Source organism: Stegostoma tigrinum, chromosome 1 (genome assembly GCF_030684315.1).
Source record: "Stegostoma tigrinum isolate sSteTig4 chromosome 1, sSteTig4.hap1, whole genome shotgun sequence".
NCBI lineage: Eukaryota > Metazoa > Chordata > Chondrichthyes > Orectolobiformes > Stegostomatidae > Stegostoma > Stegostoma tigrinum.
In genome coordinates this window covers 90322797-90899512 of record NC_081354.1, presented here as the reverse complement: position 1 = coordinate 90899512, position 576716 = coordinate 90322797, and the positions used below count along the sequence as shown (strand labels likewise).

The 576716-nt window shown below is 42.1% G+C and overlaps 1 long non-coding RNA gene across 1 annotated transcript; it reads right to left on the bottom strand.

Moving 5' to 3' along the window:
- Positions 1 to 111975: 111975 nt before the first annotated feature.
- On the bottom strand, positions 111976 to 386179 carry LOC125457620 (uncharacterized). Its single transcript, XR_009446703.1, has 5 exons — positions 386075 to 386179; positions 209258 to 209376; positions 121420 to 121533; positions 117769 to 117875; positions 111976 to 113700 (listed from the first exon to the last, which is right to left on the bottom strand). It is a non-coding gene; the product is annotated as an uncharacterized LOC125457620 (long non-coding RNA).
- Positions 386180 to 576716: the final 190537 nt, after the last annotated feature.

Below are 576716 nucleotides of genomic sequence, written 5' to 3'. Positions count from 1 at the left end.
AAAACAAAGCAACAGAAAGGATAATTCAAATCCAACTTTTAGTATAACTGAAAACATTTAATGGAACATGAAAAAGGCTAGAACATAAATACAGAAATCTGGAAATCCTCAAAATTGCCAACAGCCATCAGTTGCCCTACTTTTCACCTTACTGTACCATAATTCCCTGTTCTTTACCTGCCTGCAGAAACATAGTTACTTTAAAACATAAGACTCACGTGCTGTTCCTCTTTCACACTTTCAGACTCTTCCCCTTATTCACCCACACAAGCAATGAACTGAAGCTTGTATTTCCCATTCCTTCCTCTCTCTGGTAATGTCGACTCTAGATATTTGTATAAATTGAAGAATCTGTGAACCACTGACAGCTTAAATACTGCTCACAGAGATTCCATACCTGTGGGGACTAATAATTACTAGTTTCAAGTCCAAGACAAATGTAATTAAGGCAATCAGTAATACGAACAGGGAATGGGGGAAAATATGATTAAGTTGCTATGTTTCAAATAATTGGATTTTCATCGGCGTTTTCTCAGCTTTATTTCCCTTATGTTTTCAACCTCTTGCCTTGAGGGGAAGAGTTTCCAAAGTTATTGTTACAGATATGATGTTTGTTTATTTGTTATTCTAGATGCTGAGGAGAGATATAGTTGCAATAACAAACTTCTCTATGACTGGAGACAGGTTGTTGGACTGCACTTGGTCTGGATCAACACTGTAACAGGAAGGACAATTTAAGAATGAGTATTTATTATTATTCAAATTGAAAAGGGAAAATTTGTGATCAGATTTTTATCATACTGCCAAGATTCCTACGATTTTACACAAACTACTTCTTGGGCTGTTAATGTATCTATGGAATGACTTTCATTTCCTCAGGACTTCTCAAACCTATTGACAACTAACTTTGTTTTTGCTCACCAAGTGTTTTCACATCTGCAGACCCTACATTTCCTGCAGATGTAGGGCTGAATATCATCAAGTGGTTGGAGACCTCAAAGTCAGAATGAAAAGTGGATCTTGAGAACCTACCTATGCGATGTGGGATGTGGGATGTGGGATACTGATACTGCTGAGGTATCCAGGAAACATTAGGCCTCTGTTAGACGAGTGTATTTAAACCAAAACTCATGGGGTTAAAGATTGGAGGTGAAATCTCGCTTGGGAGATTCTTGGATTTGTGTATCTTACTTTCTATTTCCTTATAAGGACTATTCTCTATGTTAATTTGATTTACATCTGACTGCCCCAGTTTCCAAACCTTCCCGCTGGAGGCCCAGCCCCACAAATTGAGTTGTCTTGGTGTAATGCCCTCTGTTCCTATCCATCCCACATGCAGAAGTTTCCTGTATGGCGTGATGTTGTATACCCTCATGCTCACCAACCAACCAGACATGCCATGAACGCTGTACCCTGCCACCTCGAAATAGCCCCCATCTTACTTTAACCATCAGAGGTTGGCTAGGAATGTTTTGCATGCAGCAGTTCCATGCAACAGATGGGTCCAGGCAACTTTCCTTTTCTGTGGCCTTGTGGAGTCTGTGTTCCATTTCTATACATGTTGTGCGAAATGGCAGCCTCTCTTTCTTTATTAGAGGGGGTTGCTCCTCAAGCTTGTTTTGTACTGCAGTCTCCTGTTCCAGATCATTGCATTATCTTGATTGCCACTTCTGGCATCTCATGGTATTTGCTACCTCTCCCAGTAGCTGGTCCCGAGGAAGGTTTGTTTGAGGTAGTCCACCACTGTCTCTACTTTGCTTAGGGATTGATTTGATGTGATTTAATGTAGTCTCATGCACCTAAGTAGAGTGAAAAGCTTTGTTTTGCCAGGAGTGTTGGTAGATCACAGCAAACAAGGACATACAGATCATTGAGTGTTTAGAGAGAGTGAGGCATACAAGATTACAGCTGCACAGGTGGAGCGCAAAGCAAGATCAACATTATTTCAAGTTACAGAGCTCCATTCAGCAGTTTAATAACGGCGGCGAAGAAGCTGTTCTTGAACTTGTTGATGCACATGTTCAAGCTTCTGTATCTTCTGCCTGACAGAAGAGATTGGAACAGAGCATTACCAGGGTGGGAGGGGACTTTGATGATGGTAGCCTTTCTGCAGTAACAAGATAACAAAAAACAAAGAACAATGAAGATTACAGCACAAGAACAGGACCTTCGGCCCTCCAAGCCTGCGCCGATCAAGATCCTCTGTCTAAGCCTTTCATCTATTTTCTAAGGGTCTGTATCCCTTTGCTCCCTGCCCATCCATGTACCTGTCCAGATACATCTTAAAAGACACTGACATGTCTGCGTCTAACCATCGAAAAGTATAAATGGAGCCCATACATGGGAGATTGGCTTCTCTGATGGCCAGGGCTGTGCGTACGGCTTCCTGTAATTTCTTCCAATCCTGGGAAGAGCAGCTACCATACCAGGCCATTATACCCCTGGATAGAATGCTTTTCTATGGTGTAGCTGCTACAGTTAATGAGGGTCCTCACAGACAAATCGAAATTCCTAAGCCGCCTGAGGAAGACGAGGTGTTGTGCCTTCTTGACTGTCAAATCTACAGGTGAGGTCCAGGATAGATTGGTTACTGTTACTCCTAGGAACTTGAGACTCACAAGTTTCTCCACCTCAGCTCCGTTGATGTAGATAGGGGCTTGTCCTGTTCCTTTCTTCCTGATGTCAATGATCTTTTATTTTGTTCTGCCAGAATTGAGAGAGAAGCTGTTATAAGACCATAAGACATAGGAGTAGAAGTAAGGCCATTCGGCCCATCAAGTCCACTCCGCCATTTAAATCATGGCTGATGGGCATTTCAACTCCACTTCCCTGCACTCTCCCCGTAGCCCTTGATTCCTTCTGAGATCAAGAATTTGTCGATCTCTGCCTTGAAGGCATTTAATGTCCTGGCCTCCACTGCACTCTGTGGCAATGAATTCCACAGACCCACCACTCTCTGGCTGAAGAAATATCTCCTCATTTCTGTTTTAAATTTACCCCCTCTAATTCTAAGGCTGTGCCCACGGGTCCTAGTCTCCCTGCCTAACGGAAACAACTTCCCAGCTTCCACCCTTTCTAAGCCTTACATTATCTTGTAAGTTTGTATTAGATCTCCCCTCAACCTTCTAAACTCTAATGAATACAATCCCAGGATCCTTAGCCGTTCATCATACGTTAAACCTACCATTTCAGAGATCATCCGTGTGAATCTCCACTGGACACACTCCAGCGCCAGTATGTCCTTCCTGAGGTGTGGGGCCCAAAATTGGACACAGTATTCTAAACGGGGCCTAACTAGAGCTTTATAAAGTCTCAGAAGCACATCACTGCCTTTATATTCCAGCACTCTTGAGATAAACGACAGCATAACATTCGCTTTCTTAATCACGGGCTCTACCTACAAGTTAACCTTTAGAGAATCCTGGACCAACACTCCCAGATCCCGTTGTACTTCTGCTTTACAAATTTGCTCACTGTTTAGAAAATAGTCCATGCCTGTATTCTTTTTTCCAAAGTGCAAGTCCCCGCATTTGCTCACGAAGAATTTCATCAGCCATTTCCTGGACCACTCTCCTAAACTGTCTAAATATTTCTGCAGCCTCCCCACCTCCTCAGTACTACCTGCCTGTCCACCTATCTTTATATCATCAGCAAACTTCGACAGAATGCCCCCAGTCCCTTCATCCAGATCATTAATATATAAAGTGAACAGCTGCGGTCCCAACACTGAACACTGCAGGACACCACTAGTCTGGTGCCATTCCGAAAAAGAGCCTTTTATCCCAATTCTCTGCCTTCTGTCAGACAGCCAATCCTCAATCCAAGCCAGTAGCTCACCTCGAACACCATGGGCCCTCACCTTACTCAGCAGCCTCCTGTGAGGCAACTTATCAAAGGCCTTTTGGAAGTTTAGATAGATAACATTGCAACCCAACACCAAGCACTCTTTCTAATGATTATTGATGGAGGACATACCACCATTGAGCCTGTACAGAAGCAGCGTCATTCTTTCTAAACAAGGTGGTTTATAGAATGATATGAATGAGGGTACCTAGTCAAGCTGAATTACTCAAAATTCCAGGACCTCGCCAAGCTGGGCAGGTAACAGACAATTGAGGGACGTGTCCAGCATAACTGCTTGCCCCTCACCCATGGCTATGCCCACACCTGCATATCCGTGGAGAAGGAGCACTCAATACTCACTGATACACAGGAAAAGCTCTCCATTGAAAGTTAATGTACATTGGCTGCCTGTCCTCTTGGGACAACCCATAAGATTCTTGCCCTGCAAATCATTCAAACACCCCAGTGGGAGAATTGTAACTTGGAGCTGATCCACCACAGCTCCCCTTGGTTTTACTAACCCCCCTCCTGTGCTGTCAAATCCAGTGACTGATTCAGATTATTAAAATGCAGTGTAAGCATAGAGAAACTGAGGCAGATTCATGAAATTCTCCTGAACCAGGTATCTGCACAGGTGCTTATGCCATTTCATTTCCCACATTAGACTTTTACACTGGTTGATTGTAGTGTGAAAGATATCGAGATTTCTGAGCATCTCATGAAATGTCATATTATTTTGGTAATGTGAAGGGCTTGAAACTCACGGAGATCCAAGAATTATAGAATCATAGCATCTTTTTAGTGCAGATAAGGCTATTCGTTCGTTCCAGTTGGCACTGACCCTCCAAAGGGCATCCCACCTAGCCTACGCCTTCCACATCCTATCCCCATAATCCTGCATTTTACAGTTGCCTTCTTGAATGTCGCATCTACACAGGAGGTCCAGGACAGATTACTGGTTATTGTTACTCCCACGAACTTGACAGTCTCAATCCTCTCCACCTCAGCTCAGTTGATTTAGAGAGGGGCTTGTCCTGTTCCTTTCTTCCTAAGTTAATGATCTGTTGTTTTGTTTTGCAACATTAAGAGAGAACGTGTTATAATTGCACCATGACACCAAGCACTCTCGGTAAAATCATGACTTCCCAATCCATGACCCACACTAAAGGAAATCAGTTGATATATTAAAATTATATTTACAATTGTACATTTCATGAATTGATTTGCTGAAGGCAGTTGCTAAGTCTGGCTATTTTCATTGTAGTTATTTTGGAAATGTTATCTGCTACTTGAATTTTCTTTGTGATAAGTTTATTTATTGCAGATTTTCTTTAATTAAAATAGGAACATTGTAAATAGAATAGATAAATAAAAATGTACTGAAGATAGAGAAAATTAAAACTGAGTCAAACAAAAAAAACGCTCCAAATGCTAGATGCACTCTCATGCTATTCTAAACTGAGGACGAAAAAATATTCCAAGATGCATATGTTACTGTATCTTAGGGAGAGGTGGGCACAGATGGGGCTGAGTCACAGCATGGTCAAATCTAACTTGCTGTGCTACAAAATGGTAGAACATAGGCTCACACCTGTTATTCGCACATAGTCAGTTCCTGATCTCAGCTGTATGATCGAAGAGGCATGGAGCAGAGGCCGGCTGCTTCTCCGGAGGTGGGAAGGGAAATCTAAGTCGCCCTGTGGTATTTCCATGCACTTTTTGGAAACCACCTTCAGGGTAGCATTGGCAGAGTTATGTCTGCCCTCCTGGTTATGATGCAATGCATGATGCAATAAGATTCAAAAGGGAAGAAAATATTTTTAGATGGTTTAAAAGTATGAAAACTGAAGAAATTCTGGGGCTACATTTATATCAAGGAATCCTAAAAAGGCAATATGACTTTTCACAGTTTGGAAAATTAAGTCAGTACTCATTCCTCTATCAGTGATAATCCCAGAAATATATCAACTTCCTTGTAATATCTCAATAGGTTAGGAGTATGGGGGAGGGGAAGAAAGGAAATGGCTGTACTTCTAAATTACTGACTTGAATTTAACCTTGAAAAATAAAAACAGACTGCCTTCTTTAAAATTATGTTCTTTGTTCAGCAACAATTCTTCCTTTGATTCTAATCTAGTTTCAACTTCCAAAACATTTTAAATTAAATTCAACATTCTTTAAAAAGCTTACCTCGTGAATGGGTGGAGGGACACTGAGCAGGAGCCGACACGGGACTGGTGAGTGAGTGAGGTAATATATTTGTGTGGTTGCGTTACCCGAAACACTAACCGGGTAGTGTCTCCCACCCATCCTCCTCCTCTAACCAAAAAAACAGGTTCTGTGTGCCTGATTGGTAAGGTAAAAAGTTTATTTTTTATTCTTTATTTTTAAGTCTTGGGAATTTAGAATAATGGGAGCGGAGGTCAGGGCAGTTGAATGTTCCTCCTGCAGAATGTGGGAGGTAAGGGTCACCACTAGTGTCCCTGCTGACTACATCTGCGGCAAGTGCTCCTCGAAAACCGCATTAGAGAACTGGAGCTGGAGCTGGATGAACTTCGGATCATTTGGGAGGCAGAGGGGGTTATTGAGAGGAGTTACAGGGAGGTAGTCACTCCTCAAGTACAGGAAAAAGGCAGATGGGTTACGGTCAGGAGACGGAAAGGGAACCGGCAGGCAGTGCAGGGATCCTCTGTGGCCATTCCCCTCAACAATAAGTATACCATTTTGGATACTGTTGGGGGGGACAACTTACCAGGGGAAAGCAGTGGGGCACAGGTCTCTGGCACAGAGTCTGTCCCTGCTGGTCAGAAGGGAAGGGGGAAGAGGAGCAGAGCATTAGTCATTGGGGACTCCATAGGTAGGGGGACAGATAGGAGGTTCTGTGGGGACGAGAGAGACTCACGGTTGGTGTGTTGCCTCCCAGGTGCCAGGGTGCGTGATGTCTCTGATCGTGTTTTTGGGATCCTTAAGGGGGAGGGGAGGCAGCCCCAAGTCATGGTCCACATTGGCACCAATGACATAGCCAGGAAGAGAGACGGGGATTTAAGGCAGAGATTCAGGGAGCTAGGATGGAAGCTGAGAGCTATGACAAACAGAGTTGTTGTCTCTGGTTTGTTGCCTGTGCCACGTGCTAGTGAGGCAAGGAATAGGGAGAGAGAGGAGTTGAACACGTGGCTACAGGGATGGTGCAGGAGGGAGGGTTTTGGATTCTTGGATAATTGGGGCTCTTTCTGGGGTAGGTGGGACCTCTACAAGCAAGATGGTCTTCACTTGAACCAGAGGGGTACCGATATCCTAGGGGGGAAATTTTCTAAGGCTGTTCGGGTGGGTTTAAACTGATTCAGCAGGGGGATGGGCACCAAAATTGTAGTGCGACTATAGAAAAGGTTGAGAGGAGGGTGGTCCGAAATAAAGTTTCAGGGAAGCAAGATGGCACCGGCAAGCAAGAAGTTGGTTTGAAGTGTGTCAACTTCAATGCCAGGAGCGTCTAGAATAAGGTGGGTGAACTTGCAGCATGGGTTAGTACCTGGGACTTCGATGTTGTGGACATTTCGGAGACATGGATAGAGCAGGGACAGGAATGGTTGTTGCAGGTTCCGGGATTTAGATGTTTCAGTAAGAACAGAGAAGATGGTAAAAGGGGCAAAGGTGTGGCATTGTTGGTCAAGGACAGTATTACAGTTGCAGAAAGGATGTTTGGGGATTCGTCAACTGAGGTAGTATGGGCTGAGGTTAAGGAAACAGGAAAGGAGAGGTCACCCTGTTGGGAGTATTCTATAGGCCTCCGAATAGCTCCAGAGATGTAGAGAAAGGATAGCAAAGATGATTCTCGATAGGAGTTAGAGAGACAGGGTAGTTGTCATGGGGGACTTCAACTTTCCAGATGTAGACTGGGAACACGAGAGTTCGAGTACTATGGATGGGTCAGTTTCTGTCCACAGTGTGCAGGAGGGCTTCCTGACACAGTATGTAGACAGGCGAACAAGGGATGAAGCCACATTAGATTTGGTACTGGGTAATGAGCCCGGCCAGGTGTTAGATTTGGAAGTAGGGGAGCACTTTGGTGATAGCGATCACAATTCTGTTATGTTTACTTCAGTGATGGAAAGGGATAGGTGTATACCACTGGGCTAGAGTTATAGCTGGGAGAAAGGCAATTACGATGAGATGAGACAAGATTTAGGGAGCATAGAATGGGGAAGGAAACTGCAGGGGATGGGCACATTAGAAATGTGGAGCTTATTCAAGGCAAAGCTCCTGTGTGTCCTAGATAAATATGTACCTGCCAGGCAGGGAGGAAGCTGTAGAGCATGGGAGCCGTGGTTTACGAAGGAGGTGGAATCTCTGGCCAAGAGGAAGAAGAAGGCTTATGTTAGGATGAGATGTGAAGGCTCAGTTAGGGCACTTGAGGGCTATGAGATAGCCAGGAAAGACCTAAAGAGAGAGCTCAGAAGAGCCAGGAGGAGACATGAGAAGTTGTTGGCGGATAGGATCAGGGTAAACCCTCAGGCTTTCTATAGGTATTTAAAGAATAAATGAATGACGAAAGTAAGATTAGGCCCAATCAAGGATAGTAGTGGTAAGTTGTGTGTGGAGTCAGATGAGATAGGGGAAGCGTTAAATGAATATTTTTCAACAGTATTCACTCTAGAAAATGACAATGTTGTCGAGGAGAATACTGAGATACAGGCTACTAGACTAGGTGGGATTGAGGTTCACAAGGAAGAGGTATTAGAAATCCTTCAGAAGGTGAAGATAGATAAGCCCCCTGGGCCAGATGGGATTTATCCTAGGATCCTCTGGGAAGCCAGGGAGGAGATTGCCAAGCCTTTGGCATTGATCTTTAACTTGTCATTGTCTACAGGAATATTGCCAGATGACTGGAGGATAGAAATGTGGTTCCCCTGTTCAAGAAGGGGAGTAGAGACAACCCTGGTAATTATAGAGCAGTGAGCCTTACCTCAGTTGTTGGTAAAGTGTTGGAGGAGGTTATAAGGGATAGGATTTATAATCATCTAGAAAAGAATAAATTGATTAGGGATAGTCAGCACGGTTTTGTGAAGGGAAGGTCGTGCCTCACAAACCTTATTGAGTTCTTTGCGAAGGTGACCAAACAGGTAGATGAGAGTAAACCGGTTGATGTGGTGTATATGGATTTCAGCAAGGCATTCGATAAGTTTCCCCACAATATGCTATTGTACAAAATGCGGAGGAATGGAATTGTGGGAGATATAGCAGTTTGGATCGGAAATTGGCTTGCTGAAAGAAGACAGAGGGTGGTAGTTGATGGGAAATGCTCATCCTGGAGACCAGTTACTAGTGGTGTACCGCAAGGGTCGGTGTTGGGTCCACTGCTGTTTGTCATTTTTATAAATGTCCTGGATGAGGGCGTAGAAGGATGGGTTAGTAAATTTGTAGACGACACTAAAGTCGGTGGAGTTGTGGATAGTGACAAAGGATGCTGTAGGTTGCAGAGAGACATAGATAAGCTGCAGAGCTGGGCTGAGAGGTGGCAAATGGAGTTTAATGCAGACAAGTGTGAGGTGATGCACTTTGGTAGGAGTAACCAGAAGGCAAAGTACAGGGCTAATGGTAAGATTCTTAGCATTGTAGATGAGCAGAGAGATCTCGGTGTCCATGTACACAGATTGTTGAAAGTTGCCACCCAGGTTGACAGGGCTGTTAAGAAGGCATACAGTGTTTTAGCTTTTATTAATAGAGGGATCGAGTTCCGGAACCAAGAGGTTATGGTGAAGCTGTACAAAACTCTGGTACGGCCGGTCTTGGAGTATTGTGTACAGTTCTGGTCACCGCATTATAAGAAGGATGTGGAAGCTTTGGAAAGGGTGCAGAGGAGATTTACTAGGATGTTGCCTGGTATGGAGGGAATGTCTTACGAGGAAAGGCTGAGGGACTTGAGGCTGTTTTCATTGGAGAGAAGAAGGTTGAGAGGTGACTTAATTGAAACATATAAATTAATCAGAAGGTTAGATAGGGTGGATAGGGAGAGCCTTTTTCCTAGGATGGTGACGGCGAGTACGAGGGGGCATAGCTTTAAATTGAGGGGTGAAAGATACAGGACAGATGTCAGAGGTAGTTTCTTTACTCAGAGAGTAGTAAGGGAATGGAACGCTTTGCCTGCAACGGTAGTAGATTCGCCAACTTTAAGTACATTTAAGTCATCATTGGACAAGCATATGGACGTACATGGAATAGTGTAGGTTAGATGGGCTTGAGATTGGTATGACAGGTCGGCGCAACATCGAGGGCCGAAGGGCCTGTACTGTGCTGTAATGTTCTATAAGTCTTGTTGTCACTTGTCACACTTCTTACTGCAATCATCTGAAAATTATTCTTCAAACCATATTGTGTAAGAAATATCACAGACTGTTCTTTCTCACTGTCCACCAGGTAATATCTGAATCTCCATCTGATGTGTGTAAAACTTTTAAGTTGACTGCAATCAATTTATCTTCCACAAAAAGTCACACTGGACGGGATTATTCAACAGTCACTGCTAACAGTTATGAATGATTTCATTTAATAGTCCCCAATTCACACTCTTAATGAATACTCGAGAGAAATTGAAGCATTATTGCAAAATGTGGTAATCGGAGCATGGTGCTACTTTGTACTTAAGGCCTTAACAAGATTAGATATTTGCTTTGCGTATCATACTTCTGCTTCGTCCCGGTAATTTTTAAGGTTATGGCACAACATTGGATGTGATGAGATTATTTTACAATTGGACTGGGCCTTTTCTTATGCAAGCTGTAGGAATATTTAAGGACAATTAACTGCGATTATAATCCATGGGCATGCTGTAGATCTTGAGCAATAGGAATGGATTCTTGTGCTTGCAGTTAAAATACAAATAGGCAGGAACTAATTTTATACCTTACTGAATGACCATTATTTCAAAGTGCGATTTGCTCGAAATACAGCTGCACAAACATAAAAGCTTAAGGTATTTTAAAAGATGGATGAAAGAGGAAATGATTTTATCAGGGTGGTCCTAAAGGAGTTCACCATTCTGTAGCATTGAATAACTTCTGTTTGATGGAAGTTGGCAACTGAACTGCCAGATGTCAAACATTTCTCCCATGAGCAGTGTATAAAATGTAGGCTGAACTGAAGCTAATCTGAAGTCCTTTACTTGGATATTATTAAAGACCAGCAAAAAGACCAACAGATTTTGGAGATGGAATTTAAGGAACATGTGCAAATGTCGTCTTTGTCTATTGTCCAGCCCAGCTTCAACTTATAGGAGTATAAATTCCAACTTACGTCCAGAACACAGCAAGTAGAGACTAATTATTTCACAGTTTGAAAAATGACTGAAAGGTAGTCTCTGCAGTCTACACGTATATACCAAATGAGCGAATGTATTGTGGCTCCCCCAATGTTTCAAGGATCAACATGGTCTCTGGCTTAATTCCCTGAATGGCTAAGATTGCTTTTAATGCTCCTGGCTGAAAGAGAAGAAAATAGGCTGAAGTTCCTGCTTCTGCTTATCATGCTATCTGTCTCCATTGGAGGTAAGAGTGTATGAGCAACATGATTAGGTCATTGTCAATTCTCATGCACTCAAGTTGGAATAGCTTGTGATATTCACTGTTAATCCTCTATGTGAAGATCAGATACTGGCGGGCATCTTTTATCCAAGAATATACACCCCAGTGAGAAGCTGACAACCTGACGTAGAAATTCAGTTAAAATTTTGCACATTAATAGAGGCTTTGAGGACCGTTAAAAATAGTTAGAATGGGCACAAATTGCAGTTTCCCAGTCATTCCTGACACCCGCACAGTGCCGTGGATGCACAATGCTTTTGAAAAGTAGCTTGAGAAAAGTTTATATATGTCCCTCAGGTGAACTCATATTCTCACCAATGTCCATTTGAAGTGGGGAATTGAAGCAGTTTGGGGAATGAGGATCAATGCACCTAATATAGAGCATGTTACTCCTGCGTCTACTTGTGTATTTGAATGAAATCTCTAATTACCAACATCATAGAGTCATCTCCTACCTGGTAGCTGGTCCCTGATAGCCCTCCAAGTGACCTGCAACATTTCTCCCTCAGCCATCTATGGGGATGCGCTGATCACAGGGGGATCTCGACTCTAATCTAGGTCAACTTCTCACCGAGGTGCCAGAATCTGAGCTGGTAATGGGTTTATAGGATGTCACTAATTCACCTGAGGCAACCATGTTGCTTTTCTCAGCAGTGGAGGAGGGGATGCCTTACAAAGAGCCATAGTCATCAAGTTGGTGCCTGCAGGCAACAAAAGAGAGATTAAGACTGTCATGACCAAGCAGTAGTGACATATTATCAATAAATTCAACATGGACATCATGGAAGAGTAAAACAGTAATGGACAGCTCTTCTTTCTTGGTTTCTGGGTCAAGGGGTCTTCCTCATCTTCACATAAAAGCTCAAGATCTTCGCTGGTGAGGGCCGAGATCTCCTCCTTACAGAGGGTGAACACACAAATATCTGGCATCCCACCCACCAGTCCTGGCTCTTTCAATCTTTTAAAGGTAATTTTCTCCTGGAGTGAGAAAAAGGTGAGGATTCAGTGAGGTCAAAGTGGGTGCCATAGCTGATAGTGTGGATGCAGGAGAGAAATAGCTTGCATCCTGAGTGAGTAAGTAGGCAGCCCAGAGGACATGCAGGGTCAGTGGTGGGGAGACATTAAGCTGGTGACAGCGAATGCAGGAAGATGTTTCATGTAACAGTGAAAGTGATAGAGCCATGCTGAGAGGTGTGTGCAGTGGCAGAGAAAGAGTGTCTGTGAGGTAGCAGAGAGAAGATGGTGGAAATTACCATCACAAAATGCAGAGGGTCATTGACTTTTCTCCTGGTTTGCTAGATCCTTCTCTGTACCTTGAAGATTGCAATAACCCAGGTGGCAACCTTGGGCCAGGCTGGCATAGTCTGGTGTTGTAGCCTCCGGCGCCATTCCTGAGAGAGAACAAGGTGACTCCTCTACATCTCCCCAAATCGAGGGCAGATCTGGACCACAGGCACTTGACTGGATATTCAATGGTCTTTGAAATACGGTGCTAGTGCCAGCTATGCTGTAATAATGCAGGATATCCGAGCAATGTTGAGTACTTTGGGCTGTGATGAGTGGGAGAATCTGGTTAACATCAGACAAGACGATGCTATAAGAACATGATCCTTAGTTAATGAAGGGAATAGAATGTCTCCATGAAACTCAATGAAAATCATACTTAGCCAAAATATGGCAAGATTCATCGTTACATTGCCATGGAGATATGATATTTCAAATTGCATCTGTAACATACAGAGCTTTTAATTCATTTTTATTTTCAGAAAAAATTCACCCGTCTGTTTTCTTTTTACAGAACCATATTTATAAACCACAAATCTAGAAAGAAATTCAAAACCATTGTCCAAATTGCTTTGTTTCTGGAGGTAAGAATTCCTTCTTATGGAAGAACATTTAATCAATAGTTGCATTTAGAATAATTAGATTGGTTGCTGTTGAGTGGCTTTCAAATCTCCTGGCTATTTGGTTCAATGAGGCAGCGTGGATTAAAGAAATAAGGAAGTAAAAGAGAAAAATACAGAAGCAAACTGAGCCAATACTACGATTTAAATTTGACCCAAACCACCCACTGAAAATCAGCCAAGTGAAAAAGAAAAGAGCATGCATCTATATCACAACTATCATGACTTGTGGAAGTCTGAAAGTATTATACAATCGAAGTAATGCTTTGCAAGTGCAGTCACAGTTGTAACATTGGAAATAGAGGCAGTTAAAATTGACAAGGCGACTAACTAGGAATTCTGATACTCTGAATTTTAAAGTGGTTTTCAGAAAGTCAACGCGTTCATTCTTTGAATATTAAGTTCTGAATCTGGCTATAACATTGTTTTCATAGGGTATTCCTGATTTCTGAGCGCTTGAGAAATCATTGCAGCTTTCCTGCCAGATGAATTCAAGTGAAACTAGGATGAGAACCGCAAGATGTTATCAAAGGGAAGGTTTCTTTTTGCTTCCTTTTTTTGTGTGGTTAGGAGGAACAGAAAGAGCTGAATTGGGAGCTTCAGGTGATTAGCATGTTATGAGATAACTCATTTACACTCACAAAAGTCTCCACAGGCTTTGCATGGACAATAGTGGAATCTTAAGTAGGTTCTTACCAGAAGCTCACTGATACATCAAATCTAACCCCCTTCCTCTGCATGATTTCTACATTTGTAACATTGTCAGGATTATTTCTCTTCCAGTTCAAGAGGTTCTGAGGTTTCAAAAAGATCATCTAATTTTATATGTTTTGATTCAGCAGGCTCTGTGGCTTTAATAAAATTAGATCACTGATATAAAACAAAAAAGTATCGATAATGGTGAAGCCTGATGATATGAATGTTTCAAAAGTAATGTTTCAATTGTTGTAATACCAGCTCTTACTATATTGTGACTTTTCTCCTCCTGCCTATGATGGTTGCTGTTATGATATCATGACAGACAGACAGCAGTGGACATCATCCCGGTTTGAGCTTATGAGTGACCAGAAACTTTTGCCTCTCTCAAGTGTCAGGTAATAAGTATCTCCAACAAGAGATAGTCTAAATATCTTCCATTAGAAATCAGTGTTATTACCATTGCTGAATCTCCGACTATCAATTACCTGGACATCACCATTGACCTGATACTTAACTGGACCACACCTATAAATAGTGCACCGAGTCGACCGGATCAGAGGGTAGGACTTCAGTGGTAGATAATTCATTGTCGAAACCAAACCCTGCCCAAAAGGCAAAAGTCAGGAGTGTAATGAAATATTTTCATGTTGTATGGATGAGTACAGCTCCATTATATTTGACACCATCCAGGAAAAAACAGCCTGCTTGGCTGGCACCACATCCACAATGTCGAACGGCAGCAGCAGTGTTAAATATCTACAGGATGCACTGTGGTAACTCACCAATGATCCTATGACAGTACCTCAAACAACTCATAAATACAATCTCAGCTGATACATGGGAGGAACACTAACTGCAAATTCCTCTCCAAGCCACACATCATTCTGACTTGGAATTATGTTACTGTTCCATCTCTGTCATTGGTTCAAAATCCTGAGCCTTACTTTCTCATAAAATTGTGGGTGTCCCTATACCTGAATGACTGCAACAGTTCAACAAAGTAGTTCACCATCGCTTTTTCAAGGGTAATTAGGGATGGACAATAAATGCTAGTGCAGTCAGTGATATCCACATACCCGGAATGAGCTAAGGTAAATGTGAGTTTCTCTGAGTGATACTCAGGGACAGTAATTCTGAATATAATTTAATATTTTTGTTTCCAGTGCTTGTTTGTAATATTGATAAATGGTTTGGCAAAACTGTAATTGTCCTGAACTGAAGAAGGAATGTGTTCACTTAAACTGGACTGGATTGCAACTCCTGCATTGCAATAGAGCTTGTGAACCTTTTATTCGCCTTCAACCATAAGAATAGAGAAAGTGAAAATTAGTCCATCACACTTAAATGAGAAGCAGGGTGAAATTTGAGAAAACATAATTGCCTTCCACTTAAGTGAAGGAACCTTCCCAAATGCAATGAAAATTATTTATCGGCATTTTGTTGATAACAAGACATGCAAATTCATCCTAAAAGTATTGCATTTGGGAGAATGGTTATATAATAAGTTTGCTGGTAACAAAATAAATATTAGATCTAGTTTAGTTGTTGATCAGAACACCATAGCCAAAACAAGAAAAGCAATCAAAATCAAAATGTAGGTAGTGATTGTATGTAGTAAACATCATTTTAGTAAGTGCTAAGGGCATAACAAAATATTTTAAAATGTGCACCAACAAAATATTCTAATCATTTTCTCAGAATTCATTAAAGCTGATCATTTAAACCATATTGAAAGCATGAAAAAAATTAATGTAAAAGGTAATGATTTGTTTGTTTCCTTTCAAAAATAACAGACATTTTGAAGAATTGAGTTTTGCTCTGGGTTAGGGCTGTGATTCTGCAAACAGATTTCAGATGTAGCCGAGAAAGCTGATGGTTACTTTAAGTAAATAAAACAACAGTGCAAATATATGCAATCGAGCACAATTACACAGTGAATAGAGAAAGAATGGAAAGTGCTGTGGTTGGAGGAATCACACGTGAACGCTGCAGGCACAAACACGTGTGTAGAGACACAGTTACTCTTCTCAAACAGTGATTTATGCAAAATGCTACAGCAATACAGTATGTGGAAGCACTACATTGTTGTGGCCTAAAATGATTTTATGTTATCACTGTATTTAAGTGATTGAATTCTAAGTGGTACAGAAGAGTGCTTCATTTCTAAATTTGTCATAAATCTTCACTCAAGTGATCATAAAACTACAGAAAATCATGACAGAATAATAGGATTCTACTAGCCTGTCAACTGCTGACTTAAAACAATGGTCCTGTTAATGGTTTTATTATGCATGGGAACTTAGCATTAGCAGACGGCCACTCAGAGCCTTGAACCTGTTTCATAATTCAATGAGATCTTGGATGCTCTGTACCTTGTTATCATCTTAGCTGTACTCTCAGATCTATCTCTTAAAGGATGACCTCACACTCACTTGTGTTGAAATCTATCTTACAAAGTTTTGTCCTATCCATAATCTGTCAATGTTTCTGCAATTTTATGCTCCTTCTCATACTACTTATTGCTTTTTCTACACTTGTCTTTATATTATTTGCAAAGTTATAGCATCATTAGGCATAGGAGCAGAAGTCAGCCATGCGGTCAACCAGAGTATAGTTGATCTGACAATCATCAACTCCACTTTCCTACGTTATTCCCATAACCCTTGGTTCTGTGAATGATTAGAAATCCGCTTCAGTCTTGAATATGCTCAATGACCCTGATTCAACTACCTTCCATGGGGGAAGAAAATGCAGATTCACTACCCTCTGAAACAAAATTTCTTTTATAACTTGTGTCTTAAATGAGTGACACCTTACTCTGAGATTATATCATCTGATCCTAGGCTCTGCCATAAGGGAAAACAACCTCACAGTATTGACACTGTGAAGACCCATTAGAACATTATAAGTTTCAATGAGGTCTCCTCCTATCCTTCTAAAATTCACTGATTACAGGTCTAACCGAATCAAGTTCTTCTCGTAAGAAAATCCCTCAGTACTCAAATCAACCTAGTCAACTATCTTTCGACTGCATCCAATGTTAGTATATCCTTTCTTAGAAATTTATTTAGCATATTTGAGTGTGGTCTGCTGGTGTTGTATAGTTTTAGCAATTGTAAAAATCATACTTTTTATTTAATATTTTATTGTACACTGTAAACAGAAAATAATTGTTATCAAACAACAATTATTGAAGGAATGCTGAACTTTTTCAAAGCAAGTAACCTGACGCTAATTTTAAGGACGGTTTACACAGCTGTTCAAGCAGTCATGGAAGCCTGATTGCAGATGGGCTTGACCAAAGGAGTGCGCACAAACAGAGCTTTGGCTTGCAACAAGTAATTTAATGGTTGTGTACTGGTGACCAGTTATCGATCATCATTGAATTACCTTTCCAGTCCTTCCCTTGAGCTATAACATCCATTTCTCATCCTGTCTGTATCATGTGCAGAGAAAAATTTACAAGGAGATTAGAATTTTAACTCATTGAGTTACATGTCTGCAGTTCATCACTTTTAACTAGTAGATACAGTTTCTTCACTTATCCAGCAGAATGCAATTATATTCAGAATACAAACCAAAAATGAGCATAAATTGACCTCATCATTCTTCCAGCCTCACATAAAGCTTCACAGCCTTTATACGCCTCCAGCTATTCAGCTATGGCTGGCACACCACCCAGAAAACCACAATTGTTGATGAGAGGTAGTAGGAACTGCAGTTGCTAGAGCATCTGAGATAACAAGGTGTAGAGCTGGATGAACACAGCAGGGCAAGCAGCATCAGAGGAGCAGGAAGGCTGATGTTTCGGGCCTAGACACTGATGAAGGGTCTAGGTCCGAAACGTCCTGCTCCTCTGATGCTGCTTGACCTGCTGTGTTCATACAGCTCTAGGCAATTGTTGACTATTTGCTTTCTCACTTCCCATAATTGCATGGAGAAGTACTGGATGCTGGGAGTGAAGCACACATAACACTCGGATTCCATCCACTCAGCCTGATGATGAAGTTGGTTCTCCAGGTAATGGAACTAACTGCAGCAAAGACTGTCATTTGATGTGATAAAAATTATTGGGCATAACATATAATATTGTTTTATCCCTGCTCAACTTCCTACTCATGGTGAAATCTGGCACAGAGTGAAAGCTGCAGATGTTGTAAATGTGGAGCTCCTGCCTTTCTTCCCGTGCTATGCTCCCTATCTGTTTTCAGGATCTTTCCAAACCCAAGCATTGCAACTTGGCCAGCTGCAGCTGGCTCAGGAGAGAAAGGAAAAACAGCTTGACAATATCAATGAGGAAGCACTTTCACTTCATCTGGTACCTACAGTCTCCAGCTCAGATACTGACACCGCATGAATTTCAAAGGCTCGAACTGAGTCAATCTCAGCAGCACTGAGTCATTGGACATGAGCAGGTTAGAACAAACTAGGGCAGAGGAGTAGCTCATCCGAGGAGCCTGCCACGGAGGACTCAGATGAAGGTAACCCCCAGACTTCTTGCATTTAGAAAAGGGATACAGCCAGTGAACTGTTTTTGATATGCATCCGCACCAGTTTTGGTATCATCTTTTCAACATCTTCACAACTTCTCCAAGTCCTTTGCATCCTTTTTTATAACATGGAGATCAGAACTGCTTTACAAAATTGATAGCAGAACTGAGGGGTTATACCTATCAGGATTGATTAGCCGGCTCAGGCTTTTTTCGCTACAATAGAAGCGGCTAAAGGCTATCTTGACAGTACTCTTTGTCATTGCACAGCCTCCAATCTCATCAGACTGTCTACAATTTTAATGGGAAGGCATGTGTGCATTGTCTCGATCATGGATTAGTTCAATTCCTGCACTGGCTGCAGTTAGCATGAAGGACTCTTCCCAAACTTCGATCAGAGGTGTGGTGAACCTGAGTCTCTCTCTCTCTCTCTCTCTCACACACACACACACACACACACTCAGTCGATTTCCCCCTTTAACTCTCTCACTCTAAGAAGAGAACAACCCCAGTGGGGTTTTGACTACTTTTTACATAGACTAGTGGGATTTGGACAGAAAAATGCTGCCAAAATGAATCAATGGCACCCAAATCCAGCCAGTGGCGATCCAGCTGCTGTATCAAACAAAAGTTACTGTAATCTGACCACAGTAAACAGTTGCTCTCTCATTAGAGAGAAAGAGATGCAACTGGTGGTGCTTTAACCTGAGGGTCACTATATCTCAGGTGAGGAAGAGATTGAGAAGGAGAGCCCTTCATGGTAACTTCAGCTGGTGTGGGGATTGAACCAACACTCTTGGTGCTAGTCTGCATCACAAACCAGCCATCCAGCTAACTGACCCCTTCAAGCAGCAACTCAATGAAGGATGAACCATGGACAAACAAAGCAGAACACCTAGGTTATATTCCTGCATTACAAGCTCTGGTGGTTAGTTACCAGAGCACTAATGGCACATTGAACAAGGCAGGATTTTATGTTTTGAGTCTGGATTCCAGCTTTGGGGTTCAGGTAAGGACCCTGATTCAACATTGTGTCAGTAGCAGACACATAGAACATAGAACACAGAACAATACAGCGCAAAACAGGCCCTTTGGCCCTTGATGTTGCGCTGACATGGCTGCCAAAAGTTGAAATTAGCGGCCAGAAGGTGAAATTGCCTTCCAATTATGGTCAGTTAATACTGAAAGCTTGAATGAAAACTCTTGAAGCTGGTGACTCAAGATGAATCTCCCCATGCTTGGGTGTTTACTGTTAAACACAAGGGAGAGAAAATGCTTCTATCTTAGGGTACCTTCTAAATTTGAACTTAGTATGTGGTCAGAGCGTTGGGCCAGCTTTGTGCACTGGAGGTCCCTTCACAAAGTAGCTTGCAGCGGTAGCTGTGCCCAGATACATAGGAGACAGGATGGTGGGCAGAGTAAAATGATAAGTCTACACACCTCTAACCTTGCCACCATACCAAGTTGAAATTCCTGCCCTGAGTGTCAGGAAGAAGCCCTGCTTAACCTGGACCCATTCCAACTCAAGAGCAATAAAAGCAAACTACTCTACAACTGGACATCTTAAATAAAAGCAGAAAGTGAGAGTGAAACTTAGGGATGGATCTTATGCTTATTTTGGCTAAGGTCAAGTTGCATCAAGTTTACTGGAGGGTTTGGCTCTATGAGGCCTAATAAACTCTGTTTTATGTTCCCAAACATGCCAACATTAATTCCTGACCCTGTCCCTATGGTGCCAAACATGTCCAATTTCCTACCACCATAACATGTGCCCTTATAGAAACAACTTGTCACTTTTTGGAATCCACCCAAAGACTGGCCACATAAGCAAAGGCCCAGGCAGCTGGCCCTCATCCATCTGCTCAGCCCCAGGGAGGACGGCACCATGTGGCATTGGCAACCTAGAACTTCATCCAAATGTACAGGGACTGGTAACAGTGGTAAGGAGGGATAGACAAGGTGTTGGCCCTTCTTGCCCAAAAGCTACAGCAGTGCCCCAGGTCAAGCACATGTCTGCCTCCATGGACAGGTTGGCATTTGTCATTGGAAGCCAGGCCCAGTGCTGTTGGAGCCTCCTGGAAATGCAAACAAAGTTGCAACCCATCATCCAACTCATTGGCCCTCGGATACGAGGGCTTGATGAGAGGGGGATAGGGGCCCTTCACCCAAGTCCAGGTGACCCAACCTCACATGCAGACAGGGTGGTGCTAGGAAGCACCCAACCAGAAGAGAAACCACATACAGACCCTGATCATTTCTACCTACAGCACTGCCAAGGTTTCTAGGTTTGCCAGCACGAGTTTGCCTGTGCCCTTCCTACTCTTGCAAGTTCAATGTGAGGAGGGTCAACTTGCCCTCAGTCTGTCTGTCCTGTCTAGAGACAAGCGTCCACAGGTGAACCCTATCCAAGCTGTCAGGCGTGCATTAGACCAGAGGATGAGAAAAAGAGGAGCAGAAATAGTCAATGAAAATACTGTGGCAAAAACAGACGGGCAAAAACAGAAGATGTGAAGCAAAGGGACCAAAAGACAGGGGCATAATCAGAAGGGTAGAAACAGATGATCCGATTCAGAGGATGAGTACCAGTGAATGAGAACGAGAAGGGCAGAAACAGAGGATGAGAAACAGTATATGAGAAACAGAGAATGAGACAACACGGGGCAGAAATGGAAGATGAAAAATAGAGAGCCGAGTATGAGAAATCGAGGGGCAGAAATAAGGGGGGAAAACAGGCTATGAGAAACAGAGGAGCAGAAACAGCAACAAGAAACACAGAACAGAAGGCCCAAAACAGAACAGCAGAGCCTGAGGAGGAGAAAAAAAGGAGGCAGAAACAAAGATGGAGAAACAAAGGGGCAGAAATAAAGGAGTAGAAACAGAGGAGCAGAAATGTAGGGGCAGAAACAGAGGAAGAGAAGCAGAGTATAAGAAACAGAGGGGCAGAAACAGAGATGAGAAACACAAAATGGGAAACAGAGGGGCAGAAACAGAGGGGCAGAAACAGTTGGGCAGAGACAGAGGATGAGAAACAGAGGGGCTGAAACAAAGATGGAGAAACAAAGGGGCAGAAACAAAAGAGCAGAAACAGAGGTGCAAAATCAGAGGGGCAGAAACAGAGGAACAGAAGCAGAGTATGAGAAACCAAGGGGCAGATACAGCAGATGAGAAACAGGGGGATGAGATACAAAGGGTCTGAAACAGAAATGCAGAAACTGAGAATGAGAAACAGAGGGGCAAAAACAGAGCATAAGAAAAAGAGAGGGAAACAGAGGATGAGAAACAGAGGAGCAGAAACTGTGGATGACAAACAAAGGGGCAGAAACAGAGGATATGAAATACTGTGGCAGAAACGGGGAACAGAAGCAGAGAAGCAGAAACTGAAGTGCAGAAGAAGAGTGCCTCTAAGATTTTGGTATATGGTTGGTGGTTTGTTGCACATGTAGTGTGTTTGCTGAGTAAGCTGCTGGTATATGGAGCAGTGTGAGATCAACATATTACACTATTGTAAAGCAAGATGTCTGCCCGCTTGACTGAGCACAAGGCAAGCTGCCTGATTGTGTATCCGCTAATTGACACAGCATGGCATAGCAAGTGAAGTCAAGGCAGAAATGATACAGGCAAGCAAGTAGATACTACAGAGTGAGCAACCAACATTCCCTGAGGCGGAGCCTATTCCAGTCTGCCTGCTGTGTGCCTCCCCTTGCAGAAAGCCTCCCTGTTGCAGCATTCCAATGCAAGCTGCTGCTGTGTCCTGCAATGCAAGTGTCTGCTTCCAGACCACCCTGCCACTGTGCCAGGACAGTCAAGATTGGCATCTGGCTTGACACATGCCACATTTGAGATTTGTAAGTAAAAGCCATACAGAAAAGATAAATAATTTCAGTGTTAATTTTAAATGGCCTAAATTCTGTTAAACAAAAGCATCATTAAAATGAGCATCAATGATTCACATGAATTATAGTTTGGATTACTTTTGACATCCAAAAAAATGTGGAAATGATTAATCAAGAACAAAATTATTTTGTATTCTGTTGTTTGGTGCACTTTTTCATTATTAGCATTGCATATGACCTTAGATTGACATCCATCCATTCTCTGTGCATTGTGCTCCATGTATTAATCCTTTTCACGTAATGGTGAGTGATATGCAAGCTATTAAAGGTACTTATATTGTGTTTTACTTGACTGCCTTTTTAAACCTTCAGTGTTAAACCATTCACCTTCAAGGATATTTCCTTTGGCTAATATAACAGACATACAGCTGCAAAGAAAAGAACAAATTGCTCCATACGGTGATGGATTAGTTTTAGATTGGAACACACTATTATTGTCTAATTCATTCCAATTATTCACCAGGGCTTAATTTATTAATTTTTATATTAAGTATTTATAGAATACTGAACTATCTTAAAATTATCATCTTATTCTTAATTTCGTTGAAACATATCTCGTCTGCTCAGTCCTAAAAGTGGCAGCTTTGGACAACAGCGCATTTCCTTCCCCTTTCCACCTGTGAGAGCATCAATTGCCCAAATAAACCACAAGCTAGATTTTCTCTCGTCACTGACCTAGTCATGATGATAACAGTGAAATATCTTTGATAACCATTTTCAATGAAATCATAAAAATCTCTTAGAACCCTTTAACAATTTCGTAAGGAATATCAAACATGTGACACAGCCCTACTACATTTATGATGTTGCTAAATCATATGAACCAGTAAAATTACTATCCTTCCCCCTCTCCTAATTTGTAAGATGGGAGGTTAAACTGATGCTGCATTAGCATGGAACTGACATTTGAAAACACTGATACCTTTATTTGGTCCCCTTGATCTCTCACGCTGGACTTTGTGGTCCCTCATTCAACATGTTTTCAAGAGATGGAATAGACAAAGTATGGTGTATGATTAACACACTGCTTGCACCCACGCTGACCTGCTTCCCACAATACAAGGATGTATCAGCCATATGTTAGTCAGCCCAGCGCTTGGCAAATAGAAACCTTTAAGTAGGCTGTTATTGAGGCAACAACTCAAAGGGAAGATCATTTGAAATGTTGAAAGGCAAACATGATTGATTCTGCGTTGAGTAACTACTTATTTTAATTTACAATCTATTATTTTATTTAGCCTTTGTCTGTAAAGATCCTTAATTTACTTCTGCATTCACAATACATTAGACAGCAGAAGGTTAGAGAGATTGAGAAGGCTGCTTTTTCATCTAGATGGAGCAAAATGTGGGAAGGAAAAGGAGTTACATCTTTGGAAGGATGCCTTCTGCTCATTAAGGCACCCATCCCCAAACCTCGTACTGTCTTTCCATCCTTCCGTCTATCTATCCATTCTCATAAACGTAACCTTCCATCCCACTCACCTCCTTCCCTAAGGTTCTGATCCTTCCCTGTTCAAAAAGCTCAGGGTGAACGTAAGCCCAGTCACTGTGATCCTATTCTCAGGTTGCCCTTATAATCCCAGCAGTTCATGTGACTGAATTCTGACACTGTTGGGACTGCAAGAAGTGTTGACCAATTAGAGAGAGGGATTTCTTTTGATTAAGCAACAAAATAATCCTACTTTCTGTTTGTTAAGGTCAATCTCAGCATGCTCCCATTGTGAGGAAGCTTTATTTAAAATTTGCTGATTTTGGACTTATTATTTTTCAGAGGGGTGAATGATCATTACACTATCCACTTCTGTAAGGTATATCTCAAATCTCGAAGAAATGAGTAATCAGTGCTGTTCATGTTATTCTCTGAAAGTTCCCTAATCAAGGGTCTGGAAATGATATTGGTATCTTCTCAGGATGATGCAGCTACACTGTGAACCCCACTATTATTAGAAGCTGAATTGGCCTAAAGAAGGTTGACATGAGAGGAATGGAATGCTATTTCTTTAAACAAGCAGCGCAGGAGTGAAAGGGGAATCTGTGGTGTGAAAATTTAGGACCGTGCTATCTAAGTCCTAGTATTTGAGTATGTGCTTCAATGCTCATAGAGGCAAAGGCATTTGATGCACTCTACATACCTGGGAGAGAATACAAAAACAGCTATCTGAAAAATACGGTTTATTTATGGCAGTCACTGAAAACACTCATCCAATATTTAACTTTGAAGGAGATAATAGGAACTGCAGATGCTGGAGAATCCAAGATAACAAGGTGTGGGGGCTGGATGAACAAAGCAGGCCAAGCAGCATCTCAGGAGAAGAGAATCTGACATTTCCGGCCTCAACCCTTCATCAGAAATGGGGGAGGGGAAGAGGATACTGAAATAAATTAGGAGAGGGGGGAGGCGGATTGAAGATGGGAAGAGGAGACAAGAGAGTTGCAGTGGGAGAGAGATCCGCTGAAGTTTGTCTGTCTCCCATTGCAATTCTCTTGTCCATCTTTAATCCGCTTCCCCATCTCTCCCTATTTATTTCAGAATCCTCTTCTCCTCCCCCATTTCTGATGAAGGGTCTAGGCCGGAAACGTCAGCTTTCCTGCTCCTGAGATGCTGCTTGGCCTGCTGTGTTCATCCAGCTCCACACCTTGTTATCTCTTCAACTTTGAAGGAATTTGTTGGACAAAATTAATTACCTTAAACATAACAATCAGGTACCCAATTCAGTTGCACTGTGTGCTTGTGCAGAGAACTTCCATAAAGAATGAGAATGCAAATGTTTCATTGTTTGCTCTTCACTGAAAATGCCTGAATCATCAGTAATTGGTAAACTCTAATCATTTTAGGTATCAATCTCTTCTATCCTGCAATATATATATATAACACAGTTAACTTGATCACAAGAATTTGGCAGGTGTTTCCATGTAGCAATAGTATATCTAGTTGTCTAAAAAGATCCTCAAGCCCAATGATCATTTTGCCTTTAAAGTCAATGTGGTAAATTTGATTTACTGTCTATACAAAGTAAAGTGTACACCCCTGTCTCTACATACCTGTACTGGAATTAAAACACAATGATAATTGTATCAATTTTTTACAACTGGTTTGGAGGAGTGCACTATCTCTAATCCCACGATAGCACAGTTCACAACATAAACGTAATTGTTTTTCCCAATTGTTGTCATGGCTAATCATATGATTTTTCTACATTAGACTGGGAAACATCTTTCAACCAGTTTTTTTTTAAATAAACCAACAATTATTGATTTATTTACAAGCACATTATTACATTTATAAAAATGATAACGCAAAACCAGTTAACACACTCAGATTACATTATAAAAATATAAATGTTCCCTCTTCTACATAACGTCAGAACACACACAAACTCACTCACTCACTTACTCTCTCTCTCATACTTGTTATAATGGGAGATTCACTGTGGGAAACAAACACTTTTGACTGATAAGTTTTTGTACTTGGAGATAAGAGAAACGATGTGGAATATTCAAATGACTATCAATTTGTTGCTCTGGCACGCAAAGGCAGATGTCATCAAACACAAACAGATGCCTCTGCATTGTTCCCAATACAGCTTGTGAGGGAAAGACAAAATCAAGGATTCTTCTGGATGCTCTTAAGCAGGACAATTTAGATTCAGACCAGTTTCAGGCTCCAGTACTGCACTGAACCAATTAGAAAATCCAAACAATCTCCATGTCAGAAGCTGGAGCCTGAACATCGGAAATCTAGGTAATGCATCTACAGAAAGCAAGCAGTTAGCCACACAACATGGAACATTCAAGGAATGCCTTACTTAATCAAAAAAGTTGATTGTCTTTTATTGACTTCCAGAAATTGAATCCAAGTATCTGTGACTTTTTAAAGCCAAGCCTGCAGAAATGTTGAAATAAAAAGTCATTGCAACAAAGTGCAGTGACAAAAATAGAAATTGCTGGAGAAACTCACGAGGTCAGGCGGCAAACGTGGGAAAAAATGTAGAATTAATGTTATGAATCCAGTGACTCTTCATCAGAACTATTAAAAGTGAGGAAAAGGTGGTCTTTACACGAAAGGCAATTTTTGAGTGATGGGTGTGGTACGTGCAGGGAGAAAAAAGGTAAGTGGATGGGTGGAGATGAAGCCAGAGAGAAAGATAAATATGAAAGAGAAAGGCAAACAAAGACATGATAGATAGTAGGTCAGGACAGAAGAAAAGCTGAATAAGTAATAATATGAACTAAGAATGAGAAAGTGGGTTAACTGTACTGAATGCAACACATGCAATATGATAATAGGCTGAGGAGTATGTCAGAATGGGTGACTGTGCTAAAAGTAACTCATGTCCTAACAAGATAACACAGTGTGGAGCTGGAGGAACTCAGCAGGCCAGGCAGCATCAGAGGAGCAGGAAAGCTGACATTTCAGGTCTGGACCCTTCTTTTTTCCCTCTGAAGAAGGGTCCATAACCAAAATAATAAAATGCGAGGCTGGATGAACACAGCAGGCCCAGCAGCATCCCAGGAGCACAGAAGCTGACGTTTCGGGCCTAGACCCTTCATCAGAGAGGGGGATGGGGTGAGGGTTCTGGAATAAATAGGGAGAGAGGGGGAGGCAGACCGAAGATGGAGAGAAAAGAAGATAGGTGGAGAGAGTATGGGTGGGGAGGTAGGGAGGGGATAGGTCAGTCCAGGGAAGACGGACAGGTCAAGGAGGTGGGATGAGGTTAGTAGGTAGGAGATGGAGGTGCGGCTTGGGGTGGGAGGAAGGGATGGGTGAGAGGAAGAACAGGTTAGGGAGGCAGAGACAGGTTGGACTGGTTTTGGGATGCAGTGGGTGGAGGGGAAGAGCTAGGCTGGTTGTGTGGTGCAGTGGGGGGAGGGGACGAACTGGGCTGGTTTTGGGATGCGGTGGGGGAAGGGGAGATTTTGAAGCTGGTGAAGTCCACATTGATACCATTGGGCTGCGGGTTCCCAAGCGGAATATGAGTTGCTGTTCCTGCAATCTTCGGGTGGCATCATTGTGGCACTGCAGGAGGCCCATGATGGACATGTCATCTAAAGAATGGGAGGGGGAGTGGAAATGGTTTGCGACTGGGAGGTGCAGTTGTTTGTTGCGAACCGAGCAGAGGTGTTCTGCAAAGCGGTCCCCAAGACGCCGCTTGGTTTCCCCAATGTAGAGGAAGCCACACCGGGTACGGTGGATGCAGTATACCACATTGGCAGATGTGCAGGTGATTCGCTGCTTAATGTGGAATGTCATCTTGTGGCCTGGGATAGAGGTGAGAGAGGAGATGTGGGGGCAAGTGTAGCATTTCCTGCGGTTGCAGGGGAAGGTGCTGGGTGTGGTGGGGTTGGAGGGCAGTGTGGAGCGAACAAGGGAGCCACGGAGAGAGTGGTCTCTCCGGAAAGCAGACGGGTGGGGACGGAAAAATGTCTTTGGTGGTGGGGTCGGATTGTAGATGGCGGAAGTGTCGGAGGGTGATGCGTTGTATCCGGAGGTTGGTGGGGTGGTGTATGAGAATGAGGGGGATCCTCTTTGGGCGGTTGTGGTGGGGGCGAGGTGTGAGGGATGTGTTGCGGGAAATGCGGGAGACGCGGTCAAGGGTGTTCTCGATCACTGTGGGGGGAAAGTTGCGGTCCTTGAAGAACTTGGACATCTGGGATGTGCAGGAGTGGAATGCCTCATCGTGGGAGCAGATGCGGCGGAGGCGGAGGAATTGGGAATTGGGATGGAATTTTTGCAGGAGGGTGGGTGGGAGGAGGTGTATTCTAGGTAGCTGTGGGAGTCGGTGGGCTTGAAATGGACATCAGTTACAAGCTGGTTGCCTGAGATGGAGACTGAGAGATCCAGGAAGGTGAGGGATGTGCTGGAGATGGCCCAGGTGAACTGAAGGTTGGGGTGGAAGGTGTTGGTGAAGTGGATGAACTGTTCGAGCTCCTCTGGAGAGCAAGAGGCAGCGCCGATACAGTCATCAATGTAACGGAGGAAGAGGTGGGGTTTGGGGCCTGCGTAGGTGCGGAAGAGGGACTGTTCCACGTAACCTACAAAGAGGCAGGCATAGCTGGGTCCCATGCGGGTGCCCATGGCCACCCCCTTCTACTGTAGGAAGTGGCAGGAGTCGAAAGAGAAGTTGTTGAGGGTGAGGACGAGTTCAGCTGGGCGGATGAGGGTGTCGGTGGAGGGGGACTGGTCGGGCCTGCGGCACAGGAAGAAGCGGAGGGCCTTGATGCCATCTGCATGCGGAATGCAGGTGTATAGGGACTGGACGTCCATCATGAAAATGAGGTGTTGGGGGCCAGGGAATTGGAAGTCCTGGAGGAGGTGGAGGGCATGGGTGGTGTCACGGACGTAGGTAGGGAGTTCCTGGACCAAAGGGGAGAAAATGGAGTCCAGATAGGTGGAGATGAGTTCGGTGGGGCAGGAGCAGGCTGAGATGATGGGTCGACCAGGGCAGGCAGGTTTGTGGATTTTGGGAAGGAGGTGGAAACGGGCCGTGCAGGGTTGGGGAACAATGAGGTTGGAGGCTGTGGGTGGGAGGTCCCCTGAGGTGATGAGGTCATGAATGGTGTTGGAGATGATGGTTGGGTGCTCGGGTGTGGGGTCATGATCGAGGGGGCAGTAGGAGGTGGTGTCGGAGAGTTGGCGTCTGGCCTCGGCGATGTAGAGGTCAGTGTGCCATACGACCACTGCGCCACCCTTGTCTGCGGGTTTGATGGTGAGGTTGGGGTTGGAGCGGAGGGCTGCCCGTTCTGCGGGGGAGAGGTTGGAATCGGTGAGAGGGGTGGAGAGGTTGAGGCGGTTAATGTCTCAACGGCAGTTGGAGATGAAGAGGTCGAGGGAAGGTAGGAGGCCTGGGGGTGGTGTCCAGGAGGAGGACTTGTGTTGGAAGCACCTTCCCCTGCAACCGCAGGAAATGCTACACTTGCCCCTACACCTCCTCCCTCACCCCTATCCCAGGCCACAAGATGACATTCCACATTAAGCAGAGGTTCACCTGCACATCTGCCAATGTGGTATACTGCATCCACTGTACCCGGTGTGGCTTCCTCTACATTGGGGAAACCAAGCGGCGTCTTGGGGACCGCTTTGCAGAACACCTCCGCTCGGTTCGCAACAAACAACTGCCCCTCCCAGTCGCAAACCATTTCCACTCCCCCTCCCATTCTTTCGATGACATGTCCATCATGGGCCTCCTGCAGTGCCACAGTGATGCCACCCGAAGGTTGCAGGAACAGCAACTCATATTCCGCTTGGGAACCCTGCAGCCTAAAGGTATCAATGTAGACTTCACCAGCTTCAAAATCTCCCCTTCCCCCACCGCATCCTTAATCCAGCCCAGTTCGTCCCCTCCCCCCACTGCACCACACAACCAGCCCAGCTCTTCCCCTCCATCCACTGCATCCCAAAACCAGTCCAACCTGTCTCTGCCTCCCTAACCTGTTCTTCTGCTCACCCATCCCTTCCTCCCACCCCAAGCCGCACCTCCATCTCCTACCTACTAACCTCATCCCACCTCCTTGACCTGTCCGTCTTCCCTGGACTGACCTAACCCCTCCCTACCTCCCCACCTAAACTCTCCTCTTCACCTATCTTCTTTTCTCTCCATCTTCGGTCCGCCTCCCCCTCTCTCCCTATTTATTCCAGAACCCTCTCCCCATCCCCTCTCTGATGAAGGGTCTAGGCCCGAAACGTCAGCTTTTGTGCTCCTGAGATGCTGCTGGGCCTGCTGTGTTCATCCAGCCTCACATTTTATTATCTTGGATTCTCCAGCATCTGCAGTTCCCATTATCACTCATCCATACCTAAAATGTCAGCTTTCCTGCTCCTCTGATGCTGCCTGGCCTGCTATGTTCATCCAGCTCCACACTGTGTTACCTCTGACTCCAGCATCAGCAGTTCCTACTATCTCCATGCCCTAACAAGACTGGGTGCGGTGTGGGTTAAAAAAAAAACCATGCGGAAGGATGGAGTCAAACTCTAAAATTATTGAACTGCAAACAAAAACAGAAGTTGCTGGGAAAGCTCAGCAGGTCTGGCAGCATTTGTGAACAGAAGTTGGAATCAACATTTGGGTTCCTTTTAGCCCTTCTTCAGAACTGATGATAACTAGTAAAATGTTGGTTTATATGCAGAAGATAGGGTTGGGATGAGGTTAAGGAGAAACAATAGGTGGGGTTAGAGCCCAGACAGAGAGCAGGGCAGTTGGACAGAGAAAGGAGATGATAATGATCTAGCTGGGAGGGTGAATAGCTGTTAATGGAGACTGTTTGTGGCTAACAATAGGTAATGTGTAATGGCAGGTTTTTTGATATGAAGGCCTGGTGTGTGGGGTAAGGGGCTAGGATATGGGAGAGTTCACACCCTAAAATTATTGAACTTGATATTGGGTCTGGAGGGCTGCAAGGTCTCAAAGCGGGAAATGAGATGTTGTTCTTCCAGCTTGCGCTGAGCTTCGCTGGAACACTGCAGTAAGCCAGAGACAGAGATGTTGGCCAGGGAGCAGGGTGCTGTGCAAAGTGGCAGGTAGCTGAAAGTTCAGGGTGTTTTTTGCGAGCAGAGTGTAGATGTTCAGTGAAGCAGTCACCCAGTCTGTGGTTCACTGACCCTAATGTACAGGAGACCACATTGTGAGTTGTGAATGCAGTACAAATGAAGTGTTACTTTATATGGAAGGTATGTTTGGGCCCTTGAATACTGAGGAGAGAGGAGGTGAATGGGCAGGTGTTACACCTACAGCAATTGCAGGGGAACATATTGGGGGATGTTGGGAGTCAAGGAAGAGTGGACCACGGTGTCCCAGAAGGGAACAGTCTCTGTAGTAGGTGGACAAGGAGGGGAAGGGGATATGTGTCTGATGGTGGCATCTTGCTGGAGATGGCAGAAATGACTTCTGATGATCTTTTGGATGTGGATGCTGGTGTGAAGGTAGGCAAGGAAGAGGGGAACGCTATTGCTGCGCAGGAAGGAAGAGAGAGGGTGTGGGCAGAGAGCAGGAGATGGGTCAGACCTATTTGAGGTGCTAGGGAATCCTCGGTTGAGGAAGAAGGTGGACGTTTAGGACGGTCCCTTGTAAGTTGGCCTCATCAGAACATATGCGACGAAGATGGAAGAACTTGGAGAATGAAATGGAGCTTTTACAGGAAGCAGAGAGTGAGGATATATAGTCCAAGTAGCTGTGGGAGCCAGTGTTTTTCATTGGATGTTAGTGGTCAGTTTATCCTCAGAAATGGAAAGAGTTGTTGAGGATGGGCAGGGAGGAGTCAGAGAAGATGAAAGTTGAGGCCAGTGTGTAAATTGGAAGTGAAATTAATGAAGTTTGCTAATTACGGGTGAGAGACGGAAGGAGCAGTTCCACCCTCACTCCCTCATTTTCCTCTGATAACAGTGATAGGTCTCCCCTTGTCCTTACCCACCATCCCACCAACATCCACATCCAGAAGATCATCAGCTGCCAGTTTCATCACCTCCAGCGAGATGCTACCACCAGAAACATATTCCCTCCCCTCCCTTGCCCGCCTTCCGAAGGTACCACTCGCTCTGGGGCACTCTGGTCTACTCTTCCTTTACTCCCAATACCTTCCATAGCCCCATGTTACCACTGTAAGTGTAACGCCTGCCATTTACCTCCTACCTACCAGGCCTTGTTATTACATAGCCTGCCATTTCACACTAACTATTGTTAGACACTAACAGTCTCCATTAGCTGCTATTCACCCTCCCAGCCAGATCGTTATCAGCTCTTTGTCTATCCATTGCTCTTCCCTCTTTTTGGGCTCCACCCTCACATCTCCTTTACTCCTTAGCACGTGCCCCACCCTGCCTTCTGCATATAAACTGACATTTTCCTGACTACCATCAGTTCTCAGGAAGGATCACTGGACCTGAAATGTTAACTCTAATTTTTTCTTCTGTTTTTTTTTCTCCACAAATGCAGCCAGACCTGCTGAGCTTTTCCAGCAAGTTCTGTTTTTGTTCCTGATTTACAGTGTCCGCAGTTCTTTTAGTTTTTATTGAACTTGATGTTGAGTCCTAGAGACCGCAGGGTCACCAAGCGCAAAATGAGATGTTTTTTTCAAGCTTGTGGGCCTTTGCTGGAGCACTGCAGCGGGCCTGATGCAGAGATGCTGCCCAGGGAACATGATGGAGTGTTGAAGTGACAGGCAACATGAACTTCAGGATAATCTTTGTGGACAGAACGTCAGTATTCTGCAAAGCGATCACCCAGTCTGTGCTTCATGTCCTCCGTATAGAGGAGAATACATTGCTAGCAGTAAATACAGTAGATTAGATTGACAGAAGTGGAGGTGAGTTGCTGCTTCACCTGGAAGGTGGTTCTGGGGCCTTGGATACTGAGGAGGGAGGAAGTAAATGAGCAGGTCTTATACCTTCTGCGATTGCGTGGCAATGTGGAGAAGTGTTGGGAGTGAAGGGACAGTGGACCAGGGTTCACTGGAGAGAATGGTCCCTGCAGAAGGCTGATAAGGGAGGGGAGTGAAATATTTTTCCAGTGGTGGCATCCCACTGAACATGACAAAAGCTCAAGCTCAAGGAACAACATCTCGTTTTACACTTAGAGACACTGCAGCTTCTAAGACTCAACCTTGAGTTCAATGACTTTAAATCCTGATTTCACTCTTTCATGTTTTTAACCCTACTTGCACCAGGGCATCACAGAAAAAATTGGAATAAAAAGTTGAAGGTAATTGAAGGCACTAACTTGGGAGATAAAAGAAAAACAGACAATACAGGCGCAGAGTCACTGAAAGGTAGCTACAAAACTGGGAGACATAAGAATACCTGTTGTTGTCTGACACAGGTTGCTTTTAACACAGTCACCCATTCCCATGTAATCTTAGGCCTATTCTCACAATCTATGGAAGGCATTCAGTGCAGCTAACCCATTTTATTACTCTTACATCATCTTCTCTCTCTCTGGACTACATCTCCACCCATCTGCTCATCTCCCCTCTCCTCCTCTGTGCTACCTCCCCCAACATCACTAATATATACTTCAGCATACCTATCACTTTTTCCTCACTGCCAACTGTTCTGTAGATGAGTCACCAGACTTGAAACACTAACTCTACTTTCTTCCCAAAGATGCTGCTGAATTTTTCCAGCTGTTTCTGTTTTTGTTTGAGCTCGCCAACCTCCGCAGTTTTTTTGTTTTATTTTCGTAAGGAACTGCAGAAAACGTTGAGAGCTTCAAATTCCTTTAATGAGATATTTGAGAGTTACAAAATCCTGAGGGGACTTTACAGGGTGGATTTGTAAAGGATGTCTCTTCCTCCGATGGGAGAACCTGGAACGATGGGATAACACGTTCTGTTTTTGTTTTTCCTCAGAATGGTTGTGAGTCTTCATCAAAGCAGGTGAAAGTAGAGATAGATTAATTATTGATAATCAAGGAGGTGGACAGTTATTGGTAATGTGGAGTTGAAATGCAAATCACATCAGCCAGGATTGAATGGCAGAGCAAATGCAAAGGGTTAAGTAGCCTACTCCTGCTCCTGATTCATATGTTTGCTCAGTAGACTATTCTTATGTCTCCCAGTTTTGTAGCTACCTTTCAGTGACTCTGCGCCTGTATTGTCTGTTTTTCTTTTATCTCCCAAGTTAGTGCCTTCAATTACCTTCAACTTTTTATTCCATTTTTTTCTGTGATGCCTTGGTGCAAGTATTGGTTGCAGAGTATTTTAGATTTTTTTGGAAAGTTCATGGATGAGGTGCAGGCATAAATAGACAGACTTGATTCGACACATCAAGTAAACGGTGGAATGTTTCCAGGTACTTTTGAAAGATGCAGAAGAGAAAGTGATTTTAAAAAACTTAAATCATAATTACAGAGAAATAACACTTAGTGGGCCAGAATTGTAGCCTGACCTGAAAGCAAGAAGTTGGTAACTTCTATGACAGCGAGAGCTAACAAAATGCTGTTTGAGATGTCACCCTGAAGAAAAGGTGTTAAAGATGCTTGGAAAAAATCATTTTGTACAACAGCTGTGACACTGGCTGTGATAATGTTAGCGTGATGCCACCTTTCCATTTACACATTTCCCAATCGCAAGCAGCACATGGCCACTTTCACACCACTACTCTGATTTCCTGTCGAGCCAAATAAAAATACAAAGTGATACAAGATTTAAACTGCAGTTTAGGAAAGTTAAATATGTATATATGCGTGAAAAAATTGCAGAAATTATGAACATTTTACTGCTCATCTATTAATTTCAACTGTTTGAGCCAATATTTCAGAAGGTAGTTGTTATAAATTGTTCCAAGATGTGAGCAATGATGACACGCCACATTGTCTTGATTGTGGGCTATTATACCACTGATTCTTCCATTATGGAAGTAGATCACCAATTTCAGAACCCTGACCAAGTAGCTACATTAGCACAGATATATATATTAGAGTGATGATTTGGAGGATGTGTGAGGCTCATCACATTCCCACAATATTACTGTAATTTTGTGTTTCTTTGGGATTGAAATCACAAGGGAGGAGAGTTGCTCTTGAATTTATCTTTTTGAATTATTTCATTACATCCTGTGGGAGGCATACACTGCAGAAAAGTTTTCATCTATATATCCTAGCTTGGACACAAATTATATTAAAAATGGTTTACACTCAAAGTACTCAGTCAAATGTCAAATTTTAATAGGCTAATCTAAATATCAAGCATGCTACTCAATGCCTTTGGACTAATAAGTTACCACAATGAATTATTCTAGAAAGATGAAGAAAACAGAACGCCTCATTTACCCGTGAGCAGTCAACTTCACATTAATTGTCAATAACTTTCCTATTGGCTGATCTCACTTTGGTAGATTCTTTTCTACCTTTCTTTCAGGTAGGGCCACATCAGCCCAGCCTTCTGGCACCATGGGTATTTTTCATAGGCCAAAATGTCCATCTACAAGCTAAGTTACTCGTCTAACAAAGTACACTCTGACTTTTGACTATTTTCTATCTTTTTCCTTCAGTATCTTTTGTCATCCTGAGTGTGTCCTGGGCACGTTTTCTTAAGACTAAGCTAAATTTAACTGCATTGCTTACTTTCCAGATACAAAAGCTTAAATTACCTTCAATTACCATATCTGGAGTGGTCAACAGTCTCTTTTTGGGTTAACAGAGCATCCAAGTTCTGCAGTTATATTTCAAACATTGCTGTAACATTTTAGAATATCATGGTCTTTCTGCCCCCTGACAGAGCTGTGTGGAAATATCTCACGCATCAGCAAACAAAAGCAAGTAGAAAGAAACAGAATTGCTCCCATGATCTTCTCACGGCATGCGAATTAAGATGATCAATTTACCAGTTTGGGACAGCTCTCAAAAGTCTCAATAATTGGCTCTTGTTTCCCATTACTGACTCAATTTCTACATGCTGTAAACAATACTATTTCATTGGCAGTATCCGCAAAGTGTGAGAGATGGAAGACACAAAATTTGAAGCTATAAGTAGGGCTATCGATGAAGGTCTTTACAATCCTTGGTGATGCCTAGTTTCTGGAGCATTGCTATGTTTTTGCTTTACCAGCTGAGCAATCAGTATTCCAACATCCTTTTGGCTTGAACAAGTAGCCGATAGACAGCCCTGAGCAAGTAAGACATGTTTTGAAGCTGAGCTTGATATAAACTGGGTTTAGTCAAGCTACTAGTTAATAGTAATCTACAAGATTGCATTAGTGGAGGGGTGAATGTTGTTGGTATGATTGAAAGTCAGCAGGAAAGTGCTGGGCTTGTTCACATTCATCATTACCTGATAATGATAGTTGTTGGCAATGATTTGACGATACCTGAATTGGTCTCATCTTTACTTATTTACTTATCTCATGTCCTGCTCATTTTGCTTTGCAGAATCATTCAATTTCCTTTAAAATTTCTGCTGCTTTTCACCTTATCACAGGTCTTCCTTTTAGTTTTCCCTGCACCCTTTCTCTACTATTTCTCTGCCTCTTTAATTACGTAAAACCTGTTACATTTTTAACTTTCTCCTGGTTTTAACAAAAGGTCAACATCCTGAAAGCTTAATGTCATTTCTGTCTACTCAGATATTGCCTGACCTTTTGTGTTATTTCCAGTATTTTCTGTTTTATTGTAGCTGCAGTATTTTGCCTCGTATTCAAGCACCAACATTCATTATATCTGATATTATTCTCAGAAAAAAAAGTCACGTTGCAATGTTGTCCTGTAATGTTATTTGCCTTGTTTCATACATACGTTACAAATACATAATAAATATGCCAGTGACATTGGTAGCTCATGGTAAACATAATATTTTCCTTCATGAATTAAGTTGACAGCCTGGCCAGGCTTTTAAACCTTGGAAATAAACCTTCAAGTGAGCTTCAATTATCTTTCAATTTTCAGGCTGAAGTGGTGCCCATGACAAAAGTAAAGCAATTTTTCTTTTCTATAATCTACAAAGCTTTTGATTGATTTATTTCTCATTATCGAAAATGGTCTTCAGAAAAACAAGTGTTGGCCCTTTTTGTCGTACTCCATTGAAGATCATTTTATGGGTTTATCACCTTGCAAATAATTTCACAAACCAGCAATGGATGCTGGGGTTTGGGTAAGTGTTGCCTGTCATTTCTTCAACCCTGATCAAATGTTCAGAAATAGTGGAACCAAGATATAAGTTGCTGGAAAAGCTCAGCAGTCTGGCAGCATCTGTGAAGAAAAAAATTCAGAGTTAATGTTTTGGATCCAGTGACCCTTCCTCAGAACTGATGGTAGTTGGGAAAATGTTGGTTTATCTGCAGAAAATAGGGAGGAGGTTGGGGTAGGGAGCAAATGCTAGGATAGAGCCCGAAGAGAGAAAACAGTTGGACAGATAAAGGAATTGGTAATGATTTGGATGGGAAGGTGATCGTTAATGAGGACTGTTAGTGACTAACAATAGGTAGTGTGTAACAGCAGGCTGTGTGGTAATAAGGCCTGGTGTGTGGGGTAGGGGCCAGGGATATGGGAGAGTCTAGGCCCTGAAATTATTGAACTCGATATTGAGACCGGAAGGCGGCAGAGTCCCCAAGCGGAAAATGAGGCGTTGTTCCTCCAGTTTGCTTGGAGCTTCACTGGAACACTGCAGCAACCCTCAGGCAGAGATGTTGGCCAGGAAACAGGGTGGTGTGTTCAAGTGGCAGGCAACTGAAAGCTCAGGATCTTTTTTGCGATGTTCTGTGAAACAGTCTCCCAGTCTACACTTCGTTTCCCCAGTATAGAGGAGACCATGTTGTGAGCGAATGCAGTAGACTAGATTCGGGGAAGTGCAGGTGAAGCGCTGCTTCACTTGGAAGGTATGTTTGAGCCTTTGGATACTGGGGTGGGAAGAGGTGAATGGGCAGGAGTTGCACCTTCACCAGTTGCAAGGGAAGGTACCACGGGCTGCGGGGGTGTGTTGGGGTTGAAGGAACAGTGGACCAGAGTGACCCAGAGGGAACAGTCCCTGCAGAAGGTGGACAAGGGAGAGGAGGGGAATATGTGTCTGGTGGTGGCATCTCACTGAAGGTGGCGAAACTGGCAGTTGATGATCTTCTGGGTGTGAATGCTGATGGGATGGTTGATAAGGACAAAGGAGCCCTTTCATTGTTGTGGGAGGGAAGTGAGGGTGGAACTGCAGGAGATGGGTCAGACCGAGTTGAGGGGCCTATCAACAGGAGAGCTGGGGAATCCTCACTTGAAGAAGAAGGTGAACATTTTGGAGGCTCCATTGTTGAAGTTGGCCTCATCTAAACATATACAATGGAGACAGAGGAACTGAGAGAATGGGATGGAGTCTTTATAGGAAGCAGGATGCGAGGATGTATAGTCCAGGCAGCTGTGGGAGTCAGTGGGTTTGTAATAGATATTAGTGACCAGTCTATCCCCAGAAATGGAAACAGCAATGTCGAGGAAGGGAAGGGAGGAGTCAGAGATAGACCAGGTGAAAGTGAGGGCAGGGTGGAAATTGGACACGAAAATCGATGACCTTTTCCAATTCCGAACTAGAGAGGGAAGCAGCGTTGTGGGTGGGGGCTGGAATAGGACAGGAACAAGGAACATTCCATGTCCCCCATGAAGAGACAGGCATAACTAGGGCCCATGTGATTACCCATGACCACCCCTCTGACCTGAAGAAAATGAGAGGAGGTAAAAGAGAAGTTGTTGAGGGTGAGGATGAGCTCGGCTGAGCGAAGGAGGGTAGTGGTGGGTGGGGATGGCTCAGGTCTTTGCTCCAGGAAGAAGCAGAGAGCCCCAAGAACTTCCTGGTGGGGAATGCACTGGTATGGAGCGAAGGTCTTACGAGGAAAGGCTGAGGGACTTGAGGCTGTTTTCATTAGAGAGAAGAAGGTTGAGAGGTGACTTAATTGAAACATCTAAAATAATCAGAGGATTAGATAGGGTGGATCGGGAAAGCCTTTTCCTGGGACAGTGACTGAGCACGAGGGGGCATAGCTTTAAATTGAGGGGTGAAAAATACAGGACAGATGTCAGAGTTAGTTTCTTTACTCAGAGAGCAGGAAGGGAATGGAACGCTTTGCCTGCAACGGTAGTAGATTCGACAGCTTTAGGTACATTGAAGTTGTCATTGGATAAGCATTTGGACGTACATGGAATAGTGTTGGTTAGATGGGCTTGAGATCGGTATGACAGGTCGGCACAACATCGAGGGCCGAAGGGCCTGTACTGTGCTGTTATGTTCTGTGTTCTGTGTTCTATTAAAGGGATTAAATGTCCATGGTAAAGAGGCGGTGGCTGGAACCTGCAAACTGGAAATTTTGAAACTGGCATAAAGTATCAGAGGAATCACGGATGTACATGGGCAGGGATTGGACTGGGGGGAGAAGGCCGAGTCAAGATAGGAAGAGATGAGTGCTGTGGGGCAGGAGCAGGCTGAAACAATGGGTCAGCCCTGACAGTCCTGTTCGTGAATTTTGGGAAGGAGTTTCAGAAATAGTGGCTGTTTACATACAACAGTATGCTCTTTGCTTTCTGTGGGAGAGGATTACCTCTGAGAATTGGACACACAACATGACCCAATTAGAACTCGGATACAGTCAATTTGAACAAAAAGACCACAATTGAAAAATAGCCTGATTTCACAATAATGATGCTTTTACATGATTGTTGTCCAAAACAAGGCCTGAATTGGATTTGTGTTTGATTCCGTTCTCAGAAATAAATACATATTTCACATCAGGGAAGAATGGATGACTGGGTGAAGTAAGGTACAGTTTTGGACTGTAATGTGAATATGAAGTACACAAACTCTTTGGGTGAAATCTAGTTCTTTTGAGATAATGTGTCATGGTAGTCCTAAAAGTAAGAAGTTTGGAGTGGTTCGAGTTAACTTGTGCAAGTATGTTATTCATAGCTAATTGCACGTGCATGTGCAGGTAAAAACAAAAGAAATGTGGATGCTGTAAATCAAAAAGAAAAAGAGAATTTGCTGGAAATGCTCAGTAAGTCTGGCAGCCAATGGAGAGAGAAATCAGAGTTAAGGTTTCAGATCAAGCGACTTTTCTGCCAGTTCTTTTAGATAGATGGGCAAAGGGTTTCGACCTCCACTGGTGCATGCATGGAAACCCTACGGTGTGGAATCAGGCCATTTGGGTTCACACCAACCTTCTGAACAGCATCCCAAAAAGACCCCCGACATCCCTGTAAGCCTGCATTCCCCATAGCTAATCCACATAGCCCGCACATTCCTGAACACTATGGGTAATTTAGCATGGCCAGTCGACCTAACCTGTGCATCTTTGGACTGTCGGAAAAGAAGTCAGAGCATCTGGAAGGGTTACAGGGAGAAATGAGAAAACTCCACATAGTCACCCAAGGGTGGAACTGACCCTGGAACCACAATGCTGTGAGGCAGCAACACTAAGCACTGAACCACCATCATTCTGAGGTCCCTCACGCACTGTATTGAAAAGGCACCTGGATAACAATTCAATCTCCGTGAGCCTAGACCATTATTCAGTCTATGTTGGTTGCTGTCCCAACCAACACCCCAGAAATGACTGAAACCAGACCAAAACTGGCTTCATCCTTCTGCAATACCCTCTGAAAGATTCATCTGCAGTCCATGTGATATACTGTTTCTAAGACCTGACCACAGAACACCATCCAGACTGACAAATGCAGCCCTGAGTGAAGTCATTATGAGGGTAAGCATATCTGACTGCTAACGAGAACATAGCTGGGTGCTGTGAAGCTGTGAGTGACTTGCTGGGCTCTTCATGGGAATATGTCATTATCCGCTAAACATTAATTCAGCTTCAAGGGGCATGTAACAATGCTGATTTGCCATTGCAGGGGATTATCACACACAGGATCATGTGCTACACATCTCCATCTGATACCTTTTGTGAGCTGACTGTATCACAGTTTACCAGAACTACAAACATTGCACTACTTGCATCATAATGAGAGCTCTGGCTGCAAAAAAAGGAGCTGCAACACTCCACAATATCAGGCCATTCAGCTTTTAAGACAGCTAGCAGAACTTACAAATCTGCAACATTTTTGTGTCCAAAGGATTGCATTAGGCAAGGATGCAACCTTTAAAAAATGACTTTGAACATCTCAGAAATGTGTCCTCAAAATGTATTATTCAGAGTCTGGCACTGTATCTCATGTCTAGATTAGATTATTATAAAGCACCTATTCTGTTTTCCTGCCCTTACACTTGCCCTTATTTAAGTTTAAAATTCTAGTCTTAACCCACTTATCTGTCCCTCAAAATTGAATATAAAATTCCATCATATCATTCCTTTACTATGTGATCATTAATTAATCACAGTCTGTTGTTAAATACCAGGTCTAATATAATCTGCCTTCTAGTTAACTCTAAAAATACCCATTCAAAAATTGAAAATATTCTCTGATTTCAAGGCTACTGCGCTGATCTGATTTTTCAAATCTACTCGGTGATTAAAATCCCTATGATTATCACTGCACCTTTCTCACTGTCATTATCTCTTCCATTATAGTCCCCCTGATTAAATGACTACTCTTATGGTTCTACAACCACTCTGACAAGTGATAGCTTGCCTTTAAGACTTCTCATCTCTACTGAATCACTTTGATATTCTGGTTTTACATTTCATCTGAACTCATGCTCTTTGCTTCAGAGAACTGTGTCAATCTCCCTTCTTATACTGTCCCACTACATTCTTTTTTACTTGCCCCATTGAAAGTCATCCTGTACTGTGCCACAATGACCATTTAGCTTATCCACCCCAGGCTACCTACCTTCATCCCTGAAAGAACATGAAACCTGGTTGAAAATGGCAAAAATGAGGCTCATCGAGTCACACAACACAGAAGACGGCCTTTGACCTATTGAAACTACACTGATCCATCCTGCTTTCCAGCATTGGGCCAATAACCTTGAAAGTTATAAGACTTCAAGCGCTCACCTTAAGAACATTTTAAATGTTCTGAGGTTTCCCACCTCGACTGCCCTCTCTGGTAATGCAATCCAAATCCAGACCATCATCTGGGCGAAAAATATTTCACTCAAATCCCCTCCAATGCTCCTGCCTTTCACCTTAAATAATGCCCCTTGTTATTATTAAGAGGAACAGCTGTTTTCTATTCACCCTATCCATGCTTCCCATAGTCTTATACAAATCTAATAGGCTTCCAACAACTCCTACACTCAGCATAGACATGGCGAGGGATCTTCTTGAACAGGTATGGTGGCCTCTCGGTCTGGTGTTGCAGCCTCTTGTGGCATCGTCCCTGCTTGGTGGTGTGGCCTCCCAGCATGGCACCCACTTGGCCCAGCATAGCCTCTTGAGGCAATACCAGAGAGATGTCCCAAGCCAATCATTCTCAAGGTGAAGCCCGGCAAGGTTTGGAGCCAAGGCTCAGTGCAACCATGTTCTGGGTTGATAGACCACCATTCAGAACTTTTATTTTTGCAATGCTGGACATTTTATTTCGCTATTTTCTAAGATCTTACAACTGAAGAAGCTGTACCTAGGTTGCTTTGTACCTCAGATGGTGGTGTCATTGGCAACTTATAACTCACTGTACTCATCTGAGTACATGACAGTAAAGCTAATTCAATTCAATTCAGTAGATCTCCCTTCAACTTTCTCTGCTACAAAGGAAACAACCAAAACCGCTCCAGCCTGTCTTCATTGCTATACTGCTCCATCCCAAGCAACATCCTGGTGAGTGTCCCCTGCACCTGCTCCTGTGCAATCACAATCTTTCAATAGTGGTCTGACCAGAACTGCACATTGTACTCCAGCTGTTATCTAACCAAACATTTGAACATCTCGAACATAATCTCCCTACTTATATAAACTACATGACTGGTAAAGGTCCTATATGCCTTCTTAACTGGTCTATTAATCTGTCCTGCCACCCTCAGGGATCTATGGACAAGCACTCCAAAATTCCTTACTACCTCTGAGTTTCCTAGTGTTGCCATTCATTCAGTAAGGCAGCACAGTGCCTCAGTGGTTAGCTCTGCTGCCTCACAGTGCCAGGGGCCCAGATTCAATTCCATCCTCAGGCCATTGTCTGTGTAGAGTTTGCACATTCTCTCTTGTGTCTGCATGGATTTTCTCCAGGTGCTCTGGTTTCCTCCCACAGTCTAAAGATGTGCAGGTTAGGTGGATTGGCCATGCTAAATTGCCCCATAGTGTCCAGGGATGTGTAGATTATCTGAGTTATAGGGGGATGGATCTGAATGAGATGCTTTGAAGGTCAGTGTGGACTTGTTGGGCCAAAAGGCCTGTTTCCATACTGTAGAGTTTCGAAGATTGCTTTCTAAGATACCCTCTCATCCAGTTATTTCCTCCAAACTGCATCACTTCATACTTTCACTGTCAAATTCATCTGCCACTGATTTGCCCATCTGAACAATCCATCTATATTCTCCTGTAATCAAAGACCTTCTTCTTCCAAGTCAACCACCCAGACGATCTTTGTAACCTCAGCTAACCTACTTACCAAACCCCGACCATATTCTTCTATATGATTCATATATATCACAAATTATAAAGGACTCTGCACTGATCCCTATGTTATACTATTGGACTCTGACACCAGTCATACAAAAAGTCTTCTACCACCGCCTCCTACTAGTAAGTCTATTGTTGGTCCATCTTGCTAAGTTATCCTTGATTGCATGAACTTTTACCTTCTTTATCATTCTCCTGTGGAGTACCTTGTCAAAGGCTTTGCTGAATTCCACCGAAACCACATCAAATGCACGACCGTCATCTACATATCTGGTCACCTTCTCAATCTAACTCATTAGGCATGGCCTCCTTCTGAGAAAGCTATGCTGAATATCCCTGATTAAACCTCGCCTCTCCAAGTGAAAATTAATATTCCCCTTCAGAATTTTATCCAATAGTTTCCCTACCACTGACATGTGACTCGCTGGTCTGTAATTCCCTGGTTTATCTCTACTGTCCTTCTTGAAAATTGCAACCACCATAGCTGTCCTCCAGTCCTTTAGCACTTCCCAAGTGGCCTGAGAAGAATTTCATCCAACATTAGCTTTGGACATTTGTAAATTTTTAAGCCTGCCCAAACCTCCAATACCTCCTTGCTCCCTATGTCAATCTGCTCAAAAATCTCACAGCCCCTTTCCTCAAGTTTTGTCACCTTCATTTCTCCTTCTGCTGAGTGAAGATCAAATTGTCCCCTTGATCAATAATGGGCCCTCCTCATTCTCTTGTTAATCTGTTCCCTTTGATATATATTTTATTATTTATACATGGGACATAGGGATTGCTGGCTGGACAGCATTTATTGCCCATCCCTAGTTGCCCTGGGGAAGGTGGTGGTGAGCTGCCTTCTTGAACTGCTGAAATCCATCTGCAGTGAGTTGAGCCACAATACGTTAGGGAGAGAATTTCGGGATTTTGACCCAGTGGCAGTGAAGGAATGGTGATATATTTTCATGTCAGGATGATGTGGTGTGGAGGAGAATTTAAAGATGTTAGTGTATCTGCTGCCCTTGTCCTCCAAGATGGAAATGGTTTGAAAGGTGCCATCTGAGAATCTTTGGCCAATTTCTGCTGTGCATCTTGTAGATAGTATACACTGCTGCTACTGAACATTGATGATGGAGGGAGTTGAAAGTTTGTGGATGTGGTGCCAATTAAGTGGGCTGATTTGTCCTGGATGACGTCAAGTCTCTTGAGCACTGTTGAAACTGTAGCCATCCAGGCAAGTGGGGAGCATTCCATCACACTCTTGACTTGTGCCTTGTAGGTGATGGTCAGGAAATGAGTTACTCATTGCAGTTTTCCTAGCCTCTGACCTGCACTTGTAGTCACTGTGTTTATATGACAAGCCCAGTTGACTTTCTGGTCAAAGATAACTCCAATAATGCTGATAATGGGGGATTCAGTGACAGCAATACCATTGAACATCAAGGAGCAGTGGTTCAGTTGTCTTTTATTAGAGACAGTAATTACCTACCATGTGTGGTGTGCATGTTACTTACCACTTGTCAGCCCAAGCCTGGATATTGTCCAGATCTTGCTGCATTTGAACATGAACTGCTTCGGTATCTGAGGAGTCGTGAATGGTACTGAACATTGTGTAATTGGTGAACATCCCCACTTCTGAACTTATGATGGAGCGAAGGTCATTGATGAAGCAGCTGAACCTATATCATCACCCTGAGGAACTCCTGCAGAGGTGCCATCAAGCTGAGATGACTGACCTCCAACAGCCACAACCATCTTCCTATGTGCCAGGTATGATTTATAGAAGACTGTGGGATTTTCCCTAATCTTACTGGCCAAGCTTTTCTCATCCATTTCTTTGTCCTCCTCATTGCTTTCTTAAGATTCCCCTGTACTTTCTATACTCCACTAGGGCATTGGTTGATTTGCTTTGGTTGTACCTGTTAAAAATCTCTCTTTTCCTGAACATTTCTGGACAGCCAGATTTTGCTGGGCTTGTTGCATCTACATTTCACTCTAAAGTGAACATATGGGGCCTACATTCTTGCCCATTCCATTTTGAAGAACTCCTTCCCCACTCACCACATGTGCTGCTGTAGTTTTACTCAGGAGTAGCTGTTTCCAGTCTACTTTGGCCTGTTCTGGCCTTATTTTAATAAAATATGTATTTCCATAATCTAAAATCCCTTTTTGTTGACCTTCATTTTACTTTTCAGTAACAAAAAGTACGGTATTGTGGTCGCTATCGCGAAAATGAATCCCTGCTGCGTCATTAAACACCTGCCACGGCCTCATTCCCCAGAATTAGATCCAGAGTCTCTTGTTGGAGCTTCCACATGTTGATATAAGTATTTATAAAAAGCTGTCCTGAATATATTTTTAATAATCTGTCCTGCCTAAGTCCTTTAGCTATAACTTTAACCACTGTCTGTATCAATGGGGCTGAGGTGGAGATGGTCAACAGCTTCAAGTTCCTAGCAGTAAATCTCACCAACAGTCAGTCCTGGTCCAAATCAAGATCAAATTCCCAATTAATGTTGGATCATTTGAAATTCCCAAATATAATTACCCTACTATTTATTCAGGAAGTAATTATATCAAAGGAAGTCAACTTCCCCGATAGTTATTGTGTAAAGAGTTTAGAGGAGGCAGATTTTTTGAAACGTATTCATGGTGTATGTATTCTCACCCTCAAGTAATAATAGAGAAATTATTTAATCATGGATATTAGGGTAATTGTAATAATAGACTCTTATACTCCTGTCCTCTTGGCCTTCGGTTGCTTCAGATGCAGCTACACTCCTGCTTACCTAACCACTAACTAAATCAAAAGATCCAATCTAAGGGATGTCACCACCAAGATACCTGGGTAATTTCCCCCTCCCAGATATGTAACAGTATTTGCAGCCTGACTTCCAGCTCATAAACTCTCAATGGAATCTCCTGTAGCAGCAGAATGTTAGTGTAGAGATGTTTGCCGTAAGTAATTACTTCATCCAACAGGTCCTCATGTTAACAGCCCCAACAATGTGCCTTGCTATCCTTGTCATGTGATTATTAATTCATTTCTTAGTTAAATTCAAGTCAATAAAACCTCTTATTTTCAATCAGCATTATTAATGCCAGTCAACACTACTAATGCTACGAAGGCCTTACAATTACTCTAAAATTGTTTGAGTTTGACAGATAAATGAGGCGTTAAATTTTATTTGTCTTTGAACATGGTTGGCTCACAGCTGCTCTCATCTCACTGTTTTTTGAAGCTGTTGGACTGCTCTCTTCTTGTGTTGTTTTCTAGCTCCAGGCCTGTTTTTGCCTAATAACCATGAATATAATTACAATAGTCTGGGATGATAATGAGACAGGTTAATGAATGCAAAAGCAATTCCCTCTCATCTTGGTCAGAAGGCTGACCTATCTGAAGGCTTTGGAAAACTTAATAACAAAATTTTAACCCATCATTGGGAATCTGAATTGCCACCTTCCAATTCTCTTTCCCTCGTTCCTTTCTAAATTTTCGTGGTTAGCTTCAAAATTGTGTGCTTTGAAGCTGTCATGCTAATTGGAGGTGTCAACAGAGATGTAGAAAAGAACAGTTTGTTGACCTGCCAAAAGGAACATAAAAGCACAGGAACAGATTCTTCTGTTCACCATCCCTATACTGGACACGATCCCATTCTAAACTAATCCCATTTGCCCACATATGGTCCATATTCCACTATTCCTTGCCTGTTCATGTGTCAGTCTAAATGCCTCTTAAAGATTGTTACTATTTCTGCTTCTACTAACTCCCCTGGGAGAATGTTCCAGACATGCACCACTCTCTGTGTAAAAGAAATTGTCTGACACATTTCATTACCTTATACCTACACCCCCAAGTATTTGATATTTTCATCCTGGGATAAAAGACTATGGCTATATAGCCTACCCATGCCTCTCATAATTTTATACACTCCTCAGCCTCCGACACTCTAGCAAAAACAATCCAAGTGTGTCCAACCTCTCCTTATAGCTAATATACTCCAAACCAGGCAACATCCTGATAAACGTCTTTTGTACCTTCCTCAAAGCCTCCATACCCAATGCCAAATTAAAGCCTTATTTGCCAATTGTTATGCTCAACTCTCAAGCTAACTTGGCAACAGGACTGTCAAAGGGATCACGCAAGCTGACAAGAACTTTTTAAAATCCCTTCTCCTTTAAATTTGAATAAAAATCTGTGTACAGTTTCAAAAACGAGTTGCTGGCTGTTTTACCTTGTTTATTGACTTAAGTCTAAGAGCTATTGTTACATGACTAGTGCTGTGTGACTGATTTCCTAATCATCCACATCATGGTGAAGTTATCTCTCAGTTCACAGTTTGATTAACAGATCTGTCTGGTTATAGACTTATTGAAGTGGGGCAATGAATGCCATGGCTTTAATATAAACATATCGGATTAATGACTTTAAGCATAGTGTGTAATACTTATTAATGGCATAATTTTTTTGAAAAAAATAAATTTATGTATTGAAAATCTGCAAGAATTTGATTTTATCTCACCAGTGATCTTCCCATGAAGGATACTGGGTGAGTTTTCAGAAAAATTCTAAGGGTAAAGAGTGATGGATGGGGACATGGTTGGCACTAAAGTGGCTCATTGGGTTATAAAGGACCATGGGGCATGCTCAGAGGCATTGGTTGGCTTATATGGTATAAAGGAGATATCAGATGGTGGCATGTGTTGGCATGGATGAGGCATGGAGAATGTGTCATGTGAGGGTTTGAGAGCTGAAGTGATGTTTATCGTTCTCCTGTTTTTAAGAAATATCTTTGATGAAATGCTGCCACAATAAGGTTGACCATGGAACCAATCCACTATTTCTGGAAGCATCTATGCTCCTCACCCGGAATCAAATATTGAGAAGTTTGGTCAAAAGAGTAGTTTTTAGAGATATGCTTATAGGAAAAGAAAGGAAGAAAGGTAGAGAGGTGGAGAGATTTTGTGTGAAATAGCTGGAACTGAAGGCCTCAGCAGCTGATTGCTTCAATTTAGTGATCCAGAACAGTATGGGCCATAGCTAGATTTTTTATACATATATATTCTGACATAGAATAATGAAGTTAACATTGTAGAGCTAGCATCTGCCCTTGTTTCTGTTCATTTAGCAATGACTACCTAATAAGTGTGGCAATCATGATTCAAATCTTAATTTTGTAAAGTATTTGTCTGACTGGCTTTCAAACTTAGAGTAGTGGAAAACCAGCAACATAGGCATCAAAGTTCCACATCGGCTCAAACATCTTCCCAATTCAATAGAAGATTGACAGGATTTCCATCAAAGCAGCATATACAATTAAGGAAATTTCCTTAGGGTTTCTGTTAGTTCTACTGTTTGAGTGATAGAGGGACACTGATGGAAAGTACATGAAACCTAAGGCTCTTGGTTTCCTGTTTGATTCCTGAGTTCACTATAAATCATTGAGATACAGCTTGAGCAGATGTTGATTGTTGTGACGTTAGGTAGAGTGCTTGTGGATTGGGAGGTAGGAGGTTAGAATTTGGTACTTGTAAAGTGCTAGGGGGGAAAGCATCGTGTGAAAAGATCATGTGCTTTTTCAGTGATTAGAGATTTGCTCATACACAGAGACTACCCAAATTCAAAAATTTGCAACAAAAGGCCATACAGTTAGTAGACCAAGCAGCTGTTTTTACTAAGACAGCAGACTTTTGAATTTAGCCATTCAATTTGAACAAGGCACTAAGACACCAAAACCCAATTCAATTTAAATGTGATGGTTTTGACAACATAAGGCTAATCTGTTGCAAGAAATATTGATAGGATATAAAGGAAGGGGGCAGTTGGACAAAGCCCCAGAACTAGCTGCCATCTGCCAGAGCTAACAGCCCTCAAATCTCAAGAGACAATTGCTGCCTCAAGCAGCTTCTTCCATATATTAGAGAAAGCACCATCTGAATACCACCGGTACCGATGGCACAACTAGTTAATGTTCCTGACAGAAGAATCGACAAGAGAAGGCATTCCTGACAGAAGAATCAATGGAGAAGGCACAGAACATTCTGGAAGACACGTAACCTCATTGTAATTCCAAAAGACTAAATTCTTGTTTTTAAGTATGTAAGTGGGACTTGTACTTATTGGAACAGCATATCATTACAATCCTGTTTTATTCAGGAATAGTTAGTAATTATAAGGAATTTAATCATTTTGTTAATAGTTTATTTTTGTTGTTTACAGTTAGGGTTATATAAACAGTTACTTGTTGATTTTAAAGTGAATGTCAGGGATTTATTTCATTTAACCACTAGATGTGGCCCAAAGCAGGTTATGCCACATTTTACAATCCTTTTACTGATTATAATGTGAGGTGCACCCGTTAGGGTGTTTCAGTTTTAATCCTCAGAGGGGAGTCAACCTATACTTCATTACATGATGCAGGCATCTAAGATTATAATAAGGAAAGAATGACTTATGGTAACAGTTAACTGCACAAAACCCGAGGAAAATATCTAAAGTAAAACCATAACAACATCTAGACCCAAATTATTAAACTGCCCTCTGCCTTTACAGGTGTCAACATTTTCTGTGCAATTTCAAAAGGTCCTCTGATGCTTCAGATGTCTGACATTGCATTTTGTTGTTTTGCTTTTATTTTCTAATTTACTTATAATTTCTAAATGGTTGTTGCCTCTTGTAGATCTGACTGAAGTGAGATTTTCTAGCTGTGTGTAAAGATTATTTAGTTCCATTACGAGTACAGCTAGATCATGCTTCCAAACAAAAAAAGTTACTGTTTACAGAATTGTTATCTTTTCTCAATAATATTTTAATTTTAAATGTTATATAAAATTCATATTAAAATAACTTACATACATCAGAAAATACTTGCAGCTTAATATATTAAAATATATCATTCCACCCTACCCAATAAGTCAGGTTATACATTTATTCAGAAATAAAAACAAAAATTGCTGGAAAATCTCAGCAGGTCTGGCAGCTGTTGTGCAGAGAAATCAGAGTTTACGTTTTAGGTCTTGTGGCCCTTCCTCAGAACTCAATTTATTCATTTTTTTCATGGAAGAGATTTATGCAAATATATACAAACTGGATCCTGTGGTTTGGCTCTGGTGCTACAGAAATAAAACTCAGAGAATACAGACTTTTAGACGATTACATTGTCCTTATAAATAATGAAAAAAACAGAGTAATAAAGGACAGTTAGCCCACAGTCTATCACACAATGCATTTCTGACCTTGCTCAGCTTGTGTATGCTGGAATATGGAAAGACTGAATTTACCTGCACCTAACATTAAGTAATCTCCGTTTTCAGTCTTGCTTTCTTAACTAATTGTTTAGTTTTGTGCATGCATATTTGATATGTGTTTTACAATTGAAGCAGACATGCTGTTATGTGCTTATTTTAACTGTTAGCCATTATTGAAAACGTTAATGAAAATTGGCCACAGCTTGAAGGAAATTGCTTCTGTGATAAACAGTGACATCGGGTCTTGTTTTATGTACCGTATTATATCTAAAACAAGATGAAAGATTCCACTCAAATCTGAGGTCATCTTCACCTTGATGAGCTAGTTTTTTAAAAAAAGGCAGGATAGAGAACATCAAGGGGAAGAAAAAAGAGCATCTGCAAATATCAATATTTGTGGATCAATTAGGTTTTGTATTCAAGGCTAGTTTCATTTTTGCAGTAATAGATTTTTTTTTAAAACTAAAGGTCTGTGAGTTTGCTAGCACCTGCAATTCTGTTTATCTCATCAGTTATGACAAAAGTCATCTATAAGTCAGTGCTGAAAGTGTTACCCATGAAATTTTTGTGTTAGCCTTAACTCCACATTTTAAAAAATGAGGCAGAATTAACTTTAAAAGTAAGTATTGAAAGTTAAACTAATAGTTCATTAAAGATGTTTAGCCAAGATGAAATCACATGCTTACTGCTCTATATGTCTAAAAAACTATAAAAGCAAATGATGGCATGACATTGAAGCTTCAGTGACTCAACAGCAGCATCAGCAGAATAAGAACATTGAGCACTTAATTCATTTTAAGCTGTCACTGGAAAAGAATAGCTACAATTATGTTGAATATACTTCCTTGGTTCTAGCATCTTTATTCGAAGTTTGTTAATAGGTGTGAGAGAAAGGTCAATGCAGTGAAATCTATTTTAATCTATTTTGGTATTAGTTCTTTTTTACAACTAGTTACAAATGATGTTGAACTTCAGAAGAAGTGAAAGATCATACAGCAACAAGTTATTTTAGCACAGAAAGTAGAAATTAGCCAATATGGTTAATGCTCTATATTCTTTATGCAGCCTTACAAAAGAGTAAACTTTACAAGTAAACTATTTCTTGTGCTGTGCAAAATTTACATCCCTTTGAAACAATCAATTTCTCTACAGTTCTTTAATTCTGGAACAGCCTAAACTACCGAAGGCTTTTTGGGGTATTACGTCTGTTACCATGGACAGACAACACTGTTAGATAATGTTTGGCTTTCTAAAATTATGTAAACAAGACAACCCATGCAACCGTTAGATCATGCTGTAACGCATTTACCTGTCTCAGGGAATCAGCAAAAATATTTAAGGCATGGCTTGGCAAAATCCTAGACAAATAACATTCTTTCCTTTCATATTCAATTGTACTTCCATGTGTTGCATGAGCAACATCCCTGAGGATACATTTGCTGAATAATATGTGAAGTAGCATTGTAAAACTTTGGTGGAAGTTCTCTTGGTCTTGAAGTTTTCACATGTTCTGCTCTCAAAGTACAAAAGTGGTGGAGCAACCACTGTCTTGCCAAGGCCCAAGCTTGGGACCTTAACACAAATCAAGAGAAAGGTGGCTTGCATTGCTGAGCATTGATGTCCCAGAGACATAATGTGGAGTGCCAGGAAGTGGGGCAACTGAATATAGATAGTTCTGTTGGATTTTAAAGGATTCATACAAAAAGGGTCGAAACCAAGTAAAGGGGTTCAACCCCAAATTTCTGCATACACCCCATCCCCATCCAGCCTGCTGGAAATGAGTTATTTTGTTTTCCGCAACCCCAGCAATATCTGGGCTTTTGTGTTTATGGTTTAGAATGAAACATAAACATTTTTTTTCAATTTCTGTCATCGGCAGGCCTACCAAGCAACACTCTCTCAGCAATAATCTGATCACTGTTGTACAGTTTGTGCGCTGCCAGGATCATTCAGCTCCTGACCGTAATAAAGTTTGAAGTAACCATGAACAAACACGTCAATTCCAGAAATGAAGCGAGAGTTACTCCCCTTGATATCAAGGCAACATTTGACCATATACAGCATCAAGGTGCCCTGGCAAAACTTGAGCTAACGATCAGGGTTCAGGGTAAGAATTATCTGTTGCTTAGAGTCACACTTGGCACAAAGAAAGATGATTGAGGTTGCTGGAGGTCAGTCATCCAAGCTCTGGGACAACGCTGCCAGTGTTCTTCAGTATAGTATCCTGGGTACAAAAATCTTCAGCAACTTTATGAATGATCTGCCCTCCATCATAAGACCAAACCTTTGATCATGATTGCACAATGTTTGGCACCATTCAAGGCTGAATCACTACAGCAACTCATAATCATATGCATCAAGAGCTGGATGACATCCAGGCCTGGGTTGGTAAGTGTCAAGTAACATTCACACCACGTAAGTGCCGACTTTTTAATCTGTGTAAGCCGCTGTGGAGCCATAGGGTTACAAATACTCCAACACAAAATCAACCCTACTGTGCATGACAGGGAGAAAGAAGCTTTATGTCTTTTTAACAAAAGTAAAATCTTTTGTTACAAAGAGGGATTGAAGTCATGTTGAACATTGTCAGGCAGCACATTCTCCTGCTAACTATTGCTCCAGGGAACTTTGATGAGTTTCTTAGGATTTTGCTCCCATGCAGAAATATAAACCAAGAGAAATAATGCATTCGGCTATTGAAAATCTCTTTTTGTAACAATTAACAGGTTTTTGAATCTAAAAAAGCAAGATAACTAAAAGGGTCAATTTTAACCTTTTGTACTTGGCTAGAAAGCAGTGAGTAAAGAGGTTAAATCACATCTGTGATGTCCCCATTGTTTATCACAAAATCCCTGCTCCGCTAGTCTTTAACAGAATGTCTAGTGGCTGTCCAAGGCAGGTGGGCTCCCAGTTAGAAGTTCCAGCTCTGAAGTTATTTTAAGCTAAATTATTTCTCTGCCAGTTTTTGGACCTATCAGCAAAATCTGCCGGGGTTAGTATGCCAGCTGGAGAAACAAAATGTGGCTTTTTTTAGCTCAAGCTCATTGGACCACAGGCCATTTTGACATCTGCTTTTCCAGGAAAGTTTCCAGCTTCCAGAATGGACAATCTGTTTTGCTTAACATTCAATTAGTCAGACTTCTTGAATTACAATGGGAAAATTCGAGTACCTGTCTACAGGGTGAGATAGGGCAATAAGAAGAGAGTGCAGCAACAGCAGCCTTAGAACCAACATAGCCTCAGTACATCAACAGTGGAGTGAACGTGTATGGGGGTTCCAAGATAACAATCACCCTCTTCAATGTCTCTGAGGAGTGGTGGAGGGTGAGGTAGTGTTTTGCAGGGAACCTCTGCTCACTCCTACAACAGGGCCTGCTATCTGCTGGCCAGAGAAGCAGGCCTTTCCAATGGCCCATAGTTTGCCATAGTCCTTATGTTTGTATCAGTGTCTGCTGTGACTCCTTCAGTATCACTTGTTCTGTACAAATGAGCATGCAAGTTTGGAGCACTAGTAGACCAGTCATCCCCTTGAGCCTGCTCAGCTATTCAATGAGACTATGGCTGATCTGATGTTACTTCTTTCTCCTTACCACTAATAGCCTTTCACTCCCTTCAAGAACTGATTCACCACTGCCTTAAAAATATCCAATGGCTCTTCCACCACCTTTTGTGAACAAGAGTTTCAAAGACTCATGGCCCCCTACAAAAAAAAATTCTCCCCATCTCGATCATAAATGGGTGACCCCATTTTTTTGAACAGGGACCCCTAGCTCTAGATTCATCCACAAGAGGAGACATCCTTTCCACATCCATTCTATCAAGGCCCTTCAGAATTTAAATGCTTAATTCAAGTCACTTCTTACTTTTGTAAACCCACAGTAAATACAAGCCTAGCCTGTCCAACCTTTTCTGATTAAATAGTCTACCCATTTCAGGTACTCGTGTAATAAACTAGACTAGGCCTCCAAACTGCTTCCAATAATTTGCACCCTTGATTAAATATGGGTACCAGTAATGTAAGCATACTCCAGATATATTTTCATAAACACCCTCTATGAATGAATCATAGCATCTCTGCTTTTGGGTTCAATTCTTCTTATTATAAAAATTAGCAGTCTATTAACTTTCCAAATTACCTCTATTTGTGATGCTTGTACTTAGGATATCTACGTACCACTACATTTCAAAGCTCTGAAATCCATGTAATGAATTTTCACAATTGCTCATCATGTTGTATGAGCTAGCTGAGTCTTGGTCACCATAACATAGATTTGCTGCTAACATCCTCCTTTCAAGCTTGACAGGACCTGCTTTATCGAGTGTGGCACAGGAAATTCACTAAGCACTCTAACAATAGGAGGCTTTTGTCTTTAAAAAGTTGCAGTTTATTGCATGGTAACAATCAGACACTGTTACTAAGGCTATGAGGAGATCTAAGTGATAGTCCTAAGCCCTTTGGGACCCAAAACTGTTCTCCCACCACCTTTATTACACCACCATATTTGGAGCTTGATGTACTTCTCAGCAGTAACCCCTTCAGAAACGAACTCCTTACATGGTATTATTCTTGAATCTGAGCCAGGAATTCTGGTCTCAAATCCCACTTCAGCCCTTCATTGGAAATAGACAGACTGGCAATGTGTAAAGTGCTGTACTGTGGGAGTACTTCTCTGCTGAAGACGTCGCCTTTTAAATGACTCACCAAATTGAGTCATTGCTTGGATGGATAGAAAAGGACTCATGGCACTATTTTGAAAAAAATACTAGTGAGTTATCCCTGTCATCCTGGTTAATCTTTATTCAATCAAAGTCATAAAAGATAGGTTATCTGGTCACTTTCACATTGCTAATTACGCAGATTGTTGAGCGCATATTGGCTGCCATATTTCTTACGTTACAATAAAGACTGCATTTCAAAAGTGATTCATTAGCCGTAAAGGACTTTGGGATATCCAGCGGACAGGAAACTACCCATGCAAGTGCAAGATTTTATTTTTTTTCTTTTTACATTAGTTTAGATCAATGTGGTGCAATGAACATAAATTGGACTTTAGCAGATAGCATCAGCAATATTTGTCAGTAATAAAGATAATTAATGTCTGATCTCAGAAACAATGCAGATCTGTGCAAGGTTCAGTGAACTGCCATGTGGCTTTTATTTTCAATCTACCATGCTTCCCTATTTTGGCCTGAGAGATATGTGTCAACATGGCTTCTCAGAGACAAGCGGTGTCCATATTGACTTTCAGCAAGATCTGGGCAACGTTTATGCTTTCGTTGATAAATAGCAAGTGTCATTCATGCTTGGCATTGATTATCTGCAAAAATGAGAATCTAACCTTCGCCTCTTGCAATTTAATGGCTAAACTATGGTTGAGCATCCCAGTATCAACAACCTCAGTGTTACCACTGACCAGATTCAGGAATGGACCATTCACATAAGAACAGTGGCAACAAAACCAGGTCAGAAGCTAAAAATTCTCCAAGAAGTAACTCACCTCATGACATGTCAAACCCTGTACACCATCAACAAGGCAGAAGTCAGAAGAGTGATGGAAAGACTTTCACTTCTCTAGAAGAGTACAGCTCCAACACAACTCAAGAAAATTGACACCAATTAGGGCAAAGAAACCAGCTTACATAGTGCCCTATCCACTAAATATTCACTCTACCACTAGTGCATAGTTGTAAACATATGTATCACCTACAAGAAGCATTGTAGGAACTCTCATAGGCCCTTCAATAACACCTCCCTAATCAACAACCGCCACCACCTTGAAGGACAAAGGCAGCAAATCAATGGGAACACAACCACCTGCATGTTTCGCTCCAAAGAACACACCACCACTGTTACTGTGTCAATATCCTGGGGCTCCCTCCCGAACAGTACTGTGGGTGTACCTCTATCAAATGGGCTAGAGCTGTTCAAGAACACATCTCACCACCATTGTATCATGGCCAGCTAGGGTCAGGCAATAAATCTTGGCCTAGCTGGTGATCCCCAGATAGTTTGCACAAAGTAATCAATAAAACTGCTGTTCTGCTTGTGGTTCAACAGGGAGGTGATGGACAAGTAGTATTATTGCTGGACTGTTAATCCAGAGACCCAGGTAACGTTCTGGGAAACTGAGCTCAAATCCCACTACAGCAGATGGTGAAATTTGAAGTCAATAAAAATATCTGGAATCAAGAATCTAATGATGACCATGAATCTATTGTCAAGTGCCGGGAAAAATCCATCTAGTTCACGAATGTCCTTTAGAGAAGGAACCTGCCATCCTTACCACATCTGGCCTACCTGGGACTCTAGACCCACAGCAATGTGGTTGACTCTTAGCAGTCCTCTGAACAATTAGGGATGGGCATTAAATGCTTCCTGGCCAGTGACACCCTCAATCTGAGAATGAAGAAAGAAAATAAAATCTAGCTGCCATAAAATAACAAGGTGTAGAACTGGATGAACACAGCAGGCCAAGCAGTATCAGAGGAGCAGGAAGGTTGGCATTTCAGGCCTGGAACCTTCTTCAGAAATGGGGGAGGGGAAGGGGGATCTGAAATAAATAGGGAGAGAGGGGGAGGTGGATCGAAGATGAATAAAGGAGAAGATAGGTGGAGAGGAGACAGACAGGTCAAAGAGGCGGGATGGAGCCAGTAAAGGTGAATGTAGGTGGGGAGTTAGGGAGGGGACAGGTCAGTTCAGGGACAATGGACAGGTGAAGGGGACAGGATGAGGTCGGTAGGTAGGAGGTGGGGGTGGGGTTTGAGGTAGGAGGCGGGGATAGATGGGAGGAAGAACAGGTTATGGAGGCAGGCATGTGGTGGGTTGCTTTTGGGATGTGGTAGGGGGAAGGGAGATTTTGAAGCTTGTGAAGTCTACATGATACCCTTGGGCTACAGGGCTCCCAAGCAGAATATGAGTTGCTGTTCCTGCAACCTTCAGGTGGCATCATTGTGGCACTGCAGGAGGACCAGGGTGGACATGTCGTCTGAGGAGTGGGAGGGGGAGTTCAACTGGTTCGCAACTGGGAGGTGCAGTTGTCGAGTGCGAACCGAGCTTAAGTGTTCTGCAAAGCGGTCCCCAAGCCTCCGCTTGGTTTCCCCAATGTAGAGGAGGCCACAATGGCAACAGTGCACACAGTATAGCACATTGGCAGATGTGCAGGTGAACATCTGCTTGATGTGAAAAGTCTTCTTGGGACCTGGGATGGGGGTGAGGGGGAAGTGTAGGGGCAGATGTCGCACTTCCTGCAGTTGCAGGGAAAAGTTCCAGGTGTGGTGGGGCTGGAGGGGAGTGTGGAGTGGACGAGGGAGTCACAGAGAGAGTGGTCCCTCCGGAAAGCAGATAAGGGTGAGGAGGGAAAAATGTCTTTGGTAGTGGGGTCGGATTGTAGATGGTGGAAGTGTTGGAGGATGATATGTTGGATCTGGAGGTTGGTGGGGTGGTACATGAGGACATGGGGGATTCTGTTTTTGTTGTTATGGCGGGAAGGGGGTGTGAGGGATGAGTTGCGGGAAATGCAGGAGACACAGTCGAGAGCGTTTGACCACCGTGGGGGGGAAATCATGGTCCTTGAAAAACGAGAATATCTGAGATGTACGGGAGTGGAATGCCTCATCCTGGGAGCAGATGCGGTGGAGGCAAAGGAATTGGGAATAGGGGAAGGAATTTTTGCAGGAAGTGAGGTGAGAGGAGGTGTACTCTAAGCAGCTGTGGGGGTCGGTGGGCTTAAAATGGACATGGGTTTCCAGGTGATTGCGAGAGATACAAACAGAGAGGTCCAGGAAATCGAGAGAGGTATCAGAGATGATCCAGGTGAACTTTAGGTTGGGGCAGAAGGTGTTAGTGAAGCAGATGAACTGTTTGAGCTCCTTGTGACCTCAATATCAGCCTCCTCAGTCCTAAATTTTCCCAATTTAGGATCAGAAATTAAAAGAACTAAATATAAATGAGAAATAACTTTAATTATTGGTTCTTACCATAAACTTGTTTCCTCGTTCTCAGTAAAGATATTATTCAAACCCTGGTTTAACCGTGTATCATAACTAATGTTCACAGCAGCCTGAATGATAAAGACAAAATATATTTCAATTGAGTCAATTATTTTAAGATTCCAGCCTTTGCATTGTGAATATTAACATCTTTATTTCAGTTAACAGTATACTGATGTACCATTGCTATGTTCACCAAAATTCAATCGCAGTGAATGATAGAGATAACAGAGAAGTCATGTGGATGAATTACTCTTAAGCGTGTATTCAGAGAAACAAGTCACCTGCCACAGACCAGCAAATATATCAGACAAAAGCTAAACGGAGTATCAATGCAGCTAACTCAACAAGGCATAGGTCAAAAGAATAGCAATCTGGAAATGTGCCAAATACTCCATTTTCCTGTTAGCATTCAGTCGCAAAACTTGTATCAAAACACTTGCTCAGCAATTGCCAACAATGAACTGTTGAACCCATGATCAGGTTGTTAATGTAGCAGCTGCAGCTTAGAAGATTTCTGTTGGAAAATGTCCAAATTCATTCCTGTAGATTCACAGAAAGATGTCTATGATATTACCTTTTTTTTGTCCTATGGAGTATGAAACATGGTACTCTGTCAGAATAATAAATTATGGTTAATAAATAAATTGTTGATATCTTTTATTCTATGACGATTCTACCCCAGTACAAAGTGGACCAGCAGTTGAGCTTTCCTGGGAATGTTTAGCCATTTCTTCATTTTTTAAACTCCAGTGACTATTCTAAGCTCTCCATCGTGACATGCATTTGTGACAGCAAGAAAAATGGAAAAGTAAATCTATAGCAAAACATAATCATCATTATTTTATTTAGTAGCTAATCAATAAAGTGAAAAACATGATATTAGGCTGACTGTTCCATTTTAGCAATGCTTCTGAAATTTTAAGGATTATGATTGGAAATGAATAAGCATTCATTTATCATATGAGCTCTCAATAATAACCTACAACAGCTTTCTATGGAATGTGTGAAATGTATTTCTATCCAATAAACAGCTGCAATTTTCATCAAAACATGGGTGTATCAAATAAATTCCGAATATATAAGCTTATATATCTTATGATATTTTGTGGCACTGGTGACTAGTGTTAAATAATTTAGAAACAAAGCATTAAATCCTCCGGAAACATAGGCAGCCATCAAAATTAAAAATATGGACAAACATTTTTTGTCTCATTTCTTTTATTCAGCTCACTAGTTGCATCATTACAACACAAATTTCAACTCCACACACAATTCTACTAACACGTGCTTCCCCACTTCTACAATTCTCCTGCTGTAAATTTTTACAAATATCCAATTATTGATGAGAAAACAAATGGGCTAAGAATTAATCTGAGGTAGGGTCACTGGACCCGAAATGTTCTGGACTCTCACTTTTCTGGCAGATGCCGCCAGACCTGCTGATCTTTTCAGGTAACTTCTGTTTTTGTTCCTGATTTATACCATCCACAGTTCTTTTGTTTATTTTAATTAAGAATTAATGTCATTTGTTTGTGATGTGATTAGCAAGATTAGGTCACGTAGAATAAGGGACAACTAACCATTAGGATACAGAGCTGGCTTGAAGGTACATGACAGAGGGTGGTGGTGGGATGTTTTTTTCAGACTGGAAGCCTATGAACAGTGATGTGCCACAAGGATCAGTGTCGGGTCCACTGCTTTTCGTCATTTATATAAATTATTTGCAAATGAACATAGGACATTTATAAATTTGCAGATGACACCAAAGTAGGAGATGTAATGGATGGTGAAGAAGGTCAACACAGTGTACAATGGGACTTTGATCAGACATGTCAATGAGACCAGGAGTAGCGGGTGGAGTTTAATTAAGATAAATGCGACATGTTGAATTTTGGAAAAGCAAATCAGGGTAGGACTTAAATACTTGTTTTGGGGTGTGCTGCTGAACAAAGAGACTTGGAGTGCAGGTTCATGCTTCCTTGAAAGTGGAGTTACAGTTAGATAGGATAATGAAGAAGGCATTTGCAATGGTTGCTTTTATTGGTCAGCGCATTGAGTATAGGAATTAGGAGGTCATGTTGTGGCTGTACAAGATGTTGGTAAGGCATAATCTTTGGAATGCTGGGTGCAATTCTGGCCTCCGTGCTACAGGAAGGATGCTGTGAAACTTGAAGGGGTTCAGAAAAGATTTAGAAGGATGTTGGCAATGTTGGAGGGTTTGAGCTAAAGGAGGAGGCTGGGTGGACCAGAGCAATTTTCCCTGGAGCATCAGAGGCTGGGGACTGACCTTATAGATGTTTATAAAATCATGAGGGTAATGGATATGGTAAATAGACAAGGTTTTTTTCCTTGGGGTGGGGGAGTCAAAAACAAGATGGCATAGGTTTAAAGTGAGAGGGGAAAGATTCAAAAGGGACCTAAGGGGCAACATTGTCACAGAGGGTGGTGCGTGTGTGGAATGAACTGCCAGACGAAGTGGTGCAAGCTGGCAGAATTACAACATTTAAAAGACACCTGGATGGGTATATGAATAGGAAGGGTTTAGAGGGTTATGTGCCAAATACTGGCAAATGGGTCTAGACTCATTTAAGATATCTGGCCAGCATGGACGAGTCAGACTGAAGGGTCTGTTTCCATGCTGTACATCTCCATGACTCTACGAAAACAAACATACAATAAACCAAATAATGATAACAAAATGATGTCAAGGAAAATGGTGAAAAATCAAAAGTTGCTGTCTGAGATGTGCTGTATCAGCAGTAACTTTGTGAAAGCATCTTTGTGCTGATTTTTCGTTATTTTATCTTATTTCTCTTTCTGCCCCCGGTGTCTATTTTCGCCTACTCTAATTAATACTTTATTATCTAAACTAAGAGCTATTAACTTCACAGTCCTTCAATGTAATAATTAAGAATTTTTAAAAAATTCACCCAATGGATGTGGGCATCGCTAGCTTGGTCAGGATTTTTTTGTCCATCCCTAATTCCTCAGGAGAAGATGTTGATGCACTGCCTTCTTTAAATACAGCAGTCCATTTGCTGTGTCAGCACACACACTGGCCTATTTTTTTTAATCATAGTCTGTAAGTGGTGAGTCCAGTACAGTTCCTTGTCAATGGTCCTAAAGCTGTGATGACTGACTGACTGCAACTGCAATAATCTTTTGTTGTTCTAGATGGGAAAACATGAGCCTCCTTGATACCAAATTCAGTCAAGAGTAGAACAAAAAGAGAAGTTGCTGGAAAAGTGATCTTGATTTCAAGGGAAGTCTGTCTCACCTCATAAGCTGTTACAAATTTCCAGTCACTCTTTTGGATACTAACAGGGGATAACATGATGAAGACTAATCGAACAAGATGATTTTTAACAAGTAATGTTTGTTGTCCTCATGATGTTTGTTATACATCTAATTATATTTGGGGATTTCAACTTTTCCAACATTATATGTGGTGGTGTTGGCATAAAGGCTATTGAAGCAGCAGATTCAGGAGACCTTTTTACATTGACATGTAGAAGGTCCAATGAAGGATGTGGCAGTGCTAGACCTAATTGTCAGGAATGAAGCCAAAGGAGTGGTCATCTGGAGGTAGGAGAGATTTTAGTGATAGCAACCACATCATTGTTCAATTTATGTTTGTATGGAAAAGGAAAGTACTGATCTGCAAATAAGGATTTTAGATGAAGGAAGGATAGATTTTATTAAAATAAGGCAGGGTCTGGTCAAAGTGGATTGGAAATAACTACTTATGAATAAACCACCTACAGAACAGTGAGGGACATTCAGAAAGGAAACATACAGATCCAGCATGCTCCCACTCAGGTGAAATGTAGAAGTGACAAACCAAGGGAACCCTGAATGTCCAGGAATATTCAGGATCAGATAAGAAGGAAAAAGAGACTTTTAACAAATATAAAGGAAGCAAACCAGCAGAGGTCCTAATAGAGTATAGAAAATATAGTGAGAACTTCGGGAAACAGGAGTGCAAAGAGGGAGCATGCAAAACATTGATGGGTACAATTCAAGAGAAAATCAAGTTATTCTATGAGTAAGTTAAATGGAAGTGGTTAACTAATGCTAGTGGTGCCCATTAGAGATCAAGGAGCTAATTTGCATGTGGAGATGGAGAATATTGGCAGGGTATTAATTAAATATTTCACAGCTCTCTTCCATTTGGAGAAGGAGGATGTGGGTACAGAATTCAGGAAGAGGAACTGTGAGGGTCTTGAGAAGATTGACAGAGGACGTGACAAGGTATTAATGGTTTTGGTGGGCTTGCAAGTGGACAGATTCCCAGGTCTGAATGAGTTGTATCCCCAGCTGCTGCCGTAGTTGAAGGAAGAAGTTACACAGGCTCAGAATCTATTTTTAATTCCCCTCTGGCCACAGGAGAGGTGCCAGTGAACTGCAGGACAGCTGATATAGTTCCACATCTAATCCTCATATTAGTGGTAGGGAAAATATGAGAGAAAGTTCTGGAGGAAATAATTGGAGAGGTGAGGTTTAATCAGGAGTAATCAGTATAGTTATGTCAGGGGGGCATCATGCTGAACAAATTGGATTGAAATTTTCAAGGATGTGACCAGGTGTGTAGACGAAGATAGTGCAGTTGATGTAGTTTATATGTGTTTCAGCAAAGCCTCTGACAAGAGCTCATATAATAATAAAGGCAATAGTACATGGGATCCCGAGTTATTTGGTAAGTTGAATGTTGGTGGAAGGCTGTTTGTGAGACTGAAGGCCAGCATTCGGTAATGTGTCACACCCAATCAGTGTTGGGCTTCTTATTGCTTGTAATAGTTATAAATGATATGAAAGAGAATGTCGGGGTGGTAAGGTGGTAAGATTAATAACTAAGTCTGGGATGATACAAAGAATGGTGGAATGACTGAACATGAGGAAGAATGCATTAGTTTACAAGAGAATATAGATGAATTGTTCAGATAGCCAGACCAGTAGACAAAGAAAATTAACACTGAAATTGTGAGGTAATGCACTTTGGATGAAGAAATAAGACAAGAGAGTACTCAAAGAATCACAGAACACTAGGAAGTTCAGATGCACAGAGGAATCTTCAGAGTGCTTTTCTATTGATCCCTGAAAGCAATGGGATTTGACATTGGGATGCATGTAAGAACAAAATTGGGAGAGCACAGGGCCAACATGTTCCAATAAAGAAAAAGGGCGGTACCAACAAATCCTGCAAACGCTCAACATCAAGAGAAATGCAGGATTGGATAAAAAAGAAATCCAACAAATTAATGATAATGGGAACTGCAGATGCTGGAGAATCCAAGATAATAAAATGTGAGGCTGGATGAACACAGCAGGCCCAGCAGCATCGCAGGAGCACAAAAGCCGACGTTTCGGGCCTAGACCCTTCATCAGAGAGGGGGATGGGGTGAGGGTACTGGAATAAATAGGGAGAGAGGGGGTGGCGGACCGAAGATGGAGAGAAAAGAAGATAGGTGGAGAGGAGAGTATAGGCGGGGAGGTAGGGAGGGGATAGGTCAGTCCAGGGAAGATGAACAGGTCAAGGAGGTGGGATGAGGTTAGTAGGTAGGAGATGGAGGTGCGGCTTGAGGTGGGCGGAAGGGATGGGTGAGAGAAAGAACAGGTTAGGGAAGCAGAGACAGGTTGGACTGGTTTTGGGATGCAGTGGGTGGAGGGGACCCTGAAGCCCAATGGTATCAATGTGGACTTCACCAGCTTCAAAATCTCCCCTTCCCCCACTGCATCCCAAAACCAACCCAGTTTGTCCCCTCCCCCCACTGCACCACACAACCAGCCCAGCTCTTCCCCTCCACCCACTGCATCCCAAAACCAGTCCAACCTGTCTCTGCTTCCCTAACCTGTTCTTCCTCTCACCCATCCCTTCCTCCCACCCCAGGCCGCACCTCCATCTCCTACCTACTAACCTCATCCCACCTCCTTGACCTGTCCATCTTCCCTGGACTGACCTATCCCCTCCCTACCTCCCTACCTGTACTCTCCTCTCCACCTATCTTCTTTTCTCTCCATCTTTGGTCCGCCTCCCCCTCTCTCCCTATTTATTCCAGAACCCTCAGCCCATCCCCTCTCTGATGAAGGGTCTAGGCCCGAAACGTCAGCTTTTGTGCCCTGAGATGCTGCTGGGCCTGCTGTGTTCATCCAGTCTCACATTTTATTACCTTGCAACAAATTTATATTGATATCAGGGCTCAAAAATAGTAGAAACTTAATAAAAGTATGAAATGTGCAAGGAAAGAGTTTGAAATGAAATTAGGAGAGAATAAAAGGGGGCATGAAAGAATAATAACAGTTAAAAATAAAAGAAAATCCTAAGTTGTTTTACAAGAAATCTGGGTAAATAGATAACTAAGAAAAGGATAGGTTCTGTTATCGATTACAGTGGTAAGTTGTACATACAGCCAGAGGACTTCGCTTGGGTCTTAAATGATGTAAATTGATTTGATTTGAATTATTGCTGTCACATGTATTGAGATACAGTGATAAGTATTGCATTGCGTTCTAACCAGACAAATTGTACTTTACTTAAGTACATCAGAGTAATGGAACAGAATGAAGCATACAGTGTTTTAGCTACAGAGAATGTGCAGAGAAAGATCAACTCTACAAGATGTCCAATCATAAGTCTGATAACAACAGGTAAGAAAATGTTTTTGACCCTGTTGGTACGTGTTTTCAAATTTTTGTGTCTTCTGCCTGATTGAAGAGGGTGGAAGAGATCTTTAATTATGTTGGTTGCTTTCCTGAGGAAGTGGGAAGAGTAAACCAAATCAATGAAAGGAAGGCTGGTTTTCATGATGGACTGGGCTGCGTTCACAAATCTCTGTAATTTCTTGCAGTCTTTGTCAGACCAGTTGCCACACCAAGTTGCGATACATCCAGATAGAATGCTTCCTATGGTGTATCTGTAACTTTGTATCAGTGTTCATCAGTGAGAGGGATGATGTGAGTACAGAAATCAAGGGTAAGGATTACGATTTACTTTGGGAATTTAGCATAGACAGACAATAGGTTATGAGTGGTTTGGCAGGCTTAAAAGTAGTCAAATTTCCAGGGTCAGGTGAAATGTGTTCAAGGTTATAAGTGTGGCAAGGGATCAAATAGCAGGGGTGCTAGCAAATTATTTGTAATTCTTCTCTGGCCACAGGAGAGGTGTTGAAGGACTGGAGGATAGCCATAACAGTGTAAACATCTGGTTAGGCAGCACCAGAGTATTGTGTACAATGGGCGGCACAGTGGTATAGTCGTTAGAAATGCTGCCTTACAGCATCCGGAACTGGGGTTCGATTCTAGCCTCGGGTGATTATCTGTGTGACGTTTGCACATTCTCCCCGTGTCTGTGTGAGTTTCCTCCAGGTGCTCCTGTTTCTTCCCACAGTCAAAAGATGTGCAAGCTAGGTGGATTAGCCATGCTAAATTGCCCATAGTGTTCAGGGAGGTATAGATTAGGCGAGTTATAGGGAGATGGGCCTGGGCGGGAAGCTCTGAGGTTCGGTGGGGTCTTCTTGGGCCAAAGGGCCTGTTTCTGCACTGTAGGGATTCAATGATAATTCTAGAATCAACATTCCAGGGAAGAAATTGCACTTGAGAGGGTGCGTGGGACATTTGCCTGGTTGTTGCCCGGGATGCAGAGTTTTAGTTATGAAGAGAGTTTGGATAGATCAAGGGTCTTTTCCTTGGAGCAGAGGAGACTGACGGGTGAATGATTTTGTTTTTTCTCTTTATTCATTCACAGGATCAGAGCATCACTGGCTAGCCCAGCATTTATTGCCCAGCAATTAAAAGTCACGCACATCACTATGGGTCTGGAATCACATGTGGGCCAGACCAGGTCAGGATGGCAGTTTCCTTCCCTAAAGGATATTAATGAACCAGATGGGTTTTTCCCGACAATCAACAATGGATTCATGGTCATCACTAAATACTTAATTCCAGGTAATTACCAAATTCAAATTCCACCATTTGCCATGGCAGAATTTAAACTCAGGTCCTCAGAACATTATCTGAATCTCTGGATTAACAATCCAGTGATAATACCACTACGCCATTTTCTCCCCTAATTGAATATATCTAATTGAGATGTGTAAAATTATGGGGGAGTTAGACAGGATTGACAGGAAGAAACCTTTTCCCTTGGTGGTGGCATCAATGACTGGGGACATTGATTTAAGGTAAGGAACTGGTTGTTCAGGAAGAATGTGAGGAAAATATTGTTCACTCAGAAGATGGGGGGAATCTGGAACTCACTGCCTGTGGACTGGCGGCAGCAGAAATCCTCATAACATTTAAGTAGTATTTTGGTGTAAATTTGGGATGCTAGGCTATTAACTAAATGCTGGAAAATAAGATTGGAATAGCTAAGTGATTGCTTTTGACCAGCCAAGAATCAATGGGCAAAGAGCCTTTTCCTGTCATGTAGACATGTATGACCCTATAGCTGTGGCTCTGATAAGATAGTTAAGAATACGTAAGGGACACGTCTTTATCAGTCATGGGGTAAATTATAATAGCAGGGAGGTTATGTTGGAGCTTTACAGAACACTGTAGGTCACAGCTGGAGTATAGCATCCAGTTCTGGTCACTACACAATAGGAAGGATGTGATTGTACAAGAGGAGGCTCAGAGGAGACTCACCAGGCTGCTGTCTGGGATGGAGCATTTTAGCTGTCAAGAGAGGTTGGATAGCTCAGGTTGTTTTCTTTCCAGTACAAAGGTCTGACAGCTGACTTCATAGAGGTGAATGAGAAAAGTTAAGGGTGACATTGAAGTAGGTGGGGGTGGGGGCATGGTGATGTCTGGAAATTAGATGTGCTGCATGGGAGTGCAGTTGAAATGGGAAAGCTCACAATTGTTAAAAAGTCCTTGGATAAACACTTGAAATGTTATAACTTTCCAGGCTAAGGACCAAAAGCTGGAATTTGCAACTTGTGCACATTTTGAATAGTTTTGTTAGTTAAGATTTGATGTGCTGAAGGGCCTTTTTTGCACTCTGTGATTCTATGACTCAATGATTCCATGATGTAAGAATGGGTCCTAAATTTCTTAGGCTCAGAAAAATGTAATTGGAGCACAGGAACTGCAAAGGGTTGCAATGTGGACTTGGATCTAGAGCTGCTGGATTTCTGACTCATTTTCCCTCTGTGGGAAGTCACCATTTTGTGAACATTATATATTTTTGTGGTGAGAAAGATATTTATACACTTTTAGACCTTAGCCAGGTAATGAATATTGTCTTCATTTCTCACTTTCCAAGGAAATAAGCTGTGTAGGTATTGGATGATGAATCTTCACTGTTGCTCAAGCTGTGGTAAGAGCAACGTGGGCGATTATAAGATAGATAGATGCTCTGTCACCATTCTCCTTTATTTTGCAATTAATATGGTGCTCCCATATATCTCTGCTGTTGTCCTTCTACATATTAAAAGTTACAGGTTTGGTCGATGCTGTTGAAAGAGTGTGAGTGAGGGTAAGGTCTCGAATCACTTCCTGCAGAGGTTACACACTGCTCCCGCCCTTTGTTGTATAACTCATTCATTCATTCTTGGTGGTTGGGTTGATAACCTGTTCTACCTAAGAATGCATTTTGCTTTTATTCTATTGTCATCTGTTCTATCTCATTAACACATCTATGTGACAAGTTGTTTGACCTCTTCTTCCTGCTCTTCAAATGTGTTTGACATCTGCACATTTTCTGGCAATGATCTATTATTTATACATTAAAACACCCTTTTCTAATAGCAAAGTACTATTTTTTCCATGAAGTTTCTTTTCTCCACAACACTAGCACTGGCTCTTAGTATTTATTGTTTTTGTCTGAAGAAAGTAAGGTATAACAGTGCTTGGTGTAATTAGGTGAGTGCAGCAAGTTAATGACTCCGTCATTTATGTTTCGGGTACAGAGCTGATAAGAACTGCAGATGCTGGAGTTGGAGATAACACAGTGTGGAGCTGGAGGAACACAGAGGCCAGGCAGCATCAGAGGAGCATTGACATTTCAGGTTGGGAACCTTCTTCAGAAATGGGGAGGGGTAAGGGGGCTCAGAAATAAATAGAGAGAGGGGGTGGGGCTGGGGAAGGCAGGTGGGATGGTGATAGGTGTGTGCGGGTAGGGATTGGTCAGAGATGTGGGAGGGGTAGATAGGTGAGAGAGAAGATGGACAGATTATATCAGGTCAAAGAGGTGGGGATGAGAGGGAGGGTTTGTCATGGGATGAGGCCAGGGAAGGGGAGATTTTAAACCTGGTGAATTCTGTGTTTAGTCCATTGAGCTGTAGGCTCCGGAGGCAGAATATGAGGTGCTGCTCTTCCAGTTTGCAAGTGGCGTCATCGTGACACTGGAGGCGGCCCAGGATGGACATGTCACCTGACAAGTGAGAGGGGGATTTGAAGTGGTTCACGACTAGAAGGTTTTGTTATTTATTGCGAATAGAGTGCAGATGTTCGGCAAAACTGTCTCCGAGTCTCAGTTTGGTCTCACTGACATAGAGGAGGCCACTTCGGGAGCAGCGGACTCAATCGGCCAAGTTGATGATATGCTGGTGAATGCCTGTATGATATGGAAAGTTAGTTTTGGGCCTTGAATGGAGGTGAGGGGGGAGGCATAGGGGGAAGTTGAGCACTTCCTGCGGTTGCAACAAAAGGTACTGGCGATGGTGGGGTTAGTGAGGAGGGTGGAGGAGATGAAGGAGTCATGGAGAGTGGCCACTACCTGTCCATCTTCTCTCTCACTCATCTGCCCCTTCCATCTCTCTGACTAATCCCTGTCACTCCCTACCTGCACTCACCTATCACCACCCCACCCATCTTCCCCAGCCCCACCCCTCTTCTCTCTATTTATTTCCCAGCTCCCTAACCTGGCCCCATTTCTAAAGAGGGGTTCCGACCCAAAACATCAACTTTTCAGCTCCTCTGATGCTGCCTGGCCTGCTGTGTTCCTTCAGCTCCATACTGTGTTGCCTCTGTGTCAGATACACGTGTGTTTATATCCATCAGATCTGCAGAAAAGGAAAGCTGTACCATAGAACATAGAACAGTGTAGCACAGTACAGCCCATTCAGCCCATGATATTTTGCTGGTCTATTATTCTACTAAGGCCATTCTACCCTTCATACCCTACCTTTTACAATCCTCCATGTGCCTATCTAAGAGCCGCTAAGAAGTCTCTAAAGTATTTGACTCCAGTCCCACTGCTGGCAGCGCATTCCACACACATACCACTCTCTGTGTGAAGAACCTACCTCTGACATCTCCCCATACCTTCCTCCGACATCTCCCCATACCTTCCTCCAATCACCTTAAAACTATGCCCCCTCATAATAGTCATTTCAGCTCTGGGAAGAAGTCTCTGACTATCCACTCGATCTCAGACCCTCATCATCTTGTAGACCTCTATCAAGTCACCTCTCAGCCATCTTCACTCCAATGAGAAAAACCATAGCTCCCCCAACCTTCCCTTATAAGACCTGCCCTCCAATCCAGGCAGCATCCCAGGTAAATCTCCCCTGCACCCTCTCTAAAGCTTCCACATCCTTCCTATACTGAGGTGACTAGAACTGAACAAAGCATTCCAAGTGTGGTCTCACCAGGGTTTTATAGAGCTGCAGCATAACCTCGCCACTCTTAAAGTCAACACATCATAGGCCTTCCTTACAACCCTAACAACTTGAGGCTAATACTTGAACCTTAAGGTTCAAATTAGGCAGAAGAGAGTGATACCTTGTTTAAGCAGATTTAGTTATAGGAAGTACACCAGTGTCAAACAGGAGATTGCTCCAGTTTTAGTAAATGATAAAATGTAACTACAATAGAACTTATTGTAAATTGACTGATTGATTGATTTATTGTCATGTGTACCCACATCCAGTGAAAATCTGTGTTTACGAGCAGTACAAAGCTTTTCACTGTGCTTAGGTAATGTGACAATAAATAAATAAATCAATGTATAACAAGTTCTATAGAAGACAAGAAGTTCCCAAAACTGTACGACTCCTGTGAGAACCCAACAGCAGATCCAACTCTGACATTTCTTATTGCTGATCTACACTATTAAATTTTGAAGGTAAAAATTGCTAATAATGTTCTTTTAAATCTACTTACAAGCTTGATTATCCTACGGTTGTCCAGGTGCGAGTGCTGTCGACTCAAATTTAAATTAGCCAAATGTAATTTACAACAAGTGAGCAAATAAATGAATACATTCACCACTTAAATTCACCAGCTCAACTTAAATCTGACTGCAATCTACACTTCGCTGAAAATAGTCAGCAGGTCTGTGTAGCTTCAAAATAATGCCCCACTCAAATCCAAAAAGGAACAGCCATTCAAATACAAATTGAATCAATTACATAATGAGTTGAAGATTTCTGCAAACATATTTTAATGTTAATAATGGACATTATCATTAATGTGCAGATCAGCCTGTAATTTAAAGGATTAAGGGACAGGTTGTAGTATGGACTGCTAAAACTTGCTGTTCAATTTATGTCACTCGCTCAAATTGCATCTCATCCTTATCTCCCATGTTACTTTATATTATTTATTTGATTTATGCATAATTTGCATTAAGTACTCTGTAGAAGGTTAGAGTTGTAATTTAACAGCCTAAGTATACTTTTAACAACAGAGTGACCCATTAATGCTATGCCAATCAACATTGTGGCCTAGAAGTGAACAATACAAACTGGTTAATTTCAGTTCTGCATGTACCCAGTAGAGATTGAATTGAATTTAAATCATTTCCTTTTTTTCTTCTTCACATCTTTCTACCTTAGCCCAAAACTTCCTTTTCTTTCTTTGTCTCTGAATCTAATTTGACTCTAATTCACCTATTGTAATTCTCTGTATTTCTTTTATTTCTTATTTAATCCATAAATCTCATCTGTGAAGCCAACATTATGTCTCCTTAATCATTCACGCAGATCCCAGTGTTACACACATTGTAGCAGCTTACAACTTTTAAAAATGAGTTTCTAGCTTCTACTCAATTGCTAAAAATAATGCCACGACAAGATTACTGATTTTAAAATTCTTATTGTAATATATGGCTGACAGCAGTGTAACATTATTTTATAGAAGACTTATTATTCAAGCGACAAAGCAGAGCATTGCCTGTTGTACTTAATAGCCTTTGGCCTCTTTTTGGAATTACAGTTTTTACAGCTAATAGTCCATTGGTTATCACAAATAGTCTGAAATTGCACTCAGTTTTCTATCAATGCCTACATTCCCATTTTGCCAGCTTGTAACTTCAAGTGACCAACGATGTCTTCAGTTTTTTTAGAGAAATTCTTAAATTGTCCAATAGCAGTAAAGCCTGTTCCAAATATTCTTTATCCACCATGTGCACCAAAGCTAATTCTGCTTCTTTTCACTATTGAACACACAGATTGGTTGTCTGTATTGTATGTTGATTTGTAGGGAGGCCTGCACTCAGAAATGGCCTCCTTCTCCATCTTTCCCATTGTGTGCAAAGTACATCAATGGTGCTTCCAAATAGAAATGAGGAACAGCAATTCCTGACACCACTCCCTCTCATCCTAGAAGTAAGGGACTAAGAGGCAAGCATTCACAGTTCTTTGTTTGTTTTGGATGAAATTAGAGCATTGATCACCACTTGGGAATATGATATTGTTGCAATTGCTGAGATATGGCTGAAGGGTAGGACTGGCAGGTCAAATATTCAAGTTACAGAATATTTCAGGCACAAAAGATTTAGATCTTAAATTTAAAATTTTTCTTGTCAGATGTGCTCAAGTACAAAAATACACAAAAAGTTTTTCATGTTGCCATATATGGGTCCATCTTAGGTAGAAGTACCTCGATACAAAAACGTAAAAACAAGGTAGAAAGAAATAAGGGACAAAGTTAAAAGATAAACTTTTGAGCATTAAGTGAAAAAATAAAGAAAGAAAGTTCAACCATTGTAGTCTTTCCTAAGTGTTTAGCTGTGGTAGAATTGCACTTCCTAGAAGTGTTTGATCTGCTCTACTTTGGTACACTTTCCCCAAACTGACTAACTCTCCCCTGCTCTTGTCATTGCTGCAGATGTCAGACGAACCTCCATCATCACATTGGGCATGCTTATGAGGAGAAATAAAAGAGAACAAAGCACTGTATTACTGATAAAGGAAACCATTGTTGCAGTAAAGAGGGAGGATGACCTGGAAGGATCTTCAAATGAAATGAAAAAATAGGGTGATTATTTTGCTGGGATTATACAACAAGCCACCCAACAGCCAGAGGGAGATCAAGGAGCCAAGATGAAGAAAAATCACAGAACTGTGCGAGAGAAACAGGGTTATGGTTGGGATTTCAGCTTTGTTAACATTAACTGGGATTGCCTTAGTGTGGAAGGACTAGACTGAGTGGAATTTTTAAAGTGAACCCAGGGGAGCTCCTTGTGCCAGTCCATAGCAGGCTCTGTTGCAGAAGCGGCAACATTCGATTTAATTCTAGAGAACGAAGGCAGTAAATGGTGAAATTTGAGTGGCTGAGCATTTTGAGGATAGTTATCACAGCCCTAAGTTTCAAAGCATAGTGCAAACATCAATTGTTTAAATTGGGGGACAGCCAATTTCAGTACGAACAGACAGGATCTGGCAAACACAGGCTGAGAGAAGTTACTGACAGGTAAGTCTGCATTTGGAAAGTGGGACTCTTTAAAGTAGTATAGTGAGAATTCAAGGCTTGTGTGTTCCCCTACGAGTGAAGGATAAGGACATCAAGTTCAGTGAACTCAGGATGTCAATGGATATGAAGAGTTTGATAAAGAAAGAAGAAGCATATACCAGATACAACACATGAAACAAGGGGAAACTCTTCAAAAGTATAGAGTGTGTACAGGGAAAATAGGAAGGCAAAGAGGGGCCATGAATTATCTTTGACAGTTAGTAGCAGGAAAGCCCCAAGGCTTTTTAAAAGTATATTAAGAGTATGAGGAATAACAGGGGAAGCAGGTGGCCTATTAGAGATTAAAAGGTCAATTCATGCGTGCAATCAGTTGATGTAAGCAAGATCTCAACTGAAAGCTGTATTTCTCATCTGCATTAATAGAGGAGAATGACATTGTGGCCAAGGTTATCACTTGGGATGGTGTGGTTCTGGAACATGTTAAGATTAGTAAGGACAAAGTACTAGATGTTTGATCAGGCATAAACGCATGCAATTCCCTAGGGCCTGTTGAGATGTATCCCAGGTTACTATGGGAGATTTCTAGGACTCCGGCAGAGATGTTTAATATTTCACTGGCCACACGTGAAGTGCCAGCTGTTCAAGAATGGCAGCAGGGATATTCCAGGTATTTACAGACCAGTCAGTCTGGCATCAGTGGAAGGGAAATAGTGGAAAAATTTCCGAGCGACTGGGTTAATCAACACTTGGAAAGGCCAGGATTGATCAAGGATTTTCAGCATGGATTTGTTAGAGAGACATCCTGTCTGGCTAATTTACAGTCATAGAACCATCAAGCTGTACAGCACAGGATCAGCCCCTTCATTCCAATTCATCCATGCTAACCAGCTATCCTAAATAAAACTAATCCCATTTGCCTGCATTTGGCCCATATCCCTCCAAGCCCTTCCTATTCATACACCCATCCAGATGCCTTTTAAATGTTGTAATCGTACCAGTCTCCACATTTCTTCTGGCAGTTCATTCCATACACACACCAACTGAGTTTTTGAAAAAGTGACAGAAGTCACAAAAGTGACATGGATAGTGCAGCTGATGCTGTTTACATGGACTTCAGTAATCTCTTGACAAGATCACACATGGAATTTGGATCAAAATATAAGAGCCCATCAGATCCAATGTAAGTTGGCAAACTGAATCTGAAAACGGCTTGCAAATAGGAGGCAAAGATCGATGGTGGTGCAATGTATGCGTGATTAGGAATTAATGACTAGCAGTTTCCCACAGGGATTGTGCTGCAACCTTTGTTGTTTGTTATGTATATCAACGGTTTGAATGCAAGTGTAGAAGGTAAAATGAATAAGTCCGCACATGTCTTGAAAATCGGTGGTGTTCATAGCGAGGAGGATGGTCTTAGGTATGGTATTGATTAATTTGGGCAGAACATTGGCAATGGAATTTAAGAGATAATGGGAACTGCAGATGCTGGAGATTCCAAGATAATAAAATGTGAGGCTGGATGAACACAGCAGGCCAAGCAGCATCTCAGGAGCACAAAAGCTGACATTTCGGGCCTAGACCCTTCATCAGAGAGGGGGATGGGGGGAGGGAACTGGAATAAATAGGGAGAGAGGGGGAGGCGGACCGAAGATGGAGAGTAAAGAAGATAGGTGGAGAGAGTGTAGGTGGGGAGGTAGGGAGGGGATAGGTCAGTCCAGGGAAGACGGACAGGTCAAGGAGGTGGGATGAGGTTAGTAGGTAGCTGGGGGTGCGGCTTGGGGTGGGAGGAAGGGATGGGTGAGCGGAAGAACCGGTTAGGGAGGCAGAGACATGTTGGACTGGTTTTGGGATGCAGTGGGTGGGGGGGGAAGAGCTGGGCTGGTTGTGTGGTGCAGTGGGGGGAGGGGATGAACTGGACTGGTTTAGGGATGCAGTAGGGGAAGGGGAGATTTTGAAACTGGTGAAGTCCACATTGATACCATATGGCTGCAGGGTTCCCAGGCGGAATATGAGTTGCTGTTCCTGCAACCTTCGGGTGGCATCATTGTGGCAGTGCAGGAGGCCCATGATGGACATGTCATCAAGAGAATGGGAGGGGGAGTGGAAATGGTTTGCGACTGGGAGGTGCAGTTGTTTGTTGCGAACTGAGCGGAGGTGTTCTGCAAAGCGGTCCCCAAGCCTCCGCTTGGTTTCCCCAATGTAGAGGAAGCCGCACCGGGTACAGTGGATGCAGTATACCACATTGGCAGATGTGCAGGTGAACTTAAACCAGGTTAGTGCAAGGTGATGCATTTTGGGAGGTCTATTCAGGGAAGAATATGCACAATAAATGGTTGGTCCCTCGGGAGCACTGTGGAAGAATGTGTTCTTGATGTACAAACTCATAATTCCCCGAAAGTGTCAGTACAGGTAGACAGAATACGGAAGAAATAGGGGATGTTTGCTTTCATTAGCCAAAGTTTTGAATTTGAGACGTGCAAGGAAGTCTTGTTACACCCTTGTGAAACATTGGTTAGGCTATAGAAGGAATACTGCATAGTTCTGGTTGCCACACTATCAGAAGGGCATGGTTTCACTGGAAGTAGTGCAGAGGAGGTTCATCAGGATGCTGCTTGGGTTGAAAAGTCTCAGTTATGAGGAGAAACTGGAAAAGCCGGATTTGTTTTCCTTTGAGCAGAGGAAACACTGGGGGATCTGATTGAGGAATACAAAGTTGTGAAGCATCGGCAGAATAGATCATGACAATCTTTTCCCTATGTTAGATATGTGTAAGACCAGAACACACATGTTTAAAGTGAGGATTAAGTGGTTTAGGGGAGATCTGAGAATGTTCTTTTCTCGCCCAGTTGTTGGAAGAAGTATGAAATGTTCTGCCTGAAGGATGGCTGAGGCAGGGACTTTTAAGAAACATCTGGATAAACACTTAAAGTGCAAGGGCACAGTAAGTTAGGGAACAAGTGTAGGGAGATGGGATCAGTGTAGTTTGGTGTTTGTTGGTCAACAGAGACATTATGAGCCAAAGGCCCTGTTTCTATGCTATATGACTCTTTGACTCTAAGTAAATGAACATGTTACAAGCTCAGCTGATGATATTCCATTACCTCGAACGTCATTTTGGAACTTTGGGAAATTCAGAGCCTACCCATTGTGAACTCGGAGATTACTGCCATTGTCTCCAAATGTAAATATCTTAAAACTTCTTCCTAGCAAAACAATCAAAGCTTTCTTTTATTCACATGCAATCAAACTACCCAAGCTTGCTGCAAAACAGACTTCAGAATAGGTCACTTGATCCCCTTCATTCTACCTTAAATTTGAAGGCATATTCAAAAGCAAATTTATCTGATAAACTACAAAATAGGGGAAGACGATGGTTAGGCTTTTGACCCAGAGACCCAGATAATGTATTGGGGACACAGGTTTGAATCCTTCCATGGCAGATGGAGGAATTGAATTAAAATAAAAACATATATTCTGGAATTAAAATCTACTGATTACCATCAAATCCTTGTCAATTGTCAGAGAAACCCATCTGGTTCACTAACATCACTCAGGGAAGGAAACTTCCATCCTCACCTGGTCTGTACACCACTATTTTCTTCAGAGCACTTAGTGATGGGTGATAAGTGTGTATGCTGACGATGATGTTTATGTTTATGTAAATGATAAAGGCTGGCCTTGCCAGCAGTATCCAGACACTTGAGCTAAAACACAAAACCTGTTGTTCAGAACCACGTCATTGTTGGCTCACACTTTAAGCAAGTCACCTGCAAATAAATACGAGTGTGCAGAAAATGTGGAACCAATTGTATATGTCATAAGATGCCCCACTCCAATACTGCCATGAATTATCAACACAAATGACCATTAGTTAAAGTATTTCCTCTTTGCCATGCAGGTAAAATGATGAGAAATATCGATAGGATTGACAGTCACTGTTTCTCAAACAACCTGCTTCCTTTTTATAGATCCTATTTACATAGGAATCTGGGCTTCTGCAGATCTTTCTTCAAAGTTATAGCAGCTAATTGGAGAATATCCCCTTACTTCCAATGCATCTTTAGTGAGAATGAAAAAGGATCATTGCTCAACTGGTAACCAGAGGGTATAAATTAACCTACATTAGAAGAATTTTCTTTACATCCAGATGTTGAATGCCCTGTCTGAAATAAAAATGAAAATAGGATTCATTGCTACTTTCACAAGAGAAATAGAAACATATTTGTTAAAGAAAAGTTAGAAAGGTTTAAGGGAAGGGCAGCTGAATGGAAATAAATAGATTTGTTTTTTTTTTACAGAGCTGAAACGAGCAAAATGGATTGAATGTCCTCCTTCTCTGTTGTAAAATTCCATGATTCCATGAACTTTTCCTTGGCTATTCATGTTTATAAGTTCACACATAAATCACTTAGCTGCCCTTCAGCACGGAAGTGTTATGTCTAGGCAGAAATCAATTTCAGTATGATTTATAATCACAACACTGCAGCAGCCTTCAGATGCAATGAAATCTAATATCTGCACCAGCTTCAAGTCTTGAACCAATTTCTCAAGTGAGGTAATAAAATGAATCTCCAATTTTTGAGAGATAGCCCAATCTTTTGAACCCACACTATTCTTACATACTCATATTCAAACCGTTATGAATGTTAAAGCCTGTCTCAGCAAACTGGATCATTCTTCTTCACTTCACTCTAATGCAGCCTTCTGCATTATAGTGAGAGATTTTGATCATGAGTTTCCACTTGAAATTCATTAAGTTAATGTTATAGCCACTATTCTTTGAACTTATGGTCATTTATGGACATTAGCTACCAGCTGAAAGTAGATTTATTTTCATATATTACAAGGATGATCAATATTTCAAAGATTTAGACCTGGAAATAAAATGATCCACCTGATGAGGAACTCCAAGGTTTGGAGCCTTTTTCGCAATACATTTTCAACCTGGTGAATAAAATCAAAAATGTACCTCTATCACCATCAATTCTTCGGACGTTGTTGTTTATGTTTGAGGAGGTTCACCAAGTGAGCAAGAATTTGCACGTCTGTGGCCTCCAGTGTTTTATTCTGGCAAAATGTTTTCCAATTAAAATTATTTATTTTAATTAGAACACAATAAAACATTCAAGGATTGATTATTGCCTCATATTTAATCTATTTTGTCCACCAACTTTTATTCAACATACTTCTTTTCAACAAAAATGGAATGAATATTTTGTTGCAATGGCAGTCATCTCTACAATTAACAATGATAATTAAAAAAAAGAAAAAAAATCCTAATACTAAATAACAAGCCATCAACACCATCAGTTGTAAACAGTTTTCTCAATAATATTCTCACTTGCAACAATTACAGACTCAAAGACATTTGCAAGAGGGAATGAAACTATTCGGTCCGCCCTGCCAGTGTTGCTCAAGAAAGATCTGACTCACTAATCTCATTTCCAGCTCTAGGCCCTTAACCCGAGAAGTCAAGGCACTGCAAGTAAATATATCTAAATGCTGCTTAAATGTTTCAGAGTTTCTGAGTCAACCACCCTTTTAAGCAGCAATTTCCAGACTCTGGGTGAACAGAACTCTCCTCAACTCCTACTCTTAACTTAAATCTACCCCCCCCCCACCACTTTTTACTTAACCTTCCCCAATAGAAAAATTACCTTCCTATTCATCCTAGCTACACATCCTGTAGCTTAGACACTTCTGTCACATCTCTTCTCAACCTTTGCTGCTCCAAGGACCCACCAGCCCAGGTAGCAACCTGGTAAAGCTCTCACGCAACTTCTCTAGCACAGTCACATCCTCCTTACATTATACTGACCAGAAGTGCGCTCAGTACTCCAGTTGTGACCTAGTCATTATTTTGTATGGCTCCTGTTTTGTTTTCTATTTCTTGGCTTTTAAAATTTCCTATATGCCTACTTAACCACCTTAACTACTTACCTTGCTACCTTCAGGGATCTGTAGATATGCACACCAATGTCCCTTGGATCTTCAGTACTTTCAAGCGTCCCATCTTTCGTGGTATAACCCCTTCCCTTGTCAGCCCTCCTTAAAAGCATTACCTCAATTTTCTGGGGTGAATTCCACTTACCACCGCTATGCCCACCTGACTAATTCATTGATATCCTCCTGTAATATGTGGTGACACCCCTCATTAACTCCCACCCTGTCAATTTTTATATCATCTGTGAACCTCTTGACCATCATTTTGAAGTAATTATGAAGTTAAGTCAAATATTGTAATCAGTACAAGTTTTGCATGAATAGTTGATCAGAAAATGTCAAAGGCTTGGTTTATATTTTAGGGTATAAGTGAAAGTGACAACTCTGAAAGGTGAATGGACATCCTTGCCAACTCTGGATGACATGTGATCCAGGCCCACAGCAATGTGGTTGATTCTTACTTGCCCTCTAAAACAGCCAAGCACGTCACTCCAAGCAAGGGCATTGCAGATGGACAACTAATGCTGGTCTTGTCAACAATGATTAGATACGATGAAATAAATAAAGAAATAAATGTAATTTAGAGCAGAAGAACATTTTGATCTTGTGCTCAAACGATGACAGAATTCATTTTTCAGACATGCTCTGCTTCTGAGCTAAATTAAATGTAAGTTGCCTTGATGTTTAGTTATTTCTTACAAGACATGTGCCATTCCAAAATCCAATTCAGGTGGCTTGTTAAATGTGAATAGTGAAATACACTGTCTCCATTCAGAAAGCATTAGTGTTCTTTCTTGCTCCCTCATGTGATTTGAATAATTCCAGAATGTTCACCTCCACTACATATACTAAATACATGTCATGTGAGAAACAAACAGCAAATATTAAATGTTGTTTTTTATTTGTATCATTGATTCAGATTAGGACAGGAAAGCAATGTGGTGGATTAGCATTCTTTAAACTGATTGGTGTTTTGGATACTACACACAGCCAATACATTTTGAATTTATGCATTTTTTTCTTATTATTATTTTAATTAGTTTAATCTCCTATACTTTCTCCAGACCTCCTCTAGAATTTGAAAACATTCACTGTATTTTGGCAACATGAGAAGGAGAAAGGCAGCTTCTGTGAAATAACTCCACATGGGCTGGTCACTCACCAAGTCACCCTTTATTTTCACATGACATGTTTGACACTAACCCAGCTCCTTCAGGGCCTGCTGTCTGAGTGAGCAGAACTGCTGATACTCTTGTTTATATCTGACAGTCAGGATTCCCTGATTGGTCCAGATTATTGGCCCCAATCAATGAACTCATATCCTCTGATGTCCACCTGGCTGATCTCATTACAATCACAACACACTGCTCAGGAGTGTGTACAATCTGAGCACAGATTCTCTGATATTTATATGAAACAATAATAATTTCAGCATTCTATTTTTTATTTTTAATCTGTAATGATTGGCATATTAGACACGTATTCAACTAAAGGCACCTTGTTTTATCCTTTGTTTTATCAGCATGAAGTGAAACTTCTATTGAAAATTTTATCGTGTACAGTTTTTGCTTTCCCATTTCTCACTGCTGAAGTTCTTCTGCTACTGTTCAGTTATTCATCATTCCATTTTGATAGTGTCCAAAGGCTGCTTTGTCAAAACCAATAACATTTACTATCTTGATCTTATCTACAAAAGGTTAATTTGCACCAAATTTCTGAACTCATCAACTTCAATTAGAGACAGTCAGTATCTTATAGAGCTCAATCACAGCATCCTTTGTTTTTCTAAACTATGGTAAAAACAGAAGAGACATGCTCATGGTATCGTCACTGTACCATGGAATATGATCTGATCTGACAATTATCTCAGACTCCAACTCAACTGAGGCCATTGAAGCAGGACATGCTGTTTTAAACTTGACACAAGTTGTAACTAAATAGCTTGGATCATAAAACCGTAAGTATGGGAGCAGATAAATGCTTTGAAGATAAAACCAGTGAGATTTTTCTAAAATCCAATCTGTCCAATGCTTTCTCATAAGACACTTGATTTATTGAAGGTGTCAATCTTATTAATCTTCTCTTGAATTGTCATCAGTATACTAGCATCTTCCCTTAAATAAGGGACCTTCTCCCACCCATCTTCCAGTAAATATTCCATCCCCTATTCCCAAATCCTTCGCCACCACCACATCTGCTCCCAGGATGAGGCATTCTACTTCCATACATCTCAGATGTCCTCATTCTTCAAGGACCGCAACACCCCCCCCGGCAGTGGTCGAGAATGCCATCGACCATGTCTCCCGCATTTCCCACAACTCATCCCTCACACCCTGTCCCCGCAATAACCACCAAAAGAGAATTCCCCTCGTCCTCACATACTACCCCACCAACCTCCGGATCCACGCATCATCCTCCAAAACGTCCGCCATCTACAATCCAAAACCACCACCAAAGACATTTTTCGCTACACACTCTTGTTTGTTTTCCGGAGGGACCACTCTCTCAGTGACTCCCTTGTCTGCTCCACACTCCCCTCCAGCCCCACCAGGCCCGGCGCTTTCCCCTGCAACCGCAGGAAGTGCTACACCTGCCCCCACACCTCCGCCCTCATCCCCATCCCAGGCCCTAAGAAGACTTTCCACATCAAGCAGATGTTCACCTGCACATCTACCAAAGTAGTATACTGTATCCACTGTGCCAGTTGTGGCTTCCTCTACTTTGGGGAAGCCAAGCGAAGGCTTGGGGACTGCTTTGCAGGACACCTACACTCGGTTCGCAATAAACAACTGCACCTCCCAGTCGCGAGCCATTTCAATTCCCCCTCTCATTCCTTAGACAACATGTCCATCATGGGCCTCCTGCAGTGCCACAATGATGTCACCTGAAGGTTACAGGAACAGCAACTCATATTCCGCTTGGGAACCCTGCAGCCCATTGGTAACAATGTGGATTTCACAGGCTTCAAAATCTCCCCTCCCCCAACTGCATCCCAAAACCAGCCCAGCTCATCTCCGCCTCCCTAGCCTGTTCTTCCTCTCGCCTATCCCCTCCTCCCACCTCAAGCCGCACCTCCATTTCCTACCTACTAACCGCATCCTGCCCCCTTGACCTGTCCGTCCTCCCTGGGCTGACGTATCCCCTCCCTACCTCCCCACCTACACTCACCTCTACAGGTTCCATCCCTGCCCCTTTAACTTGTCTGACTCCTCTCCACCTATCTGCTCCTCTATCCATCTTCGATCTGCCTCCCCCTCTCTCCCTATTTATTTCAGAACCCTCTCCCCCTCCCCCTTTTTTGATTGAAGGTCAAGGCCCGAAACACCAGCTTTTGTGCTCCTAAGATGCTGCTTGGCCTGCTGCGTTCATCCAGATCCACACTTTGTTATCTCTCCAGCATCTGCAGTTCCCATTATCTCAGACCAAAATACACATAGTGTTTGAGTTACAATGCCCTGAACAACTGAAGCCTAAGGAACCTATTTTTATGTTCAGTTCCATTCATAATAAAGGCACAACATTCCAAAAAGTTCCTACCACTTATAGTATGTGCATGCTAACCTTTAGTTACTTATAAGCTATTGCACCTGGATTGCTTTGGAACTCTATGTGGCATTTTTAATGCCTTTTGGAAATCTATGTTTCAGCTTCTGCCACCTCATCAGACAGCAGATTCCAGACACTTATCATGCTATGCTCACTGACACCCAGTTTGGGTTCCACTTGGGCCACTTATCTCCTGACCTTATTAGAGCCTTTATTCATAATCAAAAGAGTTGCATTTCAGACGTGAGATGAAAGAGACAGCCCTTGGCATCAAGGTTGCTTTCACTAAGTTTGGCATCAAGGAGCCCCATCAAAACTAGAATGAATGGGAATCAGGGAAAATGCTCTCTGCTTGTTGGATTCATACCTGACACATAGGAAGATAGTTATGATTGCTGGTGCTCAGTCATCTCAGTTCCATGACATCTCTGCTCTGTAGGAATGTACCAAAGATCCTTAGGCAGCACCATCTAAATCCATGATCACTACCATTTAGAAGGACAAAGGCAGCAGAAGTATGGCAACACCGCCACCTGCAAGTTCCCCTACAAACCACTCACTGTCCTGACTTGGAAATATATCTCCATTCCTCTTCTGTTGCTGGGTCAAAATTTTGGAATTCTCTCCCTGATAGCATTATGGGTCCATCATGGACTACAGCAGTTCAAGAAGGCAGGTCACTACTACCTTCTCAAGACCAACTAAGGATGATAAATAAATGCCAGCCTAGCCAGCAACATCCACATCCCATGACTCCATTGAAATGCAAGATTTCTAAATATCTATCTCTGATTTTATGGAGTTAACAAGATGTCAAGTTGGATGAACACAGCAGGCCCAGCAGCATCTCAGGAGCACAAAAGCTGACGTTTCGGGCCTAGACCCTTCATCAGATGAAAATCTTTTTGTCTCTTTTTCTACATGAGCCCACATTATTTACATTATCATCGCTGAATCTGTCACCATTGACGTGCTGAGAGTTACTGTTTTCAATTCACATGTAAGGGAAACAATCAGCAATGCTCTTTGTCAGTGTCTTCAAACACATGATCTCCATCACCTAGAAGGACAAGGGCGGAAGTGGGGGCAGTGTTTCCTGCAACTTCTGCTTCAAGAAACACACCATCCTGACTTGGCGCTGTATCACCACTCCTTCTTTTTCATTGGGTCAAACCTTGAAACTTCCTTCATGCACCATATAGCCTATAGCCATTCATGATGACAGCATCTCATTACATTCTCAAGGGCTACTGAGGATAGATAAGAAATACATGCCTTGCTGGCAACAATCACTGTGGAATTAATTGTTGGGGGTGATTTTAAAAGGTAGGATTTATGGGCATGTAGAGAGGCAAAAATTGATTCGAGATAGTCAGCATTGTTTTTATGCAAGGAAAATCATGACACACAAACTTGATTGAGTTTTTGAGGAAGTTGCTGAAAAGATTGATGAGGGCAGAACAGTAGACATTGTTTACTTGGACTTTAGTAAAGCCTTTGAAAAGGTTCCTTGTGGTAAACTAATTAGTTAAGTAGGATTCAGGGTGAGCTTACCAATTGGATGCAGAATTGACATTACAGTATCTGATAGAGATGAGTGGTGGAGGACTGATTTTCGGACTGGAGTCATGTCACCAGTGGTATTCCGCAGGGATCAGTTCTAGATCTCCTTTTATTTGCTATTTATATAAATTATTTGGATGAGAATGTAAATGGCAGATTAATAAGTTCATGGATGAAGCCAAAATTGCTGGCATAGCAGACAGTGAAGAAAGTTTTCTAAGATTACAAAGGCATCATGATCAAATGGGTCAATAGGCTGAAAATTGGCAGACAGAGTTCAATCTGGATAAATGCAAGGTATTGCATTTTAGCACAATACACTAGGGGCTTATACAATTAATGTATGGCCTTGGGTAATGTTGTAGAACAGAGGGACCTGGGGGTTCAGGTACATAATTCTTTGAAGTTTGCATCACACATTGACAGGATGATTAAAAAGGCATTTAACACGCTTGCCTTCATTGCTCAGTCCTTTGAGTATAGGAGTTAGAAAGTCATGTTGATTTTGTACCGGGCATTGGTGCGACCACTTCTGGAGTATTGTGTCCAGGTCTGGTTGCCCAGGTATAGCAAGGATATTATTAAGCTGGAGAGGGTTCAGAAGAGTTTTACCAGGATGTTGTTGGATATGGAAGGTTTGAGTTCTGAAGAAAGGCTGGAAAGGCTGGGACATTTTTCACTGGAGTATAGGAGGTTGAGAAGCAACCTTGTATAGGTTTACAAGTAATGAGGTATATAGATGGAATTAATGTTAGTTGTCATTTACCTAGGGTGAGAAATTTCAAGACTAGGGGATACGTTTTTAAGGTGAGAGGTGAGAGATTAAAAAAAAGATATGAGGGGCAATTTTTTTACAGGGTGTGTTTCTTATGTGGAATGAACTTCTGGAAGAATTGGTGGATGTGGGCAGAATTACAATGTTTAAAAGACATTTGGATAAACTCATGAATAGGAAAGATTTGGAGGGATATGGACCAGGAGCATGCAGGTGAGACTAGTTTAGTTTGGGATTATGTTTAAGATGGACTGGTTGGACTGAAGGGTCTGTTTCCATGCTGCATCACTTTGTGACTCTATTATAAATAATGGAAATCAGTTTACAATGCCACTAAGGATGAAATCATGGTACAAGCAGGACAGTCTGAAATGAAGGCTGAGAAAAAAAATGTTTGTCCTCAGACAGACAAACTTCTAACTAGGGCTGTGGTAATGAATATAGTGTAAAAATAGAGCTTCAATTGCTTTATCTTGCCTACATCTACTTTATTGTAGTGGAGAGCACATAAACATTTGCAAACTGTTTCAGCACTAAGGAGACCGAGACAAATAGAACCGGGCATAAAAAAAAGACCCATCCAAGGTCAAAGAAGACACTTCTGTGGTTGCTCTAATCCCAAAGTACACACATCCCATAAATGAATAACAAAAAATATTGTAGAACGTTTAGGTCAAAACGCAGGCTACAATGCTCGAGCCCAACTTTTGCCTTGTGGTTTCCTCGAAGCACTAAAGAGCTTGTAATTCTCGAAAGAACCCTTCTGCCTGTGCCACTGATACTGCATATAATTTGTGAACCTTCTTTTGAAAATCATCATTATTTGTAATCTTTAGTTCATTGCTATTTTTTCTGAATTCTTTTATTCGAGTAAAACATACTTTACACTTGCTTTGTTATCACATTTATTTTAAAGAAAACATTGATTTTGATTGCTGACTTTTGGAGCTTCCTCATGCTTCCTTCTGATACTTGTTGCATTTTGGCTCTTGTTATTATTGCTTAACGCATCCATAAATTGTCTGAAAGTTGCTGCATGACTGCAACTATGTTTAAAATTCATTGTGACAAAGTAATAAGTATACACTGTAACATGTTATTGTGTTTCTAATATCACTTGTTTGCCAATTATTAGTTGTAGCAATTTCAGTTAATTTGCTTATACATAAATATAAGAACTCCTTCAGTGTGGAAACAGGCCTTTGGCCCAATGAGTCCATGCTGACACTCAGAGCAACCCACCCCTCTAATGCACTCATCTGTGAACACCATAGGCAACTTAGCATGGCCCACGCACCTAGCCTGCACATCTTTGGACTCTGGAGCAAACCCATGCAGATATAGGGACAATGCACAATCTCCACACAGACAGCCAGTTGAGGTTGGAATTGAACCCAGGGCCTTAGTGCTGTGAGGCAGCAGTGCTAACCACTGAGCCACTCTTTTGGTTAAAGGCACATAAATTGTCTATGTCGTCAAAGTTATTTCAATTTGAGAATTACCACTTCATTTCCATCAAAAACTGTACCATTACCTAACTGTTTTTAAATCACCAAGACTATGATATCTAATTTTGATGAAGTGCAGGAAACTCAATTTTATAACATGTCTTTTAAGAGGAAGATGGAAAAACAATGACAACTTCCCACATTGTCTACCTGAAAATGGCTTAATTCCTGTTGAAACATCCTCCAGTGATGAGATGTATTGCCTCAAACCTGTTTTGAAAGTAACGTGTTCCACCCTGTTCAGGTGATGCCTCCAATGTCCGTACATTGATAAACGAAGGTCCAGACCAATTCTTCCAAGTTGTTAGAGGTAACTGCATTTCCAATCTAATTAGATTCTTCTCTCATTATAATCACATTCACAACATATCTTTAGGATCCAATCATTCATGAGCTTCATGGCATCCAGTAATAAATGCTGAATCTCCTCTAATGGATGATGTATAACAACAAAATAGCTCATTCTGCAGAACGGCAGAGATAGTGCAAACGATTCAGCATTTCAATTAAGGTAAATGGTTTTTCTAAGGCTTCATCCTTATGAGGTGAGTAAAAACATTAATGCTTTTAACGCACAAAAACAAAGTTGGAGAACATATTGTCATATTAACTTTGGACATCCCTATCTGTTCAGTCTATCCCAATGGACATGCACACCCAAGACTATTTTACGTGTATTCTGCATGCCTATTCATTGCTACACCTATCTCAGTTTCACTGGGCAGATCTTAGTCAGCCTGATTGAGATCTCAATAAGCAGAGAGAGAAGTAGGAGGGAACTTCTTTCAGTGCCTTTGTGGAGGCAAAATAGTATCACGTAATCTTCAGGCAGTTAAATTGCAACCATTGGCCTTTCCCCATGGCAGATGTCCTAACCACCAAGAGTTCCCTGCCAATTGGTGGACAGTAAATGTTCATTTTCCCCTTGATTCATTCACAGGATGAGGGCATTGCTAGCTAGACCAGCGTTTATTGTCCATCCCTAGTCTCCCAGAGGGCAGTTAAGAGTCAACCACATTGCTGTGTGTCTGGAGTCACATGTAAGCCAAGCCAGGTAAGGATGGCAGTTTCCTTCCCAAAAGGACATTAGTGAACCAGGGAGGGTTTTACGGACAATCAATAATTGATTCATAGTCATCACTAGATTCTTAATTTCAGATATTTATTGAATTCAAACTTGACCATCTGCCATGGTAGGATTTGAGTGCCTCCCCTATGAGTTAAAGGTTGACAGTTCTCCATTGCTCACCAGTTCACAGCACCATATGTCAAGAGTATTAGGATCAGCAGGGAAACCCAGAGCAAAGGTAAGCAAGGATGCAATGGTGATCATCGAGGGGGCTTCACTGGGTATTGAGATCAATGGGTGTAATGGGAGCTGGAGGCATGGGCAGAAGAGCCTTTCAACAGTTCGGCAGCCTCCCTGCCCCGCCAGTTTTGGATCCCTAGATCAGGCAAGGAGTGTCAGATAATGAAAACCCTGAACAGGTTTTGTTGGGTAACCTTTGGGAAGCATGGCAAAATATGAAATGCAGTTTGCATTCAGCCCCTGAGCCACTACTGAGCTGCAATGGGCTCAGGAAGAGTGGGACTTAATTTGCTCAATTAATGACCCCAATTGACATCTTGTTACAAACTGGAAAGTTCCCTTCTTTTGGGGAGGTTAGGTTGATACTGGGCGACTGATGTAGGGCTTTTCCTTAAGTGAATTGGCATCATGTTTCCACCATAACGGACTGTATCAAATCAAACTGATTCCTTCAATTTCACAGAACATTATTTTTAAACTGAGTGAAACTTAATCTCATCACAGTTAGGGCATCACTCTTGGTCTGTCAGTGCATTATAACAATTCTGACTAAATAATGAGATGACATTTTCATTACAATTTTAGTGACACGATCTAGAAACATGAGCTATATGACAGATCATTAACGGTGCATTAGTATCAACAGTGCAGCATTGTTTTACTCTATGAGTGCCTGCTGCCAATGTTCAGCTTATTTTAGAACATACCTCACAACTCAGAGTATTAACATTTCTGCTAGCACAAGTTTATATTTAGCTTTCGGCAAACTGCATCCCAAAGGAATTAACCTATATTTTAGATAACTTAATACTTCTGTTATTAAAAATTTAATTTCTCATCAGTGTGCCATTGAGAGCTTGAAAACACATTACCCATATGGAGATGCTTCAAAATGAATATTAGAAAAATTCCATAATAATTATCCATTGAAATCCCTCAGAGCAAATTTGTAACAGTTTTTAGTGAATTCTGCTTTTCGATCTAATTCAAATTATTTAGCAGATGAGCTAATGTTAGAATAATCCATATTTAAAGCACTTTGAATTGAGAACAAGACTACCCCCAAAAAGTTATATGTAGGGGCAGAATTTATTGCACATATTTTAAGGAATAAGGAAGAGTTTGATGTTCGACTGATGGTAAGTTTGGAAATAAAGGGACATTAAATCAAAAGAGAAGTTGCAAAACAGATATCCTGGAACTTTCCCCAGGCAGATTGATCCATGACCTGTCCACTTAAAGGCCATTTCCCACGGTCATGGGTGGTTGGGTCAGGCTGTGGGAAACTTAAGGAATCCAACATTGGGAAGTGGCGATGCTGATGCTGAGATACACTTTTCCTTAAACCAGCAAACCCTCCCTGTCATCTCTGCACTGCTCTCACTCCCCAAAGCCTGAGCTCTCAATTGATTTTCGGCTCTGGTGGGTGCTTTATAAGAGGCAGTCACTTCTCCAGGTTTGTCTAAAGTTGGATCATAAATGTTGAAACGGCCTCACGCTGAAGACTTCATGTTGGTCATCCTCAATGGATCGCAGTTCTCTGGCCAACCGTAAATTGCATTTAGTGTGCATTTGGCAAATCTCTCAAAAATATAATGCTACTTTTCAAATCCATTTATGGGACATGAGCACTGCCTCCATCCAACACAGATAAACATGAGATATTGTTATTAATAGAAAGTGCTAGGAATGCACTGATTACTCAGAAGTTGCAAACAATTGCCAGATTACAAATGCATCAATCACTGAAGATTATGCCACAGATTAGCAAGGCCATTAAATAAAACACTAGGCTTTATTTCTAAAAGGGAAGAATTAAAAATTATGCTCAAATCTTTGATTAGACCACCCTTTCAGTATTACATGCAATCATGATTGCTGTAAAATCACTAAGTTACAGAAACACTTCAGAGGATGCAAAAAAGATTTACAACGTTGAGACAAGAAATGGTTGTGTGAAAATATCAAGAAAGAATTGACAGTCTGCATCCCTCTTTCCGTGAAAAAAGGCTGACAGATGGCCTAATAAATATTTTATAAATTGTTAAAAAATTTGTTGGAGTAGATACAGAAGGAATAGTTTATTTTGTGCAGAACAGCATAATTAGTGATCATAAACATAAAACAGTCAGCAAGGAATCTCACAAGGAATTCATAATAAAAAATCTTCCACCAAAAGAAAATAAGAATGTTGAACTCAAATGAACAAGGTGCGAGAAAAGTGAATAATGCAGACACATTTTCGGAGAAACAGGATAAGCATGTTAGGACAATGCAACAAAAGGGTAGGATGGTAGATTTAGATGAGGAATGGTGAGAATGAAGATGGTTTTCATTACGTCTGTTTATGATTTTTATGTTTGAATTATATGGGCAGATTGAATGAGGAGGAAACTCTGTTGATATTTGAACTATTGAGTAGCCACTTGTGGGTACAACCCCAATAAGTCTCCTGTTGGATCTTAGACTTTATTATCAACAAACCAACAACTTATCAGAGAAAAAGCCTCAAAATTTGGGCTGAAGCATTGTTAGCAGCAATCCTCAAATATGTCCATAAAAGGGGTGAGTGAGAGGAGTGGCCTTGACCGTGCTGTTTGGAAGGGGAATAAGAGTGTCTGGGATTGAGGAGGGTATTGTAGTTTGGGAAGGAGTGAGGTTCAGGTTGATGGAAAATGCTTGCCTATGCATAATTTAAATGCGGAACTGCAGGAAACATTCCTATTCCCTCCTGCTTTACACTGAGATAAAGTTTAAAACAAGTTCTTCTTTAGATGCAGCTTGGAGTGCTTATTTTAGGCAATATGAGCAGGCAGAGGTTCCCAATAGAGTATATAAAGGAAAGCGGAGTTATTTAGAAAAAGTGCAAAAGAATATCGTCTTTGAATAATTAGTATGCAGTGTCCCAAGCATTCCAAAAGACTGACATTCGCGAAAATGTTGAATGCGGAGGGATCAGCCGGTGAGAGGAAACTATCACAGGCATAACGGTTTTGTGTTGCTGGTAAGTACAAGAGTAGAAAAAGAAATGTGGTGGAAATTTAGTTCAGTTGTCAGGATTATGCAAAAAGCTATTGTGCTTTTATTCTAGTTCCGATCAATAGGCATCAATTTCATGTTCTGGTTGTAAAACATGTCCTGTTCTGCAATTTTATTGAATAAATATCATGTAACACACCTGGCAGCCCATACTCTGTAATCATGCCAGGAACAAAAGAGATGAAATTGTTCTTCGAATTACAAGGACACTGAACTGAACTTTTTGAAAAAAAACATTAGTGCACCTTTCCATGAAGCAGCCTGATTTTTTTAAAAAATTCAACATTGGAGAAAAACACTGACGGCCATCTCAGTGAAATTACAATGTAACCAGATAGTGGAAGAAAAAGAAAAATCATTATCTCACAAAATATTCTGCTGGTTCTATAACTAATTACTGGAACAAGTGAACAAAACTGGGACCACATGTGTATAGCAATCATTTATTCACTTTCTTGTTATAAGATCTCACTAAGTATCCTTGATTTCACTGCATATCTGTGATTTCTTATCCTAGACAGAGCTTTAATATGCTGTTGAAAAACAGAATTAATTGCACTGTATTCAAACAGAACAGCAACTTTTTTTATATCAAAGTGATAGCATTAGTTTTTAAATTAACACCTAATACACTGGAAATAACTAAATGTGGAATATCAGGAGATGAATTGGATGTGACATTCCTGTCACGTTGCAACTGCTGTGGGCTACAAGGTGTGTAGTTATGATATTGCCTGGGAAACAGAGGAACTCTAAGCATCCCAAACAAAACAGGCTTGAATGGAAGTGGCTGAGGAAGTGAGCAATAGGAGTATGGCTCACTGATTGGGTTTCAGTGTTGCAAGGGGCTCTTGGTCTCCATGAGAGCAAACTAAAACAATGCAATCAGATGTCACTCCTCCCATCTGTACTCTGTTCTGCACAGCTGTCCACAGATCAAACTTTTTGCAGCTCTCCTCATTTCTCTCTCGAAGAATTTCACTCACGGTCATCCTCAACTTTTTTGCCTTCTGATACAAATCACTGTCAGCCCCTCAATATTTTTTCTTTCTCTCTACATAATCTATTTTTTTTACACTCATATACACTCTATGCTTTAGCTTTATGAACCTGTACCAACTTTAAAAGGTTGGGTCAATAAAGGTAACAAGGTGTAGAGCTGGATGAACACAGTAGGCCAAGCAGCATCAGAAGATCAAGAAAGCTGACAGTTCAGGTCTGGACCCTTCTTCAGAAAATATCAGATTCTCCAACATCGGCAGTTCCCACTATTTCAGGTCCATGAGGATGTTGTTAAATTGAAACAGCATTTCCTATGTCTACCTCAGGCGTATTAGATTAGTCCTTCTCAGCTTATCCCAAATTTTGAGAACTTCCTCATGGTCCAATTGATATAGAGGAATGGCCAATTTAAAATGATCTGAACTTGGTTCTTAACACTGTGCTGTTGTCAGTACCACATTCTTCTTTTGTTTTCCTTCTGTATCAAAATGCCTTTCGCACACTCCGTGGAGTTTCTTTCTGTCTGATGTTCTTATCAAATAATTCACCCCAGTCAATTTCCTTTTAGTTTGGTAAGGACTTCTAAACTTTGCTTTTAAAAGTTCACTTTGCAATGGGAGCAACACTAACACTTTATTTCAATGAACAAAATTACAAATTTTTGATTTCTTGTCTGATTTCTGTTTCATCACATGCTAGATACAAGATAATGAGAGGCATAGATAGAGTTGATAGCCAGAGACTATTTCACAGGGCAGAAATGGCTAGCACGAGGGGTCATAGTTTTAAGCTGGTTGGTGGAAAGTATCGAGGGGATGTCAGAGGCAGGTTCTTTACGCAGAGAGTTGTGAGAGCATGGAATGCGTTGCCAGCAGCAGTTGTGGAAGCAAGGTCATTGGGGTCATTTAAGAGACTGCTGGACATGTATATGGTCACAGAAATTTGAGGGTGCATACATGAGGATCAATGGTCGGCACAACATTGTGGGCTGAAGGGCCTGTTCTGTGCTGTACTGTTCTATGTTCTATGTTCTATGTTCTATGTACTGCTTTCAAATACTGTCCAACCAACTCACTCGCATTATTTAATCTTTCAGTAAAATTTGACACATAATTCAAATGTGTTATCCCTGAAATCTAACTTACCAGTTTCTCCCAAATTTGCTTCAATGGCCCTCACACCACATGCCCAAAATCTAATGTAAATGTACTGAATTTAGTTGATTCATTAGGTGCACCCTTAATTGCAAAAGGTACAAATGGAATCCCTTTAACCCAATCTTCTGGATCATCTTGATTATGAACCCTCAGCATGGTCTTTAAAGTTTGATACCACCATTCTAATGCCCACTGTAAATCTGGATGGTATAACAGCTGTATTATTCCTAAGCAATCCATAACTTTCTTGAAGAGTTTTGATTTAAAATTTGACCCTTGATCCAATCGTATTTCTAGGAGTGGTCTGTATGTAGTAAGAAATTTTGTTAACTCTGCTTCAATCCTTTTAGCTATGATACTGCATAATGGAATGGTCTTTGGAAATCTCGTAGACATATCCATTGTGGTCAACAAATAATGATTCCCACATTTCACTTTAGGTACGGGTCCTACTCAATCAATTAAGACTCTTGTAAAAGGTTCCTCAAATTCAAGAATGGATATTGAGGGTACTAGTTTTATTTTATTGCCTGAAGTTTTCCAATTACCTGAAATGAATGACAACTGATGAAATGTAACCAGTCCATGTCAATAAAAAGTATTTTTGTATTTTGGCGTGAGTTTTCCTGACTTTGAAATGATCTCCTACTGGTACTTAATGTGCTACCCGCAACATTTCCTTTCTATGACCCATGGGCAACTTTGATGAACTTCTGCCCATTTTCAGCCAACTAGTTATATAATGGTCTCCATTTCCCCATCGAGACATCATTTTTAAGACAGTAACATTCTGGAACACAATCAGATTCTTCTTTGGTGCATGCTTTTTGGCACAACTTATTCATTTTTCATCTTTCTGTTGTGATTCAGCTAATTTCCTTGAACTAAAAATATCCACTTTTTCCTCCAAAGATAATAAGAACTACAGATTCTAGAGAATCTGAGATAACAGAGTGTAGAGCTGGATGAACACAGCATGCCAAGCCGCATCAGAGGAGCAGGAAGGCTGATGTTACAGGCCGAGACCCCTCTTCAGAAAAGGATCTCAGCCTGAAATGTCAGCCTTCCTGCTCCTCTGATCTGCTTGACCTGCTATGTTCATCCATCTCTACACCTTGTTATCTCACTTTTTCCTCCACTTATTTTTGTCTTTTTTTTCTCTCAACCATTTGAGCAAACGTAGCTTCTGATCACTGAACTTCAAATTCCTTATCTTTATGCTTTAATTTCTCCTCCTGTTTCCACCTGTAGCTGTTCCTCTTTTTGTTTTTTCTGAGATGTAGTACAATGTCAGGTCTATGTGTGTTTACTTGAAATACCTGAATAAATGAGCAACTTATAACATTTTCAGAAAGAATAATCTGCTCCCTCTGAACCTTAGAAATGAAAAACAATAAAGGTGTAAGTTGCTGTCGCACTAAAGATCGATTCATTAGCCCTCCATTATCCTTTAGAAGCTCTCATAATTCAGATTTTTTAAACACAGACAGCTTTTATACTGCAGCTGTGAAATTACAGACTAGATTGTCCCTGAAGGACATGGAGTGACACTGTATGAATGTTTGTTGTTATTTAATCATGACATTTGTGCATTGCTAACTCGACTAGCATTTATTGCCCATCCTTAGTTGCCCTTGAGAAAGTGGTGGTGAGCTGCCTTCTTGAACAGCTGCAGCCCATCTGTTGTAAGCACATTCATGACTTCACTAGGAATTTTACCCTCATGAAGGATGAGTGATGTATTTCAAAATCAGGATGATGAGTAGCTTAAAAGGGAACTTTCACGTCTGTGGAAGGGAACTTCCCAAGTTTGTGAGACATAAACTGAACCCATAGAACAGTCAACTCAAAGATAACTCTCTAAGCTGCATCTACCCTCAAACAGCAAAAACAACAGTTAATTCCCAGAAATACCATTGCATTTTGTTGCTATCAATTAGATTATCTGCACATCTATTCTGTTTTTGTTTGGGGCCATTCTCATATCTTACCTGCAGATCTTATAATTTGCTACGTTCTGAGGAACGGCCACTCAATTCAACATGTTAACTCTGATTTCTCTCCACAGATGTTGCCAGGCCTACTGAGCTTCTCCAACAATTTCTATTTTCATGTCTTATTACTTGCTATTTTTGGTTGCCAGTCCTGAACCACTTACAACTATGCCTCGTGAAGATGTAAAGCACAGAAGCAGACTCTTCGGTCCAACTCATCCATGCCGACCAGATATCCTAAATAAACATAGTCCTGTTTGCCAGCATTTGGCTGATATTCCTCTAAAAGCTTTCTATGCATATGCCTATCCAGATGCTTTTTAAATATTGCAATTGCCCCAGCCTCCAGCCCTTCCTCAAGCAGACCATTCCATACATGCATCACCCTCTGCGTGAAAAAAGTTGGCTTTTAGGTCTCTTTGTGGCTCAGTGGTTAGCACTGCTGCCTGACAGTGCCAGGGACCTGGGTTTGATTCCAGCCTCGGGTGACTGCCTGTACGGGGTTTGCACATTCTCCCCCGTATCTGCATGGGTTTTCTCCGGGTGCTCCGGTTTCCTCCCACAGACTAAGGATGTGCAGGGTGGGTGGATTGGTCATGCTAAATTCCCTGTAGTGTCCAGGGATGTTTAGGTTAGGTGCATTAGAAATAGGGAAATACAAGGACAGGAGAATTGGTCTGGGTGGGATCCTCTTCCGAAGGGTGGTGTGGACCAGTTGGGCTGAATGGCCTATTTCCACACAACATGGATACTTTGATGATTATTAATAATAAATCTTTCTCCTCTCACCTTAATCCTATGCCCTCTAGTTTTGGATTACCCCACCCTGGGGAAAATACCTCATCTATTTACCCTATCTATGCTCCTCATGATTTTATAAACTTCTATAAAATCACCCTTCAGCCTCCTAAGTTTCAGGGAAAATAACCCCAGCCTCTTTAGCCTTTCCTTCTAGTTAAAACCCTCCAACCCTGGCAACATCCTCATAAATCTTTCCTTAACCCTTCACATTTCATGGCATATTTCCTATTGCAGAGAGACCAGAACTGCATGCAGTATTCCAAAAGTGACCTAAACAAGGTCCTGTATAGCTGCAATATGGCCTCCCAACTCCTATGCTCAATGCACTGACCAACAAAGACAAGCATACCAAATGCCTTCTTCACTATCCTATCTACCTACGACTCCACTTTCAAAGAACAATGAAGCTGTACTCCAAGGTCTCTTTGTTCAACAACACTCCCCAGGACTTTACCATTAAGTGTATAATTCCTGCCCTGATTTGCCTTTCCAAAATGCAGCACCTCACAATTATCCAAATTAAACTCCATCTTTCACTCCTCGGCCCATTGGCCCATCTGATTGAGATCCTGTTGTACTCTGAGGTAACCTTCCTCACTGTCCAAAACATGACCAATGTTGGTGTCAAAGGAAGGGTGAGGAGAGAAACAAATTTAAAATATTATATATGAATGCACGAAGCATAAGAAATAAGGCGGATGAGCTTGAGACTCAGTTGGAAATTGGCAAGCACGATGTTCTGGGGATAACTGAGACATGACTTCAAGTGGACAGGGCCTGGGAAATTAATATTCAAGGATTTACATACTATCAAAAGGACAGACTGATGGGCAGAGGGGGTTGGGCGTCCTGTTGGTGAGGAATGATATTCAGTCCCTTGCGAGGGGGGACATAGAATCAGGAGATGTAGAGTCAGTATGGATAGAGCTGAGAAATTCTAAGGGTAGGAAGACCCTACTGGGAGTTATCTACAGGACCCAACAGTAGTCAGGATGTAGGGTGCAAGTTGAATCAAGAGTTGAAATTGGCCTGTCACAAAGGTATCACGACAGTTGTTATGGGAGATTTCAACATGGGGTAGACTGGGAGAATCAGGATGGTACTGGACCCCAAGAAAGGGAGTTTGTGGAGTGCCTCTGAGATGGATTCTTAGAACAGCTTGTACTGGAGCCTACCAGGGAGGAGGCAATTCTGGATCTGGTGTTGTGCAATGAACCGGATTTGATCAGGGACCTCAAAGTAAAGGAGCTGTGAGGAGGTAGTGAGCATAATATGATGAGTTTTAATCTGCAGTTTGAGAGGGAGAAGGGAGAATCGGAAGTGTCAGTATTGCAGTTGAATAAAGGGAACTGTGGAGCAATGAGGGAGGAGCTGGCCAAAGTTCAATGGTACAATACCCTATCAGGGTTGGCAGTGGAACAACAATGGCAGGTATTTCTGGATATAATGCAGAAGGTGCAGGATCAGTTCATTCCAAACAGGAAGAAAGATCCTAAGGGGAGGCAGGGCCGGCCGTAGCTGACGAGCGAAGTTAAGGACTGTATAAAAATAAAAGCGAAAAAGTTTAATAGAACAAAGATGAGCGGGAAGCCGGAGGACTGGGAAGCTTTTAAAGCACAACAGCGGATAACTAAAAAAGCAATACACAGAGAAAAAAATGAGGTATGAAGGAAAACTGGCCAAAAATATAAAGGAGGATAGTAAAAGCTTTTTTAGGTATGTAAACAGAAAAAAAGGTTAAGACTAAAATTGGTCCCTTGAAGTCAGAAACGGGTGAATTTATTATGGGGAACAAGGAAATGGCAGAAGAGTTGAATAGGTACTTTGGATCTGTCTTCACTGGGGAAGACACCAGCAATCTCCCAGATGCAATAGTGGCTGAAGGACCAAGGGTAATGGATGAACTGAAGGGTATTTATATTAGGCAGGAAATGGTGTTGGATAGACTGTTAGGTCTGAAGGCAGTTAAGTCCCCGGGACCTGATGGTCTGCATCCCAGGGTACTTAAGGAGGTGGCTCTAGAAATTGTGGATGTATTGGTAATCATTTTCCAAGGTTCTATAGATTCAGGATCAGTTCCTGCAGATTGGAGGGTGGCAAATGTTGTCTCACTTTTCAAGAAAGGAGGGAGAGAGAAAACAGGAAATTATAGACTGGTTAGCCTGACATCAGTGGTGGGAAAGATGCTGGAGTCAATTATAAAGGATGAAATTATGACTCATTTGGATAGCAGTAAAAGGATAGGTCAGAGTCAGCATGGATTTGCGAAGGGGAAATCATGCTTGACTAATCTTCTGGAATTTTTTGAGGATGTATCTATGAAGATGGATAGGGGAGAACCAGTGGACGTAGTGTACCCGGACTTTCAGAAAGCCTTTGCTAAAGTCCTGCTTAGGAGATTGGTGATCAAAATTAGGACACATGGTATTGGGGGCAAAATACTGGGTTGGATTGAAAATTGGCTGGCTGACAGGAAGCAAAGAGTAGTGATAAATGGGTCCCTTTCGGAATGGCAGGCGGTGACCAGTGGGGTACCACAAGGTTCAGTGCTGGGACTGCAGCTGTTTACTATATACATTAATGATAAAGATGAAGGCATTAAAAGTAATATCAGTAAATTTGCTGATGACACAAAGCTGGGTGGCAGTGTGAAATGTGAGGAGGATGTTATGAGAATACAGGGTGACTTGGACAGTCTAGGTGAGTGGACGGATGCATGGCAGATGCAGTTTAATGTGGATAAATGTCAGGTTATCCACTTTGGTGGCAAGAACAGGAAGGCAGATTACTGCCTAAATGGAGTCAAGTTAGGTAAAGGGGAGGTACAACGAGATCTGGGTGTTCTTGTACATCAGTCAATGAAAGCAAGCATGCAGGTACAGCAGGTAGTGAAGAAAGCTAATGGCATGCTGGCCATCATAACAAGAGGAATTGAGTATAGGAGCAAAGAGGTCCTTCTGCAGCTGTACAGGGCCCTGGTGAGACCGCACCTGGAGTATTGTGTGCAGTTTTGGTCTCCAAATTTGAGGAAGGACATTCTTGCTATTGAGGGAGTGAAGCGTAGGTTCATGAGGTCAATTCCCGGATTGGTAGGACTATCGTATGTTGAAAGATTGGAGCGACTGGACTTGTATACATTTGAGTTTAGAAGGATGAGAGGGGATCTGATTGAGACGTATAAGATTATTAAGGGATTGGACGCTCTGGAGGCAGGAAGAATGTTTCCGCTGATGGGTGAGTCCAGAACCAGAGGACACAGTTTAAAAATAAGAGGTAGGCCATTTAGAACTGAGTTGAGGAAAAACTGCTTCACCCAGAGAGTGGTGGATATATGGAATGCTCTGCCCCAGAAGGCAGTGGAGGTCAACTCTCTGGATACTTTCAAGAAAGAGATGGATAGAGCTCTTAAAGATAGTGGAATCAAGGGTTATGGGGATAAGGCAGGAACAGGATGCTGATTGTGGATGATCAGCCATGATCATCATGAATGGTGGTGCTGGCTCGAAGGGTCAAATGGCCTACTCCAGCACCTATTGTTTATTGTCTATTGTCTCTTATCTGCACACTTACTAACCATACCCCTTGTATATCAATAGAAGTTACCATGCCATACGTTGAATTTGTGTTGGTATTCTTTTCTGCCTTACACAGTGTCCTTGTCTAAAAAATGCACTTCCTTGGTACCCCGACCTCCCGTTTTGCTGAAATTTCTGTTTTTTTCTTTCTGCTCGCTTTTTCATGTATACAATTTTCTACAAATTCCTGACTCTTATCCTACTTTCTTCCCTTTTGTTAATCTCTGCATGTTCAAGCCACTGACCCCAACACTTTGAGGACAGCCTTGCCCACTGAAAATCAGCAACTTCAGTATCCACTGGGTTTGAGAAAATGGAAAGGTTATGGCACTCACAAAGAAAGCACAAAAAGAATGAACAAGGATAATTTTGTGGACTATTGAAAATGTCATTGGGTAAAGTCAGCATGTCATGCATTTTTGTGACATATTTTATTTCAAAACTTGGACAAGAGCATGCTATGCTGGCCTGGGGGAAAGTAGGTTAGTATCAGGCAATGGTGACAAGTAGGTGCTTTCATGGGTACCTGAGCCCATTGATATGGAGTGGTGATGTTATAAATGCTTCCTCCAGTCCCATTTCTCCTCCTCATGAAGCGTTCGTTGAAGGTCTGTTGGCTATGATTATGCCCTCAGGATTGCCGGCTAATGCAGGATACGGCAGACAACAATCAACGATGAGACATACTACAGTGAGTGTGGTGGTAGTGGTGAGTGGCCCAGAAAGTCCAACTGCTGTTTGACAATATCATTGTCCAAAATGTTTCTGCGCACTGGATGAATGGACTGAGATGTGGAAAAACACAAACAAGGCATTAAGTAACATGCCTACTATCTTTGCACTGCTATTCTATTTTGCTAGCCTCAGGAAAGTGCACAAATAGCCTGCTCAACTGAAAATAAAGCTCTTTCCACACTCAAATGATGTTTACTAGGAGCTTGGTGGCTTATCTTGTGCAGTGATTGTGTCAGATAGGGTCATAGAATCATACGGTATTGAAACAGACCATTTGGTCCAATCAGGCCATCATGAGCATAATTCAAAACAAATCTCGTACCACTTGTTTGCATTTCATTCTTATCCCTCCAAATATTTTTTATTCATGTACTTATCCAAACATTTTTTTTTAAATGTTGTAACTGTACCTCCATCCATCACTTCCTTTGGCAGTTCATTCCACACATGAACCACACTGTGTAAAAAAGTTGCCCTTCATGTCTGCTTTAAATCATTCTCCTCTCAACTTAAAAATATACTCCTTACTTTTCAACTCCTCTAACCCAGGGAAAAGACTTTGGCTATTCACCTTATCCATGCCTCTCATGGTTTAATCAACATTCTACAGTTTAAAAATATTCTTCCTATAAGATGGTGACCAAAAATGTAGAGAACACTTCAGAGGAGGCCTCACCAACATTCTGTATAGCCTCAACATGACATCCCAACTCCTATACTCAACGAACAATGAAGGCAAGCATGCTAAACACCTTCTGAGCTACCTTGTCTACATGTGACCTAAATTTCAAAGAATTATTGTGCCTGAACCCCTAGGCCTCTCTGTCCTACAACACTACCCAGAGCCTGGCTATTTATTGTATAAATCCTGCTCTTGTTTGTTTTATCAAAGTGCTACACCTCATATTTATCCAAATTAAACTGCATCTGTCACTCCACAGCCCATTGACCCAATTAATCAAAATCTCTTTGTAATCTTAGATAACCTTCTTCACTGCCCACTACACCACAGTTTTGGTGTAATCTAACCATGTGTCTTATGTTCTCATCCAAATCATTTACATAACTGACAAACAAAAGTAGGGAACCCAATACTGATCCCTTTGGAACACCACTAGCCAGAGGCTCCCAGTCCGAAAACCTACCCTCCACCACGGTATTCTGTCTCCTACCCTCAAGACAATTTTGTATCCAGCTGGCATGTTCTCCCTGAATCCCATGTGATCTACCTTTACTTATTAATCTACCATGCAGAATCTTGTCATAGACTTTTCTAAGGCCGCATGGATAAAACGTTTACTGTTCTGCTTTCATCAATATTTTTGGTTACTTCCAGATATGCCCTGCCCATTTCCCAGTGGGCTTCAGGTCGTGGGGAACTGGAAGCTCCACTCTGTAGCTCAATAAGGAGCCTGCCTGAAGCAATGGCTGAACACGGCAACACCTCCCGCCGCAGCTACAGTGTGGGCCATCAGAAGTGCCCACTGATCTGCTAGCTGTCCAGGTGTAGGCAGCTGTCGATACAATGTCAGGACCAGAATCTGGCATGTAATTCATGGTGGCTGAGATACTGTGTCTTTGAGTCCATTGGCCATCACAGTTGGGCTGAGCCACATCATTTCCCCAAACAGTGAACTCTTGCCATTTGTTGTTGAGGTGGACAGAAAATAATCTCCTTGAAGAAACGGAGACAGGTGAGTAATGAGTAGTGAGAAACATCCTCCTCCTCTGCCTGTACAGAGCTTCTCCTTCCTGTTGCATTCACACCATCTCCCCATTATACTGGAGCCTAAAGGGGAATGTAATAGTTTCTTTGATTGTTGGATGTATGTTTTCTGCTCAGAGACTTTAACGTATATCGTGCTACTTCCAAAAGTTCAGCACTACCATGTTCTGACTGAACAATCTCATCCAACAAAAAAGCATATATTACTTCCAACAGGAAGTCAAGAACACTTCATCTGCAAATTATAGAACCATAGAATGGTTACAGCATGGAAGAAGGTCATTCATTCTCATGGTCAGAGCACTTCCGTATTTTGGCTGTGTCATTGTCATCAGGTTTCGGGGTGGGAGGGGACTTCTTTCTGCAAGGCTGATTGGGCAATCTTGTACCATCATTTCAAATTTGCCTCATTAACTACCTGGTATGGCCCAATGGTCCCTGTCCCCTCATCCAATGCTAACCTAAATCTCTTACTCATTGTACCTGAAAATACTGACCGCTGCCAACTTATTCTGATATCTCTAGGGCCAGTGTTGTCTCTAAAATGCCACTTGTTCACCCTGTCAAGTGCAGTGAAGCTGTTCTGCATGGTTTGTAATATATGCCCCAGACATGGTAGACGAGAGGAAGCTGGCACATTGGGGCATTGCAGAATGAGAGCTGGAGGCCCTGGCCATCCCAGCCTGGTTCAAGGTTGCCACCTAGGTCACTAGCAGTCTCAATTTTCCAGAGAAATACCCAGTCGTGTTTCACAAAGGCCAGTGCCTTTCTCTGCTCCACCAAGGTAAGTACTACCAGCTTCTCTTTGCTATTTTATATTCTATCTTTAGTACTGTACCTACCTCTTACCAAGGCTAATACTCTTTGATTGTGTTCAAAATCTTCCCTCAATTGCTGTTAGCAATTCCAGTCTTCCTGGAACTCCTGAGTCAAGGCTCTCTCCTTTAATTTGATTAGTGGCTACTCCCTTCAGACTTTGAGACATGGTGTTTACTTAGAGCACATATGATGTATTTACTGGGTACACAGCTGGCAAATTGTGCTGCTGGGAGATTGACACAGTGCTGTGCCAAACAGCAATATGTTCACTCCCTTGACTACTGACAGCTGCCAACCTTGACAAGCTGACAGTCTTTGTGTCTGTGCTAATCTTTAAAGCAAGAAGAAATACTGTGCACCTCCAAAGTGCAAATGAAGGAGAAAGCACTGAAATACATGGCAAGTCAAGGTAGAGCTGCTGTGAGTATCTTGGTGAGCACAAAGTGAGACTTGGAAAATAGCCAATGTGATAGCATGTGCTCATTCTGAGTTCCACAGTATTACTAAGAGAGTAGGTAAACAGTCCTAGGATGCAGCTTGGTGCTGTTGATGAAATGAACGCTTATTCCTGTATGCAAAGTGTCCTTGGCGCTCTCTGAACAGCAGCTTTAAAATGTAGAAATGTACTGTAAGAATGAACATGGTCGGAGATGTTTGTGACAGTTGTCCAAGATGGAGGCCGAGAGGAAAAAGTGGCAAGATGGACTCATCAGGGACCTGCTCAGATTCTCATAATTTTTAAATTCTTAACATTCAGTTTCTTTCTGGCAGGTTGGAGAATATTAATAAAGTCAGACTAGATTGTAATGAGAGTGGTAACAAAATTTAATCTTCATTAATAGATCTCTTGCTGTTCACCGGAGAGAATCCCATCTCAACACCTCGGGTTCTCCATGCTTCATTTCATATTTTTAACAACTGCAGTGCTTTGCCTTTAGGGCCTGAAATATTGCCTTTACAAGGATGTTGATTGTTGTGGTACTCATACTAAAAGCCATCAAGAGTGAACTCTCCACCATTTATTTCACTCTGGCTTCCGTAACACCAAAATCAGAGGATCTACAGAGCCATATTATGTATCGCTTATGTATGACTGAGATAATTGCGTTTTCGAATCTGTGACAGAGAGAATGCAGATTAACATTTCACTACGTATATGCTTGATAAAAAGAAGAATGCAACTTAATCCCAGTTTCCAGCTACTTCATAACCTTGTATGTAACAACATTTTGAACACCCATCAATATTTTTTAAAAAATGCGATATGAAGATTTCATTACATCTTATATTGACAGTGCACTTCCATCTCAGAATGAACATATTCACATTGCTCTTTTATCAAAGGCTCATAAAATCAATGCTACATCATGGATTCTTAGATCTAAATTACAGTTTTTCAAACTGCTACTCTTTTCCTTTCCTGTTAAAAATGCCGTGACTTTATAATAGTCTCTTTCCCCATGAGACCTCTCTTAGAATGCAAACAGTTTAAAACCTGGTTTTCACAGATGGGCCACAGTGCAAACAACACAGGATGGTTTTTCAGGTTTTTACACAACTCAGCATCATTTCATTTCATTGCTCCTTCAGGGTAAGAGATATACATAATACTTCCAGTTTTACTGATTCCACATTACTGGTTTGGCTGACTTCATGGGCTCATGTCGATTTATTCTGCAGCCGCATTTTCCCACTTTTTTTTAAAATGGCTTTGGCATACTTTGGCAAGTGGCATATTTATTGACCACCTCAAGTGCCCTGAATAGCTCACAGTGGACTTGAATCAAGGCAGTATACTTTATAATGAGGAGATAACAAGATGTAGAGCTGGAATGAACACAGCAAGCCAAGCACCATCAGAGGAGCAGGAAGGCTGATGGTAAGGGCCTAGACCCTTCTTCACTAATGCTGCTTGGCCTGCTGTGTTCACCCAACTCTACACCTTGTTACCTCAGATTCTACAGCATCTGCAATTCCTGCTATCCCTGAAACTACTTTATAATGAAGTTTGGTGAGGAATTTTTTACAACTGCTGTTAGTGATTGTAACTGTCAGCTATTAAGAGTTAAACAAGTAAGAGGGGGTTAAATGCAGACCTTCATTAATGTATAATTTGCATTTTTAACAATAAACTATATTTTTTTCAGGATTATTTCATCTAGTAACAGGCCACAGATTACAATATTTGTTGAATGCAACTTGTTTTTGTGGGATTGATGCAGGTTTAGAGATTTGATCGTAATGGATTCCAAAGCCCATGTGAACTTGGGAAATTTGTGCAGTACCATTTTGCTCAAGGAATTGGTACAAGCGCTCTTAAGAGCATAAGCAGCTTGATTTGCAGAGAGATTGTGATGTGAGTGAATGTGCAGTGTTGGCTTTTTGCCTTTTCCCTTTTCTAACAGATCTGTGGTGTCCCTACACCCCAATGAGTACAGTAGTTCAAGAAAGCAGCTCACCACCACATGATCAAGGGCAGTTAGTGATGGGCAATAAATGCTGATCTGGCCAGCAACACCCACCTCCCAAAAATGAAGAAAAAAACAATTTAGATATATCTGAAAGGCAACTTCAGAGCTTGCTAGCTATAATTCAGTGCATAAGGAAAAACGTAGATAAATGGAAAGGCTTTTGTCATAGACTGATTTGACATTTGAGGGGAACAAAACTGTATGTTCAGGGCAAAATGGGCCGTGCAAAGTCCACGCCTCTGTCCATCACTGAGCTCATATGCATATTCACAACTGGTTGTACAAATCGAGACTTGGCTTAACAGGTCAAATGAGACAATAACAACCTGGACTGTAACCTTTTCTTGGTCTTTTTGAATGGTCATCTTTTGAAGTGGATCTGAAATAATTAATATTGAAGCAGCATTCAACTCCTCCTGAGCTACGAGTGTCATTCTGTTTTTTTTAATAGGTTGAGAAGAAAGCATCGAACACAAGATTCAAAAGGGGTCTCACCGGGGTAGTGCACTGGACAACAAGCCCCAGTAATGACGATGTGAACATTCCGATTAAATCAGCAAATTACACAACTTTATCTGGCTGTCTAATTCAAGTGAAAGGAGTATGTTCACGAAGGCTTATTACTCACAAAAAAAACTATTTGTCGTAATCAAACTTTTTTTTAGCCATTGGTAGCATGAATTGCTAACTCATAAGTAAAACACTACACCCTTTTTAAAATAATTCCCATTTCTGCACAGTCTTTCAAAGCAACAAGTCAAGACAATTCCGGTTTCCCTGCTATAGGAAAGACGTTGTGAAACTTGAAAGGGTTCAAAAAAGATTTACAAGGATGTTGCCAGGGCCGAAGGGTTTGTGATATTGGGAGTGGCTGAATAAGCTGTATCTATTTTCCCTGGAGCACTGGAGACTGAGGGGTGACCTTATAGACATTTATAAAATCATGAAGGGTGTGGATAGATAAATAGACAAAGTCTTTTCCCCAGGGTGGGAGGGTCCAAAACTAAAGGGCATAGGCTTAAGGTGAGGGAGGAAAGATTTAAAAGGGATCTAAGGGGTAACTTTTTCATGCAGAGGGTTATGTGTGTATGGAATGAGCTGTTACAGTAAGTGGTAGAGGCTGGTACAATTACCACAATTAAAAGGCATCTGGATGGGTATATGAAAGGAAGAGGGAAATGGGCCAAATGTTGGCAAATGGAACTAGATTTATTTAGGATAACTGGTCGGCATGGACAAGTTGGACCGAAGGGTCTTCTTCCATGCTGTTCATCTCTATGACTCTACGGCATAAACATTATGGCTGGCAAAGGGCAAGTAATGTCTGATAATCACCCTTCTGCCGCCAACCCTGATCATAGATATTAATGAGATCCTTTCATCCAGCTTTGTTTTGACTCCTTCTGAATATTGGTGATGCCAGATTTTAGATGCGCTGATTTTCAGTCTTCCATTTGCTGTTTGAGGATTGGCCCTTTCCGTACCTCTGAAAGTGATTTTTCCTTTCAATAAGGGAATTCCAGAAGGAAATGATGAGCGAAAACAGCAGCAAGGAATTTTTTTCTGTTATTTCTCCCCGCTAGAGTGAGGCAAAGAGACTGAAGTGAATTCTCTTTCAGGCTAGGATCTGCTATTTATGGTTAACTGCTCACAAACCAATCATGTGGTTGTTAATGTGCTGAGCCTTCCTGATCCCACACAAGGTGTTCCAGAAAATATTTTCATGTTAAACTGCAAACACCTTCTTACACAGCTTTCTTCACTTAAAGCAGTATTTTTCCCATTATCTTTGTCCCCAGTATTAAAAAGAAATGTGCTACATGCAGTCCCCAATTTGTAATTGGGTTCTACTCTTGAGTCCATTCGCAGGCTGATTTGGACGCAAGTTGGAACACAATGCACGCCAACACGAAATAATCATTCGTAAGTATGAGGAAATGTTTACATGCTGGATCTTTAAAATTAGCATTAATACATTCCTGTATGGATCTCATCTGTAAGTACAAGCATTCATAATTTGGACGTTCATAAATCAGCAAATGCCTGTATTTACAAGAAGACACAATGTCTCTGGTTCCTGATAATCATTGTAATTATGCCTAGCTTATCAGTATAATTTGTAACTGTTGCTGTCATGCAATTAATTACATTTTGCTCTGTAAGCTGAGTGTCTATTCTTATTAAGGCTCAATAGTGGCTCATCTTCTATAACTGCAAGCTAGATTGGCCTGTACAACCGGCAGTGGTAGACAGCAGTAGCTCCGAAAGTTTGGTGGTTCAACACCATACAGGGGTTGTACCATCAACGTTAGGGTTCTTGTGCACAGTGGTATTTCCTTACCTCTGAGCCAGGATGTTTGCGTAAAGGTCCGAGCTGTCCCAGAGGTTCGTCTTAACATGTATAAACTGTTGATAAGGATAACTGCAAAGATGTTAGCCAGGTCTCCTATCTTAATGGTAAACAGGATATTCTGATTTTATTATAATAAAATGTGAGGCTGGATGAACACAGCAGGCCAAGCAGCATCTCAGGAGCACCAAATCAAAGTTTTGTGCTCCTGAGATGCTGCTTGGCCTGCTGTGTTCATCCAGCCTCACATTTTATTATCTTGGAATTCTCCAGCATCTGCAGTTCCCATTAATTCTGATTTTATTGATTGGCACAGCAGCATCAAAGAGCCAAGTGACTTACTCCTGGTGCTAATTTCCATACTGATATGTTTACCAGTAAGGATGTATATATAAGTCGCTCTGTCAGTGTATGTTCTGAGTTTGTTTGCCAAGTTAACCTATCTTAGACTTTCAACTCCTAAGTTATATGACTGTACATAAATTAAACCTATAGTGCTTACCAATCCAACAAGAAAAAGTGATTTTGTGTTAAGAAACAGAACACAAAAATTTGACAGGCAATATAAAGAAATGCTCAGTTGTTACAATGTACAGCATAGCAAAAGGCAGAAATCACACCGGTAGTTATAGAAAAGGAATTAATGTTGGCATCAAATAATTTCCAGCACTTTCAGAGATAGTTCTATTCCCATAGTATCTTTGATACTTGATCATGTCAGAAGCTTAGAATCCACTGGTTTCATTTGCTTCGCTGTCTTCTGTAACAGTTACAAAGCAGGATTGTGTATTGACTGGAAGAGACAGCATACTGATCAACAAACTGTAGTCAAACAATCACAGATGTAAAACGGGTTTGGAACTACGTAAGTTAAAAATGGTTTTAACACAATGGCATCAGAAACCTTGCAACCATTTCAAAAGAGGCTTATGCAGCATTTCCTTACAAACTCAGTACTGTGTTACCACATATATGCTGGAAGTGTGCAAAGTAAACGGTTTATGGCATCAAACATTTTCTAACACAAAATGATGAACAATGTGTCATTTTGGTCCCTGCAGGTCTAGTTAAAACCCTTGCCTAGTGGCTATCAAATGATTGTGTTCAATTGTACAAGAGACCCCAACAAATGATATTTAAAGAACAAATAATCCAACCTCCAGGTGAAGACTTTGTGATTTATTTCATCTGGTGCAGCATTAGTGCGGTAATGTGTGAGACAATCACAATCCTTCTTGGGCTATAGCACAGCCTGGAAATGGAGCAGCAGCAGAGGGAGGAAGCAATGCTCGGAGGGAGGAGACAAACTTTCAGCTGCAAGCCCATACTCCGCAAAGATTTCAGGGATGACATCCCCATCTCAGAGAGTGGTAGTGAGAGAGAGGAGACTGCATTTTGCTGAAGAAATGGTTAGGGATGTGCTTCACTTATTATAAGTCAGCCTGCAATCTCATAGTAGAGTAAGGATTGCATTGATAGCAGCCATTAAGAACACTGTGGCCCTAAGTTTCTACATTCCAAGCGAGAACAGGCAACGGAAGCAACATCTCCCTGATCACTATCCATCACTGCATCGGAAAGTCACAAGGGCCTACATTGTCAATAACTAGAGAGACAACAGTGTGGTGGTAATATCAGCTAATCGAGAGGGCAGTGCTCTGGGACTTGTATGCAAATCTCACCATTTTAATTCAGTTAATGGCTGGTGTCAATGGCACTGACCATGAAATTATTAACGATTATCCTTAAAACAAATCTGGTTTACTAATGTCCTTTTATTGAAGGGAATCTATTGTCCTCATTCACTCTGGCTTACATCTGACTCTGGGCTCACACAATATGGCTATCTCTTAACTAGCCTCCACATTGGCTCAGCAAGTCAATCATTTTGAGGGTGTTTAGGGTTGGGTGACAGATTTTGGACTTGAATGAGACTTGAATTTCATGGAGCCCTACTTCTTGTTCCAGAATCCTGCTGCTGTAAAAGTGCAGCCCTTTCTTCTGGACCTTCAAAATCTATCTCACAAAGAGGAAGAAGGAGAGATGGACAACAGAAGGATCTCAAAAACTCTCACTTGAAATGGGTTATTCATGAAAAAACACTCAGGCTCTATTCCAACTGTGATCTCATCCCTGCATCACAGCTGCTCCACACATTTCAATCCAATTTGCTTATCATTTGGTAATGGTTGATTGGACCTTTCAATGTGTGTGATCTTTCTCACTCTAAGATAATGAAGTGTCTTAGTATGTGTTTTTGATCTTAAAGATAGCAAACTATTACTCACAAACTTCGATACCAAGGACAGTACTGCTGATTTGAGCCCTGCAGGTGCTTTTCTCAATCCATTCCCACAGTCTGTTCTTACAATACATTGGAAAAAAAAACAGACATCTCTTAAGACTGATTAGTAAATTTAATAAAAAGCATAGTTTTCACTCTCTAATGGTTATTAATTACTTGTTCTTCAATTACGGTGTAATCAAAACACTTCCTCTAATAGTGTTGTTGGTTGGTACTCATAGTTCAGCTTGTCAGTGTTCTGGGTCTGTTAATTGTATCAATGCAAAAAAAAGCCTCTTTTGAAGAACACGGAAAGGAAGGAACTTTTTTTTTCCATCAGTAGAGTGATCAAGAAGCTGCAGGCTTTGATTTAAGGTAGGAGTTTGAAAGCTAAGAAGAGAGTTAAGAGTAATGCTTTTCAGTGGCATGATGGCTGGAGATTGGAACTCTCTGTCTTTAAGAGTGGTCGAGTCAGATGTCTCATAACAGTTAAGCAGTGATTATACATTCATTTACCTTCCCGTAGTCTCCAGGGCTACAGGCCAAAAGCTGGAAAATGTGATGAATAAATTCACCTCTTTGCTGATGTGAATAGGCACAACTGCCTGAATGGTCTTGATCTGAGCTGCAAACATCTCTGAGGCTATGAGGTAAAAGTAGTTTTTTTAAAATGTATTTCCACATTACCATCTGCCCAGAGATCAGTTTTGGTAGGTTCTATAGCCATTTGTCTGCCACTTATCTCTTTTCATTTTTCTCTATCTTTGGGGAAGAATGTCCTTAGTCTTGGAATGATTAGACAGTTAGTTGCTTGATCAGTCCATTTACAAAAGCCTTCTGAGCATAAATTATGCTAGGTGTGATAATCATTTCTCCACTGACATTGCGCAATAACGCAGCAATGCAATGCAAAACTTTGTTTTGCTGTTCAGTACTTACTGATCATTGATCTGATGGAACATACTGAACACTCTGCCCAATGGTTTGAATGTCAATTGCAGTGTGGCACTGTGATAGGACTCACTCCTCTATCACCACTTATCTTAGTCAGTGAATTGCAATCTGACCGAGGACAGCTAATAAACTGAAGAGACAACTCATTGTAACAATGATCGCTGCACTTTTGGAGTTGTTAAATCGTCCAGCGCTAGAAATGTGCAGCGGCCAGAACGTGCATTCTTCTAGGAATAACATTGCAAATTTCAAGGTAAATAAATGGCTAACCAAAAATGAAGGAATTTGTCATTAAAAACTTGGTTAGAAAGTTTAGATTTGTGGATTACGCCCTTGCTCCTTTTCAAGAACGAAACAAAGGACACTTCCTTTTTGCTTTATTCTGACATGGGATTTGGTATCACTGGCAACATCAGAATTTGTTATTCATCCCAATTTGTCCTTGAATTGGTGGCATGCTATGCTATTTCAGAGCAAAGCTAAATATTTTCCACATAGCTGTGAGTTTGGAGTCTCAACTGGGTCGGCTTTACTTTCCTAAAGCACAATGAATCAAATGGCTTTTTGTCACAATAATATTACATTAGATGCATTGATGTGGAAACCTTTTATTGAAATTCTTTCCAACCTCGTGGCTTATTTTAGAGCTTTGCTAGTTTTCCTGCTCATAGACTACAGGTGCAGGAAAAAAGATGGTATACATTAAATCCATGCTGGAATAATTGTTGTCAAGGAAGTAGAAAGCCCTTAAGTTCAAACTTTTGGATGATATACCTTCATTGTTCTGTAAGACAATAACAGCTCTGCAATTCCCTGCAACACCTTTAGGCTGGAAATCACATATGTATGACAGAACTGGGTTCACCTGAAATCCACAAAATGCCAAACACCCCAAAATATTCAAGGTTATGCTCGCAGAATAGAAATAACAAGTTAAGAACTGCATCTATCATATTCCAAAGCTATTATTGCATTAGAATCGAAAAGAAACTAAAAAAAATTTAGAGAGTAAACATCATTAATTCATTTTGATTTTTGCAGTCTTTTATGATATTTCAGCAATGTATATTCTTAATGCATACTTTTTAAAATTATTTTTGTATATTAGACATATAAACAATATTTAAGTGCTTCCTCAAGAAGACATTAATTTCAAATTAATTTTCAACTATTTTTAATGGTAAATGCAATTATCTAGCGCTAAATAATTATTGCGATTAAAAGTGCATTCAAGAAAAACAAATTAATAATTCTGAAAATGACTGTAAGCATAATGATCTGCTATTAATACTATAATTGTTATAATGTGCATTTACCAAAGTAATCATTGCTCACCCTCTCCAACAGGAGTTGCACAGAATTTGATGGAGTGTACAAGAAAAATGATGCATAAAACTTTCATCTTTTTCTCATATTTCCATGGTATGAAACAGTAAGAAATCAGATTATTTGAGTGGTATAGGAAAAAGACAGACGTCTTTTAAAATAAATTCATGGGATCTGTGCTTTGTGACTGGGCCAGCCTTTATTATCCATCGCTCGTTGCACTTGAGAAAGTGGTGGTGAGCTGCCTTCTTGAACTTCTTACGTACTTTACATAGACACACAATGCCACGAGAGACGGAGTTCCAGGATTTGGACCCAGCAATACTAAAAGAACAGTGCTATATTTCTCATTCAGAATGGCCAATGACTTGGAGGGGATATTGCAAGTAGTGGTATTCCATGTATGACCTGCCCTTGTCCTTCTTTATGGAAGTGATTGTGTGTCTGGAAGGTGCTGTCTAAGAGCCTTAGTGAATTTAAGGAGCATATCTTATAGATCATACATGCTGCTGCTAAGCATTAATGATGGATGGATTGAACTTTTGTCGAAGTTGTGCCAACCACTCAGATTGCCTTGTTCTGGATGGTTTCACACTAACTGAACTTTGCAGGAACTTCACCATCCAGGAATAGAGATTATTCCATCACACTTCTGAATTAGGCCTTGTAGATGATGGTCAGGGTTTGGAGGGTTATTAAGTGAGGTATAAATTCCAGGTTTCCTCGTCTCTGATCTGCTCCTGCAACCACAACATTCATTTGGCTCGTCTAGTTCATTTCCTGGTCATGATGACACCAAGGATGATGATAGTTGGTAATTTACCACTGAATATCAACAGTGATGGTTAGATTTTCTCTTGTTGGAGATTGTCTTTGCCTGTCACTTATGTGGTGCATCATTACATTCCATTTGTCAACTGAAGTCTAGGTTTGTCCAGGTCTTGCTGCACTTGAACATGGACTGCTTTAGCGCCTAAGGCGTCATGAATGACAGTCAACATTTTGCAATCATCAATTGTATCATAAGATGTTAACACAACATTTATGGTTATGATTGCATTATTAACATGCACCATCAGGCTTGTTTCACAAGGTCCACTTCATATAAAATAAAACAAGATATGCTTTTGTTTATTGTGATTTATAAATCACTTATTTGCCATTGGCTGTTCTTCAGTCTAAGAAAGTTTCTACCCATGGATCTATATATGATAGAAAAGGCTAACTCTCAGTTGACAAATGTTTGGGCCCATGGGGTAGGATGTCCCACAAGGCCATGGGATCTGGAACACAAGAATTGGTTCCTTTTGTTTTGCCACAGCATGACCTTGTCATTAAGATGTTGTGATTCAAAAAATGATGCAACTTGAGAAGTTGTTGCCATTCAGAATGATTCCTCCCAGATAACAATGTTTAAGCTCCTCCCATGGAACATTGGCCAGTTGAGAAATGAGAGTTCAGCAGCTGGTGCGGAGGATGCTTGGTGACCATCCAGACAGGGTGTCCTGTCTAGTCAAGTGATTTTTCAGCAATTTTGCTTGAGCTCCTGCAGACCTGGCTTCAGCACTGTCATTTGGTCAATGGCCTTCCCATCAAATCCTGGAAAGGAAGTGAGAAATATTTGCCAAATAATTCAATTTGCCAGGTCAGATCCCAAGGATATAGCTGCTGTCCTTGCAAAATTATAGTGATCTCCCACAAACAGTCATAGCCGGTGAACACACTTTCACATGACATGTCCTACCCATGACACCATCAGTAGCTTGTGCTGTAGGTTTATCACACGCACAACCATCTCCTACCCAGCAGCAATGGGACACGTACCTAACATTCAGATTGGCTATGCATCTCACACCCCACCTCCTGTTGCTTGATGTGAAAGGTCAAGCCAAACCCTCAAACGAACTTAAATGACCAACAAAACAGTACAAAACCACAATTGTGACAGCAACAACAAAGTTAACAAGCACAAATACAAATGCATTGATGAGATTCTTCTCACAAGGCAATGAAGCTTTCAATATTGTCACCCTCTTACTTCTTGTTGTTGGAGTAGAGCAATCTGAAGTTTTTTACAACAAGTAATACTATATGTCTTAAAAAGAGAGGATGGCAATCTTCACAATTAAAGTCAACAGAAGAATTAATGCAAGAGCTAGACAGGTCTCTGCCAAAAATGCCCAGATTCTTTGAATCTCTGGGATTTTATAAGCTAAAATTGATCTTTGATTAGCTGAAATGAAAAGTAGCATGTGTTCCCATGAGCACTCCAGAAGGTTTGCAATCACTTGTCTTCTGACACGTACTAAATAAAATCACAGTTCCAGAAGGCCTCTCTGATCTTGTCTTCATTTTCTTTTAACCCCTTCACAGAAGTAACCAATATACATCCCATTAGTTTGAAATCCAAACTCAAAAAATGTTACTTACATAAAAGTCATGCAAACAGGTTGTACTACAAGCGTATAATTAACGCCTATACATAACTGTCTATATTTATTTGGCATTTATGTTATCTTTAGAGAACGAGGGCATTATGTTTTTCCTCATAGTCCATTTACTACTATATCTTTACAAGCCACTATATGCCAGCAGACCTTTAAGAAATATGCTCATTATATCATCACCGTATCATAGCATATGATCTGACGGTTGAAAGACCAACCAGAATCCATCATAAAACAGGTCAATTGAAGAATGGCAGAGAACATAGAAAAGTACAGCACAGTACAGGCCCTTTGGCCCACAATGTTGTGCCGTGGATTAATCCTAATCCAAAAATAAAATAACCTAACCTACATTCCCCTCAATTCACTGCTGTCCATGTGCATGTCCAGCAGTCGCTTAAATGTCACTAATGACTCCGCTTCCACGACTACCACTGGCAAACTATTCCATGCTCTCACAACTCTCTGGGTGAAGAACCTCCCTCTGATGTCTCCTCTATACCTTCCTCCTAACACCTTAAAACTATGACCCCTCGTGGCAGTCAATCCTGCCCTGGGGAAAAGTCTCTGGCTATCGACTCTATCCATGCCTCTTATTACCTTGTACACCTTGATCATGTCACTTCTCTTCCTCCTTCTCTCCAGAGAGAAAGGTCCGGGCTCAGTCAACCTCTCCTCGTAAGACAAGCCCTCCAGTCCAGGCAGCATCCTGGTAAACCTCCTTTGCACCCTCTCCAAAGCCTCCACATCTTTCCCATAATAGGGCGACCAGAACTGGACACAATATTCCAAGTGTGGTCTCACCAGGGTTTTGTAGAGCTGCAGCAAAACCTCGCGGCTCTTAAACTCGATCCCCCTGTTAGTGAAAGCCAAAACACCATATGCTTTCTTAACAACCTTATCCACTTGGGTGGCAACTTTGAGGGAGCTATGCACTTGAACACCAAGATCCCACTGTTCCTCCACACTGCCGAAAACACTATATTCAGCATTTAAGTTCGACCTTCCAAAATGCATCACTTCGCATTTATCCAGGTTGACCTCCATCTGCCATTTCTCAGCCCAGCTCTGCATACTATCAATGTCTCGCTGAAAATAGCCCATGATACTATCAACGGCACCTCTAACCTTTTTGTCATCAGCAAACATACTAACCCACCCCTCAACCTCCTCATCCAAGTCATTTATAAAAACTACAAAGAGCAGAGGCCCAAGAACAGATCCCTGCGGGACACCACTCAGCACTGACCTCCAGGCAGAATACTTACCATCTACAACCACTCTCTGCCTCCTGTCTGCCAACCAATTCAGAATCCAGACAGCCAAATCACCCTGTATCCCATACCTTCTGACTTTATGAATAAGCCTGTCATGGGGAACCTTATCAAATGCCTTACTGAAGCCCATGTACACCACATCCACTGCTCGACCCTCGTCAACCTGTCTTGTGACCTCATGAAAGAACTCAGTAAGATTTGTGAGGCACGGCCTGCACCTCACAAAGCCATGCTGATTCCCTTTAATCACGCTATGCTTTTCCAAATCGTCATAAATCCTATCCCTCAGAATTCTTCCCAAAACCTTGCTGACCACAGATGTAAGACTGACTGGTCTGCAATTTCTAGGGATTTCCCTATTTCCTTTCTTGAAAAGAGGAACAACATTTGCCTCCCTCCAATCTTCCAGTACAACTCCCGTGGACAATGAGGAAGCAAAGATCTTCGCCAGTGGCTTAGCAACCTCCTTTCTCGCTTCCCTGAGCAACCTGGGATAAATCTGGCCTGGCCCTAGGTACTTTTCAATCTTAATGTTTGCCAAAATTTCCGACACATCAACTTCCTCAATTCCGATCTGTTCAAGCCTGTTTCCCTGCTCCTCAAAGTTCTCATTCACAACAAGGTCCCTTTCTTTCGTGAAAGCCGAAGCAAAAAACTCATTTAGGGCTTCCCCTATCTGCTCAGAATCCATACACAAGTTCCCTATGCTGTCCCTGATCGGCCCTACCATCTCCCTGATCATTCTCTTATTCCTCACGTATAAGTAAAATGCCTTTGGGTACTCCCTAATCCTTCCTACCAAGCATTTATCATGCCCCCTCCTGGCCCTCCTCATCCACTTTTGAGCTCCTTCCGAGCAAGCCTGTAATCCTCTAAAGCTGTGCTAGACCCTTGCTTCCTCCACCTTACGTAAGCTGCCTTTTCCTTTTTGACAAGAAGCACCTCTGTTCCCATCATCCAAGGTTCCTTAATCTTACCCCTTCTTACCTGCCTCAGAGGAACAAATTTATGCATCACTCGCAACAACTGCTCCTTAAACAGTCTCCACATGTCTGTTGTGCCCTTTCTGTGGAACATTTGCTCCCAATCTGTACTTCCCAACTCCTGCCTGATAGTGTCATAGTTTCCTTTTGGTGGATGTTGATGGAAACACACTATTCTTTGTTTAGAATCTCCCCAGCTCTTGAACAATGTGGCTATGGTGAGAAATTTGGGTCAATTGGTTGAGAACTTGAACAATACCCATCTTGACGTTGAGGTCAAAATGCTACATTGTCCAACCAAGTCCTAGATATCGAGACAATATTCTTGCTCGTGAGTGTTGAGAGGTCTATTAACATGGACAATAGCTCTTTATCACCCTCACTCCTATTTCATCTCTCCTCATTAATATTATAGGGTGGTAGGCATGACAGTGAGTGAAGGAAGGTGTTGCATACAATATTGAAAGTGGTAGAGCATGACCCTGGCTGGGAAGTTGGTGCAGTAGCTGAAATAGTGTCAGTGTGAGGTAAGCAGGGAGGCGATGGTGCCATTCAACTTGGTAGAGTGGAAAAAGACATTCCTCTGGACTGCTGTGACTACACTAACCCAGGTGACAACCTTAGAACAGGCCAACAGGGTTTGGTGTTATGGCCCCCGCTGCCAGTCATGGGGAAAATGCAATCCTTTCTCCGCTTGACCTCTCCCAGAAGGCCATTCAGAACCCTGCAGCATCAGGTACAAATACCCTGCTTGACATAAAATGCACAATATTTTCCATTTTTACAACGTTGCATTTGCACCTGTGATTTGCTAGTTTTCTGAAGCAACAGTGCGGCAACTCTTTAATTCAATCGGCCTTTACCTTTTCCAATTAGGACATTATTCACATTAATTTCAGTAAACTCAAGCTGCAGCATTTCATGTCCGATTGTAAAGGAGATAACATAATTTTCACTCACTTTTTAGTTTCTCCCTAATTCAAAGCCATGTTTTATGCTTCTAAATTGCAGGAGTAAGTCAGCGTCATTTCCAAAACTCAGCCAATTTCATGACAATTCCCGAAGATCTGAAACACACATGTAGAACAGTAGGCATAACTTTTGAAAGGCCCCATGTGCAGTTCCTGTCCAACCCCTTATCCATAGAACTGAAGAGAGGACAGGCAAGCCACGGGTCTGCTCCTGTGCCTGGCCAAAGTAGCTGCCAGAAGGATCATGCAGTGGGCCATGAAGGGATGGACTTCCTGACTGCTGGTACCTCTTCTACAGGCTGCATTCATGATGGTTATCCTTAGAAAAGGAACATGCAGCATCCACCAACACCCTCAACTTTCTTGTGGGGTGGAGTGCCACATTTTCCCCTCCAATGCTATTGTAATTTAATGTCCCCATCTCTCCCCACTTTTCTGTCACTTTTGTTGTCATTGCACTGCCCCAAGGAGCTATGGTTATAAATTATTCTTTTAATTAGACAACCTGACAGGTGAGGCAGATGAACTGAGGGCATGGTTGGGAACATGGGACCGCAATAGCAGAGCTATTATAGAAATACGGCTTGGGGATGGACAGGACTGGCCAATTACTGGCAAATGGGACTAGGTCAGACTGGGACTTCCAGTTAGTGCAGAGGAATTGGACTGAATGGTAAAAGTAAAAGACTGAAAGTAAAAGTAGGACTGAAAGTGACTGAGGATGGAGACAGAGCAGGACTTTGGGCACTATTGTCCAGTTAACCTTTTCACCAACCTGGCTCTATCCGACTAGGTAGCTTTACTTATGGATTGCATGAGCTCTTAAAAATAGGAGACAATGAGTGGGAGCTGTAAAAATGAACAGTGAAAAATTACTCAATACCTAAAATTGTCACCTTGAAGCAGATTTGCTTTTCAAAGCAATTTGAAGCAGTGCCTTTCCACCTCATTGCAGATTCTGCCTGACCTGCTGAGGTTTACCAGCAATTTCGTTTTTTATTTCAAGTTTCCAGATTCTGCAGTATTTTGCTTTTATATTGGAAAAGTCTCTGGAGCATTCCAGATCTGCGATGAGATAGATCAATCCACACAGGATAGCAACGGGGTTGGGGGCGAGGGGGAGGCTTTACAATTGACCTCCCTGTGTATGAGCTGAAAATGGAAAATCAATCACAGCCAATGCTTCAATTTGTTTTTGGTTGCTTCTTGTACACGTAATCATAAACAGGTGCCATATTAAGGCAAGGTAGCATTTATCGTTCTGCATCCCATAGTGGGATAGCTATTGAAGTTCATTGGTCACACTGAAGATTACCAATTTGCCAACCAAAGCTCATGGGACTGTAAACAAGAGTAGGCCATTATTTTATTTCTGAGGTCTCACAATGATCTGAGGCCCGCAACCTGTTGTCAACTGTCAGAAAAAAGTGATTTAAGTGCACAATGCTTTCTTTATAATATTTCTATCTCAGATGTTGTCTTCTTTATTAGAAGAAAATGTGCATAAGCTTTGCTGCATTGCTCACTGTTACTTTAGTGTGTGTTTTACTGTTAGAATTTACAGTGAAAATGCAGGTTTCAGTTTGGTAATGCAGAAATAAGGTGACTGGCAAAGAAATGGAGCATTCTGGCTTGTGGTCAGCACAGTTCAAGCATGTAACATGATAAGTTTGAACCTTCATTTAAGGCAAAAAGGTAGATTAGTGAAGTTAAATGTAATCTCATAGATGTTTTTGAGAACTACCAAATGGCCCACAAATCGCAATCTAGGGCACCTGCCTAATTTATAAGCAATTCTCCCATCTTGCTAGAAAGCTGGGTTATAAAGTAGATGAAATCCGAAGTTTGATTCAGTTCATCTTCCTTCCAGTCAGGTTGATTAAATATGCCCCATTCAGTGAGTGGTCAAGAAAACTAGCTTTAACTTCTGCAACATCCTTAACCAACAAATTATATAAATTAAAGACAGCAATTGGCAGATGCCTACACCTCATTGGACAGTAAGTAAATTAATTTTGCTGCTTAACAGTTCTGTAGCATGTTGTCAGTTTTTGTGGTTTCATATCAGTATACTTATCTCTGGACCACGAGACCTGGGTTCAAGTCCCACTCACACCAAAGCTGTATAATATATCTCACCACAAGATGTTAGGAAAATTGCTACACATTTCTCCTGTCACCTTTCTGAATAGCTAAAGAAAACTTGGATGCAAGAGATTAACTATCATTCACGTATATAAACATGGGCCACTAGATTATTTAATATGGAGTCTTCTACATGTTTGCCTTAACTGGGGAAACGCAGGTTAAGTTATGGTGTTCCTCCCCGGCGACATGATTTACTGTTGATAATGTAAAAAAGTGTAAAAGAAGACAATGGAATTATAAGGATTGTAATCTTTTCTTAATCACATTCTTTTATAATTTCTAGACTTATTACTCTAGATCAGCATTAATGGGTTCATGTTCATATTAATGATCTTGTATTAACTGGTCATTTAACTGTATTTTGTTTTAATATTTTAACTGTAATTTAGCAGTATGTTTATTTATCACATTTATTTTCAGTGTTTTTCAAATCATAATAATATTTCTTACCAAATCTATACTGGGTGTTTTGATGATTGTGTGCAGATTATATTCTTTAGTCCAACTTCATAGGAAACTCTGTCACAGGAAATGCTATTCCACCATTTATTAAACAACGTAACAATTTCTCAGGCTCCTTTTCAAAATAATATCAGATTACTTGCAGTGTTTCTCCTCTCCAGATATATGTATTCATTGCTTTTCTAAACTACAGTTGCGGTTATAATCAGAAACTGAATCAATCAAAATGAGTCTAAAGGAAGATGGAAGGTTTGGGAGAAGTTATTGCCCTTAAAAAGGAGATTATAAGTTTGTGAGGTTTTGTAAATAAAGAAAATTTAATGATGCACATTCAAATTCTGGCCTTGACTAGACTTCAACTGAGTTGTCACCTCAGAGAGGGAGTTGGTTTCTGTAGCTTTAAATAAATTGTATTCTAAACGCACATGGAAAAGTGGGAAGCCTTCTGGCACAACGCCTCAGAAGGAAATTCTACAGATCTGATCACAATTTTGACTTTCTGACAGCATGCATTTAGCTAACTTAATGAATACTAAAGAAGGCTCAATTGAATTTTTAAAGTAATATCCTTCAGCATTCACCTCCCCCTGGGAGGGTGGTAAATCTTTCCTCAGTAAAATCTCACCTTTTATTATTTCCCAAGAGCAGAAACAAAACTAAGAGAAATCTACCAGAACACAAGCGTGCAATTCATCACAAGGCCCAGAAAGTTGTGCAAGTACAAGTTGATAAAAGGACAGCAAGAGTGGAAGTCAACAACGAAACCAACTCAAAAACACCTTCTTAACAAATTATATTAACGTCTCACAGCATAAACATTGGGGAACTGAGGAGGAAGAAAAATTACAAGACTACAAAGAAACCTGATACAGAAACAAAAATAAACGTAAAACTCAACACTTTAAAAATCTCCACCAGTGTTATGTAACTTGAAAAAAAGTGAAGCAGCACACTTATAGTTGGTCACCATAGATTAGAGAGATTGATTGAAAGTTATTAACAGTCATCACATCATTAAAGAAGTCCTTACCTTTATAGATATTAACCTGTGAATTCTGTAGCGAAGTTAATGGGGAATTGACGTGCAAATACGGCAACTTCAGACGTTGCAGATACTTAAGGGTGATTTATCATTTTCGTGGAGCTAAAGGAAGAGTGACACAAATTGATGAACAATTCATAAGGAATCCCTCCCTGACCACACATTGCTAGCCCATTTGTTTTATTATCTGTAGTAACATTTTCAGTAAATTATTTTTCAATCAAGACACTTCATTAAGACATTTCATCGAACTGATGGTGCTGTCAACAATGCAGAATGCCCTCAGTAGCGCCAACTTAGACACAGTGAATCAGAGATTAGGGAGCCATCAGCTAAATGATTCAACAATACTCAATGTTTTAACCTCTCAAATGCTTCATTTTAGTTCTGATGAGATAGACATACAACAGCACACACTTTGGGGTTCAATTTTTGCATATCATTCTCCCACTCATCTTAATTTTTTTTAGATTTCACTGGCTTCTTCTTCATTCTTACATGAGAAAGAATGTACTGGCACTGGAGGAGATGCAGAGTGGATTCACTAGGTTGATTCCAGAGGTAAGAGGGTTGGCTTGTGAGGAGAGGCTGAATAGACTGGGATTGTATTCATTGGAGATAATAGGGACTGCAGATGCTGGAGAATCCAAGATAATAAAATGTGAGGCTGGATGAACACAGCAGGCCAAGCAGCATCTCAGGAGCACAAAAGCTGACGTTTCAGGCCTAGACCCTTCATCATCCAGCCTCACATTGTATTCATTGGAATTTGGAAGAAAGGGGGGTGGGGGCGGATCTTACAGAAACATATAAAATAATGATAGGAATACTTAAGGTAGAAGCAAGGATGTTGTTTTCACTGGAGCGTGAAACTGGAACAAGTGGGCATAGCCTCAAAATTAGTGGGAGCAGATTTAGGACTGAATTGAGGAGGAACTTTTTTACCCAAAGGTTGTGAATCTGTGGAATTCCCTGCCCAGTGAAGTAGTTGAGGCTCCCCCATTGAATGTTTTTAAAGCTAAGAGAGATAATTTGTTGAACAGTAAAGGAGTTAAGGATTATGATGAGAGGTTGGGTAAGTGAATCTGAGGCCATGAAGAGATAAGCGATGAAATTATTGAAGAAGCAGAGCAGGTTCGAAGGGCCAGATGGCTTACTGCTGCTCTTGGTTCTTGTGTAGTTGGTGTGGAAAATCTGTATGGAAGGTCCTCTGCTTTTTCTCTTACCCTTCTTACTCTGTACTTTAGTAAAGAACCCATCTCACCAGCAGAACATATTCAGAAATTTAAATGGTCAAATATCGTTTACAATAGGTATTCATTTAACTTTTACCTGTCTGTAACCAGGGCAAATGATAAAATTGCTTTGCACATTGTGAATTTTAATTTATGCATAAACAAATGAAACTAGACAAACAACTATAATTTTCTATGAATTGTTCGAAAAATGTTTTGAAGAATTGTTTGTTTTCCAATGAAGGTTAAGAGTTAGCTGCATGGCTAAGTTTCTGAAAGAGCTCACAAATGAATTGAGCTTGGACACATCATCTTCCATGTAACTTGACTTAGGTAAGTTTAAAAGATAAACTTTAAGCTTCCTAACCAGAGACTGTCCACCATTAACAAAGCCTGAATCAGGTTTTTGATAGAATACTTTGCATTTGCCTGGATGAATGTAACTCCAACAACACTCAAGAAGCTTGAAATCATCCAGGACAAAGCAGCCACTTGATTGGCTCCACATCCACTCCCTCCACCATCAGCACCCAGAACTAGCAGTTTATACTATCTACAAGATGCACTGCAGAAATTCACCAAGGCTTCTTAAACAGCACTGTCCATGATCACTGAGAGACATAGGTCCTTGAGATATATGGCATGGAGCCAGACCCTTGAGTTCAACTTGTCTATGTTGACCAGAAATCCTAAACTAACCTAGTCCCATTTGCCAGCATTTGGCCCATGTTGCTATAAATCCTTCATATTCATATACCCATCCAGATGCCTTTTAAATGTTGCATTTGTAGCAGCCTCCAACACTTCTTCTGGTAGCTCATTCCATAAACGCACCACACCCTGTGTGAAAAAGTTGCCTTTAGCTCCTTTTTAAATCTTTCCCTTTTCACCTTAAACCTACGTTCTCTCGAGTTAGACTCCCCTCCCCGAAGGAAAATAAATGCTAAAGAACAAGGATAACAGATACATGAGAACACCACTTATTGCAAGATCTCCTCCGAGCCACTCTCCATTCTGACTTGGAAGTGTACCAGTGTTGCTTTACTATCCCTGGTTGAAAATCCTGGAATTCTCTCCCTTAGCGCATTGTGGGTCGACCTACAGCATATATGCTGCAGCAGCTCATGAAGGAAGCTCACAACCACCATCCCAAGAGCAACTAGGGGCTAGCAATAAATGCTGGCCCAATCAGCATCCCTGGAGTAATAAAAATAAAACACAAATGTCAGGTTATTAGTTGAAAGGATGGCAAGCAAAATTTACAAAAAAGCATTTTTGAATAGACACAATTTGGTAGTATAGAACTTATGCAATGCTGAGAGGAAGACACATTTTGTCAAAATGGTTCACCTTGTGCCCATTAGAGCATTTTGCAAGGATATAAATTCAAAGGGAAAAATCAATACTTATACTGCCTGAGGCAGGAGTTGGCAAAGTGGGCTCTGATTGACATGACAATGCCATAGCTGACACACGTATTAATGTAGACTGACAGTTAACTGCCAGGCTTTGTTAACTCTTAAACCGGGCATGTTAACTCTGATTGTTCAGGGCATCGCTCTGGGAAATGAAACTACAAATGGCTATCAGAGATAACAAGGTGTAGAGCTGGATGAACACAGCAGGCCAAGAAGCATCAGAGGAGCAGGAAAGCTGATGTTTCAGGCCTAAGGGTCTAGGCCCAGAATGTCACCTTTCCTGCTCCTCTGATGCTGCTTGGCCTGCTGTGTTCATCCAGCTCTACACCTTGTTATTTCAGATTTTCCAGCATCTGCAGTTCCTACTATCTCTACAAATGCTTATCACTTGTTTTCTTGAGTTGAAATGGATAGTGTGTGTGTGTGTGTGTGTGTGTGTGTGTGTGTGTGCGCGCGCGCGCGTGCGTGTGTGTATTCATGTTCTTTCTGTCTGTTTGTTAATACATGTAGCTTCCAGTATTCACAACTGTGCCTCATTGCAGGCATAGCTGGCAATCCCAAATTGTTTATCAATGTAATTCCTCATACTTTCAAGATTATTCTGCAAATATTGCCCAATTGTAAAACTATATTTAATGATTGTCAGTATCTTGGCAGATGTGGAAGTGGGACTGGTTGGGTACAGACATTAATATGTTTGCTGTGAACAGCCAAAAAACACACTGTTCAATATGATCTGCCAGTCTTTGGGATTACTGAGTGAGTTTGCCATGGCAAATATCTCCACCAGTGATCCATTTACCAACCAATCAGTACTCTGCTATCATACCTTATAAATGTTGATTTTCTGTATGAGTTTATATTCTTGCGGAGTATCCTGATGAGCGCAAAATGAAAAAAAAATGAATAAAACATGTCTGTTTTTCAGCAATAAACACCGTTTCACTCAGTAAGTAGCAGGGCAAGCTGACAAAGTGCTTTCGTACGCATATGGTATATTTGCCTTTATTAGCCAAGGCACAGAGCTTACAAGCAGGGAGGTGAAGCTGGATTTGAAAAAAAAAATTTGCTTGGCCACAGCTAGAGTATGATGTGTAGTTCTGAAATCCACATTGAGGAAGAAATTGACAACACGTGTGACAGTGCAGAGGAAATTTACCAGGATGCTGCCTGGGCTGGAGATTTTCAGTTATGAGGAGAAGCTAGATAGACTGGGGTTGTTTTCCTCAGATCAAAGGAGATTGAGAGAGGATATGAGCAACATGTATAAAATTATGAGGGGCTTAGATGTGATAAATGGGAGGACACTCTTCCTTTGAGGGAGGAATCAATAACTGAGCGCATTGTTTTAAGGCAAGGGGAAAGGCCTTAGAGGAGATGTGAGGAAAAGCTTTTACACCGAGAGTTTGGTGAGAATCTGGAGCTCCCTGCCTATCACGGGGATCGAGACAGAAGCACTCATAACATTTAAGAAGTATTTAGATGTGCACTTGCATTCTCCAAGCATGCAAGGCCATGGGCCAAGTGCTGGAATGTGGAATTAAAATAGTTACGGGGCTGTTTTTGATGGCCATTTCCCCAATGGGCTAAAAGGTTTTTTTTCTGTGCTGTGACTTCTCTTTGACTTTAAATTTCTTCAGTCTCCACTGTACACTGGAGTAATGACTGCACAGATTCAAAACAATTTGAGAGAAGTGAATTCTCATGTCTGTGTTAAATCTGTTACCACTTATACTAAATCTATGATCTCTCATTCTAGGTTGCCCCCATACGTGGATATATCCTCTCTATCTCTACAATTTCAAACCCCTTTTGCTTCTCATAGACCTCACATTGATCTCATTCTTCTAAGCTCCAGACAGAATAGACCTGAACCGTTCAATCTCTCCCCATAAAAATAATATCCCCCACATGTAGAATTAATCTAGAGAACCTCCTCTAAACTGCCTCCAATGTAACTTCAGCCGTCCTCACGTTTTGTGACTAAAACTGTTCAAATACTACAGGTGCAGTCTCACTAATGCCTTAGACAGTTGCAACAATGCTGCCCTACTTCTTTAGACTATTTTTTCAGCAATAAATACCAAAAGTCTATTCTCCTTCCTTACTGCCTGATGTACTTGCATGCTAGTTTTCAGCAATTCATGCACAAGGTCACCCAGATCCCTTTACATTTAACCACTCTGAAATAGAATCTGACTCAGATTGCAGTTTTGCAACTAGTCACTTGGTAGTACATACTTTAAGAACTGTTGGAAAGAGAGACAAGTTGAAGCTGTTCATCTTGCAGTTTTCAGGCCAGAATCGCTAGAACACCAAAGTTGAAAGCAAGAACAAGTTTTATCAAATGCAAAAAAGGTACCAATTGTCTGCCAAGTAAATTCCGCAACCTATCTACCTGGCACCCTATACCATATTTATCTGGCTTCCTATCCCCTGCTGCCCTATCCCTTCGCCAGCTGCCACCATATTAACTGACCCCTCATCCAGCTGATACTTTACTGTCATCTGACATCCTAACCACGGGCAACCTACACCTCTCCAAATAACACCTTTCCCAGCTGGCACCCTCATTCCCCAGGTCCCTGACATCATACTTAGCTTATGTGCTCATCATTTGACAATAGAAGTCAATGCAGCTGTAGGGACCTTTAAATTTCAGATTATGATGGATGATTTTTACGAAAAGGGGAATCATTTGCCTTCTTCTACACCATAAAACAGCTATCAGAGAGAAGCATGCTTTGGTATTTCTGAGGGAGCTTGGGCAGAAGCACCTTTGAAAAATGCAGCACTGCTTTCTTTCATGAAAAAGAAAGACACAAGGAGCAGACATAACAAGGTGTCGAGCCGGATGAACACAGCAGGCCAAGCAGCATCAGAGGAGCAGGAAGGCTGATGTTTCAAGCCTAGACCTTTTCTGAAGAAGGGTCTAGGCCTGAAACGTCAGCGTTCCTGCTCCTATGATGCTGCTTGGCCTGCTGTGTTCATTCAGCTTCACACATTGTTATCTGCAGTACTTTGTGATCGGGGCATAAAGGAAAGAAATATTAATGAGACACATGTCTAGTAGCATTATAATAAAATGTGAGGCTGGATGAACACAGCAGGCCAAGCAGCATCTCAGGAGCACAAAAGCTGACGTTTCGGGCCTAGACCCTTCATCAGAGAACGTCAGCTTTTGTGCTCCTGAGATGCTGCTTGGCCTGCTGTGTTCATCCAGCCTCACATTTTATTATCTTGGAATTCTCCAGCATCTGCAGTTCCCATTATCTCTGTCTAGTAGCATTATGTTGTTTATATAATGAAAGATGGCTGAAATTAAATGATGAAGTAAGGAAAAAGAAAAAATAAAAAGACTGTAAAATATAGAACAATAAACAAAAAATAATCAAATTTCAATGAGAAACACAGGAATATGCTGAATGACTTTCCTGTGCTCTGGCAAAATTAGGATCAATGACTTCTAATTACTTTTCGCCCTCTTAAGCATTCTTTGGCATTCAATATGATCGTGGCTGATTCGACTACTCCACATTCCTGCCTGCCCCTGATAATTTTTCACTCATTTGCTTGTGAGACAGCAGAAACCTAATGGGTTGAATGGCCTCATTCTGTTCCACAAACTTCAAGTTGAATAGGCCATCCCCAGTATCTGCTGAACTTCAGAAGCTATTTGATTTTTAGTCTGCAAGAGACACTGACAATAGAACAATACCGTTAAATTGCACACTGCTTATTATCTAGTGTCTTCTGTTTATTTGTGAAAAGAAATTACAATTGTTGTTGTTTAGCCAAACCACAATTCACATCAGTGAAACAAAAAAACCACTAATTCACAAATATGCAAGTCACTCTCTGTTAAAGCAATTAAAAGTAATCTCACTGAAGCATGCTCCCATCCTTATTGACAATTATTTTCAATTGGCATACAAGTTGTAATTAATATTCCACCTATTTTTATGTAATTAAGCATAGATGTATGATATGCATAGCAACGGGATGGAAATCAAATAATAATACAACTAATAATAATGTTCTGGCAGATACCAGCAAAGGTAATTGAACAAAATACACCATGCTGACAGATGGAAATAGTTTGCATTTACAAAGCTTTGTTCACACTCTTACGCCTGAGGGTGTAATAAACACTTTGCAGCCAATAAAATATGTTTGAAGCAGTGCTACTGGTATAACTTAGGAGACCTGGCAACTGCTTTGCACTCAATGAAGCGATACAAGTTTACACGACAGAGAGGCTCTCTTTTCCTCTGAAAAGTGGTGGGTGACAAGCTAGCCGTTATAGAATTTGCAAATCATGTGAATTTGAGCAGCATTTTCCCCAAACCGGGATGCAGCATGCACACAAGAGAAAAGCTCACACCCCACAAACAAAAACACAGTCAAATCTGTGAATTATATTGGAATGTACTGGAGAAACTCAGCAAGTCTGGTAGCATCTGTGGAAAGAAAGCAGAGTTAATGTTTCAAGACAGTTCTGATGAAGAACCATGGGATTTGAAACATTATCTCTACTTTTTCCCCACAGACACTATCAGAGCAGTTGTCTTCTCCAGTTTTTTTTTGTTTGTTTCAGATCTCCAGTTCTTTGTTTTACTTTTGTAAATAAAACATTCTGGTCTGACTCATCTTTTACACTTCAAACTGGAGTTGTATCACACCAGTAAGTTCATTTCTCAGTATTGCTTTCATTTTTGCTGTTTTTGCCTCTCAATCTTCACACATCTGTCAGCTATTTATCTGTGCAGCCTGTTAAGGAGCTAATTTTTACTCTCTCAACAATCAATGTCTTCCTTTTCCACTTCTCATAATCTCAAATAAACTTTAGCACACTTTTTTTTCTGCGTGTGCCCAAAAGTTCAAAAGCTGTTGCTTCCCTCAAAACTACTTCCAGCTCGTGATCGTACATTGATCCTCTTCCCACCTTTCTTCCTGAACACTCCAGGAAACAGCCTCACACGATGGAGGAGACCAAAGCATTTGAACAAGACAGATTTTTATTTATGATGCAATTAGCAGAAGGGCAAGTGCTGCCACTTAGGGACCTTAACACCACTGCCATAATGAGGAAACACACGGCATCCAGTATAAAGCTGTCAGCCTGGTGTCACAGGAGGATGTATTAGCACTTTCCCTACCTCAGCTCTTTGTCTGCCAACTCTTTCAGCCTCATGTTCACTAACCTGGCATAGCACTAGTGGTGATATTGTAAACACTTCCAATATATATTACATCCTGACCCATTGATCCTCTCCATCCCTTTATTTTCTAGCTTAATGAGAGGAATTAGATGCTAGTGCTGGGCAAAGTGAAAACTAAAACTGTGATGACTGTGTTTTATTACTTATTAATTCTGCCAAACAGTTGCAAAGGAACACAGACAATGGCTCACAAGTTCAGATCCACCTCGTAGGGGATCTGCACCAACAGACAGTTTTGAGGTGACCGAGGGGTTAAGCTGCAAACCTTATTTATTTGGGAATAGTGTTTTGCAAGTAGCCTAAAGAAAGGTAAGTAGCAGAGGGGATGAACTGGGCTGGTTTTGGGATGTGGTGGGGGAAGGGGAGATTTTGAAGCTGGTGAAGTCAAAATTGATACCATTGGGCTGCAGGGTTCCCAAGCGGAATATGAGTTGCTGTTCCTGCAACTTTCAGGTGGCATCATTGTGGCACTGCAGGAGGCCCATGATGGACATGCCATCTAAAGAATGGGAGGGGGAGTGGAAATGGTTCGCGACTGGGAGGTGCAGTTGTTTATTGCGAACCGAGCGGAGGTGTTCTGCAAAGTGGTCCCCAAGCCTCCGCTTGGTTTCCCCAATGTAGAGGAGGCCACACCTGGTACAACGGATACAGTATACCACATTGCCAGATGTGCAGGTGAACCTCTGCTTAATATGGAAAGTCATCTTGTGGCCTGGGATAGGGGTGAGGGAGGAGGTGTGGGGGCAAGTGTATCTTTGGGCCTGGGATAGGGGTGCGGGAGGAGCTGTGGGGGCAAAGGCCCAGTTCGTCCCTTCCCTCCACTGCACCACACGACCAGCCCAGCTCTTCCCCTCCACCCACTGCATCCCAAAACCAGTCCAGCCTGTCCCTGCCTCCCTAACCTGTTCTTCCTCTCACCCATCCCTTCCTCCCACCCCAGGCCGCACCTCCATCTCCTACCTACTAACCTCATCCCACCACCTTGACCTGTCTGTCTTCCCTGGACTGACCTATCCCCTCCCTACCTCCCCACCTATACTCTCCTCTCCACCTATCTTCTTTTCTCTCCATCTTCGGTCCGCCTCCCCCTCTCTCCCTATTTATTCCAGAACCCTCACCCCATCCCCCTCTCTGATGAAGGGTCTAGGCCCGAAACGTCAGCTTTTGTGCTCCTGAGATGCTGCTGGGCCTGCTGTGTTCATCCAGCCTCACATTTTATTATCTTGGTTTCTCCAGCATCTGCAGTTCCCATTATCACTAAGTAGCAGAGGTGTTGGAATGCTGTCGGTGCTGCATCAGCACACATTGACAATAGCCTGAGGGAGAGGGTTTAAGGAGATGGGCACCTCAAATAGCAGGCACAGAGAGATGTGAGATATTTGGATCTTGTGGGTGATTGCAGGAGCTGGGGGCATGGTGAACAGTGAGTCATGGAGCTAAGGACAAGGCAGTAATCAGTGTCTGGGCTCACAGAAGCTTTGTGTGGTGTTAACTACAGTCAGCGATGGCCAATGTGATCATGAATGGGTCTCTTCTTTGTCTTTGCTCCAGACAAGGTCCTCAGAACTGGTTACCTCGAAGGACCAATGATTGGGAAGTTGGGTAAATTCAGGATCTCCAAGCTCACATTCTTTCTTATCTTTATATTTGCAAGAGCTTTATAGGTTGGTTTCCTGAATGCAGGCATTAATGCTGTAATGAATATGCATAAATAACTGGTCAGGGCCCAATCAGAGTTCTGTGTTCCAGTTGTGGCAGCACTCTTTAGGATCACCAATTGCTGGGGGTGTAAGGTCCAAAAAGATATATGAGAGTAATACCAGTCATGAGCAACCTACTTACTTGGATTGACGAAAGAAGCTGAAATCTTTCTCCTTCAAGCAGAACATGTTTAGTACAAACTTAATAGAAATGTGGTGTAAATTTAAAACAAAAATCATTGGCAGCAGAGTCAAGTTCACAGATTTAAACTAATTGGCAAAAAAAAAACAGTTGGAGGAGTGAAATATTTTAATGGATGGGGTATGCAATATCAAGAAAGATGATGGAAGGTGATTCAACAGAAGTTTTCAAAAGGGATTTGAATATCCACTTAAATGGAATAAATTTCAGAGCTTTCAGTAAAGAGCTTGTGAGGGAGAAAAGCTCTTTATCCTTGTCATTGTCTGGAGAGTTGTATCAAAGACTCACGGTATGCAGGATGAGTTGAATAGTATTCTGATGTTCTGTACAATTCTTTGATGGCAGGGAAAATCAGTCTCAGGAGAGGGTCTCAAGTAAGTGCTAGACCTTTTTGTTGCATAAACAATAGATTGACCTTTCCCAAGGTTACCAACTTCAAGCCCCAATTTCTCCTGTGTTGAAGGACAAGGAACAGAGCAACAGGAGAAGGCCATTCAGCTCATTAAGACTGTTATGTCATTCAACATGTTCATGGCTGATCAAACAATCAATGCCTTTTACCCATTTCATCACCATAACCCTGTATGCAACTGGTAATCAGAAATCGATCAATGTCTACCTTAAACACACTCAAAGACTAAATTCTTTAATATTCATTTTGTGGGCTTTTGGTGTTGCTGGTTGGCCAAGATTTATTGCCCAACCCTAGTTGCCCTTGCGAAGGTGATGGTGAGCTGCCTTCTTGAACCGCTGCAGTCCTCCTGCTGTGGGTTGACCCACAATGGCATGAGGGAGGGAATTCTGTTTCTGCACTGCTTCCACAGAGTAGACACTTCCAAAGATTCACAATCCTTTGAGTACAATAATTTCTCCTTATCTCTGACTTAAGTTGTTTCTCACTCAAGAGTTATACAGTCATAGAAATGTATAGCATGGACACCTACTCTTCAGTCATTCAGACATTTGCACCACTCAAATGTCAGGCTAATGACCATCACCAATAACAGACAATCTAACCACCATCACTTGAAATTGAATGGTGCTAATATCACTGAATTCCCCACTATCAACATCCTGGAGGTTACCATTGACCAGAAACTCAACTGGACTCACCACATTAACAGAGTCACTACAACAGCGGGCCAGAAGCTCGGAATACAGCACTGAGTAACCACCTCCTGACTCCCCAAAGCCTGTCCAACATCTATAAGGGACATGACAGGAATGTGATGGAATATTCCCCACTTGTTTGGATGGGTGCAGCCCCAACAACACTCCAGAAGCTTGACACCATCTAGGACAAAGCAGCCCGCTTGATTGGCACTACATCCACAAGCATCCACTCCCTCCACCATCAACACTCAATAGCAGCAGCGTGTACTATCTACAAGACGCACTGCTGAATTTCAGCAAAGATCCTCAGACAGCACCTTCCAAACCCACGACCACTTCCATCTAGAAGGACAAGGGCAGCAGATATTTGGGAACCACCACCTCCAAGTTCCCCTCCAAATCACTCACTATCCTGATTTGGAAGTATATCACCATTCCTTCACTGTTGCTAGGTCAAAATCCTGGAATTCCCTCCCTAACAGCATTGTGGGTCCACCCACAGCAGGAGGACTGCAGTGGTTCAAGAAGGCAGCTCACCACCACTTTCTCAAGGGGCAACTAGGGATGGGCAAGAAATCCTGGTCAGCTAGTGACACACGTATCCCGCAAAATGAATAAAAAGACGTCCAACTCATCAATACCAACCAGATATGCTACATTAATCTAGTCCCATTTACAGCATTTGGCCCATTTCCCTCTAAACACTTCCTATTCATATACACATCCAGATGCCTTTTAAATGTTGTAATTGTACCAGCCTCCACCACTTCCTCTGGCAGCTCAATCCATATGCATATCTCCCTCTGAGTGAAAAAGTTGTCCCTTAGGTCCCGATTGAATCTTCCCCTTTCAGCATAAGCCTATGACGTCTAGTTTTGGACTTATCTACCCTGGGAAAAAGACTGTGGCTATGCACCCCATGCCTCTCATGATTTGATAAACTTCTATAAGGTCACCCTCCATCCTCTGACACTCTGGGGAAAATAGCCCCAGACTATTCAATCTCTCCCAATAGCTCAAATCCTCCAACCCTGGCAATATAATTGTAAATCTTTTCTGAACCCTTTCAAGGTGCTTAACATCTTTCCTAGTGCAGGGAGATCAGAGGTGACCGCAGCATTCTAAAGTGGCCTAACCAACATCATGTACAACCTCAACATGACCTCCCAGCTCCTATGCTCAATGCACTGACCAATAAAGGCAAGTGTACGAAATGCCTTATTCATTATCCTGTCTTCCTGTGGCTCCACTTTCAAGGAACTATGAATCTGCATCCCATTGTGTCTTTGTTTGGCAACACTCCCCAGGACCTTAGCATTAAGTGTGTAAGTTCTGCCTTGACTTGCCTTTCTAAAATGCAACACCTCACTCCTTGGGTCTAGACGCCCCACCCAGCAAAAGCATCTTAATTGCATCTACCCTAGCTATCTCCTTAAATGCTTAGTAAGTTTCAATAAGATCACTTTCCAATTTACTGAATTTCTAGAGAATACAGGCCCAGATCCCAGACTTTCTTCATAGGACAGTCCTGCCATCCTGTGAACAATTCTCGTGAATCTTTGTTGCACTGCCTCAATCGCTACAGTATCTTACCCGAGGTAAGACCAAATCTACACTTAAAACTCTAGGCCCCATTTGACCAAACTCCCATAAAATTGAACCAAGCCTTCGCTACTGCTGAACCTAAATCTCTTGCAACAAAGACTAACATTCTATTAGCCTTCCTAATAGGTTACTGCACCCACATGTTCACCTTCAGTGATTTATTGGCAAGAACACCTCAATTTCTTTGTAAATCTATTCTTACTAACAGCTTACTATTAAAGAAATACTCTGCAAATCTGTTCCTGCCACAAAAGTGGATAACCTCACATTTTTTTTCACTTTATCTTCCATCTGGCATGTTCCCACTTATTCATTAAGCCTGTCTGAAGCCGATATCCATCTTCCTCAAGTCGCACATTCCTACTTAGCTTTGTATCATCCACAAATTTGGAAATTTACATTTTGTCCCCACCTCATCATTGATATACATTGTGAAGAGCAGGTGCAAAATACTGATCCTTGTGGTATCCCAACGATCACAACCTGCCAAATCGACAATGATAGTTTTTTTCTTAATCCCTGTTTTCTGTCTGTTAGCCAATCATGAATCCATTCCAGTACATTACTCATATCCTACGTGTTTTAATTTTTCTAACCAGATTCCTCTGAGACATTTTATCAAAAGCCTTCTGAAGGGCAGCAGAGTTTCAAAAACAACCTCCCCTTCAAGTCTTGGAGAATCCTCCACTTCCCACATATTCCAAAACCTGGAACTCTCTCCCTAACAGCACTGTGTACATATTGGTGTTGTTATGTGAAGTAATGTTTCTGATGGGGCTAACGTTCAAGTCTGCATTGAGATCCACCCAACCTGATATCATACAGTACTGGAACAGCAAGTGTGGAGAATAGCTCTGGATTCTGAAGGGGACAGGCCTGTCATCTATGTCTCGTAATAGTTCCGCAATAATGTCAAACTATCTAAAGACAAGTTACCTCATTGCTATCATGAACTAAATTACATCTTATTAAAATACAAGCTGCTGCTGCTAGTTAAGACTCGCTCACAGTTGTGTAAACCATATCAGACCTTCAACCCAGTCAAGAAAAAAGGATTGATGGCAGCCATCTACCCACAAATATGGCAATGAAATGCAAAGTTTTGAGATGTTTAAAGAACACATTCTTGAAGACAGTTCAGAATGTGCACTAAATTTTGGTCCTGCCAATGGTGTCTATGAAAGAATGAATAATAAATACCCACCACTTTGGGGACGGAGTATGTTGCTCTGCAGCTGAAAATTAAGTGCAACATGGCCTAAATCCAAAGCCAGTAAGATTGGTGGGAACACACAAGGATGATTCTCACTAAACATATAAGCAGAAGTAGCTGGAGAAGGCACAGAAAGCCAATGAAAGGTGAACAGTCAGTTAAAATAAACATTTAATAAATCTTAAGTTGGATCATATTTGGTGCAAGTAATGTACGATTAATAGTTGAATTAATGCAGCATGATAATTTTACATGAAATCAAACATCTTAGCGGAACAAAGCAGGGAAAAGATGAGAAAGAGTTAAAACAAATGGCTATGTCTCAGGGTAACAAAAAAGTCACACAGGACAGTGGGATGATAGTACTTTTGTTTGAACAATGTTCGGCCTGGAACACATAGCTCCTTCCCCATGAAAGGAAGGCCAGATATACCACCCTGAGACGTTAGGACATTGTACTGGGACAATAAACAGACGGGATGTTCCAATGTATAAAGGCTAGGTGTGTCATCAAAACAGGATTACAACGCAACATTCTGCTGTCTGTTTGCCTCCTGCCACTCCTTCCTGTGCATGAGCCCCCATGTTAATTTATGATTTAAATGTCATAGATGGAATTTGGCCATATTTGGAACAACAAAATCATGAGTCATCAAAAATGGTTCGTACATTCAAATAATGCAGTTACAGTCTTGTGAAACAACTGATAAAATCAATGCTTGGTAATAGCTCAAGGCCATCCAGTTTTCCCATGGGAAGCATGTGTTGCCTTGCAAATGCAGGAATACACACCGGTAAAGTTTTCAATTGTCTCTGCCTTTTTTTTGAGGGTCAAGATGAACAAGAGAAGCTTCCCCTTTCAGCCAAGGTAAGAGCAGATAGGAGAACAAATTCTCTCAATGTAAAAAGAGGAAGAGGTGCAAATATCAGAGGTCCAGGACTTTAAAGATCAATTTTTGATAGAACATCTGAAAATATGATAAGATTTGTCACTTGTGTGAAATATGTAAACTTGCCATCATGTTATTCTGACAATCATGGATTCTTTGGTCAGCTCTATTGCCATTGAAATTCAACCAACCCCATTTTGCAGGCCTCAGAAGCAGCGATAAGAGCATTCTTCAGGGATATTCACACTGGAGCCACGCATCTGGTAAGGAGATCAGACTGGAACCTAGTGTCTTTCTACTGCCTTCACAGAGTATTTCAAGCCAACCGCAACAATTGTAAAAACTGAAGTTAATTGTGGTGCAACCACTAGTCAAATGCACTTCTGAGCACGGCCACTACCTTGCGGTAGTCACTGACCTCTGCACACAAATTTGTTAAATCCAGCTAGGGCAGTACACAGAATTAAATGAATATAGGAGTTCAAGGTAACTATAATTATAACACTTAAAATACCTGGTTATAATCATTCCTTCAGCAAAGTGTTGAAGTTACAGGATATGGACCAAACGCAAGCAAATGGGTTTAGCTCAGTTTAGTAAACCTGGTTGACATGGACCAGTCGTGCTGAAGGGTCTATTTCTGTGCTGTTTGCTTCTATGACTCTATGATTATAAAAGCAATCACTTTGAATGAAACACAGTCCTGAGTAACTACACTGTGAGTGGCAACATTACTGTGAGTCATAGCCCTTAGACAAAGAGTTTGGACATGGAGTACATCTGTGAAATAGTCACAAAACTCTTTAGTCTGAATGACTTTCTGAATGCAGTCAAAATTAAAGAATATGCATCCAGTATATAGGTTTATGCCTAAACACCTTTGGGTTGATTTTCAAATAAATCCTAATTATAACACATACGGAAAACAAAATGGTTTCATTCAAGATGACAAACAATTCACATTAAAGTAACTGTGAGTTTATGTGGTACAGCATACAGATTGAGCATTTTGATGATTATTTTGTCATTCCACTGCACCAACAGAATCATGAACACCCATCAGAGCAAGTGTAAGGTAATGTGTGTGCTTCTGATGCATACTTGTGAGTTAATCAGGCTTAATTCTAATTCCCCTCCTCTGGAAGAGACATTAAACCAGGGCTCTGCCTGCCGTCTCTGCTGAAGAAAATCCTGCTCTATTATAAGAAGAGCAGAGGAGTTCTTCCCAGTTTTCTGCTAATAAAAATCCCTTAACCAGCATCACTGGAATAAATTTTCTAAACTTTATCACATTCTTGTTTGTGGAAGCTTGATTCCTGAAAAATGGTTACCACACTTCCTACATTGCAACAAAGATGACACTTTAAAAATACTTTCACAACAGTAAAGAACTTTGGGATGCCCTGATGCCATGAAAGGTGATATAGCAATGTAAATCTTCCTTTCTTTCATAACACATTCTCTAAAAAAGTCACTCTTAGCAAAATGATACTTTAGATTAATTTGTGATATCTCATTGAGAACTTTCCATGCATTTCTCACCAATGTCAACAAAAAGAAAAAAGATAAATTTATGAGCAAAAATCAAATAACTTCAGGAGCTGAAACCACTCTGCAGTTTCACTAGTACCGACACAGAAAACCACCAAGGTAAAGTTTTGAATCAATACTATTTTTCAAAACTGGACTGATGAGCATTTTTAAATATATATTCATGTTCAACACATCAATAAAAATCATCTAAATGTTTTTGGTGCTGAGATCAATGACTGAATTTGAATTGTATTTTATTGACAAGTCTCTTCCAATTAAGATCTACTCATGTATGTTGTTTGTCGGAGGGAAATTAAATTTATTTTAATCTAGAAAGCCCTTTAAAGAGAGAGGCTTTGAATTCTTTCTTTGAAGGAATATAATTAGTATTTTTCAATTATGTTAAAAACAAAGGTATAAATTGCTCATTTCTTTCCTGGAGTTTTGAGGCAAACATTATTCTTTCATGGAATGTGGATGTCACTAGCAAGGCTACTATTTATTGTTCATTTCTAATGGGCCTGGAAGAGAATAGATTGCTTGGCTATTTCAGGGGCCGGTAAAGAGTGTTATCACATTGCCATAGGTCTGAAATTATATGTAGGTCCAACCAGAAGAGGCTGACAGGGTTTTTTTAAGAGTACGAGTAATTTTTTTAATGAAAAATCAGCAATTATTCCATTATACCATTAGACCAGCCCTTATTTCCAGATTTATTTATTGATTTAAAATTTTATCAATTCCATTCCTACAGAATGTGCTGGGGACGTGAGTTCAAATTCCACAAAGCCAGATGGTGGAATTTGAAATCAACACATCCTAGAATTAAAAGTATAATGATGACTATGAGTCAATCACTGAAAAAAAACCCCTCTGATTCACAAATGAATGTACTTCGTAGAAGGTAATAGCTGTCATTACAATCTCTGCACACATGTGACTCCACACCCATTACCTTGTGAAGTGGATGAGCCAACCACTCTGATTTTACAAATGACTTGAAAGGAATGAAACTGGGCAGACCATCTGGCATCAGATTTGGCATGGAAAATGACAGTGGCAAATCCAGCAATGTCAAACCTGCCAAATACACCTTTCCAATACCTGAGGCTAGTGCCACAATTGGGAGAGCTGTCTGACAAACTGGGCAGGCAACAGTCTGATATAACATACTCACAGGCTTAAACTTAACAGATAATGTCATGACAATCCCTAGGTATGTCCTTATCATTAATGTCATGTCACCCTGTCAGGACAGAACCAACAATAAAGGTATATACAGTCAGGATGGAGTGACCAAGGAGTTCTCTACATTGATTCCAGGCCACATAATGTCTCATGGCATCAAGTCAAACATAGGCAAGGAAAGCTACTGCTGATTATCATGTACTACCGTCCCTCAGCTGATAGATCATTGTACTTTCATGGTGAGCAGCTCTTCGAGGAAACATGAAGGGTAGCAAGGGCACAGAATACATTTTGGGTTGAAGACTTCAATATTCACCACTAAGATTGGCTCAGCCTCAGCCTTACTGATTGAGGTGATTGAGTCCTAAAGGACAAAGCTGCCAGACCAGATGTGCAGCAGGCAGTGAAGCAACAAGTGGAAAAAGCATAGTTGACATCAACCTCATCAAAGATGCACCAATCCATGGCAGAATTGGCAAGACTGACCACCACACCACAGTGCTTGTAGAGACATCCTTAATGATGGTGGAGCATAGTACATTAGTGCCAAAAAATAAGGCTGTAGCAATTTTCAGTTAGGTCCCCAACATTGTCAGTCTTCAGCCAATTCAATTCATTCTATGTGTATTCAAGTAAAGCCTGGAGGCATAGGATATTGAAAGTGTATGGGTCCTGGCAACATTTCAGCAATAATACTGAAGCTATGTGCCTCAGAATCTGATGCACTCCAAGCAAATTTGTTCCACTACCGACAATGTAGAAAATTGGACAGATCTGTCCTGTACTTGAAAAGCAGGGAATCCAAACTGGCCAATTACCATCCCATCAGTCTACTCTTGATCATCAGAAAAGTGATGGAAGTTGTTATCAACAGTGCTATCAAGCGGTACCTGCTCAGTGACGTCCAGTTTGGATTTCACCAGGGCCACTCAGCTCCTGACCTCATGCAGCATGACCAGGATAACATCCATATTTGGGCTGAAAAGTGGGAAATAACAATTGTGACACACAGATGACAGACAATGGCCATTTCCAACAAGATGGAACTTGATATGGTCCATTGAGGTTCAACAGCATTATCATCATTGAATCCTGCACTATTGACATCTTATTTTTTATAATTGAACAGAATATCAACTGGATTAATCACGTAAGCAATGTGGCTACGAAGGTAGAGCAGAGGCTAGGAATCTTGCAGTTAATAAATTACATCACTTCCCAAAGCCTGAGCACCATCTATAAGGCACAATTCAGTGGTGGAATGGAATAATCCCCACTTAACTGGATGGTTGCAGCTTCAACAGCATTCAAGAAGCTTGACACCATCCACGACATCTAGAAAAGCATCACTAACATGGAAACACAAACACCTACAAGTTTTGATCCAAGCCACTCACCATTTCAAATTGAAATATATCACTGTTCTTTCAGTGTCATTCAATCAAAATCCTGGAGCTCTGTCCCAAAATGCATTGGTGTTCTTGCTCCAAATGGACTGCAATGTTTCAGAAAGGCAGCTCACTACCATTTTCTCAAGAGTGACTAGGGATAAGCATTACCTACTCACCTAGCTAGCAATGCTCATATGTTTGAATTTTTAAAAATTACAGATGCTGGAAATCTGAAGTTAAAATATTGGATGCAACCAAAAGATTAGGCCACATCTAGGGAAGACAAGATGGCCACAGATGTACAGGTTAGGTGGATTGGCCCTGGTACGTGTGGTGTTACAGGGATAGGGTAGGTGGCTGTGTGTGAGTAGGAAGCTCTTCAGAGGTTCGGTGCAGACTTGATGGGCCAGATGGCCTTTTCCGCACTGAAGAGATTCCATGATTCTAAAAGTGAGACAAAATAAATGTTCTCCAAATCCAGTAGAGAAGTTGTAGAAGGTTTTTTTGAAGTGATGTGAATATAACTATAGGTTTGTCTAGGACACCACCCTGAGGAAGTCCTTATTACATCAATAAATTTATGTTCAGGATGTGATGCAATGACTTACTAAACAGTTTGAAGTGGCAGTGGGAGATGTCAAATGTACTTAGCTCCCATTGAACATTATCTATAAATAGTCATGTCATCAAATAAAGAACACACATTTTCTTTTTACAAAGCTTTGTATAATGTTGGTGCATTTATGCAAAAGAAAAGAACAACATAACATGGCATCAGGCGACAGTACAGTTTTTGAAAATGTGATTAAATTGAATACACATCCAAGAGAAAAGAAAGTTAGGTGAAATCTATTAAGAATGAAAAGTTGCAAGGATCTTGCAACTGTGTCTGTATTCTGTGCACCTTACCTTTGTTCTGGCAGCACCTGAAACCCTAGTAACATTGTTCAAATCTGGGTGCAATTAATTAGTAACAGTCTATGTGCTGTAAGGCATAAGCCAGATTTGAGATGAAGCAGCATATTGCAAGTAATCTCACTTTAAACAGAACATCTAAAAACAGGAAAATTCATTACTACTGAAGTCGAACACTGCAGATGGGCTGGGGCGAAAACCCTTGGCCCGAATGATTTGCATCCCAGGCTGCTGTGGGAGGCAGGCAAGAAATTGCAGGCGCTGTGACACAAATTTTTAATCCTTCTCTGGCCACAGGGGATTGCCAGAGTATTGGAAGTTGGCAAGTGTGGTTTCACTTTTTAAGAGGGGTGGTAGAGATAAATAAGAAATTATAGATTGGTGAGTCTCACGTCAGTGGGAGGGAAACTATTGGAGAAAATTCTGAAGGAGGAAATTAATACACACTTGGGAAGACATGGGTCAATTCAGAATAAACAGCATGGCTTTGTCAGAGGAAGTCATGCCTAACAGATTTGTTAGAATTTTTTGAAAAGGTGATCAAGTGTGTGGATGAGGGAACTTCAGTTGATATAGTTTGCATGGATTTTAGCAAATCCTTAGATTGGGAAGGCTAAAGCACATGGAATTGAGGAAAACTTGGCAAAGTGGATGAGAAACTGGCTTAGTAATAGGGCACAAAGGCTAGTGGTAGAAGGGTATTTGAGTGACTGGAGGCCAGTGTCGAATGGTGTGCCATAAGGATCGGTACTGCGACCCTGTTTATTTTATATATAAATGATATAGGTGAAAATGTGACTGAATGTTCAGCAGATTTGGAGACTCTACCAAGAGTAGCTAACAGTGAAGAAGATGTTTGTAGATGATGGGAAGATATCAATAGGTTGATTGGTTCAGCAGGCCAGTCACAGATAGTATTTAACCCTGATAAGCCTGATAAGTGATGCATTTTGGGAGAAGAAACAAGCTGAGAGGGCATTTAATGAATGGCAGAACACCAGGTTCTTAGAGGAACAGCAAGATCTTGTGGTCATTATTCACAGATCCCTAAAATCATCAGAGCACATGAGTGGGACTGTTAAAAAGGCATATGGGACACTTGGTTTCATCAGTCATGGCATAGGATATAAGAGCAGGGACATGATATTGGAGTTGTCTAGAGTGCTGGTCAGACCACAGCTGGAGTACTATATGCAGTTCTGGTCACTTCACTGCAGGAAGGATGTGGTAACACTAAAGGGAGTACAAAGGAGGTTCACCAGCGTGTTGCCTGTGTTGGATAAATTGAGCTATAAGGATACACTAAATAGGTTTGAATTGTTTTCTTCAGAGCAGAGAAGACTGAGAGGAGCATGTGACTGAGATATGTAAAATTATGTGGGTTATGGACAGAGAGCAGCTTGTTCCCCTTGGCTGAATGGTCAATCATGAGAGGACATAGTTTTAGATAAAGGGACAGGAGATTCAGAGGAGATTTGGGAAAACACTTTTTCACTCAGCGGGTTGTGAGAACCTGGAATTCACTGCCTGGAAAGATAGTGTAGGCTGGAAATTTTATTACCTTTGAAATAGTTGGCTGAACACTTTTCATAACAGCATTCAAGGATATAGGACAAGTGCAGGCAATTGGGATGAACACACTTTCAGTGGTAGTTAATTCAGTGTAGACTCGATGGGCTAAAGGGTCTTTTCTGTATCGTATGAATCAATGAATCTATATCCTTGAAAAAAATCAAAGTGCTCAACAGCACCACGCTTACACTCAAGCAGTAACCTATGACCAGTTAAGGGAATGTCTACTAAAGTTACTGCAATTTAGATCTAAGTTAACACCAATTAACCTCGGAAAAAAGAAATGCACAGCTGTTAAAAACAATAGGTAGCATTAAAAATTCTGCAACATTCTGAAAAAATCAATTCACCCTGACCAACATCCTTATTTTCCTCCCTGGATAAATGCTACTAATCTCACAGCTCCTTACAAACCATTAATTCCTCTTTTCAAAGACCCCAGTTGTTTTACGATACTACATTCAAGGATTACGTGGCACACCATTAGTTCGATTGTATTGTAAGGAACCCCAAACTTTTACAAGCACAGGACCCTCATCTTGAAGAGTTGTTGTATGGACTTTGATGGGGTCAGTGGAAGGTGGTGTTGCATTGTACATTCAATCACGGTCAGGGGTTTGTGTTGTGGAGTTATCAGCCATGATTGCTGATAGAAACCATTGTCTCCCTACAGCCATCCTTGTAAGGCATATGGCCTTTTGAATGAAGTTGGGGCATGAGAGCTGTCATGGAAGCTTTCAGGGTACCTGTTGTATCTTTTCAAGATGTTGACATGGTAATCAAAGGTGAGTTGGATATTGACTGAATGAAAAATTTCCTCTTAATGAGAATTGCCCATATTAGACTAAGCACTTGTATTTATAGTGTATAATGAAATACAGCTAACATCTTGCAGAGATGGCACAGTTTGTTGAGGAAGTGTTAGGACACTCTTAATCAATAACAGTATTGTGCCTTTCACAACTGGAGGGTATGCTTTTGAAAGAAGAATGGCTGAGCCACCTTCTGCACTTCCTCTGCATTGTAAGTGGACTTTTTTTTTCTGGGAGCTTTGCATTCAGTGATTCTTCAATATCTGCTGGAGATTTCTGGCGTGCCAGGGTACCCATTACCATATAGCCCTTATCATTTTCTGCACCAGCCCACTGTTGCTGTGCCTGGATCTATTGGCATGGTTCCAATGAGCCAATAATAGGAATGTCAGAAACACAACAACTCCTTTGCAATGTGATCAGTCAACAGTCACAGTACACAAAGTTTATCATCATCCTTCATACACTAAGAAATGGAGACATCTGATAATGAGGGCTGTGGGGTGCCTCAATGCATACCTTTAACACAGTAGAGATTATTTAGGTGGACATTTACTCTGCTCCTCTGCCACATCCCTCATATGATCCAGGAAAGGCAGCATTGTATAGAAGAGTGTATTATGAAGTATTTACAGTTCAATGTGAGAGGAAAGAAGCTCCAACACTGAATGCGGCTTCTGAGATCTTGGAGAGCTTTTGAGACTCGCAGAATGAAGGTGTTGACATATTTCACCTTTGTAATCACCATCTGCTTCACAGAGACAACTAGGATTAATTTGTAATGGTCAGTACCATAGTTAAGATTGCTGTGGTCAGGATTTGCATTCAACATAGTTGGTCACTGCATGTGAAGTCCATGTAGAATTCTATGATTACTGATGTTAAGACTTACATTTGGCAAGTGTCTGATGAATGTAATTGTTGCTCATTGAAGGGCCTCACATCACACTTGTAGGGCCCACTCCCTTTAAAAGATAAGCACTGACTTCACCTCTTCCTCTTACTCCAAATGTGGTTGCAGCCAGTTTTCATTTCGATTGTGTATTTTTGATTCCGACGACAACAGAAAGAATACAGGAAGCTCTTCACAACGTAAGCTATAGATCCTGCCTGTCAATCATATTGACTCCATGAACCTTTATGTACCTTTCTGCCTAATTCTAGTTGTCAATCCCATCAGGATGGAAGCTACCCATATTCTAAACCAACTCTTTTATTTAACTTTGCAGCTCCTCACTTTATCTGCTGAATGCCCCAATGCTCAGCTCGGTTTAAAAAAAAACATTGTTATGCACTGTCCCCACCCCACCATCGATGTCAGTGTGGTACTGAATGTTGATGGGTGCCTCTCCTGCAGTACCTTTGGAACCAACTATGGTCCACTGCCAGACTGACTTAAAGTGGCAACCCTGACTGATGACTGACCAGACCTCTGCACGTGCTGCTTTTGACTGACTGTGAGAAACCCCTGACTGACTGAAGTCTCAATTGATTAAGGATTATTCTACTTTGCCCTTGAGATGTGATCATTTCATTGAAGTTAATATAATGTGTTTGCCATGTAAGCCACTGAGATAATGGTGATATTGACATAGCGCAACATTGCTGCCCCTCTTTTTTTGATCATTGCTCAGAAATAAGACAAGCTGCCTGGAGTTCTCTCTGCATGAAAGGACAAGTCTACGCAAGTCTGCCTGTAAATTTTGCATGAGGCACAAAACACAAAGAGGCATGGCAAGGCAGTGATGCTGTGAGTGTCCAAGTAGATGCGAACTGAGTCAGTTCTAAGAAGGTAAGCTAAGAGCACTGAGATGTGTCCTGTTGATGGTTGTCCATGTGTGCAAAGTGGCCCTGCAGAAGTGTTGCAATGTAAGGAGTCACTGCACTCTAAAGTGCAGCTTTGAAGTGCTCAGCTGTAATATAAATGAGTCACAGATGTGGTAACACTGAAATTTTGCTGATGTATAGAGGTACAGGTGGTTGCTGTCCATAGAGTGCACCCTGAGATACTGGAGAATACTGGTCAAGAGGGGATGCTGGAGGAGGCACTGGCAAAGTGCAGCAGCCAGATAGTTGCTCCGATTTTCATGTTGGGAACTAATGGCATGTAGTTTCTCTCTGCCGATTGGGGAAACAATTATCTGCAGATGGATGAAATTAGGTGAAATTGAAACCAAAGCTGAAATTGCTGGAAGAAATAAAACTGAATATTGGTTACTGGATCCAAAATGTTTACTCTGTTTTCTCTTCACAGATGCTGCCAGACTTCTTGAATTTAACCAATAATTTCTGTCTTTGTTTCAGATTTCCAGCATATAGAACATAGAACATAGAACATTACAGTACAGTACAGGCCCTTCGGCCCTCGATGTTGTGCCGACCTGCCATACCATCTAACCTACACTATTCCATGTACGTCCATATGCTTGTCCAATGATGACTTAAATGTACTTAAAGTTGGCAAATCTACTACCATTGCAGGCAAAGCGTTCCATTCCCTAACTACTCTCTGAGTAAAGAAACTACCACTGACATCTGTCCTATATCTTTCACCCCTCAATTTAAAGCTATGCCGCCTCGTGCTCACCGTCACCATCCTAGGAAAAAGGCTCTCCCTATCCACCCTATCTAACCCTCTGATTATTTTATATGTCTCAATTAAGTCACCTCTCAAACTTCTTTTCTCTAACGAAAACAGCCTCAAGTCCCTCAGCCTTTCCTGATAAGACCTTCCCTGCAAACCAGGCATCATCCTAGTAAATCTCATCTGCAGCCTTTCCAAAGCTTCCACTTCCTTCTTATAATGCGGTGACCAGAACTGTACACAATACTCCAAGTGCGGCCGCACTAGAGTTTTGTACAGCTGCAGCATAACCTCTTGGTTCCCGAACTTGATCTCTCTATTAATAAAAGCTAAAACACAGTATGCCTTCTTAACAGCCCTGTCAACCTGGGTGGCAACTTTCAATGATCTGTGTACATGGACACCGAGATCTCTCTGCTCATCTACACTACCAAGAATCTTACCATTAGCCCAGTACTTTGCATTCCGGTTACTCCAACTGGAGTGTATCACCTCACACTTGTCTGCATTAAACTCCACTTGCCACGTCTCAATCAAGTCTGCAGCTTACCTATGTTTCTCTGTAACCTACAACATCCTTTGTCACCATCCACAACTCCACCAACCTTAGCGTCGTCTGCAAATTTACTAACCCATCCTTCTACGCCCTCATCCAGGACATTTATAAAAATGACAAACAGCACTGGACCCAACACCAACCCTTGCGGTACACCACTAGTAACTGCTCTCCAGGATGAGCATTTCCTATCAACCACCACCCTCTGTCTTCTTTCAGCAAGCCAATTTCTCAGTCAAACTGCTATATCTCCCAGATTCCCATTCCTCCGTATTTTGTACAATAGCCTACTGTGGAGAACCTTATCGAACGCCTTGCTGAAATCCATATACACGACATCAACTGGTTTACTCTCATCTACCTGTTTGGTCACCTTCTCAAAGAACTCAATAAGGTTTGTGAGGCATGGCCGACCCTTCACAAAGCCGTGCTGACTATCCCTAATCAAATTATTCTTTTCTAGATGATTATAAAACTTATCTCTTATAACCTCCTCCAACACTTTACCAACAACTGAGGTAAGGCTCACTGGTCTGTAATTACCAGGGTTGTCTCTAGTCTCCTTTTTGAATAGGGGAACCACATTTGATATCCTCTAGTCGTCTGGCACTATTCCTGTAGACAATGACAAGTTAAAGATCAATGCCAAAGGCTCGGCAATCTCCTCCCTGGATTCCCAGAGGATCCTAGGATAAATCCCATCTGGCCCAGGGGACTTATCTATCTTCACACTCTGTAGGATTTCTAATACCTCTTCCTTGTGAACCTCAATCCCACCTAGCCTAGTAGCCTGAATCTCAGTATTCTCCTCAACAACATTGTCATTTTCTAGAGTGAATACTGTCGAAAAATATTCATTTAGTGCTTCCCCTCTCTCCTCTGACTCCACACACAACTTCCCACTACTATCCTTGATTGGGCCTAATCTTACTCTCGTCATTCTTTTATTCCTTAAATACCTAAAGAAAGCCTGAGCGTTTACCGTGATTCTATCTGCCAACAACTTCTCATGTCTCCTCTTGGCTCTTCTGAGCTCTCTCTTTAGGTCTTTCCTGGCTACATTGTAACCCTCAAACGCCCTAACTGAGCCTTCACATCTCATCCTAATATCAGCCTTCTTCTTCCTCTTGACCAAAGATTCCACTTCATTCATAAACCACGGCTCCCACGCTCTACAGCTTCCTCCCTGCCTGACAGGTACATACTTACTTAGGACACACAGGAGCTTTTCCTTGAATAAGCTCCACATTTCTAATGTGCCCATCCCTTGCAGTTTCCTAACCCATCCTATGCTCCCTAAATCTTGCCTCATCTCATTGTAATTGCCTTTCCCCCAGCTATAACTCTTGCCCAGTGGTATTCACCTATCCCTTTCCATCACTAAAGTAAACATAACAGAATTGTGATCACTATCACCAAAGTGCTCACCTACTTCCAAATCTAACACCTGGCCGGGCTCATTACCCAGTACCAAATCTAACGTGGCTTCGTCCTTTGTTGGCCTGTCTACATAACTGTGTCAGGAAGCCCTCCTGTACACACTGGACAATAACTGACCCATCTATCGTACTCCAACTGTCGTGTTCCCAGTCAATATTTGGAAAGTTGAAGTCCCCCATGACAACTACCCTGTCTCTCTCACTCCTATTGAGAATCATCTTTGCTATCCTTTCCTCTACATATCTGGGACTATTCGGAGGCCTATAGAAAACTCCCAACAGTGTGACCTCTCCTTTCCTGTTTCTAACCTCAGCCCATACTACCTCAGTTGACGAGTCCCCAAACATCCTTCCTGCAACTGTAATACTGTCCTTGACCAACAATGCCACATCTCCCCCTCTTTTACCATCTTCTCTGTTCTTACTGAAACATCTAAATCCCGGAACCTGCAACAACCATTCCTGTCCCTGCTCTATCCATGTCTCTGAAATGGCCACAACATCGAAGTCCCAGGTACGAACCCATGCTGCAAGTTCACCCATCTTATTCCGGTTGCTCCTGGCATTGAAGTAGACACACTTCAAACCAACTTCTTGCTTGCCGGTGCCATCTTGCATCCCTGAAACTTTATTTCGGCCCTCCCTACTCTCAACCTTCTCTATACTCGAACTACAATTTTGGTTCCCACACCCCTCCTGAATTAGTTTAAACCCATCCGAATTGTCTTAGTGAATCTCCCTCCCAGGATATTGGTACCCCTCTGGTTCAGGTGAAGACCATCCTGCTTGTAGAGGTCCCACCTAGCCAAGAAAGAGCCCCAATTATCATAGAATCTAAAACCCTCCCTCCTGCACCATCCCTCTAGCCAACTGTTCAACTCCTCTCTCTCCCTATTTCTCACCTCACTAGCACGTGGCACGGGCACCAAACCAGAGACAACAACTCTGTTTGTCCTCGCTCTAAACCTCCATCCTTCCATCCTAGCTCCCTGAATTTCTGCCTTAAATCCCCATCTCTCTTCCTACCTATGTCGTTGGTGCCTATGTGGACCACGACTTGGGGCTGCTCCCCCACCCCCTCGCCCTCCCCCTTAACAATCCCAAAAACACAATCTTTTGTTCTTTGACATTTTCAATGGGCCCTTTGCCAATCATTCGCAAAACACTCATCCAGCCATTGAAATGGTACGCAGAAAATTGCATGTTTTTTTCTTTATATCAGGAATATCATACTTGTCATTCTTCTTGTATTTTCCCAACTTGCTTTATTGTTTTACCAAGCCTTGTGCATAAAGAAGAATGAAACTTTGATGGGGTCAGGAATATTGGAACAGACACATTAGCACTGTTCTCTGATGCGTTGCCACGTCTGCAGAACCTTGTCAGAAGTTTTGGGATTTAAGTTCTGTACGAATGAAGCAAAGAGTCAATTATGTCATTCTGAGGCCTCAAAGGGGCTTCTTTTTTCAGTGGAGATCAGATCTTGCCATCTTCAGAGAGGTCCCTACAGTGTTCAGCACCCACTACCCCTCTGAAACCAGCCTCCAGTATCAGACAAGTGACACTGCTGGAGCCAGAGATTCTATGCTGCAAAATAGATGAGAAATTCAACTGCTCCGCCAATATGAATCTTGTATAGAGATATCCTTCCATCCTTTAAATATAATTTCTGCAGAGGGCATCAGAAAATGTGCTGACCACTTGCCTAGGTAACTTAGTAGGGTCTATGTCTCCCAATTGGCAGTCCATTCCAAATCTCTGTAAGTATCTGATATGACCTTTTAACTCCTTGGTATTCATACAATTGGACAGGACTCCCAGAGACAGCATTTCATGGGCTACCTCCAGAACAATTGGACCTGGTGCCACTTTACAGCCATAGCCAGGGTCACAATTTAATTGAGGACATTTTTAAAGGTGCAACCCAGCTGGGAAGATTTTGTTGAACATTTCAAAAATTTGACTTTTCATCAATTGGACGTGGTTAGAAATATAACAGATTTTCATAGAAAAAATGTAGGTGAACCAGAAAAGGATAAATGAATGCAGGGAGGTGTTATTAATGAATCCAGGGGTTAAAATTCAGCCTTTCACAGCAGACTGTGGAATAACCTTCGAAATGCACAATCACTCATAAATGAACAAAGTAAGGCTCTTGGGGGTAGGGCAGGGATGCACAAGGTCAGGAGTTGCTGTTTTTAGCTTGTCAGAAACCAATTTACAACCAGAACAGAGTAAGGCTCAACCTACCCAATCCCACCACAAGCAGCTCAGAAGCCAAAATAATTAGTGTAAGTTTCTGAAGCTGCCCACTTTCTCCAGAGACCATCGGAAGATCCAATTGCTCCTGAGGGATCAGCTAACTACAACAATTCCAGGTATTTAGCAATACAGCAGGCCTTAGCAGACATAACTCTGATTCCTGAAGGATCAATCATTTTGACCCAGGAACATTTATAGCTTCAGGAGCAGAGCTCTGCAGCAGGCACAAGCCAGTTTTGTTTGTTCAGACCTCATCCCCATTTAATGTCTAAATCTAATTGTGCGTGCTTAGCAGAAAAGTTGGCCTGTACACTTTACTAATGTTTACACATGAAAGGGTCTAAATGAATGGAACGTAAGGATGTCTGTGATCTGTATTTTGACAGCAGTGAGGGTTCTTCAAATTAGTGTATGACCCACATTATGCAGATCAAAAATATCTCCGGTACTTTCCATAGGGAGCTTTAAGTTGCTCAAACACTTCTCTGTATGGCTTCTTCAACTTTCTCTGTTTCTGTTGTTTTGCAATGGGAGATATATGAGATTTCTTTTTGACATTTTCTACTTTATGTTATCTCCTTGAACCTGCACATCCTCCACTTTCATGACAATAAAGATGAGCATGATCCAAGCTTAGAAATAGACATTTAAATCCTTTTGGGTAATTTTTCACCAGGTTATATGTTGCATATTGGCGAACAATACTTAACTCTTAATTTTCACAACTGAAAGTTTCAACAACAATTTTCACCATTCACCTTCTCCAACTAATGAAGGAAATCTTACCTAGATATGTGAGTACTCCATTTCCATTAGTTGATGCTTTTTTATCTTTTTTTTAATATATTGCAATGTTGTGGGTAATAGTGCACTGGTATGAAAGAGGAGTCAAGGCTTGTGCGAGAGTGGCTGCAATTTGGTTGACAGCCGTGAGGGGCTGAATGGTTTACTTCTTCTCCTATTTCTTATGTTGTCATTTGACAACAGATTGGAGGTTAGAGAACAAGGCAATTCTGATCAGGGAAAGTTCACTGGCACAGGACACCTTATCACACTCCAGCTCCAGTATTGCTCAATTATCTCATGGTAAATCTCAACAGGTCTGGCAGCACCTGTGAAGAAGAAAGCAGAGTTAACATTTCGGGTCCGGTGCCCCTTCCTCAGAACCTGAAGCGTTAGCTCTGTTTTCTCCTTCACAGATGCTGCCAGACCTGCTGAGATTTTCCAGCAACTTTGTTTTTGTTCGTGATTTACAGCATCCGCAGTTCTTTTGTTTTTTTATTTCATGGTAAATGATGCTCTGGGAAGAGTAAACACAATAAGATAATTTCATACGGAGAGTAGTGTTGTTAAGATTGAAACTAGGGACCTGAGTTTAGATAATCACAGCTGTATGAGACACAGGTTGTTTGAGATAGATCGGAAAATTGTGTTAACAAATAGAATGGTAGTTAATCAATGGCAACCACTTGAAGAAATAACATGTTGCTCTTCATGAATAGACATTCAATGGAATAATAAAACCTTCCCTGGACAAGTGAGACAAACTGTGAGTAACCAGAAAAATCTAGAACACAATTAGACAAAAATATTATGTTTATAATGTTGATTTAAATAAAGAGAGGATTGTGATTCTTCGAAAACTATACAAAGGATAAAGGAGGTAATAAAACGGGGGAGAACTATAACATGAGATTAAAGTAGTAATACAGTCCAAATTTACAGATTGTAAGAACATTTGCAAGTACATAAAAGGGAAGGTTTATCAAATATGAAATAGGTCTCTTATAGGCAGCAGCTTGAGAAATTAAAATGATTAAAGAAAAGGTGAAGATACATTTTTTTTCTGCCTGACATCAGGTAGAATACCTAAAAAACATATCATACCACATAAATGCAGATGATAAGCATCTCCAATGGCTTTAATATTGCTCAATCCATAGCCATCAACATCCTGCAACTTACAATTGAGGACAGTCTAAATTGGACCAGTTATATAAATACAGTGGCACCAAAAACGGTCAAAGGCCAGGTATTCTAAAGTGAGTAACTCACTTCCTGGCTCACTAAACACTTCTCAACATCTTCAATGTAGAATTCCGGAGTATGACGGAAGAGTCTGCACTTGCCTGGGACAGTGCAGCTTCATCAAGACTTAAGAAGATTGACACCTCCAGGAAAAAGCAGTCCGCTTGATCAGCACCCTATCTATCACATCAAACTCCTGGTGTATCCTCTACAAGGTGCACTACAGCAATTCAGCAAGACTTCCTCGACAGCAAGATTTTATCTTCCAAACTTGTGACCTCTACCACCTAAAGGAACAAGGGCAGCTGACAAATGGGACTTTCTCTGAGCCTCTTTCTTAATCACGCACATTCTGTTTGCAAAATTATTGCCATTCCTTCACTGATGCTGTGTTAAAAATCTTGGATATTTCTCCTATTGGCACTGTAGTCGTATCTCACCACATTGTCTGGATCAGCACATAGGCAGTTCACCACCACCTTCTCAAGGGCATTTAGCGATAGGCAATAAAGGTTCGAATTTCTGATGACCTTCCATTCCAACTAATGAAAGTTCCGACTAATAAAAAACTAGTAAAATGATGGATAAAAAGTCTAATCATAGTGAGAAACTTGAAGTAATCAATATCAGTTAGAAAAGATATTTCTAGAAAAATTAGTAGAAATAAATGTGAACAAATCCCCTAGACTTGTTTGATTGACTTTCTGGTGTTTAAAGAGGTAGTTGCAGAGAAGGTACATGCATAAGGTTTGATCTTCCAGAAGTGACTAGTTTTTGACATGGCCCTGGGTTGGAAATTGGCACATATAAATCCACTGCACAAGAAATGAAAGAGAGAAATATGAAATTCAGTTGGCCTGACATCAATGTAGGGAAAATGTTAGAACCTGTTACTGTGTGTCACAAGCACAATCATTAGGCAGATGCAACATAAGTTAATAAAGAGAAAACAGTATTTGCAAGTCCATAAAAATCCTTTGAGGCTGTAGCAAAGAGGGTAGATATTGAGTAGCAATGGTATATTTAGATTTTCAGATGACATTCGATACAGTGCCGAATGACAAGCAAGTGTAGGTCTCAAAGGACTGGTGATAATATGTTAGCATGGATTGAGTTAATAGGCAGAAAACAGAGTGTAGAAATAAATGGGACATCTTCAGTATGCTCGATCCAGTTAGTAGATTGCCAGTGGATCTGAGCATGTGCCTGGGTTATTTAGAATCTATAGACGTGGGGACTGATTGTAATTGATCCAAATTTGCTGACTGTACTGATGATCAATGTGGTTTTCTCTATGTTAGCCCATGTAAACTCATAAAGACTGAGTTCTCTTTGAGCTTGGTAACATGAAGTTTATTTACAAGACAAACTATTTACAGTATCACATACTTAAATGGATAGCCTGTATCCTGTATTTACTGATGCTGTTGCATATCATATACAGTTGATTGACTGACATCATTTACTGAGAGAGAGAGTCCAAATTATAAGCAGATATCTTTATGCTGGAATGGGCACATTTTATGATGTTACATAACTGCCTTAAAGGTACAGGCTTCTCTAATTATGAATCTATGCTGTATTATGAATTTAAGTAGGGAAGTTATCAGTCAGGAAGCAGCGAAGAGGCTGAATCAGGAAAGAGAGCCGTTAAACAACTGGTAAGAAGGTAATTGATGAAGCATCATGTCAGGAAGTATGAAAATATCCACTTTGGTGGGAAGAATGGAAAGATAAAACATGTCTTACATATTGAGATGATTGATTGAGTGGATTCACAGAGATTTGGTTATCTTTATACACAAATTGCAAACAGTGAACAAGCAATTAGGGAGATGCATGGTTTTGCAAAAGGGTTGCTGTGCAAGAGGAAGAAAGTCTAGCTACAGTTATTTGGCATTTTAATGAACTGACATCTGGAGTGCTGTGTGCAGTTTAACCTCCTTAACTATGGAGGTCTATCAGAAAAAAATCAAACTACTCACTCATAAAAAAATGCTAAATTGGGAAGAAACAAAAAGAGCACAGTGGATGTATTGATGGTGGCGACTATCTTTGTGAAGGTGATTCAGGGCTTTCTTTCACTTGTTTAATGTATTCACTCAGTCAATGATTCAAAATATATGAGACTTCTTTTCTTTTGTTTTATGATTCCCCACCTTTCCTATCAATGGAGGGGTTAATGTTGAGTGTCGAATTCTTCCTATTGGGTAGCTACTGAGCCAGGAATGGGGAGAATTTGACGAAGTGCTTGGCAATACTATCAAAACTTTCCCATTGAACTGCAAAGCTCGATGGCTTCAGATGTTTGGTGCATTCGTAAAACTGCATTATCTGAGTTTTCCACATGTATACTACTAAAGATTGTCAATATCAGAGGAAAAAAGACTTGTCTTCAGTGAAAACAGGCGATGAAATACCTTCCAACAATAAAAAGCACAAAAAGAAGGAACCTAGGAGACCAATGGCTCTCTGTAATTTATATAGCAGTCAGCAAGCACAAAATCATTTCATTTTACAGAAAAAAAATGTCTTACCAGGCAGCTAGAAAATAACACATAAGGACTTTTGAGTGCAAGTTAATCTTCTTCCTTTGAATGTTGGAGAACTTCAATCTTGATAACACGAGAATGACTCATTGAGAGTACTGAGAAGAGGAATCAGCTTTTTATCTACAGAAATGCTAAATGAAGATAGTGCATGAACTGTAGAATAGACAAAGTAACATGAACCAGATGATATGAATATCCATTCTGAAGTTCCTGGAATGATGATACCTGAAGCAAATCCTGCTGAAGAGCAAAGCAATAATTCGGCCCAATCTCACAAGGAAAGAAGAGGCTTGACTAATCTCATGATTACTAAAAGTTTAATCAGTGACATTGACACAACTGGAGTTGTAAATGTGGTCTGTAATGATAATTATTCTAGTAACAGATGAAGGTTCACACTTGTTAAAGTGACTATAAACAAACAGTATAGCCCCACTGCACTATGTTGTAAGAAGTTATTATTTCTGTCATTGCAATTTATTCAAAACTTCCCTTGCAAACAGGAACGTGAATGCCGATTCTAATTCATTAACAGTCACACAAGCAGTAACTTTGTGCAATATGCTGAATGAAGTTGGTATGCTGAAGTAATCTGGCTTCATTGAATGCAAAATTTCTCTTTGTAAAGCTCAGCTCTATTGTTCCAGATCAACACATTTTTGTTGAAATTAAGATTAAAATGTAACAGATTTAAACACAGTGTGAAAGAGGAAGAGAAAAGCAAAATGTGAGTCAGTGATAAGATGAGGGCAGGAGTGTTAAATATCGATAGCTATTCATTAAACAAAAGTCAAAGGTAATGGGGAAAGTAAAGAAGCAAAAGATATTTCCAGATAAGGTATGGATCATGGTACACTAGCTCTCCAAGTGCAAATTAAAGAAATAAACCAAGAGAGAAGAAAAACATTCAACAAGCAAAACAAAAAACAGAAAACTATGTCATACTTCATGAGAAAAAGGATACTTTGTGGTTGGCTCCCTCTGTAAGAACCTTACCAGGAATTGTACCATTTTCAAACAACCAAGAGTTCAGGGCCAATTATTCCCTGGTACACACACCATGGATATGCCCCGATCATAGTTAACTTGTCTGTTTTGAATTTGAACTAAAGTGTAGATCTGGTTTAATTACACTGATGAAAGGTCATGCACACGAAGGATTAATACTGAGCTGGATTGTTCCACTTTTTGTACAAGGTTGATCTGGAACAATAGAGCTGAGTTTTACAAAGAGAAATTTTGCATTCAATGAAGCCAGATTACTTCAGCATACCAACTTCATTTAGCATATTGCACAAAGTTAATTTTCAAATAAAATTCATGGTGCCCATGAATCTGTCATGGCCCATGGCAACATTTCTCCTCAATCTTTTTTCTCTTTATCTCATTAATGATGCTGCCACCACTTTGGTTCACAGCCAGTGACTCCATACAACATGAGGACCAGCCCTGTTGGGACTGTGTGATCTTCATATCATTGGGGCCAACTTTAAAGCCCAGTGACATAACACTTGAAATGCTGCAAGCCAGGAAGTACATTTCACAACAAGATCCTGCACCATTATCCCAAATTAAATGGCCCAGATAGGCAATTTAGTTTCTTGCTTCTCTGACAGGGATATTGCCATGCCGGAGACCAGTCCTGAGATTCAATGCCCATGACCTGTTGGACAGATTGTCAACAAACTCTTGGGCAGACATTGAATGAGCTTCTTGACTGACTTGTGGTAGCACCAAACTGACAGCAATTTTCATTGACTCCACTACTGACTGGTCCCTTTTTTGCTTTACAGATATGGTCATCTGATTGATGCAAGTTGCTATAAGTATGACATTGACATAGCACAGAGCCATATTGCGAAATGCCCACACCTTTATCTCCAACCATGACAAGATTTGTGCCCCTTTCTCTGGATTAAAAAGCTGTGCGAGTCACAAAAGGCTGGCAGTCCCCAGATCAGTGCCATGTGAGTGCTAAGAAGTGAAGCTAAGTGCCAAATGACACATGTTATGGGGGAAACAGTGACTCACAGTGCTTGAGACCTGGGTTCAATTCCAGCCTCAAGTGACTGTCTGTGTGTAGTTTGCACGTTCTCCCCGTGTCTGCGTGGGTTTCCTCCAAATGCTTCAGTTTCATCCATAGTCTAAAGATGTGTAAGTTAGGTGGATTGGCCATGCTAAATTACCTGTAGTGTTCAGTGTTGTGTAGCTTAGATTAGCCATGGGAAATGTAGAGTTACAGGGATAGGGTACAGGTATGGGTCTGGCTGGGACAGTAGAGTAGGAGGCCATTTAGCCCCATTGTGTCTGCCATGGTTCTTTAAGTAAGTATCTTTACCCAGTGCCAATCTCACTTTCTCCTCATACTGTTACATATTACTTTCACCGTGATAATCATCCAATGTCCACAAGCCATACAAGGCATAGGTATCGTTGAATTTCAATGTGAGGTCCTGAAGGATTGAAGTGGTGTATGAGTTGGTCCAAAAGTAGGCATGATGACATGATAAAGCTGAAGGTTTGGTGATACCCAACTGCGTGTGGGAAGAGTGAAGAGAAACGTGTCCCGCAGGATGCAGGGACATAGTGATGAAGACAGAGTTGGATTAAGACTTGAGAAGCAAATGATCAGCTGCTGCTGCCAGGTTACTGCTCTAATTTTCATATCATGATTTGGTACCATCTGTTTTCTGAGGGAAGGAGAGCAGAAATGGGAGCGGCACGGAAATTATGAGAGGTGGGCTAATAATGAGGTGAAAATATATATAAAAAGGGTAATAGTCATTCGTTAGAGAGATTCTGATCTTATTACTTACATCTCAGGGGAAAACTGGAAATGCTTCTTTTGACGCCAGTATTATGATATTTTCATACTCAGTTCCTATTTCGCAATTACCCACACCACTCAAGGGAGCAGAGAATTCTGCACATTTCGGTCCATTGACTCTGGAATATTTCCAGAATTTCTATCTTTTTCATTTCAGATTTCTATGATTTTTGTTATTTTGCCTTTGTGGAACAATAACTTATTCGGTCTTCTGATTGTTGATATGTTATCTTACTGATTAAGGAGCCTACAGTTAAAATTGTCATAAGTAATAATAATTATAATTTGGTTATGGAGAGAGTTGCTTGTGAGAAGTGAAACTTTTCACTTGTAATTGTAATTGGTATCAAGAAGTTAATTCATTTATGAATGAGTTAATTGTATTTGTGGGATTTTTGGCATACAGAGTTTGTTTGATAAATACTGTTTAACCATACAATGTAATTTGAGGAGAAGGCCCAGACTTTGGTTAGCTTTTTTTCATTACTTTTTGGCATAAGGGTACCACTGACAAGATCAGAATTTGTTGCCCAACCCTAATTTCTCTTGAACTGCATGGCTTGCTGGACCATTTCAGAGGATAAGTCAATCACAATGCTATGGCCTGTGGTCACGTATAGGCCAGAGATGGTAAGGGTGGCAAAATTTCTTCCATAAAGGACACTCAGAAACTCGATGTGATTTTATGATGATCAATGATAGTTTCATGGTGACCATCGCTGAGATTGGCTTGACATTTCAGATTAATTGCTTAAATTTAAATGCTACCTGCTACCAGGGTAGGATTTCTACCCTGGTCCTCAGAACATTGGCCTGGGTCTTGACGAATCCAGTAGCATAGCAAACAGGCCTCTGTCTCCCACTGTGCAATCTTAAGTAGGCCTGGGACTGAGATTGGAAGTGAATTTTGATGAGGGAGAATAGGGTTTATTATTAGATTGATACAGCATAGAAAAGGTTCTTGGACCCTTAGAGTCTACACTGACATAACTACTACTGAAGGCATGCTAATCCAAATTTTGTACACTTGCCCCATATTCTTAAATGTTACGATATGTGAAGTGCCCATCCAAATATTTTTTAAAGGTTGAAAGGTTTCTGGCCTCCACTAACCTGCCAGGCAGTACCTCCAAATTCCTACAACCTGCTGAGTAAAAAGGTTTTTCCCAAACTCCCTCTGAAACTCTTGCCCCTTAGCCTAAAACAATGCGCCCTTGTGATTGGTCCCTCAATCAGGGGAACAGCTGCTGCCTATTCAACCTCTTCTTACCCCTCGTAAGCTGATACATCTCAATCATGACCCCTTTCAGTTTTCACAGCTCTGGAGAAAACAATCCAAGCCTATCTAGTCTCTCCATACAGCTCAATTTCTCCCTCGCAGGCAACATCTTTGTAAACCTCCCCTGTAACTCCTTTAGTGTTATTATATCCTTCATGCAGTGAGGTGACCAGAACTGCACACAATACTCCAGCTGTGCTCTGAATAACACCATCATTATCTCCCTGCCCTTATTCACAGTGTCACGATTGATGAAAGCAAGTATCCTATACGCCTTTTTAAAAATCCTGTTCACATTCTTTTCCGATTTCAGGGATCCGTGAATAATTACCACAAAATCCATCTGTTCTTCTAAGCGACCCAGTGTTCTGCTGCTTAATAAATACTCCCTCATCTTGTTTCTTCCTCCAAAGTGCATCACCTCACACTTATCAGGGTTAAGTACCATCTGCCACTGGTCTATCCATCTGACCAACTCATCTATATCTTCCTGCAACCTACAACCATCTTCTATACAATTAACCACTTTACCAATCTTGGTTTCATCTGCAAATTTGTTTCACACTCCCCCTGTATTGTCATTTGTATCATTATGTCTATAACAAACAATAAGGGTCCCAATACTGATCCTTATAGTACACTGGTGGACACTGGTCTCCAGTCACTCAAACACCTTTCTACCACTACCCATTGTGCCCTATTACTAAGCTAGTTTCTCATCCTTCTCACCAAATTTCCCTCAATTCCATCTGCTTTAAACTTCTTAGTCAGTCTCCCACATTGGATCTTGTCAAAACCTTTGCTAAAATCCATATGAACTATCTCAACTGAACTTACCGCATTCATACACTTGATCATATTTTCAAAAAGTTCTAACAAATTTGTTAGGCATGACCTCCCTCTGACAAAGCCATGTTGACCATTCCTGATTAACTATGCCTTTCCAAGTAGGTATTAATTCACTCCTCCAGAATTTTCTGCAATAGTTTCCAACCACTGACATGAGATTCGCCGGTCTTTAATTTCCTGTTCATTCTCTACCGCCTTTCTTAAAAAGTGGCACCACATTTGTCATTCTCCAGTCCTCTGACACTTACCTAGTGGCCAGAGAGGAATTAAAAAGTTTGAGCAATTTTGTGCCTTGCCTCCAACAGCAGCCTGGGATGCAATTCATCTGGGCCAAGGGACTTACCTGTTTTAAAGTCTAACAGAGCCTCCAATTCTTCCCCACTTCCTACGTTCCTTACAGTCCCTTTTCTTGAATTTTGTACCTACATTGTCCATTTCAAGACTGAAGACTGAGTAAGACAGAGTGCTTTGGAGAAGGGTCTTCCGGATCCGAAACGTTAACTCTGATTTCGCTCCACAGATGCCGCCAGACCTGCTGAGCTTTTCCAGCAACTTCTGTGCTTGTACATCTTATTGGCCTCGGGAATGAAATGTCAGATAAGGAATCCGGTAGTTAAATAAAGCTACTGAAAGTATTGAAGGAAGTAGCGAGAGACAAATGTAGATATCTGATGGATTTGTGGAACTTACCCAGGCACTTTTGGTTAGTAATATCAAAGTCTAAATTTTGTTTTAGGATTACCTTCCCGAGCGCTGACTAGTGAAATTATGTTCGGGGGTGTAACCGTCACTGTTAAATCACAATCAATTGCCTCATTGAGAAATTTACCTCCAGTGTGACTTTCTCATTAGGAACTATCAAACAGTTAGTTGTCATTTACACAAGTGCTGAAGGAAGCAATGAAAATGTACACATCTCTGACACGCTGAAGCATTAAACATCAAAAGAGTTTCTCGTTGAATCTGGCCTGCTAATCCGCGACATGCAATTAACAAAGTCTATGCATTAATGTGCAGAATCTTCAATAGCTCGTTGGATTATAAATGTTTTCCAATATCGCCATGGCCATTTGAACAGTCATGAAAATGTGGGTACATACATCAGTGTGAAAATGGAGCATGTAAATTATTTGTATCATCCAGCTACACAGTTAGCACTTGAGAATTATATCGATTTGACACAAAGCTGCAATTTATTGTTTGCTCACATCAGTAAAACACCATTGCAAATGCAATCTAAATGCTGCTATAATTAAATAAAAATAGTGTTTTTAGTCGCAGCAAGCCTTTTAAGTCAAGCTGAGAGGTTTGCTGTTGATGGATAGAAAAGGATTGAAAACATATTGACACTTTAAGTGGTGAGTTATTTGACTAATTTATTGCAGTGCAGATAAGTGTTGCTTCCCACAAATGGATTCACAATTTGCTTTTACTCGATCAATTCCCCAACCAGATCCAGCTAATGTTGAAATTAAAGAAGTCTACAGTCTTCTCCAAAGAAACTGTGAAATATTAGTCATGAATAATTTCTTAGAGCAAAGAGCTATCCTAACAGTGTACTATTCCTTAAGATTAATTTATACTTCTATTTGTATATATTAAAAAGGGCAACATATCTTGTAGACGTTTTGTCAGAAAATAACTGTTACCACCTTTTTGTAAAATTGACGAATACCATGTTTTTTCAACTCACAGCAGGCTTGGTAGAAATCTTTTTTTTTTACGAGAGCAACCTTGCAGCTTTAACAAATGAAAATAAACATTTTATGCTTTTCTTAATATGAGTCCTGGACATTAAATTTTATGCAAACAGATTAAAATTCATCAATCATGGAATGATTAACAATTCTATCACTTCTTCCCAATAATGAAAAGTCCACGAATTTGTTTCTCTCTCCTCACAGGGTGTCATATCTGACAAGTATTTCCAGCATTTCGTGATTTCATTTCTTCCTCCCAGCACAACATGGATATTTATCGGTGCCGTAACAGCATCGACCAAATATTTCAATGATGAAACATTTTGTATATTCATCTTCCAAGCTGTACATGTTTTGTTGATGAGATCACAATATGAGATATTTTATCAGATTACTCAAACTGTGTTTAATCACTTTATACCCTCAGTGCCTGAAGTAATAATAAAAAAAATTCTACAGGATGAATCCAAAGGATAAACTACAGCGGCTATTTGTGTAAGGTCAACACCGTATGTTACTGTAAAATATTTCTTTTGATTTGGTTACTTACTGTGAGAATAATAAGGTTTATATTTACCAACATTCTTAATGATTGGACTAGATTCTTAAGGGTTAGACATACAGGTAGTTTTAATGATAATGGAACCTATACTTTAGGAATGTGTACCCCTATGCTGTATAGTAGGCAGACCCTTCAGGGCAAACGTTTCAAGTTAGGAGAGCTTCAAATGTGTGAAATGACAATTTAGCACAGAAGTCCTGATTGATGGAAAATTCTGCAGGATCTGCTGACTCCAACAACAATATCTCAATAGAGTTCCTTAGAATAATCAGCTTGTGATCGAGGCACTCATTTTTGTAACAGAAACAGAAATTGTTGCAAAACCTCAACAGGCCTGACAACATCTGTGATGAGAAAGCAGAGCTAATGTTTCGGGTCTAGCGACCTTCTTCAGAGCTCAAATTTGTGAAACTAGCTTCTGGAAATTTTCTGCATGAATGAAGATTGTTCAGATATTCTTGACTGTCAGAAGTAATTTTACACTCGCCTGCCTTTTTCTTTTTTTTCCACAAATGTTGCATTTTGCTGATTTCACCTTCAAACCATTTTAAGATCTTTAATCAGAGGAAAGAGCATGAAGAAAGCTGACATCATTCTCAATTAATGGCAAGCAGCTGCCTGCTAAAAGGATGGTCCCAAAGGAATTAAAATATTGTACTCTGTACACCAAACTAAAGAAAACTTTAATTTGTTTTGAAGTTTATCTCTTTTCTTTGAAGAATCTTTCTCCTTTTCCCAACTGTCGGTGTTTCTGTCTCTCCCATTCCTTTGCGGTTTCCACAACGTTTTCCAGTTTTCCTGTGCTCAGGCAGAAAGGAGGCTGATCTCAGTCGACACCTATTCCCTGATTCCAGTGCCTTGTTTCGCTTGAAGACTTCATCCCCTCCTCATCTCCTCTCCCTTCACTCCTTTCCCCTTCTTCCATCTCCCCTCTTCCCCCTCTGTCCCTCACATCTTCCCCTTTCCCATTCCACTTTCCCTGACCCTTCCACTTCCACTTCCCCACCCCTTTCTTTCCCTTCTCCTCTCCCTAATGCCGCTGCTCCTTCCGCATCCCTCTCTTCCTTTTCTCTTCTGTCTCCCCTCCCTTCTTCCTACCCTCACCACTTCCCTCCCCCTTTCCCCTCTTCCCACTATTCCTCCTACTCACCCCTTGCTTCTCCTCCTCCCCACCCCTTCCTTCCTTCCTCTTCCTCTTACCCTGCTTACCCCCCCATCAACTTCTCCCTTCTCTTCTTCCTCTCACCAGCCCTCCTTCCAATTTTCCCTCTCTCTTCCCCTCTTCTGTGTCTCCTCCCTTCTTCCACACTGAATCTCTGATTCATCACTCACTTCTGGAACCTGCCTATATCCTTGCTTCCACTAGGGCCACAGCCTCCACCTCCCTCCCTGGACCCTACAGCAGCATTTTATGCATTTAAGACTTATTTTAATGTTGTGGCTTGTGGCTAAATGCCACATTGTTCCAAACCATTTTCAGACCTGTAACACCTGCCAACAATGATAAAAATAGCAGTTGTATAACACTTAGAAGTTTACAGCAGAGCAGAAGGCTGTGTGAGATATTCTGTGTTGTCTCTTGGCTGGATCAATTTGAAAGTAATTCCATTGTCCTAATCTCTCTCCATAGGTCTCTGACCTCCTCTGTATTAAGTGCTTATCTGGCCTTTCTTTGAAAGATCCAATAACCTTGGTCTTAACTATTACATGTGGCAAAGCATTCTGTACAATTTTCTGCACAAAGTGATTTCTTCCAGACACTTTCTTCATTCTGTCACTGACAATTTTTAAGTTGATGCCCTTCTGTTATTGATTCCCAACAAAGGAAATTATAAGTGTGCAATCCTATCATTTCCACTTTCCCCTCTGTTCTTCGTCAAAGTAATGCTAAATCAAAGGCAGTGAATGTAAAAATTCAGCATGTGTTTGAAGCTATATTTCTCTGTGCCCATACACACATCAGGATTCTTCCATTATCTGTGTACTCACGTCGTCCTCTTTTCTTCTAAATACAGCACGTCCCATTTTTTGCATTTGTTTGCATCTAGTGCTTAGCTACTAATTCCATGGGACTTGAAATCATTTACCATCCATCATTCACCCAACTTCCTGCTTTTTGGATTGTAAGTAAATTTTAATATTATGTTTCCTATCTTCAAGCACAACTGATCTAAATAATATGAGAGCAAAACCCACTATAACTTTTCCAATGACATACTATTTCCCAAACTCTTGATGCCCCAACCTTTGTTTTTAAGCAATATGTCTGTATTTTTGTAATTTGTCTCCCAATAGACTTTTATTGGATGTCTTCTGAAGAATCATGCACTTTACCCTGTAACTACTGCGTGGTATTCAACTGTACAGTTCACCACTTTTTTCAAAACCGGATAGTGCCGAGTATGTCCTGACTTTGAAAAGGAGGGCAAACCCAATCTGACCAATTACCACTCCATTGGCTGACTGTCAACCAGCATATTGATGGAATGTGCTATCAGCTATACTAAAAAGGAATACTCATTTACCAATATCCTACAGAGCTTGCTTTTTCAGGAGCCCTTTATCTCTAATCTTCATTATGGCCTTGGTTCAGAGACAGATGAAAGGGCTTAATTTCAGAGATAAGATGACTGTCTTTAAAATCAAGGCAACATTTAACTAAATGTGGCATAAAGAGCCATCAGACAATGGGAATTAAAGTTATTGGGTGACATCTGTTCATAAATTGGAATGAAAGTTTTCACAAAGAGGAAGTTTGTTCTGATGGTTGGAAGCCAATCTTCTTAGTCTCAGGATGCTGTGGTAGGATTTCCTTAGAGAAGCATCTTAAGGAAAAACGTCTTCAGCTCTTTCAACTATGACTTTCCTTCCATTACAAAGTGAGAACAGGGATGCTCACTGATGATTGCACTGTGTTTAATATAATTTATGATGCATCAAATAATGAATTAGCTTGTACTGAGAGGAGGGGAAGAGGAAGAAATAGGAGGGGAAGTGGAAACAGTTTTTAGCACAATCATCCATTCCCATGTACTCCTAGGCCCACTATCACATTGTATGAGTTACATTCAGCACAGCTCCCCCATTTTCTCAAGTTTAGTTGTTGTTATCTCTTATTCAGATTTTCCTCTGTCCTGGTCTGCTCTCCATACTAGTCTCCCTGTTTCATATCTTTCTCCATCTCTATGTCTCTCTCTGCTCTGTCTTGACCTATCAATGGACCTTTCCTCTTCCCACCCCAACCCACCTCCACAGCTTTGTCTTCAACATAAATACTACATTTTCATTGTCACTAATAGTTCTGCTGAAAGGTCACCGGACTAGAAACATCAACTCTGTTTTCTTCCCATAGATACTGCCAGGCCTGCTGAGTTCATACAGTTCCAATATAACCTCCCTGTTCTTAAGCTCTTTGCCTCAACTAATAAAGGTAAAGATAGCACATGTTTTCTTATCTACTTTCTAAACCTGCCCTGCTATCTCAGGGACCAGTATGCATGCACACCTAGGTCCCGCTGATCTCACTACTTCTCAAGATCCTACCGTTCATCAAATATTCCCTTGCCTTATTTGTCTTGCCCAAGTGCATCACCTCACATTTATCTGGGTAGAACGCAATTGGCCACTGATCAGCCTATCTGACCAGCCCATCTATATGTACTTGTGGCTACCTCTCTCACCACTTAATGATCCACTAATTTTTCTATTATCTGTGAACTTACTGATCAGCCCTCCCGCATTCAAGTCTAACTCATTTATCTAAGCCAGAAACAACAAAGGGTACCAACCTATGGGACCCCATCTGGACACAGACTTCCAGTTGGAAAAATACCCTTCAAACATGGAATGGAATACTTCGCACTTGTTTTGATGAGTGCAGGTCCCAGCAAAACTCTAGAAGCTTAACACCATCCAGCACAAAGCAGCCTATTTGACTGGCACTAAATCAACAAGCAACCAGTCCCTGCACCACTGACGCTCAGTAGCAGCAGTGCATATTATCTACAAGATGCACTACAGAAATCCACCAAAGATCATTAAACAGCATGCTCCAAACCCACAACCACATCCACCTGGAAGTACAAGAACGGTAGATACATGGGGATACAACCAACATCAAGTTCCCCTCCAAGTCACTCATCATCCTGGCTTGGAAATATTTCGCCATTCCTTCACTGTCATTAGGTCAAGATCCTGGAATTCCCTCTCTAACAGCATTGTGGGTCAACCCACGGCTCGGGGGCTGGAGGGGTTCAAGAAGGCAGCTTATCATCACCTTCTCAAGGGCAATTTGGAACAGACAATAAACGTTGGCCGGCCAGTGATGTCCACATCTCACAAATGAACAAACTAAAAAAAACCTATAAAGCATACAGGAATCTTTCTTTCTTTTAAGTTCTCTATTGCATTCTCTACATTCATCTTGAGCTTCTGCTTTTTTAAGGCCTCAGTATCTGTCATAAACCTTTCCTTTTCTCTTATTCCAATGCTTTATATCTGTTGACATCTAAGATTCACAGGATTTGATGCTTCCATCCTTTATCTATATTGGAACCTTCTTGAATGCATCCCACTGTTATAAAACAGATTTATCTGTTCCCAGTTCACTTTGGCCAAATCATAGCTGACCTTTCCCCAGTTGAGAACTTTGATTTCAGGCCATCATTGCCCTTTTCCATAACAATCTCAAATCTAACAGAAAAATTATCATTGTCTGCAAAATGCTCCTCCATTGATACTTGAACCACTTGTCCAGTTACATTAAATAAAATTAAGTCCAGGACCACTCCCTTTCTTGTAGGTACTTCGACACATTGGCTTAAAAAAGTTGACGCAGATACATTTAAAAAATTCCACTCCCTCTAAACCTTTCACACAATAGCTATCCCAGTTAATGTCAGGAAATTGAAATCCCCTATTATCTCTACCTTATAACATATACACTTCTTTGAAATTTGCCTACATATCTTCTATTCTGACTTGTCTCAGACTGCTAGGGGACAGAGATGTGTCAGAAATGTTTTTAAAACTTTTGTGGTTCAATGAAAGTCACTCATATTTTTTGTGCTATAAAGTCTTGGGTTCAAGTATCTCTCTCACGTTGGAGTACAGAGATCTAAGAGCTGACAAAGTGCTGAATTGTCAGAGATACTGCCTTTATGTGAGATGTTAAAACAAGGTCCAATAGTACTTGTTTGAAATGAAGCAGGGTAGTTATCCATTATAAGTCATGGCCAATATTTTGTCTTCAGTCAAGTCCTCTGAAAGTAGGTGATTTGGTCATGTTTGTATTAATCTTACTGGTCACAAATTAACTAGCACACTTATGATATTGCAACAGTGACTACACTTCACAAGTACTCATTAGCTGTTTAAATGCTTTGGGGCATACAGCAGTTGAAAAAGCACGAAAGAAATGTATAAGTGTCTCAAGATATATGCATTATACATGAATATGTGGAAGAACAGTTATACACAGTGAGTGGTGATTGCCTGCAAGTCACTACCACTTTGGTGATAGAACAGAGGTGACGAATGATTTCAAAAGGAATTTGGATGGGTACTTGATGAAAATGAACCTGTCAGGCTCAAGGGATTAGAACAAGGGAATGGGACCTACTGGATAGATTTATCGAGAGCCACCATAGAGTTGATGGATCAATTGTTTTTTTCCTTCACTATATTAACTGTGAGAAACTCTACTGGTGATATGGATGTATGAAACTAAAATACAGCCAAATATACCAATGAGATAAAGGTAATGAATGTAATTAGCAACACACAATAGATTTAATTTCTCACCAAAGATCATCCTTGACCAGGGACCACTGATAGTAAGGAAAATTTTTCATAACTTTGAAATGTTTGTGGAATCTGTAAATATTTAATATGTTAGTTATAAGTGTTTGCATCACTTGTGAAGGAACCAGTTATACATTCTAGATAATAAATATGAATCAAGGGTGACCTTATAGCGGTTATAAAATTATAAAGCATATTGATAAGGTAAATAGTCGACAGCTTTTCCCATTGGTAGGAAAGCTTAACAGTAGAGTGCATATGTTTAAGGTGAGAGGGGAGGGATTCAAAAGGGTTTAGAAGGGTGATTCTTTTCATACTGAGGGCAGTGAGTGTCTGGAATGGGCTGCCAAAGGTAGTGGTAGAAGTGACTACAATTTTGTCACTAAAATAGTTTTAGACTGGTAAATGGATGGGATAGTTATGAGGGGATATGGTTCAAACATCAGTAAATGAGACGAGTTTAAAGGCGAAAACCGAACAAGTTGGGCAAGTTGGGCAGAAGGGTCTGTTTTCATGTTGTAAACCTATACAATTCTATGACTAGCTATAAAATAAGAACTAGAAGCAGGAGTAGTCAATTTAACCCCTTGAGCCTACTTTTCCATTTGTTATAATCGTAGCTGATCACATCTTGTTCTCAACCCCACTTTCCTGTCTGCTGTACATAGCCCTTCAGCCCATTGCTAATTAGAAACCTGCCTATCTCCTCTTAAATGTACTCAATGTCCCAGCACCCACCACTCTCTGGGGTAGTGAATCCTTCACACAAAGTAATGTCTGCAATAATACCAACACATATGTTCCATATGTGACCTGATAACTTCTGGCCTGGAAACAGCACCAATAGAAAGAATATTAAGATATAGAGTCGGTATGGTAGACAGAAAGTGGGAAGGGAACAGCAGCCTTTTTTATAGCTTTTGATACAATGACTGATTGGTGTAAGAGTTGTGAAAGCTCGGAAGAGGAACTGATGGAATCTTGTTTATGAGAAAGCTGTTTGCTGTGGGGATTGGCTATAGCTTTGAAGGAAAGAAATCTTCCACACACCATCTCAACTTGGAACTATTTGTCACTCTTTCACCATTGAAGTGTGAATATCCTGCAATTTCCTTCCTATCAGCTCATGGATATATCCACACCACGTGAACTGCATTTATCATCACCTCCTCCAAAGTAATGTGGAATCGGCAAAAAATTCTGGCCAATCCAGTCACATCTTTTGAATGTGCAGTCTTCGCCATAAGCTGTCATATTATATGAGGCTGCCCGCACTACTGCCCTGCACAGGGTATGTTTACTGCCACCATCCTCTTTTTTTGTGCAGGGACCTACAGGACATATTTAGTTTGGTGTGGCAGAGGAAAATCATTTGCTAATCTAGTGAGAAGAGGGTCTTGTTTTGAACAAGTTCCAATTTATTGTATGTTAGCAACTACCTGTAAGAAACACTGATGTGATAGACGTTATTGCAGAGACTCTGAGTTGGACCTGGATGATAGGTCTGACTCCTTGAGAACCTAAACTGTTCACCAGGTTTGTATGATATTATCATAGTGGGTAGTGCTTAAGAGACTGATCAATATTAACTTTTCAGCCACTTACACCTGTGTAGAATGCTCACATCCTGTGAAAGGATTTTAAAAAGCTGAACTTAAAAGGATTTTAGTTGTTTGTAAAACATTTTGGGATGTCTTGAGGATGTGAAATTTTCTAGGTAAATTAAAGTTCTTCCTTCGGTCCTCTTTTATCATTTCTGTCAAACATTTTTTTTTCATTTAACAGATACAACATAGAATTTTAGATCTAACAACATCCAATCAGCTTTATTTTTATATTAAAGCTAGTTACAACATGTACCATTTTGATACATCAACCGACAGATACGGATGAACTTTGGTCTGACATGAATATCAATATCTAGCCATTGGAAAACTTGACATTTTCACAAAGATTATTAAGAGGCATTGCACCCAGTCATTTCAAAACACAATGATGCTGCTTTATTTCATCCTGTCATCATGTGAAATCACTTTCAGAAAAGGGTTATTGGATTATAAATGAAATCCCATTCCCATCCTGGGAACTACATGACCAATAGTATTCCCACTGCTACTGAAGCTGAGATGGTGACAGATTGTAGATTGGAACAAAAGGGATTCCTTTTTGTATGCAGTGTATTTACCCATTGAATCATCCTTCATACACTTATAATTGTTTCTGAAAAGAGAGGAATACACTAGCATCAATCATAGGAAGTGGAACCTCTCCAAGGACATCCCATGGTTTATGTCACCTATCTATTCTACTATTAACTGACGAAAACAGAAGATCCCTTCAAATGGGAATATTTCGAAAATAAATTTCTCAGTTTGAAAGCTATCTGGGACATCTCAGAATAAAGAATCAGCATAGATAGTGTTGGTCCTTGGAGATTGCTTCTTTAAGTAGTTATTCTGTTTTGCATTGTGCCACTCACGATTATACCATGGCACATCATATATCCATATGCTGTTGCTGTTCTTAATCAAGAATGAACAGTCACACACAGTCACAGAAGAAATTAATAAGGATACATATATGCATGTGAATTGCACTGCACATGTATTAAGACCTGAATTTGTTCTTGTATAACATGTTCCATATTCTGATTTGACTTTGAGTTTGCCTATTCATATTACAATTCACAGCAAGTTGACTCTGATAAAAGTTACGAGGCTGACAAAGTCAGAATAGTAAGATGTGCATCATGATATACATGTTATGTTATAAAACATGAGGCATAGTAATAATTTACATCAATGCAGATCAATTTGCTTATCAGATTGCAGCCATTATGATATGAAACTGATACCATCTTTAACTCTTGGAATGGAGTTTTATATAACGCGTTTTCAGCAGATTTACACCAATTTCACTGCAGTCAATAGTAGCACAAAAATAGCAGCCAGTATAGATATTCGAGATATTCAAGAGTATCGTAAGTTTCTAGAACACCTTGCCACAGAGAGTGATAGGACAGAGTCCTTGTGTGCACTTAAGGCTGAGATAGATAGGCTCTTAATCAGTCGGGGAGTCGAGAGTAAGTTCGGAAATTGGACATGAAGAATGCCAGATCGGCAATGACGGAGCAGCCTCGAGGGGTTGAACAGCCCGCCCCTGCCCTATTTCTTTCAACTTATTTGTCAGCACTGAAGAGACACAAGAATCATTTAAGATTTTTGAATAAGACCCCCAGACCTGACTTGAGATATGTGGAAATGGCAGGGAGTGTACAAAATCTGACTTGGAGACTTGGAACCTGAACATGTTGATACTTCAGAGGTTTCAGCAGAAATTGTTCCATACATTCATGACTCATGATTCCTTTTGCTCAGCTTTGCTCCCAACTAGTTGACTGATTTACTTTTTTAGCTTTTCCATTCCACTGCAACTTCTACAAGGCAAGTAATGAGTGAACATGAACAAGAAATGATTAAGAGGATGATTTTGGATTCATGTAGATGTTGGAAACTGGTGGGCAGGGTGGTCAGCCCTCCTAAATATTGCCTACTGGGGACCAATCAAACTCTGTAGTAAGCCACATTAAACAAAATAGGTGAACTGACAATATCAAGGCCTGGATATATCTATAAATGTATAGTGAGTATCTGTGCCAACATCGACAATGGAGGACTGCTAGCTTGGTTAGCTATATAATTGAGACTCCTCATGAATGACCTGTTTAATGGCCCCATGTCCATCCTGTCATTTTTTTTTTGTGTTTTTATTTTCTGCATCATTTGACAGCCACTTCTTTTGTTCTCCTTGTTATAAATTTAAATTTAGATGATTGTTGTCATAACATGTTTGTGTGTAAGTGCGCAACAGTTTGATTTTTGCCATAATTGGCTGAGCATGTCACCAGAATGTTAGATTCAGTTGTTCTTTCGCTGTTAAATCAGTATAGATGGAACGACACAGGTTGTCATGGTAATTTGAAGTATTAATTATCCACATAAGAGGAATTCATTGTTGAGACAGACCAGCACCAAAACAAGCTTTATTTGTGAAAATTTCTGTAGATTTGAAATAATCTAAAGGACTTAGGAGTTATTACATGTGTATATAGCCAACTTTTGTTTGTTTATTAAAGAATGATCTCTTTCTATTTTGCTCTCTTTCAGTTTCTCCATCTCTCTTTCTCAAATATAGCTATGGTGACTGAGTCCTTGCAGCCAACAATGAAAATCAGAATCATCCCAGGATTTAAGTAGATTAGCATCAAAAAAAGTGCATTTATCTTTACGGAGCCTTGTTACTTTCTTTAAGCATAAGAAATTAAGCTATCTCATTGCAAAAGCTGTTCTCGTATATTTTATCAAATAATAAGCAGTTTTTATTTGGCCATTATGGACATGGAATGTCCAATATATTTTTCTATATGATGATTCATGGATCATGCTACCATATGTAAATGATCCATCTTATTTCATCCTGAGATCTCCTGTGTCAAAGATACCAGTCTTCAACCAATTTGATTCACTCTACATGATATGACATGAAAGCATTCTGGCCATAGTACTGAAATTTCTGCTCCAGATCTAGCCAGCCTCTACCAAGCTGTTCAAATGCGCAACAAATTTGCATCTACCTGAAAATATGGAGAGCTGCCCAGACTTGTCCATGAAAAGCAAAATGAATCCAACCTGTCCAATTATCACTCCATCAATCAAAGCTTGATCATTAATAAAGTGATGGAAGGCATTCACAAAACAATGCTATAAAAAGAGCACTTATGCAGCAAAACACTGTCCACCACTGTTCTGTTTTATTCTGCTGGGATGCTCAACTGCTAACCTCATTATAGCTTTGATCCAAACATGGATAGAAGAGCTGAATTCCAGTAGTGAAATAAGAATGACAGCCCTTGATATGAAGACCACACTTAACCAACTGATGCATCAAGGAGCCTCAGCAAAACTGAAGTCAATGGATATCAGGGAAAACTCTCCACTATTTGGAATCAAACCCGGCACACAGGAAGATGGTTGTGGTTGTTGCAGATCAGTCAACTCAGCTCCAGGACATCTCTGCAGGTTCAACTATCTTCAGTTGCTTCAACAATGACTTTCCCTCCATCATAAGGTCAGAAATTGGGATGTTCTCTGAAAATTTCACCATGTTCAGCCTCAGCGTCATTCACTACTCCTCAGATACTGAAGCAGTTCATGTTCAAATATAGCAAAATCTGGGCAATATCCAGGCTCAGGCTGACAAGTGGCAAGCAATGTTCATGCCTCACAAATGCCAGGTAATGGCCTTCTCTAACAAGAGATGACCTAAGCAGCATCCCTTTAACATTGAACCTTTGGTTAACACTAAACAGAAACACAACAGGAATGTTTTTATAAGTACAGTGTCTGTATGAGCAGATCAGAGGCTAGGGATATTGCAGCAAGTAACTTAAGTGTTTACTCCCCAAAGCTTGACCACAATCTACAAGGCGTGTTGGAATGCTTCCCACTTGTCTGGATTGGTGCAGCTCCAACAACACTCAAGAAGCTTGACACCATCCGGTGCAGAGCAGCCTGCTTGAATGGCACTACATCCATAAACATACAGCCACTCCACCACTGATACTTAATAGCCATCGTGCATATTATCTCCTAGACTCTTTGCAGAGCTTCACTAAAGATCCTTAGATAAAACTTTCCAGACCTACAACTACTTTCTTCTAGAAGGACAATGGCAGCAGACACATGAAAATGCCACCACTTGCAAGTTCTGCTCCAAGCCACTCGTCATCCGGACTTGGAAATATATCAATATATTACCATTCTTTCACTATCTCTGGATCCTGGAATTCCCTCCCTAAGGATATTGTTGATTTACTTATAGCACAAGAACTGAAGCATTTCAAGAAGGCAGCTCTCCTTCACTTTCTTAAGGCCAACAAGGGACAGGCAATATATACTGAGTACACCCACATCCCAAGAGCGAATAAAAAAAAGACCATCCCTCCATAATGAAATCAGAAGTAGGGATGGTCGGTGATGATTGCACAACACCATTCATGAAGTTGTCTGTGTCTTTGTGTAGTAAGGCCTGAATAACGTTCAGACTAGGATTCATAAGTAGTAAGCAACATTCATGCCATGCAATGACCAGGAAATGAAAAGTTGTAATGAGAGAAAATCTATCAAGCTCCCTTTAATATTCAACAGAATTAGCAGCCGTATTTAATGGGGATAATGAGGCCTCATTCATAGCTGCAGAATTAGAAAGAGATCCACTTTACCTAGGTTTGAGAAGGTCTGATGTATTAAGTGACAATGAAGCACTTAGCTGATCACAACAAGTCCTTGCTTGGTATAAAGGAGCAAAGGTTCCAGAAGCTACTAAAAGCTACTGGCTACTAATTAACTCATTACTAATTAAAAATCTCCTTTTAAATATATTCTGTGTCCTATCATCTACCACACTCTGGGGTCATGAATTCTACAGACTCATGACCCTCATCTCTGTTTTAATTAACTCCAACCTGAACCAATCTGATGAAAGATCAACGGACTCAACAAATTAACTCTGCTTTCTTCCTATAGATGCTGCCAGACCTGCTGATTTTCTCCACAGATTGTAAATAGTTAAGATCTAAGGCCCAAATACCGTAACAGTTCAATAGTTAAAGCATTCTAACCAAAACAAAGAAAAACAATTTATCCTGCCTCTCTTCTGAAACTGCCAAAACTGTCTGAAGAAGAGTTACCGTACTCAAAACCTTAACTCTGCTTTATTACCAGTGGGGATGAATCCCCTAGGTTGGTCATTAATTTCCTCCTGACAGCTTTAATTTGTGGCAGAACATGAAGGTCATCAATTCCTTTTCCTGTTGTGGACTTAGTTAGAATAGTGACAGGATTCCCACTTGCCATCCTCCTGCCCGATTCAAAGCCCCTCACTGCCAAACTCACCAAATTACATTCACCGTCACTGAATTCCCTATATTTACGGTCTGTTATTGAGCAAAAATGGACCTGGGCTAGACATAAAAGTACTGTGGCTACAACAGCTGGTCAGAAGCCAGAAACTCTGAAACGCATAACTTATCTTCTGACTCCCATAATAGCCTGTCCACAAGGCAAATTCTAAAATATGATTTTCTTGTTTGTATAGTTTTGTTCTCAGGAAAGCTACTTTAGTAACACCTACTATCAACATCGACTCCACCCATATCACATCTCTACAACCATTAACACTGAATTTGCCTTTTGCTCTGGGGTGCTTTTACCATCACCTGCTATCTCCAGCTCTCCAAAATAAAACCCACCACATTTCCAGGCCCTTTCTGTTCTGAAGAAGTGTCATACTAGACTCAAAATAACAGCAACATTTCCCTCTCCCCACGTGTTGCCAGGCCTGTTGGGTTTCTCCAGCACTTTCAGTTTTTATTTCAGTGATATTATGGAATTTTCTTCACTTTCCTAGGAAAAAAATAACTTCAGTTAAGGAGCTTAACACGAACACCTTAAACCTTCACTCCCTATACCTGTGTGCACAGTGGCAGCTGCATGTTTTTTACTGAAAGGTACACTGCAACAGCTTTCCAGGGCTCCTTTAACAACTTCTAACCCCACAATCTCAACCATCCAGAAGGAAAGGTCAACAGATGCACGGGGATTCAACCACCTCTGCAAGTTTCTGGTTAAGCCACATATTTTGCTGACTTTGAACTGTAAAACCTTGCTTTCCTTAACACTGAGTCAAAATCCTGGAACTCCCTGTCTAACAACACAATGGCTGTAACTAGATCTGCAATGAGTCCAGAAAGGTAGCTCATCACCAAATTCTGAAGACACTTTGGAGGATGCATGCCAGCAATACTCACATCCCATGAAAGACTAAAAAGAATGAAAAGTAAATAGTCACATTTCAGATAATAGATTTTAAAGTTTAATTTACAGGAGTGATTTCTTACACTGAAAATCTGGAGCAAAAAGCTAAGAATTAAGGTTACTGTAGTTTGTTCGTATAGCCTGTAACAATTGTCTTCCTTGCTTAGAATAAGATTTATTTACGAGTTGGTCTGGTGATATTTATCACATAATTTGCATCATAGGCAATTCTGAAAATATGTTAGCCTGTTCTATCTTGGTCTATAATTGTAATTTACTTGCTTTTTTCATCTCACAATTGCAGAGACATTATTTCAGTTAATATTCCTGGCTGCAATCAGTCTCATCTGGAATTCGGAATCTTATTGTTCAAATAATAATTAATAAAAGAATATCAATTATTGACGTTTTAGTTTGCAAGCATAAATTCCTTCTGTTTTTCATTGTTTGGTCCTTAGCTTCTGCCAAGGTTTTAATTTGCTGTATCGAGAAATTTTGTTCAAAGACTTTGTTCTTAATTGATGTTGCTATGATACGCAACAGCCTCCTACTTACTATTGGTAAGAAGCAGAACAATTCAAAGGTTGTCACAATTTGAATGCTTATGTAAATGAACAATTGAGTAGGGAGGATGAGAAACTGTACAACATGGACAATCATGAATCTATAATATGTTTTACATCCCATCAAATTTTCCATCCCACTGAGCGTCATGCAAAAGATTATCAAGCAGAGTATAAAAAGGAGACTCTTTACAGGAAATGTTGATTCTTAAAAGCAGAGAAAGGAGAAATTTGGAATCTGGAGGAATGTGGAAATTGAACAAATTTTGTGAATCTATCTTCACAGTAGAAAGCACAAATTAAAGAACTAGACATGGTGTCAAAGCTGTTCACTTCGCACGCATCATTCCTCTCCGACCACAGGGGAGATCCCAGGTGACTGGAGGACAGTCAATGTAATTCCACGATTCAAAAAGGGTGGTCGAGATAAACCAGTGTTTTATAGACCAGACAGTCTCACATCAGTGTTAGTCTTCTACCACCACCGTCTGTCTCCTGCCACTAAGCCAATTCTGGATTCAATTTAAAGCAGGCTGTTGATTCACCATGATCTAATTTGCGCAGTTGACCAAGACCAATTTCACTGCTGCATGATTTTGTAAGGGAAACAAGTGGGAGCATCTGAAATAATCCTTTAGAGGGGAAGCATCAGTATCATTTCACATTTGCGGTCAGCTTGGGAACTATAGAGAGTTTGCATCATATTAAAATCCCCCTTTGTGGAGCTTCAGCAGATGATTCAAAGTGCGTACAGTCTCATTATGTGCCAATCTTTTTTTTATTATTCTCTACATCAATTTTGCAGCTGCCAGATCTGGTTTACATTGAATACAAATGAAAAATTTAAGATAAATGTTTAGACTTCAATCCTACTCAAATACATACATTCATTTTCAGGATTATTTTAGCAGAAGTAGCTAAAGCCTGAAATCCTAAAGCCGAGATTAAAGCCTTATATGAAACACCAACTGAATGACAATCTAACTGGACCAAATATAATGTGAGTATGAAGAATATCAAAAATAATACAAGAGTTAATGGTTGCAATCACACGGTCATACTGATCTTACATTGATTGTTTGAGGTAGATTAACCTATTTAGTGGCTTTATGGATGACAAGTGACATTTCTGTGTCTCTTGAACAAGTGGGCAGCACAGTTTCAGCACTGCTGCCTCATAACATCTGAGGCTTAGGATCAATTTTAACCTTGGGTGACTGGCTGTGTAGAGTTTGCACATCTTCCTTGTGTCTGTGAGGGTTTATTTCGGGTGCTCGAGTTTCCTCCAAAGATATTCAGTTTAGGTGTATTGGCCATGCTAAATTCCACATATTGTCTAGGGATCTGTAAGTTAGGTGGGTTAGCCATGGGAAATGCAGGGTTACAGGGATAGGTTGCAGGGTGTGTCTAGCTGAGATGCAGTTGGGAGACTCAATGCAGACTCAATTGGCCAATTGACCTCAATCTGCACTGTTGGGATTCTAGGATGTGAAATATGAAAGAAGATGCAATTATAAGGAGCACACCTTTCAGTATTAGCTGTAGTGGAATTGTAAGATCATAATCTGGCTGTACTGAATGCAGAGAAAAGCCCTTCAATGTTTGGGGTGGAATTGTAAGTGGAGAATTTCACTCTGATGTGCGATGACTAACCAAACAACAGTTAGTACTGCATTCAAGTAAGTACTTATTTCTTTATTTTAGGACAATGGCCTTTCCTTTTATTACCTATTTAGCCTGACTGAGCTGGTGTAGCTCTGTCTGCCCAATTTCAGAATTAGATTCTGAGACAGATATCAAGCTTTCTACTTGCTCAAGTGTATTTCAAGCACACACCCTAGAAGGCTAGACTGGGCCTAACATTATGGTACAGAATGTGCACATGCACATGAATTTCTAAAGCACAATTTTACATCTGTCATATGGAAATGGTGCTAAATAATTTAGTAATCAGGTAACGAGCATGGTTAGGATATGACATACACTTAGACAGAGGCTGCTGCTGGAATACTTGCACTGGAATATTCTGATCAGAGCCAGACACCCTGTTTCCAACACTGATTGTACTGAAAATTACACACTAACCTTTAGGTCACTTTTGCTGGAGATTCCTGAGTGAGACCTCTTGTAACAAAACTACTCAAATTTCCATTCAGCTACTAACACAGAAGATCTTCTGCAGCAGTCACTGAGCAACAAGCATTGGTGTAGATTCAGTCAATGGAAGGAAGGCTGATTTTCATGATGGTTGAAGATGCATTCGCAATTCTCTGTAATTTCATGCTATTTTGGGCAGAAAATTACCCAGCTGTGATGCATCCAGATAGGATGCTTTCCATGATGTATCTATAAAAATTGGTATGAGTCTTTGTGGATATGTCAAATTTCCCTCACCCTCTGTTTTACCCACTAACACACTAAAACAGCAGCTAATGAACTTAAAAGACCCTATACAGATAACAAATAAAACGAACATCATTAAGATCCACTGGTTGCAAGGGTGCACAGCCAACCCGATGTCTTCCTTCCACCTCCAACACAGCACTCTCCTCCTCTCGGTCCACAAGAGAGTGGGTCTTTATTTTGATCCAGATGTAAGCTGGTTCACTGAACTTGATGGTTTGTTCCCAGACAATCAGTCACCATTCTAGGTAACATCATCAGTGAGCCTCCGACGAAGAGCTGGTGTTATGTCCCGCTTTCTATTTATCTGTTTAGGTTTCCTTGGGTTGGTGATGTCATTTCCTGCGTTGGTGATGTCATTTCCTGTTCTTTTTCTCAGGGGGTGGTAGATTGGCTCCAAATCAACGTGTTTGTTGATGGAGTTCCGGTTGGAATGCCATGCTTCTAGGAATTCTCGTGCATGTCTCTGTTTGGCTTGTCCTAGGATGGATGTGTTGTCCCAATCAAAGTGGTGTCCTTCCTCATCTGTATGTAAGGATACTAGTGATAGTGGGTCATGTCGTTTTGTGGCTAGTTGATGTTCATGTATCCTGGTGGCTAGCTTTCTGCCTGTTTGTCCAATGTAGTGTTTGTCACAGTTCTTGCAAGGTATTTTGTAGATGACGTTCGTTTTACTTGTTGTCTGTGTAAGGCCTTTTAAGTTCATTAGCTGCTGTTTTAGTGTGTTGGTGGGTTTGTGGGCTACCCTGATGCCAAGAGGTCCGAGTAGTCTGGCACTCATTTCGGAAATGTCTTTGATGTAGGGGAGAGTGGTTATGGTTTCTGAGCCTGTTTTGTCTGTTTGTTTGGGTTTGTTGCTGAGAAATCGGCGGACTGTGTTCATAGGGTAGCCATTCTTTTTGAATATGCTGTATAGGTGATTTTCTTCTGCTCTGTGTAGTTCCTCTGTGCTGCAGTGTGTGGTGGCTCGTTGGAATAATGTTCTAATGCAGCTTCGTTTGTGGGTGTTGGGATGGTTGCTCCTGTAGTTCAGTATTTGGTCCGTATGTGTTGTTTTCCTGTAGACGCTGGTTTGAAGTTCTCCATTGACTATTCGCTCTACTGTGACATCTAGGAATGGCAGTTTGTTGTTGTTTTCCTCCTCTTTTGTGAATGTTATGCCAGTAAAGGGTATTATTGATGGTCTTGAAGGTTTCCTCTAGTTTGTTTTGTTTAGTGAAGACAAAGACCACGTTGGCCTACCTGACTACCATCAAGGCGGACCTCCTGTTTCTGCAGGAGTGCGGGATACCGCACCTCAGCAGGCACGGGAAATGGTCCGGCGCCTGGACCTGTGGGCCTTCAATCTGGTCGGGGGGTAATGACTGTCGCTCCTCAGGCCTGGCTATTCTGCTGTGGGGGCGCGACTTCACCATCTCTCAAGTTCAGGAGGTGGTGGGGGGGGGGCGCCTCCTAGTGGCTGACGCCACCTACAGGAACACTCCCCTGAGGCTGATCAACGTGTACACCCCAGCGGTACGGAGTGAGCGGTTGGCCGTCCTGCAGCAGCTTCCACCCCTGCTGGCTACGTCCAGGCCGGTCATCCTAGGCGGAGACTTCAACTGCATCATCAATGCAGATGGAAGATCCGGCCTGGGGACAGCGGGTGGGGGGAGTCAACTGGATGTCACGTCCAGATTTCTGATGGGCACGGTGAAGGACGCCAAGCTGCTCGACGTCTTCAACACCCCTGCATATGGAGCGCAGCAGAGGTACACCTGGTCGCGGCCAGACAGGTCTATTCGCTCAAGGATAGACTTCCTGTTTGTGTCACGCGTGTTCTCGGTCAGGTCCACCGGCGTCGAGCCGGTGTTCTTCTCTGACCACTGCCTCCTGCTGGCCGACTGTCACTTACAGGACGACCAGCCGGCCGGCAAGGGGACATGGAAGCTCAACACGACTCTGTTCACTCCAGAGAACGTCGAGGAGCTTAAGAGGGAGTACGCCGGTTGGACAACCGTGAAACCCCTCTTTGAGTCTCCGAGCGACTGGTGGGAGACGGTGAAGGAGAACATCAAGAAGTTCTTTGCCCTCAAGGGTGTTCGGAAGGTGAGAGAGAGGTGGGGAAAGCTGTCGTGACTCCAGAAAAGGGTGCAGAGCCTGCTCCTTCTGCAGTTGTTGGGGATCGATGTCACGGAGGACCTCCGCGAGGTGAGGGGCCAGCAAGCCTTGCTTTTCACCACGGAGGCCTCCAGGATAATCTTCTAATCCAGGGTCCACTCCATGGAGCAGGACGAGACGTGCTCGCATTTCTTCTTTCAAAAGGTGCACAAAGAGAGCTCTGTGCTTAGCCGGCTGAAGGAGGACGAAACCTCGTTGACATCGTCTCGGCCCGACATTTTGAGGATCAGTAGATCCTTGTCTGCCGGACTGTACGACACGAAGCCCACGGACAGCACGGCCTCCGAGTCGTTCCTGTCGTCTATCACGGAGGTCTTAGACGACGGCACGAGGGAGTGGCTGGACCGGCCGATATCCCTGGACGAGCTGACCAGAGCCCTCAAGTCCTTGGAGAGGAATAGGATTCCCGGGAGCAACGGCTTACCGGTCGAGCTGTATTCCGCTCTGTGGTACCTGGTCAGCCAGGACCTGCTGGAGGTGTATGATAGTGCGCTTCGGGCAGGGGAAATGTGCAAGTCCATGAGGAAGGGCATCATCACCCTCATTTACAAGAGGAAGGGGGAGAGGGAAGAAATTAAGAATTGGCATCCCATTTCACTTTTGAACGTGGACTACAAAATCCTGGCCAAGGTCATAGCCAACCGGGTCAGGTCTGTCCTGGAGTCGGTGATTCACCCTGACCAAACCTGTGCTGTGCCAGGCAGGAAGATTGCTGAGAGCCTCGCGCTCATCAGGGATACGATCGCCTACGTACCGGACAGACGGGTGGATACCTGCCTCGTCAGCCTGGACCAGGAGAAGGCCTTCGACAAGGTCTCTCATGCTTACATGAGGGACGTCCTCTCCAAATTGGGGTTCGGGGAGGGCATCCGCAATTGGATCCAGCTGCTCTACACCAATATCGTTAGCGCAGTCTCGATCAACGGGTGGGAATCGGACAGTTTTCCTGTCAGATCTGGAGTCAGGCAGGGCTGCCCGCTCTCTCCTGCCTTGTTCGTGTGCTGTGTGGAGCCCTTTGCCGCATCCATCAGGAAGGACGTGAGCCTGAAGGGCGTGACTATCCCAGGCAGCGGAGACCTTCAGGTCAAGACCTCCCTGTACATGGACGATGTCGCCGTCTTCTGCACAGATCGTCGGTCAGTGAGTAGACAATTGGACATCTGCGGCCAGTTTGAACTGGCCTCGGGTGCCAAAGTCAATAGGGGTAAGAGCGAGGTCATGTTCTTCAGGAACTGGGACGACCGCTCCTTCATCCCCTTCACCGTCAGGACAGACTACCTGAAGGTGCTGGGTGTTTGGTTTGGTGGAACTGGGGCGTGCACTAAGACTTGGGAGGAGCGTATCACCAAATTGAAGCAGAAGCTGGGCAGGTGGACTCTCCGGTCCCTCTCCATCACGGGTAAGAACCTGGTTGTCAGGTGCGAGGGGCTTTCGGTACTGTTGTATGTAGCACAGGCCTGGCCTATTCCCTGGACCTGTGCCACTGCGGTCACCCGGGCCATCTTCCACTTCATTTGGGGGTTGAGGATGGACCGGGTCCGCAGGGACACCATGTACAAAGACCTGGAAAATGGGGGAAAGGGCGTACCGAACGCCACCCTCGCCCTGACGGCTACCTTTGTGTGTGGCTGCATCAAGCTGTGCGTAGATCCTCAGTACGCAAACACCAGGTGTCACTACTTACTGAGGTTCTACCTGTCCCCAGTGTTGCGAAGGATGGGCCTGGCCTCGTTGCCGCAGAATGCTCCGAGTAGTTGGACCGTTCCGTACCACCTGTCCTTCGTGGAGAAATTTTTGAAAGGAAACACCTCTGACCACAAGGCCGTCAGGCAGTGGTCAGCACGTAGTATCTTCAGGACCCTTCGGGAAAAGGAGAGGGTGGATCCCGTCGTGTGGTTCCCCTTGCAGACTGCCAAAGTCGTTTGGCAGAATGCCTCATCGCCAGAACTTTCAAACAAGCACAAGGACATTGCTTGGCTGGTGGTGAGAGTGGCTCTGCCAGTGAGATCCTTTAAGCATGCCCGGAATCTCTGCACCACCGCACGCTGCCCTCAAGGTGGCTGCAGGGGGGCCGAGACTGTCGATCACCTCCTTCTGGAGTGTGCCTATGCGCAGGAGGTCTGGAGGGGGATGCAGTGGTATTTTTCGAGGTTCGTCCCGAGCAGCTCCGTGACGCGGGACTCCGTGCTCTACAGGCTGTTTCCCGGGACGCACACTGACACCAACATCAACTGCGCCTGGAGGACCATCAATGCAGTGAAAGACGCTCTTTGGTCTGCCCGCAACTTGCTGGTCTACCAGCTGAAAGAACTGACCCCGACCGAGTGTTGCAGACTGGCGCACTCCAAGGTCCAGGACTACGTGCTGAGGGACGCGCTAAATCTTGGGGCAGCCGCCGCCAGGGCGCAGTGGGGAAAGACCACGGTATGAAACCCCTCATCCAGAATAGAAAAAAGGGCCCTACCTGGTAACTGGGTCCAGCTGGCGCCTTCCCTAACTGGTCAGGAGGCCAACGGGGACTGTGCGGGGTGACGACTGCCGGGGTTTTTTTTTGCTTTGTTTTTTTTTTCTTTTTTGTTTGTTTTTTTTTCTTTAGTTGGTGTATGCACCCCCTGGGTAACCCAGAGCTGCTTGCATGACTGGGTAGGTCTGTAAATATGTTTTATTTTTTGTACATCTTATGAATAAAGTATATTTTTGCAAATAAAAAAAGGTGATGAAACGTCTGAAAACTAACCTTCCAGCTCAGCGAGCAAACTCACATCCATATAAAATACCTCTCGGTCAGTCCAGCATTCAATGATCTTGCTTGGCAAAATTTTGTAAGTGCAGGAATTTGATATAGAGCTAATCATCCAAAGAGTTGTTATTTTGCCATTAATTCCAGTACAGTTACGCCATGAACATTTGACACATTTACTGAAGTCAATTCTGTTTCATCTGCTGTCATTGCCTGCTCTTGTATACGTTGTTCTGCACAGCTCATACCTTTTCCAGTGGTGTGCCTGCATCATATTGAATTCTACTTGATTGAATGCTTGATTTGTGTGCCTAGTTAAACATTATTTATAAGACTAACAAAATGTGGTGATATTTAGCAAACTTCCTCCACCAATGAGTGTTTTTGCCCGGTATTTATGAGCTATTCACCTTTAAACTTTCTCAGAGCAGAAAAATGACTGAATTGCAATCATACAATGGAGACCAGTGCCTGTGCGACTCAATGCCCTCTGTCCCTGGACAGTCATATGACAAATTACTGCAGCCCTTGCCTCCAAGAGTTCAATAAGCTCATGCTGTCCTGAGATTGCAAACTATTTACAGCTGAAATGCTCAGCATCCATCATCTGCACAGAATCAGCCCCTGCTGTCCTGGATGGCATTTACGTTTTGAAGGAATATGCGACTCAAACATCATGCTTGCAGGGTTGCTACATCATTGAGCAACAATTCAGAATTTTCATTTCAGCAAAATAGCTAGCCAGGAAAAGCAAATGGATAATTTTCCAACTTTGCTTTCCCAGTTGAGTGAGTTAATGACTCAGAGCACGTTAGACATTTCAACATTCAGTGTCTATGATTTTTCTGAAGAATTAATATAATCAAAAGTCATTCACACTTGAATTTCCAACATGTGACATTTACTGACTTGTTCCTCAGCTGGAATGAAATCCTAAACTTAGCACTAATTGTTTGACCAAGTTAACTACATGCAAGAGTATTTACACTCTACAACAGACTGATCTTCAATAAGTGTTAAATTAATTTCTTAGCATTTGAGATGATTAATAGATTGTGTATTAGCAAACTTCACAATAGTTGATTCATTAAATTATCAAGTTTAAATAAATTAAGTATTAATGAGATTACACTGCTTTTTTCTGCCTAAATTGTTTGCAAAATACTTCCAAGCTTTTGTGTAAGCTACAGAACCATTAATCATTATGGTTTTAGAATCAACACATAAATTATATGGATTACATTAATAACTATTAAACGTGCACTTTCTTGATAAAATGATCGAGTTTTTATTGATGATGGCACTTAATGTAACTTCACATTTACCTGTCATATATTTTTTTCCTGAGAAACACACTTATTACTGCCATGTGCATTACTGCAACAGCCACCAGGAATGATTTTTATTCTTGGAAGTGGATGCAACATGCAGTTTCAGCAAAAAAAAACTTTGCTTAAAATGTTTGACTTACATTTTCAGCTTTGACTATGACTGTCAGAAATCAGTTCATTTTCAAGTCATGCAGAAAACCTATCCTTGGCTAATGTTTTGAAATTAGATTTAAGGTTTCCTGAACAGCTATTTGAAAGACAATTTCTCTTACACTCGTATTTCCATTGATCCGTGCCACACATTAACTGTTAACTATTCACATGTTAAATTGGGCTGTAACAAAGTACAGGAGGAGTACTTTGGCTTTTGGCTGCAAATGTTGGTTTAGTTAATTTGTTCAACTTTTCCTGCCAGACAAAGTGTTAACATTCATTCAACTTTCCGGACAAAACCTGTTTAGTAAAAGTGAACAAGTTTTCCTGCATTTGGACCATCACTGAATTTCAAAGAACAATTCATTACGTAAAGTTCTTTGAGACATGTTGCTTGGAATGATATGGTGTCGTTGCTAGTGTTATTATTGGGCCAAATCTGCCAGTCCTCAGAGTGGAATATGGGATTTAAAGATAGTTGCTACAAGCTAGACTGTATCATCAATTATGTCAAATGATGTCATGGGACTGGATCATGAGTGCGGCAGTTTCTCCCTATACATAGTTGAAGCTAATTGTAAACTTGTTGCTTTTCACTAACACGATTGCAGACTCTGTTCTGTTAAGAACACTTAAACATCACATTCCTGATGTTATGACATGACAGTGACATTACGTGAATCAATTTGTAAATTCTCCCAATGGTGTTGTTAAAGGTTTCAAAGCAAAGGAGCATTCATCCAGGCAGAAAATACTCAGGAAACATTATTGAAAACAGGCCAAACAACTATCCCCTAATTCATGACAAGAAACAGGAGAAATCAAAATAAAAATGCCAATTAGACAGAAAAGACTCAGCAAATGCATAGAACATAGAACAGTACCGTACAGTATAGGCCCTTTGGCCCACAATGTTGTGCTGACCTATTATCCTACTAAGGTCAATCTACCCTGCATACCCTACATTTTACTATCCTCCATGTGCCTTTCCAAGAGTCACTTAAGAGTCTCTAAAGTATCTGCCTTTAGAAATTAGCCAATTGAAAAATCACTAAAGAATCTCACAATGGTCGAATTTGAAAGCTGAGTACAGGATTAAGGATAGGAATCTTGGCAGCGTGGAGGAACAGAGGGATCTTGGTGTGCAGATACATAGATCCCTTAAAATGGCCACCCAAGTGGACAGGGTTGTTAAGAAAGCATATGGTGTTTTGGCTTTCATTAACAGGGGGATTGAGTTTAAGAGTCGTGAGATCTTGTTGCAGCTCTATAAAACTTTGGTTAGACCGCACTTGGAATACTGCGTCCAGTTCTGGGCGCCCTATTATAGGAAAGATGTGGATGCTTTGGAGAGGGTTCAGAGGAGGTTTACCAGGATGCTGCCTGGACTGGAGGGCTTATCTTATGAAGAAAAGTTGACTGAGCTCGGTCTCTTTTCATTGGAGAAAAGGAGGAGGAGAGGGGACCTAATTGAGGTATACAAGATAATGAGAGGCATAGATAGAGTTGATAGCCAGAGACTATTTCCCAGGGCAGAAATGGCTAGCACGAGGGGTCATAGTTTTAAGCTGGTTGGTGGAAAGTATAGAGGGGATGTCAGAGGCAGGTTCTTTACGCAGAGAGTTGTGAGAGCATGGAATGCGTTGCCAGCAGCAGTTGTGGAAGCAAGGTCATTGGGGTCATTTAAGAGACTGCTGGACATGTATATGGTCACAGAAATTTGAGGGTGCATACATGAGGATCAATGGTCGGCACAACATTGTGGGCTGAAGGGCCTGTTCTGTGCTGTACTGTTCTATGTTCTATGTTCTATGTTCTACATATATGCAGAAGGATGAAGAAAATATTACACTTTTCCAAACCTCTCAATCACGAAGAAGATCTCGATCAAACCCCACACAGGATCCACTGTTATTACCACTTCAACCATTACTGCACCATCAGGGGGCAGGCGCTTTTTCAATAAATGCTGCTCTTCACACTAAAGGGAAACAAGCTTTGATAGTATCATTGATATCATCATTATGTAGCTTTGAATTTTCTTGGTTCACCCCTTGCAGAGGAAATTGAAGTTAATTTGTTGTACTTTGAATCAGTTTCCATTGAAGAAACTTCATTGCATGTTGTTATTGACCAGAAACTGAACTGGACACACTATATGAGAGCAGTTGCACCATCTATAAGACATAAGTCAGGAGTTTGATAGAACGCTCAGCTCTTGTCTGGATGAGTGCCGCTCAAACAACAGTCAAGATACTTGATACCAAGCAGCTCAAATGATTGGCACCACGTCCACTCCCCTCCATCATTGGTGCTCAGTAGCAGCAGTATGTACTATCTACAAGATGCACAACAGAAATTCACCAAGATTCCTTAGGTGGCACCTTCCAAGTGCATGACCACTTTGATCTAGAAGGACAAGGGCAGCAATTTTCCTGGATACTATCTGCAAGTTCCCCATCAAGCCATTCAGCATCCTGACTTGGAAATATAGCACCCTTGTTACAAGGTCAAAATCCTGGAATTCCTTCCTTAATGGCATTATAGGTCTACCAACGGCACATACACTGCAATCGCTCATGAAAGCAGCTCACCATCAACTTCTCAAGGGAAACAAGAGATACACAATAAATGCTATCCCAGCCAATGATGCCCATGGTCCATGAGTGACTAATAAAATAAAGGAGTGGGTGCAAACATGGGTGGAAATTTTATTGACAAAATGTCAATACCAAGCCCTGATGCTTGGTTTGTATGTCTGTGGGAATGAATTTGCAAATCAGCTAAGTAAGAGGCAGCCACAGGGATTCCCATCCCATGAACAACAGTCAGCTACCTCACAGAACATCCAGCCAAATCAGGGACCCAACAATCCTGCAGTCTCAGAAACACCATGAATGTGAATGGTCACTGCTGAGACTGAAAGGAAATGGAAAAGCTGTCTCCCTACAGAGGCATGATCACTGGTAAGCGAAATAGTTTTTCAAATTCCAAGGCTGGGCAGCAGCTGACATAAATCTAATGTCTGCCTCCAGCAGCCATTAGAGGTTCTGGTGAATTCCTCCATGGGCTGTGATCTCTCAGTCAGAGGTCTTTTTAGTGTATCTGTCGGAGTCACCACATAACAACAGTTGGCTCCAAGGTGCGTCAGCACCCAGTTGCATGGTGTAATGCTCGCCAATAAGCCTGTCCATTATCTTAAATAATTTCAGACTTCCAATTTGCAGGCACCTAAACTACTGCCATTCCCACCACTGGCAACAGCCCTTGGTCAGGGAACAGAGCCCTTCCCAATGCTGCTGCAGGAACAATCATTATTACAGGCTATCTTGTTGTATGTGGCTATCTGTACTATTATTTGCTACCTCCATCCTGTTTTAGAATAGGTCGACAGGGCCCACTTGGTTTGGCATGGTAGAGGAAAACCACTTAGTCATCTGGTAAGAAGAGTGTCATAGATTAAACAAGGTATAGTTTATTGCAAGTTAGTCTATTTGCACAAATTACTTTGATGTGGCTTTGTTACAGAGATGAATGGTAGACTTTACTCCATTGAGCTCCTAAGCTGTTGCCTTGCCAGACCTGGCTGGCATCATTATGTCTGATGCTTAGGCACAACACAATAATAACCCTACCACACTTTTACATGCATTTATAAAAAAACCATCACTACCATTTATCACACCTCCCACATCCCTGCATGTCCCCAGTCATGTAGGAAAATTGAGCTTCAATATATCCTTCAGAGGATAAATATCATAAAGATCACTGCAAATGAGATATACAAGACATAGCTTTTTTCAAAATCAGCAAGAATGACTTAAGCATATTTGAAGAAAAGGGCTTCTCAAATAGAAATTCAACATTGTTTTCATTTGAATCAAGACAGTTGTTTTATTCAGAAAGTATTTCATTTCAAGTTAACATTTTGTACAATACTTAACAACAGACGTTGAATTGTTCCAAACATGTAATAGTAGATCTGTATTTATTTAATATGTATTTGCTCAGCAATGACTTTAAAAATAATACACCCCATAAAGCATTGTAACGCACAAAAGATGGATGTAGTGTATTTAATTTAATATTTCGCTACACTTTTCTTTTCCTTTTTTCCTTTCCCTTTCCAGAATTACTGTTTTTTTTAAATGCCAATTGCAGTAACTACTGTAACAAATCTTGCTTCTGAGAAAGGTTAACAGAAGTAATGAATTGTTCCTATGGCGTGATTTCTTAATTTACACCATGTAAAGCATGACAACAAAGCACAATAAGATTGTTCAGTGTGCATTTGATGCAGCTGCTGTAGAATACTCATTGACCCACGCATTCTGACAATTTGCAACAAACCACAGCTTATTACAAAACAACTTTCCATGTGAAAATTAAAAGATAATTGGAAATGAATCAGATGACCTATACAAGATTAAAATAAAGAAAGCCCTTTAACTTCTTCCTATTTGGTCACCAACACTGGAAACTGTATTGGGGTTATTAACAATAAAATAATGTTGGTTTTAAAATTCGCTCCATTGTTTCAGCATTCTTCAAAAGCATCTTCAATAACTTGGGAAACTCTTTGATGGGAAATGTAATCAATTCCTTGCATTCATTAAACCTTGCAGCAACTTATCTCTCTGTGTTAAAAAAAACTGACAATATGATCAAGAATGTCCTTGAAGCTGATATTCCTCCGCAAGTTTTCTGACACTTTCCGAGTAAAGGTCTGACAGCAAAGCAGGGGCAAGGAAATTGCTGTCATTTTTTTTTCTAAGTTTGATTCTCATTTAAAGGCAAAGATGGTGAGATTAATATTGCAGATTGAAGGGCAAAATGTGCAATTGTGAATCAACAACCTGTGTTACACCCCAACTTGCTTTGATTTTCAGTGATATAAAACTAAACAAAGTGCAGAATAGGCTACTGAGGAATACCTTGGATATTCCAAGTGCTAAGGACTGGACCAGGCAATGATGTTGCCCCTGTCTAATATGTCAGAATGGTAAAATATAAATTCCCTTGTGGTGAAGTTTTCATCCAAGTCAGCTTTTCAGCGAAGTACAAAGCCAAGTTTATTAGTGTAAGACAGAGGGAAAACTGAAGTGTAAGTCACCACAGATATTCCACTTGCTTTTTCCACTGAGAAATTGGACTTGTCAAATTATTTCTGTCTTCACATTGCATCTACATTAATTATACGATACAATCCGTTAATCCACCCTGTTGAAATTGAATAAGTCTTAAGATAGAGATTGTGAGATGGTTAATCATTGTGCAGGCCAAGGTGCCCTGGCTCAGAAGCCTGTATAAGTAGGGGAGCAACAGAGTAGAAATGCAAGATCAAAAAGAAATTATATAAGCAGGCGCTTAGATAACTTGCTTCACAGCCAGAAATGAGAGCGAAGAAAGATGCATTGCCTGCCTGCTGGTGGAGGATGTGATATCATTGACCCATTAGAAAGGAATTTGGAAAGCCAGGAGGAAGATTTTATTATCGTAGTCCATTTCATAATGGGTGAAATAGGTATGAATGAGGAGAATGGTAATTTACCGACAGAAGGAGCTGCTCAGCTATGAATTAAAGTTGCTGTCCAAGCAGAAAGATTAAACAGATAAAATATTTAGGTGAGTAAGAAGGGGATGGGAGGGATCTAAAAGTAATCTAAAACAGCGTAAATGGAAGTGAGATAAGCATTGGACAGGCTAATATAAGGAAGGAAATAAATCAGCAGGAGTATTAAAATATAGCTAAAAATAGGGCAAAATGGACAAATTGAGCTGTTTGTATGCATGCCTGTAATTAAAACAATGCATTACAAAGAATTAGATTGAGTAGAGAAACTTGACATTCACTGGGATTATGAACCATTGGGAAGCTCAGAGTGCAGGTGTTGGCTCTGGAAGCATCCATAAGCAGCTCTGTGCTTTGGAGATGCCTCTTATGGGGCTTTAACTGGCACACAGCAATATCTTGTGGAGGCAATTGGCATCTCAGCCACCAGCTAAGAGTCTGTTTAGAGCCTTATGTTGATTTATTGTTTTGTGGGAATGCTCACCATATCTTTTATGATGCACGAGATGTTGCCTGGGATGGAACAGTTTAGTTGCGAAGAGAGGCTGGGTAAGATCAGGTTGTTTTCTTTGGAGCAGAGAAGGTTGAGGGTGCACCCGACATGCTTAAGATAATGAGGGGCATGGAGAGCTGTTCCCCCAATTGAAAAATTAAGAACGAGGGGAACACTTTTAAAGTGAAAAGCAAGAGGTTTAGAGGAGATTTGAGGATTTTTTTCACCCAGAGGGTGGTGGGCATCTGCAATGCACTTCCTGGGAGGGTAGCTGAGGTGGGGAGCCTCACCACTTTTAACCAGTACTTGAAGGAATACTCGAAATGTCATAACAATCAAGTCTATGGTCTTGGTGTGGGAAAGTGGGTTTAGTGGAGGTAGTGAGAAAACAAAGTACAGAGCTGGATGAACACAGCAGACCAAGCAGCAGCAGAGGAGCAGGATGGCTGATGTTTCGGGCCTAGACCCGAGTGAGGGTAGTAGTGTATTTTTGGCAATTGCAAGCTTGATGGGCCAAAGGGTCTCTTATGTGTTGTATGATTCTGCGATCCAATGACCTATATCCATTCAGGCACTTCGACAGGTCAGCAGCTGACATGGATCAAGGAGCCCGGGGAAAAAAGACTCAGTCATTGAGAACTTCTTACCAATCAATCAATCAGTTGTGATGAATAGCAACACCAGTTGGGTGCCAGTAACAGATGCCAGTGCTACATGCACCCATAGTTTGGGATTGTCACTGAATTCCATGTAGGAGGTGGGTGATGGTGAATTGTAGTCAATGGGGAGGGGTATCAGAAGTAATGACGACGGAGTTATTATCAGCATGTTCCACCTTCCTTGTGTTAGATCAGACACTGACAGCATTCGAACCAGGAGTCCACTCCATTCTTTAATCTACAAGCAAACCCACATGCATTTGTTTGTCATGCTTATGATGTGGCAAGCCCTTTGCCTGCTGCAGTAGAATGAGGCCCTTATGTTGGCGTTAATTGGTGCTAAAGGACTTCAAATGGCAGTGGGCCAAAAAGGTCTTCCATGGACCCCAGGGACATGGCCATAATCAGGGTGAAAGTGCAAAGATGACAGGACTCCGTGTTATTAAATTTCATTTAGGCAACAAATATCATTCTGGAAAGGGCCTTTATCTAACATCCAAAAGGAAAAACAAATTTCAAGAAAGTACAAGAGGACATGAAATGGAAGTGGCGTTTTGTAGCGTGAAGAGCTGTGATGCCTGAAAAGATCTGGTATCTGGGACATTTGAATGACAAAGGAAGCAAGACAGCTGCCTGGAAACTGGGTGCAGATTGGCAAAATGCAGTTTGTATAACCAGAAACCAGGTTGGCAGATGTCTTTCTGATCAGAGGTCTAGCTGACTAGCCCATCGGTGCTTTTGATAACTATACACAGGCAATCGATGGCCACCTGGAAATCCATTGATGGCAGCAAAGCCAATGGATTCTGTGCCCTTCATGACACATTTGCTTCAACATCCACCAAGTGGAACGTGGTACCCATGATCTTCCTCAGGGAGTGATGAGCTGACAACGGCAAAATATCACACAGGTCTGCAAACTGATCCCTGCAACAACACAGAATGTGTACAAATTTGTGACAACAATAACTGTGATGACTGCAGGAACTGATGAAGGGTCCAGGCCCGAAACGTCAGCTTTTGTGCTCCTGAGATGCTGCTTGGCCTGCTGTGTTCATCCAGCCTCACATTTTATTATCTTGGAATTCTCCAGCATCTGCAGTTCCCACTATCTCTGACTGCAGGAACTGCTGTGAGAGCTGCAAGGCACCAGATCATTATAAACCATTTCACCAATCCCTGAGTCTGACTGTCTGCATTGCTTCAAATTAAGTTTAATTGAATGTAGCTTAAAGTGACTCAAGGCTGGGAATCTACCTTGCATTGAAGAAAAACAACCCGCTTCATGTTATTCTGGAGATTAAGTGACCGTCTTAGATAGAAAAAGTAGTTAAAAGTACAGTCCATATTGAGCTGTATACTGCCTTGCATTTACTCACCACACCAACAGCAAAGCTATAAATTCCATTGAACAGCAGTTTAAACCTCCACCAGCCATAGTTCAAGATGTCCAATCAAACATTAGCTAAGATTATTGGCATATATTACCTCAGTGAGGCACTTTACTTAAGTTAAGATATTCCAATAAATGTTAATAAATATGCATCACATGCTGCTGGCAATAGAAATACATGCTAGAATTAAGCAGAAGCTGTAATAGATTGTATCACAATGAAATAGAACTGTGAAATCATCGAGCAATACAAAATTCATAATTACTTCCTAAAGGATTAAATCTAGTGTATGCATTCCAAAGTAGCCAGCTGACTTATTCTGCTGAATGGCAATGAGTTGTTTTTGCAAACTTGAGGAATGGCACAGTCCATTGGAAAATATGACTGAACAGCTTCAAAAATACATTAAGGAAGAAGCCTAAAGACAACTTTCAATCCTCTGGAGAGTGCTCAAATCCCTCAGTTATGAACAAAAGACAATTGATTGGTCAGAGAATTCTATAAGCAAAGCTATTCAAATTAGTCTCTCGGGAAGATGATCATTCTCCAGAATCCTTAGAGTGTGGACAGTTTAACATAATATTTACCTCAATCAGCATGTCAATATTGGCTTTTCTCTCAAGTACATATGCAGTCATTTGGAAATTCTGCAGCTATAATTGAATTCCAGACAGTATTTTATGCCTGCGAGGCATTTGCTGCAATTGTCATTAAGTTTTTTATAATGCCGCGTCAGTAATTTGTGTTGTAACTTGCATAATATCCACAATTTCTCACAGGTAAGTTGACTTCTCAGTAAGAGCCATGAAGCACGGGAGGTGAGGGTCATGAGAATAGATAATAGAAGTGTTTCCATTTTACCTGAGAAAATTCTGATCAAGTGAGGGTGAAATGGGTTTTTGACAGTAAAGGCAATATCAAGTGCTGGTGTTCTAGGAATGCAGGGCTTAGGAAGAACAGTTGATCATTTAGCCCTTTGAGGCTGTTCTATCATTCAATAAAATATTCATGGTTAATCTGTTTGTGGTCACCGCCTCACTTTCATGTCTGTCCACCATATCACAATGTTTCTTTGTTTATCAAGAATCTATTTCATTGTACCTTGAATAAATTTAATGGCAAAGCCTCCATTACTTTCTGGGGAATTGAGTGTGATATAGTATCATCTCTTAAAGGAAGACAAAATTTCTTTTTCTTCAACTAGGTCCTCTTTGTTTTAGACTTTCCCAAAAGTGGAAACAATCCTCTTGCCCTGTCAAGTCCCCTCCATATATTTTTGAAAAGATCACCTCTCATTCTACTAAACTAACAGATATAGAACCAACGTCTTCAATATTTTGACATAAGTGCTTCTTTCCAGGAATGAGTTGAGTGAACATTTTCTGAACTGTATCTAATGTAATTATATCCTTTCACAGATGTGGTCTCACCCAGGTCCTGTGTGACGCTTGTAAAAATGCTGCACCTTTATATTCCATTTTACCTGTAATAAACACAGACATTCTTTTTGACATCCTATTCATTTGCTATATCTGCACACTAACAATTGGTCATTTATTAATTAGGTCAGCCAGATACTTCTGTACCACTTTGATCTGCTACCTCTTTACATTTAAATAACATACTGTTTTTCTATTCTTCCTGTCAAAGCAGACAAGTTCACATTTTCTCATAGTACACCCCAGCTACCAATTTTCTTCCCAAATGAATAACATGTTCATATCGCTTTGAATTAAAATAAAATACTGTGGATGCTAGAAAACTGACACAAATACAGAGAATTCTAGAGAATCTCAGTAGGTCTGGCAGTATCTGTGGAACATGAAGGAAAGTTAATAGTTCAAGTCTCATATACCACTTTAGACGTTTTCCCGCATTCTCTGTGTTCATATTCATTTGCAGACTTTTAACCTGCTTTTGACAGTTTACTTTTCTATCCATCTCAGTGTCACTGGCAAATCTAGCTAACATACCTCCAATTCCTTCATCCAAGTTATTGATCTAGATTTTAAATACTTGAAGTCCAACACTAAATGCTGTGACTCTCCACCAATTTCAGCTTGTCAATCTGCAAAAGACCCATTTATCCCTATTCTCTGTTTCTTATTAGCTAAAAAAATGGGTTATCCGTACTATTATGTTATATCCTATACCAGGTGCTCTTCTGTGTGGTAATATTTGAAATGCCATGTTATCAAATGCCTTTTTGAAAAATCACAAAAGACTGTGTGGGACGATTTAAGCCATCCTTGAAATCTGGACTTGTGATCTTCAAAATTCCGACCACATTCTTTTTGAACCCATAGTATTTGTCTTAAACAGTAGTCTTTTCTTTGTTAGAATCATTAATGGGTGTGAGTGTATCTTTAAGAGGCAGAGGGTGAATTGCATAGTAGTAGATTAGAAATCCATTTCTCCACTTCTGTTCTTCTTAAAGTTGAGTGTGTTACATTAAATCGTGATTTTTCTGCCACTGGTAAAATATGGTGTGAATTGTTTTTGACTTGAATAGCAGTCAGTCAGGAAAATTTGTCCTCCTTTTAGGATTTTATACATGCCTAGGCTTTGGGACAGCTTTGTGGAACATCAGTGCATTCTTCCCAATTATGTCATGGCAAATACCTGAGGGCAAGCTATCAGGATCCTTTGAACTATGTTAATGTAGGATTGGGTGTGGAGTTAGTGCAAACCGTAAAGAATAAATGGACAGATGCTGAGTATCTCTGAAGAATTACAGAAAGTAACAAAAGCCAGACTACTGGAACTAGCAAATAAATCAAGGGTAGAATTGCCTACAGGAGCTAAAAAGGCAGAGTTAATTGAAATATTGGCAAAACATCTAGGAATGGTGCAAGTACAGGAGGGACTAAATATACAAGGCAGTGAGTCAATTTGTTTAGGAAAGATTCAATTAAAACTACTAGAAAATGAAAAGGGGAAAGAACATAAACAATTTGAATTTGATGAAAAACAGAGAGACGAAACTTTTGAATTGAAAAGAATTGAAAAGGAAATTAAAAGGTAATAGATGAACATAAGAAAATTTGCACTTCCATTTTAGAGAGACGGGGAAAAGAGGAGAGAGGCAAGGTGTACAAACCTAAAAGTATGCAGCTAAGAAAGATTTAACAGGTGTCATCAAAGGCTCTGATGCAGAAAATGTGACTCACAATATAAAGTCTAGCCAGGAATATTTAAAGTTGTATATTCCCTACCAAAATTTGAAGTAAAGAATCTCGAGGCATTCTTTGGTTTGTTTGTGAAAGTAGCAAAAAAGAAAGAAGTGGCTGAAGGAAAACTGGACATTACCCATGCAAAGCACATTGACAGGTCCTGCATTCAAAATTGGTGCTTTAATGCTAAAAGAGATTCTGCACATGAGGACACAGAGATAGTACTCTTCTGGGTATGTATGAGTTAGCTTGTGAAACATAGTCAGAAATTCCAAAATGTCAGGAAGCAGCCCTGGGAAATCTACATTGAATTACAGGGAAAAGTTATTAGTCATGATATAAAATGAGTAGAAGCTAAAATACAAAATTGGCTACATGATAGAAGATAGAGAGTAATGTTGGATGGATTTATTTTTGGGTTGGGCGTGGGTTTGTAGTAGAGTTCCCCAGAAGTGAGTATGGGGACCCTTGCATTTCCTGATATATATTAATGATTTAGATCTTGTACAGATGACAAATTTAAAGTTTGCAGGTAATCAAGAGTGCAAAGACTTGTTATTCAGCCTGGCAACACTCTACACACCCTGTATGCACTTGTCTGCTGATATTCTTAACTACCTGGAATTATTTTGCTATTACCTCTCTTCCTGTATATTCTGTGTCTGTGTACCTCCCTCCACCTCAACTGATGAAGGACCAGTGTTCCAAGAACTTGTGATTGCAAATAAATCTGTTGGATTATAACCTGATGACATGTGACTTTTGACTTCATCCACTCCTGTCCAAAACCAGCACCTCCACATCATGGTTTTATTGTGCAAAATACGGTTGAAGTGTGACTTGTTGTTTGAAACAGCAGTAGTAGGATGGGTTAAGAAAATGCATAAAAATTGTGTTGACTTATTCCTAGTAATGTTTGTTTGGAGAAAGAGTTGCTGATTTTCCTATAATCATAGAAAGTTTGAATGGGGAGAAAAGGTCAGAATAATTAGAGGAACAAGCTCCAGGTGCTTTTTCATCGTGTGTGGTGACCAGTGAAAGGGCTAAACAAGTCCGTTACTAAAGGTCAATGTAATACCACAAAAACGTATTAGAACGGCTGAACATTTTTTTTAAGAATAGTGTTGATTCAAATATGAGTTGAATATATTTTCATTAAATAAGGCTCAGCAAACAGTTTCAGAGTTAAACAACTTAATCTGAGGCCGTTCACAGTGAGGATGAAGTTAAAGGAGCTTTAGAGTGTTGTGGTATTCAAAACAGAGTTCTGATAAAGGAACATGAGGACACCTCATCGACCTCTGGATGGGGATTGAAAAGTTTATCAGATAATGACCAGGGCCAAATATCCCGACAAGATTTTGTGGGTAGCACATGAAATTCTGCTGGCAGGACATTTAGGAATACAGAAAACTCAAGCATTGATAAACAGGAATTTTGCCTCATCAAACCTTAATAAGGATGCAGTACAGTCCTGTAAAACACATTACACATATTTGGAAAATCTCAACCTCTAAGTTAACAACTGCATCTTTAATGTTCATACCAGTTTTGAATAAGAATTCAGCCCAGTGTTGGGACACTGTGTAATACAGTTACTGAAAATGAAAGCAGGACATCAGTATATCCTGACAGTTATGGGTAGGATAAACTTATTTCCAAAAACTATTCCACTAACAATAATTACAGCTAAGGTAGTCATGAAATAATTAAGTCAGGCTTTTACTTGCCATGGATTACCAATTGAAAAACAATCATACATCCTCAGACTCAAGTGGAAGGGTATGGGTATGAGAACCTCAGTAATCTCATCAACACATGTCCCAGCAGAGTCAGGCACCTTCATAAACTGTGCCCAAATGGTGGAAGTACTCATCGATTCATAGTGGAATGTCCAGCTTGTGGAAAAAGATGTAACCCTCACTCATAAGAGAAGCTATTTCACAAAACTGTATACAGCAAAGAAAACTACTTCATCAATTCAGCACGCACGGCAATCTTATGCTAAGAATGAGGTACAGCATGCTATAATGAATGGTAAAACACCAGGACACTTTAAAGTTTGCTCAATCAGCAGCTCAGCATTGCTTCTTTTCAACATTGACTCAAAAGTATGTGTTTCTTTTACAACTTTCTCTCACTTCTGTGACAAATACTCTTTAAGTCTATGACAACTAAATTATTCTGGTTGTGAGAATAAACTCAGTTCTGATGCATTACAATAATGTCACACTTGATATGTTTCCATTCTATGGAAGGATGGCAGACATCTTATTTAGGTGAACCTTTTTGACAAGCTTGGATTCACATTTGAGGACTAAACCAGAGCACACATTAATGTGATCAATGGCACAGATTATATACAATGGTATCCATCCTTATTTACTGCATTTGAGCAGATTAAGGATTACTGTCATGATTCTCACACTGGCATCAATTTCGTGGATTTCACAAAATTTGAGATGGTTGCCTTGTGCAACCAATATTAATGAAGTGGTATAGGAACTGAAATGACTGAAGCAGATGGTATAATTGAATGTATTGACTCTTTGCAGCAAATATCCAATCTAACTTTCCCAACACAAAAGTTGTGAATTTAGATAAATGATACATTAATCCATTCAACAAAAGAAGCATTTGCTGACAAATACCCACTTCCTACAATCCAAGGGCCATGACAGTACAGATTTCACAAAATTTGACAACTATCTTCAGGTAATATTTTCAGAGCAAAGCCTGTATCTTTTAGAATTTGTTATTCACGAAAGTGTTTCAATACCACAGCAAGCCACTTGGGCTAAAGCAGGATCTAGCACATTTCAAAAGATCATTTTATCAGTCTTGCCAGACATTGAGGGGACATTCTGTCTACTTGATGACATTCTGTCCATTGGAAAAAAAAAGGAGAATGTGATTATCGGCAATGTTCAGTCAAAACCCAATTTGGTTTTCAACAACTACAAATGAATAATTGCAATGACTGAGATTGACTTTTAAGGATACAGGTGACACCAGCTGGAATAAAAGCCTACACACAGAAGGTCTGGATTCAAGTCCCAACTGTTCCAAAGGGTTGTCTTGACATCTCTGAGCAGGTTCATTAGGAAAATATCTATACATAACAATATAAAAGTAATTTGTGTACCTCCAACCCAGCCTAATGTGAAAGAGTTGACTCAGATTTTTAGTATCTACAACTTTTATCTCAAATTCATTCCTAAGTATGTAAAGCTCACTGAGCCCCATCAATTTTCTGCAAAAAGATGTACACTGGGAACAGACAATCCCATAATAAACAGCATTTAAGATGTTAACAATGAAAACAATATCTTCACCAGTCCTCACACATTTCAATTTGCATGGAAACAAATGACACAACGGATGTAACAGAAAATGTGAATGGAGCTGTGTTCTTACATTATATTGAAGATAGCAAACAACCCATCACTGATGATTCATGCCCAATGACTGGAAGTGAGCACAAATATTTAATGCAAGCGTAGGAAGCCCAAGAGAGCACCTAAGCTTTGGAACATTGACACACTAGTTTCTATGCTAGAAACCTCATTGTCCACTTGAATTAGAATAATTGCAATCGGTGACATATTAATTTTAAAGCACATATTCACAGTTTATTCTGCCATAATATTTTTCTAGTTGTAGCAAATTAGGTTTGTTTCTCACTTTTGTTTCTATTGTGGCTCTCCCGTCTATGCCAATCTCATGCTTTTTTCATGTGCAGTTCTGTCACTTGATGTGCCTGTAACATTTAGTTGCATGTGACATTGTCATGTCCTGCTGATCCTGTTGAAATGTATTTAATTATGTTGATGTTATCTTTGCTTGGGCTGGTGAAAAGAAATTACTATCCTACTTTATTGAAAACTATATCTGTGTTAAAAGAAAAGCAAATTCAATAAATTGCACTGATGCAATGCGATTCAGAGTCACTGCACTAAGATGAGAGATGGTCTTTGCGTTTAGTGCAGGATACTTCCATGTGTCAGAGTGATATAGAATTCACCTCACTGGAATATTTAGTACTATTTTAACAAAATTGACTTTAGTTGTACTAACATTATCTTTGGGACTGAGTATGATTTACAGAGTATACCACGGGATTTTTGAAATTTACAGCATGGTCAAAATGTATTGGAAAACTATTTCCATGAATTGATTATATTGCTGTGTTGTTCCACTAGCCCAAAAGATTTATTGCTGTGAACTTCTTGGTTTTGTGTTTAGTATTTTGATTTTAACAGTCAAGTAATGGTTTACGTTGTGATCTGTGCCTATTACTTGACAATCCAAACAAAAGCTGGTCATGTTCTGCATGAACTCAGCAATATTACACTAAAAGCTAATTCAGAACAAACATTTAATATTATATAAAAGCACTTATGAAGACAAGTCCATGCAAGAGAGTTAAGTAAGGGCAAAAGTAGCTCTCAATTTGGGAGTTGGATATTATCACTTTAGTTTTTCATTCGCAATCATGAGTATTTCAGGGTCCCAACACCAAGGGTCTTTGAGAGCCACCCTTCTATAGGTTGACATTTAAGACAGATCCAGATCCATTCAATTATTGATGACAGCAGAGTTTATATGTCTTGGAAAGTGTAATGGGATCATCAGAGCCTCTCGGTGACAGGAATTCCAATGGAAATGTGGGGCTGATGTGCACTCTGAGGACTGCAAAGGAAGATTAAAATAAACTCTAGCCATGCAGAGGAATATTTTTCACTTACGCCACACCTGCAGACCTCAGACAATTGTGACTTTTGGGGATAAAGTGAGGTAAAGTGGGATGGTGAATAGTATGAGGAGACCTCATCTCTCTCTCTCTCTCTCTATCTTTCACACACACACACACACACACACACACACACACACACACACACACACACACACACACACACACACACACACACACGCGCGCGCGCGCGGGCGCGCACTCACATTGACATCACCAATTTGTGCCCAACTGATTTCCCATGCCAACTGGTAGCCAAGAGGTGAAAACTTATCAGAGTCTCCCCACCACCTCCCCCTCCACCACCCCTTTCCCCCACCTCACAACAACCTTAGATCTAAAATCTACTCTCTCCACCTCCAAAGCTGCTTCCATGCAGAAAATAAAAAGTTTTGCCCAGCAGGAACTGTCCAATGATTTCTCAAAAATCTGAATATTTATTCCTTAGAGGTTAGATTGGATATGAAGTGAAAATGGGTTTGAGGGTTGTGGTGCATAATGAATCTGTTCACCGCATTGAATCTGTGCTGTCTACTGTCATGTATGCTTGCTGCTTCAGCTAGCTCTTCTCGCTCTGTTCACTGGCTGCACACATTAAGAAACAAACCAATGAACCCTGTCCAAAGCATCAGAACATATGTCAATAAATATTCCCTTTGCTCTGTTACTTCTAACTGCACAGATGTTTTTTTAAAAATCCAGATATTTTAAAAATGTTAGAGTCTCATCCTTTCAAAAGTTTTTGTATTGGCAGTTAATTTTTCACCCTCCTGTTGACAATGAAAACAAGAAAGGCACCAAAATAAACTGAAAGAACAAAAGTTATTTTTCAAACTGATTGAAACATTTGAATTTAAATGGTAGAATTAGTAAATTTAAATGATTAAATAACAGAACCTTCAGAATAGATTCTACGGAATGATTATGTAATTTAATTTGTTTTGAATTATGAGAATAAGCTGCTTACCGCTATGGGAAATTAAAAATAATTTCACTTAAACCTACATTTACGTTTGACTTTGGCTTGCCGTTAACACGGTAAATCAATAAAATATCAATATTGATTGCTTCATCTGATGTGATAAGTTCAATGTCATATAATAAAAATTTATTTTTAGCACACAGGCAATATGATATTCACCAGAAATTGTAAGAATAATATCTGGTTTTGTTCTCTGTTCATAAAGGTAAAGTCACCATTGTCCTACTCTCCCATTAGGGAGAGACAACTCGTGACGGTTTAAACTAAGCGTCACCATGCCTCAAGTGACAGGAAAGATTGAGAAGGAGAATTCTTCATGGTTACCTAAGCCAGTGCAGAACTTTAATACATGTTATTGATGTTACTTGATGTTGCAAACTGACCAGCCAGCCAACATGTCGTTAGTCCTTAGTTCAGGAGATACATTGCATAGATGTGGAATTCCAATTGGCACACAACAATATTAAATTCAGTACTGTGCACAGTGGAATTGTTCTCAATCTTCTTTAAACTATCTGTAAATTTTGTAATCATCAGTACTAATGATGCTAGTTTCACATAGAATTCTTACTTAACAATTGCCAAGACCTCAAGAAACTAGGAATGAATTTAGTTTGGATGAAAGTGCAAAATAATACATGAGCAGTCATCTTACACTTAAACTGATTTTATTTTCCAATGGACTTTTTTTTGTTAAAGTGTACCTTCACTTTGTATAACTATTGCATTATTTTCAAAAATAAAATTTGACATCTCCTTTTTACCACAGTTGTACAGGATGTCATGGATGAGCCTCAACTTGTCAATGAATGTTTTGCCCACCCGCTGGAGAACTTGTATGTCCTCTGGGTTGCTTCAGTTTGTGAACGTCCACTAGAATTGAGGGTCTATCAGACAGTTAACTGGCCAGCAACCAGTGCGAATGCCGTACTTTACCCTCAGACTTGTCAACTGAGTGACATTGCATTACACCAATTGAGTTAGCTCTGACTGAATGCAAGATACCACTAAAGGAGCAGTTGTGTATTTGCACCCCACTCACGAGTTTTAACTTCATAATCCATGCTGACATTTCAGTGATACATTAAGTGAATGCTGCACAGTCTGAGATACTATCCTTTTGGATGAGATGTTGAATTAATGACGCATTTGATTTCCTAGTTATGCCTCAAGAAAAAGCTTGGAACTAATTTGAAAAAAGACGAAAGGAGTTCTCTCTGTTGTTAGCCAATGGTTACCCCTCAGCCAACACCACTAAAGTAGAAGATTGTTGCAGTGCTGTCTGGGGGATATATAAATTGGTACAATATATAAAATATGGCACCCAATGATAACACTTCAAAAATACGTGGAAGGTTAACCGTGACTGGATTGAAAAGCATGAATATTTGCTGTGATCTGCCATTGTAATGAGGCCTCTGCCATGAGGCTCTCACACTTCCGGCAGACATTTTGCCTTCACCTCAATCAAGCCCAGGTGTTGGATCACACAGCTGTGCTGTAAACTGAACGCATGGTATCAGAAGAAGCAATGAGGTTGAGTCTCCAAAGTTGAAGTAAAAAGCACAGCAGCAGAATTGCAAAAGGACCATAATGAAAACCCTGCTTAAGAGAAACTGGCTGCATCTTTTTGCCAAGTAACTCCTATTCAAATTACAAGGGATGTGAGGTAGAACTGAGAATTCTTTCATGAAGAACAGCAGAATTATGCAACAGCAGCAGATTTGTCGAGCAAAACAGAGCGAGTTTAAGTAGCGACACATCGCTCACTGTTGGGAAGACTATTTCGAGCTACACACCACCTTGAATCTCCTTGGAGAGCAAAAAAAAACACAGAAGAAATTTGAAAAGCTTTGAAGCACATTTTGAGCCCCAAATGAATCATATGTGTAAACAGAACATATTCAGTCCTAGAGAACAAAGTGAAAAGGAGTCCATTGATCATCATTAACTCAGCCTGCAGAAACATGAGAATTCTCACAAATAAAAATGAACTAATTAAAGATAGAATCATCTTAGACAAAAGAGATCTTTCAGAGACAGCATGCTCGCTGAGAGAAGAGAATCTAATTCTCTAAGATGTTATGACCATCTACTGAAGATCTGAGCTTGTAGATCAACAACGATAAAGCATATAAAGGAGAACAAGTGAATTTGTCCACAATGTGGAGAAACAGCATTGGTCTGTTCACTATGTTCATAAAAAGCCTACACCTCAGAAGTGCAACAATGTGAAGAAAAATGGCTCACCTTCAGAAGAGCCAACAGGAAAAATAAGCCCAAAGCAACAACAGGAAAGATATTGTTAAACTTGAAAACATTCATAAAAGATTTACCAGGATGTTGCCGAGACTGGATCATTTGAGCTATAGGGAGAGGCTGAGTAGGCTGGGGCTATTTTCCTGGGACGTTGCAGGCTGAGGGGTGACCTTAAAGAAGTTTATAAAGTCATGTGGGGATTAGTTAGGGTCTACTCAAGATCTATTCCCCAGGGTGGCGGAGTCCAAACCTAGACGGCATAGGTTTAAGGTGAGAGGGGAAATATTTAAAAGGGACCTAAGGGGCAACTTTTTCATGCTGAGGCTGGTTCATGGATGGAATGAGCTTCCAGATGAAGTGGTGGAAACTAGTACAATAAAAACATTTAAAAGGCACCTGGAAGGGCATACGAACAGGAAGTGTTTAGAGGAATATGGGCCAAATGCTGTCAAATGGGACTTGATTAATTTAGGATATCTGGTCGGCATGGACAGGTTGGACTGAAGGGTGTGTTTCCGTGCTATACAGCACTATGACACTAAGTAGCAAATAATACAGAGAACAAAGAAAGAAACAAAGAAAGTGTATCCAGACTGAATAAAAGATGTTCTAACTTCAAGAAACTAAACCTTCTGCATGCTAGTGTTTAGCTAGGAACTAGAGAACCAGGCCTATAAAGGTGATCCGGATAATTAACACAACAATGTTAGCCAAGAATTCGGATGAAGCAAGATTGATTAATGGAGAGATATTAGGCAAATATTCTGATGATTCAATCTATGCCCTAGAACAGGTTGATAATATCCAGATATTAGACACAAAACTAAAACCAATCATCTCAGTAAGAACCAATTCAAAAACTCAAACTAATGATCCTACCTGCACCAGAAGAGACTTGTCTGGTAGAATCTTGTCAGACTCTGAGTGACATGGGCTATGGCAAGATATATGGCAGAATTGAGTGAGATGTGACACCCTTTTTGAAAGCTTTGCTTAGCTCGAGGGGCATGGCCTGATTCCTGTCAGAAGTTTCTATTTGATATTTACCGCTGCTTGTTAAACAACTTGTCACCAGGCCAGTTCAGCCTGCGTTGTGATCTTATCGAACTCACCAATGTTCCAAATGATCTCCGAGTTGCTCACAGCGCCCTTGCTGCGCATTGGTTTGCCTATGCATCACCTCATCCAACATGAGCTCCAGCTCCATGCCAACAAAATAAGGCCCCAATTTACCCCTGTCTGCCCTTTCTGGGGTAAATGCCAGGAACTGTGCAGGGTGACTCCAGACTGATGGTGCTTGTCCAGATGCACAATAGCCTTGTTAAGATGGTGCAGGTGCCACCACTGCCAGTCATTTACAAGACCCCTGGTGAGTGGGCAAGTTGGTCCGGGAACAACGATTGGTAAGATGGAGTGAAAATCAGAAGTAATACTAAACAAAAGAACAGAAGCGCCAATTCAGGCAGTCAGTTTTGTAAGATTACAGTGTGAAAACTCATTTGGTCTCGTGGCGAAAATCACTCAACACGACTCACACTTAACCAAAAAACAACATAAGATTGTAACAGTTTTTCACAGGCCATGTCATTTGACAAACAAACGAACAAATAATGCTAGGCAGAGAGAATCTGAATGCAAGACATAAAGGAATCTGCACACTGAAGGCACAAAATGAAAAGATTGCCTTGTCAGGCACAGTTATTGCACTGAAAGGCAAGAGACCTCTTAAAGAACAGCGTAAATCAGCAGAGTAGGCTGAGAAGATTTTGAAACCAAACCAGTGAGCACATTATTCCGGCTAACAGACATTGGAGAAAAAAACCTAACATCTTACATGTGTACCATCATAGAATATAACTACTTTAAAATTCCTCATTTGTGTAAATAAATGGACAGATGTGGGATGAGCTAGAATAACAAACAGTTGCTAATGTATGATAACAATAGAATTATCAGATTACTCGGGTAACTCAAAATATTCCTGAGTAAGCATGCATTTTTTTTGTCTTTTTGTAACAAAAGAATGCTTTGGATTGAATGGAGTGTTTGGATTAAAATGCAATCATTTAGAAATGTCTGTGTGAACCTCCATTAATCATGTGACCACTACAATGAAACACAAAATATAGGCAGACACCTTGACTTCACTTCATTAAAATCCTTGTTTTAGAAACGCAGTTATGTTGCATGCCTGCAAAAAAGCTACTTTGAAACTTCCTATAATAATTAAGGCTACTATGTAAATGAAGGTCTATTTGTCTTTGTTTTTATTTAGTCACTTTGGACTGTACAGACAAGATTATTATTTGATGGGCAATTTGGGGAACAGGCAGTTGGGAAGTCATTTGAATGATTAACATCCAAAAATGGTTCAGCATTGAATTTTATGTGTTTGGCCAATGTTCTGCCCAAGCATTAGCATTGCTTATAAAAACTGGGGACATCAGTGTTGCACAGCTGAGCCCGGCATTTTACACTATTTTAAATGGATTTTAGTCTTATGGTCTTTGGAGCATTTTCAAGTTGCAATTTGGCAAGCAAAACCTTTTGTACATTTCTATTGGGCTTACAAGTGCATCATTTTAGTCCATTGTTTCTGTCTTTTGTTGTGTCCATGATTTCACTTCATTATGCTTCAGTTTGTCCAAAACCCACTGCAAAATGGCACCTGAGAAGGCTGGGCTCACTTGTGTAAAAGTTAGATAATGCCCAGTTTGGCAGTGTGAATTTGTTACACAGAACCAATCAAAATTGAGAGTTAGGTCTCATTTATAATTACCTATCATGTCGCTGACTTTTAATATATACTCCTCATGAGCGGATCAGGGCATCAATGCTAGGTTGCTTGAAGATGACAACATTTCTTGGCTAGATCATGGAAGATTAGGGTTACCAGGAACAGCCTATATAAGGCCTGCAAGATTTTGGGCCTGATGTAGATTAGGAAAAACATTCCAACTTCTAATGTCTCCATGCTCAGATCAGAATGTTTTATGAATCATACTAATTTGCTGGTAACATCCAGTGGTCTCTTTGAGGTATACAGGTTGAACTACATTTGAATATGTCTATATCAACCACAGCAATAATGCCAATGATTCCAGTGGAGATGAGAAACTATACATCTTCTGCTTTTACCTCCTTCTGTCTGCTTGCATCACTTCCTCAACGGGATGATGACCCACTTTCCAAGAAGAGTCATCCTCTCTTGTCTTTCACAGCATTGTTGGATTTTCATTGCCTAATGATGAAACTTGGGAGCTTATACCAATGTTGTTATTTGGATTCATATTTACAGACAATAGCTGATGGTTTAGTCTGAGTAAATGCGTATTAATTTAAAGGATAGTCCAAACATGACAAGCTGGTCAGATCATGTTACTAGCAGCCAATTTATCTAATTCATATACAAATGTCTGTCATGCAAAAGGAGCCTAGGCAAATGAAGGAGTACAGCGTGCAATCAAAACTTGCTGAAGCTTAGCCCCTTTGTGTGTAGCTGCACTTGTTTCACATGGGACTGATTTCACAGCATTGAAAAATCAAATCTTCTAGGTAAATCTTTCAGTGCTTTGTATCAGTTTAAAAAGACAATATTGCTTTCAACACAATACTCGTGAAAAAGATAGTCAAGCGCGCAATGCATTATGCAGTGGGCTGTTGCCTTTTACAAGCTAGAGAGAAAGTGCCCTTAAAGGCATTTTCACCTCTCTGATCAACAGGATTAGCCTAAGCAATGTTAGGGGTGCATTTATCTGCTCTGTCAACTCCACATGCCTTAACCTTTTTTGAAAATTGCACTGTTTTGTCAAAAGAGCCATGAGATTTTTTAATGTGCATTATTTAATGGTTTTAAAGTAAAGATAATTTATTTTGGAAAAATTTGGTAAATGCAATATTTAATAAGCATAAAAAGACATCTAAATTTGTTTTTCAATCATCTAAGCAAATGTGTCAACCATATTTTTTCTATTCACATGTGTAAATTATTTCACTCTGACACTGCTTTCTGAACTGAAAAAATCTTATTTAATGCCACCAGTTATTCATTGCAGGAAGACAATTTATCTTGATATGAATACAGCATGGAGTAGCATTAAGGAAGTAGGCAGAGCATCCCGAACTGGCATTACAGAAATTCAGGCCTATGCTGACAGTAGACAAGAGGACAAGGTTATTGCTTTGGCAGCAAGTGACAAGGTGAATGTTGAAAGTCCCAATGAATGAAGATTAGTATTCTGACGTTCATGTCTACCTGCAAATTGTTACAGGCTTATATAAATGGTGAAATATGATTCAGTGTCCTAGTGAATGGCATTGTGACAAACTGTAAACAAGCAGGAATAATTTATAGCGTTTTAAGTCATTTGCACATCCTTTCAGCAGAAATTGTATATCTTTACTGGTAATTCCCCAGTTGGTTATTATAGCTATCAGGCAAAATATCAACTTGTCTATGGATCTCTGGTTCCACCGGCAGAGCTCCTCACTTTTGAGTCAAAAGGTTCAATACCCCTGCAGGTTTTCAGCAAAAAATTCAAGGTTGAAATTCCAACATAGTTATTTGAAGAAATGCTGTACTGTCAGAGGTGCTGTTTTTCAGACGAGATGTTAAACTATGTCTGCTGCTGCTAAAAGATATAAGAAATTAGAGGGCACTATTTTAAAACAGACTAAGGGTATTATCCACGAGAGATAATGGGAACTGCAGATACTGGAGAATCCGAGATAACAAAGTTTGGAGCTAGATGAACACAGCAGGCCAAGCAGCAATGAGGAGCACAAAAGCTGCTTGGCCTGCTGTGTTCATCCAGCTCCACACTTTGTTATCTAAGGGTATTATCCACAATGTCTAGGGCAACACTTACCGCTTGATGAGCAGAGTTGCTGCATTTACGCGATTACAGCAATGACCATACTTCAATGGCTGTGAAGCACTTTGAAATGTCCTTTGGTGAAGAAAGGTGTTACCGCAATCCTCTCAGAGCTATAAAAAAAGGAAGAAGACAAAAAGTAAGCTAACACTAGCCAAACTGAAAACTCACTCTAAATAAATTAGAATGGAGCTAATCGTGAGCAAACAATTTTTCTCATGGGACAAGCAATCCTACCTTTAAAAAAAGCAATTGTAACCTTTTGCAGCAAAAGAGTTCGATTTGTGGCCATGGGATTGCTGCAGAAAAGTGAGACTAATTTAGGTAGTCATGTATTTTTGGCAGTACAAACTCAATGGGCCAAAAGGTCTATTCTGTAGATTTTATGATTCTATACCAACATTCCACTTATAGGAGATACATGTAGAGAAATTTTGTTGCCAGTATTCTAGACAGACTGTATCAGAGATAATGGGAACTGCAGATGCTGGAGATTCCAAGATAATAAAATGTGAGGCTGGATGAACACAGCAGGCCAAGCAGCATCTCAGGAGCACAAAAGCTGACGTTTCGGGCCTAGACCCTTCATCAGAGAGGGGGATGGGGGGAGGGAACTGGAATAAATAGGGAGAGAGGGGGAGGCGGACCGAAGATGGAGAGTAAAGAAGATAGGTGAAGAGGGTGTAGGTGGGGAGGTAGGGAGGGGATAGGTCAGTCCAGGGAAGACGGACAGGTCAAGGAGGTGGGATGAGGTTAGTAGGTAGCTGGGGGTGCGGCTTGGGGTGGGAGGAAGGGATGGGTGAGAGGAAGAACCGGTTAGGGAGGCAGAGACAGGTTGGACTGGTTTTGGGATGCAGTGGGTGGGGGGGAAGAGCTGGGCTGGTTGTGTGGTGCAGTGGGGGGAGGGGATGAACTGGGCTGGTTTAGGGATGCAGTGGGGGAAGGGGAGATTTTGAAACTGGTGAAGTCCACATTGATACCATATGGCTGCAGGGTTCCCAGGCGGAATATGAGTTGCTGTTCCTGCAACCTTCGGGTGGCATCATTGTGGCAGTGCAGGAGGCCCATGATGGACATGTCATCAAGAGAATGGGAGGGGGAGTGGAAATGGTTTGCGACTGGGAGGTGCAGTTGTTTGTTGCGAACTGAGCGGAGGTGTTCTGCAAAGCGGTCCCCAAGCCTCCGCTTGGTTTCCCCAATGTAGAGGAAGCCGCACCGGGTACAGTGGATGCAGTATACCACATTGGCAGATGTGCAGGTGAACCTCTGCTTAATGTGGAATGTCATCTTGGGGCCTGGGATGGGGGTGAGGGAGGACGTGTGGGGACAAGTGTAGCATTTCCTGCGGTTGCAGGGGAAGGTGCCGGGTGTGGTGGGGTTGGAGGGCAGTGTGGAGCGAACAAGGGAGTCACGGAGAGAGTGGTCTCTCCGGAAAGCAGACAGGGGAGGGGATGGAAAAATGTCTTGGGTGGTGGGGTCGGATTGTAAATGGCGGAAGTGTCGGAGGATAATGCGTTGTATCCGGAGGTTGGTAGGGTGGTGTGTGAGAACGAGGGGGATCCTCTTGGGGCGGTTGTGGCGGGGGCGGGGTGTGAGGGATGTGTCGCGGGAAATGCGGGAGACGCGGTCAAGGGCGTTCTCAATCACCGTGGGGGGAAAGTTGCGGTCCTTAAAGAACTTGGACATCTGGGATGTGCGGGAGTGGAATGTCTTATCGTGGGAGCAGATGCGGCGGAGGCGGAGGAATTGGGAATAGGGGATGGAATTTTTGCAGGAGGGTTGGTGGGAGGAGGTGTATTCTAGGTAGCTGTGGGAGTCGGTGGGCTTGAAATGGACATCAGTTACAAGCTGGTTGCCTGAGATGGAGACTGAGAGGTCCAGGAAGGTGAGGGATGTGCTGGAGATGGCCCAGGTGAACTGAAGGTTGGGGTGGAAGGTGTTGGTGAAGTGGATGAACTGTTCGAGCTCCTCTGGGGAGCAAGAGGCGGCGCCGATACAGTCATCAATGTACCGGAGGAAGAGGTGGGGTTTGGGGCCTGTATAGGTGCGGAAGATGGACTGTTCCACGTAACCTACAAAGAGGCAGGCATAGCTGGGGCCCATGCGGGTGCCCATGGCCACCCCCTCAGTCACGGTCGGACATAGAGCAGTTTTTCCGCCGTCTTCGCCTGCATACCTACTTCTTCAACTGGGAACCCAACCCTCCTTCCACTGACCCCTTCACCCGCTTCCAACACAAGTCCTCCTCCTGGACACCACCCCCAGGCCTCCTACCCTCCCTCGACCTCTTCATCTCCAACTGCCGTCGAGACATCAACCGCCTCAACCTCTCCACCCCTCTCACCCACTCCAACCTCTCCCCCGCAGAACGGGCAGCCCTCCGCTCCAACCCCAACCTCACCATCAAACCCGCAGACAAGGGTGGCACAGTGGTAGTATGGCGTACTGACCTCTACATCGCCGAGGCCAGACGCCAACTCTCCGACACCACCTCCTACCGCCTCCTCGATCATGACCCCACACCCGAGCACCAAACCATCATCTCCAACACCATTCATGACCTCATCACCTCAGGGGACCTCCCACCCACAGCCTCCAACCTCATTGTTCCCCAACCCCGCACGGCCCGTTTCTATCTCCTTCCCAAAATCCACAAACCTGCCTGCCCTGGTCGACCCATCGTCTCAGCCTGCTCCTGCCCCACCGAACTCATCTCCACCTATCTGGACTCCATTTTCTCCCCTTTGGTCCAGGAACTCCCCACCTATGTCCGTGACACCACCCACGCCCTCCACCTCCTCCAGGACTTCCAATTCCCTGGCCCCCATCACCTCATATTCACCATGGACGTCCAGTCCCTGTACACCTGCATTCCGCATGGAGATGGCCTCAAGGCCCTCCGCTTCTTCCTGTCCCGCAGGCCCGACCAGGCCCCCTCCACCGACACTCTCATCCGCCTAGCGGAACTCGTCCCCACACTCAACAACTTCTCTTTTGACTCCTCCCACTTCCTACAGACTAAGGGGGTGGCCATGGGCACCCGCATGGGCCCCAGCTATGCCTGCCTCTTTGTAGGTTACGTGGAACAGTCCCTCTTCCGCACCTACACAGGCCCCAAACCCCACCTCTTCCTCCGGTACATTGATGACTGTATCGGCGCCGCCTCTTGCTCCCCAGAGGAGCTCGAACAGTTCATCCACTTCACCAACACCTTCCACCCCAACCTTCAGTTCACCTGGGCCATCTCCAGCACATCCCTCACCTTCCTGGACCTCTCAGTCTCCATCTCAGGCAACCAGCTTGTAACTGATGTCCATTTCAAGCCCACCGACTCCCACAGCTACCTAGAATACACCTCCTCCCACCCACCCTCCTGCAAAAATTCCATCCCCTATTCCCAATTCCTCCGCCTCCGCCGCATCTGCTCCCACGATAAGACATTCCACTCCCGCACATCCCAGATGTCCAAGTTCTTTAAGGACCGCAACTTTCCCCCCACGGTGATTGAGAACGCCCTTGACCGCGTCTCCCGCATTTCCCGCGACACATCCCTCACACCCCGCCCCCGCCACAACCGCCCCAAGAGGATCCCCCTCGTTCTCACACACCACCCTACCAACCTCCGGATACAACGCATTATCCTCCGACACTTCCGCCATTTACAATCCGACCCCACCACCCAAGACATTTTTCCATCCCCTCCCCTGTCTGCTTTCCGGAGAGACCACTCTCTCCGTGACTCCCTTGTTCGCTCCACACTGCCCTCCAACCCCACCACACCCGGCACCTTCCCCTGCAACCGCAGGAAATGCTACACTTGTCCCCACACGTCCTCCCTCACCCCCATCCCAGGCCCCAAGATGACATTCCACATTAAGCAGAGGTTCACCTGCACATCTGCCAATGTGGTATACTGCATCCACTGTACCCGGTGCGGCTTCCTCTACATTGGGGAAACCAAGCGGAGGCTTGGGGACCGCTTTGCAGAACACCTCCGCTCAGTTCGCAACAAACAACTGCACCTCCCAGTCGCAAACCATTTCCACTCCCCCTCCCATTCTCTTGATGACATGTCCATCATGGGCCTCCTGCACTGCCACAATGATGCCACCCGAAGGTTGCAGGAACAGCAACTCATATTCCGCCTGGGAACCCTGCAGCCATATGGTATCAATGTGGACTTCACCAGTTTCAAAATCTCCCCTTCCCCCACTGCATCCCTAAACCAGCCCAGTTCATCCCCTCCCCCCACTGCACCACACAACCAGCCCAGCTCTTCCCCCCCACCCACTGCATCCCAAAACCAGTCCAACCTGTCTCTGCCTCCCTAACCGGTTCTTCCTCTCACCCATCCCTTCCTCCCACCCCAAGCCGCACCCCCAGCTACCTACTAACCTCATCCCACCTCCTTGACCTGTCCGTCTTCCCTGGACTGACCTATCCCCTCCCTACCTCCCCACCTACACCCTCTCCACCTATCTTCTTTACTCTCCATCTTCGGTCCGCCTCCCCCTCTCTCCCTATTTATTCCAGTTCCCTCCCCCCATCCCCCTCTCTGATGAAGGGTCTAGGCCCGAAACGTCAGCTTTTGTGCTCCTGAGATGCTGCTTGGCCTGCTGTGTTCATCCAGCCTCACATTTTATTATCTTCTAGACAGACTGTGCCTGGTGTAAAACACTGAGGGTACATTTGCTTCAGCACCGTTTGTTTTCCAAATTAATCTACAGATAGAAGCCTGGGGGAAGTGCTAGCCATTACCATTAGACTGTTCTGGTCACCATCTTGTAAAATATGAACACATCTCTATTTTTAGTCATAAAGTGAGCAGTCCTAAAGGTGATCCATCCTCAGGGTGTTTTAAGCTGCAATCATTGAGGAGAAAGAGAAAATATCCTTCTGCAGACTGCCATACCCATATTGACTGTTATATCCTCAGTAAGATGACAGGTTGGAGTGAGCTATACTGAGAATTCTTAATTTTTCTTTTACTTTCATGCTTGCTGTTGAAATGTTGGCAATACTGTCAGGGCTGTGATTGCTGTTTATCCCTAGCAGCAATAAAAAGTCATTAGTGTGTCCTTTTCTTCGACTGTAGCAGTCTCTGTCATGGCGGTGCTCCAACAATGTTTTCAATAGAGAATTCCAGTTTTCCTTTGCCCCAATGGCAGTGAAAGAATGATCATAAAGGTCTAAACCAACTTGCTGTTTAAATTGGACAGCGCATGGAGCTAACAATGTTTCTATGATGTTATGAAGATTATTCTTCCCAGTTAAAGAGATTAAAATAAAGGGAAATGCTATAGAAGTAACTTGGTGATTTGGTAACCTATCACTGTGAGCTAAACCAGTCCTATAACCCTATGAAAGATCTGTACTTTTTCAATTTTTGTCTCTTGCACACCTTCAATTTTAACATCTCCACTACTTGAGACTGTGCCATCAGCTGCTGGAGACAATAGCTCTGGAATTTCCATGCTGACCTTCTTTTCATCTTTTCCTATCCTTCCTCACTTATGATGCTCCTTAAATTTAACTCTTTTCTCAGGCTGTAAATCATGTGGACTAATCCGTCCTCTTATATGTCTCAGTATTTAACTTGCTTTCATTCATTAATGGGATGAGGGCGTTGCTGGCAAGGCAGCATTTATTGCCCATCCTGAGTTGCCCAGAGGGGAGTTCAGAGTCGGCAGATTGCTATGGGTCTGGAGTCACATGTAGGCCAGAACATGTAACGGTGGCAGTTTCCTTCCCTAAAGCAAGGTAGGGTGTTTTTTTGCGACAATCAACAATGGATTTATAATCATCATTAGATCCTTAATTACAGATATTTAATTGAATTCACTTTCCACCATCTGCCGTGGTGGGATTCGAACCCGGGTCCCCAGAACGTCGTTCAGGCCTCTGGATTAATAGTCCAGCGATAATACGACTACGGTGTTGCCCCCGCGCCCCCCCCATGATATGATAATATAATATTGTTTAATAATATTGCAGTGAGAAGTTTCTGATCATTTTATACCTGTTTAATGAATGTTTGTTGTTAGCTTGTATCAACAATAATATGTATCAGACTACCATCATGTCAATACATCAGAGATAGAGACGAGTGAATCAAGAAATGTAGTGATAATGTCCCTGTATCAGCAATTCAGAGACTTGGACTAGTGGTCCGGAAACATAAACCTGGGATGTTAAATTTAGCTATAGATTTGAAGGAAAAAGCAATATTAGTAATGGTGACAATATGATTACCAGATAGTACTAAAAGTGAACATATACTCCCCAATGTCCTTCAAACAGTTGGGTTCTGAGGAAGGGCCACCGGACCCAAAACATTAACACTGTTTTTTCCTTCACAGATGCTGCCAGATCTGCTGCACTTTTCCAGCAACTTTGTTTTTGTACTCTGATATCCTAACCAAGTCTGACCTATATGTGGCATGCCACTTACTTGCCAAAAAGGAAGCTCACCAGCATATTCTCAATGGCAGTTATGGGAAGGCGTTAAATGCTGGCTTAAAAGGCAGATGGGTTACAGTCAGGGGACAGAAACGGAACCGGCTGGCAGTGCAAGGATCCCCTGTGGCCATCCCCCTCAACAATAAGTGTACCGTTTTAGATGCTGTTGGGGAGGACGACTTACCAGGGGTAAGCAGTGTGGCACAGGTCTCTGGCACAGAGTCTGTCCCTGCTGCTCAGCAGGGAAGGGGGAAGAGGAGCAGAGCAGTAGTCATTGGGGACTCCATAGTTAGGGGGACAGATAGGAGGTTCTGTGGGGACGAGAGAGACTCATGCTTGGTGTGTTGCCTCCCAGGTGCCAGGGTGTGTGATGTCTCTGATCGTGTTTTTAGGACCCTTAAGGGGGAGGGGGAGCAGCCCCAAGTCATGGTCCACATTGGCACCAATGATATAGCCAGGAAGAGAGATGGGGATTTAAGGCAGAAATTCAGGGAGCTAGGATGGAAGCTGAGAGCTAGGACGAACAGAGTTGTTGTCTCTGGTTTGTTGCCCGTGCCACATGCCAGTGAGGCGAGGAATAGGGAGAGAGAGGAGTTGAACACGTGGCTACAGGGATGGTGCAGGAGGGAGGGTTTTGGATTCTTGGATAATTGGGGCTCTTTCTGGGGTAGGTGGGACCTCTACAAGCAAGATGGTCTTCACCTGAACCAGAGGGGTACCGATATCCTGGGGGGGGGAATTTGCTAAGGCTATTCAGGTGGGTTTAAACTAATTCAGCAGGGGGATGGGCACCAAAATTGTAGTTCGAATATAGAAAAGGTTGAGAGTAAGGAGGTCGGAAATAAAGTTTCAGGGACGCAAGATGGCACCGGCAAGCAAGAAGTTGGTTTGAAGTGTATCTACTTCAATGCCAGGAGCGTCCAGAATAAGGTGGGTGAACTTGCAGCATGGGTTCGTACCTGGGACTTCGATGTTGTGGCCATTTTGGAGACATGGATAGAGCAGGGGCAGGAGTGGTTGTTGCAGGTTCCGGGATTTAGATGTTTCAGTAAGAACAGAGAAGACGGTAAAAGGGAGGGGGTGGGAGGTGTGGCATTATTGGTCAAGGACAGTATTACAGTTGCAGAAAGGGTGTTTGGGGGCTTGTCAACTGAGGTAGTATGGGCTGAGGTTAGAAACAGGAAAGGAGACGTCACACTGTTGGGAGTTTTCTACAGGCTTCCGAATAGTTCCAGAGATGTAGAGGAAAGGATAGCAAAGATGATTCTCGATAGGAGTGAGAGAGACAGGGTAGTTGTCATGGGGGGCTTCAACTTTCCAAATATTGACTGGGAACACTATAGTTCGAGTGCTATAGATGGGTCAGTTTTTGTCCAGTGTGTGCAGGAGGGCTTCTTGACACAATATGTAGATAGGCCAACAAGGGGCAAAGCCAGATTAGATTTGGTACTGGATAATGAGCCCAGCCAGGTGTTAGATTTGGAAGTAGGTGAGCACTTTGGTGATAGTGATCACAATTCTGTTATGTTTACTTTAGTGATGGAAAGGGATAGGTGAATACCACTGGGCAAGAGTTATAGCTGGGGGAAAGGCAATTACGATGAGATTAGGCAAGATTTAGGGAGCATAGAATGGGGAAGGAAACTGCAGGGGATGGGCACATTAGAAATGTGGAACTTCTTCAAGGAAAAGCTCCTGTGTGTTCTAAGTAAGTATGTACCTGTCAGGCAGGGAGGAAGCTGTACAGCGCGGGAGCCGTGGTTTACAAATGAAGTGGAATCTCTGGTCAGGAGGAAGAAGAAGGCTTATGTGAGGATGAGATGTGAAGGCTCAGTTAGGGCACTTGAGGGCTATGAGATAGCCAGAAAAGGCCTAAAGAGAGAGCTCAGAAGAGCCAGGAGGAGACATGAGAAGTTGTTGGTGGATAGGTTCAGGGTAAACCCTAAGGCTTTCTATAGGTATTTAAGGAATAAAAGAATGAAAAAGTAAGATTAGGGCCAATCAAGGATAGTAGCGATAAGTTGTGTGTGGAGTCAGAGGAGAGAGGGGAAGCACTAAATGAATATTTTTTGACAGTATTCACTCTAGAAAACGACAATGTTGTCGAGGAGAATACTGAGATACAGGCTACTAGACTAGGTGGGATTGAGGTTTACAAGGAAGAGGTATTAGAAATCCTGCAAAGTGTGAAGATAGATAAGTCCCCTGGGCCGGATGGGATTTATCCTAGGATCCTCTGGGAATCCAGGGAGGAGATTGCCGAGCCTTTGGCATTGATCTTTAACTTGTCATTGTCTACAGGAATAGTGCCAGACGACTGGAGGATAGCAAATGTGGTTCCCTTGTTCAAGAAGGGGAGTAGAGACAACCCTGGTAATTATAGACCAGTGAGTCTTACCTTAGTTGTTGGTAAAGTGTTGGAAAAGGTTATACGGGATATGATTTATAATAATCAAGAAAAGAATAAATTGATTAGGGATAGCCAGCACGGTTTTGTGAAGGGTAGTTCGTGCCTCACAAGCCTTATTGAGTTCTTTGAGAAGGTGACCAAACAGGTAGATGAGAGTAAGCCGGTTGATGTCGTGTATATGGATTTCAGCAAGACATTTGATAAGGTTCCCCACAATAGGCTATTGTACAAAATGCGGAGGAATGGGATTGTGGGAGATATGGCAGTTTGCATCAGAAATTGGCTTGCTGAAAGAAGACAGAGGGTGGTAGTTGATGGGAAATGTTCATCCTGGAGACCAGTTACTAGTGGTGTACCGCAAGGGTCAGTGTTGGGCCCACTGCTGTTTGTCATTTTTATAAATGACCTGGATGAGGGAGTAGAAGGATGGGTTAGTAAATTTGCAGATGACTCTAAGGTCGGTGGATTTGTGGATAGTGATGAAGGATGCTGTAGGATGCAGAGAGACATAGATAAGCTGCAGAGCTGGGCTGAGAAGTGTCAAATGGAGTTTAATGCAGACAAGTGTGAGGTGATGCACTTTGGTAGGAGTAACCGGAAGGCAAAGTACTGGGCTACTGGTAAGAGTCTTAGCAGTGTAGATGAGCAGAGAGATCTCGGTGTCCATGTGCACAGATCCTTGAAAATGAAAATTGCCGCCCAGGTTGACAGGGCTGTTAAGAAGGCATACAGTGTTTTAGCTTTTATTAATAGAGGGATCAAGTTCCGGAACCAAGAGGTTATGCTGCAGCTGTACAAAACTCTGGTGTGGCCGCACTTGGAGTATTGTGTACAGTTCTGGTCATCGCATTATAAGAAGGATGTGGAAGCTTTGGAAAGGGTGCAGAGGAGATTTACTTGGATATTGCCTGGAATGGAAGGAAGGCCTTATGAGGAAAGGCTGAGGGACTTGAGGCTGTTTTCATTGGGGAGAAGAAGTTTGAGAGGTGACTTAATTGAAACATATAAAATAATCAGAGGGTTAGAGAGGGTGGATAGGGAAAGCCTTTTTCCTAGGATGGTGACGGCGAGCACAAGGGGGCATTGCTTTAAATTGAGGGGTGAAAGATATAGGACAGATGTCAGAGGTAGTTTCTTTACTCAGAGAGTAGTAAGGGAATGGAACGCTTCACCTACAACAGTAGTAGATTCGCCAACTTTATGTACATTTAAGTCATCATTGGACAAGCATACGGACGTACATGGAACAGTGTAGGTTAGATGGGTTTCAGATCGGTTTGACAGGTTGGCACAACATTGAGGGCCGAAGGGCCTGTACTGTGCTGTTATGTTCTATGTTCTAGGTTCTAATACTCACATCTTGTTAGTGGTTATCAAACAAAAACATATCAACTGCTCTGTCCTGGGCCGCGTTTAACAGCTTGTATGTTGTTATGCCTATACCTATCAGACATGTGGTGAATTTCCATCAAACTTCTTAAACTGAGCCTTTTCAGTGCTGAAAGGATTTAAAAGGAGCTATACCATTTTTCACTGAGTGCTGAGCCTTGTTTTTGTAATCGCATTGTAATATTGCTGATTTGATTAAACCTCACGTGACTGATAAGCTCCAAAATTCTTCTGTTGTCAACTCTGCATTAATAATCCTAATGAATGTGAGGGTGTGTAAATGGCAGCAACATCACATGGGTGTTGTTTGCCATTCCTCAGTCCCTATCAATGTGTGGTCTAGATCCTGCTGCAGGCCGGCATAATTGTTTCAGTATGTGAGGAATTACGCTCAGTCTTATTTCTGATGTCATGATGGAGAGAGAGTGAATAAGGTTGGTTTTGATTATCGTAACTTTGAGTGCCAGTATAAATCAAGCTACTCGACTCTTTAGTTTTATTTTGTCACGATCTGGTTTACTAACTACTGTAATCATGTTAGTATACCCTTAAACTTACAAATTGTTCTGTTCCTTTGAGGTCTCAGAGTTGATAAAACTAAATGGATAATGTTAAAGATTTTAGCCTAGAAATTCAGTATGCCAAATAGTCACAGCATGCATCGAAAAGCCACTGCCATCTAAGAGGTAGTTCACCCGAATTGACAATAAATCCGAGCCACTAGCAACTAACACTCACACTGTTTGCCTTAAACCACCAGGACTTATCTGCTGTCCTTGGCCAATAGCCACCAGTCACCACATAGCCAAACTGACTGACAAGCTTGAGGGCCTTTTCTTGTGCCTGCAGCTTATTGGTAATGTATAATTTCCAGTGGCCTTTGATATGGTATCAGAACATGTGACCCAGAGATATAAATGTCCTATTTTCCGCATTACCCTGCGATCACCTGAAGCATGAAACACTACTGCTGTTGGCAATCTATTAACTTTGTATATGTCCAGACAGTCAGAGTCTGAGGAATATAATGTTTGTGCTTCATAGTTAGCTGAAATAAATATTTATTGGATTCTTCATTATCGATATCCATATCGGATTTCTAATGGTATGGGAGATAGTACAAGCATTTTCACACCAGGTATATCAACCTACTCTAGGCAAACAATCACATCAGCCCTACAACTGAGCTCTCTGAATGTGTGCAACTCCATTGCACAAGGATTAAGCTTTGATTCAAGCAAAATTCAATTTCTTGGCCTGTTTATGTAATGTTCCACTCCTATCTCCATCACTTCTCTTCTTTACACATTAACAAGATTTTGTCTAGTTAATGTCAGTCAAAATTTACCATCTATCAGCCCGCCTCTTAGGTTTTCATTCTAACTACCTTCAAAATAGATTCATTGTGGAAATGTGCTGACCTTATTCTTCACTATTTTAATGATACAAATAAGTTTTCATCCAAATGCTCCTCAAAAGCCACACGATGAGTTTTGCTGAGACCATTTCACCTCTAGCTTGAACCATTTTTATCCTGCCTCTAATACAAAAAAGATTTATCGTTAACTGAATTCCAGTCTCACAACTTGTCTTAGGGAATCCTTCCTAAAGAAAGGGCTTACTGGCTGATCTTGTGACAGAACCTTTAGGGAATGTGAATGCTCAATCTTTGCAATTGAGGATCAGTAAATTACAGCATGCTGTGAATTTTCTTCTGCCAAACCTACCCTGCAGTTTTTAAAGAAGAAGGCCTGAATACTAATAAATAATTCATTCGCTGGAGGATGTTATTTCATCAATGTTTGTTGACCTTGCCTATATAACAAGTGAATAAAAATGTAATTAATAGCAAGGCTCAGTGTTGAAAAAAGACAAGAATGACTTTGATTAACTAGGAGGATGAATAATTGCCCTTATGCAGGCTGACGTGGAAGATTGCAGTGTTATAGTACAAATATTTAAATCCCTTATCTGCCTATCCACGGGAGTGGTTTCTACAGTCATTTGCTGGCAGGTCTCTTGTGACAGAATGGCCTCATTTTTTATCATTTATTTCAAAGATGAGAGAGTACAAAATGTAGATTGCTAATTCAGATCCCAAGGAAAGTGATGCATTCCTGAATGAATAGTGTTTTTTTTACCCCAGAATCCCAACCTTGATATTTTGCCGAGGAACTGCAGATGCTGGACAATCTGAGATAACAAGGTGTAGAGCTGGAGGAGCACAGCAGGCCAAGCAGCATCAGAGGAGCAGGAAAGCTAATGTTTCGGATCTAGACCCTTCTGATATTTTGCCGAATTGTTTTTTTTAATATTAAACATAGTGATTCAGTGCTACATATTTTCCCTAACAGTCAGATTTCGAAGATGCTCCTACTTTGGAGTATTTAGCTAAAGATAAACAAAATTGACAATTTACAAAATTACAATTAATCTCAGCAGTGTGTACATTTGTCCCATGTGAAGGTGGTATTGGTAGTTTCCTGATAAGTAGAAAATCTCAAGTTATTAAAGCATAATTTGCCAACCAACAGTTTGTGTGTCACTTGCCACTAACAACAGCAGCTTGATCACATAACATTTCAACTTGCATTCAGAAAGGATATCAAATACAAAATGCCAAGTATCAAGAGATCAGCTCTTCTTCAGATTTGGGCTTTCATGTTCCAGCCAGCTGCAGTCTGCTGATGGTGGAGGACTAAAAATTTAGGTGAGCCACAAATCAGAACTGTGTGGGGCAATGGGTAGTCAGAAAAACTAATGCCTGATATGGTGAGAGATGGGCCTGAAATATCCTGTTGAATTCCAATGGAACCACCTCGTCCTGCTCTCAGAAATCTCCAGAAATGTACCTGTCGATCACTTACTGAACAGCCTCCTATTGCATTTAACACTATGTTTTCAACTGTGTTTGATTATGCTTGTCGGATTACAAATGCTCATGCATTGCTTGATTGCTGAAACCTGTAGGTAGAGTGAGAGAGTCATGTGTCTGACTTCATCCACACTGGAAGTACATTCTAAAGAAGACCTTTTAAGGATATTGGATAGCAGTCATTATTTGATCTAAATGAGTGTAGAATTCCTTTATATTTGAAAATTGCAATAAAGAGATCAGGCATGAGGATCAACATTCGTTTTCCTGGCTGGGAGAAAACTGGGCTAGAGGGTAGTTTGTCCACTATGCATCTTGTCCGCTGATTGTGACTTTAATGGAAATTAAATTAGACTGGATTATGTCATAGGTTTTTTTCTGATTACCAATTTTCTATGTGACTACGAAAATGAAAATATGTTATGACCTGCCCATTGACTTCTTTCAATTACGTCATCAATTGCCAAGTCACGTCGTAAAGTGCCAAAAGGGCTTGGATTTATAAATCGTCTTTCACGATCAAAAGGCACCTTAAAGCATTTTTCAACCAATTAAACATTTTTTGAAGTGTCGCTGCTGTTGCCATGTAAGTAACCTGGCAATCAATTGATACATTAGCAACAATGTGATAAGATCAGATTCTGTTATTTTGATGTTGGTTGATGGATTTATTTTGGCCAAGACCCCAGGAAACCTTCCTGCTCTTCTTCAGATAAATCCTTTCCAACCAGCTGAAAGAACAGGTGGGAACTTAGTTTAACTTAGAAGCTGAAAGACAACATCTTCAACATCAAAACACTGCCTCAGTTAGTGCACCTCGTTGTCAATCTGGACCGTATGTGTTGATAGAGTGCCGATTGAGTCCATTTGTTGGGATTTGGTTTCTATACTAATCTTCGGGGTAAGAACATCTTTGGGGGAGAAACGTGACTAACACAAACTGAAAAAAACACATTTAAAATGGAGCAAACATGAGATTTTGGATGATAGGATGAACATGTAAAATTTCACTATCAAAGTAAGACACAGTATATAACTCAACAAAGGTTGGGCTGTATTTCCCTGAGTCCTGAGACTTCTGCGATTTGACATCTTGGTTCATTGAACTTGATCTCTTGACTGAAAACATGCTTTAAGATTTTAACTCCATTGGTTTTACTCTTTTTGCAGCATAAGGCAGCAAATCTAATTTCCCTCTCCAGCTTAGCTGCAGTTGCTGAAGCTGTTTGCTGAATCCTTCTTCCTCTCTTTTTCTATAGCTGTGGCTGACTGCTCTTCACTTTCTAATATTTTTCTTTCATTTGCCCTAAAGGTGAATGTTAATATTAACCCAGTACCGATACTTGGATTTCTTATGAACATATGAATGACAAGCAGAAATACACTTCTCAACCACACACATCTGCAATGACATTTAATTTGGTTATGGCTGATCTGATTACTCCACATTCCCACACACCACAGCTGAAGCATAACATCCAATATTTGTACTGAATTCCCCTTTCAATAAATGATAGCATCCTATTTGCTTCCCTAATCACATTTGTGATTCATGTGTCATGCACCTCAACATTCAACAATCTCTCTCCATTTAAATAATATGCTCTTCTTTATTCTTCCTGTCAAACTGGACAATTTCACATTTTCCTACACTATCGTTCATTTGCCGGATCTTCACACAATCAGTTAACTCATGAATGTTCTTTTGTAGCCTTCTGATATCCTTACTTACTTTCTCACCGCTGACATCACCCCACCCACCGCTGACATCACCCCACCCACCACCGACATCACCCCACCCACCACCGACATCACCCCACCCACTGCCGACATCACCCCGCCCACCACCGACATCACCCCACCCACCACCGACATCACCCCGCCCACTGCCGACATCACCCCGCCCACCGCTTGATGTTGTTGGTTATCACTAACTCTGCCCCCACAGCCAGCTCCAACCCATCCACCAGCTCAACACCCAGTCCCAGCCCCAAGACCGGCCGGGTATTTACCATCTCCCTCCATACCTTCCCTTCACTGAGGATGAATGATCAGTCCTCAGTAAAGGACTCACCTTCATTCCCCTCCACCCACAGATCAATGAATACCGTTCATGTTTGGACGTCGAACATATTTTCTGCCGCCTCCATCTCACCGCCTATTTCTTAAATCGTGCGTCTCACCTTCCTCTACAGACCCCTTCTCTATCTCTAACACCCCCCATCCTCCTGGACACCACCCCAAAGCCTCCTGCCCTCCCTCGACCTCTTCATTTCCAACTGCCATCACAACATTGATCGCCTCAATATTTCCACCCTTTCAGTCACTCCATCCTCTCCTCTGCCGAAAACAGAGCCCTCTGCTCCAACCCTAACTTCATTATCAAACCTGCAGATGGGGGGGGGGGGCACAGTAGTGGTATGGCGCACTGACCTTTACATTGCCGAAGCCAGACGCCAACTCTCTGGCACCTCCTCCTACCGCCCCTCTATCATGACCGAACCCCACCACCAAAACATCATCTCCCAGACCACTCATAACCTTATCACCTCAGCTGACTTCCTGCCCAAAGTCTCCAACCTCATCATTCCTCAACCCCGCACAGCTGTTTCTGTCTCCTTCTCAAAATCCACAAACCCGACTGCCCCGGTCAAAACATTGTCTCTGCCTGCTCCTGCCCCACTGAACTTATCTCTGCTTTGCTGGACTCTATTCTCTGTCCCTGGTGCAGGAACTCCACGCCTATGTCCGGGACCCCACCCATGCCCTCCACCTCCTCCAAGACGTCCAATTCCCTGGCCCCTAATGCCTCATCTTCACTATGGACATCCGATCCCTGTATACTTGCATTCCTCATGCAGATGGCCTCAAGGCCCTCTGCATCTTCCTCTCCCATAGGCCCCACCAGTCCCCCTCCACTGACACACTGTTCCACTTAACCAAACTTGCCCTCACCCTTAACAACTTCTCCTTCAATTCCTCCCACTTCCTACAGACAAAGGGAGTGGCCATGGGAACCCACAAAGGCCCAAGCTATGCCTGTCTCCTTGTAGGATACGTGGAACAGTCTGTCTTTGCAGTTACACTGGCCCAATCCCCTACCTCTTCCTCCACTACATCGATGGATGTATCGGTGCAGCCTCGTGCTCCCACGAGGAGCTTGAACAGGTCATCAGCTTTACTAACACCTTTCATCCCAACCTCAAGTTCACCTGGACCATCTCTGATATCTCTCTCTCCTTCCTGGACCTCTCTCTCTCCATCTCTGGTGACCGCCTTGGAACCAACATCTATTTCAAGCCCAACAACTCCCACAGTTACCTCAACTACACCTCCTCCCACCCACCTTCCTGCAAGAATGTGATCCGCTGTTCCGAATTCTTCCATCTCTGCCACGTCTGCTCCCAAGATGAGGCATTCCACTCTCAAACATCCCAGATGTCCTCCTGTTTCAAGGACCGCAACTTCTCCCCTTTAGTGGTCGAAAATGCTCTTGACTGCATCTCTTGCCTTTCCCACACCTCCTCCCTCACAGCCCTTCCCCCCCAATAAAAACAAAGACAGAATTCCCCTTGTCTTCACATACCATCCCACCAAACTCTGTATCCAGCGAATCATTCTCCGTCACTCCCACCACCTAAATTTCCGAACCCGCTACTACAGATATATTTCCCTCCCTCCATCTGCCTTTCATAGGGAACGCTCACTCTGTGACTCCATCATCTGCTCCATACTCCCCACTAGCTTCACCACCCCTGGCACCTTTCCCTGCAACACCCCCCACCCCCACCCCCGTTTTAGAAAGCGTTCAGAGGGCAGTTGGGGTGTCTGACATTGAGCTCCTCAGCTCTCATGCCCTGAGTCTGACAACCCCAAACGGAGTTTACAGGAAGAAGATTTTTGACCTCACACTGACGCTCATCTCAATTATAACCAGATGCAGCTATAAATTCAGTTCCTGAAAGTTGCAGACAGTTTCTGGCTGTTAGATGGGCGGTGAGACATTTTCTCAGAGTGAAGCAGATATAACAGATGAAGAGTTTGAGGGTGAAGGTCACTATGAGAAAGTCTTCTTGAAAATTGCTAGCGAGGAGATTTGGACAAAGCATTTCATGAAATTAACCATTTCCATGCTCCTAGACAGGCAGCAGAGACTGCCCTTGGTTTGGAATGCCAGCAATCCTGAATGAAGGCTATCCCACTTGACTTGAATTAGGTCTGCTGACAAGCTTCCTTACTTTGTGCCTGTATCTCTAGCTTAGTGGGAAAAGTGAAAAAGGGCAGTACAAGGCAAGGTCTAGATGTAGTGAGTATCTATGTGAGCATTATGAGACTGAATAGTGGTATTTTATTGACAATTTTCCAAACTTCTGTGATTTTTCCAGCATCTAAGGATCTTTGGAAGATTACTAACAAAGCACCCATCATCTCTGTAGCTTCTTCTTTTAATATCCAAGGATGCATCCCATCAGGTGCATTATCAATCTTTAGCCCTATTTGTTTTCGTCAAGTGATAATTATATTTGTTTCCTCTCTTTTTTTCGCCCCTTGGATAGTTGCAAATTTTGGAATACCATTAGTGTATTCAACTCCTCTGTCATTTCGTGGTGCTGCATTATTATTTCCCCAGCCTCTTTCTCTAAGGAGCCTGTTTCACTTTGGCATCTCGTTTCCTTTTCATACATTGAAAAAAGCTCTTGCTTTCTGCCGTGGTATTACTTTCAAATGCACCAACAAAGTTGATATTTCCTATCTTTATTATCATTCTGGCCATCTTTTGTCGGTTTACAACTCTTCCCCAATCTTTAACTTCTACTAACCTTTGCCACATTTAATTTCTTTATCACAATTTGCTGCAATCCTTAAATTCTGGTAAACCAAAGTTGACTTTTGCCCTCTTAGAATTGCTCTTTGTCACCGGGATCTATTCTGGTTATGAGCCATAAATTATGTTTTGCAATATCTGTCACTGTTCCTCAACAGTGTTTGCCACTAAACTCCCCTCCCAAACCAATTCTGCTTTTGCTTTCATTCCTTTGTCATTACCCTGATGTAAATTCTACATAGTTGTTTATGGTTCACATTTCTCTCTCTTAAACGAAATTCTATTTTGTCAAGGTCACCATTTCCATGGGGATCATTTTCTCTGTGGCCATTAGTTAGGTCACTTTTGGAAGGCTATGTTCAATTCCAGCCACCCTGCTGTAAGAAGGACATTGTGAAACTTGAAAGGGTTCATTAAAAAATTTACAAGGATGTTGCCACCAGTTGGAGGGTTTGAACTAATAGGGAGAGGCTGAATAAGCTGGGCCTGTTTTCACTCGAGCACCAGAGGCTGATCTTACACAAGTTTGTAAAATCATGAGGGGCATAGACAGGGAGAATAGACAAGGCCTTTTCCACAGCATGGGGGAGTCCAAAACTAGGTTTCAGGTGAGAGTGATAAGATTTGACAGACACCTAAAGGGCAACTTTTTCATGTAGAGGTGGTGCATATGTGGAATGAGCAGCCAGAGGAAGTGGTGCAGGCTGGTACAATTACAACATTTAAAAAGCATCTGGATGTGTATATGAATAGGAAGAGTTTAAAGAGATATGGACCAAATGCTGGCAAATGGGACCAGATTAATTTAAAATTTCTGGGTGGCATGGATGTGTTGGGCCGAAGGGTCTGTTTCCATGCTATACAGCTCAATGACTATGACTCTGTCTGTTAAGTCTGCCTCATTTAACATCAGCAGATTCAAAATAACCTGATTCCTGATGGCTCCACAATCTATTGCTCCAGAAATTTGTCACAAAGATATTCTCTGGTGCGACTTATGTCCAAGGTGGGAAGAAATTTTTTTTTTACTCAGAGGTTAAACACATTTGGAATTCTATACACAGAATGTTGTGGTAGGTCAGACTCTGATTATGTTTAAGGTAGAAATTGTTAGATTTCTAATTATCAGTGGTGTACAGGATTTTGGGGATGGAGTGAATAAAATGCATTGAATTGTTCGAATAATCATAATCGTAGTGAATGTTGACCCAGGCTCAATGGGTTGAATAGCTTCATTCTGTTCCTAGTTGGTAAAATGTAGCAAGAGGAATATTAAAAAAAAACAATGTTGGCGTTTTTTTTAATCCTGTGGGTTTGGGATTAGTTTAATAACTTTGATTTTACCTGGATTGGGATGGTCTTCAGGGATGGTAAAAATGGTGCCAAATTTTTTTTCTGGCTGATATTGACCTTGCCTATCATGCTGTTAAACATTAGTCCTTGCACTGTTATCTTCAGAGGCCAGGCTTGTGGCCATGCTTTGTCTTTGTTTTGCCTTTGATGTCATCTATCACTACTCAAGCAGGGGCTTTTTCAATAATCCCATCCACATGATGCTGGAATAGGTCTTGACCAGTAGACAGCCCAAGCGGGTAACTATTGTAAACAGTCCCAAAGAAATGATTGTCCTAATTGTTACAAGTTCTTGGGGTATTCTCCTAAATGGACAGACAAGTTTTGACTTTTTCTTATATAAAGCTTGGAAAAGAAATTTGTTTCAGAAAACATATGATCTAATTCTTCTAATGCTGTTTTTCTTGTGTGGTTAGCTTTTAAATGAAGAGTTGTGTCTTCTCGAATGTAAATGTATGGTTCCCACTTTCTTGCACATGTTACATTGTACAGTGACCAAATTTAGGATTAAACTTATTTCCTCTATCTTGATCAGTTCCGCTGAAAGCTTCCACTGAATGTCCGCACTACACTTCCTCAGGCATTGGTAATTGAATTGTCTCCTCATAAAAAAAAAGTCACAACTATAACCTTAGTTTATCTCTGTGTTTTGCAAGTTACCATGGTATTATAGTATTGATAGTTAAAGAAACTCCAACTTAAAGGTTTCTTCACAGCACGCCAAATACAAAGTAAAATTTTCTATCAGTAAATGTGCGAAATACATAATTCAATATCTTAAACCTTATTATTAACACAAATAAGCCAACAAGGTGAATTTCAACACATTCTCTACTTACTTGGAGGTGGGGATGCTGCCATGAGCTGCAGCTGACAATTTCAGTGATCGAGACGTGGAAATTAACTGCTAGGGATAATAGCGAATGAACGCTCAGCATGTTCTCATGACATTCCTTGTCCTCTATTTATATGGAAATGTTAAAAACCATATAAAATAATGTGTTTACCTTTTCCTTTAAATAGCAGGCAGTGCAAAATTATAAGACTGCATGAAATACTGCTCTAACAGTGTCACCAACAGCTATTTCCAGATATTAATTATAATTAGATTTTGTTTTACATCTATCCAGTTTGTCATCCTAATGCTGTAATTCCCACTCTGGTTGGACGTTGACATTTTTGGCCTTGATTTCTCTGGTTTGCTGCCTTCCTTTACATCTCAATGGTTTTCATCTCTTACTGTGCCCAGGTGGTTCTCAGTAAATGCTTTTTTAACGCCATTAAGATGCAAGAAATTATATCAGTTTGATTTCTCTAGGTCTATCATTATAAGGTTCATTTTTCAACAATGCATTTTTTTAAAAAACAAAGTACTTGAAACGATTAATTAATAACATTATATTTTGATTGTACATGTGGATAATTTACATCTCATATTAGACAAAAGTTATTCACAAATGAGAATGATAAACTAATCCATAATATTCCAAACATTTGCTGACACACTGAGACAATAGTAGTTTGCACAGCAAATCAGTCATCTGTTCCGAGTAAATATTAGTCATAAACAAATTGATACAAAGATACTAATCAAGCTTTTCAGATGGGATGAGGGAGGGTTATTTTCTAATAGGACAGGCTGTATTACATTTCTGATCACATCAGTAGCTTCCACAGATGTCATTTCTATGTTCAGCTTCAAGCTGTTATTTAAGAACAAGATTATTCATTGAAGCCAGCAAGAGGATAAGGCCTTCAGACATAGGAACAGAAGTAGGCCAATGAGCCCATCAAGTCTTCTTTAACATTCAATGAAATCGTGTCTGATCTGAAAATTCTCAACTCCACTACCCTGTTATTTCCCCAAAAAACACGATTCCCTTCCTAATCAAAAATCTGTCTAGATCTGTCTTGAATATACTTAACAACCCTGCCTTAATGCTAACGAATTCCACAGATTCAGTACTGAAATAACTCCAGAGAGGCCAGTATTTCATCAGCAAGTCATCCTTTATTTACACATGGAAAGTTGTTGACACTGCTCCAGCTTCCTCAGAGCCCTCCAGAGTTCCTCAGAGCAAACAAAACTCTGACACTCCTGTTTATATCTGTCAGCCAGGGCTCCCTGATTGGAACCAATGAACAACTCCAATCAGGGAGCTCATATTCTATCAGGTCCCTCAGGATGACCATATTATAATGATTACACACCACCCTTTCTGAGTCTGAGGAAATACATCGGTTCAGTTTTTTCTAGATCCCCCTGGGATGTTTTAGCACAAGCTCAGGTCCCTCCAACTCTGCCTCAGATGCAAGCAGCATGTAAAGCACAGGAAGTCAATTCTTCCAGCCAGAGCAACTCGGAAGAAACTCATTCTCTTCTTCAGGTGGCAAAGACATCGAGGCAGCAACATCTGCTATGCCCACCTTAGATTCTGAGGTATCCTCAATGCTTGAGGGAGAGGGATGGCTCACGGATTTGGGAACCATCAGGAAGGTATCCAGGAGCAGGGCACATTCTGCTACCATGCTGTTTGCAAGTTTTCAGCTTTCATATGGCCCATGTGCTTGTCAGGACCATCACTCCTACCCAAACTTTACTCGTTACTGTACCCGATCTTACGGTGACCATGCCTCTTATCCATGCAAGGCCATTCTCCTGCCGAAACTTCATGCCCTGAAGCAAACTCTCTCTCTCACTTAGCAGAGTCTTGTGTTCAGCATTAGCATTCCTTTTCTAATAGGACCATTTCATCCTTACCCCCCACCCAAGTCCAGGAAGATCAGATTTAATTTGGTGCAGAGTCTTCTCCCCATTAGCAACTTGGCTGGGGCTATCACTCTAGTTGCATGAGAAGTAGTTCGATAATCAAATAAAAACCTGTATCTCGTGAAGCAGTAGGCTGTATCTTTAAGCCAGCCTTGGAAGTTTGGAGTGCTGTTTCTCCAGACCATTGGATGATGGATGGTATGAAGCTGTTCTCATATGTTGAATGCCATTCAACTTCAGGAAATACTCAAATTCCCTTCTGGCAAATGTTATCCCTTTATCTGTAACCAAATATCCTAAAAGACATTAAGGTGGACAAGTCCCCAGGTCCGGATGGGATCTATCCCAGGTTTATGAGGGAAGCAAGAGCGGAAATAGCCGGGGCCCTAACAGATATCTTTGCAGTGTCCTTAAACACGGGTGAGGTCCCAGAGGACCGGAGACTTGCTAATGCTGTCCCCTTGTTTAAAAAGGGCAGCAAGGATAATCCAGGTAATTATCGACCAGTGAGCCTGACGTCAGTGGTAGGGAAGCTACTGGAGAAAATACTGAGGGATAGGATCTATTCCCATTTGGAAGAAAATGAGCTTATCAGTGATAGGCAACATGGTTTTGTACAGGGAAGGTCATGTCTTACCAACTTAATTGAATTTTTTGAGGATGTGACAAAATTGATTTCTGAGGGAAAGGCTGTAGATGTCATATACATGGACTTCAGTAAGGCGTTTGATAACATTCCCCATGGCAGGCTGATGGAGAAAGTGAAGTCACGTGGGGTCCAGGGTGTGCTAGCTAGATGGATAAAAAACTGGCTGGGCAACAGGAGACAGAGGGTAGTAGTAGAAGGGAGTTTCTCAAATTGGAGACCTGTAACCAGTGGTGTTCCACAGGGATCTGTGCTGGGACCACTGTTGTTTGTGATATATGTAAATGATTTGGAGGAAGGTGTAGGCGGTCTGATCAGCAAGTTTGCAGATGACACTAAGATCGGTGGAGTAGCTGAAAGTGAAGGGGACTGCCAGAGATTACAGCAGAATATAGATAGACTGGAGAGTTGGGCAGATAAATGGCAGATGGAGTTCAATCCGGGCAAATGCAAGGTGATGCATTTTGGAAGATCAAATTCAAGGGCAAACTATACAGTAAATGGAAAAGTCCTGGGGAAAAGTGATGAACAGAGAGATCTGGGTGTTCAGGTCCACTGTTCCTTGAAGGTGACAACGCAGGTCAATAGGGTGGTCAAGAAGGCATATGGCAAGCTTTCCTTCATTGGGTGGGGTATTGAGTACAAGAATTGGCAGGTCATGTTGCAGTTGTACAGGACTTTGGTTCGGCCGCATTTGGAGTACAGTGTACAGATCTGGTTGCCACATTACCAAAAGGATGTGGATGCTTTGGAGAGGGCGCAGAGGAGGTTCACCAGGATGTTGCCTGGTATGGAGGGTGCTAGCTATGAAGAGAGGTTGAATAGATTAGGATTATTTTCATTAGAAAGACGGAGATTGAGGGGGAAACCTGATTGAGGTCTACAAAATCATGAGGGGTATAGACAGGGTGGATAGCAAAAAGCTTCTTCTCAGAGTGGGGGACTAAATTACTAGGGGTCATGAGTTCAAAGTGAGAGGAGGAAAGTTTATGGGAGATATGCGTGGAAGGGTCTTTACACAGAGGGTGGTGGGTGCCTGGAACGTGTTGCCAGCGGAGGTGGTGGACACAGACACGTTAGCGTCGTTTAAGATATATTTGGACAGGTACATGGATGGGCAGGGAGCAAATGTACACAGACTCTTAGAAAATAGATAACAGGTTAGACAGTGGATCTTGATTGGTGCAGGCTTGGAGGGCCGAAGGGCCTGTTCCTGTGCTGTAGGTTTCTTTGTTTCTTTGTTTCAAATTCCAGAAGGCTGCATATTGCAAAAGATGCACTCGATTTTTCTGTCATCATCCCTGTGTTTGATGAATAAACTCTAGACATATCCAGCTGCATGAGTGGGCATCCACAATCACTAAGAAGATTAAACCCATGAAAGGGCCTGCATTGTTGACGGGTAGCCAAGTCCAGGGTCCAACCGGCCATTCCCACGAATGTGGGGTTAGCTGCAGGTGGTAGTTTTTGTTCTTGTTGGCACTGTGCATGCACCACCAGTGCAGCCAAATCTGCATCCAATCCTGGCCACCAAACCTAATTTCTCACCGACATCTTAATTTTCAAAACCCTTGATGACCCTTGGTAGAGTTCAGCCAGTATCTCGCAGCGGCCTTTCCTGGGCACAATCGCTCCTGCTCTCCATAATAATATGCCATCCTCTGCTGTGCTCTGACTTCTCCAGGTCCAAAAAGGTTTCAGTTCTGTTGGTGACAGCCCTGTGGTTTCCCACCTCACCGCTGGCCAATGTAGATTTGTATGAACCAAATCTTTCTGTGTCCAAAGCTTGATATTGTCAGCTGTGACTGGAAGAGTGTCCAGAAAATTTGAAGTTGTTGTGGAGTCGCCCAGTGGCAGGACCACCGGTGGTGTATCTGCCAGCAGATGCCAGCTTAATGCATCCGCATTTGCTTCTTGGCCTCCCAAACAGTGTTCCAGCCTGTAGAATGAGAGTCCACCGCTGAATTCAGCCTAAAGTTACGGGCAGCACTGCCTTGTTCTCTTTAAGAAGACATAGCAGGGATTTGTGGTTTATTATTATTACACATTGTTGTCCATACAGGTATTGGTAGAACCTTCTGAGTGCAGATATGACCACCAAACATTTCTTCTCTACCTGGGTGTGTTTATGCTTGGCATTAGCCAAAGTACTGAATGTGGCTCCCTGACTAGCTGAGCATGTAAATCCTCTATGCAAGTGATTGAGTATCTTTCCAGCTGCAAAAAAGATTTGTTTAAAACTCCACAAAGGCGAGCCTACACTTTGGGCTTCACGATCAGTACGACCGGTGCTGCCAGGCAAATGGCACTAGATGAGTCTTGAAGAATTGCAGAATCGCTTCCTGGTCAAAATGCAAGGTGGCCCTAGCTCCGTTGATAGTCCGTAGACCTTCCTGGAAAACCTCCCGGTACTTAATTAAGAAATCACTCAGTCAGCCATTTTCTCATCGAGAAATGTCGAGCCTCCAGGTGAATCTTTCTCAATCAACTTTGTTCCATCAAGCTTAGGCCTGAACCTTTTCCTACAAACTGTGGTAACTAAACATGCTCTTCATAAGAGACTGGAACTAAAGCTGTGCCCTTAATCTGTAATGGTTCCCTGGTGTAGGTTCTCAGTCTGGCCGAGGTTTCGCAGAAGCGTAAGGGTTGGAGCCCAGAGAGAATTGTGTAAAAAACTAGCTCTGCGATCACTGGAATTATTGTGCTGGCATCAACCTCCATTAGAACGCAGTGACCATCTAACAGAGGCTTCTTTTAATTGGTTCTGATTTGGGTGTTGCTGCCGGTATGAGGATTCAGTGCAAAAGTGCACACCCTGTAAAGTCCACCTACATCTGGCTGGTCTGGATCCTTAAGAAAACATTAACTGTTTGGCCAAGGCTTGGTTTTTTTTGGGGGTTTTTCTGTGGGCTAAGCCGGACTACCTCTGATCAGGAAATGTCCTATGTGAGGCTACGCAATCGCAAGTTAAGCTGACAGCATCGCAGAATTAGAGGAGAATTGGTGTCATAATATTCCTTAACTGAGTCCATCAACAGGAGAATTACTTGTTGTTTTTCATCTGGCCTAATGTCATTTGCCCAGAAACAACAACGCATTTCTTCCACATAGGGATATTAAGAACTGCCCATGCTGGAGCCAGAGACAGCAAGGTATAGAGCTGGGCGAACACAGCTGGCCAGACAACAGTGGAGGAGTAGGAAAGCTGACATTTTGGGTCAGGACCCTTCTTCAGAAATGGGTTAGTGTCATTTCTGAAGAAGGGTCCCAACCCGAAACATTAGCTTTCCTGCCGCCTCTGATGCAGCCTGGCCTGCTGTGTTCGTCCAGCTCCACACTGTGTTGCCATATTTCTTCCACATATTGAGCCCATTCTTTGACAGCAGAATCAAATGTGTCAAGCTTCCCAAATAACAGCATGATGCCAGAAATGCTTACCATAACATAACGATTGTCGGGAGCGAATTTCTTCTGAAATGTATTTTTCTCTTATCACCACTAAAATTATTGCACAGAAGTTGATATCCTGTCACCACAGCACCTTTTATTTATATGGGGTGAGTCCTAAGACACTAATCCAGCTCCCTCAAAGCCAGCTCTCAGAGTGAACACCATGTCCTGTTCTGATCTGTCAGCCAGGGCTCCCTGAATGGATCAGATTTACAGCTCCATTCAGTGTACTCCTATTCTGAGGCCCACTTAGTTGACCTCATTGCAATCAATACAATTGCACTCTGAAAGAAGAAATGGTCCTCATCTTTGTCTTAAATACGCAGCCCTTTGTCCTGTGATTATGCCCTCTGACAGTAGATTCTGTCACAAGGGGAAACAAAATTCCCACATAAGTGCATATGAAATAAGACCAGGAGTAGACGATTCAGCTGCCTGACCCTGCTCCACCATTTAATAAAATCCTGGCTGATCTTATCTTGGCCTCAACTTCACTTTCTTGCCCACACCCTATAATCCTTCAACCTATTACTAATTAAAACGCTGTCTATCTCCTCCTTAAATTTATTCTGTTTCTCAGCATACACAACATTCTGGTGAATTCCACAGATTCATAGCCTTTTAAGACAAATAATTCCTCATCATCTCTGTTTTAAATCTGCCACCCCTTTGCCTAAAACTATGACATGATTGACATACAAGTGGAAATTTCTGCTCTCCATCAATTTTGTCAATTGCCTTTAGCGTCTCATATACCTCAACTAGATCTCGTCTCATTCTTCTAAACTCTGGCAAGTATAAATCTAAATTGTACAATCTCTCCTCATAAAATAAGTCCTTAATATCTGGAATTAATCTGGTGAAGCTGCTTTGAATTACCTCCAATGCAAGTGCATTCTCCTTCAAGTAAGAGGACAAAACAGTGTGCAGTTTGCAATTTGCAGAATCCACCTGTTTGACGAGGGCTTGGGAACTGTCAAGAAATCTAACAGCAAGTTAAGAAAGTCTGCCATGACAAATTCATATGTTATTTCATCAAGGAGATAGTTTTGATTAAAATAACATCATGTCTTTGGTATGAACTCAAATTTGGGAGTTTTGTTTTCAGACAATTAATAGATATCAGGGTAGCCTTTTTTGTGCTCTTCATACAAGCTTCCACTATCACTTTCTGGAAGGCCATTTGCAACCTGGGAAAAATGACATAAATGATCTAGTCTCCATTCATTTTCTGTTACAAGTACAGCAGAATACTGAAGACAGGGAGGTGATGGCCTGCTGTATTATCACCAGGCTGTTAATCCAGAGATGCAGGTAATGTTCTGGGGACCTGGGTTCAAATCCTGCCATGGTAGATGGTGGAATTTTAATTCAATAAATAATCTAACAATGACCATGAATCAATTGTTATAAAAGCCCATCTGGTTTACAATTGTTCTTTAGGGAGGGAAACAGCCATCCTTACTTGGCCTGGCCTACATGTGACTCCAGGCCCACAGCCAAGTGGTTGACTCTTAACTGCTCCCTGGGCAATATTAGGGATGGGCAGTAAATGCTGCCTGGCCAGCAATACCCTCATCCCGTGAATGAATGAAGAAACAAAACAAAACTATTGCAGACATATTACCTCACCACATCTTTCCAATTAGGCTTTAATCTTAAGAACCATAAGAGCAGGGATGGGGTTGGAGCTGCTTTGCTTATGTGAGAAGAGTTGAACAGCCAATTAAATACTCAGGATGAATGGTCGGTAGAATATGTATCCCAAACAGAGAGTATCATGAACAGAGTGTAATTGTTGGGAATCGTAGAACCATGTGGAATAAACATTAAAAGGTTTGTTGAGTATTTGGTGCTCAGTGCAAAGTAGAGTGTTGAAAAAGAAACACTTTTAACAAATTATAACAGTTCTGAATGGACACATCTACAGTCGGCTCTTCAACCTCAAATCCTCCAGAATAGAATCATTGGATCTCATAGTGAGTTGGGCAGACTGGGACATGAGGGAAGAGGAACAATATCTGGACAGTTTGCTCCAGACTTCACTCCCATTGAGCACTTTTGGCCTGTGAAGATCAGAATAAAGACTGCTGACAAAATGAACAGAAGATGATAGTGAGTTAAATGGTAATTGTCAGGGGCTGTTTAATAATACAGGGTGAGCTGGTGGGTCAGGGAGGTGGAGGGAACAGAGAATATATTGTGTTAGTGGGATCAGACACCCAATCTGGTAAATTGGCTACCTCATGCTGGGATGAAAGTCTCCAGAAAATAACTTGAAAGAATGTAAAAATAGATGTTCGGTATTCCCTCAATATGACTCTTATTGGAATCAACAAAACAGCAATAGGCTGTTCAAAGTTATCCATTTAGCTTCTCATTTCCAGCACTGTCCAAACAGGACTGCATGCATTGTAATCTTTGGATTTTTATCCAAGCAATATGCAAATTTGAGTAAGGATAAGAAGATTGGGGAGATTAAAAAGTGGTTCAGGGATAATTTGACAAAGAGGGTTTCTGTGAGACACTGGCACCCTGCTTTCTCTGCACCCTGAAAATCTACCTCATTGAGTAAGTCTTTGCTTATCTGTCCTAATGTCACTCATAAAAGCTTGGTAATGCTAAATATACCCGAAGAACCTTATATTCTTTGTCTAGGCCAAAGGAAATATAAAACCAAGAGATGAAATATGGTGGAGTTAACAGGGTTTTAGTCATTGGCTCAAAAGCTGGTTGAATCCTGCACATTGCTTGCTGTTGGGATGGGACATCAAATTTTGTGCCATTCAGACACTTGACAGAACAGCCACAGACCTTCACTGAGGACCAGGGGCCCAAGGCAGAAATCCCATCCACTGAGAGCGGTCAGCTAATCAGAGGATGTCAGTTCTTATATACTCGGCAATGTAGATATGCACGATTGTGGACGGAACAGAGAGATTAAACACTTATTTTAAATAGGCACCACCCACTGTGATGATGTGGGAAATTTAATTAGGCTCTTGTGGTAGGCAGATTGAAAGTTCTCATGTGACAGTTTGTAGCCTATTCAGTTATCTGCGGGAGCAGTCCCGAATCCAAACTCAACCAGTGAGTGAGCAAATGAGAAAAATTCTGAGACTCAAAACTAACATTCCCAGACATAAAGAAGATTCTTCAAATGAAGTATTTCAAGCTGAAAGGACAAGAATTCAAAATAGTTTGTAGCTCAAGTTGGGCATCGCTTCTATCATGCACAAATATAATGGGGCTTGGCCAGGAGGAAATGGAGCTGACGTTGCCAAGATAAAATATTGCATAATCCTGGAGTGGAGAGCCATGATTCACAAAGTACAGTTTACAGCTGACTGATAGTTAGCCACATAGTGCACGGAGCATCACATTTAATGTTAAAGGTATATAATCCAGGATGTGTAGCAATTCTCCTCTCAGAATAGAAAGGTACTTATTAGCCTTAAACTCACTTGGAAGGTGGAAAAGATTAAGCAACACAAATGTAAGATAAAACAGTAGCAGGAAGTGCTGGAGAAGCTCTGCAGGCCTGACAGCCTCAGTGGAGAAAGGAAAGGTTTGTATTTCCTGTTTATTGTGCTGTTTCTTTAGAAATCAATCCTATGCCTGAGACCTGCTTTGGAAAAGAATAGCCCTGTTTGCTCAAAGTATTATGATAATTAAAAATTGAATACAGCATTATCCTAAAGTAAGATATGAAATCCTTTTGTGGTTATGCACCCAGAATGATATCACATCCTTTGATGAAAATAATTGTGAACCAACATGCAGAAATTACAAATATGGATGTTGTATCCCTATTCAAAATAACAACAGAATGGGATTTGGTCATGGTTATGGTATCCAGGAACATTGATATTATTTGTAATTGTGGTGAATTTAAATAACCCAACAAGGCAACGGTGAGAGAAATCCATCCTAAGTCCATATTAGACGACACAACCCATGCCCTCCACCTTTCAAAAACTTTCAATTCCCCAGTCCCCAACACCTCATCTTCACCATGGCTGCTCAGTCCCTGTACACCTGTACTCATCATGACGATGGCCTAAAAGCCCTCCGCTTCTTCCTGTACCATTGGCCCAAACAGTCTCCCTCCACCAACACTCTCATTTGCTTGGTAGAACTAGTCCTCACCGTCAACATTTTTTCCTTTGATGTCTCCCACTTCCTACAAACCAAAGGGGTGGCTCTGGGAACCCACATGGGCCCAAGCTATGCTACCTCCTTCTAGGATTCATGGAACAGTCCTTCTTCAACAACTACACTGGTACCATCCCTCGCCTCTTTCTCTGTTGTATTGATGATTGTATCGGTGGTGCCTTGTTTTCCCATGAAGATCTCGAACAGTTCATTAACTTTGCCAACACCTTCCACCATGCCCTCAAATTCACCTGGACCATTTCTGACATCTTCCTCCCCTTCCTGGGCCTCTCCATCTCCATCACCGGTAACCGACTTACCGCTGACATCCATTTCAAACCCACTGACTCCCACAATGACCTCGCCTACGCCTCCTCTCACACCCCTCTCCTGTAACAATGTTATCCCATACTAACAACTCCTCCAACTCTGCAGCATCTGTTCCCAGGCTGAGGCATTCTACTCTAGGAATTCCCAGATATCCTCCTGCATTAGAGTCTGTAGTTTCTCCTCCTCTGTTGTTGAGGATGTCCTCATCCGCATCTCCCCTATTTCCTGTGCTACTGCCCTCAAACTCGCTCACCACAACAACAATAAAGATAGAGGCCCCTTAGTCATGACATACCACCCCACCAACCTGCGAACACAATGCATCATCTTCCAACATTTCTGCCACTGACAATCAGACCCCATCACCAAAAAGTGTTTCCCTCCCCACCCCGTCTGCTTTCCACAGGGACTGTGCACTCCGCAACTCCCTCGTCAGCTCCACACTCCCCACTAGCCCCTCTATCACACCCAATGCCTTTCCCTGCAACTGCAGGAGGTGCTACACCTGCCCCTACACCTCCCGTCTCACCACCAGCCAAGGCCCCAAACAATCCTTCCAAATGCGGAAGTGAGTTTGCTCGCATAACCACTCTCCCTTACATCAAAAACATTTCGGAAATGACTGCCAGACTACTCGGACCTCTTGGCATCAGGGTGGCCCACAAATCCACCAACACACTCAAACAGCAGCTAATGAACTTAAAAGACCCTATACAGACAACAAGCAACACGAACGTCATCTACAAAATACCTTGCAAGAACTGTGACAAACACTACATTGGACAAACAGGCAGAAAGCTAGCCACCAGGATACATGAACATCAACTAGCCACAAAACGACATGACCCACTATCACTAGTATCCTTACATACAGATGAGGAAGGACACCACTTTGATTGGGACAACACATCCATCCTAGGACAAGCCAAACAGAGACACGCACGAGAATTCCTAGAAGCATGGCATTTCAACAGGAACTCCATCAACAAACACATTGATTTGGAGCCAATCTACTATCCTCTGAGAAAAAGAACAGGAAATGAGATCACCAATACAGGAAATGACATCACCAACTAAACAGATAAATAGAAAGCGGGACATAACACCAGCGCTTCGTCGGAGGCTCACTGTTGATGTTACCTTGAATGGTGACAAAACGTCTGAAAACTAACCTTCCAGCTCAGCGAGCAAACTCACATCCAGAAACTTAACCTGAGCTAGAAATCTTCTCAAAACTCGCTAATCCTTCCAAATCCACAGAGATTCACCTGCCCTTCATCTAACCTCATCTACTGTATCTATTGCTGCCAGTCTCCTCTGTACTGGGGAGAGCAAATGCAGACTTGGGGACTGGTTTGTCGGACACCTGCGCCAACCATGCCGGCCTACTGGTTGTCATACACTTTAACTCGCCCTCCCACTCCCCTGGTGACATGTCCATCTTTGTTCTCTTTCACTGTCAGAGTGAGGCCAAATGTAGACTGGAGGAACATCATTTGACATTTCACCCTGGGATATTACAGCCCAATGGCCTGAATATTGACTTCACCAGCTTCAAAATCTCTCCACCCCCAAACTGTCCATCTTCTTACTCACCTATCCGCTCTACCCTTCCCACCGACCAAGCACAATAACCCCCTCCCTGCATCCACTTATTTCCATCCCACCTGTCATAGCACCACTACCATCCCCCTGCAAACCCGCACCACCCTCCTTCAATTTTTTTCTGGGCACCCCTCCCCCTCCCCAGACCTGATCAATGACTTTGGCCTGCAACGTTGACTTACCTGCTCCTCAGGTGCTGTCTGACCTGCCGTGCTTTTCCACCTCCACATTTACTGACTCTAGAAATGAGCCAAACTATCCAAAAGCACAAATGGTCACAAAACTCAATGAAATTAGCACACTTTGGCAATCCCCTTCGAATAAAGCAATCGGGATGTTGCGAGAATTTTGTTTCATCAGATTACTATTTGGAATTCTGAATCAAAAATCTTTTCTTTTAACACCAGAAATTCACTAAGGGGCTAGAAGTCTGTCCTTAGGTAGCCGTGGGGGCCTTCTTTTGATTTTCCTTGATCTCCCTTGATTTTCCTCATTTACAGAAATAAAGTAATTCCTCTCCTTGTGCCACAATTTTGTATGGTTAAAGGACATCCGAATTTTAACAGAGTGCAGTAAAGTACAAGGTCAATAAATGTTATAAAATGAATAGCAAAACATATATTTCAGCATTTCTTGACTTATCAGGCTGGAGATTACCAGCCTTTTCAGAAATGCCCGCAATGTCAGAGATAAAGTGGAGGAATGTCATTTAATATTATTGCCTATTGTATAATGTTGCCGAAGACATAATCTTTTTTTTTCCTGAGGCAGCTGGATTTGGATATGTATGGAAACTGCTGATGATGCTATGTCCTGACCCACTTCCTGGATCCCAGTAGATTGCACCAACTGAGACAGAACGTTCTTTCATCTGTAAGTGCCATAGATCTGCAAAGTTTCAATTCTGAACTTGCTGGACATAAGTTTATTGGATTGCACTCGATCTGATAAGAACCAGGCTTCATTGTTGTTTGAATTCTCGGCATTCTTGAAAGATTTCTTCTCTCAGTTGTATTCTTTCTCTGATAGCCAGCAGAAATTGTACAGCTAAAGTAGAACACAGCTTATTAGCAATGAACATTTGGGGAAATGCGTATCATTAGATCTGTAAAGCTATTGGCACTGTTCCCTGCTTGTTCTGCTTGCTTCAGCTCATCCAACCACAAGTGTTTTCACATCAGTGCTGTTTCTGCACTTATCCCATTACTCCAAATATAGATCTGATAGTCCTCAATTTATGTTCCGTCACAAAACTTACTTGGACAACATCTTTACCATATTGTTATTGATTTACCATATCCTTTCTTACATTCGTAATGGCAAAATACTTAGGATGAAAATGAATATTTTTAAAATATCGAATCCAACTCAATAAAACATTTAAAATGCGTCCCTCAAAACTCTTATTTCTAACAATAAATTGTCCAAGATATTGTTTTGTTTTGTCTTTAAATTGTACCACATTCCCACTTTGTCTCAGTTTATTGGAATAGGAATTGTTAGCACTATGCTCATTTCCAGTTGTAAAGTAGATGCAGTGGGTTTGTTTGCATACAGTATGTTCTAGTATTCGTTCCAAGGCAAATTAATGATGCTCATTTAAAAACATCTTCGTTAATAATGCAAACAGCTACCTAAACGTAAGAGAAATATGCTTTTCGATATTTCCTTCCATAATATTGGTCATCAACAAGTGGTACAATAATTTGACCAACTCCACCATAACTCTGTGGAGCCAGGAGCACTATTTCAAATCTGTAGTTCGAAAATCACGTTGTCTGTTGTCTGCTCAACCCCTTCCCAGGTTGCACCTGAGTGCCACTGTCATTAGCCCAAATTTCAATCCTGGTGAAAAGAAAGCTGCCTTTGGAGGTACATCCAGCACAGACAGCTTGTTTGAGATATTTCGAGAGACCCAAGGCTCAGACACATATCAGGCCTTTTTATTTGGGTGCTTCCTGCGCAGACTCACCTCTATCCCATTTTCACCTGTTTTATACTTGCATATGTTTGAAGGCATTTTTGTCTCTGACTTTGGGTGGGTTGACCTTGTCCAACATTTCTGCCAAGACGTGCATTAGAGATAATTTTTGATTTACATTTCTTCCTTCTCCCCTCTTTTATTTTACATCATAGCGACAATCAGGATTTGTCACATAACAAATTCTAAACGTGAATCTGGATGTTACCAGTGATATATTTCATGTGTATGAAAATGTGTTGTTATTATTTCACACGATATATGTTTGAATGACATTGATAGATAAATAAATCACTGATAGAAATGCCTTCTCTTTCTGTATGGTGTTGTCCTTGGATGTATGTCATCGAAGCTTGAGCATGAAGATGGTTGAGACATCATTTCAGGTGAGGAAAATTCTTCTACTTTTAGACCTGATCAAATTGTCCCGTAAGATTGAGGAGCAAAAACAAGGAGGTCACAGAGGACTGAGAGAAGGAAGGTGATAGGAATGGACACTAAATCCATTGTTTTCATGAAAATAATTTAATTTGCTTGAGTTTCATTTCCACGCCTTTAGGCCAATTTAGACTTACTCAACAGCAATAACCAAGAGAGGAATGGCTTATTTCAAAAGGATTTTGACATTCTTAATAAACTATTTTTTAAAAAATTGGTGAAGAATACAAATGCAAAAAGCACTCCATGGATTTTCATATGATTTCCACGGAGACTGCATTTGTTCATTTTCGAGTGGAGGTCATCAGTAATAAAGGACAATTCCCGTCCGGCCTTCGCTATCCTGGGGGCATTACAAGCCAACCATGTAGTGCGGAAATGTACTAAGTGATGTGCCAAACTGAATAGCAATAGCAAATCCCTCTCAGAAAGTCATCTGTGCCCACTTGAATTTTAATAACAACTTGACAGCTTTTGTGCTGTTTTGGTGCCAATCCATAAATTACCAGATGGAATTGCGTAATTTGCCATTGAATTGAACTCCGTCTGACTATCACACGACTTTTGAAATAAATGGATGAACACCTCTAAATAATGGAGAGACAGCTTTTATAGGAATGCAACATTACCAAAGATTTTTCTCCCTTATTGCGTATTGTCCTTTTAACTTTAACTTCTACTAAAGAATGCTTACTGCTTTTGTTTCATGTGGCACTGACATCAGTACGATTTGTACCTCTGAGAGTGACTTTGCTTGAATCCTGCTGGGACCAATGGCATGCTGAGTCATATAAATAAGGAGGCAGAGAGAGCTTTCAACTGATTAGAGAGAGTGAACAGTTGAATTTGGCAGATGTGATAAATGAAATAAAGGAGACAAAGCAAGACATCAATGCAGCTATAAGGAAACTGATGACCAAGGCATAGCAGGGAAGAAAAGACTGCACAAACTAAGAGTGCAATTGTGGAGAAAGGCTGAGATTACAAAAATAGTAAAAAGACAGAATTAAAAGCTTCACACATAGCATTTGTGAAAAAAAACAAACTAATAGTCAGTGCTAATTTGAATAAATATGCACTCACTGACAGTTGTTACAGAGGCATGAATCTACAAAATAACTCTGCTTGATTGGCACCCCATTTCCCACTTTTAATATTCCCTTCTTTCATCGTTGATGTAAATAAGGGAATATAGAAATGGCAAAAGAATTAAGCAGACATATTGCACCCTGTCTTCACTCCAGAGGATACAAATAACATCCCAGAAATAACTGTGAGCCAGGAGATGAAAGAGAAATGGGAGCTTCAAACAATCAAAATCATTACGGAAATAATGCAGCAAGAATAATTAGAACTGAAAGTTGACGTGTCCCGCCAGGACCTGATGAACTTAATTATCTCATCTTATGAGAATTGGCTACTTAAGGAGTAGATGCATTTGTTTTTGATTTCTAACATTCACTAGATTTTGGCAAAGTCAATTCATGTTGGAAAATTGTAATAGTGATTCCTCTATCCAAGGATAGAGGCATACAGAAAGCAAGAAACCACAGGCCAGAGACTGTATCATCCATCATTGATTAAAGGCTCGAATCTATGTAGGAGGCTAGAACAGGGCAGTTTGGAAAACTCAATGTAATCAGGCAGACTAAAGATAAAAATTGAAAGAACTGCAGATGCTGTAAATAAGAAACAAAAACAGAAGTTGCTGGGAAAGCTCAGCAGGTCTGGCAGCATCTGTGAAGAGAAATCAGAGTTAACCTTTCGGGCATGGTGACACTTCCTCTGAACATCCTGAGAAAGGGTCACCGGGCCCGAAACGTTAACCCTGATTTCTTTCACAGGTGTTGCCAGACCTGCTGAACTTTTCTAGAAACTTCCATTTTTGTTTCAGGCAGATTCAACTTGATTTTGTGAAAAGAAAATCATATTTGATTTACCTATTAAAGCTTTTTGAATAACTGACAAGCAAAAGAGATAAAGGGGATCCTATGAATTTGCCATGCTTAAATTTCCTAATTAAAATCACATTCTATTGTCCATCACTTACAAGGCATGAGTCAGGATGAATGCTCTCCATTTATCCAGATTTATGCAGCTCCAACAACATTCAAGAAGCTAGTCACCATGCAGGTCAAAGCAGCCTGATTGATGGGCACCCCATTTCCTGCCTTTAATATTTCCTTCCTTCACCATTGATATAAAATGGCAGCATGTACTGATTGGGATGTAAATACAACCTGAACCAATACGCCTCTCAGCATGTCATAGCCATGTGAGCTAGATCATGAGACAAACACAATAGAACATCCATCTTATGGTCACTTCAAGACACTATTAAAGCCAGACTGCTGTCTTTTGAGCACCCAACATGGTGCCAGAAGTGGAGCTTAGATTGAGTGTTGAACATCGGTAAAAGAAAGGCACAGCCTGTGACAGGGAAACATAGGGACATTCAGAGCAGTGAAAGATTCCACAAGCAACTAAACTAAAACCAGAAAAGAATGAAAAAACAGCCACAGCTGAACAATTTGGTAAACAGCAATGACTGCAACACTTAATCTCCAAACACCAGTCAAAATGCAGGGCAATGGAAAGCAAAACTGGTTGTCTTTCCATGGGTAATGACAATTATTTCAAAGCAAGCAGATCTGTTCAACAACTCAAAGCAACTAAAAATAACTACATTCTTATCATTATTGGGTAGACTGTTTCAAGTTGTAAAAACTGAAAGAACTGCAGATGTCGTAAGTCAGGAACAAAAACAAAAGTTGCTGGAAAACCTCAGCAGGTCTGGCAGCAGCCATGAAGGAAAGATCAGAGTTAACAATTGAGGTCCGGTGACCCTTCCTCAGAACTGATGGTGGCTGGGAAATTGTCAGTTTAAAAGCAGAAAATAGGGAGGTGGGTGGTGTAGGGAGTAAACAATAGGATAGAGCCCAAAGAGAGCGAAAAACAGTTGGACAGACAAAGGAGTTGCTAACGATCAGGCTGGGAGGGTGAATAGCTATTAATGGGGACTGTTAGTGACTAACAACAGGGGGCGTGTAATGGCAAACAATGTGGTAAATTCTGGTGTGTGGGGCAGGGGACTAGGACATGGGAGAGTTTAGCCCTAAAATTATAGAACTCGATATTGAGTCTGGAGGGCTACAGAGTCCCCAAGCGGAAAATGAGGTGTAGTTCTTCCAGAGCTAGTAGGAACTGCAGATGCTGAAGAATCTGAGATAACAAGATGTAGAGCTGGATGAACACAGCAGGCCAGGCAGCGTCATAGGAGCAGGAGGCTGATGTTTCAGGCCTAACGTTTCTGTTTTTGTTCCTGATTTACAGCATCCAGAATTCTTTTGGTTTTTATTTAGTATTTAACTCATGATCACATCTCTTCTGGGCATGCCCACCTTGAAGAAGGTCTGCTCCTCTCTCTGACGGGATTTCCATTCCAATCTTTCTTCTTGCCCACTGACATTAATTTCACTGTCACTCCTTGTGTTTGACCAGGTATTTGTTAAAACTCATTTCCGCAGCCATATCACATTCCTCAGTGACTGCCTCCGGCTCAGACTCACCTCACTTGGATACCAACTGAAGATTCATCTTCCTCCCAGGATCGCAGCTATCTCTGTGATGTTCAACATTACGCAGACAGCTGATCTTGCTGCATCCTGAGATCTACGCCCAGTGCCATGCAGTGCCACATGCACATTCTTGACCTTTCTCTACAACAGCATCATAACATACTGGCGCAGGGCTGCAATAATCCGCAGTTCCACTTCATCCTCTGGCTCATTCGTCGTGCTAATAGGAAACATTTTTCTTTTCATTTCAGGCACCAAAGCCCACAGGATGCATCAACTCAGAGCCACCCATGGCCCTCTGGAACCTTCCTCTCCTCCCCTTCCCTCTGGCTCCATCACCCCCCAAACCCCGCCCCCCTCAACCTCCTGTTGGGTATTCAGCATCCCTCCTAACGTTCCGATCTCTGATGCTGAATGTTCTGAACAAATGAACAAATGAAAATGTACAACACAGGAACAGGCCATTTGTCCCTCCAAAACTGTGCTGACCATCATGTTATAATTAATCCAAACCTGCCTTTTTTTTATCTGTACCCCTCTATTCCTTCCCTATTCATGTATCCATCTAGGTGCCTCTTAAATATCTTCAATGAGCCGACTTCCACCAGCTTGTCTGGTAGTGCATTCCAAGCTGCTACCACTCTCTGTGTGAAAAACATCCCTCGCAAATCTGTCTTAAACTTGCCCCCTCTGACCTTAAATCTGTGCCCCCTTATAATGGAAACTTCAACGCTCGGAAAAAAACTTTGACTATTCACCCTATCTCTGCCTCTCATAATTTTGTAGACCTCTATCAGGTCTCCTCACAGCCGCTGTCTTTACAGTGATGACAATCCTAATCTTTTTAACCTTTCCTCATAGCCAATGCTCTGGAGACCAGACAACATCCTGGTGGCTCTGTACTCGGAAAAGTTCTCAGCTTTATTCCTCTGCATTCCTGAATTTCGGGCATGGCATGACGTTGAACTCTTCTTCTGCAGTTTTCACCTTTGTGCCCATTTCTTCGGGCAAGAGTGCTCCCCTGTCCTACAGACATCTTCGCTGAGTTCCAGCACCCTCCCTCCACCTGGACCCTTCCCTCCGGCCTTTTACCTGTACTCAATCTGCTCATTGAGAACTGTCGACATGATATTGGCCACCTCACTTTCTCTGCCACCCTCACCAAATCCAACCTATTTCGCTCTGAACTGACTGCACTCAGCGTGCTTAGATGTAACCCTGACTTTGTTATTAAGCCTGTCTATAGGGGTGGTGCTGTTGTAGTCTGGCGTTTTGAACTCGACATTGCAGAAGTGAGTGCCAGCTCTCAGATACCTCCTCCTACCTTCCCCAGACCAGAACCCCACCATGACGCATCAGAACATTGTATCTATCGCGGTAACTGATCTAATTTCATCTGGTGACCTCCCACCAACTGCCTCCAAGCTGATAGTCCCCCAACCCGGCACAAGTCACTTCTACCTCCTTCCAAAAATCCACAAATAGGACTGCCAGGTAGCATCAGAAAGGGTCTAGGCCCGAAATATTTTGTGCTCCTGAGATGCTGCTTGGCCTGCTGTGTTCACCCAGCTCCACACTTTGTTATCTTGGTCTTGAGATTGTTGGCATTCTTTTCTCTGGTACCTTTGCTCTACTTCCTCTTGCTAGCAAGTATTGTAAAATAATCTTCTTCCTTCACACAGGAGTTTCTTCAAAGATAATGGGGACTGCAGATGCTGGAGAATCCAAGATAACAAAGTGTGGGGCTGGATGAACACAGCAAAGCTCTGATGAAGGGTCTAGACCCGAAACGTCAGCTTTTGTGCTCCTGAGATGCTGCTTGGCCTGCTGTGTTCATCCAGCTTCACACTTTGTTATCTTGGAATTTCTTCGAAGTCACTTTCTTTGAAACAAAGTTCTCCCATATGTATTGACATCTACGTTGTATTTCCTGAAGGAAGCCTTTAGGGAGTCTTTGAAGTGCTTCTTTTACCCGCCTTTTTTTCAACTGCCTTCCTTGAGTTGGGTGAAGACGATTTGTTTTGGCAGTAGGAGCTCAAGAATCCTAAATACGTGACCAGCACAGCAGGCAATCTTGACCTCGATGCTGGCACTATTGGCTGCTTCAAGGAGCCTAATATTGGTACACCAGCCCTCCCTGATGTGGAGAATCTGGCTGATGGTACTTCTCATCTGTCTTAAGGTGATGCCCATACGTGATCCATTTTTCCCAGCCAAATAGAAGATTTGGAATATTCTTGGTACCAGTGTAAATGTCATGGTTGTCAAAGACCCTTATCCTTAGGCACCTGTAGATGGCACTCACAGATTGGATGCACTGTTGAATCTTTTCATGGATATCAGTCTTAGAGAAGAAGTAATCTTCCCAGGTGAGGGAAATATACCACCTTTTGGAGAATCTCACAATCGATCTTAATGGAAGGATGGACCAGCTTGGATGGTTTGGTAAAGGATTTGAGTCTTTTTGAATTTAAGGCCGAGACCAATTCTCCAATACACTTCCACAATGGCCTTAAGCAAGGCCTGAATATTTTCTTGCAAGAGAGCAGAGAAGACATTGTCATCCACACATTGAAGTTCCACAACTGAGGTCAATGCCGTTTTCCTCTTGGATTTCAACTGGTTGATGTTAAAACGTTTTCTATCTAGACATTGTCAATACCACTGGAAGGCTTGTTCTTAACAAGATGAAGAATGGTAGCAATTAAGAAGGAGAAAAAGTTGGGCCCAATGACATATCCCTGATTGACACATGCCTTGACCTCAAAAGGTTCTGTAATGTTACCATCAGTGAGCACCATCAACAAAATCTTGTCATGGAAGAGATGATGGATGTTGATAAATGTCTCCGGATAGCCAGCCTTTGACAGAGTCTTCCAAAGCATTTTCCAACTGAGTCAAAAAGCAGTCAGGTTAATGAAAGCCATGTGGAGACATTGGTGTTGTCCTTGGCATTTCTCTTGGAGTTGCCAAGTAATGAAAATCATGCTCGTAGTTCAGGGTTTGATTAGAATCCACACTGCTTTCAGGATGGATTTCCTCAAAAAATGAGAAGGCACCTGCAGATACTGTACTGCAAGCATATGCAATGTAGCATTCTAGATAAATACATGTACATATGCACTCACGCATTATTCCTGTGTGATATTGGAGTAATATAGCATCAAAATGTGTATTAACAATTAACCATTGGTATTTTATCACCATTGTAACTCGGTAAAAACTATCTGCTGGCTGTGATTCAATATACTGGGGAAAAGCAGATCATCTCACGTCCCTGTCTTGTACGTAGATGGATGGAGGCCTCCTGTCAAGGTCAATATCTTGATTCATAATAGAGGAATATGTCATTTACGGTTCAGCAAAAGTGTCATTTCCAGCAAATATTAGTTGAGACCAAGTCCATCTAAGTGCTTGGAATTATTAACATTGGTCGATTAGATTGTCAATTGTAGCTGCCGAACAGTCATTATGTGGATGGGAAATGCGAGCAGTTGTTCTATTTTCACCCATTACAGCAATATTGTCTTCATCGCTGATAGAAATTGTCCCGGAAAATCTCCCATACCCACTGTCTGGGATCTTAGACAGTATTTTAATGAGCACCTTGTTTTAATTTTAGAGGTTTTTTTCAAATATTGTATTTGTTTTTTAGCCCAGCCTGGATAAAGTGAGACAGAGACAGGGAGAGGGTGATGGGGAGAGAGAAAGGAGGATAGCTGTGATTAGAATACTTCCTTACCAGTTTCTTATTCACTTTTGTGGAGTAAAAGTTGGAAGTTCGTCTTTCATTAGTTTTTTTTATCATGAGGATGTCGTGTAATGTTATTTATTCACTACAATTTAAAGCTTTCTCTTGTATGAAAACTTGTTTGAAATACTGTTGAGAAATCAAATCTGTGACTGCTGTTCTCATTCTGCTGATAAATCCCACTTGCTTCAGTTTTGTTCTCATCATTCAAGTAAGCAAAAGAGGATGATGATAATTTTCAGCTTAAATCAGATGGATTGTCAAAGCATTATTTTCTCTGGAGTAGCTCTGATTATCCTCACAGCTCACACCAATGGCAAAGGGGTGTTTCTGAGATTCAAGAGTATAAACCACTCAGGAATGTATTGAAATATCGAAACTGATTTGGTTTGTCCTTCTCATATCAAGCAGCAGAACAAATCTTAAACTGTGTGACATGCACGGACAGTCAACAAAATGTTAGGAAAAGCAAGTGTGGCACCAAAATTATGGATGTTAGTTTTTTATTTATTTATTGATTCGTTCAACATTACACCAGTTGCTCACATTCATGATTAAAAAAAATAAGAGTCAAGAATTCAACATGTACAGCAACACAATTAGTAAGGAACTGGTGAGGATCACCATTGTCCCCCTCTGTTTCATCTCTCGCTTTATCTCTCACTTAATCCAGGATAGGATGAAAGGTAAATTTAAAACAAGTCTTCCAAAATTGACCAAATGCCAATTAAAATACTCTTTAAAGTCACAAACACTGGGGATTTTCCAGCATTTTTTCCATCCATCACACAACATTAAAGATAGTGACCAAAACATTTAACATGTAGCATTTAGCTCGAGTGGGAAAAATATGGGCTAGAGGATCCAAAACATCATCCTCCGACACTTCCGCCATCTGCATTGCAACCTCACTACCAAAGACATTTTTCCCTCCCCGCCCTTATCTACTTTCCAGAGGGACTGCTCTCTCCATGATTCCCTTATCTGCCCCACACTCCCCACCAGCCCCACCACCCCCACCACTTTTCCCTGCAACCACAGGAAGTGCTACACCTACCCCTTCACCCAAATCCCAGGCCCCAAGAAGACCTTCCACATCAAGCAGATGCTCACCTGCTCATCTTCTAAGCTGGTATACCGTATCCGCTGTCCCCGTTGTGGCCTCCTCTACATCAGGGAAAGCAAGCGCTTTGCAGAACACCTAAACTTGGTTTGCACCAAATAACTGCACCTCCCAGTAACAAACCACTTCAACTCTCCCTCCCATTCCTCAGGCGACATGTCCATCCTGGGCCTCCTGCAGTGCCACAAGGAAGCCACCTGAAGGTTGCAGGAACAGCACCTCATATTCCGCTTGGGAACCCTGCAGCCCAATGTATCAATGTGGACTTCACAAGCTTCAAAATCTCCCCTCTCCCTACCGCATCCCAAAACCAGCCCAGCTTGTCCCCGCCTCCCTAACCTGTTCTTCCTCCCACCTATCCCGTCCTCCCACCTCAAGCCCTACCCCCATCTCCTATCTACTAGTCTCATCCCACCCCCTTGACCTGCCCATCCTCCCTGGACCAAGTTATCCCCTCCTTAGCTCCCCACCTACACTCACCTTTATTGGCTCCAACCCGCCTCTTTGACCTGTCTGTCTCCTCTCCACCAATCTTCACCTTTATCCATCTTCTATCTGCCTCCCCTTCTCTCCCTATTTATTTTTAGAAAAACCTTCCCCTCCCCCATTTCTGAAGAAGGGTCTAGGCCCGAAATGTTAGCTTTCCTGCTCCTCTGAAGCTGCTTGGCCTGCTGTGTTCATCCAGCTCGACACCTTGTTATCTTGGACAAAAACTGTGCAAAGCTTAAATAAGGGTAATTACAAAGGAATGGGGGCAGAGCTAGCTAGAGTGAAGTGGGAATGGAGTTTAGCAGCTAAGGTTGAGGAACAATGGCGGGATGTTTTAAAAGTGTTCATGCTGTACAGAAACAATACATCCCTGTGTGGAAGGAGGTCTCCAGGGCGGCCATAAACCAAGCATAGTTAACCAAGCTGTACAAAACACTGGTGAAACCACATTTGGAGTACTATGTAGAATTCTGTTGCCCTGCTATGTGAAGGGTGTTAGTAAACTGGAAAGGCTGTTAAACAATGAAAAGTTTACAAGGATGTAACAAAGGCTGGAAGGTTTGCGCTAAAGGGAGAGGCTGAATGGCCTGGGACTTTGTTCCATGCAGCATAATTGCTGAGAGGTGACCTTATAGTGGTTTAGAAAATCATAACGGTCGCAGGTGAGGTGAATAGCAAAAGTCTTTTTCACAAGTAAGGGGATTCCAAAACTAGAGGGCATCGGTTTAAGGTGAGAGGGGAAAAATTTAAAACGGACCTGAGGGGTACCTTTTTCATACAGAGGGTGGTGCATATATGGAACAAGCTGCCAGAGGAAATGGTAGAGGCAGATACAATGACAACATTTAAAAGATGTTTGAACAGTATGTGGGGAATAAAAGGTTCAGAGGAATATGGGTCAAACAGAGGCAGATGGGACTTGTTCAGTTTAAGAACCTGACGAGTTGAACCAAAGGACCTGTTTCCATGTTTAATGACTCTATGACTCTAACCAGGGTAGTCGAGGATAATATCAGGGTGCATATTGTTTTCTTACAATGTAGATTAGTGGTAAGCCAGAGGATAGAAAAGTATTAAAAACCAATAAAAGATAACTAAAAGAAAATATAGAGGGTAAATATAAACTTTGAGGGTAACCTTCCAAATAATATCAAGATGGACACCAAGAGCTTCTTTGAACACATAAAAATGATGAGAGAGAACAAAGTAAGCACAGGACACTGAGAGAATGAGGCTGGAAAATAATAATGAGGAGATAGGAAATAATAACAAGGACCAATGAAGTGGAAGAGAAATTGAATAAGTACATTGTATTTTCAATTTGGTGACCGATATCGAGTAGAGTGTCACAGGGATGGAGTCACAGTTGTTAACAATATATATTACCAACATGGATAAGAACATTTTATCTAGCCAGATTTTCAGATGACACAAATTTAGAATGGGAAGGGAAATAGCGAAGATGAGTCAAAGAGTCTGTAGAGTTTGGTTGATGAGGGAAAGGCTGTAGATGTCAAATACATGGACTTCAGTAAGGCATTTGATAAAGTTCCCCATGGCGGGCAAGAGAAAGTGAAGTCACATGGAATCCAGGGTAAACTAGCTAGATGGACAAAAAAACTGACAAGGCAACAGGAGACAGAGAGTAGTAATGGAAGGGGGTTTCTCAAATTGGAGACCTGTGACCAATGGTGTTCCACAGGGATCTGTGCTGGGACCACTGTTGTTTGTGATATACATAAATGATTTGGAGGAAGGTAGAGGTGATCTGATCAGCAAGTTTACAGATAACACAAAGATTGGTGGAGTAGCAGATAGTGACAGGGACTGTCAGAGATTACAGCAGAATATAAATAGATTGGGAGTTGGGCAGCTAAGTGGCAGATGGAGTTCAATCCAAGCAAATGTGAGGTGATGCATTTTGGAAGATCTAATTCATGAGCAAACTATACAGTAAATGGAAAAGTCCAAGGGAAAATTGATGTTCGGAGAGACCTGGATGTTCAGGTCCATTGTTCCCTGAAGGTGGCAACGCACGTCATTAGAGTGGTCAAGAAGGTATACAGCATGCTTTCCTTCATCAGACGGGGTATTGAGTACAAGTGTTGGCAGGTCATGCTGCAGTTGTAAAAGACTTTGGTTCAACCACATTTGGAATACTGCGTACAGTTCTGGTTGCCACATTACCAAAGCATGTGGATGCTTTGGAGAGGGTGCAGAGGAGGTTCACCAGGATGTTTCCTGATATGGAGGGCACTAGCTATGAAGAGAGGTTGAGTAGTTTAGGCTTATTTTCATTAGAAAGACAGAGATTGAAGGGGACCTGATTGCGGTCTACAAAATCATGAAGGGTATAGACAAGGTGGATAGCAAGAAGCTTTTTCCCGGAGTGACGGACTCAATTACTTGGGATCATGAGTTCAAGGTGAGAGGAGGAAAGTTTAGGGGAGATATGCATGGAAAGCTCTTTATGCAGAGGGTGGTGGGTGCCTGGAACACGTTGCCAGCAGACGTGGTAGACACAGACACGATAGTGTCTTTTAAGATGTATTTGGACAGGTACATGGATGGGCAGGGAGCAAAGGGATACAGACCCTTAGAAAATAGACGACAGGTTTAGACAGAGGATCTGGATTGGCGCAGGCTTCGAGGACTGAAGGGCTTGTTTCTGTGCTGTAATTTTCTTTGCTCTTTGTTCTTTGTAGAGGGGTATAGACTGGCTAAGTGAGTGGACAGAAGGAACATAATGTGGGAAATCGTGAAGTTATGTACTTTGGCAGGAAGAATAGAAGAGCTAAATATTATTTAAATGGAGAAAAACTGTAGAAAGCTTTACCATTGAGGGATTTGGAGATGCTCAAGCATAAATTTTAAAAAAAGCCAGTGTCCAAGTTCAGCAGGTATTTGGGAAAGCAAGTCGTTATGTAATGTAAGAATGAGGAGTTTTTGCTAAAATTATACAAGACATCAATATTCCCACTTTGCTTCGCAACTGTGCGCAAGTACAACCACCCTGGCGTTCTGTACATAGAGATCAACACTGGCCAACCGATAATGGTTTGACATTGTGGAATCATAGATGAAATATCATGAACAGTTTTGGCCTCCTTATTTAAAAAAAGACAGTGGGATTTGACGCAGTCCAGAGAAGGTTTATTAGGTTGTCCCTGGCTACAAAGGGTGAAATAATTCCACAGACGTCGGTATTCTGTCAACAAATCATCCTTTATTTTCACATGGCAAGTTCTTGACACTGATCCGGCTCCCTCACAGCCAACTCTCAGAGTGAACAAGATGTCTGACAGTCCTATTCATATCTGTCAGCTGGACTCCTTGACTGGACCAGGTGAACAGACCCAACCAGTGAACTCATATTTTATGAGACCCCCTCGCTAAGTTTGTTGTAATCATTGCATGGGGACTGTCTTATAAGAGAAGTTGAGTAGATTGGGCCTGTACTGACTGGAATTTAGAAGAATGAGAGATGGTATATATGAAATGACATATCTTTCTCCAGTATATCGATAATATCATTGCTGCTGTCTCCCTCTCTCGTCAGGAATTGGAAAAGTTTATCGAATTTGCTTCCAATTTCCATGCCGATCTCAACTTCACTTGGTCCATCTCTGAAGAATTAATCAAAGGACATGTGGTTTACTTTGATGATGCCAAGATGACACCTCTCCAGGACACCCTCGTCCACTTGTCCTTCACTCCCAATGCACTCCCACAGCCCCACGGCACCCTCTGCTGTAACTGTAAAATGTCCTAACAGCTGCTCATTTACCTCCTGCCTCCTCAGTATCCAAGGGCCCAGGCACACCTTCTCAGTGAGACAGTGAATTACCTGCAATTCCCAGAATAAAGTCTACTGCATTCACTGTTCACAATGTGGTCTCCTCTATAGTTGGAAAACAAAGCATAGGCTGGGTAATCACTTCGCAGAACACTTTCATTCTGTCCACTGAAAAAGCCCTGAGGTTCCAGTTGCCTGTCACTTCAACACACCACCATGTTCCCTGGCCAACATCCCTGTTTTAGGCTTACTACAATGTTCCAGTGAAGCTCTGTGCAAGCTGGAAGAACAGCGCCTCATTTTCCGCTTGGGACACTGCAGTCTTCTAGACTCAATATCGAGTTCAATAACTTTAGAGCTTGAGTTCTCCCATGTTCTTACCCAAACCCCACACACACCAAGCCTTGTTATCACATAGTTTGCTATTAGACACAAACCATTGTCAGCCACTAACGATCCCCATTAATAGCTAATCACCCTTCTATCCAGCTTATTATCCACTCTGTTGTCTGTCCAACTGCTCTTCTCTTTCTTTGGGCTCTATTCTCACCTATTATTTACTCCTTTCCCCCTCTCACCACCATACCTCTGTAAAGTTTGTAACAAATCCAAACTTTGCGAGGCTTTTATCTAATATGCACTTCCTTTGAAAACAAAAGCAAAATGCTGACATTTTCCCTAACATCTGCAGTATTGGCCTTAAATAAAGTTGCTGATATATGACAAGATCAATAATAATTACACTAAACAAGCTCTGTGTTTACTCTGTTTTGCTTTAGATCAGAACACTAAGGCCATATCTGGTTTTAACCCGCTTTGGCCAGAGTACAGTGAGTAATCAATCTTTCCCTTTTTAGAAGCAAAATGGATTCATTTCTTTCCAAAGTGACAATGAAATGTGATACAGTACAGTAAGTAAGCACGCAGTACCAACTGATGACCGGTCAGATTCTGAAGTATATGATGCAAAATTTATGTTGAACAAGGCTCCAAAAAGCACTGAATGTTGTAATAAAGTGTACCTTACAGTAGTTGTGAAAATATGGGATACTATTCTGCTGGCTGCACTGATTTACATTACAACAGGAACTATGAGCTGACAGGCTGCATCAATTGATAGATTAGCGGTCGTTTACACAATAAAATGCATCTGCTATACTATTACTTGTTAGTTCATTGTATGTAAAACTGGCCTTTGAAAAACCTTACTTCTTACAAATATCCATATGGATACACTTAAACAAAAAAAATCAAGAAAACTATCGGCCAAAGCACATTTGAAGGCTCATGCAAGTAGGAAACTCAATTCTAAGTTTTTATTCCCAATATTTTTGAGTTAGCACATGCACTTTAGTGGCTGATTTAGATGGCCTTTTATAAAAAAAATCAAGCCCAGGCAACAGTGGCTAGCTGTTCAGAGTTCTAATTCATTCACACATATTCATTTTTCAATTCTGTTTTCTCTCCTTCTTTCTTCATTGCAAATTGTTGGTTTATGTCACGACAACTGCACAAACTTTGAGCAGATCGCAACAACAAATTGGATTTGGGGAGCACTTGCAATGGAGAAAAATTAATTGTATGGACAAGGAGGAAATATAAACAGAAACCTCCAATTTTTTTCTTTTACTGTTTTCAATTTATATGTTTGTTTCGAAGGGTAGATATAAATGTTTCTGAGCCCCCTTAGTGAGTCATCAATTTAATGTAAGCAGGAGCAGAATTTCATGGGTTTCAGCTTAAAGATTATTTATTTATTTGCTCATCCTGTGAAAAAATATACACTATATCTTACCCACCACACATTCAATGAAGCTACAATTGAAAGTGATAGTCCACTTTTGCATGTTTTAAACGAAAAACAAAATTAGGAGTTCACATGTTTGTTTATTGGAACAGATCAATTAGTCCAGGGCCTGAAAAGTGGAGTTTGTCTCGACTCTTGAATTTTAGTTCAAATAGGCCCAAAATAGCTGAAGTCAAAAACCTAGATCAAGGTGGTTAATGATCAGCAAATTCTGACATTAACTGTATGTTGTTTTTGAGGATGCCAAACTGATTTGTAGTTTAAGAATCAAGCTGGATGTTCTGACAGAATTTACAAGCTCCTTGTTCGTAAAAGATGGCATGGCTCTTACATCTGCAGTTTTTGGAGTTTTCCATGGATTACTCAGATTTTTCCTAGGCCTTTAGATGAAAACATGGATGATAATACTAAGGCTTAAAGGAGCATATTTTGTCCCTTTTTTATGAAGTCATAGGTACCAAGCTATCTCCTCTGAGCTAATAAACAGCTTGTGAGGCTTGAGGCTGTTTTGGAAAAATTGCAACAACTGAGGCAGCATGAATGTGTGGAGTCAGGGTCCCACAGAACCAGAGTTTTTTGGTTAATCTTTCAGTAGTTGCTGCGGTTGTAAGGCTAGATATGGAAGTTGTTATTCCTCTCTCTGTTACAGTTAAAAGCTTGGGATCTCCTTCAGCTGCCAGAATCTCATATGAGACGGTCTATTTTTCAGTCTTTGTCTTTGCCAAGGATGTGTTTATGGTATGTTACTGTATTGGACCAGGTGTAGTTAAATAATCTATTACCCTGATAAGTTTTCCAATAGAATTAAAGAGAGATCAATTCTTCTTTCTTTTGGTAATATTTTAACTGTAGAATAAAAATGAAGTATGATTTGGCTAAAGCCAAGGAGTATAATTATTGAATTACATTCGGAACACAACACTTTATTCTTGTCTTTAAACAAGAAAACGTTAGGGTGAAGGCTGTCTCCTTGCTATATTTGAAGGAAGATTGGTCTGGTACATAACACTTGTTATCTCTAAGATAGTAGGAACTGCCGATCCTGGAGAATCTGAGAAAACAAGGCGTAGAGCTGGATGAACACTTGTCATCTCTAGCTGGCTTTGTTCACGTGACTAACACTGGTGTTGTCTAACTAAACATGTTGAAAGTCGAAAGATATTACTAAGAGAAAACTGGCACATTTTCAGACTTATTTTGTAGGTAGCTGGTGTGTTCAGTTCCCTTTTGTAAGGCACTGATCTTGAAGATAGGAAACCTTTGGTCTATTAATTCTGTGTTTGGATGCAACTATCAACAGCAGGCATTCTGAATTCCCAAAGATGTATTGTTAGAGCATACTGATTCTGTGGGAATTCTCTCACTCCCACATGGTTTAACTGGGAGCTTTCCGGATGCTGGAGATGTTCTGTGTTAGGTAAGCAAAAGTCACTTCATTCTTGGCAAGAATCTTAGCAGCTCATCAGTGTACAAGGCCCTTCTAAGAATTTCTCTGTGCACACAGAGTCCACGTTTAATGTCCTGAATAGGAAATGAGATCACTGGGCATGACACTTCAAACAATGTGCACTGACATAAGCATGTAACATCTTGAAATACTTTGAGTCCAAGAGAGAAATCACAGGAGATAATAAAGGCATTCAAAAGTCAGGTTTGAAGGACAGTTTTGAAGATTGGGTGTGAGGTTACAACATTAAGAAGCTTAGCAAAAGATTTCAAAATGTAGACATGCAATTTTTGAAGTTTCTTCAAAGGAGGGAAAGAAGTATGGGGATACAGACTAATGTTTGAAATTGGGAATATGCGAAGAAGTAAGTCTGAAGTTCATCCATAGACTGATTTGGAAACAAGAATGAGGATTCAAAAGTCTATGCAGAAGGTTTGGGAAGCAATCAAAGACAGGAGAACAAGGGCCGAATGCCTGTGGGGGTTCAACTTCTCGTTTGTAAAGCTTTGGAAAAAGGAATACTGGAGGCCTTAATAAGCAATGTAAAAGCCTTAACGTCTAAAACAGATATCATTACCTTGACATCTCAGCTACATTACATTGGAGGATTGCGATGTTTTTCGCTTTTGATACAACTGAGTGACTTACAATGCCATTTCAGAATCAACCACATTGCTGTAGGTCTGGAATCACATGCAGACCAGACCGGAGAAGGACAGCAGTTTTCCTTTCTGAAAAGACATTAGTAAACCAAATTTTTTCAATTAATATTGACAATGATTTCATAGCGACCGTGATTTTTTTAAATTCCAAAGGTTAAATAATTCAATTTCCTTCATCTCTCATTGTGGGGTTTAAACCCAGCACCCCAGATATTACCTGTGGGTGGGGGTGGGGATGTCCTGTGGATTACAAGGCCAATATTAATATGATAACACCATCACCTCCTTTTTCTTCAGTGCGACTGGGCCAAAATTCAGGAATTCCTTCTCAAACAGCATTGTTGGTCTGCCTACACCAACTGGACCAAAGTGGTTCAAGAAGGCAGCTCACCACCATCTTGTTAAGTGCAACTAGGAATCTGCAAGAAATGCTGGTTCAGTCAATGATACTCCCATCTCATGAATGAGTATGAAGAAAATGGTTTCCACCAGCCCTCAGAATCTGAGGTAGGCTATAATTGAGCCATGATTTATTTAATCAGGTGGTTGCACCATAATATACCCATTTTCATTTGGTTTCTCAGAATGCCAAATACGTCATGAAATATAATAACTCAATTAATAACTTCTCGTGTTATATAGTTTTGGGACATTAGATTGCTTTCAAATACATCATTACAACAGATGCATAAAAAACAAGTACTTAATTGTATAAGCTGAAATCATTTCTGATTTATATGTGGCTTTGATCATGTAAAACATTAATGTGATGCCTAACCATATGAGCAGGAATGATGTGGCACATTTTCAGAAGCAATTCTAATTGTGTATCCTGTATAGGCCTGTTTATACCTGACAGGTTAACTGACATTAAAGGTATGTTTCATCTACTGGGATGTAAAGGTCTGTTCCATGGAAGAGCAAACATTTTTTTTAAGTAGCCAAGTCAACAGTAATCTAAATTTAACTTGAGCTCTTACCATGATGTGGAGTAATTAATTACGACGTACTTTGTAACAGGCCTATTCTGTTCATCAAGCCTAAGCCTTCCATTGTTTGTGGGCATCTAATTCATTGGAGCACAATTAGAAATATATATCAGTCTGTTGAAATCCTGAAAGAAAGAAAGTGGCAAGCATCTCCACTGTCCTGAGCATCATGGGCAATGAGAAGAAAATTGGGAGAATAGGAGGTGGGCCACTCAGCCCTCGAGCTGGTTCCACCATTTAGTCATGAGCACTCAGACAGTTTGATGCCTTTGACTCACTCGATCATCATAACTCTGTATGGATTTGATACTCAGAAACCTGGCAATTGATACACAGCTAAAATGGACTCAAAGACTGAGCCCTACAGGCCATTCTGTGTTAGAGAATTCCAAAAGCTTACAACTCACTGAATAAATTTATTCTTCCTTATCTCAGACCTATGTGCATCTTGTTTATTTGTGCCTCTGGTACCAGACTCCCAACCAGGGGAAACATCCTAGCTGCATTTACCTTGTCTATCTCTTTAAGCTTTTTGTGAGTTTCAATGAGATTGCCTTTCATTCTTCAGAATGCAGGCCCAGATTACCCAATCTCTCTTGCTAGGATGATGTGCTGTCCCATGAACAATATGGAAACAGTTTATTTCCTGAGATAAAGGCATCAAAATTGCCCACAGTTTTTTTTTTCCTTTATTCATGGGACGAATGACTTTCGTGAGCCAAATGGTTATTTTTATCTCCCCCAACAATGGATCCACGGTCATCATTAGACTCTTATTTCCAGATATTTATTGAATTCAAATTCAACCATCTGCTGTGGCAGGATTTGAATCTATATCCCCAGGATGTTGTCTGGGTCTCTGGATTAACAGTCCAGCAATAATACCACTAGGCCATCGCTCACGCTGTACTCCAGGTGCAGATTAACCAAGCTGCCATGCAGCTGAAACAAAATTTCACTGTGTTTATCCTCAAATTCTCTTGGTGTAAAAGCGACCACTTCATTACCCTTTCTAATAGCTTATTGCACCTGCATGTTAGCATTCAGTGACTCATCAACATAGGCACCTCAATCCCTTTATAAATCTAAACATTTCAACCTCTCATGATTTAAGAAATACACTGCATATCTTGCTCCTACTGCCGTTTAAACTGAAAACTTTGCAGTTTTCCACATTATACTCCATCTACCACATTTTGCACATTCAGTAAGCTGGCCCAAATCACCCCAAAGCCAGGTTATATCTCTCAGGCACCCATCGAATTGCTGGGACATGCCCAGTAGGGAATATACTCCTATATCTTAGTGGTTGTAACATGGGGTGAACCATGGTCATCCTGGTGTTTAACTGTTAATAGTCAGTCCTTTCTCAGGGGATGGTCTGTTGAACCCCTGGAAAAGTGAAAAGGTCAAGCCTGGGTTTGGAGTTCATTTGGCTGGGTCACTGTGAAAATGAAGCAACAGTTTCTTCAGCAGGGCAACAAGCTGTGAGAGAGCGTGGAGATGTAAAATTTCCATTGTACAGCTCCCAGCCTTGAATGGCAGTGGACTTCTTTGAAAAGGGACAATCTAATACCACCCCAAGTGGTGAATCCTGTCTTTAGAATGTTTCTTTCAATAGAAACAGTAGAAACATATTTGCTCTGTGTATTCAGAAATATCCCCTTAAAAGTCTTCCACCGCATCTCTATTGATCTAACCTCTAGCCGAGAATGCAGTTTACTTCAACCAACTCAGTTCACATGTTAAATAAATTACCCTTATTGGGGCTTAAAATATTGGACTTGATTTAATTTCCTCCCAGTTCAAAATGAATATAAAATTCAATCACGTTGTGGCTGTTGTTGCTTAATATACTTGAACTTAGAGGCAATTAAATAATTCTGTCACATTACACAATGCTAAGCCTAATATAGGAACAAAAGCAAAAGTCACTGGAAAAGCTCAGCAAGTCTGGCAGTATCTGTGAAGAAAAAGTAAGAATTGACCTTTCATACCCAATGGCCCTTCCTCAGAACTGATGGTATCTGGGAAAATGTCAGTTTATATGCAGAAAATAGGGAGGGGGATGAGGTATGGAGTAAACAATATGGTAAAGAATTGAACCCGATGAGAGAGAAGAGCAGTTGGATAGACAAAGGAGTTGATAAAAATCTGGCTGGGAGGGTGAATAGCTATTAATGGGGACTGTCAGTGACAAACAACAGGTAGTGTGTAATGGCAGGCTATGAAATAACAAGGTCTGGTGTGTGAGGTAGGGGTTTATGAATGGAAGAGTTTAGGCCCTAAAATTATTGAACTCGGTATTGAGTCCAGAGGGCTGCAGGGTTCCCAAGTGGAAAATGAAGTGTTGTTCTTCCAGGCTTGCACTGATCTTCACTGGAACTCTGCAGCAAGCCAGAGACAGAGATGTGGGCTAGAGCACAGGGTCATGTGTTAAATTGGGAGACAACTGGAGCTCAGAGACCTTTTTGCGAGCAGAACGTAGATGTTCTGTGAAGCAGTCTCCTTGTCTGTGCTTCAATCCTTCAAAGTAGAGGAGACCACATTGTGAGCAGCGCATTCAGTAGATTAGATTCTGGGAAGTGCAGGTGAAGTGTTGCTTCACCTGGAGGGTATATTTGGGCTTCTGGATGGAGGGAGGAGATAAATGGGCATGTGTTGCACCTTCACCGGTTACAGGGGAAGGTCCCATAGGGCTGTGGAGGAGGGGTGGGGGGATGGGAGGGAGGGGTGTGGTGGGTGGTGTTGGGGGTGAAGGAAGAGTGGGCCAGGGTGTCCCCAGAAGGAATGATCCTTGCGGAAGTTGGACAAGGGAGGGGAGGGGAATATATGTCTGGTTGGTGGAATCTCGCTGGAGGTAGCAAAAGTGGCATCTGGTGATCTTTTGGACGTGGAGGCTGGTGGGATGATGGGTAAAGACAAGGGGAACCTAGCACTTTTGCCGGAGGGAAGAGAGGGTGTGAGGGTGGGAGTGCGAGAGATGGGTTGGTCCAGGTGAGTCCTGTCGACAGCAGAGGTGGGGAATCCTCGGTTGAGGAAGAAGGTGAACATTTCGGAAGCTCCCTTGTCAAAGTTGGCCTCATTTGAAAGAATATGATGGAGATGGAGGAGCTGAGAGAATGGGATAGAGTCTTCACAGGAAAGTCTCCATCGTACATGTTCCAATGTGTCTTCTGTTCCTGTCCAACAAAACGGTAGTAGTCAAGATAGTGCCATCTCCAAAAGTGCCATAACAAGCATTACTAATTCTTTGCAAGATAACAAAGAGTGGGGCTGGATGAACACATAGGTCAAGCAGCATCTTAGGAGAACAAAAGCTGATGTTTCGCGCCTCATCAGAGAGGGGGATGGGGAGAGGGTTCTGGAATAAATAGGGAGAGAGGGGGAGGTGGACCGAAGGTGGAGAGAAAAGAAGATAGGTGGAGAGGAGAGTATAGGTGGGGAGGTAGGGAGGGGATAGGTCAGTCCAGGGAAGCCGGACAGGTCAAGGAGGTAGGATGAGGTTAGTAGGTAGGGAATGGAGGTGCGACTTGGGGTGGGAGGAAGGGATGGGTGAGAAAAAGAACAGGTTAAGGAGGCAGAGACAGGCTGGGCTGGTTTTGGGATGCAGCGGGGGGAGGGAATGAGCTGGGCTGGTTTTGCGATGCAGTGGGAGGAGGGAACGAACTGAGCTGGTTTTGGGATGCGGTGGGGGAAGGGGAGATTTTGAAGCTTGTGAAGTCCACATTGATACCATTGGGCTGCAGGGTTCCCAAGCGGAATATGAGTTGCTGTTCCTGCAACCTTCGGGTGGCATCATTGTGGCGCTGCAGTAGGCCCATGATGGACATGTCGTCTGAGGAATGGGAGGGGGAGTTGAAATGGTTCGCGACTGGGAGGTGCAGTTGTTTGTTGCGAACCAAGCGGAGGTGTTCTGCAAAGCGGTCCCCAAGCCTCCGCTTGGTTTCCCCAATGTAGAAGAAGCCACACCGGGTGCAATGGATACAATATACCACATTGGCAGATGTGCAGGTGAACATCTGCTTGATATGGAAGGTCATCTTGGGGCCTGGGATAGGGGTGAGGGAGGAGGTGTAGGGGCAAGTGTAGCACTTCCTGCGGTTGCAGGGGACGGTACTGGGTGTGGTGGGGTTGAAGGGGAGTGTGGAGCGGACAAGGGAGTCACGGAGTGAGTGGTCTCTCCGGAAGGAAGACAAGGGTAGGGTCGGAAAAATAGTTTCGGTGGTGGGGTCGGATTGTAGATGGCGGAAGTGTCGGAGGATGATACGTTGTACCCGGAGGTTGGTGGGGTGGTATGTGAGAACGAGGGGGATCCTCTCGGGGAGGTTGTGGCAGGGGCGGGGTGTGACAGATGTGTTGAGGAAAATGCGGCTGACACTGTCAAGGGCGTTCTCGACCACTGCAGGGGGAAAGTTGCGGTCCTTGAAGAACTTGGACATCTGGGATGTGCGGGAGTGGAATGCCTCATCGTGGGAGCAGATGCGGCGGAGGCGGAGGAATTGGGAATTGGGGATGGAATTTTCCATCCCCTAACCCAACTCCTCTGCCTCCACCGCATCTGCTCCCAGGATGAGGCATTCCACTCCCGCACATCCCAGATGTCCAAGTTCTTCAAGGACCGCAACTTTTCCCCCACAGTGGTCGAGAGCGCCCTTGACTGCATCTCCCACATTTCCCGCAACACATCCCTCACACCCCGCTCCCGCCCCCAGAGGATCCCCCTCATTCTCACATACCACCCCACCAACCTCCAGATACAACGCATCATCCTCCGACACTTCCACCATCTACAATCCGACCCCACCACCCAAGCTATTTTTCCATCCCCACCCTTGTCTTCCTTCCAGAGAGACCACTCACTCCGTGACTCCCTTGTCCGCTCCACACTCCCCTCCAACCCCACCACACCCGGTACCTTCCCCTGCAACCGCAGGAAGTGCTACACTTGCCCCCACACCTCCTCCCTCACCCCTATCGCAGGCCCCAAGATGACCTTCCATATCAAGCAGATGTTCAGCTGCACATCTGCCAATGAGGTATATTGTATCTATTGCACTCGGTGTGGCTTCTTCTACATTGGGGAAACCAAGCGGAGGCCTGGAGACCGCTTTGCAGAACACCTCCGCTTGGTTCGCAACAAACAACTGCACCTCCCAGTCGCGAACCATTTCAACTCCCCACCCGCCTTTCCTCAGACGACATGTCCATCATGGGCCTCCTGCAGTGCCACAATGATGCCACCCGAAGGTTGCAGGAGCAGCAACTCATATTCCGCTTGGGAACCCTGCAGCCCAATGCTATCAATGTGGACTTCACAAGCTTCAAAATCTCCCCTTCCTCCACTGCATCCCAAAACCAGCCCAGCTCGTCCCCTCCCCCCACTGCATCCCAAAAACAGCCAAGCTCATCCCCTACCCCCACTGCTTCCCAAAACCAGCCCAGCCTGTCTCCGCTTCCCTAACCTGTTCTTCCTCTCACCCATCCCTTCCTCCCACCTCAAGCCGCACTTCCATTTCCTACCTCTCACCTCATCCCGCCTTCTTGATCTATCCCTCTTCCCTGGACTGACCTATCCCCTCCCTACCTCCCCACCTATACTCTCCTCTCCACCTATCTTCTTTTCTCTCCATCTTCGGTCCGCCTCCCCCCTCTCCCTATTTATTCCAGAACCCTCACCCCATCCCCCTCTCTGATGAAGGGTCTAGGCCCGTAACGTCAGCTTTTGTGCTCCTGAGATGCTGCTGGGCCTGCTGTGTTCATCCAGCTCCACACTTTGTTATCTTGAATTCTCCAGCATCTGCAGTTCCCATTATCACTAATTCTTCGCACATGCTTTCTCTCACAGTCTGGTTACTGCTAGGAACCTGAACTACAGTCAATTTTTAACTGTTATACAAAGGCAGGGAGATGATGGGATAATTGTTAGGTCTGATTGCTCATAAGGCTGAACCCCAGGCTAATGCTTTTGCAGGGGCAGGGTGGCATTAAGAGTCAGGGAGAGGGCAGGTGTGGGGATCTGGATTCAAATCCCACCAGGGCAGATAGTGAAATGTGAATTCAATAAAATCCATTCTCACCCACTCCATTTATTTTGGATCTCCACAGTCAGAACAAAGCTGCCTCACCATGTGAAAATCATAAATGTTTCAAAAAATGTATTTCCCCTAATTTCAATGGTGCAGTCATTTTTTTTTATTGCACACACATGTCCCGTTTGGTGCATATACTACTGGTTTACCAGTAGGCTTTATTTTTCACTTTTGTTTTTCTGTTAAATTTATGAATCTTTTAAATCTAAATACTGGTGTTTTACCTGAACAAGTAATGCTTGTCATAGGATGATGCTTTGTTCAAGCATTAGTTCCTGACTTTTCAGTACATGTTAATTTTAACTACATTACAGGTGCTATGCAAATGTAAACTACTGAGGCTGGAGTAGGATTTGAATATTTTGAATGACACATGAATGCTCTCCTATTAATTAGTTACCGATTTCTATAAATGCGCTAAAGCCTCTTCAGGAAATAACATCTTTCTAAACCAATTTATTGTTCAATTGCACACATTTTACAAAAAAAACCTATTTGCATCTTCTATTAACCTTCAACATGAGTATTGCTATTTTTGAAAAATATTAATTAACGTTTGTGCAATGTAACAGAAATGAAATACAATAAACTTAAAAGCTGCAAGATAACAGATTCAACAAAATTGCTTACGTTGGTTGAATTGAATCTTTTTTTGGCTACATTAAAGTTTGCACACTGCCAAATGATCTCAAATCTGCCATCAGCCCAGACAAAACACACTCAGCTTTGTTTCATTTAACGAGGACAGAAGTGATTTAGTTCACTCTCATTTTCCATAGATACTTATTCCCAAATCTGACAAGAATGTTGTATCTGGAGTAACAGATCCTGTTCTCTATGTTCATTAATACACAATTTGAATAGCATCACTCAAATTTCAAGATAGAAAGGACTGCCAATGCTGGAGCCAGAGATGACACAATGTGCAGCTGGAGGAGCACAGTAGGCCAGGCAGCAGCAGAGGAGCAGTAAATTTGACGTTTCGGGTCAGGACCTTTCTTCAGAATTGGGGAGGGGGAGGGAGCTCTGAAATAAATAGAGAGAGGAAGAGTGGGGCTGTGGAAGGTAGGTAAAATGGTGATAGGATCTTATCACCATCCCATCTACCTTCCTCAAACCCACCCTTATTCTATCTATTTACTTCGGATCTCCCTTTCCCCTCCTTCACTCAAATTTCATCATCTTTTCTAACTATTTATTAACATTAACTTCAAAAAGCATGGAAGAGGTTCTAATACCGTTGGAAAATGCTGTAACATATGCTAAAAAAATTATTGTAACAGAATGGCTTAACAAAATTGTTCACATTAGTGCTGATATATCTGAATGCAGGCCCTTTTGATACTACTTTCGCTTCCCAAGAATATGTAATGTTTCTCCCATGATTCCCAAGGATGGAGAGATTTACTTGCTACTCACAAATCCTAGGATCGTTGCTGCATCACAAGTAAGTCAAACCAACCATAATGATAGTGTCAAATCGTGCAGCTGTATGGGCAATTTTATGCATTGCCATTGTTGTGAGCCCTTCTAGGGAATTCTTAAACGTGTTTTATTTGATGGCATTTGTATATTTATGTTCTTAGAGTATTGTGACAAACTTTCTAGCTTGATACAAGTATAAAAAAATCAATGTTGCTTCAACTTCTGTGGTATTACCTTGCATTATTAGTATGATTTGCATTTTGAGGTATGAACCCTGAAATCCCTAGAAGAAAAACATTGCAGCCATTGGAAATCAGGCATGAGTACAATAAATATGAAAGCAATTTGCCTATCAGGCAGTACGTTTGGGAAGAGGACGGTAGGACCAAAGTTACAAGCAAGTAATATTTCCTCAGATTATTTTCCCAACTTAATATGCAATTTAACATTGCAATGAGCACAGCTAGATACCAGAAGACCGAAACATATGTTTGATGAAAGCCTGTCAGAACTTCTCGCCATCTAACACCATTTCCCTATGGCAATCCAATGCTATCCAATCAAGTATCAAGATGAATGCTAAAAGAGTTGTGGGCTTTTCTTGTGTCCTTGCATACCTTCTGTACCTGCTTATAGTTAAATTAAATAGTTGGATACCACTATTTTGGATAATTAACAGCGTAACTACGAGAAAGTGAACTTAGTACGAGCTCTCCACTAAGAACTACAATTGAAATAATGGAGCATTGTGCAGCATTCTGGGTGGCAGGCCAGAGGAAGAATGTGAATGCATTGGAGAGAGTACAGAAGTGGTTTATGAGACCAATGGAAACCTCCTGAAATCCAGTTAGTTCTGGAATTCTTCTGCAGCTTCTTCATTTAAAACTGTTCGATACAGGCCATTAGGTTTTGCGGACATGTCTGCCTTCAAGTCCTGTTAGTTTATGAAATCAGTTTTCCCTCATGGTAGACACATATTGGGATTTAATTTCATGTTCAATTTTCTCCCTGTTAGATTTCTAGCCATCTGTTGTGGCTTCCAAAAAAATGGCCTATTATCATTTTTTGCTATTTTGTATGCCCTAGTTTTTGATTGAATACACTGCCCTTAACTACGTAGACTATCTATCCTTCTCATTGCATTCTTCTTTTCAAGCAGAAAAGATTTTGCTGCAAGATATAAAATATCTGCTCAATGTCTGTCACAGCTCATCTACTTGCCTTCCCCTTGACTTATTTTCCTAGACCACTTTAGACAACTCTTCCTTCATACTTCTGTAATTGCCCTTATTTAAATTGAGGACACTAGTTGCTCTTCTCAAACTGAATATGAAATTCTACCATGTCATAGCTGTTATCCCTTGAAGGATCCTCAACTATGAGATCTCCTAATAACTCTACCTCATTACACTTTACTAGGTCAAAAATAGCCTGTTTCTGGGTAGATGGGGAAACATATTGCCCTAAGAAACAATCCCTGCTGTACTCTCCAAACTTAATTCCTATCTTACTTGTCTATCTGACATACCCAATCATTATTATCATGTTTGTTAAGAAAGCATATGGTGTTTTGGCTTTCATTAACAGGGGGATTGAGTTTAAGAGTCGTGAGATCTTGTTGCAGCTCTATAAAACTTTGGTTAGACCGCACTTGGAATACTGCGTCCAGTTCTGGGCGCCCTATTATAGGAAAGATGTGGATGCTTTGGAGAGGGTTCAGAGGAGGTTTACCAGGATGCTGCCTGGACTGGAGGGCTTATCTTATGAAGAGAGGTTGACTGAGCTCGGTCTCTTTTCATTGAGAAAAGGAGGAGGAGAGGGGACCTAATTGAGGTATACAAGATAATGAGAGGCATAGATAGAGTTGATAGCCAGAGACTATTTCCCAGGGCAGAAATGGCTAGCACGAGGGGTCATAGTTTTAAGCTGGTTGGTGGGAAGTATCGAGGGGATGTCAGAGGCAGGTTCTTTACGCAGAGAGTTGTGAGAGCATGGAATGCGTTGCCAGCAGCAGTTGTGGAAACAAGGTCATTGGGGTCATTTAAGAGACTGCTGGACATGTATATGGTCACAGAAATTTGAGGGTGCATACATGAGGATCAATGGTCGGCACAACATTGTGGGCCAAAGGGCCTGTTCTGTGCTGTACTGTTCTATGTTCTATACCAATTAATGTCTCTGTGACGATTGTGTAGTGCCCTTCTTCCACTGCCCGTTGTTTCCTAAACTGTACTTTGTCCTTCAATGAGGCAAATCTTTAGGGATCTATAGATGCCTCCCAACCATGACTTCTTTCCCCTGGTATTCCTTATTTTTCCAAGACCAAGTCCACATGTCAAACTATTGGACTTATAATACATCTCACAAATACACAGATACCTTCCTTTACAAACAGCACTGCAACAATCCCTTTTCCTTTTTGCCTATTCTTGACGAATATTGTAAACTCCCGAATACTGAACTTTCAGGCTTAGTCACCCTGTAAGCACATCTCTGAATTAGCTGTCAAGTCATTCTCACTTATTTCAATTTGTGGTATCAACTCACCTTGTGAAAAGAGCTATGCATGTTCAGATAAAGTGTTAAGCTTTGAATTTTTAAAATAATTATTGCCGGCTTTAGTTGTAATTTCGCTGCATGCTTCTGCATACAATAACAAAAGCAAAAACAAAGTTGCTGGAAAAGCTCAACAGGTCTGACAGCATCAGTGGAGGAGAAAACAGAGTTAACGTTTTGGGTCTGATGACCCTTCATCAGAACAGGGCCTGAAACGTTAACTCTGTTTTCTCCTCCACAGATTTTGCCAGACATGCTGAGCTTTTCCAGCAATTTTGTTTTAGTTCCTGATTTACAGCATCTGCAGTTCTTTTGGTTTTTATCATGTTTCTGCATACATTTTCTTCCCTTCCCATCATTGACTATCATTCGCTTAATATTCACCTCTTCACTACCCTGCACCTGTGCTTTCCTTTTTCTTTTTGACTTTTTAAACTTCCCTTCATTTGACCTTTCCCACCAACCCACAACCCGAATAAATAGCTTAAAACGCTATCTACAACCTTATTTACTTGATTTGCCAGGATACTGGTCCAAGCATGGTTCAAGTTCACCCCAGTAGAACTGCTCTCTCTTTCCCCAGTAATAGCGCCAGTGCCCCATGAATTGGAACTCATTCCTCACACACAAATCTTTGAGCTGCACAGTTACTTCTCTAATCTTATTTAACCTCTATCAATTTGCACATGGTGCTTTGTGGAGCTGCTTTTTAATTTTGCCTTGACCAGCTCATAAACCATCAGCAGAACCTGTTTCCTAGTCCTACCTGCATCATTGGCACCTTCACGATCATGGCAACTAGCACCTTCATCCCCCACACCAAGTATCTCTCTAGCCCAGAAGTGATGTTGTGAACCTTATCACCAGGTAGGCAACACAACCTTTTGGACTGTCTTTGATACAGAGGAAAAACTCCTAAGTTTCACCTTCTAACGCTATCCTTTGTCTTTTTACACTTCCTCTCTCTATGTTCCTGATTTCCTGGCTACAACCCTTCCTTGCTTTCATTCATTATAGTCCGCTCCTCTTCCCCTGTTCATTTTTCACCTTCTCTATGCCCTACAACATGGCTCCTCTTGCCTTCGACTTCTACTTTACTCATTTCTCCATTTTCATCTTGTCTGCACTTTCCATCTCAATTATTCATGTCACAATCCAATCACGTGCCCGCACTTTGACCCTGCTTGACCTGACTATCACTTATGATATTGACTGCCTTGCAGAGAATTAAGACTTATTAACCATTATTAAGAACAAACTCCATCAAGACAACAGTTGTATGTGATGTTTAGGAACACAAACATTGTTGTTTTTAATCAGTGTGAACTATAGCAGAGTATAATTTCTTAAGGATTTGGAGGTTTTCTTATACCACAAATGAAATGGAATTGTATCAATATGAATTGCTGGCTTTTAAACGAATTACGTGCCCTAAATTGCAGTAATCCCATCAGAAAGTTGTATCCCTAAAACCATCAGTAATCAAGCAATTGTTTTAATATTCTTTATGTATAAATATTCTTCAGTGCCATTTTCAAAGGAAATTGTTAACAACCAGAAAAACAACAACATTATATTAGTTCATGAAGAAAATGCTTGTAGTAGATCAATATATAAAGTTATGTGTCTGTATGTTGCATGATAATAATTTATTCAGGTATCCATATTAAAACTCAAAACTGTATCAGTGATAATGGGAACTGCAGATGCTGGAGAATCCAAGATAATAAAATGTGAGGCTGGATGAACACAGCAGGCCCAGCAGCGCCTCAGGAGCACAAAAGCTGACGTTTCGGGCCTAGACTCTGATGAAGGGTCTAGGCCCGAAACGTCAGCTTTTGTGCTCCTGAGATGCTGTTGGGCCTGCTGTGTTCATCCAGCCTCACATTTTATTATCTTAAAACTCAAAACATTTTCTTTCAAGAAAATGATGATAAGCTTTTTTAGGACAATGATTTTCAATTTCTTCATAAATCATTTGAACTTCAGAGTAATGCTAATATCTAGACTACGTACCAAACCAGTTAAAAGATTAAAAAAAACGCATGATACTCATGATTAATTATAACTTCCTTGTTGTTAGAAGTGATTTATTTTTGTCAACTCTCAATGGTGAATACAAAAATATGGGTATCCACAAAAATAAATGTTATTGAGTGGATTGTCAAAATTACCAGTCCTAATGAACATTGCAAGGTGCGAATTTCAGCAAGAAGGCTTACTATTAATACTTTAATGAATGAAAGCAGCATTTTCCAAATTAAGGTATATTCTAAGATGCAGAGAAAATTTGACCCTTGGAACATGACCTTGCTTTTGATAACAATTAAAATGCATAGGTGAAAAATTATGACTTTGGTATCCATAACTTTTAAAAAAAAATGCTCCTTGAGCGTGCGAGACATGCCTGAGATCACCAGCTTACACAACTGCCCCTTTCGTCTCTATGTTTATCAATGAAGTGGTATGTTCATAAAAATTTATGGAGATGTACTGAGAATATACCTATTTCTCTAGAATTGAAGTCTTCAAGACATTAACAGGAAGAGACAGGGTAAATAAAGATAACTATTTCTACTGGTTTGGGATTCTAGAACTGGGGAGCATAGTCTGAGAATTAGGGCCTGACCATTCAGGAGAGGAGGACGTTGAAAGACAAGAGTGGTAGAAGTTTGGATTTCTCTTCCACAAATGGCAGTGGATGCAGGACCAGTTGTTAATTTTAAATCTGAAAAATGATTTTTTTTTGTTTCTTGTTGAGCAAAGCATTAGGCATATGAGCCAAAGGCAAATTTTTTTTTGATTTAGGTTACAGACCAGCCATGATCTCACTGTATGATGGAATGGGTTTGAAGGACTGAATGGCCTAATCCTGTTCCCATTTTCCAATATCTCACCAAACTCTTGTTTATTTTGTTGGAAAGTATGTATTTCATATTCATGCTTCTGGTGAATCTAATATATTTATTGAGGTTTTAGGTTACTGAAGCACAGACATTAATACCTGTAATCCACTTGTGCAATTATCCAATAAAGAAAATGGGAATAGATCAATATCTTACAAACATCAGCTAACTGTTCACGTGCCTGATGGCTTTGATGGGTACTCCTGCTCATATTTCTTTCTGTTGTTCATCCTGTGCCCAATTGCATCAAGGTTAAGCTTCAGGGTAGAATCCTTTAGAGGTCTGAGTGGTGTACCCAATGGCAAGATATGTGGCCAAATTGGGTAACAAGTGCAATCACACCGATTTTCATATTGAGATCATCTCAATCCATCTTTTATGTTTTAAGTAAGTAGCACAGCAAGATTCTCAATAGACAATTGTGAGATGCTAAGTGATGGTCAGTACTTATAGTTAAATGTCTTATCAACGGCAAATTCACCTCATTAATATTCAGTTCCCCATCTTACCAAACTGACCAGAAAAGTTTGATGTTGGGAAAACATAACAAAGATACCAGAACGAGCATCAATAAGGTTCAGCTCGCCACTTGTTTCAAACAACCTCTAGGTTGGATTCCAGGCAGCAATGCCTCAGAGGAATCTCTGTGGACACCAGGCTACAGACATATCATGTCCAAAGGCATTGGCAGACAATATGCGTCAGACTCAAAGAACTGTCATGGTACATTCCTAATGCATATACAGGACTCTTTTGTACTACAGTACTGCACCTTGTGCTGCACTAGATACTATCATTGTAATATTGAAGCAAGAACATGAGGGACATGGATCCCAGCTCATGGGCTAGATGGCCCAGGCTGCATTTCTGGGCATTTCACTCATTGTCATAGCAATCAGTCACTTTGAAACTACTTTATTGCTCAATCATCCCAACCCTAACCCTTGCATTACCATTGGCATTGAGCAAATCGCTGTAGGAAAGTGTTTTCTTGCACCACATAGTCAGTAAGTTGTACAGTCAGTGTGCAAGGGACTTCAGCAAAGTGAGGCAAAAACCAAGTGACTATCCTGTCGGAAATTTGGAGCAAATCAGAGACAGAGATTCTTTAGCTAAGGTTTATTACAAGTAGTAAACTTTCCAGAGCAAGATCCATGATGACCTCAAGGGAAAGAAGCTGATTGATGAGTAGGGCTGGTGAATATTTCTCGTTATTAAATTCAAAATAAGGTCTTCAGTTTGTGTTTCGGTATTGAGTGTCATCTTCTCTCTTTCCTTAATTTTTTTTTTCCAATTCTTTTATCAGATGTGGGTGTCACTGGCTGACCAGCATTTGTTGCCCATCCCTAGTTGCTCTTAGAGGTCGGTGGTGAGCTGCCTTCCTGAATTTCTGCTGTTCTCCTGCTATGGATTGACCCACAATGTTGTTAGGGAGGGAGTTCCAGGCTTTTGACCCAGTGAAAATGAAGGTACAATGATATATTTCCAAGTCAGGATGGTGGGTGACTTGGAGGAAAATTTGGGGGTGGTGGTATTCCCATATATCTGCCACTGTTGTTCTTCAAATGGAAATAATCGTGGGTTTGGAAGGTGCTGTCTAGGAATCTTTGGTGAATTTCAGTAGTGCATCTTGGAGACAGTACAGACTGTAGATACTGAGCATCGGTGGTGGACAGAGTGGATGCTTGGGGATGTAGTGCCAATCAGGTGGGGTGCTTTGTCCTGCATGGTGTCAAGCTTCTTGAGTGTTGTTGGGTCTGCACTCATCCAGGCAAGTGGGGAGAATTCCTTCACAAATCCTGACTTGTGCATAGTGTACAGGCTTTGAGGAGTCAGGAGGTGAGTTATTTGCCACAGTATTCCTGGCTTCTGACCTGCTCTTGTAGTGGCTGTGTTAATATGGTGAGTCCAGGTGAGTTTCTGGTCAATGGTAACCCCCACGATGCTGATAGTGGGGCTTCAGTGATGGTAACACTATTGAATGTCAAGGGGTGGTCGTTAAATAGTCTCTTATTGGTGACAGTCATAGCCTGGTATTTGTGTGGCATGACTGTCACTTGCCATTTGTCAGCCCAAGCCTGGATATTGTCCAGATCTTGTCACATTTGAACATGGACTGCTTCAGTATCTGAGGAGTCATGAATGGTGCTGAACTTTGTGCAAACATCGGTGAACATCCCCACTTCTGACCTTAGACGGAAGGAAGGTCATTGATGAAGCAGCTGAACATGGTTGGGCCGTGGACACTATCCCGAGGAACTCCTGAAGAGATGTCCTGGAACTGACATGATTGACCTCCAACAACCATTGCCATCTTCCTATGTGTCAGGGTTGATTCCAACCACCAGAGTGTTTACCCCCTGATACCCATTGATTCCAGTTTTGCTAGGGCTCCTTGATGCCACACTCACTTGAATGCAGCCTTGATATCAAGGGCTGTCCCTCTCACCTCACCTCTGGAATTAACTCTTTTGTCCATGTTTGGACCAAGGCTGTAGTGAGATCAGGAGCTGAGTGGCCCTGGCGGAACCTAAACTGGGTGTTGCTGAGCAGGTTATTGCTGAGCAGGTACTGCTTGATAGCGCTGTTGATAACACCTTCCATCACTTTACTGATGATCGAGAGGAGACTGATTGGGCAGAAATTGGCCAGGTTGGATTTGTCCTGCTTTTTGTGTACAGTATGTACCTGGCCCGATTAGTTGTAAGATTGATGTTTTGTTTCAAGTTAGAACAAAATAGCATTACAACAAAGAGAAGAGAATCTGGAGTAACTACTGTATAAATAAAATCAAATCCGACAACAATAGGTGATGTGTTGCTGCTGCAGCATGTGGAAGCTGCTGGACAACACTGTGATCCAGAATAATCACATCTGTTGTAAGTACTTGAGGAACTTTGGGTCTGAATTGAGCTGAAATTCATGCTGTTTACACGTTGTGCCACATTAGGGGAAGGGAACTATGCCTGGATACTTTTCTGCAGAGGATAGTACCACTATTCAACTAAGGTAACTCAAAATTAATCTGTGTTCAGGGACAGCGAAGGTGACTGCAGGTGAGTCAGGTTTGAAGAGTTGGAGGGTTACTAATGAGAAGTCCCTGCAAATGTCCAACAGTTATGAGATTCTTGCAAGCTGTGCATATGAGGGTGAGATTGCAGGGAGGATAATAAGTTGACTATGGCACTTTGGTACAGGGAGCCAGCCAAATTGTAGGAAGAGCTAGGAATGAGGATAGCATAATTGGGAGGAAATAAACCGTTCTCTGCAGCAGTGGAGAGGAGTCTCAGAGGCCGTGCCACCTTCCTGGTGCCAGGGTTAAGGGCATCTCCTCAGGGCTGGAGAAGAATTTGGAGAAGGAGGGGAGGGATCCAGTTGTCATTATCCACATTGGTACCAGTAACATTGGTAGGACAGAAAAATGAGGTTTTGCTGCAAGTTTCTGAACAGTTGGGAGCTAAAGTAAGGAACACAACTTCCAAGATAATCTTTGGGTGGCTAACTGAGCAATGATAAAACTGGCATGGGAAAAATAAATGCAAGGAGTTAAATACATGGCTCAAAGATTGATATGGAAGGAATGGTTTCTGCTTGTGAGGCACTAGGCCCAGTACTGAGGTAGAAACAGGCCATTATAGTGGGATTGGCATCCCTGGAATTGTACTAGACAGTGTTTCCTTTAATTTTCTTCCCTGCTGCACAGACCTCTGAGGTCCTTGCATGCAAGTGACTTGGGATTCAGAAGTCAATGCTGCGATCAGCACGTTGTTGCTGACCATCATGTGGGTCATTTTAGAAAGGCTGCTTATGCATGCAACCATGCTGCTGGAGGAAATACTTGTCCTGGAATCAGTGTCTGGTGAACTGAATAACTGAAGCTGGACAGAGAGCTTTATAGAAATTTTGAGAGAGCAGAAACATAGGGAGACAAAACAAGAGGATATGGCAAAATTACAAGGCAGCTATTTGGAATAATTAGCCCTAGGAAGGGACAAGAAGAAACAAAGTACACAGATAAAGAAAAGCAACAACAAATATGCATATAATTCAGAAAAAAAAGTAAGTTAACAACACAAACAAATGTTCATGGGTATGATGTTAGCCATTATAGACACATCATTAGAAGAAAATCAAAACTGAAAATTAAATACTCAGGACTTTTTTCAAAAGAACAGACAGGAAAGAAAGTGTGGTGAAGTAGTAGAGAGAGATAATGGGAACTGCAGATGCTGGAGAATTCCAAGATAATAAAATGTGAGGCTGGATGAACACAGCAGGCCAAGCAGCATCTCAGGAGCACGAAAGCTGACGTTTCGGGCCTAGACCCGTGGTGAAGTAGTGTTGTTCGAACAGAATAAGTAGAACAGCAAGAAATAACCGGGGGTCAGTAGATGTAGAATCCATATGGGTGGAGATAAAAAATAAAAAGGGAAAGAAGACTCAGGAAGGAGTAGTCCATGGACTATCTCACAGGAACTACGCCGTGGGACAGAATGAATCAGGAGATAATGAGGACAGGTAACAAAGTGGGTGCGTTAATTATGGGCGGCCTTAATCGTCATGTAAATAGGGATAGGAAGAGGAGGAATTCATGCAGTGTATTCAGGAGAACAGTGTAGCAGCAAAAAAGGAATGAGAGAAAGTAGCAGATGTTTAGAAAAATAGTTCATGGTTCACCACAAAGACGTATGCCAGTGAAAAAAAAAACTTCAAAGCAGAGAAGGCTACCATGGTTATCCAGGGTCGTTACTGATAGCATCATATTGAAAGTAAAAATGTACAATGTGATAAAGATTAGTGGTAAGCCAGATGATTGGGGAATGAGTTAAAAATGAACAAAAGATGGCCAGCAAAATAATAAAGAGGGGAAGATTAAAAATTGAAAGCAAACTTACAAGTAATATTAGGATGGACAACTACAGCTTCTTTAAGTAGCAAGGAATAGAGAGACCAAGATCAACATAGGCCTCTTAAAGAATGAGGCCGGGGAAGTAATAATGGGGAAATGGCCAAAGAGTTGTATCAGTTTTCACAGTCGATGACATGAATAGCATTCTGGAAATACTAAATAATCAAGGGGCAGAAGGATAAGATGAAATAAACACAATAATAATCACTAGAGAAAAAGTGCCAGGGAAACTAATGTGGCTAAAAATACAATAAATTCCCTGTACCTGACTGATGCATCCCAGGATATTAGAAGAATGTGCTACAGAGTTAACGGATACACTAATCTTCTAAAATTCCTTAGATTCTGAAAAATTCCCAGAGGTTTGGAAAACAGCCAAAGTGATTTTGAAAAGTGAAGAAGATTTAACAGGTAACTATCAGTCAGTTAGATTAACATCTGTTATCGGGATAATTTTAGAGCCTATCATAAAGGATATAATAGCAAAGTATTTAGAAATATGTGGTATGATCAAGCAGAATCAACGTGGCTTTAAGAAGGAGAAATCATGTCTGACAAAATTATTAGAATTATTTGAGGAGGTAACAAGCAGGATAGATAGAGAAATAGGGGAGGTAGTAAATGTCATACATTTGATTTTTCAGAAGATGTTGATAGATACCATGCATTGGACTGCTTAATAAATTAAAGATCAATGGTGCTAGAGGTAGGATATGAGCATGGATAGGGAACTTGTTAAATAATAGAAGTTTAGAAGAACATGGGATAAGGGAGCACTTTCTGAATGGCAACCTACAACAAATGATGTGTCACAGAGATCAGTGCTGGAGCCACCACTATTTATTATATATGTCAACAGCTTGAGTAAGGGAAGTTGATGCACATTAGCCAAGTTTGCAGGATAGATGGGAAGGCAGGTAATGAAGGTGACTCAAAGAATCTCCAATGGAATATAGGCAAATGAAGCAAGTGAGCAGAATCTTGGCTGAGGTAATGTAATGTGTAAAACATGAGGTTACCCATTTTGACAGGAAGCCCAGAGGAGCTGAATATTATTTAAATGGAGAAACTATGCAGAAAACGCTAATACATAGAGATTTAAGGATCCTTGTGTATTAATTATAAAAAGCTAGCGTACAAGTTCAGAGCATAACAGGGAAGGCATATAAAGTTATCGCTTTTCTTTGAAAGGTAATGACTCACAGAAGTATGAAGATTTTGCTAAAATTAAATGAGATATAATTAGAGGACAGCTTGAATGCAATGATCAATTTGTTGCCTCTCACCTAAAGAAAAATATACTTGCATTGGAGGCAGTATAAAAAAATGTTCACTGATCCCAGCTATGGAGTCTTATAAGGAAGGGTTGAGTATGTTGTGCCTGTACTCATTCAAGTTCAGAAGAATGAGTTATTACCTTACCAAAATATGACCAGAGATCATCATTTCAGAATAGGGGTCACCCATTTAAGACAGAGATGAGGGAGGAATTTCTAATCTCTGTGAGTAATGAATCCATAGAATTCTTTGCCATCGAAGGCTGTAGAGATTGGATCATGAAGCATTTTCAAGGCTGATACTAACAGATTTTAAATTGAGATATTTTAGGATTATAGGCAAAAAGCAAGAAAGTGGAGTTGTGGATACTCATAACAACCATGACCACATTGAATGGTGAAGCAAACTCGATGGGCTGAATGGCCCACTTCTGCTCCCACATCTTTTGATTTTAAGACCTTGTCTTTTTGATCTTTGTCCCTTTAGCCAGCTATATCAAGCTCAAATTAGTTGTGTCTTGCTATGCTGTTTAGTACAGACACAAAATGAGGAAGGCCTTTTTCCAGGGAATCCCAGCACAGCAAGTCAAAGGCAGCCTCTGACACCTCCATAGGTGTTCTCAGAGCTCTACAAGTCAGCGTCCTCTCCTCATAAGATACGTGGCATACAATCCATCTTGAGTCTTAAGAGCCACGTCATGGGCTGCTTTCCTTACGGAATGCGAAGGAGGCTGGTGTTATGGAGGAAGAAAGTGGGTAGCTCAGCTATCGCTGTTGGTGTGAGTGGGGAGTAGTCCCAAGTGAGTGAGTAGGCAGTGCAGAGGGCATGCAGAGTTAGTGAAGCTGGGATTGGGACTGGTGATGGTGATGCAAAGCAGGGTGCTGATTTCCTTCTGTCTGCATTGTCTGGAGCAAACAACCAGAGCTGCAACATTTCAGATGGATAATGCTTGTATGTGTGCACACTGGCTTTTAAAGATGATTTGAGTGCTTGGTATCCTGTGAATTCTGGGATAGCTGGTGAGTAGCAAGTTATTCTGAGAACAGCATGTGGTAAGATGGGATGGAAATCCGTTGAGAGAAATGTCGTAGAGATGGGATAGATAATTAACAAAGTTTGCTAAATTCAAGAAAATCTACTCGCCTTCATGGCAAGAAAGCTTCCAAAAATCTCGATGTCACCTTGACTTCACCAAAAAGGGAGATTTTGAAGCTTGTGAAGCCCACATTGATACCATTGGGCTGCAGGGTTTCCAAGCAGAATATGAGTTGCTGTTCCTGCAAGTTCGGGTGGCATCATTGTGTTAACAAGTTCGGCGAAGAAGAATTTGTGTTTAAAACTAGTGATACTTATTCAGCTGTTACCAAATTTTCACATGAAATTTCTTTTTTTCTGAATCAAAAATTAAAATACAAAATTCTACAAATGCATAGATGAGGCAGCATTTGAGGAGAGATGGTCCAACTTTGGATCCGTCTCCCCTTCTCTCTCTATTTATTTCAGAATCCTCACCCCATCCCCCTCTCTGATGAAGGGTCTAGGCCCGAAACATCAGCTTTTGTGTTCCTGAGATGCTGCTTGGCCTGCTGTGTTCATCCAGCTCCATACTTTATTATCTCGGATTCTCCAGCATCTGCAATTCCCGTTATCTCTGTTAATAATGATCTGTCAGGCACTTTCTCAAACTTGATAACAAAGTGTGAAGCTGGATGAACACAGCAGGCCAAGCAGCATCTCAGGAGCACAACAGCTGACATTTCGGGCCTAGACCCTTCATCAGAGAGGGGGATGGGGAGAGGGTTCTGGAATAAATAGCGAGAGATGGGGAGGCGGACCGAAGATGGAGAGAAAAGAAAATAGGTGGAGAGGACAGTATAGGTGGGGAGGTAGGGAGGGGATAGGTCAGCCCAGGGAAGACGGACAGGTCAAGGAGGCGGGATGAGGTAGTAGGTAGGAAATGGAGGTGCGGCTTGAGGAAGGGATGGGTGAGAGGAAGAACAGGTTAGGGAAGCAGAGACAGGTTGGGCTGGTTTTGGGATGCAGTGGGGGGAGGGGACGAGCTGGGCTGGTTTTGGGATGCAGTGGGGGGGAGGGGAAGAGCTGGACTGGTTTTGGGATGCAGTGGGGGAAGGGAAGATTTTGAAACTTGTGAAGTCCACATTGATAGCATTGGGCTGCAGGGTTCCCAAGCGGAATATGAGTTGCTGTTCCTGCAACCTTCGGGTGGCATCATTGTGGCACCGCAGGAGGCCCATGATGGACATGTCGTCTGAGGAATGGGAGGGGGAGTTGAAATGGTTCGCGATTGGGAGGTGCAGTTGTTTGTTGCGAACCGAGCGGAGGTGTTCTGCAAAGCGGTCCCATTATCACTTTCTCAACCTTATACTCTTGCAAAGTCTGCCCAGCTGGATATCAGAAAATCAGGGCACATAATTTACAAGAGACAACTAGAAATTTGTTTAATAATTTAAGTGCCATTTTGAAATGGCTGCATCCTTTATTGAAACAACTTCCCTGGAAAGTAACTATTTAATTATAACTGAAAAGCTATAAGTTTTCATATTTGCTGTGTTTGATTGTATTGATGGCACATTACATTGCACCTCATAACCGAAGAACATAATTCACTGAAGGACAGTTGGAGTTGTTTTAGATACAAATTACAAAGGCTTTCCAAATCTGAATTTGCAAATAATTGATGTGTTTCCTATTTGAGCGTTTTTTTTAACATGAAGTCAATAGTCTTGACCTCCCCAACTCATTAAATTGCTTCTTTCCTTCATTGATTGCATTGGTCTCCTTTTCATTGTACATAATTGTTTATCTCCACATACTCCAAGTAAGCTGAGGGTAGGATTATGTGAGCCATCGGTTTCTGTGCAGCCACTAACAACATATTGTAAAAACAATCACTAATCCATTTTGTGCAGTGTGAGCATTTTTTTTATCATGAGCTCCTTCATTTATCAACCAGGCCAGACTAAGTGCTAATTTTTAGAGAAAAGAGAGAAGAGCAATGTGGAAAATTATAAATAAAGAAGCAAAGATCACAACAGTTGGAAATACATTTCAGCACAGACAGCATCAAAAGCAGAAGCAGAGTTTAATATTTAGACAGGATCTCCAAGCAGAAATTACTCTCCACGCAGACTGTTGATGGCTCAGCTAAAAATGCTAACTCTTTCTCCTGCAACACTGGTGCATCTGCAACACTTCATAATGTCATTTCAGTAATAATTTTGTTCATTAATATTGTATAATATTCCCAAATCTGTATGAATTAAAAAGACATGATGGCCTGTGTTTCCCACCCTCGTAAATCCGACCTTGGCAAAAGGGTCCCGGGCATGACAAATTTTCATCCAAGTGGGGCAGGGTTTCTTGGGAGGTGGGTCAGGTGATCACAGAATGTGAGCAGTGGCTGCTTAACATTTTAAGCACTGAAAGAATGATGGATGTTGTAAATTAGAAACAAAAACAGAATTTCCTGAAAAGCTCAACAGGTCTGGTAGCATCTGTGAAGAGAAATCAGAGTCAACATTTTGGGTCCGGTAACCCTTCCCGGGAAATGGTCTTTTGTTTGCTCAACAAAGCTTGGTCAAATTGGCAACATTTAATTAATGTTTAATTATTTTGTCACAGAGAAAGAGATCCAAAGGAAAGGGATCCTTGATAAATTAGATAACACAGTGTGGAGCTGGAGGAGCACAACAGGCTAGGCAGCAGCAGAAGAGCAGGAAGGCTGACGTCTCGGGTCGGGACCCTTTTTCAGAAGTCGGGGAGGGGGAAGGGGGCTCTGAAATAAATAGAGATGGGGGGTAGGGCTGGCAAAGGTAGGTGAGATGGTGATAGGTGAGTGCAGGGTGGTAGTGGGGGGGATTGGTCAGTGAGGTGGGAGAAGCAGATAGATGGGAGAGAAGACGGATAGGTCAAGGAGGCAGGAATGATAGGAAGGGTTAATCAGGGGATGAAGCCGGGAGGGTGGGGAGATTTTGAAGCAAGTAAAGTCCACATTGAGACCATTGGGTTGTAGGCTCCCAAGGAGGAATATGAGGTGCTGCTCCTGACACTGGTGGAGGCCCAAGATGGACATGTCATCCAGGGAGTGGGAGGGGGAATTGAAGTGGTTCGCGACTGGAAGTTGTTGTCGTTTGTTGCAAATTGAACACAGGTGCTCTACAAAGCAGTCTCTGAGCCTCTGCTCGATTTCACCGATATATGGGAGACAACATCGGGAACAGCAGGTACAATAGACCACATTAGCGGATGTGCAGGTGAACATCTGTCTGAATTGGAAAGTTTTTTGGGGGGCCTGGGATGGGGGTGAGGTGTAGGTGCAGGTGTCAAGGGTGGTGGGGCTAATGGGGAGAGTGGAGCGCATGAGGGAGTCACAGAGAGAGCGGTCCCTAAGGAAGGCAGATAGGGATGGGGAGGGAAATATATCCTTATTTGTGGGGTCAGATTGCAGGTGGTGGAAGTGGTGGAGAATGATACACTGGGTGCGGATGTTGGTGGAGTGATATGTGAGGACGATGGGGATTCTGTCTTTGTATTGCGGAGTCAGGGTGTGAGACCTGATGTGCAGGAAACGCAAGAGAAGTGGTTGACAGTGTTTTCAACCGCTGAAGGGGAGGTGTAGCCTTTGAAATACAAAGACATTCGGGATGTTTGGGAGTGGAACAGATCGTCTCGGGAGCAGAAGCGGCAGAGGCGGATGAATTGGGAGTAGGGAATCGCATTCTTGCAGGAAGATGTGTGATAGGAAGTGTAGCCTAGCTGGCTGTGGAAGTCGGTTGGCCCAAAATAGATATCAGTTTCAAGGCAGTTACCAGAGATGCAGGTATCAGAGATAGTTCAGGTGAAGTTGGGGTGAAAGGTGTTAGTATAGTTGATGAACTGTTCAAGCTCCTCGTGGGAGCACGAGACGGTGCTGATACAGTTATTGATGGATGTGAGTTTGCTCGCTGAGCTGGAAGGTTAGTTTTCAGACGTTTCATCACCATTCTAGGTAACATCATCAGTGAGCCTCCGACGAAGCGCTGGTGTTATGTCCTGCTTTCTATTTATCTGGTTAGATTTCCTTGGGTTGGTGATGTCATTTCCTGTGTTGGTGATGTCATTTCCTGTTCTTTTTCTCAGGCGGTGGTAGATTGGCTCCAAATCAATGTGTCAGTTGATGGAGTTCCGGTTGGAATGCCATGCTTCTAGGTGCTTCTGATGATGTTACCTTGAATGGTGACAAAAAGTCTGAAAACTAACCTTCCAGCTCAGTGAGCAAACTCACGTCCAAAAACTTAACCTGAGCTACAAATCTTCTCAAAGCTCGCTAACAGTCATTGATGTAACGTAGGGAGAGGTAGGGGGTTGGGCTGGTGTAGCTGCAGAAGGTGGACTATTCAACATATCCCTCCTCCTATCTCACTGACCAATCCCCATCATTATCTACCTGCACTCACCTATCATCATCACATCGGGGCGGCAAGGTGGCTCAGTGGCTAGCACTGCAGCCTCACAGCACCAGGGACCTGGGTTCGATTCCAGCCTCAGGCGACTGTGTGGAGTTTGCACATCCTCCTCGTGTCTGTGTGGGTTTCCTCCAGGTGCTCCAGTTTCCTCCCACAGTCCAAAGATGTGCAGGCTAGGTAGATCGGCCATACTAAATTTCCCGTAGTGTTCAGGGGTGTGTGGGTTATAGGGGGATGGATCTGGGTGGGATGCTTCAAGGGGTGGTGTGGATTTGTTGGGCCAAAGGGCCTGTTTACACACTGTAGGTAAGCTAATCACCTACCTTCTCCAGCCCAAACCCCCCATCATTTATTTCAGAGCCCCCTTTCCCCTCCACCATTTCTAAAGGAGGGTCCCAACCTGAAAAGCCAGTTTTCCTGTTCCTCTGATGCTGCCTGGCCTGCTGTATTCCTTCAGCTCCACACTGTGTTATCTCAGACTCCAGCGTTGGTAGTTCTCACTATCTCTACTTGATAAATTCGCCTTGTTGTGATCAAGTGAGGTGAATGAGTAAAGGAGGTAAGCCTAGTCATCCGGTCTCACATGGGGGTGGATTAGTTGGGGTCCTGTTAGGAAATATGCCAAATAAGGGAACTTTACCTCTTGTCTCACCAAGCTATGTCCCTTGATCTTTCCGTGTGGCATGTCATATCCCCATGTCAAACTATGGCCCAATAAACGCTAATCCCTGTACCAAACTACCTTGATACTCATGGCTCCTATGCCCAACTCCCACCCACCCTTTATAACCTCAATTTCAACCTAAGTCCTATAAGCCAGGGAACTGACCAGTTCTAGCTCCAGTGAAAAGCTATTCTCTATTCCCCACCACCATTGTTATTTATAACCCCTATTTCACTTTATGCCCCACTACCAAACATACTGACGCTTTTAGCCCCATGCCAAATTAGTACCAACTCATGCCAAACAATAGCAGCCCCACCCATCACATTTTGCCCTTTCTCTCTGCATCAACTCATCCAGTATCCCCTCACAGCTAAATCTCAGGGCCCATGCTAACCTAAAATTAATTGTTATTGACACCTTTTAAAAAATGCATTTTCATTGCATTGAAACTCATCCATTGAATTTCTTATGAAAACAAACATTTTACTTAAGTGGATTGTGTTTTATAAAAAAAATTCTAAAATCACATGGATATATCCATCAAAATGCTCACTTGTGGATTGAGAAGTTGTAAAACTGATAGACTGAAAAATCAGTCGTGCAGTGCAATTGTTTTAATGGCTTATGTCAACAGGCACACATTTTCAAACTGTGCATGTCTTTATTGGACTGCTGTCTGACAGCTTTAACAGTTTTGAGAGTCCTATGGCAACCATGGAAAGTCTTTGATAGCTTTCTGACAGTTTTTTTTATCAACTTTGACATTGTTCTGACCGCTTTGACAGTTCTTTCACAGCCTCATAATCTCAATATTACGCACCATTTACATATAAGCATATCTAATTTTAGCTATCCCAAGGGGCATCTTACCTCTCTTAAGTTGTACCCTGCCTCTTGCAAATTGCACCCTATCTCCACCAATGGGCGGCTTACCCTCCCTGAAGTATTGATGAAACCTGATCCAAATGGGTACCTTACCTTTGCAAACATATCTACCAGTTCTTATTTACTCTTACTTGGTCTAATCTGCAAATTTAGATTTCAGGCACTTAACAAAATTTTTGCAGGATTAGAAGCTGAATGTTATCTTGGTGTCTGGATTAACAGCCCAGCATTAATACCATTAGACGTTGTGCAAAAGATCTCCCACCTACGCTCCTGAGATAAAATTCCCTTATTTACTGACATGCTAGTATGTTGCCGACTGTAACTTGAATGTCTGCTGGCAGTTCCTTCTGACCTGCATCTCGTCCTTTTGACGCAAAGGCAACAGTGAATGAAGCCCAGTGGATAAAGTTGGCATGGCCCTATTCTGCGGTCGGTGAATTGACCTGAAACAGCAGAATTCCACCAGAAGCAAAATTCCTTTTATCCTGCTACATCCAGTTTTCCTGCCCAGATGCAGACAGACAGCGATGTACCAGCCCACACCTTAGTTTCTCATTCGTACCAATCTGTGAGTGTCGCTGACAGGATTAGGAAGTAGTGGCGTGACACAATTACTGATCTACTGCTCAATATTTCTCTTTATTCTGTAGCATTGCCATCAGCAGATAAAATTAAATTCAAAAAGATCTGTCAGCAAAATGATTTCCTCTTAGGCCACAGCAGTTAATCTGAAAACCTGGTTCAATGAAAATCATGCTGCATAAATTCTTTAAAGGCTTTCAGACATATAAAATGTGTCCTACAGGGTGGTAAGTTACCTATTTTGTAAGGGTTCACATTTGTGCAAAAGGAAAATCGTATTCAGGAAAACAGTTTTAAAACTGCTATTGCCTCATCAGTGGAAAGACCTTTACACTTTCTATTATTATTGCTTTTCCTTTAAATCTGCCAAGGCTGGTAACAGACAAGCAAATTTTGTGTCTTTCCCTAGTTACACCCAAGGTATGCTGCATTCAATACACTGGCAATCTGTGTAGGTGGGTTGGTGGTACAGAGTGATACAATCTTATCACGTTTTTATAGAAAATTACTGATTGTAAGTCTAGACAAAAAAAGCTGGGTCCAGTCAAGTCAAGTACCAGAGGTTATTGGGAGACCTGTCCATATCAAAAAGATATTTTCTTTGTTAATTCTGATTTGAAGGATTTATTCATATCAGCCTGGTTTCCCTGCAGAACAACACTCATTGAATTTCCAATGCATGATAGAAGTGATGTTTGCCTTCACAGCTCTGAGCAAATCATCCACTTGTTTTTGCTTTAAAATCAATGGAATGAAAACTCGATGGGTCGAATAATGGTCAGGTTTGCTTTCTTAGGGAACCTCATCACGAACCACGACGAGATGCTTTGATATGATAAAATATTAGAGGGGTAATTTTCTGCCTTTGCACTCCAAGCACAAAGCAACAAGAATTGGAATATTGTGCTCAGAGGCAGCACATCCATTACACAGCCTGTCGATTTTCCATCCATTAATTTCAATGGACAGATAATTGACCATCTGCGTAAGGGCTGTGTCTGATGTTCCGATAACTGCTCTTGGCGTATGTTGCCGTGCACTGCAAGCGAAAAAGTGGAAACATTGTCTGAAATATAAATACGTTTCATTTAGAAAGAGCAGAAGTCACCACATAGCTTTGATTAATGGGAATTGTTACTGCCATGTTCTATTGGTGAAAATAACTTTGCAATCGTTGAATTGACCCAAGGGAAAGTATCAAGAGTAACAAATTGCATTTCCATCTGTTTTATCTTGGTACTCACCTTCAAAAATAGGCAATCTAAATATCAATAAGGTGTGAGCCCCTAATGATGCATTTGGAGGAAGACATAAGTTCATTAGTTGGCGTTTTGGAACAGTGATGGGATTATACTATTTTAAAAGGAGTTTTAAGAAGCATTATAAACCAATAAATTTGTACTTTATGGAATATGAGAGATACCTAAGTTAGGGCACAAAAAAAGTTGTTCAGTATTTGATATTTTGACTCATAAAAGTTTAAGAGAACTCTGCAAGCAAGTTGAGGATAGATACCAGTCTCAAGCAGGAAGAGCAGAGAAGTGTTAAGTCAACAGTAGATGCCAAGTTTGGGATTCTTTGATTGAAATGGAGCAACATGTAAGTATGGGTCATTATTGTCTCATAGTCAGGATAGTGAGTATCAGTAATGTGAAGAAGTTGCCCTGCATTTTTTATCCCCACAAGTAGGCAGGAATATCCACACTATTGTTTTGATGGTACGATGCTCCCCCGGGCCATTTTATCAGAACAAAGAACAAATAAATTTACAGCACAGGAACAGGCCCTTCGGTGCTCCAAGCCTGCGTTAATCAAGATCCTCTATCTAAACCTGTCGCCTATTTTCCAAGGACCCGTATCTCTTGCCCCCTGCCCATTCATGTATCTGTCTAGATACATCTTAAATGACGTTATCATGCCCGCCTCTACCAACTTCGCTGGCAATGCGTTCCAAGCACCCACCACCCACTGCATAAAGAACTTTCCAAGCATATCTCCCCTAAACTTTTTCCCTCTCACCTTGAAATCGTGACCCCTAGGAAATAAGACCCCACTCTGGGAAAAAAACTTCTCGCTATTTACCCCGTCTGTACATCTCATGATTTTATAGACCTCAATCAGGTCCCCCCTCAACCTCCATCTTTCTAATGTAAACAATCCAAATCTACTCAACCTCTGTTCATAGCTAGCGCCCTCCATACCAGGCGACATCCTGGTGAACTCCGCTGCACCCTTTTCAAAGCAACCACATCCTTTCGGAATGTAGCAACCAGAGCTGTAGGCAGTATTCCAAATGTGGTTGAACCAAAGTCCTATACGACTGTAACATGAAGCACAATAGGGATCGGAAAGATTACTCAAGTGGTGACTACCTAACTTATGTGGGTTAATTGGCTTTAATTACAAAGACCGTTTACAGATTTTGACTGGAATTTTCCCATCAGCCCGCATGTCACCTTTCCCTCAATCTGTGTGTTGTGAACTAAAACGTAAATATAGAATGCTGAAGGAACTCAGGAGGTCTGGCAGTATTTGTGGGGAGAAAAGCAGAGTTGACGTTTCAAGTCTGGTATGATTCTGTTATGAAGAGTCTCACTAGACTCAAAATGTGCTTGTCCCTCCACAAATGCTGCCAGACCTGCTGAGCTTCTCCAGCATTCTGTGTTTGTTTCAGGTTTTCAGCATCCACAGTATTTTGTTGTGTATTGGGAACTGGGCCAGCTACCTGGTGATGACCTGGTGACAGACCAGGGGCCTAGCACTCCGAGCAGGCTTTAAGGCTTATTCTGCCTGTTGAATCTCAGGTGTTGCGATGTGAACAGAATCCCCTTGCACAACTGTGGCCATGCTGCTGGGGCCATTTTTAAATGTGCAGAGAGGCCACCTCAAAATGAAAATGTCCCTTCACTCCTTTTTGTATTCGAGGTCTTTTCACCTTCAGTTCTGGGAGGCCACCTAATTAACACTCCATTTTTGAGAACTCAGTCACCATCCTTCATCGTATAGCAAGCCTACCTAAATAAAAACCAAAATGACTGTGGATGCTGTAAATCAGGAACAAAAACAGAAGATGCTGGAAAAGCTCAACAGGTCAGGCAGCCTTTGTGAAGAAAAAAATCAGAGTTAACGTTTCGGGTGCAGTGACCCTTCCTCACAACTGATGGTAGCTGGGAGAAAGTTGGTTTATATGCAGTAGATGGGGGAGGGGGAGGGAGGAAGCGATGGGATAGAACCCAAAGCGAGAGAAGAGCAGTTGGATAGACAAAAGAATTGGTAATGAGAAATAATAGGAGCTGCAGATGCTGGAGAATGCGAGATAACGAAGTGTGGAGCTGGATGAACACAGCAGGCCAAGCAGCATCTTAGGAGCACAAAAGCTGACGTTTCAGGCCTCGACCCTTCATCAGAAAATATCTGGCTAGGAAGGTGAATAGCTGTTAATGAAGACTGTCAGTGACCAACAATAGGTCGTGTGTAATGGCAGGCTATGTGATAACAAGGTCTGGTGTGTGGGACAGGGGCCTGGGACATGGGAGAGTTTAGACCCTAAAGTTATTGAACTCGACATTGAATCCGGACTTTGCGAACCCCAAGCGGAAAATGAGCAGTTGTTCTTTCAGCTTGTGCTGAGCTTCACTGGAACACTGCAGCATGGGGAGAGAAATTTGTTGACAAAGGAACAGTTAAAGTGACAGGCACCTGGATGCTCAGGTTCTCTTTTCCGAGCAAAACATAGATGCTCTGCAAAGCTGTCACCCAGCCTATGCTTTGTACCCCCAACGTAGAGGACACCACATTGTGAGCAGCGAATGCAGTAGACTAGATTCTGGGAAGTGTAGGTGAAGTGTTATTTCACTTGGAAGGTGTGTTTGGGCCCTGGGAGGCTGGGGAGGGAGGATATAAGTGAGCAGGTGTTATCCCTTCACTGGTTGTGGTGGGGGGTGGTGTGGGGAGGAGGGCGTTTGAGGTGGTGTTGGGAATGAAGGAAGAGTGGAACAGGTTGCCCCACAGGGAACAGTCCCTGTGGAAGGTGGACAAGGTGGGGAGGGGAATAGAAGTCTGGTGGTAGCATCTCACTGGAAGTGTCAAAAATGGCGCCCAATAATCCTCTTGATGTGGACGGTGGTGGGATGGTAGGTAAGGACAAGGAGAAGCCTATTGCTATTGTGAGATGGAAGAGAAGGCAGAAATGTGAAAGATGGGTTGGACCCGGTTGAGGGCCCTGTTGATAACGGTGCTGGGGAAAGCCTGCCTCTTGCTGACAATTGGTCAATTCAGGAAAATCACTGTCAAGTGGCTTCTTTCCCTTCTGTGCAGGTTGGTAACAAATCATTTGACCCCAGTGTTGGAGCCGGTCATGGTTACTTCTAATAATCCACCCCAGCAGTTTTGTATACAGGTTTTGGAACATTTCTTCAAGCGTATACAGGGAGAGGGTAATCAAGGGACAACCCAAATAATTTTGAGGAAAATGTGAAAAGGAAAAGGCAGTGTCTTTCTGCAAATTTTTGCCACACAAGCATCTCATTATCCAAATTCTAATGTTGCTTCATTAAAAAAATAGGATACCGATGCATATTCTAAGTCATAGGTTAGTTTGTTAATGTCTCCTCCTTCACCCAGTCAAGGATCATTTAGTCTGGTTATTATCCCAACTCCATCTGTGTCATCACCTTCTTCTCTCTAAACCCCTTGACATTCCTTTTGCTGGAATGCTTGATAGCAGTAATTGCTGTTTACATATTCCTGCTGAAGCATCCCACGATAAGCCACAGCTGGGAAGGGGCCCATGAGGACCACACTATTTGCGGCCGATGTCAATTAGTTTTGACTGATGAGCCAACTGGCCCCCAGTACTCTCAATTCCACCAGAATTTACAGTCGATTGAGGAATTAAATTTGAATCATACAGCCTTCTTTTGATGTCTGAAGATTACCAAATAAACCATTTTGAATTTGCCGGTTGCCTGCCAGAAAGATCCCTCATTATCACACATTCTGCTTAATTAACAGTCCTAGCATCTGGTGGGGGAAAGTGCAGGTACCCTAGGCCAGTCCTCTGAGTTCTTTCCACCATTCCTGTGATCTTCATCCATCAACGTTGATCTTTCCCTCACTCAAGAATCCTGGTGAAGTCCTCGGAGCAGTCGGGCTGCTCCCAGTAGCCCTGCCAGCAATGAGGAGCAGCTTTGCCTTGAATTTGCCAGCAGCTCACAGCTGGCATCACTTTTATCAAGAGAGTTCAATCCTGGAGAAGGCCAGACATTTGTTGAAGGGAATAGCACTTCATTTGGTTGAACCTCCACCACAGATCTGATTAGGCAGGCAATAGCCTCGTGGTGTTTTGGCTGGACTATCAATCCAAAAAGTCAACTAGTATTCCAGGGACATATGTTCAAATCCCTCTACAGCAAATATGGAATTTTTTATCCAAGTTTTAAAAAAAATCTAGAAATAAGAATCCACTGATAACCATGAAATCATTGTCAATTGTTCAGAAAAATCCATTTGGTTCACTAAAGCCCCTCAGGGAAGGAAATCTGCTGTCCTTTGTAGTCTGGCCTACACGTGCCTTCAGACACACAACAACGTGTTTGGCTCTCAACCGCCTTCTGAAATGGCCTAGCAACAAGTCAGCTGTACCAATCACTAGAAAATCTCAGCCAAATTACCATTTTATTACTCTACTCTCGATCATCAATTAAGCAATGGAAGGCGTCATCGACAGTGCTAAAAAGCAGCACCTGCTCAGCGACATCCAGTTGGCGCTCTGTCAGGGCCACTCAGCTCCTGACCTCATGACAGCTTTGGCTCAGACATAGACAAAAGAGTTGAATTCCAGAGGTGGTGAGAGTGTCAACCCTTGACAACAAGACTGTATTTGACCATGTGTGGCATCCTCTATATATTCACTTCAACTGCATTAGCTGAAGGGTGATCCATGTGCATCACATTTTAAAGAAAGCAAATAGATTTAACCTATTCTAAGTCAGATGGAAAATTTGTATGTCTGTTTTATGATGTTTCATTTGCTTGAAATTTTATTATATTTTCTGAAAACAAATTTTAATGCTGCAATGTATTTGTAAGTATTTCATACAATAAATTGGTTACAAGGGCACAGAGGAAAAATAAAATTTATTTTGCAGTTTTGCAAACAAAGTAGATGCAAGCTAACTGCATATTAATGTCAACATTTTCAAACAGTTTTGTGACACTCATGTTAATTTGGGATTACCAAAAGGTTATTTGTGATTAGTGATGAGAGATTTGGCCACAGCTCAATGATGAGCATTTAATACGACTATCTCAAAGGTTTGAAATCCTATTAAGTGTTGCAAGACATCAAGCTATTTAATTTGAATTCATTTCTTCTGTAATATTAAAGACTTATTTCTCTCTTCAATGTAGCATCATGGAAGGACCACTGTTAGGCCATCGATCTATGGAGGCTGAAAAGTCAAATTTTCTGCCATTTCATGGAGTCATAGGATCTTCTAGGGTATAAATCAGAGCTTGAAACTTCATAGTCATCAGTTCTGACCGTTTTTCTGCAAAAAATACCAATCAGTAGCCCTTGATCATTGAATCAACACGATTCCTCATTTTAGCATCGAACCTATAGAGGAACTTTCTGTTTCTAGACAATTCAATGCCAGCTCCTGAAGACAGATTGTAGCATATCAGGTGAATAATCTTTGTCACAGCTGAAGGCTCAAACACAGAGGCATTTCAGTAAAGTTGGAAAAATCGAAACAAATACAACTCAAAATGAGAAGGTACGCCAATTTAGGGAAGGGTAAACCTATAAACAACTTGATGGAAATCTGTTAAGTGAAACAAGGATAACCCAAAAAGATGGTGCTGAGCTGTGAAAAGGTCAAGAGAATGTGCAAATACAGAAGGACGGAAATACACAAAAGAAGTCATTGAAGACAAAAGTGAGAGAAAGTTGAAAGAAATAAAGAAAGACAAACATCCGAATTGCAAAATATAATGAAATTAAAACAGAAAGTACAAGCAAAAGCCGTCAGGCCAGATCATCTGCTGTTCAGATAGTTAGAAATCAGGCATCTGACCCAAGGCACAAGCCTGGAGCCCCAACACACTGATTCCATGTGAATTATATGAGAAGCTTGAATTTCTAGCTGGCAATTCTCCTGTTGTGCTGGACTCTGATTTTCTGCTGGACAGACTGAGTTTTCCAATGTACTAGACTGTATAAGCTACTCAGGAAAACCCAAACTGAAAAAATCCTCTTTGGACCTCTGGGTAACTATATAATTGACTGCTTTCTTCCACCTCAAATCCCTCCCCTGCCCCCTTGACAGTCCAATTCAATCCCTGATCCCCTACTTCCTTCTGAACCCCAAGTCACCCCTGTTTCACCTGCTGATTCCCTAGACAATATCTCTGTCTCAGACTTGCACGTCCAGGGGAATGTTATAATGCATCTGAACAGATTGATGAAAAAATCTATCTCTCTGCTCATATCTCATCTATCTTTAACGAGACATTCCTGAAGGTGGTATAGAACTTTACAAATTCAATGATCATAAACATTAAAGTCAGAGACTGGATTCTGGTTATTTTCTCCTAACACTCAACAAGCTGAAGGGATAATGAACTTAATGAGGACATTATTTTGAGAAGACATTCTTGAAACACCTACTCTTCTATCCCACAGCTTACCTCAGCTCATTGATGCACTGAATCAGAAAATAATCTGCAGAAGGATGGCCATGTCTGTTTCTAATGTAGTGTCTTTTCCCTGTGATTTGCTTAATCTCCACCATAGTCATCAAATTTAAGTTTTCATTCATTTTTGAAATCATCCAGCTTCCCTTCCTACTTGACCTAAGCTGACTTTATGTTTGAAAAATACCCAGAAACCTGTTTCTGGCATCAGCTGCAATAGACTTCATGTGAATAATTTGCTTCTGTATCTGAAAAAACTTAATAAAACTAGTGCATCAAATATATCCTAGTGTTGTATTTGGAAGAGAAAGTAGACACTGTACTGATTTTGAGCACCAATTATCATGTTCAGTTCACATGCATTGCATCTTGGATTCAAACACACTGCATAAGGAATATGCACAAGGTCAGTCATGGTGTGATATTTATGAAGAAATGAACATGACTGCTTCCTTGAATGGCAAAATAGTTCAAAATCTTGAACATTGTAGGCCTTTTCCAGTTAAATCATTGTGCTCAGACTTGAGGACTGAAATATCGAAGAAAATCCCTGTGAAAACAACATTTTTGATTTTTGTTTCTTTGTTTTCTCACTAATTTTATGTATGTCCAGCAATATGGCATAGCTTCTGCTTGACAATGGCTGGGTTAGAGGTAGAAGGAACAAATTCAAATGTTTGATTTTCAGCTTAGGGAGACAACCCAGTTTGAAAAACATTACTTAAACTGACCTTCCCCAACTTGCCACCTGTCCACAGCTACAACTCCTGACTCCTTCCAGCAACCACCACCCCTTAACCAGAACACCACCCCAACCCAGCACAATCCCACACTTTCCATCCGAGAATCAATAGCCCCCTCATCCACTGACACTGACACCCATCCCAACATCTATGCCCCTCCCACTCCATTGTCTTCAGCACACACACATGCATCCCCTCAACCTACAGCAAGCACTCAGTTGCCAGGCACCCTGCCAGTTTGCCAGCCTATTCACTTGGCACCCTACTTACCTGACCCCCTTACCCACCTGGTGCTCTAACCCATGAACCAACAGCCTCCTTAACTCCAGATCTATGTCGCCACAGCTAGCAGAGTCTCTGCTGCTGGTGATTTAAATTTCAGAACAGAGCATACTGGCTGCAACAAAAATAAATGTGCTTTGTCATTCCTTGACTATCCTGCACGGCAGGGGTTGGGGGGGTGGGGGTGCATAGAGCTGACTTCAGCTTTGTCCTGCATTTTTCATGGAGCCAGAATCAATACTTCTAATTAGAAATGCAGAAGTCAGAGCTAAGTCTAAAAGAAAGGATTAGAATATCCAGGCCAATGTTAAGTTGTGGTCACAGATCCTGGGACATCGCAAAGACATCATTGAAGATTATTAAAAATTTAAAATAATTAAAGCAATAACATTGGACAAGTCAAAAGTCTACATGGAGCTGGTCTAAATAGGAAAGAAAATTTGGTGAGACTTAATTCAGGTCATGGAAGCTACAGGCAATCCTTCATAAAAGCTGTGATAAACATGAGAATCGTTTATTTGAACTGTGAAGTGTGGAAATGATTCAGTAAAAATGTGATTACAGTAAGAACATATTATTAAAGCCACAATTAGCAGGATTAATGCAGTGGAACTACAAAAAGAAACATGGGAATTCATCCTTTTACCCTGTCATTTTTGGCAAAAAGATGTTGAGAATCATAATTTTGTGACAAAATGGATGAAAACCCTCTAGCATGGCAGCAAATAGCAGGAAAACTGTTATTACTGCAAAGGTAAAATTTTCTTAAGTAAGCCAAATCAATGATAACATGAAGAAGACGTGGTGCCAAAAATAAAATTGCCAGAACACAAAGCTGAGATAGGCCAGGCAGTTCATTAAAGTGGACATCTTAAAGAAAACCATTTCTAATATGTAAGGCTGAATTTTCCCTTTCTTTGGCTGTGTTTTCTCAAGTAGGACTCATGTCAGCCATTCTATCATGGACCATGTCAACTTCTCTGAAGTAATACACCACTCTTCATCTGATTAATTGTATAGGCGGTATCTTTAAGTCACATGGGGTCCAGGGTGTGCTGGCTAGATGGATAAAAACTGGCTGGGCAACAGGAGACAGAGGGGAGTAGTAGAAGGGAGTTTCTCAAATTGGAGATCTGTGACCAGTGGTGTTCCACAGGCATCTGTGCTGGGACCATTGTTGTTTGTCATATATGTAAATGATTTGGAGGAAGGTGTAGGCGGTCTGATCGGCAAGTTTGCTGATGACACTAAGATTGGTGGAGTAGCTGATAGTGAAGGGGACTGTCAGAAATTACAGGAGAATATAGATAGACTAGAGAGTTGGGCAGATAAATGGCAGATGAAGTTCAATCCGGGTGAATGCAAGGTGATGCATTTTGGAAGATCAAATTCAAGGGCGAACTATACAGTAAATGGAAAAGCCCTGGGGAAAATTGATGAACAGAGAGATCTGGGTGTTCAGGTCCATTGTTCCCTGAAGGTGACAACGCAGGTCAATAGGGTGGTCAAGAAGGCATATGGCATGCTTTCCTTCATTAGGCGGGGTATTGAGTACAAGAGTTGGCAGGTCATGTTGCAGTTGTATAGGACTTTGGTTCGGCCACATTTGGAGTACTGTGTACAGTTCAGGTCACCACATTACCAAAAGGATGTGGATGCTTTGGAGAGGGTGCAGAGGAGGTTCACCAGGATGTTGCCTGGTATGGAGGGTGCTAGCTATGAAGAGAGGTTGAATAGATTAGGATTACTTTCATTAGAAAGATGGAGATTGAGGGGGAACCTGATTGAGGTCTACAAAATCATGAGGGGTATAGATAGGGTGGATAGCAAGAAACTTTTTCCCAGAGTGGGGGACTCAATTACTAGGGGTCATGAGTTCAAAGTGGGAGGAGGAAAGTTTAAGGGAGATATGCGTGGAAGGTTCTTCACACAGAGGGTTGTGGGCGCCTGGAACGCATTGCCAGCGGAGGTGGTGGACGCAGACACGTTAGCGTCTTTTAAGATATATTTGGACAGGTACATTAATGGGCAGGGAGCAAATGGACACAGGCCGTTGGAAAATAGATGACAGGTTAGACAGAGGATCTTGATCTTGGAGGGCCAAAGGGCCTGTTCCTGTGCTGTAGGCTTCTTTGTTCTTTGTTCTTTGTTTATTGCCGGCTTTGTGAGTTAATGCAGCTGAAAAAGTATTGTGGATTTTGCAATGTTCACAATTGTTCATTTCCCGCTTCAACCCCAGCTCCACAGCAGCTGCTCCGGTGCTGAAAGCCAGGAAGTCACCCTCACCCTTTGTGACTCGACCGTTATTGCCAAGGACATGACCCAGAGGAGAAAGATTGCACTTCCTTTTGCTGACAAGTATCTTGAGGTGCTGGTAATTGGTCTAGTAGAGAGGTACGCAGTCCTTTCTTTTTGTTGACCATCAAAGAAAGCCATGTTACCATCCACAACTGAGCTAATACTCTGAATCAATGCAGTGTCCTCGGTTAAAAGAAGCGTGCAGCAGTGCAGGAAGAAAGTATATAATCTTCCGCACTTTGCATGTATGAATGCTGTATTTTCCCTCTGCTACCGCATACTCTCAGGGCCATCATTGAACCTAACTCTGCCACTGCACACACCTCTCATCAAGGCTCATGTACTACATCTCTCACTATTGCATGTAACAAGTTCATTGAATAGCTGTCACCACCAAAACTACTCCATCACTCCAAAACTACCAATCTTCAGTGCCATCTGTGTTACCTCCTTAATCGATGCGGCCATCTCATTTACTCTCCTTTCTCTGCCATTTTCATCTTACTCAACTCCTATCAAGTCAAAGATTCATACAGCATGGAAATAGACCCATTGGACCAACACTTCCATGCTGACCAAGTTTCCGAAACTAAACTAGTCTCACTTGTCTGCATTTGGCCTACATCTGTCTAAATGTTTCCTATTCATGTCTTTTAAATGCTCTCATTGCCTGCATCTACCACTTAATCTGGCAGTCCATTCTTCATGCAAACGACCCTCCGTGTGAAAAAAGTTACCACACAGGTCCCTTTTAAATCTTTTTTTCCTCTCACCTTTAAAATGCCCCTTAGTCTTGCAATCCCCACCCCAGGGAAAAGAGCTTTGTTATTCACCTTAACTATGCTCTTCATGATTTTATAAACCTCAATAGGCTCACCCCTTGTCCTCCTATGCTCCCGTGACATAAGTCCCAGCCTGTCCAGTCCATCCTGGTAAATCTTTTCTAAACCGTCTCCATTCTAATAATACTCCTCTTACAGTATGGCGACTGGTACTGGACACAATACTCCCAAAGTGGCCTCACCTCTGTCCGGTACAACTTCAACATGAGGTTCCATCACAATGGCCTGAACAATGAAGGTAAATGTACAAAACACTTTCTTAACAATCCTGTCTACTTGTGTTGCAACTTTCAAAGATCTGTGCACCTAAATTCCTAGGTCTCTCTATTTAGAAGGGAGACAGGTATATGGCACCTTACCCTATGTGAGGTGAAAATGCTTGATTTCAGTGGAGAAGATGGTGACTGCTCAAGGAGGGACAGGGAGACTTCCATGAGTAGCCAACTTGATAAGCTTCATTGTGCAGTGCTTTGCTGCAAAGCTCTACCACTGCCACAACTTATTCCTTCCCTTCTCTTTTGCAGATACAAGTAGTGCCCAGGGAACAGCCGCACTACAGAGACTAGCATCAGAGGCCCTCAGCTCCTGTTCATTTCTATGGAGAAAGCCACTCACCATTTGGGAATACACTGGCAGGGCTGTTACTTCGACTTCCTCCTGCTCAGAGGTTATCACCTTGGCGTGTTCTCTATTGAGATTAGATTCTAAATCACAGACTGGTGAACATATCACTGTCACACTTCTGATGCTGGCTGAGGAATAAACATCTCAGATTTCGGACACTCAGTGGACAGCCAGAGGTCAGACAGCTCCTTGGTTCCAGAGAAGATGACCCCAACTTTGTGAAATGCTCAGACAGATACTGGAACAGCAGGTTTGTTAGAGGCAGTTGATAAACTGAATCAAAAGGTGAACCAGTCTGCCAATGTTTTCTTGCTCCACCACACACATGCCTGCCTGTTTCTATAGGCAGCCTGGTTAATGTTGTAGACGCTAGGTCTGATACAATCAGTGTCTGCTCGATATGCACACAGAGCTGCACTCCATCTCTATAACCAAGGGGACTCAAGCGTCAATGGCCAGCCAAGCAGGAGATGAGGGGCCTTGACCTCTGTCTGAATGATGCCTCAGTTCAGTGAGACAGGGTAGTGTCAATAGGCACTCACAGGCAAAGAGAAGTCCTTTACATAATTGCCAGCAGTTTCCTTTTGATACACTGCAGAGGTGCCCAGTCCCTTTACCTGCCCCATTTCCAGAGATGCCTCAGGATTGTCCCAATCTGCTAATTATCATGAGATATTTCACTGCACAGTACTCAGATATCTAATTAAATATCAGATATTAAAGCCTTAAAAATTACCCATCTTGAGCATGGTGTGATGTTAGTGTCCTGTCTCACTGCTGCCTTTACCTTAGATGTCATTAGTTAGTGCCTGTGTTGGATGGTACAAGTGCTGTAGAAAATGGCAGCAAGGTCTGCACATTCACGACCCGCTCATTCCCCTCCATCTCCTTGAGAGATTTTCATCTCTGCATCTGCCTGTGGAAGTTAGGTGACAGCCGTTTCTTGCTGGGTTTCCTGACAGTACTGTAATGTGTCACTCCCTCAGTGCTATCTCAGCTGTGCAGCAAGCCCACGAGGAACCCACCAACAGTGAAGTCCATGTCTGATACATGAGCTGATTATTTGTGTGGAATGTCAGTAATAGGACAACGCATAGTATTCCTGATCACTCACATCGACCACAACATCATGGTATACCCTCACACAACATGACATGGGAACTTTGCATGAAGGCTAGTAAATGCCCCAATACGGAGCTCTAGGCTATCTAATCTTGTCCAGATACATGCCGCAAACCCAAAGTGCCAGTGTCAAACCAGGCAATAAAAATTCTGACTTTAATCCAACATTATAGCACCCCTTCCAAAAAAAGCTACCCTTGAACATCAGAAATTGTAATCCTAGCTGAGACTTCAAAGTGATTGTCTGATTAGATTGCCTTATTTGTAGGCTCCTATTTCTATATTCCTTGATCCTGCGGATTTACTCTGGATATCAACAAAGCAAAGCAGTTCTAACAATGGATTATACTCAATGTTTTTTTTATTAAAGTAAAGTACACGACAAAAAAAACAGCAAAAATATTGCCCACACAATATTTACAATCACAAGTGCTCCCTTTTATGTGGACTTGTCTGAAGATCAGCCTAGAATGGATGACCCGCATCCTCTTTCCTAACTTTTAGCAGTTGATCAGATGACCTCCTGCGAACCAAGCTTACTCATTACGGTGTGAGGCAACTCTTGTTATCCTCTTTTCATACAAAGAGGGTGTATATTCAAACATTTACATTGTTAGCCTCTAGCAAATGATCAATATGAACACTTGCAAACATCACAAAAAGGTGTCATGTTTTCTGCATTGGTTGGATTAATTGGTTGGACCTCCTTTTGTTTTTCTGGAAAGACACATCTCCTATTTTTAATGATTTTATCCTTAGCTTTAGCTTAGTCACACTTTATGTCATCCAATCAATTGTATGATATTTACACAGCACAATTCCAAGGCAATCACAGTTTAGCTGATAAATAATCCACGTCTAGCTCACTATGTCCGTTTGAAGCAAACTTTCAGTTTTCCCAGAGTTACTGTGACAGCTCAGTCCATAACTACAGAGTTACAATACCTAATGTAAACAAACACACCCATTTCTTTTACAAAACAGAAACACTGTTGTAGTGATTATAAAGCAGTCAGCTGTAGATTATGAGTTTCCTACTTGAGGCTGCTAATCTGGTCCAATCAGGGAGCCCTGACTGGCAGAAAAAACAGGAGTGTCAGACACCCTGTTCACTGTGAGAGCTGGCTCTGAGGGAGCTGGATCAATGTTGAGGACTCTCCATGTGTAAATAAAGGGTACATTGGTGATAGGATAGCTGCCTCTTTCGAGTTACTTCAACCTTAAAATGAGTTACTTTTTCTAATCCTCAGGTCATCACCAGGCTTTATAAGTTTTCTTCTCATTTCATTTAATTTCATTTTACTTCAGCTTAGCTAATTCAACACATTTTAGTTTGATATGAAGAGCAGTGCAAGTGATTTAAGAGTTTATTATCACTTGAGATTAATCATTTCTCATGTTCATTCTTGCAAAAGGTATGACTTACCAATGGATTGCAACTTGATGGCAGATGGGTGGCATTACTGAATCAATGAAAGCATGATAAACACATTTGTTCCTATCAGAGTCTCAGATTCAACAAATTATGCTCTATTTCGAAGAGAAAAGCAGTAGCTTACTCAACTCACTATGTATGTACAAAGAACAAAGAACAAAGAAAATTACATCACAGGAACAGGCCCTTCGACCCTCCAAGCCGTGCGCTGATCGAGATCGTCTATCTAACCTGTCATTTATTTTCGAAGGGTCTGTGACCATTTGCTCCCCGCCCATCCATGTACCTGTCCAGATACATCTTAAAAGATGCAAACGTGTCTGCGTCTACCACCTCCGCTGGCAACGCATTCCAGGCACCCACCACCCTCTGCCTAAAGAACTTTCCACGTATATACCCTACAGCACAGGAACTGCAGCGGTATCACATCACTGTCTTTTCAAGGGGCAACGAGTGAAAGCAAAACAAACAAAAAAAAACAAATAAAAAGGGACTTTGATGTTGTGGCCATTTTGGAGACATGGATAGAGCAGGGACAGGAATGGTTGTTGCAGGTTCCGGGATTTAGATGTTTCAGTAAGAACAGAGAAGATGGTAAAAGGGGGGGAGGTGTGGCATTGTTGGTCAAGGACAGTATTACAGTTGCAGAAAGGATGTTTGGGGACTCATCACCTGAGGTAGTATGGGCTGAGGTTAGAAACAGGAAAGGAGAGGTCACCCTGTTGGGAGTTTTCTATAGGCCTCCGAATAGTTCCAGATTTGTAGAGGAAAGGATAGCAAAGATGATTCTCGATAGGAGTGAGAGAGACAGGGTAGTTGTCATGGGGGACTTCAACTTTCCAAATATTGACTGGGAACACTTTAGTTTGAGTACTATAGATGGGTCAGTTTTTGTCCAGTGTGTGCAGGAGGGCATCCTGATATAGTATGTAGATAGGCCAACAAGGGGCGAAGCCACATTAGATTTCGTACTGGATAATGAGCCCAGCCAGGTGTTAGATTTGGAAGTAGGTGAGCACTTTGGTGATAGCGATCACAATTCTGTTATGTTTACTTGAGTGATGGAAAGGGATAGGTATATACCACTGGGAAAGTGTTATAGCTGGGAGAAAGGCAATTACGATGAGATTAGGCAAGATTTAGGGAGCATAGAATGGGGAAGGAAAGTGCAGCAGATGGGCACATTAGAAATGTGGAGCCTATTCAAGGAAAAGCTTCTGTGTGCCCTAGATAAGTATATATCTGTCAGATAGAGAGGAAGCAGGAGAGCGTGGGAGCCATGGTTTACGAAGGAAATGGAATCTCTGGTCAAGAGGAAGAAGAAGGCTTATGTGAGGATGAGAAGTGAAGGCTCAGTAAGGGCACTTGAGGGTTACAAGGTAACCAGGAAATACCCAAAGAGAGAGCTCAGAAGAGCCAGGAGGAGACATGAGAAGTTGTTGGCGGATAGGATCAGGGTAAACTCTAAGGCTTTCTATAGGTATTTAAAGAATAAATAATAAATAACAAAAGTAAGATTAGGGCCAATCAAGGATAGTAGTAGGAAGTTGTGTGTGGAGCCAGAGGAGATAGGGGAAGCACTAAATGAATATTTTTTGACAGTATTCGCTCTAGAAAATGACAATGTTTTCGAGGAGAATACTGAGATATAGGCTACTAGACTAGGTGGGACTGAGGTTCACAAGGAAGAGGTATTAGAAACCCTACAGAGTGTGAAGATGGATAATTCCCCTGGGCTGGATGGGATTTATTCTAGGATCCTCTGGGAATCCAGGGAGGAGATTGCCGAGCCTTTGGCATTGATCTTTAACTTGTCATTGTCTACAGGAATAGTGCCAGATGACTGGAGGATAGCAAATGTGGTTCCCCTGTTCAAGAAGGGGAGTAGAGACAGCCCTGGCAATTATAGACCAGTGAGCTTTACCTCAATTGTTGGTAAAGTATTGGAAAAGGTTACAAGGGATAGGATTTATAATCATCTAGAAAAGAATAAATTGATTAGGGATAGTCAGCAAGGTTTTGTGAAGGGTAGGTCGTGCCTCACAAACCTTATTGAGTTCTTTGAGAAGGCGACCAAACAGGTAGACTGGTTGATGTGGTGTATATGGATTTCAGCAAGGCATTCGATAAGGTTCCCCACAGTAGGCTATTGTACAAAATGCAGAGGAATGGAATTGTGGGAGATATAGCAGTTTGGATCGGAAATTGGCTTGCTGAAAGAAGACAGAGATGGTAGTTGATGGGAAATGTTCATCCTGGAGACCAGTTACTAGTGGTGTACCGCAAGGGTCGGTGTTGGGTCCACTGCTGTTTGTCATTTTTATAAATGACCTGGATGAGGGCGTAGAAGGATGGGTTAGTAAATTTGCAGACGACACTAAGGTCGGTGGAGTTGTGGATAGTGACGAAGGATGCTGTAGGTTGCAGAGAGACATAGATAAGCTGCAGAGTTGGACAGAGAGGTGGCAAATGGACTTTAATGCAGACAAGTGTGAGGTGATGCACTTTGGTAGGAGTAACCGGAATGCAAAGTACTGGGCTAATGGTAAGATTCTTGGTAGTGTCGATGAGCTGAGAGATCTCGGTGTCCATGTACACAGATCCTTGAAAGTTGCCACCCAGGTTGACAGGGCTGTTAGGAAGGCATACAGTGTTTTAGCTTTTATTAATAGAGGGATTGAGTTCCAGAACCAAGAGGTTTTGCTGCAACTGTACAAAACTCTGGTGAGGCCACACTTGGAGTATTGTGTACAGTTTTGGTGACTGCATTATAAAAAGAATATGGAAGCTTTGGAAAGGGTGCAGAGGAGATTTACTAGGATATTGCCTGGTATGGAGGGAAGGTCTTACGATGAGATGCTGAGAGACTTGAGGCTGTTTTCGTTAGCGAGAAGAAGGTTGAGAGGTGATTTAATTGAAACATATAAAATAATCAGAGGGTTAGATAGGGTTGATAGGGGGAGACTTTTTCCTAGGATGGTGATGGCGAGCACGAGGGGGCAGAGCTTTAAATTGAGGGGTAAAAGATATAGGACAGATGTCAGAGGTAGATTCTTTACTCAGAGAGTAGTCAAGGAATGGAACGCTTTGCCTGCAATGGTAGTAGATTCACCAACTTTAAGTACATTTAAGTTATCATTGGACAAGCATATGGACGTACATGAAATAGTGTAGTTTAGATGGGTTTCAGATCGGTATGACAGGTCAGCACAACATCGAGGGTCGAAGGGCCTGTACTGTGCTGTAATGTTCTATGATCTATATTCTATGTTCTATGTTCTATGCATATCTCCCTTAAACTTTCCTCCTCTCACTTTGAATTCATGACCCCTAGTAATTGAATCCCCAACTCTGGGAAAAATCTTCTTGCTATCCACCCTGTCTATACCCCTCATGATTTTGTAGACTTCAATCAGGTCCCCCCTCAATCTCATTCTTTCTAATGAATACCAGGCAACATCCTGGTGAACCTCCTCTGCACGATCTCCAAAGCGTCCACATCCTTTTTGTAGATAATGAAATGTGAGGCTGGATGAACACAGCAGGCCCAGCAGCATTTCATGAGCACAAAAGCCGACGTTTCGGGCCTAGACCCTTCATCAGAGAGGGGGATCGGGTGAGGGTTCTGGAATAAATAGGGAGAGAGGGGAAGGCGGACCGAAGATGGAGAGAAAAGAAGATAGGTGGAGAGGAGAGTATAGGTGGGGAGGTAGGGAGGGGATAGGTCAGTCCAGGGAAGACGGACGGGTCAAGGAGTTGGGATGAGGTTAGTAGGTAGGAGATGGAGGTGCGGCTTGGGGTGGGAAGAAGGGATGGGTGAGAGGAAGAACAGGTTAGGGAGGCAGAGACAGGTTGGACTGGTTTTGGGATGCAGTGGGTGGAGGGGAAGAGCTGGGCTGGTTGTGTGGTGCAGTGGGGGGAGGGGACGAACTGGGCTGGTTTTGGGATGCTGTGGGGGAAGGGGAGATTTTGAAGCTTGTGAAGTCCACATTGATACCATTGGGCTGCAGGGTTCCCAGGCGGAATATGAGTTGCTGTTCCTGCAACCTTCTAGTGGCATCATTGTGGCACTGCAGGAGGCCCATGATGGACATGTCATCTAAAGAATGGGAGGGGGAGTGGAAATGGTTTGCGACTGGGAGGTGCAGTTGTTTATTGCGAACCGAGCGGAGGTATTCTGCAAAGCAGTCCCCAAGCCTCCACTTGGTTTCCCCAATGTAGAGGAAGCCACACCGGGTACAGTGGATGCAGTATACCACATTGGCAGATGTGCAGGTGAGCCTCTGCTTAATGTGGAAAGTCATCTTGGGGCCTGGGATAGGGGTGAGGGAGGAGGTGTCATTATCACATCCTTTTGGTAATGTGGCGACAAAAACGGTACACAGTACTCTAAATGTGGCTGAACCAAAGTCCTATACAACTGTAACATGACCTGCCAACTCTTGTACTCAATACCCGGTCCGATGAAGGAAAGCGTGCCGTATGCCTTCTTGGCCACCTTATTGACCTGCGTTGCCACCTTCAGGGAACAATGGACCTGAACACCCAGATCTCTCTGTTCATCAATTTTCCCTAGGACTTTTCCATTTACTGTATAGTTCGCCCTTGAATTAGATCTTCCAAAATGCATCACCTCACATTTGCCCGGATTGAACTCCATCTGCCATTTATCTGCCCAACTATCCAGTCTATCTATATTCCGCTGTAATCTCTGACAGTCCACTTCATTATCTGCTACTCCACCAATCTTAGTGTCATCTGCAAACTTGCAGACCAGATCAGACCACCTACACCTTCCTCTAAATCATTTATGTATATCACAAACAACAGTGGTCCCAGCACAGATCACTGTGGAACATCACTAGTCACAGGTCTCCAATTTGAGAAACTCCCCTTTGCTACTACATTCTGTCTCCTATTGCCTCACCAGTTTTTTTATCCATCTAGATAGCACACCCTGGACCCCATGCAACTTCACTTTCTCCATCAGCCTGCCATGGGGAACCTTATCAAACGCCTTACTGAAGCCCATGTATCTGACATATACAGCCTTTCTCTATTCAATGAACTTTGTCGTGTCCTCAAAGAATTCTATTAAGTTGGTAAGACATGACCTTCCCTGCACAAAACCATGTTGCCCATCACTGGTAAGCCTATTTTCTTCCAAATATAAATAGATCCTATCCCTCAGTATCTTCTCCAGCAGCTTCCCAACCACTGACGTCAGGCTCACCGGTCGATAATTACTTGGATTATCCTTGCTGCCCTCCTTAAACAAGGGGACAATATTAGCAAGTCTCCAGTCCTCTGGGACCTCACCCGTCTCTAAGTATGCTGCAAAGATATCGATTAAGGCCCCGGCTCTTTCCTCTCTCGCTTCCCTCAATAACCAGGGATCGGTCCCATCCGGGCCAGGGGACTTGTCCACCTTAATGTCTTTTAGGATACCCAACACTTCCTCCTTCCTTATGTCAACTTGACCTAGACTAAGCAAACATCTATCCCTAACCTCAACATCTGTCATGTCCCTCTCCTCGGTGAATACCGATGCAAAGTACTCGTTAAGTATGTCACCCATTTTCTCTGACTCAGTGCATAACTTTCCTTCTTTGTCCTTAAGTCGGCCAATCCTTTCTCTAGTTACCCTCTTGCTCTTTATATATGAATAAAAGACTTTGGGATTTTCCTAAACCATGTTTGTCAGCAATATCTCTTGTCCTCTCTTAGCCCTCTTAATCCCTCGTTTCAGATTCGCTCTACATTCCCCATATTCTTCCAAAGCTTCGTCTGTCTTCAGTTGCCTAGACCTCACGTACCCTTCCTTTTTCCTCTTGGCTAGTCTCACAATTTCACCTGTCATCCATGGTTCCCTAATCTCGCCTTTTCTATTCCTCATTTTCAAAGGAACATGTCTCTCCTGCACGCTGATCAACCTCTCTTTAAAAGCCTCCCACATATCAAATGTGGATTTACCTTCAAACAGTTTCTCCCAATCTACATTCCCCAGATCCTGCTGAATCTTGGTATAGTTGGCCTTCCCCCAGTTTAGTGCTCTTCCTTTATGACCACTCCCATCCTTGTCCATGAGTATTGTAAAACATACGGAATTGTGGTCTCCTTTTCCAAAGTAGTCCCCTACTGTAATTTCAACCACCTAGCCGGGTTCATTCCCCAACACCAGGTCCAGTATGGCCCCTTCCTGAATTGGACTACATACATACTGTTCTAGAAAACCCTCCTGGACACACCTTACAAATTCTGCTCCATCTTGACGCCTAACACTAAGTGAATCCCAGTCAATGTTGGGAAAATTAAAATCTCCCATCACCACCACCCTGTTTCTCCTACACCTTTCCATTATCTGTTTACATATTTGTACCTCTATTTCACACCATCTGGCTGCCATTTTGTCCCATTAATGTGCACTTGTGTTTGGTATAATGTTGGCAAGCTTTCAACTTTTTGTTCTGATGAGCAATGTTCTCTCGAAGCTATGTAGCCACACATGCGAACAGTCACTCCAATGTTCAATGTACAGTGATTGGCATCATTGCACTGATCTTGACTTTGTCTTCTGATTGTGGAAGTCACCAGTGAGCATGGGCCTCAGGTGCCTATACGGCCAGTAACATATTTAGAGGCAAAACTGCGGATGACTGGCTTGCAGGTTCCACCAGAGATTCCCATCCCATCCTTCATGTTACCTTTTACATATAGTCCCTGTTTTCCAGATAAACGTTCGACATCACATCCCCCTTTTGGATGATCTTATTTATATAATAGCCAATGTTTTCCATTTAACCCCTGGGTCCATGAGCTTACAAATCGCCACACGCTTGTTGGCCATTCACTCTACTTATGCTGAGGCAAAAATGGTTGTATCTTTTGCGAATCTCTGCCCTGTAGCTTTCCTTCCCCTCGTTTGCTCTAACAAATCCCATCGCTCAGTCTGGAGTTGTTGCCTTCACTCTAACCATCCCTCCATGACCCCGACAAACCCCAAACTCAAATTTGAACTTCTCACTTTCCTCAGGATTCCATAGACTCAGCACAGGTAAAGTCTTGATTGTTATTTCCAAAATCCCCAGGAATGGTCATGGCCTACACCCCATACTGACTTGGTAGGGCAGCTCTGACTGAGAAAAGACCGATCAGCCTAAATGTGATCCTCAGACCAGTCACACTTGATCCTCAGTAGAGATCACACCCAATCCCCAGCCTGCAAGGCTACTCATTCTTAAACTTTGGCCAGACCAAAAGCCTGAATAATTATGGCGAAACCCCTTGACTGAGGTCAGATAAGTCTCTTAATTGACTGTGGAAGTATCCCCTGACTGATTGTAATTTCCCTTGACCTTATTAAGGATTGTTGTCTTTGATTTTCAGACATGGCTATTCACTTGAAACACATGCAGTGTTGGCCACATAAACTACAGTGCAATTTTCAACATGTGATATTGATGTAGCATAGTGCCAGACAGCAACATATCCATCTCCTTGATGGTTCAGTGTGCTCAACCACGTTAACTTGTTTGTCTTTCCTACTTTGCATGTGTCAATATACTATCAGATAGTGAGCGATGGTTAAGAAATACAGCTGATACAGCTGACAACAGTGTAATTATAAGTTCCAGAAAACATAGCCCCTAAATGCAAAAACCAGCAAACGTTATGAGAGAAAACAATCACTAATGGTGTCAATGACCAGCATTTTCCATTTAAACCAACTGAGGAACCTGTAGCTGATATAACTGGGAGCCCAATACAGCTGGTAACCAAGTAGCTATGACAAATTCAAAACTGAAGGTGGATGCTGTGGTGATTCAGAAGAGGCAAGTTCAAGCAGAATGTTTAACTTTATTTTTCTGGGAAGAATCTTCAATAACTAATGACAGCATGTTACATTAGAAGCAATCCTCAAATGCCATAACTCAGGAGGTGGTCTCATCACTGCAGCAATTGCTGAGGGTGAATGAAAGATCTGAAACCAATCAATATATTAATGTTAAAAATCTACTTGTGTCAGCACAAATCTAGAGGCAGAAGGAGAATATAAATTTGCTGACACAGGTTGAAGATGTGGTGCATACAGCCCCATGGAAGCCACCACTGAGAAGCGACACCAGTGTCCAATGATTTAAAATACAGCACGGAAGGAATTGCTTGTTTCCTCAGGAAGGAAGGCTCCATGAAAGAAATCTAAGCAATTAAAGGTCCTCTAATTCAAAGGGACTGACAGACTTCAGGTTGTCACAAACAGAATTAATGGCCACAACACTTCACACAAAATATTAATAGTCTTCCAAATCTGAAGATGCGGGAAGATGAGGTAGTGGTGACCATAATTGTGCATAGAAACACATAACATTAATAACGGGAAGAAGGAAGTTTGAGGGAAGATGTTTTACATGGGTCTGAAAGGGTCTGGAAATGTTAATACTGATGACTGTTTTAACCACCATTACCATGACAACATCATATGGGCTTCTGGGCAGAACAGAACTCAGAGGAGTGAGACCTAACATTGATTCCTCCTCAAAATCTCTGTAACAACATTTTTCAAATTGATGCAACCTGTGACCTGCTGCCAACATGTACTAAAGTATATCTTGTTAAGTAAAGGAAACTCTTTTTAGATGAGGAGGTGAATTTCCTGTACCACACTAGACTAAGAAAGCCCTGTACTTTCCTACAATAGGTTAAATTGTGAGAGTCAATTTGGTTTAAAGGGCAAGCCCAGAACAAATTAGCACAATGTCAACATCAGGGCCAGGCTACTTAGGGGTGAAATCAGGGAGAATATTTCAGATACAGGTAGTTCTGCTATAACGTGTGTTTTGTTAACACAAATTGGTTGTAACATGATTGATGAGCAGTGGATGTTGTTTGGATAATGTGAACTTTCAGCTGTACAGTATAGCGATTTTCTACAGTGATTTCACTATAACAATTTTCTAGGGTGATTTTCTCTCGTGCAAAGTCGCACAAGAACACAACTATTGTGTAATAGGAGAAATACCTGGAATTGAAAATTTGGAACTCATTTTTCAAAACATAGTGGATGCTGCAGCAATTAAAATTTTTAAGACTGTGTTTGACGGAATAGTGATAGATAAGTGTATCAAGGGATTTGGAACTAAGATGAGTAACTAGGTTTGAAATACATATCAGTTTTAGAATTGAATGACAAAATAGACACAAAGGGCTGTAAAAAAATGTTCCTATTAGGGAAACTATATTTTCCATTGACAAATATTCTCAGTTGACATCATAATATTGATTTTGAACTTATTGTAAAAGTCAAGTCGCTTCTGGAAATAAGATGTGAAAACAATCAAAATTAAATAATTGGAGAGACCAAGAACAGGAGATGCTGGAGTCAGAGTCAACACAGTGTGGGGCTGAGGGAGCACAGCAGGCCAGGCAGCACTAAAGGAGCAGGAAAGTCAACATTTTGGTTCGAGACCCTTCATCAGGTCTGACTTGATGAAGGGTCCCGAGCTGAAACATTGATTTTCCTGCTCCTCTGATGCTGCCTGACCTGCTGTGCTCCTCCAGCATCAAAATAAAATAGCCTTACACATAGGATAGAATCAATTCTTACTTGTTGTGATAATTCAGTCAAACAAATTGATAGAGGGATGGAGTTTAAAAACAGGAAGGCTATGCTGCAGCTGTATAGGGTCCTGGTGAGGCCACACCTGGAGTAATGCGTGCAGTTTTGGTCTCCTTACTTGAGAAGAGATATACTAGCACTGGAGGGGGTGCAGAGGACATTCACCCAGTTGATTCCAGAGGTGAGAGGGTTGGATTATGAGAAGAGACTGAGTAGATTGGGATTAGACTCATTGGAATTCAGAAGAATGAGGGGAGATCTTATAGAAACATACATGATTATGAAGGAAATAGATAAGGTGGAAGCAGGGAGGTTGTTTCCACCAGCAGATGAATCTAGGGCTAGAGGGCATCACCTCAAAATAAAGAGAAGCAGATATAGGACTGAGGTCAGGAGGAACTTCTTCACCCAAAGGGTTGTGAATCTGTGGAATTCCCTGCCCAGTGAAGCTGTTAAAGTTACCTCACTAAACGTTTTTAAGGCAAGTATAGATAAATTTTTGAACAGGAAAAGAATTTAGGGCTACGGTGAATGGGCAGTGATCTATCAAATAGATCAGCTATGATCTTATTAAATGGCAGGACAGGCTCAAGGAGCCAGATGGCCTACTCTTGCTTCTCGTTCTTATGTTCTTATTATGTTCTTAAATAATATATTGTGGTTTGATTGCTATTTCACAGAAAGGGTCAACCTACTGCAAATGGACTTCAGTGTTTCAAGACGTCATCTCACCACCATCTTCTCTAGGCCAACCAGGGATTGGTATTGACTGCTAGCCAGCCAGCAACACTCCATCTCCCACGTGTGAATAAAAATCAAGGAATTCAGATTGTATATTGCAAGTGGTTTCCTCACTGAAACAAAAGTCTATGCAAGTGACAGTGACTAGCAGATTAGAGCAGAAAATTCTGAAACGGGCCCTCTACTGCAAGAATGTAAACTGTTATCTTTCTGTCGCCTTGGAATTTGATGGCACATTCTTGCAGACATGCAGCAGTGCTAGCCTGCAGAATGGTGCTGCAGAGTGACATAGAAGGAATCCTACCCCATAACTATCTGATGCTAACGCAAACAGTGAGAAAGTTGAAACCCCAACTGGACATCACTTGTCAGCATACACTACCTGACCAACTAGCGTGTGGGATGATGAAAGATCACAAAGCAGTTCTAACTAAAATACAATGGATTCTGATCATAGAGGAAAATTGCATTCATGATCAATGCATGTTTAGATTTATAAATTATCAGGAGGTTATAAAACTCATTGGCTCTCTTTCCAATGCTGATCAGACAAAGAAAATCCACTAATTTTCAGTGATATTTTCTGACCAGACTTCCAGTGGAAGATCCTGTGAAATTTCTACATTCCGAAAACCTCAGAATGTTCAGAGAAGGGAGTCTATGTTTTTTTGCAGCACCAGCTGCCATATTCTGACAACGAAGATATTAAATTTCCCAAAGCTTCTCAGGTGGAAGTGAGAAAGAATGCTGTTATTTGGAACCCTGAACTCAAAGTTAGACAGAAATATGAATAACCTGAAGTTAGATTAGTGTTTCTGTATTTTGAAAATGTGAGGTTGTAATGGATTTCAATAGAAGTGTGAGTAGCACTATTGCTATCACCACCAAAATATCAGCATTGGGACAGATTTTCCAATCACGAATGCGAAAATACAGGAGAAACAGGACTGGGAAGCAGTTTTCTTAGCACAAAAATTGATACCATCGCATATCCCAGACTGGGTTAGAAAGGCATTCTGAATGCCAATGTCAAAGCATGAAAGTTAGAACATTAGGACATTACAGCACAGTACAGGCCCTTCAGCCCTCCATCACTTGGGAAAAATAACCCTGGACTGATCTAAATATCATCGAGGAATCGTGACATTCAAGAAGAACCATATTGGATCCCTGCAGGACTAGAGAGAATGGCACAAAACCATTCTTCTAATTAAGTATTTGTAATTAGATCTGCAAATCAATATCTTTTAAAAATCACATTTGAGACGAAAGCAACCTCAATGGTGAACAACTTGCCTTCCTACTGAACACCACTTGTTGAAATGATGAGAGAATTCGTTGTCAGACAGGACATCTGAGAAAAAAGGCCAAGAATGTTTATTGGAGACTGACAGCTAATTGATCAAGTCCCAGTTGGGACCAATTTCCATCTGCTCACAGATGATTCGATAACTCAGATGTCAGCCTTGTGGCAAATTCTTCAGCTCAGGACATTGAAGATCATGGTCTGAGCATCGTTTGCTCTGGTCTTGTCAGTTGTATGCACCTGACCTTGTTTGTAGTTGATGAAACATTGTCCATGTCTAAATTTGGCACAGATGGTAGCACCAGATTCATTTAGGCCTTGACCTAATACATAAAGCTACTGCCAGATTCTCTTCCAATATCTGTGAGAGTGATCCAGGGGAGGTATGATCTTTTAAAGACAACATCTCAGAAATGTGTTGGCACTGATCTTGTATTTCAGGCAATAGATGCATACACAAACATCAAAAAATGAATATGGTGAGATTCTTGAAAATTCAGTCCAATAAATGTATGCTATGAACATGACGTCGGCTAAAAGCTGCTGTATAGGAATTCAAAATCATTATCTGAAACAGGGACTATTCCATTTGCAAATTGTGGGCTTAACACCTAGCTCAGGTCCCATTCTTGAAACTGGAGTATCCTAAAAGCAGCTATATTTGGGCCTATCTATTTAAAAAGTAGCAGATTTCTACGAGGTCCAACCAGCTCATTGAAAATGTTTGGGAAAATCAGATTGGTAGTTGATCTCAAGGAAAGGAATTTGTGGAATGTCTGCGTGGTGGTTAGTTTTAGAGCAGATTTTGGTAGAGCCTCCTGGGGCACTGGCAAATCTAGATGTGGTGATATGAAAAGATGCAGAGTTGGATTAGGGAGTTTAAGGTGAAGGACTCCCCAGGACTAAGTGATCATAATATGATAGAATTGACCTTGCCATTGAGCGGGAGAACCTGGAATCAGATGTAACAGTGTGACAATTGAGTAGAGGAACACTAAAGACATGAGGTAAAGGCTGGCCAGAGTTGATTGGAAGGGGACCCTAACAGGTAAGTCAACGAAGCAGCAATGGTTGGAGTTTTGGGGGTAATTCAGGAAGGACAGCAGAAATTCATCCCGAGGAAGAAGAAAAATAGTAAGGGAAGGGCAAGGCAACCATGGCTGAGAAGGTAAGCCAGGGAAAGCAAAAAATCAGCAGAGCAAGTATATGTAATAATGGGAACTGCAGATGCTGGAGAGTCCAAGATAACAAAGTGTGGAGCTGATGAACACAGCAGGCCAAGCAGCATCTCAGGAGCTGCTGCTTGGCCTGCTGTGTTCATCCAGCTCCACACTTTGTTATCTTATTACACAGGAAGTATTTAATGTGGTGAAAATTAGTGAGAAGGCAGAGGGCTTTGACGTAGTAATGGGAAAAAAAAGATAGATAAACTGAATAGGTACATTACTTCAGTTTTCACAGTGGAAGACACAAACAGTATTGCAGAGCTTCAAGAGATTCAAGGGCAGAGGTGAGTGCAGCAGCCATCACAAAGGGGAAGGTGCTGCAGAAGCTAAAAGATCTGAAGCTGAATAAATCACCCAGACCAGAAGGACTACGCCCTAGAATATTGAAGGAGATAACTGAGAATGTTGTAGAAGCCTTGGTGGTGATCTTTCAGTAATCACTGGAGCCAGGGACGGTACCGTATCTAATGTAATACCCTCGTTTAAGAAGGGAGAGAGGCAGAAGACAGGAAGCTATAGACCAGTTAGCTAATTTTCATCGTTGGTAAGATTTTAGAGCCTATTGTTCAGTGCGAGATTGCAGAGTATTTGGAAGTACATGGTAAAATAGGGCTAATCCAGCACAGTTTCATGTCAGATAAATCTGGAAGAATTCTTTGAGGAGCTAATGAGCAAGTTAGACAAAGGAGAGCCAGTGGATGTGATTTATACAGATTTCCAGAAGGCCTTTGATAAGGTGCCGCATTGAAGTCTGCTCGATCAGATAAGGGACCATGGTATTAGGGAGAAGGTGTTGGCGTGGATAGAGGATTTGTTCACTGGCAGGCGGTAGAGAGTACAGGTAAAAGGGTCTTTTTCAGGATGGCAGCCAGTGACTAATGGAGTTGCACAGGGGTCAGTGTTGGGACTATTACTATTCACATTATGCACTAATGATCTGGATGAAAAAACTGAGGACATTGTTGCTAAGCTTGCAAATAACACCAAGATCGATGGAGGGGCATCTAGTAGTGAGGAAACGGGAAGGGTTCCGGTGGACTTGAACATGTTAGGTGTGTGGGCAAGGAAGTAGCAGATGAAATACAACGTGCTCGAACAGTTCATCAACTTTACTAACACCTTCAACCCCAACCTCAAGTTCACCTGGACCATCTCTAATACCTCTCTCTTCTTCTTGGGCCTCTCCATCTCCAACTCTGGTGACTGCCTCAAAACTTGACATCTATTTCAAGCCCAACGACTCCCACAGCTACCGAGAATACACCTCTTCTCACCTTCTCAGATGGAATCTGCAAGAACGTCATCCCTATTCCCAATTCCTCCAACTCAGTCACATCTGCTCCCAAAAGCACTCCAATCCCAAACGTTCCTGATGACCTCCTATTTCAAGGGCTGCAACATCCTCCTCCAGTGATTAAAAATGCCCTCAACAGCGTCTCCTGTATTTCCCACACTTCTGCCCTCACAACCCCCTGCAACAAAAATAAAGACGAAATCCCCCTGATAACCACGCCAACCTCCACATCCAGGGTATCATTCTCTACCACCTACATTCTGACCACACAACAAAACAGATATTTCCCTCCCCAACTCTTTCGTAGGGAGTACTCTCCCCGCAACTCTCTTGTCCGCTCCACACTCCCCACTAACACCACCACACCAAGCATGTTTCCCTGCAACCACAGGAGGTGCTGCATCTGCCCCTACACCTCCCCCCTCACCTCCATTCAAGGCCCAAAGTAAACCTTCCATATCATACAGGGGCTCACCCATACATCCATCAACTTGGTCTACTGTATCCTCTGTTCCCGGTGGCCGCCTCTACATCGGTGAGATTAAGTGTACACATAGAACATAGAACACAGAATAGTACAGCACAGTTCAGGCCCTTTGGCCCACAATGTTGTGTCAAACTTTTACCCGAAACCGAAGGTCTATCTAACTTCCACCCCCGACCATATACTATCATCCATATGCCTATCTAATAGCGACTTAAATGCCCCAAATGAGGCCGACTCCACTATCCTCTCCAACAATGCATTCTCAGCCCTACCACTCTCTGAGTAAAGAACCTTCCTCTGACGTCTCCCCTATATCTACCACCACTCACTTTAAAACTATGACCCCTCATAATAGCTACCTCCCCCTAGGAAAATGTATCTGGCTGTCTACTCTATCTAAAATCTCTGTTCACTTTGTATACCTCTATCAAGTCACCTCAAATCATTCATCATTTGAAAGAGAAAAGCCCTAGCTCTCTCAACCTTTCCTTATAAAACCTTCTCTCCATTCCAGGCAACATCCTAGTAAATCTCCTCTGCAACTTTTCCAATGCTTCCACATCTTTCCTGTAATGAAGCGATCAGAACTGAACACAATACTCCAGTTGGAGCCAAACCACAACTGTGTAGCTGGAGCATAACTTCACTGTTCTTGAACTCAATCCCTCTATTAATGAAAGCTAACACACCATATGCCTTCTTAACAACTCTACCCACCTGAGTGGCAGCTATCAGGGAACTGTGGACATGAACCCCAAGATCCCTCTGCTCCTCCACAGTGTCAAGAATCTTTCCGTTAACCCTGTAGTGAGACTGTTTTGTACATGGCTTCCATAATGGCCTGGGCTGTGCATACAACCTTCTGTAGTTTCTTACAGTCCTGAGCAGAGCAGTTGCCATGACAGGCTGCCATGCACCCTGATAGAAAGCTTTTAACGGTGCACCTGTAAAAGTTAGTGAGGTTCCTTACAGACATGCTGAATTTCTTAAGCCGCCTGTGGAAGAAAAGTTATTGCTGTGCCTTCTTGGCCATTGTATTTATATGGGAAGTCCAGGGACAGATTGTTGGTGATCATCACTCCGAGGAACTTGATGCTCTCGACCCTCTCAACCTCCACTCCGCTGATGTTGATGGGCATATGTTCTCCTTTATTCCTGAAGTTTAAGGTTCAAGTATAATGTTGGAAGAAGTGCATTTCAAATTTAACACATTGAAGCTTACAAATTTAAACGAAGAATTTCTTCACTGCTTATCGCACCTGATTTTCCCAAGTTTCTTGTCAATACCCATAATGTGCAGAGCCTGGGAAAATTCCAGTAAATGCCTGAAAACATATTAAATTGTTGTAGTGTTGTTAAGGTAATTTGAAATCTGCCAATTCCGTAGTATCAGGTATCTCAATACAGAGAGCTTGGAATGAAATTGGAAATGCAATCATGTAAGGATTTCCCTAGCAATCTTATCGGCATTTACATTCAAATCATGAGTAATTGCACGATCAAAAATGTTCATTAAGGTTTGGAAAATAATTTCCTCAAGCAGATTGGAGTGTGACCATTCAGGCTATATTGGCTGGAAATGCTGAAATATACAGAATGAGTGTGAACAACTCTGGCGTTTTTTCCAGCAGAAGTAGCCTATCAAACAATAAGTTACAAATTGTTTATCCTCAGGATAATTTTTTTGCATCGGCTGTGGAGCTTCCTTGTGTTTAGTATAGCTATAGTCACTACAGCAGGTTTTGTTGCAGCCACGCATCCTGTTGCCAGCTTTTAGACAATTGCTTTTGGGTTGGACAGTAAATGCTGGCACAAGCTGTGAATGAATTTTTTTTAAAAGTTGTCCACTTTGATTAATGCGTATGGTCTCATCTCTATTCTGTGAGCTAACACTGGCCTGTGAGAATAAATGTTAAAGGCCTGAATGCTGCCAATTGGCTGAATGATCCAATGACACGAGGGGTTATGCAGGCCAGTAACACACAAACAAGGGCAGCAGGACTTCCTCAGCAATTTTCTGAGAATATGTCAATTAAGAGTTGGTTATGGGTGCCCTGTGGATTACAGCTGTGGCAGCTGTCTGAGTTTCCACTCATAAAGGCAAATATACAGAGTTGCAGAAACAGGCTGCAGATACTGGTTACAAAGGAATGGGAACCTATCAATGGAAGCTGCAGTAATAGGAAGGAAGCATCACTCTAGCATTCATTGATGCCTCAAAGAAGGTGCCCTTGCAAATGCAGAGAAAAGATGTCCTGTTTCAAGCAGGCAGGAGTAGGCCACTGAGATAATAGGAACTGCAGATGCTGGAGAATCCGAGATAACAAGGTGTGGAGTTAGATGAACACTGCAGGCCATGCAGCATCTTAAGAGCAGGAGAGCTGACGTTTCGGGCCTAGGCTCTTCATCAGAAATGGGGGAGGGGAAGGGGATTCTGAAATAAATAGAGAGAGAGGAGTGAAATAAATAGGGAGGGGGTGGGAATCTAACCTTGCTAACCAGTCTGCAATGAGGAAACTTGTCAAACTCATCACTAAAATACATGTAGATCATATCCACTGCTCTGCCTTCATCAATCCACTTCATTACTTTCAAACAACTGAATTAAATTAGTGAGCCATGATTTCCAAAGTATGAGGCCATGTTGACTATCCCTAATCAGTCCTTGCCTTTCCAAATACATGTAAATCCTGTCCCTCAGGTTTACTTCCAAGAACTTACCCACTACTGATATCAGGCTCACTGGTCTGTAGTTCCCTGGCCTTTGCTTACCACCTTTCTTAAATAGTGGCACCACGTTAGCCAACCTCCAGCCTTCTGTCACCCAATCTGTGACTATCAATGTTACAAATCTCTCAGCCAGAGGCCCAGCAATTATTTCCCTAGTTTCCCATGAAATTATAGGGAACACCTGATCAGGTCCTGGGATTTATCCACCATTATGCATTTTAAGTCATCCAGTACCTCTTCTTCTGTAATGTGAACGTTTTTCAGGATGTCACTATATCTTTCCCCACGTTCTCTATCTTCCACATCCTTCTCCACAGTAAACACTGATGCAATATATTCATTTAGTATCTCCCCCACCTTTTGTGGTTCCACGCATAGTTATCCCTGATGATCTTTAAGGGAACCTATTCTCTCCCTAGTTACCTTTTGCCCATAATGTATTTGTAGAATCCCTATGAATTCTCCTTAACCCTATTTGTCAAAGTGATCTGATTTCCCTCTTACGTATACTCCGACTGCTATTACACTTTTCTAGGGAATCGCTCGATCCCTGTCATCTATTCCTGATAAATTTCCTTCTTTTTCTTGTCCAAAACCTCAGTTTCTCTAGATATCCAGTATTCCCTGCACCTACCAGGCTTGCCCCTCACACTAACAGAAACATATTGTCTCCGAACTCTTGTTACGTCACTTTTAAAGGCTTCCCATTTTTCAGCAGCCCCTTTACCTGCGAACATCCATCCTCCCAATCAACTTTTGGAGGTTGTTGTATCAGTGATAATGGGAACTGCAGATGCTGGAGAATCTAAGATAATAAAATGTGAGGCTGGATGAACACAGCAGGCCCAGCAGCATCTCCTGAGATGCTGCTGTGCCTGCTGTGTTCATCCAGCCTCACATTTTATTAACTTTTGGAGGTTCTTGCCTAATACTGTTAAAATTTGCTTTCGTCCAATTTAGAACTGTAACTTTTAGATCCGGTCTATCCTTTTCCATCACTATTTTAAAACTAATAGAATTATTTGGAGGGGGAAATAAAGCCTTGGACCCCTAAAGTGCCTACCTCTCTCTAAAGGCATGAAGAATATTGATAAATATCTCCAGAACTTGTTACCAAGTGAATTCATAGTCAACAAGCTCCACAAGGAAATTAATTAGCGACTCCCCATGAACATGTGGATAAGCATATGGACGTCATGGAATAGTGTAGGTTAGATGGGCTTGAGATCGGTATGACAGGTCGGCACAACATCAAGGGCCAAAGAGCCTGTACTGTGCTGAAATGTTCTATGTTCTATGTTCTATGAACAGTGTCAGGGTTATCACAATGCATCACACATGCAAGGTACAGATCAATGATAGAATTTATATAGAATATAACTGAGTGAGATTTAATGTTCCATATTCATCCTGGAATCCCTAAATGGAATGCATCTGGCACATGTACTGAATAATATAGCAGGATGAATCAATATAGCCCCAACATTCCATCTGATGTTTCATGTAAAAAGATGGATCAGAGCAAGGAAGTAACCCAAAACCAGCCAAAACCAGTGGTAGTTACCACTGTAATAAGAGATAACAAAGTGTGGAGCTGGATGAACACAGCAGGCCAAGCAGCTTATCAGGAGTACAAAAGCTGACGTTTTAGGCCTAGACGCTTCATCAGATCCCCCTCTCTGATGAAGGGTCTAGGCCCAAAACGTCAGCTTTTGTGCTCCTGAGATGCTGCTTGGCCTGATGTGTTCATCCAGCTCCACACTTTGTTATCTCGGATTCTCCAGCATCTGCAGTTCCCACTATCTCTGGTAATTACCATTGTCATGACATATCTTTCAGGGCACATTTAAATCTGTTGTTTTTTTACTATGCATCATGAGGCTGGATAAGAGGCACCATCGCATGCAACCTGCACACAGAAGGCTGCATTTCTGGAGACCAGTTCGTGCAAAACATGCACCACTTTAAATCATGTGTACACAGGACTCAGGATGTGTTCGGGTGATTTGCAGAGAGCAGGATCTGCAGCCAGAGGATGCTGGGACCCTGAAAGGGTGGGGAGGGAGATTGGGGCTAGACTCTTGGGCCCTCTTTGTGCATGCACATTTCCAAGTGAGCGTGCGTGAGTAGTTGCCCCACAGTTGCAGTGTCAGCAGGTGCGGCTTAGTCTGAATAGAACAGTAGCCTTTCTCACCAGTGATAATGTACATCGTTTCAAAGTTACCATTATCTGTGTCTATAGTCCTATCTTAAATTTAAAAAGTCATATTATTGTCCTCTGAATTCTTATTGCATGATTTGTATAAATTGTGCTGTACAGAAGAATGCAATAGCCATTAGACATGCCCTTTAGATCTGAAGCAATGTTACCATTCATCCTCTGTTTTCAGATACTGGATCGTGCCAACAGGAAGGACCCTGTCTTGGGTGCATCAGGGCAAGCAATGACTTAAATCTGCAACTACAAGTGAGCTGAACCACAGCCTGTGCAAGAGCCAAAGGTCAGTTTGTCCTATTTAGGCCTTATGTTAATCCTACCCACACAACAAAAGAGACCAATTAAAAGTACAGTAATTACTACTGCATTGCCAACTTCTGGTGATATCTTTTATTCAGTCTCTTAATCCTACATTAGTGAACATCAGAAAAGTTCATCCAACTTCCATTTCAATGACGTTCGGAAAATGCAGACTCAGAAACTAGCTGTGATTGCAACTGAAGTGCAATTGCATTGAATTGTTGATTTAAAGTTGAAGGTAGTAACTTTCAATTTATTTTACACCAAATTAATAAACTATAATATTTTGTTAAAAGCAGTCTTACCAAATCACTTAACTCACCTCGTGACATGAGCAAAGACAGTGGGAAGCGTCAGTTGCTCATTTTGGTACCTTTCAGACACTTCTGGTGAAGCACAATAAGCCCTTTTTGTGAAATCTCAGAACTTTGAAGAAAGCCACATTTTGTTCGGTGAAGTGCAGAATGCTGATGTAATGCAGTGTGATATTGCATAGCCCTTGTGCTAAAGTGTACTGGCTAACCTTTCAACATCTTGTACAACTGTTTTCTTGACAGTAAAGATTTCCTTTACAGTATTAACCTCACCTTTTTTCTCATTCAGCCTCACACAGGTTGGAACTGGACACGGCAATAAATTTCAGCCGTTGTATGGGAAGTCTGACACATCTTTCATTCCCCAGTATGATTCCATGTGGGAAGCAAGCAGGCTCCTTTCCACAGCCATGCTGCTGAAGTCTTCACATCTTCTCAGCACAGTTCGGAAAGAATCTTTATTGCCTTGTGAACCCTTTCCATGGTTCACCCTGTACAAGCACTTTTATGTTGATTTTCCCATTTCATTAACTAACACTTGGACTGTGCCAACGTTTAAGCTGGTGGCTTTGGGAGTAAGGGTAGAAAATCGGACAGTGTATTATCAGGAACCATCTGTGTAAACTGAGTCTTCTCTCTGGATTGTAGAAGGATGACAGGAGATTTCATTGAGATACATGGCATTCCAAAAGGTGTGACAGAGTGGATACTATAAGGATGGTTCCTCTGGATGAGAAATTTATGGTGTGACTTAGGATAAGCAATTGGGATAAAGACTGATTTCATTGCTCAGAGTGTTGTGATTCTGTGGAACTATCTACCCTAGTATGTTGTACATGGTGTATTGTTGAAGATATTCAATATATTTCATGTTTTTTGATCTTACAAAGAGCCAAAGAACATGGGGAGTGGGAGGGGTGTGGCGTTGAGGCAGAAAATCAGTCAGTGTTGTGTTGACCGGCAGTGAATTTTCAAGGAGTTTTTTGGTCTACATTTTTTATTTCTTATGTTCCATCTGTCTTCCTTAAGGTGTCTTTTGCAAAACACTCTTACTCCTCCAAAGGTATGCATTGAAAGAGTTAGGGTTGGAGATAGAATATTTTCAAGTGCTGGTTGTCAAAATGCAATTTGATGTTGTAAAGCATGTTCTACACATAATGTAGAACTAAGTAATTTCCACCCTCACTCTCTCAGCAACAGAAGCTTCTCAAACACAGTTGAGAGATCTGGAGAGGTTAAAGAGCTACATTTAGACATAGAGCTTTAACACAGCCATCATACCTGTTCCCATACTCGACCGCAGTTTGGAAATGCCAAATGTAGCAACGAATCCATCAATCATCTCTGTCCAGGCTAGTTGAGCACTAGTCTCGGGCTGTTCCTGCAACTACTGGGGAAAAGTACAATATTCTTTGCCCTGATTTATTTTCCACCTGAGTCGCCACAGAGGCATCAAAAAGCTGCGAAGCAGCCATGATGCAAGACATGATATTTTGAAGTGGTTCTTTTTGATGTGAAAACAAAGATAAATGCAAACTAGTTTTAAGAGACAAATTAATGGCTTTAAGAGGAACACCAGGAAACATTTGCCTCTTGTGTCCATACTGCCTGATTCTCAACATTAATCTGGGGGAAATGAGAAAAGTGTGAGAGTTAAAATTGTCCAAGCATCCTCACAAGCAGATCATTTAGGCTTCCAAGCATCTATTTCACAGCTTGAGTTAAAACTGGGATTTATGTTTGAAGGAAGAAGAGAAGGATTGGGCGTGATTGTGTTTGTAGAACACAGCCATGTTAATGAAGAGAGAAATGTAGAGAAATGTTGATTCCAGCTGGTTACTGTAACAACTAGATATTTAGTTCGTAAGTACTTAGCTCATTGCCACAGTTTAAAAGCTGAGTTTGGATTGAGCGCCAATTGCTGTCAAGAGCTATTATTACTACAATTGACTGTGAATTTTCTTCACTCTTTGACAGATTGAACAAAACAATAAGCTTGCATTTCAAAAGATACCTGTAATTTAATATAAAATGTTACAGCATAGTGCTTCTTTCATTATGATATATCACATGCTCAAGATTATCATAAACATAAAATGTAAATATAAAACATGGACATAAACAAGAAATTCTGGCAAAGAAAACTGAAAGATGAGATTCCACATTTTAAAAAATAGTTTGCTGCAATAAAATAGCTGAGAACAAGTACACCAAACAAATAAAACTTCAATTTTGTTTTAAGTACTCAGTATAACAACAATACAACTCACATTGATACAAACACTTGGATTACTTTTCATACACATGTGTGGTGTTTGTAGATAAAAGGATGCTGCCAACATTCCACCTTTCATTCTTCTCTTTTCTGAAGGGGAGTCTTTGGACCTTTGCTTTCTCTCCACAGACCTGCCAGACATGTTGAGCTTTCCCAACAATTTCTGTTTGTGTTTCTGATTTCCTGCAACCACAGTTCTTTGTTCTTTTTTTCCCCATCTTTCTATGGCTGGGCCTGTTATACAGTCTACATAATATATAAGCCTTAGGGCCTACTTAGTTCACAGTTGGAGATGAACAATCATTTATGAGTCTTGACATGAAGAAGTTCTATTCTTAACAAGGTGTAGTTTATTCATGATAACTATTAGGTAGACGCTGCATTAGTAAGATGAATGTTGTTGCTCAGAATATGGGGATTACTGTGAATATATGCCTTTAGTTAATGAGATTCTAAATTATGGTGCATTATCCCCACCCAACCCTGTAATTACATCATGAAGCTGGGTGGAGCAAAATGTAGCCTCCAAAATTAACATCTTAAGGTCATTTACTTTCTCCAACATCTTCCTGCCCCTACCACCTCATTGTTTACGTTTGGACATGTTTGCATTTACCACCACCCCAAACCTACCATGTTTCAGGCTTGAGGGCCAAAGGGCTTGTTTCTGTGCTATAATTTTCTTTGTTCAAATTCATGTGGTCTTGAGGTTTCACAATGGTTCCAGAATGTATTATCTTCAGACTTGGGAGATCAATAGGTCTTTGTTTTCAGGGTTGTTAATCTTGATTCTGATCATAATCATTTCTGTTCTGTAAACTGTCTCTCTGTTGAAGGATCTTTCTTCTCTTGGACTTCCTTCAAGAGGAGGCCATTCTTGCTAACCTAAGTTGTTAGTCCATTACTTTATGTAGAGGATCCTTAGTCTACTGAATACCTTTCAGAGGGAAATTTGTCTTTGCTAAAGTAGGTAGCCATCCCATAGACAATATCTGAAGAACATTAATCACATGAATTCTGCGCCTTTCCAAACCTGTGCCAAAACCACCAGTTTCCAAGCCTTCATGTTCTGACACCAATACTGATCACTGGGCCCCCACTCGCTGCCTTTGTTGCTTCTGTCGGCTCCACCTCAGCCATGCTTCATAAGGGCAAAAGATAAGAGAGAACTACAGAGAAAAGGAAAGTTGAAAAACAAAGAAAAAGAAAAAGAAAAAGACAAATGAGCGGGAGCCCGAATGCCTTTACTGCATGACCACCATCTTTGATCAGTCTTATTTCTGATCCTTGGTTCAATGCCAGGCAATTTACATCAAGTTTAGAGACTTGCTTCAGACTATCTTACACTTTAATACAAATAACTGATTGCTGGGCCGTTTCACAGTGCAGCTCAGAGTCAAATAAATTGCTGTCTATCCTGCATGAGATATAAACAAGTCCAGGTGAGCATGGCTACTTTTCTTTCTTTCAGGGCACTAGTGAACTGACAAATACAAATTGTTCCATTCAGAGACAACCTTGCCTCGTTTCTTTTCACACAAAGTCCAGTCTTCAGACTAGACAAACAGCAGGTTTCAGGCTGAACCTGACCCAACTGTATTTTGCTTCGTATTTACCTTTGTTTCTTAGCTCTTCAGCCCCAGACCCACACCAGGTCACATGGGCATTTCATTGAACCAATAAAAATCTAAACAGAAAACCAGTTAACACTCTTGCAACATCCTCCCCCCAGGCCACTTTGCTTCCAAATTGATACCACACAAGATAAATATAAGCTATTTTCCAAGCACACAGGTATCACAAATAGCCTTCTGCCATTGCCTCATGTCTTCACATTGAAAAAATAGCTTTTTCTTTTTTACCTTAAAATATATCTGCGAGACTGTGATGGACTTTCTCACATTTCCAATAATAATTTACATTGGCGCTGATAATTGATAACCTGCACATCTACCCTGAATATCAAACCAGCAATGTTGATTTAGGCCATTTGCAATAGTGTGAAATATCACAAAATTTCTGTCACAATAATTGACAGTGCTGTCAAATACCTGAAGAACAAAAGATTCTCGTTGTAAAATATGTATTCAGCTGCAAAGAGAAATCATGCAGTGCAGCAGCGTAAACATAGGGCTCATTAGGAGGTGGTTTTGAGTTTGGGCCGTATCCATTCAACAAACCATTCCCCATCACTCTCACTTTTCACTTCTACTGAGATCATTGTAAATTAATATCAGGAGAAATGTATAATGGACAGCTGAATTGATATTTTCTGTTACACACTATTAACCAATGTAAAACTTCGGTCCCAGCATCCCTCATTTCTTAGATTACCGTTTTTTTTTCTGAATGTACACAGCTGCAGACAATGTCCTCTCAATTGCCACCACAGCATGATTTTGATGAACATTTCTTTTGGAAACTTTTCAGTTGCAGTCAGGACTATCCGTATATTCAAAGTTTTGTTCAGTTATTTTCTAGTTGCTTGCACAAGTTGCGGGGGGTCTTTGGATCATCCTCTTCTCGGGTAAAATGACAAAATAATGGGATGTTGCCAAGCACATTTAGATCTTCCTGCTGGGAGGAACACTTGTGCATCATCTGATATCTAACATATCTACTTGTAAAGTCAAAACTGTGGATCTATGTTAATTTACTCACCAAAAATTTGAAAAAAAGAGGTACCAGTCATTTGATAGGATGCTCGTGGATTTTTGAGACAAAAATATGTTTGTATAATCATAAAAGTGCATTTTTTATTAATTTGAATGCTCATACTTGATAATGATCCACAATATCACTGAAAAGCATTCAAAATGATATGTGCAACATATTTCACATACATTCTTGTACTTAATTAATTTGTGTACCAACAATTAGCTAAAAAAATCACAAATCTACATCTCATTACTCATTCACAGCAGAGTGTTTTGTAAGCGTTGTAACTGTGAAAGAGATAGCAACAATATCTCATCATGTATTTACACTTAACCATGGCATTCTTCTAGAATCACATCTGAGTGTGATTATGATCATCTCCACCTATCTGGACTCCATTTTCTCCCCTTTGGTCCAGGAACTCCCCACCTACGTCCGTGACACCACCCACGCCTTCCACCTCCTCCAGGACTTCCAATTCCCTGGCCCCCAACTCCTCATCTTCACCATGGACGTCCAGTCCCTATACACCTGCATTCCGCATGCAGATGGCCTCAAGGACCTCCGCTTCTTCCTGTCCCGCAGGCCCGACCAGTCCCCCTCCACCGACACCCTTATCCACCTAGCTGAACTCGTGCTCACCCTCAACAACTTCTCCTTTGACTCATCCCACTTCCTACAGACTAAGAGGGTGGCCATGGGCACCCGCATGGGCCCCAGCTATGCCTGTCTCTTTGTAGGTTACGTGGAACAGTCCCTCTTCCGCACCTACACAGGCCCCAAACCCCACCTCTTCCTTCGTTACATTGATGACTGTATCGGCACCGCCTCTTGCTCCCCAGAGGAGCTCGAACAGTTCATCCACTTCACCAACACCTTCCACCCCAACCTTCAGTTCACCTGGGCCATCTCCAGCACATCCCTCACCTTCCTGGACCTCTCAGTCTACATCTCAGGCAACCAGCTTGTAACTGATGTCCATGTCAAGCCCACCGACTCCCACAGCTACCTAGAATACACCTCCTCCCACCCACCCTCCTGCAAAAATTCCATCCCCTATTCCCAATTCCTCTGCCTCCGCCGCATCTGCTCCCACGATAAGACATTCCACTCCCGCACATCCCAGATGTCCAAGTTCTTCAAGGACCGCAACTATCCCCCCACAGTGATCAAGAACGCCCTTGACCGCGTCTCCCATATTTCCCGCAACACATCCCTCACACCCCGCCCCCGCCACAACCGCCCAAAGAGGATCCCCCTCGTTCTCACACACCACCCTACCAACCTCCGGATACAACGCATCATCCTCCGACACTTCTGCCATTTACAATCCGACCCCACCACCCAAGACATTTTTCCATCCCCACCCCTGTCTGCTTTCTGGAGAGACCAATCTCTCTGTGACTCCCTTGTTCGCTCCACACTGCCCTCCAACCCCACCACACCCGGCACCTTCCCCTGCAACCGCAGGAAATGCTACACTTGCCCCCACACCTCCTCCCCCACCCCTATCCCAGGCCCCAAGATGACATTCCACATTAAGCAGAGGTAAACCTGCACATCTGCCAATGTGGTACACTGCATCCACTGTACCCGGTGTGGCTTCCTCTACATTGGGGAAACCAAGCGGAGGCTTGGAGACCGCTTTGCAGAACACCTCCGCTCAGTTCGCAACAAACAACTGCACCTCCCAGTCGCAAACCATTTCCACTCCCCCTCCCATTCTTTAGATGACATGTCCATCATGGGCCTCCTGCAGTGCCACAATGATGCCACCTGAAGGTTGCAGGAACAGCAACTCATATTCCGCCTGGGAACCCTGCAGCCTAATGGTATCAATGTGGACTTCACCAGTTTCAAAATCTCCCCTTCCCCTACTGCATCCCTAAACCAGCCCAGTTCGTCCCCTCCCCCCACTGCACCACACAACCAGCCCAGCTCTTCCCCCCCACCCACTGCATCCCAAAACCAGTCCAACCTGTCTCTGCCTCCCTAACCTGTTCTTCCTCTCACCCATCCCTTCCTCCCACCCCAAGCCGCACCCCCATCTACCTACTAACCTCATCCCACCTCCTTGACCTGTCCGTTTCCCCTGGACTGACCTATCCCCTCCCTACCTCCCCACCTATACTCTCTCCACCTACCTTCTTTACTCTCCATCTTCGGTCCGCCTCCCTCTCTCTCCCTATTTATTCCAGAGCCCTCACCCCATCCCCCTCTCTGATGAAGGGTCTAGGCCCGAAATGTCAGCTTTTGTGCTCCTGAGATGCTGCTTGGCCTGCTGTGTTCATCCAGCCTCACATTTTATTATTTTGGAATTCTCCAGCGTCTGCAGTTCCCATTATCTCTATTATCTGTGATTATGATGTGCATGTGATAAGAAACAAATATTGAGATCAGAAGTTGATCAAAGCTCCTTTGCCAATCCCATTATCTTCCTTAATTTTAATTTATTCCCTCATTCTTTTGAGTCCATCTTAACATTTCAATAGAATTGAATACCTGTGATCGATGGTTTGAATCTGAAGGTACTAACTTGCTGAGAGCTGAGTGGTTAAGCGTAGTGACTTGAGTAAGTTCCACCAGCATGCATGAAACCTAAAGTTTAATTCCATGTGTAAAGTCAATATCCAAATTAGTAAAAAAAAATTTACCGGTTTAGAATTAAGACCATACAGCGTAGAAACAGGAGTAGGCTGTTCAGCCTCCGAGCCTGCTCTGTACTCAAGATGCTCATGGTCGATCTGATATTACTCACATTCGCTTTTTGCTTTTTCCCTGTTACCCTTGAATCTTCTACTGATCAAGAATCCATCTGTCTAGGCTTTAAATATATACAAGGACACTGTCCACAGCTCTCTGCGGCAAAGGTCCTCCGAAGACTCACATCTCTGAGAGCGAAGAAATTCCTCCTTATCTCAGTCTTAAATTGGTGCCTCTTTATTCTGAGACTACACACTTTGGACCTAAACTCTCTCATGAGGGGCAACATCCGCTCAGCATTTACACTGTCAAGACCCTTAAAAGTCCATATGTTTCAATTAGATTACCTCTCAAGCTTCTACATTCAGTGAAAGGAATCCCAACCTGTTTAACCTTTGCTCATATCACAATCCCTACAAAACAGGGATCATCCTAGTGAAGATAATAAAGTGTGAGGCTGGATGAACACAGCAGGCCCAGCAGCACAAAAGCTGACGTTTCGGGCCTAGGCCCTTCATCAGAGAGGGGTTGGGGTGAGGGTTCTGGAATAAATACGGAGAGGGGGGAGGCGGACCGAAGATGGAGAGAAAAGAAGATAGGTGGAGAGGAGAGTGTAGGTGGGGAGGTAGGGAGGGGATAGGTCAGTCCAGGGAAGACGGACAGGTCAAGGAGGTGGGATGAGGTTAGTAGGTAGGAAATGGAGGAGCATCTTGGGGTGGGAGGAAGGGATGGGTGAGAGGAAGAACAGGCTAGGGAGGCAGAGACAGGCTGGGCTGGTCTCAACCTAGTGAACCTTCTTTGCACTCCCTCCAATGACAAAACATTTTTCCTTAAACAAGGGGATGAAAACTGGTCTCAGGTATCACCAGCACCTTGTACAGTTGCAGTAGGACTTCACTACTCTTTCATTCCAACCCCCACGAAATAAGTCCCAATATTCCATTAGCCTTCCTGATTACCTGTTGCACCTGTCCGCTGGTTTTCTGTGCTTTGTGCAATGGCCTAGTGGTATTATGGCTAGAATGTTATTCCAGAAACTCAGCTAATGCTCTGTGGACATGGGTTCAAATCCTGCCATGGCATTTAGTGGAATTAGAATTCGATAAAGAACTTAGAATTAAGGGTCTAATGATGACCATGAAACCATTGTCAATTGTTGGGAAAAACCAAAAGAACTCTGAATGCTGTAAATCAGGAACAAAAACAAAGTTGCTGGAAAAGCTCAGTGATAATGGGAACTGCAGATGCTGGAGAATCCAAGACAACAAAATGTGAGGCTGGGTGAACACAGCAGGCCAAGCAGCATCTCAGGAAAAGCTCAGCAGGTCTGGCAGGATCTGTGAAGGAGAAAACAGAGTTAACATTTCAGGTCCAGTAACCCTTCCTCAGAACCGATGGTGGCTGGGAAAACATCAGTTTATATACAGAAAATAGGGAGGTGGGTGGAGAAGGGAGTAAACGATAGGATAGATCCCAAAGAGAGAGAAACACAGTTGGACAGACAAAGGAGTTGCTAACAATCAGGCTGGGAGGGTGAATAATCGGTTATGGGGACTGTTAGTGACTAACAACAGGGGGTGTGTAGTGGGAGGCTATGTGGTACAGACTATTAACAAGTATTCACCCTCCCAGCCTGATCGTTAGCAACTCCTTTGTCTGTCCAACTGTCTTTCTCTCTCTTTGGACTCTATCCTATTGTTTACTCCCTACACCACTCACCTCCCTATTTTCTGCATATAAACTGATGTTTTTCCAGTCACCATCAGTTCTGAGGAAGGGTCACCAGACCCAAAATGTTAACTCTGTTTTCTCCTCCACAGATGCTGCCAGACTTGCTGAGCTTTTCCAGCAACTTTGTTTTCGTGTCAGAAAAAACCATCCGGGGCCATGCTTACCTGGTCTTCTCAACATGCAACTCCAGACCCACAATGTGGCAATGTTATTGATTCTTAACTGCCCTCTGGGCAATTAGTGATAGGCAATAAATGTTGGCCTGGCCAGAAATGCCCACATCCCATTAGTGAATAAAAAAACATTGTCCTTTTGTGTTGCAGCTTTCAGCAGCTTTTCTCCATTTAAATAATAATATGCTCTTTCAAAATTACACATTTCCCCACAACATATTCTATTTGTCAAATTTTTACCAACTTACTTAATCTTTCAGTATCTCACTGCAACCTGCCACTGCCCCTAATTTTGTGTTGTCTGCAAACTTGGCTACAATGCATTCACCTTTTTCTTCAAAGCCATTAATATAAGTTGTAAACAGTTGCGGTCCCAGCACTGATCCCTATGGAACGCCATTGGTCTCGGGTCAACAAAGTGAAAAAGAACCGATTGTTACTTTTTCTGAAGAAGCGTGTAGGCCTGAAATGTCAGCTTTCCTGCTCCTCTGTTGCTGCTTGGCCTGCTGTGCTCATCCAGCTCCACACCTTGTTAACCGATAGTTACTACTCCCTGTTTCTTGCCCATTAGCCAGTTTTCTATCCATATCAACATACTACCTCCAAAAACATGGGCTGTTATGGCTTAATTTTTTTGTGTGAGTTACCTTGCCAAATGTCTTCTGGAATTTTGATTTAAAAAATCTCAAAAACCACTAAACCAAAAATCTCATTTATGCAGAATTGTAATCTTTGCCAAAGAAAAGTTGTAAACACAGTACAGCTACATAACTTTGCACATGTTAGTTATGAAGCTCAAGATACTGTAAACTGTTGATTGTGAACCAGGCTTCTTAAAATTATTTTGATATATAAAGAATTATCATTTTCAGAGAATATTTAGCAAATAACAATAGAAGCTGTTTCCTCCAGACCCACAGGCAGTAGTAGTAGATTCCTTTTAAAGCTGACCTTCATAGATAACACTTTGCAGACCAGATTTCTTTGACACATACATGTAGATGAACTTGATAATTCCAAATAGGCTGAGACAGTACAGAAACTATCAATTTATACTGGGATTGTGAGCATAACCTTAATATGATATTTTTCATGAATCCTGCATTTATTTTTGGGTAGATTTATAGATTCACATTTATTTATAAGGGGAAACATTGTTTAACATTTAATCTTAAATAGATTGTAACTACCCATAAAATATAAAGCAATTAAAAGAGACAAATTAGTTATCATACTGTATCGGTAGTAATCCAGGACTGACTTACGCTAAAATAGTGATTGTTATAAAAGCTGTGGGCTGGCACCAAATGCCTCAGAGACCAACAAAACAAAACATCTTTAGAATTGCAAAATGAGGAATTCAATAGTAAACACAGGTGAGTTGTCTCTATTAAGATATGACAAATAAGTATACTTTATTCTGATAAATCTTTGTAGTCTGAAAACTGTGGAGTATGAGGATATCTTATTTTAGGCTATGTCAACAGCTGGTAAAGCTTGCTAAGTTCTACAATGATCTAGAATCACATCTGTTTGAGGATTTAGGCTAATAGTAAATTTAACTGAATAAATTTACTTTGTCTAGGGGTACAGAACTATCCAAGTGCACCTCTGGGTATCTTTTGAAAACAGCCAGTGCATCACCACATGACTGCTGGGCATGAGTTAGCCTGATTCAATTTCAACTCTAATATTGAAGGGACGCTCCTTCTAAAGTAGGACATGGAAGGGAAGGAATTGACAGAATAATTTGCACATGTTTAAAGGCTGTATCTTGCTTCAGAGATGCCTCAGTGGACATGAGAGTGGACTGGAGCTGTAAGAGCCCTTAAGGAGATTCTGTTCCCTATTCTCAGCTGAAAGGCATCACTCATAGATTTCTTGTTCCTCCCTTGCAGGAGATCCAAACATAGAACACAAAGGAAAGCCAGGGCACCATTTGGGTTTCAAACAGATCTAATAGCTAACAAGTGCAGAGGATGTGATTATGGACATTGATGGAGTCATGCTTTGCTTTAACATGAATAATGGAATAATGGCAGCTTCCCATCTTACCTAATAACAGAATGAACCACCAGATACTTACATAATACATACGTAATTTTTGCATAGATCTTACAGGCTGTGCATCTTTAAGAAAATTATATGACACAGGATATTCCAACATAAAGGTAACATCACTTCAGCTCTCAATGTAGTGGAGTCAGCACAGTGTGTTCAGCCAGTTATGAATATACACTATCTAGTAACATCAGTAAGCACAGAATCCAGATAATTTGCAAGCCTGTGATGTTACAGTAATATAAATCGTCTTGATTTTTTCATAAACTTGAAGACATCTGTCTCAGTGAAAACTCAATCTTTGTAGCATATGTTCAATGAGCTAACATATCGGACAGTATTCAACTATATCATACTGGCAGTGCCATTTGACCTAAGAAACCACACCAGGCAGTGTTCATTCATGACTTAATGTCAATAACTAATGAAGTATGTTATTGTTTGCTTAATCTAAATTCACAGCTTAAAACATTTTTACCTTGACAATTGTAATTCACATGTTCGATCACTCACAGGACATTCAAGTATGCTGAGCTGTTCCAAGAGGATGAAAACAAGGCACACAAAGGAACTGCATGGACCCAAATAGACCACATACCAACTGAGAAATTCACACTTCAGAGCACCTAGTTAGTGGGGGTGGTAGGAAGGTAATTAGGTTTTGATTTGTTACGTTCAGTCTGATTTTTGAGTCTGGGTCAGAGGGGGAGGCAAAGGCCTAATGGTATTATTACTGGACTATTAATCCAGAGAGCCAGGTGATGTTCTATGGGGGTTGGTTTTGAATCCAACTACGGCAGGTGGTGGAACTTGAATTCAATAAATATCTGGAATTGAAAGTCTAAAGACGACCATGAATCTATTCAACAGAGTATGGAGCTGGAGGAGCACAGCAGGCCAGGCAGCATCAGAGGAGCAGGGAAGTCAACATTTTGGGTTTACACCCTTTGTCAAAAATGAATGGGGGGAGTGGGGCTGTGGGAAAGTAGGTGGGATGCTGTTAGGTGATTGCAGGTACATGGTAGTGGAGATTGATCAGTGGGAAGGATGGAGCGGATAAGTGAGAAAGATGATTTTTGAAACTGTTTAAATTCTCCCACCCCCAGCCTCTTCCCATGTCCAATCCTCCTTCTCATCCCTGCCTCCTTGACCTGATACAACCTGTCCATCTTCTTTCTCACCAATTTGTCCCACCCTTCCCCTGACCAGCCTCCTACCTGTATCCACGTAATACCATCCCACTTATCTTCCCCCAGCCTCACACCTGCCCCTGCTATTTATTTTTAAGCTTCCTTCCCCCTCCCTAGTTTTGATGAAGAGCGTAAACCGAAAACATTGACTTTCCTGTTTCACTGATTTTTGCCTGACTTGCTGTGTTCCTCCAGCTCCACACAGTATTGACTGTGACTCCAACTTCTGCGGTACTTGCTATCATCATGAATCCATTGCTGATTGTTGGGAAAACCTACCCTTGTTCATGAATGTCCTTTAGGGATGGAAACTGCCATCCGTACCTGGTCTGGTCTACAAGTGACTCCAGACCTGAAAGGTCAGCTTTCCTGCCCTCTGATGCTGCCTGGGCCTGCTGTGTTCCTCCAGCTCCACACTGTGTTACCTCTGACTCCAGCATCGGCAGTTCTTGCTATCTCCAGACCCACAGCAAGGTCTTTGACGTAGAGATGGGAAATAAATACTGGCCTAGCCAGTGACGCCCTCATCCCGTGAATGAATAAAAAGAAAAAAATTTCTTCTGTCTTTTTTGATGCTGTCTGGCAAGTGGCCTTATCACTTCTGATGTACAGAAATACATGAGATGTCACTTTGAAATGCAGGGATTGTAAGAGATATACAGTTGTTTGTAGGGCTGCTTTGTTTCGAAGCTGAAGGAGGAAGCCGAAAAGTAGGTTTTGTTCCTTTCGCGGAGCTATCAGATGGGTGGACCTCATGAATCTGCGAGCAGTTTAGGAGGTAATTTATACCATCTCGAGTGCCTCCCCCTACTCCTCTGAAAATGTGCTGTGCCTTGATCATTGAATAGTTAAAATTTAATTGGTGCACATAGTCATATTGAGAATTTAGCTGACCTGTGTTGCAGGATTCCTGCAGATCAGTCCAGATGCCTGATATGCAGCCTCAGCATTACAGATGGCCTGCTCATACCACACTTTACTTTGATATTACTTTCTTTCATTGATTGAGTTCCTCACTGGTGTCATCTGTCACCTTTTGAATGGCTGCCTGCTGACCAGAAACAGTCAAAGAAGTCTTTTTTTTAAAATTTTGTGATACTGTAACAGCTTCTCAGGAATCCTTTACACATCTACGTAAACATCTGTTTGTGTTTGCACACCAGCTGTGAATTGAAGGAATGAAAGCCTTTTCGGCAGATGATCAGCCTTGGGTGATATTAGCAGGAAATGATGCCCTGCATTTATAGGAAACCAGCTAATCAGAGCCACAGTTCTGAGCACATGTACACTCTGACTGAAATTATTGGTGACAAAGTGATAGTGATCAATGCATTCCTGAACATGGCATCAGTCAACTGTCTGAGCTATTTGTGTGCTGTGGACTTTATGAATCTGTAATTGTCTCTGGCAGAGTCCAGAAGGGTTCAAAGGCAAAATTGAGGGAACTGGTAACTTTAAATCCAATGAACAGAAAATATTCTCACTGGAGTGAGTTCAGCATGGTGGCTCAGTAGTTAGCACCTTAGCCTCACAGCACCAGGGACCCAGGTTTGATTCCAGCCTCAGGTAACTGTCTGTGCGGAGTTTGCACATTCTCCCCGTGTCTGCATGGGTTTCCTCCCACAGTCCAAAGATGTGTTGGCCAGACTAAATTGCCCGTAGTGTTCAGGGGTGTGTGGGTTATAGGGGGATGGGTCTGGGTGGGATGGTCCAATGGACAGTGTGGACTTGTTGGGCCGAAGGGCCTGTTTCCACACTACAGGGAATCTAATCAGACTCTTGCAATCTGTCACACAATTTTAGATCCAAGTTGAGTTTAATATTCTTTTTAGTTGTTAGAAAAGCTTTTCAGTTCCATGCAAGCTTCTCTTAGCTTATTGACTGATAAGCAAATGTATTAATTGTGCAAGTTGTTTCTCATCAATTCAGCGGCTTCCAGCAAGTGAATATTTGCATTACTTGTTTTCTTTCCTGAATGCATCAGCTCACACTTTAATTACAAATGCAACTTGTCTCCATCAGCTGTAAATATTTTACTTGCTACACTTCCTCTACCCTGAAGTATTCTGGTTCACCTACAACCCTGTAAATTTTCAATTTAACCAGTTAGAATTCACCCCATTTCCAGTCACAGTGCACGCTCCTCCTCAGAGTTTCAAGTTGTCTTTCAACAGTGCATGATCGTTTGACACTATGGATGCTGGAAATTTTAACTGTTCTGAATCAGAGACACATTAGACGAGAAACATTAAGTCGGTTTCTCTTTCCACAGATGCCGCCAGACCTATTGAGTTTCGCTCATATTTCCTGTGCATGTTGCTATAGCTGGGGGCTTTCAGCGTTTCAGGATATTTTAACATGCTGCTAGCCTCTCTTGATTTTGGACTCCTTACGAGGAACAAAATCAGCCCAGTTAGAGATGGTATGAAGCTGGATGAACACAGCAGACCATGCAGCATCAGAGGAGCAGGAAAGTTTGACATTTTTTTCTGAAATTCTTCTGAAGAAGGGCCTCAACCTGAAACGTCAAACTTTCCTGCTCCTCTGATGCTGCTTGGCCTGCTGTGCTCATCCAGCTTCACACCGTGTTATCTCAGATTCTCCAGCATCAGCAGTTCCTACTATCCCAGTTAGAGATGGCTTTTCTAATTACAAGGAAGCAGAAGTGCTGAGTGTGTTGGAAGCAATAGGCATGAATTAACCTGCATCATGATCCCTGCCCTTGTTCTGGGGGATATCAAATGTATTTGATTCTATCCAATACACTTCATTCATAATTGACCATCACCTTCACCTTTCCTTCGTTCTACCATCTCCCTTTCTCTCTTCTTTTTTCTCTTTCTGACATTGTAATAAAATGGTGGCTCCATCGTTATTGAAGGACTGATTACAGATCCACCCCACCCAGCTTCACCTGATGTTTAGTGCAATGTGTAAAACACCCAATATTATTCCCATTGAATTGTACCAGTCAAAACTTCATCAACCCACATTTCAACCAACCAGCTAGAAGGATTGTGCATGAAACTGAAAAGCTTTTTGAACAACTGAAAAGAAATCACATAAAATAAACTTTCATTTAAAACAGTGTGACGACAAGGATTGGACTAGTTAGACCAGTAAAATTGACAGATAGACAGGTCAATGGGCAGATGGATAGATAGATAAGCAGGCAAGTGGTTGGACAAACAGATGGAAAGACCAAATAGATTAGCAGCAAAGAAGGAAGACAGATAGGCATATTACAAAGAGCAAAGAACAAAGAAAATTACAGCACAGGAACAGGCCCTTCGGCCCTCCAAGCCTGCACCAATCGAGATCCTCTGTCTAACCTGTCACCTATTTTCTAAGGGCCTGTATCCCTTTGCTCCCTGCCCATCCATGTACCTGTCCAGATACATCTTAAAAGACGCTAACATGTCTGCGTCTATCACCTCTGCTGGCAATGCGTTCCAGACACCCACCACCCTCTGTGCAAAGAACTTTCCACGCATATCTCCCTTAAACTTTCCTCCTCTCACTTTGAACTCATGACCCTTAGTAATTGAGTCTCACTCTGGGAAAAAGCTTCTTGCTATCCACCCTGTCTATACTCTTCATGATTTTGTAGACCTCAATCAGGTCCCCCCTCAATCTCTGTCTTTCTAATGAAAATAATCTTAATCTACTCAACCTCTCTTCATAGCTAGCACCCTCCATACCAGGCAACATCCTGGTGAACCTCCTCTGCACCCTCTCCAAAGCATCCACATCCTTTTGGTGATGTGGTGACCAGAACTGTACACAGTACTCCAAATGTGGCCGAACCAAAGTCTTATACAACTATAACATGACTTGCCAATTCTTGTACTCAATACCCCGTCCGATGAAGGAAAGCATGCCGTACGCATTCTTGACCACCCCATTGACCTGCATTGCCACCTTCAGGGAACAATGGACCCGAACACCCAGATCTCTCTTCATCAATTTTCCCTAGGACTTTTCCATTTACTGTATATTTCTCTCTTAAATTAGATATTCTAAAATGCATCACCTTGCATTCATCCGGATTGAACTTCATCTGCCATTTATCTGCCCAACTCTCCAGTCTATCTATATTCTGCTGTGATCTCTGACAGTCCCCTTCACTATCTGCTACTCCACCAATCTTGCTGTCATCTGCAAATTTGCTGATCAGACCACCTACACCTTCCTCCAAATCATTTACGTATATCACAAACAACAGTGGTCCCAGCACAGATCCCTGTGGAACACCACTGGTCACAGGTCTCCAATTTGAAAAACTCCCTTCCACTACTACTCTCTGTCTCCTGTTGCCCAGCCAGTTTTTTATCCATCTAGTCAGCACACCCTGGACCCCATGTGACTTCGCTTTCTCCATCAGAGTGCCATGGGGAAACTTATCAAACACCTTACTGACAGATCTTATTGACAGATTCATAGATAGATCTGACTCAAGCATACTTTTTTTTATTCATTCACAGGATTGGGATTCATCAGTAGACTAGCATTCATTGTCCATCACTAATGTTCCAGAGACCAGTTAAGAGTCAACCATATTTTTATTGATCTGCAGTTACATGTAGGTCAGACCAGGTAAGGAACGCAGATTTCCTTTCCTGGAGAGCATTAGTGAACCAGAGAGCTTTTTCCTTACAGTTGACACTGGTTGCATGACCTTCAATAGATTCTTCATTCAATATTTTTAATTGAATCTAAATTAAAAACTTCCGTTTTGGGATTCAACCTGGGGTTTTGTAATAATACCACTGTGCCATTACCTATCCTAATAAACATTGGTGTACTAATATTATCAGTGAACACGTTTAATCTTTCTTTCTGTTTTGTTTTCCATTTTTATTTCTGTATTTAGAAACCAATTCAATCAGTATCTTTACAATTGATCTGTAATGGACCAAACGTCATGCTCCCAGCTATTTTCCAGTGGCTAATGCCAATACCTACTCCATGATACAACAATTTTCATCTTCCTGGAAATAACTATGCACACATGCAATAAACTAGAAGTTGCAAAACAAAAGGTAGCGTTGGAATTCTATTGTCAGAGATGTTCAGCGCATCTGTATTGCTTCTTTTTAACCTTTGTGAAGCCATAAAATCATTAACTATGCACCTGATCTTATATTGAAGAGTATTTACTTGTTTGGCTTTTCATTTAATGGTGAATTTTGAATCTATTCTTTACTCAAAAATCATTTCCTCTAAGATACTTAGTTTTCTCTTCAATTTGACTCCTGTCAGAAATGAAATGTTTCTGGCAATATTATTTCTGATGCCATGTCTTCTTCATGTGATGATATATTTTTCTTATTTTGGAGATTTTTGACTTATAGTAATAATTGTTCTGGTACTGTTTTTTATTGTGCAGTAGAATTTTTTTCCTGAATTCCGAAGTTAAAATGGAGGACTCCCACCTTCTTTTTGACTAGGATCAAGGATTCCTGCCCTTCAAATATAAAATGGAAAATTCTCACTTTTCTCAGGTCTTCCATTTTCTATCATTAGAGATGGTTTACTGAATGATCCCTGGTCCTTTTGTTTTAGAAATGATTCTGGACTTGAAACATTACCTCTGCTTTCTCTCCAGAGACTTGCTGAGTTCCTTCAGCAATTTTTTTTTGTTTTGAATTTCCAGCTTGTTCCTTGTTTTATTTTTATGCCTTCATTTTACTTACTTGCCTTGTAATCTCTCTAGGTGCGTGACCTCAGACTGTCGGCTAATAAAGCACCATCCCTGTGGAAGCATTGAATGAGGTGAAGTGTAATTGATGATCTGCTTTCTATAGCCCTGTCCTAAATGTGACTACTGAAATTTCCCTCAAAGCATTGACCCCAATCTAGAAATCACATGACTGAATAGAAAATGTAATTTTCTTGATTAAGTGGGATACTTTTCTTTTATGATTCAGAGGATGAGGACATTACCGGCTGGCCAGCAATTCTTTCCCCAACTGTAATTACCAGAGAGCTGTTAAGAGTAAATTACATTTCTGTGGGTCTGAAGTCACATGCATAGAATTATAAAATCTCTATAATTCAGAAAGAGGCCATTCAGCCCATTAAGACCACACCAAAACTCTGTAGAGCATCCCATCCAGATCCAACACCCACCGTATTCCCATAAACCCACATTTACTCGGGGAAATCCACCTAACCTGTGATCCCCGGACATGAATGTGCTATTTATCTTGGCCAATCCACATAACATGCACATCTCTGAACTGTGGGAGGAAACCGCAGCAACTGGAGTAAACTCACACAGATACAGGAGAACCTGAAAACTCCACAACAGTTGCCCAAGGCTGGAATCAAACCCAGGCCCCTCGCGCTAAGAGGCAGCGGGCTAACCACTGTGCTGCCATGCCACCATTTCATGTAGGCCAGACCAGTTAAAGATGGCAGTTTCCTTCTCTAAAGGACATCAGTGAATCAGATTTTTTTTCCCCAACAAATGACAGCAAATTCTTGGTCATCAAAAGACTCTTAATTATGGAAATCAAATTCCATTATCTACTGTGGTGGGATTCAAGCCTGGGTCCCCATAACATTCTGAGGAAGGGTCACTGGTCCCAAAACGTTAACACTGCTTTCTTCCTACAGATGCTGCCAGACCTGCTGAGTTTCTCCAGCAATTTCTGATTTCTTTCCACATGACATTAGCTGGGTCTTTGGATTAACAGTCCAGCAATAACACTCAGTCATCACCTTTCCTACAAGCAGATGTTTTGGAAATGGTTGGCCATTGCCGCCTCCACCCGAGAAAACAACTTTGAGGTGTTATGAAGTTACGAAGTCATGAAAGGTGCTCTGTAAAAATAGATTCCATCTTTGCCTTATGGTCTTACTGTTCGTAAAAAAAGAAAGAATCTGTATTTACAGAACACCTTGGATGACCCCATGACACTCCAAATTGCTTTATAAGCAATGAAGGACTTTTGAAGGGCTTGTGAAGTTGGAAAATATCCCAGCTAATTTGTGCACAAGTTTCCACTAACTGCATGGAGAGAAATGAACAGATTGTCTATTTTTACTGGTGTCAGTTGAGGAAGTGGGTCATTAATTTGACTCTTATGGTTCTCAATTAGCCAAAGAGTCTTTTAAACATAAATGTACCAATCACAAAAATCAGCAAAGCAAAGCTGTTTGTTCTTAATTTAAAGACAGGAGTATTGACAGATAATGGTCACTGGGAGCTATGTATAAAACATTGGGCTCTTATCACTGCTGCTTCAGACTGCCCAACAATCGTGACATGAATATATAATTTCCTATTCAAGGATGTAATAACTGAAAGTAGTTTAAGTTATGCCTTGATATAAGTTTCTGCACATCATAACACAACTAAAAATCTAACTGAAAGTCTACCTTTAAATAATTCTTCTCGTCATACGCCAATAAAACAAGCTAACATTGCATTGGAGAGTACTTAACACAGAGAAATAAATTTACAGGATCAGGATACTGATTGATGAGTTTCTTATCACCATAACTAAAGCTGCTGGTTTATTGCTGGGGGCTATGTAAGATTTCCAGATGATGGTCGGGGTTGTTTTGTTTGTGTGTTGTATTGACCATATTTTATTTGCAGTAGGGTTAGTCAATTTTCTGGTTGTGATATTGGTCTGATAATGGCATCCATTTTGCCACACTGCTATGCCATTTGGCGTTTGTATCTGATACAGTTTTCACTCTCGGAATATGCTGATGATTTTTGTTGGATTCCACATGCTATCATTTTCTGTCTGATGTTCAGTTTGGGGAATTTGTTACCTGTAGACTGGTACTGAACATTTTTCATCTTCCACTTTTTTGAATGGCCTCGTGTATACTCCTTGAATATCAACAAATAATGACTCAGAATGTTTGTTTGCATTTGTCTGCCAAATAACCATCCTGCCTTGATTTCACTGTACAATGTTTGCAAGTTTGAAGTAGGTATACATATTATCTTCAAACTGTGTCATTTAGTCTGTTTCCTGATGATCTGCATTGTAAAGTTAGGTTTTTTTTTCCAATGTAAACACAGAGTTTCCAACCATTTCCCTTGTGGACTGTGCTCTTGATGATACCTTGCAACATGACCAAAGTCAAATCCTTGCATGCTCGCAGAGCTGTAATCACTGGAGCTATCTGTCCGTAATATAAACATCATGGGTGACCATGTTGAGTTTTTGTAGTGACATTGCAATATAATGGACCTCAGGGATGGAATTTCCCAGACATTGCACACTGCAAAATCACTATTGGTTGATCAAATCATTGCTCGTCCATTCTGTGGGTGCATTCGTTTCCATGTGCAAAATAGAAAGATGCTTGCAATTGCATTGATATTCAGTTTTGTATATACGTTATCCACTTCACCAACACCTTCCACCCCAACCTTCAGTTCACCTGGGCCATCTCCAGCACATCCCTCACCTTCCTGGACCTCTCAGTCTCCATCTCAGGCAACCAGCTTGTAACTGATGTCCATTTCAAGCCCACCGACTCCCACAGCTACCTAGAATACACCTCCTCCCACCCACCCTCCTGCAAAAATTCCATCCCCTATTCCCAATTCCTCCGCCTCCGCCGCATCTGCTCCCACGATAAGACATTCCACTCCCGCACATCCCAGATGTCCAAGTTCTTTAAGGACCGCAACTTTCCCCCCACGGTGATCGAGAACGCCCTTGACCGCGTCTCCCGCATTTCCCGCGACACATCCCTCACACCCCGCCCCCGCCACAACCACCCCAAGAGGATCCCCCTCGTTCTCACACACCACCCTACCAACCTCCGGATACAACGCATCATCCTCCGACACTTCCGCCATTTACAATCCGACCCCACCACCCAAGACATTATTCCATCCCCTCCCCTGTCTGCTTTCCGGAGAGACCACTCTCTCCGTGACTCCCTTGTTCGCTCCACACTGCCCTCCAACCCCACCACACCCGGCACCTTCCCCTGCAACCGCAGGAAATGCTACACTTGTCCCCACACCTCCTCCCTCACCCCCATCCCAGGCCCCAAGATGACATTCCACATCAAGCAGAGGTTCACCTGCACATCTGCCAATGTGGTATACTGCATCCACTGTACCCGGTGCGGCTTCCTCTACATTGGGGAAACCAAGCGGAGGCTTGGGGACCGCTTTGCAGAACACCTCCGCTCAGTTCGCAACAAACAACTGCACCTCCCAGTCACAAACCATTTCCACTCCCCCTCCCATTCTCTTGATGACATGTCCATCATGGGCCTCCTGCGCTGCCACAATGATGCCACCCGAAGGTTGCAGGAACAGCAACTCATATTCCGCCTGGGAACCCTGCAGCCATATGGCATCAATGTGGACTTCACCAGTTTCAAAATCTCCCCTTCCCCTACTGCATCCCTAAACCAGCCCAGTTCATCCCCTCCCCCCACTGCACCACACAACCAGCCCAGCTCTTCCCCCCCACCCACTGCATCCCAAAACCAGTCCAACCTGTCTCTGCCTCCCTAACTGGTTCTTCCTCTCACCCATCCCTTCCTCCCACCCCAACCCGCACCCCCAGCTACCTACTAACCTCATCCCACCTCCTTGACCTGTCCGTCTTCCCTGGACTGACCTATCCCCTCCCTACCTCCCCACCTACACCCTCTCCACCTATCTTCTTTACTCTCCATCTTCGGTCCGCCTCCCCCTCTCTCCCTATTTATTCCAGTTCCCTCCCCCCATCCCCCTCTCTGATGAAGGGTCTAGGCCCGAAACGTCGGCTTTTGTGCTCCTGAGATGCTGCTTGGCCTGCTGTGTTCATCCAGCCTCACATTTTATTGTCTTGGAATCTCCAGCATCTGCAGTTCCCATTATCTCTTGTATATACGTTATGTTGCCTTTACATCTGTAAACATATAATCTGGACAGTTGCAAAAGCTTCAGCTGTTCACTGTGCTCAATGTCAACATAACTGGTGGCCTCATCACTTGTCTGAGTTTGGGTCGACGTTTTGTGAATCTTGTCTTTGTGTTGTTTGGTACATGAACTTGGTTGATTGAAATGTTGTACATGAGCAGCCTCGATGTGTAGCTTCGCAGATGTTGATTGGGCCTGTTTTGGCCTTCGTTTTCTGCATTTGTGCCTACAATATCCTCTATTGTCATATGTCGTCCGTACAGCATTAAACATTCGGCATTTTCTTGATGGCCGGATGGTTTTATTGCTTAATGGACTTTCCTGTATTGTTGTGATTTAATTTATTTGACTTATTATTTGTCACAGGTGTTTGGTTACAAAATGCAGTGAAAATAGTTGTGTGAGTGATAATGGGAACTGCAGATGCTGGAGAATCCAAGACAACAAAATGTGAGGCTGGATGAACACAGCAGGTCCAGCAGCATCTCAGGAGGACAAAAGCTGACGTTTCGGGCCTAGACCCTTCATCAGAGAGGGGGATGGGGTGAGGGTTCTGGAATAAATAGGGAGAGAGGGGGAGGCGGACCGAAGATGGAGAGAAAAGAAGATCGTTGTATTGTGTCACCATTCTCTGGTGCCATCTTACAACACAAAAAACCCCAAAACATAGAATGTAAAGACAGAAGAATAAAGAAATAAAGAAAGAAATGTTCATCTTTACCGTTGTTCTTGTTAAGTGCTCTGGTGGCCAGGCAGAAGTCCCTTCATTGTGCACCTTGGCCATGCAGCTGCTGCAAATGCTGCTGGGTCTTGCATTGGGCCCAAACCCACCTCTGCCATTGCCTCCCTGAATTTGAGCATAGGCATCACCAGGAACCCAAATCCACCTCTGCCAAAGCAGCCATGAGTCGCACTAAGACACCCTCATCGATGCAGTAGCCACCAGAAGCCCAAACTCTCTCCATTGCAGCCATGAATCCGCACTGGGGCCACATGCCACTGCCGATGCCATCACCGTGACCAAGTTCTTTTACAAGTGATAGGTAAAATAAAAGAAACAAACAAAAAGAGAAAAGAGAGAAGGAAAAAAAATGAAAAGAAAAGCAGACAGAGTAGATGAGATCTGGGCTCAGAAGCCGTATTCAACAGCCATCGTACCATGGAAATAACAAGAACAGAAATTGTATTAGCTATTACGAATTTTTCATAGCCTTTAGAACTGTCCATCTGTTATTATTATTTAGAAGATTGGCCCCAAAAAACATCAGTGGTAAGTCAATGAAACATGCTTCACTGGCCTCTAAACTACCCTCCTTTGCAAATGAGAATTCTAGGATGGAATGTGTGACCCTTTCAGGTTGGTGATGATTCAACATGCCCTAATGTAAATCTTTGCATTTGTGGAAAATATTAAACGATAATGCTAGTATATGTTACCCATCCAGTACATAGCATTGTAGTCTTCATCCTGTACCTTGCTGACAGCCGTATTTTGAATGTAGATTAGCTTCTACCTGAGAGGGGTTATTGAACAGTAATATTCAGGTACCAGGGGCAAGTCCCATCTTTATACATTTAAATGGATTGTGGAAGGCAGACAAGATGCTACCTTTGTTTCAATTAAATCATTTCTCAATTTGCATCCTTCTGTCTCAACTATCACTCATCAAGAACATTCGACCCTGAAGACAAAGTGGGAGTCTGTTTTGCTCTGACATCTCCCTCACCTTGCACAAATTGGATGAGTTGAAATGTCAGCTATTAGTGACATTCAGACACTTCCTCAGATTTGTAAGAGTGAATATTAATCACTAATCTGCAAGGTTACTCTATGATGGATAGCTTAATCATTTATAAATTTATGCTCAACCTCATAATGGCAAAAAAGTTGAACTCATATCTAGGTCATTTATGTCTTATATTTGACACATTTTTGTGTTGTCTTAAACCTTCAAGCCCTTTGGACCTTCACAATTTTCTTTTATTAGATCTATCTAATATACATCTGCTCCACGTCTATTTCCTGTGGGATAATTAAATAACACTTTTCTCTGGACTTCCCATGGTTTTCTATTCTTATCAGATGAGTATGGTCTCAAATTCAGTTAGATGCCTCACAATTTCATGTAGCTTGGCACAATCTTTGAATGCTAATCTCAGATAAGAAAATTAGCCTTCAGCAGCAGTAGGTATCAAATAATAGATAATCAACAGATGAATTGTCATTTGGGAAAAAATTGTTAGGCAGTATGTAAGACAGGCTATCTATTTAATATATCGCATTCTCCATTACTATTTAAGACATATTTCATTCCCACCAGATTTTTTTTACCGTATTCTCTAACTCCTCTTCTGCAAAACTGCTGAAAGCTCATTTGATAGTAGCAGATTTTCAGATTGGTTCGGCTTTTTGTTGTATAAATCTCCATTAGGTATTTGTGTATATTTTTCTGTCTGAAATGTTATGATCCTAGCTGATATTAATACTGGACAAGTCAGATCCCAGAGTGAAACTTGTCTTGTTAGCTCTGAATGCTTTATCTTAAAACCATGGATTCTGAACACCTTCACGAGAGCCTTCAGTGTAATTTTAACACAAAAAATGAAATGCCTAATCAACAAGGAAAACAAAGATCAACTAAATCATACTGAACAAAATGATTGGAAAGATTTCATTACAGATACCAGAAAAGGATTAATGTTCAAATTGCCCTAAACATTTTCTTCCCTTAATAGCTCTTTCTGGGACATCTACAACAAATTGTAAAGTAAACTCACTGTTACTGTGGCTCCAGAGTAAACACATACAATCTGTAAACCCAGTTTCCAATAGGTTGTTTTCTCAAGATTTCTTATTTGAGAGTTAAACATTTTACCTTCCATTCTGTCGCCCAGCTAGATACAGGCTGACTGACTCCATATTGTTCTGACTCTCTGTGTCAATAACCTCCTATTTCTAGGCAACATTTTGAATTTTTTCTGCACTTTTTTAATGTACTGAACAACTCATTCACAGCTCTTCCCTTCTATTTATAAAATCTTAATGAAATGGACATAAGCACAGAGGATTCCAGAACTTCTAGCAATAGACTCCCAAGAATTCTAAAGTCTTGTCTTCTGCTTTCTAATACATAAACAATATGAAAACACATAAGTAAGGAATCCTTTTGGAAAAAAGGTAGGAACTTACAGTTGAGGATTATCAGATCAGCCATGATCACATTAAATGGCTCAGTGGACCCGATGGGCTGAATGGCTGACTTGTGCTCCTGTACCTTAAGGTCTTATAGGCCAACAGCATCTGTGAACATTTGACTCTGGAGTAATTATTATAAGTATTAATAGCTTCAGCAGAAATTCCAAATCTTGCTTGAGATGTTGCTTATCTCAGTCATCAATTCAGTTTGCAGTATTTCATGATTTACACAAACTATATTCCACAAGAGGTCAGTGGGTGAAAATGTGTAAGAAATTTGAACACCTAGAGAAAGGAATCCAAAGTATGACATAATGTTCCACAGCAACATGTGGAGAGGACCCAACCAAGGAATAATGCCAAAGAAACCTTCAAGGCAATGATATGTAAGCACTTTGATGAAGTCCAAGAGGCAACATACAGATTACAGAGCCCAGTCAGACAGCACGTTCAATCATTTGACACATCACATGGACACTGCCAGAAAAGCTGAGGCCTTTACCTAAGTGGTATGCCTGAAACAGAATGGACAAAACAGACAGTACTCCAGGATTGACATGAGTGAAAGTGCAAATATCATCTCATGCATCTTACTCAAGAGATACTCGGGAAGCCGGCACAGATATGCTAACTGGTAAATAAATGTGACATCCTGTCCATTTGCATTACCCGTCATAAATGTCAATTGGAATCCTTGGAATGGACACCAGAAATCTGTTATATCATTGAATCAAGTCCTATTCCAAAGACTCCAAACTGAAACACTTAGCCTAATCATCACCTGACATTCCTTTCCATCCAGATCACTTGGATGCTATTGGCCACTTTAAAGGTGATGTGCAACCAGCATCAATGTTTTTGGAATTGCAACTTTCACATTGAAGATAAGCTCAAACTGGAATTGGATTCCATTGAACGAGAATGTTGATCATCATGCTAATTGGTGTAGCTCTATGACTTATGATTTGACAAAATAGAGCACTTTACTTGTATGGTTACATCCAAGGCAACAAAAAGAGATGTTCATCCAAAATTCTTGCCTTGAGAAAGCTAATTCCTAAGTTCTTCCCCTGCCCTCACTCATTTGCTCCAGGATATTTTTCAATGGTCCTGCCAAGGGCTAGAGAAACAGTGAGCAAAAGAGAGAGGGAAATAGCCAGAGAAGCATATGACTCACAACTGACTATTTCATACCACATCTGGAATACTGGTAGACACTGTTCCAGCTTACTAATTACATGGGGCCAGCAGGAGCAAGTGATGGTGGATCTCAGACTGAAGAAGCCAGACATTTATTGATAAAAAATGAACTACCAATATAACTTCCAGGAATACATCTTGGCCTCCTTTATCCAGTGGAAAAAACAATTAGGAAAGCAGGCAACTGTGCAGAATTTGTGCGATGGGCAAAGACTGATCCAAGAGAGATATCAAAATATTCCCAGCAGATAACTAACAATCTAAATCCTCAAAACCATATGTCACCTCATGCAACTTGGTGTCAAGCTTGAAATGCAGAGGTATATAGAATGGACTGTTCCTCTGCCTGCCTATAAATTGGAGAGAGAAGAGACCTAATACTGAGGGAAAAAAAACAACTCTGAGTATAGAGATAAAGCACAATCATTCTACACTAGAATATAACGCTTTTTTTTCTTGATTGCTGTCTTTAACAAAATTGTGAAGCTGTGTGAAATAGAGTGGCCAATCATCAAAGACTTACACGCATTTCCTTTATGAGGGAAGGTTTCGAAGGGACCAATAAAATTCTAACAGGAATAGACAGGTTAGATGCATGAGCATTGTTCCCAATGGTAGGGGAATCCAGAATCACAGGCCAAGAAAGAAGTAAATATAGCTCTTGTAGCTTAAGTGATCAATGTATGTGGGAGGAGGGCAGGCTTAGGGTTTTGAGCTTCATATTCAGCCATATTTGGACTGCAGAGTAGGCTCAAGGGGTCAAACGGCCTAGTTCTATTCACACCTTCTATGTTTCTATGTTTTGTTGGGGCCTTGTGTCTCATCTTGTCAGATTTACATTCCCTGTTGAAAATGTGCAAGTACACTTCCATGGTTCCAACCTCTACTTGTGAAGATTCAAGGGCACGATTTAGAAGTATAAAGAAAAACCTCATGTTTCCAATTGAATGCAATTAACCAATTTCCAAATTCTGATAGAAGCATTGATATTCCTTTAAACCTACAAATGGATATTTTTGAATCTGAACTGTAAGATCATCCTAACACAAGTATCATACACTTTGATCGCAGCCAAACAGACCAGATTCAGTAAACTACATCAACAGCTCTATTAGCTTATCATCAGAGTTACCTGAACACATTGAATAGGGTCCTGAAAAGCAGCATTCATTTTGGTCATTCAGAGCTAAACAAGGACTGTTGTAAAATGTAATCTGCGAACACAGACAGATCATAACTCTGGAAGGTTTACATCAAGGCATGCTTGACTGGCAAAAGATTGATTCATGAATCCGCACAATGGTCCAGCATTACATTAACTAACTAATTAAAATTGTGTAATTCCAACAACTTCAACATTCAAGAGAACCTTTTCTTCCACACAAGATTCTTTTTGAGACATGGTGCAAAATTGTCATTGATATTTTCCATGTCCAGGAACATAATTGTATTTGGCAACTGACTATTTCACCAAATATCATGACAAAAAAGGCACCACTAGTGAAATGACATACTGAGTACGTTCAGTGTACCTCAACAAATTGTATCCATCAATGGTCTGCAGAATGCTAGTGTGCCCTTTCAAGATTTGCAGGAATTAGAGTGTTCAACGTATTATCTCCTCTCCTCACTACCCACATTCAAATGGACATTTAGAATATATGGTAAAATCCGAGATTATTAGTTGTAAAAGCGTTCACCAAGATCTTTGGATAACCATATCAAATCTATACATTACTCTTCCAGGCAGTTGTTTATTCTGTCAGGTAGCTCTAATGTTTGGGACACAGATCCACAATTTCTTCCCCCTGACACTTTCCTCACTTGATCACATGTGCCTGAAGCATTGTTGGAAAAAAAAAGGAGAAAATGTACAACAGTGTGATCAACAAACATCCCAATATAAACCAGGACAAAAATTACAAGCTTGAGATTTCCATAGAAGGGCATGGGTTCATCAAAGGAGACTATGTTGTTTTTTTTCCAGCTTAGGTCGTATGACAGTGTAAAGAGAAATGGTCAAGTCCGGCAAAGAAATATACAACATAACTGAACTGTCTATTATCAAGCATCAATCACACAGGATTACAATTCAGATACTGAAAATGTCATGCTGGACAACAATCTCACGTCTACAAAAAATGATACGCATTGATCACAATGGTAGTACACCACCATGTGAAGCTACACTATCCAAGATGTGATAACTGTATAAGGACCAGTTCTGCTCATATTCTGTGTCCACTAAGGAGTTATTTGAACATATAAAGACAATGATATATGTTCATCATTGTACATGTTATTGGAGAATGTTATTGAATTTTGAATTATGGCATAGATACCAGTCTACGCAGGCACTGTAGCTTTAAGATAGTTGCATTTCATAACAAAACGTGACATTCTGGGATAAAGATACACACTTCAGCTTCAGTCTCCCTATGTGTAATGGATTCAGTGTAATCAGTCAGTTATATATCTGTAATGTACAATAATATCAGCAAGCACAGAGCCAAAACTAAGTGTGTATATCTGTGACATTGAAGTCATGTAAATAGGGTGTTCTTAATAAACTTCAAAACATCTGTCTCAACAAAAACCTAACTCTCTGTAGTATATGTAATGTGGACTAAAGTATAGAAAACATATCAGTTGCAGTCTGAGATAACAAGGTGTGGAGCTGGATGAACACAGCAGGCCAAGCAGCATCAGAGGAGCAGGAAGGCTGGTGTTTAGGGCCTAGACCCTTCTACTGAAGAAGGGCCTGCTGTGTTTATCCTGTTCTACACCTTGTTATCGCAGATTCTCCAGCATCCGCAGTTCCTACTCTCTCTCAGTTGTAGTCTGTTAGTTTTTTTTAAGTTTAGACATGAACCGAAGTATCCTCAAATTACTTTGGAACAGATCAAAGAACTGGAGCACTTCAGAGCAATAGGTTTGATTAATAACTGTGACTTAGAAAAAGCTCGCTGATTGATTGACTGCAGTCCACTCTGACAGAGTACTTGATGACCTGGAGTCTCCAATGACACTAATATTGTCAATATGAGAATAGGTTCTGCCCCTGGATATTTGTAGAAGAGTTTTCTAAATACAAATAACATCCCAACTTCCCTGGTTCATTAACTCTTCCCAAAAGGGGCCCTGAGACCAATTACAAAGGAGGGTATTATTTTGAAAATCAGTTCTACAATTCTATTTTGTTTTGAAAGATCCATCTTGTGGCAGTGATTGTATTTTTATTTTAAATTAACCTGTTCGGACAAATTATGGGATACCTCCGAGCAGGTGGGATTTAAACCTGGACCTTCTAGCTCTGAGGTAGGAAAGCTATCACCACACGCAAGGTCCATTTAGGTTGAGTGTGTTAACACTGCTGGAGGAATGGAGATTTGAACTTCACTCAGGAAACTGGCAAAGTTTAAAAATGAAGGTTCTCAGTATGGGGCCGGCTGAGTTTGCCAGACATGCAGGATGTGATTTTTTTAAAAAATCAATCTGTCCAGCTATGTTATGACACACGTCTGGAACAGATGAGGCTTGAAGCCAGGCCTATATTGCCATTCATGGAGGAGAAATTCGACCTTGTCACAGCCATTTCCTAAGCATAAAATTAGTGTATCAAGACTCATTTAGGAGAATTAATGCTCTGATGGACTCAGAAAAAATCCAACACAAAATTGGGCCAGAATTTTTTCAGGCATTACTGGTGGCTGCCTGAAAAAGGTCTTAATTTCGTTAACTGTGTAAAAGTTGGGCACCAATTTTGGGTTCCCTCACTGAAAAGTGATGCAAAGTCAGTTCTGTTACATCCACAACTGGATATACCTTGACAATATAGTTGTAGTTGTGGAGTTGAGGATGTTGACAAAGAAGTAAGTCTGAGTGTCAGCAAGATTGATACGAGCTCCAGCTTGCAGGAAAAATAACAGATGTAGGATGTAGATTTGGAAATAAAGCGATTGACCTTGAATTCAGAAATTACAGATGCAAAAAAAGAGACACAATTGCAAATTACATTGTTGCTACATTTGAGTAGGCAGTAAAGAAGAAAAGATGTGCTAAGAGGCCAAAGCGAAAGAAGGTAAGAAATAAGAAAAGGAAATAGTAAGATAAACTATTTAAAAAGAACACCTGGAATACAGAATATAAAGCAACAGTCTTGATTTCTTAGTGTAGTGCTGCAGGAACACAGCAGGCCCGGCAGCATCAGAGGAACAGGAGGGTTGACATTTTAGATCGGGACCCTTCTTCAGAAATAGCATTCTGAAATGTCAGCTTTTCTGTTCCTCTGATGCTGCCTGGTCTGCTGTGTTCCTTCATCTCCACACGGTGTTATCTCTGATTACAGCATCTGCAGTCCCTATTACCTATTGACTTCTTTCTCAGCTATTTCCCACCCTAATTTCACTATGTGATACCTATCATATGTCCGTTGTCATTATCTTTGTAATCGATCTTTATACAGCAGCAATGGCAGTACAAGTCCAATAATGATAGTTAAAAACACATAGGTCTTTATCAGCCCGAATGCGTTTGGACAGGAACAAAAATGACCAAAACTCAGAGTGACATCCACCTATCCATGAAGCAAAGAATCTGCTTGCAAGATTTTCGAACCATGAGCTGCTTTCCATTTCCTAAAATTAATTGGGCAAGCGTTTTTTTAAGTAATGCATTGACAGTCTGAACTGAAGAGCATTCACAGTTCAATCAGATTCAATTAAGGCTGAACTAACAGTTAACACAATTAAAGCTACCTTTTAATTTTATAGAACAACATGATCCATACTTTTGCATACTTAAGTATGTTCCCAAGGACAAATATCATAAATTCCCCTAGCTAATTCAGCACAGCTGCAATTACATTAGGTTCAAATCGGTTTAGTGACAGGGCAAGTGCTAGAACAAACCAACCTGTTTCTTACTGAAGGAATCCGTCCTCCTCCTTCACAATCATGCCATGTTTTTACCAATTTCTTTTAGCATTGTAAACCACTCAGCTCACATCAATGGGAAATGGGCTAAAGGGATAAAGAGATATGGCACCTAAAGGGAGAAGAATAAATTGAACAGGTGAGTGATGAGTATGTGTGTGTCTGTGCGCGTGTGTGTGCATGTATGCACGCATGCATGTGTGTGTTTAAAAACAGCATGCCCTAAAAAGACCATGCCATCCCCAATAGGTTGAAAGAATGACCAGAGTTTTTACTAAAATTTTACTGAATGTTTGAAGCGGCTCCAAGTTGTGTGAGCAGAATGGTTGGATTAATGATCTCAATACATTTACTTTCCCATGCTTTCTTTCCGCAATTCTCTATCCAAATTCTGTCAAACACAGGACTTTAGGGTCAAGTGCAAAGTGCATAACCTAAACGATGGATCAAGATTAACCCAGTTTTCCATGAAATGATGTGATAATGGGAACTGCAGATGCTGGAGAATCCAAGATCATAAAATGTGGAGCTGGATGATCACAGCAGGCCCAGCAGCATCTCAGGAGCACAAAAGCTGACGTTTCGGGCCTAGACCCTTCCTAGAAGGGTCTAGGCCCGAAACGTCAGCTTTTGTGCTCCTGAGATGCTGCTCGGCCTGCTGTGTTCATCCAGCCTCACATTTTATTATCTTGCATGAAATGATCGGTAGGTCAAAACAATTTATAGATAAAACAATTGATTCAGTTGATTTTTTAAAGATTTAAAATGGGCTGAATTTATAGACAAGACACATTCAGAATCTATCTACAAATAAAAGTACAACAGCTTAATTATTTTTTCTGGGCAGCAGGCGAAGGATTGTGGCATCCCTACAGCAGCAGACCATTAGAAAAGGTAGACCACAACAGGATATTCATATACCCAGGTTGGAGAGAACTGAGTTGATGAGCTAGTCATAATTTTCTTTCTCTGAACTTCTTCAGGTTTCTGTAATACTAATAAGAAAGTGAAGAACAGAACAGAGAGTTGTGTCATGGCTGAGCAACCAATGTGGTTGCATTTAGAAGGGAACTGAGCTTAATTCAAGCATTAAACCAGGCCAATAGAGAGGGATGAAAGAATATAATAAATGCAGCAGCTTATTCTGAAAACTGAAGCATGAGAAAGAAATCAGAAAGAATCAGATTGAATCTCAGTTACTCAAGCTTACATTATTGCATGGGTTCATGCACACGATTTTCCTATTTTCCTTCTAATTGTCTTAACATTAAAGTTGTTGGTCTTCACTAATTAATCATTAGAATTTTGTCATTTCCTTTAGCAGTCCCACCAAGGCCCCTCTCATAATACTTAGAAATAGTATACTTCAAAGTTTTAAGTGTAAACCTATTACTTCTTACATTGTGCTTCCTTCATACTTTATCTACCTTGCAAATATAGATATAGTACTGATTCAGAACACTTATCTAAAACAAATCTAATGTTCCCCAAAATGTGTTAACACTACTTTCATCTCATTTTTCATTACAAGAAGATTACATACCCTTTGAATACAGGCAGCTTGTTAAGTTGACTCTGGCATTGCCTAAATTACTCATGACAATGTGGAAATGAATTTGGAAGTTAGCCTTTTCTTGTACCAGCAATCTCCAAGCAACAATGATGCTACAGAATAACACAATGATCAGGATGCATACAATAGATTTGAGTTTTTAAATGATTTGGAATAAATTCTTTGTACTTGACTTACTGACCAGATTCAAACATCCTGCCTGCCAGCAGATGCTCTCACCAGTTAAATGTGCTTTGAGGGGAAGATTGAGGAGGCTATAAGTTGTGAATGTCATAATTAAATGTTGCTGTACCACTGTAATTTACATAGCGCAGATGCTCGCTGTAATTTGATTCTCTTGTCCTTCTGTGCAAGACTTCTGAAAAGGAAAGTATTGCTAACCATCTCCCTTTGCTTCTTGTGCTGGAATTTAAATAATAACTAAAACTAGCACAGTAATGATTAGTAATTATACGATAATGAATCATAAACACTGAATACATGGGAATCATGGATTACACTCAGTTGTTCATAAATGAGAAAATGTGTGCAATTTCAACATGAAAATTATGACTGTATCACAAACACATTATCAAAACTTTTTTTTCAGATTGGTACAATTTCAGATGAAAATTCAATAACAGCCGTTTACACTTCTTTGCCTTTAAGACATTCGTAAGTAGGCTTGATGTTGATGTGATCTCTCGTTTCTGATCAGACAAAAGTTGAAATAAGCAAGTGAATGACTGCATATTTAAAGACAAGTTGAGATGAATCATCAAGTTTAATTATTCAGAGCAGAGCTAACTCAAACAGAAATTTAGTGCAGAGATCAGCATCGCTTGTACAGTTTTCCATACATTAAAAGTGGAAAAAATATTCAAAGAATTCAGCCAGAATTCTCGACAGAAGTTCCAATGACACAAAGTTCTGATTGGGAATACTAAACCATAATTAACTCTGTTATCTTAATATTAAACTTTGTCTGTATAGAGAGATATTTGTATGTTTAGTTTTTAATAACATTTTTACAGACACATAAAATGGAATAGTGTGCATAATGCTAAAATAAATTATTTTATCTGTTGTGTCAAATTGCTGCAGTTACATTTTATTCTTTCTGCTCTAGCATTTGAAAAATAAAGACTACTTCATGAAATTACTGGTTTAAGAAGAAAGTGAACAGGAAAATAAATCTCATGATTTCTTTCTTTCCACCGCCTTGTATTTTGGACATTATCACAGTGATGTTATCAACACACAGAAGCCAGGAATTATAATTTTAAACATTAGACTATTAAAATTGTGAGTGAAGGACAGGTCAATGTTTTGGTTGCAATGTTTTGTTCCTTTTGGGCACACCTTATAATGGAAGCTTGTGAATGCATCTTTAAACATGGTTGAAGGGAACATCATTACATTGGACAGATATGGCATTGGAGGGCATCTTTTCACAGGAATTTGCCAAGGAGGAAAACAGTCTAATAATGAATGCTTCAAAGAAAGATGCCACAGGGTGGAAACCGTCAAAAAGATGTAGTGTGGGAATTGATACAAAGGAGCAAAACGCTGGAAAAGTTTTAGGAAGGAAAGCCATCCAAATTAAAGAAGTAAGATACTGTGGATGCCTCAGAAGGGAAGTGGTAATAGTTGAAGCCTTCACAGTTCAGCCATTACACTATGGCCAGAAGTAAGGACAACAATTTACAAAATATCCAAATTAGCAAATTTAAACTGTAAAAATCATCCGAAGGGAAGTAGCAGAATAATTATAACAGCAAGCTAATGAAGTCAAACAACTTGGGAAACACCATGAAGAATTTGACAGAATTTAAAGCTATGCGAAGAAAAACTTATGGACAACATCATAAGTAAAAAACAGAGTGAAGGAGCTTGATCTAGGTCTTGTGTTCCACTAAACTACAGCCTACAATTTGGTTTGCGTTGATCAGTATGAAGTAAAGATCACCTGTAGATGACAAAATGTGAGGCTGGATGAACACAGCAGGCCAAGCAGCATCTCAGGAGCACAAAAGCTGACGTTTAAGGCCTAGACCCTTCATCAGAGAGGGGGATGGGGGGAGGGAACTGGAATAAATAGGGAGAGAGGGGGAGGCGGACCGAAGATGGAGAGTAAAGAAGATAGGTGGAGAGGGTGTAGGTGGTGAGGTAGGGAGGGGATAGGTCAGTCCAGGGAAGACGGACAGGTCAAGGAGGTGGGATGAGGTTAGTAGGTAGCTGGGGGTGCGGTTGGGGTGGGAGGAAGGGATGGGTGAGAGGAAGAACCGGTTAGGGAGGCAGAGACAGGTTGGACTGGTTTTGGGATGCAGTGGGTGGGGGGGAAGAGCTGGGCTGGTTGTGTGGTGCAGTGGGGGGAGGGGACGAACTGGGCTGGTTTAGGGATGCAGTAGGGGAAGGGGAGATTTTGAAACTGGTGAAGTCCACATTGATACCATATGGCTGCAGGGTTCCCAGGCGGAATATGAGTTGCTGTTCCTGCAACCTTCGGGTGGCATCATTGTGGCACTGCAGGAGGCCCATGATGGACATGTCATCGAGAGAATGGGAGGGGGAGTGGAAATGGTTTGCGACTGGGAGGTGCAGTTGTTTGTTGCGGACTGAGCGGAGGTGTTCTGCAAAGCGGTCCCCAAGCCTCCGCTTGGTTTCCCCAATGTAGAGGAAGCCGCACCGGGTACAGTGGATGCAGTATACCACATTGGCAGATAAGCAGAGGTTCAACTGCACATCTGCCAATGTGGAATGTCATCTTGGGGCCTGGGATGGGGGTGAGGGAGGAGGTGTGGGGACAAGTGTAGCATTTCCTGCGGTTGCAGGGGAAGGTGCCGGGTGTGGTGGGGTTGGAGGGCATCCCCTATTCCCAATTCCTCCGCCTCCACCGCATCTGCTCCCACGATAAGACATTCCACTCCCGCACATCCCAGATGTCCAAGTTCTTCAAGGACCGCAACTTTCCCCCCACAGTGATCGAGAACGCCCTTGACCGCGTCTCCCGTATTTCCCGCAACACATCCCTCACACCCCGCCCCCGCCACAACCGCCCCAAGAGGATCCCCCTCGTTCTCACACACCACCCTACCAACCTCCGGATACAACGCATTATCCTCCGACACTTCCGCCATTTACAATCCGACCCCACCACCCAAGACATTCTTCCATCCCCTCCCCTGTCAGCTTTCCGGAGAGACCACTCTCGCCGTGACTCCCTTGTTCGCTCCACACTGCCCTCCAACCCCACCACACCCGGCACCTTCCCCTGCAACCGCAGGAAATGCTACACTTGTCCCCACACCTCCTCCCTCACCCCCATCCCAGGCCCCAAGATGACATTCCACATTAAGCAGAGGTTCACCTGCACATCTGCCAATGTGGTATACTGCATCCACTGTACCCGGTGCGGCTTCCTCTACATTGGGGAAACCAAGCGGAGGCTTGGGGACCGCTTTGCAGAACACCTCCGCTCAGTCCGCAACAAACAACTGCACCTCCCAGTCGCAAACCATTTCCACTCCCCCTCCCATTCTCTAGATGACATGTCCATCATGGGCCTCCTGCAGTGCCACAATGATGCCACCCGAAGGTTGCAGGAACAGCAACTCATATTCCACCTGGGAACCCTGCAGCCATATGGTATCAATGTGGACTTCACCAGTTTCAAAATCTCCCCTTCCCCTACTGCATCCCTAAACCAGCCCAGTTCGTCCCCTCCCCCCACTGCACCACACAACCAGCCCAGCTCTTCCCCCCCACCCACTGCATCCCAAAACCAGTCCAACCTGTCTCTGCCTCCCTAACCGGTTCTTCCTCTCACCCATCCCTTCCTCCCACCCCAAGCCGCACCCCCAGCTACCTACTAACCTCATCCCACCTCCTTGACCTGTCCGTCTTCCCTGGACTGACCTATCCCCTCCCTACCTCCCCACCTACACTCTCTCCACCTATCTTCTTTACTCTCCATCTTCGGTCCGCCTCCCCCTCTCTCCCTATTTATTCCAGCTCCCTCTCCCCATCCCCCTCTCTGATGAAGGGTCTAGGCCCGAAACGTCAGCTTTTGTGCTCCTGAGATGCTGCTTGGCCTGCTGTGTTCATCCAGCCTCACATTTTATTATCTTGGAATTCTCCAGCATCTGCAGTTCCCATTATACCTGTAGATGACTTCTTGTTTTGCTAAGTAAGAAAAACGCTTCATTTAGAATTCAATAATCAAAGAAAATACTTTGTGTGTATCTGAAAAATATGAGGGTGGACAGGAAGAACACTAGCTTTTAAACATAAATTTGTATCCTCAGTAATGAACCGAAAGAATCATGTCACAAGATGTCTAGTTATAAGCAAAATTTTCTACTTTATAAGAATTCAGCAAAATAAATGTTACTAACTTAATGCTATATTTTGTAAACTCTTCTTATTTCAAAAGTATTAGCAGACTATTTCCCCCAGTTCTAATTTTAATTGCAACCAGAAATATATTATAGGTCCTTGAATGTTACCTCTTGTCTTACATGACCAAAACAAAGTGGCAAGCTCCCACTGCCAATCACGTCCACTATATTTACCATGCCAACATGCCCATCAATGGCATGTCAATCTCTGGAAACCAACTCCGCTAGCAGCAATCAGTAGCTTGTATGTGTAACAGTAACGATTCCTGGATCAACTGTTATGTTCAGAATATGGTTGTAGTGGAAGAAAATCGTCACCAGGTATATCTGGACACAACATTCCCAAGAGTAAGACTAAGAAGCTAAAGAGGGATGTAAAAGGATACACATTTATTATCATCGGTGGAAATTACAAACACATCAATGACATCAAATTAAGAAGCTGGAACAAGGTTGCAGCGGGAGTATCAATAATGTAGGTAAATCCAGAGTGTAGACATGAAACATACGCTCTGTGTGTATTGGGGTTGAAAGTTAGGGAACAAGTGAGTACTTTATCAAGTTTCTGGCGTCAGATTAGGCACAGCATGAGTAACACTTGACTGAACCAAGGTGCAATATCCCCTGTAATATTTGCGGGGCAGTGCAGACTATGGAGATCCATGTAGTGGAAGCCATTCATTGGCACACTGATTGATGTGCACAGAGCATCCAAGTGGCAGAACAATTACATGGTCATGCAGCTTAGAGTGAATGTTGCCAAGAGGTCAAGATATTGCGAGAAATTGGCTGTTAAAGCTTATCTATAGTAGATATGTATTACCAGTCATTTCTCATTTAACAACAGTAAACAAGCTAGAATCACCAGTCTGCAGTCAGTGATTCTGTTACCAATTATAACATTTCAAAATTATTACACTTTTGATTGGTACATTTAAATTTTAGTTAAGTGAAGAGAGTTATGTGACCTGTTCTGAAATTTGACTGACCACATGTCTGGATACTTTGATTGTTAGGATGGATAGTAGCCTCTGTACTTAACGATGAATAGAATCATAGTCTCCAAAAGCCCTAGAAGGGTAATGAAGGTACTGAATTGTAAACAGCAGTGCTCTAAACTTTCCATTTACATTCAAGATGAATAAAAATGGGGGCCAATGATAGCTAATTAGCTATTCAACCTGAAAACAAAGTTAATGTATGTCACATTAACATGAAGAAGAAGGAAGAGAAAGCAGTTTTGGTATTGGGTCCAAACTTCCCGACATATCAATTGATGTCACAAGCAGTCAAGGAGAGGTTTTATATCATCGACAGAGAGAAGGGGCTGCTTGATTCTATAAACTACTGTAGCTGGGTGTTTGGAGGATACAGCCACAAGACAAAGAGATACAACCTGTATCTGTCTAGGATTTACTTGAAAAGATTCAATCTTGCAAGTCCAGGGAAGGAAGAAACATTCCAACAGGTTTACTGCTGGTGGTAGATTTATAAAAAGACTGAAAACTAATGAAATTGTCTGCAGGCAGACAATATAAGTGTAATAAGGATATATAAATCTTTTGCAAACTGGGAGTAATTATGGACTCATTGGCATAAGGAACATGTTATGATCCCCAGCAGAGAGTAGCACTGGACAAGTCAGATCCCAGAATTAAACATACATCCATAGACCAATAGCCATAGGCTAATGTGGTGTTAGTCATTGAAATATATTTACATGATGCTGTAGATGTTTTTCAACAACAAAGCCTAAATTTATTACACAAAAAGAAGAAAAAAACACAAAATTTTGTTGTATATGCACAGAAAATAATCAGAGGGACCTTAACCACACATATCAAAACACAGTTCAAGCTGTTTCCCAACAACATCTGTTGCAAAGAATCAATGCCATAGAAATATTATCCTCATCTGAGGATTTTAAGTCTTTATGTAAACAACACTTTCCATTTCCTTTCCATTGAATGGTTGAGGCATTTTTGTTTCATGATTCCAAATTGAATTGTTGGCATGAGGCTTTCACAATACTGAGGAGTGAAGCTTTTCCACTTGTAACAATGGGAAGACGATTACCCAAACCTTCCTGGTTTAGGAACTCCACACATTTGAAGCCACTTCTATAGAGATGACTGGTTTTGCTGAACTGCCTTGATTCCACTGTTCGGGAAAACTATTCAACATTCTAAATTGAACTCTGGGTTCTTCTGAGCTAAAACATTGAGTCTTCTGTTATGAAAGGAAAACTGAACAAGTTACCTTCAGCATTTGTGATAATGGGAACTGCAGATGCTGGAGAATCCAAGATAATAAAATGTGAGGCTGGATGAACACAGCAGGCCCAGCAGCATCTGCCCAGCAGCATCTCTGTGCTCCTGAGATGCTGTTGGGGCTGCTGTGTTCATCCAGCCTCACATTTTATCACCTTCAGCATTTATTTAATTGTCATGCACCCAATTGTATAGCTATTTCAGTCATTAAAACATCAGGGACTTCCCCAGATATTCTATTGCAGTCACACTCTTCCTTGGAACTGATGAACATTGGTCACTGTACTAAATCACTTCTTAATCTTTTAAACAAAAGCCTTGACAAAGCTGACCCACATTTTTGAAATCCAAAGCTATTATATGTAGGGAAATGTACCTCTCTGTAGTTTAAAGTATAACCTGTCTACAAATTGAAAATATTGATTCAGTGTCAGTCTTTCAGCTAATAAATGAAAGTTCAAATCTCTATAAAAGATAACCGTCTCTATGGAGATCATTACAGTCCTGAGGTAGGAAAAATCAAAGCAAACGTTGGTGCAAGTGATTGCTTCTCTTAAAATGTGCATCAAGGAACTCATGAGAGGTAACTCATCTTCGTACAGTATTTATGCATGATCCAGAAAAAGAAAGGTGAAGCATACTTGCTAGTAAAGGAGCACAAAATGATAAAATCAATAGTGGGATTTAACTCAGCCCCCAAAAGACTTTGCTGAAGCTCGATATCAAAGGCAATGAATTTCATCTCTGGGATTCAGAACAAACCTTTGGACTCAGGTTATCATTGAGCTCATGGGTAAGAAGCAATGAATGCTCAATAGAACATTTATATAGTAGAGGAGGCAAGTGCTGTGTAGGGTGTCTCAAGCATCATATATGTTTCATGAGTTGAATGAATGAAGGTAAAAGCTCAAGAATCAGCTCAATGATGTCCAACCAAATTAGGGCAGCACTGAACCAAGCCAATTTTGAACTGCATAGACCAACCTCAAAGTGCACAATTCTGGTGTCCAGAAACAAGAGAGATTTTCAAGAAAGGAGACCATGTAGAGATGAGCCATAAAGTTAATCCCTGTCTTGGCTTGTGTGCTGACTAAAAACAGGGGAAACTATGGCTGCAGCATAACAAAAGGGCATCTAGACATGATATTACTGAGGTCTCAAAGGTTTTAAGGGCATAGAAACAGGTAATTTGGAAAAGCATCTTAAATCATTCTGCAGGACTAGAATAAAGGAACACATTTACAAAAGAATTACATTAGCAAATGATTATTTTCACAAAGAGACATCAGAGCATAAGTTAAATACCTGGACATAGCTGTTGCGGCATAAGCCTCAGAATCCTATCAAAAAAACATTAAGATCATAATGGGTAATGTTATAATTTTTCTGAGTAGATGATGTAAGAAAGGTTGACTTGTTTTCTTCATTCATAAATTGAGAAACTGTATAGGATGGGCTGAAAAGCTAAATTTGTTGATGATATTTGACAGCTGCATGGCCTTGAATGAGATCCAGTGAATATTCTTGTATATGTCAAAGACAGCACAATCAAAGTGTTTTTCTGGAATTATTTTTCAGCGTCTGGCCATTTGATACTCTGCATAAGCGAGAGAATTTTGTTCCAAGCTGCTCGACTTCACCTCAGACCAGGATCGCGACCACGAGCAACCTGAGCCTCCAGACCAGCCATCAATCGAGGGGTCCCCAAAAGGCAGAAGGGCGTGAGGCTCATTGTTTTTTACCCTCTCTTTTTCACACTTTTTATTTACTTAATTAAATGTTCCCTTTTTTGCCTTTTATTACTACTCAGTAAATGTTGATACTTAAGCAAATTGCTGTTGGCAAGCCTTCCCTTAACTACATTTAACTAAATCCAAAAAGAACTGTTTGGATATACTCTGTGATCCAAGACAGAAACTCTCCTTGCAGAGAATACATCTTTCCATAATGTGACAAATAGGCCATCAATTTAAGGAAAAAAGACCTCGTCAGAAATAGGAGTAAAGACTTTTAACAACAATGAGCAAGTCAGTTCTTAGTCTTTCGTGAATTTTCACCATGGTTCTGGACAGATGTTTAGGACCCCAATTCTTGGAAAGCCTGAGCGTTTGATGTACGTGCAGATGCAGAATTGCTGAGCAGAAACTGATAGCCAAGTGCCATACTCATGAACATGGCCACACCGTGGTCTTGGGTTTATGTTGTGCTATATGTAACCCCACTATACTGTTCTGGATTTGTAAAATCTTCCTTACTGTCCAAATTAACACCATCTCCTCAATGACTTGTTATGATCTTTCTACCTTAATTATTTTGCACAGTTTTGGATTATTTCTTACTTTGGTTAGACCCTTAGCATGCGACTCTTTTACCTGTTATGCTATTTCAGCCAGAAAGACTACAGGTGCTGTATATCATGAACAAAAGAAGAAGTTGCTGGAAAAGATCAGCAGGTCTGGCAGCATATGAGAAGAAAAAAGTCAGAGTTAACATTTCGGGTCCTGACGAAGGGTCACCACACCTGAAACATTGCTTTTCCAGCAACTTCTGTTTTTGTTATTGTTATTCCAAACGTTTGGTTTGCCTCCGGCACCATCATTTTTTATTTTTTGAAATTACCTCTCTGCCTCAAGTAATTGGATTATGGGTCATCCCCTTCATTTGCTATTCAGCTGTTGACACTTCTGATCACCTGCAGCGACTTATTATAGTCAATATTCCACTCATACCATTTATATGATCTTTTGATCTCTCCACCTGTAAATTCTGTGCCTGTATGCTTTTCTTCATTTCACCTGATGAAGGGGCAATGCTAAGAATTCCTGTGATTTCAAATACACCTGCTGGATTATAACCTGGCGTTGTGTGATTTCTGACTTTGTCCAAACGAATCCAACACTGGTACCTCCACTTCACGTGCAGAGTGTAGAAGTGTACAGACTGCACATTCTGCATTCAAAGTGTTTTTACAGATAAAAGGTGCACATATTTAAGATAGTGTGGCATGAAACAACAATCACAAGAGATGGTACGCTTCCATTAAAGGAGGACTTCCATGTCAGAGAGAAAAAAAAAAATCAGGAGAAGACCAGAGAAATAGGTTCCATCAAACAAAGGTGCTCCCATTAACAAGCACCTGTCATTTAGGGCATAAAGAGCTGGGCACGATCAAGTGTAGGTAAGAGTTAGGGTGAGGTTCATGAGAAGTTCAGGAGTACATTTGATACAGTTGATACTCAGAAGAAGTCATCAAGAGCTGACAAAGCAACAGCAGTGGGGTTCAACACCTCCTGGCACTCAGATGTGGTGATCCTGGCAAATTGCGGCTCCCCAGACATAGACTATCAGTAAAGTGCTGTGCCTACTACTGCCCACCCATGCAGAAGTGAAGAGTACCTTTGATGAAGTATATAATGCTACAAATTGACTTGGGACAGAATACCCCAGGGCCTGTTCATCATAGCCAGTGACTTCAACTGGGCCAATCTCAAGAATATGCTACCAAAATGAATACCAGCACTTCTCCTGTCTTAGCAGAAGTCCAAATATCCTTGATTATTGCTATACAACCATCAAAGATGCTAACCGCTCCATTCCCCATCCACATTTTAGAAAATCAGATCACAACACTGTAATCCCTCTCCCAGCTCACAAGCAGAAATTGAAGCATGAGGACCCACTACAAAAAGTAGTGCAGTGTTGGTCTGAGGCAACATAAAGGCTTCTACGGGACTGCTCACAATCGGTGGACTGGTTCATATTCAAGGACTCAGAGGCCAACCTAAACAAATATGCCACTACCATCACAGACATCATCAATAAGGGTGTAGAAGGCTGCATGTCAAAGAAGTTAATGTTAAAATGTTCCCTATCTGGAACTTACAGATGAACAATCAATGTATAAGTGAGACCATTTGGACACACACAAAGTGACGTTGATGAGGGGGCTTAGGAGAGCAGCGAGTTGTCAGAATGTGGGTTACAGAGCTCTGTGGAGGGTGGAGCATGTGGAATAAATGTGTAAAAGCCACCTCATTATCTGAAAATCGTACCAGTTGCAGGTCAGTGTGAGTGTCAAACACTGACCGGCAAAGCTTCAGGACCTGTCATCAGCATGTAAACTGATAAAGTGGTTATGCCTCCCAAAGGAATGACATTCATTCAATTTTTCTGCTGGCAATAGAAAAATGCTCCCAATTGGAGGGACTGCAACAAGGCAGGAGGCAGTGCCTATAATATGGGAATCCTCACCCACTTTGAGCAGGAAATATAGATTTGTTAAGGGAAGAATAGGACCAAGCCTGTACAGAAAGAAAGACTGGAGTCTCATAGCAAGGGTGACACCCCTGCTGTTGCCCAATGGACATGCAGGAAATATTCTTCAGAACAGGATTTGTACAGAACTATCAGAAAATTCTTTTTGTTCTCCACTGTAAGTTTATGCAACAAGACCAAGTAGAAGAGATTTTTTTTTCCCGAGCTGCACGTCAAGTTTCAGTTTCACCTCTGAGGTTAAAGAGCCAACATCCTCAGAGGATGCACCATCATAGTATCCACTTTACCCTCCACCAAGGCACATGCATTCACTATGCTGGGTGCATGCTCTAGGCTAGGCTTCGAGTCACAATGCTGGTGCATTGATGCATGTTCCTAGCTAATGGAGCATATGAGAGCTGAGGTCTCTGACACTAGGAGTATGCTGAGACCCAGGAGCGTGCTGAGCCCTTTACAGATGACAAGATTCTCCAACCAATCATACAAGTTTAGATGGAGATGGAAAGAAGTGCTATATCCACATCAGCTGTGGATATTGGATGTACTAAGGCATAGCAACAGAAAAAGAAAAATTAAGATATTATAATGGCACAAAGGTAGCCGAAGATTACAGTCACATTCATGTTTAATTTAACTTTGTTTACACATGTTATATTTTTGTTTTGTTGCTAATTATTGCAATGATTTGGTGTATTCCTTGAGCTTTGTTCTTGATCAGTTCTGGGTGGTGTGAACGTATAGATTCAGCATTTGTGGTGTCACATCATCAGTAATGCCATTTCTGAGTATTGGAGCATGTACAGGTTGTAATGTTGGGGAGTATTTGTAAAGACAGGCACTTGGGACGTACCTGGGCACCCATCAAGTCGTGTACACTTGGTTACCATTCCTCTATGGCTGCTGCTTCAGCAGCATCTGTAGCCAAGTTTTTGCAAGTCTTGCTGGGTGTCACAAAGATAGAGTCCATTGTAAGACAATGTCCTCATTTGGAAAACATCTGAGGAGACATGTATCATCCAGTTTGGTAATGCATGTGAACTTCCTTTTACCAAGCTTCTGTACGTTTCCACTTCAAGTACCAAAGATCACAGAAACATGCAATATTCAGCAGGTAGTGAGACCAGTGCAGTATGAAGCCAAAATGCTGCAGTGTTGTCTGAGTCAGCACATTTAGCACTACTGGGATGTTTCAAGTTGCTCTACACAGTGTTATCATTCCAGCAGGATAAAGGTGGATATGTAAAATTTAACGCAGAGCAACAACACAATGAAATGAGACAAAAATGTCTGCTCAGTGAGGAAGCCCCAGGATCCCTGCCAACAGGAGATAATAACCCCTCAATGTGTAGAGCTCATGTAGTGCCTCATTCAGCCAGGAATCTGGTAGGCTTTCAGATTGACACCAGTCTCTTGGCCAAACTACACAATTGTCGTGGACTTTGCTGCTGTACCCAGACCATACATTCCCTTTTCACTGGAGGGGACATAGGACTCCTCCAACTCACATCCAGAAAATTCCTTCTCCTTGTGTTGAGTGGGGTTCTGCAGTTGACAAGATGGAGCCAACACTTAATGCCTGTGAGTTAGTGGGGATGGGTGAATTGGGAGAGCTCTCTGACTCTCTCACACACACACACACACACACAATGACTGAATCAGTTTCCTGTGATCACAGATTAGCCACACATTTGAAGAATGAAAGCTCTTTCTGACAAGGAATGGTGCAGGTTGATTCCAGAGAGCTCTTAGCACAAGTTCATTCAGTCAATTGCCTCTTGTGTTGGGAAAGACCTCTGATGTCTGTGATTCCCAGCTCTCACTGCCTGACTCAGGGTTAGTGGTGAATGTTACAAAACCTTTTGAGGCTTCTGTACACAGCACTTGTCACCTTTCTGATGCATTAGTGTTTGGCAGACTGGGATAGGCTGGGACTTTTATCACTGTGGTGTAGGAGGTTGGGACGTGACACAATAGAGGTTTATAAAATTATGTGCGCTATAGATAGGGTTGATGACAGGTGCATTTTCCTGGGATAGGGGATTTCAAGACTAGGGGATATATTTTTAAGGTGAGAGGAGAGAGATTTAAAAAAGACAGGGGGTGCAAATGTTGTACACAGAGGGTGGTTTGTATGCGGAATGAATTTCCTGAGGAAGTGGTGAATGAGGGCACAATTACAACATTTAAAAGACACTTAGATACGCATGTGAATAGGAAAGGTTTGGAGGGATATGGGCCAGGAGCAGTCAGGTAGCGTTAGTTTGGCTTGGGATCATGTTCGGCCCGGACTGATTGGACTGAAGGGTCTGTTTCTGGACTGTATGACTCTATGACTACATGTTCCCAGTGGACCCTAATTACCTATTGATGTAGAAGGTCAATGCTACAGTGATTTCCAATGATAATCCACTGAATTCTTCCAAATTCTTGCAGTTTTCTTGGAACAGTTGGCAGGGGTGAGCAATGACATTCTGTGACATCCTAAATCATCTCTGGTATTGCCTTTTTGGGGTAACTGCACCACACACAGTGTGGTATATTCAGTTGTGCAGCAATGCTTGCCATTACAGTTGTCCCTGATTGGCAACATCATGCACTGCTTGACCCTCTGCAGCTACCTCTGTCGCTTTTCTAGCCACTGTTCTCCTGGCTGCAGGCCAATCTTCTCACCTGCTGCAGAGCTAACAGAAAATCTGAGTTATACGCATTCACCATCACATGGGCCTGAGGTGGTCTGTGATCAAATTGGTCTGGTCAGCGTATCATGTTTTGAACATTTCCGCACAATGGGAGGCCCTGTAACAAGCGTCGGTTACACTGTACCCTCCAAGTTATCGATTCATTCGGCCAATTGTGATCAGCCAAATCAGTTCTGCTTGTTGCCACACATAGCCAGGTTCATTCTATAGAACCTCAGACTGCAGTCACCATGATCGTGGGTAGCAAAGTGACTAGCAGTCTCTCAGAGCCATCCAGCAATTTGTGTTGCAATAATAACTATGATTCTGAGTCATCACCCCAGGGATAGAAATTGGCTCCATGAAGCTGCTACCTTTTCTCAGGAGGCATGCATTTCCACAGCTGCCACTTCACCAGTATCCCTGCTGTTGCCTGTCAGCCAATCAGGCCAGCATGGCTTTGTGTGTCATTAACCACAATGCAGATGTATCACGTTTCAAATGGAAATGTTATTTTGTTTCATTCTGCTTTGTTGATTAGATAAATAAGTTATACTCTAAAGTTCTTGTGAATTTTGTAAAAATATCTCTGTTATATATCTGCTCACAAGTTTTGTTTGAGCATTAATATAGACCAAGCTGCAGCTGTTGACACTGAGATAGTGCAGTCCAAAGGTTCAGGTCTGCTCGACACAATCAGGCATAACCACCGACAGTCTCCGTCAGAGAACACCGCATTCCTCCACCAGCTTGGCTGCAGTGACTGAAATACCAATGTGGAGGAACACTAAAACAGTCAAACAAGGAAAAGCACAAGGATTATTACTTGATTCTTGCATTGAATATTAAATATAATGAATTGGTTATATAGAAGTCAACTATTACAGAACAAAATGCCATTGAATCTTTTTGTCCTATACCCATCAGAACAGACCATGAATACCAAGCCACAAGGGAAGCAACAACTTACACTTAAAGACAAATGGATGCTGATGTTTGTCAAGGCAAATCTGATTGGTTGAATTATTGCCATGGCAATTGTATCAGAGGATTGTTGTTCCCCAAAGCTTTTGTTCAGTTCAGAAAAGGCACGATTACTGAACTTGTTCTTTCTGCTTGCAGAGAACAGGGCCATACTTGTGAATATCTGTAACTTCATCAGTCATATGCGAGCCATTCTGCAAGCTTTCTCCTAGTCTTATTTTGATAGCGTAGTACTTTGTACACTTGGGATTCTTCAGCAGCTCCCCAGACATAGACTATCTTTCAGCCGCATCTGACCCAATCACAACTTGCTATTTCTGATGTTGAGCATTCTGTTTTGAACTCAGCAAGCACAGGTTGAGTAGGTATAAGTTCTGGCACATGAATGAAATACACGTGATTACACAACAGCACATTCATTTTCACCTCAACTGGCTCTTGTACTGCCAGAAGTTTAGAGATTGAAACTTGTGTCAAATTTTCTATCGTCTTAACATTTTTTGAAGACCTACTGAATGTTGAGGCAACAACTACTTTACTGTGACACATTCTGTGGCAGAAACACTGTGAACATATCTATAGTAAAAAGATATTTTTACAAACCTCAAAGATTTTAGAACACAGCGCCTTATTTCATATAATTAGCAAAGTAGAATGGAACAAAATAGTGTTTCCATTTGAAAAGTGATGCATCTGCATTATGGTTAATCACACAAACCATATTGTACCTTGTATTCTTCCAGAAACCGCATATAAATTAAGTGACAAAACTACTAATTATTGTTAGAATCCAGTGAATAAATCATGTTGCTTTCAGCTCATAAGTATTAGGGCACATCAGTGACAGGGCTGTGTAAAGTGTTTGAATGAATCTGTTGAGCAGAAATTGTTCAATGTAGCATTAAAGTAGGTAGCTCTAATGAAGACTTGATTTTCATCTTGAATTTAATGAGTAGGTTGATTTAGCTCCATGTAATTACTAGTGCAAAGCATAGCATTAGGGATTGACTTAGCTTGACCTTAGATTCTATGGTAATAGGTTATACACGAACTAACAAGCTGCAAGCTGACACTGCTTGACACAGGCTGTTACAAAAACTAAAGTGGCTTTGACAATGACATGAAAAATGTTAAATGTGTTTGAAGTTCCATCTGATGTTTTATTCCAACTGAAAATCGCAGGACAGCATGATAAACTGAAAATATCTGTCACAAGTTACATGTATTTCTATGCATCTTACCAGAGCATCTGCTTCTATGTTGCCTAAGAGATATTTTTCTCTCAATAAACAAGCAAAGAGGCTGTGCTCATTATCTCAATGAACTTATTTATTCAGGCATATTAATTTGTTTCAAATGAAAAGTCCTCTGAAACTGCATGCTTTGAATGAATGAGTTAATTCAATTAATCTCATCATGTCAGGTTAAATACGTATGTGATGGGGCCTCCTGTGAATCAATTCCAATAAAATTAGTTCCAAGTTACAATGTACTTATTAAGATGTCCAGTTGCATGCTAAATTAGATTAAAACAATTGTGCAATGATAATGATCAAATCCGGAGTTCATTTAAAAGTCTGTACCAGACAAGCTATGTTGTTGCAAACTGACTATTTGCTTGAAGCCCAACAAAGCAATATGTCATTTTTTTGTTCATGACATCAGCCCTCTTTTTTTACATTATATAGCTGAAACAAAAAAGGTAAATAATCTGATTTCATGAAAGCTATAATCCCACTAATGCCATGTCCTGTTTCATCACATAATAAACAAGCATTTCTTAGTAATATGATGTCACTTCTGCCACAAATAACTCGGTCTGTGAATGAACTTTCATTTTTTTTCTTAATTCCACTGTTTCAGGATTTATTTTTAAATATACTTGTTACCAAATCCTAGTTTAAATACATAACAGAAAGATAGTAAAAGAATATATTAGAAATAGATTTCATTTGACAACATAGATATAATTTTCTGCTCCCAGAGGAGGTGAGTATAATGGCAGGCATGATGAATCAATGGAGTGAGATTCCAAAATTAAATTTCTTGCTATTGAGATAGCCATTAGTAATGAAACCCTCTGCATTTAGAAGGTAAGCTGACCTTCTCAACGTCAGGAGAGAAGGACCTAATGTGCATGCATTTGCATCTCATTACTTCACTGGAAATATGTTTCTTTTAATTTAACCTATTTTTCGAATCAATCTGTTCAGTGATGTTATTGCACTCCTCTGGATCAGGTAGGTATTGAACTCAGACCCCTTGGTCCAGGTGTAACAACACTGCCACTGACCACAAAACAGCTTAATTCACTGGAAATGACTTTGCTGTTCAAGTTACTTTCAGTTGAACCCGTACACTCAGTGAACAACACTGACCCCCTGCAGTACCCCACTGGACACAGGTTCCCAGTCATAATAAACACCCCTCGACAAACACTTCCTGCTTCCTGCCACTCAACCAATACTGGATCTCGTCAGATAAATCTCTTTGGATCACATAGAATTCTACCTTTGCTGTCTCCTACGTGGGATCTTATCAAAAACCTTATTGAAGTTCAAATAGTCTATGTTGAATGCATTGCCTTCATTTAAACACCTGGTCAGCTCTTTGGAAAACTCTAGTTGAAAGAATAATTACAGCTATAGGGAGGGGAAAGAAAACTCAGAATTGCTGTAGCTTTGATATGGGAAGGGTACAGGGCTAACAGGGCTAGGGACAAATGCAGGCATTGATTACAGTATAAAAGGGCCTCAACAGAACAGGCAGAAAGTGAAAGGTCATTAAGGAATCAGGGATCACAAAATGGTGGTAAAGGTATGAAATGGGAAGGAAATATCTTGGATCACAGGGGAAGCCTGCAACTTACTGCAGTGAACATAAATCCTGAAGCTCATTATATTGATCCAAATGCTTTCAATAAGGTTGTACCAAAATGGGAAAGTCACACTCATGGCTGGATGTTCAGGTGGGTAAGGGTTACCTGAGTATTCAGGAGAACAATTATTCAATGTCCAGAATGTGTTTCAATTCCCAGTTGAGCCGTGTTTGTCTTTAACTCATACCACCCTATTTTGTTGACTTGAGGGGATTTTGGTGTGGGCTGCCACAGCACACCCTTCATTTCCTCACTTTCAATAACCCTCCAGACAAACCTGGGGGTGTTCTTTTCTCCCACTTACGGTTGGGGGTGTGGGGCTATGTGTAGAAAGGGGTTGATGGGATCTTCTGGTGGGAACTCTATATGGGGAGCTCTCCACTTTTTTACCATAAGGGATTTAAAGTGGATGTTGTTACACTAAACAGCCCCGTGTAATTGAAGATGAAGGGGATTCATGGACTCCCAGGCTAACTGTTTACTGTGATCTTAAGGAGTTTCAGGTATACACTGAATGTGGAAGAGGGTTGTTTTTTTTTCCACCACCCAACTGGGCTGTTCCTCACAATTTGTTCTTCACCCCAAGTTCCTTATCTTTGGCCACCTGGCGTGAAAGGGGTGGGCAAGCAAGAGGACCTCCTCATAAGCCTGCTTTGGAGCCTGGCCGAGGTGGCCAGAAGCAGCTCCAGGCAGCAGTTATCTGAGGGAATCACACAGCCTGATGGCCTCTCTATCTCTTGTGGGAACGTCTAGCCCGGCTATTTTTGGAGGAGAACATACAATATTTGCTGATATGCTTGTCACCTTCCATGGCTGAGGCCATGGGGGCTGGATTGCATCATTTCCACTCAAAATGGCATTTTAATTTACAGCTTGCTCATTTAAATTCGACCACATTTGTGCATTTAAGGTGAGAGGAGTAAAGTTCAAAGGAGATGTGAAGAGCAAGTTTTTTTTTTACACAGAGTGTGGTAGATGCCTAGAATGCACTGCCAGGGGTGTCGGTAGAGGCAGATATGATGGGGGCATTTAAGGATCTTTTAGATAAGCGTATGAATATGCAAGAAATGGAGGGATATGGACCTAGGACAGGCAGAAGTGATTAGCTGTGCTGCATGTTCAATGCAACATTGTGGACCAAAGGGCCCGTTCCTGTGTTGTACTGTTCTATGTTCCATGTTCACTGGATTGTTGTCGCAGTGCCCTTTTAAGAGCTAGTTCCCTTTAGGCGTTTATTCTGATGGGATTTGCTTTGCTTTAAATCACTTTGTTTGGCACAGTCAGAGCGTCCCCATTTTTGGGTCAGAAGCTCTGGGTTCAAGTTGCACATATTCTGGGGGTATTCATAAAATGTTGGAACATGTTGATTAAAAGTAATTTAAAAGAATAGCTGATACCATCCAATTGTAACCGAATCTTATGAAGTGCTGATGAAAATACTTTGTGGCCTGATTGACGCATTATGAGCTTTCAGCTCTACAATAGCCAATGGAACAAGGGATGTGAATGCAAAACCTCATCTTCCCCATTGGCAATGCATACATCACTACAACTTCAAACCATTATAATGTGACTATCATACCTGTGCACACAGGAGGAAATGTCTCACTAGGATTATCATTTCGTCAAACGTAAATAGATCTGCTTTCAAAGCTGTCAGAAATCACCTGAACGTTCACTTTCTCACAACAATGGCAACAATCGTAGTGATGATATGCAGCCCACCTCTCTCCACAACAAGTCAATGTGGATTCATCAGCAAGTTTTACTCTTTTTCTTCAAAGTTTAATATCATTAATAATAATTTGTCACTGATGACATCATGTGTCACTTTTGGGTTATATGACATACTGAAAAATACAGTGGAACATAAATAGTGAGTTTGCTTATTTGATGAGGTTCGTATTTGGTTTGATACTTACACATCCTTCATTGCGTTCTTTACTTTCTACGGAGATGAAATCATTTGGTGAATTATCTCATTTTACAATATATCCTGCTGCTCCAGGCGATTTTGTAATAAAAAAATACAGTCCTCCGGTCAGATTTTAAACAGGATTGATGTTTTCAAATTATTAATCTCAAACAGAAGGTAACATATGAATCATTCATAAGATGCTAACTCCTCTCTGCACTGCCTGAGTTTACAGCATATGGTTTGTAAAGAGAACAGGTGCAAGAGGACAGGTGGCCAAAGTCACAGAAGTAAATGATAGTAAAATCCCAGAGGAGAAGGGAGAGAACTTCTTAGCATCTCAGTGACTCTGAAGGAGAGGCAACCACATCAATACTGCACACATGGCACAGCTTTTACCTGATTATAAATTTCTCGCTGATTTCATTTGGCTCCACTGAGGAGATATAAATTTACTGTGAGTGCTTCAGGAAAGATTAGTCCAGTTAAACAGTTTTGGTCTTCTATTCCTTGGATCACTCGAGAGGAGCAGAAAATGGTTTCAATTACTTGCTTAAAGTCATAGAATGCACATTGACTTTCAAAAGTGAATATGGTTTCATTTATAAAATGTAAGAAGCATTAGTTTGAAATTAGATAAATCATCAATCCTATAATGCAGTTGTTGTGTTGAATTGTTTGGTGCTTGACTGCATATTTCTCATTAGTCTGTGTGTGGTGAGCCAACATGTGGTTACAAAGGAAACTGAAAGTAAACATCAAGTATAAGAAAGCAGAGATTTTAGAAGCATTGAAATAAAGTAGAGTTGACAAGGGGGAGACAGTCGATGTGATAGATTTGGACTTTTCAAAAGCAGTTGACAAAGTGCTGCTTCAGAGATTATTGCGCAAGATTAAGGTGCATGGGATTGGAGAAAATGTATTGAGATGGATAGTTAGTTGGCAGAGAGGAAACAAAGAGTAGGAAGTAATGTAACCTTTTCAACTGGCAGGCAGTAACTACTGCAGTGCCACAGGGATCGGTGCTGGTTCCCCAACTATTCTCAAAATGATTTGGATAAGGAAACAAAATGGAAATTCTCAAAATTTGCAAATGATACCAAGTTGGATGGGAGGGTAAACTGTGACTAGGATGCAGAGATGTTCAGCGTGATTTGGACAGGTTGGGTCAGTGGATGAATCAATGGCAGATGCAGTATAATTCAGATAAATGTGAGATTATTCACTTCAGAAGCAAAAACAAGAAGGTACATTACTACCTGAATGCCTGTAAATTGAGAGAGGGCAGAGTGCAGTGGGATCTGGGTGTCCTTGTGCACCATGTCACTGAAGGTAAGCATGGAGATGCAGCAGGCGGTAAAGGCAAGTGGTATATTAGCCTTCATTGCGAGAGGTTTTGAACACAGGAACAGAGATGTGTCGTTGCTGTTATACAGGGCCTTGGTGAGGCCACATCTACAATATTGTGTGCAGTTCTGGTCTCCTTTTCTGAGGAAAAATGTTCTTGCTCTCCAGGGAGGGCAGCGAAGATTTACCAGGCTGATTCCAGGGATAGTGGGACTGACGTAGCAGGAGAGATTGACTAGGTTGGGATTGTTTTCACTGGAGTTCACACAAATGAGGGTGGATTGCATAGAGACTTATAAAATTCAAACAAGACTAGACAGAGTGGATACAGGGAGGATGTTTCCAATTGTGGGTGTGTGCAGAACTGGGGGTCACAAGGGTAAACCAATTGGGATGGAGATGAGGAAACATTTCTTCACCCAAAGAGTGGTGAGCCTGTGGAATTCATTACCACAGGAAGTAGTTGATGTCAAAATATTGAATGTATTCAAGTGGTGGCTAGGTATACTGTTTGGAATGAATGAGATCAAAGGATTTGGGGAGCAAGCATGATTAAGCTATTGAGTTGGCCGATTAGCCATGATCATAATAAGTGGCGGAGTAGGCGCAAACAGCCGAATGGCCTCCTCCTGTTCCTATCTTCTATGTTTAAGAGACTTCTCTGCATATTCCTGAGGCAGAAGATGCAATAACTGGCGATGAGGATGAATATTGTTTACTGGCTCTAGTACCTTGCTTTCTCAGACCAAGCGATTCATGGATTTCAGGTCTTAAAGCTTATTTGGCTGTGGGAGTTATGGATGATCCAAAAGTAGCAGCAGTGAACCAGAAGACAATAATTGTCTGTCATTTCAGGACAGAAGGCAACAAGTATTTGAGCAGCTCACAGCCAAGTTCTGTCTCGAGATAACAAGGCAGCACATGCATTTGAAAAGTGTTTTTTGACAAAGAAAAATGTGATGGCCAATCAATATACATTCTTCTGGAAATGTCAGGGAATTAATGAGACCATAAAACAATAAATGGCCGTGTTGCGACGTTAACACATTGAAAATTGGCAACTAATCAATAAATAACACTAGAGCAACTGATTGTTAAAATTTGAAATTCACAAATTAGAGACCATCTTCTTCCAGCAGATGGTGATTTGAGCTTGGAAAGAGCCATAAACCTGGCTATCCAAAACAAATCATCCATGTTTGATTCAAAGAGGTGATATAGAAATGCACTTTCAGACTCTGAGTTGCAGCCACCGCTTGCCCACACAGGTTAGTTGTCAATGGTCATGAAAAGATACATCAGCAGTCTCAATCAAAACGAGCCTCAGTAAGATCAGGCACCCTCAGAGATCAATGCAAATTGTGAGAGAACCTACCAATTCACAACAACCTGATCTAGTTAAAGGGATAAAACTGTGCTTCAAAATGAATGATTTGTCAAGAGGCATTGCGGGCATCAAAGAAAGGATCCAAGTTAGATGACAACATAGAATCATCATTTCCAAGAATGAAGTAGGCTATGTATATCCCATCAAGGCCAGTAAAGTAAAAGATCATTTTAGGGAATGCTCATTTGAGGACATGAGCATCTCAGGCTCATTCCTGATCAGTTTTGGGAAGATGGTAAACATATTTATATTGGGCAACAAGTATCAGCATCACTATGTTCCCATCTATCTCTGACTCCTGAAACAGAAAACTCTTAAAGACAAGAAAGAGCAGATATAGGCTATTGAGCCCATCAAATCTGCTCCACCATTTAATGTGATATCTGATCCACTAGTCCTCAACTCCACTTTCCTGCCCATACTCCATACCCTTGATTTCCTTATTGTTTAAACATATACCTATCTCAGCCTGAGGAAGGAGCTGAGCTCCAAAAGCTTGAGTTTTCAAATAAACTTGTTGGACCATAACAAGGTATCATGTGATTTTTGACCTTATTCACCCAAATCCAACACTGGCATTTCCACATCAAGTATACCTCTACTGAGAGAAAGGGCCCAAAGTTGTTTAGAGTATTCTTGTGTAGCCCAATTATTGTCTTCTATAGTTTTAGCACAATTTCTCTGCTTTTTTCATTCCCTCTGCAGTATAGATCAATCATTTCTCTTCACCTATCCATGTGAAAGTTTACATTAGCTTTCTGTGATTCTTGCACAATGACTCTCAAATCCCACTGTGCTGTAACTTCCTGCAGTCTTTATCCATTTAAGTAATATTCAGCTCCACTATTCTTCCTGCAAAAGTACAATACCTCTCATTTTCCAACATTTATATTCTCTTTGCCAATCTATATCTCTCTGCCAACACTTGTGTTGTTCTCACCACATATCTTCTCACCCACTTTTTGTTAACCACCAACTTGACTACAGTATGTCTACTTTCCTCATCTAGTTCATTAATATATATTGTAAATAGTTGTGGTCCCTGCGGCACTTCATCAATCACTATTCTAAAAAATCCCACTTTATCCCAACTCTGACATCCATTAGTTAGCCAGTTCTCTATCCTTGCTAATGCACCACCTCCAACATTTGGGCTCTTAGTTTGTTAAGCCTTTTATCTCAGCTTAACATGCAGTACTGTGTCAAATGCCTTCCAAGAATGTACATGTACTGTATCCATTGGTTTCCTAAAGATAATTGTGATTTGATTTGAAATCAATTACAATTGCAATTTGTGACAAGATGTCAGTTAAACAAATCCATTTAATACATAACTGAAGACAAAAGCATTATAGGGCTTGAGCTGTTTAATAAGCTTGGATTCAAACTTGAACATGCCACAAGAGCACACATTAACTTGGTAATTAAGTAGGTTATTTACATCAATGGCAAAGAAACATAGAATATGGGAACAAGCCATTTGGTCCCTCAAGCCTGCTCCACCATTCAATATGATAATGGACAATCAGCCAACTCAGTACCCTGTTGTCACTTCTTCCACATACCCTGTGACCTCATTAACACTAAGGACTATATCTATCTTCTTCTTGAAAAAGTTTAATTTTTTGGCCTCAACCGCTTTCTGTGCCTGAAAGTGCACAAGGTTTGCTCTCTCTGGATGAAAAAAAATTCTTCTTGTCTCAGCCATAAATGGCCCTCCCTATACCTCTTCTGTCCTGCTTACTCACTCACTCAGGATACCTCACCACTTGCACCAAAACTAACAACTGAGCCCTAAGTTTTCACCTTCCCTTAATAGCTGCTTGTCTTTCATTCCAGCAAGGAAACAGCTCAGAAACCAGGCAGAAAGAGTCAAAATGAGTGATGGGCTCTTTGGCTCCTCATCCCTTAAGAAGACAGAATCCTGACTGTGGCTGCCCCAAAATGCTAACCAACTGTGCCCAAGCCTCAAGACTGGTTCCAGAGGTTGCCCTGGACTACCTCTGTCTGGACCCCCTGGCTAAAGGTTACCTTCCTTGAATTGATCAAGGACTGCTGACAATCATGAGAGGTTCCTGGTTTTGTCTCTGCACTAAACAACAGGCCAATAAGGCAATGCTGAGAACCTGGTATCTGCAGGTGTCTGTTGGGGGCTGGCAGTTATCAGATGCCACTGCCTTTGGAAGTGGTGCATGTGGCCAGTGGTTTTTCAATGTGCTGTGAGATGCTGTTGTGTAGTGATTAACATGAAAGCTTCTTCACAGCCAGTGGCAAGCAGGTACCCACACTGACTGCCTCATCAAGAATTCTCAATGTCTAGTTTACTGTGAGTGGATCATAAGACAGAAAGCTGTATGTTAATGAGGTGAGATATTTAATAAACAAGGTCATTAATAAGCAATAAATCCCCTTAGTAACCAACTTACTGCTACCTAGCAAGATGAAGGGTCTAGGCCTGAAACGTCAGCTTTTGTGCTCCTGAGATGCTGCTGGGCCTGCTGTGTTCATCCAGCCTCACATTTCATTATCTTAGAATCTCATCTTGATGCCTGGAATTTTGTTACAAGATGCAATGAATTGTCCTCAAATTCAAGATAAGTCTCGATGAACTTCTCATATGGTTCTATTACATTTCTTACCAGAGTCAATATCGTTCAGGCCCCTGTAAGATTCTGACCTATGTGCCAAACTTTAGTTTGTCAACAGAGCCATTCAGATTAGCATCCACCTTCAGTCCAAGAAGTGTTCTCATAATTTCACAACTTCAAAGTGTCTAAGATGTTCTGCCATATCAAGCTCTCCTTGGATCCAACCAACAGATCAAAATCAATAAAAAAAAGAAGTGCAGATGCTGGAAGTCAGAACACAAACAACAGATGCTTGAAAATAAACTCAGCGGGTCTAAGCAGCACATGTGGAGAGAAAGCAGAGTCAATATTTCCAATCCAATGATACTTCTTCACAATCAAAGTCAAAGTATTACAACATTTGTCATTCGTCAATGTGTGCTTCAGTACCATAAAATGCCCCATGGCCAAAGTTTAGAATATATTGTATCTTAGAAGAACATTTCATTTCACTCATGTTAGACATTGAGAGGACAGTACAAAACATGGTAAGAGCTCATCAGTTAGTGCTTACTCAACGCTCACAACACAATTTACTTCACAACAAGGACAAACATGCATTCACAATGTCTAAGAGTGACTTTGCACCGTACAGTGTCAGCAGCTAGAATAAAGGTTACACACAACAAGAGCTAAAATCACTCATGCACTTCCAATACTATCTAAAGAGAAACAGCAGTTTCTCAGTTTTATCTATTATCATCTCTGTATATTTCTGAGGCACAAAACACAACAATGTCCAAATAAAAAAAATCTAAAGCTGACCTAATATTTTGTTTAACATGCAAATGTTAGTATGCTTTTGATCAAAGAATCTTGTTAAAGATTTCTGACAATAGTTTTGTTTTCATTTTAATTCCCCAGTAATGAAATATTATTTTCAACCTTTGTGTTTTACAGTCCGCTGACAGAATACATTTTAAACCCAAGGTATTATTTTAAAGACTGTGTACATTTTAAAACAAAATGTAAAAATCATAGTGTTTTATTCAAAAAGCAAACTCCACAATTCTGAAATGAAATAGCATAAGATTCAAAATTTAAATTGATCCTAATATGAAGTTAGGCTTTAGAAATTATGTGATTTAGGGATGCAACCTGAAGTGCCAAGAAACCTTCTGTACACACTTACCAGAAAGTTTTGTGTAGCATTTCACATACAACCCACATCTTCACATTACAACCATATTGACAAAAATAAAATCAAGCTTTGAGAGGATGGATGGCATTTAGAATTATAGAGACATAGAGTTTTTACAACAAGAGGCCATTTGACCCATTATGTCTGTGCTACTTATCAAACCTACAATTCCCATCACTTCACCTGTACCCTTGTGAGTGGTAGCATTTCAAGTGTGGTTCTAAATAGTTTCAAAGTAGTTTGAGAATCCCTGTCTCTACCATCATTTCAGGTGGTGAGCTCGAGATCCCCACAACCCTTTGGGTGAAAACATTTTGCTCAAATTTCCTCTAAACCCCTTGCTCCGAAATTCTGTTACCTAGTTATTACCTGGTCTACTAATGGGAAAAGTTTCTCGCGATCTTCTCTGTTTTTATCCCCTCAGCACGTTCAGTCAGAACCTCCCTTAGCCTTCTCTACCCAAACGGAAACAAGGGTACAGATCTGAAATATCAGCTTAATAAAATGAGAGGCTGGATGAACACAGCAGGCCAAGCAGCATCTCAGGAGCACAAAAGCTGACGTTTCGGGCCTAGACCCTTCATCAGAGAGGGGGATGGGGAGAGGGAGCTGGAATAAATAGGGAGAGAGGGGGAGGCGGACCGAAGATGGAGAGTAAAGAAGATAGGTGGAGAGAGTATAGGTGGGGAGGTAGGGAGGGGATAGGTCAGTCCAGGGAAGACGGACAGGTCAAGGAGGTGGGATGAGGTTAGTAGGTAGCTGGGGGTGCGGCTTGGTGTGGGAGGAAGGGATGGGTGAGAGGAAGAACCGGTTAGGGAGGCAGAGACAGGTTGGACTGGTTTTGGGATGCAGTGGGTGGGGGGGAAGAGCTGGGCTGGTTGTGTGGTGTGGTGGGGGGAGGGGACGAACAAGGCTGGTTTAGGGATGCAGTCGGGGAAGGGGAGATTTTGAAACTGGTGAAGTCCACATTGATACCATATGGCTGCAGGGTTCCCAAGCGGAATATGAGTTGCTGTTCCTGCAACCTTCGGGTGGCATCATTGTGGCACTGCAGGAGGCCCATGATGGACATGTCATCAAGAGAATGGGAGGGGGAGTGGAAATGGAAATGGTTTGCGACTGGGAGGTGCAGTTGTTTGTTGCGAACTGAGCGGAGGTGTTCTGCAAAGCGGTCTCCAAGCCTCCGCTTGGTTTCCCCAATGTAGAGGCAGCCGCACCGGGTACAATGGATGCAGTATACCACATTGGCAGATGTGCAGGTGAACCTCTGCTTAATGTGGAATGTCATCTTGGGGCCTGGGATGGGGGTGAGGGAGGAGGTGTGGGGACAAGTGTAGCATTTCCTGCGGTTGCAGGGGAAGGTGCCGGGTGTGGTGGGGTTGGAGGGCAGTGTGGAGCGAACAAGGGAGTCACGGAGAGAGTGGTCTCTCCGGAAAGCAGACAGGGGAGGGGATGGAAAAATGTCTTGGGTGGTGGGGTCGGATTGTAAATGGCGGAAGTGTCGGAGGATAATGCGTTGTATCCGGAGGTTGGTAGGGTGGTGTGTGAGAACGAGGAGGACCCTCTTAGGGCGGTTGTGGCGGGGGCGGGGTGTGAGGGATGTGTTGCGGGAAATACGGGAGACGCGGTCAAGGGCGTTCTCGATCACTGTGGGGGGAAAGTTGCGGCCCTTAAAGAACTGGGACATCTGGGATGTGCGGGAGTGGAATGTCTTATCGTGGGAGCAGATGCGGCGGAGGCGGAGGAATTGGGAATAGGGGATGGAATTTTTGCAGGAGGGTGGGTGGGAGGAGGTGTATTCTAGGTAGCTGTGGGAGTCGGTGGGCTTGAAATGGACATCAGTTACAAGCTGGTTGCCTGAGATGGAGACTGAGAGGTCCAGGAAGGTGAGGGATGTGCTGGAGATGGCCCAGGTGAACTGAAGGTTGGGGTGGAAGGTGTTGGTGAAGTGGATGAACTGTTCGAGCTCCTCTGGGGAGCAAGAGGCGGCGCCGATACAGTCATCAATGTACCGGAGGAAGAGGTGGGGTTTGGGGCCTGTGTAGGTGCGGAAGAGGGGCTGTTCCACGTAACGTACAAAGAGGCAGGCATAGCTGGGGCCCATGCGGGTGCCCATGGCCAACCCCTTAGTCTGTAGGAAGTGGGAGGAGTCAAAAGAGAAGTTGTTGAGTGTGAGGACAAGTTCAGCTAGGCGGATGAGGGTGTCGGTGGAGGGGGACTGGTCGGGCCTGCGGGACAGGAAGAAGCGGAGGGCCTTGAGGCCATCTCCATGCGGAATGCAGGTATACAGGGACTGGACGTCCATGGTGAATATGAGGTGTTGGGGGCCAGGGAATTGGAAGTCCTGGAGGAGGTGGAGGGCGTGGGTGGTGTCACGGACGTAGGTGGGGAGTTCCTGGACCAAAGGGGAGAAAATGGAGTCCAGATAGGTGGAGATGAGTTCGGGGGGGCAGGAGCAGGCTGAGACGATTGGTCGACCAGGGCAGGCAGGTTTGTGGATTTTGGGAAGGAGATAAAAACGGGCCGTGCGGGGTTGGGGAACAATGAGGTTGGAGGCTGTGGGTGGGAGGTCCCCTGAGGTGAAGAAGTCGTGAATGGTGTTGGAGATGATGGTTTGGTGCTCGGGTGTGGGGTCATGATCGAGGAGGCGGTAGGAGGTGGTGTCGGAGAGTTGGCGTCTGGCCTCGGCGATGTAGAGGTCAGTGCGCCATATTACCACTGCGCCACCCTTGTCTGCGGGTTTGATGGTGAGGTTGGGGTTGGAGCGGAGGGAGCGGAGGGCTGCCCGTTCTGCGGGGGAGAGGTTGGAGTGGGTGAGAGGGGTGGTGAGGTTGAGGCGGTTGGACACCAAAAATCGGAAGTACAACCAACTCACGGGCCCCTGCCACCCACTAGAGGATTCCTGCGCCTCCCAAATCCCGACTCTGACCCTGCCCCTCCCCCACCATGCACCCGCCGCCATTGACCTTGAGGACACGGCCGGAGACCCCACCGATGACGCCACATCCGCCTCCGCCGGCCACAGAACTTCCGGAACCGCTGCTGCAGTCACCACCTCCACGTCCAGGTACAACACCCCACACACCACCCTCACCGCAGCTGCTGCCGCCCACCCCGATCCTCCAACCGCCGATGGAACCCCGCCCACGGCCGGCGAAACCCCGCCCACGGCCGACGCCTGCGAAACCCCGCCCACGGCCGACGCCGACGGAACCCCGCCCACGGCTGACGGAACCCCGCCCACGACCGACGTCCGACGACCTCTTCGCTCCGCCCACAACCTCCAGAGCCAGCAACCCCAGAGGAGACAGCCACACTGAGCCCTGCCGCATCTTCACCATCCCCCCAGACCTCCCACTGACTGAGGACGAACAGTCAGTCCTTAGCAAGGGGCTGACCTTTGTCCCCCTACAACCACACATCAACGAATACCAGTCACGGTTGGACGTAGAGCAGTTTTTCCGCCGTCTTAGCCTCCATGCCTACTTCTTCAACCGGGAACCTAACCATCCTTCCACTGACCCCTTCACCCGCTTCCAACACAAGTCCTCCTCCTGGACGCCACCCCCAGGCCTCCTACCCTCCCTCGACCTCTTCATCTCCAACTGCCGTCGAGACATTAACAGCCTCAACCTCTCCACCCCTCTCACCCACTCCAACCTCTCCCCCGCAGAACGGGCAGCCCTCCGCTCCCTCCGCTCCAACCCCAACCTCACCATCAAACCCGCAGACAAGGGTGGCGCAGTGGTAGTATGGCGCACTGACCTCTACATCGCCGAGGCCAGACACCAACTCTCCGACACCACCTCCTACCGCCTCCTCGATCATGACCCCACACCCGAGCACCAAACCATCATCTCCAACACCATTCACGACCTCATCACCTCAGCGGACCTCCCACCCACAGCCTCCAACCTCATTGTTCCCCAACCCCGCACGGCCCGTTTCTATCTCCTTCCCAAAATCCACAAACCTGCCTGCCCTGGTCGACCAATCGTCTCAGCCTGCTCCTGCCCCACCGAACTCATCTCCACCTATGTGGACTCCATTTTCTCCCCTTTGGTCCAGGAACTCCCCACCTGCGTCCGTGACACCACCCACGCCCTCCACCTCCTCCAGGACTTCCAATTCCCTGGCCCCCAACACCTCATATTCACCATGGACGTCCAGTCCCTGTACACCTGCATTCCGCATGGAGATGGCCTCAAGGCCCTCCGCTTCTTCCTGTCCCGCAGGCCCGACCAGTCCCCCTCCACCGACACTCTCATCCGCCTAGCTGAACTCGTCCTCACACTCAACAACTTCTCTTTTGACTCCTCCCACTTCCTACAGACTAAGGGGGTGGCCATGGGCACCCGCATGGGCCCCAGCTATGCCTGCCTCTTTGTAGGTTACGTGGAACAGTCCCTCTTCCGCACCTACACAGGCCCCAAACCCCACCTCTTCCTCCGGTACATTGATGACTGTATCGGCGCCGCCTCTTGCTCCCCAGAGGAGCTCGAACAGTTCATCCACTTCACCAACACCTTCCACCCCAACCTTCAGTTCACCTGGGCCATCTCCAGCGCATCCCTCACCTTCCTGGACCTCTCAGTCTCCATCTCAGGCAACCAGCTTGTAACTGATGCCCATTTCAAGCCCACCGCCTCCCACAGCTACCTAGAATACACCTCCTCCCACTCACCCTCCTGCAAAAATTCCATCCCCTATTCCCAATTCCTCCGCCTCCGCCGCATCTGCTCCCACGATAAGACATTCCACTCCCGCACATCCCAGATGTCCCAGTTCTTTAAGGGCCGCAACTTTCCCCCCACAGTGATCGAGAACGCCCTTGACCGCGTCTCCCGTATTTCCCGCAACACATCCCTCACACCCCGCCCCCGCCACAACCGCCCTAAGAGGATCCCCCTCGTTCTCACACACCACCCTACCAACCTCCGGATACAACGCATCATCCTCCGACACTTCCGCCATTTACAATCCGACCCCACCACCCAAGACATTTTTCCATCCCCTCCCCTGTCTGCTTTCCGGAGAGACCACTCTCTCCGTGACTCCCTTGTTCGCTCCACACTGCCCTCCAACCCCACCACACCCGGCACCTTCCCCTGCAACCGCAGGAAATGCTACACTTGTCCCCACACCTCCTCCCTCACCCCTATCCCAGGCCCCAAGATGACATTCCACATTAAGCAGAGGTTCACCTGCACATCTGCCAATGTGGTATACTGCATCCACTGTACCCGGTGCGGCTACCTCTACATTGGGGAAACCAAGCGGAGGCTTGGGGACCGCTTTGCAGAACACCTCCGCTCAGTTCGCAACAAACAACTGCACCTCCCAGTCGCAAACCATTTCCACTCCCCGTCCCATTCTTTAGATGACATGCCCATCATGGGCCTCCTGCACTGCCACAATGATGCCACCCGAAGGTTGCAGGAACAGCAACTCATATTCCGCCTGGGAACCCTGCAGCCATATGGTATCAATGTGGACTTCACCAGTTTCAAAATCTCCCCTTCCCCTACTGTATAGCTAAACCAGCCTAGTTCGTCCCCTCCCCCCACTGCACCACACAACCGGCCCAGCTCTTCCCCCCCACCCACTGCATCCCAAAACCAGTCCAACCTGTCTCTGCCTCCCTAACCGGTTCTTCCTCTCACCCATCCCTTCCTCCCACACCAAGCCGCACCCCCAGCTACCTACTAACCTCATCCCACCTCCTTGACCTGTCCATCTTCCCTGGACTGACCTATCCCCTCCCTACCTCCCCACCTATACTCTCTCCACCTATCTTCTTTACTCTCCATCTTCGGTCCGCCTCCCCCTCTCTCCCTATTTATTCCAGCTCCCTCTCCCCATCCCCCTCTCTGATGAAGGGTCTAGGCCCGAAACGTCAGCTTTTGTGCTCCTGAGATGCTGCTTGGCCTGCTGTGTTCTTCCAGCCTCTCATTTTATTATCTTGGAATTCTCCAGCATCTGCAGTTCCCATTATCTCTGAAATATCAGCTTGCCTGGTCTTCTGATGCTGCCTGGCCTGCTGTGTTCAGCCAGCACCACACCTGGTTATCCTGACCTAACTAGCCTTTTTTCAGAGCTGAATCAGTCAAGTCCAGGATGCATCCTGGTCAACTTCTTCTGCAGTCTCTCTGCAATCGCATCCTTCCTATGATGTGGCAGACAGAACTGCACGCTGTATTCTAAGATAATGGGGACTGCTGATGCTGGAGAATCCAAGATAACAAAGTGTGAAGCTGGATGAACACCGCAGGCCAAGCAGCATCTCAGGAGCACAAAAGCTGATATTTCGGGCCTAGATCCTTCATCAGAGAGGGTCTAGACCCTCTCTGATGAAGGGTCTAGGCCAGAAACGTCAGCTTTTGTGCTTCTGAGATGCTGCTTGGTCTGCTGTGTTCATCCAGCTTCACACTTTGTTATCTTGCACACAGTATTCTAGTTGTGATCTTACTAACATTATATACAGTTCCATCATAATCTATTTACTACATTCAGTGCCTTGACTAATAATGGCAAGTATCCCATCTGCCTTCTTAAGTACCTCTCTACCTGCCCTGCTGCCTTCCAGAATCCATGGACATGCATAAATTATGCTTTGTATTTCCTAGGATCCTACCGTTCAATGTATACTCCTTTGCCTTTTAGTCCTCCAAAAAGGTTTCACCTTACACTTTTTAGAAATAACTTCCATTTCCTACTGTTAAGTCCATCTGGCCAGTCAGTCTAAATTATCCAATAGCCTCCTCTTTTTTTTTTGTTTCTCTAGTAATGTAATAGTAGCCCTTCCAAAGATTTAAGAAATACTCTCTGATTGACTAATCCATGAAGACGTGTGATACATTAATAGATCTAACTGATGTCATATTTTCAACTTCAAAGAACAAAGAAAATTACACCACAGGAACAGGCCCTTTGGCCCTCCAAGCCTGTGCCGATCCAGATCCTCTATCTAAACCTATTGCCTATTTTCCAAGGACCTGCATTCCTCTGCTCCATGCCCCTTCATGCATTTGTCTAGATACATCTTAAATAATGCTATCGTGCCTGCCTCTGCCACCTCTACTGTCAAAGCGTTCCAGGCACCCACCACCATCTACGTAAAGAACGTTCCACGCATATCTCCCTTAAACTTTTCCCCTCTGACCTTGAAATTGTGACACCTCGTAATTGAGTCCCCCACTCTAGGAAAAGGCTTCTTGCTATCCACCCTGTCTATACCCCTCATGATTTTGTAGACCTCAATCAGGTCCCCCCTCAACCTTCGTCTTTCTAATGTAAATAATCCTAATCTACACAACCCCTCTTCATAGCTAGTGCCCTCCATACCAGGCAACGTCCTGGCAAACCTCCTCTGCACCCTCTCCAAAGCATCCTTTTGGTAATGTGGTGACCAGAACTGTACGCGGTACTCCAAATGTGGTCGATTCAAAGTCCGAAACAACTGTAACATGACCTGCCAACTCTTGCACTCAATACCCCCTCCGATGAATGAAAGCATTCTGTATGCCTTCTTGACCACTCTATCCACCTGCATTGCCACCATCAGGGAACAGTAGACCTGATCACCCAGATCTCTCTGGGTATCAATTTTCCCCAGGGCTTTTTCATTTACTGTATGGTTCACTCTTGAATTGGATCTTCCAAAATGAATCACCTCACATTTGCCCATATTGAACTCCCTCTGCCATTTCTCTGCCCAAGTCTCCAATCTATCTGTGTTCTGCTGCATTCTCCAACAGTCCCTTTCACTATCTGCTACTCTACCAATCTTAGCGTCATCTTCAAACTTGCTAATCAGACCATATATACCTTCCTCTCGATCATTTATGTACATCACAAACAACAGTGGTCCCAACCCAATTCCCTGTGGAACACCACTGGTCACAGTTCTCCATTTTGAGAAAGTCCCTTCCACTACAACTCTCTTTCTCCTGTTGCCCAGCCAGTTCGCTATCCATCGAGCTCGCACACCCTGAATCCCATGTGACTTCACTTTCACCATCAGCCTACCATGGAGAACCTTATCAAACGCCTTACTGAAGTCCATGTATGTGACATCTGCAGCTGTTCCTCATCAATCAATTTTGTCACTTCCTCAATGAATTCTATCAAGTTGGTAAGATATGACCTTCCCTGCTCAAAACCATGCTGCCTATCACTAATAAGCCCATTTTCTTCCAAATGTAAATAGCTCTTATCCCTCATATCTTCTCCAGCAGCTTCCCAACCACTGATGTCAGGCTCACCAGTCTATGATTACCTGGATTATCTTTGCTACCCTTCTTCAACAAGGGGACAACATTATCAATTCTCCAGTCCTCCGGGGTCTCAGCCGTGCTCAAGGATGCTGCAAAGATATCTATTAAGGCCCCAGCTATTTCCTCTCTCGCTTCCCTCAATAACCTGGGATAGACCCCATCCATACCTGGGGACTTGTCCACCCTGATGCCTTTTAGAATACCCAACACCTCTGTCCACCTTATGCAGATTTGACCTAGATAAATCAAACATCTATCTCTAGCCTCAACACCTGTCATGTCCCTCACCTCGGTGAACAACGACACAAAGTACTCATTAAGAATCTCACTCATTTTCTCTGACTCCTCGCATAACTTCCCTCCTTTGTCCTTGAGTGTGCTAACCCTTTCTCTTGTTCCCCTCTTGCTCTTTATGTACAAATACAAGGCTTTGGGATTTTCCTTAACCCTGTTTGCTAAAGATATTTTGTGACCCCTTTTAGCTCTCTTAATTCCTCATTTCAGATTGGTCCAACTTTCCCGATATTCTTCCAAAGCTTTGACTTTTTTCAGTAGCCTTGACCTTTCATATGCTTCCTTTTTCTTCTTTGCTAGTCTCACAATTTCACCCGTCATCCATGGTTCCCTAATCTTGCCCTTTCTATCCCTCATTTTCACAGGGGCATGTCTGTCTACACGCTAATCAACCTCTCCTTAAAAGCTTCCCACATATCAAATGTAGATTTACCCTCAAACAGCTGCTCCCAATCCACATTCCCCCCTCCTGCCAAATTTTGCTATAGTTGGCCTTCCCCCAATTGAGGACTCTTCCTTTTAGGACCACTCTCACCTTTGTTCATGAGTACTATAAAACTGATGGAATTGAGATCACTATTCCCAAAGTAACCCCCTACTGAAACTTCAATCACCTGGCTCGGCTCATTCCCCAACACCAGGTCCAGTATGGCCCCTTCCGAGTTGGACTATTTACATACTGCTCTATAATACCCACCTGAAAGCTCCTTACAAATACTCTCCATATCAACCCCTAACACTAAGAGAGCCCCAGTCGATGTTGGGAAAATTAAAATCTCCCATCACCACTACTCTGTTGCTCCTACGTCTTTCCATAATCTGTCTACATATTTGTACCTCTATCTCACGCTCACTGGTGGGAGGCCTGTCCTACAACCCCAACATTGTTAACACCCCCTTCCTATTTTTGACCTCTTCCCATATTGCCTCACTGATGGAGTCCTCCACAGTGCCCTCCTTCAACACAGTTGTGATATCCTCTTTGACCAGTATTGCAGCTCCTCCACCCCTTTTACATCCCTCTCTATCCCACCTGAAGCATCTAAATCCTGGGATATTAAGTTGCCAATCTTGCCCTTCCCTCAACCAAGTCTCAGTAATAGCAATAACATCATACTCCCAGGTACCAATCCAAGCCCTAAGTTCATCTGCCTTACCTACTACACTTCTCGCATTAAAACAAATGCACCTCAGACCACCTGTCCCTTTGCATTCATCATCTGCTCTCTGCCTACTCTTCCCCTTAGTCACACTGCCTTCAGTATCTAGTTCCTTACAGGCTTTAGTTACTAACTCCTAACTGTCCACTAACCTCCTCATTTGGTTCCCATCCTCCTGCCACATTCGTTTAAACCCTCCTCAACAGTGTCAGCAAAAGCACCCCCTAGGACATTGCTTCCAGTTCTGCCCAGGTATAGCGCATCCAATTTGTAATAGCCTCACCTCCCCCAGAACAAAAATATTGAACATCTGCCCCTACACCTCCCCTCTCACTTTCATCCAAGGCCCCAAGCAATCCTTCCAGGTTTGGCAGAGATTCACCTGCGCTTCATCCAGCCTGATCTACTCTATCCATTGCTCCCAACGTGGTCACCTCTATATCGGGGAGACCAAATGCAGACTCGGGGATTGGTTCATAGACCATCCATGCTCTGTAGGCACCAACGAACCTCACCTTCTGGCTGCCATCTATTTTAATTCCGGCTCCGACTCCCCTGACAACATGTCCCTCTTTGACCTCCACCACTGTCAGAGTGAGGCCAAACGTAAGCTGAAAGAACAACACCAGATATTTCACCATGGGAGTTTACAGCCCAATGGCCTTAAAATTGACATCACCAGCTTCAAAATCCCTCCACCCCAAGCTTTACCTATATCTAACCTTACCCCTCCTCCTCGCATCCCTGATCTGACCCAACCTGTCCATGTTCCTACTCACTTATCCACTCAACCCTTCGCACAGATGAATCACAATAACCCCTCATGTACATCCGCCTATCTCCATCCCACCTACACTTACCCCAGGCTCACCTCCTCCCTCTATTGATTTCAGGGCTCCCCTACCCCTCTCCAGTATTGACGAAGGGTTTTGGCCTGAAACGTTGACTTTCCTGCTCCTTGGATACTGACTGGCCTGCTGTTATTTTCCAGCTCCATCTCTATTAAGCATGAATTAATTGCATCATTACACTTTGATTGGCTTTTACAGTCAAATTCCAATGATTCATATCCTTGACCTCACATCTCAATGTTTGCTTCATTAGTGAAGTTCCCAATAAATCAGCCTTAAAGTCATTTGCTATCTGATTGTTCTTTTGCTGTGTGTGGAAACAGTTTATGTTATCTATATCTTTTATAGGTAAGACTAATAAAGAAAATCTCTCCAAATTGTTATACAGAGTCTGTTAAAGTTGAAAGGATTATACAATTGCAAACTTAAACGCATTGTTACAAAGCTAACTCTATATTTTTATTCAGTTGCTACACTTTTAAATGCATTAAAACACACCAGTACAAGGACAAAGCTAGGTTATGATTTCTCTTTAAGTGCTGATGAGCCGGGAGTACACTGTCTCTCTGATTTTGCAACCTTGGAAGTCTGAATCTAAGCTACACATAAGCTACTCAGAACCCCTTCAACCCTACAGCTGTAACTCTAAAATATTAATTTGTAGTTTTCATACTGCTCATAATACCATGATGCATTTTTTTTGTCAAATGAAGCTGAACAGATTTATGCAACGTTACAGTGCCAAGATCTCCATTGGCTATGCTTAAACAGTTTAGTATGGACTAATCAATGAATAGGCTTTAATCATATGATTATAACTAAACTAAGTCAATCATAAAATATCAGTTTTTCTACTAATACTGCAAGTAGTAATGTTGTTTTAAAACACAAAATTAATCAAAACTACAGCAAATGTATGTTAAAAGTGCATTTTTAAGATTGGGAGAAAAATGTAATCATTTCAAAGAGGAACCTCAAATTCCATTCACTAGGAACTGTAATACCACACTGAATTCCACTTTCTCACCAGCAAATCATATCATTGGGGCACTGCAGCTGCAGGTGCTCATTCTAAATATTTAAGTCATTCAAAGTCTTGATAAATTAAAGTCCACATACACTCAAAATTGATAGATTTTTACCACCGATAATATTAAGTGAGAAAAGGGAAGAAATCATAGAATGCTAAATTGCATGTTCTTGTGATACCACTGTCATGTAACATTTAAATCACGTTACTCTTTTAAAAAGACCTAAGTAGATTCAAGATGCCATTGAATGTGGCCTTTTAGTCACAGGCAAATTAAAAGCTGTGCAAAAAGCATGCATTAATTAAACATTATTTAAAATATGCGATTCAGAAATCTCGAGAGCCCCTGGAACCATACGCTTCATTTTGTACATTTTAGGAATTACATAATTGGAACATAGAGCATGTAATTATCTAAATAAATTGCTTATACCATGTAAGGCACTTAATGTTTATCTAGCCTTGGAAGTAAGTGACATGGAACAATGTGCATTAGTCTTTTAGTCACTAAAGCTAACAGGAAAGTTAATTCATTTTCTGAAAGTCTGACTTCTAAAGCTATTCTTAGATCGTTGATAAAACTTGTCAACCTCTGATAGAGCTTGGTAGCATACCTGACGGTAGTGTGTTACTCAACATAAAGAGAGACAAATTGGACTAAGGTGTCAAGCTAAATCATTTATGCAGCTCAGTTGGCATTGGAAACTTAAAGGCAAGTCCAGCATGCCAACGTCATAAGGGGAACCAGGTACCTGCCATGCTTTGGGACATCAGTTTATGAGTTGTGTTAAGGTTTTCTTTCCCAATCCCACAAACTCCTGACCAACAGGCAGGAACAAAACCACACTGAGTAATGCATAATCTTATTTGTCCCATAATAAACATCTAGTACGATGTTAATCTACAGGCTGGGTTTTTCAGGGTCCGAAGATCTCCGCTTATTCCTAACTAAAATGTTGGCAGTGGTGAGCACAGCTTTCCCATGATCCTGACAGCTGTCCTGAAGCATTTTAATGCAAGGAACTTCAAGATGAGACTTAGATATCCATAGCTTAGTAGATTAGTCATCTCAGTCTGGGACAGATTTGCAGGGGTTCCTCAGGGTAGTGTCCTATGCTCAATCATCTTCAACTGCTTCTGTTTGCTACAGGAAAACAACACATACGGGCCAAATACTGAACTACAGAAGCAACCATCCCAACACCCACAAACGAAGCTGCATTAGAACATTATTTCAATGAGCCACCACACACTGCAGCACAGAGGAACTACGAAGAGCAGAAGAAAATCACCTATACAGCATATTCAAAAAGAATGGCTACCCAATGAGCACAGTCCGCCAATTTCTCAGCAACAACCCAAACAAACAGTCAAAACGTGCCCAAAAACCATAACTACTCTCCCCTACATCAAAGACATCTTGGAAATGACTGCCAGACTACTCAGACCTCTTGGCATCATGGTAGCTCACAAACCCACCAACACACTAAAACAGCAGCTAATGAACTTAAAAGACCCTATACAGACAACAAGCAAAACGAACGTCATTTACAAAATACCTTGCAAGAACTGTGACAAACACTATGTTGGACAAACAGGCAGAAAGCTGGCCACCAGGATACACGAACATCAACTAGCCACAAAAAGACATACCCACTATCACTTGCATCCTTACATACAGATGAGGAAGGACACCACTTTGATCGGGACAACACACCCATCCTAGGACATGCCAAACAGAGACACGTACGAGATTTCCTAGAAGCATGACATTCCAACTAGAACTCCATCAACAAACACATTGATTTGGAGCCCATCCACCACCCTCTGAGAAAAAGAACAGGAAATGACATCACCAATGCAGGAAATGACATCGACACAGGAAATGACATCACCAACCCAAGAAACCTAAACAGATAAATAGAAAGCGGGACATAACACCAGCGCTTCACTGATGATGTTACCTAGAATGGTGATGAAACATCTGAAAACGAACCTTTCAGCCCAACGAGCAAACTTACATCCAGAACCTCAACCTGGGCTACGAATCATCTCAATACTTGCTAAAGCAATAGCTTGACTAACAGTGTGTAACGGTATCCAGGAAGTTAACAAATATTACAATTGAATACTGGGTAAAATTCATTCCAATTTCTATGCCAAAGCATGGGTACCTCCTATCTGACAGTTTCTTTAATCAGGAGGTTAAAGCTGAAGGTAATTCTTTAATTGTAACAAATTACTATTCATCAGTTTAAATTGCTTTAGGTTTAGCTCAGCATTTTTTCAATTATGTTAGCACTGAATCAATATTATGTGATATTTTTAAGGCGAATGCACTGATGAATATAAGATTGCACTACTTCTAATTCAGCTACTTGTTAGTTCACTGAATATACATTTATATTGAAAAATATACATTTTGATACATGAAATGAAAAACAAAACTGTTAATTGAAGTGAAGAAGTTGTTTCTTTTCTGTTTTTAAATTATAGTAATTGTAATTAAGTCATTTAAATTGATTATAGCTATGGACTAGCCAGTGATTAAATACTAAACATCGGTTAGGTTGTATAATATACAATCAGGTGTAACTAATTCATGCAAATTGAAAAAAAAAGTCAGGTTGCATACTTCAAATAGAATTTGATAACTCTAGGTGGCTTGGCAGATGACCTATTAATCAAAAATAAGGAGTGTGGTTGTACAATTCATAAGGTAGTTTTAGAGAACAACAAACATTCCATCAACATCTCAAACAAGCATTTTTTTCCAAAATTATCATGTGCCTCAAGTAGACAGTCTTAAACTAGAACTCCACATTTCCATGTACTTCTTTGAGATTTCCTCTTTCATATAATATGCCATTTTTTAAAATCAAATTCTTGTTAGTTTCCACACTCATTACCCATTCTATTGTTTGAATGAAAATAGCCACTCTCATTTTACTATTATATATCCTTCTAATAACGGAGGATAAAAGCTTTGACAATTTTAGGATGGATGGAGTTGGAAGAGGATGGAAGGAGAAAGTGTATAGCACTGAAAATCTGCACAGGACTCATGTTATGGGAATAATCCCTTCCTATTTGCATCCAACATTTATCGCAATAGACCCTGGGCAGGTATGACCTCCCCATGATAACCCTTCTGTCCTTCCTTCTTTCCCTTCCAGCAGCTTGTCCTGCTTGGTATCATTCACACTGATCATTCTCATGATGCATTCAGTGTTATTTGTGGGCAGAAAGATGCTCTACATCGTCGAGGTCAAACGCAAACTCTCCGACACTTCCTCCTACCACCCCCTTGATCATGACCCCACCCCCGAGCACCAAACCATCATCACCAACACCATTCATGACATCATCAGCTCAGGGGACCTCCCACCCACAGCCTCCAACCTTATTATTCCCCAACCCCGCACGGCCCGTTTCTATCTCCTTCCCAAAATCCACAAACCTGCCTGCCCTGGTCGACCCATTGTCTCAGCCTGTTCCTGCCCCACCAAACTCATCTCCACCTATCTGGACTCCATTTTCTCCACTTTGGTCCAGGAGCTCCCCACCTACGTCCGTGACACCAGCCACGCCCTCCACCTCCTCCAGAACTTCCAATTCCCTGGCCCCCAACACCTCATTTTCACCATGGACGTCCAGTCCCTATACACTTGTATTCCTCATGCAGATGGCCTCAAGGACCTCCGCTTCTTCCTGTCCCGCAGGCCCGAACAATTCCCCTCCACTGACACCCTCATCCACCTAGCCGAACTCGTCCTCACCCTCAACCACTTCTCTTTCGATTCCTCCCACTTCCTACAGACAAAGGGGATGGCCATGGGCCCCAGCTATGCCTGCCTCTTTGTAGGTTACGTGGAACAGTCCCTCTTCCGCACCTACACAGGCCCCAAACCCCACCTCTTCCTCCGTTACATTGATGACTGTATCGGCGCCGCCTCTTGCTCCCCAGAGGAGCTCGAACAGTTCATCCACTTCACCAACACCTTCCACCCCAACCTTCAGTTCACCTGGGCCATCTCCAGCACATCCCTCACCTTCCTGGACCTATCAGTCTCCGACTCAGGCAACCAGCTTGTAACTGATGTCCATTTCAAGCCCACCGACTCCCACAGCTACCTAGAATACACCTCCACCCACCCACCCTCCTGCAAAAATTCCATCCCCTATTTCCAATTCCTCCGCCTCCGCCTCCGCCGCATCTGCTCCCACGATGAGGCATTCCACTCCCGCACATCCCAGATGTCCAAGTTCTTCAAGGACCGCAACTTTCCCCCCACAGTGGTCGAGAACACCCTTGACCGCGTCTCCCGCATTTCCCGCCACACATCCCTCACACCCCGCCCCTGCCACAACCGCCCCAAGAGGGTCCCCCTCGTTCTCACACACCTCCCCACCAACCTCCGGATACAATGCATCATCCTCCGACACTTCCGCCATCTACAATCCGACCTCACCACACAAGACATTTTTCCATCCCCTCCCCTGTCTGCTTTCCGGAGAGACCACTCTCTCCGTGACTCCCTTGTTTGCTCCACACTGCCCTCCAACCCCACCACACCCGGCACCTTCCCCTGCAACCACAGGAAATGCTACACTTGCCCCCACACCTCCTCCCTCACCCCTATTCCAGGCCCCAAGATGACTTTCCATATTAAGCAGAGGTTCACCTGCACATCTGCCAATGTGTTATACTATATCCATTGTACCCGCTGTGTCTTCCTCTACATTGGGGAAACCAAGCGGAGGCTTGGGGACCACTTCGCAGAAGACCTCCGCTCGGTTCGCAATAAACAACTGCACCTCCCAGTCGCAAACCATTTCCACTCCCCGTCCCATTCTTTAGATGACATGTCCATCATGGGCCTCCTGCAGTGCCACAATGACGCCACCCGAAGGTTGCAGGAACAGCAACTCATATTCCGCTTGGGAACCCTCCAGCCCAATGGTATCAATGTGGACTTCACAAGCTTCAAAATCTCCCCTTCCCCCATCGCATCCCAAAACCAGCCCAGTTCATCCCCTCCCCCCACTGCACCACACAACCAGCCCAGCTCTTCCCCTCCCCCCACTGCATCCCAAAACCACCCCAGCCTGTCTCTGCCTCCCTAACTTGTTCTTCCTCTCACCCATCCCTTCCTCCCACCCCAAGCCGCACCTCCATCTCCTACCTACTAACCTCATCCCACCTCCTTGACCTGTCCGTCTTCCCTGGACTGACCTATCCCCTCCCTACCTCCCCACCTATACTCTCCTCTCCACCGATCTTCTTTTCCCTCCATCTTCGGTCCGCCTCCCCCTCTGTCCGTATTTATTCCAGAACCGTCACCCCATCCCCCTCTCTGATGGAGGGTCTAGGCCCAAAACGTCAGCTTTTGTGCTCCTGAGATGCTGCTTGGCCTGCTGTGTTCATCCAGCTTCACACTTTATTATCTTGGATTCTCCAGCATCTGCCGTTCCCATTATCACTGTTGTCAACAATCATCTTTTCTTGACTGACACTAAGGGTCGATTTAGTTTAGAGTGGCAAAGAGACAGCTGCTAATCAGATTCGTAACAGAGAGCATCTTGTCTCAACAAGGTATATCACTGAATTCTCTGGAGTTTTCATTTGTCCCCATTTCACCCCAAATCCCTGAGAATTTCACAATTCTTCTAGACCACGTTCTCTTTGCTCTTTGAAATTTGCTGATCTTTTGCTTGATAGCCATTGACACTGATTCTAATTTCACTATGATACAGATCTCGACATTCTCAGGTTTATAAATTGCCTCTCTACCAGAAGAAATTTTACATCTTAGATGTCCTTTTCAGAGGGCAGTGCTCCTTCTAAACTATCTGGTTGTTCCAATACATTATCCGGATGTCTTTAATCTCGGGAGTGACACCTGAGTTTTGGTGACTGGTGAAAAGGTCAGGCGTTGGGCACCAGAGCAGTTGATCAACATGTGCAAAAACCAAGGAGGTGCCAGAGACTAAGTCCAGGAAGACTAAGGCATGGATCAGAAATGGAGAGCTTACTGGACATGGCAGGACTCGTGGTCTGAGGTATATTTGTTTTAACGCAATGAGTATGACAAGTATAGCAGGTGAATTTAGAGTTTGGATTAATACATATAACTATGATGTTGTAGCTATTACAGAGACTTGTTTGAGAGATGGACAAGACTGGCAACTTAACACTCTGGGATTTAGATGTTTTAGGCGAGGTAAAGAGGGATCTAAAAGAGATAGGGGAGTTACTTTACTGATCATGGAGAATATTCACAGCTGCACTGATGGAGACACCTTGGAGGACTCATTCAACAAGGCCATATGTTCAAGAATAGGAACGGTGCAATCATTTTGATGAGTTTGTACCACAGGCCCCCCAACAACTGGTGGGATGTAAAGAAATAAATATGTGGACAGATTATAGAAAGATGTAACTACAGTGCAGCTGTTGTGGTGGTTGATTTTAACTTCCCTCTATTCATGCCGGGGACTTGAATGGAGGTGGTGGGGGGAGAGGGTAGTTTGTTAGATATGTCCGGGACAGCTACTTGAAACAACATGTAAATAGTCCAAGTGGGGAATGGGCCATTCGAGCCCTGGTACTGGGAATGAGCCTGGCCAGGTGATCAATGTTTCAATTGGGAAGCATTTCAGAAACACTAACCATAATTCTGTAAGTTTTAAGTTACTCATGGAGAAGGATGAGAGTAGTCATCAGTTAAAAGTTCTAAATTGGGGAAGGCTAACTGTTATAATTTTAGGCAGGAATTAGGGAATGTAAATTGGGAATTTATAGGTAAGTCCACTTCTGGCCCATAGGACTCTTTTAAAAGCCAGTTGATTGGAGTTCAAGACCTGCATGACTCTATGAAAATGAAGGATAAGGATGGCAAGATTCAGGAAACTTAGATGAGAAGAGAAATTGAGGGTTTATCAAGAAGAAGGAGACATATGTAATGTTTAGGAAACTGAAGATGGAGAGTGCCCTCAAAGAATTCAAAGATAGCAAAAAGAAACTCAAACAAGAAATTAGGAGGGCTAAAAGGGGCCATGATATGTCTTTGGCAAACAGGCTTATGGAAAATCCCAAAGTATTTTGCCAGATATAAGGAGAAAGAGGTAAAAGGTAGGTCCACTCAGGGACAAAGGAAGGAATTTGTACATGGAGCGTCAGTCATACACCTACTACGTCAGTGGTAGAATAATTATTGAAGAAGGTATTTAGGGATAGGATTTACTCACATTTGGAAAAATAAGGACTATTAGCAAGATGCAACATGGTTTTGGGCAGGGAAGGTTGTGCCTCACAAGCTTCAGTGAGTTTTTTGAGGAAGTCACAAATAAGACAGATGACAGCAGGGCAGCAGATGTTGCCTCTTTGGGCTTTAGCAAAGGGTTTTGATATTGTCCATCATGGTACGGGTGATGCAAAAGGTGAAGTCACATGGGATCTGCGTTGACCTGGTAAGAACTGGCTTAAGTCTTATAAGACAGAGTGTAGCAGTGGAAGGATGTCTCTCAGGCTGGGGAGCTGTGACCAATGGTGTACCATGTGAATCAGTGCTGAGACCCTTGGTGTCTGTAATATATGAAAATGATTTGGAGGAGAATGTAACTGACCTCATTTGTAAGTTTGCAGATAACACAAAGCTTGGGGGAGCTGTAGACATTGAGGAGGATTGTCAGAGGATAGAGTGGATTATAGATAGGCTGGAAACTTAGGCAGAGAAATGGCAGATGGAGTTTAACTCAGACAAATGAGAGGTGATGCATTTTGGAAGGTGGGAAGTAACATCAACATAAGGAGGGATCTAGGCTTACAGGTACAGGGCTCCCTGAAATCAGTGACTCGAGTGGACAGGGTGGTCAAGAGGGCATATGGTATGCTTGCCTTCATTGGTTGGGGCAAAAATTGGCATGTCATGTTGCAGCTATTTAGAACTTTAGTTAGGCCACATTAAACTATACTGTTTTTTTGTTCTGAATGTGTTTCACAGAGGGAAAGGGAACCTTCCTTGTAGAATTGGGTAATTGCCTAATAATAAATGGGGAGATTTAAGTTCATGATAGGTGGCAATTGCTTAGAGGAAACAAATACTTACTTCTTTACACTATCCTGGACTCCTAAGGCAGAAGATTTCTTATTTTTAACTATGTCCTGAATATACAGATGTAGATTCAGCTTCCAAAGTGCCATATGTAACTGATTTATATATTGTGCAAGCAACGCATTTATTCTCTATCACTGATCTATCATTAGTTTAAGTGTGCAAACGCTTTGCTTCAGCTGGTTGATTCATAGAATCCTGACAGTGTGGAAACAGGCCCTTCAGCCCAACAAGTCCACACTGATCCCTCACAGCATCTCACCTAGACCCATTCTCCTATTACCCACCTAATCTACACATCCCTAAACACCACGTGCATGGCCAATCCACCTAGCCTGCACATCTTTGGACTGTGGGAGGAAACTGGAGCGCCCGAAGGAAACCTACGCAGACACAGGGAGAGCATGCAAACTCAGCACAGGCAGTCGCCCAAGGGTGGAATTGAACCCGGGTCCCTGGCGCTGTGAGGCAGCAGTGCTAACACTGAGCCATGATGCCACCCCTTTTTTTAATTTTGGGGGTTTTTTTTGGCAAGATTCATTGGTACGTTTTTTCACTCTCCCTTGTCACTGTGCTAGTGTTTTCGATACTTTCTCAGCCTCAGTCATGGTACTTAAGGATTGTTGTTAGAATTATCTCCGTCACTGATAATAGCCATTCTGCTTTAGAAGGTGAGTAATTGACATGCTGTTGCATGCCGTGCTGTTACATCCTCTTATCCAAAATTCAAATTCTAATAATAAATTTGCTCTGCAGATACTGCTTCTCCCAGAATAACTTCAGTTAATGATTTCTCAGTGAACTGGAATGGGTTGTATAGCTCATTCTTGTTGTTAGTATTGGCTACTGCAAGCAAAATTTGCCAGTGCCTGTCATCTGAAATTTCTTCAATGATTTTAGGAATGGAAAATCATTTCTACCAGTCCTGTACAGTTGCAGATTACCTTCCTGTTGACAGAATGAATGTCTGTTTGTGGCAAAATACTTGTGGCAAGAACTGTTCTGAAGAATGGTCGCTGACTTTGAAATGCTTGTTCTGCTTTCTGTCTGCAGATGCTGCCAGACCTGATAATTTTCTCCAGCATTTGAAGCTGGACTCCAGTCGGCTCTGTCTGACTTGTGGTTTCATTGCAGCTGAATTTTGTCGTAGATGACAGCTTTGTCCTCTCCATGTCCTCATCCTTCTCCTCAGAAGACTTCTCCTGTCCACTACTTCCTAAACATCTATCACATTGCCCAGTTACCTATTCCAAATGTGCAGAGCACAGCACAGCAGGATGATGTGGCACAGTATGTTCAGGCTATATTGGAGACCCCTGCCCCAGGCTGGTCCAAGTAGTGCAACTACATTTGCAGTGGACCTTATTGCCTGTCTCCTCACAGCCCTAGTCAAGGCATGGGCACCACTTCAGCTGCACTTTACATCAGTCAGGAGTTGTGCAATGGCATGTTGAGTCATGGCTGTCTCCCAGTAGCCAGCCTTGTAAGGCACCAAGACTCTTAAGTGTACCAGGTACAGAAGATTGCTCCAGGATGTAACAGTAACCGTAACTGCTAGGGTAGTGGGCACACACCTCCAAGAAGTGGTGATCACAGATCACTTGGGCATTAATTGAATGGAGCACTTTCCTGTTGCTGAATTCTACAGAGTTGTGATACCTCCAGTACCACATTTGGGCAGGATTACTGGGGGAGACCAGCTCTGTTCCTGAATCCAACTGCCCATTCTGCAGCTTTTGCCTTGACATCTGGAAACGAAATGAACTAGTGTGATTTTGAACTGATAACACTGCCCTGATGCAACTGTCCGTGAGCTACTGAAGGATCCCACTTGGATCACCAGGTGCTCCCTGCAAGGAGATAACACAGTGTGGAGCTGAATGAACACAGAGGCCAGGGAGCATCAGAGGAGCAGAAAACTTGACAATTCGGGTCGGGACACTTCAGGGGAGGTGGGCTCTGAAATAAATTGAGAAAGCAGGAGTGGGGCTGGGGAAGGTAAGCGGGATGGTGATAGGTGATTGCAGGTAGGCAGTGGAGGGAATTGCTCATTGAGGTGGGAAGAGCGGATATGTGGGAGAGAAGGCAGACAGATCAATGAGGCAGGGATGAAGATGGAGGATTGGTCATGGGATGAGGCCAGGGCTGAGGAGATTTTGAAGCTAGTAAAGTCCACATTGAGACCATTGAGTTGTAGGCTCCCAAGGCAGAAGGAGCCAGTCACCCAAAAATCCAACACTACAGTAATCTTCTCAGCCACTGGGAAAGGATGGCCTTTCACTCCTGCAACTTCCAGGTCCTGCTCCAGTATCTGACTCAGTCCCATCACTATGTCTCGGAAGCCTGCTTGGGCACTGTGCCTCACTCATCCCTAGGAAATGGAGTGCGGAGTGAAAATCTCTGGACCTCCTGTGTACCCGATGAATCTGTGGAACCACATGGCAGCAACGTCTCTCTCAGTTGGGTGCTCTTTATGCTCCACATCAGCCTATTACTGCACCTGGGCTTCTTATAACCCTGCTCGTCCTGCTTCGAACATAGCACTCTTACATTGGCAGCCACAGTGACCAATATCCCATTCGTGACAGGTTCCAGGACTCAAAGTAGAAAGTGCTTAAATTGGGCACATTATTGAGATGCCTGTTTTTCCATTTGCAAGTACCAGTGGCCGATAGCAAATCTTCTTTGCCTAGCATCTTGATGGCTAAGTTTCCTCAACGTGCATACACATGAAATGGGCAATATAATGATTGCAAATCCAATTCAGCTGCTCTTTGCAAATGATTGGTTAATGTTTTTATTGCTACAATGTACTGATATCCAGCAAAAGTGGATCCTATACTTTCAACAATCAAACTGGCAGTTACTCCAATCTAGTAGCATTTCAGACCTTGAGAAGGGAACTTGATGGTTGGCAATGCACATCGGACTAGATACCATCAGGTAATACCACACTCGGGTTGCCAGGTAAGCCTGCACTACAGTCACCAGGTAGCCCCATGGTAGGATTGCCAGGTAACCCTGCAAAACCTGCATGCACCCTATTACCTCATGCTACTTCGCTAACTCATTCTGACACACCCTCCTAATGAGGAGATACACACACCAGAATGAATTTCATCTACTACTCTCCTCCTTGCCCCCTGAACTGCAGCATTACCCTTTGCTGAAGGCCAGCCGTTTTCCTTTGTGCTCCTCGTGTGGAGGCCACGGTGCCAGTCACAGCCAATATCACTTTCCCTCCCATAGCCTACCAATGGCCTCGGATGCTGCTCCAAACTACCCTCCCAACCCCCTGCCCCACTGAACCAGAGCTATCCTCCAGCCCCATCATCATCCTTACCCCCACTATTATATCTGCCTCTGCTTTCCCCTCTTCCATTGACTCCCGAACTCCTCTATCACTGATCCCTCTGCTGCACATACAGACCACTCCCCCACCATACCCTCATGAAAATTTGACCAATGAGCACCCATTAAAGTACCAAAAACATCTCCTTGTTCAATTCATCGCAATGTTGTCCCTTACCCCCACAACAGTTCAAAGTTGCTGAGCATGACAAGCAGTCACTCCACATATCTGTGCTGAAGATTCCCTGCAATGGCAGCAATGAGAACGTCTGGCTGAAGTGGTAGTGCAATAAGATACATAACAGGCTTGGAGGCAGCTCTGAACAAAATTGTAAATGTAGCATTGAGTTCATAAAGTAAGGACCAATGCTAAAGGACTTTTACTCAGTTCAAGTTTAGAATCTCAACAACTTTCATTACTTGAGAGAAAGTCACAACTTTACTCACGAATGCTTGCTGGCGGCTTTTACAATGAAAGCTGACGAAAGAGGAGAAATCACAGTCATTTCCACAAAATGCAACAAAGCCACATTTGCATCAAACATGGCTGGTTGTACCATCCATAATGATGGAAACTATCAGTTTCTTGACTGGAATATTTTTCTCAAGCATGTAGCTTTTCAATTTGTCCTAGATATCCTCACTGTTTTTTCCCCTGTTTAAGGGGCAACAGGATGTGAAGAACATCATTAGTTGTTGTGTCCTTCAAACAATGTGCTCAAAAGCAATCATCCAGTCTATGTCTATCATGGATTTGTAGCACTGCAATTAGAAGCATTTGCTGTCCTTTGGGTCCTGCTGTAGTTGCTGAAAGATATTACCAGACGAAGATTCCATTAGTCTTGTTACTATGGGAGCATTAAGTGATTGCTGTACTGGATTGCCATTATTATTTCCTCTTTAATTTTAAAGTCTTTGAGTAAACGGTCAGTGGCACAGTCATTGCTTCCTTAATTACTTCACCATTTGTGAAGGATTTCTTGTGCTATGCCAGATGGTGGCAAACACAAAATGATGCTTCAGTACAGACCTTACCTCTTGCTATTTGCTTAGGAAACAGCATACTGTTGAGCTTTCAAAACAGTCTTCACCTTGTCAACTCTCTTTGTCAGCAGCATGCTGCTCAAGAAAAACTGTCCTTGAATTTACATTGCACCATTATGGCATGATAGTTGATTGAATACTTTAATGTCTTTCATTCACTCCTTTACTGTTACATTTTACGCTACTAGTAATCCAAAATTTATCTATCAATCTCTGCCTAAAACCTACTCAAAGACTGAGTCTCCATAGACTGCAGTGTAGAAAATTCCAAAGTTTACCACCTTCTGAGTAAAATATAAAGTAAAAAGGAAATAACATTGGTGAATAGAAATTCCTTTCCCCGTTCATGTGCGGTGAGGGAACATGGGCAGGCAGTGAGATTGCTTGTCAGAGACACTGCATTCCACGAGTCCATTGCAATTTATATATTTGGACTCCATGGCTGTGGATTTTAGCAACCTTAAGAGCTCCATAAAACAGAAAACACTTGAATGATTTTAACTTTCTGATGCCTCAATCAAGCAGTAACTGACCTGAAAGTAGTTAATGATCTCTTCAAATATCACATATCAGATGAATCCTTCTTCCTGCTAATTGGTTAGCCATGCCTAATTAAGAAAAGATGTTCATTGGAGCATTGGGTTTCTGCCACCTCCAGGATAAATGTCAGGAACTGTGCAGTGCAGATGTGGGTTGACACTGCTTGTCTGGGTCCACAACAGGCTTTTAAATATGATGCTGGTACCCAGGATGCTAGTTCTTCAGTAGATATTGCTGAGAGGTGAGTTGATCTGGAAATGGTGCATGATAAGATGGTAGTGGAAATTGAGACTTCAGGTTTTATTGTCATGTGTACTGAAATACAGAATTTTAAATATGTATCATGTTGCCACATATGGCACCATCTTGTGTACCAAGGTACTGAGGTTTAAAAAAAATGCTTGGGCACAAAGTAGTAAGAGAAATGAGAGTTAAAAAGTTAGGCATTACTTCATAGAATAGTAAAGAAATAGATAATAATTTACCTTAAAGTCTTTAGTAGTTTATACAAGGAAAATAAAGGAATAAATTAAAAGTTCAACAGTCTTTGAGTTGCCTGCATAGCTTGCTGTGCTGTCCTCAAAAGATGCCGCCACAGATACCATCACCGCTGCTATTGAAACTGACACCTCTCCGATCTCCCTGTCTGCCTCAGGAACATGCTCAGGCAGGATCCACTCTCACACTGAGCCAAGACATGGCCATGATCTGCTTCTGATGTGAGAGTCACAGTATGCATATGGCAGACAATTAACTGAGTGAGTTTGATAATACACTGCGAAAGAAAACTCAGTGGTCCTTCTGGTTTTAAAAAAAACCTGATGTAACTTGCACTAAGCCAAAACAAAAGCCAAATTCAGTCCTCACCAAAAAATAGTGTCCAGAGCAACTAATAACAGAATTATGCAAGAAGCTTGGGGATGCCATTTTAGTTCTCAATGGCCAGTTGTAGAATCCAAAAAATGTTAAATTTGCAATACCAGAGGCAACATCCCAATAACAAATGTTGAATGTATTGTTGTATTCTTATAATTGTACACCCCAAAAAAGTACATTCTAGGTCAGTTTGAGAATAAACTGTCCCAATAAATAATGAATGTAATTCTATACATCATATGTAGCCATTGCTACAGCTATAGATGCCTATAGGAGAGAGTCATAATACTGTATGTGAGCTTAATTACTCATATGAAAAATGCTTGTCTGGTGTTTTAACTGAAGCTTTTACTCCTTTATATTATCTGTGTTATTCCCATCATTAAGATAGTGGAAAAGACACTTCAAAATATGCTAAAATTTATAAGATAATATTCATGTGAACTAATTTCAAGCTCCATAATTTCTTTCCCCTAGCACATACCTCAAATCTTTTGACCTTTTCTGACTCTCAAGATCAACTGAGATCAAAATATTTTAAGAATAATCCTTATAATCCCAATTTCTGAATGATTTAACATGTGTTTATATATTGTTAATGACTAAATATTTTCAGTGAATTTATTTCTCTTTCATAATGTAACAGATCTTGTTTGTTTGAAGTAAATAATAAATCACATTTAATCCTTATTGAATTGACTGGTTATTAGCACTCACTTGAGTGAAGGACCATCAATGAAAGAAGTGATCAAATGCATCGTAGTTAGAAGAAGTTAGAGCACAATAAATCCATGAATATTAATCATTGCAACAAAACACACCAACCTTTAACTTTAAACAAAGGTGACATTACTTTAAGCCTTTCCTCTCTGAAGCAATCTGTGTCCATGCTCAGTAACTAGGTACTTGAAAAGTTGACATTGGGCTAAATCAAGGTGCTAAGAAAACAGTAAATTTGTCTTCATACTTAAACCATTTTGCTTGTTGGACAGCAATCAACAGAAATCTACTTATCATCTTCAATTTCTCTGGCCTTTATCATGCCTCATGGATAACTATTTCTGTAATAACCATTATAAAATGGCCACTTGCTTTTTTAATAATAATTTGAAACCATGGCTGAACCTCATGCCAGTTTCATCAAATTTCATGAATTTCAAGAAGCCCAGAAAGATCTTAAGGAATGCAAGATGCAACAACTCATAAATACCTCCATCCCTCTGGAACCTTCCTCCACATAATTTCCCTCTGACACCATCCCCTCTTCTCACCCCATTCCCTGCCATGTACTTACGATCCCTTCTGACCTTCCACTCTGTGATGATGAACATTCAGTACTCAGCAAAGGACATAGTTCACCTTCCTGCACCCCCACCACAACGAATTTTGGGCACAATATGACTTTGAACGCTTCTTCCATTGCCTTCACCTCCGTGCCCATTTCTTGAACAGCAGCAATGAACACTGTTTAAGCTAAACAACACAACCAAAGACAAGCCAAATCTCATTCAATTGCACTTCACCTGAGGAAGAGACAATGCTCCAAAAGCTTGTCATTTAAAATAAACCTGTTGGACTGTAACCTGGTGTCGTCTAACTTCTGACTGAATTGATTGAGGCATTTTGCAGTGCATAAGATTGCAGCTACTGTTGCCAATATATTAGCAGTCAATGAAATTAACAAATAATCCTAATGAGCATCACTTTGAAAGTTTATCAGCAGAGTAAAATATATTCTATAAAAACATGTTGGGTTATCGATCTATCTATTTATGGATTATACATTTAGATGTAGCACAGCTCTCTCTTCAATTGCTGGGAAAAATGTTAACAGCTATTGGTAGAAACAGTTAACATAATTTTCTTTATGTGAAAAATGTGAAGCCAAACTGATTGTAATTTTGCCGTGAGCTTCATCAATATGGTTATGAAGGTTTTTGTTTCCAATATTTCTGGCAAATTCATAAAAGAGGCAGTTAAAATGTCAAAAGAAAGACTTGCCAGAAATGCAAGGAGAATGTCTCTACTTAGTGATTCTTTGGTGATCAATTGAGTAAAGAAAGCACACGCTAAAAGATGAACGGAGGCTTCAAGAGGTAGTTAATTATGGTTCTTAAACCAATCTTTACTTTAATAACTCTTGCCAAGGTTTCACAATTATTTCATGGGTCTCCCTTTGATTTGTATCCACCTCAGGCTTTCTTTCAATTCCTATATTTAAAAAATACAATTTCCAAACTTAAAATAATATACTGACGTACATATTTGTAATATTTTAGTGTCAATCACTAGCTGTAAACATTGCTGTACCTTTACCTGACACACCAATATTTATGTTATCGCCCTTAACATAAGAGCTCATGTTATAGTGAAAGATCAAACTGATGATAATGACAGCTTACTGTTATATACAAACCAATATCGCCTGGCTGGAATTAGATGATTCACTCTCAAAGGGTAGCCAGGGGTGTTCAAGTTGCCATAGTCTTACCAGACCATAGGGCTGCTGTCTCATAATAGAGAGGTCACTGATGGTGAATTAACCTGAGGGCCACCATACCTCAGGTGAGGGGAAGGGTTGAGAAAAAGTCTTTCATTGTGACCTTCGCCCATGATGGGAATAGGGCCCATGCTGTGGGCATCATATTTCTTCTCAAACAAACTGCCCAATCAACTGAGCTTAACCAACTCCCACAAAGGATAGAATGTTTCACCTGTGTGTCAGACTTCAAGTGATCCAAGGTGAGATGGAGCCAGAGACATTTATACAAACAGGTTACATATCATGTGTGATACAGTGATAACACCCAGAGCATGTCAGTTAAATTTATGCAGACATACCAACTGTGGGATGTAACATAGAAACATGTCATCATTACATATACAATTCATTTATTATATTCACATTTCTGCCAGTCTCAAATGAATATTTAACATTCCAGAACGTGACCACGGACATAAATCTTCAAAATGAGTGCACTGATTTCTTGAACAAAAACAAAGTTGCTGGAAAAGCCTGGCAGCATCTGTGAAGGAAAAAAATAGAGTTAACATTTCAGGTCTGGTGACCCTGCCTCAGAATCAATTTCTTGCCTGTGTGGGATTTTGTATTATGATTATCCTTGCTAACTCACTCTCAAATGCTGTATGTTTACTATACTGCATTCCATTCACTCGTACATAAAATCTCAATTTATGGTACATTTTACTCTTTCAAGGTAAACCATATGAAAACATTCCTTCCAACCCCTTACTGTTTCTTCACACCTTTCAGGAGACAGAGAGTAGTAGTAGAAGGGAGTCTCTCAAATTGGAGACCTGTGGTGTTCCAGAGGGATCCGTGCCAGAACCACTGTTGTTTGTCATATATGTAAATGATTTGGAGGAAGGTGTAGGTGGTCTGATCAGCAAGTTTGCAGATGACACTAAGATTGGTGGAGTAGCAGATAGTGAAGGGGACTGTCAGAGATTACAGCAGAATATAGGTAGGCTGGAGAGTTGGGCAGATAAACGGCAGATGGAGTTCAATCCGGGCAAATGCAAGGTGATGCATTTTGAAAGAACAAATTCAAGGGCGAACTATACAGTAAATGGAAAAGTCCTAGGGAAAATTGATGAACAGAAAGATCTGGGTGTTCAGGTCCATTGTTCCCTGAAGGTGACAACGCAGGTCAATAGGGTGGTCAAGAAGGCATAGGGCATGCTTTCCTTCATTGGACGGGGTATTGAGTACAAGAGTTGGCAGGTCATGTTGCAGTTGTATAGGACTTTGGTTCGGCCACATTTGGAGTACTGTGTACAGTTCTGGTCGGCACATTACCAAAGGGATGTGGATGCTTTGGAGAGGGTGCAGAGGAGGTTTGCCAGGATGTTGCCTGGTATGGAGGGTGCTAGCTATGAAGAGAGGTTGAGTAGTTTAGGATTATTTTCATTAGAAAGATGGAGATTGAGGGGGGATCTGATTTGAGGTCTACAAAATCATGAGGGGTACAGACAGGGTGGATAGCAAAAAGCTTTTTTCCAGAGTGGGGGACTCAGTTACTAGGGGTCATGAATTCAAAGTGAGAGGAGGAAAGTTTATCGGAGATATGTGTGGAAGGCTCTTTACACAGAGGGTTGTGGGTGCCTGGAACACATTGCCAGTGGAGGTGGTAGACGCAGACACGTTAGCATCTTTTAAGATATATTTGGACAGGTACATGGATGGGCAGGGTGCAAATGGACACAGACTGTTAGAAAATAGATGACATGTTAGACAGAGGATCTTGATCGGCACAGGCTTGGAGGGCTGAAGGGCCTGATCCTGTGCTGTAATTTTCTTTGTTCTTTGATCTTTTTGTTCTTTCAATTCTCATCAACCTGGTGCTGCAAACAGCATTTAGACCTGTTTCTGTATCAAAGGCTACACCTGAATAAGTGTTAATACTGTAACCTACTCAGAACAATGCCATTCCTGCCATCATGTCTCTAACTCACTCAAAACTATGGAAAGATTATAGTATTAATTTGCCTATAACTATCTCTCCAGACCTTAATAGATTACAAGACATCAGTTTTCTCTACTAGCATGTCCCTATGGTCTAATGTTCTTTATTTCGTTGCAATTTCCTTATATATTACCTATTTCTATAACACAGTACTACTTTATTTTTAAACTTTTATTCAGGACTTCCATCTTGTATGGATTTTTATTTTTGAAATGCACATTAAATAGAGTTGCTACCTCCTTTATGAAACTTATTATTCAAACAGCGGTTCTGTGAAACTGCATGAATGAAGCTGCAAAACTATCAAAACCAGCAATAGGAAATGAAATCTCGCAACCAAGTTGCAGGAGATCAATTTAATATCCTCTATATTTTTATTTAGTACTCCTATAATTTCTCACTTACTTAAGCCTATGTCTAGCATTCTTTCTAACATTACTAACTTTAAAGACAAAAGCACTAACACCTCTTAATTGTGCAAGGTCAGACCGGATAGACATTCCAATCCCATCAGGAGTAACAACCAATATTTAGCAACTGCTTAAATATCTCCTGCTTCCCTAAGACAGCTGTCATGCAAACTTGTGTACAATAGATGCAACTATGCGCCACCATCCTGCTAAAAATTTAATGTATGTAAAAGCTGTGCATAGAAGAGGTTGCTGTAAAACTGTACTTAGGATTTCATCGTTGCTTTGAATTGCGCCACTGCGGATGCTCAGTCAAGAGGCAATTTTCGTCACTCACCGATCTCTGTTGTTATTAAGCACGACTCCACATCTGGCAAAAAATTGGGGATGGAAGTGAAAAAACAGAAAAAAGAACCTTGTTGCAACTTGATGTGCTATTTTAGTTGTGAATGACTGAGAAGGTGGACAGGGCCTCCAGTTTAGAGTCAAAATCTCTTGCGCCTAATTTTCCCCAGCCATTCTAAAAAGGGTTGTTGTTTTTCTGACATCTTGAATATTTTAAAAAAACGCCCAATTGAGAACTCCAGTCAAATGTATGTTACCAAGTGGGCAAAGATTACATTGTCAGTGTTCTGTTCTGTGAATTTATCTCTCCTAATCAATTGTACATAATGAAACTGCTTATAGTGGCCCAAGGGAGGAGTTTTTTCTGAGTTTCCACGGGACCAAAAGGACCATTTTAGGATCAGCAAAAACACTATAGACCACTGACTTAAAGGGTGTGCTCACTTTACTCTAGATCTCCTCATTATCCCCGAAAGGAACTTTTAAAGGCTGACGTCACTGCTTCTGGCCCAATATTCAATAATCCTGATGCCAAGTTGCACTGGGATGACTGATTACTATTTATAGCTCATCTGCTTTTGGAGATGAGATCCGAGGTCATATTTGAAGTAGGCCTCAAACTAATCTCCTCAGTGTATGCCCACACCGCACTAAGCATTCCATAACAGCTCCTGGACCCATTTGAATGTGATCTTCCAGGCTGTTTCATGCTAAGTTGAACTCAGACAGACACAGGCACACAAAATTTACTTTTGAATCTAAGTTTGTACCTCTACATCCTGGTAACCTCATGATCTTTGTGACAATAATTAATAGAGAATGAACCTTTAAAATGTCTGAAGTACATCAGTATAATTTGTCATTGTGTCATAACCTGCTGAGTATAGAAATTTCTATATTTAACAAGCATGCTAATATTTAAGTTAGTTTGTTCCCAACATTTGTGCATGAAGAACCACTGAGCTCTCATTGCTAATAAAAGGAACAATGGGAAAGCGAACCCTTCAGGACAATAGATAACATAGTGCAGAGCTTAAGGAACACAGCAGGCCAGGCAGCATCAAAAGAGTAGGAAAGTTGACATTTCAGGTCAGGACTCTCATTCTGAAGCAGGTTCCTGACCCGAAACGTCAAATTTCCTGCTCCTCTGATGCTGCTTAGCCTGCTGTGTTCCTTCAGCTCCAAACTATGTTGTCTCTGACTCCAGCATCAGCAGTTCTTACGATCTCTACACCCCCATTAGGACAATGTTCACTTCAGCCACAAGAACTTTGTTCTTCAGAATCATCATCATCTTCATTGATTCTTTGTGACAAATAAACTGCTTTTAAAATACACAAATTAAAAGTTTAAAATGGAAGCATGCAAAGAAAACTCTTTCCGGAGGCATGCAAGTTATAATCTCAAGTGGGAGGGCTCTTTAATGTAGAATCTGTTTGATAGAAGGCAGATGTATTTCACAATTCTAGACTCCAGTAACTAAAGTAAAATGAGTTGCTGTAATTTTCTTTAATACAAACCTAAACTGGGATTAATACTCAACAACAAAACAAAATCATCTCAAACTCCATGAGACCTTCACTTCAGATCTAACAACCAGTGGGTTGTGGAAGTGGCTCCACAAATATCACCTTATTTGTGGAGGAGCACAATACACCAGTGCAAACTATAAGCCTGAAGCATTTGTGTCTATCTTGATCCAATTGTGCTGAGTGGATTATTCAGGTGTCCAGCATCACCGATCCCAATCCAGACCCAATTCAACTCACTCCACATGCTGTTAAGAAACAGCAAAGGCATTGGATACTGCTTAAATTATAGGCCCTGACAACATTCCAGAAATATGCTGAAGACATATGATCCAGATATATCTGTGCCCTTAACCAGGATAACAAATAAATACTGGACTAATCTCAATTTCCAAAGAACAGGAATAACTAACAAAGAGAAATTAATGGTCTGAAATAACTGCACAGAGGCCAGTATCCCCCATCAAATATATCTAGACAGTGCTTGGGCTCTGACTAGCTAGTTCAGAGCTCCTGGAAGGAGGAGAGTCTATGAATCTCCTGTTTATGTCTGTCAGCCATGTCTCCCTGCTTGGTTAGGGTTAACAACCCCAATCAAGGATCTCATTGCCAATGAGATATGCCCAGGTTCCAATCACTACAGGCGCATACTTAATTAAGGATCCAGCTCTACTTAATTCAACTATAACTATTCAAATAACATATACAATTCTATTTTAAAATCCAAATAATAGAAGATTCAAGAAATCAGAGCTCTATAGATCTAACTTGTCATCAGCAAGGGAGATTTTTTCAGAATTAATGCATCTAGTCTTTCCATGGATGGTTGGAAAGATTCAGAACATTCTTGAAGACAAACTCAAGTTCAAAATTAACTTCAGAATTAACAGACTGCAATCCAGGTTATATAGACTGCAATTCCCAGAACCTAGTGTGACTTTTCCAAAGTGCATTGTCTGTGATGCCTATCAGGTCAGTCGCCACTTTGACACCAATTAAAGAATTTGGGAAGGACTTTATGGCAAGAAAAGTGCAATATCATTGATGCAATACCTGTGAATGGATGTAACTATGAAGCCAATTACAGTTAGGCACCAGCAACATTATTGTTACATTCAGCAAAGTGCACGAAACCAGCAAAATCTCTCGTAGATGAGATTTGTCACAATCTGCCCAAAAGCTGCCTCGCTTCTCTGGATATCTGCAAGGGTTGTGCACTAAGGGACATTGCACACATACACCCAGGATATTTGATCAAGTCAGGCTCCAGAATAAAACACCACAAATACTGTGAGCAAGAAAAGAGGTAAGAAGGTAAATTTCGAACACATTGTAGATTTTCAAAATCAGCCAAACAAAGGACAAGTGTCAAAAGATAGCCAGGCTTTCTACATTGTTAACATTGCATGCCATGTTGATGGGGATGTCAACAATAAATGTGTCTTAAAAACACAGGACAACACTCTCAAAAAGCTAAAATCAGAATGTGAGCCAGATCCCTCCACCAAGGGGAAATGTTTCTTCCCGTCTACTCTGTCTATGCCTTGATAATTTTATTAATCTCAGTCACATCCCACTCAGTCACCTCTTGAAAAGAAACTCAATACATCCAATTTCTCTTCAAAACTAAAACTCTCAAGACTGGGCAACGTTCTGGTATTTTGCCACTTCACCGTCTCCAACGTAATTGCCTCTTTCTTGTAGATTCTAGAGCTGCACAAGATTCTAGCTGTGGCCAAACCAATATTTTACACAGTTCCAGCACCACTCCCTGCTGCTAAACTCCATATCTCAGCTAAAAAATGCAAGTATTCCGTATGTCTTCTAAACTTCTGACAAAGATTGCAGAAAGCCACTGCACAGAGGGATTTGGAAGGCCTTGGGCATAAATTTCAACATGCTATCATCCAAATTCAAATGGAAAGGAGTATAAAATTGGGAAGCCTTGCTGAAATGACTCAAGACATTGGTTAGATCACAGCAGGAATATGGTTTTGGGCCAATTACTGAAGGAAAGATGCATTGGGATTAGGGATTGCCCAGAGAAAATCCACAAGGTCAATCCTAGGCACTGCCAACATCATCAAAGACCCAACGCATCCAAGTAATGATCACCTGTTACTGCTTCCATCAGGCAGAAGATACAGAACACACACACCAGTAGGTTCAGGAACAACTTCTTCCCGGCCAGTATCAGACTGATGAATGGATTTTCTAGCCTCGAATAACACTGACCTTGCTAATGTTGATCTTGCCTAGTGCATGCCCTGTGCGCTGTCACCCATATGTCTCTGAGTCTTTTTGATCTTTACACACTTGCTTGCTATAATCTGGTAAAAACATTTTTCTCTCAGAAGGAAAGGATTTCATAGAACGCTTTACCACAAAGGCCTTTTGCGAATGGGTTGGTAAGTATTTTCAGGCTAAGGTAGACATATTTTTAATCAGAAAGAGAGTCAAAGGTTATGAGGAAAAGGCAATGAGGTAGAATTGAGAACAAAAACTTCAATTGTAATCTCATTGAATAGTGGAGAAGTCTGAATGGGCTGAGTGGCCTGTTTCTGCTATTATTCTTATGGCCTGAATGAATCAGTCAAATACCTCAAACATCTGTACCCAGGTGGATTTATTGTGTTTAAACATTTTAGGGATGATGTGGTATTGCATCTCAAACAGCATGCAACCCAATGATTGATCCTCCACCAAAATGCAGTATGTATGTTCAATGAAGTTTTGAGTTGAACTGAATGAAATGGAGAAAAATAATGCAATTTGGAAAGCTGAGTTGTAAATGTTCTGCATCCAGGGATGGCCTGTCAGTTTTAAATGAGTACCTGAGAAGATTAGTTCACTTTAGGTATATAGAGATAATCTAGGTATATTACCACAAGTCAATTTCAAGGGCAAGCAAGTCTTGATGTCTAAGCATTACACCAAGACCAAGTCCACTTTATAGGAAGAATGCTTGGGTATTGAATATACAGGATGACTAGCATATGAGTCTGTGTATTGGCCAATAAAAATCAAGATATTCAAAGACTTGTGAATGTTTGTGTGGGATGCTAAACATACCAACTCCAGCAGCAAAAGGAACCTTTACATCCACATTATGTCCTAACCACTCCTGTTTCAGGAGTGTAATTGTACCAGCATGAAATGCATGAAGAAGATTGTATCTTTGTGATGGATTGTTTCTCCGAATTTCCTAGTTATTGAAGACTCATCAACACAATGGTTATCTCCATAGTTGACTCAAAGCATTATTTTCATTGATTTTGGTTCACCTGAGTACTAATGTCTGACAATTGTAAAGCCCATGCATTTTTATTTTTGTTTAAAATGTGGACTGAAAAGCAAAAGAACCATTTTAAAACCAATGTTTTGAAAGGTAACTAACCTGCCACTTATGACGTTCATTGTGTAAATAGCTGTTAGGCCAAACAGTAATTGAAGTGGTTGCAGATGAATTGAAACCAAAGAGTTCTGTGTACAAATGCAACTACAACAAGACCTTGATTGGTCTCTGGACTGATGGCCATTTATCAATGACAAATGCCTTGCCTACCAAAAATAGTTAGATTGGTCCTTACATCACTGAACAGTTTGGGGCTAGAAATAATTTTGAGATAAATGTTTTGATTTTAATCAACACAGGGCTTTCTTAATGTTCTTAGGTTTACAATGGGTTTTTACTATGAAGAAATAAGAGGTGACTGTAGATACCTGAGATTTCCTTACATGATTACATATCAATTTCCCACTAACTAGGGAGTGTTGCCAAACAAAGACTTAGAGGTACAGGTGCATACTTCCTTAAAAATAGAGTTCAGAGGTTAACAGGGTGGTGAAAAAGTCATTTGGCATGCTTGCCTCCATTGGTGGTAGTATTTATTAGAGGAGTTGGGCTGTCATGTTGCGGTTGTACAGGATGTTGATAAGGCCACTTTTGGAATACGGCATACAATGCTGATGGCCTTCTATGGGGAGGACTTTGTTAAGCTAGAGAGGGTGCAGAAAAGATTTACAACAGTGTCATAAAAGTGTACAGCATGGAAACTTACCCTTTGGTCAACTCGTCCATGCCAACCCAAGCAACCAGGCTGAATAGGCTGGTGTTTTCTCCCTTAAATTATTAGAAACTGTGGGATGACTTTACAGAGGTTTATAAAACCATGAGGGGCATGGATAGGATGAATAGCCAAGGTCTTTTTTCCCAGGGGAAGCGAGTCCAAATCTAAAGGGCATAGGTTCACGGTGAGAGGGGAAAGATTTGGAAAGGACCTGAAGGATGGTTTGTCCATACAGAGGATGATGAGTGTATGGAATGAGTTGCCAGAGAAAGTCGTCGAAGCTAGCACAATTAAAGCATTTAAAAGGCTTCTGGATGGGTATATGAATAAGAAGGGTTCAGAGAGATATAGGCCAAATGCTGGCAAATGGGATAAGGTCAGATTGGGGTATCTGGTCAGCAATGATGAGTTGATCTGTGAGCAAATGCAAGGTTCTGCACTTTGGAAAAAAGAATACAGGCATGGACTATTTTCTGAATGGTGAGAAAATTCATAAAGCAGAAGTACAAAGGGATCTGGGAGTGTTGGTCCAGGATTCTCTAAAAGTTAACTTGCAGGTAGAGTCCATAATTAAGAAAGCGAATGTAATGTTGTTGTTTATCTCAAGAGGGTTGGAATATAAAAGCAGTGATGTGCTTCGGAGACTTTATAAAGCTCTAGTTAGGCGCCATTTTGTCCAATTTTGGGCCCCACACCTCAGGAAGGACATACTGGCTCTGGAGCGTGTCCAGCGGAGATTCACACAGATGATCCCTGGAATGGTAGGTTTAACGTATGATGAACGGCTAACGATCCTGGGATTGTATTCATTAGAGTTTAGAAGGTTGAAGGGAGATCTAATAGAAACGTACAAGATAATGTATGGCTTGGAAAGAGTGGGTGCTGGGAAGTTGTTTCTGTTAAGCGGGGAGACTAGGACCCGTGGGCACAGCCTTAGAATTAGAGGGGGTAAATTTAAAATGGAAATGAGGAGACATTTCTTCAGCCAGAGAGTGGTGGGCCTGTGGAATTCATTGTCACGGAGTGGAGCGGAGGCCGGGACGTTAAATGCCTTCAAAGCAGAGATCGATAAATTCTTGATCTCACAAGGAATCAAGGGCTATGGGGAAAGTGCAGGGAAGTGGAGTTGAAATGCCCATCATCCATGATTTAAATGGTGGAGTGGACTCGATGGGCCGAATGGCCTTACTTTCACTCCTACGTCTTATGTTCTTATGATCTGTTTCCATGCTATATGACTCTATGATTATTGGGAGCCGTTAACACCAACTTAGCAAGGTGAACATCCCTTCCTTATTTCTCAGTTCTACCCATGTAAATTCACTGGGTGAACTCCCAGGGATATCCTCCCTAAGTACACTGTAATGTCATCCCTAACCAAAAACATCATGCCCCCTCCTCTCTTTCCTCCCTTTCTGCCTTTCCTATGGCATCTGTACCATGGATCATTAAGCTGCCAGTCCTGTCCACCCCGAGCCACATTTTTATAAAAATTATGTTATCCAGTCCCATGATTGCAACCATGCCCTAACTTCATTTGCCTTACCTGCCAGGTCTCTTGCACTGAAGTAAATGCAATTTAATTTATCCGACTTAATTCGTTCTCTGTCAAGCTCTTGTCTGTCTAAATTATTCAACTTGATCCCTGATCTACTGAATAAGCAGGGCCTATTCTCTTTGCTCACTGTTGCTTTGGTTCCCACACATCCTTCCCCTTACTAGTTTAAAGCCTTCAAGTGTAGCACTAGCCAATCTCTTCACCAATACATTGGCCCCTTTTCAATTCAAGTGGAACCCATCCCTCTTATATGGGTTATTTCTACCCCTGCCAAGATCCCAATTGTCCAAAAATATGAATCTTTGCCACTTGCCCAGCTCCTCAGCTGCGCATTCATCTCCTCCAAACCTCCTATTCCTTCTCTCACTAGCAAATGACATCAGTCGCAGACTTGATACTAGTATCCTCAAGGGCGTATTTTTTAGTCTCCTGATAGCTTCTTATATTCTTGCTGCAGAACCTTATCCCTTTCCCTATCTATTTCGTTGGTACCAATATAAACAGGACCTCCTGCTGGTCATTTTCCACTTTCAGACTATTCTCAACCTTCCTTGATACACTCATGACCCAGGCACCAGAGAGACAACACACCATCCTGATGTCTTGCCGATGGCTGCAGAAACATCTGTCTACACCGCAGACTGGAGAGTCTCCAATTACAATTGATCGCTTGGAACCTAACACACTCCTTATTACTGTACAGCCAGTCATAGTACCAGAAACCTGGCTGTGAGTGCTATATTCACCTGAGAGGCAATCCACCCTACAGTAGCCGAAACGGCGTACCTGTTTGAGATGGTGATAGCCACAAAAGAATCCTGTTCTACTTGGCTACCTCGCCTACCGTTCTCAGCAGTCAATCATCTACCTAACCGTATTTGTGGTGTCTCCACTTTTCTGAAACTGCGATCCGTCACAACTCCATACTCTTGTAAACTTCTCATTGATCCTGTGATAATGGGAACTGCAGATGCTGGAGAATCCAAGATAACAAAGTGTGGAGCTGGATGAACACAGCAGGACAAGCAGCAGCTCAGGAGCACAAAAGCTGATGTTTCGGGCCTAGACCCTTCATCAGAGATGAAGCAAGACATCGGGATGGTGTGTTGTCTCTCTGGTGCCAGGGCCATGAGTGTATCAAGGAAGGTTGAGAATATTCTGAAAGTGGAAAATGACCAGCAGGAGGTCCTGTTTATTTTGGTACCAACAACATAGGTAGGGAGAGGGATGAGGTTCTGCAGCAAGAATATAAGAAGCTATCAGGAGATTAAGGGTCTGTTGAAGGGTCTAGGCCCGAAACATCTGCTTTTGTGCTCCTGAGATGCTGCTTGGCCTGCTGTGTTCATCCAGCTCCACACTTTGTTCTCATTGATCCTAACTGCTTGTCCAACCGATTCAAGCAATCCAATACGATTTGCAACCAAACACACTTCCTGCAAACGTAGTCTCCAGGAGCATTTAAATTCTCCTTGATCTCCCACATCTGGCAGGAAGAGGACATCACCCGACTAAAAGCCATTTCTGCCCTTTTAACAATGTGCAGACCCTGAAATCACCTGAAACAAACGCAACACAGTTTGCTCAAAAATACAACATTGTTCCTGCTCAAAAACATAGCTATGGGATGTTAATACCAATCCTTAATATTAAGCAGCATAAGAATCATGAGAATCAACTCCTGGATGTGAGCCACTGAGCTGTCTTTGTTTTTTTTTGCATGTAAGGGGCAGCTTGCAAGAGGATTTTAAATTTAATTTTTGAGCTATATGCCAACAGTTTATAACATGTTACCTAGAGCTTGAATACTTGCAATTACATTCATTCTTGGTCCATGCTTTCTTTCAACCTAGGTCTGAAAACTAGGTAAATTGGGGAAATTTGTGGATTTGTTTTAAAATCTTTGAGCTGACCCTAGGAATTGATGGTCTTGATTTCCAGCACATTAACTCAGTGAGTCTGACAATGGAACATATTTCATCACTTGCTAGTAAGTGAAGAATGAGCCTTATTATAGCACCATCTGACTATCCATGCTAAGGTATTCTAGATGAAGAAATGATGCATTCTATCAAATCAACGATCATTCAATGTCACTCAACAAAGCGAGATTACATTGCTGCATTTTTGTGTGGTAGGGTTATGGTTAGGGTTAAACCTCAATGGAGAAGGAATTACCATTACTAGCATAAATTATGCTTGGAAGACAAGCAGAAACAATGTTGCCCAGCAACTAATTATCTAAACATTCCAAGCAAAGGACATTCTTCCTCTAAAACAGAGGAGAATGAAAGAGGTAAGTGATAAGTGGGCTAGTACAGAGCTTCCACAACTGTGCACTGGGCAGACAGTGTGTGTTAAATATACAAATACAAATACTTGAATATTGTCAATGTTTTTTGGAATACACAACTATTGCAGATTTTTGGAGGTCATGGCTGTTCACGATATTACATTGTGAAGAAACAGAAGCCAATTCAGACCAATGTGTGTTACATCAATCACACACACAGCACGAGGAAGAACATTCATCATAATGATTGCAAACGGTACTGGATGCCAGCAACCAACAACAAGATAATCAGCAGAGGACAATATGTACCCCTTCAGACATGTACAAGATCACCAGATCAAGATGAATTGCCAAACATCCAAAATGTCACATCAAAGTTTGAAATGCTAGCTTCGTAAACGCTGTTTTACCTGGTTGTAAAATTATGCAATTGACAACATATGCCTATCTACAATTATGTATAGTTGTTTCATGTAAGTTTTTACTTTCAGAGAAAGGTGAACATAGTATTATATTTAGTTCAGTCGGGTCAGTGTCTTAAGTGATAGAGGGTATTTTTTTTTAATAGAATCCCTACAGTGTGGAAACAAGCCCTTTGACCCAAAAAGTTCACACCAACCCTCACAGCGTCCCACCCAGACCCATCCCACTATAAGTCACCTAATCTACACAATCCTGAACACTATGGGCAATGTAGCATGGCCAATCCCTAGCCACATCTTTGGGCTGTGGAAGGAAACTGGAGAACCCAGAGGAAACCCACACAGACATGGGGAGAATGTGCAAACTTCACACACAGGCAGTCCTCGAGGGTAGAATTGAACCTGATTTCCTGGCTCTGTGAGGCAGCAGTGTTAACCACTGAGCCACCACGTTATGTTACTTTGTTTGACTTTGAGTAGCATCAGGTTTTATTGCAGGGGTTCTCACTGTGAGGCTTACTGAGATTACTCATCATATCTTTCTAAACTTGCGTAAAGATTTTCCAATCCCCTTGTTACTCACTAATCTTTGCAACTTTATATCCATTTACTTTCAATTTAATATCCTCCTTTCTGTCTTTTGTTATCCATGCTGACTTCTCCCTTTTCCTACAGTCCTTCTTTCACTTTGGTGTATACTTCTGCTGAGCACTGTGAAAAATCGATTTGCAGATCCCCTGTTGTTCCTCAATGGTCCCACCATATAGTCTTTGCTCCCAGTCTACCTTAGTCAACTAGTTTAAAGTCCACCAAAGTATTGGGTTCTGGCTGAAACACCATTGCACTAAGAAGCATTGCAGGTAAGGAAAGGAAAGGCATGGCATGCCATAGCATGGATGATGCAATTAAGCACTGAGTGAGTAAGTGCTAAGAAAGCAAGCAGGCTGCCTGAGATGTAGCTTCCTCCAGGCTGTGAGCAGATGTTTGCCCTGTGCTCTCAATGTTCCTGCAGCAGCACCAGTGGCCAGTGTGCCTGGTAATGGGCCGCATGGGCCCCAGCTATGCCTGTCTCTTTGTAGGTTACGTGGAACAGTCCCTCTTCTGCACCTACACAGGCCCCAAACCCCACCTCTTCCTCCGTTACATTGATGACTGTATCGGCTCCGCCTCTTGCTCCCCAGAGGAGCTCGAACAGTTCATCCACTTCACCAACACCTTCCACCCCAACCTTCAGTTCACCTGGGCCATCTCCAGAACATCCCTCACCTTCCTGGACCTCTCAGTCTCCATTTCAGGCAACCAGTTTGTAACTGATGTCCGTTTCAAGCCCACCGCCTCCCACAGCTACCTAGAATACAACTCCTCCCACCCACCCTCCTGCAAAAATTCCATCCCCTATTCCCAATTCCTCCGTCTCTGCCGCATCTACTCCCACGATGAGGCATTCCACTCCTGCACATCCCAGATGTCCCAGTTCTTCAAGGACCGCAACTTTCCCCCCACAGTGGTCGAGAACACCCTTGACCGCGTCTCCCGCATTTCCCGCCACACATCCCTCACACCCCGCCCCCGCCACAACCACCCAAAGAGGATCCCCCTCGTTCTCACACACCACCCCACCAACCTCCGGATACAACGCATCATCCTCCGTCACTTCCGCCATCGACAATCCGACCCCAACACCCAAGACATTTTTCCATCCCCACCCTTGTCTGCTTTCTGGAGACACCACTCTCTCCATGACTCCCTTGTTCACTCCACACTGCCCTCCAACCCCACCACACCCGGCACCTTCCCCTGCAACCGCAGGAAGTGCTACACTTACCCCCACACCACCTCCCTCACCCCTATCCCAGGCCCCAAGATGACTTTCCATATTAAGCAGAGGTTCACCTGCACATCTGCCAAAGTGGTATACTGCATTCATTGTACCCGCTGTGGCTTCCTCTACATTGGGGAAACCACGCGGAGGCTTGGGGACAGCTTTGCAGAACACCTCCGCTCGGTTTGCAATAAACAACTGCACCTCCAGTCGCAAACCATTTCCACCCCCCCCCTCCCATTCTTTAGATGACATGTCCATCATGGGCCTCCTGTAGTGCCACAATGATGCCACCCGAAGGTTGCAGGAACAGCAACTCATATTCCACTTGGTAACCCTGCAGCCCAATGGTATCCAATGTGGACTTCACCAGCTTCAAAATCTCCCCTTCCCCCACCGCATCCCAAAACCAGCCCAGTTCATCCCCTCCCCCCACTGCACCACACAACCAGCCCAGCTCTTCCCCTCCACCCACTCCATCCCAAAACCAGTCCAGCCTGTCTCTGCCTCCCTAACCTGTTCTTCCTTTCACCCATCCCTTCCTCCCACCCCAAGCCGCACTTCCATCTCCTACCTACTAACCTCATCCCAACTCCTTGACCTGTCCGTCTTCCCTGGACTGACCTATCCTCTCCCTACCTCCCCACCTAAACTCTCCTCTCCACCTATCTTCTTTTCTCTCCATCTTCGGTCCGCCTCCCCCTCTCTCCCTATTTATTCCAAAACCCTCACCCCATCCGACTCTCTGAAGGGTCTAGGCCCGAAACGTCAGCTTTTGTGCTCCTGAGATGCTGCTTGGCCTGCTGTGTTCATCCAGCTTCACACTTTATTATTTGCCTGGTAATGTAAGCTGGTACTTCCTTCATCATGTTTATTTTTTCTGGTTTTTGGAAATTATGAAATATACTCACCTGGAATGAAGAAGTTCCATAATATCCTAGTGGCTGATACAAATGTATTCTATTGGTAAGGACTTATTGTTCCTCGTAACCCTACATATGACAAAAGAGCTTTCAGGATTGAAATAAGTTTTCCATCAGAATATCCTTTCAAACCACCTAAAAATACTTTCAAGACAAAGATCTATCATCCCAACATTGATGAAAAAGGAAAAGGTTGACTCCCAGTCATTCGGCCTGAAAATTGGAGACTAACAACCAAAATAGACTAAGTTATTCAGTCACTCATTGCACTTGTGAATGAAACAACTAGTTGATGATTTTGGATTTCTGAAGGGATGTGAGGAGAATGTAGGAAGGTGGGAGATCTGAATATCTTACTGAATGACAGAACAGGCTCCAAATGCCATATGGTTTACCCTTGCTCCAATTTCTTATAACTTTCTGTTTTTGGTGCAACACAATGTGACTTTATCAAGTTTAATCAGTCGAAGGATCAAGTATGATTTAATTTGCATTTTATTAACCTAACAAAAAAAATCAGACTAATTTACAATATTATTATTCCATTATACAATGTTAATGTGGAAACCGTTGTCACTTATATTGTTAGATCTTAAAATGTGATATTTTTTTTTCTTTTTGAATACAATTATTTGTAGTTACCAAGAACAATAAGGAACACCAGAATTATAATATTTTTATTGTTCAAATCAAATTCTGATGATCATTTGGTGAAACAATGAATTTGCTGCAACCTCACGTAAATTGTACATTTAAGGCCAAGGGCATTTAATTAACATGTTGTTCTCCTGTTGACTTATCAATCAATTTTGGACAGCAATATCAGATTTTTGTTTCCTGTGCAAACATAATGGGTAAATGAGTTCTGTTTTTTAATCATTCTTAGCATAGGTTTCTTTCATTTATCCTCATTAACATCCCCAAAACATCAGTTTTTTTTTAAACAGAACTTGGAATGTAATTGTTATGCCATAAGGGATAATGTTAATGAAATGTGCTAATTAGATATAATTTACATTTGCAAATTTCTGTTTTTGTGAAACCCATTATGTTGTTAGGAATAACATATCAATGACATATGCTAATTGGCCCTATATGGCACATGCAAATTAAATTCATTTGAAAATAGCCTTTCTCTCAAAGACATCAGTTTCAACTCTGCTAAACTTGGAAATTAAAACTTTATTAGTCTATGTTTCAGATTAAAAGAAGAATGTGTAAGTTACTTTATTTACAAATGTGGCACCTTGGTTAAAAATGAAAGAATGTGATTATCCCACAGTGATTTCAAGGTCAGCATTTAGTTCAGATAAAGTGCAGTAAATGAAGCTTGAGTGCTTCAATGTGTTATTTTCCTTAATAATCTGAATTTAAAATATTAATTTGAGATGACTTTTGCATATGATTAATTATTTGTACAGCCTGTATTATAATGACTTTTTTGTGTGGGAGTGTTCCTTACTTAGATTTCGATTCATTTTTGTTATTGCTATGATCGAGTGTGTGACAGCCCAGGGTACCTGTTTAGGGCAAAATGCTGGGGAGAGCTCGTCAATGTAGCCAGACACTTTGTGCAGCAGTAGGTTATAAGATTTGATGTTTCTTTTCTTTCTTGTAAAGATATGGACCACAATTAAAGTGGGAATAGGTTACACATTGAGAATGTTGCTTGAGATTCATTTGGGAATGTGGCTGTAGAGTGAGTGCTGCTTCCTTGAACTCCAGAATCATTTGTACATTTGGTAGAAGCTTGATGACCTTAACATCTATGAAAAGTAAACAGTACTTTCTTTCAAACTCTCATCTGCATTATCGCTACCGATTGTGGCACTCTTGGTTTTATTACCTAAGTGTCAATAATGGAGAAGATGTGGGATTAGACAGATGGAAGTCCAGAGATTCTGCACAAGTCAAGTCCTAGCTTCTGATGCTGTTAACACAAATCTCTAGTTCTCCTCAAAATGTCAATTTTGGCACCATACATACATACCGACAATGGCAGCCAACTCCAAGGACCTGAGACAGATGGCAGTGGTCATAATTAAGTCCAAAGCCATCTTCAGTTCTAATATTTGACAACAAGATTGGAATAGATAGTGTTATACTGACTATTTATATCTTTCTTCCTGTAAGAATATCTTCCTTTGGAGAACCCAGCCAGATGCATCTGAAATTTTGAGTCTGAACGAAATGGTGCCCTCACCAATTCAATCTCTTTTGCAATACATTTATGTCTTCTTTAGGATCCTGTTTTTCGTGCACAGTTGAAAATGTGCATGAAAAGGACACATGTCAGCCAGTTACTGAACCAACATGGATAGTGTACGTTCTTTACCAAAGACAACTTGCTGTTGCAATTTTCAATTATTCTTCTATCTTTGAAAGTGTGCGCACCCTAATTTCCAGGTCTAGGTCAATGCAGAGCTCCCATCTTGTACAACAGATGTGCTACTGATGCACTAGTAGATGATTATGGCAATGCTAATTTAATAATTTGATTGGCAACAATTCTAATTTTGTGCTGCAACTGTGACACAAATTGTCCTTCACTTTATTTGATTTAGTTGTTCAATTGGTCATGTTCTGTTGTGTTGAGTCTGCAGCAGGAAAAGCAAACATAACTTTTGCTGCAACTAGAAAAAAGGAAGCAGCAACTTTTGTTTTCTGCAGGGCCAAGAGCTTGGCAAACAAAAGCAGAAATTGCAGGAGAATCTCAACGGATCGGGCAGGGTCTCTGGAGAGAGAAGCAGAGTTAACATTTTAAGTCCAGTGACCTTTCTTCATGATGATGTAGATTGACCATGCATTGTACACTGTACCTCATTTTCCAACGCAGTCAGTCGAAGCTAAAATCAAAAGAGGGTGCTTAATGGCAGAAGATATAACCCAAAATGCAAATTTCACCCTTGAAAAGTGTAAATCTTGTAATCTCAGCATGTGTTTCATTCACATCAAAGTTAGTTGACACTTAAAAAGAAATTTGATTTGGCAGAATTAAACATTCCTGCAATAATATTAAATAGTCACATTTTCAAATTTTAATGCTTTGATACACACTACAATGTAAAATTATAATTATGAATGTTTAGGTTTTGACAATCCAACTGGGAAATGCTGATCCAAAATATTTTTATTCTCATCTAGTTTCCTTGTTCGTATCTGTCACAGTGAAGTGACGATCCTATTTACAGGAGTATGTCAAAGTTGTCCATGTTACCACTGCACGTTAAATCATCTGTTGTCAAACATTAACTCACTGTTTGCATGTACTGCCTCATTTGATTCATATTTTCCAGCTGAGTAATTTTGCGGTCAACTTAATTCAGCATGTCAGATAATGTTACGAGAAAATTTGACAATGATTGAATCTATTAATCTCGAGATTTTTGACATTTAGGAGGAAGCTTAGGGAAAGTTTAAAAAAAATGCAAGTGAGTTGTGTTTCCTACTAAGTTGGCTTCTTATTATTTGCTAAGCTATTTACTTAATTAATGACAGATGAAACTGTGTAAAGTTATGTAATACAACCTGCAAATAATCAAATACTAAAGTCATCTTTGAAAAATACTTGTTAGGATGGGGAAAATTGGCAAATGATGAAGCAGTCAATTCAATCTAATTAAAGCGATTTTTCAATCCATCCATCTAAATAAATAAGACTACTAATGTAGTCATAGCTCATTTGTAATAGCACTTAGTTCTGGGTTTAAGAGCTTTGTCTTCAATCAGTTCCTGAATCCAGTAAACCTTGCTGTCTTAGAATCTTCCCTCCTCTGGAAACGTATGTTATTTTTGTGCTGAGCAACACCATAGATTTTTGAGAAAATGCTAGCGTGTAGGATTTGTTGATGTAAAAACACATGTTTGTGCTATTCTTTACCAGTTCCTTTCTGTTTGCAGTTTCATGTGGTTACATTGTCCGATTTGCATTTTCAAAATATTTATAAATCTAAAAATGGCACAATAATACAATAATTGCTGATATTTTCATGTCTGCTAATGTGGTGGTCCATTGAAAATTGTGATTCTGTAAACAGAAAAATCAAAGATTTTTCATACATGAAAATAACTATATATGTTCTTTTAAGTGAGAACTAACTGAAAAAAAAATTAATCTAAGAATAGGTAGCTTAGCTATTTATATTGCCACTCATTGTACTCAGAAAAGACTTGATTCCTGTTATTGCAATTTTTCAGGGGAGTCTTTGCTTTTAACTATCTTTGCTCTCTATCTTTGCTAACTCTTCAGCAGAAAATGATAGGCCATAGATTTGGCCATCTGGCCCTCTTCCTGGGAAACTGATCTGGTCCAAAGTTTTACAAGTCCATCATTTAAAAGTACTCTAACAAGTAACATGTTAGCCAGATGCATTTCACCTTTTAACTGCAATCTTTGAACATTGTTGATAATGTGAATAAGACACTAAATAGATATTTAGACTGAAAAGTTTAATAGTTTTGGAGTGCACCATGAATGAAATGAAAGTGCTACAGGTCATAAACCAAAACATATTATCAATTTTGAGTAGTATTTGAGTTTAGATCTAAACTTATTTCACGGCTTTGTACAGACTATGCAACCGATCTGCTAACATAGAATGAGTGCTAATTCCTTTGACTGTAACATCATCAGCCAGCTGGACCTCATCAAATGCATTCTCTGATTGGGCTTGTTGATCTGGTCCATAACAAGGTGAATGTCAGGGATATTCAGCCCCCTGAATACCTGACTTAGTGAGATGCGGTGCTACTGTCAAAGGCCATGCATTGGTAAATAAAAGGTGATTGGTGACGGGATTCCAGGCTCTGAAGAGTTATTTCACTGCTCACTGCAATGGAATCTCCACTGGCTGCTTTCATAGCCTTTCAAAAAATGGTGACAGAGGCACAGGCTCCTGCTGTATTGGCTTTTGAAGGCTCTGTGTTGAAAGCTCAAGATTACAGGGGCTTTTATCCAGCCAGTGATCCTCAGCCTTACTTTGCAGCAATGGAAGCTAACCTTTTGGACTGAACATAAACATACATGGTTGATTGAGAAAAATGAGCAGGACGGCATGATTGAGATAACAGTTTGTGATATGTGAACTCCACATCTTATGAAGATCCAGAATAACAACCTATGACAGACCAATGTAACCTTCCATAACTTACTGCTGAAAAAGACGTAAATGGATTTTTAAGAGCAATTGAGTTGCCATTAGAGTGGCATAAGCATGCTCATGAACATGGGCACAATGCCAGTTATCAGTGGGTAAATCCTGACAGTATATGAGCACCTTGAGATCCTGTATAAGATGTAATGTGATGAAATGTGCAATTAGCTATTCTCACCAGCAATCAATTTTACAGCTAACAGTGAAGAATAAATGGTCTGCCACCTTCAGAGTTTTGCTGCACAGATGCAGAGAGGGATAATCATGTGGGGCACAAGAATGGTTCCCTATTACTTTGGCTGATAGTGATTAGCATAGTAACACATCTAGCTGTCTCAAAGATTGTTTCCTTCTAAATAGTTAAAGGGAGGAAATTCTTCAAACTACCTAATGAGAGGGCATGTCTTTTTCTTCCTGGAAGTCTACTATTTCAAACTGTTGGTTTGTTCTCCTCACTAATGTTTTTATGTTTCTCTGTTTGGGAGAACAAAAGAACTCTGCATCTGACCTGTGACACTGTAAATTCTGTTCTGGGGCAGAGTAAGATGGAGATGTGGTGATTTTTTTTTTCCCGAGACGGTTATTAACATTGGATTTCGCCAGCTTTGAATATATTAAAGACTGGACTAAACATACTTTTGAATGCCAAGGGAGTCAAGGGTTCTGTTGGTGTTTGGGTTCAGTGGTGGGACACTAGGAAGTGTTGTTAATTCCACACACACGTTAGCTGTAATCTTATTGAATTGCTGAGGAGGCATGATGGTGAAAATGATTTAATCCTACTCCCATTCTTATTTTAATCATTAGATTCACTATCCATGCACTAATAATTATTAAAAACTGACAACAGTTACCTCACAACCTATAGCTGAAGTTGGACATAACTGAAATTGTTCATAAACATTTACTACCTGAGCTCAGACATTACAAATCTGAGCAAGGCATTCTAACATTCATAGGACACTGGTATTACATTTAAGATATGAGTAGGGAAGGTCAAAAATCGAAACATATCAAATAAAATATGGGTTTTTGAAGATTCTTCTGATTGATGACTTGTAAAATCTGCTCAAACAGATTGAAAAAAGTTCAAATGAAAGGTCACATCCTTAACAGAACTTGTTCCGTTTCCCATTCAATCATTTAAATGGCTGGGAAAATCATGCTGTCAAGGCATGCCATCCTCCTCAGCCCCGTTTTCCTTTATGTAATCAGTGGAGGTGTGTCAGCCATGAATTAGTTGGTAGTACTGTCACATTTTGAGTCACCAGGTTGAGTTCAAGTCAAGAACTGGAACACAAAAATCTAGGTTGATACTCTTCTGTGATAGATGAAATGCTTAAATGTCAGAGTTGCTGTCTTTTGGATAAATTAATCCAAGGACCAAATTTATCTTCTCTGGTGGATGCAAAACATCTCATGGCACTATTTTGAAGGAGGCCAGGGGAGTTATTCCTGGTGTTCAATCAATATTCATCTCTCAACAAACGGATTATCGTGCCATTATCACAATGCTGTTTGTGGGAATTTGAAGTGTGCAAATCAATGACCATGTTTCCTATATTACAACAACAGTAACAATTTGAAAGTATCTTATTGGATGTAAGGCATTGAGAAAATCTTGTGTTTTAAGAAGACATTATGTAAATTCAAACCGCTCCTTATTTGTCCCATTGCTGGAGATTATTTATATCCAAGCAGCATGAGAAAACAAATTGCATGAAGTGATTTTAACTACACTTGGCACTATGGGGCTAAATTGGATAGTTTCCATTGTAATCCTCAATGTCTGATTAACCCATAGCCATTTGATGTAATAAAGGCAGCAAGCAATCATTGTAATGCCTTCTCAGTAACATGAATGTTGTTCACAATCAGCAGTTAACATGCTATGGATTGGTTGCATGCATCAACAGATTGGCCCAAAGTTGTAACGTCCTAAATTATTGAAGCAAACCTAGATGGTTTGAAAGGGTTGCATGGAGCAGGTTTTGGGACAGTATGCAAGAAAAATATATGACCTGAAAAACAGCATATAACAACTCCACAACTTGTAGTAACACAGTATCTAACATAATACATCGCGTAACATTTCACAAGAGCATTATAAAACAACACATGACACCAAGCCAAAACCAGAAATCACCCATCAAAGTCAGCAGGTCTGGCAGCATGAGGGGAGAGAACTCAAAGATAATGTTTTGGGTCTATTGCATTTGTTTTGATGATGCCACCTTCAACAAGGGGGCCTCCAAAATGTTCACCATCTTCCTCAACTGAGAATTTCCCACTATCGTAGTTGACAGAACACTCAGCCTGATCCGATGCATCTTCCATGTCCTTACCCCAACCCTCACATACCAGACTTTGTCATCACATGCTCTGCTTTGACACACAACCCATTGATAGTCACAATTAGCAATGATTCATTCTCCTAGGCTGACCATCATCCACACCTTTGTCTGTTGTTCTCTCTCTTTGGGCTCTATCTCTAACTATTGTATACTCCTTTCCCCTTCCCCGCTCTATCTTTCTGCTTCTAAAAAAAAAAGTGTTCTAGTTGCCATCAGTTCTGAAGGATCACAGGATCTGAAATCTTAACTCTGATTTCTCTCCACTGATGTTGCCAGACCTGCTGAGCATTTTTCTGGCAATTTCTGGTTTTGTTTCTGATGTCCAGCATCTGCAGTTCTTTTTTTTAATTATGACAACAACCCAGGTGACCAAAAGCTGGATCAAAGAGTTAGGGTCTAAGAAATATCTTCAAGGAAGGAATGAAGTGAGGCAGAGAGTTATAGAAACTCAGAGAGGGAATTCCCTAATGGTGCATAGACAGGTGAAGGCTCATCCTGAATTGTTGAGGAATTAAAATCAGAAATGCTTAAGAAGCCAAACTTCGTAGAGCTTAGATATTACAGAAGCTTGTAGGAATGGAAGAAATTACAGATATGGAGGCAATAGATCAGAGAGGTTTGACAACAAGAATGAGAATTTTAAAATCAAGGCATTGCTTTGTTGAGAAACTCAGTATGTCTGCATGTGATGACAAGTTAGCAGGCTGTTAGCTGAACAGGACTGTGTAATAAGGATTCAAGGAGCAGAATTTTACATAAGCCAAATCTGTGGTGGAAAAAGTGTGTGAGGTCAACACACATGCACAGAACAGTTAAGTCTGGAAATGACAAAATCATGGATGAGATTTTCAGCAGCAGCCTTAGAGTTGGGGAAAGGGCAGAAACCAACAAGGCTACAAAAGAAGGAATAGACGGTGTTAGTGACAGTCGCTGATCACTTGGGATGAAATATTTTCCTGGGGTTGCAGGCAACTTTGCTCACCCTCGAATTGTTGCCATGGAGTGGGATGGCATTGGTGGCAAGGGAACAGAGGTTGTAGTGTGGACTAATGCTAATAGGACAAACAGTTAACTCAATGATTAAGGTGAGTACTTTCCTGTCACCCAGCACAAAATGTCAGTCAAGGTGACAACACAGGCCTAAGCGTGACAGGCCACCCATGGGTGAGGAAACCTGCAGAAGGACCTGTACACTGGGTGCTACGCCTTTGTGGCATACTTGCCACCCACAGCACAATTTTACAGGTGACATGGGAATGGTCAAGTGAGTTACCTGCTCATGGCTTAATTGAAGCCTTTATATGGGGAATTAATGCCCAATTAAACATCTCGCCTATCACTGTACCAATATAACAGCTGGCAGTAGAGGTTTGTGCTCAACATACAGCCTAACAGCGGTTCAGAAAAAGATGTTAATGAGGATCAGGAGGAATTTCCTTTCCCAGACGGTTATGTGCCTGTGGAATTTTTTTTGGTAAAGGTCCAGAAAGGTTAGATCCTGAAACAAGCTAAAGTTGAGATAGTGATAATGGGATGTGAGGCTGGATGAACACAGCAGGTCCAGCAGCATCTCAGGAGCACAAAAGCTGACGTTTCGGGTCTAGACCCTTCATCAGAGAGGGGGATAGGGTGAGGGTTCTGGGATAAATAGGGAGAGAGGGGGAGGCAAACCGAAGATGGAGAGAAAAGAAGATAGGTGGTGAGGAGAGTATAGGGGGGAGGGTAGGGAGGGGATAGGTCAGTCCAGTGAAGATGAACAGGTCAAGGAGGTGGGATGAGGTTAGTAGGCAGGAGATGGAGGTGCGGCTTGGGGTCGGAGGAAGGGATGGGTGAGAGGAAGAACAGGTTAGGGAGGCAGAGACAGGCTGGGCTGGTTTTGGGATGCACTGGGGGGAGGGGAAGAGCTGGGCTGGTTTTGGAATGTGGTGGGGGAAGGGGAGATTTTGAAGCTGGTGAAGCCCACATTGACACTATTGGGCTGCAGGGTTCCCAAGCTGAATATGAGTTGCTGTTCCTGCAACCTTCGGGTGGCATCATTGTGGCACTACAGGAGGCCCATGATGGACATGTCATCTAAAGAATGGGAGGGGGAGTGGAAATGGTTTGCGACTGGGAGGTGCAGTTGTTTATTGCGAACCGAGTGGTGGTGTTCTGCAAAGCGGTCCCCAAGCCTCCGCTTGGTTTCCCCAATGTAGAGGAAGCCACAGCGGGTACAATGGATGCAGTATACCACATTGGCAGATGTGCAGGTGAACCTCTGCTTAATATGGAAAGTCATCTTGGGGCCTGGAATAGGGGTGAGGGAGGATGTGTGGGGGCAAGTGTAGCATTTCCTGTGGTTGCAGGGGAAGATGCCGGGTGTGGTGGGGTTGGAGGACAGTGTGGAGTGAACAACGCAGTCATGGAGAGAGTGGTCTCTCCGGAAAGCAGACAAGGGTGGGGATGGAAAAATGTCTTGGGTGGTGGGGTCGGATTGTAGATGGCGGAAGTGTCGGAGGATGATGCATTGTATCCGGAGGTTGGTGGGGCCGTGTGTGAGAACGAGGGGGATCCTCTTTGGGCGGTTGTGGCGGGGGCGGGGTGTGAGGGATGTGTGGCGGGAAATGCGGGAGACGCGGTCAAGGGGATTCTCGACCACTGTGGGGGGGAAAATTGCAGTCCTTGAAGAACTTGGACACCTGGGATGTGCGGGAGTGCAATGCCTCATCGTGGGAGCTGATGCAGTGGAGGCGGAGGAATTGGGAATAGGGGATGGAATTTTTGAAGGAGGGTGGGTGGGAGGAGGTGTATTCTAGGTAGCTGTGGGAGGCGGTGGGCTTGAAATGGACATCAGTTATAAGCTGGTTGCCTGAGATGGAGACTGAGAGGTCCAGGAAGGTGAGGGATGTGCTGGAGATGGCCCAGGTGAACTGAAGGTTGGGGTGGAAGGTGTTGGTGAAGTGGATGAACTGTTTGAGCTCCTCTGGGGAGCAAGAGGCGGCGCCGATACAGTCATCAATGTAACAGAAGAAGTGTTGGAGTTTGGGGCCTGTGTAGGTGCGGAAGAGGGACTGTTCCACGTAACCTACAAAGAGGCAGGCATAGCTGGGGCCCCTGCGGGTGCCCATGGCCACCCCCTTTGTCTGTAGGAAGTGGGAGGAATCGAACGAGAAATTGTTGAGGGTGAGGACGAGTTTGGCTAGGCAGATGAGGGTGTCGGTGGAGCGGGACTGGTTGGGCCTGCGGGACAGGAAGAAGCGGAGGTCCTTGAGGCCATCTGTATGCGGAATACAGGTGTATAGGGACTGGATGTCCATGGTGAAAATGAGGTGTTGGGGGCCAGGGAATTGGAAGTCCTGGAGGAGATGGAGGGCGTGGGTGGTGTCACAGACGTAGGTGGGGAGTTCCTCGACCAAAGGGGAGAAAATGGAGTCCAGATAGGTGGAGATGAGTTCGGTGGGGCAGGAACAGGCTGAGACAATGGGTCGACCAGGGCAGGCAGGTTTGTGGATTTTGGGAAGGAGTTAGAAACGCGCAGTGCGGGGTTGGGGAACAATGAGGTTGGAGGCTGTGGGTGGGAGGTCCCCTGAGGTGATGAGGTCATGATTGGTGTTGGAGATGATGGTTTGGTGCTCGAGGGTGGGGTCATGATCAAGGGGGCGGTAGGAGGAGGTGTCGGAGAGTTGGCGTTTGGCCTCGGCGATGTAGAGGTCAGTGTGCCATACTACCACTGCGCCACCCTTGTCTGCGGGTTTGATGGTGAGGTTGGGGTTGGAGTGGAGGGAGCGGAGGGATACCTGTTCTGCGGGGGAAAGGTTGGAGTGGGTGAGAGGGGTGGAGAGGTTGAGGCGGTTAATGTCTCGACGGCAGTTAGAGATGAAGAGGTCGAGGGAGGCTACGAGGCCTGGGGGTGGTGTCCAGGAGGAGGACTTGTGTTGGAAGCGGGCGAAGGGGTCAGTGGAGGGAGGGTTAGGTTCCCGGTTGAAGAAGTATGCGTGGAGGCGAAGGCGGCAGAAGAACTGCTCTATGTCCAACCGTGGCTGATATTCGTTGATGTGTGGTTGTAGGGGGACAAAGGTGAGCCCCTTGCTTAAGACTGACAGTTCGTCCTCAGTCAGTGGGAGGTCTCGGGGGATGGTGAAGATGCGGCAGGGCTCAGTGTGGCTGTCTTCTCTGGGGTTGCTGGCTGTGGAGGTTGTGGGCGGAGTGATGAGGGCATCGGCCGTGGGCAGGGTTCCGTAGGCGTCGGCTGTGGGTGGGGTTCCGTCAGCGTCGGCTGTGGATGGGGTTCCATCGGCAGTGGGAGGAGCGGGGTGGGCGGCAGCAGCTGCGGTGAGGGTGGTTTGTGTGGTGTTGTGACTGGAAGTGGAGGCAGTGACTGCAGCAGCGGTCCCGGAAACGGTGTGCCCAGCGGAGGCGGATGTGATGTCATCGGTGGGGTCTCCGGCCGTGTCCTCTAGGTCAATGGCGCCGGGTGTGTGGTTGGGGAGGGGCAGGGACAGGCTTGGGATTTGGGAGGCGCAGGAATCCTCTTGTGGGTGGCAGGGGCCAGTGAGTTTGTTGTACTTACAATTTTTGGTGTCCAGTAAAGCTGAGTAAAACTGATCACCTCCTCCCACCCACCCTCCTGCAAAAATTCCATCCCCTATTCCCAATTCCTCCGCCTCCGCCGCATCTGCTCCCACGATGAGGCATTCCACTCCCGCACATCCCAGGTGTCCAACTTCTTCAAGGGCCGCAATTTTCCCCCCACAGTGGTCGAGAATGCCCTTGACCGCGTCTCCCGCATTTCCTGCCACACATCCCTCACACTCCGCCCCCGCCACAACCGGCCAAAGAGGATTCCCCTCGTTCTCACACACGACCCTACCAACCTCCGGATACAACGCATCATCCTCCGACACTTCCGCCATCTACAATCCAACCCCACCAACCAAGACATTTTTCCATCCCACCTTTGTCTGCTTTCCGGAGAGACCACTCTCTCCGTACTCCCTTGTTCGCTCCACACTGCCCTCCAACCCCACCACACCCGGCAACTTCCCCTGCAACCGCAGGAAAGGCTACACTTGCCCCCACACATCCTCCCTCACCCCTATCCCAGGCCCCAAGATGACTTTCCATATTTGGCAGTTGTGCAGGTGAACATCTGCTTATGTGGTATACTGCATCCATTGTACCGGCTGTGGCTTCCTCTACATTGGGGAAACCAAGCGGAGGCTTGGGGACCGCTTTGCAGAACACCTCTGCTCGGTTCGTAATGAACAACTGCATCTCCCAGTCGCAAACCATTTCCACTCCCCCTCCCATTCTTTAGATGACATGTCCATCATGGGCCTCCTGCAGTGCCACAATGATGCCACCCGAAGGTTGCAGGAGCAGCAACTCCTATTCCGCTTGGGAACCCTCCAGCCCAATGGTAACAATGTGGACTTCACCAGCTTCAAAATCTCCCCTTCCCCCACCGCATCCCAAAACCAACCCAGTTCGTTCCCTCCCCCCACTGCACCACACAACCAGCCCAGCTCTTTCCCTCCACCCACTGCATCCCAAAACCAGTCCAGCCTGTCTCTGCCTCCCTAACCTGTTCTTCCTCTCACCCATCCCTTCCTCCCACCCCAAGCCGCACCTCCATCTCCTACCTACTAACCTCATCCCACCTCCTTGACCTGTTCATCTTCCCTGGACTGACCTATCCCCTCCCTACCTCCCCACCTATACTCTCCTTTCCACCTATCTTCTTTTCTCTCCATCTTCGGACCGCCTCCCCCTCTCTCCCTATTTATTCCAGAACCCTCACCCCATCCCCCTCTCTGATGAAGGGTCTAGGCCCGAAACGTCAGCTTTTGTGCTCCTGAGATCCTGCTTGGCCTGCTGTGTTCACCCAGCTTCACACTTTGTTATCAGAGTTGAGATAGACAGATTTTTATTTAGTAAGAAATCAAGGGTCACGTAGAAAAAGCCAGAAAGTGAAACGGATTTGATGGATTGAATGACCGACTTCTGTTCCCATGTCTTATGAACAGAGGAGGCCGAGGCTTGACATTTATACCTGGGTGAGGTGAACGAACCTCAGTATAAAACAAGTCCATATTGTCAGTGGAGAGCCAAACAGTGATCCGATTCCCCAGTTTTCAAACAGACGAGTAACTGGAGGAGCTGAAGATGGGGACAATTGGCCTGTATCCACAGTACATCCCATTAATTCCTACCAATTAGCAATAGGAGCAGGTCACTGTGGAGGTCAAAGCTAGGAGTCTCAACATGAGCACATGTCCACAATAACTCAAGGCATTTTCTCATAAAAACAGCAAGGTCATTGAAGGTATTTTCAAGTTATACTTATTGCCATTGTCAAATCTAGTTGCAACCACTTCTCAATTTATTTTTGCTTTTATATTTCGAGGATGTGGGGGTCACCGCTTGGGCTAGCATTTATTTCTTATCACTGGTTACCCCGAAAGTGATGGTGAGTTTCAATTTCACTTAATCGTCACTAATTCATTACATTCTTACCACTGACCTACCAACACAGTCTTCAGTCAGGGCTCATACCTAATAAGCATTTGCTTGGGCTCCTTTTGTGGTAGTGTTAGGGCTTCCCCTGGACCAGGAGGCCTTCGTTGAAGTCCCACCTGTTCCAGAGGTGTGTAATAACATCTTTGAACAGGTCGATTGGAAAAATAAGTTAACTTAAAAGAAAAACATATTTGCTTCAGTACACACTCAGAATTGCTGGAAGACTCACACTTACACACTTACATCTCACAGCTTGCACACACTGGTAACTATTGAAACAAGATACCAGCTCAGTGAGGCTGCACTACACTGACTGACACCCCTCCCTCTTGAATTATAAACAAGCTGCTCCATAAATAGAGGTAACAGGAACTAACAAACGGAGACCCTGTGACCTATATGCCATCAACTCTGTGCAGGAGATGTTGATGTTAATGCAATGGCCATTGCTGAACTTATGGCAGGCTTTCTTAGCTGCAATCATTGAAGTTTGACAGTATCTACATAACTACTCCTCCCTGTTGTGCCCCCCTGCTCCAATATCCTACACTTAGCTGACCCACGAGCTGAAAATGCCATATACATCGGGATGAAAGCAAGAGGTCTCTTTCTGTCCACAAATCTTTTATATTGCCAATACCAGTGGTCTGCAATCTAGCCAATCGCTGAAGGAAAACCATGATGAGAATGGAAATCATTTCACACACAGCTACCAACTCATTTACAGAAGCTACAAATATCTTTGAAGGCTGGGCCTGTAGTGAGGTGCCAAGCATAAGATCAATGTGTCAGGGGAGAGGATAAGGTTCGTGCAGATACCAGTTTGTTGACAGGCAAGGGTGTACACTTCAGCTATAAGAAGTGAAAGGCAAAATACTATTTAAATAGAGAGAGGGAAGCTGATGTTGTAGTGTTAATGTCACTGGATAGAATAATCCAAAGGGATAAACAGACGCTTTGACAGTATAGAATCTAATACGATCTCAAAAGCTGCTGTATCTTAAATTTAGTTAATCACTCTGATATATAAAACCCATCTCATGACAGTAACATGAATCACTTGCCACAAAAACTCATGTGATGTCCTTTAGGGAAGGAACTTTGCCATCCCTAGCTGTGGGTGAACCCAGGCCATCAAAAATATTCCGCTTGGGAACCCTGCAGCCCAATGGTAACAATGTGGACTTCACCAGCTTCAAAATCTCCCCTTCCCCCACCGCATCCCAAAACCAGCCCAGTTCGTCCCCTCCCCCCCCTGCACCACACAACCAGCCCAGCTCTTCCCCTCCACCCACTGCATCCCAAAACCAGTCCAGCCTGTCTCTGCCTCCCTAACCTGTTCTTCCTCCCACCCATCCCCTCCTCCCCCCACCAAGCCGCACCTCCATCTCCTACCTACTAACCTCAACCCACCTCCTTAACCTGTCCGTCTTCCCTGGACTGACCTTCCCCGCCCTCCCTCCCTCCCCTCCCCTCCCCCCCTCCCTCCCCTCCCCACCCACCTCCCTCCCTCCCCTCCCCTCCCCCCCTCCCTCCCCTCCCCACCCACCTCCCTCCCTCCCCACCCATACTCTCCCTCCCTCCCCACCCATACTCTCCCTCCCTCCCCACCCATACTCTCCCTCCCTCCCCACCCATACTCTCCCTCCCTCCCCACCCATACTCTCCCTCCCTCCCTCCCCACCCATACTCTCCCTCCCTCCCCCCCCACCCATACTCTCCCTCCCTCCCCCCCCACCCATACTCTCCCTCCCTCCCCCCCCACCCATACTCTCCTCTCCACCTATCTTCTTTTCTCTCCACCTTCAGTCCGCCTCCCCCCCCTCCCTATTTATTCCAGAACCCTCTCCCCATCCCCCTCTCTGATGAAGGGTCTAGACCCCAAACGTCAGCTTTTGTGCTCCTGAGATGCTGCTGGGCCTGCTGTGTTCATTCAGCCTCACATTTTATTACCATCAAAAATATTGTTGACTTACAAACAAAGAAAATTACAGCACAGGAACAAATCCGTCAGCCCTCCACCCTTGCACTGACATGCGGCCCCTCCACAAACCACCTTCTGGAAGCAGTGACTGCACTAATGCAAATCTTCCCTGCATCAACCAGTCAGGATCACCACTCTGCTGCCCTCTTCAGGGTGCCTTCTGACAGAGCCTTGCAAGTCACTCAGTTCAAAGAGCATTTAAGGATGGTTAATGTTGGATTAATGAGATTCATGCTCATCATGACCCTATAACTGATCACATGACTGACAGTCAAAGTGAATGAGCGTGTGAAGAGAGAAGTTTTAGGCATTACATTAGAAAGCTGTATTTGAGAACTCTCAATGTCAAGATGTATATGCAGTACATGAGTAGTTGAAGAATTTTACACAGAGATAAGGAGTAGGTAATCCTAGAGACAATGTATGTGCAGGCACCCACAGCCCAAGATACACCAGGTAGGTATTTCAATGTGCAGATAGCAGTGTAGGTTTAAAGCACAATATAAAGCAGGATAAGACCAGAAGACCATAAGACATAGGAGTGGAAGTAAGGCCATTCGGCCCATCAAGTCCACTCCGCCATTTAATCATGGCTGATGGGTATTTCAACTCCACTCCCCTGCACTCTCCCTGTAGCCCTTGATTCCTTGTGAGCAACAAATACTGACCTAATCAGCAACAACCCCATTTCATGAATGAGGAGAGGAAAAATGAGATTCCAGAATCTTAACTGAAGGTTGATAACATCAAATTGATTTTCAATTACAGTCTACATGGCCAGGGCATCACTTAATGTCAAATGGAGCAATTTGAATTGAGCCTTGATAACTGACAGCACTCAATTAAAATTTTGATTGTCCTACTCCCATAGTCAAAGCAATTAAAAGCATTGTGAAGCAATGACAGCTTGTTGAATTTGTAGAAACAGGCATTAAGCATCAAATTGTATCAAAGATAATGGGAACTGCAGATGCTGGAGAATCTGAGATAACAAAGTGTGAAGCTGGATGAACACAGCAGGCCAAGCAGTATCTCAGGAGCACAAAAGCTGACGTTTCGGGCCTTGACCCTTCATCAGAGATGTGTCTAGGCCCGAAACGTCAGCTTTTGTGCTCCCGAGATACAGCCTGGCTTGCTGTGCTCATCCAGCTTCACACTTTATTATTAAGCATCAAATGTTGACTGCTTCTTCCCTCCAAATGTTGCCTGGCTTGCTGTGTTCTTCCAGCCTCCTGTTTGTCTACCAAATGTTTTGGGTGATTATCTTACAATTGCACTGGAAGTACTGAGTTCAAGTCTAGTGTGACCTGGAGGTATGTCATAATTTTTCTGAACAGGTTGATTAGAAATACTTATTTTCAAATGCAGCTCCCTACATGTAATGTCAGCAAAATAAACAGTGGGATTTTCAAAATTTTTCTGAAGAATTTTCCTCATTCCTTCCATTTCAACTGGTATGGTACCCTTCCCTCTGATTATATTCTGATGGCTCTGTACCAACTCTGTGAGGGGCACATCACCAGAGGAGATGAGGGGATGTGGGCTGATGATGAAGAAATAGTTAACAATGCAAGTAATAATACAAATGCAGCCACATTGGAAAAAACGTACAATTGCAAACAAGTTAAATTTGGAAGTATAAAATGAAATTTGTAAGTTAGCAACTCACCAATTTGCCAAGGCTCCCTCAGTAAGACATTCCAAATCCGCAACCAATGCTACATGAAAGGAAAGGGCAACAGAAACATAGGAACATGATCTCCTGAGATAATGGGAACTTCAGATGCTGGAGAATCCCAAGATAATAAAACGTGGGGCTGGATGAACACAGCAGGCCAAGCAGCATCTCAGAAGCACAAAAGCTGACGTTTCGGGCCTAGACCCTTCTAGGCCCGAAACGTCAGCTTTTGTGCTCCTGAGAGGCTGCTTGGCCTGCTGTGTTCATCCAGCCCCACATTTTATTATCTCAACATGATCTCCTGCAAGTTCTCCAACAAGTCACAGACCAAAAAACAGAAAAATGCAAAGAACCACAGATTCTAGAAATCTGACACAAAAACTGAAACTGCCGGAAAAGTTCAGAAGGTCTGGTAACCTCTTTGCAGAAAAAGCAAAGTTAACGCTTTGGATTCAGTCACACTTTCACAGACCATCCTGGCTTATAACAATGGGTGGCATCTTGTAAGGCCCCGAACAATGTAAGAAATCTGAGAGAGTCACATGTAAAGCCAATCAAGGCCTTTCTTGACATTGGGAGAAACTCTAATTTTCTGACAGATTTATGGGCAAAGAGACATGATTCTCACTAGGCAGTGACAAGATGTTTATTAAAGGCCAATGTTTCTTGTTGTCAAACTCATTAAATACAGCTATTCTGTGCTCACAAAATCTCATCTATTACTATGCAGTTTCCTGTGCTGCCAGTTACCACAAGGAAACTGAATGTTAAATATTCCTGACATGAAAGTGTGAGCAACCCTCATGCTTGCTCTACCTGATGGTGTCTGGCAAGAGAAAATAAAACAGAGCTTGTTGTTTTTGAATAGGATGTCTTTAGTGTGCGATCTTTTGCAAAATAAATAGCTAGATTTTGCAAATACCCCTGTATCTTCAGTTTCAAATGGCATGTCTGTTCATCTCCATAGCAACTTACATAGCCATTGGCAATGTGGTAATTTCCCTGTTCTGAGGTTAGAGCTGTGGCTGAAGTTGTGGAGGAATTTCAATGAGAATATCCTAACTTGAACAGATACAATTTCTGAGGATGGACAACTGGATCTGAAACAATGACTCTGTTTTTCTCTCCACAGATGCTGCCAGATCTTCTGAGTTTCTTCAACACTTTCTGTTTTTGTTTCTAATTTCTACCTTCCACAGTTCTTTGTGTTATTTTTACTTTATGGTGTGTGACTTGCTGGGAAAGCTGTAGGAGATCATGTTGCCATGCTCCTACTGCGCTTTCCTTCTGTGTTGTAATGGCTGTGACTGGTTTTCTAATACTAAACTATAAACAGTGTAAAGTCTATATAATTTCCTATATCTTTAGCCTGGTTGGACTTAAAACTTGTTGTGATCAATGGAAGATTGAATGTGGGAGGTCAGTTAGCTTTAGGGTACAGAGAGACACAAACTGCGTGAGTTCAATTTTCACATCAGCCGAGGTTACCATGAAGGGGTCTCCTTCTCAAACTTGCACCTCACCTACGAGCAGGTGACCATCAGTTTATACCATCACCAGATATCTCTCTCCAATGAGAGTAACCATCTGGCCTGGTAGAACTATGTTAACTTTACTTTGTACCTTTACTGGGATTTGTAACAAGAGCTTCAACATGTAGTGAGGCAACTATTATTGATACACTGTGCTGGGAAGACAGATTTGCAAAACTGTCATCTGGAAATTATTTGCTCTCTACTGTCCCACCCCTGACTCCATCTTTGGTTTCAGCAGTTGGGATTTGTAGATCTTTATTCTTGTATGAGTGAAAGCTTGGAGGTTTATTGCTTTTTATAGCTTCTACTTACCCTGTTTTAAAATGGGAATTATCATCTGCTACATGCCATCCAGCAAACTCCACTGTCAGCAAGCAGCCCTTAACGGATACTGTGACAAATGCATGCACAAAGCAATTTTGATCCACAAGAGGACTTTTAGAGGAATGAATGTATGAAACACTGAGTCAAGGAATACTGCCAGGTAAAAGCAGTGGGTGCATTGATAGTAAGAAATTCAAACACTTTAAAACAGCATGAGGTGGTCTTCACTGTAAGGCACCATGGAAAGTACAGTTGGTTCATTTTAGCTTAAATGCCTTAATAAGGTCGTTAAACTTTTCCAGGCAATACATCACTTTGCATGGGGTGCTTGCATTGATGCTATCTGCTCTATCATCTCTTTCCATTATCCTCTGCTGCCGTCCTTGGCTTGCTTTGCCTCTTTGCACTAAACAGAGCCTCCTTGCTTTCCTTGTATCTTTGTATTTTACAGCCGTGAATCAGAACCTAAGGACTGCTTTCCCTCTACAGCAGATTGTGAACTTATAAATCTATTTTAGTGGATACTGGGATCTAAGCTATTCTATAGGCCTACGAATTTCGAAATCAATCAAAAAGAATTATAAAAATATTTACCAAAAGCAGGTTACCATCTCTTAAGTTACCTGTCAGATGGTATAGTCAAAAATGAACCTCTGTTCTTTAGTATCAGAGATAATGGGAACTGCAGATGCTGGAGATTCCAAGATAATAAAATGTGAGGCTGGATGAACACAGCAGGCCAAGCAGCATCTCAGGAGCACAAAAGCTGACGTTTCGGGCCTAGACCCTTCATCAGAGAGGGGGATGGGGGGAGGGAACTGGAATAAATAGGGAGAGAGGGAGAGGCGGACCGAAGATGGAGAGTAAAGAAGATAGGTGGAGAGAGTGTGGGAGGGGATAGGTCAGTCCAGGGAAGATGGACAGGTCAAGGAGGTGGGATGAGGTTAGTAGGTAGCTGGGGGTGCGGCTTGGGGTGGGAGGAAGGGATGGGTGAGAGGAAGAACCGGCTAGGGAGGCAGAGACAGGTTGGACTGGTTTTGGGATGCAGTGGGTGGGGGGGAAGAGCTGGGCTGGTTGAGGGATGCAGTCGGGGAAGGGGAGATTTTGAAACTGGTGAAGTCCACATTGATACCATATGGCTGCAGGGTTCCCAGGCGGAATATGAGTTGCTGTTCCTGCAACCTTCGGGTGGCATCATTGTGGCAGTGCAGGAGGCCCATGATGGACATGTCATCGAGAGAATGGGAGGGGGAGTGGAAATGGTTTGCGACTGGGAGGTGCAGTTGTTTGTTGCGAACTGAGCGGAGGTGTTCTGCAAAGCGGTCCCCAAGCCTCCGCTTGGTTTCCCCAATGTAGAGGAAGCCGCACCGGGTACAGTGGATGCAGTATATCACCTTGGCAGATGTGCAGGTGAACCTCTGCTTGATGTGGAATGTCATCTTGGGGCCTGGGATGGGGGTGAGGGAGGAGGTGTGGGGACAAGTGTAGCATTTCCTGCGGTTGCAGGGGAAGGTGCCGGGTGTGGTGGGGTTGGAGGGCAGTGTGGAGCAAACAAGGGAGTCACGGAGAGAGTGGTCTCTCCGGAAAGCAGAAAGGGGAGGGGATGGAAAAATGTCTTGGGTGGTAGGGTCGGATTGTAAATGGCGGAAGTGTCGGAGGATAATGCGGTGTATCCGGAGGTTGGTAGGGTGGTGTGTGAGAACGAGGGGGATCCTCTTGGGGGTGTTGTGGCGGGGGCGGGGTGTGAGGGATGTGTCGCGGGAAATGCGGGAGACGCGGTCAAGGGCGTTCTCGATCACCGTGGGGGGAAAGTTGCGGTCCTTAAAGAACTTGGACATCTGGGATGTGCGGGAGTGGAATGTCTTATCGTGGGAGCAGATGCGGCGGAGGCGGAGGAATTGGGAATAGGGGATGGAATTTTTGCAGGAGGGTGGGTGGGAGGAGGCGTATTCTAGGTAGCTGTGGGAGTCGGTGGGCTTGAAATGGACATCAGTTACAAGCTGGTTGCCTGAGATGGAGACTGAGAGGTCCAGGAAGGTGAGGGTTGTGCTGGAGATGGCCCAGGTGAACTGAAGGTTGGGGTGGAAGGAGTTGGTGAAGTGGATGAACTGTTCGAGCTCCTCTGGGGAGCAAGAAGCGGCGCCGATACAATCATCAATGTACCGTAGGAAGAGGTGGGGTTTGGGGCCTGTGTAGGTGCGGAAGAGGGACTGTTCCACGTAACCTACAAAGCGGCAGGCATAGCTGGGGCCCATGCGGGTGCCCATGGCCACCCCCTTAGTCTGTAGGAAGTGGGAGGAGTCAAAAGGGAAGTTGTTGAGTGTGAGGACGAGTTCAGCTAGGCGGATGAGAGTGTCGGTGGAGGGGGACTGGTCGGGCCTGCGGGACAGGAAGAAGCGGAGGGCCTTGAGGCCATCTCCATGCGGAATGCAGGTATACAGGGACTGGACGTCCATGGTGAATATGAGGTGTTGGGGGCCAGGGAATTGGAAGTCCTGGAGGAGGTGGAGGGTGTGGGTGGTGTCACGGACGTAGGTGGGGAGTTCCTGGACCAAAGGGGAGAAAATGGAGTCCACATAGGTGGAGATGAGTTCGGTGGGGCAGGGGCAGGCTGAGACGATGGGTCGACCAGGGCAGGCAGGTTTGTGGATTTTGGGAAGGAGATAGAAACGGGCCGTGCGGGGTTGGGGAACAATGAGATTGGAGGCTGTGGGTGGGAGGTCCCCTGAGGTGATGAGGTCGTGAATGGTGTTGGAGATGATGGTTTGGTGCTCGGGTGTGGGGTCATGATCGAGGAGGCGGTAGGAGGTGGTGTCGGAGAGTTGGCGTCTGGCCTCGGCGATGTAGAGGTCAGTGCGCCGTACTACCACTGCGCCACCCTTGTCTGCGGGTTTGATGGTGAGGTTGGGGTTGGAGCGGAGGGAGCGGAGGGCTGCCCGTTCTGCGGGGGAGAGGTTGGAGTGGGTGAGAGGGGTGGAGAGGTTGAGGCAGTTAATGTCTCGACGGCAGTTGGAGATGAAGAGGTCGAGGGAGAGACATTAACCGCCTCAACCTCTCCACCCCTCTCACCCACTCCAACCTCTCCCCCGCAGAACGGGCAGCCCTCCGCTCCCTCCGCTCCAACCCTAACCTCACCATCAAACCCGCAGACAAGGGTGGCGCAGTGGTAGTACGGCGCACTGACCTCTACATCGCCGAGGCCAGACGCCAACTCTCCGACACCACCTCCTACCGCCTTCTCGATCATGACCCCACACCCGAGCACCAAACCATCATCTCCAACACCATTCACGACCTCATCACCTCAGGGGACCTCCCACCCACAGCCTCCAACCTCATTGTTCCCCAACCCCGCACGGCCCGTTTCTATCTCCTTCCCAAAATCCACAAACCTGCCTGCCCTGGTCGACCCATCGTCTCAGACTGCTCCTGCCCCACCGAACTCATCTCCACCTATCTGGACTCCATTTTCTCCCCTTTGGTCCAGGAACTCCCCACCTACGTCCGTGACACCACCCACGCCCTCCACCTCCTCCAGGACTTCCAATTCCCTGGCCCCCAACACCTCATATTCACCATGGACGTCCAGTCCCTGTATACCTGCATTCCGCATGGAGATGGCCTCAAGGCCCTCCGCTTCTTCCTGTCCCGCAGGCCCGACCAGTCCCCCTCCACCGACACTCTCATCCGCCTAGCTGAACTCGTCCTCACACTCAACAACTTCTCTTTTGACTCCTCCCACTTCCTACAGACTAAGGGGGTGGCCATGGGCACCCGCATGGGCCCCAGCTATGCCTGCCTCTTTGTAGGTTACGTGGAACAGTCCCTCTTCCGCACCTACACAGGCCCCAAACCCCACCTCTTCCTCCGGTACATTGATGACTGTATCGGCGCCGCCTCTTGCTCCCCAGAGGAGCTCGAACAGTTCATCCACTTCACCAACACCTTCCACCCCAACCTTCAGTTCACCTGGGCCATCTCCAGCACATCCCTCACCTTCCTGGACCTCTCAGTCTCCATCTCAGGCAACCAGCTTGTAACTGATGTCCATTTCAAGCCCACCGACTCCCACAGCTACCTAGAATACACCTCCTCCCACCCACCCTCCTGCAAAAATTCCATCCCCTATTCCCAATTCCTCCGCCTCCGCCGCATCTGCTCCCACGATAAGACATTCCACTCCCGCACATCCCAGATGTCCAAGTTCTTTAAGGACCGCAACTTTCCCCCCACGGTGATCGAGAACGCCCTTGACCGCGTCTCCCGCATTTCCCGCGACACATCCCTCACACCCCGCCCCCGCCACAACCCCCCCAAGAGGATCCCCCTCGTTCTCACACACCACCCTACCAACCTCCGGATACAACGCATTATCCTCCGACACTTCCGCCATTTACAATCCGACCCCACCACCCAAGACATTTTTCCATCCCCTCCCCTGTCTGCTTTCCGGAGAGACCACTCTCTCCGTGACTCCCTTGTTCGCTCCACACTGCCCTCCAACCCCACCACACCCGGCACCTTCCCCTGCAACCGCAGGAAATGCTACACTTGTCCCCACACCTCCTCCCTCACCCCCATCCCAGGCCCCAAGATGACATTCCACATCAAGCAGAGGTTCACCTGCACATCTGCCAAGGTGGTATACTGCATCCACTGTACCCGGTGTGGCTTCCTCTACATTGGGGAAACCAAGCGGAGGCTTGGGGACCGCTTTGCAGAACACCTCCGCTCAGTTCGCAACAAACAACTGCACCTCCCAGTCGCAAACCATTTCCACTCCCCCTCCCATTCTCTTGATGACATGTCCATCATGGGCCTCCTGCACTGCCACAATGATGCCACCCGAAGGTTGCAGGAACAGCAACTCATATTCCACCTGGGAACCCTGCAGCCATATGGTATCAATGTGGACTTCACCAGTTTCAAAATCTCCCCTTCCCCGACTGCATCCCTCAACCAGCCCAGTTCATCCCCTCCCCCCACTGCACCACACAACCAGCCCAGTTCTTCCCCCCCACCCACTGCATCCCAAAACCAGTCCAACCTGTCTCTGCCTCCCTAACCGGTTCTTCCTCTCACCCATCCCTTCCTCCCACCCCAAGCCGCACCCCCAGCTACCTACTAACCTCATCCCACCTCCTTGACCTGTCCGTCTTCCCTGGACTGACCTATCCCCTCCCTACCTCCCCACCTACACCCTCTCCACCTATCTTCTTTACTCTCCATCTTCGGTCCGCCTCCCCCTCTCTCCCTATTTATTCCAGTTCCCTCCCCCCATCCCCCTCTCTGATGAAGGGTCCAGGCCCGAAACGTCAGCTTTTGTGCTCCTGAGATGCTGCTTGGCCTGCTGTGTTCATCCAGCCTCACATTTTATTATCTTGGAATCTCCAGCATCTGCAGTTCCCATTATCTCTCACATTTTATTATCTCTGTTCTTTCGTGTTTGCTGATACATTTGCATCCTCTCACTAACAATCACACAAAGAACTTAAAGTTTTGTGGAAGGGGAAATAGTCATTAGCAGAAGCATTCACTGAGTGTTGTAAAATTATCACTGTAACCATAAAGGTTTTTGAGGGTAAAACTAGTTAGAGTTTGAGCACAGAGACAATTGAGGAACAATGGCAGATGTTTAAGAAAACAATTTATGGCTCACAACAAAAACATATTTCAGTGGGGAACAAAGAATCAAGGGAGGTGATAGTCAACCATTGTTAACCATGGTAGTTAAGAATAGCATCAAATTGAAAGAAAAACATACAATACGGGAAGGATTAGTGGAAAGCCAAAAGATTGGGGAAGTTTTAAAAACTAACAAAAGATAGCAGAAAATAATAAGGGGACAAAAATAAACTGTTTGGTTAAAATTGCAAGTTGTATATGGACAGCAAGAACGTTTTAGGTGTATATAAAGGAAGAGAGAAGCCGACGTCAACGTCGGCCTTTCAGAGAATGAGGCTGGGGAAATAATAATGGGCAATCAAGAAATGGCAGAGTAGTTGAATAAATGGTCCTGAATAAATGAATCAGGTAGGTCGATTGCTTTGATATTAAAGGAAGCATCGTCAAATATAAGAGATGATGGGAACTGCAAATGCTGGAGAATCCAAGATAACAAAGTGTGGAGCTGGATGAACACAGAGGCCAAGCAGCATCTTAGGAGCACAAAAGCTGATGTTTCGGGCCTACCATCTGAAAAGGGGAATAGGGAGAGGATTCTGAAATAAATAGAGAGAGGGGGGGAGGTGGATCGAAGGTGGATACAGGGGAAGATAGGTGGAGAGGAGACAGACAAGTTAAAGGGGTGGAGATGGAGCCTGTAGAGGTAAGTATAGGTGGGAAGGTAGGGAGGGGATAGATCAGTCCGGGGAGGACGGACAGGTCAAGGGGTCGGGATGAGGTTACGCCCTCCTCCCACCTCAAGCCACACCTCCATTCCCTAACTCCAAACCTCATCCCACCCCCTTGACCTGCCCGTCCTCCCCGGACTGACCTATCCCTCCCTACCTCCCCACCTATGCTCACCTCTACAGGCTCCATCCTCACCCCTTTTAGCTTGTCTGTTTCCTCTCCACCTTTCTTCTCCTCTATCCACCTTCTACCCGCCTCCGCCTCTCTCCCTATTTATTTCAGAACTCTCTCCCCACTCTGCTTTTCTGAAGAAGGGTCTAGGCCCGAAACATCAGCTTTTGTGCTCCTAAGATGCTGCTTGGCCTGCTGTGTTTGTGCAGCTCCACACTTTATTACCTTCAAATATAATGTATGCCCAGGTAGGAATATTCCAGGAATTATTAAATTCTGGAAATTTCCCAGATGATTGTTAAACTGCCAAAGTAATACACTTATTTAAAAAGAGGATAGCCATGATATATAGGTGCTGGTGTTGGACTGAGGTGAACGAAGTCAGAATCATCACCTGACAAAGGAGCAGTGCTCTGAAAGATTGTGATTACAACTAAACCTGTTAGACTATAACCTGAGATGTTATGTGACATCTGACTTATTTAAAAAGAGACAGACACAAAGAAAAACAGATAACTTAAGTCAATGGCCTTACATCTAATATTGGGGAAATATTAGATTCTATTTTAAAAGATGTAAAAGCAGAGCATTCAGGAATACATAAAATGATCAAGGATTATCTTGGCTTCATGAAGAGGAGGTCATATCTGACAATTTTATTACAGTTCCTTGCAGAGGGAACACACAGGTTGGATAAAGGAAAAGCAGTGGATGTAATATATATGATATTCTGAAAGTGTTTAATAAGGTACCACATTGGGCTATTTAAGAAGATAAGAGTTTATGATGTTGCGGGTAGTGCATTAGTATAGATGTAGAATTGGCTAACTGATAGAAGACAAAGAGTTGGGATAAGGGAGAATTTTCGGGGTGGCAACCCATAACTAGTGGAGTGCCACAGGGATCAGTGCTGGGGCAATAAATGACACGGATGAGTAAAGTGAATGTATATGGCCAAGTTTGCAGATGATACAAAAATTAGCAAGAAGGCACAAGATAAGGATAACACAAAGAATCTACAGAGGGATATAAACAGGTTGAGTGAATGGGCAAAAGCTTGGAAAATGAAATATAGTGTGGGGAAATGAGAGATTCTGTAATTTGGCAGGAAGAATAGACGAGCTGATTATTACTTACATGGAGAAAGTCTGCAGAAAACTGTCAATCATTGGAATTTGGTGGTCCTCATCTATGAATCACAAAAAAGCCAGCATCAAAGTTCAATGGGTGTTTGGGAAGGCAAATGGTACATTGATATTTATTTAAATTAAAACGGGATATTAATGTAGGGAGGTTTTCATAAAGCTATACATGTTACTAATCAGACCACAGCTGAAATACTGTGAACAGTTTTGATTATGTTATCGAAGGAAAGACAGCTTGTATTGGAGGCAGTCCAGAGAAGGTTCACTGGACTGATACTGGGTACGGAGGGACTGTCTAATGCAAAGAGGTTAGGTAGATTGTGCCTATACATGTTGGAAGTATAGAAGATAAGAAACAACCTTATTAAAACATATGAGATGTTTAAGGAACTTGACAGGGTAAATGTGGAAAGATTGTTTACCATTGTGAGAGACTGTAGCACCTGAGGTCTATTACATCTTTCAAACTATTCTTTCACAGGATATAGGCATTGCTGGCTAGGCCAGTATTCATTGCACAATCATAACTGCCCAGGGGACAGTTAAGAGTCAACCACATTGCTGTAGTTGTGCAATCACATGTGGAGTAGACCAAGTGAGGATGGCAATTTCCTTCTCTAAAGGACATTAGTGAACCAGATTGTTTTTCCTCACAATCGATAATATTTCATGGTCAGCATTAAGCTTTTAATTCTAGACATCTACTGAATTCAAATTCTGCCATCTACATTTGTCATTGTGGGATTCAAACATGGGCCCCCAAAGCGTTGCCAGGATCTCCGCTTAGTGATAATATCTTGAGGCTATCACCTCCCCCAACTTAATCTATGACAGTTCCATAGTCACCATTACTGAGGCTAGCTTTCCATCCAGATATAAATGTTTTTAAATAACCCTGTTCAGAGATGTTATTACATCTCTGGAGCAGGTGAAACCTAACCCCGGCCTCTCGGCTGAGAGGATGGGACACCAGCAACATACCACAAGAGCCCATACTTTATATCCAAACGTGTTCATGGAATTTAACTTCCAAAAACTGCTGTGGTGTGATTTAAACCCTTATCCCCAGAGTGTTAATATCATCTGGGTATACTCTCCAACTGCCTTTTGTGTTTCTCTGATTTCTTGTTAAGTATTCTCAGGATATGGTAAACATCTATTATAACTGTTAAATATGTTTCTACTTCCAAAATAAGGTCTATGTGCTCTACCCTAGCTTGATCGTCTGTAATTCTGGACAATGTGTCAGCCATTGTCTAAATTTCTCTTGCTACATATAATGTATTCACATCCGGATCAGCCTGAAACTGATCTACTGAATACAAAATGGTATTTTGCCTTTGTCTTTGATCTACAAGTCTACCTGATGTGTCTCAATTAGAACCTTCCCTGACTGGCCTGAGAATCACTCACATCACCACATTACTGCCAGTGCCACTTTTTTTTTTGGCCATATGATATTTTTTCTGTTTCAGTTAACGCTTTCAAATCAGCTTTCATTTATCATCAGTCTGGACCTGAAAGTATCTATTCTAAATCTATGAAGATGAGTCTGCAGCAAGAACCACAGGCAACTTGTAATTCTATTGTGCCCATGTGTCAAAAGAAATTAATTTCTCTTTTGCCTTCTGAAATGCTATGAATTTCTCAACAGTGCAAAACCACAGTTGACCTTTTCTCAAAAGATTGCTTCAAGATTTTGTGATTGTAGCCAAATTTATAAATAAATTCTCTACCTGGTTGACCATTTCTCAAAATCTCTGGGCTCTATTAACGCTTTTTGTTGTAGAAAGTTGCTTACAGCTTTGTTTTTAGAGGAACAATTACACCCACTCTCTTGAATTATTTGCCCCAAGAATCTAAGTCTCTTTCTAGCAAAATCACCTACTCATTCAATGCGAGACCTATGTTCTACAGCGCTCTTGAAACTTCACAACTCCATAATGATGCTGAGATTAACACAGTATGAAGCTGGATGAACACAGCAGGCCAAGCAGCATCAGAGGAGCAGGAAAGCTTGAAAGAGTCTGAAGAAGGGTCCTGATTCAAAGCGTCAAGCTTTCCTGCTCCTCTGGTGCTGCTTGGCCTGGTGAGTTCATTCAGCTTCACACAGTGTTATCGCAGATTCTCCAGCATCAACAGTTCCTACTATCTCCACAATGATGTTGTTATTTGTGATTTTGTGTAGGTCATTCACATGACTTTCTCCATTCTGAACTATGTCCCATTGTGAATTGAAATATCTCTGGAGCTGATGAAATCCCAGAATGAAGTGATTAAAGTGGAATAATCTGAAAGATGTGATAAATGTTGGTAACAAGCATCACTTGTAATCTAATGGTATTTGCCTGAAACTGCTGTTCGAATTCATTTTAAGGTACGACATGCTATTGGTGAGTTTTAGCCAAATTATCATCCACTGAATACATTTGGTGAGCATCAAACAACAGAACAAATGGCATAGACAGTATTGCAGAAGGAGCAGACCTTTGGTTCACCAAGGTCCATAACACTCTGTTAACTCTGCCACTTCATGTATCTGCCAAGGTCCCTCTTAAACATTATTACTGTATTTGCTGTTTCCATCCCTTCCAGCAGTGCTTTCCACTGTGTAAAAACGTACCTCTCATATCTCCTTTAAACCTTCCCCCTTTTGCCTTAAATCCAAGTCCCCCAGTAACTGGCATTTCAACCCTGGAAAAAAGACTCCGACTATCCATTCTATCCACGCCTTTCAGCATTTTGTAAACTTCTATCAGGTCACTCTTCAGCTTCCAACATTCAAGTGAAAACAAACTAAATTTGGCCAATCTCTCCTCATAGCAAATCCTCTTCAAACCAGGAAACATCCTGGTAATCCTTTTCTGTCCCCACTCCAAAGCCTTCACATCCTTCATCTAATGGCTGTAAATCAATTCAAATGAATTAGACCCAGTATTTAATTTGTGTCTCTGGTAACAAATAATAAGAAATCCAATCCTTTGCCCAATTTCAGTGGCTGTCCTTAACAATATGCCTTCATCATTGTCTTGAGGATCCGATAGGATCCCTTGAAAGTCCTGAAGTTTATGGATGATTTGCAATGGACTTCAGCTCTCTTAAGTCCAAATTACTTACTATGTCCTGAAAAACTCGAGTCACAAAGTTAGAACCTTGGACTGACTGTATTGTGTTAGTCATCAATAATGAGTTAAAATTTGAGTAAATTTAAACATATTGATAACTGTAAACATATATCAGTGTCCTGCTTTCATTTTTAGTAACAGTTCAAAGCAGTCTACATAGAACTACTGACTAGTTCTTCAAAAACTGGCATGAGCAGTCAAAGTTCATTGATTACAGATTAGAGTTTTCCCATTACCTGGCATGTATGGAACACTTACAGAACTGCACAATGTTCTTCTGAAGTTTTGGTGAAGTAAAATGCCTGTTTATCACTGCTTGAACTTTCTGTTTTCATGTGCTACTTGCAATTGCTCCTGATATTTGATCAGTATGACATTTTTAAATTCATTCATGGGATATGTGGATTGCTGGTTAGCCAGGATTTATTGCACATCCTTAGTTGCCCTTCAGAAGGTGGTAGTGAGCTGCCATCATGAACTGCTACAGGCCACCTGCTGTAGGTTGACGCACAATGCTGTTAGGAAGGGAATTCTAGGATTCTGGGCACACCAATAAGATCACCTCCTAATCTGCTCTACTCCAAATAGAATGAGCCCAATTTCCTTAAATTTTCCTTGTAGCTAAAATCATTCATTCCTGCTATCAACTTTGCTAATCTCCATTAAAGTTTTTTTTAAGGCTTTAACATCTTTCCTTAAATAAGGTGCTGAGAACTGAACACAAAATTCCAAATGAGGGTTGGCCAATGATTTGTAGAAGTGTAGCATCACTTACTTGTTTTTATACTCTTATTCCTTTATTGATAAACCACAGGATCCTTCTTAACAGCTAGAAGGACAGCATAGTGGCTCAGCGGTTAGCACTGCTGCCTCACAGCACCAGGAACCTGGGTTTGAATCCACCCTCAGACAGCTGTCTGTGTGGAGTTTACACACTCTCTCCATGTCAATGCGGGTTTCCTCTGGGTGCTCCGGTTTCCTTCCACAGCCCAAAGACATGCAAGTTAAGTGGACTGACCATGCTAAATTGCCCGTAGAGTTCAGGGGTGTTGGTGTGTTAGACATGGGAAATGCAGGATTACAGGGATAGGATGGGTCTGGGTGGGATGTTTCTGAGATGGTCGATTGGCATGTTTCTGGGGATTCTATTCTATGAACTGTTTCAACTTGGCTGGGCACCTTCAGATATTCATGCACAGGAAACCCAAAGCCCCTGTATCCCATTCAAAGTTGTACCATTGAACCTGAGGTGTCTCCGCGTTTTTTTTACCAAAATTAGTTACCTCACATTTCTCCTCACTGAAATTCAAATACTTGTAAAACAGTTCGGCAATTGCATTAAAAACAAGGGAATGTAAAATTGCCCAGATAAGCAAACTGCAGGAGTGCTTGTTTCAACAGATAGCTAAACTAAATACATAAACTCATTGGGAAACAAGTTTGTTAAATTAATTGATGGGCTGTGGACTTTGCTGGATGGGTCATGGTTTATTATCCATCTGAATATTTACATTTGTTTATCATATTGGTTCATCTTTTCAATAATATGAAATGTACTGTATCTTCATATCCATGAACTGTGTTCGTCATCTGAAGACTTTCCTGTATATACAATGTTGATTTTTTTTAAACTTAGCAGTTTATCACTTGGCAGATGTAACAATCTGGAGAACACATTGCTTATTGGGCAGTTACATCTTGCAAAAAACAACATTGTTGTCACTCGTTGTACAATAAACAGATGTAACTTGTGCTGCAGCATTTAATTATAAACTATAAAGAGGCAAAGCCATTCCACTTTTAAACTTGTTCCACCTTCAGTCCAGGTTCACTCCTCCATAACGTTGGCATAAAATTCAACATCTTCAAAAATCCAGTCTCTTTCATAAGTCGTAAAACTCCTACCTGGGTCAGGTCCTCACTGATCTACCAATGCCATCAGTTATTTCTTTGATATAAATGGCAGATTCTGCGTTCATTCCCTCTCCTGCCCTGTTGAAATATCCAAGGGTGGAAGTAGAGGCTAAAATTCTGATCACCCTCACTTGGTGACCATTTATTATTACTCCTATTCCCATTTGGTCCTGTGAATGTCCAGCTCAACATTTTATTGCTTAGCAGGAGTTTGGTCAGTGAACCTATGTTTTCAAAGCAGAATAAAAGAAATCTGCTCAGAATCAATGATACTACATTTGGGTGATTAAAATGAATAGAAAATGAAGAAATAAGGCATGTATTTATGCTAAAAATCATAGAGTTTCTGCAAAGACGTTTAGGTTTCACTAAAAGGCTAAATCTGTAATTATGAGATTGTTGGCATGAAACTATCTCCTCTGGTGGGACAGCTTAGAAAGAAGGTGGCATAATGTTGCAATTGGAACTTAGCTGCTCAAAGATAACATTATAAACTATTTCTTCGTGCAAAGTATTCTGAAAATCTGGAACGCTTTCTTACAAGCTGTTATTGAACTTCAACCAATTGAAAATTTCAACAGCAATATTGATGTAAATACTGTTCAAAATATCTAGTGAAGCTATCGAAGCAGCTTTCCTAAAGTCATCCATGTCATCAAAATCTCTTCCTGGTGTCTTGAAGTCTAGGCAAAGGTATAGGTTACAATGGCTAGAGCTGGGGTAATGAAAAGAGCTTGACACTTTTATTGATAATAAAATGTGAGGCTGGATGAACACAGCAGGCCAAGCAGCATCTCAGGAGCACAAAAGCTGACGTTTCGGGCCTAGACCCTTCATCTCTCTGATGAAGGGTCTAGGCCCGAAACGTCAGCTTTTGTGCTCCTGAGATGCTGCTTGGCCTGCTGTGTTCATCCAGCCTCACATTTTATTATCTTGGAATCTCCAGCACCTGCAGTTCCCATTATCTCTGACACTTTTATTGACTCTTGTTTATTACAACGGTCATGCCAGATAAGCAAACTGGGGTTGACAGCCTTCTACTTGACAAATAATGTTGAGAAGCAGCAGAACGTTGTGTACATGCACTAATAAAAGGCAAATAATTTTGACAAATCCAAAGTGTTGCACATCAAGATGAAATCATGTCACACATGGAGATTTACATCAATATTGGCAACAATTATGGGCTTATCACTGACAATGTCCAGAAGAAAGTTAACAAAACACTGCAATGTTTAACCAGTATGCTAAAATACTCATCTTCAGCAGTCCTGTCCCTGCTGATGACACCTCATTTCAAGTAACTTGTGCAGTTCTGGGTTAGCCAGATGTTGAATTCATGACAGCATGCAGTTTTGGTTGCAGGAAAGGGTCTCTATGCATTGGAAACTTTACAGGGAAAGAATAATTCTAAGCCTAAGGAGGATGAACTATGACAGCAGATTTCACGCTCCATATTCCCAAAGAGAATTGTTTCTGCAAAGGGAGCAATTCATGGTTTTCCAACCATTAATGCTCAGGAGAAAAATCAAAGATCAAGCACTAATGATTTCCAGTGATGTGCTTCTCACAAACACGTTCACTGCTGGGAGCATAGGAGAACTGGTCAAAAAAATTAAAATTCTAAAGTCAAGACAAGCTGGAAAGCAGTAACAGAGATTTTGGTTTAGGTATATACAATAATAAATGACTCTGATATATATGACCTGGATATTATTAATAGTATTTTAACAGTTCTGATGTAAATTATCAGTCAAAGTACTTATCAAACTGGACTCTAACAATCTATAGTTACCCCATGCCACCGTGCTGTGGCAGGCGAGAAACTGTGTTTGTAGCACTTGCTCCTCCTTATTGTCTAACTGCATTATTGATTGACTGCACACATTGGTACAAGGCCCGAGTTATAATTTATTCATGATATATGAGGATCACTTCAGATGTGTACCACTGTGCTGCTAGGTCTGGTTGGACACGTCCAAGGGATAAGGTATGGGGCATTGTCTCTGAGGTATAATTGTATGACTTTGAATATGTCAGGCTTGACCAGTCCGTGAGGCAGTCTCCCAATTTTGACCTTTGTCCCCAGATTTTAGCATGGAGAACTTTGGAGTGTCAACAGGAGTGGATTTGGTGTTAAATTTCCAGTATCTAGGTTGATGCTAGGGGATTCATTTGGTTTCATTCCTTTTGAGAGGTTTTAGCTGTTTGATACAATTGAGTGGCTTACTGGACTATTTTGGAGGGTTGTTAAGAGTTAACCGCATTGCTGTACAACTGGACTCTTGCGCAAACCAAAGCAAGTATGGCAGAATTCCTTCCCTGAAGGACATTAGAAACAGGTGGGTATTTATGACCATTGACAGTGGTGGCATGATCATTACATGGTTGTTATTCTTAATCCCAAATATTCTTAATTGGAATTCTACCATCTGCTGATGTGGGATTCAAATCCAGGTACCCAGAGCAGAATCTAAACCTCTGGATTATGAGCTCAGTGATTATACCATTAAAGCAGAGCTTCCTTTGTAGCCTGCAGAGAATGCTTGTGCTTAAGCCCCCGTAATTCTCTCTTGGAAAGTGTAATTACTTACAACTCTGGAGAACTGGTGCTAAGAGGGTGAGCATTAGATTAGTGATTGGGACGAGTCTATTTTTTTAAACATTTTCAGGAGTTGAAGACAATCCTGGCCTAGTCATCATTTATTACCCAATCCTAATTGCCTGGAGGGAATTTAAGTGTCAACCAGATTGTAATAGGTCTGGAGTCACTTATAGGTCAAACCAGGTAAGGATGGCAGTTTCCTTCCCGAAAGGACATTAGTGAACCAGATGGGTTGTTCCTGACTATCGATAATGGTTTCATGGCCACACTTAGACTCTTAATTCCAGATACTTATTGAATTGAAACTCCGCCATCTGCTATGGCAGGATTGGAACTCAGGTCCCCCGAACACTACCAGAGTCTCTGGATTAAAAGCCCAGTGACAATACCACTGTGGCACCCAATGGGACCTGTACAGGCTGGATGAGTTACACCTTAACAGGGCTTGGACTGACATCTCCACAATGAGATCTGTCAGTGCTGTGTGTTGGTTTAAATTAACTTGTTGGGATACAAGAACCTGAGGAATAACATAATTTGAAAGGCTGTTAGTTTGCAACAAGAAGTCAGAAAGCTGCAAGGAAGACTAAAAAAAAGGAGAAACTAAACCAAGCGTTGAGCATGGCTCAAATATAGAATGATGTCGAAAAGATAAACTGAAGGGCAATCTGCCTGAATGCAAGCAGTAAACACAATAAGATATATGACCTAAAGGCACAAATAGAGATTCATTGGTCTGATCTAAACACTATCACAGAAATATGGCTCATGGTGACAAGAACTGGGAACTGAGGAATTTGAGGACATTAGACAGTTAGGAAGCATGGACAAGGAGGAAGATGAGGTGGAATTGCATTGATAATAAGGCATGGGCTCAGGACATTTGTAAGGTTGGATCTTAGATCAGAAGAATAATCTGCTTTGGTGGAATTAAACAGGAAGAGACAGCAGATGTTGGTTGAAATTTTTTACAGGTCATCAAATACAAGTGGTGGTGAAGGGCATGGCATTGATCAGGAGATGAGAGAAGCATGGGACCTGTACAACACAGTTATCATGGATGACTTCAATCTGCATTCAAATTGGGTAAACCAATTGAGCTGTAAAGCTGTGGAGATAGAGTTTCTGGAGTGACTTAAGGATGGTTTTCGAGAGCAGTATATTTAGAAGCTGACTGGAGGATTGGCTATCTGAGGTATTAAGTAATGAGAAAGGGATAATTAATAATCATAGTGTAAAATAATCTTTAGAAATGAATGACCACAATTTGAAAGAATATTACATTATGTTTGAAAGTGAGATAGATGTTGCAATATGTTGCAACAGTGTTAGATTTGAATAAGGGAAATTATGAAAGCATGAGGCATAGGTTGGCTAAGCTGAATTGGGAAGACATTAAAAACCATGACTGCACATATGCATTGGATAGCCTTTAAAGAACTATTACATGGCTTAAAATATCTCATTTAGGGTAGAAAAACTCAAAAAACGCCAGTCAACTGTGGCTGACAAAGGGCATTAAGGAGTGTATTTAAGACCAATAGGGCGTATGAAGTAGCTAGAAATACTAATGAATCCGGGAATTGCAAAGTTTTTTGAATATGTTTAAAAGATGACCGAAAAAAAATCTGCTAAGGAAAAGGACATTAGAATATAAATGCAATCTAGGAAAAAAAGACCACGAAATTAGATTGTAAAAGCCTCTACAGCTTTGTAAAATGGAAACATTTGGCTAGGACAAATGTAGATTCATTAAAAGCAGATTAAGGAGAATTTATAATGGGAAATGAAGAAATATCAGAGAAGCTAAATTATTATTTTATGACTGTTTTCACTGAGGAATATACAAGAAATCTCCCAGAATTACAGTTCCAAGTGACTAGGGAGGAGTTGAAGGAAACTGCTATTAGCAGAAGTTTTTTTTACACCAGAGAAATGGTTGAGGCTGAAAGTTTATAAGCCCCTGGGACCTGATCCTCTACATCCTAGCATGTTGGGGGTAGTGGCCCCAGAGTATTTCAATGCATCAGTAATCATCTTCCAAAATTCCATATATTCTGGAATGATTCCTATAGATTAGAAACTTGCAAATGTCACTTCTCTATTTAAGAAAGGAGCAAGCTGATAAAAATGGAGCCGATGGGCTCCTCAGCCTTATATCAATAGTGGGGAAAATGCCACTGTCTATGTTGTGTTGAGAGGCTGTGATAAACGGTTATTTGGATAAAAAGGATTTGATTAGGCATAATCTATCAACATAGATTTGCAAGTTGATGGACTTCTCTTTAAGGTATATCTTTAGATTTTCTCTTATCCCTAAACTGTCAAAATGACGCCAGATTATGGTGGCAAATGAAAGCTTTTCGCTGCATTTTATTGTTTTTCACTGTAAATACACGTGACAATAAAACATTCATTCATTCATTTAGGCATTCAAAATCATGTTTGATAATCATTTTGGAGATTTTTAAGGATGTTATGAAGAAAAATAATGAAGGTACGTTGATGGATGTCATATATTAATATTTTCGAAGGTTTCTCACAAGGCCACCCACTCAGGGTAACAAAGTATGAAGCTGGATGAACACAGCAGGCCAAGCAGCATCTTAGGAGCACAAAAGCTGACATTTCGAGCCTAGACCCTACATCAGAGATCTTCTCAGATTCTCCAGCATCTGCAGTTCCCATTATCTCTCTCACCCACTCAGGCATCTGGTTAGCAACAATAAAGTATATGTAATAGGAGACAGTGTACTGACTTGGATTAAGGATTGGCTACCGATAGATAACAGAGAGTAGGAATATATGGGTGATTTTCATGTTGGGAGGCTGTGACTAATGGGGAACACAAGGCTCAGTATTTGGGGCCTCAGCTGTAGATAATATACAGTGGGTATGGGGCCCAAATATCTCAAAAGTTGTGGATGATACAAAGCTAAGCAGGAATGTGTGTTGTGAAGAATATGTGAAACCTTTGTAGAAAATTTGGGCAAACTTAGTGATTGAGCAAAAACATAACAGATAGAATATAATGGTTGAATGAGAAGGTGTCACTTTGGTAGAAAGAACAGATATGCAGAATATTTCTTCAAGAGTAAGAAGTGTAGATGTACAAGGGGTCTTGGGGGTCCTGGTCTATAAGCTATTGAAGGTTAATATGTGGTTGATACCAAAATTGGCGGAGTTGCAGGTAGTGAGAAAGATTGTCAAAGGATATAGTGGGATAGAGAGATTGCAGATTTGGGCAGAGAAATGGCAGATGGAGTTTAATCCAAATAAATGTGAGGTGATGCATTTTGGAAGATCAACATCAGGAGTGAATGATACAATAAATGGCAGAACATTCAGGAGTATTGATATACAGAAGGATTTTGGTTTTCAGGTCCACAAATCTCTGAAAGTGGCAACACAGGTCGATAAGGTGGTCAAGAAGGCATACAGCATGCTTGCCTTCAGCGGTCAGGGCATCACTTATGAAAGTTGGCAAGTTCTATTTCAGCTGTATGAAACTTTAGTCGGGCCGCATTTGGAATATTGTGCGCAGTTCTAGTTGTCATACTACCAGATGGATGTGGATGTGTTTTAGAAGATGCAGATGAGGCTAACCATGATGTTGCATGGTCTTAAGGGCTTTAGTTATGAGAAGAGGTTGGATAAACTCTGATTCTTTTCACTGGAAAGTTGGAGACTGAGGGGTGACCTGGTAGAGGTCTACAAAATTATGAGAAGCATAGATAGGGTGCATAGTCAAGAGGCTTTCTCCCAGGGAGGAAAGGTCTACCACAAGATGGCACAGGTTCAAGGTGAGAGGGAGGAAGTTTAGGGGAGAAGTGCATGAAAGCTTTCACACAGAGGGTCGTGGGTGCCTGGAACATACTGCTAGTAGAGGTGGAGGAAGCAGGCACGTTGGCAACATTTAAGGTATATCTTGATAGAAACATGAATGGGAGGTGAGCAGAGTGATAGAAAGCACGCATGAGCAATAAGTTTTGAGTCTAAATAAGGGTTAGGAATCGGTGATCCAAAGGGCCTGTTCCTGGGCTGTATTGTGTTGTGCAGGTTCTACAAGCTGTTAGAATGGCAAATGGAATGTTAGCCTTTTCTGCAAGACCTTTTGAGTTCAGGAGTAGTGGCATCTTGCTTCAAATGTCACATTGGTTAAACTGCACCTGGGCATTGTGTGCAGTTTTGATCTCCTTATCTCAGGAAAGATATTTTTATCTTAAAGGGAGTACAATAAACGTTCATCAGACTTGTTTCAGGGAAGGCAGGACTATCCTCTGAGGAGAGAGTAGGCAGACTGAACCTGTGTTTGCTAGAGTTCCATAGCAAATTACAAATACTCACGGGGTAAACAGTTGATTCAGGTAAGAATTTTCTCACGATTGGGAAATCTAGAAGCAGGGTCACACTTTAAAAATAAGGGGAAACCATTAATGACTGAGATGAAGGAATTTTTTTTAATTCAAAGGATGGTGATTTTCAGGAATTTTCAATTCCAGAGGGCTATGAAAGCTCAGTCTCGAAATATATTTAAAAACTTGTAAATTTTTGATTATCAATGCGATAGAGTTGAGGATAATGTGGGTAATAGGCAATTTAGCATTTGTTCAGCCATAATCCATTTAAATAACAGAACAGGCTCAATGGGCTGAAGGGTCTACAACTGTTCCTATATTCCTATGAATGCACAATATATATGTTGAGCTATCTTCTGAAACACAATTACTGAGAAATTGATTAAATTTCTTTTTTGCACTAGTACATATTTTCAGGTTTTGTTCATGCCCCCGGTTTTTGTCAGTGTAAATTTATGAGGCACTTGTTTTAGCTACAATTGCTTTCAGCTGCATTTTGCTACTAAGCTACCAAATATAAGTAAACAAGTAATGCAATTGGTTCAGATAGAAGACTCTCACTGTTTTGTAGGTTAGCAAAGGAAGTGAATAATCAACTGCAATTGTTTTGAGATCAATGTGAAATCACTTATAGAAAATGTTGCAGACAAAGAGTGGTTTTTAGGTTTTTTTTCCTCTGGTGCATGTTGCTACAACATATTCATAAAACATTAAATACACAGCACAGAAATAGACTGCTAGGCTAAACTAGGTTATACCCATATTTATACCCTGTATAAATGCCCAGGTGCAGTCTAACCAATGTGACATTTGAAGCAAGATGCCACTATTCCTGAATTCAAAAGGTCTTGCAGAAAAGGCTAACATTCCATTTGCCATTCTAACAGCTTGTAGAACCTGCACAACACAATACAGCACAGGAACAGGCCCTTTGGATCACCGATTCCTAACCCTTATTTAGACTCAAAACTTATTGCTCATGCATGCTTTCTATCACTCTGCTCACCTCCTATTCATGTTTCTATCAAGATCATATTTATACCCCGTATAAATATCAACAATCTTTCCTGATATTGTCAATATACCCATCCGTACCCTTACTCTTGTATTTTAATCTACCATTGAATGAACTAGCCTTATTGGTCCTAGTGACATGTGCTTCAGTATCAAAATTGAAATTTGCGAGATGACTATGGAGATAAATATCAGCTTGCCAAAATATATGGTCTGCATTGTATTTTTCCCCTCAGTATATTTGAGGTTTCTTTCCTGTTGTAGGCTGTTGTATCCCACTAATCTTTTTTGTGTTTAATATCTTCTGTTTTGTGAAACAATGTCTGTTTCTGGACATTTTCTGGAAGTTACATATTGTACGACATAGAAATCAATCACTTTTGATGGTTGGGTATAACTTGCACTGGTGAAGTCTTTTTCCTCATGGTACTCATGAGAATTTTAGCTTTTGGGCCCCGTTCTAATTGTTGTAATTATTTTACACAATTGTTGTTTGCGATATTGTACCTTTAAAATTAAATGGACTCCATTGATCTCCTGTGCCAAGTTTGATCTTCTCTTAGTTTTGAACTGTGCTGTTTCTGGACATTTGTTTCTCTCAATAGCTTTCTCTACTGTCTTTGGACAGTAATAAATCTCAAAGACTTTCCCACATTTCCAACATTTCTATTCTTTTATTAATTCTGATTTGAAGTTATCATATGCACATTTCTCCATTTATCTACAGAGATCATTAATAAAATTATCAATGAATTTTCCTGAATTCTGAACTCTTCTGTTAAACTTGCTCATTCAAGAATTTTATTATCTCAGATTTTGAAGTAATTATTGAAGAATTTCAGTATGCCTTTCATCTTTTGCCCTTTGGCAAGCTACAGCGTCATCAATTATACTCAAATTTGTGGATAAAAGTGGATTTCCTTGATCAGCTTACGTTTCAGTGGGAAAGTTTGAATCTATTCTGTGTCAAAGATATTGTTTTCTTCAAGATGATCAATTTAGTGTTCTATTTGGCCCACCTCTGAAATAAAGGATTGAATTTTCCTATTTTTTTTGGTGAAGTGTTTTCAATGTAATCTATGGCAGCTACTTCATGTTGACTTTTCTCACACAATAATTCACTCTTCAGCTCATTTTATATATATATATAACCAGACAGCATGGACCCCAGCTCATAAAATCATGTGGCAGGAGAGGTAGAAGCAAATGGTTCAGATTGGGAGGCTGGTGCTCGAAGACCTGGAGAGAAGCTGGTCTAAAAAAAGGCAGTGCTGTATCCACAGACCCCTAAAGGAAGCAACACCAGCAGAAAAATCAGCCTGGACAGAAATAGTAACTTGCACAAGTGTGGTGTCCAGGATTAAATATACCATATGGAAATACTGAAAGAAGATAAATGATCATCTGCACTCATCAAGGGTAATTGGCACCACCTCCTCTCTGCTACCTCATGCATACAAGATCACCACTTACCCAAATTCTACCTAGACAAACACATCTCACCAAGGTTTTATGAACTACAAATTTCAATGTTGCATCCAACATGTCCATTCAGCATTCACTCACCTCTAGCCCTCACTAAAATACTCATATTTCCTGCCCTCCATACTTCTTAATCACCCACTGCAATACCCCATCACCTCTTCTACAGCTGTATTACCTGTCTGAGGTTACACTCACATCTATCATTTTCAATTGCTCATTTTCTGTCACTGCAGCTCCTACTGTGTCAGAAGTGTGAAGACTGACAACCGGGGAGGGCATTTTAGTCTCCTCACCTGCATAAGGAAGAACTGCTGGAGCTGGGTTGACAAGGAGATCTCTATGGGTAATCAAACCAATAAGTTTTACTGTGCTATGCTGTGCTTTCTTTCCCCCCTAAATGATACCAGTGCTAACTGATTCTGAACTTTCACACAGTATTATCCCTTCTCATTGTCCTCTTCACTTAAGCGGGCACTAATGGGACCCAGCAAAATACGCCAAGAACGACATATTCTGGATAGCAAAAAGAACATTATGGACATAAAGATTGCTGTCAGTCTGCCCTTTTCCACGTGTTCCTTCAGCTGGCCAGGGAATTGGGTCTCACTGATGGCAATTCCAAGTCGTGACTGAACTTTCTAACTTCAAATAATGTTGATCTTGTTAATGTTGATCTTGCTTCGTGCACTTCCTGTGCAGTGCGACCTGTAAGCCTCACCCTGTCTAAACACTCTCTGATCTCTACGTCATTGTTTACTATGGTCTGCCTGTACTGCTCACAAACAAAGCTTTTCTCTATACTTAGGTAAATGTGACTACAATAAATCAAATCAAACATATTACAGTTCTTTTTTCGAGATGGTTCCCCTTGAGATTAACCATGAATGATCTAACATTTAAAATTGTTAAGTTTCAACTTTGGCAATGAAGGTGTAGTTCCCACCAGCTGAACATCGTACAGCCCATTCTGAGGGTAACTATTCCAATTTATTCCTCCCGATTTGGTGTGTACAGAGTGGACCCTGAGGGGGAGGCAGTGATACTGCTCAGTCCCAGAAGCTGCTGCCCAATGGCACCTCTGCCCCAATACAGCTGAACAATGACCTTCATGCATCTGCCACCTATGTGCATGTTCTTGACTGGGGGCAGAGCACAGATCAGGGTGGATTTCCTCCATGGCATTGTGGGAATTTGGGAAAAACTCACGTGATTTTTAATTAGGAATATCTTGTTAATAAATTCACGTTGAACCGAATCTTGAGTCACTTTTTCAGGCTCACTGGAAACAGTACTTGGGTGATGTGTTTTTAACACATGAACTAGTCAAAGTGTCCCAAGTACGGGCAACGCACGTGACCATGGTGGTCTTTGATGAGAAATGTTTGTATAATCTTTCCGGTTGAACCCTACCGACCTTAAGCTCTCAAGCATCCAGCCTGAGCTTGTATTAAGAGGACAGCTGTTCATGTGAGGAGTTAAGAAATTACAAAAAGTTAGATAAAATTACCAAATGCACATAACATTTCCACTATTGTTATTCAGCAGACAGAGCAAATTCAAATGGTATCAAAGAAATCAAAATGATTAACTTTGATGACTTCCGGGGCTGGGGCTCAAACGTACAGACACACCCATGGGTATATCTCCTATCACACGTGGCTACGTTGCTCATCTTGTTGACTTTGATCTACCTCACCATTTTCACAGTTAAATTTACTCACTGAAGAAAGGAACTCATCCAGAAACTAACTATAGTCTCTATGTTTCTACAGCAGGAACTAAGAAATTAATGAACCCAACGGCAACACAAAGAGACTGAATTGCTGTGAGGTATGAATTTTAATTGATCAAGTGCTGTCAATCATCAGGGGATTGAGGGTAAGCCAGTGTATGTAAATAGTGGCTAATTCTCAATTTATATATTAAGGTATAGATTATAATACCATTAACTTTCATGATGTACATCAGGGAGATTGATGGTGTATACAGTATTGTCGACCATATACAATGTAAATCCATATAGCCAGGGAAGTAGGCTGAGACTTGGTACATGCCTACATGAGAGTGTGGTCCAAACCTGTGGCCCCGTTTTCACTCGACAATTCAAGGGATTGACAGGAGGGACAACAGGCCCAAAGTCTGAGACTCTAAACTGGCCCACAACCTGAGAAAGCAGGCCTGACAGAAATTTGCCCTGCTGCTATTGGGTGTACAGAACAGGAGAAACCAATGTCAAAGAGGTCGGGGGACCCAGTTACAACCAGCCTGATGGCTGTGTATTGGAGAAATATTGATTAGGGGCAGCATGGTGCCTCAGCAGTTAGCATGGCTACCCCAGAGCACAAGAGACTCAGGTTCAATTCCAGTTTCGGGTGGCTGTCTGTGTGGAGTTTGCACATTCTCCCCATGTCTGCGTGGGTTTCCACCAAGTGGTCCAGTTTCCACCCACAGTCCAAAGATGTGCAGGTTAGGTAGATTGGCCATGCTAAATTACCCATAGTGTTGAGGGGTGGGAAATGCAGTTAAGGGATGGGTCTGGGTCAGATGCTCTTCAATGTATTGGTATAGGTCCAATGGCCTGCTTCCATGCTGGAGGGAATCTATTCTATGAGATTTCCTGGCATCCTGACTTCCAGCCAGTGCCCAACATTGTGCACTTTACACCTTCCCAGCATGACAACAGTGAAGAGTGTTGGCACCACCCCATTGCAAGCTTTGAGCTCACCTGATGACCTCATTGGCCTGCAGGTAATATCCTTTCTCAAAATGGATCAAGCTAAATGGACAGTAAACATTAACAGCCTGAAATTGCCCCTCACCAGAAACCTCATCCACCACAAAGCTTTGCTATTCATAATGTCACTGGCTCTCACTTGCATCTATAACTCTGTTTTCTGACTTGAGTTGCTATTGGAACTCCAGGCCATACAGTTTATCTGCCCTAAGCTACATCCTTTCTGAAGACCCCCTAAATCAGTGCTACTCTTTCTGCAATGCCCACTGTAGACCTGTACCTTGTCATTGTCCAGTGGGGGAGTATCACATACACGCACACAATTGGACAGTTCAAAACATGAGCTTTTTCTTCCTGAAAGCAAGAGGGATCAAACAAAACCAATAAAAATGTTTGAAGTTTGCCCTGACAACGAAAATCATATTTTAACATCATGGCCAACAATTACTTTACAGCCCACAACTGAGCACTGCAACCAGCTCTCACCTGTTCTCAATGCATGCCAATGCGAACCTGTCTGGCTTGCAGTGGCCATCAAGCTGAGCTCGTGCATGGGCAACCATAGCTTCCACCTTCTCAATGTCTTCCTCCTTCTTTACAGAAGACTGTCCCTTTTCCCTGAGCTCTTCAGCATCCAGTACACCTAATTCCCTACTCCAATTGTACAAGGAACAATATGCCAGGATGGCACAGAACACTCTGCCCAGATTGTACTGGAGAGATCTTCTGATAGGTACAAGCAGTGTAACCAACTTCTTCAGCAATGTCACTGCTCCACCATGCCCTGGTTGGAGTGTAGGTACCGTTGTATCTGTGCTCTGCATCAGTTAAAGTTTTTGTGCAATAGTAGCATCAACTATGGTCACAGGCTTGAACTCTCAAATGCACCAGGTACACAAGAGTGCCCCAGGATGTAGGAATTATGGGAGCTACCAGGGAGCTGGTACACATCTCCAAGAAGCAGGAATAGTGCGATCACAGATCACATGGACATTAATCAAATGATGCATTTTCCTGCTGATAAATTCTATAGTGTTATCATATGTTCTCCCATTGCCACGTGTGTACATTTGACGGCACCCTGACTGAGGGGAAAGCAAATATGTTCCCAAATCGTCCTGTCCAGGTTGCAACACTGGCCTTGTTAGTATGCAACAAAATGAACTGGTGTGATCTTGCACAGATAACATCAGTCACTGTCCTGATCCATCTGTCAGTATGCACCTAAGAGATCTCACATGGGTTACCCAGTGTTCCCTGGAAAGAGCCAGTCACAGAAATCTAGCACCATAGTGATCTTCTCAGCCACCAGAAGAGGATGGCCTCTCACCCCTGCAGCTTTCAGGTCCTGCTCTGACATCCAGTATTGTCCTATCACCAAGTCTTAGTCTATGCGGAGCCTACTTGAACACTGCATCTCATTCCTCAGAGATAATGGGAACTACAGGTGCAGGAGTTTGGAGATGGTGGAAGTGTCGGAAGATAACGCGTTGTATCCAGAGGTTGATGGGGTGGTACGTAAGGGCTAGGGGGATTCTCTTTTGGTGGTTATTGCAGGGGCGGGGTGTGAGGGATGAGTTGTGGGAAATCTCATTCCTCCTTAGGAAGTGTGCCATTAGCAAGGTGTTTAATAAGCTATAATCCCTGTGACTTGGCAACTCATCACTGCCTAGTGAAAATCTCATGTACTGTTTGTGAAAAGCACAGAATTTGACAATTTTGTGTTGCTCCTAACTTTGAGATGGGACTGACCAGAATTCTTATCTGATTCTACCATGCAACTCACCAAAGTCTATTTTGCTCGGTCCTCAATAAGATTCTGCCCTCAGCCTATTTTTCAATAAATCTGCTATTGAGGACTTTTTGGAGTGCTTTTGTCTGACAACATTAAACCCCTCACCTCCTGCCATAGGTGTTGTGCCTGGAGCAAGAAGCTCCTGATTCCATCACACAACTGATTAGCTAAAAGCACATGCCTCCCCACTGGATCAAGGTGGTAGTCTATAGAGTTACCCAGAGCAAGATATAGTTGACATAACACGACATTGCTTCTATCAGTTATGTTAAATTATCAACATCATTTCAAATTTGAGGCATTGCACTTTGTTAATTCTCAGCACACTGGTACATTTGTCACCCTTTATCATTTCCAACTAACACTAACTTCTTTGAAACCAGATACATGTACCTTTATCCTGCCAATATACTGAGAGCAAACCAAAAAGAAATCAAATTGATCAAGCCAAATGCTAACCTTTAAATCTTCAATGGGGGTTCTAAATTAAAGTTAGACTATTCTCATATTAATAAATAAAAAAGTATCCCTCTAAGCACATTCAGACATAATCAATACTGCACCATTTTATTTCCGTGACAAAATCTGCCCTTCACGATGCATAAGTGATAAAAAAGCTTACAACTGACTTGAAGTGATTCCAAATTTTACTTATGGTATGGGGTATTGAGTAGGCATAACTAATAAGGATTTACAGCTCAAATGCATGAAAAATCAGCCTTGCATAAGCAATGAACACATTTAATCCTTATAAATAAATTACCAAAGCCTATGTATTATTCAAAACGAACAAATTCAAACAATTTATAATGCATGAGGAAGCAATGCATTTATTTATTAGTAATAAATATGACCCCCATTGACATTCCAGGAAGCTGACCCTCCATTAAAATTAAGTTATATTGTGCTGTTCAGCTCTTATAGTGTTATCCATTTTCAAATAAAGAACTATTTCACTGGTAATTATAATCTAAAAATTTATGCATGAGCATCATAAACTATAATGGGCAACTCAATCATTTAGATGCCAGGGTGTCTTTGTTGCTAAGTTTCGAGTATCATCTTATTTTAAGCTCCTTAACTTGCAATGCTTGAATATATAAGTATATTCCACAAGATATATAAAATATTGCTGAGTCAGGTTTCATTTGTTGTAAAAACAATTGTGCATTCATGTATTGTTTAATCAAATGGATTTATATCTGATTTCAATACAGTATGCCGATATGGGGCGTATCTATAAAAATGAATTCTCTAGAATATAAGCAAAACATTTCATTTTAAGACACAGTCAACTACTTTTGTGAAGCTAAAAGCTTTTATATTAAATTGTTGTTTCTGCTGTTATCTGTGAAGCAATAATTCTCTCCGGTTTTTGGTTCCCATTTCAATATTCTAGCATTTCTGAGTTGTGATATTAAAATATAGCAGACTTATCATTATGTAGGAATGCAATATTCAATAGCATTTTAAATTCTGTTGATTTAGCAACTGTGACAGTCAGATCAAGGCTGCTTGAAGAAGTTTTGTCATGTGCTGTGAGGTTCTGATGATATCAGTCCTGCTTAGGACAGCAGTTTTGGCAATCCAGAAGTGACATACATTGGGCCATGTTATTGAACTGTAATTGTAAGTTCTATAATTTGAAAAGTTACAACTTCTTTTTCTCTGAGTCAACATGGATTATCAGAACAGAAATTTTGAAGAGTAAGAATTGACAAGATATTCACCGAAATAGGATCCATTTGTAAGGCTTTGTTTCAAAGTTTCCCTGGCTTCTATAAATAGATACATTTCAGTGGATGGACATCTCAGGAGCGAAATGGCATCAGTTATATTTGCAGTCAAGATGATGTCAAGCATTTTAGTGAGAATTGCCTTTCTAAAAGTCACTGCACCACTTTTAACACACAGAACTGGCCAAACAGCTTCAAAGTCATTTTAAAAATAGGGATGATGATATTTCTGAATAAAGTGAAGGTTATCCCCAAAGACAACTATGATATCAGATGGAACTGGATAAATGACAGTCTTGCCGCTGACACTTCCTTGAAGAGAGTGCATTACTGAATATACTGTGGGATCATCCTGGGGTTGTACAATTTTTGAAAGAATGTTCTTACTTCCTCGGAGAGAATAGTTTAATTGTCTGTGCTGTGTGCTGCCCTTTAACCTTGTTCAGGCATCAAGTCATTCTAGGTAAAGGAAACACTATCAATTGATATTATCTCCACCAGTAATGTACTGTGGGCAGATTTCTTTATTTAGTGAAGGAAATTCTATTATCTATAGTATCTATTTATGTACATTGGCCTTTCATTATTTTAGTTTTGGAGTTCCTTTCATCCTGTAGGAAAGCTGACATTCTAAACCACCAAGCATTGGCTCCGGCTCTGCTGGAGCACATTATCTCACTGCATTTGCCACTAATTTACACTTCTACCTTCATTTTTATCTCAGACATTATTATGCTACACGTTGTTTGGGGTGCGAACTGATAATGGTTTGTTGAGAGAACACAGTATCTCGAACACAGAGGAACAACAGCCTCCATGATAGATTCTCTTGGTCAATTTATTGATTGTTAGAGAAGCAGAGGCACAACTGAGAATAAAATAAAGTAACAGATTCAAACCAGGTGCAGAATAAGAAATAGGGAAAGGGAAAGAAATATAAAGCGAACAAATTAAAATAGAAAGCAAGAAGCACTTAAACATGCTAAATTTCACAATATCTCTAACAACTATTAGTTGACTACCTGTAGGAGACACACTCCATGATTTAAGTTACATGTGTATTTTTAATTTTGTTTTAAATAACTCTTCCTGGATTAGTGAGGCTAGTTAGGTTTGCAGAAACATGAAACACTTAATTGAAAAGGTATTAATACTACCTGTTACCAGTCTGAGAACAAAGAACAAAGAGAACAAAGAAAATTACAGCACAGGAACAGGCCCTTTGGCCCTCCAAGTTTGCGCCAATCAAGATCCTCTGTCTAAACCTGTCATCTATTTTAAAAGGGTCTGTATCCCTTTGCTCCCTGCCCAACCATGTACCTGTCCAGATAGATCTTAAAAGACACTATCATGCCTGCATCTACCACCTCCACTAGTAATGCATTCCAGGCACCCACCACCCTCTGCGTAAAGAACTTTCCACACATATCTCCTCTAAACTTTCCTCCTCTCACTTTAAACTCATGACCCTCGCTATCCACCTTGTCTATACCCCTCATGATTTTGTAGACCTCAATCAGGTCCCCCCTCAATCTCTGTCTTTCTAATGAAAATAATCCTAATCTACTCAACCTCTCTTCATAGCTAGCACCCTCCATACCAAGCAACATCCTGGTGAACCTCCTCTGCACCCTCTCCAAAGCGTCCACAGCCTTTTGGTAATGCGGTGACCAGAACTGTACGCACTCTAAATGTGGCTGAACCAAAGTCTTATACAACTGTAACATGACCAGCCAACTCTTGTACTCAATACCTCGTACGATGAAGGAATGCATGCCGTATGCCTTCTTGACCACTCTATTGACCTGCGTTGCCACCTTCAGGGAACAATGGGCCTGAACACCCAGATCTTTCTGAACATCAATTTTCCCAAGGACTTTTCCATTTTCTGTATATTTCGCTCTTGAATTAGATCTTCCAAAATGCATCACCTCGCATTTGCCCAGATTGAACTCCATCTGCTATTTATCTGCCCAACTCTCCAATCTATCTATATTCTGCTGTAATCTCTGACAGTCCCCTTCACTATCTGCTACTCCACCAATCTTAGTTCTGGATGTGAGTTTGCTCGCTGAGCTGCAAGGTTCGTTTTCAGACGTTTCGTCACCATTCTAGGTAACATCATCAGTGAGCCTCCGATGAAGCCTCGTCGGAGGCTCACTGAAGATGTTACCTAGAATGGTGACGAAACGTCTGAAAACAAACCTTCCAGCTCAGCGAGCAAATTCACATCCAGAACTTCAACCTGAGCCACAAATCTTCTCAAAACTCGCTACCAATCCTAGTGTCATCTGCAAACTTGCTAATCAGACCACCTACACCTTCCTCCAAATCATTTACGTATATCACAAACAACAGTGGTCCCAGCACAGATCCCTGAGGAACACCACTGGTCACAGGTCTCCAATTTGAGAAACCCCCTTCTACTAGTACTCGCTGTCTCCTGTTGCCTAGCCAGTTTTTTTATCCATCTAGCTAGCACACCCTGAACCCCATGCAACTTTCCTTTCTCTATCAGCCTGCCATGGGGAACCTCATCAAACGCCTTCCTGAAGTCAGTGTATATGACATCTACAGCCTTTCCCTTATCAATCAACTTTGTCGTGTCCTCAAAGAATTCTATTGAGTTGGTAAGATATGACCTTCCCTGCACAAAACCATGTTGTCAATCACTGATAAGCCCATTTTCTTCCAAATGGGAATAGATCCTATCCGTCAGTATCTTCTCCAGCAGATTCCCTACCACTGACGCAAGGCTCACCGGTCAATAATTACCTGGATTATCCCTGCTACCCTTCTTAAACAAGGGGACAACATTAGTAATTCTCCAGTCCTCTGGGGCCTCACCCATGTTTAAGGATGCCGCAAAGATATCTGTTAAAGCCCCGGCTATTTCCCCTTTCACTTCCCTCAATAACCTCGGATAGATCCCAGCTGGACATTCTAGCATTCTGTGGTATGCTTAATTCACAATAAGTTTTTATTTTAAATTCGCTCGGAAGATGTAGGTGTTGCTGACTACCCATCTGAACTGCCTTGAGAAGGTAAGTGGTGAGCTGCCTTCTTGAACCACTTTGAATGTAGACCCACAATGCTGTTAGGAAGGGTTTCCCAGGATTTTGGCCAGCTTGTTCTACACAAACGCCACTCCCTGTGTGAAAACGTTGCCCCTCAGTACCTGTTGAAAATCTTTTCCTTCTCAACTTAACTTAGGCACTTTAGTTCTGGACTCACTCCCCAACCCCACTTGAGTCACCACTTTCAAGGAACTGTGAACTTGTATGTTGACGTTTCGAAGGGTTCTGACATTTAGCCTTTCTGAAGAAGGGTCTAGACTTGAAACATCAGCTTTCCAGCTCCTCTGATGCTGCTTGGCCTGCCATGTTCATCCAGCTCTACACCTTATTGTCTCATTAATTTTAGTCGGTTCCAATTTGGACATCGCTAAGAAATTTAATTGCTCCAACCCACACGTAGGGGGATTCTTTAAGGTGTGCACTCTCCTGGGTACTGGCCTCTGAGTTTTCTCACTCAAGTCAAGCCTTGTAGGATTCCTTCGCTGTCTTGAGTCCTCATGCCAGCAGCAGCTACAATGGCTCACTGACCCAGATCATAAAGAACTGTTCAGCCACTTGGCCATGGCTTGCCTTTATTGTGGTGTTCTGCTGTGGGTTGGTCAGTGGTCCCTCTGCTCAGGGCGTGCCCTGCGTGAGGCTCAGTAATTGCCTACATTCAAATGGTGTTCCCCAAGGTCAATCAGACAGGTGAGGGTGTTCACTTACATTGGAATGCCCTCTATTTCCCAAGCTCCACTAGCTGCATGACAAAGCCACTTGTTGTGCCTGTCTGAAGTTTAGTTGGGTTTCAGCTAGTAGGTGCTTCTACATGGTTACATCGTTAATCCCACACACCAAACAATGTCTCAGCATCCCACTCAGGGTTAACGCAAAATCACACGCTTATGCCAGTCATCTCAACCTTGTCAAAAATCCTGATATGTATTCCCCCAATTCTCCAAAAGCTTATTAGAACAGATAATGTCTCCAAATTAGAGGAGGTTTGGGTCGTAATTCTCCTTAATCAACTCTATCAAATCTTGGAAGGTTTTAGTGTCTGGTGCCTCTGGGAAAGTTAGGCCACTCATCGTCAAAAATGCTCCAGATCTGCAAGCGGTCAGAAGGATTTCTCGCTGCTTTTCATCTGCGCCACTGTCACTTGCCTGGAAAAAATATTGTATTCTTTCCAAATACTGGTCCCAGTCTTTGACAGCAAGATCAGATGAGACAAGCTTCCTAAATAATGGCATGAGGCCAGAAATGTTTATCCCAACTCCAAGATGACTGTTGCAACAGAATGTTCTTCAGGCATGTTCTGTTTTCTCCCGTCAACATTGAAATAACTTCACAGAGGCTGGTATTCCATTACCAAGTCATTCTTTATTTATTTGTGCACCGTACACTGGTTGTGACCAGCCAGCTTGGAGGAGGGGGTTCTACATCCCCTAGTTATATCAGTCAGTAAGGGCTTTCCTAATCTGTCTTCGTTAACAACCCCAATCAAGGATCTTGTAGTCAACGAGATCCTTCTGCTTCCAATCAGTACAGTTTACTTTGCTAATATCTCCTGGCATAACAATGTGCCATTTTATATCAAGTCACTTTTCCTGGGCAAAAGATTCTTGACCGGAGAATACATTTGTAAAATGCGCATTTAAATTTCTTTGCTCTTTAAAACTTATTTCCTTTGCATCTTAAGAAAACTGCTACAGGAACATGAATTGACATTAACATATATATTTAAAACCTGAATACAAGGAAAACTGTAATTACCCATTTTAATCTTTGAAGAGAGAGCATTTACCTTACTGTAAATGTAACAAGACCAGCATAAACTTCTGTCCCTACCTTGCCCAAAGAAAGGTTATTGCTATCAGCTCTGACGAATGACTGTTTAATATTACAAACAAAGGGCAATTTGAGCCATTAAAAAGCCTATAGCTTCTTAAATGTACTTGTCTGAAAGAATGTGTGAGCGTCTCGATGAGTGGACACAATCTACTTTGTATATAGGGCTGCTTCTAAAATTTAACCTACAGATGTCACAGCAATTTCTTTTTTAGCGGATCCAATTGTGAAATTGAATGATTGTAAATAGAAATTGGGAGATTTAAAATGATTTCCATACTTACTGTATGTGGACCTGAACACATCCAACTTTCTCATCAATGAAATCTATCATTTAATGCATTGAAAATAAAAATGATATTCATTGGAAATAACTAACCACTCAGGCTTTATGTTACACATTTCAGAGCATGCACATGCATTCTTCATAACTATCCTGTGATCAATGGTACGTTCCACTATTAATAAATTACTTGTTTGGTCCCGAATCTAAAAATCTCAAACCATAATCTTTTATCACAGGCTATTTACATTTTTGCTTGTTGGCTCTAAAACTTGTGGATATCAACAAAACACGCCAGCAAGTTAATTTATTCAGCTGTTACTTGATTGCATTCAGAAAGGAAAGGCCAGGTTTTAAAACATAAGGGATCCCAAATGGACAATTATGCATTCAAAAGCAGATTTAACTTAGGTTTGCACCTCCTTCCCTCATAATGAATGTTTGTGCCAGTGGTTTTTCGCCACACCACTAAATAGTGTTGCAGTGCTCCATTTCACACTCCAGAAAATCTCAAAGCCAATGTGATGCAGACTAAAACATCAGTTTGAAGGCTGAATTCATCGAGATCATATATATTAAACTGTGATCAAGCATAATCGCATAAATTGTCCATTTCCTTTTAAGCTCTAAGAGATTGGTGCAAACAATTGTGTAGAAAATTTCCCAACTTTGACATTCAGAAAGCTGCAACTGATTGAATGTGGACATTAGATAGCCAATGATAAAATCAGTTTCCCTTTGTATTTATTTGATTTAACTACTGAAGAATCAATATGTTCAGTTACTTATAGAAGTTGAATTATATATTTTTCGAGTAAAAAACTTTTTTGTGTTGAGATCTTCTTAATAAAATTCGAGATTGTAAACTTGACCTTTATTTCACCAGACTGTTAGCAATTTTTCTTTGGCCTCATGATACCCAAGGAAGCAGCCTGATTTTGCAGCAGATGTCATTTAGTAAGATAAAATGAGACGATGGTTGTGAATGCATAATCATACAGCAAAGTATATGATTTATGTATGGTCAGCAGGGAAGGGATCGGGTAAATTTAGCTTATCTTCTATTTTCATTTTAGATAAAACAAAACAGAATAGATATTTCAATGAGCTGCGAAGTTATTAAATCCATTTTGTTTTGCAATGAAATTTTATTCAAGGTGCAGATGAGATCTCATTTAGTGTGTGCTTTGTTAGATATCCTCCATTGATTCAAAGTGGAATTGCATTTAGTATATGTTTTCTAACTACATTCTCTGAGAAAAACTCCGGTCATTGTACCTTAACTGTTCCAATAATTGCCAAACATCCTCAAGTAAGCACTAAGGCCCATTGAATCAAAAGCACAGTTATGGAGCATAGCATTTGATTTCTCATAACCTTTGACACTTTGATATTGGTAGTTTACATTGTTCTGGTTCTTGTCTGAGTAATTTCATGCTTATTATTGATTATGAAAACCATGATCAATGGCTCAAGGTCTTAAAGTTTGATCTGAATGATAATCAACTCTAGTAAAGTGTTAAAGGGAATGTTCTTTGATGAAGGAATGAGGGAATTATTTTAACAAAGTAACAGGAACAGCCTGCTCATGTAAACACATACAAGTATCACAGAAGAGATTTTTATTTCACTGATACAATGAGCCTGATTTTTAAAAATAAATAGCTTTTGAGTAAAAATTTAGATCACTGCTGAAAATAAACACAGCGATTGCCCTGTGTGATGAACTCACACCCTTTAATTATCTTGGAGGAGACGTGTTAAATTTGTGCTGTCTGGTGTTTTAAATTATCAATGCATACAACCACACTTCACCCACTGTGCATTGGCTACACACGTAAGCAGGGGCCCAAATATATTTAAGAGCAAAGTGTAGAGCTGGATAAACACAGCAGGTCAAGCAGTATCAGAGGAGCAGGAAAGCTGATGTTTCGGGCCTAGATTCTTCTTCAGAAGAAGGGTCTGGGCCTGAAACATCAGCCTTCCTGCTCCTCTGGTGCTGCTTGGCCTGCTGTGTTCATCCAGCTCTACACCTTTTAATCTTAGATTCTCCAATATCTGCAGTTCCTGCTATCTCTAAACTTAAGAGCAACCTTCTTATAGGGAGGCACATTGTGAATGCAGGATGTGGTCATGCTCTTTGCGATCTGAATCTGTGCTGATAAATATTGAAGGATAGTTCAAAATGGACAAGCAATTATAGATGTTTTTTAGGACAATGTGCTGGATGCTTGGATGAAAAAAGTAAAAAGGGGGAGAGATGTCCTGCATCCTGCAGGAGTGCAAGAAAGCTTCCAGACAGATGATCAGGAGGCAGTAGAACTAACAATGAATAACAATGCCACAAGTGTTGGTCATCAAATATATAAAAAGAGGTTTAATTGCCTCACACTAGTCGTCATGTTGAGTGAGTTTGTCATCAAATGACATTTCAAACCAACTTCAGCACGAACTTCTTCACTGCCCAATTCATTATGTAACCATCGGGTATCTACCAATAATTACTATCAGCTAGAACTCAACCCTTGCACTCATTATGTTACTCTACCCTTACATATTTAGCTTCATCGGAACTTTTGTACCCACAGCTTATACATTGTGAACAAAACATGTTGAACACACTCACTACAGTTGTTTTTTTATGTAGAAGGGACTAACACATAAATGAGAGCAACAGCAGGAAATTGAAGGAATTCAAGCACATCTGCATGCTTTAACATCAATGGAGGTGAGAGTGCTGGCCACCAGTGGAAAAAGTATTGCAGACACTGTGACCACTGTGATGCTGAAATGGCTAATGGTTGCTTTAATTTGTACCGTAAACCAACAGTGTACATTGAGATAATTGTCCAGAATATCCCTGACCCATGGATAATTGCACATGATGATTGACGTGAACCTGGTTAGACAAAATAATGAGAATATTTACAAGCCTTATCCTCCGTTTTTCATTCTATTTCCCATACAATTTTCTTTCCTTTCTAAGTGAAAGGCTGCAAAGGCACTCAGTGCACAGTGCCCGCATTGCCCTCTCCACAACTTAACTCTTTTAAAAAAAATTCAGGTCTGGAACTTGCATTGACAGTGGATCACTGGGAACATGTTAATGAAGATGAGGAGACACCATCATTTGATCTGACACTTGTAATCACCAGTTCAAGTAGTGACCTGCACTTGTCTTAAAGACTGGAAAAGAGGAGTGACCTGCACACGGTGACGCACTGGGCACATCTGGGCAGGAACCAGTTTGGGATGAAAGGGTAGAATAGATACCAGTTTTCCAGACTTCAAGGTCACACACTCATTCTGCTGCAGATGTTTCCAATCAGAACTTTAATAAAGTTGAATTACAGTAGGAGACTGATGAGTGTCCAAAACTGAAAGCCAGCATGATGCTGATTCTGGGTCCTGATGCCGATTCTGGGTCCTGATGCCTCAGCTTCTATTGCAAACTATTTCCATCAAAAGTCTGGGTACTGTCACACAGACATATATTTCTCCTTCATGACTGAGGACACCAGTTTTTAAAAGACTTGTTGGGTAACACAGCAACGTGTGCTGCAACAGATCACTAGGGCCAGTAAGGCTCCTTCCAGGAGAGAGGGTATGTCCCCTTGCTGACCTTGCTCAGGATGATGACGCTCATGCTCCCCATCCCTGCCTTTTCCACCAGAACCTCTGGTGTTAGCTGACTGTTACTACCTAATGCACAAGATAGTGATCTATGAAGCTAAGCTTTCCAGACACAGAGTGGCTCCAGAACCATTAACAGTCTCCTCAGTTGAAGTCCAGGAGCCATGTTGCAGCCCAGGGAAAAGGTCTACGTAAAAGTATTACATGAGATAAAAATACAGGGAAGAAGTACAGACGGAATACACAAGAATGATGAGTTTTTTTGGTATATTATATAATGGTTTGTTTCATAAAATTAAATTAGAATACGAATTTTCAGTTCTGTGTTGTCAGAAGAAGGACAATGCAATGATCTGTAATAATGAAAAGAGAGGGATTAAAGTTAGACTTTTGATAAAAGTTATGCTGTAGTTAAGATTCATGGTACTGCTCGTGAATTATTACATCACACAAAAACCAGGGCAAAAAGGAATTGCCTATGTAGCATTCTCATCTTTACTTTCAGTCACACTTGCTCTCCAGCTTCTTCTGCTTCCTCCTCCTTCTACTCCGCCACTTTCTCCACCTCCCCATGTTTCCGCTTCACAGCTTCTTGCCTCATCAATGACCTGATGGTTTTCTCAGGCAAGGGCTGTTCCTTCCTAATTGTCAGGTTGTGCAGCTTGTATACAATATATCAACACCAGCCTAGGGTTCCTCCAGACGGATCCAGTCTGCAGAAACATTGTTTGGGCCCCCTGCTGATGGTATGTCCCATATGTTCCTTGTGATTGCATGATCCTCATGGTGTGCCTGCTCTGCATATGTACATAGGTTCCAGATTATAGTGAGGAGTCATACCATCAAGATGACACTTGTCACTCAGCTTGCTCTTTTTGAGATAAAAGCAGCTGGCACAGAACATAGTCAACAAAATGAAGGAATTGTGATACACACTCGTGCTCATTCATTATGATGCACTGCTACTGATCAAAAACTATCTACACAATGAAAAATTGGAAGCCTTTTGCTTCAGCCACATGGTTGTTATCACATGAGGAGAAGATGACACTGTGTGCAGCCAATAACGATCTGTACCTTGGAGAAGGTTGTAATTCTAGCAAACCATTGTTCTCTCTCCCCTGTCTGCCCGCTGAGAAGACAGAATACAGTGAAATTGGCTCTGTCAGTATAGAGAACCTCAGTTAGCTCCCTCAAGCACCGGCATATTGCAGATTTATCTTATGGCTATGTTCTGTGCCAGCTGCTTTTGTCTCAAAAAGAGCAAGCTGGGTGACAAGTGTCATTTTGATGATATGGCTCCTGACTATAATTTGGAACCTATGTACATGGGGAGGTGATGGCCTAGTGGTATTATCGCTGGACTGTTAATCCAGAAAACCAAATAATATTCTGGGGACCTGGTTTTGAATCCCACCATTGCAGATGGTAGGCTTCGAATCAAATAAATATCTGGAATTACAAGTCTAATGATGACCATGAATCCTTTGTTGATTTTTGGAAAATCCCATCTGGTTCAATAATGTGCTTTAGAGAAGGAGCCTTCCATCCTTACCTAGTCTGGTCTACATATGGCTCCAGGCCCATAGCTATGTCATTGACTCTTAACTGTCCTCTGGGCAATTAGGGATGGGCACTAAACGTTGCCTAGCCAGCAAGGCCCTCATCCTATGAATAATTTTTTTAAAAAACTGCAGGATGTGAGACAGAAGACTGAAATAGACTGGAGGAGCCAAATGCATTAATGTCAGAACCAAGGTAACTCTGACAGATACAACAAATGTAATCTTGCTTTGAGGCTGGAATTGTAGCTGCAAAATTTGTCAAATACAATCTCTTTAGTAAAATGAAACATTGGTTGTCGGTGAAGATCAGGTGAAAGAATTGCTTCCATTCCATTGAAAATGATTCTTTGTTGCCCCTAGAATATGCCACAAGCCATCATCAATTAATTGCTGAAACAGAAGGAATTCTGAGTTTTCAAAGAAAATGCACTTTTTCACAAATGTTATTTGTCTTTTCTATGTAATATTATAAAAAAAATCTGCAATACCATGTGCCACAGGCTCTGTTAAAATTCAGATCAACTGAAATAGAAAACTTTTCTGTGAATTAATAATGTGCACACAATTGAACTTTTAAAGGCACACTCTCCAAATTTAAAACTTTTGAAACTTTGACAAAATTTAGCATGTGATCTGGGCATTGCCAACAAAACCAGTATTTGTTGTGCATCACTAATTGCCCTGGGACTGAGTGATTACTAGGCCACCTCAGAAGGCAAAATAAAAAGTCAATGACCCTGATGTAGGTCTTGAGTCACATCTAGGCCCAATCAGGTGAGGATAGGCTGAATTCCCTCCCGAAAGAGCATTAGTTGCCCAGATGGGCTTTTAAAACAATTGATACTTCCATGTTCATCATGAATGAGATAAGCTTTCCATTCCAGAATTATTGATTGAATTCAATTCCATTTCTTGTAAGACTTGACCCCATGTCCTGTGAGCATTGGACCAGTGACCATGCAACTAAGCCAACGTCTCAGAAGAATCATTCCATTCCTTTAATAGTGCAAATGCTGTAGCTACCATTTTAATTGAAATGTAAATGAACTACTCAGTGAACTGAGCCATACAGTTCAGCAAGGCCCCAGTTTCAATTCTCAAAACTCTGTAATTTTGGTTGCCATGGAGTCGGGATAATGATAGCCACAGGATGTGACAACTGACGACTATCATTCAACAATCTTGCACCTTAAGAAGGTGGGAGAGGAATATATGATAAATGACAAACATTTTATCTTCTGAACAAGACAATGTTGGATATTAAAAAATTGTGAGCAAGAATGGCAAGTGCCATTGAGAAAGGAGGGAGGGGGAGCAGAAAAAAGAATGGTCTAATGGGCTATAATTAAACGAGAGAAATGCAATGATTAAATGACAGAAATGATAATAGTGTAAGACAAAAAAGGCAATAATGAGAGAAATTAGAGAAACAAAAGATACATCAGACAACCAGATGATGTGAGAATGATTACAGCAGAAAAACAGAGGGAGAGGGAACTGTGGAAAATCTGGACAAATGGAACATGAAAAATGGCACTGGAATATATTGCGATAAAAAAGCAGATAGCTGTGAGAGGATATAGTTGCATACCACCAAGCTGGCCATGTCACAAAGTCCTGGTGCACAAGTACTTCTATTGCTAGAAGCATTGGTATGATACTCATATGGCAACCTTCTGATCCTAATCATTGTTTCTGGCATGGTAAAGTGTGGCTTATGTGCTTCTTTCTCAAAAGGAAAGGGTAATCAGCAGACTGATCGTCCCAAGTAGTCCCTGATCACATTAAAAGTTGCAGAACATTAGTAGCAAAGCTGCATATAAAGTAATTCATACTTCATGTTAAATTTCAAAAAGTGCTTTAGGGCTGTGATTCTGAAAAAAAAACAATGTGAGAATTGTTTGCCAGTTGTTTATTTATTTCATGTATATTCATTCTTTTGGGATGTGGGTACTGCAGGCAAGGCCAACACACCCTTAATTTCCCTTTAAGAAGATAGCTATCTTGAACAGAGTAGTCCATGGTATATGTACATCCATAGTGTTGTTAAAAAGAGAATTCCAGGATGTTAACCCAACAACAACAAAGGAATGTCAATATAGCTCCAAATCAGGATTGTTTGTAGCTTGGAAGGGAAATGGAACTTCCAGTGTTCCCATGTTTCTGCTCTCTTTATCCTTCCAAGTGAGGATTGGTATGTTTCAGGTTTGCTGTGAAAGAAATTGTGGCATACTGCTGTAGCGCATCTTTTATATGGCTAGGCTATGGAAACTGAAGATGTGGGTGGAATACAGATTTTGTTCAGGCTGTTTTGGAGTTGTTACTTAAAGTTATGTTGTAGCTATATTTATCCAGGCTAGCAAAGAGGGTTCCACCTCACTCCTGACTATACTTTGTAGATGGTGGTCAGACTTTGGGAGAATGGAAATGAGTTACTTACCACAGTGTACTCGACCTGCTTTAGTAGCCGTAGTGCCGACGTGGTGGATGCAGTTAAGTTTCTGTTCAGTGGTGAATCCCACAATACTGACAGTGGGAGGTTCCTGGTGATAATGCAACTGAATATCAAGAGAAGATGGTTAGATTTGGTTTAGTTGGAGCTGGTCATAGCTTGGCACCTGCGCAGCATGAATGTTATTTGCCACTTAGTCAGCCCAAGCCAGGATGTTGTCCAGGTTTTCCTGCATGCAGGCATGGACTGTTTCAGTATCTGAAGAGAAGTAAGTATAATAAGATACTGTGCAATCATCAGTGAACCTTTGTCTGTATAAAGTCAAAAGAAAAGTTGCGAAATGTAACTTTTACACTTCTCACTTCCTCCAAATAAAAGATGCCATGATCGCAATCATAATAGTCAGCCATGTCTATCTTTTTATAAGATGAACTTTCTTTGTTTCAGTTCCAACTGACCCTCCTCCCCACCTTATTTTTTGTCACATTAATGACTCAGTGTTGCTTCATTCACCCATATCATAATGGCAATTTACCAACTTTACTCCAAATTTTCATCCTCCCTTGCCTTTGCATGATTCAGCTCTGACTGTCTCTTCCCTTCATCAATTACTCATCTACATTTCTAGAGATAGACTGCAAACCAGTGTTAACTATAACCTCAAGCTGCCACAGCAAACTTGAATATTAGCTTCCCACGATCTATCAAGAGGGGGCTCCATTCCATTTTGCCTATTTTCCCATCTTATTTCTACCTGGTCTGATGATGCCACCTTCTAAATCAGTGCCTCCAATTTATCTTCCTGTTTCCTCTTGCAAGGATTCCTCTCTACTCAGGACCCTCAACCATATCTATCCCATTTGCAATTTTTCTGCCCCCACCCTTTCCCCTCCCTCCCAGAAGCAACTCTGGGCTTCCTTTGTCCCTTCATCCATCGCGCTGTAGCATTCAGTTGAAATTTATAAGGGAGTAAGGACTCTAATGTCTGTGCTGAAACAGAAGGTGCCATGCTCGCATTTGCTGACAGTGGTACCTACATGGAAATTTTACCAACACAGCCTCCAAAATGACCACCTATAGACCTGCAACCCAATTGAGGGTTCTACATAGTATCAACTCAATCTGAAGGCCTGTACCTCTGACTCCCCAGATCTGTGAAGGGACCTGGAATTCCAAGGTGTTCATCAGTTAGGCAGAAGAAAGAGTAATCAGGGGGCCCAATGTTAAAAGGCAAAACCCCTATCAGAGACCCGAGCCCTCCTCAGCTACTGCTCAGAAACTGTCTTCATTCAGCTGTTGGCCATCACATAGTGGGAAGTCGGGTAATTCACCATTGTTAGAAATAAAGGCGCAGTAACTGGGCCTTTAATGACGATAATTGACTGCTCATCTCCTTGGGCCAGGCTGCATCTCAGCTTCTGATGCTGCCATCAATGCTGGTTCCATGTCCTAGACTCCCCCCAGGGACTGGTTAAAAAGCCCTGACTATTCATTCTTTCTTTCTGCATAGTTGTTGATCTACTCAGTATTTCTACCATTTTCAGTCTGTGTTTTAGAGTTCCAACATTTTGCCATCAGTCTTCAAGTTCAATGGACCACCTTTAAGTATTTTCATCACTGTCAGACCTCTTGCACCACAAACTATATCTTTTGCTTCTTTTTCAATACACTGGTCCATTCTTCCATCACCTCCAAAATCTTTTCCCCTCCCACAGCTTCTTCCATTGCAAACATACAAGATGCAACAACTGTCAATCCTTCCCATTCCCACATTCCAGTAACTAAAACATTCCGGCCAGGTCAAACATTGATTGTACACTTATTTTTTCAAATTAATATACAGGATTCAATGATTTTTTTAAAAATTGATTCAATTATTAGTTGATGGGTATTGGCTGCCTTTGGATTGGCCAACATTTATTGACCATTGGTTGGATAGACAAAGGTGTCAATGATCAGGATGGCTATAGCCATCTCCTCTTTACCATGGATGTGCAATCCCTTTATATGTTCATTCCCCACCAGGAGGGTCTCAGGGCCCTCTGCTTGTTCCTGGAGCAAAGACCTGAACCATCCCCACCCACAACCAACCTCCTCCACTTGGCCAAGATTGTCCTCACCCTCAACACATTCTCTTTCAACTCCTCTCGTTTTCTTCAGGTCAGAGGGGTGGCAAGGGTACCCATATGAGGCCTAGTTATGACTGTCTCTTCATTGGGTACGTGGAACATTCCTTGTTCCAGTCCTATTCCGGCCCATACCCACAACTCTTTCTCCAATACATCGATGATATCATCGGTGCTGTTTTCCTCTCTCGTCTGGAATTGGAAAACTTCATCAATTTCATCTCCAATTTCCACCCTGCCCTCACTTTCACCTGGTCTGTCTCCGAGTCCTCCCTTCCCTTCCTCGACATCTCTGTTTCCGTTTCTGGGGATAGACTGGTCACTAGTATCCATTACAAACCCACTGACTCCCACAGCTGGCTGGATGGGACACTTCCACACCCCACTTCCTGTAAAGACTCCATCCCATTCTCTCAGTTCCTCCATCTCCATCTCATTGGTTCAGATGAAGCCAACTTCAACAAGGAAGCTTCCGAAATATCCACCTTCTTCCTCAACTGAGGATACCCCACCTCCGTTGTCGACAGGACACTAATCCAGGTATGACCCATCTCCCGCACTTCCACCCTCAGCCCTTCTCTTCCCTCCTGCAACAGCAATAGTGCTCCCCTTGTCTTCACCTACCATCCCACCAGCATCCACATCCAGAAAACCATCAGATGCCATTTCCACCACCTCCAGCGAGATTCCGCCACCAGACAAACATTCCCCTCCCCTCCCTTGTCCACCTTTCACAGGGACCGTTCCCTCAGGGACACTGTAGACCAAACTTCCTTCACCCCCAACACCTCTCCACAGCCGTTTAATTGCTTGGGATTCCACTGGCGAGATGTAAAACAGCTCCTGTTTACAGCAATATAAATGCAGTTACTCTTCCAGACCAAAACCCTTTCTGTTGCTAAATAAATCTCTTCTAATTTTATTCAGTTGATACCTACGGGTGTTCCCACTTTTAATTAACTACACATTACAGGCCCCACTGATTGTACAGAGAAAATGTGGCAGTCAGTAAGACAGTGCAAAAACATGACATGGTGCTAAGGCTGGGGAGATTTTTTTTAAGTTTCAGCCAGCATGCAGCATGGGTTATCTATGTTAACACGCTGTGAAGCTGGATGAATGCACAGGCCAAGCAGCATCAGAGGAGCAGGAAAGCTTGCTGTTTCGGGTTGGGATCCTTCTTTTTTTTTCTGAAGCAGGGTCCTGACCCGAACTGTCAAGCTTTCCTGTTTCTCTGATGCTGCTTGGCCTGCTGTGTTCATTCAGCTTCACACCGTGTTTTCTCAGATTCCCCAGCATCGGCAGTTCCTACTATCTCTGGGTTATCTGTGTGTTGTGCAGTCAAATCTCACATGATAGGTGGCAGATTGAGTAGAATCCTGAGGTATCTCCTTTTTATGCTTTCATCATCTGTAGGCCTTCAAAGTTTCAGAGCTCCTATAGGCTGCTAAGTTACCCCACAATGCTTGAGCGTGCTGGAGGACAGCATTTAGAATGAGAGAGGTTGCACTTTACGTAGCTTTCTTGGCAGGCCGGTATACTTTGAGGATGAATGGGGATGTGAGCTGCATACCCTTGAATGGCAGCACATTCCCTTGAAAAAATTGACAGACCAGATGAGCCTTTCCCTCCAGAGATGTGTGGAATCATCATTGCGGTTGATGTTTGCAGATCAGGCCCGAGCACAATCCCTGCGCATTCAAGTGATGGCTTGGCTGCAGTCAATATCATGATTTAAGGAATGTTAATGCCTGACCCATTTGCAGTCAAGGAGACAGCTGTGAGAAATGCCTGGGCGTTGCAACTTCTTTCAACTTTGAGATGTCTAAAGAGGCTGCTAATCTCTCACATGGACCTCACATGGAACTAGATCCAACAGCAACAAAGATACCAGAGTAGACATTTTCAGTGTGCGAGTGCATATATCCCTACATTTACAGAAGTACAAGATTACTTATGTATCACCTCTTATACTTTTGTATCATGTTTTTTCTTCTTTTCCTTCTCCTGCCCACTACATTTAACACAGTCCCACCTCGAAGCAGAGGCAAAGTTTAAATTATCTGTGACTGGCCTGTTAGTCTAGAGGACTTATTTATTTACATGTGAGTGTATTTAGGCCTAGAAGGTCCAGACCCACTGGGAATATACTGCCCAGAGGCAGGCCTAGCCTCCTTGGCTTGAATATCTGCAGTCTTCAGGATCATAGGGAGGGAGGAGGCATTAGGGTACAACATCTCTGAAGTACCCTGGGGCAATTTATCTTAGGGTGCTGAATGTGACTCCTCCTTCTTGAGGCTAGCTCTCTGAATCCATGAGGAGCAAGACTGATCTCCTTTGACACTCTTTCGCCTTGGCATTGATGGTGAGCACCAATAGCTACTGTAATGGAGTACAGGCCTGTGCAAATGTCTGGAAGATGCTGAGTGTACTGGAGATGGCTGTCCCTGAGGCTTTTGCTAACCTGTCCATTGAAGCAGCCTATATGCTGTAGCCACGACAGTCTTGATAACATTGGTGAACACTTCCATTCTATGATATGTACACCAGAATGTGCTCCTTAGTGTGAGCCATAAGGAATCCCCCTGGGGTGAAAGTTCCCTGAGCTTGTTGAGGAACAGCATGAATGCTTTGCCAATGCAGGGGTCTCAGGGCTCAGTGGTGTCCTCCTCAGAGGTGGAGTTGTAGGGTCCCTGGTGCTAGTCTGTTCAGGGTTATTAGTGCTGTATAAGTGAAGCGAGGAAATTAACTGTGCAATGGATAAAAGCTTGTGTAGGTTAAGAATAATTTCAAATAATTGGAGAGCAGTGCAGCCTTGCACAGTGCAGCTCACTGGAGGTCTCCCTGACCCAAATAGGCAGCCAAGCTCTTGGCTAATTGGCTTGCGAATGTTCTCCTTATATGGGGTAAAGAGCCTTATCTTCACCATCTCCACCATCAGTCTTGGCCCCCTCAGCCTGGTTGTCAGTCAAATTTTCTCCTGAATGAATCAAAGGGAATGAGGACATTGGACGAGCAGTTCGTGGTGATGCAGGAGCAGGAGAAATGATGAGGTGTCCACAGTGAGAGATTAGGAAGCAGAGAGGGCAGGAAGGGTCAGTAGTTTGGGAGAAAGAAGTGCATTAGAGCCATCGAGTGGCCATGCTGTGTACAATACCGAGGCTTGTAGCCTGTTTATGTCATGGCAGAGTTAGAGTGAATATGAATGTGAGGTAGCAGACATAAGATGGTGGCACTTGTCATTGAGAAGGATAAATAATCATTCAACTTATTCCAGCACTGATGCGCATTCCGATTTTACCTGGGGCACCGCAATGTTGACAAATCTAGGTTCCAGCTTCCCTTTGTCCCTTGCTGATGACAGTCGAGCATCACAGTGTGAAGAGCAGAGATAACACGGGTGTGGAGCTGGTGGAACACAACAGGCCAGTCAGCATCAAAGGAGCAGGAAAGCTGACGTTTTGGGTTGGGACCCTTCTTCACCTCCAGTGAGCTTCAGCCCATTTCTGAAGAAGGATCCTGCACCAGAACGTCAACTTGCCTGCTCCTCTGATGCTGCCTGACCTGCTGTGTTCCTCCAGCTCCTCACTGTGTTATCTCTGACTCCAGCACCTGCAATTCTTACTATCTTGCAGTGTGAAGGGCAGTTCTGGATTGTAGATTCAGAGGTGGTATTCAGCTGTGATTTACATCTGATGCTGGTTGAGTGAATGACGGAGACCTGAGTAGTGACAAACATGAGCACTTCTCTTCCTGTGTGATAAAACAAGAATGGTGTTGTGGAGCCTGAACCCATAGTTAATGAAGTGAAGAGCATGGATTGCACAAAAAATGCCCCTGTGAGCTCTGAATGTCACTAAACCAAACACTTTAACTCAACTTTCGAAAATTGAGTTTGTAGGAATCGATAAATAATTTTAAGGCTTCTAATTTTCCAAGGCAAAAAACTCCCCAAAGTTGTACACCTGATCATGATGTATTATTGATTAACTCATTCAGCTAAAATAACTTCCTCTACTAACTTAGAACATAGAACATAGAACATAGAACAGTACAGCACAGAACAGGCCCTTCAGCCCACAATGTTGTGCCGACCATTGATCCTCATGTATGCACCCTCAAATTTCTGTGACCATATGCATGTCCAGCAGTCTCTTAAATGACCCCAATGACCTTGCTTCCACAACTGCTGCTGGCAACGCATTCCATGCTCTCACAACTCTCTGTGTAAAGAACTCGACTCTGACATCCCCTCTCTACTTTCCTCCAACCAGCTTAAAACTATGACCCCTCGTGCTAGCCATTTCTGCCCTGGGAAATAGTCTCTGGCTATCAATCTATGCCTCTCATTATCTTGTATACCTCAATTAGGTCCCCTCTCCTCCTCCTTTTCTCCAAAGAAAAAAGTCCGAGCTCAGTCAACCTCTCTTCATAAGATAAGCCCTCCAGTCCAGGCAGCATCCTGGTAACCCTCCTCTGAACCCTCTCCAAATCATCCACATCTTTCCTATAATAGGACGACCAGAACTAGACGCAGTATTCCAAGTGCGGTCTAACCAAAGTTTTATAGAGCTGCAACAAGATCTCATGACTCTTAAACTCAATCCCCCTGCTAATGAAAGCCAAAACACCCAATGCTTTCTTAACAACCCTGTCCACTTGGGTGGCCATTTCAAGGGATCTACGCATCTGCACACCAAGATCCCTCTGTTCTTCCACACTGCCAAGAATCTTATCCTCAATCCTGTACTCAGCTTTCAAATTCGACCTTCCAAAATGCATCACCTCGCATTTATCCAGGTTGAACTCCATCTGCCACCTCTCAGCCCATCTCTGCATCCTGTCAATGTCCCGCTGCAGCCTACAACAGCCCTCTATACTGTCAATGACACCTCCAACCTTCGTGTCGTCTGCAAACTTGCTGACCCATCCTTCAATCCCCTCATCCAAGTCATTAATAAAAATTACAAACAGTAGAGGCCCAAGGACAGAGCCCTGTGGAACCCCACTCACCACTGACTTCCAGGCAGAATATTTTCCTTCTACTACCACTCGCTGCCTTCTGTTGGCCAGCTAATTCTGTATCCAGACAGCTAAGTTCCTCTGTATCCCATTCCTCCTGACCTTCTGAATGAGCCTACCATGGGGAACCCTATCAAATGCCTTACTGAAGTCCATATACACCACATCCACAGCTCGACCCTCATCAACTTTTCTAGTCACATCCTCAAAGAACTCGATAAGGTTTGTGAGGCATGACCTGCCCCTCACAAAGCCGTGTTGACTGCATTTAATCAAGCCATGCTCTTCCAGATGGTCATAAATCCTATCCCTCAGAATCCTTTCTAACACCTTTCAGACGACGGACGTGAGACTTACTGGTCTGTAATTGCCGGGGATTTCCCTATTTCCTTTCTTGAAGAGAGGAATTACATTTGCCTCTCTCCAGTCCTCAGGTACGACTCCAGTGGAGAGCGAGAATACAAAGATCTTCGCAAGTGGCGAAACAATTGCATTTCTCGTTTCCCAAAGCAGCCGAGGTCAAATCTGGTCCGGGCCTGGCGACTTGTCAATCTTAATGTTTGACAAAATTTTCAGTACATCAGCTTCCTCTATCTCTATTCATTCCAGCATGCACACCTGCTCTTCAAAGGTTTCATTCACTACAAAGTTCGTTTCTTTTGTAAAGACTGAAGCAAAAAACTCATTTAGGGCTTCCCCTACCTCCTCAGTCTCCACACACAAGTTCCCTATGCTATCCCTGATCGGCCCTACTCTTTCTTTGACCGTTCTCTTATTCCTCACATAAGTGTAAAATGCCTTTGTGTTCTCCCTAATCCGTTCTGCCAAGCCTTTCTCGTGCCCCCTCCTGGCTCTCCTCAGACCATTTTTGAGCTCCCTCCTCGCCTGCCTGTAATCCTCTAGAGCTGAGCTTGGTCCTAGCTTCCTCCACCTTATGTAAGCTACCTTCTTCCTTTTGACGAGAATCTCCACCGCTCTCGTCATCCAAGGTTCCTTTATCTTACCCCTTCTTGCCTGTCTCAGAGGGACGTATTTATTCATCACTCGCAACAACTGTTCCTTAAACAGTCTCCACATGTCTATAGTGCCTTTACCATGGAACAATTGCTCCCAGTCCATGCTTCCTAACTCATGTCTAATCGCATCATAGTTTCTTCTTCCCCAATTAAATATCCTCCCATTTTGCCTAATCCTCTCCTTCTCCATAGCTATGTAGAATGTGAGGCAGTTATGTTCACTATCACCAAAATGCTTGCCCACAACAAGATCTGATACCTGCCCCGGCTCGTTTCCGAGCACCAAGTCTAGAATGGCCTCTCCCCTCGTCGGCCTGTCAATATACTGAGTTAGGAAACCCTCCTGAACACACCTTACAAAAATAGCTCCATTCAAATCTTCTGCTCGAAGCAGGTTCCAATCAATATTAGGAAAGTTAAAGTCACCCATTACAACAACCCTACTACGTCCACACTTTTCCAAAATCTGCCGACCTATGCTTTCTTCAATCTCCTTGCTGCTATTGGGGGGCCTGTAGTAAACCCCTAACGAGGTGACTACTCCCTTGCTGTTCCTAATTTCCACCCATACTGACGCGGTATGCAGATCTTCCTCGACAATGGAAGCTTCTGTAGCTGTGATACCCTCTGATTAGTAGTGCTACACCCCCTCCTCTTTTTTCCCCCTTCCCTATTCTTTTTAAATGCTTTAAACCCTGGAACATCCAGCAACCATTCCTGCCCCTGAGAAACCCATGTCTCTGTTATGGCCACAACATCATAGCACCAGGTACTGATCCATGCTCGAAGTTCATCACTTTTATTCCTGATACTCCTTGCGTTGAAGTAAACACACTTTAACTGATCCCTTGGTTCCTTCCCAGGAAAATCCTTCCCACCAGCTGGTCTACCTCTTGCTACTGCCTCACCTGCACCAACTCTCACCTCTGGTATACAGCTCAGGTTCCCATCCCCCTGCCATACTCGTTTAAACCCTCTCGAACTACTCGAGCATACCTTCCACCCAGGACATTGGTCCCCTTCCAGTTCAGATGCAACCCGTCCTTCTTGTACAGGTCCCACCTTCCCCAGAAGGCATCCCAATTATCTACATATCTGAAGCCCTCCCTCCTACACCAGCTGCGCAGCCACGTGTTAAGCTGCGCCCGCTCCCTGTTCCTCACCTCGCTATCTCGTGGCACCGGTAGTAAACTAGAGAACACTATTCTGTTCGTCCTGCTTTGCAGCTTCCATCCTAACTCCCTGAAATCACTTTTTATATCCTCAATCCTTTTTCTAGCTATATCATTGGTGCCAATATGTAACACGATTTCTGGCTGTTCGCCCTCCCCTTTTAGAACCTTATACACTCAATCGGAGACGTCCCGGACCCTGGCACCAGGGAGGCAACATACCTTCCGGGAATCCCGATCCTGGCCACAAAATCTCTTGTCGATTCCCCTAACTATCGAGTCCCCGACCACGAGTACTTTTCTATTCTGCCCCATTCCTTTCTTTGCCACAGTGTCAGGGTCAGTGCCAGAGAACTGACTGACTACTATGTCTTTCCTCTGGTAGGTCAACCCCCCCAGCAGTATCCAAAACGGTATACTTATTGTTGAGGGGAATGCCCACAGGGGATCTCTGCACTGTCTGTCTGTCCCCTTTCCTCCCCCTAACTGTAACCCATCTACCCTTGTCCTGAGCCTTAGGAGTGACCAACTCCCGGTAACTCCTCTCAATTACCCCCTCTGCCTCCCGAATGATCCGTAGTTCATCCAGCTCCAGCTCCATTTCCCTAACACGGTTTTCAAGGAGCTGGAGTTGGGTGCACTTCCCGCAGATGTAGCCAGCGGAGACATGTGCCACATTTCCCAACTGCCACATTCTGCAGGAGGAGCAAGCAACTGCCCTAGCATCCATACCCCACTTATCTGAACACCCACTCAGTACTAAAGTAGAAAGCTTAGTTCAAGTTGCTATAAAATTAATAACAAACTTATATTCAATAGAGAAAGTTTAGAATGAACCTTACCTTATTAACTAGGTTAGAGGAGGAGGGTGGGTGGGAGACACTACAGTTGTAGAGTCTCGGGTTTAGCCGCCTTGCTGATATATATACTCACTGCTTTCCTTCCCGGCTGCCCCTCTGGTCCTCGTCACTTCCTCCGCTGCTCCCGCTCCTTCTGTGAAAGAGAAAACACCGCTGCCCGCTACCTTACCTTACCTTAGCTGCGGTCTTCCTGGGTTCGTCTTACCTCTGCTGCTGCTCACACTCAAAATGGCCGTTGGCGTCGAAGGGTGAGTATTTATACTTAGCAGGAACATGAACTACTTAAAACTTCTAAACTGTTAAATTTTGAGTTGTTTCATTCCCTTATGCTTCTTTTTTGAAGCCTTGAACAAATAAGAAAATGTATAGAAGTACTGAAGTCTTAATAATTGCTACTCTTTGCACTCTGCCTCTGTATGAGAACGATGTAATCATTTGAAAGACCAACGAGTCACTGTAATGGAAAACAGTGAGAGGCGCAAGTGTATTAACAGGGGTTTAGAGGGAATGGAGAATTATTTCATGTTTGGCATTGATTTAATGTTGTTTCATGAGAAGAGAGTTTCAATAGCTTTAACCTGACAAAGGAATGTTGAAACAGTAATATGTGTTGGAAACGTTCATTAATGGCAGTGAACATGTTTGGAGACAAGTCACTGGAGGAAAAGAAGATGCAAGAACAGAAGCTAAGTAAGAGAAGTTTAATCATCAGCTGTTCAGAAGAATGGGGGAGACTGAATATGGCTCACCTTTCGCTCTATCCTTGAGAACTCAACAAAAAACATTTCTGATGAAGGGTCTAGACCCGAAACGTCAGCTTTTGTGCTCCTGAGATGCTGCTTGGCCTGCTGTGTTCATCCAGCTCCACACTTTGTTATCTCAGATTCTCCAGCATCTGCTGTTCCCATTATCTCTCCCTCAATAAAAAATATGTTGTGCAAAAACTCAAAATTGTTCAATGCGGAACAGTTCATGTCCTTTCGACTTCAATGAAAACAAAACATGGAAGGAATGTAAACCAAGATGCTGTCCATCATCACCCGTCTGTACACAGCTGCACAAAATGAGGATTACTCTCCCAGCAATTTCAATTGGGCGTGATGGCCTGAACTAACTCCCATGTAAAGCAGATGAGTCTCCCTTCTCCAGGGAATCACACTCTGCTTCATTCCAGCTTCAAAATCAGCTTTAGCAGTCAACCGAAGCTGAACTTACATTATGACTGCAATATCAGAAACAAGGTAAAGGATTTCATATCAATTCTACATAGTTTAAATACAGGATGAATCAAAAACAGTTGATGACACTTGGTTCTGACATCCCTCTGTAAAATGCTGCTTTACCTTTGAGCTATGCAATGATAATTTGAGATTGCCATGGTTGTGTCATGGATGTGAAGTTAGATTCATTTGTGCCTGTGTGTCTGTTCCGTTAGTGTTACACTTACCTCCGAAATACAATGTTGCAGGGTGAAGCCTCACTCCAGGGTTTGAACACAAAACCCAGGGCTGAGAATGGAATACTGAAGAACTGAGATGAGAATTCAGATGAGATATTAATCAAGCCACTGTCTGCCTACTTGGATGGAGGGAAACAATCCCATGACACTATTTCAACAAAACACAGGAGAATTATCTTTGGTGTTCTAGCTTTATCTATCCCTCAATTAATATAGAATAAACCAGATAATGTGACCACTCATGTTTGTTGGACTTCATTGATTAAACTGTCTTGTTTCTTACATTACAGTAGTGACTAAGTATTCCATGAGCCACATATTGCTTTGAGATACCCAGTGATTGAAGGAAGTACTACATTTGCAAGTTTTTAAAGGAATTCTTTGAGGTCATGATTGTACTTAGAAGTCTAGGATGTCGATATAACATGCTGAGGGGTAGACACTGCTGGACAAGCACAGTGAATGTTAAATTCGGGTATACAGTGTAAATGGACAATTGAAGTTAATCAGCATGCGCTGTTGATTTGGTGCCAGAGATATCATTTTGAAACTTAGCCCTTGAGTTAAAATTCTCATGTAAATCATCTAAATATGTGTTGAATAGCAGGAAGAGCACCTTTCATAACTGATGAGTACAAAATTATGAAGGGTGCAGTTAAAGTAGGTGGGAAAGACCTATTTCTCTGAGCAGAGAGGAAAATTGGAAATTACTGGGGCAGGGGCAGAGACGATTTGTAGAAGGATTATAGGGGACATGGGGAAAAGGGGTACTTGAATGTGTAGAATTCACTATCTGGTTTAATGGTGCAAACAGAAACTCTGGCCTTGTTTAAAAAAAGATACCTGGATCTGCATGTGAAGTGAGTAAGCTGCAAAGCAACACTGTGAGTGCTGAAAGGTGGGATTAGAATGGATGGCTAGTTTTGCTTGGGGTTGGAATTGAGATGATGAACCAAAGCTGCTTTCTTTTACATAACTTTTGTATAATTTCTATGCTTCTGAAACCAACTGGAGTGGTATAAAGGGACTATTAAATACTCAGTAATTAGTTATTGGTTGATTTATTGTGGTGTTATGATCTTACAAGTGTTTAATGCTTTGCGTTTTGTTCCAAGTTGCAAATATCCACAAAATGTGGTAGATGCCGAAGGGTGGTTTGTGGCTTCAAGGCATTTGCAAAGCGCATTTTTTCAAGACATGAGTTTGATCATTTTGTTGACGGTACAGTGCAGTGGACTTACAGAGAAACACAAGCTGGAAGATGGAGGAGTTGAAGTAGGAGGGTGGAAGAATGACAAGGTGCAGGAGACCATGTCCACCAAGGGTGATCAGAAAGTAATTCTCCTGCCTAAGTGTTGTGAGGAATGATCGCCTGTGAGTTAACATGGCCTCACTGAAATCTGAATCTCACTGAACAGCCACAATTACAAAGCAGCGAAAGAACCACATTGCCAGTTATTGTGAAAGCGACCATCACACTAAATTTTGATGTATCTGGGTTCTTCCCAGATGAGATGGAGATATTTACAAGCTCTTACAAATTGTAATCTTCAATGGTCTTTGTAATTTGTCAGATGACAGATGGTTGAACTTCACAACATCCTGCAAACTCCTTTGCACACAGAAATACACAGATTTGTCTTTCATGGCAGCAGTCTAACTTGCATTCCAGCACCCCAGATTGATGGTTGCTACTTGTGCTGGAATTTTGGTCATTAAGTAGTGCTGGGACCACAATTATGTAAATGGAATTGGCAACCAGCTCTATGCTGGAAGGAATTAGCTTCAATCTTGGTATGGTCATAGCAATAGATCATAGTTTATCAGTGAACTCTACTTTTCAAAAACATATATAGGGAAAACAATAAATAACTGGCATTGATCTCCATGGCTAGCACTCCCATCTTACCATCCAGATGATCACCCCTTCCGCCTTGTGATCTCACCCCTGCTTCTGCTTCCTCCAGTGCAACCTTTGAAAACCATGCAGCTCTTGTTGTGTCAATCCCCATATTTTCCTAGTTAACTTTCAACTGCAACTCCCAGCCTGTTTTTTTAGCTCCTATGCATCTCTCTTTTACAAGATGCAGGCTAAATTTAAGAACTTCATGTCAGTTGTAAATATTTCAAACCAGTCATGACATTATCTTCTGCTAGTTTGTCCAACCTGCGCAATCAGGACTGTAGTTCGCAAAGATCATTCAAACAACCACAAAGCTGAAGCAATGGGCGCATGTTGTCTTGGAATATGATCTCTGCACCAATTTTCAGGAGATATCCCATTTCAAACCCTTGATAACAAAGTGTGGAGCTGGACACAGCAGGCCAAGCAGCATCTCAGGAGCACAAAAGCTGATGTTTCGGGTCTAGACCCTTCATCAGAGAGGGGGATGGGGAGAGGGTTCTGGAATAAATAGGGAGAGAGGGGGAGGCGGCCCGAAGATGGAGAGAAAACAAGATAGGTAGAGAGGACAGTATAGGTGAGCAGGGAGGGAGGGGATAGGTCAGTCCAGGGAAGACAGACAGGTCAAGGAGGCGGGATGAAGTGGTAGGTAGGAAATGGAGTTGCGGCTTGAGGTGAAAGGAAGGGATGGGTGAGAGGAAGAACAGGTTAGGGAATCGGAGACAGGCTGGGCTGGTTTTCAGATGCAGTGGGTGGGGGGGGGGGGAAGAACTGGACTGGTTTTGGGATGCAGCAGGGGAAGGAGAGATTTCGAAGCCTGTGACGTCCACATTGATACCATTGGGCTGCAGGGTTCCCAAGCGGAATATGAGTTGCTGTTCTTGCAACCTACGGGTGGCATCATTGTGGCACTGCAGGAGGCCCATGATGGACATGTCATCTGAGGAATGGGAGGGGGAGTTAAAATGGTTTGCGACTGGGAGGTGCAGTTGTTTATTGCGAACCGAGCGGAGGTGTTCTGCAAAGCGGTCCCCAAGCCTCCGCTTGGTTTCCCCAATGTAGAGGAAGCCACATCGGGTACAATGGATACAGTATACCACATTGGCAGATGTGCAGGTGAACATCTCCTTGATATGGAATGTCATCTTGGGGCCTGGGATGGGGGTGAAGGAGGAGGTGTGGGGGTCAAGTGTAGCACTTCCTGCGGTTGCAGGGGACGGTGCCTGGTGTGGTGGGTTTGGAGGGGAGTGTGGAGCAGACAAGGGAGTCACGGAGAGAGTGGTCTATCTGGAAGATAGGCAAGGGTGGGGATGGAAAAATGTCTTGGGTGGTGGGGTCAGATTGTAGATGGCGGAAGTGTCGGAGGATGATGCGTTGTATCCGGAGGTTGGTGGGGTGTTATGTGAGAACGAGGGGGATCCTCTGGGGGCGGTTGTGGCGGGGGTGGAGTGTGAGGGATGTGTTGCGGGAAATGCGGGAGACGTGGTCAAGGGCGTTACCATGGTGGCCATGGTATAAAGGACGTGGCTATGGGTACCCGCATGGGCCCCAGCTATGCCTGCCTCTTTGTAGGTTACGTGGAACAGCCCCTCTTCCATACCTACACAGGCCCCAAACCCCACCTCTTCCTCCGTTACATCGAAGACTGTATCGGCACCGCCTCTTGCTCCCCAGAGGAGCTCGAACAGTTCATCCACTTCACCAACACCTTCCACCCCAGCCTCAAGTTCACCTGGGCCATCTTCAGCACATCCCTCACCTTCCTGGATCTCTCAGTCTCCATCTCAGGCAACCAGCTTGTATCTGATGTCCATTTCAAGCCCACCGACTCCCACAGCTACCTAGAATACACCTCCTCCCACCCACCCTCCTGCAAAAATTCCATCCCCTATTCCCAATTCCTCCACCTCCGCCGCATCTGCTCCCACGATAAGACATTCCACTCCCGCACATCCCAGATGTCCACGTTCTTCAAGGACCGCAACTTTCCCCCCACAGTGGTCGTGAATGCCCTTGACCGCGTCTCCCACATTTCCCGCAACACATCCCTCACACCCCGCCCCCACCACAACCGCCCCCAGAGGATCCCCCTCATTCTCACATACCACCCCACCAACCTCCGGATACAATGCATCGTCCTCCGACACTTCCGCCATCTACCATCCGACCCCACCACCCAAGCTATTTTTCCATCCGCACCCTTGTCTGCTTTCCGGATAGACCAGTCTCTCCGTGACTCCCTTGTCTGCTCCACACTCCCCTCCAACTCCACCACACCCGGCACCTTCCCCTGCAACCGCAGGAAGTGCTACACTTGCCCCCACACCTCCTCCCTCACCCCTATCCCAGGCCCCAAGATGACATTCTATATCAAGCAGATGTTCACCTGCACATCTGCCAATATGGTATATTGTATCCATTGTACCCGGTGTGGCTTCCTCTACAATGGGGAGACCAAGCGGAGGCTTGGGGACCGCTACGCAGAACACCTCCGCTCGGTTCGCAACAAACAACTGCACCTCCCAGTCGCGAACCTTTTTAACTCCCCGTCCCACTCTTTAGACAACATGTCCATCATGGGCCTCCTGCAGTGCCACAATGATGCCACCCGTAGGTTGCAAGAACAGCAGCTCATATTCCACTTGGGAACCCTGCAGCCCAATGGTATCAATGTGGACTTCACCAGTTTCAAAATCTCCCCTTCCCCCACTGCATCCCAAAACCAGCCCAGCCTGTCTCCGCTTCCCTAACCTGTTCTTCCTCTCACCCATCCCTTCCTCCCACCTCAAGCCTAATTGATAGCATGAAATGTGCTATCTATTTAATTCTGTTAATAATTTAGGAAAGTATTTTGGCAGGATAAGAAAATACCATAAGAAAATAGCCATAAGATGGAGAGAAAAGAAGATAGGTGGAGAGGAGAGTATAGGTGAGGAGGTAGGGAAGCAATAGGTCAGTCCAGGGATGACAGACCAGGGAAGACCTCGATACACCTCCATTTCCTTCTACCACCTCATCCCGCCTCCTTGACCTGTCTGTCTTCCCTGGACTGACCTATTGCTTCCCTACCTCCTCACCTATACTCTCCTCTCCACCTATCTTCTTTTCTCTTCCTCTTCGGTCCGCCTCGCCCTCTCTCCCTATTCATTCCAGTTCCCTCCCCCCATCCCCCTCTCTGATGAAGGATCTAGGCCCGGAACACCAGCTTTTGTGCTCCTGAGATGCTGCTTGGCCTGCTGTGTTCATCCAGCTCCACACTTTGTTATCTTGGATTCTCCAGCATCTGCAGTTCCCATTATCACCATTTCAAACCCCTATTTCCCATGTTCTGATGCAAAGAGATTTCTTAAAGGGAAAGAAGCATTGTAACTGCCAATCAGAATTTTGTTTTTGAAGTTGAATCCCTGTGAAGTATTTGTTTGAGATGGTAGTTAGTTTCATCAATCTGTTCAGAAATGTTATTGCACACCTCATGAGTAGGTGGGACTTAAACTCAGGCCCCCTGGCCCGCAGGTAGGGAGACTACCGCAGCACCATCTGCACTCTCGCTTACAGTTAAGTGAATGGATTTACTGAAACAAATGCTACTTTGTTATTGTTTCTTTCTTAACGCTCAATGTGAAAGGGCACGCTGGAGACTCATCATTTTTCTCAAGTATATGAATAGATTTTCTCATAGTTATCCCTGCATCTTGTATTAGTGTTTCAAAATTTGTGTATTCAATTTTGAAGCAACTGGTCGACTTCCTGCCACCCCTACACATGACAAGGATTCATGGCATTTGTCAGATTTTCATCAATATTTAATTACATTTGAAGGAAGATCATCTTGAACTTTGATCAAAACCACAAGTTGTTGCAATAATTCCATCATTTGAACAATTTAAAGTAATCATTCATAATGTATTTCTTATGGTATTTTCTTATCCTGCCAAAATACTTTCCTAAATTATTAACAGAATTAAATAGATAGCACATTTCATGCTATCAATTATTTCTGTTTGGATATATAACCATTCACCGTAATTAATTTAAATATATCTATGATTATTGAAATGCAATAATAAGAACTGTAATAAAGATGAAGTAAATCATAAAAGTCATTTGTTTTTATCACAGTTATTGATATTTTCTATGCAATGTGCAAGCTGTGGTAATTCTACAGCCACAGTGCAACTGATTGAACATTATAAAATTTAATCAGTTATGTTAAAGATTCGATCTTTAACCAACTAGCTAAGCCAGGGTATAATCAAAACGTAAATACATGCAGCACTTTTCATACCTATTAGAATTATATATGGTTTCTGGAGAAAATATATTTTTAGTTTTACAATGTAGCTTTTTATGATCTTCCAGTGATTACTGAAGTTAATTAACGGAAAAAAAATGCTGTCCTCATCGGCTAATTCTGAAACATTTCAATAAATGTGAATGCATTCTATTAAAATGTGAGCTATTTTTGGAGACCCTCGCAAACCTTTGAAAGTGCTTATTAATATTAAGAGGAAAACTTTTTAATGTGCATAGTAAGAGAAAAGTAATAGAAGCTTGTAGCCCTTCAAGGTGTATCTTAAGTACTTTAAAAACACAACAGGCTTCACTTGATGCTTTTACTACATTTTGCTGTTGTCTTTCAGAACTTTCCTTCCAGATGCAACAGGCTAAGTACCAGAAACTTCAATCTTTGATGCTGCAGGGCACATCTATTTTCATCTTATTTGGAATAAAATATACAACTCTGAAATAATAACAAAATAGTTGTGTTTACTGTCAGCAAACTTACCCTTTACAACTGTACTTGCTGACTATCATGTTATTTAAATAAACTGACCAATTATTTTGTCTGTGGCCTGCTGAGCTGAATAATTATTGACTCATGGCCTGATTAACAGGAAACTCATTTGCAACATCAACGGTACACAGCTTAATTGCACAGTAGACTGCAAAAAGTCCGCAGCATTGTGCATCATGGTATATTTAGACACACTACCTCATTAAACAAGCAAGTGACTGCCTGTGCCATGTGTTGTGTGAATGTGAAGAAGTTAAGCAGTGTTGATGTGACAGCTGTATTCCAGTATGTTCCATTGTGAATTCTCCAGCTTGTAAAACTGAAACAAAAACAAGAACAAACTATACAAATGTAATGAGGCAATAAGGTGTAGAGCTGGATGAGCACAGCAGGCCAAGCAGCATCTTAGGAGCACAAAAGCTGACATTTCTGGCCAAGGCCCTTCATCAGAAAAGGGGGAGGGGTAGAGGGTTCTAAATAAATAGGGAGTGAGGGGAAGGTGGATAGAAGATGGATAAAGGAGAAGATAGGAGGAGTGGAGACAGACCAGTCAAGGGGTGAGAGTTGGGACCAGTAAAGGTGAGTGCAGGTGGAGAGTTAGGCAGGGGATAGGTCAGTCCAGGGAGGACAGACGGGTCAAGGAGGCAGGATGAGGCTAGTAGGGAGATGATGGGGGTGAATCTTAAGGTGGGAAGAGTGGATACGTGGGGGGAAGGACAGGTTAGGGAGGCAGGTATGAGCTGGACTGGTTTTAGGATGCGGAAGGTGGAGGGGAGATTTTGAAGCTTGTGAAGTCTACATTGATACCATTGGGCTGCAGGATTCCCAAGCAAAATATCAGATGCTGTTCCTGCAACCTTCGGGTGGCATCATTGTGGCACTGCAGGAGGCCCAGGATGGACGTGTCATCTACAGAATGGGAGGGGAAGTTGAAATGGTTCTCAACTGGGAGGTGCAGTTGTTTGTTGTGAACCGAGCGTAGGTGTTCCACAAAACGGTCCCCAAGTCTCTGTTTGGTTTCCCTGATGGAGAGGAGGCCACAACAAGAACTGCGGATACAGTGTACTATATTAGCAGATGTGCAGGTGAACATCTGTTTGATGTGGAAGGTCTTCTTGGGGCCTGGGATGGGGGGAGGGGGGAGGTGCAGGGGCAGGTGTAGCACCTCCTGCAGTTGCAGGGAAGGATTTCGGGATTGTGCTGGTGGGGAGTGTGGAGTGGACAAGTAAGTCCCGGAGAGAGGGATCCCTCCGGAAAGCAATAAGGGTGGGGAGGGAAAATGTTTTTGGTGGGTGATCGGATTGTAGATGGCAGAAGTGTTGGTTCTGGAGGTTGGTGGGGTGGTACATGAGGACGAGGGGGATCCTGTTTTGATTGGTGCTGTTGAGGGCATTTTCAACCAATGTGGGGGGCAAGTTGCAGTCCTTGTAAAATGAGAGACATATGGGATGCCCGGGAGTGGAATGCCTCATCTCGGGAGCAGGTGCGGCGGAGGCGAAGGAATTGGGAATACGGGATGGCATTTTTGCAGAAAGGTGAGTGAGGTAGCTATGGGAGTCAGTGGGCTTGAAATGGATATTGGTTTCCAGTTAGTTGCCAAAGATGGAAACAGGAAGGAGAGAGAAGTGTCAGAGATGGTCCAGGTGAACTTAAGGTTGTGGTGGAAGGTGTTAGTGAAGTGGATGAACTGTTTGATCTCCTCATGGGAGCATGAGGTGGCGCCAATACAGTCATCGATGTAACAGAGGAAGAGGTGGGGTTTAGTGCCAGTGTAGGTGCAGAAGACGGATTGTTCCACATAACCTACAAAGAGGCAGGCATAGCTTGGGCCCATGCGGGTGCCCATGGCCACCCCCTTTGTCTGTAGGAAGTGGGAGGAAATAAAGGAGTATTCGTTGAGGGTGAGGACTAGTTCAGCTAAGCGTATGAGGGTGTCAGTGGAGGGGGGGCTAATGTACTTATGTAGTATCTTTAATATAATTAAATATCCCAATGTGCTCCAGAGGCATGTTAGAAAAGAATAATGGCTCTGAGCCACATAGGGGAAATAAGTCAAATGACCAAAAGCATCAAAGAAATAAGTTTGAAGAACTATCTTAAGGAAGATAAGCTTAGAGGATGAAAGGGTATTCCAGATCTTCGAGATCTGAAGGTGTGGCAATTAACGGTGCAGCAATTAACATCAGGTATGCTCTAGAGGCAAGTGTTTGATAAGCAATGATATCTCGGAAGCACGTAGCGCTGGAGGAAAGATAGGGTTGGGTGAGGCCATTTGAATACAAGGATCAGAATTTAAAAATTAAGGCATTGTTTGAATAAAGACCAATGTACACCAATAAACACAGAGGGGATAGACGAAGGAGAATTGGTGCAAGTAAAGAAATGGACAGAAGATTATTTGCATGATTTCAAGTTTGCAGAAGGCAGGGTTACCAGGTCTAAAGGTCAAAAAGGGACAGATGATTATTTCAGTAGGTGACAGCGTGAAAGGGAGCAGGGTAGTTTGATGTTATCATGGTAAAAATTGATGGACTTTGTGCAACTATCTGATCAGAAACAAGTATAGATTCTTGTTGCCCATAGTTCTGCTGTCTAACACCACACTGAGGGATGATGATGTGTTGTTCTGGTTATCCTAATCAGATGTTTTTTTCTCCCCAGAAATGGGCCCTTGAAGCAATATAGTTCGATCAAATTTTGATAGCAGAGGAAACACTTCTCAATGTTAGATGTTAGCTGATATATGAAGTCTATTGCTCTTCTAATGGCTTAGATATTTTGGTTGGTGAAAAACTAATGACATGCTGACTTAAGGCAAGTTATACACAAATATCTAGAGCAAAGAAGAAAGAATAGTACAACATTGAAACAGGCCCTTAGGCCCTTCTTAATCTGAAACCTTTTGCCTCTATATGTTCTGTATCCCTCTATTCCCTCCCTATTGACTTATCTGCCAAGATGTCTCTTAAAAGTCACGATTTGTATCTACCTCCACCAGCTCCTCTGGCAGTGCATTCCAGACACTTAATAATGTCTGTGTAAAGCACTTGCCTCTCATGTCTCCTCTAAATTTATCTCTTTTACCCTAAAACTATGTTCCCCTAGTAACTGAGATTTCTATCCTGAGAAAAACTCGGACTATCCCTTAGATCCATGCCTCTTATCGTTTTGTGAATTTTTATCAGGCTGCTATTCATCTTTCGACATTCAAGTGAAAACAAGCCAAATTTGGCCAATTTCTCTTCATAGATCATTCCCTCCGAACCAGGCAACATCCTGGTAAACTGTTTCTGTCCCCTCCACATCGTTCTGGTGGAAGAACTGTACACAATATTCCAAATATGACTGAACTAAAGTTCGATACAACTGCAACATGGATTGCAAATTTTTATACTCTATGCCACGACTGATGAAAGCACGTATGCCGTAAACCTTTTCACAACATCATCCACCTGTGGACCTGTATGCCTAGATCTCTCTGTACATTTATGCTACAAAGGGTTGTGGGTGATAGGGTGATGGGTCTGGGTGGGATGCTCTAAGAGTCAGTATGGACTTGTTGAGCCGAAGGGCCTGGTTCCACACGGCAGGGATTCTATGATTCTACAAGCTCATGAGACATGATCTTCCCCTTACAAAGCCATGCTGCCTATCACTAATAAGTCCAGAATTTTATGAAGGGAAGTAGATCATATTCCTAAGAGTCTTCTACAACAATTTTCCTGCCAGTTGCATAAGGTTCTTGGTCCTATAATGTCCTGGATGATCCCTATTGCCCATCTTAAACAAAGAAGCTTCATTGGCTACCAGTCCTCTGGGACATCTCCTATGACTAAAGATAAAAAATTTTGTACAAGGCCCCAACAATTTCCTCACCTGACTCCTTAGAACATAGAACATAGAACAATACAGCACAGAACAGGGCCTTCGGCCCTCAATGTTGCTCCGAACTGTGAACTAATCTAAGCCCCTCCCCCTACACTATGCCATCATTATCCATATGCTTATCCAAGGACTGTTTAAATGCCCCAATGTGGCTGAGCTAACTACATTGGCAGGCAGGGCATTCCATGCCCTTACCACTCTCTGAGTAAAGAACCTACCTCTGACATCTGTCTTAAATCTATCACCCCTCAATTTGTTGCTATGCCCCCTTATACAAGCTGAAGTCATCATCCTCGGAAAAAGACTTTCACTGTCCACCCTATCTATTCCTCTGTTCATCTTGTATGTCTCTATCGAATCCCCTCTTAGCTTCCTTTTCTCCATGAGAAAAGACCCAAGTCCCTCAGCCTTTCTTCATAGGGCCTGTGCTCCAGACCAGGCAACATCCTGGTAAATCTCTTCTGCACCTTTTCCAATACTTCCACATCCTTCCTGTAATGGGACGACCAGAACTGCACGCAATATTACAAATGAGGCCGCACTAGCGTTTTGTACAGTTGCAGCATGATGTCACGGCTCCGGAACTCAATTCCTCTCCCAATAAAACCTAAAACACCATAAGCCTTCCAAACAGCACTATCAACCTGGGTGGCAACTTTCAGAGATCTAGGTACATGCGCACCAAGATCTCTCTGCACATCACACTACCAAGAATCTTTCCATTGACCCGGTATTCTGCCTTCCTATTATTCCTCCCAAAGTGAATCACCTCACATTTATCCCTATTAAACTCCATTTGCCACCTTTCGGCCCAGTTCTGCAGTTTATCCAAGTCTCCCTGCAACCTCCAACATTCTTCCACACTGTCCACCACTCGACCGACTTTAGTGTCATCTGCAAACTTACTAACCCTTCCACCTATGCCTGCGTCCAAGTCATTTATAAAAATGACAAACAGCAGTGGTGCCAAAACAGATCCTTGAGGCACACCACTAGTAACCGGACTCCAGGCTGAATATTTTCCATCAACCACCACTCGTTGCCTTCTTACAGAAAGCCAGTTTCTAATCCAAACTGCTAAATCTCTCTCAATCCCATGCCTTTGTATTTTCTCAATAGCCTACCATATGGAATCTTATCAAAGGCTTTACTGAAGTCTTTAACTAAAAGACATGAGGGAGCATCTGGCCAGAGTTGATTGGAAGGGGACCCTATCAGGGAAAATGAGCAAAAGTGGCAGAAATTTCCGGGAGCCAATCATGTGGCACAGCAGAAATTCATCCCAAGGGAGAAGTAACACATTAATGAGAGGAGGAGGCATGACTGATGAGGGAAGTTAGGGACAGCATAAAATCAAAAGAAAAAATATGCAATGTGGTGAGCACTAGTGGGAAGCCAGAGCATTGGAAAACCTTTAGAACTAGTAGAGGATGACAAGAAAATCAATAGGGAGGAGGAGATGAAATATGAGGGAAAGCTATCAAAGAAGATTGCAAGAGTTTTGATCAATATCGAAGAGTGGACATTGGGCCACTGGAAAATGAGGCTGGGTTAGTAGTAATGGAGAACAAAGAAACAGTGGAAGAACTGAATAAGTACTTTGCATCAGTCTTTACAGTGGAAGGCACCAGTAGTATCCAAGAACTTCAAGTGAATTGGGGACAGAGGTGATCACCCAAACAATGTGAATGACGCACCAGAGTTCTGAAAGAGATGGATAAGCAGATCATGGAGGCATTGGTGAGCTAGATTCCATCAGGTACTGAGGAATTTTCCACCTTAATCCTTTTAAAACCTCCAACCTCCTCCTTTTTTATATTGACATGTCCCAGAATATCAGCATACCTTTCCTGAAACTCATCATCCACCATGCCCTTCTCCATAGTGAATGCTGATGTAAAGTATTCATTAAGGAGCTCACCCACTTCCTTTAGCTCCATGCATAAACTCCCTCCTTTGACCGTGAGTGGACCTACACATATCCATGCGTAACTTCAGTTTTACAGAACTATGGCCACTATTCCTAAAATGCGCCCTCTCTGAAACTTCGGCCACCAGCCTGGGCTCATTCCCAGTACTGGGACTAATATGGTCCTTTCCCTAGCTAGCCGATTTAATACAGTTTCAAAAGGCCATCCTGGACGCACCGAACAAACTGCCCACCAATTAAGGCCCCCAGTGCTAAGCAAGACCAAGTCAATATAGGGAAAGTTAAAATCACCCACCACCACAATCCTGTTGTTTTCATCTTTTTCCATAATCTGTCTACAAGCCTGTTCCTCAGTTGAAAAGCCTGTAGTACAAAATCAGCAAAGTGATTGCACCCTTCCTATTCTTGGGCTCTACTCATATGGCTTCTCTGGATGAGCCCTGCCAGGTATCGTCCCTCAATACGGCTGTGATATTCTCCATGATCAGCAACACAACTCCGCCTCCTCTTTACCATCGCTCTTTATCTCACCTGAAACTTTAAATCCTGAACATTAAGCTGCCACTCTCGCCCCTCTCTCAATGAAGTGTCTTATCAGATAAAACGTCACAGTTATGTGTTCATCTGCTTTACCTGTGCATTCCTCACATGAGAATAAATACACCTCAGACTGCCAGCTCTGCCCTATTCAGTAACCTCTCCCTGTTCGTTTATCCTCTTAGTCTTGCTGGCTTTCATATCCAAATCCTCCTCATCATTTCACTTGCCAACCTACTGCTGTAGTTCTCGACCCTCCCACCACCGTCCACAACCACCCCCCTCTCCTCCATCGCCATACTAGTTTAAAACCTCCTAAGTGACACGAACAGATCTCCCTGCCAGGATATTGGTGTCTCTCCAATTTTAGTGCAAACCTTCCTTCTTGCACAGGTCCCACCTGTCCTGGAAGACATCCCAATGATCTACATACCTGAAGTCCTCCCTCCTACACCAGCTTGTTAGCTATATATTTAACTGTACTACATTTACTATTCTTAGCCTTATCGGCATGTCACACAGAAAGTAATCCTGAGATTACAATGCTAGAGGTCCTGAACTTCAACTTCCTAACTCCCTGAACCCCCTTTGCAAGACCCCATCTTTCAGATTCCAGATTCAGCTTCATGTTCACTCTATCAGACCCCGGTCCTCAGGCATTTATCCTCCTACCCCAGGTTTGCACTGCTTTGCTCTGTTGCTGCTAGTAAGCTCCATAGCATGTATTGCTTCATGTCCAGCCATAACTTAATTGAAATATTATTATTTAGCATCCAGTAACAATGACATGAAGCAGATTAAGCATCCAAACACATTCACAAAATTTTCAGTAGCAAATCAGGAACTAACAGCAGTTTTTATCACACCTTTTAAAATTTTACTGATTGAAATATATTTTTTATATATACACATGAATCAAGTAGACAAATATCATTAAAAATCAGTAAAAATATATCTCTCTGAAAAATGGATGGAATTTTTACAGAGTATAGAAACATGTGATATCCCACAATTGTAAAACTATGATTTTAGGCCCAGAGAGATTATTCATTGTAATCTTGATTTAATGAGATACGCTGTCAGATTCATCAATGCTACATTTGGAAAATCTAGGCCATTGAAGCTGTTGACAAAAACACAGAGAGATCGAGAGAGAGAGAAAGAATAATTCATTGATTGACCTCAAACCTGGATAATAAAAAGTGACACTTAACATTATACCCGAGGATCTACAAAACTTTTCTTGATGTTTTATTTCCATGAATGTTCAAAAATTTACAAGCACTTTTTTTATTTTTAAGATGAATTCAGACATTTTTTATATTAATTATGTTGATCAGTGCTAGATTTTGATGTTACTGTTGGTAAAGTTTTTATAATTTCCTCAGACAATTTTCTAGATTCCCAGTTGTGCTGTTAATTGGCATATATTTTGCTTTATTCTGTGATTTATCTCTTTCAAGTTTTCGGATTAGACAGGGAGCCAAGGGACTCTAAAGATGTTCAGCTCAAGCTAAAAGATTCCATTGCACTGTTAGAAGAAAAGAAAGGAGCTCTCCTACTTGATAAGAGTTTTCAAAATCACGAACCAGCTCAATAGCGTATATTTGATTTGATTTGATTTGACTAATTATTGTTACATGTATTTAGATATAGTGAAAATTATTGTTTTGCATGCAGATCATACCTCATATAAGTACATCAGATAATAGAACAGAATGCAAAATATAGTGTCCAGAGAAAGATCAACTCTAATATATGAGACATCAGTTCTTAAGTTTGATAACAGCGGGGAATCAGCTGTTGCCACTTGTACAAGGAACAAGAATGAGAGGGCATAGATTTAAAGTGATGTGCAAAAGAAGCAAAGGTGTTGTGAGAAAACTCTTTTTTACTCAATGAGTGGTAAAGCTATAAAATGTACTGCCTGGCAGTATGATAGAGGCAGGTTCAACTGAGCACTAAAGATAAGATGGGATGATTATTGGGATAGAAATGGTACGCAAGGATATGGGGAAAAATCAGAAGTTTAGTACATGGGAATGATATGCAACTGAAGAGCTTTTGCAGGTACAATGGGCTGAATGGTCTCCTTCTGTGCCATAACAATCCTGTGATTGTCTGCATAAGACAGTCAGATGGGAAGATGAGGATAATCAAAAGGGATGGGGCTAACAGGGTAACAAGGCAGAATGGAACATAAAGATTTTTGAGCAATCCACTCGGTGTGATTCACTCGGTGTAGCGATATGCGTCATGTCTTTTGTCTGCACTCAAATCACAAGTTCGCAATTGAAGTGAAAATTAGCTACTCCTAAACTCAGATTATGCATAGTAAGATATTTGTTTCCCTCTGAGAGAATGAGTTCTGTTTTTGTGTGATGTGAGGCCCTTTCAGGAGCAAAAGCAAGTTATAAATTAAAGATAACAAGATGGGGAGCTGGATGAACACATCAGGCCAAGCAGCCTCAGAGGAGCAGGAAAGCTGATGTTTTGGGTCTAGGCCCTTCTTCAGAAATGGGGGAGGGGAAGGTGATTCTGAAATAAATAGAGAGAAAGGGGGAGGCGGATAGAAGATGGATAAAGGAGAAGATAAGTGGAGGCAGGGTTGGAGCCAGTAAAGTTGAGCTAGGTTGGTCCAGGGAGGCCGAATTGGTCAAGGAGGTGGAAAGAGGCTAGTAGGTAGGAAATGGAGGTGCAGCTTGAGGTGGGAGGAGGGGATATGTGAGAGGAAGAACAGGTTAGGGAGGTGGGGACGAGCTGGGCTGGTTTTGGGATGTGGTGGGGGGAGGGGAGATTTTGAAGCCTATGAAATCCACACTGATACTACTGAGCTGCATGATTCCCAAGCAAAATATCAGATGCTATTCCTGCAACCTTTGGGTCGCATCGCTGTAACACTGCAGGAGGCCCAGGATGAACATGTTGTTCAAGGAGTGGGAGGGGGAGTTGAAATGCTTCGTGACTGGAAGGCGCAGTTGTTTCTTGCAACTAATCGTATGTGTTCCACAAAACTGTCCCCAAGCCTCTATTTGGTTTCCCTGATAGAGAGGAGGCCACAACAGGAACAACAGATACAGTAAATCACATTAACAGATATGCAGGTAATCATCTGCTTGATGTGGAATGTCTTCTTAGGGCCTGGGATGAGGGTGAGTTGGGAGGTAAAGGAGCAGGTGTAGCACTTGCTGCAGATGAAGGGAAAAGTGCCAGGGGTGGTGCGGCTAGTGGGGAGTGTGGAGCAGACAAGGGAGTGACGGAGAGAGTGGTGGTCCCTCCAGAAAGCAGATAAGGGTGGGGAGGGAAAAATGTCTTTGGTGGTAGGGTTAGATTGCAGATGGCGGAAGTGTCAGAGGATGATGTGTTGAATCCAGATGTTGGTGGAGTGGTATGTGAGGATGAGAGGGATTCTGTATTGCGGTGAAGGGGTGTGAGGGATGAGTTGCAGGAAATGCGAGAGACATAGTCAAGGGCATTTTTGACCACTGTCGAGGGGAAGTTGCGGCCCTTGATAAACAAGGACATCTGGAATGTCCAGGAGTGGAATGCTTCATCTCGGGAGCAGATGCAGCAAAGGCGAAGGAATTGGGAATAGGGGATAGCATTTTTGCAGGATTGTGGATGAGAGGAGGTGTATTCTATGTAGCTGTGGGAGTCAGTGGGCTTGAAATGGATATGGGTTTCCAGGTGGATGCGAGAGATGGAAACAGGGAGGTCAAGGTTGGAGAGAGATGTATCAGAGACGGTCCAGGTGAACCTAAGGTTGGGTTGGAAGGTGTTAGTGAAGTTGATGAACTGTTTGATCTCCTCGTGGGAGCACAAGGCTTCGCCGATACAGATTTCCATGTAACGGAGGAAGAGGTGGGGGATAGGGCCAGTGTAACTTTGGAAGAGGGGTTGTTCCACGCATCCTACAAATCCTGTGGGTACCCAGGGCCAACTCCTTGTCTGTAGGAAGTGGGAGGAATTGAAGGAGAAGTTGTTAAGGGTGAAGATAAGTTTAGTTCAGCGGATGAGGGTGTCGGCGGAGGGGGACTGGCTGGGCCTGAGACAGGAAGAAGCAGAGGGCCTTTAGGCCATCTGCATGGGGAATGCAAGTGTATAGATTACAGATTTCTGTTATCATATCATTCTGTCTGTGAGCCTCATGCATTCACAAACTGTTCTGAGGAATGATTACCATACCCGAAACATTAACTCTAATTTTTCTTCACAGGTGCTGCTAGACCTGCTGAACCTTTCCAGCAACTTCTGTTTTTGTTCCATTCACCAGCTGTGTCAGCTAAAAATCCAGGCCACAAATAATCGTAGCTGCATTATTCAGCATTTTGAAGTAATCCAGCTAAAGCTGTGATCCCGAAGTAATATCATGCCTGCTGCAAAGATTTATCTTAGTTACAAAAAGTACCATCACATTCTAAGGTTTCATCACTTGCACAAGGTGAGAAGCAACTCCCTTCACACCTTGAACCAGATAATACCCACGCTGTTTAGCTCTTTGCTGTGCTGCCTTTCTTAGGCAATGACAGGTTTGAGGATTAGTTCTCATTATTATTCACACAAGTGCAACCTCCTACTGTACTTGAGCCAAAAAGCAGGAATGACAGACATCTGAATCAGGTTAACAATGTACAATGGGCAGGATCCAGAGGGAACTTAGAGTGCAAGTCTACAGCTTCCTGAAAGTAACAACACAAGTGGGTAAAGTGGGAAAGAAGATGTGCAGCACTCTTGCCTAAACCAGTTTGGACTTTGAGTATAACAGTAGGCAAGTCACATAAAACTTTAGTTAGACCACATTTGGAGTATTGTGTGCAATTCTGGTCCCCGTACTTCAGGAAGCATGTGAAGGCTTTGAAGAGTGTGCAAAAAGATATTGGCCAGGATGTTGCATGGATAGGAGGGTATCAGCTATAAGAAGACATTGAACAAAATTGGATTGTTTTTGCTTGAGTGTAAGAAGCTGAGGGGTGGCCTGATAGCAGGATATATCATTATGAGAGGCATGGATGGGGTGGATAGTTGGCGTCTTTTTCCCAGGATGGAAATGTCAAATACTAGGTGCATAGGTTTAAAGCGATGGGGGAAAGTTTAAAGGAGGCATGCTTTTACACAGAGAATCGTAGTTGTCTGGAAGACGCTACCAGGGGACATGGTAGATGTAGATATGATAGCAACATTTAAAAGGTATTAAGAGACTCAGTAGCAGCAGCATGTACTATCTACAAGATGCTCTGCAGAAACTCACCAAAGATCCTTACATACCACCTTCCAAACCCACGATCACTTCCACCTAGAAGGACAAGGGCAGCAGACACAAGGGAATGCTGTTACCTTCAAATTCACCTCCAAGCTACTCACCATCCTGACTTGGAAATCACCATTTCTTCACTGTTTCTGGGTCAATGTCCTGGAATTCCCTCCCTAATGGCATTGTGGGCCAACACATAGCTAATTCAATCGGTTGAATACTAGATAAGAGGCAACACTTGACTTTTTGCTGGGAAATAAAGCAGGGCAAGTGACTGAGGTGTCAGAAGGGGAGCATTTTGGGGCAAGTGATCAAAAATTCAATCAGTTTTAAAAAGTCACAGAAAAGGATAAAACAGATCAAAAAGTTCAAGTACTAAATTGGAGTAGGGCCAATTTTGACAGCATTGGACAGAACTTTCAGAAGTTGATTGGGGAAGCTAGTAACAGGATAGTTGGGAAATGGTAGGCCTTTAAGAATGAGATAACAAGAGATCAGAGACAGTATGTTCCTGTTGGTGTGAAGGGCAGGGCTGCTAGGTATAGGGAATGATGACAGAAATTAAGGCTCTGTGCAAGCAAAAGGAGGAGGCATATGTCAGATAGGTAGCTGGAATTGAGTGAACCCGAGAGGAGTGTAATGGCAGTAGAAGTATATTTAAGAGAGAAATCTGGAGGGCAAAAAGGGGACGTGAGATCATCTTAACAAATAGAGTTAAGGAAAATCCAAAGAGATTCTATAAATACTTTAAGAATAAAGGAGTAGCTAGGCAGAGAATAGGACTGTCTATGTGTGAACCACAGGAGATTGGTGAGATATTAAATGAGCATTTTGTGTCAGTTTTTACTGTAGACAAGAACGTGAAACCTAGATAACTTGGGGATAAATAGCAATGTCTTGAAACGTGTCTGTATTTCAGAAGAGGAAGTGCCGGAGGTCTGATAAAGCATAAAGATAGATTAAGCTGCAGGATTGATGAAGTGTTTCCTTGAAATTTCAGGGAAGGTAGGGAATAGATTGCTGAGCCCATTTCTGAGAGAATTATATCATTGACAGCCATGGATGAGGATTCATTAGGGATAGTCAGCATGGCTTGAAATTGTGTTTCACTAACTTGATTAAGCTTTTTGAAGAGGTGTTGAAAAAGATTGATGAAATCAGAACAGTAAACGTTTTCTATGCAGATGTCAGTAAAGCATTCAATAATGTTCTGCATGGTAGACTGGTTAGTAAGGTTAGACAAAATGGGATCCACATACAGCTAGTTAATTGGATAAAAAATGGCTTGAAGATGGAAGACAAAGGGTGGTGGTAGAGGGATCTTTTTCAGACTGGAGATCTGTGCCCAGCAGTGTGCCACAGGGATCAGGCTGGATCCATTTTTTTTGCCATATATATAAATGATTTTGATGTGAATATTGGAGTAATGGTTAGTAAGTTTGAAGATGACACCACAATAGGCGGTGCAGTAGAACTTCAGGCTTCTGAATTTTCTCCCCATTTAGAAAATAGTCCGTGCCTCTATTCTTCTTATCAAACTGTATGACCTCACACTTTCCCATGTTGTACTCCATCTGCCACTTCTTTGCCCACTGTCCTAGCCAATCCAAATCCTACTGCAGTCTTGCCACCTTCTCAATACTACCTGTCCCTCCACATATCTTTGTATCATCTGCAAAATTAGCCAGAATGCCCTCAGTTCCTTCATCTAGATCATTAATGTATGAAGTGAAAAGTTGTGGTCACAATACTGACCCATGTGGAACACCACTTGTCACCTGCTGCCATCCTGAAAAGACCCTTTTATCCCTAGTGTCTACTTTTTGCCAGACAGCCAATCTTCTATCCATGCCAGTACTTGCCTCTAACACCATGGACCCTTGTCTTACTCAGCAGCCTCCTGTGAGGCACCTTTTCAGAGGTCTTCTGGATGTCCAGGTAGATAACATCTATTCGCCCTCCTTTGCCTAACCTGCTTGTTATATCCTCAAAGAATTCTAATTTGTCAGGCATGATCACCCCTTGATGAAAATATGCTGACTTTGTCCTATTTTATCATGCACTTCCCAGCATTCAAAAATCTCATCCATCACAATGGACTCGAAAATCTTATGACCGAAGTTGGGCTAATCAGCCTATAATTTTCAGTCTTTTGCTTTACTCCCTTTTTAAGCAAGGGTGTCACTTCAGTGATTTTCCAGTCGGCTGGAACCTTCCCTAACTCTAGTGATTCCTAAAAGATTACCACTACACACCCATTAGCTCTTCAGCTTAAGAACTCTGGTGCATGGTCCATCTGGTCCAGGTGATTTATCGAAGCTCAGGCCAATCAGTTTTCTCCTTCGTGATGGCCACCATTCCCAGCTCTGCCCCCTGACTGCCTTAATTTTTTGGGCTATTACTCAAGTCTTCTACTGTAAAGACTAATGCAAAATAATTATTCAATTCTTTAGCCAATCCTTGTTCCCCATTTCCAGCATCAATTTCCAATGGTCCAATGTCCACTTTTACCTCTCTTTTGCCCTTTGTATATTTAAGAAAACTTTTACAGTCCTCCTTCATATTACTGCTAGTTTACTCTTATATTTAACCTTCTCTCTCCTTACTTCTTTGTTGCCCTCTGTTGGTCTTTGTAAGCTTCGCAATCCTTTGGTTTCCCACTGTCCTTCGCCATATTATATGCTTTCTCTATCCATCTTCGGTCCACCTCCCCCTCTCTCCCTATTTATTCCAGTTCCCTCTCCCCATCCCCCTCTCTGAAGAAGGGTCTAGGCCGGAAACATCAGCTTTTGTGCTCCTGAGATGCTGCTTGGCCTGCTGTGTTCATCCAGCTTCACACTTTGTTATCTTGGATTCTCCAGCGTCTGCAGTTCCCATTATTTCCGGTAGGTTTCTATTCACTCTACTGCTGCTGCTGCTGCTTGTGGTCTTCACAGTGGCTTTATTTCTGTTGGCCAGACCCAGACACCCAGACACCACACTTTCAGTGGTGCATCTGTAAAAGTTGCTGAGGGTCCTTATGGACATGATGAATTTCCTAAGCTACTTGATGAAGAACAGGCATTATTGTGCCTTCCTGACCATTGCATCTACATGTGAGATCCAGGACAGATTGTCGGCTATCATTATTCCTGGAAACTTGTCACTCTTGACCCTCCCAGCTCAGCTCCACTGATGTAGATAGGGACATTTCCTCCTCCTTTCTTTCCAAAGTCAGTGATTAATTCTGTTGTTTAGCTGGCATTTTCAGAGGGAGATTTTTATCATTGCACCTCAACACCAACACTCTTTCCTATAATCTGACTCATCATTGTTTGATATCTGGCCTACAATGGTGGTGCCATCAACAAACATATCGATCGCATTCATATGGAATTTGGCTACAGAGTCAAGGGGTATACAGGGGGTATAGTAGGGGGCTGAGGATGCATCCTTATTGGGTGCTAGTGTTAAGAATAATCATGGGGGAGGTGCAGTTGTCTACCTTCACTGATTGTGATCTATGGGTCAGGAAGCTGAGGATCCAGTTGCAGAGGATGGAGCTAAGACCTGGTTCTCGGAGTTCTGGGATCCGTCTGGTAGGGATTATGGTGCTGAAGGCGGAGCTGCATTCAATGATTAGAAGTTTGATGTGGATGTCCTTGTTGTCCAGATGTTCCAGGGATGAATGCTGGGCTGGGAAAATGGCGTCCACTGTGGATCTATAACATTGATAAGCAAATTGCAGGAGTTCAGGGCAGTGGGACATGACTAGCCTTTCAAAGCTCTTCATGATTATGGCCACAGCCATGGAGCAGTTGTTATCGAGGCATGTTGCATATGTTTTCTTTGGTACCGGGATGATGCTGGCCTTCTTGAAGTAGGTGGGGACTTCAGAATGTAGCAAGGAAAAGTTAGAGATGTAAGGGAATACCCCTGTTAGCTAGCCCGCACAGGATCTGAGTGTATGGCAGGGAACTCTGCCTGGGTCAGTCACTTTCCTTGGGTATGCCCTCGAGAAGGCTGATCAGACATCCACAGCAGTCACTGAAGGATGAGGTACAACCAGGGCTGTTGGGGCAGGCGACACTGCGCCACTAGCATTCTGCTCAAACTGAACATAAAAAGAATTGAGCACATCAGGGAGGGATGTGTTTTTGTTGGTTATTTTATTCTGTTCCATTTTGTATCCCTTTATGTCCTGTAGGTCTAGCCACTAGCGGCACACGTCCGTCTGGTTAGCTGGTGCCTCTAACTTGGTCTGGGTACTGTCTCTTGGCATCTCTAATGGCATTGCAGTTGTCATATCCGGATTTCTTGTACAGATTTGGGTCTTCCAACTTGAATGTCACACGTTTGGTCTTCACTAGGCAATGGATTTCCTGGTTCATCCAAGGTTTCTGGTGGAACTGCAAAGGAATAAAGACCATGCTGGGAGTTGTGTACAGTCCTCCTAGCAATAGTCAAGGTGTGGGGATAAAAATAAATCAGGGGATAGAAAAGACATGTAAGAAAGGCACTATTAGAATAATCGTTGGAGCTTTTCATATGCAGGTAGACTGGGAAAATCAGATTGCTGGTGGATTTCAAGAAAAGGCATTGGTAGAATATCTATGGGAATCTTTCTGGAGCAGCTTATCATACAGAGTCCACTAGAGAACAAGCAATTCTGTATTTGGTGATGTGTAATCAGGCTGTTGCATGTGTGTAATCAGATAGGTTTGATTAGGGAGCTCTTGGGGACAGTGACCATAATATGATGAATTGACCCTGCAGTTTGAGAGGGTGAAGCTGGAATCCAATTTAACAGTCACTACAAAGATATGTGGGAGGTGCTGGCCAGAGTTGATTCAGAAGGGGAACCAAGCAGGAAAGATGGTAGAGCAGCAATGGCAGGAGTTTCTGGAGGTAATTTGGGAAGCACAACAGAAGTTCGTCCCAATGAAGAAGAAACACACTGAGGGGAGGGCAAGGCAACCATGGCCGACAAGGGACGTCAAGGTCAACATAAAAGCAAAAGAGAATTCATACAACATAGTGAAAATTAATGGGAAGGCAGGGGATTGGGGAGGCTAAAATATCTTAAAGCAATAGATAACTGCAAAAGCAATGAGGAGGGAGAAGGTGAAATACAAAATTAAGCTAGCTAGTAATATAAAAAAAATTGCAAGAGTTTTTTTAGATGTATAAAAGATAAGAGGGAGGCAAGAGTGGACATTGGACCACTGAAAAATGAGACTGCAGAAGAAGTAACAGACAACAAAGAAATGACAGAGGAATTAAAGAGGTATTTTGCGTCAGTTTTCACAGTTGAAGGCACCGGTGTATTCCATAATTTTAGAGGCAGAGGTACATGTAGTGGCTGTTTCTAAGGAGAAGGTGCTGGGGTGGGGAAGCTGAAAATTCTGATGGTGGATAAATCATCCAGGCCAGATGGGCTACGCCCCAGTGTTCTGAAGGATGATAACTAAGGAAATTGTGGAGACATTGGTTGTGATCTTTCAGGACTCATTGGAGTCAGAGAAGGTCCCAGATGACTGAATAACGATTAATGTAACACCTTGTTTAAGAAGGGAGAGAGACCGAGCACAGGAAGCTACTGGCTGGTTAGCCTGAGTTTCATTGATAAGATATAGAGTCCATTATGAAAAATGAGGTTGTAAGTTGGAACTGCATGGGGACTGAGTCAGCACAGCTTTGTCAAGTGAAGGTCATGCCTGGCAAATCTGGAGACCATGAGCAAGTTTGACAAAAGAGAGCCTGTGAATGTGATCTATTCCAGAAGGTAACAAAGTGTGAAGCTAGATGAACACAGCAGGCCAAGCAACATCTCCCCCTGCGGTGCTCCTGAGATGCTGCTTGGCCTGCTGTGTTCATCCAGCTTCACACTTTGTTATCTTGGATTCTCCAGCATCTGCAGTTCCCATTATCACTATTTCAGAAGGTCTTCGCCAATGTGCCAAACAGGAGGTTACTAAATAAGAGAGGAGCTTATAGTATTAGGGGCAAGGTAGTGGCGCAGATAGAGCATTGGCTGACTGAGAGAAGGCAGAGAGTGGAGGTAAAGAGGTTTTTTTTTAGGATCTCAGTTGAAGACCAGCAAAATCCTACAGGGATCACTGTTGGGACAAATGTTATTCTCATTATACATTACAATCTGGATGAAGTAACTGAGGGCTTTGTCAACACAAAGATAGGTGGTGGAACAAGTAGTGTTAAAAAAGCTTGGAGGCTGCAGAAGGACTTGGATAGATTAGGAGAGTGAGCAAAGAAGTGGCAGATGAAACAGTGAGTCCAAGTATGAGGTTATGCACTTCAGAGGAATAGAAGTATAGATTAATTTCTAGATGGGGAATTGCTTTGGAAACCTGAAGCACAAAGGGACTTAGGAGTCCTAGCTCAGGATTCTCTTAAGGTTAACCTGCAGGTTTAGTTGGCAGTTAGGAAGCCAAAAGAAAAGTAAGCATTCATTTCAAGAGAATAAAATGTGAGGCTGGATGAACACAGCAGGCCAAGCAGCATCTCAGGAGCACAAAAGCTGACGTTTCGGGCCTAGACCCTTCATCAGAGAGGGGGATGGGGAGAGGGAACTGGAATAAATAGGGAGAGAGGGGGAGGCGGACCGAAGATGGAGAGTAAAGAAGATAGGTGGAGAGAGTATAGGTGGGGAGGTAGGGAGGGGATAGGTCAGTCCAGGGAAGAGGGACAGGTCAAGGAGGTGGGATGAGGTTAGTAGGTAGATGGGGGTGCGGCTTGGGGTGGGATTTGGGGTTCATTTCAAGAGACCTGGAATACAAGAGCAGAAATGTATTGCTGAGTTTATGTAAGGCTTAAGTCAGATCACATTTGAATATTGTGAGCTGTTTTGGGCCCTGTTTCTATGGAAAGATGTGTTAGCAAGCGAAATCATCCACAGGAGGTGTACAAGAACGATCTCAGGGATGAAAGACTCATCATTAGAGAAGTGGTTGAGGACTCTGGGTAAGTACTGAATTGAGATTCGAAGAATGAGTGGGGTTCTGTCTGAAACTTATGGAATAGCAAAAGGCCTAGACAGAGTGGGCATGGAGAAGATGTTTTCACTATTGGGAGAGATTAGGGCCCCAGAACAGTGGAATATCTCTTTTGAATTGGGATGAGAAGGAATTTTTTCAGCCACAGATGGCTGTGAGGCCAAGCCATTGAGTGTATAAAAGACAGGGATAGACAGATTCATGAGTCATAAGGGGATCAAGAGTCATTGGGAGAAGGCAGGAGAATGGGATTGAAAAACATACTAGCTATGATCAAATGACAGAGCAGACTTGATGAGCGGAACGGTTCTGATTTTGCACCTGTAATCAGCAAAAGATTGCAAAAAAGCTATAGCACAAAAGGATTTGGAAGTCCTCATGGGTAAATCATAAATGCTAGCAAATAAGTTCAGGAAATAATTAGGCAGGTAAATGGAATGTTAAGGCCATAAGATACAGGTGGTGAAATCAGGCTCTGTCATTCAATCATGGCTGATATGTTTCTCAACCCCATACTCCTGCCTTCTCCCTGTAACCCTTGACCGCCTCTCTAATAAAGAGCCGTCCCCTCCCCCCACTGCATCCCAAAACCAGCCCAGCCTGTCTCTGCTTCCCTAACCTGTTCTTCCTCTCACCCATCCCTTCCTCCCACCCCAAGCCACACCTCCATCTCCTACCTACTAACCTCATCCCACCTCCTTGACCTGTCCATCTTCCCTGGACTGACCTATCCCCTCCCTACCTCCCCACCTATACTCTCCTCTCTACCTATCTTCTTTTCTCGACTAGGCCCGAAACGTCAGCTTTTGTGCTCCTGAGATGCTGCTGGGCCTGCTGTGTTCATCCAGCCTCACAGTTTATTATCTTGGATTCTCCAGCATCTGCAGTTCCCATTATCAATGAATAGTGGATGATGTTTAGATAGCGCGAACCTACTGCTGAATAGGTATAGCGATTTTCTATAGTAATTTCCTTATAACGTGATTTTTTGTGGCGATTTTCTGTAATACGATTGTCCATTGTGTGATTTTCTATTGCACAAGGTCAGATAAGAACGCAACAATCATGTTATAGGAGACCTGTAACTGAAACATAACCTCCCTAATGCCGGCATTTAATGCCCCTTGGAATAAAACATGACATTCTATGAGTTTTTCTAATTACTTGCTGTACCTGCATGCTAACCTTCTGCAATTCATGCTCTAGGACATCCAGCTCTCTTTGCATCTCAGAACTCTGCAACATTTCACCATTTAGATCATATATGCCTTTTTATTCTTTCTGCTACATCCAACAATGCATTCATGGGACCACACCTGGAATTCTGTGAACTATTTTGGCCCATTTATCTATGTTTAGACACAGTGACCACTGGCAGCACTCTAGAAAACGTTGATCCTAGGTACAAAGGAATTGTTTTATGAGGAGAGGTTACATAGATTGGACCTGTATTCACTGGAGTTTAGAAACATAGTTTGTGACCCTGTTAAAGCAAAAACAAACAAGCTCCTTTGGGGACTTGACAGAATAGATGCAGGGAGACTGTTTCCCCTTGTGGGAGAATCTAGGACCAGGAGCCATAATCTCAGAACCTCATTTTTTCAAAAACACATGAGGCATCCTCATTGAAATAGATTGATAGAAAAACTGGCACAGTTGCAAAACATAGCCAATATCATCCAGCATCCCACTCTTTAACGTTACATCATCTGCAAACAGTTTATCTTAATTTTAACAAGAAGGATACATTATAATGTACTTGCAAGAAGTTTGGAGTTCACGTATATTACTCTTATTATGTTCACATTTAGTCAGGAAAGTTTTTTTGTGATTTATAGACTTCAGTTATGTGTATGTGGTGCTTGAAAGTGTTTGACAACCACAGACAAGCTCAAGTACTGAAGTACAAATCTGTATTATGTGCTCAAGTCTCAAGGATGGGCTGGAAAACACAGCCACCTGACTCAGCAGTGTTAAGTGCTACACAGAGCTACACTTGGTACTTCATTTATATTGCAGCTTTTTTGGCTCACTTTGAACACAGAGACTCATCAGAGGCCAACATGTGAAAAAAATGGAAAGACACCAGCAGACACATGTGAGGATTGCAGCCTGGACCTGGTAAGTCAATGAACTTGTAATCGAGCTTATAACGTTATTTTTCGAATGCGTATGTTTGGGAGGATGAGTGTGGAAACATGCACACACCAGCATTACAGCAGAGAGTTGCATGGGCACCAATGAACATAATCCCAGCCCAAATCACCAGTATCATGCTCCAACGGTCATATGGTCCATAATTTTAATTTGTACGAACTGATTACCCTGAGGGAAGGTATAAAATAGAGGACAAAAGCAGTGAAAAATGCCCTGAAAATTTGGTGGATTGTTTTATGTGGTTACTTATTTCAGATTTGTCGAAGTGATTTGTGTTGTAAATGGGTCTGCAAGGGTTGGTAACATTTGGCTGAGTGTGGGAAATACCACTCACCATAATATGGTATGCAGACTTTGTAGAAGAGCAAAACTGGATGTTGTGGGAGATTTGACAAAGGTTATGTCCTCTTAACAGTCTTTGTGCTAAGGTAGAACCTATACCTATAATCTCTAAAGATGCAGAGGTACAATAAGTCACATCTTGTTCACTCTTTGTCCTCACTTGACCAGAAGGTGACTAACTAGCACACACAAGATGACATAAACACTTTAAGAACACACACAGTTGCAGTACATAAAACTTGTGTTGGATAATTCTGTCTGAAGGCTGGTAAGTAGAGAATTTACATCGGATAATCAGAATATACCCGATGGAAATTATCTATTGAAGTATATGTTGTATTTTTGCATTTATTCAATATTTCACTTACCCAAATGCTGTAGCTAATATGGTCACAGTTTTATTTGCTTTGCAGGTATTTTAAACCATAAAGCTCCTTTGTTTCAGTGGCAACATTTGAAGTAACTTTGCCCTGTAGAAGTGCATAAAAGATTTTGATATGCAATTTAAATCTCATAAGGGATTGCTCAAGGGTATGTTATGACCACAAGTGTGCCATTTGAAGTTTAACATTTTTTCCTTGGAGTCTGTCAGTTGCAGTAGTTTTCCCATTGCGCAGTACAACAATTTTTCCAAAATACTAAGCCATAGCACTGATTCAAAATAAACATGTTGCTGACGTTATTGACCTGGAAAGATGCTGATGTAATAAACATAACATTTGCACTGTTTATTTATCAATTTACAAAAATTAACTTAAAATGCAAATAACCTATTTTGTTATTTCCTGCATTGCCCATATTTGGCCCAACATCCTCTGGTAGATTTCCAGTACTGAATATTGTCTTAAGATGCAATTAGCTATTTTGCTGCTTCAATTACTCTTCTTCTGATTAGAATTACAAAAGGTTTTTCTTTCATATATCAGTTGCTTTTCACACAGGTATGGTTCAGTGGCAGCACATTTGGTACAGAGCCAGAACTCATACGTGCAGGTCTCACTCCAAATCTAGAACACATTGAAGTTATTCGGGGCCCATTCCTTACAAACAGAAAAGTTTGAGAGCTAGAATTGGTGCTGAACTATCTCTACATGCAGATTGCTCTTGTCTAGAAATGGATTTTGGGCCACCAGCCCTCAGGTAACCTGGAGGAAGAGATTTGGAATAGTAAGTGGATGAAGTTGGGACTGGGTGGATGCAGGGCTATAGTAGGGCAATTTTAAATCAAAAATTAAAAATAAATCTAGCAACAATAGAAGCTGTCTCAAAATCTTAATCCTAAAAGTCCTGTTGAAGACATGAGTAACTAGCTTTGTAAAGGTGAACTTGAATAGTTTATACATTAATTTCTACTCCAAAACCTATCTGACCATTTCACTGCAATGCTGAAAGAAACCAGGATTACTCAGTGCATCTTTTTTCAGATGAGTTAGTAAACCCTAACTACCTGCTCAGTGAAAACGTAAATTTTATCATCAATGGTCTGCCTAAGCCCTAAGCTCAACTCTCTTCTTCTGCATTGCATCTCTTCAGTTCTACCCAGGAAAGGCGGAGATACTGTGGAACATGTCATTGCAGCAACATAAGATCTATCAAAGGAATGTGAAGTCTAAGGTGCTTGTCCTACTGAATGCTTACAGTGGACAGGTTGTTTAGCCCAGAATGGATATGTAGGGATCACTTCCTCCATGAGAGCACTTCAGACTGGAGGCTATTGCTTGCCAGACCCACTCCCTCATCGTGGTGATGGGAACAGAAAGAAGGAGAATCTGCTCAGACCCAGGACTCAGCCGCACACCATGACTTACATGCTGTTTGCCATGTCTAGAATTTTGCTGTCAATATATTTCACCGCAGTAATTCACAATGCTCCAAACTCATGACCTGCACCACCTATAACTATAAGGCAGTAGGCATTTGGAAATAACATCACCTGCAAATTCATTGTAAGTAAAATGCTATCTTGCAGCCAAGCCTGTTTCTTAATCATTGTTCCTTCAATAGTGTTGGTTCAAAATGCTGGAATTCTCTCTGTAACAGTGCAATGCGAATACCTTCACTGTAGGGAATTCAGAGAAGCAAAATGAAAATCCACTACCACTTTCTCAAGGCAATTAAGGGTGTGTAGTAAATCACCTAGATGTCCCTGAATCTACATTTGAAGAATTTTAAATTGATTAAAATCTGACATGGATGCTAGCTTTCTTACAGAAGGTACATATATTAAGGTTTGGTTATCGGTACATGTGTAGCAACCTTCCAATACCAAAATATGTCAGCATTTTTATCTGTAATGGATTATAGGGAGTAAATGGTTTGGAAAGTTATCAATCATTGCTTCCCTATCTGCCATTCTGTAGGTTGTAGACCTCAGCACTCAGACAATTTAAGCAATTTCATTCAATGGAGCTCACTAAAAGAAATAATAGCGCTGCACCCTGCATGTTTACAATGCTGGAAAATCAATCGCTTGAACAACATCTGCATAAGTAACAAATGTATTTCTATAGTAATGGAATAAACAATGCTTTCACATGTCATTTGCCAATAAAACCAGCACTACTGTATATGCGGAATTGATGTATTTAAGAGATTTGTTTCTGTCTTAGCTCTTCTTTCACTAATATTCTGTGCTCCAAGTGATGAAGATTGGCAATGGCATGATTGACGATTAAAGGACTGAATTTTTTCTAAGAATGTGTTGGTTTCTCAATGTGAAGGACAATTCATTGCAAAAAAGGGAAGAATAAACAATTTGGGAGCATAAATTGTTGGGGATTATCAGTATTTTGACACACATATATATATTCAGATTATGGGGATGGGATTTAGTTCAGAGACAGAAATAAAAGTGGCTGCAATTGTATGCATAACTAATAGCGATCAATCATAATGAACTGAACAGAAAAGACAATTCTAATAATCAAGATTGCAACTGCAATTAAATGTATTTTTAAAAAACACTTTCAATGAATGCAGAGTGAATTAAATAATACCACAATTCAGCTATTAAAGTAGTAATGCAAGTAACATTTTATTACCTGGGCAACTTGCAATTATCAGACCAGTAATTAGCTCATTTGTGTCCTTTGAGTACTTATGAAAGGCAATGTAATTGTGAAAGTTGTTCTCTAATCAAATTGTTTTGAATTCTATTCAGCATTTTCAGATATTGTATAAATACACTGCTATTAGAAAAAGCACCTTCAGCGTTTTAGAATTCTGTTCACGCAACTCATAATACAAAAAAACATGTTTGCCTTAAACTTGGGTGAGATTTTAAGTTAGAGGAATGGAACAGCAAGAAATAAAAGTTTGATCTGCCCTAGTTTTAACGCTTCATAAAGCAGCTGCATGTGTTTTTTTGTCTCCAAAAAGAAGCCTCAGCTTTACTGCTCTTTGAAATTCTGGCACATATGCTAAATGCTACAGTTTTGCTGAGGATGCATATTTTTTCAGTGTACTTCTACTGACCCCTGGCTTTCCATGTGTGATGCTGTTTTAACACAGTGATAAACACTTGCTTAGCAGAGACTCCCTGAGCATGTGTCACACTGACAGATCACTAATCCTCAACTTCTCCAAATTATCTTGCTGTAGCATAGCCAAAGGTGTGCAGCATTGAAAATAAATGGTTGAAGCAGCTTTCATTCTAGTTATTGACTGCACTAAAAAAAAGCAAGCTGTGTAAAGGTATGGAGTGCAACACATTCTTAAAGATTTTTTGATAGCAACTCATTATAAATTAAACTTTTATTTTTAATTCTGAAGAATTAACATCATAAACTTTGAACAATTCTATGTTGGAATTCATTTCTTTTAATTTCCTTTCTTTTACTTAACTGACTAAATGATAGGTAGGTAGATAGATAGGTAGATAGAGAGATAGATAGATCGATAGATGGATAGATAGATAAAGATTGGCACTGAGCCAATGAAAAAGTCTTTAAGGCAGATGACAACAACTTGGAGATCAATAATAGAAGTGGTGCAAGGCAGGGCTCTTGTAATACAGTACTTGCATTGCTACCGAGAGGTTCAGGTTCAAGTCCCCTTTGCTCCACACCTGCATATCAACTTGTGTGAACAGGCTGATTTAGAAACAGCCAGAATAGTTGTACGGCAGCAGTCCTGACACAAGTATGGGAGATGAGATTTCCGCTCAGTGTCAAATGTGAGGCTACAGCTGCAAGTAGGTAGATTAAAACATTTTGAATTCATATATTCAAGGAGTTCTTTACAATAACACGCACTGTCAAGAAACTGAAAACATGCAAAGTTTTCAGTCGTGGAAGAGCAAGTTCTTAATTCTGAGAATCTCACAGGAAAATTAGAGAAATATTTTGAACAGTACAGATCTCCATTTAGGGTATTAGCTGAAAACAAACAATAAAAATGTTATCTATTTTAACACAAAAAGCAACTAGAGTTGGATTCGTTTTTCAAGCAACTTAAAATGTATGGACTTTAAAGTAAAACTGGTTTACATAGAGATATGTACCATGGAGCAATGGGTGATGAAAAATAAAACCAGTAATATGGGCTAAGCATTCAAAAATGTGGAACTCTGGGTAAGCTCAGTCAGCAGCAAGTTGTTTATTATTCATAATCTGCTGCCTCCCAAATGTTCTGTTTGCTTTAGTCTTCTGTATTAAAATTAATTTAGGAAAACAATTACTTTGCTTTGAAGAATGTCAACTTGTCTTGCCACTTGGATATATCGAGACGCTACAGATGTACGTAATGTAACATCTTGTGAGCAGTCCTGCATGAGTTGTCAGCTGTAATTTGGATGTTACCAAGTGAAGACATATAGAGATTGTGCAACTATTTATCAGTTGTCATTTGTTATATTAGATCAGCAAATGCTGTGATGTTGCTATCATTCCCTGTTTTGTTTGTCTCATTGTGTTTTACATGGTCCCTCTAATGTAGTACCATTTGACATTGTCCTTATTACTTGCAGAATAGAAGTAATATCAGAAGTGTCATGCTATGCTTAAAAGTAGCTCCTAACAGTCGTTCACCACAAACGTAAACCATCATTAATTACCATACAGTGTAACTCATATTCCGCTTGGGAATCCTGCAGCCCAATGGTATCAATGTGGATTTCACAAGCTTCAAAATCTCCCCTCCCCCTACTGCATCCAAAAGCCAGCCCAGCTCATCCCTGCCTCCCTAATCTGTTCTTCCTCTCACCTATCCCCTCCTCCCACCTCAAGCCAAACCTCCATCTCCTACCTACTAACCTCATCCCACCCCCTTGACCTATCCATCCTTCCTGGACCAACCTATCCCCTCCCTACCTCCCAATCTACGCTCACCTCTCCTCCATCCCCACCTCTTTAACTTGTCTGCCTCCTCACCAAGTATCTTCTCCTCTATCCATCTTCGATCTGCCTTCCCCTCTGTCCCTCTTTATTTCAGAACCCTACCCCCTCCCCCATTTCTGATGAAGGGGCTAGGCCCTCAACATCAGCTTTTCTGCTCCTAAGATGCTACTTAGCCTACTGTGTTCATCCAACTCTACACTTTGTTATCTCTGCTCAAGATTTTATTTGGCAATGTATTTATTCCCAGGCCACCATGGTTGAACCATATAAACCAACAATAACTACCATTTGTAATAACACAAAATTTTCAAATGATGGAGAATGGGTTCACATTATAACATGAATTCATTTGTAATATTATAGTTAACGCTGGGAAAGATTAATCATAACAAACAGAATTTCATACAAAGTCTGAAACAGGGCTCTCATTTAAATGAGGGTAGTTAGTTATGAGGGTACATTAGCTAAGGTAGATTAGAAAATAAAACTATAAGTTATGTTGGTAAATAAGAAACTATTAAACCAATCAACAACTCTCAACAAACATCCTTGAAGAATAAAAATTCCATTGGAAAACTGGTTTAACTATGGGTAGCCAGAGAGTAACACAAGTGTCTCCTTGATTGAAATGAACAGGGGGACCCCAAGTTCCTTGCATGCCCATTTGCTTTCTTTAGCATTGTACCCCATTTGCTATGTACGTTGAAGAATAATGCCATTAGGATGATTCTTCCCTCCCTCATAACTCCCTCATCACGTCTACTCAGACCCAATTCCCCTCAGCAACTCCAGTATTGTCTTCTTAGTCATGACTTTTGGCTTTTCACTTACATAGAAGTATACTGTGGTGTGTTGTCCAATAGCTTTATGGTTCTGACCTTTACTTGTGGCCAGTAATCTTGCTGTGCTGCCATATTTCACAAATGCCCAAAGGATGCCTCACTATTCTGCACTCTGGTCACTGCTGACCCGGAACTGTATGGGCATTTCCTTGCACTCACTCTGTCACATCTAGTCCAACCTAATTCTCCTCACCTCTCCTCTGGTACTGAGATCAGAAACCAACCTCAGTACTGCCTTCTTAATCAACTTCAGAGGCAGACAGCAAATTACCCTGGACTGACCTATCCCCTCCCTACCTCCCCACCTATACTCTCTCCACCTATCTTCTTTTCTCTCCATCTTTGGTCCGCCTCCCCCTCTCTCCCTATTTATTCCAGTTCCCTCTCCCCATCCCCCTTTCTGATGAAGGGTCTAGGCCCAAAACATCAGCTTTTGTGCTCCTGAGATGCTGCTTGGCCTGCTGTGTTCATCCAGCCTCACATTTCATTATCTTGAAATTATTCTCCATGTTTCATTACCTTCAGTGAGGCATCAGAAAAATGATGAAAAAGAGAAAAATGATCCTTACTACCTACTACCCTCAGCTTAGAATTACTTTCTAATGTGGAGAAAAGTCCCACCCACAATAATGGCAGCCACCTGTGCTCTAAACTGGGGACTGCCATCTCTATATTTCAGCTCTTTGCCACATCAGCCATCTCAATCAGCCATTGACTATCCTTCTGAACTAATTAATTGCACATTAAAACTGCAATAGTTGTGTTGCTAATGGTTATGCTTTGGGGAATTGGAAATAAATGCAAAGCTGGAGTCATTGACTCTGGAGAGAAATTCTTTCCTTTATGTCCACTCAGAGAGAAGTAAGGATTACAATTAACATCTCCTTCAAAAGACGATGTACCCACCCACCACCCCCCCAAAACTCCAACACCTCTTCAACACCAATCTGGAATGTGAGTCATAATCATGTGCTCAAGAGTCTGGAGTAGAGCTGGAATCCATTTCCTGCTGCCTCAGAGGTGTGTAGAACTGATTGATTTATGAGTCCGTCTGGTGGACAGATGTCCTGTTAGAAAGGAAATTTTCATCCTTATCTGATAATGGCTGCATGGGATTCCAGGGCTATAGCAATGTGCAGAGCATTATCTTCTGAAATGACCTAATAAGCCATCTCAGTTTATTAAAGAAAATAGTTCACTATCACCTCCTGAGGTAATACAGTGTGGACAATATCGGTGGGCCTTGCCACCAACTCTACACCCATTTTTTACACCCAGAGCTGAAGGTCTGAACAATTTCCTGCCTTTTCACTCCTGAAGTTGGTAATAACAGAGTTTGAATTTTAAAAAGATGTCATTTGTCAATTCACTATTCACTTGACTATGTGAATCTACATCAAGAAATAAGCCAGGCCTATTCTCTTGTGTTGACAAAAATAAGGAGTTAATTTTATTCCATAACTCATTCAATACAAACTTACTAAAAAGGCAAAATCTCCCAAGGGTCCTGGAGGTGCTCTTTGAAAAAGCTCCTTGAGGATAAAAAATGATATATTCCAAACTTTCTCTGGTGTTCTTGTTGTGTCAGTGGTTTTGTGGCTAATGCAGTCTGCTTGTTCGTCTGGAGACGATCCCTTTTAAACTGCAATCCATCTGTTTCCAGTGTGGGTACTGTAGCACTCAAAATTCCTCTGATTTGAAAATTCTCTAACTTGGTGATATACTTCAATTTGTGACAGAACTAGCAGCCGAGTCTGAGAAAGAAGAACTGTCAAGACAGAGCTACTGTTACTGTTCCATACTGCAGGCCTTTTTTGATGTTACTGTATGCTGTAACAAACAGAGCAAATTGTAGTTCCTGCCTCAATCATATTTCAATCTATGATAGCTATCATTTGATGCACAATGGGAAAAATCCTCATGAATGACAAGTTTCAACTCCCATTGTCAAATTCATTGAAATATCAATGAAACAGGTAAGGGAATCTTCAGCATTTTTCTTCCATAGCAGGTTTGGGTAGACTTCCTTTGTCTCTGATGCATCTGCAGCCAAAAGGTCTGTTTTTTATGTTTGGGTGTTTATCAATGAGTTTTGACACTAGTAATGTCAGCTTTGGCAGAGGAGACAACGTCCTGTTCCCTGGTAATTCAACTTCAGAGGCTACTTTTGTATGGTCAGGTGACTTCTATAGTCTTTTTTTAAAATGCCTTGTCTCATTTTAAGTTGTTGCATTTTAAGCAGAAGTCTCACGTTGATTTACTTAAAAATTTGTCTATCAATATATTTTAACTTCATGGTACCATTAGGAAATAATAAAAGACATTGACAGTGCTTGGTTGGCCTCTTACTTATCTTATCATTGCCAGAACATTTCCACGGATGGTTTCTCTTCCGGCCACTAGATCATTAATTTGAGAGGTCCTTATCAATCTATTTCTGGTCATTTTATCATTTTCATTCATATGCTTCTCATTCCCAAAATTCTGATAAACGTGGGGTCAGCTACTTCAAGATTACACCCTGCTCCACCTCTACATCACCTTCCTTTACCTTTCACTGTCACTAGTTATTTAATTTCCAGTCCTTGAAACATAACATTATCTTGAGCTAAGTAGTGGAAATGTATCAATAGTGATTCTACACTCTCCCTGTCCAATGCCTTGAGTTGAAACAGACCATTTGCAACATTTGCACCTTTACACTCTGATCTGAGTTTCTGACTCCACATCCCTTCCATTACAAAAACTGCTTTCTTCTGGCCTCATAATATCACCTACCTTTGCTCAGTTCAGCAGCTTCTGGGACACATTTTTATGTTGCTTTTCCCTCCAGATTTGACAACTTTTTGGCACTTTTGTCTGATGTCTTATCCTTCACCCTTCATAAACATCAGCCTTTCTAAAGTAAATAAACGTAGAAACACCTCCAACAGAAACGATTATCTGAAGCTGAAGAGATCATCATATTATGATACCCTATAATGATCACTTCAGTGTCCCTAAAGGATGATCTCAATGATGACTTAATCCTATCAGTTATGAGCACAGACTTTGAATCAGATATTGGAGTTTCAAAGGGATTTTATCTTTGCAGGAATATAATCAGGTCTAATCTCCCAAATGCAATTTAAGTTATGATTATATTTGATCACAGTTGAGAGACAATCTGATCTATAAATTTTGGACAGTGTTTTGTTTGTCTGAATTGAAACTGAAATGTTGATTTGCCACCTGGCGAAAGTCAATATTCATGTCTCAATGTATTTAGGCTGCTGCTCTGAACATTCTAATTGCTGTGCTGAAATTTGTTTTGTGAAGCTTAAAACCCAGTAAAGACAATGGATTATCACTTCATCACTTTCCTCTCTCGAGTCTCTGGAACTGATGAGATGGATGTGGTGAAATTGTTTAGGGCCTGAATATAGAGTTGGGTACCACAATATATGCTGAACCTGTGCAGATTTCTTCCTGCTGATTTTGCATGCTAACTGAGTGTAACCAGAGTTTATTATGCTACTGATTGACTACACATTTCAACAGAGGGCATACAATGGTGTAATGTTAGTACCACTGAAAACTGCAGACAAAAGCCAGCTTTTGCCTTATAAATCAAAGGTGCATTCAGTCTGGATCAGGTGGTAGAGCTTGTTCTGCTGAGGGGAGTGTGAGCAAAAACTCTGTCGAGGGAAACTGAACAGACTATGCTCCAAGGTAATCTGCCAGTGCTCTGGATGACTTGATGAAGGAGGGCGATGGGAGGACAGAGCTCCTCTTTCCACAGAGGACACCCTCAGGAAAGGCCTTGAGAAGGCAAAGCAAGCAGATGGCTTAACAGGAATAAAACAGAGATTGTTGGGAAAACTCAGCAGGTCTGGCAGCATCTGTGGAGATAAGAAAAGCAGAGTTAATGTTTTAGGTCTGGTTACCCTTCTTCAGAACGGGGTGGCCTCAGCAGGCATTGCCTGGCCATGAAATCATTGATCCAAGAAGTTCAGCAATCTCACATGAATGATCATTGAGTGCATATCCCATTAACTGTGTCATCAGCTTCGGACACTGTTCAGGAGTCACACATCCATCAGCAATGTCTGCCACCCCAACTGATGGCTCACATCCATGGCTTTTGAACAGAATTGAAGAGAAACGTATTGTCACTATTGTCAGCCTCATGCCCATACTTCACAGCTTGTGCACACTGCCAGCTATTCATGCATGACAAGCAAATGAACCAAATAGATTGCACCACATTTATTGACATCCTTCCCTTTCTCATGCAGGAGAAAATGATGTGTAATTGGAAGCAACAGGAATTAAGAGCAGAGCGACGTCAAAGCGACATGTCCTTATTCAGATTCAGAAAATCACACTCACTGTGTTTGAAACAACAATTGCTGAGGCCATGGAAAGAATGAAACTTTAAGCTCACACCTCTCCCCCAACTTCTCAATCCAATTTAACCCCTCATCTCACAAACTCTTCTAATTCACTAGCTGCAGACGATGTGAATGCACAGCTTGCTCTCTCCTATTCCACAGATTATTACCCAGCCTTTATTCATTTCTTCTTTAAGATACTCTAGAACTGTAAATCGATGAGATTATGGTGAAGAAGCAACGAGAAGTACAGAAACACAGTGTTGGGAAAAGAAAAATGGCACTCACTTTCAAACTTGCAACCACCAATTTAGGCACTAACATTACTCAGCTGTAGAATATAACGTAAGAAATTAAGAACGAGAAGCGGGAGTAGCTAGTTCAGCTTCTCAAACCTGCTCCACGGCTGACCTCATCTGGGCCTCAACTCCACTTTCCTGCCACTTGTCATAATCATTCAACCCATCACTGATAAAAATCTATCTCCTCCATACATTTACTCAATAACTTAGCGTCCACCACATCATCTACCATTCTCCCTCTGTCACCTCTCAGCATGGTCCTCACAATTCACTGTTCTCCCTGGCTTAGTATCATCTGTAAATACAATGATTTTTGCCTCTCAATACCCATCTCCAAATCATTAGAACATACAAACTAGGAGCAGAAATAGGCCATTCAGCCCTTTGAGCCCGCTCTGCCATTCAAGCGGATCATGTCTGATCTTTTCATGGACTCAGATCCACTTACCCGCGCTCTCACCGTATCCCTTAAGTCCTTTATTGTTCAAAAAAAATCTGCCTTAGCTTTTAAAAATGTTTACTGAAGTAGCATCAACTACTTCACTGGGCAAGGAATTCCATAGATTCACAAACGTCTGAGTGAAGAAGATCCTTCTCAATTTAGTCCCAAATCTTCTCCCTATAATCTTGAGGCTATGCCCTCTTGTCCTAGAATGAGAATCATTTATATAAATAATGAAAATCTAGTGTCCCAATGCTGATTCCTGGAGATCACCACTTTCAACTCATCTCCAATCTGAGAAATGGCATTTATACCTACCCTCTGTTTCCTATCTTTTAGCCAACTTCTAATTCATGCTGCCAAGGACTCATCAATCAATTTGGGTGGCACGGTGGCTCAGTGGTTAGCACTGCAGCCTCACAGCGCCAGGGACCCGGATTCGATTCTAGCCTTGGGTAACTGTGTGGAGTTTGCAATTCTCCCTGTATCTGCGTGGATTTCCTCCAGGTGCTCCGGTTTCCTCCCACAGTCCATAGACCTGCAGCTAGGTGGATTGACCATGCTAAATTGCCCATAGTGTTCAAGGGTGTGTGGGTTATAGAGGGATGGTATGCTCCAAGGGGAAATGTGGACTTGTTGGGCCGAAGGGCCTGTTTCTACACTGTAGTGAATCTAAAACATTTAACAATCCAAAACACTTCTAATTTGCTAACCAACCTGCCATGTGGCATCATTTGAAATATTTTCTGAAAGTCTAAATATACAACATCCACAGCACTAACTTCATCTACTGCCTGGGACACCTCATTAAAGAACTCAAGTAAATTTGTCAAACATGTCCCACCCTTAACAAAGTCATGTTGACTGTCTAGTATTAACTTGATTTTCTCGAGAAACATACATTTACCTTATTCTGTATTAATTTGTCCATCACTTTTCCCACTATTGGCATTAAGCTGACATGTCTGTGGTTTCCTAGATTACCCTTTGCCCCCTTTCTTAAACAGCAATGTCACATTAGGAATCCTCTAATCCCCTGGGACTGATCCTGTGTTCAGAAAGACCTGGAAAGTTTTTGTCAACAGCTCTGTAATTTGTTCCTCTCCTTGGCTCCGCAGTCTAGAATGCATTCTATCCAATGCATGGCAACTCCACTATGTAGAGCTCTGCCAGCTTTTTTGGCATCTCTTCTTTATCTATCACTATGCTGCTCAGTTTCTCAACAACCACATTTCAACAGGGCCTTTTGCTATCATCTTCTAATTTGGTAAATACAGAAGACAAGTATTTTTTGAATATCTCCACCACACCCTTTGATTCAGTGAGCAGCTTAGTCTTATAGGCCCCACGCTATCTGTCACTAATCTTTTACTGTTAATGTGTTTGAAGGCTGTTTCACTACTTGTTTAGTGTAGCCTGACATTCTTTCCTCACATGTCTTCTTAGCCTTCCTTATTCCAGCCTTCGCCTCTGTCTTGCATTTGATATACTCTTCCCGATTTCTACTGCTATACTTATTCCTGCATGCATCATATGCCTTCTTTTCCGCCCTGACTTACTCATCAATATCCTTAGTCATCCAGTTTTGGATGCCCCCGTGTTTACTTCTCATGGATTTGTATTTAGCTTATACTCTATGCCGTTCTCTTTTGAAATTTTGCATCCACTGTTTTATCCACCAAAATGCACTTCCAACCAATGTGCTCCAGTTCAACTTTTAGGCCCGTGCAATCTGCCTATTTTCTGTCTAGGATCTCAATCGTTGATTTTTATCCAAATCTAACTTTATATTGAACCAATTTATGTTATGATAGTTATTTCTTAAATGTTCCTCCACTCTGATGTTCTTCACTTGTCCTGCCTTATTTCTTAAGACTAGATCCAGAAAAGCTCCATCCCTGGTAAGACTGGAAGTGAACATTTGCAGGAATTTCTCCCTATCTGTTCGCCACGCTCTACCAGTCTACCCTAGGATAATTGAAATCAGCAGCTACTACAACCTTACTTATCCCAGATTCCATAATTTGCCTACAAATGCTGTCTTCTACTTCATTGCCATGATTTTGAGGTTGATAATAAATATCCACCAAGGTCACCATTCCCTTCCTGTTTTTCTCTTCCAACCATACAGATTTTAATTCAGGAAATGCATCTAGTTCAAGGGCAATGATATTGTATTGCACCAAGTTTCCTGAACCTCCTCCCTTTCTAACTATCCTGTTTCTATTAAAAACTTTTTCACCCAGGATGGTAAACATCCAGTCCTGTTCTGGCTTGAGGCATATTTCTGTCAATGTTACTGTCATATCCCCCTTGAGCAATTTCTGTTTCCAGTTCCCCAATTTCAATTACTATGCTCCATGCATTTACACACATAATAGTATAATCCTGCCCTTATCTCCTTTTTGCCCACTGGAAGGCAGCCAATTCTGTGTTTACTGTCAACACTCAAGCTTTCCCTGATATCCTTCTCCCCATTCCCCATTTTCTCTCCTTTTGCTTTTTCTGGTATTTCCAAAACTAGGCCATTAGTCAACCTAACTCCCTGTCTCACAAGTTCAAATCCACCCCCACTGCACTATTTACTGTCTCAGCCAGGATATTAGCTTGAAGCCCATCTCTTTTGAACAACTTTCTCTTTTCCCAAAAAATGATCCCAATGTTCCAAAAATCTAAACTCCTCCCTTCTACATCATCCTTCAAACCATCCATTTACTTCTCAGATTTGCCTTTGCCTAAAAAGAGGTCATGGCACAGGTAGTATTTCTGAAATTACTACCCTGGAGGTCCGACTCCCTAACTCATGAAACTGATCCAGCAGGATCTCCAAGCTGTCCTTCTCTGTATCACTGGCTCCCAGATGAAGCACGACCACTGGTTGTCACCCTCCCCTTCCAGAAGTTTATCCAGATGTTCTGTTGGGGTGTTTTGAACCTTTCCACCTGAGAGGCAACAGGCCACATGGGACTTACAACCTTGGTTGCAAATTAGATTGTTTATCCTTTGAACTATTGAGTCACCTACAATTACCATCTTACTAATCTGCCTACCAACCTCTCAATCGTTTCCTGGCGCAGCCTTGTGTACCATGGTACTGTGGTTTTCCTTCGAGCCATCAGTGAGCAGCCACCCACTCACTTGCCATCTCTACACTCCTTGCTAACCTATCATGATGTGGAGTGACCACTCTCCAGGACAACTGTTTCAGAAACCTCTCTCCTTCTCGTTGCTATGGAATGAAAAGAGTTGCAGTTGCAAATCAGTGCTCAAGGACTGCTACCTGTGGCACTGCATGCAGATCTGACTGTCCTGGAAGTCTTGTGGATCCAAACCTCCTACATTTTACATGTCACACATATCATAAGCTTTCCCAGAGTCCTTGCCATCTTTAATCGTCAAATCGATGCACATAGCTGAGGGTCTGTTGTTTTTAAGCCTCAAACAAATTTTCTAACAGCCTCTATCTATCTCTCTCCCTCTCTCTCTTTGGTTCAAGGAGTAGGAGGGAACTTCTACAACAATATAATGTTTGGGGCTTTAGTGTGGGAAACTTTGAGTATGTACATTTTAGACGGGAGAACAGGAGGACAGAGTACTCATCAAATGGAGAAAATGTGGAATGTCATCAAATGTAGAAAGCTACAACACAAAGGGACTTGGGGGAACTTGTGCGCAAAACATAGCAAGCCATCACACAGGTACAGATTGGGCATCTACTCACTGGAGTTTAGAAGAATGAGAGGTGATCTCATTGAAACATATAAGATCCTTAAGAAGCTTGACAGGGTAGATGCAGACAGGGTGTTTCCCCTCATAGGACACTCTCGGACCAAAATGCATTGCCTCAGAGCAAAGTGACGCCAATTTAATGCTGGGATGAGAAGGAATTTCATCACTCAAAAGGTTATGAGTCTTTGGAACTCCTTGCCACAGAGAGCTGGTGGGGCACAGTCCTTGTGTATATTTAAGGCTGAAGTAGACACATTCTCCATCAGTCAGGAAATCAACTGTTACGGGGATAAAGCAGGAATGTGGGCACGAGGAATGTCAGATCAGCCATGTCTCTTTGACTGGCAGAGAAGCTCAAGAGCCACATGTCCTATATTTGTTCTTTGTTTGTTTGTTCATATGTAATAGTCATCAGATCTTGTAAAAGATAATTGGATTAATGAACACACTTGTTTCCCATAAGAAGATTATCCTTATGAGTGTAATTCCAGTGGACAATGACGTAAATGAGCACACAGGACATACTAATGAATCCAAAGGAAGTCAAGGCCAGGAAAGCCAACCCACCTGAAAGATTTTGAGAACTGAATAGCAAAACATTAATCCACCAACAGGCATTAAATTTTATGTCTCCTGCTCAATTAATTTCCATCTTCCATCCTCCTAAAGCTCTGGATGTGTCTAGAAAACTCCACTTTCTGATCCAATATTTCTAGCCATTAGACTTTATGGCAACATGACCTCAATCTTTTAAATGTAACAGACCTTCATATGCTTCAATTGCATTTCTTCTATTTCCTTCAGCCAAACTTTAATTCCTGAAAATAAAACTTATGCTAAAACTCATGAACCAAGATGGTATGTGGTTTGGAATTTAACTTTCTGGTCATAGCACTTCCTTGTATCTGATGCCATTGGCTTTATAGATGGTGGAAATTGTTGCTTAAAATGTGCTGTGTAAGGAGACTTGGTGAGCACTATAATAAATTCATTGACAGGTTTAGGCACCAGAAGCACTGTTTAAACACTCCAGTTGTCTGCTCTACCACACCCCATGTGGTGGCATGGCTCTCATTGTATCTGTCTGGTCCCAGTTGTAAGTGGGATGCATTGTGGATTTATGAATCACCTTACCACAGAATGTTCCTTTTTACCCATTCACCACCTTTGGTTTGCCATGGCAGCTTAGATGCAGCTGGCATGGCAAAATGCCACAGATTGAAGACTTCATGACAATTGTTAGGATACCAGTCAGCAACCTGCACAATTCACAGTATGTGGCCACTTAACATCGGTTGCTTTCTTCCGTTGCAGATGTGGCACTCCTCCGGATGATCGTGCAGCCTCCACATGGGGACATGCAGTCAATGGTAAGCTGTATCGTTATAATTCTCACAAAGCTGCATGCTCACTCCACCAACCTGACTCTGACAGAAGAAAAGGTGCAGCACTGTGGCACAGTGGTTAAACACAGCTGCCTCACAGTGTTAGGGACCAGAGTTCAATACCAACCTCTGTGTGGAGTTTGCACATTCCCCTGTGTCTGTGCGGGTTTCCACTGGGTGCTCTGGTTTTCTCCTACAGTCCAAAGATGTGCAGATTTAATGGATTGGCCATGGTAATACAGGGTTATAGGGATTGGGTGGGTTCCTCTCCAGAGGATTGGTGCAGATATGATGAGTCAAATGGTCACCTTCCACACTATCAGAGTTCCATGATTTAGGAAGAAATTGTGGTCAGTTATCTTGGAATGTAAGGCCTCAGTGGCCTCATGGGCATGTTGCAAATTTTGTTTGTTCCAGCCTCAACTGAGCCAGATTCACTGAAGATTGTGATAACAGACTCCTTCACAATTACTTGCAATGAGATCATTGGGATGAGAATAAGGCCTTAATTTTACAATGCAAGCTTCTGACACACACTCCTTACTGAGGGTCAACTATGGATGGCTCCTTGGATACCATGAGTGGGCAAGGCCACCAGCTGAATGCCTTTTTCCATTCTGATCAGGTAGATGTCCTGTCCTTATTGCTTCTGCTCATTTTCCATCCTCCAGGGAGACGGATTTGCAAGCTATTGAAGTCACATCGGAGAGCGAGTGATTTATTTCGAGACCTTGAAGACAAAATTCTTCCTGACTTATGTTACATTCTTTGAAGACTTTGGGAACTTTAAAATTCTCCAGGAATCATTCAAATTTTCACGAGTGCAACAGAACTGCCCCACAGTCTAGAGCAGCTCAAGAAAATAATTATCAATGGGCAACAAATATTGCCTTATCATTCTACATTCTACGAATGAACAAAATAAAACTAAGCTGAAAGTAATTGATGAACATTCTAAATGTAGATGGTGAGAGTTGGGTTTGGGGACTTTTTCTTGCTTCAGAACATGTGTTTTGTTTTGTAGCTTAACAGAGGTTGTTTGCTGGAGTTTTGAAGCCCAAAATAACACACTGGCATTGAGTCAATGCCACACAAGATGTCTCAATTTGTGTACTCTACATACTTTCACATGCAGGCACGTCCTTAACAAAATGGCATCCGGCATGGCTCACAATAGAAATGTGCCATGGATACCATTTCAAAGGAAAATACGACCCAAAACACCATCCAACCAATCTCCACTTGCTGCTCCTCTTCAAATCTGGGAAGCCACTGACATTCGAACTCAGCATGTATTCTCCAGTTCCCTTTTGTTTGAAGATCACTTGATTAAAGCAAATACTCTTGAGTTCCCACGAAAATAATCTTATATTTCCCATGAGACAGATCAATAATAAAAGACTTATCCCCAGCATGCAGCACAGAAAAGCATCACAATTATTTCAGCCAGTGAATTAGAGTACTGCAATCCAATCAGAATTCCATCAAGATCATATCAGAAAATCTTCTCCACTGAGAGTAACTACTAGGTTTTGTCTGCACTTTAGAAATCTCTTGCTTAAGCTTATGTTTAAGCAAACACTACACTGTGGAACATTTGTAATCCAATGTACTCTAGCAATAGCACACAGTCAAAGGTTTGAGAGTTTAAGTAGTGCTGCACTTTGACATACCTCTTTAGTTATTCCTGTTTGATTCATGTGAACTTTGTAACTTAGATTGAATTTAATATACTGTACAAAATGGTGTGACATTATGCAAAAGCCGCAGTAGTTACTAAGGCAGTTTTAGAAAGTATAAATGAGAAGGGATAACTAACAATATGAAATTTTGCTTTCTCTTTCATTGAAGGGGAAGCAGTGTTATAAATAGTTCTGGCTTCTTCCAGAATAAGGTTTGTTTGCAGCCATTACCAACCTGATTTATTGGCATGTAGCTGATCTACCTTTTAAACTTGGAGGTAAAAATTTCTTATTCAATATTAGTATTTATCATACTTGAAAGTTCAGAAACAACTATAGTTGATGGTTTTAGTCACTCTTTAGTGTTTAGTAAGTGACAGATAAAGCATTGGAAAGGTTATCAAGTCTTTGTCTTCACATGCTGTAATATAGTAGTGTGGCATGATGGCTCAGTGGTTAGCCCTGCAGCCTCACAGCATGAAGGGCCCACGTTCAATTCCAGCCTGGGACAGCTGTCTGTGTGGAGTTTGCATGTTCTCCCTGCAGCTGTGTGCATTTCCTCAGTGTCATTCAGTTTCCTTCCGTAGACCAAAGATTAGGTTAGATGGTCTGGCTATGCTGAAATATCCCATTGTGTCCAGGGATGTGTGGATTAGCTGTGGGAAATGTAAGGTTACAGGGATAGAGTGGGGGTTAAATCTGAGTGGGATGCTCTTCAGAGTCAGTGTGGGCTATTTGGGCTGAATGGCCTGTTCCTACACAGAAGGGGTTCTATGAATGGTATCTAAGCTTGTTGTCACCATACACTATATGGAGAACTTTACAAGCCATAAATTACATTAAACTTATATACTATTAATTTGTTACTATTACTCTCTTCTTATTTCCCAAATGCATAGGTCCTTAAAATTCAAAACAAAGAAAGAATATGATTCAAATGAATGGAAGCCTAAATTGTGTTCTCTGATATTATGTTAACTCCCGTAACATAAACACTGAGGCAGGATTCTTACTGAGAACAAGTATCACAAGATTGTTTTCATGAAACTTGTATACACATAATAACTCTACCACAGACTTTGATATGATCTGGGCTCAATCACATAATAGGCTATTTAATTATATGACTCTCCTAATGGATTACAAAGTGTTATTAAAGGTGGGACCAGTACTTTTTGCAAAATACCACTTGGAATAATGTCACACAGAAAACACCACTTGGAATTTCTTCAAGTTACGTGCTTGCCTGATCATAAATACATGCAATAATACAGCAGAATGGCATTCATGAATGGAGCTTGAGAGTTTATGAACTGCAACATGTCCTCCATGCGCAGCATTGTCAACATGCATTCTAGAAAGATTGACAGAGCTAAACAACAAGGTGGAGAAAAATGAAAATCTTGCATTCCCTTGGCACTTCAGGATGTTAAAAATGTGCTTCACAATTAAATATATCACATTCTAGGAAAATGAGGTGGTTAAATTGAGGCTGATGAATTTGTGGTCAGGGACATCTGCCAAATTTCCAGGAAAGTGCCGCACAGTGGATATATTAATGACCAGATAGATGGTTTATTGTAACATTGGTTTACAATGATTGTAACATTGATTAGAGAGCATTAAGACTGGTTCGTTTTCAGGCTGGAGGACACTATACAGTAATGTTCCCCAGGAGTTGAACTTTAGGCCACTGCTGTTTGCAATATTGCCTGGAATTTATCATGCAGATGTGGATAGCACATATTTCAGGCTTGTAAAATTCAACAAGGAGGATAACACAGATCTCGGAAGGACATATACAGTGAAGTGGTCAGACACAAGGCAGATAATATTTTACATAGAGAAGAATAAAGTGGTACATTTTAGTGTGTGGATTTTGAGATTCAGTGTAAACAAAGCGGTACAATATTGAGATAAAAAAATGTGAGGCTGGATGAACACAGCAGGCCAAGCAGCATCTCAGGAGAACAAAAGCTGGCGCTTCGGGCCTAGACCCTTCATCAGAGAGGGGGATGGGGAGAGGGAACTGGAATAAATAGGGAGAGAGGGGGAGGCGGACCGAAGATGGAGAGTAAAGAAGATAGGTGGAGAGAGTATAGGTGGGGAGGTAGGGAGGGGATAGGTCAGTCCAGGGAAGACGGACAGGTCAAGGAGGTGGGATGAGGTTAGTAGGTAGATGGGGGTGCAGCTTGGGGTGGGAGGAAGGGATGGGTGAGAGGAAGAACCAGTTAGGGAGGCAGAAACAGGTTGGACTGGTTTTGGGATGCAGTGGGTGGGGGGGAAGAGCTGGGCTGGTTGTGTGGTGCAGTGGGGGGAGGTGGACGAACTGGGCTGGTTTAGGGATGCAGTTGGGGAAGGGGAGATTTTGAAACTGGTGAAGTCCACATTGATACCATATGGCTGCAGGGTTCCCAGGCGGAATATGAGCTGCTGTTCCTGCAACCTTCGGGTGGCATCATTGTGGCAGTGCAGGAGGCCCATGATGGACATGTCATCTAAAGAATGGGAGGGGGAGTGGAAATGGTTTGCGACTGGGAGGTGCAGTTGTTTGTTGCGAACTGAGCGGAGGTGTTCTGCAAAGCGGTCTCCAAGCCTCCGCTTGGTTTCCCCAATGTAGAGGTAGCCACACCGGGTACAGTGGATGCAGTATACCACCTTGGCAGATGTGCAGGTGAACCTCTGCTTAATGTGGAATGTCATCTTGGGGCCTGGGATAGAGGTGAGGGAGGAGGTGTGGGGGCAAGTGTAGCATTTCCTGCGGTTGCAGGGGAAGGTGCCGGGTGTGGTGGGGTTGGAGGGCAGTGTGGAGCGAACAAGGGAATCACGGAGAGAGTGGTCTCTCCGGAAAGCAGACAGGGGTGGGGATGGAAAAATATCTTGGGTGGTGGGGTCGGATTGTAAATGGCGGAAGTGTCGGAGGATGATGCGTTGTATCCGGAGGTTGGTAGGGTGGTGTGTGAGAACGAGGGGGATCCTCTTTGGGCGGTTGTGGCGGGGGCGGGGTGAGAGGGACGTGTTGCGGGAAATACGGGAGACGCGGTCAAGGGTGTTCTCGATCACTGTGGGAGGAAAGTTGCGGTCCTTGAAGAACTTGGACATCTGGGATGTGCAGGAGTGGCATGCAGTGCCACAACGATGCCACCCGAAGGTTGCAGGAACAGCAACTCATATTCCGCCTGGGAACCCTGCAGCCTAATGGTATCAATGTGGACTTCACCAGCTTCAAAATCGCCCCTTCCCCCACCGCATCCCAAAGCCAGCCCAGTTCGTCCCCTTCCCCCACTGCACCACACAACCAGCCCAGCTCTTCCCCCCCACCCACTGCATCCCAAAACCAGTCCAACCTGTCTCTGCCTCCCTAACCTGTTCTTCCTCTCACCCATCCCTTCCTCCCACCCCAAGCCGCACCCCCATCTACTTACTAACCTCATCCCACCTCCTTGACCTGTCCGTCTTCCCTGGACTGACCTATCCCCTCCCTACGTCCCCACCTATACTCTCTCCACCTATCTTCTTTACTCTCCATCTTCGGTCCGCCTCCCCCTCTCTCCCTATTTATTCCAGTTCCCTCTCCCCATCCCCCTCTCTGATGAAAGGTCTAGGCCCGAAACGTCAGCTTTTGTGCTCCTGAGATGCTGCTTGGCCTGCTGTGTTCATCCAGCCTCACATTTTATTATCTTGGAATTCTCCAGCATCTGCAGTTCCCATTATCTTTGGTACAATATTGATGTCGGAACAGAGGTCACTGGGGATTTATGTAAATTAATCTTTTAAGGTGGAAGAAGACAATTTAAGAAGATTGGCAAAAGCCATGCTACACTCATAGCATTAGAATTAAATAATAAAGTGCAAGAGCAAATAAATTGGGTGGAAACTTATTTGTCTCTGAAGGGCATGGGCTATGGCGAGATGTGTGACAGAAATGGGTGGCAAGTACAAGTACTGTGAAGCTCATTTCAACATTGGCAGCAACTCATGCCATCTTTTATGCTTTTCACAATGTGATGAGTTTCTCACTGGGCAGTTCTGAGATGCCAGTTGGTGATCACTATTGCTTGTTAAATGCCTCATTATTAGCAAAACTCACCCCATCGACAAACTGCATACCATCTAACCAAACTCTCCAAACAAGCTAAATGTCAAGAACACTCAACAAAGAACTCAGAGCAAGCAATCTGCAGATTCAACTCACTTCTTGCTCCAAACGTCCTCCAACATGTCAGGCATGCTCCATGGGCACCAGCTGTATACACTTCGCATCCATGGACTCTGGCTTCTGACAAGTACCAGCTTCTAACAACAGTCATGACACATCATTTACAGGACATTTCTGCATTTCAATGCTCTACAGCAAGCTGCATTGGTGGCTGTCATTGTATAGCACTGTGAGGACACTTTGTGTTCAAGGTCCCTGAATCAGCACACCGATGGGACCAGGTTGCATCTCTGAGCACTTCACTTGCTCTCATAGTGCTTATTCCGTGTTGACCTGGAGGTTCACAGCATCTCTGCCTTCCATTGCCTCTTTGCACTTTGCCTCCCTGGCCAGAGTTACCAGGCTCATATCGCTATTGTCTTACTGAGCTGTGTAACACAGATGCAAAGCCAGGAAGCCAACCATAGTCGCCAGAGGGCACAGTCAAATCAGAGATCCGAGCACAGTAAGTCAAAGAGAGCATTCACCATCTGATCAGGACAGTCAGATCTGGAGTGTGGATTTGAATATAGGGCAGTACACCGTCAGTGTTGAGTCTTTCTGCCCTTCTGTGAGCTGTTCTTCTCATAGAATGAGAAAGAGGAAGGTATTGAGGGAGATGAAAATGGATGGCACAGATATCATCATTGGCACAGGTAGGTGGGTGTCCTGAGAGCTGGCAGCACAGAGGGCATGCAGTGTTGTGATGCCAGGGGATAGAGTGAGCAAGGAAATGAGTAAGACAGGGTGAGAATGAGTGGGGATGAAGTTGCAGGTGATAATGAATGTGGTACAGCATCAGCTTTGGTTGGAGGTGGATGTAGCCGCAGAGACTGAGTAAGTGTGAGGTAATAGAGAGAAGATGCTAGTACTTATGCTGGTAGAGTGATGAAGAACATTGATTTTATTCTACAGTGTTCAGCATCCTTCTAGATGGCTGAGACTGCGATGACACAAGTGGCAATGTCAGACCGCGTTGGCTTGTTCTGGTATCATGGCCTTGAGTGCTGGCCTTATGGGAAGAGAAAGTCCCACATCAGTGCCACATTGCCCAGTAGGACCTCCAGAGCCTGACCTTCAAAGCAGGATACCTATTTCCTCCAGTCTATCATGTCCAGGGCAAATGTCACAAACTGTGCAAGGCATCAATGGACTAGTAGTGCTTTAGAACAGACTTCTAAAGCCAGCAAAAGGACACACTGAATATCATGATCTCCACTGAGTGGAGAATTGTTCCAGGAAAGGCAAATATTGAATGGAGCAGAAATCGGACATGAGTGATGCCATGGGGCAGCGAGGGTAATTAATGAGGCATATTAGGTAAGATACAGGGAGAGGACTCATTAGTTTCAGGTCAATAAATACTCCTAAAACAGTCCAGATCTCATAATTGGTGCCTCATATTAAATTATGTGCATCACACATTAGGAATGCCAAGACTTTCGAGCAAGTGCAGAGGGAATCTGGTCAAACAATATGTAGGAAATTTATTGTTTCACCATCATCATCATCATCAAATCACGTGGACAGCAACAGTTCAAGAAGGCAGCTCACTATCACCTTCTGAGGGCAACTAGGTACAGGCAGTAATGTCAACATCTCTTAGATGAATACAAAAATAAAATGGATGTGGAGAGATTGGAGAATGTGCGTTGAGGTAGTCTTGACAGAGGTGAACAAAATCATGATCAGAAACAAATTTGCTGGAAAAGCTCAGTAGGTCTGGCAGCACCTGTGAAGTAGAAAACAGAGTTAACATTTTGGGCCCGGTGGCCCTTCCTCAGAACAGTTCTGAGGAAGGGTCACCAGACCCGAAACGTGAACTCTGTTTTCTACTTCACAGGTGCTGCCAGACCTACTGAGCTTTTCCAACAACTTTGTTTTTGTTCCTGATTTACAGCATCCACAGTTCTTTTGATTTTTAAAATCATGATCAGCTTTGATCAAGTAAATAAGGAGAGACTGTTACACAAAGATGGCCACCAGAGGATTCAGGTTTAAGCTAAATGGCAGGAAATCAAAGACAATGTGAAAAGATGAGTAATTTTCTTTTATACAGTGAGATGTTGTTATCCACACTTCTTGAAAGGCTAAAAGAAGAAAGTCCCTTGGAGAACATTCAAAAGAGAGAAATACTTCAGAATAAAAGAAAGTATAGGGCTGTGGGAGAGCAGGGCAGAGACAAGGGATTGGATAAACTGAATAGTTTCACAAAAATACCAGTACAGTTGGAGTGAACTGAAGTGCCACCCTCTGAGCCGGCACAAATCTTTAATTCTATTCTATCACTTGGAAAACAGTGCATGTGAGAGTATTTTCCCATTATCTGCCCTACCCTCAGGTAGGAAGTTTGGTTGCAAAACGGTTGACTTAGCTGCCTTGGAGCCATAATGCACCCCAGGGGGCGAGAGTGGCACTTTCACCCCTTGAGGTCAAGAGGTCCTACCCTTGAGAACAGCTCGCCAATCAGACAAATCCTGGCAGTGTCAGAAGTCAGTGGCGCTGAGAGTACACGTCTTGTTCTGAAAGAAGATCATAGCAACTGGGCTCAGAGACAAATCCCAGGGTTTTTGGATGGGAACAGATCGTGGGTCCTACAAAATAGATGGAGAGGTTGGACAGGAGAAGGGAGCCATGTTTCAGAGGACCAGGGGAGCATGGAAGGATGAGAACAAAGTGGGTTATAACAACTTGGCTGAGTTTAGTGTTCCTGATGCAAACAGGGCAACCCCTCCCAATAAAGATATCTAACCTTCCTCCCTGCTTTATTCCTCCATTTACCCCACCAATGTGCTTTATGAGCAGAAGTGAAATGAGGCTGTTAACTGCCAATTAAATGGTCATTAAGGGCATCAATAGGCCTGAGGAGCAGCAGCTGCCTGACGCTTTAGCTGCCTCCAGTTGCATGGAGGACAGCATGAGGCTGGGCATAGGCAACAAGCCAACCACCCATCGTAGTCACAACACGGGTGGGGCTGGCTGGTAGCATGGTTCAGTGGTCAGCACTGCTGCTTCACACTACCAGGGACCCAAGTTTCATTCCAGCCTTGGTAACTACCTGTGTGAAGTTTGCATGTTCTCGCTGCGTCTGCATAGGTTACCACCAAATGCTCTGGTTTCCTCCCACAGTCCAAAGATGCACTGGTTAGGGTGGATTGGCCATGTTAAATTGTCTCATTGTGTCCAGGGATGTACAAGCTAGGTGGAGTTCAGGGATATGGCAGGACACTTGGTTTCAGTCTGGGATGCTTTTGGAGGGTCAGTGTGGGCTTTATAGACCAAATGCCCCTTTCTGCACTGTGGAGATTCTATGATATAGCTTCCCCAGCATTTCCAGCAGGGCAGTGCTCACGGAGTGTCAGACTGTGTGTGTCTGTTCAATGGTGCCAGTGGACATTGAACAATAATGTTTAATTTGTTTCCGTGAGCCTCAGCACAACCTTGAAGAACAACATCTCATTTTACACATGGAGACCCTGCAGCCTCTAGAATTCAGCATTGAATTCAGGTTAGAGACTGATTAAATTTTTCTGTTTTTTACCCACCCCAATCTTGTTACAACGTGGATCGTTTTTAGCAAAGACCCATTTTCACGCACTCTTAGACCTGTTATCACGTTGCATGTTTACTTCAGCGTAGACAACCCATTCTCAACAGCCCTCAACTTCCATCAGCACTTATTCAGCTACTTTTCCGACTTAGCCTGTCATTCTTAATCCCTTCTTTTACCTACCCTTTTCTGTCTGGGCTCCATCTCCACCTGTTTGCTTCCCTCTCCCTTGGCCCACTCCTTCCCAAACCTCCTCTTCGGCATTTATACCACATTTACCTAGCTGCTGTCAGTTCTGGTGAAGAGCCACCGGGCTTGAAATATTAATTCCACTTTCTTCCCACCGACCTGCTGAGTTTCCCCGGAAATTTCTGTTTTTGTTTCAGAACTCCAGCATCCTCAGTGCTTTGTTTTGTTTATATTTATCACCACGGCTTTTTTCTATTTTGTTGCTTGCAGAGTTAAGATTTTTGTCTATTTGCACTTATGCATGTAATGTAAGAAACATTTTTAATGAATTATAGATCTTGCTTATAATGAGTAATTCAGCCAAATGTTTTATTTTAAGTTCATAAATGAAACTCAAAGAGATTTTGAGATTGTTGATTTGTTCAAGCACTACGTTCAGCTGTCTTAGCTGTAATAAGATAATGGCTCTTTCTAACAAACAAATGGGATAATGTTTTGTTATGCCATCTGTGAACATGAATTTACATGGCATTTTGCTTGGAGGTGATTAAAATTTACTGCCATTAAGGCTATTTTAACTGTGCTTTGCTTTTCATCCCTTTCATTGCACAGTAAAGACATTAATGCTTGAATAATGTTGTAAGAATAAAATAATTTTCGATAGACTTCATTTTAAAAGCAGCAACGATTTAAAGCGGTTATTTTCCATCTTTAATTGCACGAGAGAGGTTGGAGGTGAGCCACCTTCTTAACTCTTTAGTTTGTGCGGTGAAAGGATGGACTGTCAGGTTTTTGACCCAGTGATGATGGAGAATGCTACCTGACTTAGAAGGGAATTTGCAGCTGCTGATGTACTCAAGATGCTGCTGCTCTTGTCCGTCTAGCTGACAAAAGCAGCAGGTTTAAGAGGTGCTGTTGAATAAGTCTTGGCGAGTTGCTGCAGTGCATCACGTTGATTGGGCATGAGGGAGTGAACACTTAAGTTGTTGGATAGCATTGCTACCAATCATGACAGCTGCTTCTACCAGGGTAATGTTACATAGAACATTACAGCACAGTAGAGGTCCTTCGGGCCTCGATGTTGTGCCGACCTGTCATACCGATCTGAAGCCCATCTAAACTACACTATTCCATGTACATCCATGAGCTTGTCCAATAATGACTTAAATGTACTTAAAGCTGGCGAATCTACTACCGTTGCAGGCAAAGCGTTCCATTCCCTTACTACTCTCTGAGTAAAGAAACCACCTCTGACACCTGTCCTATATCTTTCACCCCTCAATTTAAAGCTATGCCCCCTCGTGCTCGCCATCACCATCCTAGGAAAAAGGCTCTCCCTACCCACCCTATCTTACCCTCTGATTATTTTATATGTTTCAATTAAGTCACCTCTCAACCTTCTTCTCTCTAATGAAAACAGCCTCAAGTCCCTCAGCCTTTCTTCGTAAGACCTTCCCTCCATACCAGCAACATCCTAGTAAATCTCCTCTGCACCTTTTCCAAAGCTTCCACATCCTTCTTATAATGCGGTGACCAGAACTGTACACAATACTCCAAGTGCGGCCGCACCAGAGTTTCGTACAGCTGCAGCATAACCTCTTGGTTCTGGAACTCAATCCCTCTATTAATAAAAGCTAAAACACTGTATGCCTTCTTAAGAGCCCTGTCAACCTGGGTGGCAACATTCAAGGATCTGTGTACATGGACACCGAGCTCTCTGCTCATCTACGCTGCTAAGAATCTTACCATTAGCCCTGTACTTTGCCCTCCGATTACTTCTATCAAAGTGCATCACCTCACACTTGTCCGCATTAAACTCCATTTGCCACCTCTCAGCCCAGCTCTGCAGCTTATCTATGTCTCTCTGCAACCTACAGCATCCTGCGTCACTGTCCACAACTCCACCGAGCTTAGTGTCGTCTGCAAATTTACTAATCCATCCTTCTGCGCCCTCATCCAGGTATTTTATCAAAATGACAAACAGCAGTGAACCCAACACTGACCCTTGCGGTACACCACTAGTAACTGGTTTCCAGGATGAACATTTCCCATCAACTACCACCCTCTGTCTTCTTTCAGCAAGCCAATTTCAGATCCAAACTGCTATATCTCCCACAATCCCATTCCTCCGCATTTTGTACAATAGCCTACAGTGGGGAACCTTATCGAACGCCTTGCTGAAATCCATATACACCACATCAACTGGTTTACTCACATCTATCTGTTTGGTCACCGTCTCAAAGAACCTCAATAAGGTTTGTGAGGCACGACCTTCCCTTCACAAAACTGTGCTGACTATCCCTAATCAATTTATTCTTTTCTAGATGATTATAAATCCTATCTCTTATAACCTTTTCTAACACTTTACCAACAACTGAGGTAAGGCTCACTGGTCTATAATTAACAGGGTTGTCTCTACTTCCTTTCTTAAACAGGGAAACCATATTTGCTATCCTCCAGTCATCTGGCACTATTTCTGTAGACAATGACGAGTTAAAGATCAATGCCAAAGGCTCGGCAATCTCCTCCCTGACTTCCCAGAGGATCCTAGGATAAATCCCATCCGGCCCAGGGGACTTATCTATCTTCACACTCTGTAGGATTGTGGTATGTTGTGCCAATCATAGAGCTATCATCATCTTTAAGTTGTCCTAGAATCCCTACAATGTGGAAACAGGCCACTGCCCCACCAAAGAGCACCCTCCCTGTAACCCTGCATTTCCCACGTCTAATCAACCTAAGTTACACATTCGTGAGCACTATGGGCAATTTCCCATAGCCAACCTTTCTAACCTGCACATCAGTGATCTGTGGGAAGAAAGCGGAGCACCCAGAGGAAAAACATGTAGACACGGTAAGCATGTGCAAACTCTACACATACTGTAGCCTGAAGCTGGAATCGAACCTGGGCTCCCGGTGCTGTGAGGCAGCAGGGACCCAGTTTCAATTCCGCCCTCAGGTGACTGTCTCAATGGTTGGAACCCTGAAATGCTGTGTATGTTTTTAATTATTTGAATGAGGATTGCTACAAAGACACAAATCAGGTCAGGTTTACATTAAGTTTTGGCACCAAAGTGGCGAATTGTAAACAGATTGACTACATGTGACAATAAAGTTAATTCTTCTTGTAAATGGCTATCTGGAGACAGAGAGAGACTGACGGTGTGTAACACTAAAAGTGTCAAAGAAACTTCAAATAAACTAGACCTTTGACTACATTGAAAGCCAGAAGCTGACAAGCCTTGGCCAATAGAAGCCATGCCCCTGCAAGTTATGCCCCAAACTGCAGACACATTTTGTGTTTTACCTTTTGGAGAACGCACAGGACAAGGGTTAAAAAGACAGTTTCAACTCAACTGGAGTGTGCTCATGGGACCAAACGATCCTGCGCATACAATCCCAAGTTTGAGTGTTGACATGTTGCGAAGGTCACTGTTGAGGGACTATCCTGCAGTAACCTGTGTTGAAGGTAATGACTCTCTTTAACTCTGAGTGATAAAGATCAGGTAGCTAGTAGCCAGACATAAACAAAATAGGACAACAAAAGGACTGTGTTACACCTTTAATGCTGGATATCAATCATGGTTGAAAGAAATCAGCAGAACCTCAACCAATCCACAAAAGTAATAATCGGGAAATCAGCTATTCAACAACCTACATCAATCCTATTGGTAACTTCCACTGCAATGAGAACAACATTTGACTTCCCACTCATTGCGAACAATGCAGAGATTGATCCATATATTTTTCAAACTACTTTTTGGAGTCATCTCTAATTTTGAGTCTCTTTGTAATCATATTGCATTAATAATTCTTCTTCCATTTATTAAATGATAAACCCATTCTTTGTTGACTCTGGAAAGTTTGATTATATTGGCTTCTTTTAAAACAGAAATTCATTTGGGTCTGGGAGAAAGGGATCCACAGTGGAAGGGATCCTTTTAAATTAATGTTGTTGTGACCAACCAAGAGTGTGAGGGGATAAAGAAGGTGAACCGGTTCATCCCTCCTCACCCAAATTCTTAATAACATAGGGGATCTCTGGAAGTAGAGCAAATTGGGGAACCTCGCCTTGGGTCTGAAATGCTGAATGAAACTGAAGGTGGCCTTATTCAGCAAGTGAAGAGTATTCCATCACATTCCAGATTTAAACCTAATAGATGGTGTAAAGTGTTTGGGAATCAGCACATTGGTCATTCACTACAGCCTCCAGCCTGGTTTTGCATCCACATTATGTGGTCCTCCTTGCAACACATGCAAATGCTTTCTCTATATCTGGTATTGACAAGAATAAGTATAAGTGGCTATTCAGACAGTTTGGAGACCACAAGGTTGACTTCAAACCTGAACACTTCTATGCCTTGTGTAGGTGCACACACACACACACACACACACACACACAAACTTTTCAGAATAAATTCCGATCCAGTAGTGGGAAAGCTGGCTGACTTGTTTGCTGTAGTTTAAAGTAAATGAAGACAACTGTAGTTCCCTCACTGCATGATGCACAGCATGGACTGAAAATTAAATGTGAGACTTTCAGGCAGTAAATTTGAGTACTGCAACACTAAGTCGCCATGGAAATTAATTTTTTTTCTCTACTATATACATTGTTACTCAAAATTATAGCTAACTTTAAATTATGTTCTTTGAGGAAATGCTCTATTTAATGGACTATTACAGAAATACCTAGGCCAATCGTAATAAGTCAGAACAATTTAATAAGGACAAGTACATCATACCTAATCAGCATTGTGAAACAAGGTTTGTTTTGGCCTTTGGCAGAGCCTTTCATGGCAATTTCAAAGAACAGATTGTTGAAAATAGAACATTAAACTTTACAAAGTGTACAATTTTTCAAATGACTAAACAAAGCAAATGATTATGTTAATTATAATTTTCTTCAAGCTGCATTGCAGTGAAATAACAAAGTAAATATCACAGTTTTATTTCAATGCATGCATGAAAAGCTTTGCTCTTTCGTATGCCTGTAGACTGAATGAAATCAGTTTCCTGTAGCAAACATTAGCTTCAAATCACTGGCTTCTCCAATTGCAGCATTAAAGAGGTCATAAGCTCTCCAAAAGCTTTATGGGCTGTACACCAAACTAGAATAAAGGACAAAGTAATCAGTAAAAGAAAGCTAAAAACTGTGCATGACTTGAATTAATTACAATTTCCACAGTTTACTCTCATTAACTGGGAGCGAGACAGAATTGGATGTTTCAGCATTGAAATGGCTAGCTATATTGAATGCAAAGCTTGCAGTTGGCAAAAGCAGAAACGATTGTCTCCAGAGGCTTTTCAGCAGGCAGCTCTAGTCGAAATGAATGAAGTGGCATGGCAAGAACTGAAACTGCAGCAATTATCTGGCATTTCGTTCTCTTATGAGACTTGTTACAGTCTGATAAGCTTGAAACGGAATACTTTAGTATTGAAATTCTCAAATTGATAATGAATAGCACTTCTTTTCTCAGAGATCTTCCCTGAATGCTTGATGAAGTGGTGAAAACCCGGTTGCAGCTTTTACTTTTAAAAAAAGCCCAGCTATTCTAGACAGAACAAAAAGTGAAAACCTTTCATTACTCGAGCAGAAAGTTAATTTGAACTTGCTAGCAATGAAGAAAAAATTCATGCTGCTCAAGCGTGCATTTTCTAGTTTCAAGTTTTATCCTATTTTTCCACTTATTTGACTCGTGAGCTTTTTCTTAAAACCCTCCACACTTTATGTACCTTCCAACTGAGACTGGAACATTCTCAGGCAGAAACCTTTGAGCTCATCCGTCAGCTGGAGCTGAACCTTCAACTTGATGCTAATACCAAGCTGAAACTCTTGTGGCCCAGCACCAAAAGCAATTAGTATGTTGCTTCCTACACATTCAGTGTCACAATCCTGTTTGACTCTCTCCCATTACCCATGTGCCCACCCCACCATCCCAAAGAAAAGTCCAAAATGAGGCCAGGCCAGGACAAAGGCATTGCTCAAGCCATTTAAATGAGGGAAGCAATTCAAACAGATCTCTTCATTCCAGCAAATCTAATGCGTTAGTTCCCAACATTAACATTAGAAATATTTTCTACCCCCGTTGCACTGATGAATTAACTATTAGTGTAAAACATGTATTGTGCAATATACATTTTGTTAACCATCTTTTTCCATAAGACACAATTGTATCAATGTGGCATACATAGAAGGTGTCCTTAGGTTTTTGGATCATTGTAAGTCTGAAGCTTCACATTCTCAGCAGTTAAAAATCTAGCTGTTATGTGTGGTTATACATTTCAGTTAAGCAAACATTGGTCACTTGTTACTGCAAACTAAAATGCAAAGCTAAATTTTTAAAATTGCTGCAATTGCTGAATGATTTTAAGTTCACTAAGCATGATGGGGTTTATTTTTCAGGTTTCAGTTGTGTGACTGTCTATGAACTTCAAGTAAGGGTGCAACAACCTGGAACTTCCATTGCCTTAATGACATTTGCCTAGATAATGGAGCAAATTATAGAATCAAACCTCTAAACCCTATCTTCTTTCCGTTCTATTATTCTCAGCCCACAAAACCCACCCTGCCCTCACTTATCTTTGAACTGCACTTCCTCATTAATCTTAGGCCTCTGCTGACTGAATTAGGAACTTCCACTGTTCCCAGTCATGGTCAATGACAATAGAAAGTTTCAGTTTCTGATTGGAAGATAATTCTTGTGGAACAGAATTTCCTCTAGAGTCCTTAATAGGAAGCCTGATACTGACTGAATGCTCACATAATGCCAGCAGATTTTCACTGTCAGAGACCACATGTGGCTGCTGCTAGCTCTCCAGCCTCTGCATATTACCTCTAACCTAACGGTGAAAGCTATAACTGGTGGCTGTCTGTGTGGAGCTTGAACATTTTCTCTGTGTCTGCATGGGTTTCCTCCGGGTGCTCTGGTTTCCTCCCACAGTCCAAAGCTGTGCAGGCTAGATGGATTGGGTTGCTATATTGCACATAGTGTGCAGGTTAGGTGGATTAGCCATGGGGAATGAAGGTTTACAGGGATAGGGTAGGACAGTAGGAGTGGATGGGATGGTCATCAGAGAATTGATTCGGACTTGTTGAGCCAAATGGCCTATTTCCACACGGCAGGGTTTCTATTCTCTTACTAACAATCTGGTATAAAAAAATAAACAGGCCATTAATCCAACAGGTCAGATCCAACTAATGCCGGAAAATGAACTAGAAGTACTATGTCAATTTCTTTATATCTCTTGTAGCTCTGCGAGGGAATGGAGGTGTTCACCTGCACATCCGCCAATATGGTATACTGCATCCGCTGTACACAGTGTGGCTTCCTCTACATTGGGGAAACCAAGTGGAGGCTTGGGGGCCGCTTTGCAGAACACCTCCACTCGGTTCGCAGTAAACAACTGCACCTCCCAGTCGCGAACCATTTCAACTCCCCTCCCATTCCTTCAACAACATGTCCATCCTGAGCCTCCTGCAGTGCCACAATGATGCCACCCGTAGGTTGCAGGAACAGCAACTCATGTTCCGCTTAGGAACCCTACAGCCCAATGGTATCAATGTGGATTTCACCAGCTTCAAAATCTCCCCTCCCCCCACTGCATCCCAAAACCAGCCCAGCTCATCTCCGCCTCCCTAACCTGTTCTCCCTCTCACCTATCCCCTCCTCCCACCTCAAGCCACACCTCCATTTCCTACCTACTAACCTCATCCCGCCCCCTTGACCTGTCCGTCCTCCCCAGACTGACGTATCCCCTCCCTACCTCCCCACCCATACTCTCCTCTCCACCTGTATTTTCCTCTATCCATCTTCAGTCTGCATCCCACTCTCTCCCTATTTATTTCAGAACCCTCTCCCCATTCCTCCTCTCTCATGAAGGGTCTGGGCCCGAAATGTCAGCTTTTGTGCTCCTAAGATGCTGCTTGGCCTGCCGTGTTCATCCAGCCCCACACTTTGATGCCTTGGTGAGACATTGGTAAGCATTAATAGGATCACGCCTGGCATCTTGTGTGTAGTTTAGGTCTCCTTATCTGTGGAAGGATGTCTTGGTTATTGAGGGAGTGCAGAGAAAGTTTACTGGACTGATTCCTGGCATAGTGGGAGAGATGAACTGTTTAGGACTATATTCATTACAACTTAGAAGAATGAGAAAGTATCTCGTAGAAACGTAATGAATTCTAATGGAATTAGACAAGGGTAGATGCAGTAAGGATGTTGTTAATGACTGAGGAGTCTTGAACCAGTGATCATGATCTGAGACTAAAGGGTATGCCTTTTAGGACAGAGCTGAGGAGAAATTTATTCACTCAGAAATTAGTGACCCTGTGGAATTCTCTGCCACCGGAAAGAGTTGAGGCTAAGACATTGAAGACTTTTGCAGAAAGATGTAGAAAATGTTCTGAGGACTAAAGAGATCAAAGGGTATGGAGAGAACGTCGGAACAGAGTTTGATGATCAGCCACAATCATGTTGAACAATGGAGCAGGCCCAAAGAGCTCAAATGGCCTACTCCTGTGCCTATATTCTAAAATGTATGAGACTTTACATTTTGCTCCACTGAACAAATCTGAAATGAGAACCATGACCTTCCTTGCAGAGCCAACTTTTGGCTTTCCTATAAATATTGATCAGCCTTCCAATTTACCATATAGAGTAAGACATGTATACAGTGACAATTAATTAATTAATTAATTAATGCTGATAATCCAAGCCACTTATGAGAGCCTGACATTTCTGTTACTACGCAACCACAAAATCTTATTCATTTTAATCTCCAATATAATTTCTACTTAATTTGCTTACGCTTTTATACCATTGATCATGCAGTGTCAATGTCTCAATTCACTTATTGCATAGCTAGATGAAATGAATCTTGTCTTATTGTGAAATTATGGTTGTGCCTTGGTATTTCTACCAAACAATTTTATAAACAAAAATCTCAAACTATTAAAATTGCAGCATTAATGAAAAACATTCAGATTGTTTCTATTTTACCAGTCATTTCCTACAATTTTGCTCAGTTAATGGATGCTTAATTTTATTCAAGTGATTAAGTGTCAGCTGATTTTTTTTTACAACATTGGCTGAATTATCTGACGACAATTATATGCAGAAAGTGTACTGTAGCTGCTGCCAAAATCTGAGCCTGAAATTGTCAGGTCACCAAAATATTCTCATTTCCGGCAAATCCACACTGTGAATATTAACAGAATGAAAGTGAGACTTTGTATTAAGCAGCATTGCATCCATTTATAGAACAGGGAAGAGAACAGAGGAATACTATTCAGGTCCATGTGTCTATTCTGTTTCGCTTAAAAAACAACACAACTAGTCCAGCTCCCTCAACATTACCCCTGTCTTCTTGATTTTTTTGTCCAAGTAATTATTCAACTCCCTTTTGGAAGCCATGGTTTACAAAAAATGTCTGCTTCTAATTTCTCCTCTGGACAGAAACTTGCAGAAACAAACCTCATTGGGTGGCACGGTGGCTCAGTGGTTAGCACTACAGCCTCACAGCGCCAGGGACCCCCGGGTTCGATTCCAGCCTTGGGCAACTGTCTGTGTGGAGTTTGCACATTCTCCCCGTGTCTGCGTGGGTTGCCTCCGGGTACTCCGGTTTCCTCCCACTTTCCAAAGATGTGCAGGTTAGGTGGATCGGCCATGCTAAAATTGCCCGTAGTGTTCAGGGGTGTGTGGGTTAGGGGGGGATGGGTCTGGGTGGGATGCTTCAAGGGGCGGTGTGGACTTGTTGAGCCAAAGGGCCTGTTTCCACACTGTAGGGAATCTACTCTAATTTAATTACTATCTCCAATCATAACACATTTGATTTGGCCTTTGTTTTGATTGATTCTTGTAAAAATGTCACTTTTTAAAAATATATCTGGCGACTTTAACCTGAGCAGACAATTGTTGGATTGCATTCTCGGGTCTCTTTGTGTAAAATACACAGTCATTTCAGCTCAAGATCACAAGCTGAAGAATTGGAGAACGAAGCACTTTTTTCTGCATTAGCATTTTGAATCATGTGAAGAATGTAACAATTTCAAAGCTGAGTTGGCACCTAACTGTAACCGAACTTGAACTTGCTGCTTTCTCTGTTTTAACAAACTGTCAATTAACCGGGTCCAATCACCTATCTCCTGACATGGTGAAATTTGTTACTGCAAACAAGAGTTTATTAAAGTCATCAAAGCACATGCATCCAAAACATTTCACTTCAGTTTTGCTGACAAATGATTGTTTTAACATTTTTCTCAGTATCTAAGAACTGTCATCCTTATTTGTTTTACCACCGAGCTTTCAAGTGGTATGGCAAGTATATGCAGTGGTTTTGGCTAGGCGAATGTACCAGAGCGTACAATCTTGTCCATCATTCTCGATACGTTCTTATGCTCATTTACCAAATTAGGCTCAAACTAGGTGTTGCATCCGCAAATAAAAACGCTAGTTTAATTTTAAATTTTTAGTGACAACAGCAGAAAATGTTGACTTCCTATAATGCCATTCAGTTTTGCAGGACTGAGGCAGCAACCAGCATAGATATAGAAGTTACATTTTACTGTGTGCGTAAATTGTCATTTGTTTGGAAATGTATACACTTCTATCAAAAGAGTTATCTTAGCCTTTGGTGCAACTTGAGTGTAAGATAAGATCTGACACCTTTCTTGTTATTGTGTTCAAATGGAGTATTTGACATAGCTGGATATAAACAATTTATTGAGATGAAAGAACAGCAGGTTAACTCTCAGAAGCAAGGTTACAAGCCAACCTGCAAATTAGTCTAATACATTGCATTAAATTGCATTAAATGCCCCCTGTCAATTCCCAAAATCAGCCAATCTCACAATATACCATTGTACATAAAATTATGTAAAGCATTGTATAAAAAATGCAGCTTCTCAGTGCACCCTCAGGTACTAGGAAGTTTCTCATTGTGCTCAGTGTGTCAGCGTTTAGTTTGAACTCTGATTTGACCCTGTAATAATTGCATTATCGAAAAGCCTGCTATAACCTAAAGAACAAGAGAGAAGCTGAAAAAAACTACATTGTTCCCACTTCAGGTAAGCATTCGAGTTGCAGAGGAGAATTACCTTGTTTCATTTATTTTGAAACATACGCCATTACTAAAGTCAGGGCAGAGACTTGTTGAGTTCCAGTTCCTATCGGAGCAGCGATGAGAAAAATATTTACTTTCCTATCCATGAAACTAATTTTAAAATTTTGTCTATTACTTAAAATTTCATTCCCTCTTCAAATTCTGCATTGTAAATAATGAAATAAAGTGCTCCACATAGTTTATTGTATGTCGAGGTGTGAATACATAGCTGATAGAAATTATATTGTGAAAATGCTTACTGAACAATTATTTTGAGGTGTCCATAGCATAATATTTGCAAACTGAGAAAAACTAAGATGGACACACATTCATGTAAAGACTAAAGGGTTATCTAAATAATAGTACGTCAAACTATTTATATCACTTTCAAATACCTAATTGAAGCATGATATTTAAATACAAAATGAACATAGAATTATTTTTAAAAAGCATAGTTTTATTAAACAATATCTTAAAATCATTTAATCAAGTTTAATACTTCTACTGGGGAAAGACCTATTTATGTCAAAAATCAGTTTCTTTATGTAAACTGTAGTGTATTGAATGTTTTCAACAGAATTTTAGCTTTTATTGACTGTGCTAGAAAGCAAATTGTTGGACATGCACATGGACAGCAGTGAATTGAGGGGAATGTAAGTTAGGTTATTTTATTTTTGGATTAGGATTATTCCATGGCACAACATCGTGGGCCGAAGGGCCTGTACTGTGCTGTACTTTTCTATGTTCTATGTTCTATGTTATATTCATGCACTGCTTACAAAAATTCTGATGGAACAGCCACCATAATACAAACAGAAAAATGGTCTTACCAAATTGATTGTGTACTTAATCATAAACTGTGCTGTGTAAACATTTATCTATGTAGGCAGCCTAAAGCCATTTTGCAGGTGATCCCTGGAAGATTGTCAGGAATGTATTCCTTGAAAATGAGACTTTCTGAAGCTAGGTCAAATAATGAGGAAAATAATATTGAAATATATTGTTGCAGCAAAACTTCAATGGTAGTTTCCCAATTTCTGATCATAACTTTCATGTAACGTGTTGAATTATATCTTACACTCATTATGCCGATCTACCATGAAGAGACATCTTACAATGTCACCAATGTATCATTGCATATGACGAGAGAATACAAAAGTCTCATACTCCATCTTGCTCCAGGGATTCCCTGAAGTATGACATTCTTCAGCAAACACATTCTTCTGTTGTAATCTAATAGATTAATACACACACAGATGCCCTTGCGCTTGTGAATGTGATTTTTCTATATAGTTGATAAATGGAATAAGTATATGTTGGGTTCTTAAAAATCACAGTATCCACAACAAATTTGTTATGTTACAGGGGATAAATAAACAATGTCATATCAAGTAAAAACACTCTGTTGAAGGTAATCTCAAACCATGGTTCAGATTCCCAGTATCTACAGTTCTTTGTTTTATTTTCATGTTGCATTGAATTCAGCACATGGATCCTTTGGAGCAAATGGTGAACTGAAGTTACCAATTATCCTCAGAGATAACGGGAACTGCAGATGCTGGAGAATCCGAGATAACAAAGTGTGAAACTGGATGAACACAGCAGGCCAAGCAGCATCTTAGGAACACAAAAGCTGACGTTTCGGGACAAGACCCTTCATCAGAGAGGGGGATGGGGAGAGGCTCTGAAATAAACAGGGAGAGAGGGGGAGGCAGACCGAAGATGGATAGAGGAGAAGAATAGGTTGAGGGGAGAGTATAGGTGGGAAGGTAGGGAGGGGATAGGTCAGTCCAGGGAGGACAGACAGGTCAGGGAAGCGAGATGAGGTTAGTAGGTAGGAAATGGAGGTGTGGCTTGAGGTGGGAGAAGGGGATAGGCGAGAGGAAGAACAGGTTAGGGAGGCGGAGATGAGCTGGTCTGGTTTTGGGATGCAGTGGTGGGAGGGGACAAGCTGGGCTTGTTTTGGGGTTGCAGTGAGGGGAGGGGAGATTGTGAAGCTTGTGAAGTCCACATTGATACCATTGGGCTGCAGGATTCCCAAGCGAAATATGATTTGCTGTTCCTGTAACCTTCGGGTGGCATCATTGTGGCACTGCAGGAGGCCCATGATGGACGTGTCGTCTAAAGAATGGGAAGGGGAGTTAAAATGGTTTGCGACTGGGAGGTGCAGTTGTTTGTGGCGAACCGAGCGGAGGTGTTCTGCAAAGCGGTCCCAAGCCTCCGCTTGGTTTCCCCAATGTAGAGGAAGCCACACCGGGTACAGTGGATACAGTATACCACATTGGCGGATGTCAAGGTGAACATCTGCTTGATCTGGAAAGTCATCTTGGGGCCTGGGATGGGGGTGAGGGAGGAGGTGTGGGGGCAAGTGTAGCACTTCCTGCGGGGAAACCAAGCAGAGGCTTGGGGACCGCTTTACAGAACACCTCCGCTCGGTTCGCAGTAAACAACTGCACCTCCCAGTCGCGATCCATTTCAATTCCCCCTCCCATTCCTCAGATGACATGTGCATCCTGGGCCTCCTGCAGTGCCATAACAATGCCACCCGAAGGTTGCAGGAACAGCAACTCATATTTTGCTTGGGAATCCTGCAGCCCAATGGTATCAATGTGGACTTCACAAGCTTCAAAATCTCCCCTCCCCCCACTGCATCCCAAAACCAGCCCAGTTCATCCCAACCCCCCTAACCTGTTCTTCTTCTCACCTATCCCCTCCTCCCACCTCAAGTCACACCTCCATTTCCTACCTACTAACCTCATCCCACCTCCTTGACTTGTCTGTCCTCTCCGGACTGACCTATCCCCTCCCTACCTCCCCACCTATACTCTCCTCTCCGTCTCTCTTCTCCTCTATCCATCTTCGGTCCGCCTCCCCCTCTCTCCCTATTTATTTAAAAATCCTTTCCCAATCCCCCTTTTCTGATGAAGGGTCTCAGCCGGAAATGGCCTTTGTGCTCCTGAGATGCTGCTTGGCCTGCTGTGTTCATCCAGCTCCACACATTGTTATTACCGATTATCCTCTCTGGTTTCCATGTCAAGAATTCTCTGCATCTAGCTTGCCTGCAATATGTAGTAGGACAGGAAGCTGCACATTATTGAGGCAGGATTTGCAGTCAATAAAGTCAATGAAAAGCTTTAATCTCCATCATTCCTGCCGCCTATCAAGAATTTTGCGTCATCCCTGGAGCTTAGTTAAAAAATGTTCCTAGTTATTCCCAATGTTGTGTTCAGCCTTGCTGCATTTCACATGCAATTCCTGTTTCGCTGCCATGTGTCAGCACAGTCCCCATGGGCCCCTATAGTTTCTGCACTAAACACGTGCTCAATGCCCAACAGTAAAGAAGATTTAAACTATAATCACTTGCTGTCACACAAACGTTAACTAGATCTGACTTCTCCTTTGATTGAAATGTTATCTAACAATGATTTCCGGAAAGCTCTGCACCTCACAGAAATATAAAACTGCAAATTTGTTTTCAATGCCACTTCTAAATTCAGTCATGCTTTTCTAAAACTTCATTCATGTGATCATAGCTTTACTGGCTTCGTCCATGTTAATTGCCCATCCTTACTTGCCCTTGAGAAGGTGGCGCAGGGCTGCCTTCTGAAACTCGGCAGTCCACGCTCTGTGGGTGAGCCCACATTGTCTTTCGGGAGGGAGTTCCAGGATTTTAACCTAGTGACACCAAAGGAATGGTAATGTATTTCCAAGTCAGGATGGTGAGTAGCTTGGATGAGAAATACATGGTATGATGTTCCCACTTATGCGCTGACATTTTTCTTTCCAAAAGAGCAGTGGATGCTGTAAATCAGAAACAAAAACAGAAGTTGCTGGAAAAGCTCAGTGGGTCAGGCAGACCTCATAGCTTTTCCAGCAACTTCTGTTTTTGCTGTCTTTCCAGATGATGGTCATCATTGGTTTAAAAGTTGTTGTCAAAGGGAACAAGTGGAATTTCCACAGTGCATCTTGTATATTGGATAAACAAGTTAAAGCAATATCTTTTAGAGCCATATCTGCTATTTTTATTCTTTCGTGTGATGTGCACATTACTGGCAAAATCAGCATCTGTTGCCCAATCCACAATTTCCCATGAAACTCCCTTTGAGGGGAAATAAGAGACAAGGTTGAAGTGTGAGCACTGCTGTTCATCACATTCCTATGTTATGATCTGTCAGCAGTTTGTATTCTTTGAGTTCACTGTAAGTTCTGCCGACCACTCAGGGACAAATACTGTGCTGGCATCTGTAATAAACTCTAAAGTGGGTGAATGCTCCACTTTCTCGTACAGTACCATGAGTTCTATGCTCTTGGGAGTGAACTGCTACAGGCTTTATTGAACATAACTATGTACAGAGCTTGGTAAGACAGGGCATCACATTTGGAGTCCTACAGACCCAAGGTCCATGTGACCTGGAATCACTAGATCCTATGGATATGCACAGTAACTATATCTGGAGGAAAGATATAATTTCACTTTCTCTATATCTCCTCCCAGATTGTTTTACAGTATTTCATTTTTATCACTAACATTCAGCCATAAACATTTAATACTTCCACCCCACTTCCTCCTGGCTAACTTGTGCTTTAGGGGCTAATCTCCAAGAACATTCTGGTTCTCTCAGAGGATGTGCCAGATGCATGCACTCTTTTGTCATTTCTTTGTCAGCAAATTGTTGGAGTGGAATAGCAGTTTCTGACCACAGCTGGTTTCAAGTCTGTGGCTGAAATGAAGTCTTGAATTGAACAGCAATGAAAATGAAACAGGGAAAAAGCTGCAGGCACAGGACTGGTGTGATCAGAACTTCTTGAAAATAAAGACAAGGAAGCGAAATTCTCACCCTCTTTCCTACATGCTTTGCTTTGCGGGGCAAAGATAACGTAGAAGAAGAATCAAGGATGTTTCTGAAGATTATGTTGCAGGTGAGCAGATGAAGTTTTCTCCATTAGTTCCGGGAGGGGACTGTCTCTTTCAGGACATAGTGGTAACGGCTCAACACTAACTGTGACACAAGATACTAAGGTGAAGGCAAAAACATGTCAGAGTTTACGTGAGAAAGCAGGACTGTGCACACCATAAACAAAATAAATTGCTAACGCAGGATCAATAGGAAACTCTTGTGTGATCCTCTGATATTCAGAACTACTTGAAAGAACATACCCTTTCTGCAATCTGTCATTAAAAAGGGAACAAAGATCCTCGTTCACTTTCTGTCGTATTCCTTTTTAAGAGGCAAGACCCTTTTATCATTCACTGCAGGAGAGATTTTCTTAAGCAAGTAAGTCATCTTGATCCTGGAATTCTGAGTATTTCTATAACAAAGAGGCATTTTCCTCTATCAAAAAATCTCTCTGTTGTTACATTTGAGTGAGACGACTAGGTGTCTGAGTGGAGGGTTTCTGCGAATCTTCTTCAGGCTTCTTGTTGTCAGCCTTCAAGGCTAGGTCGTGTTGTTTAATTGCTAACAAGTGGAAATTTACTTCTGAAGTCTCACTGAGTTAGTTTGATGATGCAAACCCTTGTAGAATTTTCAGCAGTTCACGCTCATCCCTATGTTCAAACATAAATTTTGTCAAGGTATTGTGTGCATCTATGATCTCATTAATGTGGTCTCAGGCTTTTGTTGAAAAATGCTTTCATGCTTGGCACAGCTTGTTGACAGATTTCTTTTGAAAACCTCCAGCTATCGTTGGTGTAATACCAACAGTTTCAACACATCGAATATTTATGTGGTCCACTTTAGGTCTAAGAATCTTTGGTTAAATTTTTATCAGTTACTTGATGCCATTGTGCTTCTGTTTATTGGATCTTTTCTTTAGATTGGAGCTTTTCTCCAGACATGTTAAGCTGATGTCAATGTTCTCTGTACATTCTGTCTGTTACTTCTGCCAGTGCAGATATGGCCTTTTCTACCGAAACTCAAATGATCTGGAATTTGTTTTGAAGCTCTGAGTCCTCTTCCTTGCATGAATGATGCATTCTTTTTAACTCCACAATTTTTGATATCCCAGATTTTTCAGTCATCTTACTGGCTGTAGAAATGTTTAAATCTTCACTTTGTATCCTTCGTGGCCATTAATATAAGGTTATTTACTTGTTTCCCAGCAGTGATCTGGCTTTCCATTTTAGAAAGAACGTCTTCATTCTACAATAGCTTGTTATCATTCGTGGAATATTAGTGTCTCTGCCCAGGCCAGCTTTTATTGCACATCCCTAATCACCTAGAGGGAAGTTGAGAGTGAACTGCATTGTTGTGGGTCTGGAGGTATTGGAGGGCCAAACCATGTAAGGATGACAGATTTCCTTCTCGACTCATGAGGTTTCGCAGGACATTCTTTAAAGGACATTAGTAAACCAGACGTTTTTGTCTGACAACTGACAATGGTTTCATGCCTTCATTAGGCCATTAATTCTAGATTATTTATTGAATTCAAATTCTACCCTCTGCCATAGTCCTCAGTACAGCCGCTAAATTTCTGGATTAATAGTCCAGCGATAATACCACTCGGCCATCGCCTTCTCCTAATTGTTGTTACTTCATCTCTTTGGGAGCTTCTATGCAATAACTAAACAATAACCTTCTTTATCTGGTCTGGAGTTATCTGTGTGTCATCAGTTCCAGACTGTCTTTTTCAGCACGGGTAGGTCAATTAGGCAAGTTGTTCTATTAGCATAAATCTTACATATTGACATAACTTGTTTATTGCATCTATAGCTCAATTATTGTATTTATTTGTATCTTTTCCTTGCAGTCCCTCACTTCCAGACTTTGGAGTATGGCATTGAAGTAGAAGATCAGCAATTATCATATTGAATTATCTTCGCCTACTCCTAGATGCTGTTTTTTTTAATATATCCAGAAGTGCTCTTACACACAACTGAATTGAATTTTTCCTATCCTCTAAATCACCATGACATTTTTTTTTGTTTTTAACTTCTAACCAGCACCAACATACCACCCGCTTAGGCAGTTGGGTGATTACATGCAAAGGCATGTTACACCAAAGTCAATACAAATCATCAAACAGGAAGAATGGGAAGTGGCTAAATCAAAATGAAGTTGGAGATGGAAATAAAGGACTCTACCCTGCCCGGTGCTCACCTCTTTCTGAAGACATTGAGAGTACCAGTGGACACCACATGCTCCCTCTCCAAGGACGCTAGGGGTTTTCTATGTTCCTTTATTAAACATATTTTTCCGAATCAACCTGTTCAGAAACATTATTACACACCTCTGAGTGATTGGAATTTAAATCCAGGCCTCCTGGTTCTGCGGAGCGGTTCACACTACCACTGTCCCACAAGAGGGCTCTTGTTTTCTGTGTTTCGAAGCTCAGTGTTTAATGAGGTGAGTCGAGTCATTAATATGGCCTTTAGCAAGCAATAACTCTCCTTAATTAGCTACTTACAGATACCTCGTGAGAAATTCACTGCATGCTCAGCAAAAGCATGAGATACAGTGAGATGCTCCTGACATCAAAACAGATGCCAATTTGGCCACAAGTCACACCATAGCCCTGACACTCAGACCCCAATAAGATTCCACGCAATGGCTTTTAAATTTACACTTTAACTCATGTACAGCCCAGGAGATGTCAGTGTCAATAGATTTGTTAGTGTTTGCCCTTGCAGCAAGGGTTTGTTAGTTTGCTGACAACAGCACTGCTTGGGGAGAAAGCGGCAGAATAGGGTTGAGGAACTTATCAGCCATGATTGAATGGGCGAGCAGACTCAAAGGCCCAAATGGCCTAATTCTGCTTCTACGTCTTATGATCTCATAGTTTAACAGCACTGCTTCAACTCAAAACTTGAGTCTCTTTTTTCCAAATATCAGATTTTGTTACGTTGAGTGATAAAAGTGTTATCTTGTACCTGTTAGATAGTGTTATATTTAAGCACAGGATGGTGGCAAATAGCACAACCTGGCCCCTAGATAACAAAGTGTGAAGCTGGATGAACACAGCAGGGCAAGCAGCATCTCAGGAGTACAAAAGCTGATGTTTCGGGCCTAGACCCTTCATCAGAGCTCTGATGAAGGGTCTAGGCCTGAAACGTCAGCTTTTGTGCTCCTGAGATGCTGCTTGGCCTGCTGTGTTCATCCAGCTCCACACTTTGTTATCTTGGATTCTCCAGCATCTGCAGTTCCCATTATCACACAACCTGACTCCTAGACTGGCCATGATCTCCTTAAGCTGCTTGGTTCATAGTGCACTTCCTCTAACCCTACCAGAGAGACAGATAGCAAGGAGTACCTAGTTCTGCAGGAATCTCTATATAACTTACTGAATGAAAAATATCTATGAGTAAAGTTTTATCTCCCATAATCAGCAATAAAAAGACGAATATACAAATTAGAATTGAAAATTGACAGCAGTCCTAATCCTTTTAATTCACTCATAGGAATCTTTTGCCCTTAGTGAACTTATAGAATCTCTTTGAATTCTCTTTAACATTTTGCCGAAGCTATCTCATGTTGCCTTTTGCCTAACAAGTCCAACCGACTCTCAGAGCATCTTATCCCCCTATAACCCACACATCCCTGAACACTTTGGGCATTTTAGAATGGCCAATCCACCTAACTTGTGCATCTTTAGACTGTAGGAGGAAACTGGAGCACCCAGAGGAAACCCACACAGACACAGGGAGAAGGTGCAAACTCCACACAGACAGGCGCTTGAGGATAGAATCGAACCCAAGTTCCCAGAACTGTGAGGCAGTAATGCTAACTACTCAGCCACTGTGCTGCCCAAGTATGCTCCTCCTGCCCTTGTATTTATCCAGGGATTCACTCAATTCCATCTGACATATGCCTCCTTCTTTTGCTTGGCCAGAACCATCTGTTTTACTGATATATTGGGCTCTTCCATCATTAAGGATGGGGATATTTGTGCTGCCTCCTCTTCTGCTGAGATGCTTAATTGTCCACCACCATTCACAACTGATAGGACTACAGAGATTAGATCTGATCCATTAGTTGTGAACTTGTTAAGCTCTATCATTTGCTGCTTATGCTGTTTAATGCGTAAGTCATCCTGCTTGGTAGGTTCAACAGATTGACACCTCATTTTTAGGTGTGCCCTAGTGATGTTCCTGGCTTGCCATCCTGAACTCTCCATTGAATCAGGGTTGACCCCTTGGCTTGCCAGTGATGGTTGAATGGGGTATATGCCGGGCCATTAGGTTGGAAACTGTTTTGGAGTCCAATTTTGCTGCTGTTGATGGTCCACAGCACCTTGTGGATGCCCAGTCTTGAGTTGTTAGATTTGTTCGATGTCTGACCCATTTAGCACAATGAAAGTGCTACATAACACAATGGAGGTTATTCTCACTGTGAAGGCAGGACTTCAACTCCACAAGGACTGTGCGATTGTCACCTTTACCAATACATCTGCATCTGGCAGAATGGTAAAGATGAGCTCAAATATGTTTTTCTCTCTTATTGGTTCTCTCACCACCTGCCACAGACCCAGTTTAGCAATTATGTCCTTTAGGACCCGACCAGCTCAATCAGTAGTACTGCCACTGAGCCACGTTTGGTGATGGACATCGATATCCCCTGCCCAGAGTACATTTTTCACCTTTGCCACCCTCAGTATTTCTCCCAAGTACTGTTGAATGTAGAAGTGTACTAATTCATCAGCAGAGGGAGGACGTTACATAACAACCAGCAGCACCTAACTCCATTTTATTAGTTTAACTTGCATCATGTTCACTGCAACATTATGGGCAGACGGGCCCGTTCCTGTGCTATACAGTTCTATTTTCTATATTCTATGAAGCCATGAGGCGTCATGGGGTCCAGAGTCAATGTTGAGAACTCCCAGGTCAGCTCCCTCCTGCCTGTATACCACAGGGCCATCATTTCTGCTAGGTCTGGCCATATCTGGGGATGGCGATGGTGGTGTCTGGGGCTTTGTAAGTAATGATTCCATGAGTATGACTATTGCAGGCTTTTGCTTGTCTAGTCTGTGAGATACCTGTCCCAATTTTGGCACCAACCCACACATGTTAGTGAGGAAGGCTCTGCAGGGTTGATAGGGCCACTTGTGCCTTCGTCTTAACTCATGTTTCGGCTGATGCCAGATGGTCCATCCAGGTTCATTTCCTTATTGAAACTCCACACCAATTGATACAACTGAATGGCTTATTAGGCCATTTCAGAGAACAGCTCAGTGTCAGACATATTGCTGTGACTCTGGAGTTACATGCAGGCCAGACCAGGTGTGAATGGCATATTTCCACCACTGAAGGACTTAGTGAACAAGATTTTGTTTTCCAACAGCTGACAAAGGCTTCATGGTCTTACTAGATTCTTAATTGCAGATTTTTTGAATTGAATTTGAATTCTACCCTTGAACGTGGTGGGATTTGAACCTAGGTCCCCAGAACATTAGCTGAGTTTCTGAATTAATAGTTTAACTTAATGTAACGAGGTCATTGCCTCTTCCAGCAGGGTCAACAAACCATCCTCGCTCGACTAGGAACCAAACCCTCGCTGCTGTGGTGAACCTGCCAAATCCTAACTGTGAGACACCAGAGAAGACAGAAAATGGTCTTGTGCAAACAAAATAAAAATGTCACTATTGTGTTACATATTAAGGAACATTATACTGTCTTAATATACTATGTGTTATCCATTGTGCTGATCACATTATTTTGTAATTATAAAGTTGTATGAACTTAAATATCTCAAGAGAGTGTACAATAAATGAGAAATGCAGCCAGGAGATTTAAATTTAATTGAAGATTAGCATTAGCAACAAATGGTTTCATCAGAATTAATCTAATTTCATGGAATTTGTTTAGAGATGTCAACCAGATGGGAAATGCCTTCACGAGCTACTGAAATTATGTCCTTCATCTTTAGCTCTTTGACCCTTTTTGAAAGAACAGAGAGAATCTCAAATTGGGCTCAACTTCAGATGTGGCACTGTTGGTGATCTCAGCATTTGTTTCCCGTCATTAATTGCCCTTTAATTGAGAGGCTTGTTAGGCCATTCCAGAGGGCAATTATCTGACTGTGTTATTGTTGTGGGACTGGAGTCACAGACATAAACCAAACCAGGTAAAGATAGCAGATTTCCTTCCCGAAAGAATATTAGTGAAGAAGATAGGTTTTGACAAAAATTGGTAATGGTGAAATAGTCACCATTTGACTAGCTTCTCATTCCATGTTTTATTGAACTCAAATTCTGCCATTGTGAGATTCAAACATATAGAAATCATAGAATCCCTACAGCGTGGAAACAGGCCATTCAGCCCATCAAGTCCACACCAACCCTCCAAAGAGCATCCCACCCAGACCCACCCCTTACCCTATCCCTGCATTTCCCCACCTCAGACATGATGGGGCAATTTAGCATGGCCAATCCACCGAACCTGCACATCTTTGGGCAGTAGGAGGATGCTGGAGTACCCAGAGGAAACCCATGCAGACACAGGGAAAATGTGCAAACTCCACACAGACAGTCACCTGAGAATAGAATAGAACCTAATTTCCTGGTGCTGTGAGGCAGCAGTGTTAACCACTGAGGCACTGTGTTCCCAGAAGGCCAGCATGGGACTCTGGATTACTGACATTGCCACTATGTACATCACAAAGTCCTTGTACAAGGAAGATTTTGAGAGAGTCAAATGTCAGTTGCAGTTGTCCTGCAACTCTATGAAGTTCTCTAGCTCCTCTGAGCTGAACTTTTCTCAAGCACAATCAAGTTTGGTAGATCCTGAAGACATCTTTTATTTACTTCAAGCTACATATAGCCCTATAATTTTCAACGCTCACAGTGAAAGAGAGGGACACGGGATCACTTTTGGTTTCAAAGCTAAAGGCACAAACGAGCATTTGCTGAGATCAGCAAATCACATTTCTCAGTCTTAGTTTGCAGAGGGAGAAAGTCTATCTCAGAGCATCTTCTAGATTGAGATGCCAGGTTTTTCAGCTAAACCTGTGAAATAATTTCACTCAAGCTTTATAGCTTTATATTAACAGTTTTCTTCAGTACAGGAGTATAAACAAAAATGTGATGGATTTGTATAGTGCCAGAGCTAATGAGGAGGCAATAAATAGGAGAAATCTGGCATCTTTAATATTTAACTCCACTGAACCCAGAGAGTTGTGAGTGCGTGGAATAGTTTACCAGTGGTAGTCGTGGAAGCAGAGTCATTAGTGACATTTAAGCGACTGCTGGGCATGCACATGGACAGCAGTGAATTGAGGGGAATGTAGGTTAGGTTATTTTATTTTTGGATTAGGATTATTCCACGGCACAACATCGTGGGCTGAAGGGCCTGTACTGTGCTGTACTTTTCTATGTTCTATGTTCTATGAACATAAGTGTCACAAAGCAAGTGGTATCTTTCCATGGTACTGCTCTTGGTAGTTTGGAAATATGACCAAAAAATGGGTATTATTATAATGAAAAATACTAAACTACAACACAACAGCAAAATAATACAGATGCTAATGATTTGAAATAAAAAAACTATAAATTCTTAGCAGATCAGGGAACAACTGTCAAAAGGGAAACATAAATTATGTTTGAAGTTGGTGTCCTTTTATCGATTACTTTCAGTTTCATAACTATTGTACTTGCAGTTCCTATTCTGATCCCTACTTTGCCAGTTTGTAATGGTTTTATACAACAGGACTTACCAGGGAAGAGCACAGAGTGGACAATTCCAGCAAAAGGAGACAAGCACAAATGACACCCCTGTAGCATTACAATTCAGCACTTTATATCGATAACCAAAAGTTTAAATAGATCATCCAGCCTTCTACCAATTCCTGCAAGGGTATGTTCTGGTGTCAAATCAGAACAAGTTATTGACCAAAAACAGTTCTAAG